This window comes from Danio rerio, chromosome 21, assembly GCF_052040795.2.
Source record: "Danio rerio strain M-AB ecotype USA chromosome 21, GRCz13ab, whole genome shotgun sequence".
In the NCBI taxonomy this organism is placed as follows: Eukaryota; Metazoa; Chordata; class Actinopteri; order Cypriniformes; family Danionidae; genus Danio; species Danio rerio.
The window spans coordinates 25,882,123-26,415,164 of record NC_141041.1 but is presented as its reverse complement, the minus strand read 5'-3'; the positions used below and the strand labels follow the sequence as shown (position 1 = coordinate 26,415,164).

The 533,042-nt window shown below is 36.1% G+C and overlaps 6 protein-coding genes across 57 annotated transcripts; 3 read left to right on the top strand and 3 right to left on the bottom strand.

Moving 5' to 3' along the window:
• Nucleotides 1-7,598: 7,598 nt before the first annotated feature.
• jam3b (junctional adhesion molecule 3b) lies at nucleotides 7,599-65,540 on the bottom strand. The gene is given in 9 exon segments (NM_001082863.3): nucleotides 7,599-8,421; nucleotides 8,558-8,612; nucleotides 10,346-10,475; nucleotides 10,562-10,661; nucleotides 12,690-12,892; nucleotides 13,223-13,375; nucleotides 15,358-15,471; nucleotides 15,566-15,634; nucleotides 65,396-65,540. Coding segments are annotated over 9 exon segments (945 nt in total). The 5' UTR covers nucleotides 65,481-65,540; the 3' UTR covers nucleotides 7,599-8,385.
• Nucleotides 65,541-86,294: 20,754 nt separating this feature from the next.
• Nucleotides 86,295-185,495, bottom strand: LOC147831920 (uncharacterized). Of its 16 annotated transcripts, XM_087301337.1 has the most exons (7): nucleotides 185,383-185,495; nucleotides 184,053-184,089; nucleotides 182,315-182,379; nucleotides 131,960-132,068; nucleotides 90,388-90,419; nucleotides 89,755-89,791; nucleotides 87,512-89,653 (listed from the first exon to the last, which is right to left on the bottom strand). In XM_087301337.1, the coding sequence occupies exons 4-7, from the start codon at nucleotides 132,009-132,011 to the stop codon at nucleotides 89,496-89,498; spliced, it is 279 nt and encodes a 92-aa protein (XP_087157463.1). In that variant the 5' UTR covers nucleotides 132,012-132,068; nucleotides 182,315-182,379; nucleotides 184,053-184,089; nucleotides 185,383-185,495; the 3' UTR covers nucleotides 87,512-89,495. The 16 variants fall into 16 exon arrangements, 5 of the variants coding, with proteins under 5 accessions (XP_087157464.1, XP_087157463.1, XP_087157465.1 ...); XR_015520344.1 differs by lacking the exon at nucleotides 131,960-132,068 and having other exon boundaries at nucleotides 86,295-89,536; nucleotides 185,281-185,495; XM_087301338.1 differs by lacking the exon at nucleotides 89,755-89,791 and having other exon boundaries at nucleotides 87,509-89,536; nucleotides 185,281-185,495.
• Nucleotides 185,496-185,641: 146 nt separating this feature from the next.
• On the top strand, nucleotides 185,642-356,806 carry igsf9bb (immunoglobulin superfamily, member 9Bb). 13 transcript variants are annotated; one of them, XR_015520339.1, is made up of 21 exons: nucleotides 185,642-185,954; nucleotides 226,138-226,329; nucleotides 236,094-236,240; nucleotides 264,313-264,464; nucleotides 285,139-285,256; nucleotides 289,232-289,373; nucleotides 296,357-296,502; nucleotides 304,328-304,470; nucleotides 308,695-308,835; nucleotides 308,910-309,026; nucleotides 309,116-309,266; nucleotides 311,504-311,615; nucleotides 321,306-321,481; nucleotides 322,032-322,258; nucleotides 322,874-322,958; nucleotides 325,320-325,481; nucleotides 330,683-330,728; nucleotides 346,411-348,051; nucleotides 349,048-349,093; nucleotides 352,238-352,365; nucleotides 355,858-356,806. XR_015520339.1 is itself a non-coding variant. In XM_087301332.1 (21 exons), the coding sequence occupies exons 1-21, from the start codon at nucleotides 185,891-185,893 to the stop codon at nucleotides 356,070-356,072; spliced, it is 4,404 nt and encodes a 1,467-aa protein (XP_087157458.1). In that variant the 5' UTR covers nucleotides 185,642-185,890; the 3' UTR covers nucleotides 356,073-356,806. The 13 variants fall into 13 exon arrangements, 11 of the variants coding, with proteins under 11 accessions (XP_087157458.1, XP_087157457.1, XP_087157449.1 ...); XR_015520338.1 differs by having other exon boundaries at nucleotides 311,504-311,627; XM_087301332.1 differs by lacking the exon at nucleotides 349,048-349,093 and adding an exon at nucleotides 337,534-337,620 and having other exon boundaries at nucleotides 311,504-311,627.
• A 17,221-nt stretch (nucleotides 356,807-374,027) lies between these two features.
• arhgap32b (Rho GTPase activating protein 32b) lies at nucleotides 374,028-512,842 on the top strand. Of its 23 annotated transcripts, none has more exons than XM_087301303.1 (26): nucleotides 374,028-374,524; nucleotides 407,939-408,005; nucleotides 418,518-418,631; nucleotides 434,372-434,480; nucleotides 438,739-438,830; nucleotides 438,985-439,069; nucleotides 466,516-466,602; nucleotides 471,186-471,323; nucleotides 477,464-477,556; nucleotides 478,826-478,948; nucleotides 479,066-479,143; nucleotides 482,828-482,909; nucleotides 484,356-484,406; nucleotides 486,022-486,096; nucleotides 496,739-496,888; nucleotides 498,935-499,037; nucleotides 501,052-501,196; nucleotides 501,764-501,846; nucleotides 502,132-502,239; nucleotides 502,377-502,522; nucleotides 502,606-502,807; nucleotides 502,950-503,095; nucleotides 505,123-505,197; nucleotides 505,287-506,042; nucleotides 508,332-508,933; nucleotides 509,211-512,842. In XM_087301303.1, exons 3-26 carry the CDS (start codon nucleotides 418,543-418,545, stop codon nucleotides 511,443-511,445), a joined length of 5,853 nt encoding a protein of 1,950 aa, XP_087157429.1. In that variant the 5' UTR covers nucleotides 374,028-374,524; nucleotides 407,939-408,005; nucleotides 418,518-418,542; the 3' UTR covers nucleotides 511,446-512,842. The 23 variants fall into 23 exon arrangements, with proteins under 23 accessions (XP_087157429.1, XP_087157426.1, XP_087157428.1 ...); XM_087301300.1 differs by having other exon boundaries at nucleotides 434,354-434,480; XM_087301302.1 differs by having other exon boundaries at nucleotides 407,939-408,124.
• A 1,437-nt stretch (nucleotides 512,843-514,279) lies between these two features.
• anapc13 (anaphase promoting complex subunit 13) lies at nucleotides 514,280-515,101 on the bottom strand. Of its 3 annotated transcripts, none has more exons than NM_001302785.1 (3): nucleotides 515,046-515,101; nucleotides 514,826-514,975; nucleotides 514,280-514,567 (listed from the first exon to the last, which is right to left on the bottom strand). In NM_001302785.1, the coding sequence occupies exons 2-3, from the start codon at nucleotides 514,922-514,924 to the stop codon at nucleotides 514,442-514,444; spliced, it is 225 nt and encodes a 74-aa protein (NP_001289714.1). In that variant the 5' UTR covers nucleotides 514,925-514,975; nucleotides 515,046-515,101; the 3' UTR covers nucleotides 514,280-514,441. The 3 variants fall into 3 exon arrangements, with proteins under 3 accessions (NP_001289714.1, NP_001289715.1, XP_087156286.1); NM_001302786.1 differs by having other exon boundaries at nucleotides 514,826-514,930; XM_087300160.1 differs by having other exon boundaries at nucleotides 514,826-514,930; nucleotides 515,042-515,084.
• A 798-nt stretch (nucleotides 515,102-515,899) lies between these two features.
• Nucleotides 515,900-519,726, top strand: sc5d (sterol-C5-desaturase). Its single transcript, NM_001004630.1, is given in 5 exon segments — nucleotides 515,900-515,943; nucleotides 516,852-517,069; nucleotides 517,154-517,286; nucleotides 517,592-517,692; nucleotides 519,001-519,726. Coding segments are annotated over 4 exon segments (903 nt in total). The 5' UTR covers nucleotides 515,900-515,943; nucleotides 516,852-516,859; the 3' UTR covers nucleotides 519,460-519,726.
• Nucleotides 519,727-533,042: the final 13,316 nt, after the last annotated feature.

Genomic DNA, 533,042 nt, shown 5'->3' with positions numbered 1-533,042 from the left:
GAAGAAAAAACAAGAGGAAAGAAATCAAGAATATCAATAGGTTGTTTGCTGTCACCCTCACAGCAAGAATTAATATAAAATCTTGATAAAATAGAATAAGATTCTTTATAAAGTAAGCAGACATTAAAATTTGTATAAAAAACAAACAAAACATAAATAATTACTTTTGTAAAGTAATATTTGAGATAAATAATTTAACATCTTTCCAAAATGGGAACACATAGCTGCATGACCAAAATAAGTGAGGAAGATTTTCAGCGTTGTTCAAAAAATCTGATCCAAATCTTTTCTTTTAATAAGTTTTCAACAGGGTAAATGTTATGTACAAATTTAATAGATATTTCCTTTACCTTTTTAGTAAGAAAAAACTTTTGCTGTATGTACCACCATATCTATTATCCCAGTTTAAATGATCAAAAAGACTGTTTCATTGCGTTTATTTTAGAGGGGTTTGGCAACACAGCTTTTCTTCCCCTTTTGTGGTTTAGCGACTATAAGAGATATACTGCCATCCACTGGACTAATAAGATAAACATGCAGACAGTGTTCAACCTTTTTCTGAACTAGACAATGTTTTGAATTCAGGAGTGTCAAAAAAGAATATTTGATGGAATTACTCTTGTTTAAGTAAAAAAATTAATAAAATAAAATCTTATTTCAAATTGTCATTAATAAATAATAAAATAAATGAGTGAATATAAACTATTTGTTTTTAGAATTAGATTAGATTAGTGTTATTGAAAAAACTTAAACTTAAGCTTAAACCAGCCTAGGCTGGTTGACTGATTTTAGCAGGCTGATCAGACTGGTCTAAGAGGGGTATTGACCATTTCCAGCCTGGTCTTAGCTGGTCAGGCTGGAAAATGACCAGCCAAAACCAACTTGACCAGCCTAGTTTAAGCTGGACATAGCTGGTTTTCTCTGGGCTCCAAGTCTGGCTAGGCTGGTCAAGCTGGTTTTAGCTGGTCATCTCCCAGCCTGGAAAAAGCCAAAGTCCCTCTAAAACCAGGCTGCAGACATCTATATAATAAAATAAATAACATTTTACTCAAACCCATGCAAATCCAGAGAATCTGAGAATTTTTAAGCGAAGCGGTTTCTTGATTTTGGTTTATTTACGCATACCTGCATTTATCCATCATATATATATATATATATATATATATATATATATATATATATATATATATATATATATATATATATATATATATATATATATATATATATATATATATATACATTGTGCTCTAAATGGGATGGATTTATTGTGAGAAGTACATTAATGTAAACAATGCAAAATGCAATGTTTATATGTATCATTGATATGATTATAGTTTTTTTTAATGTATTTTGAATATTATTAAATACCATGGCAACTTTGGTATTGGTAACTTTTGGTATATTTAATTTCGGCCCACCATCCTTATTCAAGTTTGGATTTTGGCCCTTCATAAGAAGATGTTTGGGCACCCCTGATCTAAGCAGTCATATAAAGCATGTTCTGTCCACCTGAAGCAATGGATAGTGAAATGCTTCATTCTGCACCAGAAGAGCGCGCTGTTGACCAGACTTTGAACAGCACATCATCATGATTGTCCAGAGATCAGAGGTGCTCCGTGTCCGAAAAACAAGCAGACTAATCTGGAGAGAGAGGTCAGTGGATCAGAGGTGAAGCCATGATGACTCTTCGACCAGTGCTGGCTAACTCGTTAATCAGGTTACCTTCTGCAAATCCTATTTCAGACACTGTTGGGTGTAACAAGTGGATTGTGTGCGACACGTTTAGCCTATAAGATGTGTGAGGGCAAATAAGAGCGCAGTTTTAGCGATAGACTTCACAGAGGGTTACTACATACTGTAGACGCCATTTGCTCACACGCAATATGGTGTTTAATTTCAATTTTGACCTTAAGCGGATAACATCGTACAGTAGCCAGTTTACAGGTATATCATTTATTTAAATAAAAATTAATAGACTGCCATTCTTTATTTTTTGGTTTAGGGTTTTATATTAGCCTCCTTGTATTTTAACGGATGAAATGAAATGTATTTATTAAGTCTAATAAACATGATTAATAATTACGTAAAAGTATCACGGTTTCATGGTATGCCAGTTTTGTGATTACACTGCTCTTAATTGTCTGGGTAAAAAAAAAAGTTTCCCCATTGAACACAATTTTAATTAAAAAAATCAAATATTTTGGAGCAGTAAACATGTCAGGCTAAATAATTAAAATAAATCATTGACTTCTACTGTTTTCATTCGTTTCAAACACTGATTTCTTGAAATCTTTGGAGATCTTTCTTTACTATGGATGTAAAGTGTGCACTGTTCAGCTCTATAGCTCTATATGCTATATTGGTTTATAAGTGATTCAGATGTTTTCTGAATTGTGGCCTGATCAATAGCTTTTGATGTGGACATAACGTCACACTAAAAACTAAACCAAAAATTTTCAAACATATAAAAAACGTAAATATACAGTAGGAACGGTATAGCAGAAAAGTTGAGGGGTTTTAAAACAAACCTTGACTTCTCCAAATCGTGGTAAACCTTGAAACTGGTTATCGAGCCATACCTAGTTCACAGTAGCCTGCACTCAGAAAAGAGTTATTTTTGTTGCTTGTTCAAACTATACTTATTTAAAATGAGTTGAAACAACACAATTCTTAAGTTTTTTATTTTGGGCAGAACTTAATTGCTTTATGTTCAGTCCACTTAAATTTGTAAAAAATGATTAAGTTAACTTAATTCGTTTTGGGACAACATGAAGAATTGAGTAGAACGCAAAATTTTTTAGTGTAGTTTGTGGTGACCCGTCTATATAAAATATATCAGTTTTAATTATTCATTCATTTTCTTTTCGGTTTAGTCCCTTTGTCAATCCAGGGTCACCACAGCGGAATGAACCGCAGAAGGAACTTGCCCTTCCAGCTGAAACCCATCACTGGGAAACATACACTCAAAAAATATATATTTTAACTTGTTTAAATAATAATTAAAATCAGCTGAATCAACACAATTCTTGAGATTTCATTGGGACAACTTAATTTTTTTTGTTCAATCCACATAAATTTGTTAAAAGTGTTAAGCTAACTTAATTTGTGTTGGGACAACATGAATGAATTATGTGGAACCCTGCATTTTTTACAGTGTACACACCATACACTATCATTCACACACATACACTATGGACAATTTTACCCAGTTCACCTATACCATGTCTTTGGACTTGTGGAGAAAACCAGAGCACCTGGAGGAAAACCACGCAAACACAGGGAGAACATGAAAACTCCTCACAGAAAATGCCAACTGACCCAGCCAAGGCTCAAACCAGCGACCTTCTTGCTGCGAAGCGACAGCACTACCTACTGCGCCACCATGTCGCCCAGCTTTAATTATGCTACCGATTTGTCTGGAGCTACAATAGCATGATATAATCTGAGAATGTGCAAAATATGGTCTTTCAAAATATTCTCCAGCTTTTTTGGTTGTGTATTTCTTGGGATAAAACCTGCTTTGAAGCGGGTTTAAAATTAAATTTAACTGGAAACTAGGCATGGGCCGGTACAAGATTCTGACCGTATGATAACCTTGGATAAAAATAAAAAAAAAAATCACAGTTTCACAATATTGTGATTACTGCTCTAAAACATATGTTTTTTACATTTCTGAGTAAAAATAAAGAGAACTTTTTTACCGCTTTGAACACAACCGCTACGTCTGAATTTGCATACTTCTATACTATAGTACGTTAAAATTAGTATGCGAGCCAAGTAGTATGTCCAAATTCAATGAAATTGAAAATCAGTATGCGAGAAGTGCCCGGATGACCTACTACTTTTCGTGAGATTCTGAAGTGTGCATCGGATGGACGCTGGGCTATCTCATGATACCCTGCGAGAGAATTCATGAATGGAAGTGAAGTGGATGTGTCAAAATGGCATCCGTAGTTCTTCAAAGCTCCATTCATACTACTCACATTCATACTGTATAGAACATACTTTTTTATCTTTCAGTAATAAATTCAAATTCAAAGGCAGTACCTACTGAGCAGTATGCGATTTTGAATGCAGCCAATATATTTTTACTTTAAGAAACATTGGAAATGTTTTGGAGCAGTAAACATGTCAGGCTGAATCATTCAAATAAATCATTGACTTCTGCTGTCTTCATTAGTTTCAAAAACTAATTTCTTTACTATTTAAAATGGCTTTGGATGTCTTTTCTGCGGGAGATGCTGTTGTCCTAAAAAAACGTAAAAAAAGAAAAAAAAACTTACATATACCTTAGGAATAGTATAAAGAAAAACAGAAAGTGTTGGCCATTTTAAAACCCTGACTTTTGTAAACCGTGGTATACCCTGAAAATGGTTATTGTCCCATAATGAAAACTTACATAGTCAAAAATAATATAGCTTTTAAGCATTGTGAAATATTTTAATTAGCACAAAACACTGTCTCTTCAAATGTTCAAATGATCAGCCTATTTGTTCTCATTTATTTTCAACACTTCGATGCAGCAACAACAACCTGTTAATCTAAAACGTGTTAAGTTGAACTCACACCAGATGTTAATTCACACCAGATGGTGCATTTCTGTCTCTGTTTCTGTCATATAGGACACAATTAATTCAGTTAAAAATGAAGACGGCATACTCAATTTAAGAAGTGAGTTTTTATTAATCACAAACATACTGTTCAAGAATTCACACAGGATTTGTACCGGTCCCAAACCCAACGGGACATTAACATGAATTCAGTGAATGAAATATGCTTCATTTCAAATTCCAGCTGTCTCCAAAACAACCACAGAAACTAAAATGAGTGGAAAACATCTGAACTCGGCCTCCAAAACATCTTACTCAAGAGTTACGAACCCAGAAAAATAAGACAGAGAACTGGGAGCAGAATAATACGGGAATTGGAGAAAATGCTCTTTTTGGCAGTCAGTATTTGGTACAGCTCTCCTGATTTTTATTTTCAAACCCACAAAATACTTGATTTTCCGTTATGCTCACAGTACTCAATATATGTAGATATATATGAAGAACTATATATCTAGATATCATAACGTACCTCGCTTTCTAACTTACTATATAAAATGAATTATATATTTGTCTAGTGAAAACTCGATTCCATCTGCTGATTTAACACTAGTGCTCTGTCCTCCTCAAACATTACTTCACTCTACATTTAGGCACTAATACATAATAGAATATCTACGTCAATGAAAAGAAAAAGAAGTCATCAAATCAATGCACAACAACAGGTCTATTTACAAAAAAATATTTATAATACTAGAGATCTGTCCAAAACGGTGGGCGCAGAACATTATCATTCCTCTCAAACACCTGTTCATTACTTACTATTGACCTGGTCTAAGAGAGATGAATTAAAAGTGATTGATTAAAAGTTGTTCTGCATATTCCAATGAATTGCTACAGCAGTAATTGCTAACAGGCTGTAATCACATGATAAACACTGGGGGGAACAGTTTGTTATAATGTATATAAAAATGTCCTTTTCCCACATTAAATGATACCATATTTCCAATTCAGCACAACTACATTTTGTAGGAGTATGCATAACTGGCCATTATTGGTATTTGTTTAACTTTTAACCTCTGTTGTTGTAAAACAGTTGTCAAATAGTAATATGTCACTGCTTCAATCTTATCTTGCACGCTCTTTAAATGTTAAAATTAATCAGTTGTGTCATATTCAAATATTAAAAAGTATATAAAAACGTTTATATATATATATATATATATATATATATATATATATATATATATATATATATATATATATATATATATATATATATTAAAACCTTTTATATTTTTTTCACATTGAATAAATCATATTTTGAATTCAACATGTCTAAATTTTGAAGTAGTATGAATCCCTGGAAATTATTGGCAGTTGTTTTATTTGTTTGTGCCTACTAGTAGGCTCAGAAGCTTGTTTTCAATCATCCACATAGTTAATTAGCTATAGATCACATTCGGTTGCCGCAAAAAGTTAACGAGAATTATATATAATATTTATTAATTTTCACTTAAATGTATTTTATTAACAGCTACCCCTACCCCAACCGTCACAGTAATGTAAAAACACATCTGGATCTTGGGTCTTCTCTGTTAGTATAGCTGATTAACCATGTGTCTGGATGATAGCAGCCTTCTGAGTCTACTAGTAGGCGCAGAAAACACCTACTGGCCCATAGCTATCAGCTGATGATCACTGATAACAATCATTCAATTGAGTGAAAACATTCTAAGCAGGTGATCTTGCTGTCTTTTAATGTTAAAATAAACAATTTGTTTCATTATTGTTAAAATATTTAAAATGGACATTTAAAAAACTTTTTTTTTTATTTAAAAATGATTTTATCATTTTTTTCCCACAAATAAATATACTATATTTCCAGTTAAGCACATTTAAATCTTAAAGTTATATTTATTTTTAAATTAATTGTACAACACAAAGTTGTCAAACACCAATGCTTTTTAACACTCTTCTTCTGTGAATGGTAAACTCTGCCTACTTTGATTTGATTGGTCAACACAATCATTCTGATATTGACCAACACTGTTAGAATGCTGAAGCAAAAAACCCTTGTGCACTGTTTAAATGTACTACCCTTTTGTTATGTTTGCTGTCATACTCCATATAACTCCATATAAAATCCAAATCCTTTTTTAAACAGGTCAATCTAAAGTGTTGACTGATGATCAACTGTAAAAACTGCTAATTTGACCTCTTCCCAACAGGGGAAACCACCAACAATTAAAAACGCCTGGTTAAAGGGTGTCATGGTTTTTCAATCAAATAATGTGATTACAATGGAAGTCAATGGAGCAAAAACAGCCACCAACAGTAAATAAGGGAGAGAAAAAATGAAAATCTTATGTCACACAGAACAATTATTGGTTGTTTATATACATAGACATGTCCCCTCAGTATCTATAATGGTTACGGCTCTGTCTGCATTATTGTCACAATTCAGGCTACAGAGGAAGGCACTTAAGAGGAATGATTCTTCAGAAGTTTTCTGAGCATGTAAGGATTCAAACAAATGGTTTTACTCATAAAATGTAGCATTCCGCTTCAGCTGATTGTACTCCTTAAACTCTTCATGTAGGTCAACGTTACATGTGAACAGTCTAAATATATTCATAATCATGGCTATAGAAGTAAAGGTAAGTTTACATGGTTCCAGGTTTGCTGTAATGTATTTAATAAGGCAGATCCCCTCTCTACCATGGAAAGAGTGTCATATTTGCCTCATTCAGCGTTTGGTTCGACCAATAACGTCTTACGCACAGTGTATCGCACAGTGGATCTATATACAACCAGTAACAGTTAGCCAACTAACAAACCCTGTTGTGTTATAAAGTAACATGAGGAGTGTGCTTATTCACTCAAATAATAAAAAGAAAAGAGAAAGCAAAGGAAAAATATATCATAATAAAAAAATAAGAAACAACCTAGACAGTATATTCACTATATACAAGATAAACAGCTAGCATAAGAAGGACACTTAAAATCAAAAATACGCAGCACTGGTCTTTCAAAATAATCTCCAGCTTTTTTTTTTTTGTTTGTTTTTTTTTTTTTGCTGGTGTTTTTCTGAAGATGTTCACCGTCTAAGACTATCTACAAACATGAACATGGAACGTCCTTTCACTACTACCATGAAATCCCAGCAGTTTTGTCATTACATAAGACCTTTGATTGAAGCCGGTGTTCGCTGGATATGCGACTGAAAGGATTTGAACTGGAAAACAAAACATCCACACGTCGAGTGGTTTGGTGCATCGTTTGCATGTTGTAGAACGAAAACCGAGGATGTGAAGTGAGTGGTTTAAACTTAGTCACAATCAAAAAAAAAGAAGCTAAAACTAAAAGGTACTGGCTTCCAGGTTAGTATTTTACAAATATTTAAAAAAGTAAAACATTTTGATTTCTATAGGCATTTTTAAAATATATTCCATCAAAAATAGTCTGAGAAATTTAGCTAGTACAAAACAAATGTTCTCAAAGTGACAGAAGAGCTTGAGGAAAACGTTTTCTGGATGTACTACTGTATTTATCGGCTTCTACTCAAATTTGAGATTTTAGTCAGTCATAAAAAGGGGCTGTAAAAGTTGAAAAGAGTAACATCTAATACGTCTTTAAACAGTGATCAGATGCGATTATTTGTCACCTTTGGCAAATACAAGTTTTGTAGTCACTGTTGTGTCGTAAAGCGAGGCACGTGCCGTGGCAGCTCTGACATCTGTGTCCTCATTTGGGGATTTGTGTCTGCGAGGTAAAATAGCGCCAATAAATCGAACGTAATTCTGCATCTCTTCCATCAGAAATCTTCCTCCTCTTAGATGACAAATGAGGATTTGTGCCTGAAATCCCCCTGAAGGAGAGAAGATTGCGTAAAGGAGGTTGAGATAATTCCTTGTCTTAAACTACAAGACTTTTAAGAGATTTCTTAAGCTCTTGAAAAAATAAATAAAAAAATAAATAGATGAAATCTTTTGATTTTCTCTTACCTCATCCTCTGTTCTGACATAGTCCACTCCATCTCCTTTTGCTGGAGGTTTATAACTGAGAAGAGAGAAAAAAACAAAAGGAATTTAAAAAAAATAACTAAATGTTTTAGATATGGAAAATATGTTAATATGTCAGTCACTACTATATCTTATTAATATTAATGTTTTGAATAATTTAGATGCTTTTAACAGACCTTTGCTCACCAACACTGCATTTATTTGATTAAAAATACAGTAAAATGGTAAATAACTACACACTATGAATCATTTATTGAGTATTATTAAATAGTGAATTCATTATCTGTTAAGCATTAACTCTACATTAAAAGATATTAGTCAGCAGTTTAAAACTGCAAATACAAAAGCTTTTCTTATGTTAAAGTTTTCTTATCTTAATAATTCGCATTTTCATACTTTGTTAATTATTATATTTTCCATTACTAAATTAAGTATTACATGATTTACAAACCAGTCATTGGAGAAAAGTTTTTTTTTAAAAAGATTATCATTTAGAAGGGATTTATAAAGCATAAATGGTCCTCACTTTAGATTAGGTCACACAACTGGATGAAGTTAAGTTAATTATTTAAGTTAAGCATTTACTAACATACAAATTAAGTATATGCCTGAATAATAAGATACGTGTTGATTTTGAATAGTTTAATAATCATTTACTCAATCTGAATGATCTTAAAATAGCAGCAACTAATCTTAAATACAAATGATTTGTAAATAATGCAATCCTTATAATGAATTCACTATTTGCTAATGCTTAATAAATGGTTTACAGTGTGTAGTTATTATAGTGTTGCTAAAATGATAATTAAGTGTGAAATCATATTGCAGTTTAAAATAACTCTTTGCAATGGTAATACAGTTTAAAATGCAATGTATTCCTGTGAATCATAGTTCATTTTACAGTATCATTGCTGCTTCAGAAATCATTCTAAGATGCTGAATTGATGCTCAAGAAACATTACTCATTCATTCATTCTTTCATTTTCTTTTCGGCTTAGTCCCTTTATTATTCTGGGGTCGCCACAGTGGAATGAACCCCCAACTTATCCAGCATATGTTTTACACAGCGAATGCCCTTCCTACAACCTATCAATGGGAAACATCCATACATATTAATTCACACACATGCACTACGAACATTTTAGCTTAGAAACATTATTAATATTATTTATTATTATTAATAAAAATATTGTTATTTTAATGTTAATTATGATGCTTTGTTTATATATTTTACTACAGTAAACATTAAAATGCGTATAAGAAAAAAAAGTACAAATACAGTTTGACTGATAAAATATCTTTGGTAAAAAAAATAAAACCTGCAGTATGTGGAAAACATAATCAATGGTTTTGTTCTGTAGATGCACTAAATTAATCAAATAAAACCTTTACAAAGAAAATCTGTTCTTTCAAACTTTAGATTTAGCAAAGAAATAAGAGCCAATATTAATAATGTTTTATAATTTTACTCCTATTTTACTTATAAATTTGAATGAAGTTATCCAAATTGATTCAAACTTTTCCAAACGCGTAGTACTATAAACACATTGGCATTTATTAACTGAACTAAATGTACAAAAAAGTTTCCCCTTTTTAAATCCTAATGATTTTGTCTCAGTTCAAACATATGAACAAACATGCAATGAATGTAATGTTAAGAGCTGGAAACATTCAGCATCTCTTTGGGTGAAGAAATGGAAAACAAGCTGTAAAGCGGTGAGTCAAAACTGCTCTGGGACAGGGTGACTCAGACTGAAGTCGTGTGCTTACTTGTTTCCCGTCTGCTTCTGGCTGGTGAAGTAGCCACGTTTATAGGCACAGAAGATGCCCACTGTTATACACAAGAGGACCATCACCACCACCACGACTCCCAAGATGATTCCGGCAATGTTGATGTCATCTAGTAAAAAACAAGACACAGCATGAGACCATGGCTTTAAGGAATGTCCTCCTGTCACATACAAAAAAACAACTAAATTCACGTACAAACTTCCATCATCTGCGGTCCACATTCAGAGATGCCAGCCTCATTTTTGGCTCTGCAGTAATATTCTCCCGCGTCCTCCTTCCTGACCGCACTGAATTTCTGAAGAACACGGAAATGACAGGCATTTTAGTTGAAAGACATTTTGCAAAGTGAGCTGAACTGCAAATTATTATTTTTTTTTCTTTTATCAAGGATGTAGGAAATTGATCACAAGTGATAGTAAATATTTATAGTGTATTATAGGATCTAATTCAAATAAATATTGCTCTTTTGGACTGATGCAAGAAAAAAAGTTACCATGGTTTTCAGTTAATATTAAATATATTATTGATAATAACAGTTTTCATTGATAATAAAATTAATTGTTTATTTTGAATGAAATTAGAATGATTTCTGAAGGATCATGTCACACAGAAGACATTCAGTTATTTGCATGTTTACAAGTTTCACAATAATATTGTTTTTATTTATTTTCTTTGCCCAATTTAAAATTTTTTTTGCCCCAAAACACATTGCTGCTCAGAGATGCATCTGATCTGCTGTTTACTCAGTTTTCTTGGATGGAGCTCACTTGAGCTAACTTGTCTACGACAGTTACTCAACATTGCTTAGGCCCCTTACACTGTCAGGTCTTCATGTCCAATTCCGATTTCCGATATCTGATTTTTTTCACGTTGTCATACAATTTTTCACGTTGTTATACAATTTCGACATCGCACATGCATAAAGGTGGGTTCTAGCATCTGCACCACCCTAGCTACCATGGAAGAAATTGCCTTGCTTTTAGGGTTTTTTATTTTAGAAATATGCAAAGTTCGCCCAACATTAAAATGATTTTGAGGCGGAGGAGGAGGGTAAGGGCCGTCATTGCAGTTTGCGCCTATGGTTTACATATGGTGTCCTCGACTATTCAGAGGAACTTGTGGGTACGAGAGAGATCTCAGGTCTGGTAGGAGCAAATTGTGGCAACTGACCACTTGCCTCCTCCATGTTTCCTCTGTTGTTGTTGTTGTTCTTGTGTCAGCGTCTCCACGCACGCTCTTCCTTGTACGTCATTAAACCACTGAGAAGCACCACCTTGGCCCAAGTTTAATGACTTACAAAACAGAAAGCCTCAATAAATGATAGTCGCAGTGTTACATATCCGATTAGTATTGGATTTATTTCCACATATGAAGAAGGCCTGAAATCGATCTCTGAATATCCGAATACATGCGTTTTTTTGTGTGTGTGTTTACATGGTCATTGAACAGATCCGATCTGTGTCACATGAGCTAAAAATCTGAATTGGGTCACATTTAACTGGCAGTGTAAACCGGGCCTTATTTAACTTGTATGAAAGCAATATCATATTTGCAATTTTGCAGAAAAACAGCACTCTTGCTTGTATTAAAACTCCTAAATCCTCTTTAAAAACCTTTCTGCTTGTCATGCATATGCTGTAAAATTAAGACAAGTAGCAAACATATCTGATCTCAAAGCAAAAACAATAAAAAAAATGGTCTTATGAGACACATTTTTTGGGGTTTTTGTAAAGAGTTGTACCATAGTGCAGGTTAAAACTTTAAAGGTCCCGTTAAGTGTTCTTAAATGAGCATTTTTGTTGTGATGTAATTTGAACTGAAACATGAAGACAGCGGAGGACATAGAGTAGCGCCTCCCCCTTTAAAATAACAGCCAATAGCATTTAGTTTTTATTCACTGCCAGTGAAAGTGATTGAGCTCAAGTGTATATAGCAGTAGCTTCTTGAAGGGAATGGGACATGTTAGATGATAGAGAGCATTTGATTGGTCATAAGATTTGATGACATAAAAAATCATTGATTCATTTAAGAGGAAGTGACAAACTGCAGGTTTTGGATGCTTTTATCTTAATGCAAATGTTGTCACTATTTTGAAGCATAGTAGGTTACAGATATCCTTAAGACTAATATACTAATACTAATACTTAAAAAATTTTTTACTTTGATTTCATGGGGGCTTTAAAATCCGTGTGAAGGTTGACAAGGGCACTGAGTACAAATGGTGGAGAATGGCACTCTGGAATGTGCAAATGAGGGCAGCAAATTCTCCTCATGTCTGAGCCCATCACTTCCCAAAAATATCCCTCCGTCTACCCCAACTCACCAGCGTGCCCATTTCCCCGTCTAGGGTGTAAGTGGAGTTGAAGAACTTTGGGCTGCTCTTGGGATCTAGTGGGATTTCCTCCTTGTTGCGGAACCACTGGTATTGAGATTTTGGGTAGCCTTCATCCTCCAGGCAATGCAGCTCTGCTGGTTTGCCCACCGGGATAGACTTGGGCACAGAGCATCTTGGCACGACTGGCTTCACTGCATGACATACAAGAGAATCATCTTAACATCATTCCGAAGATCGCATCCTCACACACATGCACTATTACAGCGACTCAGTCTACAGCTGAACACACTGCTCTTTCCCCTTTTAGACCCCAGATTGAATTCAGATGCAGTTTCAGAGGTTTCCTCATTTAGCCCTGGTCACGCCCTGCATGCATCCTGCATGTGCGCCAAGGGTGGGATCATTGGCTCGGCGCTCCTTCTCATCTTACATCGTAGCAGTTGGGAAAAACTAATAATGCTACGTCTACAACGGTTTCAAAAGTTATCCATCAATAGATGTAGAGTTGTTAGAGTTCTCACCTCGTACAGTGAGTGATATCAAGATCTCATCGAAGGATTTCTGGTCATTGGGTGCTGTGACCTCACAGCGGTAGTCAGCGCTGTCCGATCTTGTGGCATTGAGAATGACCAGGGTTGCAGGCTCTCGAATTTTTGCTCTCCTTTCCAAGTCACCTGGAGAAAATAAAACCAAGTGTTATGGTTGGTTGATACAAATCAGTAGTTACAAATCTAGGCCTATAATAATAGTGCAGTTTTCTACTAAATACTACTTTACAATGTTTTTCAGTTCATTAAAACTTGTTGACACATCAGGAATTAAAAACTAAGCACTCAAACACTTATACAGTAACAGTAGTACAGTCAATGCTTACTTGAGCTAAGTACTAATACTATTAAAGCGTTTATTATTTAGGCATATACACACACGCATATATATGGTTAAAAATCTATTTATGCTTTCAGTGATGTCTGTTCTGATGACTTTTGACATCACTTATGTCTAAAAGTTAGGGGTCATAAAGTAATACTGTGATTTCCACATCACAATCAGGAGATTCATTGTTGCACAGCTGTCTGCACAGCATGTTCATAAAATATTCCGTATTGCTTAATACAGTGCAAGACAAATTTGTCATCCATGTCGTCCCAAGGGGTGTGCAATATTTATAATCTAAGATAACATAATAAATGTTGTTTTAATGATGCGTGAGCTAACATTAGACTCACTTTGCAAAAAAAAAAAAAAAAAAAACACAAATAGCTAAAGCATACACTGCATGATGAGGTTTATTAGAATGCAGTTATAACCCAGCAGGCACACAACATCATAAGACGATAAAATTAGGTTAGGTTTAGATCATGATGTCAGGTGACCAAAATTCAATGTCTAGCCAGCATCTGAGGACTATGTTATTTTGACATGTAATAACGACGTCAAATTACATTGATATTTGGTTGATTTTAGATTGCGTTGAAATGTGACCAAAATCCAACGTCTGATAGATGTCATAGTGGTAACGTCCACACAACATAAAGGTGTAACATGATAAGACGTTGATATTTTGTTGATTTTAGGTTGACTGCCTGACGTTGGGTTCTGATGTCAACTTGATTTTTATTTCAAGACAAAATCCAACATCCACATGATGTAAGGGAATGTTGGGGTACAACGTCAATATGACGTCATGTTGACATCCTGTGCTTTAAGAGAAAGAATTTTTTTTTAAACAGGATTTGTTATAGTTAAATAATATAGTTTCCTGTATAAGAGTGCGCAAGCGTAATCTCAACTGTAATATGATTTATTACTTGTTCAATAAACAACAATTGAATGTTAAGTGAGTTATATTTTAGACAACATTTGTGTCCCCAAGCCAAGCGGGCACCTTTATGTCAAAACAACATAAAAAACACATCAACAAGCGAACCAATTTGATGTCAATTCGCTATATTGATGTCAAAACGACACATAATCGACATCTAATATTGGTGTAAAAAAAACAAAAATAATTTATTACAGGACTTTTAGGACTTTACAAGACATTTAAAATCGATTGCAGGTGCCATTTTTAGATGTTTTGACATGAAGGTAGTTTATATGCATTGCAGTGATACAAAATAAATGTGTAAACTTGTCATTTTTAACTGAAGCGTTTAGTTGAATAAAACTTTTCTTACATTATAATACTTTTTGTGTCATTATGTTGATGGTCAAAAGGGCATCAATGTGTGGATGTTAAATGGACGTCAAGGTTTTGACATCAAATCAAATTTTTTATGTGTTTTTTTAAAACATGTTTTTTATGTCATTTTGTCATCAAGTTACCCACTGAAATAATAATAGTTGTAAACAAAACTAAAGCAGGACATATTTTGTCCCTAAAATTAACTTTTTGAACGAATTTATGAATTTAGGATTCAGTGATCAATTGATAAAGCCATTTACTTGCTTTCAGAATGAATCATCTGTTTTGAATGAATCAATTGAATTATTCACCAACTAAACTTCTAGACCTAATCTTCTTCCAGACACATTAAATGTAAAAATGAACAACCTACATTACTACATGCTGTAGAAGTTTTATTCACTATTATTTCTTGGTAAGCATTGCATTATTGTGTTGTGTGTCTCACAGTGTTTATTAGTGTGTTACCTGATATTTGATTATCAAAATACACATAGCTTGGGTCTCCATTCTTAATCTTCTTCCACTCTATTCTGGGTTTAGTGGTGGTGATGGACTCGATCATGCAGGACAGCTCGATTGCTGCATGGGGAAACAAAGCCAGAGCTCACAAACCATTCCAATGGCCTGTTTAATGTTAAAATCAGACTGCAGGAGTTAAATTACTCAGCCTTACATTCAAACTCGTTGACCCACGGTTTAGAATTCGTCGACTTCAGGAGGACTGCCAAGGTGCTGATGTAACCTGCATTGAGAAGAGAGACACAAAGTCAGTTTCAAGTGGTTCAGGTTCATGTGAATAAAAATGGTTACCGATTTTCAAATTTCTTCAAAATATATTCTGTGTTGAACAGAAAATCGGATTTGAAAGAAGTGGAGGGTGAGAAAAGGATGAAATTATGGACGAACCATTGCTTGAACAACTTGAATAACTCGCAGTAACATTTCAGGTGGTGTTATTATAGTCTCAAGCACACGTGACAGTAAAGATTCATGAAACTCAATTAACAGACGAGCCCAGCGTCCAACGCCTCCAGCCTGACGGCACACATTCCTCGCATCTCTGTGAGCTGTGAACGGATATGTTACCAGCCATTTTTAGTTTCACTCTCACAACAAACATCACTGATGTAAAATTGTCCCACCACAGATAATTGTGCAGACTGACAAGCAGCCTCCGTTCTGTATCATGAATAACAGCTGACTGCATTAAACTGAAGGCCAAAGGGGCTCGCTAAGTTCACATAGTCGCTAATAAACATGCTAAATCATAAAAGGTCAGCTTTAAAGTTCATATTATTTTTAGACGTTTGTGTCTCATCGTTTTTGGTCTCGCATCAAGAAAATGTTTCAATGGATCTAGTTTAGAAACACTTGCTCTTTTTGAGCTATACACCTTAAAGTTTACCGTTTTACTGTCTATGAAATGCTGGTTGGCTAGCAGCATGGAAAAGCTATTGAAAGCACCTAATATACCCGTGTAAGGTCATTTTGTCATAATATTCTGTACAAATATCAGAAGCTTTTTTTTCCATTTTCTGAAAGAGCATAAATTGAGGGCACTGAAATTTTAATGGCCATCTGATTGCGAGGGATAATTTTTATAAATCTTTGATGATTGTATTTTGGGCCAAGGCTCTTGAGAATAACCATCTCACACAGAACAAGGCTGGTAATACAACAGACTCGACTGTAAATCTGACAGAAGTCAAAGAAAGAGTTTTGTGATAGCATATAACAGTTAAGATCAGTCCATCCAACCATGAAGTATTGGATAAGTCTCAAAATATGTCATAGAAAGCCTATACATATCTTTTTCCTTCTTTTAAACATTTTTTATTTATTTTTTGGCCAAAAACAAACAAGCTAAAAGAATACAGACACCATAAATTGCCTTCTTCCCATCAGGCACATGATGTCAACATGACATCAGATTGACGTTGTACCTCACAGGATGGGAACATTGCATTTGGGGTGAAAATGAAAACCAGTTTGAGGTCAGAACCCAACGTCATGCCGACGTCGGACAGACACTTTCCAACACAACCAAAAAAAAAATGTAAATAAATAAATAAATATATATATATATATATATATATATATATATATATATATATATATATATATATATATATATATATATATATATATATATATCCCGTTTAATGATGTTAGAGCTTGACGTTGTGCGGATGTTACCACTATGGCGTCTATCAGATGTTAAATTTTAGTTGGATAAATGTCAGTATTATTATGTCAATATGACATTGGTGTAAGACAGGGGTTTTAAACTCAAATTGGTGGGGAGCCATTTCAGAGACTAACAAATGATAGGAGGGACGTCTTAACATCCGGAAATGATGCTTATGATTGCGTGAGGAGTTTGAGTTATTCAATTAACAATGAGTATGTTGGATCTGGGTGGGGCCAAGTAGGAGCGCTCACTCTGATCCCCTGAGCTCTGCCAGGGTTGTGAAAATTTCAAATTTAACCAAAACAAATCATTTCAATTGGTTAACGATTGACAAGGAAAACTAGGAACAAAAGTCAACCAGCAGAACTTGGGAAGTAAAAAAAAAAAAAGGAGTATGTTTACATGGACACCAATAATATTATTTTAATATGATTAAGACAATACTCTGATTAAGAGTCTACCATGTAAACAGCGATTTTTGATTACCTTAATTCAACTGAACTCATAAATGAAGTAAACAGAAATCAGATTAAGACATGTGGAGTATGCCGATTTAAATCACATTATTGTAGTGCAGAACAGACATGCACTCAAACTATTACCGTCGTGTAGGAATTTTGTTGCATTTTGCAACAGGATAGTCTATACACACACTGCTGTTTGGCACTATGGAGTCAATGAAGGAATACAGACACCTGCATCGCGAAATGTGAAGATTTTTTTTTTCCATTAAGCGTGCGGTATCAATACAACACTCTTCCAGCAATTTATACTCGCATCCAATATCTCGTTTGTCACGGTGGGGCATGCATGAAATGTTTCTGAATGAAAGTGAAAGAGCCAAACTGCAGTTAAAGTTGACAAAATAAAAATGAAACACTCGAAATTACCTGAAACTCCAGAGGAAACATGGAAAGCATGGTGACGCAATGACGTTATTCGATTTATGTGCTGTAACATGTAAACCGGGATCTCAAGCAACTCATGTAAACACCTTAATCATATTATTGTCTTATTCAGATTAAGACAAATAATCTGATTACTGATGTCTAAACATAGGCAATGACAATTAATTATTCAATAAAAAATAACATAATTTGTCTTTGTGAATGCAGTAAAGGCTATGTATGAAATTGAACCCCTAAATAAACCAATGCACACACATAATTTAAAAAGTTGACTTCATAAAATATTTGTAATCTCTTATTAAACATGATTCACAACATCAAGTCAAAAAATAAAAGTTGTCTAATAATAACCCCGAAACACATCACTTGTCGTGGTAAATCTGGCTAATCGTGAAAAATAGTGTCGTCATCAAAGCTCCTGCAGACCTACAGGGACAGGACATTAGCACTATTTCAAGTCAGACAATATTTCTATATATCTGTCATGTACTGCTTCAAGTCAAATTTCAATTGGTCTGCGCTGAGCCGCATCAAGTCAAAAGCACCTAATGAGTTTTGTTTAATTACTTCCCTGACTTACCAGGTGTCTCATATTATCTTGTCATCCCATTACTGTGTTTAAGCCACAGTGTTTCCCATGTTTGTGGGTCAGGTGATTAGTGCTAATGTTGATGTGCTCTTGCTAAAGTAATATACCTTCACTGCATTAAATATACCTTCAGTTCCATAGTCCCTGCACTTCCCATGCACATCTCAGCAACATATCTTCAACAGCTTCTTATCTAATGTTCACCTTCCATTTCAGCATTACCAAAATGATTTGAATATTTAAAACTAATGGAATAATTCACCCATAAACGTTGAAGTATTGATCCATTTGTCACCATTTACTTCAACTTGCTCTAGACATGTTTGAGTTTCCTTTTTTTCTGTTGTTCAGGATTTAAATTATTTAAAGAATGTTGAAAACAGGTAGCGACTGACTTCTAGTAACATTTATACTTAGATTACATATTTTTCTACTATACATTAGTTTCCAACAATCCTCAATATATCAAATAAACTTATAAAGGCTTGGAAGTGCTTGAGGGTGAATAAATGGTTTGAAAATGATCCCTTTAACAATAGAAGCTTTACAAAGTCATAAAGGATGCAGGATATCCTAATAAAACGCACAAGCATACACATCCTCTTTTCAGAGGCAGGACACAATAGCTGCACTCTAACTGGATGTTTTGGAAACAGCCTGTCCTCTAAAACAGGAGGCTGGAGCTCAACCCTAGCGAAACGGCAGCTCACGTCAGTAACGCTCAGCTCTGTCCTGCCGGATGAAGGCTCTGTTTTCTGATGCCATTTGAGGGATAATTGAGCCCTCAAACAAGGCAGGTGCTCTATGACCTACATATCCTGACCTCTCTCTAGTTGTTAGGAAAGCACAGCTGGATGAGATGTGACAATCCTGGCCCAGCTTTAATCTTCTGCTTCTTCCTTTAGAGGCCTGTCTGTTGGTTTCTCTTCAGTAATCTTAGTGTAATGCCTGGGTAAAATCCTGGGCATTACAGAACTGTATAATATAATTGAGAGAGAAAGAGAGATATTCTTGACTTATCTACATAATATATTTTTGTGTTGTTGATACTGTTTGTGGCATAATGTTGATTATTAAATAGTGTTATTTGTTTTTAAGTTTACAAATATTATTATAATGCACAATTACAATTGTTTTGTATTTTAAAATGTAATTTATTCCTTTGCAGCAAGGTTGAATCATTAGCATAATTAATCTGATCTGTGTCACGTGATCCCTCAGAAATAATTCTAGTAAGCTGATCTGATGCTCTAGGAATATGTATTTTTACATTTTTTATTAATGTTGAAGTATATAAAGATACTGATAAATATTAATGTTAAAATAAAATGTGTAAAATGTAAAAATAAATGTTTGTTCTTTTTAACTAAAAGAAGTAAGTTATTTCAGGGAATGAAAAATAGTAAATTCCAGAACAGGCTCAAACTAAATATAAGTAATATATCTAAGAAAACCTGTCATTTTTAGCTATAATTGCATTCATATTATGCACTCTATCTCTCACAGTCAACAAGTTAAGCACTCTACACATCACATCTGCCACTGAACCGGACTACATATTCCATCATGCACTTCAAACACAGCAGTTCCAGTTCACCGCTCATTACAATCACACAGCTGAATCTCATGAGGACTGATTATCAGAACTATATATACACCTCACCTTCAAAACATCTTTGTTCAGACCTGTATCACAGTTAGTGTGGATCACCCAGCGGTTACTTGTTTTTGACAAATTTATATTATATTAAAATAACTTATAAATAAATATGTTCATCTGGAGATGTTTCATAGTAAATAAACAGATAAACGTTCAGTAATATGTTTTATTATTATTATTTAGAAAGGATAGACTAAATACTATACATTAGAAAAAGCTGCAAATAAGTTTTATTAAAACAGTTTTAACAATTAAAATAAACAGCTATCATAAAAAAAATAGAATCAAGGTATCACATCTCAATCTTCACTATATAACTGAACATTCTGATTAAAGAGCAACAAATGAATCTTTCATTTAGATTTTTCGTTCGATTACATTAAATAACAGAAGTCTCACATTAAAAATGCACACATCTAACATAATGAAAGCATTCAATTGCTTTTCTATTTATCACTATGGTGCGTGTCTGACAGTCATGGTGCCTGTAATGGAAATGAAGGGGATGGATTTTTATATTTATTTCAAAGTGTTTTCTTGCCTAAATAAAACTAAAGCTCATTTAAGAGCAAGGGGTGTCCCCTGGTGGTTTGGTGGTATGGGTATTGCTCTTTATTGCCACCCTTCATAGAAAATACAGGAGAAAAATGGGAAAATACCTTTACGGGATGATAGCGCGATAGAACTAAAATATGGGAGAATCCCGGGAAAAATGGGAGGGTTGACAGATATGCATTTACCTGTGTTTTGATTTTTGAACTTCACCTTCAAACCAACAGTACAATTTTAGATGGCAAAGTAAAATTCCCAAAGTGTTTAAGTGTAGTGTTAAGTGTTAAGTGTAGTCAACTTGTAATTAAGCCTGTCACGAGATCTATTTTTCTGAGGTACGATATATAGCAACAAAATTGAAATACTATTGTCATTTCAAGACTATTTTAACACTATAACAGCATCAAAATGCAAGTATACTTTTCCAAAGAACACATAATGTTTTATTCTTAAGAATATTTTGTTTAATTATAGTCATTTTAACAATGTAATAAGGCATTGGAATCAGAATGCGAAAGCAGATATGTCCTAAACAAAAACAAGTGTCCAAGGTAAAAAGAACTAGAAAAAGTAATAGATCTGTTTTCAGTCATCAGGTACCCACATGAAAATATCCTATAGTAATTTCTAGTAAATATTAGTGTTTTTTTTTTAACCATACTGACACTGAAACCTGCAATAGAGATTAGCAGGGTGTGATATCAGCTAAAATCAGGTTAGAATTGTTTCTGTTTTTTGTATGGCCGATATATATTTCATTACCAAATATTATTGAGGACATGTTTATGTGCAATAAATATATATATATTTATTATTGTAACAGGTCTACTTGTAATTTCATTAATAGCAGCCTTTTTCTGCCATTTATCGTATTAATAAAGATTGAAAGAGTCCAAATTATTAGAGTAATTAACATTACATCTCAAATTCTTCTTATTTTGCTTTACCCTTTGTTTATCCTTCATTAAAGCGGCACAAATAGACCACCCAGGGCAAACTCAGAACGGTGAGGTCGCCCTTATTCGAGGAGGCCATTTTCTAATCCTGGCATCAACACCTAACACAGCATGAGGGTCTATGGAGAAACATTACACCACAGAGAAATGAGTTATCCAGCCAGAATCATGGGGCTGTTTGGACAGCATCCACAGCGCAGCACAGTTTCAATCTACACCACACCCTACATACTGAACAGCCCGAAAACATTCTTCCCTGATGCAGCCATTCAACACACACATATATATATGAACTGGATAATGTTCCTTGTTATATTTAAACTGCAGTATTGATTTATTTTGTTGGGAGGAAGAGGAGGAGATGGGCAAGTTATATTCACTGGTGGAGAAAGAAATTCCTGAACTGCCATTCCACACACATCCTGGATCAACTGGATCATTTGATTGAATGTCTATGGCCCTGTTTAGACCTGATGTAAAGTGGCATCTTAGTTGTTCGGGTCACAAGTAGACAATGGGTTGGTGAATTATGGTTCTTCTGAACTTTCAGTCTAATATTGCAAAATAAGCATGCAAAAAGACTGATCATCAGTGGTGTAAAATAACAAATTACAAATATGCAAATTACTGTAATTGAGTAGTTTTTCTCAGGAATTGTAATTTACTAAGTAGTTTTATAAATGTGTACTTTTACTTTCCCTAACATTTCTATTGCTGTATTGGTACTTTTACTCCACTACTTCCTTCAAACTGCAGTCACTGCTTTATTACTTTCTATAAATCAGTCCTGTGAGTCTAATCAAATCGCACATTGAAAGTTAATTGCATCACACTGAACTACATTAAGACATGCAGCAAACTGTTTGGAAGCATTAAAGGTTTCCAAGAAGATACTTTACACCAGGGGTGCCCAAAGGGGTGCCAATGTCCTGCAGAGTTTAGCTCCAGCTTGCTTCAATACACTTGCCAGGAGCTTTGTAGAATACTTGGTAAAAGTTTGATTAGTTGGTTCTGGTGTGTCTAATTGTGGATGGAGCTAAAATCTGCAGGACACTGGCCCTCCAGGATCGGGTTTGGGCACCCCTGCTTTACATCCAATGAGACTGAGACTGTTTAAATTGCATGTCACGGATGAGAAGATGGCAGATGATGACTGTATGAAGACTGAAATGGCCTTAAACAAAAATTTTACTTATACTTTGAGTAATATTCACAACAAATAGTTTATCTGTACTTACACTACATTTTTGGGCAAGTAATGATACTTTTACTTGAGTATGATTTTTCAGCACTCTTTCCAACACTGCTGATCATGCTGTGTCCTCTATATATCTAGTTTTGCATAAAATAAATTGATTAACAGCACTTTAATGATGTTATTTATTCATTTCTTTTCTTTTCGGCTTAGTCCCTTTATTAATCTGGGGTCACCACAGGGGAATGAACCGCCAACTTATCCAGCACTTTTTACGCAGCGGATGCCCTTCCAGCTGCAACCCATCTCTGGGAAACATCCATACACACTCATTCACACTAATACATTACAGACAATTTAGCTTACCCAGTTCACCTGTACCACATGTCTTTGGACTGTGAGGGAAACCGGATAACCCTGAGAAAACCCACACGAATGCAGAGACAACATGCAAACTCCACACAGAAACGGAAACTGACCCAGCCAAGGCTCGAACCAGCAACCTTCTTGCTGTGAGGTGACAGCACTACCTACTGCGCCACTGCGTTGCCCTTTAATGATGTTATACACAAAATAAAACAAATATACACAAATTATACACAAATCTGTATTTCACCAAATAAGTTGCTGAGAGCTGGATTATTTTGAAAATGTATGTACACAAACGAAGAAAATAATGCAGAGACTTGCAGCTTTCATTTCTAAACTCACAGATTTGTGTTAGAACAAAGTCCCTTTTAAGCAAAGTCTCTAACAGGGTATATGCAGGTATCCTAAAGGTAATTTCAATACCTTATAAAGACCTTTTAAAGACCTTCTTAGAATATTTTAAGACCTCATCACCACCCCAAGTTCTTATCAGTATCAAACCGTTAACTTAAACAGTTGTAGTTAAATCAATGTAGTGGAACTATGCAACAGAACACAGATAAGCTTGGAAGAAGCAAAGCTTAAAAGAATAAATTACGCAGTTGTTTTCAGTGACAGGCTTCAGCCACTATTTAAACTCGTCTTTCTCCAACCAGGAGCAAAAAAAACTTACATTTTCCCATTTTGCCGTCTGTTTAGCTCTATAGTTTTGCTACATGTGGAAAGCGTCACATCACCTTCCTACGTTTGTCGCAAATTACGTGACATCACCCGGACACAGAAGCTATTATTTAAGTTATTTAATAACAATTATTATTTATTTATTTACAAGTTTTTTACTGTAATATGCTCACATATTACAAGTGAGAGATTTTTGAATGAAAGGTGCATTTACACTAAGTAAAACATGTGCTGGATAAGTTGGCGGTTCATTCTGCTGCAAAGTATGTTAAGCAAAGTAATCTAAAAAAAAAAAAAACAACCTGGAAAAATTAGATGGATTATAGGTTCGGATTTCTTTTCGATTGATTGCCCAGCCCTAGATTGACGATTGGCTATTTCAACCGGAAGATGAGATTTCCTTCACTGTGGCAACCATTTAGAAAGTTTCACTTTTCCCCATTCATAGTAATGCAAGTAAACAGACTTTGTATATCTATGGTCTTTGGTTAGAATCAGAATGCCAAAAATAAAGCTATAAAAAAAAAGTTGCCTCTGTTGGGTTTAGGTCAGGGGTTTGTTGGTCTAGCACAGGGGTGTCAAACTCAGTTCCTGGAGGGCCGCAGCCCTGCATAGTTTAGTTCCAACCCTGCTTCAGCACACTTATCTATAGGTTTCAAATAAAATTGAAGTACTCAATTATGTGTTTTATTAGGGTTGGAACAAAACTGTGCAGAGCTGCAGCCCTTAGGCAACTGAGTTTGACAACTGTGGTCTAGCAGCTGACATGTACGGCAAGCCCTGCTTTCTCCTAGACTTGTACAGGAAGAACGTATACCTGAAACTTAAATAACAAAATGTACCCCAAGTAATGTATTTCAGATTCACAAAAATTTAGACAGTACCTGTAGTGGATTTTGTCATCATAAATATAAACATACCTTGAGAAACGTATTTCAGGCTGAGACACATATTTTCAATGAATCTATTAAAATCCAATCTGGCCAGAAAGATCAACAGTAATGAAGTCATTAACTGCAAAGTAGTCAGCCTTTACACATGAGCATCTGATACAGCAATGCAGTCACATGCGTTTTTAACCCCCCTTGGAAGTTCTGGAATGTGGAAAAGCTCAAAATATTTTAGAGCCCATTTAGACCTGTAAACAGGGCCTATAAGTTGACCATATGCCTGCAGACTGGGACTGAACAATTCGGGGCGTCACAAACAATCTGCATGTTTGTAGCCCTGAACAATTCATGATGTGCAAGAGGTCACAAATCCTCCTCTACTAACACATGAATGACTGTAGAGCAATATTCCCCAAGTGACTTTACTGAGGAGTGTGTTTCTTACAGCCTGTAGCAGCACTTGTGTAGAGGCGTGAGGGCCAGTGTTTTTTTGCTCTAAACTCCAGGGTTGAATTTCTTCACCATTGAAAAATAACAAAGAGAGCACGTGTTTTAAATTCACAGTTCGTCTCTTGGGCATTTTGGCATCTGTTTTGGTTTGACGCCGATGGGAGGAATTACAGGCTCTGGTCTGATATCTACATGTACATAGGCAGCTGCCTTCTAAGGGAGCATCAGGAAGGGATAGTTCAGGCAGAATGAAAACTGTCATCATTTACTCGTCTTAAGTTTTGTTTTTGTTGAGAACACACACAAAAAAACCTTTGAATGCTAAACTGTAGATTGTCCCCATTGACTTCAATGGGGTGTATGCAAAAGGACTTTTAATTTTTCAGCAACCTGGGTCAAACACTTCCGGTGAACTGTATGCCATTACAAAATCAAAAGCGTCTGCCAAATGACTAAATACAGTATTTCCACTTTTTTGTTAACTATGTTTTATTTAAGCGTTTTCATTTAGAATATGCAAAATTCCATAAATGGTTTAGAAATGATTTCTACTTTTCACTTGAATGTATCTATACTTTTGTCATTAATATCAATACTGTTAATATTCTTAAAAATCTAATCTCAAATAAATCCTCAAATTCATTATTCTAACAAAGAAAGTATAGATCAAAAAACCACCAGTCACTTAACTCAAGGAAAATATCTGTATTCCACTATAATGGACACTATGCAAGGCAAGTGTTTTCAGCCACCTATAAACTGACAGCAAAAAGTTGATAAAAAAACTTTTTTGATTTCATAAGGTTTCCTCTAAAGCACTGATACTGTAATTTAATTAAAATATAGTGCGTTAAATAGATCTGAGCATTCATTTAGTTGCTCAACCATAGGCCTGTCACAATAATCAATATATTGACATATTATGTAATACTTGAAGATGACTTTAATAATTTTTGCTGTGGCAATAGTTGAAGTTAGAACTATTAACCGCCCCCAGAATTATTTGTCACCCTGTTTATTGTTTCCCCAATTTCTGTTTAACTTAACATAATAGTAAACATAATAGTTTTAATAACTCATCTCTAATAACTGATTTATTTTATCTTTGCCATGATGACATTAAATAATATTTCTCTATATATTTTTCAAGACACTTCTATACAGCTTAAAGTGACATTTAAAGGCTTAACTATGTTATTTGGTTAACTAGGCAGGTTAGGGTAATTAGGCAAGTTATTGTTTAACGATGGTTTGTTCTGTAGACTAGAAAAAACAAATATAGCTTAAAGGGGCTAATAATTTTGACCTTAAAATTGCTTTTAAAAAATCAAAACAGCTTTTATCCTTGCCGAAATAACAAATAAGTCTTTTTCAGAAGACAAAATATTATCAGACATACTGTGAACATTTCCTTGCTCTGTTAAACATTTTACAGTTAAATATTTTAAAAAATAAAAAAAAATAAAAGGGGAAATAATAATTTTGACTTTAACTGTATATATTTACAAATAACGTCAAAGCCATTTTACAATAACATTTATTTTTTACCTCATCAGTGTCAATGTTTATAACTGGACATTCACCTACTGTAATGGGACATTTAACAGTATATATAATAGGATATTCACCCTTTTAACATCAAATTATAGAATCTACTTAACCTTAAGAATGATATGTAATTGAAAGTGTTTATGGCTTTATGCATTATTATACTGTTATATAATTATTATATAATCAGTGACATAAAATGATCTAAAAATGACAACAATATCGCTTATCGCAATTTCTGTGACAATATATCGTACAACAAAAATTCCTTATCATGACAGGCCTATTCAACCGTACAAGAGATAATTTATTGTAAATGCAAGCACCATCAGGAACAGCATCTGAGCACAGAAAATTCATCACATGTAATTATTTTTTTTCATATTTTAAAGACAAGGCGAACAAAGGGATTAAATAAAGGGCTTCTTGCCTGGTATGGGATCCAGTTTATAATGTATCTCAATTAAGCAGTGAAGATGCCTGGTTTTAAACGAACAAGATCTTAAATGGGGTGAGTTCATAATGGCATGGCATTTTACCGGAAGCTGGCTTATTCAAAATTAAAATTCCCCATGCGTATACTCCATTGAGCATAAATTCACAAGAGGAAAATCTGCAAGATTTTCAAGACGCATTTGTGTTAAGATAAGGCTTCTTGTCTCGCCTCAGTCCTTGACACGGCTATGTTAAACCCCCTTTACAAATAATCTGAGTGCAGGACATCCCACCTGCTCCAGGGAAAGTAGCTTAGCTGACCTCTCCAAACTCACAACAACAACGGCATCAACGCAAGACTAGAGCTTTAAGCTTTGACTCAGTAACTGTGGTGTTTTTACAGCTGCACTTCATTCTCCTGACGCTGTCTGAACAGATGACCTCAACTCTCGCCATTTTTATCTCCTTTAAGGCGAGACACTGCAGGCAAAAATACAGTTTTTTCATGCACCTGTCAATTTTATAACTTTATATTATTTATATTATATTATTTATTATATTTATATAATTTTGTATTATACAATTTCATAAAGTGTGCACAAATTATCTGTTTCTATTGCAGTACATATTTATTGCAGTACAGATTTATACTGCAGTACACATTTTCTTTTCTGAGGGTTTTACAGCAGGATACATTCATACTGTACATAATTTACTTGCTAACACACAGCTGTTTAACAACAAAAACATGAAAAGGTATTTCTTTTTTTGCTATATTCAAAGTATCAAAAGTATCGACTTTGGTACCAATCTGTACTGAAATTTAAAAACACCCATTTCCATTTGAGCACTGTTGAGCACATTCTTAAACACGAATAATTGGCCATTGTGTTAATTTACTCAACAGCAAAGACTACTTAATTTACTCAACTAGCGTTTCAAAGCCGCGTAGATCAGTTGATCCATCAGCGGATCGCTCAAAGTATGTCAGCTCATAGACAGATTAGTTGACATGACTTTGAAACAATCCAGTGTCCATGGATCTGTGTTTGCACTCAGTGAACAGTGATGAAAATGTAGAACCGAAAACAAATCGCAGTCATTTCTGTTGAACGTGTGAACACAATGGCTAATCAGCAGTTTAAAAACATGTTCAACATTGCTCAAATGGATGTGGGAAATGGACGTTTTTTAAATTACAAACTTGTTTTTAAATTTTGAACTCAAATTGTTTTTGCTAAAAATGTATGAAAATTAAACTAATTTGCATATTTAGACATTTTATTAAATATTACAAAAAAGACAAAAACGTTTGCAAGTCCTAATGTAATCAATCTACTGTACTTTAAGCCTTTACTGTACTTTAATGATACACTCATGATTCAAGTTACGATTCAATATGTGTCTTGATACTAAGCTCAATATGTGAAGTCTCATGAAGCAAAACGATTGCTCTGTGCAACAAACTGAACATTATTTCAAATGGTTCTGAGCGTGCAGGCTTTATTTGTGGGTATGCACATCCTCTCTATGTAGTAAACAACAGCACCCCCCACCCGTTTATTCGGCCATAACACGTAATTATGCAACGTAATACATGAAGACATTTTTGGGTGAATTACACCTTATAAAATCAGCAGGACGGCAAGCTCACTATCGCAAATGATATTGCTTACATCAGCGATATGCATCAGCTCATTTTTATTTCTCAATATTATGATGGATTGTTATACTCCATACTATTAGTTTATTTTTAACTCTATTCGCCTGCATTGTCTACCCCTTTAACATATTAGCACATCCAGCTCTGCCATGGTTACAGTGACACAAGGCCCAGCGAAGAGTACTTTTGCATAAGCAAAGAAGATTACGAAGAGAAAATGCTCATTCCTAGAGGCCTGAAGTTGAATATTCATTCGCTTACGGTCTAAATAGTCCCAAGTGGCAGTGGAAACGACAGTAATGACCTCTTGTTCTGCCCTCAGACTCATTCGTTTCAGTTGATCTCAAGTGAAGACACCGAATAATAAAATCTGAGAGGAAGGCTCCTCAGGGAGAGCCACACACTCATTACATCACCTGTACATCTCATTCAAGTATTTTACATTGGATCTATCTGCAATTTCTGAATTGCAGTCAGTTGATAAAAATGATTCTGTTACGCAACATATTCCCAGAGTCCCTGAGAAGATTTTGATTATGGAAGAAATTAGTTTCTTTCTTGTTGCAGCAAGACTAAAAATAGTAGTGTTCAGCAAAGATAAGGCAATCTCTACCACCAAAATACCCCTGATATTCCTTCAGCTGCTGAGCAAATGTCACTAGGCGTCACTTCAAAGTGCGAGTGAAGAACAAGCAGGCATTCCTGTTGGAGAACCTACAACTTAAACACAATGATAACACAACTGATCAAAAGAGAGTGCACCTAAAATGCGACTTAAAATGTTTCTGCCAATTGCATACATGTAAATGAACACTGATGAATGCTCACTGTTTTCATCAAAATATTTAAAAACTTTTCCATAACATACAGACATGTTTCTCAGAGAGCTTTTGCAATGTGTCCCTGCGTTCAACAGCAAGTAGACGATGAGCGAAGGAATAAAAGGAAATGTAGGGGATTCGAGACACCTAAAAGTTCGACTATTTTTATCTTGACTCAGCGTCTTACAAACACACCACCCATGGAGAGACACTCAGAAAACAGCACGTATTAGACAGCATGCGATGGCTAAAGATGTCTGTCTACATGTCCTATTTATGTGATATATGCCAAAAATAAGGAGTCAAAATATTTTCAAATTTGTCAAATTTAAATCATATTTAGCAATATCGCTTTTAAAATATTTGAAATATTGTACATTCAATTATTACATAATAAAAAGTACATTTAAAAATGCTATATATTTATGTAAATATAAATGAACTAATATATATATTAGGGATGCTCCAAACGATCGGCCCGAGATCATTATCAGTTGATAATCACATGTCATGACTCCATTGGTTCTCACTGATCTGGCCGATCTCATGAACCGATCGCAATTGTTTGTTTACAAGTTTACAAGCAGAGGACACACAAGAACTGAAATCTTTTTACATATCAGAACTGAATGTTCTGTGTTTTCAACAATATTGCAAGTTCATTAAATCTTGGCAGGAAATAATAGGGGAATTAAAAAATGTTATTTATTAAATTAAAATGTAAAAAAATTTACTTGAATATTTATTAATATAACTTATTGTAATATATGTATAGTAATAAGCTGTAGTTTAAGGACCTATTTCCTCTTAGTAAAGAAGTAATGGATTTATGTGCATTATTACTCTTTATGCGTCAAATATGCTCCAAACTTCATTGAGACATGTTGATTTCTACTTCCATGATTTGTTTCAAAATTGCTTTATTAGTGACTTTCCTTACCATTTATTTTTTTTAAATCTGTTTGATCTATTTTGTTTTGTAAAGTTGCTTCTAACCATGACATGTCCACACTAAATGGTTAAGTATCTTGAGTATCTTAATCTTACATACTCTGACTGAAAATGTGTTTTATGCATTATAAAGCTTGAAGCATCAGAATTGGCAGATCACCATGGCAAGGAATCTGTAATTGGTATTGTATGCAAAAATCCTGATCAAAGCATGGGGTTGGAGGGAGGGGTCTCCTCATCCACCACCGGTATAGTTATAGGTTATACAAATTTCATTTTATAGAAATAACACAAATTAAATCTATTTTTTAATTATCTAATTAAATAAAAATTTATGTAAAAATACACATTTCATTTTAGATTTCAAATTAAAAGATATTTATGCCGTATTACTGAAACATTTTTTATAATCTACTAGGTAGACTACTATCACATGCAACAGTGTTGATTTGCATTACTTGTAAATGCTCTGCTGTGTGCCAGTTCACAGTTGGCCAGCGGCTCTGCTCTTTGCATCTCTAATTTCTGCATTCACATGTGGAAGCTATAGGCTGTGTTGGAGGTATCTGAGGGCTCCAGCCGGGTCAGAGACTGAGCTCAGGCCGGCGGTGTCACTGAACGCCTCAGTACATGTCACTTTGAGTCAGCATTAGTTAATGCAGGAGGCCCCTTTCCTTTTGTCCTCCAGCCGACTGAAGTTCACAGGACCGGTGAGCAAATCTCCTGTATAAATGTCCTGTATAACTCTATAATGCCTGTTAGGTTGCTATGTATGCACTGTAAATATATATATATATATATATATATATATATATATATATATATATATATATATATATATATATATATATATATATATATAATCAAAAAGTCATGGCAACATATGTTTTAATGTTGCTTAAACTTTATTTTTGAAGTTACACTTATTTTAACTTGATTATTTAAGACAATCTTTTTAATTGATACAATTTGAAAAGATTTGTAGGATTAATTTGATTCAACTTTACATAAAACTGAACAAATGTCTTATAGTGTGGAATTCTGTTTCTGGAAGCAAGCCTACACTCTTTTCAATTATTGAGAAAACTCAACAATTATACCACTGTTTAGTCACATCACACATTAAATTGAATCTCATAGTGTTCACTACAGATTTGGTGCATCCCCGACATCAATATTTTAATGATAAAAAAATAATAATAATAATAACTGTCTGATCATTATTTGAGATTAGGCAACGATATAAACATTACAGTTATGATTTTACAATAGCATTACAGCAGACAGGGAAGTCATAAGTGCCGTAGATTGTTTACTTTTGGCATCTGATCACACTTAAGTAGATTCCTCTTTCACATGGCACTATTTTGGCACCAAAAAGCGTTATGAGAAAATTCAATTTATGGAAATATAATATCTGAAGTACTTTAACTCCACATTTCAGTCACATGAAATAACTGGGTCTGATTAGATCTCCACTTTTTTCCAATAAAAATAGAGCCCTTGTTTGGCAGCACACATCACATGGTTGAAGTCCACATGAAGAGCAATCGAAACCTTTGTTTAGTGACACACTTTCAGGCAGTGGGAGTGAATGAATACTAAATTAATCGGGACAGGGCCTGACTGCCTCTGCTGAAGAACAAAAGCATTCCAGATAGCAACCGTACAACCGCGGACCACTTTTTAAGCGCCCCAGTTTCAGGAAATGAATAAATATATGAAGTATATTTAATACAAAGTGCCATGTTTACATTTGTTTGTCTTTTAACAAAAACAAATTATATGGATAATAATATTTGTTGTTCACTAACAAAAAATAACAACAACTAAATAAATAAAATAAATTTCAATATTCATTTATTCATTCATTGTCTTGTCGGCTTAGTCCCTTTATTAATCCTGGGTCGCCACAGCGGAATGAGCCACCAACTTATCCAGCAAGTTTTTACGCCCTTCCAGCCGTAACCCATCTCTGGGAAACACACACACACACACACACACACACACACACACACACACACACACACACACACACACACACACACACACACACACACACACACACACACACACACACACACACACACACACACACACACACACACATACACATACACACAGCCTACCCAATTCACCTGTACCGCATGTCTTTGGACTGTGGAGGGACACCAGAGCACCTGGAGGGAACCCACACAAACGCAGGGAGAACATGCAAACTCCACACAGCCAACTCAGCCGAGGCTCGAACCAGCAACCCAGCGAACTTCTTGCTGTGAGGCAACAACATCACCTACTGCGCCACTGCTTTCCCTAAACTTCAACATAATTTAATTTTGGGTTGTATTTTAACAATTAGATTTACTAATAAAACAAATTAAATAAATAAAATAAAAAATGTTAAATAAAAAAAGTAGAAATAAAATAAAACCTGTAATCTTTGGTGATTCGTAAAGTCCAAATGAACAGCTGGCAGTATTTTAAGAGTAAAACAAAGATACAGTATACATGTATGTAGGCAAAACAAAATACCCATGTCTCCTGTGAGAATTATGTTTTATAAAGTGAAGCAATCAATCTGTGCAACAAACTGAACTAACGAGTGGCTTATTTATAAAAGATCAAACTAAAACTTAAGTATGGTGAACACATATTCACTAATAACTAAAGATGCACCAACAAAAAAAACAGAACTGGCAAATTTTTGTAGATTTTTGGTTTCAGTTTGGCTAATCTATTTCCAGATTCATATAAAAACTATACTGCAACAACTTTAAAAACCACTACAAAATCTATGAAGGAAATGTTAACAGAGATTAGAGATGCTGAGAAAGCAGAAAAAGATGCACACAAAGAACCTGACAGGCTTTTAGAGTCTGAGTATGGAAATGGCTGAACACTGACTGTAGAAAAACAACATTTGACCAAACAATAACTAACTAACTAACTAATATAATATAATAACTAAGATCATATTTATGTGTTTGGGGTTTTCATTACAGCTTCAGGTGATTGCTCAGGGTTTAAATTCTAGTCTATAGCCACAGGGAGCCAAGGGCCTAATGGTAAGACCTGGGATCCACAGGTTGAAGGTTCGAGTCCTGTTACTAGCAGTTGGTTTTGATGTGAAGAGTGAATAAATATCCACCTAAATACCACAGCTGAGGTGAATTCCTTGAGCAAGGCACCAAACCCCCAACCGCCAGATAGTCAATTTTCATTCATTCATTTTCTTTTTAGCTTAATCCCTTTATTAATCTAGAGTCGCCACAGCGGAATGCACTATCAACTTATCCAGCATATGTTTTACGCAGCGGATGCCCTTACAGCTGCAACCCATCACTGGGAAATATCCATACACAATCATTCACACACATACCAATTCACCTATACCACATGTCTTTGGACTTGTGGGGGAAATCGGAGCACCCGGAGGAAAACCATGCAAACACGGGGAGAACATGCAAACTCCACACAGAAATGCCCAGACATGACCTAGCCGAGAAATGCCAACAGCGACCTTCTTGCTGTAAGGCGAACGTGCTACCCACTGTGCCACTGCGTTGCCCTAGTTACTTTTGAAAGTAATGTATTACAATATTGAGTTACTCCCCAAAATTGTAACTAGTTGTGTTACTTAGTTAATTTTTATGGTAAATAATGTGTTACATTTTTATGGTAAATAATGTGTTACATTACTTTTGAGTTACTTTTGCATTACTTTTTATAACCTGGCTGAGACCTGATCTCTTTCAGAACTTGTTTTTTTACATTTACATTTAGCAGACACTTTTATCCAAAGCGACTTACAAATGAGCACAAGGAAGCAATTTACACAACTATAACAGCAACAATGTATAAGTGCTATAGGCAAGTTTCAGGTATTCAAAGAAAGTGTAAGAAGCAAAACAGTAGTATTTTTTTTTTTATAAAAGAGCTCTGCAATTACCAATGCACTGTATAACCTACATCTTAAAAAACACATCAGCATATATATTTTTCCTTATGTAAAATCATTGTCCATTGAGACAATCATCTTTTCCTTTTCTTTGATGCACTTAAAATAATGAACACATTTTCTCATCGACTGCAGGATTCATTGTGACTTTAATTTTAATCAGTTATTTATTTTTTAAAAGCTAATTAAATAAACTAAAAAGTAATTTGTGTTACATTTTCAAAAGGTAACTCAAATATTATTACTTATTTATTTTAAGTAATGTGTTACTATACTCCAGTGTTTGATATACTCAACTATACTCAACCACGTTCCTGGAGGACCACCACACACTGCATGTTTTGGATGTCTCCTTTGTCAGTCACACCCATTACAGGTCTTTCAGTCTCTGTTAATGGTCTAAACTTGAATCAGGTGTGTTTGGTTAAGGAGACATGGGCAATGTGCAAAGCTGGTAGTCCTCCAAGAAAGTGGTTGAGAAACACTGCTTTACTTGTACTTAGAAAAGTGATACTGCTATTACGTAACTCACGTTATTTATAATGTGTAATACTGGGCATAAATGTGCAAAAACTGTATGCAAGTTACCTTAGATGTGGATTGATTGAGGGTATATGTCTATATATGCACTGTATATGGTTTGTTATTATTTGTTTTTTTGTATTTGTATTTATTTAATTTATTATTATTATTAATTTTATAATTTTTTTTAGATGTTGATTGTTTTTTTTGGGAATTATTTTATTGGGGCTAAATAGGATTGCATATGGTGTGTGGGTTGCTGTAAAATGTAAAATTATAAATAAATAAATCTTCTGTGATTAAAAAAATGTATATTTGACACAGTTTAATAATATTTATTGCATTTAATAAACACAATTTTTGGGTTATTTCAATTATTGATCTCTCTGAGACCCTTAACCTCCCGTGAAAAGTCACAAAATGTCAACCCATTAATTGCAGTGCATTCCAAACCACTGAAAAAGCCCTGGGGTTTCAGAAACACCCGCACCGAACATGAGTTCTCAATTGACCAACATCACTTACTCCCTCAATGCAGGTCAGTGATTATACAGACGGGAGCTGTATGTAGCAAGACCATGACTTATTTTTCACAGGGGTGAGAACAGGTTACTGTTGGAGAAGCCTTCGCTATTTATAGCAGCTGTCAACAGCAGGCAGAGACCGTGCTGCATACTAATTGGTTGCATTTGCAGGTAAGCTGTGCATCTCCTGTTCCGTTCATCAAGCGTAGCCTTGCTACTCTCAGATACCATTTCAACAACTGCTTTCCACAGAAACTGATAATCACAGATAATAAATGCATTTGCATACAAGCATGCAATATTTAGGCTACGCTTATCTCCCCAGTCAGCGATAAAAGGCCCATATTTAGCTCAGCAAATTGTTTTGGGCTGATCGGAGGATCACGTACTGGCCGTGAGGCTCCAACCCCCGAAATCTGTAAATCGTAACACACTCCGATCCGGAATTAGCCGCTCACTGCTTTCAGCGCAGATGGCGTCATCCGCGCTCACTCCAAATGCCTCTCATTCTAGTACAAGCACACTGACCTCTTCCTTAATCCTAATTAGGACTGCAATTTCTGCCGGAGCCTTCAGGAACAGTCACTCTCAAAAAGAAAAAAGAAACTTCGCTTCTTTATTATTATTTTTTTTAAACTCGTGACATTAAAGGAATTGTTCACCCAGAAACTGAAAAATAATACGCCCTCAAGTCATCCAAGACGTAGGTGACATTTTCCTTGAGTAGAAGAGCAAATAAGATTTTTAACTGGAACTGTAATCTTTGGAGATTCAAGTCCAAGTAAAAAGTTGGCAGTATTTTAAGAGTAAAAAGATCTAAAATTCATATAGGCAAAACAAAATAAATGTGTCTACTTTGACAATGAGGTGTTATAAAGTAAAGCAATCAGTCTGTGCAACCAACAAAACTAACCAGTGGATTATTTAGAAGAATACACAATAAAACGCAAGTATGGGTAACACATATTCAATAATAACAAGGGTTGCACTGGTTGATTGGTGTCCAGTTCCTTTTTTTATTATTTTTTTTTCCAGTCAACCGGTGCATCCCTAGTTAATTTTTAGTTAAAAATCGTTTTGGGGTTTCAGTTCAGCTAATCTATTTCCAGATTTGCACTCAAACTGTGCTGCAACAACTTTACATTGCAAAATCTATAAAGGAAATGTTAACCTAGATCAGAGATGCTGAAGAAGCAGAACAGACAGACAGACTGGCCGGCTTTTATAGTCTGAGTACTGAAATGGCAGAACACTGATGGGGAAACATAAGATGCAGTCATTTGAACAAACGGTAATGTTCATTTGTTTACGATTCTATAATACTTAAATGATTAAATACTGTACAGCTCATATTCATATGCTTGGCCAGTTTATAAGCTCGAGTAAACATTTATACTTGATGGGCTTCATTTAAAATAGTTGTGCATCTATGTTAGAATCAGATGCACAATTATATTGAATGAAGCCCATTTATGTTACTTGGGTGTTTGAAATACTCATTGGCACACATACTGTTCATGATGAAATATTGAAGGAAATCCAAATATATTTGTATGGGGTTTTATCAAGGCATTTTATTACAATCATAATACAACTTCTTATATCATTATTTCTGTATAATCCATATTAAACACGACCAGAGCTGCTACTTTGCTTACAGTAACCAAGGAAACGCTGTATCTCCCGCAGTACTACACGCGCCTCATGCTGGAAGAGAATTCTTTTAATCTGCATTTTTAATCTGCTCTGTTGAATCTGCATTATCGTTGCAGATTTGTGCCAGCATGCTTTATGTAGCATCATTTCACAAAGTCAGATTATGTTTGTTTCTTTCACTTGATATTTTGAAATGGTACATTCAACTGTAAGTCACCAACTTTCCAATATGATGTGTGTTGCTCATTTGTGTGGATCATGCTTAAAGTGCAGCTGTTGCCTCTAACATTAAATCACTGCAGATTTAGGCTGTGATGAATTAATAATAACAATAATAGTTTGTATTGTTTTAATGTTGGAAATTGGTATTGAATTGGCCAATTTGCAAGTTAAAAAATTGGAAATGGGGCAATACAGTGGCTCTGTGGTTAGCACAGTCACCTCACAGCAAGAAGGCTTCTGGTTCGAGGCCGGGCTGGGTCAGTTGGCGTTTGCATTTGTGAAGTTTGCATGTTCGCGTGGGTTTCAGGTGCTGCGGATTCTTCCACAATCCAAAGACATGTGCTAGAGTTGAATTGAATAAACTAAATTGTCCGTAGTGTATGTGTGTGAATAAGTGTGTATGGATGTTTCCTAGTACTGGGTTGCAGCTGTGAGGGCATCCGCTGTGTAAAACATATGTTGAATAAGTTGGCAATTTATTCTGCTGTGGCGACCCCTGATAATAGGTCTGGGCGATCAATCGAAATCGACATTTAGAACCTATAATCGATCAATTTTTTTCATAGGCGATTTTATTTTTCAATTAATTTCCCTACGTGTCAAGTGACCCCGCTTTGTTCAAGTCGGTGGCTGAGTTCTACTTCTGTGGTTTGCACCCACAACTCAAGTAGATGGACTCATTCTTGAGACTTTCTTTGCATTACATTGACGATGATTGGAAGATGCGCCAGAGATGGCTTTAATCATAAAATGTTCAATTATTCGAGATTTTGATTTTAGGCCAAATCGCCCAGCCCTACCTGATAAATAAAGGGACTAAGCCGAAGGAAAATTTAATTGGCCATCGAAAAACCTGATCAGTGCATCACTACTATTTTTGACTTTTGCCTCAAAATCCAAATTTATTAATTAATAACAAAATTATTCAGAGTTGCAGTAGTTTAGTTTGAATTGTTTGCATACTTTATTCTATTATTTTATTATTCCACCCTTATTATATAAATTGTTGGATTCCCTAAAATGTAAATGTGATGTTGATTGACAACAAAAATTAAACTATATAGTCTACTGAAATATATTTTATATATTTATGCTCTTAACTACTTATTGTGCAATAAAAACTTTAATACATATTGAAATACACAGATATCCAAGTATTATTTCAGCTCAAAAGACCTCAACAAATGTATTGTCAGAATCCACTGGTATCAGCCCCCTGAATTATTAGCCCCCCTGTTTATTTTTTCCCCCAATTTCTGTTTAACAGAGAGAAGATTTTTTTTCAAGACACTTCTTTACAGCTTAAAGTGACATTTAAAAGCTTAACTAGGTTAATTAGGTTAATTAGGCAGGTTAGGGTAATTAGGCAAGTTATTCTATAATGATGGTTTGTTCTGTAGACTATCAAAAACAAATATAGCTTAAAGGGGCTAATAATTTTGTCCATAAAATGTTTTTTAAAAAATTAAAAACTGCTTTTATTCTAGCCGAAACAAAACAAATAAGACTTTCTCTAGAAGATAAAAATATTATCAGACATACTGTGAAAAATTGTTTGCTCTGTTAAACATCATAAATATTTTAAAAAGAATTTTTTTTTAAGGGGGCTAATAATTCAGACTTCAACTGTATATGATTTTTGTTTTTCATTTTATTCATTTAGTTTGGACTATCAAATTGCTGTTAGCTTATATTATATGAATCACCAAGGATCCTCTAAAAATCCTCTTTCTGCTTAAAAACAAAAGCCGCCCATAGAATAGCCTGAGGATGAGTAAATTACCAGCACATTTTCATCTTTTTACCCCTTTAAACCCCATTAGACAGTGACGTGTCTGGATTTCTGATGACGGCACATGATGATGGATTAAAACATGCAATACACACAAGCGTCATCACAGTGGTCTGTGTGTTTCTCCAAATAATGGGCTGTGACAAATGCATAGGAGAATTGGGCTAAATCCCTGAGCAGGCTTAATAAAATCGAGAGTGATCTGAAGTCTAAAGGACATTAGCTGATATATTCCCTCACTATTCAAGCACTGAAAGGTCCCAGTGCTGGAAACAGCATCTATTGTTGAGAGTGTGAATTGTGTGGCAAAAGCAGTGAGGTTTGTTGACAGCTGAATAATGCCGTCCCACCGTCACTGGAGACTTGTTGATTTAGCAGGGATATGCCCCATAATCCTCCTCACTTCCTGTTCAAAAAAAGCGTCCCAGAATGCACCGGTCTAGGTGAAAAGAGCAGGCTAGAATGGAAAAGGGGTGGGCCATTTGTGAGAGAAAGATGTTATTTCACAATTACTCTGTAAAATTACAGAAACTAGTTAGTGTTTTGTTTATATGCTGGTAATTATGATAAAAGTTATTCAAAAGTAATTATAGCTAAATTATAACTTAAAAAGTAAATAAACAAAACCATATAGACAGAAAATATTTTAAAAAGGCTTGCTTCGTTCTATTGTTTGATTTAATTGTTCATTTAAGTGCCAAGTAATATTAATAACATAACAAAATAAGGTAAAACATTATTTTAAAGCGTCTGTACAGGTTTCATGTACTTATTATTGTAATTCCAATTACTAATGCACTGATAGATAACACCATCCCTAAACCTAACACTTATTTTAATCAGTAAGCATTTGTAATTAATATTAATTCATATTTACTTATATTAATATTACTACTCAGTAGTTTAAAGAATATTTAATAAAGTTAATAGTTATAGTATATAGTTAATACATAATATAAGGTTAATACACTTAATAAAGGGTAACCCAAAATAAATTAAAATAAAACTAAATATACAATACAATTATAAATGATTTAATGATTCTATGTAACATCCAAGCAGAATAAATAAAGTGTTTAACGTATAAAATAAAACTAAACTAAAATTAAAATGAAATTAAACCTAAAACAAGATTAAGCTTTATTTAATGAGGTCTGTGTTAGTGTAATGATCATATTCAGTACTGAGTAATATTAATTAACAACAGGAGGGCTTGTCACAACAATGAATATACCAAATTATCGCACAATACCTGAACATGACCTCAATCATTTTTGCTAATGTAATATACAGTATATTGCCCAAACATAAAAAACAATTCTAGCCACATTTCAGCTGATTGTGCAACATCTTTATCTCTATTGGAGGTGTCAGTGACAGTTAGGGTTGGGTGATGTCGACCAATTTGGCATCGTACAAAGTCTAATGTGAAACATGAATATTCATGAATATTTATTTAATTCATAACAAAATCTGACCCACATGGTGTTGTTTACCCCATAACCAAATCATTAATAAAGATAAGTTACACACAAATTTCCACCTGTCAATCACTTTTTTCTGCGGAACTCTGACATGAATAAGCAGAGTGATCTGTGTCTGTATAATGGCATCGACAAACTTAAAATGTTTAATAAAAAAGGTGCACAACCAACAGTATCTGAGGATTTTGCTAAAAATTACTTAGTACAAACGTGTAAGCGAAAGATTGAAGCAGTGTACTGTCGCTGTGAAAAGTTACCTGATAGATTCAAAAGACTGAAGAGTCGTTAGATAGAGACAAGATTAATTAAATATCAAATTTAACTACTATAGTGAGACGGTATCCAGCGGTACAACCTTGATAAACTGTCCGACGTGCACTGCTCTCTGGGGTTTTGTACTCAAAGCACCCGCTGACTGCTCGGAGCTCAGACGTGCACATATGCTAGACTGCATGACAGAGTGTGTGTGTGGTCACGTGATGTGCAGAGAGCTGTTCAGAAATGCTAGATGAAACGCCAGCGTGGATTTTGACTGTTTCCGTTCTAAAATGTTATGTTAAAACGAAGACACATTAGTGTTAATGGCCTGAGTGTGTGTTTCTCACAAGCGGGTTGTTGCTGCGACAATCGACACAACCCTAGTGTCAGTATAGTTCAAAAACACTATAATTGCACTAAAAACACTATAACTGCAATATCTAATTATTAAATTGTTAAAATGACTATAATTAAATAAAATATTCTTAAGAATCAAATATGATGTGCTCTTTGGAAGAGTATACTTGCATTATAATGTTATTAAAGTGTCAAAATAGTATTAAAATGCCAATAATATTGTTTATTGCAGCAGATTTTGGTTCTCTATATCGTAACACAAACAAAAGATATAATGACAGCTCTAACAACAGGCACTTACATCGGGGTTATAATTAGAGTTTGATTTAAGATGACATGATTTCATTATGTAATTATGCATAATTTACTGTCAGAACATGTAACGTGTAACAGCAAAACTGCAAAATAAAGTGATGTATAAAAACCAAAATGTAATAATAAATAAACAATAATCTAACTAAAAGTACTAAGTTATGTAAAACCGCAAAATGTATAGCAAATGGTACAAATAATAAAGCAAAGCAGATTAGTTCTCAGTCTTTACAGAATCAAGCTGTGGCTGACCAATGACTAAACCAGCAGCAGGAAGCATATAAACTGCATAATAGACCAGCCAGCAGCATTCAGTCCTCTCTTCAAGATACAATCAGTGCTAAAACAGCAGGCCAAGCAAAAATCCCTGAACTCTCATTGTCTATTGTGCAGCGCTGGCCCCCCATAGCATCTCTCATTAATTGTCTTTTGTTTGCACTTTTGTACTGGAGCCGTGTTGTGTAGTGAGATTCCCAGCTCTGAACAACTGATTCAGGATTTGTCTGATGTTTGAAAAAAGTTAGAAAACTGTAGATTCACTTTTTGTTGCCATGTGTTTAAAGAGAATAAATAAAATGAGGGTTTAACTATTAAGTGTAATGTATAAAATGTATTAGATGGAAAAGTTTGAGAAGACTTGGATGTTGGCTTAAAATGACAAGCCTGAAAGTTTGCTTATAAGTTATGCTTATATTTTGAAACAGTTGGAAGGTATGAAAATTATCCTATGTAATTGCTAGGGTTTTTTGCAATATTGCATATTTCCTGTTTTACATTTTTAATTTCTATAGCTTCCGAGAATCCAAAAAAGCCCAATATTGATAAATAATTTGATGACAGCTGTTTATTATTATTATTAATCAAGTTATTATTGAATTGCCTCTTGTTACAGTTATAAAATACTTGAATAACGAGCAGGAAATGTTCATGGGCCAATCACATGACCACATTGAAATGGTCTATAATTTTTACAAGCATTATTTATATCAAAGTTTAGCATTGTGCTGCAACTAACAAAAAAGAATTGAAAGGCTGATGGCTTTTTATTTGCATGATGTTTTTTTATGCAACTATTAAATACTATTTTTTACTTCTGTATGTTATGGATAAAATCTGGTAATTCTTATAGTTTAATAACATATATGAGATTTTTGTAAATCACCAAGCAACCCTCTCTCATTGTCTCACGTTTCAAGTCTCAAGTCTCAAGTCTCAAGTTTGTTCATGTTTTAGGTTGCTGAAAGAATCCTTTGCTCTTGTTTTTTCGGGCTTCTTCTTTGTTTTTTTTTGCGATTCACTTTCGCGTTGGACCATTTCTGAAAGGATCGGATGTCAGAAGCGCTTTAATAATCAGGCGCACATTATTATCATCAGCTCAAGACGTTCGTTATTTCAAATATAGAAGTGCAACTAGCGTTTGCGAGAAATCTAAACCTCCCGCGCTTTAAAACAACTTCGGGGCACAGGGTAGATTCTGCTCTTTTTCTTGGCTTTGTGGCTGTTCATCAAGACAATGACAAGAGCTGCGTCCCAAATTGCATACTTATGCACTATTCTACGCCATTTAGTAGTATAAATAGTGTAAGTAGTGTGTTCACACTGAAAACTCTAAAAATAATAAGTGCACTTTAATTACCCGGATGATGCACTCATTCAACTGGTAAAATGAAGTGTGTAATGATGGACAGGTTTGCTTATGTAGCGGAAGGAGCGGAGCTATAGGACGCACATGTTGGACAACTTTATTTATTTATTTTGGAATGGTGAAAGCAAAATTCTCCTACGAGAGTGATTATTGCGCCTCCCGATGGTAAACGCGGCAGTACTCACAGCAGGTATTATTTGATAATTCGGTCGTTTATTTTACTGATTTGGCGACCGTTAAACGTCATCAGGGAAACGGTTTGAATTTCCGCTTAGTAAAAAAAAACGTTAGTGTGCCATTTGGGACGCCACTACATACATATACTATCCTGTTGAGTGTGTAAGTGCATAAGTATATAGTGCATGAGCGCATAGTGTATAGTGTGCCATTTGGGACGCAGCTAGGGTTTGTTTGAGCTCATGTTTACCATGACCTTTTATTATATGCATATATTATTAAGGTATAACATCTCGGGTGTGTATTTAAAAATGACGCTTCCTTTGTTTTTATCTCCTGGCTTGTGTACGAGCAAGTGATGCTTCTCTGTAAACCAATAGCATTAAGTTCCAAGTCTTGCTCTGCCTTTTGGTACCCTTTTGGTGTGCTAGGTACCCTTTGCAAAAGATATCCAAAATGTGGTATGGTACGGTTCATTCCTTTTGACAGTGGAAACGGCCATAAAAGCATACCAAACCGTACCACACAACTCAGTGGAAACAGGCCATTTAGGAACCAGTGCATTAGAAGGTAGTTGTTATGGTGTTATGGGATTATTCACCAGTTGTTAGGGTGTTGCTATGTGGTTGCTAGAGTTTTGCTATGTGGATTTTAGAGTACTCTGGGAGATAAACTGCAAGTTGCTAGGATATTCTGTGTTGTTACTAGGGTGTTGCTATGAGGTTGTCATTTATAATAATAATAATAAAACAACAATTTCTCTTAAAGCAAATACATTTATTAATAAAAAAGATTGCATACTGAGTCTGCAAAATGTATGTTCCTACAGGGCCAGTTCTCTCTTTTCATTTGCAAATGTGCAAATTCCCTTCTGGCTCTATAGCAACCCCATAAAATATGCCTTCTCTCTCTCTCTACAGCACCTTCACTCTACTTCAATTCCACTGACCAACCAGCAAGAGTGTTTTAAATCAAGATCACAAATGCAATCAATCCATGAACACATTTCTGCAAATACTGTATATTGCTGCTTATGCAAGCCTTTCATCTGGGAAACGCACAAACACAGACCTTGAGGTTTTCCACAACACTATAAAGCAGCAGTAAATTAATTAACCACGTAACAGCAGACAAAAGTTCTCAAGTCGTCTTGTGACAGTCTTCCGGGTTTTTGTATCTCCAAACGGTCTCTTATGTAAACAAAAGAGGGATGATTTACACTGTGTTTAGCAGACTCGCTTCTTTGAGGATGGCCCTTGGACGGGTTTTCGTAAGCCATGATTCACCACTACTTTGATGTCAGATTAATGCGCGTCCTCATGCCAGATCCGCAGAGGTAATGCGACGCAGGCTCTCTGATAATGAGTGACGGTGTAAGACAACACGCAGCTGATGAGTCAGTGTTTGGACAGACACTGCAGGTGAGAGGTCGACCAGCGAAAGCTACTTTCAGGGCCGGATCGGCTTTCTACAACTGTTGCAATTTTCCCTGTTGCCTGATTAAGTGTTTCCCACCTCCCAGAACATTTTAGATGTCTCACTAATTAAAACACTCATCAGCTTGTTAGTGTGTTAAACAGAGAGACCTGTACAGCGTTCTGGGTGGAAGATCTCAAGGACTGAAGCTGGAAAAAACTAATTAATTTAATGTGTCGTTAGAGAAGGAAGGTATTCATTTATTTAATAAAATCTATTTTTAATTGAATAAATAAATAAATATATTTTTTAAATAATTCAGTCTATTATATTAAAGGGACAGTTCACCCAAAAATAAAAGTTACTTACTATTTTCTCACCCTCTTTTCTCACCCTTTTTTTCATAATAAGATATTCTATATTAAGATATCTACTAAGATATTTTAAATAAAGTCAGGAAGTCAGTACTATGGTGGTTTCCAACATTTTTCATAAAGTTTTGAAAGAAGTAAACAGTAGGTAAATGATGACAGAATTTTCATTTTGGAATGAACAATCTATTTAGGGTCCAGTATTAAAGGGGTAATTAAATAAAAGAAATGAACATTGTGCAATAACTTACTCACCCTTGAGTTGTTTTGATCTGTTGAACACAAAAGAAAATATTTTGAATATTGTTGGAATTGAAACCAATGATGTCCATAGTAGGACAAACAAATACTATGAAAGTAAATGGTTACCAGTTTCCAATGCTCATTAAAATCGTTTTTAGCTTTCAGCTAGTGTTCGGCAATAAAGTTTATATCAATTTGTTTGAATAAAAAAATTGGTTTTCACCCTAAAACGTGATGCTCCCCTCTAGGCTCCAGTAGTTTCCCCCGAATTGCCATAGAAACACACAAACAACATGCAGTGAGCAGAGGAGAACTCTTGCTCTCTTTAAAATGAAATGAAAAAAAAAAAACACAAAAAAACAAGGATGCACAAAAATGCAGACCAAAAAAACTGCATAATTCGGGGCTCTCAGTCACACATTCAACGAGACATGCGCATATAAAACTGCGCACCACACCATGTATTTCTCACAGAGAGAAGTAATTGATTAGACAGTTAATGAAAAAGATGCGCATATGAGGGGAACTGTTATCCATAGATAATAGGTAATGTACAAATCTATGACTGTTACCAATCTAATGTTGGAATCCAGCGTTGCTGTTTCTGGATAAATGATGTGACCTAGCTGCAAAGACGTTCATTACTGTAAATATAAACACTGACAAAAAGTTCAGTGCACTAGACTAATCTAGCAGATGCAATGACCCGACGCAAATAACAGCCATAGAATGCAACCTTCTAGCCTAATGTGAGTCATTTATATGAACTGATATAACACAAATAAAAATCTGTGAATCTGAATCTCTGAATGCATGCTCATTGAAAAGAAAAATCTTGAAAAAGGTCACCTTTTAACAATCTTTATGAGTTTACTTTTACTGTAGTTTACTTTCATTGTAATTGTAAAAAATGGCAAAATTATACTATTAATATTAATGTTGTGTATGCAATTAAAAACAGCTTGTTAAATTTGATCTTTAAATGACAGCTTTTTTCTTTAGCTTTTTTATATGCTATAATTAATTAAAAAACAAATTAAAAAACTTCAACTCCAAGCAACTTTGTGCTCTTCATACTGAGAAAACCCTGTTCTTTTAAGAGCTGTTCACTATGGAGCCGGATCAGTCTTAAAATTATACATTTGCAAAATAAAATTCAGCACAATTCACATTAACAAAAATCTAATTAGTCAATTTGTAAATACACAATTTGTGAATTTACAAGTAAAAATAAATAAATATTTTTGCCAAATGAATTGAATTTGCATAATTTTTAATTTTATTTAGAATTTACTAATTAGATTTGTGTAATTTTGAATGGTGTTTTAAATTTAGGAATCGGATTTGTGTATTTACAAATCGTGTTTTGAATTAATGAATTGGATTTGCGTACTTTTGAGCCATATTTTGAATTTAAGAATTGGATTAGTGTATTTTTTTTAATCGCAATTACAATTTACGGATTGGATTTGTTTGGATTAGTCTATTTTTGAATCTGTATTTTTAAATTGTGTTTTGAATTTACAAATTGGATTTGCGTACTTTTTAATCGTATTTTGAATTTATGAATTAGGTTTGCATATTTTTCAATTGTATTTAAAATTCACGAATTGGGGTTGTGCATTTTTGAATTGTGTTTTAAATTTACAAATTGAATTTGTGTATTTCTGAATCGTGTTTAAACTTGGATTTTGTAAATGTGAACTGTGCTGTGCATGTAAGAATTTTATTTTGTACAGTAAATGTATTATTTTCGAGACTGATTTGGCTCCAAAATTCACTGTTTGTGGAAAAAAAACCCTTCTGGAATCTTCGATAGTTTAATAAAAATATTCATATGTAATTCAAATCAAAACCATAAAAATTTGCCAATTTGTACTCAAAGTATTGTATTCCGTACTTTCAACTTACAAGCTTCATCTAATAAAAAAGGATGGGGAATTTCATGAGAGTAAGTTAGGCAAAAACAACAAATGTTGGTGAAGGCATGCTTCAGACTCAAATAGTTGGCATACGCCGTCTAAGTGGCCAGAGAGGGAATGTTGCAGTAAAACAGGTGTGGTGAGAGTGGGGGACGCGCACCATCTGAGCCCCAAGCAAGCAGTGACCACTTCATCACCTGCTCAGGAAGATCCTCTCTTGTTTGGGAAACGCTTTGCTCCTGCTCACTCGGCGAAAATGTAGAGCATTCGATGCCCATCCGCTGCCCGGACATCTAAAACAAATGTGGACATTCCAGCGGACCGTGGGAGGATGTAAAAGACTGACATCTTGGTGCAACCACAGGAAAGCACATGACATCCATGTGGCTGTAGCAGCGGAGGGAGGGTGCATGTATTCAATAGTTCAATTCTGATGCCCCCTTTTCCATTTGCAGACCTACAAGAAGCTTTAACACTTGCAGAATCAAATGTTGCATTTTTCAAATCATAAAACATTCTTGGTCAGCCACACGGACAACATTAAAACTTGGACGGAGTTCTTACAATCCGTCATGATTTACCAACAGTGACATTTCAACTGCTTTGGCGCTTCTTCAAGGCCCAGGAGGCCACACTGATTAAGGTTGGAGATTACAGACACATCTGATGTTAACATGCCCATCTTTAAAAAAATAAACCAAGCATGGGGTCTAAGCCAGAAGTAGTCAAATCAATTGAATCCAGTTTAATCTCCATTCTTTCAAGAGGCAACCTGAGACTTATCAGAACATGGATGTGGACACACAATTCCTGATTCAATTCCAATTCATAATGTCCACAATGTCTATTTAAATGGCAATTCATAACCAGCTGCTAGCTCTCACATGGTCGCCTACTAAAGCTGTGCCTGGTTAGTATTTGGATGGGAGACCACATGAAAAATTTGGTTTGATGCTGGAAAAGGGTGATCGACATGCATTCTGTGTGGGTCCTAATGCCCCAATGTAGTGAAGGGAACACCTACAGACAGGTGAAAGATGAGGACATTCAGCCTAACATCTGTAAAGTGCTTTGAGTACCCAGAAAAGCACAATAAAAATGTAAGTAATTATTATTATTATTATTATTTATTATTTATTTATTATTATTATTATTATTATTATTATTATTATTATTATTATTATTATTATTATTATTATTATTATAAATACCAGCTCAAATGAGTGACTTATATTACACTCGATCAATTGACACTTGCACCCTCTCAAAAAGAGTGACATATGTTACACACAGTAAAAAGGGCAATTTGTTTGTGAACTGTTAATGATCGCCAAGCAGTCACTCCAAATAATAATCCTATGAATTTAATTCTATTTACAGGCGCAAACAAACATCAAGACTAACAGAAAATAAGCAATGAACAATGAAAATAAACAACAAACAAATTTTTACAATACTTATTTACTGCATGTGAGAAATCCGGAAACTTAAGCTGTTGCACATGTACTCTTCTCTCCACCTCAAACTAGCTTCTACCCCCACTAACTAAAACTAGACCAGCCATTTTATATTTTTACCTCCACCACTTTCTGGAACATTCCACCATCGGGGACATTGAACATGCTTAGAAGTATTAATACAAAATACATAAAACATAATACAACATGGAATAAACATAACTACACAAAAATGCACATAAGATACTGTACACATAACTAACCCACAAATCTTCCCATTGCATAAAAGATAGCTCAACATTCACACTTTTCGCAGTCTGTTCAAAGTTGGCATCAATGCCAGCATTCACACTGTGTAATATTTATTCATATGAAGTATGGGTGTATGAGACTGATAGTCACGGGTCACTCAATGACGTTAACGAAACTAAAAAAGGACGTTCTGAAAAGAGTCATTTGTTTGTGAAACTACGCTGGATGCATGGCATGGTTTTCATTCACTAAAATTGTCTGACAAAAAAGCCTTATTTTGTAAATCAAACTACATTAGTCATGCATGTCATTTTCATTTAATCATCTATGACCCAAACCACAAAACCAGTCATGAGTGAGATCTTTTTTTAAAATTAAGATTTAAACATCATCAGAAAGCCAAATAAATAAGCTTTTCATTGATGTTTACTTTGCTAGGATAGGGTAATATCTGACCGAAGATACAATTATTTGAAAATGTGGAATATGAGGATTAAAAGAAAGTTAAAAATACTGTCAAAATTGCCTTTAAGTTGTCCAAATTAAGTCATTATCCATATCACTAATAAACATGGTCATGCACTAGTCATGCATGTCTACCATAAAACCAGTCATACATTACATTTTAATTGAGATTTAAATATCACCAGAAAGCCAAATAAATAAGCTTTCCATTGATGATTACTTTACTTGGGTAATATCTGACCAAAGATATAATTATTTAAGAATGTGGAATATGAGGATTAAAAAAAATTTGAAACTGACAAAATTGCCTTTAAAGTTGTCCAGATTAAATTTAAATTAAATCCCATATCACTAATAAACATTAGTTTTGACATATTTACAGTAGCAAATTTGCTAAATATCTTCACTGAACACGATCTTTACTTACTAGTCTTATGATTTTTGGCATAACAGAAAGGATAGAAATAATTTTTACTCATTTACTATTTCCAAAAATACACCCATGCAAATCTGGTCCATTGACACATTTGATCAAATTACATTCAATTTAAAGTGCAAACTAGGGTAAATTGAGACATCTTTTCCCTGGGTAGATGCAGATTCAGCAAAATTGTGTTTCAGAAAACAGCTTAAAAGACTGAATTGCCATATTGAACATTCAAACATTTTCATCAAGATCTCACTATCATCATCATCATCATCATCATCATCATAATCATATGTTGATGATATTGCTGCAGTCAAGCTAATCTACAAATCTGGAGCACAACTCCAACTTCACTGTCAGGATTTATTTGCACGGCATACATTTTGCACGGGCTGATCCAGATGTTTATGCATGCCAATTCTTAATGTCCTGACCCGACTGCGTGATGCTTATCTGCTTTAAGCCTTTGCAGCCTAGAGAGAATACAATGTAAACTCACTAATGAGGGTAGTTTTAAGAGGGGAATAGTATTTCCTCAACTGCTGAAAATATCTCTCACTCGCTCAGCTCTATTGCCGTCATTCTGGAATCTCTAATTTGGATGGCAGTAGATGCAATTTACCCCACCCATGATAAGTGTAACATATGTGATGTCTGCTTCTGATAGACAACTGCTCTGCACTTTCATGAAAGCTGGCCAGCTCAGGATTCAGCAGAGGAAATTGATATGAGGAGAGGTGCTTTATCCTGCTTTTTCTGCAGCGGATTTGCCGCTTCCATCACACTGATGGTCTTCGACTAGTGCAAATATTCTCCCCCCCAAACATAGGATGTTGCCCACAGACATATGAGGAGTGATCTTGAGTGGTGCTGATAAGAAATAAAGCTGCATGGTTGCCCGTTTCTGCATGAATGACTCTGTAGCAGAGAATTTCTTTCACTGTACTGTACGTCCGTGGCAGTTTCATCCGCTCAGAATTGAGGAAATTCCTTGAATGTGCAGAGAAGCATAAGATCACAGTGCTTACGCAGTGAAGACGCGGGGGGAATTAAATACTCTTTCCTCAACTTTAGGAAAAACTTTTATGTCTGAGGATTGCAGTGGATATATGGGCTTTGCTTTCAAGGGACTGGGTTAAAAGGCATTATTTGTGTGTCTTTTAGGGGCTTATTTTGGCCATAAATTATTTGTTTCACTCTATTCTTTCTCTACTGTTTTATGTTTTTAATATTTCAAGAACCAACACATCAGTGTTCTCTTTGTTCTCCAATCCGCAGATCAACAAAGGGAAGCTGTAATTTTAAAGCACCACACACCACGTTCTCAGACAATGCTGGCTTTTAAACACGATAAACTTGCATTACTAATCAATTACGTAGAATATCAAATAAATAAAAATATTACATTGCATCATTTGAATAAAAAGTACATAAAAGCATTACAAAAGAAAATCAAATATCCCTCGAGTTGACTGAAAATAACCTTCATAAAAAATAAACTAGTTCATTTGAAGCATTGGCATAACTATTAGAAATAGTCTGTCCTCGAAAGAGGCAATTTATGCAAATGTCAATGCAATTCAACGCTTTCAGGAGACTGAAATTATCATAGGACATTAAGAACAAAATAAGCCAAACATTTCCATTATTTATGAGCACATCGCCAGGCCAGGAAATCTCTTAGAGCTTTTACAATGAAGCAGGCAAGTGTAACAGTTAATAAAGTGTAATAATGCTACACGCCCAGAACATTCTCCATTGGATTTTTAAAATTAAATTGATGCACAAACAAAAGTACCATCCAGAGATCCAACAGAATCCTACATATCTGATACACAGTTGAAGTCCCTCTGAATTATTAGCCCCCTGTTTATTTTTTCCCTGTTTTCTGTTTGACAGAGAGAAGACTTTTTCCAACACATTTCTAAACATAATAGTTTTAATAACTCATGTCTATAAACTGATTTAATTTATATTTGCCATGATGACAGTAAATAATATTTTATATTATTTAAAGACACTTCTGTACAGCTTAAAGTGACATTTAAAGGCTTTACTAGGTTATAGGTTACTAGGCAGGTTAGGGTAATTAGGCAAGTTATTGTATAATGATGTTTTTTTCTGCAAACTAATCGGAAAAAAAAAGATTAGCTTAAAAGGGCTAATAATTTTGACCTTAAGATACTTTTAAAAAAATTAAAAACTGCTTTTATTTTAGCCAAAATAAAACAAATAAGACTTCTTCCAGAAGAAAAAAATATTTTCAGACATACTGTGAAAATTCCCTTGCTCTGTTAAACATCATTTGGAAAATATTTAAAAAAGAAAAAAACAAAATTAAAGGGGGCTAATAATACTGACTTCAATTGTATATATCAAAACATTCATGAAATATTAAATATTTTGATAGCCTCTATAGATAAGACATGGAAGCACTGCAATCTGTAATCTTTCCATTTCCTCTGTATTTGTCTATGCGCTCCGCTCTGCTCTGATGTTTCAGAAAACATCAACAGCAACAGCAGCATCTTTTCCACTTCAGTTAGTTACAGTAAGATCTTTTAATTACATCCAGCATTCTGGCATTGTTTCCGTATCTCTGCACGTTATTAGGACGTCTAAAGTCTCAGGAAATCTTCTTAAAGGCTACTGACTGATTAGTTTCCTGCAGGAAGCGTCTCATGCGCCCTATCTTAACGACTCCTTTTAAGGTCATCTTGGTATACACTGATATGCAGTCGCGATGTAAACATGTACCCTGTATTGTCTGCTATGGGGCAAATCTCTGAGATAACATGTTCACCTTGGGACATCCCTATGAAAATCACATCTCAGAAGAGAAAAATTCACTTTTTTTCTCTCATAAGAACCAGAAAAAAAATGAAATGCAAAATAGTTTCCCATTTACTGTCAATCAAAATAGCATTTTTGATTGCATGGAACTAATTTCAAGGGATATGGCATAAATGATTATTTTTTAAGAACATTTGACTAAATCTAGATTTTAAATCAAAATGCAGATATTCTGTTTCAGTGTTCAATGCAAAATCACTTAATATACAATATAACAACAGAAAATGTGTAAAAAATTTGTTTGCATTATTATAACTGTAGCATTATTGTATAAAACAAGGTTTACCATGAACAATAAATCAAAAACACTTTTATGTTGCCATATATGAGTTATTGTGTTGAAATATGGGGGAAATACATATAAATCTAACTTACGATCCTTATGTACAATGCAGAAAAAAGTAGTTAGACTGATAGAAAATGTCGGGTATTTGGAGCAAAGAAATCCTTAAGTTTAATAATTTGGTTAAATTTAAAACAGCACAATTTATGTTTAAAGCTAGGAATAAATTACTTCCAAAATGCATGCACAAGGTTTTGAAGAAAGACAAGGGGGATATAACCTGGGAGAGGAACAAAAGTTTAGAAAGTTAAAAAAACAAGGAAAACTTGAAAAAGTGTGTGTATTCTCAAACAATATCAGGATATTGATCAATTTAAAAAGTTGTATTATATTTTAAGGGATTAAATGAGAAAGGTATGATGATGACATTTTAATGGCTGTTTGCAGTACTACTGAATGTATCTTTTTGGGTCTATGTTATAAAACGTACTGTAAAAATGGAATCAAAAATATAATATGTCAAAGATGCCAAAAGGATAAAATAATAATATGTTTCATGTCAAAAAAGAGATAGTAAAAGAAGAAATAAGTGTAAGTAATAGAAGAATGATGTGTGTGGTAATGAGGTGGGAAAATAATAAGCTTGTGCTTCATCACGCTCCATTTTTGCCCATGTTGAAAAGTATTTTTGTTGAAGAATGTTTATATATAATATTTCTGTTCGAAAATAAATAAATCAAAAACTAGCAGGCCATTATGAAAATTATATGTTTTGTTTGAAAAATACGAATATAGCAACTTTCAGAACTGTCATCATGATACTTAAATAAAATATTAAACACACAGTAGTAATTCCTTGCAGGTTTTCACTATAAAGTTATGCTTTATAGATGTTTGACCATTGTATTCCTATTTTGAATTATGTAGTGGGAATAAAACAACCCCTAAAAAGGGTGGTCAAGTTTAAAAGAAGCTCAATTCAAGTGTCATTGTGTTTTTTTCCCCAATTCTATGGATGTCAAGCAGCCAGGTTAAGAGGCCTTTTTTTTTTTTTAACTAAAATTACTTGACTAAAATTAAATAAATAAACACAAACTAATACAAACTAATTAAATAAGGTTATTAAAAAAAAATTTGCATTTTTTTTTTTTACAATTTATAAAGGTGTAATATTTCTAAACTTTATCACATTGGTGCCATCTTTCATATCAAATTATTACATTTTATTAATAATTTCAGTTAATATAATAATAAGACAACATAGAGCTTTCACCTTTCACAATAAATAGATCAACAATTCTTTACTTTATGGTCAGCAAAAAGTTCCACTCAACAGCTTTATCTATTAAACAACCAGTCACAACAAACATCCTTTGCCTGTTAAATATACTACAGGCTTATATACACCTCAGGGCCACCGGGTAGCAAGATCTTGACCAATGTCTGGCATAAGGACAAATATCCCAGGCACTTACTTGATCAGGACACGCTCTCAAAACCAACACCAGCTGTACACAGCGCATGCTATTACAAAGTTCACTTAAGTTTTGAGGCCACTAGAGGATTCAAACGTCCCTTTTATAAATACCATTAAACCATTTTTCTTCTCTCTCTGATTTCGATTTCTGTGAAAGGTCAACAACGATGATAATCTAACTCGAATGAAACTTTTCAATTCTATTTTAATCTAAAAATACAAATGCTCCGATCTAATAGTTTTTATCATAATCAGATGGAATTTTGAAATAAATCTAATATGTCTAAAGAGCTCTGCTTTGAGAGTAGCCTGGTTTTGTTTTCAAACTCTTCCCTGTTAAGTTAACTTAGCAAGTAGGTGTGAGAAGCGTTACGAGGTGGCCTTAACGCCAGCCTGCCAGATGGTCTGGACACAATCTGTCATTGCAATCTGACCAGTCGGCTAAACGCACACAACAAATCTGGTGCTAATAGTGGATTTTTAACCTAGAGAGGAGTTAAACGGCAAATAAGATTCTCATTAAGGTTGCTCCATTTCTGTTGCCTTCACTTATCAACTGCTAATTATTCTTTGATAGGGAAAAAGCATATGCCATGGGTAGGGCTATAATCTGTGCGCGCAGAAATCTACAGATTTATGCAAATTTTTAGTGCATCATTGAGTTTATTTATTTACTTGTAAATGTGTGTCAATTTATATTTGTTCAGTTTTTAAATTAATTTCATTAATATTATTGACTAAAAAGAAAATGTTTATATGATTTATTTACTATTGTTACTTATTTAAGTTGTTATGTTGGATGAGACGTAACATTAAGCGAGTATCTAATGGTGCTGGGTAAAAATGAAAAAACACAGCAGATGGATAAGTGAAACAAAAATAACAATTTATTAAAGAGAGAATGACCGAATTTAACAAAAAACAGGAGTGTTGCCAAAACATAGAAATAAATATAACAAAATTATCTAACTAAACGTCAACCCATTAAACTAACTAACCAAAGAAAAATGCAGAAACAAAACTGTAATCTTCAGCGTATGCGACACTTAACTAAACTTCTTATTCCAAAACATAATTACGAATGTGGCAACTTCTCTAAACGAACACAAAAAACTATGCTGCTCAAAATTACTAGAGTTCTCATAAAGTACACACTTATCCATTAGCAAAACAAGAGCTTATCTTATAATCCAATTCTCATAAAGATTGTTTGACTTCCCAATAATAAATACTAAAATAAGCTGCACAAACCTATCTAATAAAAAAAGCACTTAAACGAGAGACAAACTAAACAACAACAGCAACAAAAAAAACTCGAACACAAATGAACAGGCTGGCCGACACAAGTGAGGAGTTTGGTGGCGATATTGTAAAGTAATATTCTCTTTTAGTAGATCTATTATATGAGACTTGCTTATTTTACAAAATAAGTGGATTAGCATTGTAAACATTAAATAAAAGTTGTTGTAAAAAATATTGTTTATTTCAAATATTAAGTTTTGAGTTATAATACTTCCAAAATCATTCTGCATAAATCTGCAGATTTTTACTAAATTCAGCGCAGAAATAGCAAAAAATTTTCGCAGATTCTGTCTGACCCTAATCATGGGGTTCCCAAACTTTTCAGCCCCCGACCCCCAAAAAATACACGATGCCAGTAACTGGCGACCCCCAATATTCTCTAAGGTGTTTATAAATATATAAACCTTGCACACAACAGCACACACTGACCAATAGGCCCAATACTATTCATGGTTTAATTTAGTAGAATGACACCAAGAGACCATTCTTCAAGTTCAGTTGTGGCCTGCATTTATTTTTAATGTATATGAGTGCAGTAAAGGTGTCAGAAAGTCTAACCTGGAGCCATAAAATCAATGTGCTGCATCTGACAATATTGCTGTGTCTTTAATATAAGGTAATCACGCCAGGGCTCGGAAAAAATTTGTTTACAATGTTACTATTAACTACAATTTTGTTCTTCAGTAGGTTATGGATAAAACATGGTAATTCTAATATTTTAATAAAGATACCCTCTTATTGTCCTCTGACCTCCGACTTTGGGAACCACTGGCATATGCAATAATGTTCAGAGGCGGTGAAGAAGGCATTATTTTAAGCAAGGTATTTTGCTCTTTATAGGAATATATAGGCATAAAGGTGCTACAAATGGAAATCGTTAAAAATTGATATAGAGTAATACATTTTCTCTTTCTGCCGAACAGCCACAAGAACCCAATGAAAAAGTGGGCTGTCGTGCAGGTGATAAATCATTCTTATATATGATTGACTGTTTGCGAGACTGAGATCGTAAAAATGACAAAGCGTAATTCGATGGAAGGATAATAAATCCAAGCGGACGAGTTGTTTGTTGATGGAGCTTCATATCCTGACTTCTCTTCGTATCATCTCTCAAAGTCCCAAACCTAACCTAAAAAAAATGAGCTTCAGCTTGTGTGAAAAACTTCTTAGTATTTGGAAATCTGTCATGCTCGTCATCCCATTCCCTCAAAACCTCTGCTGGAACCGTCAAGAAACACATTTGCGGGTCTTTTTTTATCACCATGCAGAGTCATCTGCTCTTCCTAGCAGTCGCTGTAGAATATGATATCTGCAGTAAGGGATTCAAATCATCATCACCAAGGTGAATCATGGGAGTCCCATCTGTCAACATTTGTACTTGCAATAAGAAACATCAAACATTAGGTTTCAGTTGGAAGGAGCTCAATGTGGATGTCACTGATATTTCTCCTACCCAAAGATGTTGTACATATATGTTTTTGGCAATAACATGATTTATTATTTTTTTTAAATAAATAAAACTGTTTCTCAGAGAGGGGTTGTGGCTGGAAGGGCATCCGCTGCGTAAAAACGTGCTGGATAAGTTGGCGAGTCATTCCGCTGTGGCGACCCCAGATTAATAAAGGGATTAAGCTGACAGGAAAATGAATGAATAAATAAAAATGCAAGGTGGTGGGGAAAATAAGGTTGAATAAATGTTTACCATTTTCAATTAAAAACTAAAAACTTCTTATGCGCTTTGGCTCTTCATTGACACAACAAAAGATTTAGAAAATTAGCTTTACATTATCTGGGGTTGTAAAAGATGCGAGAAGTCAACGACATAAATTTAGCAGATTTATACAGAAAAACACTGGACCAGCAGCTCATTGGATTACATATTTTGTGAGACTAATAGTGTCTTCAAGATACTGGAATTTCCAACTTCGATATGATAGCTTGAAAAATATTAATATTCGATACTATTTTCAATATCACGGGGAACAAATTCAATGACATTAAAAGTATGCAAATAAAGTAAACTCTAAACAGGAAGCAGTGGATTTGTCACTTTTTGTGGTCCCCAACTCATTCCTGTTGTGGTCTATGCTATTTGCAGTGTGTTTCTGTATTTGCATGTGTTGAGAGAATTTTTGTGTTGTCAAACCGATTGGGGATGTTTTCTCATTTTGATTGTGTGTTTCTATTTGCATGTGTTTTGTTAACTAGGTATATAAACATACGTCTAAACATACGTCTACACTGAATCTCCATTAACACAAAACTCAAATAACACAACAACAACAAAACTTTTTAACTGATTTTAAATAAGTAGTTTGAACAAACAGCAAAATATTTTTTTGAGTGAGTGAGTGAGTGTAAGATATGATCCCTGCAGGCACAGATCAACATGACGTCATATTGACGTTGTACCCCAACATTATGGTGACGTTGGATATTAAAATCGGGTTGACCTTAGAACGTCAGGCCGACGTGTCAATGTTTAATGTCCAATCTAAAATCAACCTAAAATCAACCAAATATCAACGATTAATCATGTTACACCTTGACGTTGTGTGGACGTTACCAATATGACATCTATCAGACGTTGGATTTTGGTCACTTTCAACACAACCTAAAATCACCCAAATATCAACATAATTTGAAGTCGTTTTTGGATGTCAAAATTATGTTGCCCATAGATGCTGGCTAGACATTGAATTGTGGTCACCATGATCTAAATCTAACCTAATATTAAAATCCTATGATATTGTGTGCCTGCTGGGATGTAAATTAGGATTTGTTTTTGCTAATTTGTATCAAAGAAGATTTAAGACTCTTATTCCATCTTGCAAATTCATATTTTATCTCTAGTGAGTATATCTTAAGTCATGTCATTAAGTCGACAATCATCTTATAGGTCTGTTAGCAAGCAACCAACACTGTGCTAATGAAACAATATGGCCTAAGCAATACTGACCAAAAACACAAAAATAAAAAATAACGTCACTTGCAATATATCTGATAATGCTCAGAGTTTATTGGTCTCTGTATTGCTATTCGCAGCTCCTGCTAACTACAGTATAAGCATCATAAAATTGAAATCATGTCATGATACTGCAATTTACATCTCCGATACAATATTCTTTACTATTTTCAATATCATTGGGAACAAATTCCATGACATTAAAAGCATGCAAATGAAGTAAACTTCAAACGCTAAATAGGAAGCAGTTGGTTTGCCACTTTTTGCGGTGCCCAACTCATTTCTAATGTTTGGTCTGCGCTATTTGCAGTGCACTAAAATTGTAAAACAAACATAAAATATCAGAATGAGAATTTCAGTTAAATAGCATGCCAGTTCTGTTCAAACTATTAATGTTGTATGTATTTCTGAGCTCATAAACAAGGCACATTGGCATGGCCTGTTTCCATAGCGAGGGCACATTTGATTCCAGCGGGTGTCAGATGATCGGTTGCATATTTCTATTTTTAGCAGTAATAATTACCTTTGTGATTACATTATAAATCAAGGTTCAATTTGGAATTCAGGAAACAAGTTCATTTGAAATTGAAAACTGAAGGGGAAAGAGACACTCATTATCTCAGTCTCTGAAATCGGCTAATAAGTAATTATTACATGAAGCTGACAGTATTCAACTGATTCACTCTGGAGCAATTCACAGTATAATTTTAACAAGCAGCTGGCCAAGACAAAGCTGAGGGAAAAATTGCACACGCACACATCTTTTTCTTTGGAAGCAAGCATGTGATAAGATAAAGTTTAGTGACGGGAAATCATAGAAACAGTTCTCGGCATTTAAAGATTATCAGCTTATCTTGAAGTAAATTACCAAGAACTATTTGAGTTAGCGTGTTAGTACAAATCAATAATTTCATATTATGATAATTACAGGAAGATTAAATTGGATAATATGCTTCTTCTATTAAAAAGAACACAAAAAAATCTATGCCAAAATTGCATCCGTTGCTTTGGACCCCAAAGAAACATTCTTTGAATTAATGTCAACAGAAAGTCTCACAGGTCTGGAACAACATGAAATAAAAATAAAATTGGGGTCTGTCCTAATCCTGCTCCTTTGCACGGGCTCCAGTATATCCAGCACAGCAGTCAGGAACTATTTTGATCAATGCCCATCTTACACATGGAAGTATTGACATTCAGGGAATGCGCATGCTTGCCATTCCTGAGCTGTGAATCTGTTAGATCTAGGCTTTCTCTTCCACATCTGTCACTGCGTACCAAAAGATACAAATTAATAAAAGCAGGATAAGCAGAGGACAAAAAATAACACCTTTCATCTATCTTTCAATCATTCATGAGACTTTAGGAGGATTTTCAGTTCATAAGAACCTCTCAGAATACATTATGATGCTTTTACTAAAAAGAGCTCTATGTACATTCGTTTTTAACGTATTAATTACATTAATTATCAGAAAATGTGTGAACAGCTTGCAATGACAAGTAGAAAAAGAGACTCTCTATTTGTATTTCCCTGAACCAAATTAGGATTTGAAAATGTATGCCTAAATAAAAACATGTAAACTTCACAAAAACTTCCAGAAACCTCCAAAAGTTCAAAAGGATTTTGTGCTTACATGAGTTGATTTTTCAGGCATTTTATAGATCACTTGGCTTACATAAAAGCAGCATTATCATTCTTTAAATATATATTTAGGCAAACTGTCTCTCTTGGTCATGGTGCTGCAGCAGTGTTAATTTTGACAGCAAATTTTGATTCAGCTTTAGTCCTAGTCTTTTGACTAAAATTACATTTTAGTTTTACTCATATTTTAGTCTTCTGAATCATTTTAGTTTTAGTAGTCGACGAAATTAAACAAGATTTTAGTCTAATAAATCTACTGTAGATGGTAACTTACAGGTACGCTGTAAATGGCTGTTGTCATGAGGATTGCGGCAGATGCAGACAAAACATGAACCTAGCGCGAGTTAGATGAACTTTAGCCGCAGCTAAAATTAAACACGCAAAGAAACTCCTCATGAAAATGACTGCTATGATCATATTAATTTAAGACTGACCGATTTATCAACTTTTAATGTAAAATCTAACTGATTAAAATCTCTAAAAGTCAGCGAGAGGCTATCGCATTTTAGTTTGGAAAAAGCAGACACACGAGTAAATAAAAAAAATCAGAGTTTACCTTTGCATGAGTTTTGGGATGATTCCATGCATCACGCATCACACACCAAGATTGATTCTGATTGAATATTTACAAAAAGTCCCTCATTCACATTCTTGTCTTGCTTTTATTAGTCAATGAAAATAGCAGTATATTTTCTATTATAGTTGTCATCATCAAGACAATTTTTGTTTAGTTTTCATCTAGTTTTTGTTGGTAGAAATTTGGTAAACAAATTTATTAACAAACTTAACACTGTGCAGTAGGAGATGCATTGCACAATTTCCTTAATATTAATGCTTGGATAAAACACCAGTCAACTTTGATGAAATAAAAGGTTGAGATAAATAAACCAACTATCATTCATCAGTTTTTATCAACATTTAGAAAAAAGATGCCCAAACTAGGGCCTGCAGGCCAAAGTTGGCCCATGGTATCCTTTGATTTGGCCCACCATGCCATCTGAGAAGAGAGGGAGAAGGATGGGAATAGTTTAGAGATTGTATGTAACCTTTTTTTGGTTTGTTTTATTGTTTAGCTACAAAAAAAGCTAACTGACATTAAACCATTCAGTTTAAATGATATAAATTATTTAGATTAGTTAATCAGATCGATAGAAGACAATACAGAGTCATTTGTGGCAGAATGTGTTATAAATGTGATTGTTTGCATTGCAGTAAGTTATAATAAAAAATGTATACTGCATTAGGTAATATGATTTAAAGTAATGTTTTCTATTTATCAGTATTATAAAAACTAATCAGGAAATCACCCATGGCAACTTCAATGTAAAATAGTTTGATATATTTGTCTTCTGCCCACGTCTGTCAATTATTTTATAAATTCTAAGGGTTTTTTCCCTCCATACGAAAAAAGTCTGGGCACCCCTGATTTAGAAGATCCAGTATCAGCTAAACTTCTGTGCAAATCATGAAATGTAGACTAATGAAAGCCTTTAGATTGATTTTATAGATTTTAATTTTAATTTAGCAATTTTCTTAAATACCAACAAAGCAGAATCTTCACTAACATCCCTTCACATGAAGGGAATGAATTCTCTGAGCTTCTATGGGTGTTCATTCCACATTTGTTCTCAATGCTGAGTATCTGTGCTGGGCTGAGTGGGACATATTTTAGCTCCATGTTAGGGGGGGTCTTCCATTCACTCGTACCCACAGCTGATCAGCTGTTTCTGCATGTTACTCTGCGTTACTCCGGCTGGCCCACCGGACATGTGCCGCTCTCCTGTTGCTCAAAGACTCAGCATGTTTCATCACTGTGGTGGTACCCATGTGGATTACGCTGGGACCCCCTGTCTGGAATTTTTCCCATCACTATACTGCTGACGGTAAACTGCCTTTAGGAATACAAGACAGTGTTTACAATTACAGCATACTTTCCTCATGCGGCAGCTTCCAGCTAAAATGAGCCTAAACACGTGCGGAAGGGCGATGTGTCTTTGTCTGCAACAGCCACAGAGAATGGCTATCTTTCCATGCATATTTCTCTCTGTCGCTTACTGAACACATCAAAAATGTCAGCCCGCAACTGATGGACATGCCCAGAAGGTCCAGCATGCTTTTCATGAACCCCCAGAAAGCCATTTGCTGGAAGCAGCGGGTGGAAAAGAAAGCACGCTCAGCCTTCAAGGGACATGCTATCACTTTCACTATTTTTCACTAGATAATCACATCTGATTTATTAATCTCATCAACAGACAATTATCAGCATTTTCCTAGGCGACCCAGTGGTGAACATTATCTCACAGTGTTGTTCCACAACCTCTCCTTAAGCCTGGTGTGGACTAAAATGGAAGGCTACCTACCACTCTTCCAAGTGTTAACCTAAAATATGGGGTGTGATCTCAACCTTTACTATTCCTGAATCTATTTTATCCCATCCAGTAAAGCATAACTTGGCACCAAAAGTGCTGGCAAAAGACACCAGAGAGTTTCCACTGTACAAAAGCACTCCAGAGACTAGACACAGTCTTTTAAACATATATGGTATAACAAGCCCCAAAGAAATAGCTTTTGGCATGCACTTTCGACTGCTTTTGAAAATGTGAATAACACCGTTACTTAAATTTTAATCAAAACTGCAATAAAAACTGATGAAAATATTCCAGGTCAAGTATTGCATGAAGTGGCTTTAAATAAGACAAATTTTAAATTTGAATATCATTTCAATTGCGTTCAATGACATAAGTGATTATGCTGCAACATACTATTTACATGAGTAAATGTTAATTATATATTTAATTATTTAAAAAACTTTTTAACATATTTATAATATGTAATTCACAAAAATAAAAGTCACAGATTATCTGGATTTACAGATTTTTTTAGATACGAGTTTGAATAAAAATGTTTATTATTATATTTTTAATTCTTTTAATAAACGTCTAATAACATTTCAAATAAATATAATACAATAAAATAAATATATATTGTCATTTACTGTTAGTTTTTAGTCATTACATGTTAAAATAGAGATCTTAATTACATATTTTAAGTTATAAATTTTACACAAACACAAAACTGTAAATCTAAAGAAACTAAAAGTTTGAGTGTTTTAATTTCATTAATTTTTCATAGCTATAATAAAATATATGCTTACATGAATTATATTTAGCACATAAAGCTGTAAAACACATTTAGTTCTTTTCTTTCTTTTAAGCTTTAAATCTTAATTAACGAGAGATCAGAAGTCGTGTTAATAGAAAAGACAGGCATGGCACATCTTAGCGTAGAAGACAACATAGATTTACAAGCAGTATAGTGTTTTAGCCTGTAATTAAGCCAATCAGCACAGTTGAATAATCACAGGAGATGGCCAATTTTAACAAGAGCCTACGTGACTCCCAACTACAACTACAGTTAACATTTAAAATGCCAATTTTAACAGACAAAAGCTATTCACCAACACAAATAGAAAATAAAAATTACATGATATGTTAAACAATAATCTCAGGAGATGGCTAACTTTTACAAGAGAATACGTGACTCCCAACTACAACAACAGTTAACATTTAAAAGAGCATTTTTAGCAGACAAAAGCTATTCACCTTCATAAATAGAAAATAAAAAGTATATGATACTTTTAATAATTTAAATTGTTGGTTATTCTTTAAAATGACTTCAAACTGTCACCATAAGTAAACTACAACAATAAAGTCACTGATTGCTTTCTTTCCACAGCAAGAAAAGAAACTTCATCTTCTTACAGAATTTAATTAAGCTAGTGGTCTAGACTGAAACCTTTCCTTTATTAAATTACAACCGACTGTTCAAACGACCAAGGACATAAATATTTCATCTTTTTTAATTACTCCCCTTTGCCAAAAAACTTACTCTATTGTGAATATTGAAGGAGGCAAAATGCTGAAATCAAAGCTCGTGCTAATGCTGCGAGTCGCGCACTGCCTGATCCTCTCGTGAACACTTCAGGCAGAAAACCGTTATCTCACAATAAACAAGTCCCGCTTCCACTCAGACTCTTTTCAACAGTACAAAACAAACAAACTTACAAAACACGAGCGGTTTGGGAAACACAACGGCATCAACAACAACACGAAACACTCTGTTATCATTTGTTCATCACATTTTAAGGAAAAGAAAAACTTTTAAAGCGTGAACAAAGAACCGAGTCCAGCTCACCGAAACCGCTCAAAAACAACTGTTATACAAGTTTACTCGATTATAAAGGCCAGCTTTGTTACAATTTCCCGTAAACAACCTACACAACCTGTAGAACAGACGAGTAACTGAGCCGTATGGATGAATTTACGGTTAGTTGGACAAACACACGGAGCGGGATGCGAGTCTCCAGCCCGCGATGAGAAACATTCCTGCGAGAGAAACTCAAAACCTCAACCGCGTGTGGCGAGAAACAGCACAAACACCCGAAAATGTTACTTTTACCTCAGTTTGGACTCATCATCCACATCTAACACCTCATCTAAAAGAGCTAACGGGTTAGCTCAATAAAGTAGTTGCCTTAAAGAGACATCACTTCAGTGAAACAGAAACACGTTTCGAGAACTACGCTAAATAATTCACAACTACTTATCTCACTTTTGCTGTTTCCACAAAGAAAGTGTAAAAAGTGTGCCGATGTGTACTTACAATGCATGGAAAGGAGAAGCAGAACGCAAGCCAGTGGTGTTAACGCCATCTTGGAGTCGGTGAAATGTTCTGTTTGGCTGTACATGCGCAAAGTAAAGGGCTTTAGGAGAGGATGGAGAGGCTCGCGCTCACCGACCCAACTGAGAGAGAGAGAGAGAGAGAGAGACGTCGAGCCATTGTGTGGAGTTTCCATGACTACAAATAGCATCATCGTCATTAGTATATTCATCTTTTTAAAGGAATTTTGCCGGTAAAGTTGCCTTAAACAGATTTATTTGAAACATAATGCTGATTATTTTATTTTATTTTTATTTTTTTACAAATAATTTATGAGATTGATTTGCTCTCATACAGTATATTACTGTCAGTATATTATTATCAGTTTTGGCCTACCACCTTAAGGATAAAACATTTGTCTAATATTTTCAGTTGTACTTTCTCATTATTTTAATATCCATATATGTGATTATGAGAAAGAGCGTTCAGTCAGGACAGTAATCTATCCATTATGATTACTCAAACATAACAAAGTTGAAACAAAGGTCAAGAGAGCTTATAGGTTATTCAAACAGAGCACGAGATAAAAATAAATATGTGTCTGTTTGAATGTATAGTGTACTTCAAAACTTATTTTAATAATAATAACTTAACGTTATTATTGTATTATTGGCATTTATTTACATAAAATGTTGTGATTGCTAATTTATTTACTTATTTAGGACTAAATATTACATTGACTTATAGATCAATTAAATAATGAAATAAAAGAAGTACAGTTTAGCAATGTGACTTGTAAGAATGTAAAATTAAACGATTTTGCTACTTTATTAAAAGTATAAAGGAAAAAAAAGCTACATATTAATTAATTAATTAATTCATTCATTCATTTATTCATTCATTCATTCATTTATTTTCCTTTGGCTTAGTCCCTTTATTCATCAGGGGTCGCCACAGCGGAATGTACCACCAACAGCACATGTTGTGCACAGCAGATGCCCTTCCAGTGTCAACCGAATACTGGGAAAAGCTATCTATTGTATACACTAAAATATTTGATGTTATATTAAATAATTAGATTTAATATTATATTTAAATAAAAGTTTTTGGTTGATTCTATTGTGGTGACCCCAGATTAAAAAAGGGACCAAGCAAAAAGAAACTGAATGAATTAGTTAGGTTTAAATAAATTAAAAATGCTAAATGGGCATGTCAAGTTTATTCACTATTCACAATAATTATTTCCGAGCAGTTTTACAAAAGGTGCACATTATTGCATTTTACACATTTTTTTATTGGTGCACATTATTGACATTATATATACACATAATTAACCTGCAGTAGTATATAGTGTCCTTCCAAAAAATGTGAACGTTCAATAAAGTTTAATATAATTATATAAGTTATGGTTATATGTTACTGCATGTTATCATTATAAATAAGGTTACACTTAATGCATTTTCCTAAATTTGATTTAATTTAATTTAATTTAATTTATTTTATTCTATTATTTAATCAGGAATGTCCCATTAAGAGAAAATATCTCTTCTACCAGGGAGTCCTGGTCAAGACAGGCAGCCAGTGTTGGAAAGAGTACTGAAAAATCCTATTCAAGTAAAAGTAGCATTACTTGCCCAAAAATGTAGTCTGAGTAGAGTAAAAGTATCTGCTATAAATATCACTTAAAGTTTGAGTAAAAAGTAGCCATTTTAAAAGTACTCAAATAGTGAGTAGTGAGTATTATGTTGGGAAGGCCTGATGCGTTTACATGTCATTTGTGCGTGTGTGTGTGTGTGTGTCTATTACTAACATTCTGTAGTGCATTTAGTTATTGTTTAAGGCCATTTCAGTCATCATACATTAAACATCTGCCATCTTCTCATCAGTGACATGCAATGTGGGCCATTGCATGTAAAGCAGGGGTGCCCAAACTCGATCCTGGAGGACCGGTGTCCCGCAGATTTTAGTTCCATCCACAATTAGACAAACCAAAATCAATTGATCAAGCTTTTACCAGGTATTACAAAGCTTCTGGCAAATGTATTGAAGCAAGTTAGAGCTAAACTCTGCAGACATTGGACCTTCAGGACTAAGTTTGGGCACCCCTGGTGTAAAGTAACTTGTTGGACACATTTAATACTTGCAAACAGTTTGCTGCATGTCTTAACGTAGTTCAGTATGATGCGATTTACATTTTATGTGCGATTTGAATTTAACGCAGGACAAATTTTTCTTATCCCCGTAGACTAGAAATAATATGACTGTAGGATGAAGGCAAGTAGTGTAGTAAAATAACTGATACAGCACTAAAAATGAACTCAAGGGAACGTAAAAGTACACATCTTTAAAACTGCGTATAAATTACAATTCCTGAAAAAAACTACTAAATTAGTAATTTGTTACTTTACACCACCGATAAACCAAAAAAATAGTTCAAACGTGCACTGTTCTAAATTGACCGTCTTTAAATTATTTTAAAATATAGTGATAGATGGTACGGATTTCATACATAGTATATCTTGAAGCTCATTCCATACATACGGAGCATGCTTAGAGAATGCAGATCGACTCAAATATGCCATCTTTTCCCTCTGTCAACATTTAACAAGACACCATATTTAAAAAAAAAAAAAAAAAAAAAAAAAAAATATATATATATATATATATATATATATATATATATATATATATATATATATATATTGGTCTGAGAGAAGAAAAGGGGGTGCATTTGTGGAAAAAAAACAAAAACAACTAAAGCTTTAATGTTGCTTCCTAATTTCATTCATTCATTTTCTTTTCGGCTTAGTCCCTTTATTATTCTGGGGTCACCACAGCGGAATGAACCGCCAACTTATCTAGCACATATGTTTTATGCAGCGGATGCGCTTCTAGCCACAACCTATCACTGGGAAACACATGCACACTCATTCACACACACATACACTACTATGGACAATTTAGCCTACCCAATTCACCTGTACCACATGTCTATGGACTGTGGGGGAAACCGGAGCACCCGTAGGAAACCCACGTGAATGCAGGGAGAGCAAGCAACCTATTTTCCTATTTTTCTATTCTATTTTTTTCTGAGCAAAATTGTTAATATCATTTTATACTTATCACTTACAGAAGACACACATTAAACATTATTTCAACAATTTTTGCCACATTACTCACATTTAATATGCTAAATATTTTTTTATACAGTTAATTTGATGCTGAATCTAAAATGCTATATGTACTGAAGTCCTACTTGCATTGAAATTGCATTCATACATTATTTGATTAACATAAAGTAAAAACAGAACAGTCATTACACACTTAAAGTAGTGTTTCTGCAAGAAGTACTTTTAAAGGCATGACTTATACTTGTTTTTCAAAAGGGAAGTCTGGTTCAGCGATTTCCCTTCAGTCTGTATTAAATTGAACCACAGTTTTGGATTAAAGTATATTAAGCAAAATAATGGACTTTGAGCACCACAGATAACCTTACAGTGAGTTTTAGGATTTTAATGTGCAGAAATACCACAGCATTAGAGGTAATAAGTGATGCTATCACACTTTGTTTATCTGAATTTGTCTGATGGCAAGGTTAGAGTGGGAGAAAGAGAGAGAGAAAGAGAGAAAGAGAGAGAGAGAGACCAATTCAACACAAAGACCATTCCAGTGTCTGACAACAGGAGATAAGCACAAATCCTAAAGGCTTAGGGCATATTATGTTTTTCCAATTCCAGACATTATCGACAACAACAAGGACGTCCAATGCTTCGCCAACCACTCACAGCACTTGTAAATAGACTAAGACAAGTCTGCAATCAGTGCTCTGATTGTCTGCTGTTGAGTATAAAATGGAAGTGCTGGGAAGAAACACACCGTGAGTGATTATATGGAGATGATGACGAAGGATATCAAGTCAGTGTATTTATATCTTGATGTTCTATCTTTTATATGAAGGGTGCAGCAGTCAAGGCCACTCACATCCAATGTCACTCTTGTTTGACAAGAAATATAAATAAATAATACAACTTAATAAATAAAAAAGACAGGGAAAATGACATTTACAAGATGACCCCAGGCTGGAAAAAGACTCAGATGAAGCACAATAAATAAATATATATATATATATATATATATATATATATATATATATATATATATATATATATATATATATATATATATATATATATATATATATATAGATTTATGTGAATGTTTACACACATTATACAGTATACTAGTCCTGGTTGCAAGCTCCAGAAAGTGAATATCATCTACATCTTAAAACAGAACAAATATTTAAAGTTGGTCCACTTGAAGATGTGGTAATATTTCCCCATTTTGTCTCCACGATTTGTTTATTACAAACCAACAGTATTAAAATAAAATTGTTTACTAGTGAGTTTTGATATTGGTTCAATGATTTCTGCCTATTTGACAAAGTGAAAGGTCATTAATTTTGTTTGTTCTGCTATTGCCCCAGTTCACTTAATGATTAATAAAGACTGGTTCTACGGTGGCAGAAAGTGCTTAACGTGCTGCAATTTAAGAAAATACATGCAATTACAAAAAACGCCAACAAATAAAAAAAAAAAAGATCTTCATCCATTTGAAAGCACACTTGTTGCAAATCCTCACAATGCACACATTTAAAAAAAATGTGCAAACAAATAAATAAAACATGCTGCATTTTCTCATAGACAAACAATTTACAATACCACACTGCATTTGATCAACACTTTCAAATAGCACCGAAGTCAACAAAAATGTTTCAAGAAAACTCTAAAACATGATGGAACTGGTGATTTAGGTTATGGTTATTTGGACTGATAAAATACAAAAGACAAGAGAATCAGGATGTTTAAATAAGCAAACACAAAACTCAGCTTTCAAAGATCACCTACAATTTCACTGAGCATTAGTCATGGCACAGCAGCGTCCGTCACATGGTTTTTGGGTCCACTTGAAACATTTTCATTCTGCTCCTTGCTATTTGAAATAGTTGTGAGAACATAATCCAGCTCGTTTTCGTATAGTGTTGGTGTTATTAATAAATGCAGCGCATTCTATTAATTTGCTTGCATTATGTAAAATGCATTGCGTATTTTAATATGTATGCATTGTAAGGATTTGCAGCATGGACATTTGCACGTGTGCTGTCAAACTGATGAAAATCTTTTCTGAATTTGCATGCATTTTCTTAAATTGCATTACATTAAGCTTTCTTGGCCACCCTGGGTTTTTGATTTTGTCAGGCAATTAAAAATCAGCACAAAAAAGCAAATAAAAAACAACAACAAAACATATCAAAGCTGTTATGATTATCAGCAATCTAGCAGCTGCAGATGACTAACGGACTACAAATCCGCCATTTATGGACTACAAGCTCCAGTCATGCACCACACACACACCTGTAATATTGTTTTGTGACATGAAATGTTTGTAACTGAAAAAAAAGTTCATGATGAACCCTAACTCATAACCCTTCAATGACGCAAAACAATATTTTAATAATATTGGATTATACCCATGTCATTATCCAAATTTCTGTTCTCGTAAACCAATAAAATGCTCACACATGCACATATTCACATACACACAAACACACACATGCACGCACGCACGCACGCACGCACGCACGCACACACACACACACACACACACACACACACACACACACACACACACACACACACACACAGTTGGTGGATTGTCATAGACTGATTACATGGACAGCACTAACACACACGTTGTTGCAGAGTCTAGTTGAACTGTAGTGAACATTACAACGCGGATTCCTTTCCTTGCCTTCCATGTTTTAGAACCTTGCTTTGCTTTGTTTGTTTACGTTGCCTGCTTCCTATCTGTACTGACCATCTGCCTGTGTATTGACCATGGCTCTGGATTGCCCGTACACATCTGTTTGTTCCTGTGTTGACTGTTGCTTGCCTGACCATTGCATTTAACAAACCCTGCGTTTGGATCTGCACTCCCTGTGGTCAGCGTCTACTTCACATTACAAAAGCTGTACATTTTTCTAAATACACTGTAAAAAAAAGATAGTAAATAATATGCATTAATAACCTGTAAACATTATTCAGAAAATCTTATTTTGTGTCAAACAGAAGAAATATTATTGTGATGCAATAATGTGCATCAGCTTTATAAAGCTGTTTTGAAACAATAATTATTGTGAAAGGCGTTAAATATACTTGAACTGAAGTGAATTGAAAACCAAAATGTATGAAAGTTAATAACCACTTGAGCTTGAGGAAATGCTCAGTTTTGGGTGAACTGACCCAAATAAAACTCAAATAACACTAATAAAATTAACACATAAAATCAACAACGGCAACACGGTGGCTGAGCGGTTAGTACTGTTGCCTCACAGCAAGGTCGCTTGTTTGAGGCCTGGCTGGACCAGTTGGCATTCTGTGTAGAGTTTGCATGTTCTCCTTGTGTTTGTGTAGGTTTCCTCCAGATGCGCTGGTTTCCTCCACAGTCCAAAGACATGCACTATAATTTGAATAATCTAAATTGGCCGTAATGTACGAGTGGGAATGAGTGTGCATGGTTGTTTCCCATAACTGCGTTCCAGCTGGAAGGGCATTCGCTGTGTAAAACATATGCTGAATAAATTGGCGGTTCATTCCGCTGTGGTGACCACTGATGAATAAAGGGATTAAGCCAAAGGAAAATGAATGAATGAATGATAAATTAACAACCCTATCACCAATAAATGCTAGCTTAGAGTAGAAATAATCTTTTCCATTGGGTTCAGTTTCACCTTTTGCACCCTGGGCCCTTAAAGTGATTTCTTTTTGCACCACAAACAACAAAGATAAAGAGTGAAAGTTGTCTATTGAGAGCAGAGAGGCAGATGGTGCTGTGTAAGGTGGGAATTTATTCAATCCCTCCAGCTTTGCTTGGCTTGTGAGCATTCAGGCAGACATCTTCACACGCTCATGGCAACCCCTGACCGCTGAGCAGTTTGTGTGTGAAGATGTACATGATGCTCAAAGAGGTTTGGTCTGAAGAGTTTTTTGATTTTGAATGGATGCTTTCCTTAAAAACCTCATGTAAAACTACATCAGAGACTTCATTAACCTTGATGTTCTTGAGGATGTTACTCATGGTTTACTGGAAATCCTCGGGCTCCTGACAGAAGCATTACTACTCATGTCTGAGGAACTGGAGACTATGTGCAAATTAGATACATCAGCATACATTATACACTAGAATAAACACAAATGCTGTTGTGCTTTCTCAAAGGCTGGGCCACTGAATGTCAGATCACACTCCTTTTTTCAGGGTTAATTCAGATGCATTAATAAATGATATTTGACTTAATATATGTCAGATACTGCATAAACATCAAGGTATCTGTCCATGTGTTTTAGCTGTGCAGATTCACCTTTTCCTTTTATAGCGGTCAGGCAGATTTCCGTTGACTTCCCGTGCTAACACGCTTCCTGTCATGCACTTAAGCTAAACAATATTCCCCACTTTCCTGCTGCCATCGATAAGTGCTGTTCCTTGTATATGACATATTTCCTCTTACCACACTAAGGAAGGATGTGTACATTAACAAAAATGAATGTGTTCTGTTGAATTTCCCCTCAATGTTTACACTATAATTGTTGTTGTTCATAATGATGATGATTTTTACTCTAGTACTAATAAAAAAGCTAAATTGATAGTACCTGTAATATTGTTTTGTGACATGAAATGTTTGTAACTGAAAAAAAAGTTCATGATGAACCCTAACTCATAACCCTTCATTGACGCAATGTTTTCTTAAAACAATATTTTAATAATATTGGATTATACCCATGTCATTATCCAAATTTCTGTTCTCGTAAAGCAATAAAATGCTCACACATGCACATATTCACATATTCACATACACACACATGCACGCACTCACACACACACACACACACACACACACACACACACACACACACACACACACACACACACACACACACACACACACACACACACACACACACACAACATGATAAATATAAATGTAATTATAATAATAACTACATTAGGGTCTATACCAACCACAATAACATTGTTTAATATAAGGAAGAATCAAACATGGAATAGGCCATTTACATATACATATATATATATTGTGACAAGCATCCCATGAAGCTATCAGCATCGTCCTGGAGAGGAACGAGGAACACCTGGGCCCTCATTCCCAACTAATCAGCACCAGCTGCAACTCATCCAAGACCGGCTACATAAGCCACACCAAAAGAACCAGAAAGGGAGAAGCATACGAAGGAAACAGAGCAGTAACACTTATTCTCCCTTTCTTTCCTCTAGACAGCAGTTGGTGACCGATCGGGTTCCTAGACCCATCTCACAGACACTGAGCACCCCACGGATGAAAGAACATCACCCGCTGGAGCACCCCTTTGGATCTTGCACTCAAGCACCTTTGTAAATAAATCCACCCTCTGGGATCTAAACTTTAATTCTTTTTTTGTCGTGTGATTCTTCAGCCCATCACACTGGTGGAGAATGCGGGCAGAAGAGTGAAGAATCACCGACACCCAGACTCCCACTCATCTATTAAAAAAAAAAAAAAAAAAAAATTTAATTATTTATTTAAATTTTTTTTTCTCTTCCTTTTGTGTGCAGGCGAGCGCTCACTCCCCCTACAGGATGGATGAACTTCTCTAGCGACCGAGGTCAGCATCCGCCAGCAGCAAGTGGCTGAGCATCTGGCAGCTCGTCAGGACCAGACGGAGCAAGAACTTTTTGCCCTGCGTCTGGTTGCTGCACAACGTGTTCCGCTACCAGACCCTCGTGCCCGAGCCACTCAACTCCTTCCAAAGCTAACCCCTCACGATGATATTGAATCTTATTTACAAATGTTTGAAACCACTGCTACGAATGAAGGGTGGAATGTCGACGACTGGCCGCAGATCCTGGCTCCCCTGCTGACTGGTGACGCCCAGCGCACCTACTTTTCTTTCCCCGATGGTGCAGCTACCACTTACCAGGACCTGAAACGGGAAATCCTGGCCCATATGGGACTGTCATCCACATGTGCAGCTCAACAGTTTTTTGAGTGGACATATAAGCCCCATCTGCCGGTCTGTGCCCAAGCAGCGGGTCTCACACGACTTGCGAGACATTGGCTCTTGGCGGAAGACCCAACGCCGAGTCAGGTAGCGGAACGGGTGGTCATCGACAAATTGCTCCGGGCTCTTCCCCGATCCCATCGACGAGTAGTCGGAATGAGAAACCCCTCAACCACCCTGGAGCTCATTGAGGCGATTGAACTGGCGGATGCGACCCTACATCGGGAAGGAGGGGAGAGAGCGCCGCCTTTTCCCCGGAGGGTGGTCCAGGAGCGACGAGCGCCAGAGGGCCCTCAACGACCGGTGAGCAGGCCGACGGTTTTCTCTCCACGGGAGGAGCCCATGCCAACAGAGGTTTCAACACCCCCCTCACGGACCTGGCTGGCAGGCTGCATTGTACACAGAGACCTACCCGAAGGAGCCCCAGAAGCGGATGTCAAGGTCAACGGAAAACCATACCGGGCCCTACTCGACTCTGGTAGTGCGGTTAGTCTGGTACAAGCACGGATTTTGGCCCCACGGACTGGGTCAAAGACCTTCCTGCCTATCACCTGTGTCCACGGGGACACCCGTCAGGTCCCTGCCCGTCATGTAACCATTTCAGCCGGCCCTGATACCTGGCCAGTCGAGGTGGGAGTGGTGAGAGATCTGCCAGTTCCTGTGCTCCTTGGGAGAGACTGGCCAGGTTTAGAGCGCCTGTTAGCCGCCGCTTCCCAACCTGCCAGCCCCAGATGGAGCCGTCACCGTAAAAAGCCCAACCGAAGACCTCGTCAGCGACCCGTCCTTCTGGCATCAGACAGCGGGAGAGATGGTGAGTTCCCCTCTCATAATACTAACCTGTTTTATGATGTCTTTCAACAGGTCACAGGAGGGGGCTCATTTGCTAAGGAACAACAGGGAGACGATAGGTTGAAACATTGCTGGACCCAAGTCCGAGTCATAGAGGGAAAGGAAAGTCAGCCTGGTCCCCACCCTCTCCCATACTTTGCTGTCCAGAATGGCCTGCTTTACTGGGTCGCACAGCGGAGGGGGGAGGAAAAACTACTGCTGGTCGTACCCCGATCCAAGACTAAAGCAATACTGGAACTGGCCCACTCCCATCACATGGCAGGACACCTTGGGGTGGCCAATACAGTCCAGCGGATACGGGACTGTTTCCACTGGCCAGGACTGGAGGCAGATGTAAAGCGGTTCTGCCAGGCCTGCCCCACCTGCCAACGAACCTCACCAAGGACACCTCCCCCGAGTCCTCTAATTCCATTACCAATTATTAAGGTGCCCTTCGAGCGCATTGGGATGGACCTGGTTGGGCCATTGCCTAAATCTGCCCGGGGACATGAGCACATCCTGGTGATTGTTGACTATGCTACCCGTTACCCAGAGGCGGTGCCCCTTCGGAAAGCCACCGCCAAAGCCATCGCCCAGGAGCTCTTCTTGCTCTCTAGCCGAGTCGGCATCCCCGCAGAGATCCTGACCGATCAGGGTACCCCCTTTATGTCCCGGCTAATGGCTGACCTCTGCAGGCTGCTGAAGGTGAAGCAGTTGAGGACCACTGTCTATCACCCCCAGACAGATGGCTTGGTTGAACGCTTTAACCAAACACTAAAGCAAATGCTAAGACGGGTCGCCGTGGAGGACAAGCGTGACTGGGACCTTATGCTGCCCTACATTCTCTTCGGGATCCGGGAAGTTCCCCAGGCCTCAACTGGCTTCACCCCCTTTGAGCTCCTCTTCGGACGACAACCCCGTGGACTCCTGGATGTGGCAAAGGAGGCCTGGGAGCAGCAGCCGGCGGCCCATCGGTCTGTGGTGGAACACGTCAAGCAGATGAGGGAAAAAATCGACCGTGTCATGCCGTTAGTCCGGGAGCATCTGATTACAGCACAAAAGGCCCAACAACGCCACTACAACAGAGCAGCACAAGCACGGGAATTCCAACCAGGAGATCGGGTCATGGTCCTAATTCCAAATGCAGCATGTAAGTTCCTGGCCACATGGCAGGGCCCCTACACGGTATTGGAAAAAATCGGACCAGTGACCTACCGGGTGCAACAACCAGGAAAACGAAAGGCAGATCAGTTGTACCACATTAACCTTCTAAAGAAATGGATTGGAACTAGGGTCCAACTCGCTGCCCTCGCCACTTCTGAACCCGTGGTTGTTGACATCAACCCCCATCTCTCGGCTGCTCAAAAGGGGGATCTGCGGCACCTGATCGGTCAGTTCCCAGATGTGTTCTCTTATCTCCCCGGGCAAACCAGCCTTCTCCAACATGATATACGAACACCGCCAGGAGTCATCATACGGCAGCGGCCCTATCGGGTCCCTGAGGCTCGTCGGCAGGCTATAGAAGAGGAGATAAAACAAATGCTAAAATTAGGGGTGATAGAACCCTCATCAAGTCCATGGTCCAGCCCAATCGTGATGGTCCCCAAACCTGATGGCACCCTCCGGTTCTGCAATGACTTTCGTCGGCTTAATGAAGTCTCAGAATTTGACAGCTACCCCATGCCTCGTGTGGATGAGCTGTTGGACCGCCTGGGAAGGGCCCGGTACATCTCTACCATAGACCTAACCAAAGGCTACTGGCAAGTACCACTGTCTGAGAATGCCAAACCTAAAACTGCCTTTTCCACCCCCAGTGGTCATTGGCAGTACCGGACCCTTCCCTTTGGCCTGCACGGGGCCCCTGCCACATTTCAACGTATGATGGATATCATACTCCGGCCCCACCACGCATATGCCGCAGCATACTTAGACGACATTGTGATCCACTCGGAGACATGGGAGGATCATCTGGACCGTCTACGGAGGGTGCTGTCTGAACTCCGGAGGGCTGGACTCACGGCCAACCCTCATAAGTGCCATCTTGCTCTCTCTGAAGCGAAGTACCTGGGTTTCCAAGTGGGAAGAGGACTCATCCAACCCCAAGAAAAAAAGGTTGAAGCTGTCCGCATTGCTCCCAGGCCGGTGTCCAAAACCCAGGTACGAGCATTCTTAGGGTTGGCAGGGTACTATTGCTGTTTTATCCCTAATTTCTCCTCTTTAGCCGCCCCTCTGACAGATCTGACCAGGAAGGGGCAACCAGAGAAGGTAAACTGGACGCCGGCAGCCGAGGAAGCCTTCAGGAGCATAAAGACAGCACTGACCTCAGAACCAGTACTTCGAGCTCCTGATTTTGGCTGTCCCTTCCTGCTGCAGACGAATGCCTCTGACACAGGACTAGGAGCTGTTCTGTCACAGGTTCAGGAAGGGGAAGAGCATCCGATCCTATACATCAGCAGAAAGCTGACCCCAGCCGAGAGAAAATACGCCGCCGTAGAAAAAGAAGCCCTTGCCATCAAGTGGGCAGTCCTGGAGCTGCGGTACTACCTCCTTGGCCGCCAGTTCACCCTGGTTACCGATCATGCACCTCTGCAGTGGATGGCCAGGGCAAAGGACACAAATGCCAGGGTGACAAGATGGTTCCTCGCGCTCCAGGACTTCCACTTCAATGTGCGTCACCGGGCCGGGACTGCCAACGCCAACGCTGATGGACTCTCTCGGATCTGGGCGGCTTTTGCAGGTCTGTCAGGGGTCACTCCCCACCCACCCCTTAATTCTCCCCTATTGTCTCATATCATCCACAGGACCAGTACGCCACGTAGGAGGGGGGGGGTTTGGGGGGGAGTGTGACAAGCATCCCATGAAGCTATCAGCATCATCCTGGAGAGGAACGAGGAACACCTGGGCCCTCATTCCCAACTAATCAGCATCAGCTGCAACTCATCCAAGACCGGCTACATAAGCCACACCAAAAGAACCAGAAAGGGAGAAGCATACGAAGGAAACAGAGCAGTAACACTTATTCTCCCTTTCTTTCCTCTAGACAGCAGTTGGTGACCGATCGGGTTCCTAGACCCATCTCACAGACACTGAGCACCCCATGGATGAAAGAACATCACCCGCTGGAGCACCCCTTTGGATCTTGCACTCATGCACCTTTGTAAATAAATCCACCCTCTGGAATATGTATGTATATATATATATATATATATATATATATATATATATATATATATATATATATATATATATATATATATATATATATAAATATATATATATATATATATAAATATATATTTATATGTATGTATATATATATATATATATATATATATATATATATATATATATATATATATATATATATATATATATATATATATATATATATAAATATATATTTATATGTATGTATATATATATATATATATATATATATATATATATATATATATATATATATATAAATATATATTTATATGTATGTATATATATATTTATATGTATGTATATATATATATATATATATATATATATATATATATATATATATATATATATATATATATATATATATATATATATATAAACTATATATAACTATATATATATCTACAGTTACGATATTAGAGTACAAAAATATTGTATTAATTCTCAGTAACACTCAAGAGATTTTACAATGATTATTTCATCAATGCATTTTTTATTCCTCAGCTGTAAACAAAAAACAAACAAAAAAAAAACAACAAAAAAAAACAATCAGCAATAAAAAAAACACAATATATAAGCAATATCATACGAGTGGCAGTACGATATGGCTGTATATCGGCACTGGTGGGAGGCTTAATACATAATTGTGTATATAAAAAAGAAAATCAAACACAAAGAGTCCCTTTGTATAGGGAACTACTTGCTTCAGCCATTCACATCTGCAGCTGACATCAGAACAGCAGAAACCGTTGCTACTTCACCAACGTCACTTTAGACCGAGTATTGGAATGATTCTTAAGAGTAATGTATAAAGTAATGACAAGACAGGTGATTTTGCTGACATTTTAAGATTTTAAGGCTGAACGCCATGAAATGACATCAGTCTAAAAACATTTCTCACTATTTCTCTGTTGCATTAGGGATATCACAATAATTAACCCCAAAAAAGCCAAAGCAAACTACCAGACTGGTATAAATACAGCGCTACAACAAACAAGAGAGAGAGAGAGATCGACTAAGAAAGTCACTTACCAGTTTTATAATGATTTGATCAGCTGTAGTTTTTCTCCTCTAAGGGCTTATTATGCCCTCTCTGTTACCATCCTGTGGCGGAGCGTCAAACGTCTTTGCTCTGCTCAGTATGACAAACTGCATAGATGTAATCTAAACAACTCCATTCTTGCCTAAAAAGCCTCAAAAATACATTATGTTGTCCAACAGCTGCAATATTTGTCAAACCGTAGTGAGTTTATTGATCTGCTGTCACTTTTTGTGGGCGGAGTAATACAGAAAGGTAGAGAGGCTGTACGAGTGCTGGTATTGCAAAATATCCCACGGCTATCAGCCAATCAGGTTCAAAAAACCAGACAACATACGTGACCTTGGAATTATAAGGTTCTATCTGTGTTCTGTGTGTTCTGAATGATTTTGGGATATTGAGCTTCAAAGTTTTTGCAATCCATAGCAATCAGTATGTGTGTAACATTTGTATGTACATGTATGTAAATGTAAACAACTTATAAAAAACATCCCATATTGTAAACAAGTTGTATATATATATATGCTTCATATACTTTATATACTTTACATCTTATGCACTTAATTTCTTTATCATTTTCATTTTAACTTTTGTTAATAATAATAGATAATTTTATTATATCATATTTGGTGATAATTCCAGTATAACATACTTTTCACCTAGTTAAGGTTTTATTTGTCTCACATCCAGAGAAGAAATAGCTGCTACATATTTGAGAAATAGAAAAAACAGTTCAGTTAATGATTTTTGTTGTTGTTCCACTCATTTGGTGAGTCACACTGTAAGATGACACATTTAGCCTAGCTGCCAACAAACCATTTTAGGCCAAAATGATGAAAACTGATCCAGTCTTCATGCGGCTTAAATGGCCCGTGGTTAAAGGCTTCAGTTTTTAAAGAACATTATCAAATTGGATTTCAGCACAAGTGGGCTGCATCCTCCCATACTCCACCTTCTAGTCAGGGAGAAAATGCCTTTCAGAGGATCTGACTGTATCAAGACACACATTTCCCACAGTTTGGGTGGTAATATGTTTACCTGATTTATCTCAGGTTTAAGAAGCAGTAGTTTTCAGCTTACCTGACTACAAAGTCAACATTAAGACAGTATTTGAAAGACCTTCTATCCAACATTACACAGTATGGGTAATGTTATACATTTAGAAGCACTGCTCTAAACCATCTTCAATTTAAATGGCTTAATTTAACTTATAATGAAAATTCTACAAGGCTTTACTCGCTCTCATGTTGTTTTTTAGAAAATAAGAATAACATTTTTTTATTATTTTTGTCTCTTTTTCTTTTAATCAAACAATTATTTGTATAGGTCATGTAAGGGTCATATATTATCTGAACTTGTACTGTTGTGTGTGGGATGCTGTGCATACTAATTAGCATTTTTGCAGAAGTAGATAAATTCTGGTCTAAAATTAAATTCAGCTCTGCAGAAACTTCCTGTCTGAGGAAAGGTGTTAAATCTGAACACAGAGCACAAAAAGTTTTATGCTTTTATTGTTGTGCAGATAATTCATAGAAAAAGAGGACTTATGTCTGGGGTGCGGCCAGTGGAGGACTGGACAGTGATTGACAATTGACGAATTTCACTAAACTCCACCTGTTAATATCAGCTGCCTATATAAATTGGAGTCAGGAAAAGAAAGTTGTCACGCACCTCCTTAATGTAACTTTAGCAATGCATTGAGGATAACAGAATTCTGTAAATGGAATTATTCATTTGTATCCAATAAATTGTTTTGACACTGAAGAAAACCCACTCCTGACCTTTTTTCTTGAACATGCATGGAATTGATAGAATTTTCCAACAGGTTTCAAACCCATGGGAAATGTGATCATCTTCTGAACAAGAATAACAATATTTTTAATTAAATCTGAGAGATCTCTCTTCCTCCACTGAAAGTTTGTTCATCCAAAACTCTTCAGCTTAGTCAATCATTTATCAGGGGTCGTCACAGTGGAATAAACCACCCAAAAATAAAATTAGTGGCGCAGTGAGTAGCGATGTCACCTCACAGCAAAAAGGTCGCTGGTTCAACCTTCGGCTGGGTCAGTTGGCATTCCTGTGTGGAGTTTGCATGTTCTCCCTATGTTCATGTTGGTTTCATCTGGATGTTCTTGTTTTTTCCCACAATTCTAAAGACTTGCGGTATAGATGAACCGTGTAGGCTAAATTGTCCATAGTGTATGTTTGTGAATAAGAGTGTATGGGTGTTTCCCAGTGATGGGTTGCTGCTGGACAGGCATCCGCTGCATAAAAAAAATGCTCGATAAGTTGTCGGTTCATTCCGCTGTGGCAATCCCAGATTAATATCCGTGCAATTGCAACAAGTGCAGAAAGTTCAAAAAAATAGTTGTGTTTAAGGCAGAAATAAAGAGTTTTTCATTCTATTACACAAAGGTGACTTTATTGTGTTTTATATCAATTCGGACCACCTGTCCACATATATGGACATCATTTTCCTCTAAAAGTACTTTATATGAAAAGATGATTCTTAGGTTTTATTCAAATTAGGTTCTAATAAGCCCAAATAGCAAAGAGAAATAAAAAATGCATGTAAAAACAGCTTGGGCCAATCACGAATTGAGCTGCCCGTACTTTTTTTGGTTATTTTTCTATATGTTATTTCTTGAATATATTATATATACTGTATAATTTGTTTTAACCCTTGTTATAATTTACTACCCTTTTGTTATGTTTGGGATAAAAACCTCCACTAAATTAAACTGCTGTGAAAATGCATCAGATGAATATGTTTTACGATTTTTTGCATAAATTTGTTAATCATCCCCATTCCTGATCAAAACTCCTAAATTTTTTAGAAAATTACAGGATTTTAATTCTTTAATTGCCAAATTCACAAATGATGTCTCTGTGAAACACTCAAAATGACATATTTTCAATATAAAAATTAATTGTGATAAAATGATTAATTAATTGTATAAAAAGTAATTGTTGATTGAATTTTTTTTTACCTTTTATCACAGTCTTGGACATGTGAACGATTAGTAAGAACATTAGCTTTCATGCATTGTGAGATTTGTATTTTTTCTCCATACTGTTACCCCATTGACTTCCATTATAACTATTTAATGGTGCATAAATACACAGTCTTAGTTTTTTTTTTTTTTTTTTTTTTACTCCATCTAGTTCTGAGATGCATATTTTGATTTTTTCAGATACATCAAGGTAAGTGTGTAAAGGTCACTCTCACACACTCACAGACACACACACTTTAATTTGCTGTTATACTCCATTTCAAATCCAGAAACTAAGCTTTTTTTTTTTTTGCACAGGCCTATCTAAAGGATTAATGGTGCCAACTGATAATCAACAGTAAACACTACACATTTTACCAACAATCAAAAATGCATGATTATATGGTGTCATGGCTTTGTAATCAAACAACTGTGGTTAAAATGGAAGTCAATGTGGCACCAACATCCACCAACACTGAATTAGGTAGAAAAAAGAAAATCTAACAATGCGTCAAAGGCAATGTTGTTACTAATCTTTCACATGTCCAAGACTTTGATAAAAGGAAAAATAATCCAGTACACAATTACTTTTTATATATACATTTTGTGTGTGTGTGTTTGTTTTTTATTTATGATTTTGCCAATTAAAGAGTTAAAATACTCTAATTTTCTAAACAATTTACTAGTTTTGATCAGAACTGAGAATAATTAATAGATTTATGCAAAAACACTGAGAAAAAAAAGTATCTAATGCATTTGTGCAGCAGTTTCATTCAGTGGATGTTTTCTTCCCATATAAAACAAAAGGGTAGTACATTTGCCCAGAGTGTATTGTTGAGTTATTTATTTATTTATTTTTTTTAATTCAAAGCATTTTTTCAACATATGTGTCAAAATAAGATTTGTCACCAGAAATCATTCTACATAAAACAAATGTGAATAGCTTTTATTTTTACAAAGTATATTGACCTTATTCTTCATGTACAAGAAACCGCAGCCTTTGGAATTTTTGGGATTCGAGACTTCCGGTCTCATTCACTTCCATTGATTTGTAGACGTTAAAAACAGCTTGTTAGGCTCGTTTTGATCTTTCAAATTGATATTTTGTAATGATTTTTTTTCCGTCTTTTTATGTATAGTCATGAAGAGCAAGCAGTTTGACCTTTTTCTGTTGTTAATTATTCTTAGTCATTTCTCCCATAGGCAACTGAATTGGAAGTTCTTGTGGAGCGAACTCCCACATTGCAGAATAATGTCAAATAAACTTATTTATATCTGCTTAATGTGCAAGAAAAAAAAACAGATTTGTTCTCAGTAAAGTTCAAATGTGCTCACAAGAAGTCATGCTATTTATACCAAATGTCTTGTTTTTTCAATCTGCAGTTACGTGTACAGGATGAGAACGCTAATGGATGTCATTTTTGTAATTGTTAAGGAGAGGGTTATTGTAAGCTGTCAAATGGGAACTGCTTTAAACAGGAAATACGCTAAACAAGTTAGCAACTCCCTGCCCTGTAGATGTTTAACTAATTTCTGTGGAGCTGAATCGAAGGGAGACATTCAGCTTTGTCCTAAAACAATAAGAAAGAAAGAAAACAAGAAGTCCAATCAATCAAACTCAAATTAACATTGATTACATCCTTCTTTAAAAAATACTAAACCACAGTGACTATTGTGGATGCTGCATGCTGACAACTTCCAGAACCCAAACTAAGTTTAGATTTACCGTACAGTCGCCCGAATTCCATATCTATTATAAACCAATGACACAACATGTGGTTGATAGGATTGTGGCACTTGTGGGGTGTGGTTGTTATTCTCCTCCACATTTTTGCAGAGACAGCTGCATGATAACGCATATTGGAGCTCGTTGCTCACAGAAACATTTCACATTGCATAACGGAGCTTCGGTGTTTGCATTAAATGTTGTTGCCATATCCCTTGTTAATAATCGTCAGTGGCTGTAACTGATTGCGAAGAGACTGTCGAACGCCTTAAAAGTCTGCAACACACAGCATCTGTGTGAGGCTGAATGAGGCACGGCATGCGGGCCAGAAACACAGGACAGCTGCATCTCAACTCCAATTAGATAATGGGAGCTGACAGTGTCTGTGCCCACAGCCTCAGTTCAAGGGGAGATACAGAGAGAAAGAGAGAGAGGCTAGAGCTCTAACCCTATACATCCCTCCTATCTATCCCTTTTAGATAGGATGGAGATCTGACCCAGACCAAAACCTCTAGCAAAAAAAAGAAATAAATACAATAAATAAATAAATAAATAATTGAATGAATGAATGAATGAATGATTAAAAAAAAGGTGCAGTCACACTATGCTTTCTGTATCATGCCTGGGGGCATTTCCCGGTTCATTTGACAAGTGTAAGTGGTCTGAATCAGGCCCAGGCGTGTTTCAGTCGGGCTTTGGTGCGGTACGCTTGTTGTGTGATATATAGATTGATAGATTTGGGCAATAATTTATGTTGAAAATAAAGCATATCAGTCAAAGATGAAGAGTTTTCAGTCTCAAAGCTATGGAAGCATATGAGTAGCAAAATTTATTTTGAAATATGATAAATGGTATTTCTGCAAAACAACAAAAGTACAATATTTTTTTCAAAAGTTTTGTTTATCTATTTAAAAACTATTAATTTATGTTAATACAATGTTAATAAAAATATTTTAAAAATTTAGGAGGGTTTAACCATAAATAAATCAAAACTAACCATGATTTTGTTAGCTCGCGTTGCTAGTTTTGAGGTGAACGATTCATCTGTGCCATTTAGGAAAAAAAAAAAAACATTCATTGCCCTTCTAATCTTTAATTTAAATCTGTAAAAGTACTTCCTGTTTTTTGTCCAGTTAATTTGTCAGATTGCGTAAATCTTGGGTATTGGGTGTGGCTAACATATTTATACATGCGGCTGCAACTGTCAGCTTTGACAACACACAGATATGGTGAGAAAGAGTAGTCTGTTAGGTTGTAATAACTCTCACCAAACCCTTTTTCCCATTTTTTTTTAAAATGAAATGCCCACTTTACTACTTCTATTCATCTCGCCGCAGAAAAACAAGGCACACCCATTGCTGTGCCATTTAATATCTTGTTAAGTGTGCCATCACAAGAAGCAGCTATCAAGCGCTATATTAAACTGTATGGGAAGACTCAACAAATAGTAATAATAAACTTTCACAAAGAGATATAATACTTTCGAAAATCACAATCACAATTGATGTATCCTTGCCTAATATCCAATGGCCAGAAAGTGATTATTGTTTAATAAATTATTAAAATATTGATAGTCCAGAGACTGTTGTGTACACCATAAATGTATAATATATAAAATTCACTTTATTGTGTGATATGACTAAAAAGTGGTCATAAACGAATATTTTCTCAATTTAAATGAGTAGCGGCTTGCACCCGGAAACAGTAATACATACGTCACGACTTAACAAGCGGATACCGCTTCCCTAGGAACTGCATTACAATATGAAAAAAATAATGGTCGCAGCTTCCGGTTCATGGGGAATTTAAATGGATAGAAAAAGGTAGCGTATTGACAGGAAATCATGGGAAGCAGAGAGGATTGGCAAAGGACCTCGAACCGGGAGTCTAACTCATATCATTGCTAGCACCTCGTTGCTGTATGTCGACACTCTTAACCACTAAACCAATCAGGCTATTGGTTCCGACTTTCTACATATTTTTTTATTTTATTTTTAGAAAAAATGTACTTACATGTTGGCATCGATAATAACTCTGTGAGCTGTGTGCTGAGATCGAGTCCCAGCTGGCAAACCTTTCTCATTAAAAAACACTCAAGCACTAATAATAGTAGTACTAATATTCGTTCATTCATTTTCCTTCGGCTAAGTCCCTTTATTCATCAGGGGTCACCACAGCGGAATGAACCGCCAACTTATCCAGCACTTATACACAATTTTTCACACACATACACTACGGCCAATTTAGTTTATTCAGTTCATGTATAGCGCATGTCTTTGGACTGTGGGGGAAACCGGAGAACTTGAGGAAACCCAAGCAAACACGGGGAGAACATGCAAACTCCACACAGAAATGCCAACTGGCCTAGCTGGGACTTAAACCAGCAACCTTCTCGCTGTGAGGAGACAGTGCTAACCACTGAACCGCCATGTCGCCTAGTACTAATACAGCACATCAAATTATAATTCATAAACAAAACACCATTATGGTAACACACAACACTAACATAAAGAAATAACACAATGTCAGGTATATAAAACCACAAATCTACATGACTGATTAGAATAATAACAATAAAAAAACAGAAACTGTCAAATAAACAAAAAATTGTGTCAAAAACAAACTGTCACACTAAATTATAAGATTAATTCTTGTTTTACATTTTTAAAAAACTGTAAATTTAACAGTGTTTCATATAACTTTAAAAGCCTTATTACATCTAATACAGTGTTTACCCTATAGAGTAAGACACCTAAGTGTTAACCAGTCATCAGGTTGTGGTGCATCCGAATTATGTTTTACAATGTAGAGCAGACTAAGTTAAGCTCAGCACAGTGCTGGGGAATTCATTGCTTAATTCACTCGGGTGAAGTGTAAGCACTGTCGATTTACACACCTAAATTAAGACGGATTAAGATTCACTGAATCCATTTGATGTAAAGCTCTCGATCAGTGTGGAGCCTCTTACTGTGGAGGTACTGACATACAAGGACATTAGAGGAGCTTTCTAGAAGGTATTAAGTCCTAAACCTCTTACACATTTCTTTCCAAAGTGTATGAAGTTGGATTGTGCTGTTAAGTGTTTGCAGACACTCACGTTTCATTTTTAAATCCTCCCATTAGCTTTGTTTTACTAATATGCACCAAAACCATTCAAAGCTACCAAATCATACAATTCACCGCAGTTTCCAGACACAATAAACAACAATGGCTGTAGTAAATCAATGACTTTTATTCTTTTTCACAAAAATCATCAGTACAAGTACATATTATTAATTATTTTGTTTCCTATCTACTGTATTTGTGACCTCAAATGCTCATGTTTAATTTGTTGATTTCATTAGGACAGCTTTGAGGAAAGGTGATGATCCACTTCAAATGTTGACCACTATAGATACACTTTTCAAACAAATATGTTATATTTAAATGCTAAATGGGTAAAATAATATATGTAGAAAATGCTAAATTATCCATTTCTAATTAGAGGGAATTATCCAACCCAGGTTTTTTCTGATTAGGTACCCCTTAATACATTTCTGGAGAGAGCAAAATACATCCTAGGCAGCCTGATCTCATGAGGAAACGTAAGTATTTTACGTTTTGTCAGTTTAGTAGCTAATTAGAGTTCAGTCGTACGAAAATTACGTACGATTTTAAAAAGGAGGCATGGCACCCAATCCAACCCATAACCCCAACCGTCATTGGTGATGAGCAAATCGTACTAAATTGTATGATTTAGATTGTACGAATTCATACGAACTAGACACTAAATCAAAAAGTTATGAATTGCTGTGAGATTGCGTGGTCCTGGGAGGTATTTTTTTGCAGTTTTTGTTTTCGTGAATCCACCAAAGGGAGCTGCGTATGCTTTTTCAGATCTCCAATTTCTCTCGCGAGTGCCATTCGAGCATGCTGATCTCATGTAATCCCATCAAAGGCTGCTTTTGACTAACTGACTGAGCAATCGACCGATGCCCCACCCTCCTCCTTTCCTAAACCCAACCATCAGTGTTTGACAATCTAAAACAATAAAAGCCCATAATTTTTACCACATTTTCAGATTTTACCACATTCTCACCTTATTATTTATTTGTTTATTTTATTTTTTGGCTTCTGTTTTTGTCTTACCTGCGTTCTGGAACTGTTTTTCATCGGACTCGAACCCTATCATCTTAATCAACTCCTGTCTGCATTTCAAGTCCACTGACTTACTTATCGAGCTACTAGACAAACTAGTAACAGCGGAAAAGACGTCCACATTCGAGTAAATGGTCATTGAGAAAAAGAACAGCATCATTACGCCCCGTATCGTTCATTTTAAGGTCATTCGTTCTCTCACCACTTCTCCAAAAATGTATAGGGCTAACTTTTCAGAATGAGCCTATGTTGCAACAATCGTTTCATAATATAATTTCCACACGCATCTCAAATATGCAACATGGGTGTAAATAATAATAATAATCATATACATACACTACAAACACTTCAGCTTACCCAATTCACCTATAATGCATGTCTTTGGACTTGTGGGGGAAACTGGAGCACCCAGAGGAATTCTAGGCAAAACGGGGAGTTTGTGGAAACTCCACACAGAAATGTCAACTGACCCAGCAGGGCTCGAAACAGCAACCTTCTTGCTGTGAGATGACAGCACTACTCACTGCCCTACCATGCTGCCTTTTTTCACAGCATGAAAATCTGATCCCAACAGATACAGAGAACAGAGAAAATGGAGAAAGTTTTTATTCCAAAATAGGTGGAGCCCCAGAGCCACACCCACTCATGACATAATCACAATGGACCAATGACAGATCCAAGGTGTATACCAGCTAAAACAAACATTTCCGGGAAAGTTTTAACCCATGAACTGAACTCCAAGGGATCTTAATTTGAATAATTTCACATAACTTAGCTTATTTAAATAAATCTGCTTCCAAAATACCAGCTTTTATTTTAAAAGAGCCCTACTGTAGGTTGTGCAATTTCCGCCTTTTCACAGCTCCATGTTTACTCTTTCCAGGTATTAGTCATAAATAGATGAAGTCTGTGCTTCGCATTCCTGGCACGTGATATAGGTTTGCCCTTGGCCAACCCCGTTCACAGATGGGTGTGCAAGCGCTGGTCTGATCCACCTGTTGGTTTGGGCTCTGTGACTGTCTGGCCCTCTGCACTTTCAGCTGTCATGAGTCCTGGCGTGTCAGGCGTGCATGTGGTCAGAGGAGCTAAAGAGAGCAGAGTCTGAGTCGGCCAAAACACAGGGAGAGAGAGAGAGAGAGGGAGAGATAGAGAGGCACGTCTGCCATGAGCACAACCTGGCTGAAGTCATGACTCTAATAGGACAGAAGAGAGGAACATCTGCGAAAGAGCAGGGCAGCGAGAATCAGAAAGAACAGTAGGGATGCCAACTACAAAAGGGACAGTTCACCCCAAAATTTAAACTCTGTAATTATACTCACCTGCAAGTGGATTTGACCCTTTATGAATTTCCTTCTGCTGTTGAATGCAAAATAAGATATTTTGAAGAAAGCTGGAAACCTTTAGCCATTGATTTTTTATTGTGTTTGTTGAAAACAAAAACCTGGTTGCCTTATTTTTAAGCTGAATCAAATTAACCTCATGAGTTCATTTAATTTATATTATGTTAAACAGACTTAAAACTGCATGCGTGACTTACAGTACAAAATTAAGTTAGAGCATGATTAACTTAGTTTAATAACTTACAATGACCTAAAAACATATGTTGTCAGAATTAATTGATCAAATATTTTTTTTAGTGCTACATGTTTTCCTATCTTTTTTTTCAACAGCAGAAAGAAACTCAATGGTTGGTAACCCTTTAAGCGATAGTTTACACCAAAATTTATCAAAATCAAATCAAAATTTGCCGTTATTTTTGTGGTTAGGTGGACTATTCAGGATGTTGGTACTTTTTGAAAATGTAAATCAGTTTAAATCAGCTGATCAACCTTTGAAAAAATCACCTTTTGGTGATTTATAAAGTATTAGCTAAGGGCTAAAGGCCCTTCAAAAGTTAAAAAAAAAAAAAAAAAAAATTTAAGTTGCAAGCAGCGATGAAAGGGACCTCGCACCTGGGAACCTGGGATCACTGCTGCCCGGTGGCCTTGGGATGACAGAGAACAAAAGACAATATTAATTTAAGCTGATGTACAGTTGAAGTCAAAATTATTAGCCCCCTCTTTGAATTTTTTTCTCTTTTTTAAATATTTCCCAAATTATGTTTAACAGAGCAATGAAATGTTCAGTTTGTCAGATAAATTTTTTACTTTTAGAGAAAGTCTTTTTTGTTTTATTTCGACTATAATAAAAGCAGTTTTTCATTTTTTAAACACCATGTTAAGGACAAATTTATTAGCCCCTTTAGGCTATTTTTTCCCTCAATAGTCAACAGAACAAACCATTGTTGTACAATAACTTGCCTAGTTACCCTAACCTGCCTAGTTAACCTAATTAACCTAGTTAAGTCTTCAAATGTCACTTTAAGCTGTATAGAAGCGTGATGAACAATATGTAGTAAAATATTACTTACTGTCATCATAGCAAAGATAAAATAAACCAGTTGTTAGAAATGAGTTATTCAAATTATTATGTTTAGAAGTGTATTGAAAAAAAAATCTCTGTTAAACAGAAAACAAGGAAAACATAAACGGGGGGGCTAATCATTCTGACCATAACTGTATATTGTAAAAATCTTCAGTCAGCGGGTGGCGCTATGACTGTGACTCAATATTGGCAGGTAGATGTCTTTAGTGGAATCTCATTGAACCTGTGAATTTTCAGGCAGATCAGACATTATTTGGCTGAGTAAAGAACTGATCTTTGTCATACACCACAGACATGGCCTTCGATGAAAACCATAGATCTTCACAATTTAACATCACAAAAGGCTTTTGAAATAAACTAATGGAACATGGATTCGATGTGATAAAATTTGTAGGAGGAGTTTGTTACACTGTAAAAAATTTAATTTCCTGTTGCCAGCAGGTAGCGCTATAAATTCAGGTCAGGACTTATCAAACATGTACATTTTGAGGCAGATGAATGCATGCCTGAGTTATAAGAACTTCCTGTTTTGTGGCGAATCGTCAAAGTTTGTGAGGCAAGCCACGGACACGCCCTTTGGCGAAAACTCTAGATTTTTGCAATTTAACATTGCCAAGGCCTTTAAATGACAAACACCAATTTCGGTGTTTGTCATCACCCTGTGTTTGTTAAAATACAACTCCTGGAAAACAAAAAAAACTTTTTCTGCGCAGGTAGTTATATCTGACTTCCTGCGAGAGCGTCAAAGTAGCCGGAAGTCATTCATTTTTAATGAGAGCTGGCAGCGAAAGAAGCAGCGCGACGCGTCTTCGCAGGTGTGGAAGAGTTGAAATCAAGTTAACTTTATGGTAAAGAGCTGTGACACGGTTCGGCAGCAAGCAATCAGAATGAAGAAGTCCACCGCTTAAAAAGAGTCCAGAGAACATAATCACTGTAAACTTTGTTCCCAAGGGTTTTATTATTTTGGTCACCGGATTTCCACTTTTTGCAATGTTGTATTACAGGAACATACATTAAAAAGTTACTGCCGAGTTACTGATGTGCATTGATGTTATAAATATTTTTTTTCTTTAAAAAAGCGGGAACCTCATGCGACAGTACAAAACAGTATTGCTGCTTCAGCATATTTCAGACATATAGACACATTGGATAATTAAGTGGAGCAAAGCCACATCACATGCAACTTGATCATCCATTGTTAATTGAATTGAATAAAAAGTGTGCAACATTTTCACGCTAAAAAGCATGTTTTATGCGGGAATGTAACTGATATGCTGCAACGGCCTGTTTAAATACGAGATCAATGTAGTGAATTTTGACGCTCTCTCTGCCGGAGCTGAAGCTAGACAGTGACGCTCTCACCGCCTTCGGTGTGAACACACAGTTATAAAGATGATCCACTTGTGTAATCAGAACTCAACAAATACACTTTTTGAAATCCAGCCTGAAATAGGAACAAAATCCAATTTGAAAAAAAAAAAAAGAAAAAACTCAAGACATGATTAGATTGTTTACAGAAGATGTTGTATTGGAGAAACAAGACTCACAAATGGTCATTTATTCAAAGGAAAAGAACCCTTAAAATGCCAATATTGCAACAGAAGCCAAACTGTTAAACATCTTCTTGTGGAATGCCCTATTTTTAATATTATTAGATAATAGTTTGTATCTGGAAAGACTTTAAATGAAATATATTTAAATGTAAATCCTTCCAAATTTGTACAATTTTTATCAAAAGTAAAACTTAAAAAACAGTTTTAGATTTTTATCTTATATATTATCTTTATTATTATTTTTATCTTGTATATTTATCGCTGTTGGTGACTTTTAATTGTTATAATAGTTTTAAGATTATATAAGTGTTATTTAAAAAAAGGTGGTAAACTTGATCTTTTTTTTCTTCTTTTTTTTTGCCATGACATAGCTAGAGAAGCTGATATGTCAATAAACTGAAAATTCCCTCTCTCTCTCTTCACCCGTGTAAGGAACTGAACATCATTTCATATGTTTACTATTAGTTCAATCAAAATTATCAGAAATATTTCGATTATAGCAATAATAAGTTTTAAGTTAATAACATAGTTAATAAGCTTCTGGTCCTGGCGGGGAAGTGGTTAGCAGTGTCGCCTCACAGCAAGAAGGTCACTGGCTTCACATTTCGAGCCCTGGCTGGGTCAGTTAGCATTTCTGTGTGGAGTTTGCATGTTCTCCCCATGTTGGCGTGGGTTTCCTCCAGGTGCTTTGGTTTTTCCTACAGTCCAAAGACATGCGCTTCAGATGAATTGGGTGAGCTAAATTGTCCATAGTGTGTGTGTGAATAAATGCATATGGATAATTCTCAGCACTAGGTTGCAGCTGAAAAGGCATGCGCTGTGTAAAATATATGCTGGATAATTTAACGGTTCATTCCACTGTGGCGACCTCAGATAAATAAAGGGATTAGGTTGAAGGAAAATGAATGAATGAAGCTTCTGGTCCACTTAAAAAGAGCTTTTTGAGTTTATGGTTATTAATTTACTGATACACAAACACACACATACACACACATGCCCATACACATGCACACACACATTGCTTGCTACTGTATCTTTTGTTTGTAAACGAAATATGCGTAAGCTTGAATTATCCAAGAATTAGACTATATGTTTTTGATTCATAAAAAACAGCTTCTTGGTGCATGGATTACAATTTGTATCACCACAGTTTTGGTACAAATAACATGGTTTATAAATAATTATTTTTGAAAAAGCATGCTGAATTTGGTGCTACTATGATTTAAAGTATTGATTGGTTTATTACATGGAAATTACATAGACAATAGAGCTGCACATCATGCACTGACGCTGATCTGAACTGAATCATCATTAACAAGAACAAAACCAGCATTCTAGACCTGAATTATTGCCTGTTTTTGTTTTGTATCCACATTTTTTCCCATGTGACTGTGTTTCAAACTGGTAAACTTCCATTCAAATGAACTGAAACAAATCTATTTAAACAATACATATTTTCTACTGTATGTACAAATAATCCTCATAGAAAGTGACTAAGTATTATGTACTTTTGACTTGTGATTTATTCCACAATAATGTTTTTAATTTGTATTCTTTTTTAATGTCATGGGATTAGTATCACAAGCAGGTCTGTGGTCAAAGCTCTTTACATTTTCACATTACAGTAATATCAACATATAATATTGCTGTTAATTTGACATGATTTGAGCTTTTCGGTTCATTCAAAGGGTCTGCTAAGAGTTATTTGTTTATTGTAATACGTTTCTTATTAATGTTGGATATATGAATCATGAGGTGAATAACGATAGCTTCATTTGTTCAGGAGTCAGACAATATCTGTTTTGCAATATTAATTCAGTAGTTGCAGCTCTGTCAATTAAATAGTGCATTAAACCAGGGCAAACAGACTCCAAAAAATGGAAGCAATTCTGATATTGGTTGTCAGTCCTATACAGAAGAGACTGCAAAAGTGTGCATGGCGAGAGAGAGAGACAGAGAGTTGGAGCTCTGGACGTCTGCCATACGAGCAGATGCTGCACACAGGAACACCTGGGTCTACAGCTTGTCTAAACCTCCCAGCGCACAGATTAGCCAAAGACTCACACTTCTGAAAACCCCCTGAACCAATGATAATTACCCTGGATTGTATTTATAGCCCTCTCGTTCATTGGCAGCTCCCAAGGTAGTTTTCATTGTGGGAGGAAATTTATACACCTGGGTTGCGTGGCAACTGTGTTAAGCAAGAATAGAGTTTATTGAAGAGCTTTGATTACAGCTGAAGAACTGAGTCAAAAAATAGTGACTTCAAGCACTTAGAAATCAACTAGAGCGATGCACTCTAATTCATTTAAGATTCTGTGTATAAATATTAAAGCTTGAGGGCATATTTCATAAACAAGGCTAACAAAAGCGATACAACCCTAAAAAAGCACAAATAGGAATAGAAAATTGTGAAGAAAATTATTTAAAATATGAGATTTAGTATCATCGAATATCTTTTAATATGTTTGAAAAACGAAAAGTGCTGTTTTCTTTTTAATATATCTGATATATATCTATAAACTTAATGAGAATGGTTTGTAACATTGTTCACTGAATAATTCAACCCAGGCTCATTCTGATTATGTACCCCTATATCCATTTCTGGAGAAAGCAAAATACCTCCCAGGAGCTACGTTTTTTTTTCTTTTTTTGCAGCTTTTATTTTCGCGAATCCACTAGAGGGCGCTGTGTATGCTTTTTCAGATCTTAAATTTCTCTTGCGAGAGCCATGTGCACCTGCTGTTCTCACGTCAATCCACCAGAGGCTCTGACTGACTGACTAAGCAAATGACCAACTATGAATCTAAAGAGAAACGTACATAGGGCTACATTTTCAGATCATGCCATTAAAACAAAAAGATATATATTTTTTTATATAATATATAATTTTCTTTGCTATTTTGCATATTTAAAGATGATGGTAATGGTACAATCAAAGTCAGGATCATTACACTGAATGACATGGTTACAGCTTGGAACATTATTTCACTACTATTTTATATGTTAAATGATATGTATGAGTGTTATTATAAACTTTAAAGTAGACACTTTACTTGGATGTCATGTGCTTTCTACAGTATGTGTAAAAAAAATCACTTAATTAAATTTTATACAAACGCCAAAACGACATGTCAAGTGACATTTCTCATCTGTGACTATTATGCAAGAAATATCAGTCACTGAATATCCTGAATTATTTAAAAAAATACTTTACATCAAAATAATTTTTGCTCTGCCGCAAGCTGTTAGTAAATCTAAGCCTTACTAGCACACACAAAGAAAGTCAAAAATAGCACTTTACTCTTAATTTAATTTGCGGAAAGATGAAAATAACCTGATGTAGAGAGTTCTGGTATTTAATCTGATAATAAATATCACATTTACACAAAAATGTTGCTAAATAAATAAATAAGTCTTAAAATAATATAGAAAACAGTGGGTAATACTTACAAAATAGATATTTACTTCTATTATATCAATCAATCAATAAATAAATCAATCAATCAATCAATCAATCAATCAATCAATCAATCAATCCATCAATCAATGGACTATAAGCTTTAAATGCATATTATTAATTATTAATATTATTGTTACACCTGGCTCAGGGATGTAACATAATAAGGGAGACGACAAGGAGAAATATAATCAAAAAGAAGATTTATTTAACTCAATTTAAATTATATAATCAAAATATCAGTATCAGTATGTTCCATCAGTGTGAAATGCAAGCGTATGGATGCGGTAAATGTTGTCAGTGATAGTGTATGGATGCGAAACCAAGCATAATGCCCAAATAGGAGCGTGGCTCTGGCCAACTGCCAAGTGAATGGACAGCGGCCCCGACAAACTCTCTGCCGGGGTTTAAATAAGGGCGCTGACCAGCATCAGGTGCGCTGAAGACACGCCCCCAATCTAGAATCAAAAATCAAACACACAAACAAAACAACGCAGTCCTAACAATTATTATTATTATTATTAAAAAACTTTACATATCTGCAATGTTGATAACGGCATGCATCCTCTCAGTTTGTTTTACATGCAAATCAAAGAGCAAAATCCTAACTCTGGTCTCTCCTGTAATTTCAATATGTTATTGCTTAACATGTTTTTAAGCACTATTATTTTGACTAAGCACTGATAAATGCTAGAGATGATTCAAAGTGTGCATATCTAAGCGCCTGAGGTGTGTTTCTACTCTTAGTAGTAGAAGGATTTCAGTGTTTTCCAATGTTTGTTCAAATTCCAGGCAAGTTGTCCAGGTTGCCAGGTCTTTTAAGATGCAGCCAGCTTCCCCCAGACCCTCAAATGCACTCTGTGGAGTTAAAGTCTCCGGACAGAAGCAATAATATGGCATGCAGATGATGAATTCATAACACCTGTTTTAAAACAACCCACTGCACGTAGGAGAACAGACGGACTTACTCAGGTGTTCTCTGAAAAAGAAACAAGCCACATCTGGAGCTGTTTTGCTTGTTCACGTCACACAGAAATTAAATTCATATGGTGTCAAATGAGTCTTTTGAAAATGCACGCATCTGAATATCGACTAGTTATTCATATAGGAAGTATGCTGGAGATGCATGCTGAAGATGTTTGGAAAATATTCTGGATCTTTGTATTTCAAAAAAGATTGTAGTGAATGAATGATTTTTTAAAAGAACTTAATATTCTGTATTTTATTCAGTGTAAAATCCATTCATTTGAGTTAAGTTATCTTCACACTTCGACAAAAGATTCCAATTTAATCTTTTTTTAAATGCAAAAGACACTTATGACTTATTCAGTTGTAAATCTAGGATGCAGACTTAAGTTTGATCTCTTTTAATCTCTTTAGACACTTGCCAGATTATTCCTACTAAAACACGTTTTAATAATGATGATGATAATAATAATAATAATAATAATAATAATAATAATAATAATAATAATAATTTCTTACTTTTATATACTCAAAGTGTTTTACACATTGGGGAAATTTCCTCATCCACCACCATTGTGCAGCTACCACCTGGATGACGCAACGGCAGCCATATTGAGCCAGACTGCATACCAGTTAATTGGTGGAGAGGAGACAGAGTGATGAAGCCAATTATGATATGGGGATGGTTAGGAGGCCATGATGGATAGATGCCAGAGATAAACTTTGCAAATTAAATTAAACAAAAAAAATAAACAAAATAAACTTTGCAAATTTTCATTTCACCTAAACTTAAAAAAAGATTACTGTTGTAATGTCACTAGGAAACATTGAGACCAATGAAATGCAGCCTGGTACGTGTTATGTTAATGACCCTGTCTGTTAACATAACAGTCTGTGTTTTGATTCAATTGGCCTGATTTTGACCATGATTTTACACTCACAGGATTAACATGAGAACAAGAAAACAATGGTGTTTGAGGTTCAGCGTATACCATTTGCATGTTCTGAACTCTTATTATTTAGCTATGCCAACATTGCATGGCACATTTAAATACTTTTAAAATTAAAGAATTTTATTTGGCACTGTTTAATTTCTGGGGTTGTATTGCAATGACTCTACGTAATGGTATTTGAATAAAAATGCAAATAATATTACACTACAGAAATAATACAAGGGCAGTGCATACAAAAATAATGTTGCATTTCATAGTGTCAGTACTGTACATTCATTTGTCCGAAAGTTTGGAAACAGGCTTTATTTCAAAGATCGGTTTCATCTCATAGGCCATAAATATACATACTGTACTATGCATATGCTATAATGTGCCACAATTCTCAGATCTACAGATCATCACAGAGACGCATCAGAAAGTGTCAAGAAGGAACAGTCAATGTTTCATGAAGGAGTCTGCATTATTCAGCACTTTCATCTTTTATGGAAATGTGTCATCATACGCTCAGAGATTTAAAAGAAGCTGTCGGCGAGGTTTGTGAGTTGTATCGGTCTTGTGACCTTCTGATAAAAGGAGCTCTTCATTGGTTTGGACTGGCCCCTAATGAGATTTTGAGAGCTTGTCACATTTGTCAGATTGAAGCACTGATGCTTCAGCAGGGCTCATGCTAAAAGCCTCCACGCAAACAAGATTGTGTATATATTATTGAAACTGCTTTCTCTGAGTTGCACGCTACTTTGTGGATTACGTCATCAATTTGTTTTGGAAAACAAGACTCTTGTATTTGGTCTATTAAATGCTGTAGTGTTTCTTTGTGTGAGCACTTTTTTTGTGTGTAAATGGTGGCCTTACTCAAAATAGCCACAGAAGGACCCTTGTGACAGATTACACAAGGAGCAAGTTATTTATATAATGCAATTCCCACATGACGGCAATCTGAAGTGCTTGGCATAGTAATAAATAGAAATAAGAATAAGTATGTAAAATAATAATCATGAATGAAATAATAAAAACTTTAAATGTTTTGTCAAGGAATTTTTTTGAATAATGTTATAAATACAAATACATAAAAACTTAATAACAAACAAATATGATTGTACATATTATTTACATATTTATTTACCATAACATTTACATCTGAAGACAAAATTATTAGCTCTCTTTTCAAATATTTCCTAAGTGCTAATGTAGAGAACACATTTTTAAACATAATAGTTTTAATAACTAATCTCTAATAACTTATTTGTTTTGTCTTAACCATGATGATAGGCTACACAATACTGGAAAATATGACATTGCAATATTTTGTTTTTCTTTGATAAATATTGCGATATGAGTACAGTTCCTTGAGATAGTTTGAATAGAGAGGCATCACAGTGGCGTAGTGGGTAGCACGATCACAGTAAAAAGGTCGCTGGTTCGAACCTCAGCCTGGGTCAGTTGGCATTTCTGTGTGGAGTTTGCATGTTCTCCCCATGTTCACGTAGGTTTCCTCTGGGTGCTCCGGTTTCCCCCACAAGCCCATGGACATGTGCTATAGGTTATTAATTGGGTAACTAAATTGTCTGTAGTGCATGTGCATGAATAAATGTGTATGGATGTTTCCCAGTGTTAGGTTGCAGCTGGAAGGGCATCCGCTGTGTAAAACATATGCTGGATAAGTTGGCGGTTCATTCCGCTGTGGCGACCCCAGATTAATAAAGGAACTAAGCAATGAATGAATGAATGTACACATTCCATATAAACACAGTGATTAAATACAATTCAGTATTCGACTTGTTCGTGGTCAAGTCTAAGCCAGACTCAACATTGCATGTCTTGTGATGTGACTATTGCAGATGTGCACATTGTGATATTGATGCTGAAATAATATACTTTGCATTCTTAATGATAGTGCGTAACATTTAAATAGTTATTTTGCAACATGCTAGTATTAAATTTAAGGTGCAATTTAAAGGCTTAACTAGCTTAATTAGGTTAACTAGAAAGTTAGGTTAATTAGTCATTAAGTCATTGAAAACAATGGATTGTTCTGTAGCCAATCGAAAAAAAAATCTTAAGGGGTTAATAATATTAACAACCCAGAATCATTCTGAAAACGTACCACTATATACATTTCTGGAGTCTGAAGACCACCAAATTTGGCCCAGAAGCTACATTTTTCCCAGATTTTGTTTTTGCGAAACCACCAGAGGTCGCTGTGTACGCTTTTTGTACAAATTTCTCTCACGAGTGCCATTTGTGCCTGCTGTTCTTGCGTAAATCAACTAGAGGCCGCTGTCAACTGACTGACTGACTGACTGACTGACCAATCAAATGACCTATCCTCCTTCTTCCATAAACCCAACCAATTTAATAGATTGACCTGCACACTTCCCTAAACCCAACAAACATTTTCAAAAGCAATTCAGCTAAAGAAAAGCCCTCGCCTGATTTTTACCACGCTTTCAGATTTTACCACATTCTCACCCTGTCATTTGTTTGGCTTCTGTTTTTGTCCTACCTCCTTACTGGAACCCTTCTTCACCAGACTCGAACCCTGACGTCATGGTTAACTCCTCTCTTTGCCTCAAATTTACCACAGTACATGGCGGGCCACCGGACAAAGTGGTAACAGCGGGAAATATTGGTCTTAAGAATGGTCTCATTAATCATTCTTTTATATTTTTATACTGTTACATTTAGAATAATTCTTTCAATTGGTATTTCTGTGTGGAGTTTGCATGTTGGCTTGGGTTTCCTCAAGGTGCTCTGGTTTCCCCCACAAGTCCAAAGACATGCTGTACAGGTGAAATGAATAAACTAAATTATAAATATGTTTGTTAATGAGAATATATGGATGTTTACCAGTACATAGTTGCAGCTGGAAGGGTATCTGCTGTGTAAAACATATGCTGGATCAGTTGGCAGTTCATTCCACTATGGCGACCTCTGATGGATAAAGGGACTAAGCCAAAGGAAAATGTACACTACGTAGTATGAATAATCATACTAGTGTACATATAGTGTACTGTAAACTATGTGTACTGTTTTTTTTTTTACTAATAATACATACATTTTGTGATAAAATGATATTGTGAAATCAGTAAGGTGCCGACCGTTGGATTGTTTACCCTCCAAATAAATCCTGACACTAGAGAGATTTGATATTTTACAGCTCTGTCGTATGAAAACAGACACTAGTGGTATAGTGTCCAGGGCAAGGGCAATTGTTTGGTAGCCCGTCATAAAGGCTCCAGACTGTCAGTTGTTGTCATTCTGTGATCTGCCAAATGCTTTCTAATGTTGTAAATGAAGCGCCGGAGCAGGAATGTCATCAGAATGTACAGTTGACATCAAAGTGTGTTAAAATCAGCCGGTCTGACAGATGAGTGAATGAGCCACTGCGAGACAGGACAAGCCCTCTGCCAAAACACCACAGCCTCCTGTACAGACAACACTGAACACAGCCCAAAAAATGATGAGAAAGAGAGTGAGAAGAAGGAGAGAGAGAGAGAGAGAGAGAGAGAGAGAGTCATCTGACTCACTAATGTCAGACAACACAACTTTCAAAAGTCCATCTGAATGTCTGTCTATCTATCTGCCCATCTGTCGTTCTGACCATTTATCCATACATCTATCCATCTATCTATCTATCTATCTATCTATCTATCTATCTATCTATCTATCTATCTATCTATCTATCTATCTATCTATCTATCTATCTATCTATCTATCTATCTATCTATCTATCTATCTATCTATCTATCTATTTATCTCCTGGTTTGACTCGTGAATCATATGAAGCAAGTTGAAATATTGGACAGAATGTTAAATGTACTACTCTGTGACTGTGACATCTCAGGCCATTTCTATGCTAAATGTTTAAGCGGCAGGTCTGCCTGAGGCAGCGGAGCACCGTGAGGAGGTCTTAAATGCCTTGTCAGATCCAAGGAAACTCATCGTGAACCTGTTAGTAGAAACACCTGCCCACAGCAAAGTCACTTCAAGTCTCTCCTCAACAAAAGGCCTGCTTCAAGACTGCCAGCGGGTGCGATGAGGAAAAGCGGCTCTGACAGTACAGGAATAAGAGCAAAAAAAAAAAAAAAAAAATCAACTACACACAGACTGACATGCACTTTGACCTTTGTGCAAGTCTTTGGAGCACCATTTTAGTACTGTTTTAATTCTTGTAATCACCAATGTTTCGCTGAAAGTGTGCTGTAAAATAGTGACAGCACAGTAATGTGGTAAATATCCGCAAGAATGGTTTTTATACGGTTTATGCCCCATTCTCTCTTTAGAGGATAACAAACTAAAATGTTAAACAGGGTTGAACTTCTACATATTATTGTCAATGCAAATTTTGTTATTTTACACTAATAGTTTTAATTAAATCGCAAAAAATCTATTTCATACATGATTGAATTCTGGATTTAAAGACCGACGCTAAGATCTGGGAAGACAATAAAAACGTCAAGCCGTATATTAGCAGCTTCAGCAATGAAAAAGTCTGGTTAACCATTGACCTCTAGTGGTTGAATTTAGACCTGCAGAAGTTTCTCTTCAAAACTGAGATTTTGTTTTATGCTTTAAGTTTTTGTCCTACCAACAACCTAGACTTGTAAAATGTAACCGAATAAGCAAAGTAATTAAATAATCCCATGTTGTTATTATTGTATTAGTAAATTAAAAACAGGAGAAAAAGAGACCCCATGAAAATGTGGAATTTATGCTGAGCTGTTTTTTTTTTTAGTTTGTCTCACTATCAATAGTGCAATTTAAATGTTTAAAAAAATGTAATTAAATAAATCATAATTATTACATATAATGCAAACATTTTGTCCCCCTACCTATACTTAACTATTTGTAATTAAAATGTAACTGAATAAATAATGATTATTTATTACATATTATTATTAACTTAATCAAAACAAAAGAACATAACTACACTGTAAAAATGTTGTCTCAGCACAAATCGATTAAAATAATGTAATTGTTTCTGCAAATTTAAGTAGATTAAACATAAATCAATTAAGTTGACCCCTCAAAAGCCCTTAAGATTGTGTTGATTCAGCTTCAGTACACCCTCAGAAATAAAGGTACAGAAGCTATCAATGGGGCAGTACCTTTTCAAAAAGTACATATTTGTACCTGAAAGGTACATAATGGTACCTCAAAGGTAGGTTTTAGGTACATTTGGGTTCTAATATGCACCTTTTAGGTTTCACTGTGGACTATTTGGGTACAAATATTTATCTTTTAAATATGCATCTTTACAGCTCCTGTACCTTTATTTTTGAGAGTGTAGTAAACAAAAGAAGTAAACTTGTTTAGCCTGCATAAAAATTCCAGTTGTTAATCAGTTTTCTCAGTGATATATTCCGCGTGTCTACATTTACAGCATACTTTTTATGACAGAAATAAAAAAAAAACAGTTGACAAAAGTACAAAACTAGGAAACTAACAAAAAAGGCTGCATGATGTTTTATTTTTGGAGAATCACAGTAGCTAATAAGACAATATAGGTGGCGCAATTTCAGCAAGAATTTGTCTGGCAAGAAATTGAAGCAAGAATTTGTCTGGACATTCATTAAGAAAATGCAATCAATCTTAAATTAGGAAATTGTGAATAGTTTTATTGGAATTTTGTTTGGCATATGCAAACAATTTGTAAATAACAAATAAATAGGGTAACAGTTTATTTTGATGGTCCATTTTTAGACAATCTGTTGACTGCAGGTTAGTGTTAAATAACAATTGTCAGTGTAAAATAAAACATTTAAATTATTTTTCCAACAAACATTACACAGACTACAACAGTTGTGAAAGTAATTATTTAGTTAACCTTAAATAGTTCATTTGCTTCCCAAAAAAGTGCTTCTTTGTTTCATTTTTCTGATGAACACAAAAGAAGATATTTTGAAGAATGTTGGAAACCAGTATACATTAAGATCCACAGTGGAAAAAACAAATACTATGCAAAGTACAATGGTTGCAGACTTCACCAGAAATCTACTGAATTTCTTTCCAGAGAAAGTTTTTTAAAGATTAAAAAATGCCTGTAAATGACTGAGAGAGACACGGCAGACTGCTCCCAAAGTCAGATTGCGTCATTCTGTCTCTATTTAAGCCATTAAAAATAGTCAGTGATAATGAAGTTAGTGTAAAAATCACATTGAATTTAAATTGCCTTCTGTCTGGATATTTAACAGCAGGGTACAAATCATCAGTGACGCCAGTCTGTACGTTTTCATCTGCTATTATGAGAGGTGTGAAACGATATAGTTCAATAAGATGATTACAGCTTTGTTTTATTAATGATAACATTTCATTATCTCAGACCTCAAAGATAATAATGGGCTATTATGATTTCATAATGCACACAGACTGTATTTACTAAAGGCCCCCTCAAGTGCCATATACTGTATATTCACTGAAGCACGAAGACAGGACAGGACAAACTGAATTTTTTTACAATAAAAAATAAACAGATAAAAAAGGCAACAGCATTTTGTTGACATCACAGCTCAGTAAAGCCACATTTGACAGCTAAGATATCCGTCACAGTATGTCGGCGGTTTGCATGACTTTAACAAAAACTTTGTCTTCAATCATCCTGATGGAAAGTGTTTTTTCACTGTTTAACCACTACACCATGTGCTTTTCACCTTATAAATATTACTAACTGTGTGATCAACTGACTATTTACATCTCAGTTTAATCCAGGGGTGGCCAAACTTTTTCTTATGAAGGGCCAAAAACTAAAGTATATATATTTGACATGGGTAAATTCCTAATTTTTTAATAATGTTTAAAAGTGACTAGGAAACATTGCTTTATATTAACTAATACAGTGTACTTTTTTTCAAAAATTTTTTATTGAACTTGAATCTGTAACAGAATTACACTAGTTTTTGCCTTGATTTACCTGATGATGTCTTTTGCATATTTTGTCAAGTGACACTATTTACACTTTAAAATCAGATTCATTTACATCATTTAATTTCAGTTTGCGTTTTTTGTAGGTCAGCAATAACCACCCCCTCCCCCTATCCCTGAATACAAGCGTGATTTCCGCGCCATACTTTGGGCATCTCTGGTTTAACGACTACTGTAAGGCACTCAATTCTAGAGATCATTTAATTGGTCAATAATTAGAAGGCAACGTGCAGTGATGTCATCAAAATTGTTGACGCAAATATATGCAAATGAGAAGTTTTGAATGCATAAATGTTATGAATATGTATCCTCAAAAACGGTTTGGAGCACACAGACAAACTAAAGTGAATTATGAAAAATACAAAGCAAAGTTGTCATATGGAGTTTAATATATATTTCAACCATTTGTGTACAATTGAGATGTTATTTTAATTTTTTATTTTAAAATAAAACTTTTATATGTTATTAATTTTTATTTTTAGGTCAAGTTTGAGTAATTTTGTTCTGTGGTTTTTTGAATTTTTTTCTTTTTTTTTTTGATCTAAATGTGACTCTGGCCTATAAATCCAGTGTTAATCTTCTTTGAAAATAGGGATTTGGGGTTATCTGAAAGCTGAATAAATAGTCTATTGATTGATGTATACTTTGTTAAGATAGGAAAATATTTGGCTGAGATACTGCACAACAATTTGAGCAGGGCGGTGCTAGCAGGGGACGCTCAACCTGTAGTCTGTGTGGGTCCTAATGTCCCAGTATAGAAAGGGGACACTTTACTGCTCAGTGAGCGCCTTCTTTCGGAGGGGACGTTAAACCGAGGTCCCGATTCTCTGTGGATGTCAAAAATCCCAAAATGTCCTTTGAAAAAGAGCTTTGCTATTGACAAGAATATACTCATGCAATATTTATTAATTTAATTTATTTATATTTATTATAAATATTCACAGGCGATACAGTGGCGCAGTAGGCAGTGTTGTGCCTCACAGCAAGAAGGTCACTGGGTCGCTGGTTCGATCCTTGGCTCAGTTGGCATTTCTGTGTGGAGTTTGCATGTTCTCCCTGCGTTCGTGTGGGTTTCCTCTGGTTGCTCCAGTTTCCCACACAGTCCAAAGACATGCGGTACAGGTGAATTGGGCAGGCTAAATTGTCTATAGTGTATGAGTGTGTGTTTTTAAATGTGTGTGGATGTTTCCCGGAGATGGGTTGTGGCTGGAAGGGCATCTGCTGCGTAAAAAAATGTGCTGGATAAGTTGGCGGTTCATTCCGCTGTGGCGACTCCTGATTAATAAAGGGACTAAGCTGACAAGAAAATGAATGAATAAATGAACAAATATTTACATTCTTACATAATTATTTGTTTCAATTTTAGTTATTAGCAGTTCTGTGAAGAAACAAATTACAAATACTCAAATTACTGTAATTGAGTCATTTAGTAATTGCGACGGACATTTCCCAGTAATTGTAAAAAATGTTTACTTTCATTAGAGCACATTTTTAGTGCTGTATCGGTACTTTTACTTCACTATTTTCCTTCAGCCTGCTTTATTTTTACTTATGTTTTTTATATTTGATTGGCTTAGACTAATCAGTTCTGTGATTTCCATCCAATCAAATCATGGGTAGAAAAATCGCATCATACAGAACAACATCAAAACACTGGCGCTTCATAAGTGCTGCTTCATTCCGCTCTTCACCCAGTGCAAACACAGATACACGGAGACTGGAGCATGAAACAGCTGAGAAGATCAGTCAAGTCATCCAGCAGAACACTCGTCTGTGTTTGTACTTGGTAAATAGCGGAGGGTGAACTGATGACCTTCTCTGCCAATCACAGTCATTTCTGTTGAGCATGTGAACACATTGGCAAATCAGCGCTGTTTTAAGAAAGTCATCAACAGTGCCTTAAATGTTAAAGGGAAATTTATGGTTTTTCTTTTAATTCAGTATCGTGACAAGTCTAATATAGTGAAAGAATCAGTTTATTAACTCGAGCTTGATAAATGGCATCTAAAACGTGTGTTTGGGAAAGAAAACGTTAGCTAACTTGTGCCATTTCCCTTAACTTAGCTGAAAATTTTCACCATTCATTCAGAACTGACCTTTGGGTCACTTGGAAGGCGATGAAATTATAAATTTGTGTCACTTTGTGTCACTCTTTGCTGATAAGATATACACCCAGGTATACACAACATTCCTATGTAACTCCCAACGATACTTCTGACTTTCTTCCCACCACAGCCTCGTGAAATCAGTTTATACTCAACAATCTTGAGTACTTATTTGTACTCACTTTTTACTGATACGTTTACTTTGCCAGCACTAAATTTTTTACTTGAGTACTCTTTCCACCCCTGGTTATTACCACATTAAGCTGAACTGATTAAAAATGAGTAATGTTGGCTAGATTTTGGTATCGGCAAAAAAAAAAAAAAAAAGACTACATGCAAGTAATGTCTGCTTTAATGTTTCAGCTTTTGATAGAAATAAAATCTTTAAAAAAAGTGAAATGATTCATTCCGTAACATTTCTTTCAAAATTAAACAACATTGTGACCTGCACCAAATGCAGTAGTCTCTAGTGGAAGAGGTGAGGTAAATGTTATCTCCTGTCCGGGGTCTCGGCTGTGGTCTTACACCTCTGTGTCACACACAAACAGGAGATGCCGTAACCAACGCTAGTTAGTAGTTACTAAGTGACGGAGTCCCTCTGGAGAAGAGCATGCAGAGCTTTTCACCAGAGACACGCAGTAGCAAAGCTGAGAATGAAGGATTGTTTTTCCCATCATATGCTTCTCCTCATGGGACTCCTCCATCAGTTTACTATAGCCATGTGCTCGCCTCTGCTTTTGTAAACTCTATTCAAAGATAAAAAACTGTGTGGAGGCTGCTGTATATGGAAGTGTTTCATTACAAAAATACATTTTTCCTATTTACTCATCATGTTAATTGTGATGTGTAATGTTCAAATCCACATGGAATCTGGGTGCACAGAAATCTGCAGTTTTTTAGCCCATCATTGAGTCTATTTACTTACGCAAATGTGTGCAAAAATATATTTATTACATTTTATATTAATTTTAGTAATATAATTGACTAATATGCAAATGCTTGTATGATTTACTTAAAATACAATTTGTAAAGTAATATTTTCTGTCTTTTAGTAGATATATTAGAGGAGAGACTTGCTTTGCGTTATGAGTATTAGCTGGAGTACCCACCAGACCCACTAGAGGACACTCCAGGAATATGTACTCTCTTCCAGCCATTCTTCCAGAATACACATCCCATAATGCTTTGCACCAATCCAGACAGGTGTAGGTCATCATCATGGCTCTCCACACCACCACCATTGTGCAGCATTCACTTGGATGATGCGATGGCAGCCACAGAGAGAAGTAAGTGCTAGAGTTAGGAGGGGGGAGTGAGAGAGAAGAGTGTTTCCACAGGTGGTTTATCAAGCCCACTCACCTGTGTGAGGCACACTTCATAGATATTGTAAAAACATTGTCTGGTGCAAATGTGCAAAAACTGGTGCAAATGTCAGTTAAAGTGTCACAGAGATGAAAGAGTGTGTTTCCTACAGGTGGTTTGTCAAGCCCACTCACCTGTGTGAGGTGCGCACAGAATTAATAATGTTTTGGTGTTGTCGTGGGATGAGGTGAAAAAGAAAAGGGTATTGGAGAAGGAGGTCATCCTCATTATAACAGACATGATATAAGAAGCACTCACCCTCACATTCATTACTCAGTACTGTTTCACTAGTGCCATCAGATCTTTGCCTTTGTTTGTTCCCTGGATTCTTTTGTTTTTTGCCCTTTCTTGTTATTTTTTGCCCTGGGCTAGATTATTGATTGTTTGCTGCCTGCAGTGACTCTTGCCTGTACCTTTTGAATTGCATTTTTACATTGTTGTTTATCCCTATTTTTGACCATGGCCAAACCATTCTCCTTTCAAATAAATGCTGTGATTGAAACCTCACCTGAGTTGCCATGCCCACTTATTACACTTTGCTTACTAAAAAAAGTAGATCTAATTACATTTGCACTGTAAACTTTAAATAAAGTTTTTTTTTCTTCATGTTTTAAGTTTTTGGTTACTGTACTCCCAAAGTCATTCCACATAAATCCACAAAATATTTTTGCAAAATTAAACATAGAAATAGCAAAAAATCTGTCCATTTCTAATCAGCCAGTCACACGGCAGCAACTCAATGCATTTAGGCTTGTAGACATTGTTAGGACGATCTGCTGCAGTTTAAACCGAGGATCAGAATGGCGAAGAAAGGTGATTTAAGGGACTTTGAACGTAGCATGGTTGTTGGTGTCAGACGGGCTGGTCTGAGTATTTCAGAAAATGCTGATCTACTAGGATTTTCACGCACAACCATCTCTAGGGTTTACAGAGAATGGTCAGAAAAAGGGAAAATATCCTATGAGTGGCAGTTCTGTGGGCACAAATGTCTTGTTGATGTCAGAGGTCAGACGAGAATGACCAGACTAGTTTGAGCTGATAGAAATGCAACAGTAACTCACTACTCGTTACAACCTAGGTATGCAGAAGAGCGGCTCGTTGAACGCACAACGTCAAACTTTGAGGCGGATGCGCTACAGCAGAAGAAAATCATACCGAGTGCCACTCCTGTCAGCTAAGAACAGGAAACTAAGTAAACATTAGTACCAATTGAGCATCTTGTCAACGCCACAACCTATCTTCTGATAGCTACATGTACTTCCAGAAGGATAACTTGCCATGTCATAAAGCCAATAGAACTCAATTCAATAAAGCATTATCACTTTTGGATATGTTGGAATAGGACATTCCAATAAATCTGCAGCAACTGCGTGATGCTATAATATGTCAATATGGACCAAAATCTCTGAGGAATATTTCTAGTATTTCCAGAAGGATTAAGGCAGTTCTGAAGGCAAAAGTGGGTAAAACCCGGTGCTAATACAGTAGGAGTACCTAATAAAGTGTTCGGCTAATATATATTAACAGAAAAATCATGTACTATATCATTAAGAAATACTGTGGAATATTACAGTTTTTCTCAGTTGTTTTGGTGCATTTCTCACAACACTATTTACATTTGGACAACAATTTCTCAAAACAATTAGTAACTGCAAAACCTAGTTGATAACCTGCAAAAGCGTCACATGCTGAAATGGTTAGCTCATTCCTCAAAAGCAAGTATTGATGTCAATGAAAGTGTCACTGTCATTATTATGAAAAGTCCTGACACCATTGTTTATGAACAAGATGGTCAAATGGCTTTTTCATGTTTTCATTATGACAGTTTACTCTGTTCATTTTTTCCAATGCAAAAAATTTTGGTGACACTTCCTGAAATGTTTAAAACAGCTCTATATACTATTTGCACAGCCATTTGAAAACTACAGTAAAGATAGACATCACAGCATTTAGTGAGGTACCTGAGTACCAGAAACTGAATATGTATGTTTCACAGTTTTACTGCATTTGCTCTTTGCAACTCTAATTTATTCACAGCATTGTGCAAAAGAATAAATATACCCTTATTTACAGCAAACATAAACTTCCTTTGGGTAGAGCTGTGCACAACTGCAAACACAACAATGTTGTCTAAACCTACAACATACACAGGTCTGTAAATCATTAATGGAACTGATAAATTTTGAAGACAATTTAAGAATTTTTTATTTTTTATTTTTAAATGTGCTTGACAGATTTTGACAACTAGTTCCAAATTTTTGTATGACTATTCAGCATTCACACGTTTAGTTAATTTTGACTGACATGACATAAGCAAATGATAATGTTGTAAGACAGCAAAGAGTTGTATGAATGTAATTAATGCATGTCCAATAGCATTTGCAATTTGTTGGAAGGAATGAGAAACTGCTACTATATTTGTGCACAAATGACTAATTGTTTTTAAGAAATGCATGAACTGTTCTGCATGTGTAAATAGTGTTGTGAGAAATGCACTAATGCCACTGAGAAAAAATGTATCAAATTAAAAATTATTTTAAGTGAAATTTGTCATCTTTTGCGATATAAATGTTCACTGTTATTTTTGATTAATTGAATGCATACATGACGAACTGAAACTCAATCAATCAATCAATCAATCCATCAATCAATCAATCAATCAATCAATCAATCAATCAATCAATCAATCAATCAATCAATCAATCAATTGAATACTGTTTAACTGAACAGGAATATGAACTAAAATTAACTAACTTATTGTACCTTACTTATTAGATCAGGATCAGTTTTTGTATTCATTTAAAAAAATGCAATGCTTTACAATTAAAAAAACTGCAGATTTTAGAGCCATATTATGGGTATAGATTGAAGGTATTTTTGTTTTCTAATTACGTAACTGAGATTAACAGAATCTATATATGCTCAGCATTTGTGTGCTGAGTCTTGCTGTTCTTCTGAGTGTGATGCTGTTATATTTAGTCCCGTTTTCTAATGCATAATCATAGGAGGAATAGTTCTGTAGGAGGACAGAGATCTCTCAGTAACATGATGCGATTATATATTTAGATCGCAATTACAAAGTGAGACAGGCAGGTGAGAAGAGAGCTCAGAAAATCACACGCAAGCTTAGATTAAGTACAAGTGAGCTCTGGCAGATAAACAGTAGAAATAAATAAAACGGTAAAAATATCATCAGGATTGTTGATACATTATGCAGCGTATGTTTTGCAAGTGCTATATTTTAAGTAATAATTTTGTAATGAGTATTATTGTGTTACATAGATCTGTCTATCACTTTCGCGGCACGATAGAGCGCAGTGGGTAGTGCTGTCGCCTGTTCATGTGGGTTTCCTCAAGGTGATCCAGTTAACCCCACAAGTCCAAAGACATGCAGAATAGGTGAATTGGGTAGGCTAAATTGTCCGTAGTGTATGTGTGTGTGTGTGTCCTGGTGCTTCAGGTTGGGGGTTGAGAGTTCAGCTAACAACTCACCTCGTAAAAATTAGATGTTACCAAACACCAACAAGGTGCAGCTAAATATCAAATTCGATATAAATGGCCCTGGGAGTAAGTAAGTCAGTCTATCACTTGGGATTTCAACAACATTAAATCAATAAATGCCAAAGTATCAGTACAAAGTTACACAGTATAAAGTATTATGCAAGAGAAAGAAAAGGACCTTCATCTATGTATTCATTATTCAAGTCAAACTCATCTTCGAATCAGTCTCATGCTAATAAAGCCTTAGTATGAACATTCACTGAGGGAAACAATGTCTTCCTTCAACAATGAAAGTTATAATACTGTAGTTGATTTCTGAGAGGCTAGCGGTAGCAAACTAACCTTGAAAACCAAAGATACTTTAAAAACTTATAATTTATACAATAAATTCTGTTGGATACACTCAAAATGAATAAAATCTCATGTTTAACCCTATTATAAACATACATCAGAGCTAGTGGTAGATTCCAGAAGAAGTGTCTGAGTTAAGGAAGAAATTAAAATTTGTGGTACTCTCTGTTACGAATGTAGAAGTTTTAGAAAGTTAAATTTATCTATCAGCTTATCCGATTCAAGAACCAGAACAAACTGGTGTATAAATGTGAATAATACTCAGTTCATCATATAAATTGATTATGTCTATATATGTATATATATTGTAGCGAGTCTACTGATGCCACGTCGCCCTGGTCACAAATTCACCCCAGCTGGAAGATCATCAGCACCGGATCGCTCACAGCTGGACCTCATCAGCCAGGGAGAGATATAAGCCAGCCCCACACAGGAGGAAATCGAGCTTCATTTCGACATGACTCCCTGCGCTAACACTTGTCTCTCTTTGTCTCTCCCACAGCCGAATCCAGCTCGTGACCGATCCAACACCAGAACTCTCACAAGCCTTCACCATCTCCCCGGAGCACTTGAGCACGCACCCCAAGAAGAGCACTCATTTACCCACTATATCACTTGTAAATAAAGCACCCTCCGGGGCATTGTTTGTAACTTTACTCAACTGTGTTTGTGTTTTCCCTCTGCCTTGCTACAACTGGTGGAGAATGCTGGCATTGCAGAGTGAAAAATTCAGAAGAAACACTTACCAGTAAGAAGAAATAACCGCTGAATTTTTCATTGTGTGTTACAGACAGGCATCCGCTCTCTCTCTCACTCACGCTTCCTCTTACTCGGCTGTCAACATCTCAGCACCATGTCTTTGGAAGAGGTACTGCTCCACCTAGCGGAGATCTCCAGCAAACAGAATTCCATCTCTGAGCAACTTACAGCCAGACAGAATCGACTGGAACAACAGCTCCGCCAGGCGGCCAGATACCATCCGACTCCCGAAGTGAGTGCGCATCATCATCTCACTAAACTCAGCGACCTGGATGATATTGACGCTTACTTACACACCTTTGAAGTAATTGCCGAGAGAGAAGGCTGGCCGAAGGAAAACTGGGCGAGAATGTTGGCTCCTTTTCTCACAGGAGAAGCACAACGGGCATATTTCGCACTTGAGACACCCCAAAATGAAGATTACAAAGCGTTAAAAAAGGAGATATTAGCCAGAATGGGGCTTTCCACAATCAGCGCAGCACAACAGTTTTCCCAGTGGTCTTATGACGAGAAACAGCCAGTGCGGACTCAAGCAGCTCAACTTTCTCATCTGGGAAGACTATGGTTATTGGGAGGAGATCCTTCGGCGGTCCAGGTCGCTGAGAAAGTGATCATTGGGAAGATGATGCGAGCGTTACCCCGATGTTTGCGCACACTCACCAGCATGCGAAATCCTGAGTCACTGGCCACCCTGGTGGAGGCGATCGAGCTGGCTAAAGCTCATATCGCCAGAGACAATGGGGAGAGAGTGGCTCTGCCACCCCGGAGGGTAAGTGCACCATGGCGACCGGTGGAGGGTACAGCACGACCAGGCGGCAGACCAGCGGTCCTCAGCCCGATGGATGAGCCGATGCCCGCAGACGACGCACTCGACCCCGGCCTGGACAGCAGGTTGCGTGGTACACCGCAACATCCCTCCCGAAGCTCCCACCCATAAAGTCCATCTAGAGGGAAAAACACAAACGGCCACGTTAGACACAGGAAGCGCCATCACTCTGGTTCACCCGAAGACCTTAAATTACCAACATGAAAGTAAAGGGCGAATTCCAATCACGTGTGTGCACGGTGATACCCGCCACGTAACCGCCCGAAGAGTGACCATCGTGCCTAAACCAGGCAGCTGGCGGATCAAAGTCGGGGTCGTTCCAGATCTTCCTGTGCCCCTCCTACTGGGCAGAGACTGGCCGGGGTTCGACGAACTCCTGACTCACCACCACGCTCTATCGGCTCGTTCAAAGAAGAAGAACAAGTCACGGGCTCAGCGGGACCGCAAACCAGCGCTGATGACCACCGAGAGCGACAGAGGGGTTGAGTCATCTATATCCGCTAATTTGTACTTTGATCTGTTTCAACAGATAACCGCAGGAGGCGATTTTGGCAGAGCACAAAGGGAAGATGAGACGCTTAAACACTGCTGGCCGCAAGTAAGAGTTATTGACGGTAATGAGCGACTTCCCAGCCCTCACCCCCTCCCACATTTTATTGTGGAAAATGGTCTGCTGTACTGTGTCGCAGAGAGGCGGGGGGAAAAAAAGACACTACTGGTCGTTCCGAGGACCAAGAGGGAGACGGTCTTAGAATTGGCACATACCCACCCAATGGCTGGACATCTGGGAGCGGCCAACACGGTGAAAAGGATCCGCGATCGTTTCCATTGGCCGGGGCTAGACGGAGAGGTAAAAAGGTATTGCCAGGCATGTGACATCTGCCAGAGAACGTCTCCCCAACGACCACCCCCCAGCCCTCTAATACCATTACCCATCATTGATGTGCCATTCACCCGCATCGGTATGGACTTGGTAGGGTCTTTGCCAAAGTCGGCCCAGGGACATGAGCACATCCTTATCCTCGATTACGCCACCAGATACCCTGAAGCGATTCCCCTGAGAAAAACCACGTCATCAGCCATCGCGAAGGAGCTGTTTCTCTTATGCAGTCGAGTGGGAATTCCAGCAGAGATACTAACCGACCAGGGCACCCCCTTCATGTCCCGGTTAATGGCAGACCTCTGTCACCTCCTCAAGGTAAAACAAATAAAAACCTCAGTGTACCATCCACAGACTGACGGCCTTGTAGAGAGGTTTAACAAGACTCTGAAGCAAATGCTCCGACGGGTGGTGGCAGAGGACGGGCGCGACTGGGACCTCATGATCCCGTACTTGTTATTTGGAATCAGGAAAGTCCCCCAGGCCTCCACAGGCTTTACCCCCTTTGAACTGCTGTTTGGCCGCCAACCCCGAGGGCTATTGGATGTGGCTCGTCAAGCCTGGGAACAGGAGCCAGCCCCCCAGAGGTCGGTGACTGAACACGTACGGGACATGAGAGAACGCATCGAAAAAGTCATGCCCATCGTCAAGCAACACCTGACCGAAGCCCAGCGCGCCCAGCAGAGATTATATAACCGGCCCGCCCAACCCAGAGAGTTCCACCCAGGGGACAAGGTGATGATCCTCATACCCACCACAACCTCGAAGTTCCTCGCATCCTGGAAGGGACCATACACGGTGGTAGAAAGGGTAGGGCCGGTAAATTATTATTGTCCGTCAGCCGGGACGAAGATGGGAAGAACAGCTATACCACATCAATTTAATGAAGAAGTGGGTTGCAGCTCCAGGTCATCTCGTTGCCTTCACTGAAGAAAGTCTTCCCGTTGTCCACATAGGTGAGCAACTCTCACCAAATCAGAAGGCGGAACTGCAAGCCTTGGTTGGTCAGTTCAAGGATGTGTTCTCGGAGAAACCGGGCCGAACCACCATCATCCAGCATAACATAATCACTCCACCTGGCACCATCGTCCTGCAAAGGCCTTATCGAGTACCAGAGGCTCGCCGGCTGGCTATCAACGAGGAGATCCAGAAGATGAGGAGGTTAGGAATCATCGAACCATCCCGTAGCCCGTGGTCCAGCCCAATAGTGATGGTCCCCAAACCCGATGGCACCCTCCGTTTCTGCAACAACTTCAGGAAACTCAACGAGATCTCCAAGTTCGACGGGTACCCCATGCCTCGGGTGGACGAGCTGCTGGATAGGCTGGGTGGAGCCCGATTTATCTCCACCATCGACCTCACCAAAGGCTACTGGCAATTACCACTAAGTGAAGACGCCAAGGAGAAAACCGCCTTCTCTACACCCGGTGGGCACTGGCAATACCGGGTTCTTCCCTTCGGGCTCCACGGGGCCCCAGCCACATTCCAAAGAATGATGGACATCCTGCTGAGGCCCCACCAGCCATATGCAGCAGCATACCTGGACGACCTCATCGTCCATTCCGAGTCATGGGAGGAACACCTATCCCGGTTACGGAGGGTGCTCTTAGATCTTCGACGGGCTGGGCTCACAGCTAATAGACCTGACCAGAAAGGGGCAGCCGGAGAGGATAAGATGGAACAAGGAAGCAGTCGATGCGTGCCGAGCCCTGAAGACGGCCCTTACATCCTCACCGGTACTGCACGCACTTGACTTCGGCTGCCCCTTCATTCTTCAGACGGGTGCTTCCGACTCGGGCCTGGGCGCGGTCCTCTCCCAGGTCCATGGCGATGAAGAACATCCCATCATGTACGTGAGTCGGAAGCTTACCCCCGCAGAGACCCGCTACGCAACAGTGGAGAAGGAGGCCCTGGCGATCAAGTGGGCAATCCTGGAGCTCAGGTACTATCTCCTTGGCAGGAAATTCACTCTGGTGACCGACCCTGCCCCGCTACAATGGATGGCTACAGCGAAGAACAACAACGCTCGGGTCACCAGATGGTTCCTGTCGCTCCAGGATTTCAACTTTGACGTTCAACATCGAGCCGGGGCCTCCCACGGAAACGCAGACGGACTCTCACGGCTCCGGTCAGGATGGGCAGGTCTGTCAAAACATTCTACCCCCCCTCTTAATACACTACTTTTTCTTCGCAGAAGACCCAGGACCAGGACAACGCTAAGGGGGGGGAATGTAGCGAGTCTACTGATGCCACGTCGCCCTGGTCACAAATTCACCCCAGCTGGAAACTCATCAGCACCGGATCGCTCACAGCTGGACCTCATCAGCCAGGGAGAGATAAAAGCCAGCCCCACACAGGAGGAAATCGAGCTTCATTTCCACATGACTCCCTGCGCTAACGCTTGTCTCTCTTTGTCTCTCCCACAGCCGAATCCAGCTCGTGACCGATCCAACACCAGAACTCTCACCAGCCTTCACCATCTCCCCGGAGCACTTGAGCACGCACCCCAAGAAGAGCACTCATTTACCCACTATATCACTTGTAAATAAAGCACCCTCCGGGGCATTGTTTGTAACTTTACTCAACTGTGTTTGTGTTTTCCCTCTGCCTTGCTACTATATATATATATATATATATATATATATATATATATATATATATATATATATATATATATATAAGTATATATATATATATATATATGTATATGTATCTATAAATTCAGAGCATAAAAACTATTTTTTTGTTTGCGTAAAACAATTTCATGCACTGTAAAAATATTATTGCAGCCTTAATTTTGTTATTTTTTCTAGTCATGTCAACTTAAATCAATCAAACTGACTAAAAATGTTAGGGTCATTATAGTCATTCTGAAATGTAACCCTATATACATTTCTGCAGATCACGAATTAGATAGCCAGAAGTACCTATGGCTGCATTTCATGCTTAGAACGAACGCTAGGAGGTGGTATGACACTGTTCCTTTTGCACTTGAGATGCAGAGAGGTGTTCACCGCTATGGGATTCAAGTCTGGTGAAAAACAGTTCAAGAAAGCAGGTAAGAAAAACAAATGTGGTAAAATCTGGAAACGTGGTAAAAATCAGGGGGCTTTTATTTTTCTGGATAGCTTTTAAACCACTGTTGGTTGGGTTTAGGGAAGTGGGTGATGGGGTCAATTGGTACTTTTAAAAACACTATCGGTTGGGTTTAGAGAAGGGGGTGGGTGAAGAGATCGGTCAGTTGGTCAGTCAATTTTGGACTTTAGCGCACAAGTAATATAAAAAAATCTAATATAAAAACAAATACCCGGCAGGCATGTAAACAAAAAAACAAAAAATGAAACAAAAGTGCCACAGTATTTAATGTTTAGGAGCTGCATTTCTAATTCTTACAGTCATCACAGTAGTACATTTCACAGAAGGAAATGTATGCTTTTTTTAATGAAACTTGCTGTATTGTGTCAGGTGTTTGCTTTTGAGATGCCCTAACAGGTTGTGGTAAATAGAGCCTTTTCCATTCCACCTCTTGCAATCCCAAGTTTACATATCTCACAGTTTGCTATAGCAATGCTGTCATCATCAACTTCATCTTCAATACATCCAGAGCACAGCCATATTCGCGCTGTCCACTTTAAGCTGCTTCCATGTTCTACTTTGCCGGCATTTAACCAATAGCGTCTCTGCAACAAATTTATGTCATGCTGCACGCATTGTAACATGAAAGAAAGGGGTCTTACTCTGTCACCGCATACTTATAGATCATACCTGTCAACATTGGGATGTGAAAATAAGGCATATGCTAAATATTGTAGCTGTTTCATTGTAAATAAACAGTTTAATGATAATATGTAATATGATTTATTCATTTATTATTATTTTTTTTTATACATAGGATAGAATAAAAGCTGCAAATAAATTAGCAAACAGTTTTAACAATTAAAAATAATATTATAAAGAAATAGAATAATAATTATTACTATTATTATTATTATTAATTATCTGCACATGTCTGTTCAAAGCATTCAAATACGCTCTCAAAACCCAGACTTTTGCTTGCTTCAAACGCATGTACAGAATCCGTTTGGGAAACAGTGGCGCGAAGCAGGTGCGAATGGCACTCGTAAGAGAAACCTAACTTCTAAAAAATCGTACACATTGGCCTCTAGTGAATTCGTGAAAGCAAAAACTGGAAAAAAACTTACCACCTGGGACGTACTTTGCACTCTCCAGAAATGTATATAGAGGTACTTTTTCAGAATGAACCTGGGTTGCGAACTAATTTAAAAAACTTATTTGAAACCTAATTAACTTATAAAATAAGCTAAAGCAGCATGAAAATATTTGTTGTCTAGACTGCCAGTACATTTTTTACAGTGTGTAAAGTTTTTTTTCCTCAACTGTTTTGTGCAAAAACTTTTTAATGTAAAAACTTTAAGTGTTAACATTTTTATGTGTAAAACAATTTTGCGTAAAACATGCCTTTAAAAACTTTTTCTTTTTTGCTTCTATTGACAAAAATAGGGAAAAAAGAAAAATATGTTTTGGTAAGCACTAATATAATAATTTGCTGCTAAAGTTAAAGTAATAGATGATTAAATTATAGCTTTATATACCTTTATAAGGTAGACCAACTTGATCATTCTAAAAGCTAATAAACATAACCATAAAGTGACTAAATTCAACATTGATGCATGCACTCAACTTCTAAATTCGCAATGCACGTCAAATATAGTCATTTCTAAAGTTAAAGGTTGGGCCCACGATACTAATATTTAGTAAGACCCACTATAGAAGGACTCTCAACTCTTTCCTCCCCTTCACTTCAGCACAAATAGAAAGCCACACGCAAAAAAAAAAAAAAAACAGTGACGAGTGAGTTGGAAACCACGGCAACAGCAGAGAACAAGCTGGTCAGCCATACTTCAGCCGTGCGATCAGAGCGACAGTTTGCCAGACCAACGGTGGGCCGACAGCCTGATTCACTTCTCTGAATCATCTCTGTAGGTCTGATCAATGTGTTCATTCAACACCTCCAAATGTACACGGGAGTGAGTCCGGGACAAGAAGAGGAGAGATGGGGGAGAGAGGGCTTTCTGTGACTCATGCTGGACATAGAGGAGCGAAAAAAAGGTAGCTGAAGTTTCTCTGTCATCCCCCATCCCGTCACTATTAGACGGCCACGAGGAGATGCGCTGTGACTCACGCTGAAGAGTAAGCACTTCATGTACCGAAAGGAGCACGTATCGGTGTATAGAGACGCTAGAACAATGACGATATGATGGGGTAAGCTGTGCGAGGCATCGACATCAGGTGTGGGTTTTCTGTGGGCGGCAGCTGAGAGGAACATGTCATCCAGACGGGAACGTGAGGGCTTTATTTTATATTACAATCGCTGATGCTTTAAAAGGTCAGAGATGATCATCCTACACACTGCTCTGCTGACCATGAAATGATGCTTTTAGCATTTTCTGTTACAATATATGGTCTATTATTCAATAAAGTTTGTTACATTTTTTATTTGACTTGTATTATCTTCTTTTTATTTCAGACATATGTCCAAAACAACACAAACCACACAATAGATTAAGACAGTTATGCCAATATTTCATCAAAGGTGATTGATAAAACATCTCAGCAAGTCTAGGATTTATCAACAACATTAAAATGCTATGCTGAGAATTCTCCAATTGACACATAAGCTCATAGATCAAATTTCTGTTTCATTTATCGGTGGAAACTAAACTTAAAAAAAAAAAAAAAAAAGATGTCTGTGATGTTATAAGGAATTTTTAATCAAACTGGTAGTTTGGTGTGAAAACACATTTTTTCCAAAACAAAATGCAAAAACTGAAAAAGTGACATTTTTAAGTTTATATGATATTATAAGCATTTTAGCAAATTATTTAGTTGTGGCATCTCAGTGGCGAAGCGGGTGTCATTGAATAAACTAAATTGTCCCTAGTGTATGTGTGTGAATGAGAGTGTATGGATGTTTCCCAGTGGTGGATTGCAACTGGAAGGGCATTCTCTGCATAAAACATATGCTGGATGAGTTGTGGGTTCATTCCGCTGTGGCGTCCCCAGATTAATAAAGGACTAAGATTAAAAGAAAATGAATGATTAATGAATTATTTGGTTGTTTGGAGTGAAAACTTTCAGTAACACTTTATTTTGATGGTCAATTTGAGTAGTAGTAGACTGTTTGCTTAATATCTGTTGATATGCTCTTTCAAAAGACATTTAACTGACTATAAGAAACTTTGCAAGTATGTAAATTTACACTAACCCTAACCCCAATCTAAAAGTCTACTTATAATCTAATGAGAATTTGTTGGCATGTAGATGCAATGTAACCTAAGTTCAACAAACGAACAATCAATATAAAGTGTGACCAAACTTTCTTTTCCACCAAAACGACTGTTCAAAAATTAAGCAAATTTCTGGATGGCAAACAAAATGAATTGAGATAACTTATTTTTTAACCCACTGACTTTTAGCAATATTTGTACTCGTTAATAAGAAAATTCACCCAAAATGATAATTTGATGTTTATTTAATTAGGCCATCCAAAAAACTTGTTTTTGTCAGCAAAACATTAAATAAGACTTTTAGCTGAAACTGTGATCTTTAATGATACATAAGATGCAATTAAATGACTTCTTTAATTAAAGAGTTAAAAAAAACAATTAATATTGGTGGCAGCTAATGGCACATTAAGATTTTAAATGGAATGCATTACGTTATTACAATTCTCGATTGGTCTTTGCTTGGTGTCTTTTACACTCTTAATCATCTTTTTAACAAAGAAAATAACAGCAAAAAAGTGAGAATAAAGGCGGGCGGCACTGTGGCTTAGTGCTTAGCACATTCGCCTCGCAGCAAGAAGGTCCCTGGTTCAATTCTTGGCTGGGCCAGGTGGCATTTCTGTGTGGAGTTTTCTTGTTCTCCCTGTGTTGGGGTGGGTTTGCTCCAGGAGCTCCGGTTCCCCCACAATGCAAAGACATGCTCTTTAAATGAATTGGCTAAACAAAATTGGAGATAGTGTACGAGTGTGTGTGTGTGTGTGTGTGTGTGAATGTGAGAGTGTATGGATGTTTCCCAGTACTGGATTGCGGCTGGAAGTGCATCTGCTGCATAAAACATATGCCAGGACGGTTGGCGGTTAATTTCGCTGTGGAAACCTCTTTTAAATAAGGGACTAAGCTGAAGGAAAATTAATGAATGAAATAAAAGAGACTAAGAAAGTAACAGTCACGTTTATAAAAATAACCCTAACCAATTTGAGTTCATTAAAGTGGCCCTGGGTTCAGAAAAGTTTTGCATTAAGACATTACTGAAAAGGTGCAGACCGTGATGTTTAATTAATTTCACCATGAGCAGTATTAAGGTAGTTAGTCACTTTTAGTGGTTTGAGTGTGTAAAGAAGTTCTCTTATGGACCCCACAGTGAGAGGTCACATCTGTGGGCAGAGAAGTACATGGACAGTACAGTCATTCAATGAGTCACCAAAACCCCCTATGTCTACTACATCTTCAACACCACCACCCACAACAAAAATACAACATTCAAGAACACTATGCGAGAATATGACAAGGGTGACATTTCAGAGCCTTGATTTGCCAAAACCTTCTCAGTAAAAATTTGTGCAAAGTTACTAGGAAGCTGTAACAAAGGTATCTTTGCATCATGTTGGTTTCTTTTGTGATGGCAGTTTACAGTAATATATACATTTATTGTTATGAAAAACAATTGACAATTTATTTAAATAAATAAATAAATAAATAATTCACAACAATTGATAAGTTAAATGAGATTAACTGTATTTATATGAAAAAAGCACAAGATTGTAATGAAAGTTATGATATTGCATCTCTGGATTTAGTATTGATGAGCTATGCAATGGAACATTATAACAATGAACCATTTTTACAAGCATGTTATGACGCGTTTAACGGTCATCAGCATCTTAAATCGTTTAAAGTTTTTAATATTTAGATTTTTTTAAACTAATGAATATTTATATGCATTTATGAATGAAAATTATATCATCTTTGCTTCAATTTACAAAAAACAAATTACCGCTTCTGTGAGGCGTTTCTAATAAGGACAGTACATTTAACATTATTCTCTCTTCTGCCTGGCGTTTTCAGTCTCGAACAATTTTTTTCCTTTTTCTGAAAGTCTTTATAACATCATCGCAGTTTTACTTTTATCATTTGAGCAAATAAGATTGTAAAAAATACATATTTGTTGTATTCTCCCATTCACTGCGCTCCCAACTATGACGACCTTCGCTACTAAAACCCGGAAATTTAAAAAGGTTATATGAACAATAAGACATATATGGCTATTAAAAATAATAATAAATGAAAAACCAAAGAGCATCCCATTGAAAAACAAGTGCTCTGCATGTCCACTTGACGTGGACTTGTATATATACTTAGGTATTTTGCCATCTTAAATGACAATCCAAATCCAAAGGGAGCAGGCATGGTCATGTACAGTATCTGAACTTCATAGAGAATTAGTACCTATGTTTCTATCCAAAGAAGCAAATAAGATTTATATACAAAACATTTGAGAATAAAGCACCGTTTTGCATCCAAGAAGTCAAAGAGAACAAAATCATCCAACATTCTGAAAACAAAGCCCTATATACAGTTTTGGAGATCGCGAATTATGTACCCAGAGGTATGTATGGCTGCATTTCATCTTCACTTTATAAGTGAAGTTTATTTATTAACTAATTTTGAGAGGATCACATACTTATGATTGCCTGCGTCTGGTCCGACATTATTCAATTAATGATTCAACAATCAAACGATTCCTAAGCCAATATAAATACCTTAAGTTCCATATAACTGCCATCTTCGTTTTGAAAAATCCCCCCCTTCCACCCCTACTCCTCCTCCTTTCCTTGATGGTTGGCCCAGTGGTTAGCACTGTTGCCTCACAGCAAGAATGTCACTGGTTCTAGTCCTTACCAAGCCAGCTGATGTTTCTGTGAAAAGTTCTACACATTCTCCCCGTGTTCACACGGGTTTTCCCCAGGTTGCCTGGTTTCCTCCCACCGTCCAAAATCATGTAACTTAAGTTAATTGTCTAACCCAAATCGGCACCATAGGCGTGCTCCTAGTAAGTAGTTATCTCTTAAGAGCAATAACTATCTGTTCATTAGCTACTACAGCAGGAGAGTTCTCGAGATCTACCTGAGCTCAAACTCGCCTCTCGCCCTGCAAATGGGAGGGAACCCCGGGTTCAAGGATCTGTATAATCAATCATCAGCTAAGTGTGAACTCTTGAAATTGAAACAAACAAACAAAAAAAGAAATAAAAAAAGACACTGTGGGTCGTTATTCTTATAAAGTTGTGTTGCACCAAGACAAAGACAAAATGCAATGAATATGCAGAGCCTTTTGGAAGCGCAAAACCACTCTTCGGGAGTACAGCTACTTGCAGAGGTAATAATACATTTGTTCATTCATTTTCCACCAAAGACAATGTGGTTGGTCCTCTGTATTGTCTTTTTTTGACATGAGACATGATCGCTTTATATGATGAACTGATTATTATTCACATTTATACACCAGTTTGTACTGGTTCTTGAATCTGTAGGGTGCTACAAATTTAAATGACTTCCTTAACTCAGACACCTCTTCTGGAATCTATCGCTGGCTCTGATGTATGTTTATAGTATGTTATTTTATCTATTTTGAGCATATCCAAAAGTAAATCTTTCATCTTGTTAATGTTTCAGTTGTGATTGAATCCATTCATTCATTCATTTTCTTGTTGGCTTAGTCCCTTTATTAATCCATGGGGTCGCCACAGCGGAATGAACCGCCAACTTATCCAGCAAGTTTTTACGCAGCGGATGCCCTTCCAGCCGCAACCCATCTCTGGGAAATATCCACACGCACATTCACACACACACCCATACACTACGGACAATTAAGCCTACTCAATTCACCTGTGCCGCATATCTTTGGACTGTGGGGGAAACCGAAGCACCTGGAGGAAACCCACTCAGGGAGAACATGCAAACTCCACACAGAAACGCCAACTAAGCCGAGGCTCGAACCAGCGACCCAGCGACCTTCTTGCTGTGAGGCGACAGCACTACCTACCGCGCCACTACTTCGCCCCTGATTGAATCAAGAAATTATCAAATATTTTTTTTATCTATAATGTGGTATCTGTTGTCTCTTTTAAGGTCTCTGCCTTTTCTCTAAAACTAATGTTTTACTGTAACAACATGAAACTTTCATAAAGGACAAATGAGTAAAAACACTCTATTCTATTAAATACAATAAGCTATTAACTTAAATAGAGCTTTTTAACTTCAAGGCGTCTGCTCAGCTGTCAAACTGTCAAGTTTGATTTTTGAATTCATGGCAGAAGGAAATGGTTTCTCACACAGAGGGGTTTTAGGATACTCGGTGACTTCATTTCTTTTTAGTTTACACACTTGTGCCAATTGTATTTGGTGTGACAAGCAAGAATTAACCAACCCAGGCTCATTCTGAAAACTTATCACTATATACATTTCTGGAGAGCACAAAATATGTCCCAGGAGTTTTTTTTTTTTAGCCAATCCATCAGAGGCCGCCATTTACGCTTTTTGAGATCTCAAATTTTGAGCCTGCTGTTCTCATGTAAATCCACCAGAGGCCACTGTCGACTGACTGACTGACTGACCAATTGACCGACCCACCCTCCTCCTTGCCTAAACCCAACCAATAGTGTTTTCAAAAGCACAGATTAAACCGCCACCCACTTCACTAAACCCAACCGACAGTTTTAGAAAGCAATACAGAAAAAGAAAAGCCCTCGCCAGATTTTTACTATGTTTTCAGATTCAACCACATTCTTACCCTGTTATTTACTGGTTATTTTATTTTTTGGCTTCTGTTTTTGTCTTACCCACTTTCTGGAACTGTTCTTATTCTGGCTCAAACCCTGTTGTCGTAGTCAACTCCTCTCTGCTTCTCAAGTCCGCCGACAAACATGATGAGGCACTGGACAAACTGGTAACAGTAGGAAAGCCATTCATACGGAGGTATGTGGTCAGGTGGTAAGCATGAAAAGGAATGGCATCATACGACGCCGTAGCATTTGTTTTAAAGATGAAATGCCTTCATACGTTCCTCTGGCTACATAATTTGCGATTTGCAGAAATGTATATAGGACTACATTTTCAGAATGACCTTATGCTGGAATTAACCCCATGGGTTTTCAGGCAATTTTCTTTAGCATTTCAAGAATAGTTTGAAGGTGAATTCAATAATTGGACAGAAATTACTCAGATTTGATTTAAAACATCTTCATTTTTGTTCCAAAAGAAAACAACTAAAATAATTGGGATGACACGAGATTGAGTAAATGTTTCATTTTAGGATGAACTAAACACTGCAATGCAGATTTATCACTCAGCTTAGTATTTCAAATTACATTTAAGAAACTCAAATACAACCATTAAAAAAGATTCAAAAGTACACAGATGCTCCAGAAAATATTCCAGCCTAATTTAACAAGGAAATGTAACTGTCAGTTTAGTGGCTGATTCATACAAGTTTATACGAGTTCAGTTTTATGAAAATGTAGGATTTTTAAAAGGAGGCATGGCACCAAACCTAACCATCATTAGAGGATTAGAGGATAAACAAATCATACTAAATAAAACAAACGAAATTGAAGGAATTCATAGGAATTAGCCACTAAATCAAAAACTTACAAATTGTCATGAGATAGTGTTGATTACTGACATTTTCAGTGATTTTATAAGGATTTCACAAACTTTCAAACAGCGTATACTGCATTATATATACTCATGTTAATAAAACCATAGTAATTTCTAATATGTTTTAGACTCCTTTGATCTTTAGACATTTAAAAGCTGTTCCAAATGAACACACAGTCAAGTGAAGTAAACATTCTCACGAGATAAATAGCAGTAAGGACCCTGACGATTGGAACGCAGTTCATGTGTAAGCTATCATTGCGAACAATGCATACAAAACATGATTTATCCCCTTTGAAGCAATTAGGCCATCACTGATCTCCAGACATGTAATCATTTCTTCAATGACTTTCTTTATTCAAGCAAGCACCTCGATGGCCCCATTTGCAGGAATGACAGGGCAATATTTGCTTTGTTCTTACCCAAGCACTCGGGGCCTATGGAAAGACTGAAGGCAGCCTTGTTAATATTCCACGCAGCGCTCAGACTCTTGTGAGGGATCACAGTAGATGAAGCATGGCGTTGTGTAAAAGTGACGGTCTGTGTCAGTAACAGGGTTGTGGGATAATGAAGATGACTGCTCTCCTTGACAGTGTCCTCTCCCTTTTTCTCCCTCCTTTTTCCTCCAAGCCTTGGAGTGTCTGACACCCCAACACTTTCCATAGCCAGCAATTACAGTGGATATTACACTGAACCTGCTGAGAACTGAACATGGAGACCGATGATTTCAAAAACACCATGATGCCCAATTAGAATTTCAGCAATTGCTTCTCACTCCTTTTGTAAAGCCTTTTAAGCGTTTCAATCAAACATCAGCTGAGCATGTGATCTAAAATTTTACACAAAATAAAAATGATTAGAAAACATTCAAAGCTACAGTGAGACACGCACATGGGTCTATTGCTGTGCATTACCACGAAGTAGTAATGTTTGGACAATCTACCTACAGTATTTACTGTACAATTCTACTGTACATTATCCTACATTCCCATATTTAATATGATTTAACTCTCCAAAAAAGTTAATGAAATAAAATTAACAAATAAAGTCTACAAATACAGTATGAGATCAGTTTAATTCACTGGAATCTCAGTGAACTTTCTCACTGTCATAAATCTGAAGAAAAAAATAGTTTGAAATCTGTGCTTTGAAATGAACCAAGTGCACAACAAAAGTTTATTGGGTTTGTAATCTGTATGAAACAAACACGAGGTGCAGCCTCTCTGGTCAAACGCATGTCACATGACAGCAACCACTCAAATGCCCCAAAAACTTATAAACAAAGAGTCGCTGTCACCTCTGGAGGAGGTTCACCATCGTACTACTCAGCCGTTAGAAAAGTATGTTCTATATAGTGGGAATGTGAAAAGTATAAATGGATTTTGGACATACCACATCCGCCATTTTGTCATGGTCACGTGACCTACCTGCGTCACTTGCGTCACTTCACTCCCATTCATGAATTGTCTCATGAATTGTTTTTTGCTAAATCAGACATGGTTGTGGCCGGAAGTAAATGAGAAATCATTCATTCATTCATTTTCTTTTCGGCTTAGTCCCTTTATTAATCTAGGGACGCCACAGCAGAATGAACTGCAAACTTATCCACCACGTTTTACGCAGCGGATGCCCTTCAAGCCGCAACCCATCTCTGGGAAACATCCACACACGCTCATTCACACACACTCATGGGTCACGCCGCCTGACCCAGCCAAGGCTCGAACCATTGAACTTCTTGCTGTGAGGCGACAGCACTACCAACTGCGCCACTGCGTCACCTTAACGAGAATTATTTATATTATTAAATTTCCCATTTATTGTATTTTTTAACGCCTACCCCCACCCAAACCCTAAACCCTACTGTCACAGTCATAGAGGAGTGGAGAGACTGACCTAGAATGCAGCTCTGCACAAGACGTTTGGCCAGTGGAGAAATGGTTGTGCCCAACTGAGCCTGGTTCTCTCTAGTTTCTTTTTTTTCACTTTTGCCAATTGGTGAATTTTTTTTCCTCGCCGCTGTCGCCACCAGCTTGCATGGTTCAGGATCTATAGAGCTGTGCATCGATGGATTTGCTCTTCAGTGTTTGGACTCTCAGTAGCCATTATTAACCACACTGAACTGAGCTAAACTGAACTGAACTTAAACTCTAAAAAACTGAACTTGTCATGATCACCAGCGATCGCTAACCACCAGAGGTCGCTGGAAAACATTCTCACTCACAGAACTACAAATGTGTTTGTAAATGGAGGACTTCAACTTCATACATGCTCTTCGCCCACACACCTGCTTTCTCATTTAGCTTGATTTACATTCACACCTGAGGACTTTCAGAGACTGATTAACACACACTATTTAAGCCACACATTCACTTCTTCAGTTTGCCGAGTCTTGTTCACTGTTAAGTAGCATTACAACGCCTTTTCCCAGTCTTGTTATCTTGTGTACCGACCGTTAGCCTTGTTAGCCTCTTTGTCTTTGCCTGCCGCCTGCCTTTCTGACCTCTAGCCTGTATTCGACTGTGATTCTGGACTGTCTCCAAATACCTGTTTGCACCTGTGTTGACCATCGCTTGCCTGACTTTGAATAAACCTGCATTTGGATCCTACCTTCTGTTGTGGTGTTACTCCCCGGCGTTACAGAAGACTCGGCCACACAATGGATCCAGCAGGTATCAAGATCATGTGTTTACGTCAGGAAGCACGGTCCATTGAGGAGTACGTGGAGGATTTCATCAATCTGGCACATTTAACAACATCGAGTGAGTTATGCCTGATGATCTTTTTTTCACAGATGACTGTCTGAACCATTGTACACAACAATGCGATTGCATGAACCCCATGAGACATTAGAATACTACATCGATCTTGCACTGCAAATGAGTGGGTCCCCCTTCACTGTTGGCAAGGTGGAGGACACCCCTAAATATTTTTTTGGGGGGGGCAATAGACAGCAAGACCCACCGGCAATGGGGCTACCCAGTAATGTTATTATGCTTGCATCACCTGTATTCCTGTCTCCAGTTTATCAGTCTTCCAGTCCTCCAGCTCACAAAATGGCCACCTCCTGTCCTCTAGCTAACAAGATGGCCGCCTCCAGTCTTCCAGCTTACAAGATGGCCGACTCCAGTCCTCCAGCTCACAAAGTTGTCACAACCAGCCCTCCAGCTCACAATGTGGTAAGCGCCAATCTGCCACCAGCTCACAAGATGGTTTCCTGTTCCTTGTCTGTTCCTGCCATAGTTCCTGTTTTAGTTCCTGAAATACCATCACCTGAGCCACCAGAATGGCCACCACCACCTGAGTTACCAGAGCTGATGCCACCACCAGAGCTGTTACTGCCAGAGCTGTCACCGCCACCTCCAGTGCTGCCAGACCCTTCAGTGCTGCCAGACCCTCCAGAGCTGTCACCGCCACCTCCAGTGCTGCCAGACCCTTCAGTGCTGCCAGACCCGCCAGACCCTCCAGAGCTGCCAGACCCTCCAGAGCTGCCAGACCCTCCAGAGCTGCCAGACCCTCCAGTGCTGCCAGACCCTCCAGTGCTGCCAGACCCTCCAGAGCTGCCAGACCCTCCAGAGCTGCCAGACCCTCCAGAGCTGCCAGACCCTCCAGAGCTGCCAGACCCTCCAGAGCTGCCAGACCCTTCAGAGCTGCCAGTGCCGCTGCCGCTAGAGCTGCCAGAGCCGCCACCGCCCGAGCTTCCAGTATGGCCGCCGTCGCCGCCTGAGCTTCCTGAATGGCCGCCGCCGCCAGAGCTGTGTTACTTCTCAGAGATGTCAGTGCCATGTGATTTCCCAGAGCCATATGACCTCCCAGAGCATCCTGACCCACTGGGGTTTGAAGAACTGCCAGTGCCTCCTGTGCCTAGGACTCCCGACACACTGGGGTTTGAAGAACTGCCAGTACCTCCTGTTTTCAAGCCTCCCGACCTATTAGGGTTTGAAGAACTGCTAGTGCTTCCTGTGTCCAAGCCTCCTGACCAACTGGGGTTGAAAGAGATGCCAGTGCTCTATGAACCAAAGCCTCCCGACCCAATGTGGGTGTTTAACCCTTCTTTGCCTGCTGAACCCAAGCCCCCAGATATACCAGAGCTCCAGGTTCCAGACCCACTGCAGCTCCACGCTCTAGGTCCTCCGCAGCTCCACGCTCTAGGTCCTCCGCAGCTCCACGCTCTAGGTCCTCCGCAGCTCCACGCTCTAGGTCCTCCGCAGCTCCACGCTCCAGGTCCTCCGCAGCTCCACGCTCCAGGTCCTCCGCAGCTCCAGGTCCTCCGCAGCTCCACGCTCCAGGCCCTCCGCAGCTCCACGCTCCAGGCCCTCCGCAGCTCCACGCTCCAGGCCCTCCGCAGCTCCACGCTCCAGGCCCTCCGCAGCTCCACGCTCCAGGCCCGCCTCAGCTCCATGCTTCAGGTATGCCCCCGCTGCATGGTCCTGGCCCTCTATCCCTCCCCCTGTTCCGCCTCCGCTCCACCTCCCGCCTGAACAGTATTAGGAGTGTCTGGAATCCACTCCTTAAAGAGGGGGTTATGTCATGATCACCAGCGTTCGCTAACCACCAGAGGTCGCTGGAAAACATTCTCACTCACAGAACTACAAATGTGTTTGTAAATGGACTTCAACTTCATACATGCTCTTCGCCCACACACCTGCTTTCTCATTTAGCTTGATTTACATTCACACCTGAGGACTTTCAGAGACTGATTAACACACACTATTTAAGCCACACATTCACTCCTTCAGTTTGCCGAGTCTTGTTCACTGTTAAGTAGCATTACAACGCGTTTTCCCAGTCTTGTTATCTTGTGTACCGACCGTTAGCCTCTTTGTCTTTGCCTGCCGCCTGCCTTTCTGACCTCTAGCCTGTATTCGACTGTGATTCTGGACTGTCTCCAAATACCTGTTTGCACCTGTGTTGACCATCGCTTGCCTGACTTTGAATAAACCTGCATTTGGATCCTACCTTCTGTTGTGGTGTTACTCCCCGGCGTTACAGAACTACACTGTTCTATTTACTATGATCTTTTATGTGAAGCTGCTTTGACACAAACTACATTGTAAAAGCGCTATACAAATAAAGGTGAATTGAATTGAATTAAAAATGTTCTTTCATTTTATGGGTGATCACAAATATGTAATGTATTTGTAAGCTTGGTAAACAGTTTTGAAGAATTTGATGTTATCCCATTCAAACAGAATGTTTGCACAAACTGCGGGGCGTTTAAAAGATGGCTGCTGAGTAAAATGACTTGTCTTAAAGGGGCTTTGGTTTCACATTGTAATCTTTATTTTTAGTGTATTTTATATTTATATATATATATATATATATATATATATATATATATATATATATATATATATATATGATTGTGTTAATTTATAAATCATATATTGTGTTAATATAACTATAATATTCCTAATCTAATCAGAGTCAGAACAAGATTTATTGGTACTGTAGTTATGTTTTACACATGATTTTGTGACAGCTTTCACAGTACAACACAATGACAGTGACAGGACAAAAACATTTTTAGGAATTTTAAAAATAAGTAGTAAAGAGAGAATAAGATTGTTGCAACAAGCTCATTCTGAGAACGTATCACTATATATGTTTCTGGAGATCACAAATTATGTAGCCAGAAGTACATATAGTTGCATTTCATTTTTAAAACGAATGCTACGGGGTGGTATAAAGCCGTTCCTTTACATGCTTACCAGCTGACTGCTTACCTTTGTATGGATGACTTTCCGGCTGTGACCAGTTTGTTCTGTAGCTCGCCATGTACGTCAGCAGACTTGAGATGCAGAGAGGAGTTGACCGTGATGACAGGGTTTAAGTCTGGCAAAGAACATTTCCAGAAACTGGGTAAGACAAAAACAAAAGCTGAAAAATAAAATAATAAAGTAAATAACAGGGTGAGAATGTGGTCAAATCTGGAAACATGGTAAAAATTAAGGGGCTTTTCTTATTCTGGATTGCTTTTAAAAACAATGCGGTTAGGTTTAGGGAGGAAGTGGGAGTGTCAATCTGTGCTTTTGAAAACACTATTGGTTAAACACTATTGGTTGCGTTTAGGGAAGGAGGGTGTGTCAGTAAATAATGTTGTTTGTTTAAAAAAAAGTAAAAAAAAAAAAAAAAGCTAATAATGTATGAATGTGTGTATCTATGTGGGTGTTTGGGGGCTTCTGCTCCTTGTTGAAAAGAAAGAAAATAACTAAAGGAAAAAGGTCTATAGTGCATGATTAGGTTTGGAGTTTAGCTGCCAAACAAAATGCTGAGTTCATCACAGCTTTGAGGTAAATAACTGAAATGGAACCAAACGAAACTCTGTACTTGGTAAAACATCCTCTGGCATAGAAGTGTTTTTAACAGATTAATTTAAAAGCATGAATTAATTTATCAAGCTCAGGCCATACTGCAGAATAAGTACTCCTTCTTTTCCCTGAGCAAGACACTCTAATATTCTAATGGTGCATACTGAATATGTTAAAAGTTCCAGAGGTTTTTAATTTTTAATATTTAAAAAAGGGTTGTTTTCCTGAAGTTTTAAGTATATTATTTTTACTTGATAAGTGAAAACCTTTTGTTTGAGTGCATCATTATTATCCTAAATTATTATAATATTCATTACACCATTTTTAAAAGTAATTAACCATATACAGCCTAATGTAAACACGAGAAAGAGAAAAATCATGGTCGCCATTTTGAAAGGGTCATTCCTAATGTTACTTAGCCAAACCTTCAAACAGTAGTAGGTCTGGACTATTTTGCAGCTTTCTTTGGCCATGGACTAACACGTACAGTCTGACAGTCATGACTTACAATCTATGTCCATATCATTTGAGTCAGTGAGTCATTAGCTGCAGACTTGCACTTAATGATTCACTAATTCAAATGATCCAGTTAGATTGACTGAATCCAGATGGGATATATCGGCCCCTGAATGGCATATGGGAAAACAATCATGGCCAACATATTGAAGTGTAATTCCAAACCTACTGGCTCAAAACTTACTTCTCCAAAGGGCCTTTTGAAAGGAAGGATTTGGAAGGGTACAACTGATAGACACATCAAACCCCTGCAATCCTTTGCATGGATTCTGATTGGTGATTGCATTCCATTCAGAAGGGCTCATTAGTATGCCCAAATCTCTTCGAAGAAGACACTTTGAAGGGTAACCCCTTGAAAGGCATTAAGTGTGATAATATGCTACTTTTCTTCTAGTGGTATGCAGAAGAATCACTGTTCCCTGGAGCACACAGTATGATCACACCGGTGTGATTAGAGTGTTTTTAACATCTACTTCCCGCAATGACTTGCACTGAAAGAAGAGTGCGGTGCTTCTCATAAATCACTATTTGATTTGGTGTTTTCAATCAATTAATGTGTGTTTTAGGTTATGTGTGTTTCACACATTTAAATAGACATAAAGTACTAGCAAACTGGAATGGCCTCAATAGAATCTTAAATTTTTAATGCCTTTATTTTAATTGTAGCTGATCTATTTGAATAACCTGGTGCACTGCTGGGGGTGCTGTGAGAAAAGAGAGACTGTATGTGTGTGATATATGTGAATCATTTTAAAGGTGGATCGTTTGGTAATGAATTGTTGTTGTTGTTGTTTAGCTGTGACACACACACACACACACACACACACACACACACACACACACACACACACACACACACACACACACACACACACACACACACACACAAAATTGAGGCAAATAAATCCACAGAAAATTAAAAGAAGGTCCTAATCATTGTTTAAGGTGGCAATAAAAACATAAGGTTTATGGTTTGTGAAATACACGTTGATGTCTTTAGAGATGGCTAAAATAATCAGTTCACAAATAATCTGATGATGGGCTTTATTCCCATCTGATAGACACAGGATGAACAGGATGAGTCTCCAATTAATGATTCACTGATTCAAATGATCCGGCAAGTCTGACTTGACTAAATGAAGACTAAATTAAATAAATTAAATAATCCAATCAGAGTTATTCTTCAGTTAATGATGTACTGATTAAAACAACTTAACACGGTTCAAAATGAAGGATTTGGACTGATAGACTCCAAAGAGCAGCTTCTACTGTTCCACTTCATCTTTTTGATCTCTCGGTATTGAGGGGGAAAACAAATATGGAAGATGCCTTTACAACAAACCACAGGCCTATGCAGCCAATCATTTCACTGCTAGCCTCAGAAGAAAACGATGAGTATCACTTTTTAAAGTCCTGGCACATTACAGGGTGGCTTGTTTAGTGGATATGTGGGGCAACTTGGCTTTGCTGTGCCCTGTGGAGCCACATGGATGTGACTCAGAGTGTAATAAGCAGCGAATGAGGGCATTAAGTCTGTGTGACAGTGCTCCGAAGGCCCACTTTACATCTGACAGGGGGGTGTTAAAGGTCAAGGCCACATCCAGCGCTGTTATTCCTCTAATTTCACTCGCTGTCAGAATCGCTCGGCTGTCCGTTTGTGTGAACGCGCCATTTTATTCAGCCCCATCAACTGACTGCATTACTTACAAAACATATTACTGTCGTATTGTGTACCGCTTCTTAAAGTGCTTAGTCAAGTGCAAACATAACATTCATTATCAAGGCGAAATATGCTATTAGTGAAGGGATTAATCACAAATTGTGCTTACCCTTGACTTTATGTTCAGCAAAGTACTGTGTCCTTAAACTGTATGCAAATTCTGCCGAGTGTCAGCCAACTTAAAATCAATTGTTAATCTCCCAGAAGAGCGCTCGCTTTACAGAGCATCTGCACAGGGGTTCATAAGTGCATTATGTATCCTTACAGTTAAGGGAAAAATACAGAGACCACTTGAAAGTTCGCAGTTTCTTTGAATTTGTAAGGAATGGGTTTGAATAAAATAATTAATCTTTCTATGATTCTTTAATCTCTGAAAAAATATAACTGACAAATATTGTCCTTTAGAGCACCCCCCTTCAGAATAATCGACGATTGTAACTGTAGTTCTGTATGTAGTTCTGGAATAATTACAGATTGTTCTGTAGTTATTCCAGTTACATTATTTTTTTGGTTTTCATCTTCAGGAAATCACTAAAGACAACAATATCATTTTATCATAATGATATAATGTGGCAATAAGCTCGTAACTGTACTGTGCATTTACAAATTGGCCTATTCATGTAAATACAAGGAAACAACATTAACATTATACCAGACACTGTAAACAGATAATTCCCAGCCATTGGACTTTTCTGAAAGGGTATTTGAGGGTCATCAAGTGACAGATGTAAAAGTATGTTGTGGGACTACTATACAATATAGTTATTATTAGGGCCAGACAGAATCTGCAGACATTTTTGCAAAAAATTTATATATGAAATAAAAAATAATATATTTTTAATTTCTATTTAATGTTTACAATGCAAATCCAATTACAAGATCAACTTAATTGGTAAACAAAGCTAATCTCTTGCGTATTAGCCCGCTGTTTATTTTGTCTCCAATTTCTGTTTAACAGAGAGTTTTTTGTATCACATTTCTAAACATAATAGTTTCAATAACTCTCAGTAAGGGACCGTCGAAAAGTGCTTCTTTTTTTTTTTTTTTGTTAATCTGCTCGGCTCAGCGCGAGCTCTCCCTGTTGCGAGGGCTTAAGTGTGTGTGTGTGTGTGTGTGTGTTTGTTTGTTTGGTGCTGTCTATGTTTGTGTATGTGTTTGAATGAGAGACAGTGTGGTGCTGTGTGTCTGTGTGTTTATACGGACAGCTTGTTATAGCCTCCCCCCTTAAATATAACACTGTATATAGAAAGCATCGTCAATGCACCGTGATGCATCAAGATATCGAATTGAACCGAATCGAAGGCATGATAATCGTAACCGAACTGAACCGTGAGACCAGTATAGGTTCACACCTCTAATATATTTACACACATTTACACAAGTAAATAAATAGACACAATGATGGGTTATCAATCTGCGGAAATCTGCAGATTTCTGCATGCACAGATTCTGTGTGGACCTAATTATTATGGATTATAGATGGCCAAATTTAGCAGTTTTCTGTTTTATCGTTTTTAAAAAAGAATTCTTAATAATGCCAAGAAATACTTATACCATTTTGTCGATGTAGCTGCTGCATTCAGGGAAATTTTTTGGGAACCCTCTCGGTTTGTAGTGTGATCCTTGAAAATTTCGGTCGGTTGGTCAGTCACAATCAGTGAGTTAGTCAACAGCTGCCTCTAGTGGATTTACATGATAATTGCACTCGCAAGAGATATTTGAGATCACAAAAAGCATACACAGCAGCCTCTGGGAAGATTCACGAAAAACAAAAACTGCAAAAAAATAAATAAATAAAACAAAGCTCCTAGGACATATTTTGCTCTCACCAGAAATGTATATAGACTGATTTCACGTGGCTGCCATTATTAAATATGCGAAATCGAGGCTGCGGTGGGAAGAAACCCGGAAGTTACATTGGAGTGTTGTGTACCTGGCTGTATATCTTATCAGCGAAGAGAAAGTGACACAAATTTATCATTTCACCATCTTCCGAGTGACCTGAAGGTCCGTTCTGAATGAATGGGGAAAATAAAAAGAGATATCAGAGCTCATTTTCAGCTAAGTTTAGGGAAATGGCACTAGTTAGCAAACATTTTCTTTCCCAAACACATGTTTTAGATGCCATTTGAAGTAAATAAGTAAAAGGGTGAGTAAATAATGACAGAATTTCCATTTTTGGGTAAACTATCCCTTTAAACATCATGCAGATACAAGCCTGCATGAAGGCTTTATAGGTCAAGTGTTGACAGAGATGCAGAATTTGTTTGTTATGCATTGACATCTGAACATATGGATGAGAGCATAGTGTGGCTTGACATGTTAATGGAGGCCTGCTGCGTCTCAGGGTAATCTTGTAAGCACTGTTTGTTTTCTGCGTAATTAAACCGAGTGAGTGTCCGCTCATGTCCTCTCTAATGTGTGTTGCCCTCTCTTACTAGCTTTATCTGCACTCTCGTGTTACACATCAGGATCACTGGCAATTCCTTGGAAGCATTCCAGTTCAGAAAAAAAAAATGTAAAAAGAATATATAGAAATTAAAAGTGTAATATTTTTTTTTAAAGTAAATATAATGCTTATTCACTCACCGGCCTCTTAATTAGGTAAACCTCTATAACTGCTCGTTAACAAAACTTTCTAATCAACCTGGTCTGAGCATTTCGGAAATTGCTGATAAACTGGGATTATCAAGCATAACAATCTCTAGGGTTTACAGAGAATGGTCCGAAAAAGAGAAAATATCTAGTGAGCGATGGTATTGTGGGCACAAATGTCTTGTAGATGTCAGAGGTCAGAGGAGAATGGTCAGACTGGTTCAAGCTCGTTACACTCGTTACAACTGAGGTATAAGGAAAAGAGCATCTCTGAATGCACAACACGTCCAACCACCAACCTTGAGGTGGATGGGCTACAGCAGCAGGAGACCAGACCAGGTGCCACTCCTGTCAGCTAAGAACAGGAAATTGAGGCTACAATTTGCATAGGCTCAACAAAATTGGAAAATAGAAGATTGGAAAAATGCTGTTTGGTCTGATAAGTTTCGATTTCGGCTGTGACATTTAGATGATAGGGTCAGAATTTGGCATGAACAAAAAGATAGCATGGATACATCCTGCCTTAAATCAACGGTTCAGGCTGCTGGTGGGGTAATGGTGTGGGGGACATTTTCTTGGCACACTTTGGGCCCCTTAGTACCATTTGAGCATCATGTCAATGCCATAGCCTACCTGAGTATTGTTGCTACTGTAACTATGTCCTTCCCTTTATGACCACAGTGTACCCATTTTCTGATGGATCCTTCCAGCAGAATAACGTGCCATGTCATAAAGCGTGAATCATTTCAGACTGGTTTCTTAAACATGACAATGAGTTCACTGTACTCAAATGGCCTCCACAGTGACCAGATTTCAATGCAATTGAGCCCCTTTGGGATGTGGTGGAACGGGAGATTTGCATTATAGATGTGCAGCTGACAAATCCGCAGCAATTGTGTGATGCTATAATGTCAATATGAACCAGAATCTCAGCAATATTTCCAGTACCTTGATAAATCTATGAAATGTATGATTAAGGCAGTTCTGAAGGCAAAAGGGGGTCCAAGGAGTACACTAGTAAGGTGTACCTAATAAAGTGGCTGGTGAGTGCATGTTGGTTGTGGTAAGTAAAGTCATAAATTGGTAATAATAAAATATTTGGTCTTAAAATAATAATAATACATTTAAAATTAAATTGCCAAGTGAACTTAGGCAACAGAAATGTAGGGTTATTATAGTTAACTAAAATATGTTACTTGAAAAAAAATATCTAAAACTAAATAATGTCTATAACTGCATGTAATTATAAAATTCCATTTTATTCCAGCTAGTTTGCTTAAGAAATATTTCTAATTGTTATTTAGTTTAACTTTATGTATTAAATAAAAGAAAATTATTTTACACATTAAGTTTAAATGTCAAATGATAGCAAATGTAATATAAACATAAAAATACATATAATGACAATGTTATTACTACTTAATTAAATGCATTCTTGGCTAATAACTACTAATTCTTTATTTTAAACTTCAGTTTTATTTATATTGTCAAACTTATTAAAAATGACGTTTTGATTTATTTTTAACACATCCACTTTTTAACCAAACAATAAAGGATTATTTTGAACTGCATTACACAAACAACAACTGATTCAAATGCTTGTATATGCCTCAACTATACAGCAGGACTGGAGGCCATCTGTATAAGCCTGCAATCAGGCCTGAGCACCGCCATAAAGCACTAAGAGTGGAGTCGAAGCCTATGGTGCTGATTTATTATCTGCTCTCCATTGAGAAAATGAGAATGTATATGAGGCAGACGTTCCTCTGAGCACAAGGCCATCTAATGAGGGCATTTCAGCCCCACACCACTACTGCTGACCAAGACTGAGCTTTATTTCAGCGAAGCCCGAGAGCTGACACAGTAGAAAACCAATGGACTGTTGACAGGGGTGTAAAATACTTGAGAATTTTCACTTGATTCATATTTTGGAGGATCTGTACTTTTACTTGAGTACATTTCTGAAGATGTAACTTGTGTTTTTTACTCCTTACAATTTTATTTTGACAAAAAAAAAATTGTTTATAGTTTTGCATTTTTTTTGTTTTTCGGTATGGTAAACGAACAATCAAATGTGCACACTGTGTGTTTTTGAATATTCTCAGTTTCTCTGCACTCAAAAAAAAAAAAACTGATTGTTTAAAATATTTGGGCTAAAATATTCTTTCACAATTCTTGAGATTGTCACAACTTAATTGTTTAACGTTCAAACCACTCAACCAATAATAGTTAACTGTTATGTGTTGGGACAACATGAATGAGTTGTATGGTACCCTGCATTTTTAACTGTGTGGATTTATGATTTAAAGTGAATATATTGATTATATTTGGAGATGGAAAGCAGTCTAAAGACATGCAGTATTGGATAAAGAGTTACTTCTTGTTTTAATGTACAATTCTTGCTATACTTGTAAAATAATTCTTGGTACAAATAATATTCCTTAAGGAACAGTTTCGTACCTTTGTAAAACCTTATATAAAAGACCTCTTATAATACTGTTCTGTACCTTTTATGGTTCAATTGAAATGAAGGTGCACAATTGTTCTCATAAAAAGATACTTAAGTGTTGGACAACTCCTTCTTTATTACAATATCTATGAAAACAAATATGACTATGATTTTATCAAAAACAGTCCATATTAAAACATGAATCATCATTTAAAAGCATATGTTTAAAGAAATTCATAAACAATAATTATTAAGTTCTATAATACAAAACCAATTGTAAAACAAAATGATAGCTATTGTAAACTAAACATTTAAGGCATTTTTGATAAACATTTGGTAAGCATTTTCTGATAAATGCAATTTTCTTTATTGATATTCACACATTTTGGTGTTTGCTTTTTCCACTACACACGTGTGCTGGCAGAAGTCCTGCATATGCAAAGTGTTCATGCAGACATTCTTAAGTATAATTTAAATCTTAAGTACAATTAAAATTTAAAGTATTTTTTAATTTTTACTTTCTACCTCAAGTGTATTTTTGGACATATGCTTGTATTTTAACTTAGTAAAAAGTTCAGTCAGTAACTTTCACCCGAGTATCATCTTTGAGTATTTACCACCTCTGATCATTGTGTGTCTGATGCTAAAATGACTAAATGTGTGTTTATGTGTGAATAACCTTGAGTCTGTGTGTAAATGATGTTTTTTTAATAATCATCTTTCAGCAATTTCACTCGAGGGCAGGAGCACTACTGTTTTGATAATGTTTTTCTCAATGAAAGAACTGAATGATGATTTTTAAATGCACCTCGACTCCGTGTGCCATAAATATGTTGTATTCTGGGTAATCTTGTCTGAAGGCAATGTTTTAATGAAACATTAACTCAATTACAGGCCACCCAGCGTCCCGTTACAGTGGAGAATGAGTCAGGTAGAGAATGTCAGTTGTAGCGAGTCACATTTGTTTTATGCAAAGAAAAAGCAGCTAGGAAATAGCTCTGTATTGTGCTCAGAAATACTGATAATCAGTATAATAAAACATGGAATGTTTTAGAAATTTTGGGCATAATTACATGAATTAATCAATATAAACACATTATTTAATCTGCAAAATTACAGTAATAATCATTCCCCTTTGGATGGGGAACTTGGGGAATGGGGAATTTAATCCACGTATGGGGATTTCGTTCAGAAAGCCAATCGTCTGATAAAGTATGTAAACGGGCCTGGAAATGCCAAATGAATTGGCAGCGTCAGCTTGCGCACCTGATGCTTGTTGCAATCAATTTAGCATAAAAGCACAGCGAAAGCAAGAAGATGCAGAATTTTCACTTCAGAGACTTCTACAGCCTTCTGAGAGAGTCGATGAAGGTTCCTCCTGCTGATATCCAGCGATTTCGAGCGAACGAGAGCGGTCTCTCGGTCCAGAGTGTGTACACGCGGCAGCAGACATTGGAGCTGGGCTTCTTCCTTGCCTGGCGTTCTTTGGGTCTGGTCCTCCAGAGCGGTGCTCATAAAGTTGCAAATTTCAGTAAATAAGCAACACAGTCGTGCAGCACGTCCTTTTCCATCCCAAGCTCATTCTGAAAATGTAGCTTCGCGGACGTTTCAGAAGACCCTGATTTACGTGGCCGGAGGTGCGCATTTGATTTTTTTGGTTTGCCAGCCGGCTGTGACAGATGAAAAAACAGAATCCAAAAAATAAAAGCGAATGAGTTTGTGAGTTCGTGACGTCAAAATCGGACGAGGGCTTTTGCTTTCCTTTCGCCCAGACGATCGTTCAGTCATTCAGTCCCTCAGTTGGACAGATGGTCGCTCGACAGCGGCCATCGGTTGCTTTTCGCGCAAGAACAGTGCGGGCGCGAACGGTGCGAATGGCGCTCGCTCCCAAGAGGTGTTTGAGACGTGAAAAAGCGCGGAAACAAAAACTGCACAAATATGTACCTCCCGGGACATATTTCGCTGCCTCCAGAAACGTCCGCAGGGCTATGTTTCCACAATAAGCCTGGGTTGTCCTTTTCAAGATGGCGCTCTGACCGTGCGTTTCTGGATGTGGTGGTTTCCTGTCCCCGGATGATGGGCACTAGCACTGCGTTGCATGTCTGGGGGTCCAGCATGTTAATGCGGTGCTCGCGGGAAGTTCATGATGTCATTGCGATGCCATGTCTGTTGCGCAGTTAAGATCGCAGAATGAAAAACCAATTTATCCAGCATATGTTTTACGCAGAGGATGCCCTTCCAGCTGGAGCCCAACAGTGGAAAACACCCATACACTATCATTTACACACATACACTATGGACAATTTAGTTCATTCAATTCACCTATATCGCATGTGTTTAGACTGGGGAGAACATGCAAACTCCACACAGAAATGCCAACTGATAAATAATAATTTATTTATTTATTTTTAAACATTTGTCCCTATAAATCACTTACAGTCATACAGTCTCACAATGTTTATTTCTTTAATATTACAAACATGATTTTCTTTCATCCCTAACACTATATCTTCATTTTAATCCTCTCTGGCTTTTCTGAGAAATCGTGAGCAATATATAGCACGCTTAGCATATATTCCTCAGGGAAGGGTGTTGTGATTAATTTTGTGTCAGCAGAAATGACATCAAATCTACGCAGTTTACAGTTGCACAGATAATGTTGCATACACAAGAGTTGCAATGCCTCGACATAGAAGCAGCTGCTGTGGAGGAGGAACTTACATTCCCTGGTCAGCGTGACTTCATGTAATTCAGATGAGTAACGGAGAGCATGTTTATGGAGGGGTTCAGATGGTCTTATTAATAAATGTCTTCCTACTCATTTATGGATGCTCATGTTATACTTTAGCATTTCACGATTTGCCTTAATGAGAGATTGCAATGTATTTACAAAGAAAAAGAAAAAATGTGACTGAAAAAAATTTGTGAAAATGTGGGTAAGTTTAAGGCCAAGTTAAACTGTACTATATAATTATAATATAATTATACATACATACATACATATACATACTTACATACATACATACATACATACATACATATATACATACATACATACATACATATATATATATATATATATATATATATATATATATATATATATATATATATATATATATATGTGTATGTATTTATGTATGTATAATTATCAGTCAGAATAATCAGTCAGAATTATTTGCTGGAATTGCATCTGCAGTGTAAAAAAATATGCTTAATAAATTCATGGAGTTTAATTCTGTTGTGGCGACCCCTGATAAAAAAAGGGACTAAGCTGAAAGAAAATGAATGAATAATACTATTAATAATACTACTAATATACTACCACAACAACTACTACTACTAATATTTATTTATTTATTTTATAATTTTTATTATTTATCAAAATACTAAACATGACAATCTGTAAACAAAAGAAAAACAAAGTTTAGTTATTAATTTAAAAAAGAATAATAATTAATTTTTTCATAGGAAATTGTGGATTTCAGTTCAACATTCTGGAAATTTGTTTAAATATCCTGTTACTCTTTTCCAGATATAAGTTTATCACAAAAAATCAGGTAAAAGATTATCAGTCGATTTGATTTTATTGCGTCAATTTTTTGTAATGTGTTCTATGCTTATTTTGTAAAAACAAATGGTAAAATACCCATATGACTCAAAGCCTATTTATGATTGATTTTAATTTGCTCACAAATGAAAATTCATATAGGCAGAAATCATACATGCTATTGTAGGCCTAATGATGCTCCCTTAAAATAAAAAAATAAAGCAACAATTTGAGTATTCACGGTTTTGGAGGTTTGGTTTTCTTGATAATAAACTTGTATTCAGAAAAGATCTAAAACCACATATAACCCATATAAAGAATGCATATAACTCATTTAGACTTTAAACATGGCCTTAATGGCCTAAAACACAAATTTATATTTGTTATAAACAACTAGACTATTGGGTTTAGAAAAAAAGTCAAGTGGGGAGAAAATACTTTAAAGTATGTATAACTCAAAAAGTGGGGTGACAGTTAAGAGGTTAAAGTTTTGAAAGCTATCAACCGAAAACATGACTTTAGATTCACAAATTTATCTAGTCATACTTTAAATCATGTATTCAAGCTATTAACAGATCATTAACTAAGATTTTTAGCTCAAAAAACTACTAATTACCTGCCTATTAAGAGTTTGTAAAGTAGTAGTTTGGTTTATAGGTTTTGATTAGGGATTGCGTTAGGAAAAAAGAATACAGTTTTATTACTTTTATGTCTCTTTTACTTTTAGTAAATATATATGTTGGTTAGGTGATATAAACCAAACTTCTCTGAGTGTGATACGCTTTGCATACTAATAAAGCATTTTTGCAGAAGTGCATCAATATCTGAAAATTACTTCTCACTTAGTTTTCCTATATTGAAGCAAAGATGTGCTGAAGCTGAACACAGAATATTTGCAGTAGAGAAGTCTTATGCTTATAAAGTTATGCAGAGAATTTGTAGAAAAGAGGAAGTATGTTTGGGTGCAGGTGCCAGAGGACTGCAAAATGATTGACAATTGACAAATTACACCAAAACTCCATACTAACTCCAAACTAATAATAATTGTGTATAAATACTAAAGTCAGGGAAATGCAGAGTTGTTGGGAACCTCCTGGATGTTATTTGTGTATTGCCTTGGTGTAATGTGAACCAGAGCTCTGTTTATCGAATTATTCATATGTATATAATAAATTACTACAATTTTTGACATTGAAGAAAACCCTCTCCTGACCTTTTTATTAAACACACATGGAGTTGGTTAAATACTCCAACAATTGGACAATAAGATATACTTTATAAGTGCTAATAAACAGTTAATAGGCAGGTAACAAGCCAGTAATTAATGGTGTGAATTCATTGTTACTTAAACTAAAGTGTTACCAATTAATCCAATCTGAACAGGACAAAAAAATCTTATTAAAAAGTGTGGTAAACTCTTATCTTACAAAAATGATGTTGTTATATAATTATACCAAACTGCCATGAGGCATGCATGACAAATGAACAACAAATTAGTTTTGTTTTTAAAAATCATTACATTAGTCTCTCTAACATGCTAATGATGGCAGATGTCATTCTGAATAACTGTGACTTCTGAGGTGTTATGACCAGTCTGACACTTTCATAGGTCAGTGACATTTTGGCAGCAAAAATTGAGACTGATCCTGGACCAGCTGTCAAATGAAAAACAAACAAAATATTATTGTTCATTTCAGTTTACATAAACAGCAGTGAGGATCCAACACATTTCTAGTTGTTTTCACAACCAGAGAAAATAAATGAATGCTTTTACCTTATCTGAAAAGAAAATGGTTTAGGAGGAATAAAGCTGAGCCATTTATCTTCCATTACTGGATTACATGAATGAAGAAAATTGCTCTATCACTGGCACAGAGCATGCAGGAATGCTGAAATAGCAAGAATAACATTTTAATGCAATATTCGAAGAGAAAATAATGGCAAATTGTTCTCTAAATGCAATATATGCTTGGATGTTGAGCATTATTAAGGATTTTATAAGCTGTCTAGTGAGAGGACGGTGCAGTTCAATTACATTGTTCACTGGCCCAGAGCAACCAAACAAGTTCTACCCCAGTGACGGGACTGGATTTAGAGACTTCCGGATGCTTTGGTTTAAAATGTCTCTCATCTACATTATAATGTCAACTTTATCTCACATATTTGACACATGATTATGATGTTTGACACATGATGTTCACATGATTATGTTCAATCTTTTGTTGTATTATTAATTGTGACTTTAAATCTCACATCTAGTTTTATCTTGCAATTATGATTTTTTGTATCTCACAATTTTATTTATTTTTTTGGTCTGAAAAACTTTAGATCTCACAGTAAGTTGCAATTTAGGTTTATGACTTATAATTTGACTTACTGTAATAGCATATTCTTCTTACACAAATTTATATTGAGATTAGGACTTCATGCTTTTTTTATCAAAATGTCAAATCTGTTTCGGTAACTTTGACATAAATCTTTCATCTAGATTTCTTCTTGCAATTTGGACTTCTTTAATCTCATTATTTGTGTTTTTGGTCTCAAAAATAAAACTTCAGATCACAATATAACAATATGGTATTATTCTGTTTCATTGCAATTTTATATGACTCAAATGACAATTCAACTTGAGATTAGGACTTTGTATCTTTTAATTTGACACTTTGGTCTCTAAAAACAATGCACAGTGTGGCTTTTAAGCATGAAATGTCAACGTTGGTTTATTAATCCTGATTTTATATCTTACATATACATTTTATCTTGCTATTACGACTTCATCTCTATTATTTTGACATTTTGGACTTGAATATGAGGCAAAATATAGCTTTTGTATATCAAAATGTCAACTTTGTTTTAGCAATTTACATAGATATCATCTTATGATTTAATATCTCTCAATTTAAGTTTTTGTTCTCAAAAATGAGACTTTAGATCTCACAATATGACACAATGGGCTCTATTTTAATGATCTAGGTGGCAAGTCTAGCGCAGGGTGCATGTCCAAATCCTCTTTTGCTATTTTATGGATGGAAAACATGCTCTGCGCCCTGTGCATGTTCTGACAGGGTTGTGCTTATGAGTTTGGGTGTGTTTTGAGCATAACGTGCATTAAACCAATCAGAGTCTTATCTCACATTCTCTTTAAGAGTCAATTGCATTGCACCATGAAGCATTTGCTTGTACATAGTGGACTTTGTAAGAGGAAAAACTAAACGCTTAGCTAACGAGAAAACAGTTAAACAGACCATCTGCAATGGGAGGATAAAGAACAAGCCTCCTCCATTCGTCCTCTTTACTTTCTCTTTATTTTACTTTTAACCTACTCCTTTACTATACAGAAAAAGGAAATGGCGTTGTACACCTTCCACTAAAGACATCCATTAACCTAAATATTTAATTTCATTTGTTAACACAAAGATTTGTTTTAAAACTATTTCTAAATTCAGTTCTAATTTCCAGCAAAGGAATAAATGAACAATAATAACGAAGTGTTACGTCCTATTCTTATGCCCCATATGGTGATGCATACATCTCCAAAACCCGACAGGTGGACAAATCTAAACTTGTTTAATAAAACTACTACCAATAATTACATTATACAAATGCAAATTGTTGCAAATAAACTGAAAAAAGCCCCCAGGACATAAAGAAGGCATGGAGGTTGTAGTTTTTATATTTATGTAGAAAATAATAATTTTTGTAACATCTGAATCCTTACATTTTATTTATGTAAAAAAAAAAAGTGTATCGCTGTACATCCTGTGTGTATTAATTAAGCAATGTGTAAGCGTTAGAACTCACATAGGCACATAACTAACTCTCTCTGTGCCGGACTTAGGAGCAGCTTCAGTTGATCAATTGCGCAGTCTATTTTAGTTCTTCAAAATAGCAACACTGAAACAATGTGCCTCAACACACCTCCTTTCTAGACTAGAACACCCATGAGTACACATAGTGCTAAAATTTGCTATTAAAACAATATAGTGCAAAATTTGAAAATTAGTGTTGCACTGGTCTAAAAATAACAAATAATCGCATCAAACATGTCTTGTGCCTTATTGTGCTGGATTGCCCAGAATCTCAAACTTGCAATTCGGTTTAAATAGTTGCGACTTTATAATATTCAAATACAAATCATGACTTATGTATTAATGCGGCACTCTGGTCTCTATAAAAGGCATAAGGTGCAATGTGGCTTTTTATCTGAAATGTCAATTTTGTTTTTAGTGACTTTATATCTTACATCTAGACTTTATTCTGCATTTATGACTTCATATCTTTTTTTGACACTTTGGTCTTTTAATGTCAAGATGTCTAACTTGTTTTAGTGATTTTAAAGTTAAGTCTTACATCTAGCAATCATCTACTATGCATTTATGATGTTATCACATTATATCATATCTCTCAATAAGGGTTTTAAAACTCACAGTATGGCTTAATATCTCAAGAGCGCAACTTTGTTTTAATATTTGCAACCTCATATTGCTCGTTTGTGACTTTACAAGTTACCCACCAACTTTCTTCAAAGGCTTCAACTCTTCTATCCCAGTATGAGCATCCAACACATGTGCGGTGGTGACGTGTATGTGTCTATCTCAACTCACATTTTGGCCGTGACCCCTGTCCAGTGGGATTGCGAGTCAGCATGAATGTTCCTGCATGTCACTCAGAGCTCGATTCCTGATATCTTTATGAGAGCAGGTTAACATGCTCTCCACTGGCCTTTCTTTAACTGTCTGTCTGGAAGATATTTTTTAAAACTTGTTCGGTCGGCCCCATCCAGCACAGTGGAGGCTTATATTTAGAGCGTCTCGCACTTGTCCCTTTGTGTAATGTCCCGATGAACAGTTATTCAGAGCTCATTTTGCTGACTCACTCTGGAACATAAAGGGTGATTCACATTTTAATTAAGCCAAAGATTAATTTTAGAACAAAATGATTAGTATTGGAACAAAACATCTGTCAGAAGAGAGATATAAGAACAGGGCTTGTATGATTCTGTACAAGTACAATGTGTTGAAGCGAGTAAGATCAAAATAAAAAGTGATAATAAAAAGGGACTATTTATTTCATGCAAAGTCTTTATGTTTTATATCTCGCTTCACATCTGACACACAGGGGTGCAACTACACATTTACTGTGGGGTAAGCGAGTTCAAGTTTTGCGCTCATGTAGTAAAAGTATAATTACACTAAGCATGTTAAGTCACAAAGAATTACATCTCATCCCAATCCAAATTTCTTTTCAATTTTATTTTTCTCACTAAATGATTATAGCACCTTGACATGCTTTGCTTTTGTTCTTTTTGCACAATTGTGAAAACAACATGATAGATATGGGAGTCCTAAAGGGCACAGAAATGTAATCACATCTTATGCAAGGTGTTAAGGTCTGTCTTTTCATAAACAATTGACTGAAACTGCTATTACATAAAAGTGAAATAAGAAAAAAGACTAAAATGTTTAGTGTAAAAAATAAATGAAGACAAACTGCCTGAAATTTTATTAAAATGTTATGGGCAAACTTTTTTTTTTTGTAACTAAATTAAAATAGTTTTGAGCAAAAAAGTTACCAAAAGGCCTGGTGTATCAATAGGATACATAATTCATTTATAAAAACATGTAAATGGTATAAAAAATGGATCTTGAAAGAAGGATTAATAAACATTTCAGTTTCAAAAGATGTGAATATTCTGACTATTTGTTCATGTGTTAGTTTTACCAGGGTCTGTGAGGGGAATTTTTAATCCAAATATTATTTTCGATTTTATCTGAAATGTATTGAGGTCTGTCCTTACAAAAACATACAGTTTGCTTGATCCCTCTAATTTTGGCAATACAATTAATTACTTAATTAATAATAAATAAAGAATATTTTTCAGTTTAATTTTATAACTTTTGACCTCAACTGTATTGTATGTGTGATTTGACAGCTTATTTTAATAAAATTTTAAAAATCTAAACAGTTACAATACATCTACATAAACACTACACTTGGCTGTCAGACTGCTGTTTTAAATGATTTTAAATTAAAACGTGTGTGCCTACGTATGCAACTCATGGTATATTTTTTATTTAATAAAATGCAATATCATACTCACATAAAATGCAAAATAAACATTTTGAACAAAACATATTTATTTATGTTTATTATTTGAGACTTTTAATAAGGATCATTTCAAAAATTGCTTTGGCACAATAGCGCCCCTGCATGTGTGGCGCTCCTATGCGCCGCATATACTGTATTGCATAGCGTCGCGCCATGGAACATTTGCTATTTACATGACGTAAAGTAAGTGTAAGTGGAAAAACTGAGCATTTCACTAGCAAGAAAATAGTTAAACATAGCATGTACAGCGTGAGAATAAGAGATATGCCTCTTCATTATCTACTTTCACTTTCGCTCTCATGGATAGGGAAACCTTGTAGCACAGACATCCATCAGCCTAAAAATAATCAATTTCGTTTGTTAAGCGCAAAGATTTGTTTCAAAACTGTTTCTAAATTCAGTTCTAATTTCTAGAAAACTAATAAATGAACAATAATAACGAAGTGTGTTCAAAAAACTGAGTTATATCTAAATACACATGCTGTGCCCCATATGGTCTAAAACCTGACAGGAGGGCAAACCTAAGCTTGTTTTTAATAAAACAAATATAAATATGCATATAATAAAAAATACTGCTAATATTAATAACATTATACAAAAGCAAAATGTCATGAATGAACTGAAAAGGCCCCCCGAAATGAAGAAAGCATCAAAGTATGGTTGTTATATTTATGTAGGCTAGAAAATAATATGTTTTGTAATATTTTAATCCCTTATATATATATATATATATATATATATATATATATATATATATATTAGGGATGTAACGGTATTGTAAATACCGTCATACCGCAATATTAATTTTTTCCGATATTACCGAAGTCGCATGACTCGGTAAAACTATAGGTCTTCTGAGAAAATTTGCTCAGGCGAATGAAGCGAACGGGAGGTAGCGAAAACTACAATCCCCATCATCCCTTGCGGTCTGTTGTCGCTACAGATCCAGTAATGCGGAAATGGAGTGTGCTGCTAGAAGCGGGGATCAAAAAGAGCTGTAAAACTCTAAGGCCCCTTTTACAAGAGTGCGTTTTAGTTTTAAAACGGCGTTGTAGAATGAAAACGATCCGCGTCCACACTCGCGTTTTACCCAGCGTTTCTGAACTGCTCTCCGTCCACACCAAAACGCTGAAAACGCACATCACGTGACCACAGACACGCTCGGGCAAGCGCTCCAGCATTTCTACCCAGATGAGAGCTCTGCTTGTCGGACTGCTCATCAAGCATCTCCCGCTGGATCTAATCTCACTATATTTGCTAAACGTGATATTTCATTCATGTTGTTGTCTTTATCTAACGACATAGGCCAATTCCCTGACTTTGGTCATTGGAATCTATTAAGTTACTTGTTCACGGGTAACGTTAACATGTTTTGGTTAAGCGCAAAGATAAGTTAATGATTAATCCAGGTACATTGACTGATCGCTTGCCTTTATTTCCTACAATGTATAAACTTATTGTATGTTATACTTTTATAATTGTCGATTATTAAAACTGATATTCAGCAAAAGAGAGGGTGCGTTTCGTATTTTCACTGAAATTGAAAGGAGGTAGTTGTTATCGGCTCCGTTTTGTTATAAATATCCACACAGTGAAGGTGACGCTCATATATGCAGCACGGCGCCTCAACATTTCTGCTGTCTGTTAAGTTTTCTAATATTAAAAAGGAAATATGCAGTTCCTTAAATCATGTTTACATTTTATTTATGAGAAAGTGAAACAACGTAGCCAAGGTGATGTGAATGAAGTTATAAAGTACACTGTTCCCTTTGAAGATTCACGCGTGTCCTCGGTATGTTTTTCATATCAAACTGAGAAGGGGGAGACTGCAGCCTTGATCAAACTTGCGAAGTCTGAACTTACAAGAAGAGGATGCGAGACTGAACTGTGTGTGGGCTACTTAATATTGAGGAAAAGCCCCAATCAGATAGGCGAACGTTTGCAGCCCTGCCTCCGTTTTCAGATGTATCCGTCTTTCCCCATCCACACTGAGACGGAGCAGCAGCGTTTTAGAATGAAAACGGCTTCTCCAGCGTTTTCGAAACGCTCCGTTTTCGGCGCTCGAGAAATAAGTCATATAAGTCATATCTCTCTTGTCCCAGAAACCTCAGTACCAAATGAGAGGTTTTTTTTCTGTTGCAGGGGACATTGTAAATGCCCAGAGATACCAGCTTTTACCAGATTATATTTATATGATAATTTTCCTTTAAACCCATCTCTATCTAAGTGAGTGAGTGATTAAATGTTGAATGTGATGAGTTTTCAACAATACTAAATTAAAAACTTAAATTTTTTTTACATGGTTTAATATTTTTTTTGTTATTAAAATTGAAGTTCCTGTTTCAAAGCTTACAGATAGATGGCTAATTTGTATGTCATTGACACTTTTGGCACTTTTTTGGAGTATTTTTATAAGTTTTGTTTTTTTCCTGTAAATGATTCAATAAATACCGTACCGTGACATTGATACCGAGGTATTACCGTACCGTGAAATTCTGATACCGTTACATCCCTAATATATATATATATATATATATATATATATATATATATATATATATATATATATATATATATATATATATATCCTTAATATTTTAATTCCTTTTCATATGTATTGATGCATCCCTAACTGAAATATAGAAAATGTCCTGACAATTTTCTCCCTTTGGCTCTATAAATAACAGCAAATTAGAAAACTATAGGTGGAGGATTCCAATGCAGCAGAACTGGAAATTTATTTAAACAGTCCAGAAACATTAATAACATAAAACAAAGACAAGGTAAAAGAAAAAAAATGCTCAGATATCACACTGTTGATTAAAACAACGAGAGGCTAATGCTGCGGTCACACTAGAGTTAGAACATGCAAAATTCGGTCGTTCGGAGATTAAACAAGACTATTACACATTTAAAAAGTGAGCGATTGGTGCATATTTTAAATTTCTGTCCAGAGAGGTCATGTTTTGATCTATGATTATTGGTCTCACACAATCACGTCATGTGATTTTGCAGATCAGAGTTCACCAAGATTGAATTTTGCAACGCAGTGAACTGCGAAACCTGTCCAAAGACTATAGAATACACAAGACTCTCTCATACATGTACTGTATGTCACTCATACAGTTTTGAATGGGAAAAAGTGTAACAGTCAATATGGTGAATAAAAGCCTTGTGTTGTAGTCAATCTAGCCTACCAGCAATCTCTATAGACTGACATTTCTCCGGCGGAGAAGCTTGTACCAGACATGTGCTATTACGACAAGTTTTGTGGTCAAACACACTGGAATCTTAGCGAATACTTGCTTTGTAGTACTGACATAAGAAATATATCCACATAAAGCTTGAAATCTCTACTTTTAAATGAACTGAGTGCATTTGAAAAAAAAGTTTGTTGGCTGTGTAATCTGTATGAAACGAACACGAGGTAAAGTCCATCCTGTCAAACACACATCTTTTGACAGCAACTACTCAAATGCCCACAAACCTGTAAACAGTTGTAAAAGTTGCTGTCATTTCTGGAGGAGATTCATCATAAAGACCAAGTTGTGGATTACTTCTAAAGACCACTGCTGCTAAAGAAGTTGTGATTTCGTTCCTTTCGAGAGCGCATGCACATTAGCTCGAGCATCCTGAAAAAATGCTGATTTTGTTTGATTCAAACGATTAGAAAGGAAACTTATGAGACAGCTGTTGCTTAATTTTATTGGTAATTCCAAATATGTAATGTAATCGTAAGCTTGGCTAACAGTTTTGGAGAATTTGATGTTTCTGATTTTAGATAGAAAGTTCCAGCATACTGCCCGAGAGGCGTTTTTCAAAGATGGCTCTTGAGTGAAATGACTTGCCTCAAAGGGACTTTTACTTGTCGCACAAGCTTGCGTTTCCAGTCTGACGCATTCGCATGAGTATGAATGCAAATCTACGTGCGAAAAGTGCAGTGTGACTGAGGCTTTAGACAAGGTATATACAATATAGTTATGCAGATAATAGGATTATGAGTAAATTGATAACTAAGGGGTGAGGACAACAAAGGCAAATAACAAAGGTAACTAGAACCTAAAGTTCATTGATAAACTTTGATGTTGGCTTGAGAAAGCCAACGTGACTGCGCTAGGACTGGGAATGGCAGTTGGCAGGAAGCACGGCGGCGGTTGCTAGGCAGTTGCTAGGCAGTTGCTAAAACAATTATGGCATTGTTGGGTAGTTGCTAAGCAGTTGCTAAATGCCAATGCTCGTGAACATGTTTGATCAAATGCTAATACTTAGTAGGCATTTCTAGCATATGTTATTGCAATTAGATAATCATTCATAGCATGTAGCTAATCGTTATTAGCACTTGGCTTCCATTATCATTGTTACCATGCATAGTACACAGGAAGTCCCATTTGCTAGCATGAGTCAAACAAGCCAATGCCCAGGTCCCTACGATGTTCTGATGTAGAGATATTGCTATTCTTAAAAGGTTGCTAGGTTATACTGTTTTATTGCTATGGGGACATTTGACAGGTTAGTGATGATACATCAAAGCTTCTTGGCAATATGAGTGATCCTAATCAACCCCGATATTTCTATGACAGTCTTTATGAGTGTCAAAAACTGGACTCGAACATTATGTATTCCTGGTGTTGGGTTGCGGCTGGAAGGGCAATCGCTGTGTAAAACAAATGCTGGATAAGTTGGCGGTTCATTCCGTTGTGGCGACCCCTGATTAATAAAGGGACTAAGGGAATGAACATTATGTAAAAATGGCTTGCCGTATTTTTTTGAAAATACAATGCTTAATAATTGTGAAAGTGATACATGCAAAAATGGCTTGCCATATCAGTAAAAAAATATGGAGTTTAAGTCAAAAATATTTTGAGAAAAATAATGCTTAAAAATTATTTATTGGAAAACTATAAGTCTGATAAACCTTAAAGATATAGCAACAAAATCTAACGCATCTAAATACAGCTTTTGGCCAAATTTGGGGCTTGTATAATTTTTTTATATGCTCGGATTATAAAAATTTAATATTTAACATTTTTTATAAAAAAAAAAACAATAAGTCTTATAGGTATGAGGAGATATAGCAACAATCTTGAATGTAGAAGGCACATTTTGACCACATTTGGGCCTTGTGACATGAACGGCCTAGGGGGAGATACGCTTGTTTTCAAGGACAGAGTAGCATAACAGTATGTTGGCTTTCTCAAGCCAACATAACTAAAGAAAATGGGGGAAGCTAAAGTGACGAGAAGTGGCATGAATAAACAAGGGCAAAACAGAAGTAAACTCTAACACAAAATATGAACTGTAACAATATAATTACAGAAATGAACAATTAGAAAACAAGATAATCAGTTAACCAATATATTTTTTGTATAGGGAAGGATTTTGATGAGAGCATATGCAGGGCATTCACAAATATTTGAGTTTAGAAAGTCTTAAAGTCAGACAGGGAACAAAAACTTTAGTACAGTTTGGTGACTCTACGAGAGGCTGTTTTGTTCCAAATAAACCTTGTGTCATCATAATGACTCTTGAGTGACACATTCACAGCACAGTCTGTCAACAGTATGTCCATCACACATGCTGAGTCTGGCTCCATTAACCTTTAACTCTTAGTCAGAAAGTGTGAGATTGGGATCTCCACTCACACCTCTGACCTGACAGCAACAACAACGTCTGAAATACACTAATTAATCTTTAACCAAAAATGAAACTGTTCCAATTCCCAATTAGTAACCTGAAAGTGTAGCACTAATGATTTGGAAAGTTTTCTCAAACTCCACTTTCTGATTGTTTGACTTACACACGCACAAAAACCACCAAAAGATTTTATATTTATCTAATTCAAAGTTTTGGTCCTTTTGGCTTTTATAAAGTTACATTTTTTTTCAGTCTAATATAAATAAACCATACAAAATACATGTTTAAATGTGTTTTGTTCCACATAATTAATTTATGTCTTTAAATTTCAATAAAAATGCATAATTTAAGGCTGACTTCTCAATTTTTTTTTTATAAATCTCCACTTCAGAAGCACAGAAATATCTACAAATTTATACAACATTATTTTCTGAATTATGAGAGAGGTAACAAACTATATTAATACAAAAAAGTTAGCAAATTTTAATGTATTTAATCTATGGGATGAGTATGGTGATAACTATTATTCATTTATTAATTTTTCCTTCAACTAAGTGCTTTAGGACAGAAGTCGCCGAAGTGGAATGAACCACCAGTGATAATTATTTGTTATTTTTTAGTGTCTTGCTTGAAAAGAAATACACAATTGATTTCTTCATAAACAGAGACTTTATGGTTTAGAGAGTTTAATAAGTTGTGTCAATATTTTCAGACTCAATCATCTCATGAATCAATTGCATAAATGTAGATGATGTTGTTGACATATGTCAACAAATAAACCAATTCTCATTCACACTTTTGGTTACAACAACAAAACAGCAGTGATGCCCAAGGCCTGTTTGAGTCTCAGAGCAGAGCCTCACTTTGAACACAGCAATTAAAAATTAATCTAGAAACTGTAAACTGCAGAAACAAGTGTGTTTGTGTTCCTTTGAGGATCAATGCACTGAGAGACATGATTTCAATATCTCGAAATAACAACTGAAAGGGGGACAGACGAGATGTCGGCTTGTGTTACAAGATGTCGGCTGCAAGAAACAAAATGCTGGAGATTTATTTTAGAAAATGTGTTATGAAATAAAAAATACATTTGAATTTAAATTAGATATAAAATAAATAAAATATTTGTAATATTCACAAATATATGTATATGTATCACACATATTTATACCAACCCAGGCTCATTTTGATTACATACCCCAATATACATTTCTGGAGAGAGCAAATACTTTTTACACAGGCCACTGTGTACACTTTTTCAAATCTCAAATTTCTATTAATGAGTGCCATTTGCGCCTCCTGTTCTCACATAAATATACCAGAGGCTGCTGTCGACTGACTGACTGACCAACCGACCAATCTCCCACCCTCCCCCCTTCCCTAAACCCAACTAATAGTGTTTTCAAAAGCTCCGATTGGCCTGCCTACCCCCTTCCTTAAACCCAACTAATAGTGTTTTCAAAAGCACCGATTGGCCCACTCACCCACTTCCCTAAACCCAACTAATAGTGTTTTCAAAAGCACCGATTGACCTGCACACCCCCTTCCTTAAACCCAACTAATAGTGTTTTCAAAAGCACCAATTGACCTGCCCTCCCCCTTCCTTAAACCCAACTAATAGTGTTTTTAAAAGCACAGATTGAACCACCCACCCACTTCCGTAAACCCAACCAACAGTTTTGAAAAGCAATCTAGAAAAAGAAAAGCCCCCTGGTTTTTACCAGGTGTTCAGATTTTACCAAATTCTCACAACCCATCTTTGAGAAACATCCATACAAACTCATACACTACGGACAATTTAGTTTAACTAATTCACCTGTACCACATGCCTTCGGACAGTGGGGAAAACCGAAGGACCTGAAGGAAACCCACGCGAACGCAGGGAGAACATGCAATCTCCACACAGAAACGCCCACTGGCCCAGCCGAGGCTCAAACCAAAGTGATGGGGACTCTATACTGCTCAGTGAGTGCCATCTTTCGGATGAGAAGTTAAACCAAGGTCCCAACTCTCTGTGGTCATTAAAAATCCCAGGGTGTCCTTTGAAAAGTGTAGGGGTTTAACTCCGGCATCCTGGCCAATTTTGCCCACTGGCCTCTGTCCATCATGGCCTCCTAATCCTCCTCATTTCATAATTGGCTTTATCACTCTGTCTCCTCTCCACCAATCAGCTGGTGTGTGGTGTGCGGTCTGGCGCAAAATGGCTGCCGTCGCATCATCCAGGTGGATGCTGCACATTGGTGGTGGATGAGGAGATTCCCCTCTATGTGTAAAGTGCTTTGAGTGCCCAAAAAAGTGCTATGTAAATGTAAGGAATTCTTTTGAACTATTATTGCATCGCTCCTACCCTGTTAATAACTTGTTTATTTTATTTTATTTTTTGACTTCCATTTTTGTCTAAACTGCATTCTTCACCAGACTCAAGTAAACGGTCAGCAAGTAAGCGAGAAAAGGAACGGAGTACCGGCGTACCACCCTATAGCGTTCGTATTAAAGATAAAATGCAGCTATATAATTCATCATCTCCAGAAATGTATATAGGGCTACATATTCAGAATGAACCTGTTCTTGCAACATAAATTGCAATTCTTTATGATTTTGATTTTAAAAGACAATTCTCAAATGTTCAGAATTGATTACGCCAGTGATACGACAGTGTGTTCCCGCATGGGCAAGAGCTCTGAATAGAAAAACCAGCACCTGTAGCCAAGGAGAGGGAGAGACTGTAACCAGTACATACCACTGCTTCAGGGAACGATAACCTCCCGACTGACCCAGACGCTAACATTTCTCTCCCTCTCTTTACGGACTTGAGCAAGCGATCACAGCATCCACAACCCTCACCAGACTGTATTCAGCACCCCCAGGAGAACACCCTGCTCACCGTCCAGAAGCCTTTATCCCAAGCACTGCATACCTTTTTATTGCACTTACCTTCTGGACACTGTAAATAAATCACCCTCCTAGACTTTTGCTTGAATATCCACAATCCTGTGTTGTATTTGGTTCCTCTTCCTGCCACACTATTTTGTAAAAAATATATTTCAGTTAAACAGCCCTTGCACTAATAATTCTGACTTACACTGTACATGTACATATATACAGTTGAAGTCAGAATTTTTTTTTCTCTGTTAGATATTTCCCAAATGATGTTTAACAGAGCAAGGAAATTTTCACAGTATGTCTGATAATGTTTTTTCTTCTAGGGAAAGTTTTATTTGCTTTATTTTAGCTATGATAAAACCAGTTTTTAATTTTTAAAAGAAACATTTAAGGTCAAAATTATTAGCATCTTTAAGCTATATTTTTTCGATAGTCAACGGAACAAATTATCATTATACAATAACTTGCTTATTTACCCTAACCTGCATAGTTAACCTAATTAACCTGGTTGGGCCTTTAAATGTCACTTTAAGCTGTATAGATGTCTCTGGAAAAATATCTAGTAAAATATTATTAGCTGTCATCATGGCAAAGATAAAATAAATCAGTTATTAGAGATGTGTTATTCAATTTATTATGTTTAGAAATTTTTAGAAAACAGAAATTGGGGAAAAAATAAACGGGCCTAATAATTCAGGGGGGCTTATAATTCTGACTTCAACTGTATATATTTTTTCCCTTAACAGATTCTTCTACAAATTGCAATGTAATCTTTGTAATCGCCCATTTTAATGTTACATTCAGAGCTTGTTTGGTTTTTAAATAAACAATTTAAAAGGTGGCAGGACTGTCACTTATACATTTTAATCATTAAACAAAAGCGTAGCAATTTTTATTGTAGATAAAACGTAAAGATACTGTATAATAGTACAGCAGAGGAAATAGGAAACATGTAGTTTAAGAAAAGTTTTGGCATTGGATTGTGACTGCCAGAATTGGAATTGAATTATGAAGTCATTAAAAAGTATACATGTATGGTAAGTCCCACAATTCTGCAATTACTTTTTACATCTAAGTAAATAAAAAAGCTGAAACACAAAAAAGCATTTTTATTAGTGCTCTTAGATGTCTGGTCAAAGATTTCTGGTAATGCTTCTCAGAGTCAATGTCCCTGTGGCAGTGCTGTCCGATGTTGTTTCTTGCTCTTTATAATAAATCACACTTGCACCTTTGGCCTGTCAATAAGAATTACAGGCCCGTAATCCAGGCCCTGAGGCATATTACTGAGGAACAATCCATAAAGGATGGCATTTGTGTCAGCATTATTAGGAATGAGCGGTGTGAAATTTACAGTCATATTGAAGCATTGACTTTAAGGGAAGATAGTAACTATAGCAATGCCAGAGGCCGACATTCGTGGGATCTGTGCTTCTCACTGAATCACAGCGAAATGGCAAAAGATTTAGTGAAGAACAGCGTGTGCAGTTATTATCCTGGCAGTAAATGATGATGTGATCAAGTGTTTTATATGCAGAAGAAGAGCATATATTTTTGTTGATGAGACAGGACTGTAGCAGTATACTGTTAGTAAATGCTGAATAACAGGATGATGAAATTAAAATGACTGCTGTTCATGAGCCCCGTAACATTCACAGCTCCTCCTGTCATGTTTGTTGATCTTGATGTGAATGTTCATTCCAAACAGACCTCTAATGGTGTTCTTGCAATTAGGACATTCACACTATTCAAACCTGAGTCACTCGTGTGGGTTTTTAGATTCTTTGCTCATCAACATTTGTGCAATTAGTGAAACTGAGTGTCCTACGAAGGCATCAATACTTTTCAAACATCCTCTGCTGGTGAAGCTATGCAACTACACTGACAAAAGAGAATCACAGCCCTCCAAAAGACACTAAATAACAAGTCAAAAATTAGAAAACAGTTTTATTGAAGTCACAACATTAGATGAATTACAGATAAAGCCAAAGATCCTCAAACCATTTCTGGAATCTTGTCATCATCTGCAGCATTGTTTTATTCTTCTGAAGGATCTTAAAGTCTGCATGAACTGGAAGTTCTTGAGACTTTTATTTCATAATGTTGATATGCTTCCAACTAAAACTGAAGATTGAGTAGGGGAGAGGGGCTTTCAATTGTGCAACTCTGCCTCATAGCAAACTTATGAAAGGTAAGAAAAAGGATTAATATGTGGCTGCTATGGAAGCCCTCAGGCTGACGTCAACAGAAGGACCACTACTCCAAAAAATGTAAGCAAATGATCAGACTTTGATTGAAGATTACCACAACAAACGGTGGATTTACTTGGATAGACTAATAGGGTATATGCCGAGCTAGTGCTGTTCCCATGCTGATAAACTTCCGGTTACCCGTTGTTAGTTTTTGTCTATTTTAAATGATTCCTTTTACAGCATCGATGTTGTAATGTAGTTAAAATACAATCAGTTAAATAGACTCTGGAAATCATTTAGTTGCTCAAGCGTAAAACGAGACAAAAACCCGTTTACTCGTACGCGCCTGTCAGAATCGGCAGGCTAGAGCTGAAGCTTCATTGAACACACTGGGGTAAAAATAAATGCTCATATTTTAAAGACATGGCAGAGGAAAATGTAATTTAATGCAGTGCTTCTTGTACAATCTGAGACCCACTTTATGTTGGATATCACTCAGCCAGTGAAAATTGCTGATTTAAAAAAAAACTGACCTTAAACGCGCCGTTTTTGCAATGGCAAACAGCTCACCGGAAGCGCTTAACCCAACCTGGCAAATTAAAAGTCCTATTAGCATGCTTCGGCATATACCCTATTATTCACCTTAAGATTAACAATATAAGCTAGCAAAATTGTACATTTAGATTTCAAGCGGACATTTATGTTTAAGATTTTATTTTTTTATACTTTCTTAATTCTGATCATTTTCAGCTTGTATGAGACATTACAGCACAGATTGTTTTATGAACCTGCAAAAGTAATGCAGATTTTAGGAAAAGGGCTGTTAAAAACTGTAACAGACTGCTGTAACAGCAAACCTGCAAGGTGTGAGCAATAAAGCACTCGGCTCTGCTGCTGCTTTCACAGACAGATGGGAAGTTTTCTTATGAGGCTAAAGGGTGCAAAAGCAAAATGTACTATTTAAAGTTCCCCTGCTAAATTTTTAGATGTTCCTTTTCATGTACAGTATTAGCTTTTTGTTAATGTAAGAGGTGTACAATTTTTCAAAGATTAAGATAAAATCAAAATAATTGGAGCTATATTGTGTTCAGGTAGTGAACTCCATTGTTAAATCTCATCTTTCTTTCATTCTGTGCCGTTTGAAGGTTTGAATGATGTCAGTTTTTATTGTTTTATTGGCAATGTCTATGTTGGTCTTCGAACACTGTAGTTGAAGCACCGGTCTAGGAAGAGTTTGATTTATGTTTGATGTATATTTTGTTTAGTTTGTTTTTCTCTACTAAATTATGCTGTTAAATTGCATTATGGGACCTTGATCTTTCCTCCAAAAGCTTTTTGATTTTTACATTTTTACTAGTTTGAAGTGATATATTGTCTAGGTTGGTGTTGTAATTTACACTACAAAATCCTGGTAAAAGCTGGTAGTACATTTTTTTGTTATTTTACAGACTTAATTCTCTATATTCTATTTTCTTAAATAATACCTTTAATTTTCAACATCAGAAGTGTAAAGAGTAGAAGTACAACTTCCATAATGCAATTCGCAACCACAAAAAACAAACAAAAAAAAAAAAGTAATTAACAGCTTTATATTGGTGTACTCATACATTTTGACAAGGCCAGTTTCATTAGTTTCATTTAACTTTTATTTAATTTATTTTCAATAAATTTGGATCAATCATTTCTTTTTTCAGTTTTAAGTTATTTCAGTGACCACTAGGTGCCCAACAACTTTGTCCATGTCTGTATGTTTCATAATTGACTAGGGATGTAACGGTATTGTAAATACCGTCATACCGCAATATTAATTTTTTCCGATATTACCGTAGTCGCATGACTCGGTAAAACTATAGGTCTTCTGAGAAAATTTGGCGAATGAAGCGAACGGGAGGTAGCGAAAACTACAATTCCCATCAGCCCATGCTTGACCATCATCCCTTGCGGTCTGTTGTCGCTACAGATCCAGTAATGCGGAAATGGAGTGTGTTCCTAGAAGCGGGGATGAAAAAGAGCTGGAAAACTCTAAAGCGGGTGTTGTGGCCGCGCGCGTTCTGAATAGCGGTGTTGTCGCGCGAGTTCTTATCAGCTGTGTTGTCGCGCGCGTACTGAATAGCGGTATTGTCGCGCGAGTTCTTATCAGCTGTGTTGTCGCGCGCGTACTGAATAGCGGTGTTGTCAGCACACTGTTCAGATTGATGCAGACATGAGACCTCTATCTTACTCATGGTTTGTCCTCTCAAGTGGGGGAAAGACAATGCACAACGTTACCCACTGCTGTCAGCCTGGGCCAAGTCATATCTCTCTTGTCCCAGAAACCTCAGTCCCAAATGAGAGGGTTTTTTTTCTGTTGTAGGGGACATTGTAAATGCCCAGAGATACCAGCTTTTACCAGATTATATTTATATGTTAATTTTCCTTTAAACCCATCTCTATCTAAGTGAGTGAGTGATTAAATGTTGAATGTGATGAGTTTTTAACAATACTAAATTGAAACTTTATTTTTTTACATGGTTTAATATTTTTTTGTTATCAAAATTGAAGTTCCTGTTTCAAAGCTTACAGATAGATGGCTAATTTGTATGTCATTGACACTTTTGGCACTTTTTTGGAGTATTTTCATAAGTTTTGTTTTTTCCTGTAAATGATTCAATAAATACCGTACCGTGACATTCATACCGAGGTATTACCGTACCGTGAAATTCTGATACCGTTACATCCCTATAATTGACCAGTTTAAATTCCCTGCTACTTTAGATATAACTAGGTTGTTCTTTTTTAGAGCATCTAACAATAATGTTTGTTAAATGTATGTGTAAATAAAACAACTAACGGCTATTTAATAAAAAAGTGTTTATGATTAGGGGTAGGTTTGGGTGTAAGGAGGGCTCAACAAAGTATACATAACATCTAATACACCTAATGCGAATTAAAATTGTTACATATAGTGTAAATATAATGTCTCAATATTTGAGCAATATAAATAGCACAACAGTAAGATAATGCTGCTGTAGTATTTTCACAAATAACACCTCTGCCTATTTGCATTTACCATTTAAATAACACTAATTGTAAATAAAATATGCTAATTTACACTAACATCTATCACTGCCTATAAATATAAAAACGTTTAAAAAGAAATATTTATTTAACAGCACTTTACAACAAATAAAAACTTTTTAAAATGTTTTTGAAAAAAAAGTTGTCTTACCGATAAATTGTTACTTGTGGGGACGAATATCTGACAACAAAAGTAAGACTTCAAGTGCGATTTAATAAGAGTGTTTGTGTAAGCATGCAATGGTCAAAACAGGGGCAAAACAGGTACAAACATGGCATCCAAAACATAGTCAAAAACAGGCTTAAGGTCAATAACTAGGCGGCGGTCAAAATATAACAAAATTACAAATCTAATATCAGGGACACGGCAGGCAAAAACAAATAGCACACAAAACTAACACACGGTGACTGCAAACAAAGACGCAGTCCTGAACTGGGGTTCGATCTTTATATGTGGATTACTCAATGAGCTGGATTTGGTTGTTGACGATTTGACACCAGGATCGTTTCATTCTTCAAAACCCATCCGAGAGTTATTGCTAAATAAATATGCTAAATAAATTGCTAAAAAAAAAAAAAAAAAAAAAGCTAAATACTCTTAACACATGAAAGTGTAAAGTCAGTAGCCCACAACAAATGTGTAAAGGTATTGCATATCATATTTAACAAACCATTTACAATGAATTTTATGTAATTTTGCTCACATGGATAATTATGACGTAAATGTCATTACGCTGCTGTGCTGTCAACCAAACTTTGGATTACTGATAATAATTTCAAGAATTGATAGATCTGCCCCTCACAACTCATGCAGCGATCTCAGATTAGTTAATCTAGACATTTTAATATGATTCGCAAACTTGTTTGGAAAACCAAATTAGCTAAAGATCAGTTATCAAGATATTGGGCCCTATCATACACCCGGCGCAATGTGGTGCAAGTCGCGACGCAATTGTTATTTGCTACTTTCAGAGTCGTTTTTTGGTGTTGCGCCACGCTGTTTAAATAGCAAATGCATTTGCGCTCATATGTGCGCCCATAGGCGTTCTGGTCTAAAAAAGCAGCCGTGTTTTGGCGCATTGATGGCGCGTTGCTATTTTGAGAAACTATAATAGTCTGTTCTTCAGACCAGAACAAAGCCGGTCTATTGTCTGGTGCAGAGTGTGCCTGGCTTACACACTACTTAATACACACAAGATGTAGAGCAATACGCAAATATCTTTACATATGAAAAAGATATAAAATATTAAGGATACATATATAGGATACAATTGGGATATACATAGGATATAAATATAAGGGATTAAAATTTTACAAAACATATTATTTTCTAGCCTACATGAATTTAAAAACCACTGCCTTCATACTTTCTTCATCTCGGAAGACTTTTTCAGTTCATTTAATTTGCTTTTGTATAATGTTATCATTATTAGCAGTATTATTTATTATATGCATATTTATATTTGTTTTATTTAAAACAAGCTTAGATTTGTCCACCTGTCAGGTTTTAGACCATCTGAGTCACAGCATGTGTATTAGGATATAACTTAGGTTTTTATACACACTTTGTTATTATTGTTCATTTATTCGTTTGCTGGAAATTAAAACTGAACTTAGAAACAGTTTTGAAAAAAAAAATCTTTGTGCTAAACAAACGAAATTAATTATTTATAGGCTAATTGATGTCTGTGCGTACAAGGTTTCCCTATCCACGAGAGCAAAAGTGAAGCAAGATTATGAGATGCCTTATCTCTCATTCTCGCACTGTAGATGCTCTGTTTAACTGTATTCTTGCTAGTGAAATGCTCAGTTTTTCCACTTAAACTTACTTTACGTCATGTAAATAGCAAATGTGCTTATGGCGCAACGCAACTAACTCTTAAAGGGAATGGGAGATGAGACTCTGATTGGTTTATTCTCAAAACACACCTACAGTATAACTCATTAAGAAAATAAACTCAACCCTTTTAGACATGCAGATTTTTCCGTCCTTATATTAGCAAAAATGGATTCTGACATGCCCTGAAAGCATTTATCTGCGCTTTGCACATGGATCGTCAAAATAGAGCCCTAAAAGATCCAGGATCTGTAAAATCATCTTAGATCGGACCCCTGGTGTACGTGTGGTGTATAGTTCAGATGATCAGTGATGACTGGATTCAACTGTGTTATGTCATCTATGGTGAACGGCAACCGGTGTGTGTAAAACGGAATGATGGGAATTGTAGTTTGTTAGTGTGATATGTGTAGTTCATCAGCTATCAAGCACATATACAGTATGACAACATTTTTGTATTTTACACAAATATGATTATTTTATAGTTCTGTAATAGATTAAGAACATGTATTTTAAAACCTGTTTTAAAACTTTCAAGGACACCAACAGGCCAAGAAGTTTGTCTTTTGTAATTGAAAAATTGTAAACACCCCCTTCTGAACGATACAAAGTCTTTAATATTGATCACCTTTTTATAATTCATTATCAGGGATTTACTGAGCCATTTACTGTATTTCCAAACAGACAATGTGTTTAAAGCTGCACAACAAAAGCAACAAACAACAGCAACAATTTGACTACATATTTGTTTACATAAACGGATGATCTAGGGCAGCACATTTTCTAACTTGGCTGTGCTTTCAAATCATTCAAACTATATCCTCATAGGATAGAAAATAGTTGTTTATCAGGCTTGCATGATACACAGTGTTTGCCATGCAATGGATCAAGCCTCTGGCTTAAACATGCAATGAGCCCTGCCACTGAGCTTTATCCGATTACAGTTTGCAGAGCTTCCCTCTGTATGTTTGCCAAATAAAGCTCTGTTACATTCACCTCTGATTATATATACAGTATATAGCATTTAAGGTAGTATATTAATACCATGTATAATAGTGTGCATAATACATAAACAACAGAATAAAATCTGTTAACCATTCACCAGGGGATATTTGGTGTATTTCAACATTCAATTGCACTGACCTCTTTTATTATATAGTTTATCATAAGGCAATTAATCTCATTGCTTCACAGATTCATGGCAATTATTCCAAGGCAGTTGATTTCCCTCCATCCTTTTTTTTAAATTAGCACATTGTAGGATTTTATGAATAAAAAATGCTAGCGCGCTTCTCTATGTGCTCACAGGGGACTCATTTTGCCTTTTGGCCCAGATTCTTTGCTTAAAGCTTTCATTAGATAATCTCACTGACATACAGTATATCACCTATTCTCTCTATCACACACACACTCACACCCACTCCTTCCTCAAACCTTTCTTGCCATCTTTCAGTGGCTCAGCACTTTCTTCCTTCTAAATAAAAACCAATTAGTCCTGGCACCTACATTAAATATAGGCTAGAGCAGCCACCTATTCATCTTCAGAGACTGACACTTCTGTTGCGTCCTGGAAGACAAGAAGAAATGTGGTGTGTAGACGGCAATTGCAGCTGAGGAAACATAAATAAGTATTCTTGTGTGTACTAAATCAACAAAATTTGGTTTTAAAAGTCCTGTGTTTGATAAACAGATTAAAACCAAGCAATATTACACACAATATCGACTGTTGAATTTGTGCATTTTTGTTTCATAAGCAGAAACACAGTAGTGACACTTCTGAATAGGTCAGTGTATTTGAATAAACAGGTTGAGGAAACAGTTCAATGCTATCTCCAAAATTTTAATAAACAGTAGCAATGAAATCTGGTCAAACTACTTTCATCATGTTTCACTATCATGTTATTTACAAATTCAATGCCATTCACAGAAGTTCCACCATGTATTCATGGGATAGTACAATTCCCATTGAGATAATGCAAGGCTTTTTTTACACTCCATTCTGAGTGGGATTCAAACTGCGGTCTTCAGGGTGGAAGGCTGGTGCATTATAGAGCCATTTACACAGAACACTTTTTTTTTCTATTTCAGTGTGCTACTTTTTCTTTTTTTATGTAAACAAAGTGCTTGACAGATGTATGTGACCGCTTGTTACATCCCTTCCGTTAACCACTTTTTAATGGTCAAGAGGGAACGAAAAGGAAAACATTAAGCCAGTTGCATTTTTGCTGCTATTTACTATAGATGAGGAACAACAAGACACGAAAGCGCTATTTAAGTGTTATTATAAACAAGCTGTGTATTTTACATGTTTATGGAAAAATAAAGTAGTTATAATAAAGTTATATAAAGTTAGAAATAAAACAACGATTTCACATAAAATCTATTAACCAAGTTAAACAGACATAAGGAGGATAAAGGGAAGGGACTGTGCCAACAAAAGAAAAGAATAACACAAAAGTCAGCTAACTCTTCCCCTAGAACTACAAAGGTAAAACAAAAAGTAAACCTTCATCGTCTGAGATGTCGTATCTCACCTACTTTCTCCTTCCAAAGCAAAATTTGTGGCAAGTGTGGCACAAATCTGTAACCTAGTGTAAATAACTAAAAGAATGCTGCGTGTGTGCCATGTACAGAACTTACCTATTCCCTCTCCTCCGTCTAAAATAATACACAGATACGAGGTTCACACTTCAGTTCTCAAGAGTTTGAAACAATAATGTTTCAGTATTTACATGACAAACAAAGCAGACCAACAAAAGTTAATCAAACAATGATGGAACAAAGCAAAAGGGGAAGAAACACACACAGAAAACATATTGTCACCTTAGAATTATAAGGTTATACGTGACATTTTTGTCAAAATTGAGTTATTGGCATATTCATATTAATTAACAACTTATTTACATTATATGATTTTTTATAGGTTGTTTACATTTAAGACTTTTTATTTAAAAAAATAAATGTTACACACATACTGTTTTCTATGAAATGCAAAAAATTTGAAGCTCAATATCTCAAAATCATTCAAAACGCAGATAGAACCTTATAATTCCAAGGTGACAAAATATCAAACACAGCTCAAGCTCACACGAAATGTGCCAATCCCAAACTGATTTTCATTTTCCTTTTACACAGTAGTGTCCCACCATCCTGCAGCGCAACGATTGGGGCTCTTCTCAATTGCGTCATCGCAAATCAGTCTGTGTGCAGAATGGTTAACATACAACACAGCCAACCTGCATATCAAATAAACGCAAAATGAAACGAGCAAAAGCGAAACAACGGTCCCCAGACTGTATAATGTCATAGACTACAATGGAGTCTTGTGTTTATTGAAGCATCTTGCACATGTTTTAGGATGTCGTATCAATTTGAAAGAATTTCAACTTTTACACAGAGTACTGCTCATCAATGTTAGTTCCAAAGCTGTGGACCAATCAGAAAAACTCGAAGGCAGGGCAATCACTGCAAGCTACAGTAGCACAGTAGCAAGTTGGTATAACAACTGTTTTATTTATCGTTTGTCAATAGGTAGCAGGAACACCTCCAAGCACAATAAAGACTGTAGCCTCTAGCATTAAAAAAAAAAAAAAACTCTCACACCAATCTTGAGTTGGAACCAGCATCTCCAGGATGGGATTAAAGCATGCTAACAAGGATGCTAAGGACGACGACCTGTGCTGTCAGTCAATAGTGCCCTTTGCGAGGCGGAAAAAGTTAGATTTACCTGCACAGCTAAAATAAGATGGCCTCTGGTATTTATATTTCAGAATCTCACTGAATTATTTGTTATTGGATTTAGGGTGAGACAGTGGCACAATAGGTAGTGCTGTCGCCTCACAGCAAGATGGTCACTGGTTCGAACCTCGGCTCAGTTGGCCTGTGCTCAATGTGTGTGTGGATGTTTCCCAGAGATAGGTTGCGACTGAAAGGGCATCCGTTGTGTAAAAACTTGCTGGATAAGTTGGTGGTTCATTCTGCTGTGGTGACCCCGGATTAATAAAGGGACTAAGCCAACAAGAAAATGAATGGATGGATGAATGAATGAATGATTGGTTTTACTTTTAACACATTATTTTTGCCTATATACAGTGAGGAAGTACGCACTTTTACAAAGTCACATTTTATTCTTGAATGATTCATGCTTGTTAATGCTTTTTCGTCTAATTATAGGATCACCTATCATTGTAGTCCACAGAATGATCCCCAATGATAACACACAAAAACAAACAAGTGTATTATTCAAACTGCAAAAACCTTCCAGTGTTGCTTGAAAACATACTTGTAGGAAAATGTCAGATCCTCAAAGAAAATGTCAATTTTGATTTACATTTTACAGTGCTGTTTTAGATGTTCTGAAAGATCAGGACAGACAAAAAGTAGTCAAACTTAACGTATGGCTGGACGATAAAATCGGTATAGATATTTATTGACCAAACACCATAGTCAAAAACCATTAAAAAAAGGCTTTGGTTTGAAGGTTATAGTTTTATTAAAATCTGGCTGCTGTGTGTGTGCCTTGGAAGGAAAGCCAATAAGCTTTAGGGTGTAAGTTTGTCATTTCCAATGGAGGCGCACATGGGAGCGATACATCGTTCAACTTCACAATTTGTTCTGTTGCAATATGTATTTGAATAATGATGGTAAGTTCCTGTACTTGCAAGCTCAGATTTGATTATCATAATTTGTTTTGTTTACGGAGTTTGGTTCATTATTATTGACACCTTACAGATGTTGATCTACCTTCACCATTGCACACACAATGTAACATTTTATTTATCAAGTTTACGAGTCTCTTTAACACTTACTGTATGCTTATTTTATTATAAAAAGATGAAAAATTTTGTTAAAATATTTTTTTTTTACTATTAAATCTATTTTCCTTAGCAATGTTGGTAAATAAAAAATAAAGTTGTTAAATAAAAAATAATCCTAACATTCCTAAATGCATTGTTAAACAATATTAAATACTTTTTGATACTGAATGATATGTCATGATATCATGATACTTTTTGGCAATATTGCCCAGTCACAAGTTGTATATAATCTCAATATGCTTTAGAGTGACATACGCATCCAGCTTTACCGTAAGTAAACTAAATGCAGTACAGTTTCATTTGTTCATCTGGAAAGCATTGTGTGGACATTTTCATTTCTTTACAATCAGCCTGTCTTAAATGGTAACAATAAGAATTATATCTTTAAGGACTATGGCATAAACATATGCCATCTGAAGTAAAACTAGAGTCTACAAATTAAGGGTGCACACTTAGCTGATGATTAATTGAAATGCTTGTTTGGCATGCTGTCATGGGAAAGAGCCCTGAGCTTATGTGATTCTCGAGCCCTGGGCTTCCTCCCGTTTGCAGGGCGAGAGGAGAGTTTGAGATCAGGTAAAACTCAATAAACTCCCTCAGCTTTTTTCTGGCTAATGACAGATATGGATGGCTGAGGAGAGGTGTACTCGCTAAGAGCTTGGTGGGGGTAGGGTTGATTCTTCAAGATATTGAGATAAGAAAACTGGTTATTTATAGTGAGTTAGGAATCATCTGATTAGAGAGTCAATAGCTACCTCAACTCAAATCAAGTTAGTAACTAGATCAAAGGAATACCAAACGCTTCAGTAACTGGTTGAATAGACCAAAACATCAGTCTGGCGGGACACTGATATTTAAAACTGTTCACCAGTTTTACTTCTTATGTAAGACTCAATGTAATAGTGATTTTGTGTTACATAATTACACCTCATTACACATCATCACACCTTTCAGACATTATGGCAGTTTTCAAAAATCCAGTCTGGTACATAAATATCAGACAGTAGTTCACCTTAAAGTCACTTTTACAGAAATAAAATACAGCACTCAGATTTATTTTTTCTATGTTGCTCACAGCATGGAACAGATGTCTGACTTTTTCAAGTGTGAATATTAAGAGAAGTCTGTTCACTTTAATGGCTGGACACGAATTATGGGCTAGATGGCATCTTCATATGCGACGAGACGGCAGAACATAACTGTAATGACCTTGAATTATGCACATATTTACAGTTTGCTGGATTAAAATCTCACATGCTGGTGATAACAAGAGGGCAGTTGACAGTTGATTAGTGCCACTGACAGACTAACGACCCTACATTATGATCATTAGGGGCTGATTTTGGGCTTACAGCACAAGCACTCACAGTTACTATGGTTATAGTCCAAACCTTGTCTGACTAAACTGATGCTTTGAGTAGGGCTAATGAATGACTGGTAGGGGGTGTTGGTCACAAGCAGGCTGGAGTTGACAGGAGTCCATATGACCTACTTTCCATCCCCAATATCCCAAATCCAAAGTGCCACGGCCAGGCGTGTATGCCAAGCTTCCCATGAGCACAGAGGTGGGGCAGTGCCAGCCAACAGCTATGCAATTATTTGCTCAGCCCGGACCAGAATGAATGGGGATTGCTTTAGGTAGTTTATCTGGAAGGCACTTTTAAAGGTGCCCTTTATTGTACAGATGCCATGGTGAAATATTGGAGGAAATTAAACAGCTGAACACTTATTAAACAGGACGCACAGTAGATTACAGTACACAGAAAGAGGTCATTTGTAAATTAAAGAGCTAATTGTGGATGCAGTTTTTGGAAACATGACATTCATGGCACTGTAAACAAAACGGGTAAACACAGATACGGTTACAAATGTGATATGGACATGGGTAAATGGACACTGCATTTTCACTTTTGTAATTGTCACACACACACAGGCATGCACGCACACACTGAGACATGCACACTTAAAGGGAAAGCTCACCCAAAAATGTAAGTTTACTTACTGTTTACTCTGCCTCTTATATATATATATATATATATATATATATATATATATATATATATATATATATATATATATATATATATATATTTATATACAAAAAAAAGCTGAAAACCTGTAACCATTGACATCCATAGTGGGAAAAAAATTATAATATGGAAGTCAATGGATGCAGGTGTCCAGCTTTCTTCAGTATATCTTATTTTGTGTTCAACAGAATAAAGAAATTCCTAAAGGTTTGAAACAAAGAGATTAATTAGTAAACAATGACAGAATTTAATTTAAATTTTTGGTTCAATGTTGTATTACTAACATTCAACAATTTCTTATTTTATGCTGATGAGTGTTTGATGCATAAAATAATTAATGATCTTGCACCACCACCTCTCAAACAATGTTTGATTGTCTGCAAGGACAATATAAGACAGACTAGGTCATTGGTTGGAGGTGATTGTACAGTAAACTCAAAAGAACTGTTTTTAAACAATACATTTTTTAAAGAGCAGCAGAAAAATTGAATAAACTACAAGTGGATATCAGAGAGAGTACCACTTTTAATATTTTTGAAACTGTTCTTAAAGTTTGGCTTAAAGAAAATAAAATATGCAACCACTGATTTTATTTTATTTTATTGACTATGATGTATTGTACTGTAAGTGTATATTGTATTTTTGAAAAAAATATTGTTAAACTTGTTACAACTTCCTGCCCAGGGACTACAGATAAAAATTTGATTTAAAGCTAACTCTTGTCCCTGTATAAATAAATAAATAAATAAATATTCTTTTAAGGGTTTGTGATGATATTTTAAGTTTTTCCCCTAGGATGTATTTATATGAGAGACAAAAAATATAGAATTTTGAGAAAGAAAATAGTACAATTAAAAGTAACCATTGCATTTTAATAGATTTTGAAATATAATGTATTCTTTCTATGACAAAGTCTTATTCTGCACCATTTTTGCTACCTCAATTCAAATGCAATTCTGTCCTAAATAGGTCAAAGAAATATCAGAATCTTCAGTAATTGGTTACATGACCATAATTAGTCCAGGCTTGAAAGACACTGACATTTAAAAATGATCTCTGTGTTAAATCTTCTGTAAGACTCAATGGAGGTGTGAATTTGCATTACATAATTACAATTTTTGAAACTTTATATGCAATAATAATTCCAGAAGAAATTTATTTTACAGTTTTTTAAGAGATTCTTTTGTAACAATATATTTGTTTTTTATTCTCTACAGTGGCCGAGAGAGCTTAACTTCATTTTCTCACAACACTTGCAAAAAGGTCTGTTCTTTTTGCAAGTGCTGTGAGAAAAAGCTGCGTTTTTGTAAATTGTTTGCTTTGTGAGAAAATGCAGCACATTTTATTAATTTGTTTTCAGTGTGGGAAAATGCAGCGCATTTTTAAAATGTGTATGCTTTGTAAGGATTTGCAGCACGTGATCTTTTCTCAATTTGCTGGTGTTTTTTTGTAATTACAAATGTTTTCTTAAATTGCAGCACATTAAGTTCTCTCAGCCACCGCAATTACCCCATATTGCTGTATATATTGTATGTACAGCTATGAAAATAGACAGCCCTAAATTCGTAGTTTCTCTGCATTTGCAATTTGTAGTTACGTGTTCCAGTAAAATCATGTTTGTTTTATTCTGTAAACCTACTGATCACATTTCTTCCAGATGTAAATGTCTAATTTTAAATCATAAATAGAAAACAGGCATAAAAACAAAGAAAGATACCATTTTAACTTTTTAATAATCATGGAATGTTATAGAATAATGCGTGCAGAGAAGCATATAGTACTTAATTTGATTACCACTAGCATGAATTCAAGAGTTGGAAGAGTAGGATCAATAGTCCCCTCCCCATATACTGTATGGTGCAATTTGTCAATATGGCCCTAATATGGTGCTAACAAATGCATTAAACTCATCTTCTGCGTTAGTGTATCTTTTTTCTATAATTAGATCTTCCTTATTTGTTGGATAAGATTGATCAGACAAACACCATCATTTATTGCCATTTTACCCTACTGGATTCTTGTTTATTTAATCGTTTACAGCTTTTCCATGATTTTGTCTCATCATTGCTCAGATTCAACTCAATTGCATTCATAAGTGGACACAAAGGCTGTGAAAATAGCATCAGAGATTACATCTTTGCAGTTCAGAACACTAATTTGTTAGCTTAATTTACCATACAGAAAAAAAACTCCTAATGAGGAGATCTGTTTGTCTTTTTAATCCAGGAATCAATGATACTGACTGAATGAGTTGCTTCTGATCAATTGCAATTACTTTTACGGAAAACCACAGGGATGGGGAAGTAATTGTCACATCAGAATTGATACATAATTACCAACAACTTTTAAAGAGCGAGCAATATTATGTTGCTTTATTCACACAGAAGTGGATGATTTAAAACCATTTTTGCTCTGCTGTTCACACAAAAGATTACAAAAGCAGCCCGAAAAGAATTCATAACAAAATTCAAGCCTCTTTCTTTTTACAGACAGACTAAATTAGGTACAGACTAACAGGCTTAGCTATACTCACATGATGTTTCAAGCAGACATCAACATTTATGTAAAATCAGATTTTTCTCACTATAGTTACTGTTTGCCTCCATGATGTTTATCTGTTCTCTTTGTATTTCTTACAGAACAAAAGACTCTGGCCAAAGATGAAATGCATTCTTGTATTTGTCAAGTAAACAGTGGCTAACATTTGATGAAATGGCAGAAGGACCAAACAAGCCTTAAGCACAGAGAAAAGTGACAAACTATGGTGCAAAACATTGGCTTCTAATCTTCTAATGGAGTGGAAAAACACAAAAGTCCTATTTATTGTCCCCTGTGGGTACAAGTGAAAAGTTTAAAGCATTTCACTACTCTGAGCTACAGACTCGTGCCCTGGAGGACCTAATTTATGATGCATGCACATTTAATATGAGTGCTTATTATACAGAGTGGTCCTGACTTTCTGCTTAGCATTATATTTTTTAAAAAACTGTTCACCAAAAAAATTAAGGTTTATCTTCATTTAATTCCCCCTTATGTTGTTCTAACTTGTTTTATCTGTGAAACACAGAATAACAAGAGGTTTGTCACAAGCGGACAAAACACACACTCAAAACCTCTTTTTTTGTGTTCCACACTAGTCATGTTAGGTATAAAGTACATCCAGTCAGTTGTTATCTCAAGCCTCTCAGCCTGATAGGATTATCAGTTATTTAAATCTATTGGCCTTATTCAATGCGGAAGTGCGCTTGTTTTTGCGATTGTTTTGGAACTTCCGATTCAGTTGTCTATAGGAGAAATGACTAGGAATAATAAATGGCAGAAAATGGTCAAACTACTTGCTCTACAAACGTGTACAAAAGTGTTTACATGACTATACAGACAAAATATAATAATACAATAAGGAAATATCAGTTTGCAACATGAAGCAACAAAAGGAGCTGTTTTTAATGTCTAAAAATTAATGCAAGTGAATGAGACTAGAAGTCTTGAGCCAAAAAGTTTCATTTGGCTGCGCCCACTCACACACGAAGAATAAGGTGAATAAGGCTTAATTCTGCAAAAATAACTGCCTGGATATACTTCATTCTGCTTAGTACATGGCTACTTAAATTATCCATACATTATTAAGTCTTTAATTAATTGCTTAAAAGCTGACAGAAACGAAAATGTCCGAATAATAGAGTACACCAATACAGTGATTCTCAATCAGTAGGCCGCTATATAGCTTAATATTAACTCTCAATATCATATATTATAATTTTTAAATTTCATTATTAATATGCCATTTTAAAATGTCCAAAATAATGGACTTTCTCATGTTCTGTGATTGAAACTTGGCGCAAAAACAGCCTCATGATCGCATCTGTGACTAGCACTTGCACTGTAAAAAATGTTACCTAGATCTAACTTATAAAAAGTGAGGCAAGTGGTTGCATCGGACGTTTTAGGTTGATTCAACTTCCAGCCTTTTTTAAGTATTTTAAACACTAAAACATTGCTTAAAACAAATGCAATAAAATTAAGTTGAGCCAACTAATATTTCTAAAATTACTCAAATCAGATAAACTTACTTTTTTTGTTAAACTTAACTTACTTATACATTGCTATATGTTGACTGTACTTATTTTAATTAAGTATTATGAACTTAATTATCTAAATAAAATTAACCATGCATATTTGATTTAAAATTAATTCAATTAACTTCTGGCTGTAACCTTAGAAAATAAATCTTCGTTTCTATATTGTAAGCACAATATACACTAGGAAAAACAGATAAACAGACTTTCCTGTCAATAACAATTAAATAAGAATAAGAAGATGGATTAAAGACCATAACATGTATTCAATATCAATCAATGTTCCTTTTAATAGTGACTACAAAATAGGCCATTAATGTGGCTACACGTACACAATACATAAATAAAAACATTATTAATACCAGATCCTATTGAGAAATCATCCAAGGCAACTCAGTGAGGAGATTTGCATATTTTGATGAAGATTTAGGATGCATAATGTCCAGCCCCACAAAGAGTCTCTGATATATCTCAAATGTATACAGTTTTGATGGATACTTGTCGAGGACATCGGTAAGTCCAAACAGGAGCCATCATGCATTTGACAGGTTTGGCAAACCTCTGACAGTCCTATGATAATCCAAATTGTGTTGGGCTGATGGCAAATTTTTCTTGTGGGCAGCTGCATGCACCTCTGATTCCTCACAACTCTATTGGTAGAGACAAAAAGAAACAGGAGTTTAGGTGGTTGATACCAAACAACATTAAATAGCTAAATACTGAATAGGAAATAACTACAAGTGAAGTTACAAAAGTGCAGTGAGAATGATGCATGGATGAAACACCTTAGTTTATCAGTTAAAAATTACCTTAGTAAGTTACCTTTAGTAAGTTTGGCAACTTATAAAGCATAAGAATGTGCATGCAATTTAGATAGTAAAACTGTTTGAAAATGGCTATATGAAAATTATAGAATACAAATTCTATAATTTAATCGTCATCTTCATTTTGCACCAAACTTTGCACGTCATAATACAAATTCTATTAAATAAATAAATAAATACATTGCCATTTTACAAATTACATTAAGGTTTACATTAATTTTTTGCTAAAGCTACATTTAATTGACTTTTTCTATAAATTTAATGTGACTGGCAAATGACAGTTCAGTGATTCAGTGTTATCAGTTAGCTTTATTGAAAGACTGACAGATAATAAGAAACTGCATTAGGATATTTTTTTTTTTACTGTTTTTACTGTTGCACACATAAAAAAAATCTTCAGATATCAAATGTAGGTTAATTCTATGGAGCCCACTATTTTTTGCAATTTTACCAATGTTTTACTTACCTGCAAATAATTATAGCTGTAATTGTATCTAATGTTTTTCTTACCTGGATGTGAAGTTTGAAGATCCACAGGTAACAAAATCACTTTGGTATCTAAAGACCAAGAACATGCATTTTAGAATGAGGTGCATACAGTTTAAATGGTTCTGTAAACATCAGTAAATGTAATTTAAGTTAAAATAAATTGTAAATCTGTAATTTATTCACTATGCAGCATTAAAAAAAACTTATGGAATAAATCTCTAAAACACAAACTTTAAGTTGTACTTTCTCTTACGTTAAACACAAACTACTTAACTGTTGCATATGTTTCTGCATTTAATATCCATCCTTAATGTGCTGCTATAACTTAGGTGAGCTAACTTTAGCTAAGTTAGCGCTAACAAACTGAACCCCCACAGCCCGACCGCCCACCAGTGACCTTGTCAATCGGTTCTGTAACGTTAGTTATACCTACTATTTGTTTTAAAACTACTTTCACTATTTTTCTCAATAATATCACTTTTAATCGTTAGCATAAACTAGCGTTGGTTAGCGTTAGCCAACTTAGCTTTCCATGTGAGAGCAGTCTAACTGTTAACATACCTAAGGCTACAGTACAATTTACAAAGCTAAAACCTCACCTGCCTAGCGAAGACAGCAGTTTTGCATGACTTTACAATTATCATTCGGCTACATTTGCAACTTACCGTGTTAATCAGATCCGCTGCTGGGAGCAGTTAATGTCGACCATTGCAGAAGCTGCGTCTGCCTGCTAAATCCCGGGCAATGAAAAAGGAGTCACGCCAAACTATTAAAATCACGTTTTATGAACACCTGCCCACATCGACAGCTGCTCTAATAAATTGTCTGTGTCAACTCACTTTTATAACATTTATTCTACACAATAACCACGTAAAAAAATCTACTCAAATAAATTGCATTAGTTTTATTCAAAATATACAGTTATATAAAAACTGATATATTTTAAGTAAAGAGGAAGCAAATTTTATTTTTTTGGTATAAAACAAATAAAATTAACTAGATTGCAATTATTTAAAGTAGATAGAACCAACTTTGTGAGTGTAGCACTTTTTACAGTGTGTAAGCCTGTTCATTCACAAATTATGCATGAAGTGAAAGTCAAAGTCTCTCTTTGTTTATATTTGTGTGAACTATTTCATATTTTTTTTATAAAAAAGACAACAAATTTATATATATATATATATATATATATATATATATATATATATATATATATATATATATATATATATATATATATATATTGTTAAAGGTTTAAATGAGCATTTCATACAAACATTTTAGAGAAAATTTCAGACAGATGGACCTTCAAAAATTGATTGGAGAAAGAGGTGGACCCCGAAGTGAAAAAGGTTCAGAACCTCTGCACTAATACAGCTATTATTAAATTACAAAATAGCACCAAACAGTCAATAACTGCAGCATGACAGATAAGCATAAATATGGATGTGAATGTCATATTCACTTACGGAAAAGTGGTTACGATTTGAAGTGGTTTGTGACTGAACAATCAGGTATTCCAGAGAGCCACATAATAAAGGGTTTTAAGCAACATAGGCTCATTCTGAAAACATAGCCCTATTTAGGTTTTTGGAGATTGCCAATTAAGTAGACAGAGCTACATATGGCTCCATTTCGTCTTTAAAACGAACACTACGGGGCTGTATGACGCCGTGCTTGCATGACGGTGTTCCTTTTCTTGCTTACCAGCTGACCGATTACCTTTGTATAGATGGCTTTTCCGCTGTTAGTCCAATTAGCTCAATGCGTATGTTGGCGCACAAGAGATGCAGAAAGGAGGCGACAGGGTTCAAGTCAGGTTCAGAATGATACCAGAAAGCAGATAAGACAAAAGTCAAAAAATAAAATAAACAAGTAAATAACAGGGTGAGAATGTGGTAAAATCTGAAAATGTGGTAAAAATCAGGGGGCTTTTCTTTTTCTGGATTGCTTTTCAAAACACTGCGGTTGGATTTAGGGAAGTGGGGGATGGGTCAATAAGTGCTTTTTAAAATATTAATGGTTGGGTTTTGGGAAGGGGGGTGGAGGGATTGGTCAGTTGGTCAGTCAGTCATTCAGTCAGTCGAAAGCGGCTTCTGGTGGATTTACATGAGAACAGCAGGTGCGAATGGCACTCGTCAGAGAAATTTGAGATATGAAAAAACATACACAGCAGCCTCTGGCAAATTTGCGAAAACAAAAACTGCAAAAAAACTTAGCTCTCTTCAAAAGTGTGGTATGCAATCAGAATAAGCCTGGGTTGGTTTTAAGATATGAGGGAGAGTAAATGAGAAAGTAATTCTTTTCAATAAACTATTGCTTTAAGTTCACATGCTTTTAACTGAAAATAAACAATGGACCCAAATTGGGCCAAATTTGTATGCTACATATCAAATGACTCTTTTAGTAAATCATTTAAATTCAGCATTAGTAAATAGACAGGCAATGTATTTCATTTTTGAGCAATATGGACATTATATCTAAAATGTACCCTAATGAATCATCATCTAATCACATTGAAAGCTTGTGAATCAGAGCTGAACTAAATCTGAACATGTTGATCGATACTCAACCTTATTCACTTTATCTTGATAACTCCCCGTTATTGAACACATTCACTGGTGGCATAAAACAAATCAATTGCAATGTGTCGGCATAAGTCCAAGATGACTGGAACATTGGCCAGTGTAACATAAATATTGACTAAGTCTTGTTTCTGTATACACTCACAGACCACTTTATTAAGTGCACTTTGGTAGTTGGAGCCCCTTTTGCCTTCTCAATGCCCTAATTATTTGTGGCATAGATTTAACAAGGTGCTGCAAACACATTGGTCTACACTCAAATAATAGCATTCCATGGTTCCTGCAGATTTGTCAGCCAACATCCATGATGGTAATTAAGAAATTCTGTCTTTAATCCAGGATTTCATGTGTCTGAGTCAAATTCTGGCCCTACCATCCTACCATCATAATGTAACAGCAGAAATCAAGACTTATTAGACTAGGCAAATATTTTCCAATCTTTTATTAATTTTGGGAGACCATGTGAACTGTAGCCTCAGTTTTTTCAGCTCATCTTCTGCTGATGTAGCTCATCTGCTTCAATGTTGCACATGTTCAGAGAAGCTCTTCTGTGGGCCTCGGTTGTAACAAGTGGTTATTCTAGTTACCGTTACCTTTCTATTAGCTTGAACTAAATCCCAGAATATCAACAGTATCTAACTCAGACCAGCAAACCAAAAATCATGCTAATTTCATGGTCATTTCAGTCACTTAAATGACACTTTTTTGCATCTCATTCTCTGTGTATATGCATAAATGCACTGAGTTGCTTTAATATGATTAGCTGATATATTCACAATAACAAGCAGGTGTACTTTATAAAATGGCAGATGAGTGTAGTGTATCAGTACAATTTCAGCATTAAGTCAGCATTTCAGCATTCTGCATTTTTCTCACACTCTCATATACTTATGCAGAACATTAGGGTTAAAAATCAGAAACCAAGATCCTGCCCATATTCACATCTGAATGCGATAAATTCATTAAAAACAAACTCTGCTTATTACCAATCTACAACCTTTTCAATGAAATTCAAGCTAAAATTCACATAAAATTCAATGATATTCAATGAAATTCAAACTGAATTCAGGCTTAAGAAAATGTCTCTTCATTTTTAAATGTCTGTTCAGTTGAACAGTGCCCTACAGTGCCCTCACACGCTTATAGTGGCATTGATCTTGTATTATGGCTGTTTTAATTATGTGAATTTTGCGTTCAATCAGGCAGTCAAATATTAAGATTGGTTTTTATCCTTGTTATTATTCATTTTCTTACTACAAGATTTCTCAATTTCAAATATGCACCTGAAATTAACAAACATACATACTAATATAGTTATTCAGATTTTCTGTGTTGCCTGAATTTGAGAAAAAATATACTTAATTATAAAAACTAAAAAAGGTGACGCAGTGGCACAGTAGGTAGTGCTGTCGCCTCACCGCAAGAAGGTCTCTGGTTCGAGCCTCGACTGGGTCAGTTAACATTTCTGTGTGGAGTTTGCATGTTCTCCCTGCGTTCGTGTGGGTTTCCTCCGGGTACTCCGGTTTCCCCCATAGTCCAAATACATATGGTACAGGGGAATTGGGTAGGCTAAATTGTCCGTAGTGTATGAGTGTGAATTAGTGTGTGTGGATGTTTCCCAGAGATGGTTTGGGCTGGAAGGGCATCAGCTAAGTAGAAACGTGCTGGATATGTTGGCGGTTTGTTCCGCTGTGGCGACCCCGGATTAATAAGGGGACTAAGCCAACAAGAAAATGAATGAATGAATAAAAACTAAAAAACTATTTTTTGATTAGTCCAACTGGTTTTTTAAATGAATCGCTTATAGGGCACCTATGATGAAAATCATCTTTTGTAAGCTGTTTGGACAGAACTTTGTGTAGGTATAGTGTGCCCACAGTCATTTTGGAGTGAGAGAACCACAATAAGTTTTTTAAATTTCCTAACGTTAAAATATAATCCATATCTCTACTATTTAGAGGCTCACAGCAACTTGACATAGGAGAGCAGTCACCCCGCCCACCAAATTGATTGACAGCCACGTATTAACATGACAGGACATGCGCAAAGCAACTGTAATTAAAAGATCTGTTCAGCCCTCTGTGATCATCAATCATCATCAAATGTGATCAAGAATGAGTTTTACAAGTTTAAAACGTTTTTCAAACAGTGCATGTTTGTAATGAATTACAGCAATTTTACCATCTTTACTTTATCACCACAGCCGCATGTGAGTACAATTACAAAAGAAGTCGAAGTCGTGTATCCTGTCACATTTGCAGTGCAAAACAGTGGAAAGTTAACCTTGTGCGCTGTGTTTGTGTATCCACTTTGTGTGTGCGTGCTTGAACTTTGTAACGACATTGTGTGTGACTCATCATTGCAACTCCTCAACAAATACATCAAATAATAATCATTGGGATAGTTCTTACTGTATTATTTCTCACAAACGTTACGTGAGATCTGCTTTCTTCATGTCTGTCACTGTGCTGTTTATCTGAAAGACACATGGGAAGGATTAACATTAAAGGGTACAGGCACCAAAACACAGCTACATAGTGTTAAGAGCAGACAATTCCAATGTTTTAAGAGGTATAATAAACAATCTGATGGGTGTTTTGAGGTGAAACTTTGCAGACACATTCTGGAGACACAAAAGACTTACCTTAAATCTTGAAAAAGCGGTAAAATAGGTGCCCTTTAAAATTAAGCGGTACGAACAGTACTGAATCAGTTGTATTGTATGTGAGCAAAATTGACATTATGATGGAAAAATATGCTAATGAATAGGCTTCAAATAAAAAAAAATATATATAAGTTCATAAATCAGAATTAAACTAAAAATGTTTGATAATGAGCCCTGTATTTCCTTATAAACTCAGTTATTGAACATATTCACTCATGGAATAAAACATACATTTTGCATGCTGCTGGTATACTTCACTGTGTATTTAAGACGACTGCAACATTAGCCTGTTATATATTAAAAAAAACTGTACACTTGTGAACTTGTACCATTACATGCTTTCCTGAACATCATCCTGATGACGTATCTGAAGGTGAGATAAAGGGTACAGCTGAATATCCTTATCTGCCCCTCAGCTAGAAAACAGGCATGGAAATTAAGAGCATTTTCAGGCCTGTGTGTTATTTTTTTAGCACAGATTATAGTACAAAACCTTTTTTGTTTTACCATAGGGAAAACATCTTTTCATCTGTATTTTTTCAGAAGAAATACAAAGACATCTTTCTGTGAAATAATACAGCTGTACCTACAAATACCTACATATTTACTGCATGTTCAAGCAGGTTAATAACTTATATGGGTGAGTGGGTGGTATAAAACTTAGCAATAAAATACATTCTGAGACAGATACTGTACGTGCAAGGTTATAAGAATTCATAAAACCTTCCAAGAGTAGGGGAGTATTTCTTAAAGTTGCCTCTAAAGAGTGTGTGTCATTGAATGTGGGTTTACACACAGCGGTTAAGGACAGTACACTCATCGGCTAAATACAGTCTGAATGGAGGCATTTATGGAGGATTTTAAAAAGCTCTGTGATATTAATAATGTAATAAAATTAAGCCTGAATTTTGCATGGCTTAAAACTTTATCAAATCGTATCAGAACTTTTAAGAACTTTAACTGTAAACAAAGCATGCAGTTCTTAGCAATAAAGAAATGCACCTAGTTCTCTTGTATATATAATTGGGATGTTTTTTTTTCAGAGTTTAGGAGATGAGTAAAAAAGATGCTGGTTGAGAAATGTCAGACTAAGCTGTTTTGCCATAAACTCTTTGACGTGGATGGAACTTTTAAAGTCTATAAGCATTGGCAGAACACCAGTGTTTCCATTAAAGGTATTGCTCAAATGGACTGTATAGCAGATTCGAGCTCTAAAATTGGAAGAGAAATGCTGTACATGTGAGTTTGCAGCTGTCTGCAATTGGGCTGATTTGTGGATGTTTAAAACCCACCAATTTAGTAGAGAACACATCATGCATAAACAGTATGCTGTTGTACACTGTAATTATTTGACTATCAAATTGCCTCATAAACACTTTTCTTTGACTGAATACAAACTGTATCTCAATTTTAACAACAAATGACAGACGCATGAGTTAAATACTACAATAAGCTTTAAGGGACGATTCTGTAATTATACTCACCATCATGATCTTCCAAAATGGTACATGTCATAGTTTTCTGAAAAAAGTAAATAAAGGGAAAGTAAATAAGGATCAGCAAACATTTACATTAAGTCACTATTTTTGAATCTGAGCATTGATGTGAATACTTTTTTTCAGTACATAATGTCTGTTCTCAAATGTATTGCATTCAGAGATGTATTGCTCAGACATGACTTTCGTGGCATAATATGAATATAATAAATACATATATATATATATTTTATTATATAATTTATATTTTATTATATATTTTATATTTTAACTTTTTTATTTTATTTTATTTTATTTGTTTTGCTTTTCTTGATTTTGTAAATTTTTTTTGTGGTGTAAAAATGCCCTTAATTTGTTTTCATTAAAGAAAAAGTGTTGTGGTCTTGAAACAATTACCTTTTATTTATTGTCCCATATATTCTTTAGCTAAGAACAATAATTTCACTTTACAAGACCTCAATATGGGTGATTTGGTGGCTCAGTGGGTAGCACTGTTGCCTTACAGCAAGATGGTCGCTGGTTCGAGCCCCAGGTCAGTTGGCATGTTCTCCCTGTGTTTGCATGGGTGTCCTCCGGGTGCTCCGGTTTCCCCCACAGTCCAAAGACATTCGGTACAAGTGAACTAAAAAAGCTAAATTGGCCGTAGTGTATGTGTGTGTATGTAAGTGTGTATGGATGTTTTCCAGTGCTGGGTTGCAGTTGGAAGAGCAAAACATATGCTGGACAATTTGGCAGTTCATTCCGCTGTGGAAACCCCTGATTTTTTTTAGGACTAAGCCTAAAAAAAATGAATAAATATATATTAAGGAGGAGCCACTAGTAGCCTACTTACCGTTTCACGTGTACATAAAACAATACTTATTTTTGCTTTCTTATTTTTACATTTTGGATGGCCTCAGTTTGAATCAATTAACAGCAATCTGTTCTTTTTGAGTGAATTATCCCTTAAAGATATTATTTACCCTATATTTCAAATTGGAATATTGGTATACCAAAGTAATACCTAAAGTAGACCTAGTATTATGGTGTCAGGGGACGATAAACCCTTATGTTTGAGCAATTGCACTGTTATTACACTGATTCTGTCTTAACATTATGGTGCTCTAGTTACTTTGAATTAGTTTAGAACTGAAAATTTAGTTCAGCAATGATGTCACTAACAAGTGACATCATTACTACCGGAGAAATCACTGTCTTCAGTTTCGTGTGTCCATACCGCGCGCAGTGCAATCGATGGGATGAAATGCGAATGACGCATACAGGTTGAGGATTTCCTCCCCACACATGAACGCGTGACGTCCACTCCACTCCACCGCACCTTTAACTTTCCCAGCAGGCGAAGCCTCGTACCCGGGTATCCGACAGGCTGCTTACACGACTTCTCTTTTGCGCATGATACTGCGGTTCCGACGCCACTTCACGCTCCAACTCACCTTGAAACGCGGTGCTCTCGGCTTTTACATGGAGAGCGACGGAGAGGCGACCAATCTCCGCCCCGACGCCTCCATCACTGGCCAATGAAATTCAAGCGGGGGCGGAGCTAACAGCTAAATTGTCATGCTTGGTTTCACGCTGGCATTGCCATCGAGCCGCGTCTGGCTGCCGTGCGCTGGTGCAGGTGCTCTATTTCATCGAGAGAGGATGCGAAAGGAAAGAAGGGGAGGGAAAGAATGAAGGGAACCGTCGGAGAAAAGTATGCAGGGCATGAGTAAAAGGGTCTCAGCAGCTGACAGCGCGTCTAACGACCAGGGGCTCGGCTAAGAATGATTTATTGAAAGGGGCACTTTGAGATATGATGAGGTTTCTCTCTGGTTGGCAATAGTACTATGATTTGGTATGTGGCCACTTTGATAGCAAGTGTATTCAGCACCAGAGGAACAGCTGCTCAAGGTGAGTCGAAGTGCAATTTATTACATACAGCCTTAAGTTTGTTGTGGAATATTGCTGTGGATATTTTCCAGTCATTGATATTATTCCTGAGATTGTGTTTATTTTTCGGAATAATATTTAAATCTGGTAAAGTTGAATATTTTAAAGTGGACAACACTACAGTTCTAGCCATTTTTGAAGGGTTGCATTTTTTATTTTTATGCTTGAATAATGCTAAATCACTGGTTTGTGATATAATAGTTGAAAATCTAGTTTATATAAGTCACATGAGCTTGCAAAATTGGAAAATTTGAGCTGTTGCTGCCTATTTCATCCATATTAACCAATTGTTCTCCAAGCGTGTATATACTTCACATTAAGTATGTTTTATGACACTAAAGGGATTGATCTCCTCAAAACATGCATTTTACATCATTTGCAGACCCTCAAACATGTATGACTTTATTTGCTGAATACAAATTGAGATTTAGTATTCAGTTTCAATGCATATATTTGGTGTCTAAGTCTTTCTGTCATATAGGATTTTCCACCCCATGTCATGATATCAAGTAAATTGTGAACTGTACCTTTAAAGTCTATTCATATACATGAAAAACTTTAACTACACATCTTAAGGTGCTTTGACTGGGAATATGCATCGATGGTATGATGCACAGTAGTAGTATTATATCAGTCCATTTGGGTGCTTAATGATTGAATGACTTTTTGAATATATCTCTAAACCTTGCTCAGATGGCTTTAGCTCATTAAACCCGAGAACACTCTAAGATGGCTATCATAATTTCAATTCAGCTTCTTCTGTAAATCTGATCGACCTTCAGACTAGTTTAAAGTGGTGTCTTTATTTCAAATGTTGGGCTGATGGACTCACATAGCCCTGCAAATTCAATTTCATCCACTAGAGGGCTGCTTACTGATGATCATCCAGTCTTTGGTCACATTTTGAGAACTTTTCCCATTGCATGCCTGCACTGTGAATAATTACACATTTCCCAAATCACGACAGACATCACACCTGGCTTGAAAATCGTTGAGTATATGCCAATTCTGATTTCTATATTCAAAGAGCATAGCAAGATCATCCCACATCTCTGAACTTGAGCTGTGTCATCCCCTCTAGCTGACAGTGAGACGTCTTTCACCTTGGTGTTCTGACTGTGCACTTTGCTTCATCCGCTCAGTGTCTCCCTCCTGTGTGTCAGAGCCACGCTGCAGAATCTCAGCCCCAATGCAGCTCTTTCCCTGCCCTGGCCCTGCCGTCTCAAGCTGTCAGCTGGCAAACATGCCCACAATCACCGGGTACAAACCTGGACGTGTGCCAGATCTCTGCTTTGTAGTTCTGTCTAAACAGAGAACTCAGACGCAGCTGTCTGAGAGCCATGAGCTGATGCATTGCTTCAGGAAGGCCCATTGCTAACCGACCACTCTGAACTTGTTGAGACCTCCAGCCAATCACCTCAGGAACAGCACATCTTCCTTTGTGATTAGAGCATAAGCCCAACATCTGTCCTCTGTTAAGCTTGTTTTGCCAAATCGGCATGTCTGTACGAATGTCATTTTGGCAGTTGCTCAAATTGGCCTAAATATATCTAGACTATTACCAAGGGGGCTTATACAGTAACTTCTATAGAGCTATTGGATAGTGTTTCAATGACCTTAAAAGATTTGTGCCAATCACCTGAGCCCTAAAGGACAATATTATATTATATTATATTATATTATATTATATTATATTATATTATATTATATTATATTATATTATATTATATTATATTATATTATATTATTCATTCATTTTCTTTTCGGCTTAGTCCCTTTATTAATCCAGGGACGCCACAACGGAATGAACCGCCAACTTATCCAGCAAGTTTTACACAGCGGATGCCCTTCTAGCTGCAACCCATCTCTGGGAAACATCCACACACACTCATTCACATTCATACACTACGCACAATTTAGCTTACCCAGTTCACCTGTACCGCATGTCTTTGTACTGTGGGGGAAACCGGAGCACCCAGAGGAAACCGACGCGAAAGCAGGGAGAACATGCAAACTCCACACAGAAACGCCAACTGACCCAGCCGAGGCTCGAACCAGCGACCTTCTTGCTGTGAGGCGACAGCACCACCTACTGCGCCACTGCGTCACCATATTATATTATATTATATTATATTATATTATATTATATTATATTATATTATATTATATTATATTATATTATATTATATTACAGTATATTATATTATGTTATATTATATTACAGTATTTTATTCATTTATTCATTAATTTTCTTTAATCTTTAATCTCATTAATCTTTCTTTTTTTTATTAATTTCTCGCAAAAAAATGTTTACTAAAATGTAGAAAATAATTAAAATAATTTAATATATGACACAAATATTATTATATTATAAATGGTAATTTATTTTGTAGCAATGGAAGTTTTTTAACAGTAGTTTATAAATGTGTTTATTATTATTATTATTATTATTATTATTATTATTATTATTATTATTATTACAACCTTTATTTTACCAGAAAGATACATTGAGATTAAAAATCTTTTTATAAGAGCGTCCTGGCCAAGATTAGGCAGTACATGTCACATGGGTCAAACATACAACAAACAAAAAACAATTAACAGCTAACACGAATCACACATTGACAAACAAACTATTCAAAACATCTTTAAGTCTGAGTTTCAATTTTTATATCATTTATACTCCTCATAATCGTTTAGTCATCTTTTACAAAAATGCATTTATTAAATGTAGAAAATAATTTCAATAACTTAACATATAACACAAATATTATTGTTATTATATTATTCATTCATTCATTCATTCATTTTCTTTTCGGCTTAGTCCCTTTATTTATCTGGGGTCGCCACAGTGGAATGACCCGCCAACTTATTCAGCAGTGTTTTACACAGTGGATACCCTTCCAGCTACAACCCATCACTGGGAAACACCCATACACTCTCCTTCACACACATACACTACGGACAATTTTAGCTTACCTAATTCACCTATAGCGCATGTCTTTGGACTTGTGGGGTTCTATTGTCTTTGAAACCGGAGCACCTAGAAGAAACCCACACGAACAATGGGAGAACTTGCAAACTCTGCCAATTGACCGAGCCGAGGCTTAAACCAGCGACCTTGCTGTGAGGTGACAGTGCTACCCACTGTGCCACCGCGCCGCCCTATATATTATATTATATTATATTATATTATATTATATTATATTATATTATATTATATTATATTATATTATATTATATTATATTATATTATATTATATTATATTATATTATAATGTTGATATATTATATTATATTATAATTTCTAAAGATTACATTTTAGCCCCCATGATGTTATTAGTTTTTTTTTTTTTTTTTTTAAGTACTGAGCCCAAAATTTTTAACATTTTCATACAAACATATTACATTGCATTCCACTGCATTACATTATATTTCCAGTGATTAGATTTCATCCTCCATCATGCCATAATTGCATCATCTATGAGAAAGGTCTTACAGACCTGGCTAAACCAGCCAAATTGTGACTCCTAGTCATGCTTGAACAGGATATGATTTGAGCTGATGTGGATACATATGAAATGATGGTGATTTGTTTTAGCAGTTAGCACCTGCTAGCAGACTAGATTGTGCCGAGTTCTTAACCCCAAGGCAGTGCTGATGTAGTTGCCAGCTGGAAATGTTGAATCCAAAGAAAGCTCGCACTGGAGGTTTGCACCCGACTCTATGTTTCACGGAAAGCCTGTTAGAGGAGGGCTGGCGGGGGACCTGACAGCTGCTCATTTTTAAGGGGTGTTGGATAACATTGGATGTGTTTTCCAACAGTCATCACTTTCTCTTTCATCCTCCGGCTGTGATGGCTTGATCCTTATCCAGTGGAATGATATGTATGCCTCTTCCCCGTGGAAAATTTTAAATTGTTTATATAACAAACAAGCTGCCTGTCATCACATCTGGCTTGGCTTTCCGGTACAATGTAAATGAGCATGTTAATAGAGTTTTTATTGTGTTTTAGTACTGCAAATAGCGAAGAATGGACACTTAAATTGTTGTAAATCTACTCATTGACTCTCTTGACAGATACTTCCAATGTCTTGTAATTATGATTTATAATGTCAGCCATAATCCAGCCAAATCCACGCCAGGCATTCCAATCAAACAATGAAAAGCAGCTGACTTACGCTGATTGCGTGGAAAGCTGCAGAATGCGAACCACAGAGGGCACAGCTGAGGCAGCCAATTTCCAAATGCATTTTGTTGGCTCCAGTGATTCTGAGTGAGGGGGAATGCTCTGGACTTTGAAGAACACAGTGGAATTACAACTAATAGAACACAAACATTTTTAAGTCACTTTTTATTTGATTTTACGCACTTTTGCACACAAGCCAGGGCACAAGGGGGCACACAAGTTGGACTGAAACCCGAAATGTTCATTGCCAAATATAACATTTAATAAATAAATAAAACAACCTAAGTGAAAATTAATTTTTTTAACATGAACCCATAAAGAATGTTACATTTAGTTTCTTTTATAATTGATTTTGGGTTTTTTTATTTGTTTTTTAACTCTTTATTTACTGGTTTTAGTGAACATACAAACATAAACAAAAAAGGACAAAGGGAAGGGTATCAGCAAGTATAGCAACAAAAGTCAGAGAGAGAAAAAAAATATAATAATAATAATAATAATAATAATAATAATAATAATAAATAAAAATACAAACAGAATACAAAATTTATAATACACAAATAAAGTAATGTTGTGATTAAGGTCACACATATTATGCAAAATACATCAGAAGTCTTCATAGAGTGAGAGGTTCATTAGAGGCATCCATATAGGCATCCATATTTTTTGAAAGGCATTGTTTCTTAAGTACTATGTATATTGTTCCAAGAGCATTGTTTCATTTCTAGAGTTGTATGAACAGTTCAAATGTTGGAGGTCTTTGTTGGTTCCAGTTGAGCAAAATGCTTTTTTTTTTTGCTAGATAGGAGATAATGCAGAGTCTCTTTATTAAAGTAGGATTAAGTGTCTTGTTCAGTTCTGTACCAAATGGAATTTAATGTTATCCAATGGAATTTGCAAAGCTTTTGGCTGTAAAGTCCTGTACTACTTTCTGTAAAAAAAATTAGCTTTTTGCTTTCCCAAAAAACATGCATGATTGATCATCAATAGGTTTTACATCTGTGACACCTGGGTGATACATTAGGGTACATTTTGGAAGCCTTTAATTTTAATAAATAACTTGACTGTAAATAACATTTTATATAACATTTAAATCAATATTTAACACAACCAACATTTTATATAACATTTTAGTATACAAACTATATATATATATAGATATACAGTTAGTTTCTGTCTGAACAAGAAAAAGCAAAAAGCTACCGGCCTAACTAATGTGACGTATTGATCTTTTTAAGGCGTCAGTTGCCAAGTGGTATTGCGCGCTGACATAAAGCACCAATGTGCTCGCAGCTCCCTGAGTGCGATTCCTGGCTCAAGTTCCTTTGCTAGGCAACACGATGGTGCAGTACGTAGTGTCATCGCCTTACAGCATGAAGGTTGCTGGTTTAAATCTCAGCTGGGTCAGTTGGTGTTTCTGTGTGGAGTTTGCATGTTCCCCTGCATTTGCGTGATTTCCTCTAGGTGCTCCGGTTTCCCCCACAGTCCAAAAACATGCAGTAAAGGTGAATTAAGTAAGCTAAATTGTCCGTAGTGTATGAGTGTGAATAGGTTTTTCACAGAGATGGGTTGCAGCTGGAAAGGCATTTGCTGTATAAAACATATGCTGGATAAGTTGGTGGTTCATTCCGCTGTGGTGACCCCAGATTAATAAAGGGACTAAGCTGAATGATCTTTTAAAAAATAAGATAAGTAAAGTTTCAGAAAAAATACAACCAAACAATCAGAATACGATTAATTGCACAAATACAGCCCAAGCTCATTGAAAATATGTGTCTAGGCCACATAAATACGTTGCTCTGTGTAGGTTTTGTTGCACGTTTCAGATGACAAATTCTTTAAAGAGCACTGTCTATGTTTTTGCAAATCTAAAATGTTTCTTTGGGTATGTTTTGTTTTCTGTTTCAGACACACATTCTACTTGTACACACGTTCACAAGAAGGCAGGCTTGTAACCCAATAAATAGTGTTTTCAAAAGCAAACGTAAGAGAAAAGGACACTGTGACCAGATAGTTTTACCTTGATTTTACATTGCTTTTATCTCTTTTGTTTTACCACAAGCACTCAGCAACATTGTAGAAAGTGAGCTAAAATTAAGCAAACTGACAATGTCAGTAAAGCGTCCGTATAGAGATCGATAGGGGAGGCAAATGTATTTGATTACAATTTGTATTCATCATTAAGTTGTTTTGTGGTATTTATTTGTTGTTGTGCACAGACCATAAAATTAAATCTTTATTTGTCGACAATGTGTCTCTGTAAGTATATCATGTCTGATGTAGTGCAGGTAATAAAGGTGAGGATCCCAATGCAGCCAAACAAATATTTATTTAAACATTTTAATTTAAAACAAACCAAAACAAAACAACGAGTGAAACACGTAGACATCATGGGAGTGACATTAAAACTAATGACAACGAAGTGCTAACAGAACAGGGTATAAATACACAAGGAATCAATCAACTTAACAACATGACAAGAGGTGGAGACAATTAACTCAAAGATTAACAAGATTAGGGGAAACTAAGATGAACAGGAAGTGACATAAACACGAAACTGAAATATACAAAAAACAGAAACCAGGACATTACAAAGTATCATTAGTGTAAAAAGAACTAAAATGGTTGATGTCATAAAGCATTTAAATAAGTAATTACAGTCAAATGTTTAAGTACATTTTGTGGTTTTACTAAAATTTACTCTGGAGCACATATTTCCAATGAGCATTTGTTTTTAGATGTGCATTATTAATCTTGTGTAAAACAGCCTTTCCTGCAGTAGAACGTGAATCATTATGCTTTGTCACACCAAATACGTGTTCAAGATATCTTGTTCAGTTTTAAACTGACAAAAATCTTCAAATAGCTCTCCAGCACTGTAACATATTACGTGATTGTCTCATCTGTGCCTATGGCTGGAATCCATTTCTACTTTCTCAGCACTTCAAAGGCTGTTTCCTGTCTCTGATACTCTTCCTCTCCTAGTCCAGCACCTCAGCCATGTGTCCGAACAGACTCCCCGCTGATACAACAGCAGAGGCTGCCTCATTCACAAATTTGTGGTAGAGCCTTTCAGGTTTTGATGTTTGTATCCTGACAGCTGACTCATTCAACTGATTGAAGGATTAATACATTCTGACCATTTTCTGAGTACAGTATCTGTCTTTTTATGGAGAATAATAAAAGTATAGAGTGATTTCTATAACATGGCTGTTAAGTTACACACATGAAGTCTTAGGGCTCTACTAAGAATCCACTTTTGCTGATTTAAGGACGGAAAAATACGCTCTGCGTCCCAGTGCATGGTCTAAAAGTATTGAGCTTATTCTCTTAAAGAGTTATAGGTGTGTTTTGAGAATAAGTTTATTCTCAGATATATATACAGTTGCTTTTATATACAGTTGTGTCAGCCCATAGCACATTTGCTATTTACATGGCAGACTTTGTAAGTGGAAAAACTGAACCCTTCACTAGTGAGAAAACAGTTTAACAAACTGCAGCGTGAGAATGAGCCTCCTCATTCTATACTTTCACTTTCACTCTCTTTCGTGAATAAGGAAACGTGTTGGATGCACAGACATCCCTTATCCCACATAATTAATTTTGTTTGTTAAGCACAAAGATTTGTTTCAAAATTATTTCATAATTCAGTTATAATTTCCGGGAAACAAATAAATTAACAATAACAACCAAGTGTGTTTAAAAAACTGAGTTATATCCAAACACATGTGCTATGCCCCAGACCTGACAGGTGGACATTCTGTACAAATCTAAGCTTGTTTTTAATAAAGCAAATATAAATATGCATATAATAAATAATTGGAAATTTAATTGCCTTAAATAAACTGCAAATTGTCATTAATAAACTTAAAAAGCCTCTCAAGAGGAAGGCATTTTTGTAATATTTTAGTCCTTTAATTCTTTTTCATTTGTAAAGATATTTGTGTATTGCTGTACATCCTTTGTGTTTTGAACTATGTGTAAGCAAGGTGCACAACTAATGCGCTCAGCACTGGACTTTAGACCTGCTCTTATCTGGTCTGTTATGCAATCTATTTTAGTTCTTCAAAATAGCAACGCGCCAGCAATGCGCCTTAACAAACCTCTTATCTAGACCGAAACACCCATGAGTCCACAAAATGGTGCAATGGATTTGCTATTTAAACAACCTGGCAGAAAATGGGAAAGTTATAGTTTGAAAATAGCAACATGTCTTAGAAACACGTCTTGCGCCTTATTGCACTGGGTGTATTATAGGGCCCTTATTTACTATTATCTGTTTAGACTCCAGTGATACAAATTCCACATTTATTTTTGTGTTATGTGTTTTGCAAGTTTACATAGTTCGCGTTTTTAAAATGTGCAATTAAAAATGTGATGTTGCTTTTATCAAATTTTGCATTTTAAAGCAAAATATCAAGTGAACTGTGCTAAAATTCAGTTCAGTTTCCTCAGAAATAAGTGTACTGTAAAAAATCTGTTAATTAACAGTTTACTTATTTTGCTTAGGTGTAACAGATCATGGTTGATCAGCGATCTTTACGGATCACAACCCACAGGTTGAAATGCACATGACTCACCGATTAATAACTTTTTTGAACTTATAGGCTAATCCAATATTTATTACAATTGCAGAGAGATCACCTCCTGCATCATTCAGATCACGCGTGAAAGCATTTTAGCTTTTCTGTAATATATAATGATGATGAAAAAACTTATGGTTGGACCTACCAAAATGCTTTTCCAATGTTTATTTGATTTATTTAAAATTGGCAGGATTTACCTTTCATGAATTCAAACCCGTACAACACAAATGATAAATGATAATGATTTGCATATGCTTATTAATCCTTCAAATTTATTTTCGAATTTATAATTTTAAAATCAGATTTAACACTTTTTTAGTTAGTTACAAACAATTAAATAACACAGAAGTACTCGAATAACAGTTTATAGTTCAGATATAAACCCTGATGTTTATGGTAAAAATCACTGTTTGATGGAACTTGACACTGGTGATTGTTGTAGCACTTACATTGTGTAAACAATGGGTGGCGACAAACAACTATCAAAGTAATATCACTGAATAGGTTTTAAAAAATGACCCACCTATAATAAAATACGAAGTTTAATATTGGAGTAGTTGAATCATTAATTGAAAATAAATTTAGATATAGATCTAAATATAGATATCTATATATAGCATTATCAGCAACAGAAGCAAAAATAATTTTTCTTTTTCTTCTTCTTCTTCTTTTTTTCAGCTGGTTCTTTCTTGATTTCTATTTTTATTAAATAACCGGTTCTAAGTTTTGTTTGTTTAAACCAATGGTTTTTGCAGTAATATTTTTGTGTAAATGGAAAGCAAATGACATTTCGTCACCTTAAATTATAAGGTCTGACATTTTTGTCAAAATTGAGTTATTGACATAGTCTTAATAAATGATATCTTATTTTATATTATGGGATATTTTTATAAGTTGTTTACATTTTAAGACAATCAAATGTTACACACATACTGTTTGCTATGAAATGCAAAAACTTTAAAGCTCATTATCTCAAAATCATTCAGAACGCAGATAGAACCTTATAATTCCAAGGTGACGTTTGTCTCACGTTTGTTTGTAATTTGTCTCTCCCTTTTGTGCTGATCCAAAAAATGGTCTGATCCGTGACTGAAAAACCATAATGTGATCCGAACCATAAGATTTGTGATCCATTACACCATTTTGTGATTCACAAGGTTATCTGTTTGTTATTGTTTGTGGATTACATTATGGTACCTTGATCTCTGCTCTGTCGAATTTAAATGTTAAAAATTCAACTCTAAACTTTAACAAAGTGACTTTAGACTATAGACATTTCAGTAGTGAAATTTGAAATAAAGTCCCTTTTTCAAACTTTTCAAGGTTACAAAATTGTTGAAAGAAAGATTAAGGTCCCATAATGCAATTCAAAAGCACAAATAAATGGGTAAAAATACAAAAATAGAATACAGAAAACTGCTAATATATATAAATAGTTGAAGTCAGAATTATTAGACCCCCTTAGATTTTTTTCTTTTTAAAATATTTCCCAAATGATGTTTAACAGAGCAAGGAAATTTGTCTGATGATATTATTATGATATAATGATATATTATTATTATTATTATTTATTTTGAGGGCGACACAGTGGCGCAGTATCTAGTGCTGTCGCCTCACTGCAAGAAGGTCGCTGGGTTGCTGGTTTGAGTCTTGGCTGGGTCAGTTGGCGTTTCTGTGTGAAGTTTGCATGTTCTCCCTGCGTTTCCCCCACAGTCCAAAGACATGCGGTACAGGTGAATTGGGTAGGCTAAATTGTCCATAGTGTATGAGTGTGTCTGTGAATGAGTATGTGTGGATGTTACCCAGAGATGGGTTGTGACTAGAAGGACATCCGCTGCGTAAAAACCTGATGGATAAGTTGGCGGTTCATTCCACTGTGGCAACCCTGGATAAATAAAGGGACTAAGCCGAAAAGAAAATGAAAGAAAGAATTACTTATTTTTTATTTTTTGGAAAAAGCTTATGGGTAATTCCAAAAGGTTAATTCTCATCACATTTAAAATACTTCCCACTCTAAAATCTATGCTAAAAGTATCAATTAGTATTAGAGCGCACTAGTGTTAAAGTTCATTTGCTAAATCAATCATGGTTGCACAACACTCAAACATGTTTATTCAACATTACAGTAGTTTGTAGCATAATATCATAGATTACATAAAATATTACATAATACTGTTCAAGGATTTGTTTGGAAGTCAGGCTTCAATAATTGATAATCTGCCTTATAATCAAAATTAGGATGAAAGGGAATAAAAGATTTGCTGCCCCTAGAGCTCATTCTATGTTAAAACCAAATGCAATTGTTCTGTTTTTGAAGTTTTGCAAAAATTGTAGGCCATTTTTTCCCTAATCCGCCTGAGTAGCAAGCAACCCCCCACACTAACATATGCAAAAAGAAATTTTGAATAGCAGCTTTAAACCATGGTCTCCCGTGATCCTCCTCAATAAAATCACTCAACACTCAGATACTGTACTGTAGAAACAGCATGAAACGTGCGAGTGCTCTAGCATCAATTTTTCACCAAAGGCAGGCCTGCTTCCTGACTGATGTGAATAGGAAGTAACAGGCCACCGCTGGCCCAGGGCAAAGGGCTTGTTCCATAAAAGTCATCACCCTTTACGTGTCAATCAGCTGGTATTTGGGCCAGCATTGACTTTGGTACCCCTCCCCCCAACTGCATTCTTACTTTGTCTGATAGATGCTTGCAAGACAACACTATATATAGATACCTTCAAAAAAGCTCTGTGGAATTCGGTTAATTATGCATGACGTAGCTCTGGCATTAAAGTTTAGACGGTATGATTCTAATTCAAGCTCATCAACTTATGAAAATTGTCGCTTGAAAACATGCCAGATGACTATTTTATTCACTTCAAGGCACACGCTCCATTTAAAGATCTAGATTCTGTACACTAATGTAAAAATGTCATCCGCGTGGACAAACTTGGGGGTACTAAAAGTTTGAAAACCCCTGCTCCATACTGTCATTAATATCTTAGGATTTTGCAGTATACTATTTTCAATAATTGTTGACTCGCCCCAAATATAACATTGCCATTTGTCGGTTATTTTCTTTATGTGCGTTGCAAAATTTCCATACTCAAATCATTGACCACCTTCTTAGTCAATTATCTGTTCTGATTTCAAACCTAGGCAAATAACAGAGAAAGCATCAATCAGAAGCCGCAGTTTTATGATATCATGTAGACTTCTGTCTATTCCAAATTCTATTTAAAAAATATAACAATACAAAACACTGAAGTATTTTTTTACCACATATTAGCTCATTTTCATAAAGCCTATCAAATACAAATAACAAAATACTATTTTGAATTTGAAATATGTATTTGAAATACTTGTATCATAAATACTGTCCATCTCTTATAGTAATCACATGTTAAAAAGATAAAGTGCTTTGATTTATGTTTTTGGACTTGATTGTCTATCTTATCTGACACTTGACATTGGCAGCACTGCTTTAATAACCTACCTCTCACCTTCTCTTTGGTTTATCTTATATATCATCCACACCAGAAATAAAAGAATTGGGAATTCTGTGTTTATTCTGTAGAAAACAGCCCTATGGTCTAAATAAAAGCTACGGCTTAATGTCTGGTTTAGCGCTTAGGAAATCACTGAAATGAAACCCTTTGATCTGTTGAGAATTGAGAGCATGGGCCTTATTGATCGATACACTCTTGTTCAAATCTGCATCTGTGATGTGGTCATGGCCTACAGTACACCCAAAGAAATGAAATACCTTGTTTATATGCTGTTTATGGATGATGCATCATTTCTGAACTGTATCTCGATTTCAGATAAGAATGTCCCTTTTAATTGTCACAAGTAATAGCAAAGACACTTTAAATGACGTGCTTAATATGACTCAGCACCAGAAGGAACAGAGGGAAAATTATGAACCATCATGTGGTCGAGAGAGTTGGATTTACATTAAGAGTTCAAGAAAATGTGTAAAGATAGTTTTAAGATTGGTACAATCAAAATATATTTTTTCAGCTTTGATAATAATAAGGGAGCAGCACAGTGGCTCAGTGGTTAGCACTGTCACCTCACAGCAACAAGGATGTTGGTTCGAGTCCTGGTCAGCTGGCGTATCTGTCTGGAGTTTGCATATTCTTCCAGTGTTCGTGTGGGTTTCCTCTTCTACTTGGTGCTTCTTACTGGCACCAGCAAGTTTGAACACATTACTCCTATCTTGTGTTCCCTAAATTGGTTGCCAATATGTTTTAGAATTGAGTTAAGCATTTGAATGTATGTTTTTAAGGTATTAAATGGCCCCGCTCTGACTTATCGCTCTGATCTTATTACTGTTAAAATATCTGACTGATGTTTAAGGTCATCGAAGCAGAAAATGCTTGCCGTTCCCAGATCCCAGATTAAAGAAAAAAGGAGATCAACTTTCTCTGTTGTAGGTCCTAAAATGTGGAATGGGCTACCTATGTCCATTAGAACAATTTCTAATACATCTTTGTTCAGATGGAAACTTAAACTACTCCTCGTAGAGAGAGCTTTAAAAATTGGGTGAAACTTGATCCATTTGTATCTGGAGTCTTGTTATTTATCGTTGATGCTGTGTGGTATGTTGGATGTATTCTATGTTGTTTTATCTGTTGCTGTCTATTTTTGATAATTTGCTTTTAGGTTTGTATACAGCACAATGGTTAACAAATGATGTTTTATTGTGCTTTATACATAAATAAATAAATAACTAAACTAAACTAAACTAAACTAAACTAAACTAAACTAAACTAAACTAAACTAAACTAAACTAAACTAAACTAATGCATGTTTCCCAGTAATGAGTTGTCGCTGAAAGGGTATCCTCTGCCTATGATGGATTAGTTAATGGTTCATTCCACTGTTGCGACCCCTGATTAATATAGGGACTAAACCAAAGGAAAATTAATGAAGGAATGATAATAAAAATTATTTCTGAAAGGATCACTACGCAGAATTATTGTTAGAGTAATGATAGAAATACATTAAAAAAGTCTTTAAAAATCTTACTGATGCCAAACATTTGATAGGATATAAAGTACATACTGTTATTTGAACTATAGATGATCTGTCAATACTAGCCTCCATTTTGAGTGTTAGTTGGATGTATGCCCAAAAATGAGGATGATATCAGCAATTTTTCAGGTTATGATTTTGTTGAACATTTTGAAACCACTGGCATGTGGTTTAACTTGGAGTTAACTTGTTTGCAAAGGTTCATCAGCGAAACCATTGTTCACTTTGTCACCTTAACCAATTACCTTCACCCTAAAAACGTTTTTTTATACTTACTGTCTAGCACTGCTCTTCTTATTCTCTTGAACCCACCCTCCTTCCCTTTATTTCCTCGCTTCTTATTAACAAATCTATAACACTCTTCTCCCAGCTAGGTTGAATCGAGTGGTCCAACCACTCTACAAAATATTAAAGAGACGGTACCCCCACTCTGAGTCTCTGGGCATCATCGTAGGACACCCGATCAACCTACCTGTTCACTGTTTATCCTCTTACTTCCCTTCCCCTTCATACCACTGTTTCCTTACCATTCCTTTCATTCCTACATCCCTACTATAAAGTCTAGCTCAAACTCTGGTGTGGTCCATGCTGGTGAATATAGTGATTAAATGTAAAATGATTTCAGTCAGACTTTTAGATGCATCTAGCTTTTTCTCCATGTCTAAGTTTGAATGCAGAACATATCAGGATTGAATTGTGGGTAATATTTGAGTTTTTAAAATTCATTAATTCAGTTTATTGAATATGTTTATACATTCTAAATGTTAAATTCTGTATAATGTACAGTAGCTATACTTAAAATGTAAACTTTTAAAAGAATTTATCAACTGGTGTTTTGTTTTGTGGAAGATTTGGTGTGCAACAATTCATAAGCATCACTGATAAATATATTATCTTCTTGACTTGTTGTATTATTTCTAAAGGGTTTGGTCAGACTCAGTACATCCACTTCTAACACTCTGGGCATGTTTGATTGCATAATTATAAGAAAAAGTGAAAAACTAGCATGGATTAAAAAGCAAGTTCAATAAACCACATATTGATAATGGCTTCTTTTTATGAACATATCTTTAAACATGACATCCCTACAAAATAATACAGAATGTGAGATTGATCCATTCTTAATCAGAAGTGCAAGTTCGGTCTAATGAGATTCCATTGTGAGTGGTTCTATTCTTGGTTGATTAGGACAAAACCTCTGTAGGAAATACTCATGGTCTGTCTCTTTAGTTCTTTGGTCTTGACACAGTGTTACATGGGACATCATCAACCATGAATACACTACAGTGTCATCAAATAAAGAGACTGAGATGTCAGAGTTTGCATGTACACGTTCAGATCTTGCTATATTGTATGTGTCAGGATAGGCTGCTGGAATTCAGAATGAATTGAGAGAGATGTAGACAGCGTGTGTGAGCCTGTGACTCCTCTGACGTGCATGAGCCCGGCAGGCAGCCAGGCATCGTGCTGATCGTCTCTCTCTCTCCCGCCCCCTGACTGGACCACTTCCCCTCACGTCTCATTTTTCAGCTGTCCATTGATGCAGTGCAACCAGCTTCCTCCCGCCCGGCTCCACCACAGCCATTAAACATTCATACTCTGGCCATGAGATACTTCAGTACTGTACCCCAGGAAACTCTCTTTCTCACAGTCAATGCCTCCTCTCGTTTTTCTCTCCAGCCTTCATTTTCTGCTCCTACCTCCGCCATCGTTCAGAAGCCAATCAATTCCGTGTGATCTCTGTCTGTGCATCCATATCTCTCAATCTGTCTGGCTGTGCTATAGATCTATTAAAATTGGATTCATCATTTGACTTGAGTCCACATGTTTGCTCACTGTGCGTACTGCGGCGGACGCCTGGCACGGGACATGACGTTGGCGGGATGCTGACTGGCTGTGATTAATCAGGCCCTCCTGAGCTCTTCATGGCATGGCGCCCATCTTCGATCACCTTTCCCTTTCAAAACCTAACTATCCATCCTTTCACCGCAATCATATGCGCCCTTCAGCTCACCCCTTTATTTACAGTTCATCTGATCCGTAACTAAGATTAAAGCAGGGGTTTCCATTCATGCTCCTGGAGAGCAGATGTCCTGCACATTTCAGTTTCTACCCCAACCAAACACCCCTTAACAAAGCTAATTATGGTGTTTATTTGATTAACTTGATTACTGCAGGATAGCAGCTGTTCAGGGGGTTTTCGAGATCTACCTGAGCTCAAACTCCCGTCTTGCCCTGCCAACGGGAGGGAGCCCTGGGCTCTAGGATCTTACGAGCTCAGGGCTCTTTCCCGGGACAGCATGCTAAACTAGCTTTATTACCAAAGAAAGAGTTCTTGGAGGACTTCCAGAGTTCATCAAGATTCTTTGAATTTATCTCCAATGTCTTCTCCTTCACCTTACCCCAGACTGGGCTGGCCAATTGTGGAGCACCTTGACCTTGTTTGCTTTCAGAAACTTTAATGTGGAGGCTAAAGTATGAGAAGAAGCGCTATCCTACTGAAGAATTGCCCTCTCCTGTGCTGTCCACTCTGCAGATCTCTCGCACGTCCCCATACTGAATCTTACTTTTGAGGGACTTGAAATTCTGTTTAAAAATGTATTTAAAGTGCAAGTTTATTTTAACATTTACAAATTGTCCCCATTCGCTTGCTTTTCAATGAGTATGTTTACATGGACACCAATAATCAGATTTTAATCCGATTAAGTAATACTCTGATTAAGACTTTATGTAAACAGTGATTTTTAATTAATTAATCTAATTAAGGTCATAATCAAACTAAACAGAAATCAAATTAAGACATGTGGAGTATACCGATTTTAGTCGCATTATTGGAGTGCAGTGCAGACATGTAAACACTGCACTCAAACTATTACCGTTGTGTAGGAGTTTTGCTGCATTTACGAAAGGATACTCTATAACAGGGGTGACAAACCCTGTTCCTGGAGATCTACCTTCCTGCTATTTTCAGTTGCAACCCAATTCAAACACACCTGCCTGTAATTATTAAGTGCTGTTCAGGTCCTAATTAATTGGTTCAGGTTTGTTTGATCAGGGTCCGAGCTGAACCTTGTAGGAAAGTAGATCTCTAGGAACAGGGTTGAGCACACCTGGTATATACACATGGCTGTTTGACACTATTCTCTGCACCTACCCAGTCAGTATAGGATGACAAACAGACAAATTGTAAAAATTTTTTTTTTTTTTTGCCATACGGCATGCTGTATCAAATTTCATTAAAACAGCCCTCTTCCTGCATATTCACATACAAAACCCTGTTTGTCACAGGGGCCATTCATGAAATGTTCCTGAATGAAAGTGAAAGTGTCAAACTGCAGTTAAAGTCGACAAATTGAAAATGAAACCTGAAATTACATGAAACTCCAGAGCAAATGTGGATTGCATGCTGACGCAATGATGGTAATCGAATTATGTATTATAACATGTAAACGGGGATCAAGAAAGTAGCATTCAAAAAGCAACTCATGTAAACACCTTAATCATATTACTGCCTTATTCAGATTAAGGCAAATAATTAAATTTCTGATGTCCATGTAAATGTAGTCAGTGTTGTACTTTATGTCAAATTTTTGCAGTATTTTTGTAATAAATGTTTTTTTTTTTTTGTGGTAACCAATATTATCTGAGGGGCTGTCAATTGCGATTATGCTTTTAAACCCATTTTGAAAACATGTTTGCTGTTCCATCTTGCCTTTTGCAAAGTCTCAGAAGTGTTATCTTCAGACAGACTGACACCAAGTCATCTTTTAGCACCCATATTGGAGTGATGAAAGGGACATGTGTTCTTTGTATGTTTTAATTTTGGGCAGACTGGTGCACATTTCTACATTGCAAAGTGTCTGTTGAACTATGCGGATGAGTTCTCACAATGCGCCAACCCTCACAGACCAAACAAGCCCAACTCATCTTCCCACATCATTAGCCAATCAGTTGGACCAGCAACAAACTAACAGCATGGCCATTCATGTTGGTCTAAGCTGAGAAGTGTGTTTGTCCCATGGATGTGGTCCTTCTTTCCACCAACAACAATTTTTGGTGGGAAACAATTTGTTAACGACTGCTTGGTATTTCAAATGAAACAGTTTGTTGAGCTAGCTTGCTACTGTTTGCATGATCTCTGGATTCTCCCTTTTTACACACAATAGTGGATTGAACTCATATGAAAGGCATATGAAAATCAAATAGTGAAAAGGTGAGTGGAAGGTAAACAGGGAATAGCTGTCAGATAGAAATAGAGAGATATATTGCCAGAGAATCCAATTGCTGCTTATATAATGCTAGCCAGTGGAGAGAATCGTAGGTGTCTTCTGCCATTGCTAACCCAAATGTGCATGTGTTTAGGAATATATTAAGACACTGCTTCTGTTTTTGTCTAGGTTATTTTTATGTTGGGTAGAATTAATGACCTGATATTTTTTAAAGGTGTTCCCAGGAATTGCTGTAGCAACTAGCACTGTTTTCTTTGAGTGAAAAGGAGACAGAATAGACTTTTTTTTTTTAATGCATTGTTGTAATCCATCCCACCAAGCAATTTTGTGTTTAGATGTCTATTAGACATCTAGACATATATGGCTTTACTAAAGCAAGACTAAATTTGGGCTGTCATTAAAAATCTAAAAGAAATTAAGAATAGACCAAACCTAAAATAGTCATCAAATACAGATTAGACAGACTTCACATATGTATTGTTATTATTATTATTTTTTTTGTATTTGATGACTAGTCTAGTTTTGCGCTTTTCTTAGATGTCTAGATGTTCACTGACAGCTCAAATTTAGCCTTGTTTTAACAAAGTCATCAATGTTTAGACGTCTATTAGACATCTATTAGCCTTCTTAAAATGCTTGCTGGGATATTATCTAGTTAAATTCCAGATTTATTAAGAGTTATTGCAGTACAATAGGGATTCTGATTAGCTTAAAAATAAAATCCTGCTTTTTGAGAATCATTCAAAGCCAGTGTTAGCATGTGCCGGTTGTAGCGAACAATAGGTTTTAATTGTCCAATCCCAAAAGGACAGTTTTCCATATTTGTTTTCTCTGTGCACATCATTAAGAAATCCATGTGATTGGGATGCTCGCTGCTGTTTTATTAAATACAATAAAATCTCACACAAAACACATTTATTATGATATTGTGCCATTCAAATTTCTCTTTTGAACGTTTACAGTACCTCATGAGAGAAACCAGGTACAAGCTATTAGGCATTGAATGACAGACTACAATATTTGGTAGACATCTTGATCATTTATGTATTAATATAATATTAAATGGGGGACACTGTTGCTCAGTGGTTAGCACTGTCGCCTCATAGCAAGAAGGTTGGTGGTTTGAGTCCCGGCTGGGCCAGTTGGCAGTTCTGTGTGGCGTTTGCATGTTCTCCCTGTGTTTGCGTGGATTTCCACCAGTGTCCCCTACAGTTCAAAGAAATGCTACAAGTGAATTGGGTAAACAAAATTGGCCGTAGTGTGTTAACTTGAGAGTGTATAGGTGTTTCCTACTACTGGGTTACAGCTAGAAGGGCTTCCATTGCGTAAAACATATGCAGGATAAGTTGGTGGTGGGGATGCATGATATTGTAAAAATCTAACATTGTGATACGTTTATATTTTGTGATATATATATATTGTGATATGAGTACCATTTTACTAGATAAATTTAATAGCTATTTGGAAAAATGTATAATTTTAGATTGGGATGATTCTGTATGGTAGTTTGTAAAATATATTAAATATCTACAAGCGCAGATAAATTCAATAAAGAAAAAGATGCTAATTAAATAAACAGTGTTTGATTTTTTTTTCCTGAGGAGTCGAACAGTATTCAGGCATGCAATAATTGAACAATCAAATGTAAAATGATTCTGCATAGTCTTCGATTTATAAACAATTCAATAAATTGAATTGCTGTTAATTTGTCAAGGGTACAAACAGTAGAATTTCTTACGCCTGAATGCTTTTAAAACCCTCACACAGTCACAGGCCTTAAAAAACACAAAATTATCAATTATAATCCAGACTCAACGTTGCATATACCCACGATGTGCCTATTTTGAATCATCACATTGGAATATCGATGCTGAAATGATATATTGTGCAGCCCTAGTTGGTGGTTCATTCTGCTGTGGCGACCCCTGATAAATAAGGGACTAAGCCGAAGGAAAATTAATGAATGAATGATAATATTATATGAAAAAAGCTAATGAATAAAGCTATAGAGATGCTTCTTAGATACAGTATATGTGAATATTGAGAAGTAACAATGCATAAATCTCATAGATTACCAACATGCTAATATCAATATATATAGCTGGCAGCTAGCTCCCTGCAACTCTCATGTGGTCACCCACTGAAGCTAGGTCAATACCTGGATGGTAGACCACTTGGGAAAGCTTGGTTGCTGTCGGAAGTGGTGTTAGTGACGCCAGCAGAGGGCACTTAGCCTGTTGTCTATGTGGGTCCTAATACCCCAGTATATTGATGGGGACTATATACTGCTCAGTGAGCGCTCTCTTTCAGATGAGAGGTTAAACTGAGGTACTGACTCTCTGTTGTTGTTAAAAATCCCAGCATGTCTTTTGAAAAAGAGTATCATGGCCAAATTTGCAAACTGGCCTTTGTCCATCATGGCCTCCTTACCATCCCCATCCCGTTATTGGCTTCATCACTCTGTCTCCTGTCCACCAATCAGCCGGTGTGTGATCTGGTGCAACATAGCTGCCGTCGCGTTATCAGGTGGATGCTGCACACTGGTGGTGGATAAGGAGATCCCTCCCCAAAATTATGTAAAACACTTTGAGTGTCCAGAAAAGCACTATAAGGAATTATTATTATTATTATATATGGGAAAAATTTGTGAAAACCTGTTTATACCAAGACAAAAAAAATCTGATTTAATTTGAATGAACATCTGCTTTGGCCAACCCATTTACACATTGAGCCTGTTTGACTTTTTTTAGGCACATTGACCCAAACAAACAAATCACATCAAATCACATGTTAGCTTAAGTCTCTCATGCTGAGTTCAATTTGTGATGCTTGCAGATTTTCTGCTAATGTTAAGAGCGTTTAGGCGCAGTCACTTGTGAGGTACCATGACACTTAGGATAATTTCAGGAGCAGCTGCCCATTAAAGCATTGAAATTTAGCTAATGTTTCCCATCCATCCTGTTTGCCAAGCATGTGTAATCAGTAATGTGCAGAGATTTTCCTGGGAATGAGTTTGGAGCTGCTGCTGCGCCGGTTGCAGACGTGAGGCTGGAAGCCTGGAGATTAATCACTGACTCTTCAGCCATGAAAAGTTGCAGACTAAGAGGATTGAATACAGACAACATTTCCCCAACAATATAGGATTAGCAGCCAGCGTCTGCCATAGATGCCTGACTTTGTTCACAATCTCATATATTACAGTCGCCTACTATTGTCAGATTTGCTGCCTTTGCTGTCAAATGAGCATGATTTAGCTTAATGGAATTTCTGCAACATTCAATCAGCACTTATATATTTCAGTCCACTTTCTTACCTTCCTTAAACAGGAATTTAGCATATATATTTTGCTTCTTTAACTTTTATGTACTGTTAGGGATGTTTTTAACCACTCTGGGGGGATTTTGAGTGTTAATTTGGTCACAACCTTTTCTGTGTTTCAGCTAGCAGAATGATTTTTGGTGAAAAAAAAAATCTTAATTTGACACACATTTTGAAAAAAAAAAAAAAAAACCTTAACGAAACACTCTGGTCAAAATTTACTACCCTTTTCTTATTTTTAGAGATGAAAACATCCACTGAATTAAACAGCAGTAAAAACGTATCAGAAAAATATACATACACACAAAAATGATGTGTTTTCAATATAAAAAGTAAGTCTGGACTGGATTTTTTACCACAGTATTAGACATGTGAAACAACATTGCCTTTGATGCAGTGTTTTTTAATTAATTTTCTTTTTTTTTCTCCCTAATTTACTGTTGGTGACTGTTTTTGCCCCATTGACATCCATTATAACATTTTTTTATTACAAAACCATGACATCCTATAATCAGGCATTTTTGATTGTTAATGGTTTTCCCTGTTGTGAAAAAGGTAAATGTGTAGTTTTACTGTTAATCATCAGTCGGCACCATTAATCCTTTAGATAGGCCTGTGTGAAAAAGGCTTAGTTTCTGGATTTCATATGGAGTATAAAAGTAAATAAAGTGTGTGTCTGTGAGTGTGTGAGAGTGACCAGCTCTCAGAACTGTATGGAGTAAATAAAAACAAAGACCATCAAATATGGTTATAATGGGGATTGATGGGGCAAAACAGCCACCAACAGTAAATTAGCAAGACAAAAAATGAAAATTTAACAATCCATCAAAAGCAATGTTGTTACTAATTGTTCACATGTCCAAGGCTGTGATAAAAGGCAAAAGAAATCCAGTGCACAATTAATTTTTATTTTGAAAATTAGTAATTTTTTGTGTTTTTTATGCAAAACTATTTGAAAAAAATGTTTTTTTCTGAAGCATTTTACTTTAATTCAGTGGATGTTTTCTTCCCATACATAACAAAACGGTTGTAAATATGATCAGTGCACAAGGATTAAAAATGATTTATTTATTATTTAAATAAAATATGTAACAAAAAAGGAGATTTAGCATCCTTCAAAAGCATAAAATGTGCGTTAATGCAACAGTAATTATCTGGGATACTATTAGTAGTAACACTTTACAATAAGGTTGTATTAGTTAATATAAGCAAACAATGATTAATACATTTATTACAGGTTTTCATTCACATTTGTTAATGTTAGTTGATGGAAATACAGTTGTCCATTGTTAGAAGATATAAATCACAGCGCATTACTTAATGTTAACAAGCATGAATTTGGAGTTTAATATTGCATTCTTTATTGGCGAACTGTGATTAATAAATACTGTATTGTTCCTTATTATTTCATGTTAGCAAATACATGAACTAATGAAATCTTAGCAACACAGTTGTGCAGTAGGTAGTGCTCGAGCCTCACCTGGGTCAGTTGGCGTTTCTGTGTGAAGCTTGCATGTTCTCCCTGCGTTTGCGTGGGTTTCCTCCGGGTGCTCTGGTTGCCCCCACAGTCCAAAGACATGCGGTATTGGTGAATTGGGTAGGCTAAATTGTCCATAGTGTATGTGTGTGTGTGAATGAGTGTGTATGGGTTTCCCACTGTTGGGTTGCTGCTGGAAGGGCATCCGCTGCGTAAAAACATATGCTGAATAAGTTGGTGGTTAATTCGGCTGTGGCGACCCCAGATTTAAAAAGGGACTAAGCCAAAAAGAAAATGAGTGAATGAATAAAATCTTATTGAAAAGTGTGACCCAATAAATGCTTTGAGTTTAATTTCAGAAAACAAATACTAAAAAATAGACAATAGACTTTTCTAAATCAGTTTTAAATTTGAAACATCCTGAAATATTACGGTACTGTATAATTCATCGTTACCCTAGATTTAAACCAGCATGTGTCAGCCTGTTGGCTTTTGGTTACATGCCAGCAATCAGAAAAAAAGGCAATTGTCACAGAAGCTTTAAAACCTCATTAGCACAATCCAATATTTTCGTTTCTGTTTCTGCCTAGCCTGTTATTGAGTCAGCCTCTAACATCATTACTGCACAGTCGTTTACACACATGCCTACAGGAGAGTGAATGCTGCCTGCGAGAGTTGCGGAGGAAATCAGACGGTGTCCTAGGAGGGGTTTGTGGAGCTGGGTCTTAATCATGTGGCCCCTATCTGGAGGGAGGATAGATTAACCTCTGTAGCCCTGACAACAGGAGCTCACGACAGCTGGGGGATATTGAAAAGAGAACTGGCAGTGAAACGAAAAAAGGAGACACGTCACAAAATCATTTCAAGAGAAGGGAAGTTTTCATTTGGTTTTACATGTCATTTATTCAGCTCCGAGCTTCTCATTCACCGATGTCAGACCATTCAAGGGGGATACTTCAAAATATGCATAAACATATAAAAGTACAGTAGTGTCCCATAGTTTTTCTTATACTACAAACAGCTAACAAAGCTGTACAGAACTATTTTGAGGCACTACCTATTTCATAGTAATGACAATATAAAGGATAAACTACAGTCTGCTACGCAACAAACAACAAAATTGTAGCTAACTTTAGCTAATGCTAACCATAGCAACAGCTAGCTATTTTTTTTATTGTTTTTGTATCTAGAAGTGTGTTACTGGCACCCATATATCAGTGTATATTTTCATTACAACAAATAATTATGGGTTTTACACAAGCGACAACCTCCCACTCTCCTTCAGGAAGCCAATACAGAAGTAACTAAAACTGCAATTCATCAACTCACCTTTGGGGGCTGGCTCCAAAGTTATTGGCCAAATTTACAGCTGATAAAAACATGTTTACAGCCTGGTACAAAATATGGTTTTGGTGCATATAGATTACCCTTCATGACAACTGTGAGGGGGTGAATTTTTTTTTAACTCATCCGTTTAATTTTTATTAGGTTATATTAAGTCTGCACAATTAAGGACGTGGCCACTTGAGTGACAGCTACTGTAAGTCTCGCTGCTCGCTGTCTCGTCATTTCAGCTGATTCCGGCTGATTAGCCGCTGAACTATTCAAATACATCATATTTTCGTGTTGTTTTCTGTGGCTTCACACAGTCAGTTGCTTTTTGGAATTATTCCCTACAATTATCAAATAATATGGCATGCTATATGTACTTAATTGTGCTCACAAATGGTTGGTCACACCTACTTGTTGCTTCATTTGTGCTTTTCAGAAACCTTTGGGTGACGTCACGGATACTACATCCATATCTTTTACAGTCTATGGTTTTACATTATCGGTAGATTTTTGTCGATCAACAAACAAGATTAAGATATTTTTAAAGCAAGTTAGTACAATGTTTGTTTTATGATATTTAAATATCAATATTACACAGGAAGGATGTGCACTTACTGTAGGAATACAGGTAAATTTAAATGTGATTCTTCAAACTATTTATTTGATATTTAATAAATGAGATATAAAAATAAAGCCATATAAATTGAGAGAATCATTCATTTATTCATTATTCATTGAAGCCTTCTAAAAAGACACAATCACATTATACAGGATATGATGATAAAATTTAATCTGGACTTTTTAATGTAAGTAGAAAAATTGATCTCTGAACAGTGTTTACAGTATTCAGTTTTGGTCACAGTATTTAGTTTTGGAGTTTACACAAAGCCTATGAGGTTTATCTATAAGATGAGCTTTTCTATAGTCTATGTTCAATGACCAATGTGAATGGAAGTCTAAATGAAATCTGTTCATCTTATAAAGGGATCATGTCTCATTAGATACGTTGGATTAAACCTTTTGATTCATATGGATTTTTTTTATTTTTAATATCTTTTTTATGAAGCATCTGAGTTTTGCATAAAAATAATTAGACTTTTAATGAAAAGACAAAAATAATGATAATAATTTCTTCATTTGTGTTCTGAAGATAAACAAATCAATTTGGGTTTGGACTGACATAAAGATACTGTAACTACAGTAAATGATGACAGGATTTTTATTTTCTAGTGAACAACCCCTTTAAATGTCTGGGTTTGATTGTGTTAAACTGTTTTTCATCAATTGACCATAAGGTGCCTCATGTACCATGTGACCATAATAGATGTGTGGATAATTTTAGTAATATACGGAGCGGATTTGCTGTTTACTATATATTTTGAAGCTGATGAGACTCTTTCTACTCTGTAGAGGACATGCTGAGCTTTCTGAAGATCAGGTTTCTCAACCTCAGCCAGCATTTCATCCTCAAGCCATCTTTCACATTGAAGTCAGTTTTGTGATATTTCTGCATTTTATTTGGGGATTTGATGGTTCATTTTACTGTGGCGACCCCTGATAAGTAAGGGACTAAGTCAAAGGAAAATGAATGAATCAATAAATGAATATTTAGGAATTTAAACTAAATGGCTCAGTGGTTAGCACTGTTGCCCTACAGCAAGAATGTCGTTGGTTTGAGTCCCAGTCAGTTGGTTATTCTGTGTGGAGTTTGTATGTTTTCCCTATGTTCGTGTAAGTTTTCTCTGGGTGCTCCGGTTCACCCCACAGTCCAAACACATGCGCAATTGGTGAATTGAATTATCTAAATTGGCTGTATTATATGTCTGTGAATTAGGGGGTATGGGTGCTTTCCAGTGCTGGGTTGCAGCTGGAAGAACAACCGCTGTGTAAAACATATTCTGGATAAGTTGGTGGTTCATTCCATTGTGGTGACCCCTGATGAATAAAAGGACTAAGGAAAATGAATGAATGAATAGTATAGCATATACAGCATTGATATTGCATTGTGTTGTCCGCAATAGTCACATCACAGGTCGTACAATGTTGAGTTTATATGGGATTATAGTTGAACAGGAGCTATAACTTAGATTTTGAAATAACTTAGAGTCTTAGCCATAATTAAATAAAAGTTAATGATTTGCATTCAGGAATTCACATCTATCTATCCTTTTAATTTGTTTATTATACTTTGTGGATGATTCACTTCCTTAAAAAATAGTCCCAAGCAGTCTAAATTAATGAAATCTTTTAAAAATAGAGTTATTTAAGCTATCTGGTGAAATTGTATTCAAATTGCAATATGGGGGGTGTGGTTGAGAACCGGGCTAGGATGCAGTGGGTTTTGGGCGGCCGCTTCGATCGGGTACTGTACCAGAGTTGGCAACCCGGGGGTGTTTAGGTTGCAGGAGACAGGTCCGAAATACAGGATACTCCCATGAAAAATGGAAGTGTTGGCAGGTGTGCTTACCAGTTTAATATTGATATGATCTGCTGTAGTTAGAAATATGACTGTTAGATCTTCTAAGCGTAAGTGCTTATTATGCGGGTTTGTCGCCATCTTGTGGATAGAAAACGTCAACCGTCGCCGACCAGCTTTCTTAGAAATTGAACATATTTAAAAAAGGCACTATTCTTACAAATAAACTGCATAGTTGCAATCTAAACAACTACTGTACATGCTCAACTAAAAAAGCCTCAAAGGTACATTTTGTTGTCTAACAACAGTAATATTTGTCAAACTGTAGTGACTCTCTGTTGCTGGCTGTATGTAGGCGGAGTAATACACAGAGGTGAAGGGTGAAGAAGCCTTTGTGTAATGTTACTGGCGAAATATCGCACGGCTATCAGCCAATCAGATTCAAGAACCAGACAGAACTGTTGTATAAACTAATATATATATATATATATATATATATATATATATATATATATATATATATATATATATATATATATATATATATATATATATATTTATATATATTTATATATATACCCTAGTTGATAAGTTTCTAAGAAACCTTTTGATAAGTACGTTTTATTGTGCATGAGGAAATGTATTCATCCTCAGGCCATCCAATATGTAGGTGACTTTTTTATTCAGTAGAACAATATTTTTTGTAGAAATGTGCTACTGAGTGACCCATAAAATGCAGGTCAGCAGCTACTTGCACTTTGAAAGTTCAAAAAATAAAAACATGCAGACTAAATATAATTATTAATATGATGACTTCTGACAATATATGAAGCTTCATGAAGCATTGCTACCTCATAAAATGTTTTTGGCGTGAACTTTTGATGCTGTTTTGTTATTTTAAGGTGGATAACTGGTCAGACACAACATCCATCATACATTTTACTGTAAAAAAATCAGTTAATCAAAAAAGTTCAAGGATTCACTAATAGATCTGAAAGCAGTTCAGTGTGTCTTGCTGTCTCCTGTGTTTCTCCTTCATTGCTGAAAAAGCCACCAGTCTGTCTGAAAAAGCCCTCAGTGATTGTGCCCCTGCAGAGAACATTGTACAAGCGCTATATTAATTATATTCTCCATTTCCATCTCTTTGAGAGCACTGTGCTAGGGGGCTGAAGGAAACATCCAATTAAGTGATTTCCTCTCATCGCATTTTAAGTGTTAGGTATTTAGCATTGTTGTTTTTAATGGGAGGGAAAAGCCTCCAATAGTATTTCTGCAAGCGGAGGAAACATACTCTGAAGTTTTCATTGCAGGTCAAATGCAAATGAGATTTGCCAGAGTAATTTCTAGGGAGGATATAATTTGCTTTGATTAATTTTTTTTACTCTCCAAGTAGCAGTGAAAAGTATGGTTTTAGGCATTACTGTATATATTAAACATAGTCATTCTAATTGGCTTAGGTTAAACAGAAAAAGCAAATGTGTTTGGAAATATTAAGCGTTATGTGCTGGTCCATAATGAAAAGTGCTGTGTCGATCGGACTGAAAGTGCATGATCCTAATAAAAGAAAATGGTTTAAACCTTTTTTCTGATTAACTACTAAGTACTTCTTCTCATTTCCCTGCGCCAGTTGGCCTGTAGATCTCATATTTAGTTGTACAATACATCGACAGACTGAGTCTTGCCCCATGTCAAATTAATGTTGGAAATATCTGGCACTTTAGGAGAAAACAGCTAAAATGATTACAATGCTATTATAGTTTCAAGCTATTTTATAGTTGTTCATCAATGCTTGTTTTTTTCTAAAATTTGGGGTTGAACACATTTACAATATCAGAGATTTGTGTAATATTTAAAGGACTATATGATCATTTATTTTAGCTACATTTTTCTAAACTACAAGAAGCTAACAAAACTGTATACTAGATATTGTTGATTAGTATAATATTGTGAGGCCAATAAGGATGAATTTACACTTGTGTGGACAATAAAGACTTCTAATCTAACTATAAAACTATTCTATATAGAATATACTAGTCAAAAGGCAGGCAGCAGCCAGGGTAAAACAAAAACAAAAATCAAAGTTCAAAAACAGGCAAGGCAACCATGTTGTAATTTTCACAAACAGTATAATAAGACTCAGCACTGAAGTGTGTGTGCTGTTTAAATAGTTCTAGTAATCAGTTTATGAGTAGCTTCAGCTGTGTCAGTTTGCAATTATGGGGATCTAGGCCAGGTGTGTGAGTGGTGCATGACTGGATTTTGTAGTATCTCAGATATCTTGTCATGTCAAATCCCTCTTCTATTTCTTATTGAAACAACCTTTTTGATGATATTAAATGGTCGTATGTTTGGTAGATCCCCGGATTTTTTAAACAAATAAAAAAAATAATTATCTAGGTTATCCAGTTTAAAAATATTTACAGAAATTCAAATATTACATTGTCGTCTCTTGCTCTTTCTGTAAGACATCTTCTGAGTCTGTTGCTCACTTGTTTTGCTCACTTGTTTAAAAATGTCCCTTTATTAAATATTTCTGGTCTGATGTGAATTCTCTAATTGTCTAAAAGGTTTGGGGTTGTTTTTCTTTAAGCTATAGATATTATTTCGAGGTTTTACACTAAAGAAAAACAATTCCTTAATTGTCATAACTAGAAAGCAGTTAAAACTTGTGAAAAATGTGCTTTATTTACTATTCTGCATTCATTTGTTTTATTTTTTCATGTGCCCTCTCTTTATATATATAAGTGTATATATATACAGTGTATATATATATATATATATATATATATATATATATATATATATATATATATATATATATATATGTGTGTATATATATATATATATATATATATATATATTTATTCATTCCGCTGTGGTGACCCCTAATTAATAAAGGGACTAAGCTGAAAAGAAAAGGAATTATTTAATTAATAAATATTTGTATTCTGATGGTTTAGATTTACTGTAGGTATGAAATATCTTTTATTACATAAAACCTGCAACTTTTAACCAGATTTTAAGAAAGAAAGTTTTCTTCTGATCATATTTTGATCTAAGTCTCAGCCCAAGCCAAACAATTCATAGATTAATGTCGCATGCACAGAGGTAAAGCTCTAAATATGGATGGTATGCCATGACTGTCCACTCAGTAGACTCAAAGTACGCTGATCCACCTTAGCCATCTGCCCCAAATACTAGGCTTCAGCAGGGGGTAAGAAGCTTGGCTTGGGACCCAAATTTTCAGCACCCTTTTAAATCTAAAGGCCAGCTTGGTCTAAGATTTGCATAAAATCACATCTGAAGTTTTTCATTTTAGAAAGCTATGTGAAGTTAATAAGTAACTATAGAGTTCCTGCTAGCCTTTGGCCCAGAATGACCCCATTCTGCCTATCTGTCCGTCTGTCTGTCCGTCCGTCCGTCTTCACAATAAGCTTTTTATTCTGATTATACTATAAATAAACATATAAAAGGCTATATGGATCATTTGTGATGGAAATCAGTAGCATTAACACAGTAAATGGCCATATTAAGGACCAATAAATTATGCCAAATGGTTTAGGGGGCTGTCAGATGTGATATTCACCTTGAAATATGTGCGCGTGGCTGTGGCAGGTTACTGAGTAGCAATCAGGGCCTTCATTAAGGATTCTGCTCACATGATTTCACCAGTTGGTGCCTCAAAGTTATGCACTGCCCCCAGTTCCTCCTTTGCAATTAGAGGGCCATCAACTCTAGCATCTTACGCTGCGGTCATTACTTAGTAGTAATTTATTGTTATTTATAGAAGCAGGTCAAAATAAGCTGACCAGTGGAAAAGCTTATTGCTTAGAGGTGTGCTTTTTATGAGTCTGGTCATTACAGCTCAGTAACTGTTCATAAGATCATTGATTCAAAGTCATCTTGAAAGGAAACTGTGGTGGAGTGGTCGAGTTTTGAACAGGATGAACAGGAGCCCTGTTTATTTTCACTGGGGCCATAGGTTATCAGCACCATCCGATCACAGATGAAAACATAGAATTCATGTGAAATGTCAGTGCAAATGTATACTATCTTAAAGAGCCCATGTTGTGGGATTTTAAAAATTACCTTCCATGAATTGTTAATCAGTTTTAGGTGATTGAAAACATCAAGCCAAGGGTTAAATCTGAAAGTGCATCATGCATAAAACTATTGTTTATAAAATAAATACTTGACTCGAGTCGACTCAATCGAATCATTTAAACAATTTGCCATGCATTCAGATGTTTAGCGTTTTGTGGTGACATCTGAACAAAACATTGCCCTGCCCACTTGTTGCACTCATAGAACTGGGAAAACTTTTCAGTACACAGTTTAATTGGACTAGTTGTGTATTTAGTTGTGTGTTGTATTTAGTCAGAACAGCTTGTAGCTCTCTGGTTAACTAAAACTGCAAGGCTTGCCTCTTCATTCACCAATTTCAATGTGCTTCTGAGCTTGCAATCCTGTGGCATTTGCTAGGCCACCATAAGCTGTGCTTTCATACCGTACACGGAAAGCACTGCTCTATGAACCTATTTACCTTTATTTTAGTGGTTTAAGCTATGCCAAAAAGATTGCACCTCAAAAATCAAACATTTTTTTTGCCTCTGTGTAATATATTAATACTGAAGGAATATCATTAGTACTAGGAGTTATAGTTTAGAATAGCGCAATAAACATTATTTCTTCTCGAGCATATTAAATCCTTTAATATCTTGTTACAATTTAAAAATAACAGTTTTTTTGCATCTCCGTGCATTTTAAATTGGATTACTTTGATAGTAAGAAAAATTTTTGCACTTGTAGTCTTTCAAGAGTTCACACTTAGCTGATGATTTACAAAGCTTATTTGGCATGCTGTCCCGGGAGAGAGCCCCGAGCTCAAGGGCTCATCGAACCCGGGGCTTCCTCCCGTTGGCAGAGCAAGAAGGGAGCCCGAGCTCGGTGGATCTCAGAACTCCCCTGCTGCTGTAGCTAAGGGAACGTATGGAATTAGACAAGCTTGATTGTTATGTATGTTGAATGTCTTTGGATGGTGGGAGGAAACCGGAGAACCCGGGGAAAACCCACGCGGACACGGAAAGGACATACAAACTCCCCACAGAAACACCCACCGGTCCTATAGGACTAGGACCGGCAGTATTCTTGCTGTGTGGTTCGCAGTGCTAACCACTGGACCGCCGTGCCGCCCAATCACAGGTAAAAGAGGAGAATAGGGGAGGAGGGGGGTTTCTTCCAAACGAAGATAAAGTGAACTGAAAACTGAGGCTATTTATGGTGCCTTAGGGCTCATATGATTGGAAGATTAGTGATTAGCAAATACGAGACTGGCCGTGATAAATCATAAGCACGTGATCCTCTCGAAATTAGTTTATAAATAAACTTCACTTAATGTCGCATAAAATGAGAAAAATGATTTACAAGAAACATTTTAATTTCCTTTTTATAAAGGGTTTTTGCTATACCTTATAATGAATCCTTGTCTGAATAAAGTTTTGAAAAGTACAGTAGAGTACAAGTATCCTTTATACTAATTCTTCTGAAGTCATTTAAAGAGACAGAAAAAAAGTGATTAATGTACTCAACGTCAGGTCATCTATGATGTAGTTGATTTTTTTCCTCAGTAGAATACTAAAGAAGGGTTTTACTTGAAATTGTGTTCTTTGGTGTTTTAAAGAAGAGGTGCAGATGACACCCAACTCTACCTCTTAGTCCAGTCGGATGATCTGATTGTTGCTTCCTGGATATCAGGATATCCAACAGAAATTTCTTGCTGGATGAAATACCCTCGCCTTCAACTCAATCTTTCCAAAACTGAACTGCTGGTAATTCCAGCTAGCCCAATGATTAGCCATAATTTCTGGCTGCATTGCTGCAACTGCCTGGGCATGCAGATTTGCTATATATCATTAAGAAGATTTAACCTTTCTTATCAGAACATGCTGCTGAATATCTTGTCCTAGCTCTTGTCCTGTCCAGGTTGAACTATTTCAATTCTTTCTTAGCTGGCCTTCCAACCAACACCATCAAGCATCTGCAGCTGATTCAGAATGCAGCAGCTATACTGGTTTTTAAAGAGCCAAAAACAGCCCATGTCAAACCTTTCTTCAAAAAAAGTGCTGATAAAAGCTTTGATAATGAGGAAATTTAAATGTAAATGTATACAGTGTTTGTGTTGATCAGCCATGACATCCATTGGATGTATACTTAGACTTATCAGTGAATACTTGAATTGTTATTGACAAACAGGATAATACATTTAAGCAGCTACATAATGTAATCAATTGATTCACATTTGAATTCCCCTGAAATGAGAGATCAGCATCGCTAGAAAAGGCGAGTACTGATCAGACTCAGAAAACAGAGCCTGAACCTCCCAGGGGTTTGTGCAAACTCTGTGAGTGATCCATGCCAGGGCTGGTGTGATCCAGCCAAACTAGGTCAAGTCCTTCTCTTCCATTAGAGCGTCATTAGCTTTCAAAAGCCACCGTGATATAATTTTTTTTTCAGCCTTGTCAAAATCGTCTGATACAGATGAATAGGGGAGCTACAGTTGTTTGCCAAAGGGAGGTAGTGTCATTTAATTTGCACTGTACAGCTGAGCTCTTTATACTTTTTACTTTGCGTTTCACACTTTGCAGCCTTTACACCTCTTATCTAGCATTTCCAAGATATTCGCAAACCATTTGAGCTTGTTGTTTGGAAATAATAATAATCAATAATGAAATAAAAATGTAATTAATAATTAAATAATTGCAGGAGTGTGCATGTACTCCCTGCGTTTGCGTGGGTTTTCTTCCGGGTGCTCCGGTTTCCCCAAAAGTCCAAAGACATGCTGTACAGTTGAATTGGGTAAGCTAAATTGTTCGTAGTGTATGAGTGTGAATGAGTGTGTATGGTTGTTTCAAAAAGATGGGTTGCGGCTGGAAGGGCATCCACTGCGTAAAAACGTGCTGGATAAGTTGGCGGTTCATTCCGCTGTGGCAACCCCGGATTAATAAAGGGACTAAGACGAAAATAAAATGAATGAATGAATGAATAAATGCATGAATAATTGCACAGTAAAAATCCATCCTGTTTATTTGATGTATGATCTTTTGGCACAGCAAATCAGAAACTCTCATCAGTGACTTTTAAAAGTTATGCTACAATCATGCAAGATTCATGTTTGATGTATGCCTGGTGCATTTTCTGGAGGAAAACAAATGACTACGTATTTAAAAGAATCCAATATATACTTTAAGTAGATAAAATGTATTAGTTGAATTATCTGTTTTATTTGCCCAGTACCTCTCATTTATTCACTAAATATTGGCGATTTTTTAATTAGTGCATATATAGCACTGGTACAATGATGATAAACACGCTTACTGGAACATTTCCTGTATATAGATTTTTTCCTTAATTAAGATTTCTCATTTGTCTTGCATATTGATTTTGTTGCTGGTTGAAATAGTTGGCAATATTTCGACCCTTGGGTGTTGATTCAGTGTTTTCAGAGGAAGTTCTTGTTCTGAATCAAATGCTTCCCTATCTCTAAACACTTACGGGTTACTTTGACCTACTTTCCTAAGTGGGATTTTCAAAGGAAGTACGGTGCCTCCAGCCTTCCGTTACATTTATGTATAATGCTGAGCGAGATCTGTGAGGATCATGATATGCTGCAGATCATTAATATATGCCTAATGTATGTATTGATGCTTTCCAGCTGTACTTTCAGTCAAATCTTATGCTAAGACAGTTATTTTGAGTTGCAAGTACAATATGGAAGCTATAACGGTATTTTTAGTTAGATAGTTATCGAATAAACACATTTTTGTTCTGCATGGGATGATAACCATTTTCAAGGCATACCACAGTTTGGAAAAGTCAGTGTTTTAAAACCGCCAACATTTTCTGCTATACTGTTCCTAAGGTATGTGTAACATTTTTTATTTACATTTTTTTTAGGAAAACAATATTTTCAGCAGAAAAGATATCCAAAGATGCTGTTAAATTGTAAAGTCAATTATTTATTTTGCCTGACATGTTTACTGTCCCAGAAAATATTAAATATTTCTCAAAATAAAGCATTTTGTGTTCAAAGGGGGAAAAGTTCTGTTTTTTTACCCAAACATTTAAAAAGAATATATTTTTTAGCAGTAATTAATACAGAGAAACCATGATATTCTCGCTCAGCACAGTGGAGATTTCTTTAGGTATATCGCTTTAGTCATTTGATTATCAGTGACACGCAGTCAAATATTTTGCCGAACAGATCAGCCACTTTTGACGCTTACAAACAATCATAAAGTCCTTGTGCTGCTGGAATTAGGAGGTTTGCTGAAGCTGTGCAGCTGTCGTGCAGTGAGGGGTTTGTGCCTTTAATAATCTACGATAGTTTGCGTTCATTGAACAGTAAGAATAATGAATTAATCCATATAAAACATAAAAATCACATCTCGCTTTCAGTTTCAAAGTTTGCACTCGCACACAAGCATACCGCGGCAAAGGCCAAGTGAACCGCTAGGCACACCACTTCCAACCTAACCAGGGCCGGCCAAGTGAACCATGCCTGAGCCCGATTCAGAGCACTCACAAACTGGGCTGGGCACAGTTCGGATAGCATTGTGTTAGTAGGCCCTAAATTTTCCATAGTTTATGAGTGCTTGTGTGAATGTAAGAGTGAGTGTTTTTTGTGGCTGGAAGGGCATAAAACACATGCTGGAATAGTTGGCGGTTCATTCTGCTGTTGCAACCCCTGATAAATAGGGGACTAAGCCAAAGTAAAATGAATGAATGAATGTTTAAAAGAGATAGTTTTCCCATCTGCTGTACTGAAATTGTACCAAACTGACTTTAAAACACATACCAGGTACATACCACAATGTGAATAATATTAGTGCATATCTACAGTATTACAGGGCAACTAAGTTACCATATATGTGATTTTTTATTTACTTATTTGCATGAGCAAAACAGAAGTATACATTTTTTTCAAGGAAACTTTCACATTATGTGTGATAATATTTTTTTTTCTGGAGGAAGTATTTTATTTTGTTTTATTTCGGCTAGAATAAAAGTAGTTTTTAATTTTTTAAACACATTTTAAAGGCAATAATAATAGCCCCTTTAGGATATATGTTTTTTCCATAGTCTACAGAACAAACCATCGTTATACAATAACTTGCCAAATTACCCTAACCTGCCTAGTTAACCTAATAAACCTAGTTAAGCCTTTAAATGTCACTTTAAGCTGTATAGAAGAGTCTTGAAAACTATCTAGTAAAATATTATTTACTGCCATCATGGCAAAGATAAAACAAATCAGTTATTAGAAACGAGTTATTAAAACTATTATGTTTAGAAATGTGTTGAAAAAAAACTTCTCTCCGTTAAACATAAATTGGGGAAAAATAAACAGGGGGGCTAATAATTCAGGGGGGCTAATAATTCTGACTTCAACTGTATGTATGCAAAAGATGGATTTTTAGCACAGAGAAGGCTCTTACTGTTGTAAATGCACATCCTCTTTCTCTCAGGGCTCAAGTGCTTTGACTGTCTCTCTCCCCTGTGTCTTTCATTGTAAACGGGAGTAAATCTGATGGGAAGAGGAGGGAGAGCAGCTTGTTAACCGCTTGTTGCTCTCAGTCGTGCTAACAGTGAAGTCATACCTTCCAAGGCTTGTTTTGCTCACTGGTGATGTCACCAGCAGCCAATCACAGGCGCTGCTGCAGTAGGTAGTGGGTGCAGCGGGAGTCTTGGGTATTTGCATGGGGACGCGCTGGCGGCGCTCCGGCTCTCATCATCACATCATTACAGAGAGAGAAAGAGAGAGAGAGGGAGGAGGGAACACAGCAGCTGAGAATATCTAATCACAGTCGTGAGTCAGTCATTTGATTCCCCAGCTTTTTGGATGTGATGTGCCTCACAAAGGAAATTACACATTGAATAAATCAATTTTAGTCCACCTCGGTTTGGATTGAGCTAGACTGTTTTATCTGTCATGTTATAGGCACCTTCTACAGAAACCATCTCTCTTTTTAAAACACTGATCATGATATTTTTTCATCTGCCAATGACCTTCATTCAAGGTCAGTTTTTCTCCGTAGGAGAGGAATATCTATAGTATATGTACAAATATTTCCTGTTCGGTTTGTTGAGACAGTTAGCAGACTGAAAGGTTGATCGCTCTTTGATTTTGTCTCTTTTATGTTGTATGAACTAAAAAAATGTGTGTGTGTGTGTTTTTTTTTTTTTGTCAAATCTTTTTAATAAATGTAATTTTTGTGTGTGTTGGTGGTAAATGCCAGGGATGGGCAGTATTTATGATGCATGTATTTCAAATACGCATTTCAAATATAAAATGGTATTTTGTTATTTGTATTTGATAGGGTTTATGAGAATGGGCTAATATTTTGGTACAAAATACTTTAGTGTCCTGTGTTTTTTTTTTTTTGTATTTTTTAAATATTGTAAAATACTTTGTAAAAAGTCTGTCTGATGACATCCTAAAAATGCAGCCTCAGATTGATGCGTTCTTAGTTATTTGCCCAGGCTTATGTTCAGAACAGAAATTTGATTAAAAAGTTGGTTAATGATTGGAGTATGGATGGAAATTATGCACATATAAAGAGTAGAGTAGCTATATTTGAGAGCAAGTTAACAATCATTGAAGATAGTATACTGCACAATGCTAAGACCAGTGATGTGCAGTGGCAGTATAGTGTACAATTCAGCATCAGCATCCTTGCTAAAGAATTGAGATGAATGAAAATATCAGTCCTTAAGATGTGGATTCTTCGAATAATCATTCTCAGTCTCTGTGCTGTAGCTGAAAATGCAGAGGAAGTTTGACTGGTGTTCACTAATGGGGTAAACTGTAAACAGTTAAAGAAAATCTAAACATTTTGGGAGAATTAGTAAACTGCACAAGTGATAGTAATTGCCGATGTAGATGGCAAGAAAATAAGACAAACAACATAAAAATAAGTACTACAGTGGGGATTCCTACAATACTTCATTGGCATTAGAAGAAAGATGTCTGTCTAAAGACGTCAAAGTGGCACACAAATGTGAGACACAAATATTTAATAATACGCCAGTCTAAACAAACTGGTCAAACAATCCCCCGTTACACGGCAGCAGCAGGATGTATATGAAGAGTTCATTTGCAAAGACAGATAAAACATGAAATCTAAAAATGGAGTAATGTTGTGCATTGAAGAGTACACTTGCAAAATACATGATTTATTTAAATGACTAAAACTACAGATGTTAGTAGTTTCAGAAATCATGTATTTACATGAAGTTGTAAAGATTTCAAAATTTTGATTTATTAAAAAATCACCCTTAATATAACATAAAATATGAAACTGATAAGAGATGATGTCAGATTTACCAGCCACGCAATAGACAGAAACACAATGAAGAGATGTTGTACTATATTCCAAAGCATTATCTGGTTTTTACAGTGATTAAAGAGATCATCTTCTAGACAGGACTACCTGTATGAAACTTGTACAAAATGTATACTAAAATGAAAAAAAAAAATGTTCATAAATACCTCCTCATGTACAGGAGTAGAGGTGAATGAGATGCTCAGAGAATTTGCTCAGAGAAACACTGTTGCTGTCAAACGTTTACTTCTGAGTCAGTTTAATATGAAGAGATTGATCGAATATACCTATTGATGGAAGGTTTGCGAAGAAATGTCATGCTCCCTTGTAAAAGTATTTTGTAGCATTTTCAAAATACAAAATATATGAGTTTATATTGATACACATAAAATTGAAGTATTTGGTATTTTATTTTAAAATATATTTCAATTTATTTTTGCCCATCCCTGGTGAATACCATCACACACAAATGTAGGGAAATAGAAGGGAAATCTTGATGATGATGAGGAACACTCAATGACTCTTAATTGACCCAGATTTTGGTAAAAACCCAAACAAACAATTTAAACATAAAAATAAACAAAACCAAAAATAAAAATCTGAAAAATGAATTATGTGTAATAACAAAAGAATTACACAAGAGAAGGTACTTAACTACTAAAATGTGTTTAATACTTTGTTTAAAAAGCTTTTTTGGTATCTTCATGGCACCTCTTGTATGGAAAATGACTTGTATGCATTGCTCAAGAATGACTTTTTTACAGACCTTAACAGAGTCTTTAAATCTTGATGAAACTGTAGGTATTGTGTATGATCTTTGACCTTTAGTTCTTATTTACTATTGAATATAGTTCAGGTGATTGGCTCAGCCATTCTAGCAGCTTTATTTTCTTTTCTGAAACCAACGAAGGGTTTCCTTGGCTGTGTTTGGAATCACTGTGTTGCTGTAATGTCCACCCCGGTTTCATCTTCATCACCTGGTGATGTAGGATTTGGAACTGAAGCAGCTATCATACATTTACACTGACCAGGAGCAGAATTGCTGAATAACGTCTGACAGTTTTCCTCTGATTTCTGTGCTTTCCATGTCTTTTTACAACTCTCTTTCCTAGTTTATTCAATACTTTTTCTCTGTGTCATTTCATTTTATTACAGATAGCTTAATTTCTGAACAAATTAGTTTAATATTCTTTGTATGTAATGATTACTTTGGTTGTTATCAACATATGGTGAAAACTGCAATCAACAGCACATTTAGATGTTCAATACTTGTTTTATATATGTGAGATATTTATTTATTTGAGAGCTATTTTACAAGTAGCACTGCTATACAACTGTCATGTAATGTGAGTGGGCTTGACCTGTAGAACACACTCTCATCTTTCTGCATTAAAAAAAAAAAAAACTAAGTTGTACATGTCATAACAATTATATACTGTTATTCTCTGATGATTTGAAGAGCTTATTTCATCCCCATTTGTAATATTTAAAGAAATAATAAATGTTGAATATATATTGTCATTCCATGACATACTTCATAATGCCAGCTTACACATCATTCAAACAACAAATACAAAGTTATTATGGATAAACACCCTACACTTATGTGACATATTGATGACACTTAGTTAGGTCACAACTCATTAACTAATACTACTTACTAGTTTTTTATTAATACACCGTAAAACCCAACGGTCAACTTTATCAAATGAAATAAGTGTAGTTACCCCAAATTTAATTCTACTCATTTGAAAAGAGTTTTGAACTCAGTGTTGAATGTTATGAGTTAATTAGTACATTAATTAGTAAGTTAGAAGTTGAGTCTAGGGTTTAGGGAGGATTAGGGATGCTGAATAAGCTCATACTTTTACAATTGCTAATGAACAGTTCATGTCTTAATAATAGTCAGGTAATAGGCCAAGTGTTACCATCAAACTTAACAAATAATGAACATGTGTGTGTATATATATTAGTAAAATGATTACAGGATTTCCAGTTAATTTATATACAATTGAGCTTTTATCAGTGCTGTAGTGTAAACCTGCTGATCTCCCGCAGACTTACTAACCAGAATCTGATTTCAGCTGTTAGATGAAACCTTTGCTCCGCAGAGCAGTTTCATTGAGTAGATGGTACAGTCTGGTATGTGATTTGCTCACCAAAGTCCATATGTTGTCACAGGTGCCCACGGAGTCAGAGAGGAGCCCCAGTTTGTGACGTCCCGCGCTGGGGAGACTGTGATTCTGGGATGTGACGTAGTTCACCCACTCAACGGCCAGCCCTACGTGGTGGAGTGGTTCAAGTTTGGAGTTCCCATCCCCTTCTTCATCAACTTCCGCTTCTACCCTCCCCATGTGGACCCCGAGTACGCCGGTGAGCTTAGATTTCCACATTACTACATTACAATGCAGGTTCACATAAAGTACAAAGATCAGTAGGGATGTGCGATTACATTTACATGATTTTCATGCTCATTTTGCCAGTAAAGCGGGTTCTACTAAACCTCCAGCATGTGCGTTTAGTTGTATAATCCAATCAGATGCAAATTGCACAGATTTTTATATAATGGCATAAAGAATTGTTTATTCATTTCATTTTTGATGTTATATGGTAACGCCCACAACAGTCTTGCATTTTGGCCTTTTCATCTTTTATTATCTTTGTTACATTGTTTACTCCAGTTTTATCATTTAGGAAGATAAATAAAGTATTGAATTAATTATTGTTACATTTAATAAAGTCTTTTTTCAGTCAGTGTTAGTGACTTTTATTGTTAGTTATATTTGTTTTGTACTTATATTCATTCAAATGTTTTGAAGCTAAATTTGTCCTGTTTTTGAGGTAAAAATGGTTACTTTTTAATTATTGCTGTCATAGACTTCTTGTTTTTCTCATTTGTATTTGGTTTGCCACAAGAAACTATTGAAAAGCCAGTTTCTATTAAGTTTGACATTATCTAATTTCTTAATCTGCTAAAACCTGAATTTATCCCAACAAAAGAAGTGTGATTCTCTCAAAGCTACACTTACTGTATGTGAACCCTACTTTATACAGTAGCTTGAAGGTTGGCTTTTTATGTCTCATTTTTATGTTCATAGTTAAAGAGAACAGCATTTTCGGATGTTTCAGGTAGGGAAGTGTCTATTTAGAAATGTAATACTTTAATTTTAACTAGAAACTATTTGATAATAATGAGTGTCTTTTTGCTTTTATACTACAATGATCATGAATGACGCAAAATAATCACAATCAAAGAGGGTCTGGTGAACAGTGCCTGGTGAATGTTCAGTTTTGTTACTATCGCTGTTAGTATATACCATTAGACGGTTTTAGAAGGGATTGCATTTTTATGTGTATTTATTTGTAAACCAACACACCACTTTATTAGGTACAACTTACTAGCACCGGGTTGAACCCTCTTTTGCCTTCAGAACTGTCTTAATCCTTCATGGCATAGATTCAACAAGAGACTGGAAGATTTTGATTCATATTGACATGATAGCATCACACAGTTGCTGCAGTTTTGTCGACTACACATCCATGATGCGAATCTCCCGTTCCACCACATCCCAGAGGTGCTCTATTGGATTGAGATCTGGTGACTGTGGAGGCCATTAGAGTATCGTGAACTCATTGTCATGTTCAAGAAACCAGTCTGCGATGATTCATGCTTTATGACACAGCGTGTCATCCTGCTGGAAGTAGCCATCAGAAGATGGGCACACTGTGGTCATAAAATGATGGACATGGTCAGCAACAATACTAAGGTAGGCTGTGGCGTTGACAAGATGCTCAGTTGGTAATGGGCCCAAAGTGTGGCAAGAAAATATGCCCCACACCATTACACCACCACCACCAGCCTGAACCGTTGATACAAGGCAGGATGGACCCATGCTTTCATGTTGTTAATGCCAAACTCTGACCCTACTTATCTAGACTCAGGCAAGGTTTTTCCAATTTTCTATTATCCAATTTTGGTGAGCCTGTACAAATATTAGCCTCAGTTTCCTGTTCCTGTTCACCTAGTGTTGTCTTCTGCTGCTGTTGCCCATCTGGCTCAAGGTTCGGCATGTTGTGCATACAGATATGCTCTTCTGCATACCTCGGTTAACGAGTGGTTATTTGAGTTACTGTTGCCTTTTTATCTGCTGAAACTAGTCTTGCCATTCTCCTCTGACCTCTTGCCCATTCTGATTCTCAGTTGGAACTGCAGCAAATTGTCTTGACCATGTCTACATGCTTAAATGCATTGAGTTGATTGGTTTATTAGAAATTTACATTAACGAGCAGTTGGACAAATGTACCTAATAAAGTGACAGATGAGTGTAAATACATTTTTATTTATTTAATTAGAATTTTTCATTTTATTTTTTTATTTATATTTTTATTATTTTATTTCATTGTGTGTGTTTTTTTATTATGTTATTTATTTGATCATGATTTGATTATGTTTTTAGTTTAGGTTGGCTTAGTTTAATTTAAACTCAGTTTCTATTTATTTATTTTATTTAATCTCATAATCAGCAGCAGCCCAAAAAACATCAGTGTATTTCTGTTGTATTAGTGAATATTATTTTTCACCTATGTTGAATGTAAAGGCCTACAGGATATTACTAAATTTAATTAGTAAAATTGAATTAATATTAGACAATTTAAAGACAACTTACTTACAAAAACAAACCAGTATGTAATGTTTCATGTTAATGGCTTGTAAGATTTAATTTGTTCAGTAATCTGTCAGTAAGTACACTTCAGGCAGTAAGACTACATCTATATTGTTTATCAGTTTCAGTTTTTCCATGTACAAGGTATTGCAGCAGGCTTTATATTTGACCCTCTGAAATGAAGACACATAATGTTGTCTGTAAAAATCAGCCCAGTCCAGACCTCAGCACAATATTTAATCTCTAAAAGCTTTGTCACAGGGTAAGAGGCGCCGTGTCAACAGATTATGAGTCAAAACATGTGGACGGGTTAGAAAAAAAAAGCTAATATCTTGTGCTCCAGATCTCCGGACAGGTAGAAGGGGTGCTGATCTCTGAAAGAGGGCCGAAAGGGGGTGTTAGGAGCGCAGAGGATCAAATGTGATCTTTTTTTCTTCCTAATTGAGATTGGAAATTACATCATTGATAAGGAGTGGAAACAGAAAGGGCATAATTTAAGAGCATGTCAGATTTATAAAAGCAAAGAAACTGTGATAGTTTATCAGACGTGGCTCGGGGCAGAACATGCAATTTTAATGGCTCTCACTCACAGTGAATAGTAATGAGATTTGGGATTTTTTTAAACTCTCATCCTGAATCTTCCAATGAATTTTCAGCAGAGAGTTTAAACACATTGTGGAAGGCTGAGCTGTATTTTTAAAATAGGGATTTAATACTGGAATTTTACATTGTAAACATTGTAAAGGTATTGGTCTTACTGCTGGGAAACCTGGGATGTGTGTAATTAAAATAATATTTCTTCAATAGAATAGAATAGAATAGAATAGAATAGAATAGAATAGAATAGAATAGATTAGAACAGCAGAAGAGAATTTGTGTCTTTGGAGGGTAAAGAATCAAGTCAAAGAGCACTTATAAAGCACTTTACAAACACAGACGTGAGCCAAAGTGCTGTACAGAAAATATAAAACCAAATAATCATAATTGCCTATAAAATACGTAAAATGCAAGGTAATATTTAGCTAAACTACCACAAAAGGCACAAAAAAATTAAAATAACCAGGTATTAAGAAAATGCCAACGTCAAATGCCAACAAAAACAAATGAGTTTTAAAAGCTGATTTAAATGAGAGCACTAAAGAGGCCTGTCTAATGGGTATAGCGGCAAATCACTCCAAAGTCTACGACCCGCCACAGCAAAAGCACGATCCAAAGGTTCCGTTTTGTTTTTGCCGAAATCAGGAGAAGCTGATCAGCTGACCTAAGAGAACGAGTGAAATCATAGGGGTATATCAGATCAGAGATATAAAGTGGGGCAAGACCATTTAGAGATTTATAAACAAATAAAAGAATTTTAAACTATATTATAAAATGAACTGGCAACCAATCAAGCGAAGCTAAGATAAGTGGAAATGTGTTTATTACACAGCAGATGCCCTTCCAGCTGCAAGAATAATATAATATAATATAATATAATATAATATAATATAATATAATATAATATAATATAATATAATATAATATAATATAATATAATATAATATAATATAATATAATATAATATAATATAATATAATATAATATAATTAAAGACATTTTGGTAACATTTTATAATAGTGGTCTATATATAATTATAATAAATAATATCATTATTATCATTTATTAATCACTATTCAAAATTTACTAAAACTTACATTTACAAAGATGAATAAGCACTGTAATCAATTTATTATTAATGGTTTGTTCATGTTATTAAATGCATTAACATTAACTAATGCAATAACATTAACTAATGGATCAAAATATTTTAAATGTACAGTACAGTACAGTACTTGCGTTTTGATTACATTGTGCCAGGTCATGTTCGGAATCTTGTAAATTATAATCCTTAAAATTGTTGTCTGTAGAATATATAAAATCTTCCAGTGATGTGTTTTTGTTATTTATTTCAAGCAACAAAACTGGTTTAGATTTTATGATTTTGGATTTAGATTATAATAATCCTGCTTTGTTTGAGTCATGTATTCACTCTATTCATATCGTTCCACACAGGAAGAAGCCCTGTATTTCTGTAGTTTTTTTCTTTCCACAGAGCGGGATCTATAACCGTGTCGTAGACAGTCTGTGTGCCTCTCTGACCTGTAAACACACACAGCCTCATTGAGAAGTGTATTTCCTCTGACCTCTGGCCTGTAGAGGCTCTGTATCCACCAGACTAATGACTGCACTCAGCACATCTACAGTAGCTCTGTGTGTCTCAGTGCGTGAGACTCGGACACAGATACACACAGATACAGTATAGATATCCCAGATCCACCACAAAAAGCCTGCTTGTCATCAAATCACTTCATTTGAATGGCATGTAATAGGCCTTTGTGTAAGCATGAGATCGAGAGATTACATATAGAGACCACATCACATAACTTAATAGTCACTGTATTATTCATGAATGCAAAAGACAGATGACATAGCAATTCTTTTAACGTTTTAGGCTCAGATTCTGGGGAACTAAAATACACATGGAATACTGGAGATCTTTGAGATACTGTGTTAAGGAATGAAATTAATCCCTTTAATCTCTTTATTAACCATAGCATATTTTACGCAGCAGATGCCCTTCCAGCTGCAATCCAACACTGGGAAACCTCCCAAAAGGATTTTCCACTTTATTGTGTTCATTAATTTTTTTTTGAAATACAGAAATACTGTTGATGTTGGTTTTATGTATTTATTACTGTTTTATCTAGTTTTCATATATGTATGAGCCATATTGCACTGCTACGAGTGTGATATTGTGTATTGTGTATATAAATAAGAAAATCAAACACGGAGAGTCTAAAAACCCTTTTTTATTAGGAACTACTTTCTTCCGCTATTCATTCACTTCTGCAGCTGACGTCCAAACAGCAGAAGCCAGTACTAATTTACCAACGTCAATTTAGAGCTATTGTTTGAATGACTCTCTATAGCGTAATGTCAAAAGTAATGACAAAAAAGCTGATTTTGGTCACACTTTAAGATTATAAGGCTAAACGTGACATGAAATGCGATCCATCTACAGAGGTATCTTCTTACAGTCTTAACTTATAGTTTTAAACTTATTTTAATAAGTTAATCAGGTTTCAACTAGATTTTTAAAAATTTATACAAAGTTTAATTTAGTTTGATTGATCTAAGTTGTCACAGCCATATCACCATTGCAGCCCAATTACTCACTGAATCTAAGCAGGGCTGAGCCTGGATAGGAGACCACATGGGAAAACTAGTTTGCTGTTGGAGGTCAGTGGAGACCAGCAGCGAGCACTCCTGCGGTCTGTGTGAGTCCTAATGTCCCAAAAAAATGAGGGGACACTATACTGTTATTGATTCAACAAAAAAATTAAGGCAGCAAGAATATTTTTTAGTGTTCCAAAAGAAATTTAATCTCATTATATATATATTTTTGAAGTATTTAAATTTTAAGTATTTAAAGCATTTTAGCCTTTTTATTAAGCATTCAGCTCTAATGTCTCTGTTAATTTAGTTAATTAACTATAATGCCACTGCATCTTTTGTATTCACCCTATGGATTTTTTAACATTCAAGCATTACACATACAGTATACAGGTTAGCAATACCGATGGAGACAATGGAAAAATGCACTTCCGTACTGTATTGACCTCTAGTGTGTGACTTCCTGAGGACTATCTTTAACCTACATCGCGTGTCAGCGTTGTTTCTCCCGCTCTCATCAACACTCTCTCCCAGCTGTAAAAATAGGCCAGGCGTTTGACCGTTCTCGTTTCGCTTCTGCTTCTCCTTCAGTGTTATTGATCTGCCGGTCCTCACACAAGCTGCTGTGTGTAAGGAGGATTTCTAAAGGCTTTTGATTTTGTGACCTTGGTTTTTCAGAGACATATTCAGGGGACACATTTAAGTACCAGTTTAATTAAAAGGAGAAAAAGATAGAAATATTTAAAACCATTTGTTATTTTGAAACTGTATTTTAAACCAAGGCCTTCTTGGCGCCTGGATTTAATGTGTTGTCATTGATTCATTTACAAGTGTTTCCACCTGACATTAAAGGGGTCATGAACTGCCTTCTGATCTCCATTTAATATTATATGATTGGCTATCAGTTTGCATATTTAAACATTTTTGAAAGTTGGTAAGTGTAAGTTGCATTTATGAATGTCTGCATGTATGTATGTATGCTGGAAGGCCTAGATCAGGGGTACCCAAATAGGTCCTGTGGGCCCGATGTCCTGCAGAGTTTAGTCCCAACCCCTATTACACACCTGAACCAGCTAATCAAGCTATTTCTAGGTATACTAGAAACTCCCAGGCAGGTGTATTGAAGTAAGTTGGAGCTAAACTTTGCTACGTGGTCACCAGCCCATCAGAACCAAGTTTGGCCACCCCTCGCCTAGACCATAGATGGACACTTTAACACATAGATGGCATTTGCCCCCTCAAGTCAGTTATAATGACAAACTGCAATAGGATTGCAGATAAGCTTCCCTGAGATGGTTTCTTACAGCAGCTGTCCAGGTGGCTTGTTTTAGACAATCTTGGAGGTAAAGATGCTGGATGTGGAAGTCTTGAGATGGTGTGATTACACATGCTGTGTGGTTCTGAAGCCAATTTGATGTACTTCCAGTTCTTTGAAACACCTTTGGAGATGACTTGTTGTAGAGAAATGAGCATTCAATTCATGGACAAAAGCTCCGGTGGACATTCCTGAAGTCAGCATGCCAACTGCATTCTCCCTCAAAACTGGCAACACCTGTGGCAGTGTACTGTGTGCCTAAACTGCACATTATTGTGGCCAGCCTAAGCCATACCTGTGCAATAATCATGCTGTCTAAACAGCATCTTTATATGCCACACCTATGAGGTGGATGAATTATCTCACATAGCAGAAATTCTATCTTACTTTTAGACAAATGTGTGATTAATGTTTGAGAGACATGGGCCTTTTTGTGTACATAGAAAAAGTTTTAGATCTTTAAAACAAAAGTATTACATATGTTTTTTGTTGAGTGTGTATGTAGGCAAAACAACACCGGTGGCTTCTGACAATACTGTACATTAAGAAAACTAAAACTGCGCAAGAAACTAAGCATTATTTACACAGTTGATCCACAGCCTCTGGAAATAGTCCAGAGCAAACCTTCTCTGCACTCCAGAAATTGCAGTTTATTTATGCATAACATTTGTTTTAATTTTTTACACTGTGGGACTATCACAAAGTCTTCATCAACCGGCTATTGGCAGCAGTTTTAAGGACGAACACAGGCCCTTAATAGCCTTTAACGCCTGTCCTGCAGTCCCTCTGCCTGTGCTGCTGTTGTTTTCTGCCATCTGTCCAGCAGCGTTGCCAGAATATAGAAAAAAAGGCATAAATCCCGCTCACTGCTTGACCCTCGAACACAGCCAGCCAGCTCTATCATAGTGTCATGATGGATTTGGCTATGTCTGCTACGGTTAGAGATGTGTGTTTCTCCATGTGCTCATGGGAGTGTCAGAAATGACTGTGGGCCACTTCTTCTCTCACTTCAGCCTTCATGGCCCGTGGATCTGACACTGCTGTCACCAAAACAGCCCTCTTGAGTGATGCGCTTGTGGAGCCAGGCTGTGTGCATCATGGCAGAAGTGAAGATAAACTATTACATTTAATTTACTCAAATGAAATGTGTAAATGGCTGTGGGGATTTTCTCTTATAGTAGGCATCAAACTAGAAAGCTGTAGCATCTGCTAAAGTCCCAGTTGAAAAAATTCCCATTTATGTATTAAAATTTTTATTTTGCGAGTGGTTTTTCATGGTGCTCCAGTTTCACCCACAGTCCAAAGACATGTGTTATAGATTAATTGGATAAGGTTAATTGGCTGTAATAGGTGAGTGTGTGACTGGCAGAGTGTGTGGGTGTTTCCCAGACACTTCCGGTTGCATTCTCAGGGCTGGGTATGCCAGAGTAAGTGTGGGTTCTTTCTGCTGTGGAGACCCCTAATAGAGAAGGAATAAGCTGAATGAGAGTGACAGCTTTATTTCAGCTAACTAAATATAATTTTTTTTTGTTGTTGTTGACAATAATAGAACTGTGTAATTTATTCACTCTCATGTTGTGCCAAACCTCTTTGCCCTTTTTTTCTGTGTAAGATTTTTCTTTCACCAAACAATGGGGTCATACAATTACTTCAGCATTTTTCAAAATAATCTTTTGTTTTTCAGATACAGATTTCACATATAGCAGTGCCTTTTTGGTGAATAAGAGAGGTAAAGAAATAGAAAATGTACTTTTAGACTGCATTGATATTCACCATGTCTTAAATATGTAAATACCTTTCAATGTATTTTTTATCATCCAAACTAGATAGGTTTGTGTTGAAATAACTAAACTACTGAAGTTTTATTCATATATTTATTCAGTTTTTTTTTTTTGTACAGGTATATACAATATTGTCTAAAAAGATTTAAAAATTTTACAATATGTTCAAAACTCTGCTGCACGTGTCTTAACTCTTACATCATCTCCGTTCACATTAACACTGCACTCCAACAGTTACATTGGTTGCCTGTTAAGTCACACATCGATTATAAAACCTTGATTTTAACTTATAAAGCAGTTATTGGTTCTGCTTCTGATTATATATGTGATCTGATTATATATGTGGTCCTACTCTCGTTATTTACGTTCCGCTTGGGGGCTCAGCCTTGTTTCAGCCTCGTTGCAAACTTAGAACCATGGGAGGTTGGGTATTCTACCGTGCACCTAAATTGTAGATGCACTTTCCACAAACATCAGGAATGCCAGTTCCCTGGACTGTTTTAGGAAACTTGTTAAAACTCACCTTTTTAGTATTACTTATAATTTATGAGGCTTTCTTTTTTAATTTGTAAATTTTTGTTTTTCATGTTTTATTGTGTTCTGATGCTCTTGTTAGCATTTTTGAGTCTAAAAAAAGTGCACTATAGATAAAATGTATTGTTGTTATTATTATTATTATTATTATTATTATTATTTATAAAATATAATTAATTAATACATTTTAATAATTTTTTGATAGAGCTAGTGAAAACTTTTTCCAACTGGGATTTTTAAAACAAAATCTTAGCATTTAGCCCTGTAATAGTCTAAAATTACATTCATAATGGTCTTTAAAATGTGCTAAAAGTCCTAAACTTAACTTGGTGAAACCTGCAGAAACCCTAGTCAGTTAAAAAAAAAAAAAAAAAAAAAAAAAAAAAAAAATATATATATATATATATATATATATATATATATATATATATATATATATATATATATATATATATATATATATATATATATATATATATTTTAAGGGACTTATAATAATGACCTTAAAATAATTTTAACAAATTGTCTGTGTTTAAATAATAATATTAATCAATTTAAATAATGAAATTATAGAAAGCAAATGTTCCTTTTTGCATTTCTCAATGTTTTGTGTGACTCTTAACCCTACAGGCCGAGCCAGCCTGCATGGCAAGTCATCTCTACGTATTGAGAGGGTTCGATCAGAAGACCAGGGCTGGTACGAGTGCAAGGTCCTGATGCTGGAACAACAGTACCACACCTTCCACAACGGCAGCTGGGTGCACCTCACTGTCAATGGTGAGTCTTTGACTTCAGATCAGTCTCAGGGTTCAGCTTGAGTTTATATTCTCAGGGCAGCGAACATGGAGCAGGCTATTGTCAATTGCTTTTACACTGTGCTCTTACCACATGTTTTGTGAAAGAGAAACAAAGCTCTGATTTTAGTGTCTGTCTGTCCTTAAGTTTTTTACATGCTTATTGGTTTTGGGATTATTGGCATTTGCCTTTTGATTATGTGTTTTTTTTTTTTTTTTGTCTATTTTAATGTAGAGAAAGCATAAACATTAATCCAAAAATATATATATTTTAAATCTCCACTTGAGCAGCACTTATTTACACCAAACTTCACAGTTGTATTCATATATTTATTCAGTTTTTTTTTTATAATTTTACAGCTGGATATAATTTAATTGATTATATGCAATATTGTCTGAAAAAAATCTGATAATGTATTTTTGTCATCAGTATTTTCTTAATTGAATTTCATCCAATGTTCAGAAATGTATTGAAATTAGTTCGTATTTAATGAAATAAAGCCTAATTTCCATATTATTACATTACTTTTAGTAAACTTGTAAAACAAACATTTTATCATTTTTAATGTAATAAATCCAGTGGGGAAGTACGGTAATAATTATTGGTTAATTTTCAATTGTAGTGTCTTGCCTTAAGCAGAGAAAAGCTCTTGAGTTTTGGCTGTTGTTGCAGACAGAGTCGCTGGAGTTTTGCCGCATCGTGGCTGGTTTCGACACTGTGCCAGTCTTCCTGTGAACGCATTGTGTCACTGTGCCTTCTAGGTTGCGTTGCCTTGGCAGCAGACACCCAAATCCCCAAACCGGTTACAGTACATTAACTCCAGCTCATTGCTGTGTAATATACACTCAGCCTTTACATGGTCGACAAAGGCAGTGAATCTCATACTGTAGTTCAATCTCATATTTACAAACCATGTTTATAATAATATTGAAGTTTGTATTTCTTACTCACGTGAGACCAGTGTGAATCTTTTTAAATGATTTTTTTAGTTAGTTTGAGGTTTATGGAAAATGAAACAAGGCTTCTCTTCTGTTTTGAGTGCCAAGGGGTGGTGCTGATGTCATTCTGTGACATTTAATGCTGGGGAGTGTAAAATGATGGGAATTTTTAAATAAAATATTATTTGTTTGTTTTATGACATGTTTATTTTATTTTATTTAATTTTTTATGTTATTATTGTATTTTATTTTATTTATGTGTCATCTCTTTGTGTCATTTTATTGCTATTAAATAATGTCTTGTCTGATGAAGAGCCGTGTGGCTCGAAACGTTACACGCTTTGTGTCAGCCTTTTTAATTTAACAAATTTATATTTTTGGAGCCTTGGTGATGACGCCTTTGATTCACATTTTATTGTTATTACACATTATTATTTTTCTGATTGTTTTGTTTTGTTTTATTTGTATGTTTGGTAGTTTTTTTTTTGTCATAATATAATGTCAGAAATATATTTACCAAAAAAAAAACATAACTTGTTCAATACTTACTGAATTTCTTATTTTACCACCTGTATACACACACACACACACACACACACACACACACACACACACACATACACAGTGGGGAAAATAAGTATTCAATACGTCACCGTTTTTCTCAGAACACATATTTTTAAAGGTGCCGTTGACTTGAATTTTTCACCAAATGTTGGTAACAACCAAAGAAATTCAAATATCAAAAGAAAACAAATCTAATTAGTTTACAAATTAAATTTTGTGTAATAAAATGAAATGACACAGGTAAAAAGTATTGAACACATGAAGAAAGTGAGGTGTAGAAAGGCAGTGAAAGCCCAGACAGCAGCTGAAATCTCTCATAGGTTATTCAGCAACCCTTTGCCCTTTGAAAGTTGTAAATTATTATTAACTGCTTTAGTTTATCATTTACATTACTGATGAAACCAGAGTGGACATTTCAGCAAGACAATGATCCAAAACACAGCTAAGGATATTCTCAAGTGCTATCAGAGAACATAAATCAAGCTGTAGAATGGCCCAGCCAATCACCTGATCTGAATCCAATAGAGAATACAAAGTAAAGATCAGATTTGATAGACGAGATCCACAAAACCATCAAGATTTTCAAGATTTTTTTCTATAAAAAAATCTATAATTATATAAAAATCTCTGACATATTATTTTGATTATATATATATATATATATATATATATATATATATATATATATATATATATATATATATATATATATATATATATATATTTATATATATATATAGTCTTACCTCCAAGCCCTATTGTTTTTTTCATTTGTCTTCAACCCAGCAGCTCAGCTCACAAATTTGGAGTGTTGACAGGCCAGTTTATCCAGCACATGTGGATGTGTGTGTGTGACTGTGTACCCTGCGGCTCTGTGTGACGAACACACTAATATCAGCAATGTTTTTTTTCTATGAGACCACAAGCCATCCATTCAGAGCTCTGGAAAAGCACAACAGTATTCACATAGCACAATAAGCATCTCTTTTACACCATTTATTCGCAGACTCAACTGTACTTTAGGGTTTAGTGTAATATGTTTGCATCTCATCTGTGTAACGGGCAGGTCCTCGCCTCTCATTAGCAATTTCCGTTCTCTCAGAGGTCTTTCTGCTAGCTTTTGTGCAAAGGCAGGAGGAAAAAACCCACATGCATAAAGCTTTTGCATATCTTTATGAATATATGCATAGGGCAAGCTGATGAAGTGCTTTATGGAGGGCATTGCGTGTGAGTGTTTGTAAGTGTTGGTGTGTTTGGGGCCATTTAAGGGGCAGTTAGCGCCACATGCAAGCCGCTTTTAGGAAAGAAATTAGCTCTGTGTTAGCTGCTGTCGCTATGTGCCTCTGAGCTGTTGTTTTACAGTTCCTGAGATATTTTCGTTCTCACACACACACATACACTCACACTTGTGTCGCTCAAGGTGTGAGGGACATGTCAGAAGTGCTAAGGAGGGAGAGGAAGTGATGTAATGGTTCATTAAAGCAGGAAGATTTAGCATGCAAGCAGGTAATTGTTGGGTGACATATTATAGCGATTGTCTTTGATTTAAAGCTCAAATGAAAATGAAATGTCAGTCATAATTTGCATATCATCACATTTTTCCAAATTAAATTCTTTTATGTCTGTCTTTTGTAAAAAACAACCGAATTTTAACATTAGGACACTGGACAATGGAGTTGAGGATCCATGTGCAGTTTATTGAAAGCTTAGTCGGGCAGGCAATGATCAAACAGGAGCAAACATTAGCATGAGGGTAATCCAGAGAGTAGTCGTGGTCACAGATAATTATGTGACGTTGTGCACCGAGGCTTCAAAGCTTGTATTTAAAAAGATACGTCTTGCAGTGAAGCAGTGTACTGGGGCTTGATTCGTTTAGCCATAATCACATGATAAGTGACGTCCAAAGCTTCATTTTCTCCTATGTGACTGCTTCGAATTTTGATTCAAAGGTTAAAGACGATGGCGGCACGGTGGTACAGTGGGTAGCGATGTCGCTTCACAGCAAAAACGTTGCTGTGTCAGCTGCCATTTCTATGTGGAGTTTGCTTGTTCTCACAGTGTTCACATTGGTTTCCTCTGGGAACCAAACAAAGACATGTGGTAGAGGTGAATTGAGTAAGCTAAATTGTCCGTCTATGTGTATGTGTGTGAGTGAGTGTGTATGGGTGTTTCCTTGTGATGAGCTGCGGCAGGAAGGGCATTCGCTGCGTAAAACATGTACTGGATAAGTTGGCAGCTCATTCCACTGTGGCAACCCGTGATTGGTAAGCCGAAAAGATAATGAATTAATGAATGAAGGTTTAAACACCCTCGTGGTTTAGTAAAGTGTATGAGACATTAGGCGTTAATTACATACATTTCTACTGTTTCAAAGCATTGCACTGGTCCTACGCACCAGTCATTCAACTAATTTTCAATATAAATTTATAGTAAAAAGTTTTTAAATCATACTAAAGTGTATTAGTGTATTTTTACAACTATTTTTAAAAGACGTCCACTGCATATTGCAGTATAGTGTGTAACGGAGGGCAGCTGATGAAGCAGTGCAAATACCTCCTTAGAGCATTCACCTCCCATGCATGAATCGCCAGTTTAATCCCCGCTCGGAAAGGGGGTTTTGGATTTTAGATTACATTAGATACAACATAATGGATGTTAATATAAATACTTATGAATACTTTAGATTTTACTACAGTCATCAGTGGTGTAATGTAACATACTTTATATGTAGGAAAACTACAGTGATTGGGTAATTTGTTTATATTACTATTGCTGTATTACTACATGAATGAGTTGGTCAGATGTGAATATTTGACATTCTTGCAACACAGTGCTTTCCCACACTTTAACCAGCAGAGGTCCCCATTGAGCTCTGATTTGGAAAGCTTTGAGTAATTAAACTTTTTCTGATACATTTGATTCTGATACATTTGAAAAGTTCGCTGGTTCGGAAAGCTTAATTTCACCACCATTAGTCACAGTCGAAGAGGTCGGGACAGGCGGCAAACAGCATAAACAAGAAGCAAGGCAAGGATCAAAAGGCATGACAAAACTAGACGAGGATAATGCTTTGTAATGTTACAGGTAAACAAGACTCAGCAAAGAGTGTTTGTGAATGAAGTGTCTTTATAGTCCTAGTTATCAGTCTATGATGAGCTTCCAGCTGTGTGTGTGCAATGAGGGAGAAAATTGGAAATGGTGTGTGTGAGGTACATGATGGGATTTGTAGTTTATATCATTGGTAAATTTGTAGTTCGGGTCATAGTGCCTTGATCACAGGTTATTGTGACACAAATTAATAGTTTTGTTTCATCCTCCTGAAGCTTTATGAGATCGCACATAGGCTACTTGTTTTATACTTAAAAGGATAGCTTCCCCCGATAATAATAATTCCATCATCATTTATTTAAGCTCCTGCCATTTTCTCTACACTTCTTTGTGGTACTTCTACTGAAAACAAAAGAAGATATTTTGAAGAATTATGTAAACTTACAGATATTGACTTCCATGTTTTTTTCTTCTTACCATGAAAGTCAACTGCTACTGGTTTCTAGTAAAAAACAACAACAACAAAAAAATTTTGTGTTCAAATTTACAAATGTTTTAAACCATTAGTCATGAGTAATTTGTATTTGTTTAAGGTGAACTATCCATTTTAATTAGTTGGCATTCATTTTAATCCATTTTGTCATTCGTTGTAATCCATTTTGTAATCATATTGTCAGTTGCAACATGGGCTCATTCAAAAAATGTAGCCCTATATACATTTCTGGAGATTGCAAATTATATAGCCAGATGGCTGTATTTCATCTTTAAAATGAACTCTATGGGGTGGTATGACGCCGTTCCTTTTCACGCTCACCAGCTGACCTATTACCTTCATACGGACAGCTTTTCAGCTGTTACCAGTTTGACTAGTGAAACGTTTCTACAAAGTGGGTAAGACAAAAACAGACAGCAATAATAAAATAAACAAGTAATAAACAGGATGAGAATGTGGTATAGTTCGAAAACGTGGTAAAAATCAGGCAAGGGCGTTTCTTTTTCTGCTTGCTTTTTAAAACTGTCGGTTGGGTTTAGGGATGTGGGTGTTTGTGTGGGTCATTCGGTGCTTTTGAAAACACTATTGGTTGGGTTTACAGAAGGAGGAGGGTGGGTCAGTGGATCAGTCAGTCAGTCAGTCGACAGCGGCCTATGGTGGATTTACAGCAAGCGCAAATGGCACTCGTGAGAGAATTTTGAAATCTTAAAAAATGTATACAGTGGCCTCTGGTGGATTTCCGTAAACAAAAACTGCAAAAAAAAAAGGTCTCTTCTGGGACTTATTTGGCACTCTCCAGACATGTACAGTATATAGCAGTACATTTTCAGAATGAACATAGGTTGTTCTTTTATATCTAACTTAAAATATAATAATAATAATAATAATAATAATAATAATAATAATAATAATAATTTATTTTAAAATTATAATTATTATAATATCAATGGTTTTGAGAATTGTTTATAGACATTTTTTCATTTTTTTCTTTTCTCTTTTGTCTATGATAGTATGGATAAAACCATTTAAAGTATAACACTGAATCACAGAGCAAGACTTGAGATCCTCTGCTTTCTCTCTGATCTTAGAGCAGATTTACACTCGACTGCTGGTTATCACTAATCCTTTGAATTTCAGATTAAACTTGGAAAAAGTTTAGAGAGAGGATAAGACAGATTGAAGAGAGAAAGCACAAAACACACTTTTAAATCCAGAAAACAGAGGCCAACACTGAATGCTCACTTTCAATAATTCAATATAAGTTGTCCCCATATAAATGACTATCAAAGACATTGTCAACAATCAACATTAATTATCTAATAATTATCAATCTTTTCTAAATTTGACAGCTTTCCTTTTCTCATATACACTCAGATTTAGTGTGTTTTGATTGGCTATTATTAGTATTAGCCCTGCCCTCTGACTATTTGACTGACAGCTGCTGCTCATCCTATTTTCTTTGGTCATTTATTTGTGTTTTTTCTTCAGTAATCACCTTGTGGTGGCTGTTAATGAGGTTAAATAGACTCTGAGAATAGAGGATGTCAAGTCTTAGACACAAGGTGAGAGGTATGGTTGTCATTGCATTTCCTCTGTATAATGCTCAGATCCTTATGGTGGGGTCAGAGAGGAGTGCGGAGCGGTTAAATCTGTTCCAAACTGACTGAGCTAACACTAATCCCATGGGATTTAATGGGATCCCCGCATGAGGAGAGAACGTCTGCTTCTTAGTCTCGGGCCAGTCCCAAAAAACTGTGTTGCATTTCTGCTCTCATGCTGTGACATTGCATGATTGACTTGCTATGGGCCCAATCAAGCCAACCATCTGCAGACATGCTGTAAAATCTGAGAAAAGAATATTCTACTGTAGTTTGTTTACCATTTTTAATGAACATTTTGATTTCTAGTTAGTTAATTGTATATGGTGTGAGCTTAAGTATGTCATTTGTTCATTCGTTGGTTCATTCCTTCATTGTTCATTCGTTTATTCGTTTGTTTATTTGTTCATTCATTCGTTCGTCCGTTCTTTCTTTTGTTCATTCGTTTGTTTTGTTTGTTTGTTGGTTGGTTGGTTGGTTGGTTGGTTCGTTCGTTTATTCATTCATTCATTCATTCATTCATTCATTCATTCATTCATTCATTCATTCATTCATTCATTCATTCATTTATTCATTCATTCATTCATTCTTTCATTCATTTAAATGTGTACCTATTCTCCCAAAAATGCTCTATTGGATTGAGATCTTGTGACTGGGGAAGCCATTTGAGTACAGTCAACTCATTGTCATGTTCAAGAAACCAGTCTGAGATGATTCACACTTTATGACATGGCACACTTTATGACATGCCAAGAAAATATCCCCCACACTATTACACCACCACCACCAGCCTGAAGTATTAATACAATGCAGGATGGATCCATGCTTTCATGTTTTTTGACGCTAAATTTTGACCTTACCATCCGAATGTCACAGCAGAAGTCGAGACTCATCAGACCAGGCAACGTTTTTCCAATCTTCTTTTGTCCAATTTTGGTGAGCCTGTGCAAATTGAAGCCTCAATTTCCTGTTCTTAGCTGACAAAAGTGGCACCCGATGTGCTCTATTGCTGTTGTAGCCCATCCGCCTCAAGGTTAGACATGTTATGAGTTCAGAGATGCTCTTCTGCTTATTTGAGTTACTGTTGGCTTTCTATGAGCTCAAACCAGCCTGGCCATTCTACTCTGACCTCTGGCATCAGCAATGCTTTTGTGCCCACAGAACTGCCATTCATAGGATTTTTTCTCTTTTTCGGACCACTCCCTGTAAACCCTAGTGATGATTGTGCGTGAAAATCTCAGTAGATCAGCCATTTTAGAAATACTCGGACAAGCCCTTCTGGAGCCAACAACCATGACACATTCAAAATCACTTAAATCACCTTTCTTGCTCATTCTGATGCTCGGTTTGAACTGCAGCAGATCGTCTTGACCATGTCTACATGCATAAATGCATTTAGTTGCTGCCATGTGATTAGCTGATTAGAAATTTGCGTTAACGAGCAGTTGGACAGGTGTAATAAATTGTCTGGTGAGTGGATGTACACACACACACACACACATAATTAACATATATGCATAGTTAAATGCACATATATATTGTAAATAAAAACTTATTTTGTATGCAGTAAGTTATAATTAGTCGTTATTAATCATTAGACAGCAGTATATTCATTTTTTTAAATGTAAGATTAATGTCAATTAATATAAGGATATTTATTTGTAATTGAATGTGTTTCAATGTTGTCTTGGTGAATATAAGGCCAAGTAAATATAAATTAAAGGTTTGTAAGCATTTTAATGTTCACGTGTAGCCTGAAATGCAAAGCAAAACGGATGCTCATCTTTGTCTTAAAAACAGCACAAGTATTTAAGTAGCCTGAAAACTGAAGTCCCTGTGATTTTCAACTGCTGCTAATTGCCTGTCAGACATATCTGTGTTTAATTAAGATCATACATTATTGATTTAATGGCTTCAGACCTAAAAAAAGACTTGGCCTGCATCTTCAAGCAGGTGAATTCACCCTCAGTGTAGAAGTTATAGTTCAGAAAGCAGCATTACATTTCAATCGGCTTATATATGCAGAACTGCAATTTTGATAATGCCATTACAAAAGCTTCTTTTCCACAAAGCCTGTTAAGCGAATGAAGTTGTGGCCTCTTCAAATAAAGCACAAATCCAGATAAAGCCACAAAGACAGGGCACAACACTAATTTTTAGAAGGTTTAAAAAAATGATCAGACTTCATTGATCTTTAAGGTCCAGTGTGGCTATTTGGGTGGTCCTGTTGTTCATGCTGTTTTTCTGATTAGCTCATTATCAAGTCTGTGATAAATCATACATTAATGCATCCTTTTTTCTTTGTCTCCCGATGCTTTGTGTGAATTACGGGAGTAAGTTGCTTTAAATTTGTAAACAAAACTAGCTGCAATAAGGTGTCTTATTCTCCACAAACTTCATAATTTATTGATTATAAAAGGCAACTTAATAGATTAAACAAGTCACTTGTAAGAAGTTTTTCTGCTGCAATATTACAAAATGTGTTGATGTTACTGTAAGGAATACAAAGAGAAACTAATTTGAAGGAATAAAACACAGTGAACTCAAATGACCTTTGAACACGGATGCACTTGTGATGTCTAGTTAAAATTTCAAACATAGCATTATTTTTTCGTTGCAAAGCCAAATGTACCTCTCACTACGGTGTTATGATCACCAGCGATCTAGCAGTTCACTAAAGAACTACAAATACGCCAGTATATGGACTGCAAGTTCCAGTCATGTCTTGCTGTGTTTTTGACCCTCGTCTTGTTTGTTTGTTTATGTTACCTGCTGCCTGCCTGTACTGACAATTTGCCTGATATTTGACTACGACTCTGGATTGCCCATATACATCTGTTTGTTCCTGTGTTGACTGTTGCCTGCCTGACTACTCTTTGCATAATAAATCTGTATTTAGTTCTGCATCTCCATTGTCAGTGTCAAATTCACATTACACAAGGTTATTATAGTTTTGCAATTTTGCTATAAATTAGTTTTAGTTCATTTGATGCTTTAGTTTTAATTCGTTTCATTATTGTTTTATTTTTGTTTTAGTATAGTTTTTGTTGTGTGAACAAATGACTATTTCGTTTTCATATTTTTAGTTTTAGGTGTACTTTTATTTATTGTAGTTCAGGAAAGTTAACAGAAAAATGTCTCTTATCATCCAGAGCAAACTTCAATGCATACACAGCTTTAAAAACCTTTTAAGTAATACAAAATTAATAAAATACAGGCAATAAACAGAAAAATATGAATGCAACATAAAGTAATAAAACTAAAACGTACATATTTCATAAAGTATTAGGAATTTTTTTTATATTAAAAATAATTTATGTAATTAAACATGACTAGTTTAGATTTTTGGCAGATGAATAAAAGTCAACACTTGTTTTATAGTTAAGATGCTTTTGTATATAATCATGCTTTTCTGTTATGTTTGTCTATAAAAGCTCCTTCGCAAAAAAGTTTACTAAAATAGTTTCAGTTTACAAACTTTGCTTTTTCACTAAAGAAATTAATTATTTGTAGCATAGCTTTATTATTTAAAGGTAATTGTTGTGGCTCTTTTGGATAAGTTGCTCAAACTGGAAGTGCAATCCACAATTGTAAATGCACCAAAGGCTGTATTACAGAGCTCTCCGTGGTGCTGAAACTTTCAAGAGCTGTCTTTGGTTCTAATAGTTCTGAGTTTCGGGGCTGTCCATGGTGCTGATGGCCTCACATTCTCAAATGTATTGAATACTCAACACTGTGATGCCATATGCTTCATAAACACTGCAGATGGCATCATGGCATGAGATGAAGACTTTTAAATGATAGCACGGCGGTAGGCACAGATTCTAAAACTGGCAGAACTGATTTTAACAGCTCTGATTGTGACAGTCTGTTGACCTGCAGCGTGTTTGTTGGTTCGCTAATGGGAAACGTGAGTTTAGCTACAGACAGCAGACAGACCTGGTTGATTTTTATTTGTTTATTTTTTTGGTGTTGTTGAGGGATGGCTCTTGGTGTATTGTCAACGGGTGTAAATGAAGCTGACAGCATGCCAGCCCCTCGGGTGCCATAGTGGTAAAAGTGGTGCCATAGTGAACGACTACTACTACGACTACTACCACTACTACTACTACTGACTTACTGCCCTTTATTCACTCATTTTTATTGACAAATGTGTGGCTTGTCTGAGAGAGAGAGAGAGAGAGAGAGAGAGAGAGAGAGAGAGAGAGAGAGAGAGAGAGAGAGAGAGGTTGTATTTGATGGTTGAACTTCAGCCCTTTTATTGAATCTTTTACTTTTAAGCTATTGATTATTTCACTAATTAACAGCAGGGGACACCAGCAACTGTTACAGGGTTTGCACGGACTGGTAGTTTTGCTTTAAGTCACAAATTTTTCTTGAAACATAAAGTATCAAATTAGTTATTGAACACATTATGATAGTTTCATTCTTGTGGCAATGTTATAAAACTAGTTCTAAAACTGCAACAAAAGAAATTTGCAACATGAAGTAAACATAGAAAAAAAAATACTGATGAAAAAGGTGACGACCTGTAATTATTATCGCGTATAACATATTTATTTTGAATATATAAAATGAAACACGTTGATTCAGTAATATGTTTAGACCTAAATAAAATTATTTAGGTCAGTTATTACCCTTTTTAGTGCAATTAATAAAAATGCATTTAATTTGGAAAAAGGTCTAATAAAATAATAAATACTGTTTATAAGCAGCTAAAATTACTAAAATAATATAAAATAAAGGTTAATAAACTTCACAAACAGAACTGTATCTAAATTGTGCATTTGTAAAAATAAGGGAAGTATGAATGATAAATCATATATGCAATATCACTCCTTATAAAATAAACGGTAACACTTTATTTTGATGGTCCATTTGAGTAATAGTAGACTGTCTGCTTAATATCTGTTGATACTGCTCCTTCAGACATTCAACTAACTATCAGAAACTTCGCAAGTACATGCCAACTAACCCTAACGCTAACCATAACCCCAATCTAACAGTCTACTTATAATCTAATGAGAAGATGGCATGTAGATGCAATGTAAATTCAATTCAACAATAAAGACTGCCCGGTGGCCCGGGGCCAACGTGAAAGACACTCGGGACAGTAGACAGGATTTTTACTGGCCCCTATCGGCCAGTAACGATGAGCACCTTTTTTTTTTTTGTAACCTGGTAACAACTAGTACAGCGAAAAGATGGCAACATGGTGGCAAAATTAAACAATGAGGCTAAAAGAAAAAATCTGTTTCTAAAGTTGTAGAAGCAGACAATTACATGGGTACAAAATTAAGAAACTGAAAAAAAGAACAAAACAAAAAAACAGTTGTCAGTTTGGCAAGCCATTTTTATAAAAACGTAGAATTGCATTAAAATACCAGCACATTTTTCACACTGCTCTTTCATTCGCATAAAATCTTGAATTTTGCTCATTATACATTTATTAACATATTTAAAATGTTTAAATTCTAGATTCACATGCATAATTTTGCCACTATTTAAAATATGTGGCTAAGAAATAGCTATTAACTTTTTAGTTTTTTTGGTGGGGCCAGTGAAAATTTTGGCAGGGCAAGTAAAAATCTCAACCAATGGCCCGATCGGACCCGTATAAAAAATCCTTAGTGTTGAACCCTGAAGTGTGACCCAATAAACTAATAAATACATATCTAAATCGCTAAATCTGCGAATTATGCAATACAATGTTCATCTGTCAACCGCTCTACCACCACATGCTGTTTATGTCGAATTAACCTGGAATGCATCTTCACAGCGAGCCATATGATATACATTATGAACAATGAGCACAAATGAGAAGGACAAAAGCCAAAGATTACATGAGTAAGCAGATCAAAGTGTGTAAGGTGATTATATATGTCTGTAATATGAAACAGAGAGTTAAATCCTGAAATCTGCATGAGCCACTCGGTCATGCACATGTGAGGTGGATTGAGAAGCCAAGGGGCAGTCTATTCCAGAGCTTTGGGGATCATCTTCCAGATCTCCATCAGCGGGAGATAAAGAGGATTTTTTACATTATGATTAGTGTTTCAGAATAGCGGTCTGGGGGCTGGATTTTTTTGGCTTTTATGTTGGTGCTTAATTAGCTTTGGGTATCTCTCCATCTCCCTTTAAACTCCACACCGGCTCTGTTTTGCTGATTTCTTTCATGTTCTAGCAGGTTTCACAGCTGAACTATCAACACATTAACACACAGCTGGAACTGAGTGAAGGTTTTGTGTTCCAAATCGTTACTTCAGGATTGCTTCTATGCAATTGTACTATGCTGTGAGCTAGATAATATTTTAAAGGTGCTGTTTTACTCTTCTAAAGAATAAAAAAAAATCCCATGATATGTTTGCAGTTAAACATAACCATAAACATAACAGGGGTGCGTTTCCCAAACAACAACGTAACTTACGGCTGAACAATCATAGTACGATGCATTGTTTGGGAAAAGAGCGATGTAGTGAAAAGTGTTTCCCAAAAACCATAGTTTCTCGGTCGTAGATCCATCGTTTGAACCACGTTAGTTATAACGTAAAACGCCCATAATGACGCTCTAAACTGGGTGGAGTAACTACTTCTTTAGAGAAGAACCCCATAATTTCTTTGCGCAAATTAAATTGTTTTACCCGCACAAGCATTTAAAATAAAATCCAATTTTTATTAGATTTGGTAAAAACATGCACTCGCTTTCCATATTAAGTGAAACATATGTAAATGGCACATCTGGCCTATGTTTGCTTTACTAATATTATTGAGAAGTTGAACATTACATATTCCATTCTAAAACATAAAATCACTTACAAAAGCTAACATTTATTCTAACATCATATATAAATCATATGAATAAATAAATAATGAGGCTATTTATTATAAAATGAAATGTAATATTTCTTATTTATTACAAATCAAAAAATCATACTTTAATAATATTAATAATATTAATGATGATGAAGATGATGATGAAGAAGATGATGATGATTATTATTATTATTAAAATTATTGTTAATATATATGCATCCGTAATAGACAGTACACATCCCACACCTCTAGTGATATCAAAACACGTCTACTTCCGGTAGCAGCAATGCAAGCTACACTCGACATTTGACATGGGAGTAAGTAACAAAGACAGGAAGTGAGGGTCAATTTTCATTCTGGGCTTACTGCATCACCACCGGTTTGAAGAGCAGGAACAGCAGGACTGGTTTTACTCGAGCAAAAAGAGCAGCGATGCCCTTTACTCTCTTACTATTATTCTTTTTGGGTTGTGCTGAAATACCCCTCGTCTGCCAGGCTTTTCGGTTTGCTCTTTGGGCCTCTGGTGGGTCTCTCCTCTTCTCTGTATGCATCAGCTCACATTTAATCTGTGTTTGACCAAGAGTGTCTGAGAGATAAGAAAATAGGTTTTGCTCACCGATGGGCCCTCCATGTGTGACCAGACTCTCAATTTAGTTACATTCACATCATAACCTCCCAGATATACTCTCTCTATATAAAAATAAGATGTTTTCCTTTTATGGAAAAGCACTTTTCTACAGCTATAATTATTGACTCTTTGGAGTGCCTCTTATCTTCAATCCTTAACAAAGTAACTATATTCGTTTGTGCAATTGCAGTTTAATGCTTTTGCTAAAGTGTGTTTGTTTTGTTATATATATATATATATATATATATATATATATATATATATATATATATATATATATATATATATATATATATATATATATATATAAATTAATCATACTGTACAGAGCCAATGTAAAAACACACTTTAGTTACAGTGTTATATGAATAACACCTCAGCTGATTAAAGGTCTTTTGAAGGAGCATATATGTGCAGCAAGAGTCTGTGTGGTTCTGCATGACATTATGTGTTATTATGAGGTGAAATGGTGTATTGAATGTCTCAATTGATTCGTTTGAGTAGATCATGTGACTTTGACAACAGCAACAACCTCTGAATTAAAATCCACTCACAGTGAAGGTCACATGACGGTAGCGTGCATTTGTAAGTTAGACTGATTTACCATTGAATTCTATGGTGGATAGGATGCTCAGATCAATTAATGTTGACTATATAAATGTTTTATTTTAATAAAACTAATTTTTATTTTGTTTTAATTTATTGTAATTTATATTATTATTTTAAAGTGTTTAATTTAATTTAATTTAAAAAATGTAATTATATTTAATTTATATTTAAATAAAATTTTATCTAAATGACTTTAAAACATTCTCATATGGCACTGGCCAGAAAAATATGACCTTTTATAATGCATAATAGGGTCTCTTTAAAACCACCAAGTGAGTGTTATTCCGCTCAACGAGCCCAGACTGTCACTTTGCAGTTGGGTTTTCCCTTCAGTTGGGATAACCGCCTCATACTGCTGTGTGTACATCTGGCATGCTTCACGTATATTTGCATGTGTTTAAGCAGGCTCTGTGTGGTCTGATGAGCATTGCTCACACAGATGCTCGGCTCAGTGCAGGATCCTGAGTGGAAGATGAAGCTAGATGAAGATATTCCTGCGGGACAAGCTCCATGCAGCCTCTCCCCATGCTTCTCCTGCCAATTAACTCTCACTGGTGCAATGTGTGTGTGTGTGTGTGCATGTGTGTGTGTGTGCACACTAAAACATCTGCCTGTGTGGCCGGTGTAACTACACAGCCTTATTATAGACGAATTCTTCGCACAATCTGTGTCTGTGATAAGAGCCTGTGATTTTATCAGTGGCTGCCGGCTGACAGCGCAAAAGAGATGATGTCATCGTGCTTCAGAGCCCTTATCGGTGGGATTATTATGCAGCGTTGAAGGCAAAATGTGTGTGTTAGAGCTGCATGATTTATTTGAGGAAGGTAATCTTAACCTACAATTGAAGTCAGAATTATTTGCCCCCCTTTGATTTTTTTTTCCTTTTTTAAATATTTCCCAAATTATGTTTAACAGAACAAGGAAATTTTCACAGTTTGTCTGACAATTATTTATGTCAATTAGTTATTATAAACGAGTTATTCAAACTATTATGTTTAGAAATGTGCTGAAAAAAATCTCTCCATTTTACAGAAATTGGGGAAAAAATAAAAAGGGGGCTAATAATTCAGGGCGGCTAATAATTCAGACTTCAACTATATTTAATCAGATTTTTTTTGCCAAACTTGATACATTTTAATTATGTGGCATTAGTAACCCCTTATTATTATTATTGTTATTATTATTATTATTATTATTATTATTATTATTATTATTATTATTATTATTATTATTATTTTATTTTTTTATTATTATTTTATTATTTTATTATTATTTTTATTTTATTTTTTAATAGAAAAATCTGTTTTATGATTAGTCACATTTGTGACTGCTGGGGTCATGTGTATACTAAATAATTTCTGCAGTCCTCAAAAAATTCTACTTACACATTTGTTTAATCACATTTTAGGTTTATGGCTATACTTTAAAAACCTTAAATTGCTCTGTATTTTTCTTTTTTTTTTTTTTTTTGCATTTAATTACACATTGTAAAACCTACACCTTTATGTACCTTTGAAAAAAACTAATTAAAAACATTTTTGAATAATTTTACCTTCTGAGAACTTCCTGATGCTTTAAATGCCGTTTATATGGATTAATGGAAGTTGAAAGCAGTGTGCTTGCTACTATTGTATTTTTGTCTTATTAGTTCAGTAAAATCACTGTCTATTGAGACTATAATCCTCCTTTTTTCTGTGTTCTAAATAATAAGAGTACTTCCATTACAGAAATGGCTCTGCCATCTTGGTTTCTGTCTGTTCCTGCGGGGAGCTCATTCTCTCATTGAGTGTGATTCAACATGATCACACTAATTTTAATTTGGCTAATTATTATTTTTAATTAATGAATTAATAAAAAAAATGACTAGAGTTACATTTTTAAAAAGTAACTCAAATATTCGTACTTATTTATTTATTTTTTTATTTATGCGTTACTTTATTTGTTACTTAGAAAAGTAATATTATTACGTAACTCACATTACTTGTAATGGATTACCACCAACACTGGTGGTAAAACTAATACATTTTAACCTTGTTGGGACTTTAAAAAAAGAAAAAAAAACTGAGGAAAACACCTCATATTCAATTTATTTTAATTCAATTTATTTCTAAAGCACTTTAAAACAACACAGTTGACCAAAGTGCTGACAACAAAGAGTAAAACAAACTTTAAAATAGAAATAAATAAACATAAAATGTCAACATCTCACGCTGTGCTAAAAGCCAAGTTGAACAAGTGGGTTTTAAGAAGAGATTTAAAAACAGTAATGGAAGAGGCTTGTCTAATGTACGACGGCAGCTCATTCCACAGTTTTGGTGCAGCCACAGCAAAAGCCCAATCCGCTCTGAGCTTTCGACTGGTCCTGGGCACACCCAGGAAGAGCTGGTCGGCTGACCTGAGCGAACGAGAAGTTGTGTAGGGACAGAGAAGCTCAGAGAAGTAAAGGGGTGCAGCACCATTTAGACACTTAAAAACAAATAAAAGTAACAGAATTGTCATATATCAAACAGAATAAAGTATTTTGAAAATATAAGAATGCAGACTGTCCCCTTTGAGGGCTGGATTTAGGAATAGTGCTGGGGAAATAAAATCTGTAGCCAGTATAGTATGAAAATCATTACTTTTATCGGAAGTCCCCATTAAGATATCTATACTAGTGTGTGGGAGCAGGTGATCGTTCTGCGAATTCAACAGCTCTATTTCAGGACTCTGAAACTCTCTGTTTGCCTGTGTGTTTGCTGGAGTAATAAAAGCACACAATTATGAAGACACAGAGCTCTCGCTGTAATGGGGTTCAGTTAAAAGCTCTCGAGTGCTTCGCTCACTGAAGAAATGACCTCTGTTATGGCCACACCAGTAAACACAACCTGCTAAAGCTTTCTGTTATTCACATTAAGTGTTTTTTTGAGTCTAGCTGGACTGTGTAGTACCACATCACTATTGTGTCAGTGCTTGATTGGGTTTGTTTTGTTTATGTGTTTGGTTTTTTGGCATTTGATTCAATTTAACCATCGCTTTGACCACTTTTACCAATTAAACAAAGCTTTATCACATACAGTATATTGTTTCATGTGGTAATGTGTTTTTTAGTGATGATATAGTTTTAAAAGAATTTACTGCTTTCATTTAGGATATAATATTGATTATTGATTAGTATTAATCTGACTAAAGATTTGTATGCTAAAAAACTGCTGTAAAACGTACAGTATTGCTGACAATTTCTTTGCCAGTAATACTATAAACTTTCAAGTGCATTTACAGGTATAGTTTTACAGCACAATTATAATTATTAATTTACACTGCGCTTGTAAATTTGACAGTATTACTGACAATTTTTACAGTATTACTGGCAAAATTTGCAAGCACACTGTCAATTAACGATTATAACTGTGCTGTAGTTTTATAGCACAATTGTAATTGTTTATTTACTGTACACTTGTAAACTTTTACAATATTACTTGCAACCAAAATTGCCAGTATTACTGTACATTTTATACCACCTTAAAGTGTACTATTTCGAGATTGTGTTTTTATAAAAGAAATCCTAAAACAAATCTACACTGGTTTCTTTAAAGGATATTCAACATTAACACACCCTTTTTTGGGTGATGGGGGACACTTTAGTTTAAGAATCAGTTCTCACTATGAACTAATGATTGCCACTCCCTATTATTAGGCAAGGCAATGCAGTTATTTTTATATAGCACATTTCATACACAGTGGCAATTCTAAGTGCTTTACATAAACAAGAATAAAAAAGACAAATATAAGAAAAAAGAAAAAACAATTAATAAAAAAGATCAAAAACAGACAAAAACAGATGAAATTTTTTAAAACAGGTTAGACACAAGGAAGGCACAATAGTGTGATCAGTCGGACGTGGCGCGTTGCTCATTCAGTAAAGGCACAGCCAAACAGATGTGTTGTCAGTCTTGATTTGAATATGCCTTATGTTAAAGCACATCTGATCATTTCGGGAAGCTGATTCCAGTAGCAAGGGGTATAGCAGCTGAAAGCCGATTCACCCTGCTTTGACTGAACTCTTGGAATTTCTAGTTGATCCTAAAGATCTGAGTGATCTATTAGGTTTGTATTCAGTGAGCATATCTGTAATGTATTGAGGTCCTAGGCCATTTAGTAGTTTATAGACTAGTAGTAATACTTTAAAATCTATTCTAAATGTTACTTGGAGCCAGTGTAAAGACCTGAGGATTGGTGTGATGTGCTCTGATATTCTGCTTCTGGCCGCAGTATTCTGGATGAGCTGCAACTGTCTGACTGTTTTGAGAAGTCCATTACAGTAATCCACCCTGCTGCTGATGAAAGCATGAACAAGTTTCTCTTTAGTCCTCACTGGAAACAAAGCATCCTTTCTTGCAATGTTCTTGCAATTCTTGCAATGTTTTTGATATGATAGTATGCTGATTTACTAACTGCTTTGACATGACTACTGAAACCCAGATCTGACTCCAGAGTCACACCAAGATTCTTGACCTTATTTTTTGTTGTTTGTTTTTTTAGTGCTATAGGTACACATTCACCTTGAGAACCTCATCTCTGTTCCCAAACGCAGTGACTTCAGTTTTCTCTTTGTATAAATGTAGAAAGTTTTGGCACATCCAATTGTTAATTTCATCAATGAATTGGCAGATGGTGTCAATGGAGCTGTAGTCATTAGGCAGTAATGCTAGGTAGATCTGAGTGTCATCAGCAAAGCTGTGGTAGGTGATTTGGTTCTTTCTCATTATTTGGCTCAGAGGGAGCATGTAAAGGTTGAGCAGGAGAGGTGCCAGAATCAAGCCTTGCGGGACTCCACATGTTATGGGCATCCACCTCGACCTATGGTCACCTATACTGACATAGTAACCTCTCACTTCAAGGTAAGATCTGAACCATTTGAGGACCATGCCAGACAGCCCAACCCAGTTTTCCAGCCTATCCAGAAGTATGCTGTGATCGACCGTGTCAAATGCAGCATTGAGATCAAGCAATATCAGCACTGTTAGTTTGCCTGAATCTGTATTTAGGCGAATATCATTGATTATCTTTATAACATAGCTCTCTGTACTGTTATGTGATGTGGTCTGAAACCAGATTGAAAATTGTCTAAACATCCCTTGAAGCTTAAGAACTTGTTTACAATTTTTTCAATGATTTTGGCAATGAAAGGAAGATTTGAGATTGGCCTGTAATTGCTCAATAAGGTGTTGTCCAGGTTGCTCTTTTTAAGAGGCGTTTAGCAACTGCAGTTTTAAATGAGTTTGAAAAAATCCCTGAGAGAAGTGAAGCATTTACCGCTTTTAGAAGATCCATTTCTAAACAGTTAAACACCGTTTTGAAGAATGATGTGGGGAGTGTGTCAAGACTGCAGGTTGATGTTTTCATAATTTGTACAATCTCTTCTAAGATTTTACCATTAATTGCCATGAAATCAGACATAATGTCTGATTTCTTAAGTTGTGCTTGAGCTTTGCTGGTGTTGACACAACTTGGCTGATGGGATGAGCTGATTGCCTTTCTGATATTATTAATCTTATCAGTAAAGAAAGAGAGTAGAGTTGTTTATTGGGAATCCTACTGGGGGGGTTTGTGAGTCTCTCCACTGTTGCAAAGAGAGTACAAGCATTATTTAGGTTGCTGTTTAAAGGGCTTGAAAAGAAAGTCTGCCTAGCAGTGTTTATTTTCACATTAAAAGCATGTAGACTTTCTTTATAGATATTATAATAGACTACTAGTTTTGACTTCCCCCACATACGCTCAGCTTTTCATCATCTTTACCACTGTTGAACTTGTGCAAGGTCCTTTCTGTCTGCCAGTCCTCTCCCTGAATTCAACAGGAGCAATGTCATCTATGACATTCCTAACTTTAGAGTTAGACAAATAAAAGAGAGAATCAACAGAGTCTGCAGACATACTTGGTGCTAGCGTAATGGCCTTTATAAACTGCTTACTAGTATTCTCATTTATGCATCTCTTTGGTAGGGACAGACCTGTCTTGAGTGATCAGTATATCAAAGAAAATACAGAAATGATCAGATAGTATGATATCCTTAACAACAGTCGAGGAAATGTGTAAACCCTTAGTAATAAGTAGATCAAGAGTGTGTCTACGATTGTGTGTGGGTCCTTGAACATGCTGGGTCAGATCAAACGTGTTAAAAACAGTCATAAGTTCTTATTAATATGTTGGCTGTTTGTTATAAAGTACATCTTCTGCATGATCTTATTCTACACCTCTAATCCTGCTTACTATCTAAACGCAACTACTACCTTAATAACTATTAATAAGCATCATATTAGGATGCTTTATTGAGGTAAAAGTTAAATTATTGGTACATAAATATTGATAATGTACTTTGTTATAAAATGAAGTGTGACCCGCTTTTTCAACCACAAACAGAAAACCTTTTACCTAAGTTGAACTTTCATTTGCACAACAAATGTTTTTTTTTTCTTCTAAAAATGCAATCTTTTGAAAATAAGTTTCAATATTTTGACGTATTATTATTGGCAAATATTTTGTTAATTAAATATTTTGAAATATCATTAACAACATTTTTTTTTGTTAATTAAATATTTTGATGTATTACTATCATTATTACCGTTTTTGTGCTTGTTTAAAAATGTTATGTATTAATTTTGATTCATTCACACTGTAATGACTTACATTTACCAGAAACAATAAGGCAGTATTTGAATTTCTTTTTATTAAATTAAGTTAAAATCTATAATTACTACATATAATTACTACCTCACGCACACACTATTTTTTTATTTGAAGCATTACTTACTTGACATCATCGCAGCCTATCAGACTAAGTCCGTCTAAGACTAAAGTAAAATGATCAAGATAACCTGTGGGTGCAGAAAAGGACAGCCATAAATATTGTGCTCATTCTCTAATGCTCACCGTACTAGATGGAGCAGGGATCTTCAATCTGGTCAAACATATTCTCAGTGATTTGTACACACAGCAGGTGTTGGGCAGTTGCTTTCTCCCTCCATTTGGCGAGCTGTGGCAGGCATTTAGCTAATGTCAAGTGGATTCGCCTGAATGTTTTGCCACTAATGGGAATGTTGATTGAAAAGCAAAGGCAAACTTTGACGTCCATATCAATTAGCTGCTTTCAGTGGCTGTGAAACATGAGATGATCACAGATGAGGGTGTCTTCTCACTCCATTTAAGACACATGCGTCCTTCTTATTAGCCTGTGCCTTTAGCATTCATTATGTGTGAGTGTGTGTGTGTGTGTGTGTGTGTGTGTGTGTGTGTGTGTGTGTGTGTGTGTGTGTGTGTGTGTGTGTGTGTGTGTGTGTGTGTGTGTGTGTGTGTGTGTGTGTGTGTGTGTGTGTGTGTGTGTGTTTAATCAACATCACAGGTCAGCAGCGTGTCAGAGTGTAAGACTGGCAGCATATGGAGGTGTGTTTTGCACAGATGTCTTTACGGCTGGTCTCAGAAATGTTGCCTTCAGCAGTGTGGTCATGTGCTACTGGATATTAGGGGGTTCTTTTCAAAAGCTGCAGATATTTAAGTTTTAATTAAGTGCAGTTATGGGTGAAATGGCTTGTAAGATCATTTGCCACATGTGACTTCTTTGTTTTAATTTTTGGATTTTGCTTTTGTAACTTTCAAAACAAAAAGGAAATAATATGGTTGCCAAATCCATATAAAAAGAGAAAACATGAGCAAGATGTATGTCTGGCCTTTATTTTCATGAATTAAATGTGTTCTTTTCTGTGTAATTTTCTGTATTTTAACATTACATTAGTATCACAAGCATTCTTCTAGATCAGGGGTTCTCAACCTTTTACAAGCTGGGCCCCCCTAAAGCTGGTTCATTGCAGTTTGCAGTTGTGTATATATATATACAAACTAAATACAACCTTAGGTTTTATACGTTTGCAGCCTGTGCAACTACCGTCTCTCATAAAAATGAATTTGGATGATTAAATTTTCTGCATTTTTCGCATCCGTAGCAAATATTTTGAGGGGTGTTTTTGACCATTTTGAGCCACCAATGACGAATATGAAAAAACAAATATGACAGTTTCGGATTCAGTCAGGGTGCAAGGCCTTTTCTAGCAAGAAACATTTGTAGCATAATTATTTTGTCGTAAGAAACAAAACAGTTCCACCTTTGCTGAAAGTTCAAAAAGTTTCACTTCACAATACAGCCAAATAAATCTATTAGCATTGGTCATGCATGAATCTAATTCTAAATACTTGACAGTTTAGTCAAGGAGCAAAGATAAATAATTTCTACTTCTAAGAGATCTCGATTGTATACAGTCTGAGCACACACGCAATGTTGAGAGGACTTGCAGTTCATTTGAAAAATTCAAGAGCTTGCATATCCAGTTTTTGCAGCTAACGTACATGACTGCGCTCTCGTGTTAAAATAAATCTCGTGGTTTTTTTCTCCCATCCTGTAGCCTGTAATAAATTGCACCATTACTATTAATTTACTGTAGCATCATGGGACATAGGAAAAAGGTGGATCATCTTTATTTCTATGTTTTGAATGTTTGATGCAGTTTTACAGTTTCTAAGCTCCTGGTTAAGTCAATTTTGCTCAGCTTTTACAGATAAAATGGTTAGCAATGTAAACAACACAGGCTCATTGTGAATGCAAACCATGTATTTACTTCTATCTATTTAATATAGATAAATCAATGACACCATTTATATTCTGCTATTAGCAGTGAGTCTTTTGTAAAATAATAATAATAATAATAATATTTTTAAAATAGATAAAGCACCTTTTCACCTGTCTGCATCATTCACACATGACATATTAAACATGCTGTAGTAGTTCCTAACAGCTTTTTTGAATTGCACTGTGCTGGTTTTCATTGTTTTTTGCTTGACTGATGTTTTCGACTACACTTTCGCATTCTGAATCTATTGGAGTGTATCTTGCAGAGTCTTGTGCTTGAAATGACTTTCTAAAATTGAGTCATTTAACTTATAAGACACTACCATACCTTTCTCAGTGAAAGGATGCGGCTGACAGGCCATCCGCTGCATAAAACAAATGCTGGCTAAGTTTGCGTTTCATTCCGCTGTGGTGACCGCTGACTAATAAAGGGACGAAGCTGAACAGAAAATGAATGAATGAAGACACTACCACACCTTGCGTTTTTTTCAATACTAAAGTGCAGTTGATGTGAAAAATTCTTAGGAGTAGCAATATTGTACAACCGTCTTCCATAAAGAGCACATTTTTTATTGACACTGTCATTGTGTGTATATGCTAATATATCATTTTTACAATTTTTGATTCCCTGATTTAAACAGATGTGGCAAATTAAATAAATGATAAAATCCCCAGTTAATTGAGCTAAATGTAAGAGTTTTTGGTTAATAACTTAATATTATGAGTACTTGAACTTGTGAAACTTCCCATTGGTACTTTGTAAAAATATATATTTTAATGAACATTTTCCATATTTTGTGATTCACAAGTGTTTTCCGTTTATTTACAATTGTGAATTGCATTATGGGATGTTGCTCTCTGCTCTGTCGACTCGTGATGTTGAAAATTCAACTCTACAGTTTAACAAAGGGACTTTTATTGACATTTTAGTTGTTTGAAATAATATAATGTAAAATAAATAATATAGAGAGGAATAAGTCTGGTAAATAACGTACTAGCTGTTTATTAGAAGGTTTTGTAGCATAATATACAATACCAACCTAGACAATAGATCACTTTAAATGATTGAAATTGTTAAATAAAAATCACTTTTTTTAACTTTTAAAAGGTTTTAAACGCATAAATAAACAAGTAAAAAATAAAAAATAAAATTAAAAGATGAATCACAAAATTTGGAAAACTGATTATGTTACGATATTTTTTTACAGTGTTGTCAATGAAAGTCTGTAATCTGATTTTTTTTTTTTTATGAAGCACTTTTATGTGACCTTTGTGGCTGTCCTTAAAGTAAATGCTATTAATGTTCAAGATAATACAGAAAAAGAAAGCATAAAAAAAGCATGTGCAGATTAGTATTATTATCAGACCAATCCAAATCAAGAAAAGTGAAACAAGTTTTTTTTTATTCTTTGTATTCTGTGGTTTCAGTAAGCGTCACAGTCTGACATTTAGAGGCATGTATAATAAATGCTCAGCTTCAGAAAGGTTCAGTCCAGGTCTCTGTAAGTGCACAGATATGGTCAAATCCATCTCTTCTGTGTTCCTGGAAAGCACAGTGTTCCTGTGATGTATGTGCTAATGTGTCAGAGTGCTGTCTTAAATATTTGAACACGTTTGAGACGAATCCGTTTTTCCCTGGTGTTCCTCTGTCATCCTTTGCTAAATCAGACAGCATTGTGATTAAAAAGTTAAAGAGTAGCCACCAAAATAATTTCATGAGACCTGATACATTTATTTTTGCATGTACTTTTGTAATGGATTTTATGGAAATATAATCAACACAGCAAGTTACTAATATTTTTTATGTTTCACTGTGAAATATAGTTATCCCATGCATGGATGTATGGAGCTGCATGTTCACCAAAATGAGATAATCTTCTTGTTGTAATAGACCGGGCGGATAGGAGGCGAAAATTGTCACAAAAGTTGCTGATGAAAGTGAATCGTGATTTAGAAATAAAGAAAAATAAACTTTAAAATATTTACAAAGTATTTACAAACTTGTTCAGCTAAATCAAGACAATTATCTGAAGAAAATCTGCCAATAACGCAATGCAACCTACTCCTACAGCTACTCACTTAGAAGGGTTTGAGGCCTTTTTATATTATTGGCCCTGCCTATGGGTTAATCCATTCTACAATACAAAATCCATTCTAAAATACCAAAAAATACATAAGACATTAAACAAAAGTATAAGTTAATGCAAGTAAATAGATTATTTGGGTACATTTACATTCTTTGGGAACGTTGATTAATGTCCACAGTCCCTTGTTGTGAATTAAATTAACTTAAACTATATTTATGTCTGTTAGCAATGTTTTAATGATGATTAATAACAATAATACAAAAAATATACATTTAAATATACATTTATTTGTATATATTGCACAGATTTTATATACGTATTATTCCGCTGTGGCGACCCCGGATTAATACAGGGACTAAGCGGAAAAGAAAATGAATGAATGAACTACTACTACTACTACTACTACTACTACTACTACTGGAACTAGTACTTCTACTACTACTACTACTACTACTACTAATACTACTACTACTACTACTACTACTAATAATAATAATAATAATAATAGCATAATTACCATTAATGCAAGTATAATAGTATATTAATGCAAATATAAAGCATATTAAATTACTTATTTAATAATTGGTAACAATTTTTTGATGGTGTATTTGAGTATTAGTTAATATTTGCTGATGCTGCTCCTTCAACAGACATTTAACTGATTATAAGAACTTTGCAAGTACATGTCAACTTACACTAACCCCAACCCAAACCCCAACCCTAACCCAACCTAACAGTCTACTTATAATCTAATGAGAATTACAGTAGTTGGCATGTAGATGCTATGTAACTTCAATTCAACTAACGGACCATCAAAATAATGTGTGACCAACTAATTTGTTTGTCTATTTTTGTTTGTTTGTTTGCTTATTTGTTTACTGTACTTTTTTTAATTATTCTTTTTTAAAATTTAATTAATGTTTGCCTGGATTCATATCCCCCACCATTGCCTAGTGTGGAAAAGTTCGATTTTGATCTAATTTTGAGCCTTTCACATAATAAACAGCTAGATAAATTGTAAAAAAAAAAAAAAAAACATGGTAACACTTTAAAATAGCTACACATTCTGAACCATTTATTAAGCTTTAGCTAATAGGGAATTAATTATCTGCTAAGCATTAACTCTACATTAATAAGCATTAGTATGCAGTTTATAACTGCAGCTACAAATGCTCTATTCTTGATTTATAACCACGTTTATAATGTGCTTAATAATTGTGCTTTCATACTTTGTTAACGATTTATTTTTCATTGCTAAATGAAGTATTACATTATTTACAAACTAGTTATTTAAGAATACTTGGTGGTTTTTAAGATTATTCCTAATGAGTTAGTAAATGATTAATAAACTATTTAATTCCACGTTTATATATCGTATTATTCAGGCACATACTAATACTAACTTAGCTTTATTAACTCAACTTCATCCAATTTTGTGACCTAATCTTAAGTGAGAACTAATATTGCTTCATAAATCCCTTATAAATGACAAATAAAGGCTAAAAAGGAAACAAGAACATAAACAACAATATTCATTCTTATTAGTTTGAAGATATCAAACTGTACACAAATCAAACTGTATCAAATGAAAAACAAATCTTTGCAACCTAATCTAAAATAAAATTGCTGTACAGTTTAAACATTTCATCTCATTATATTGTTAAATTATTGTATTGTTCTTGTTATCCAATAGTTTGTCGTATTTTGACACTCCTGTTGTTCAGCAATATTTAAACTTTATAAAAGTTATACTTTTTAAAAAGATTGCAAAGATTATTGGTCATTTGATATTCTGCCTTCTAAATAAAGCATTTAATAATAAAGCATTTAATAACATACATAGTAACCATGACTATATGCCTGAATAATAGGATGTATAAACGTTAATTTCAATATTTTATTAATCATTTACTAACCTTTTATGATGTATCTTAAAAACCACCAACTACTCGTGAATACAAATGGTTTGTAAATAATGCAATACTTAATTTAGCAATGAAAAATAAATCATTAACAAAGTATGAAAATACAATTATTAAGCCCATTATAAATGTGGTTATAAGTCAAGAATAGAGTATTTGTAGCTGCAGTTAGAAACTGCTTACTAACGTCTATTAATGTAGAGTTAATGCTTAACAGAAAATGAATTCACTAGATGCTGATGCTTAGTAAATGATTTATGGTGTGTAGTTATTATAAAGTGTTACCAAATATATTTATATTTATATAAAAAACACACCCCTTCGCCTCCCCAACCTGATTTACATACACTGAAAGATTTTCCCTCTTAAATTACCTTTGGAGGAAAACTGGCCATGGAGCTGCAGCAGAATTATTTACAATGAGAGTAATGGCTGCCAGAGAGCTCACACACTGTATACCGAGAGCTCATAAATGCCCACATATGCATGCAGGAGGGAGATCCTCTCATTCACAATGACTCCAATGGCCTCCTGAACTCCTGTGGCACCCATTAGCAATGAGTCATGGTTCAGCCAGGACTGTAAAAGACACATAAATCACAGGGCATAATATTGCTATAAACGAACCTGCCTGATTTATTCCAGTGGGCTAATGGAGAACTGATTTTTTTTTTACCATGGCTTTTCTGTGTCTCAGCTCCTCCGACGTTCACGGATACGCCGCCGCAGTATGTAGAGGCCAAAGAGGGTGGCAGCATCACTCTAAGCTGCACAGCGTTCGGCAATCCCAAACCTTCAGTCAGCTGGCTGAGAGAGGGCAACCCCGTACAGGACAGCACCAAGTACAAGGTGAGCAAACTGATCTCCTATAGATAAAGATCAGCTGGTCATGTGGTATAGGGGAGATTCTAATGGTGACATTTTTTTTTGTTTGTTTGGTGGTTTCCATGACTCTGTGATGTGTACTCAAAATCATAAAAAATTAAATAAAATTACAGTGATATCATGTTTGTGTACGCTGTAAGCAAAGCAGTGCAGCATTTAATAACACCACTTAAAGTCCACATGAAATGAAAACTGCTCTCTGTTTTTTATTTGTATTTTTTTTATAATTGTGACGGAGTTTCTAGTTATTACAACCTTTGAGACACCTTCTCCTGTTTATTGTCATAGCGTAGAGTATACTCGGACATTCTTTTTGAATTAGGAAATGTCATAACTCAATTAAAACTTACGAATAAATATCATATTAGGAATGAACAATAAAATAAACAACTATTTCATTAGTTTAATTTCTAAACGTTCAAATCACACAAAATCACCTCTAGAAATTCACCCCTCCCCAGGAGAATCGTCAGTCCATAGCAGATATATATATATTTATCGAGGATTTGAAGGATCGTGACACCTTTAATAATATACTGTGTAAAAAAATACAATATGCATCAAATTTTTATTTATTTATTTATGTAACTACACATGATTTTTAAGACAATGCAAAGCAAAGTTGATCTTAAATAATGCACTCCTTCAGATCCGAGTCAAGCTTGTATTGGCGGAGAAAATCCGACAGTGAAATAGACATCACAGACAGAGGCTGTGTTCAGAATCCAGAGCCTTGACAGATAAATAAGTACTACATGTTTGTATTATTGACTTTGGGAAAAGAAAACATTGCGCTGTTATCCACTCGCTTTCTCTCCACCAAGACAGCTCTGTGTGTGTGTGTGTGTGTCTAATAAAGATAACAGAGCTTTGGTTGCTGGTTTAGGACCTAGAGTACGAATGTCTGTGTGAAGTCACTGAATCATGTCTAAATATCAGATGTGTGTCAATATTTGCTGTATTTGAGAAATAAATACTAAATAAAAAGCCAATAGATAGTGTAAATGTTAAAAAGTTGCAAATAATTGAATGTTTAATTGGACAACAGACACATTCAAAAGCATTTTAACTACAATGATTTTTTTTTAAATGAATATTTCACTTTTATCATTTAAACATACAACATAGGTGCTTTTGAAAACACTATTGGTTGGGTTCAGTGAAGGAGGAGGGTTGCTCAGTCAGTCAGTCAGTCAGTCAGTCAGTCAATCATTCAAACAGTCAGTCAACAGCAGGCCTCTGGTGGAAAAAGAGCAGGCACGAATGGCACTTGCGAAAGAAATTGGACATCTCAAAAAACGGTCACAGCAGCCTCTGGTAGAAGAAGAGCAGGTGCAAATGGCACTCACAAAAGAAAATTGAGATCTCAAAAAACGTGTACAGCAGCCTCTGGTGGATTTGCGAAAACAAAAACTGCAAAACATTAGCCCCTGTGTCGTATTTGGTGCTCTCCAGAAATGTATATAGTGGTACATTTTCAGAATGACTGACCCCGCTGGGATTTGCTTATTGTGCTGTATCCATTGGTCAATAAAGTTGTAGGTGACCTGAAAGCTGAGTTTCTTGTTTATTTTACCACCCTGATTACACAATTTATAGTCACACTTTACAATAAGGTTTATTAGTTAATGTTAATTAATGCATTTACTAACATGAACAAACAATGAACAATACATTTACTACAGTATTTAGTCATAATAGTAAACGTTAGTTAATGAAAATACAGTTGTTCATTGTTAGTTCATGTTAACTCATGGTGCATTAACTAATGTTAACAAGCACGGATTTGGATGTTCATCGTAATGCATTAGTAAATGTTCAATTATGATTAATAAATGCTGTACATGTGTTGTTCATAAATAGTTCATAATAGTAAATTCATTAACTAATGAACCTTATTGTAAAGTGCTACCCAATTTCTTTGTCTTTGCATACTATTAGCCTAAATAAACTGCAGATTAACTGTAAAATGTTATTAAATAAGATAGGTAAAGCTTAACATTAAATAAATCAATTTGCAATGCTTCATTAATTGTTACAACAAAGTCAAAATAAATAGCTCATAAGAATAATATACAGTGCTAAGCTGAAATAAGTACACCCTTTACAAATCTAGCTTTTAAATTTATATTTTTAATAGGAAGCTATACAATTATGTATTTGCGCATATACATTGGATTAGTCAGAACTGAAGCCAAATCTGGAGTTTATCTAAATAACTTACGATAACGGTCCAAACACTAATAGACCCACATGTATATGTTATAGAAAATACTAAATACAGATTTTTTATTTTTTTTTAAAGGAAAAGTCAACAGAGGAATATTCTTTTTTTTATTTATTAGAAATTTTGTATGATATATTGTATTTTTCAATATTTTGCTTGAATTTAATTGTATAATCTTTCAATTTCTAAATATGTTTGGTGACTAAAATATTAAATTCACCATAATACATTGCCTATATTGACTGAGAAATGGATTAAAAAATGTTTATTTTCAAAATGGGGTGTACTCAATTGTGCTGATCACTGTATAAATATTTTTTAAAATTCTGCCTCTTTTAGTATAGGCTAATGAGAGAAAGGACAACATAATTCTATAATGTGACAGGGATGCTTGACAACAGATTGAGGATCCTTTTGGCAGGTTTATTTAGAAGAATGGTTGGACAAGGTCAATACAGGAACAAACAGAAGTATATGGCCAATCCAGAGTCTTAATCGAAATAACAGCGATAGATCAGAAGGCAGGCAGCATACAACGTAAGCAAACAAAACATAGAAAGGTCTAAACATGAAAGGCAAGGGAAAATGCATCGTAATGTTCACAATCAGTTTACAAGACTCAGCACATATGTGTGTGTGAGTGCTCTATAAATAGTCCATGAATCAGTCTATGAGCAGCAGTGTGTGTTGCATGACTGGATCTGTAGTTCATTTTAAGTCAGTATTGTAGTTCTTGTGAATGTTCTCCAGCGATCTATGGTGGTTATATCGATGGTGGTCGTGATAAATACAAATGCAAAATGCTTTTTTTTTTCAGATCAAAATGTGCATGTGTTGTAAGGATTTGCAGGGTGTTTCCTAATGTGCATGTGTTGTGAGGATTTGTAGCTCATTTTCTATTTGTGTTTATGTTGTGAGAATTTGCAACATATGTGCATTTAAACCAATTAAGATGTTTTCTTAATTTTCTGGGTTTTTTTTTTCATGTTGAGCTCTCTCAGCCACTGTGTAAACATGTTCAAAATTGTATTCCTTTTTTGCTGTGGTTTTGGGGAACATGATGTGACAGCCATCGTGGTAAGGATAATTAAAGAGTTCCTACAGTGTTTGATTGATATCCTTCTCTTCAAAAATACAGGATGGCAGTTGCCCCACTGTGAGAGCTCAGAATGTTTGATGACTGTGGAAATGACAGGTCATAGGCACTTTGACAACTCCGTCCTCTATCTTTATTTCTTGCTGTCTCTTTCTGTCCAATTTGCTATAGTCACGGTCCCAAATCTGGCCCTCCATGAGGTTATCACTGCCCGCCACCACAATTCAATAGCTGCTTCTGTGTTTTTAAACAGAGGTTAAGAAATGTTCTCTATTAAGTTTATCATTTTTATGTTTTTACCAGCCTCTTGTCTAAAGGTGGCCTTCAAGCTAAGCAATTTGAGTATGCCTGCTGTACGGGTTTAAACTGTCACATTGGAGAAATCAAGCTACAGTTTTAACACAGTAATTGCACGGCCTGTAGGAACAACTAATTAATCCCCCTCAGCCCTGTCATATTCCCTAGTTGTTTAACACTAGCCCTCTGTCCATCTCGATGCTTATAACTATGCTCATTTAAACTATGTGTCGTGAAGGTGTCCCTTGGGCGTGTTATGTCCATAGTACTGTGTAATTAGGAGCCAAATAAACCATCCAAGTATTTCAACACTAATGGAATTCCTCGACTTGACTGACGTCTTTTATTTTTTATCAAATGAGTTGTCTTTGAAACGAAACAGATTCCTGGATTCTCTTGTTCAACCCAGAGCCTAAATACAGGCTCTTTTCTCAGAAGCAATCCATTGACCGTGTCTCCGGCTAGCCAAAAAATAAACCTAACTATCAAACACTTACTGAATATAAACCATCTGCCCACTAAAAACTAAACGGAGAGATTCCTTCAGGAACGGATGGCTTAGTTCTCGGTCTGAAAAGGGTTTGATTTACAAGAGCCCATTGAGAGATCTCCATCTTCTCACACATAGCAGAGTAATGACAGCCTGTCAGCGACGAGCTTTACTCTGTGATTGAACACTTTTGAAGTAGGGTGAGATAACATCAGGAGAGGAACAACAGTATTCATTGCTTGTTAATTTAAAGGATGCCAAAGTCTTTGTTCAGTTAAAATAGAGAACTGTTTTGACTGATATGGCCTATAATGTTTTGTAAAGGAAGGAGGACAACTTCTGGATATGCCTGCCATGTGTGTAAACCATGATTCTGGGGTGGGTTAGTACAGTGTAATTGTACAAAATGATCTAGGTATAAGGACTGTACTGTGCATACTGTTCTTAAAAGCTGAAATGATGTAAGAAATATGCTATAATCCACATGCTGTATACAGAAAATAATCACCTGCCTTATATGATGTCGGTCAATGATTGTTCAACCTACTGTAACAGGCCATGGACTCTACAAGATCCATGAAAAGGCACTTTTCCGCTGCATGTAATGGTGTGATTTGGTTTTGTACAGCTTACTTTTGAGAGCTTTTCCAATATGTTCTGCAGTAACTTGTGCTTTGTTTAGTGCCACCTTGGGTAAAGTTTCAAGCAAGCCATACCAATACCAAAATGAAAAAATATAAAGTCGGGTCTATACCAGGGATGGGCAAACTTGATCCTTGAAGGCCGGTGTCCCTGCAGAGTTTTGTTCCAACACTAGTCAAACACACCTGAACATGCTAATCAGTGTCTTTAAGATCACAAGAAATCTATAATCAGGTGTGTTTGATTAAGGTTGGAGATAAACTGTGCAGGACACCGGCCCTCCAGGACCGAGTTTGCCCACTCCTGGTCTATACTCTATATAGGGCCCTGGGCCCTGCAAGACAGGGCTGTAACATGAAGAGGACGTAGCTTGTAGTATAGGCATAACTGGAAGTTATGGAGACCCACATGTCAAAACTATGTTGTCGGCAAGATGACGCTGTATTCATCAGTAATTAACATCTACACCTACTCCACACCTAAACCCAACCATCACAGTTATTATCTTCTACATCTACCACAACCCTAAACCCAACCATTATAGTTATTAATGTCTACACCTTTCCCAACCTTAACCCAACCATCATAGTTATTAACATCTACTTGTACAGTTTCCCCAACTCTAAACCCAACCATTACTGCTTTTAACATCTACACCTACTCCACTGTGCACGTACAGCCATCAGCCATGGGTTAAGAAGGCTTTGATATTTGACATGCTCGTCATTGTACTGTTACTTGCAACCACAGAGGGCGACACTGAGTTGGCTAACTTTTACGACAAAACTGACGAAGAAGTCAGTGTGTGAATTTGATGATTGAATATTATATCAAATCAATAGGTTGTGGATAAATTTGGAACGCATGAAAACAATTGCTAAAAATGTCAGCTGGAAAGTATTTCCGCCATCTTGCCAACAACATCTCGTTGTGGCATCTTGCATGGTTTAATGGGATCTCTATAACTGCAAGTTTTTACTCTACTACAAGTTACGCCCCTTCCATGTTCTGCCTCTGACTTGCAGTCCACTGACAGATACAGTTGAAAATATACACACCGCTTATCACTAATTGGCCCAAGAGAATTGAGATAAGCTACCAGGGTCACTGGATTTATGAAAAGAGGTACCAAATCCACTAAATTTAAATAGTCAGTGGCCAGGTTGTACTGTTGGTTCTCCCAATTAAGTCATATTTATATTAGCCCAATGAAAAATTAAAACAAATTCCAAGAGAGCTGTTTGGGATGACTTAAAATTCATTTGTTTCAAAAGTCAATACAGTAGAGCAAAACTAAAGCAAAGTTAACAGAGTCGTGCCTTACCATGCTATAGAAAAGCAATTAACGTGTCCTATTGTATCGCAGATGTTAGCAGCAGATTCTGATTCTGTAGGTTGCCAGATGGATCACCCGCTTCGAATGTTATCACTCGATTGAATGGGTGTTCTCAGTGGTTATCAACTGATAGATTTGGGCCAGTAGGGGCTTCTGCACCTAATGGTAGACTCAGAAGGCTGTTATCATCCATTCACATGGTTAATCAGCTATACTAATAGAAAGACCAGATCTGTTTTTACATTACTGTGGGGTTTAGGGTTGGGGTAGATGTTAATAATATACAATTATTGGGAAATTTAGTAGATAATATAAATAATTCTTGTTAACTTCAGGCTGCAGCCATATCTGATCTATAGCTATTAACCATGTGGTTGTATGATAACAGCCTTCTGAGCCTACCAGTAGATGCAGAAGGCCCATACTGGGCTATACATAATCTATCAGATGATAACCACTGATATAGTATTTTCAATCAAGTGATAACATTTGAATCGGCTTTAAAATTTTGTGACTTTTTAAATTAAATTTTGTGACTTGTGCAACAAGCATTAAAATTTTGTGACTTGTGCAACAGCATTAAAATTTTGTGACTTGTGCAACAGCAGCCATTCTTTTCGCTCAGACCAGATGTGAAAATCTTTTTTTTTTTTTTTTTTTTTTTGCTGTAGTCAATCAATGAGCCTTAAAAGCCCAACTGTTTGTGATTTGTTCTTTTTTGAGCACTTTTTGTAATCTTACCTCTGTGACCAGGAGCAGCCTGCAAATCTTTAAACTCATTAGTGTGCATAATAAAGTTAATTGGGCAGAATAAAGTAATATTACAGGGAAGATAAACTGACTCTTTGTTGTTCACAGTATCATGTATTTTATGAGTTCAAACATTTTGAAATTATTTAGATAATGTGTGCTTTTGGAGGGCCAATGTCCTGCAGATATTAGTTCCATCCAGCTCAAAAACTAAACATCTCAAAAAGACACTCCGTCTTCCTCTACACCCTCAGAAATAAAGGCACAATAACTTTTATACCTTTCAGGTACACTTTTGTACCATAAATGTACATACAGTATGTATACCTAAAAAGTACAATTGTGTACTTCATAGTATTTTAAAAGTACAAAAGTATACCCTAAAGGTACAAAAATATTCCTTTAAGGTACCAATGTGCACCTGTATGGAGGTACAGCCACAATGACATCTTTTGTACCTTCATTTCTAAAAGTGTAAGTTTTGCACTTTCATGAAGTATTGTTACTTCATCTACCAGGTAAAAGTTCACTTGTTCACACTGTTCAGGATCCACTGGAAAGTGCACTGAGTGCAGAAGTCCTCTCTGAAAGGGTGTGTGGTCTCATGGACTTAATGAACTCAAGCACAGAGCCAAAAAACCCAAGTGCATATAAAATATGCCATAGGGGATTGGGACATAGATGTCCCAAATGGCATACTTCACATGCACTTGAAGGTGAGCTTGATGCTAATTTTTATCCAGCAGTCAAAGTAGCTTTTCATCACAGGATTTGGGACTTTAAGGTACTCTTTTTTTAAGGGTGACATTTGGGATTGACTCTGAGTCTTATGAGTTTTATCAGCTGGGTCACAGTTTGAAGCTAAAAACCTGCACATTCTGCAGGACAGTTGCCCTCCAGGAAAAGGTTTAGACACTCCTGGCTTAGATTATCTGATTGGTCGAGATTTCTTTGCAGAATCATGGATAGTCTTGTTTTTCATCTGCAATTCAACCATGAAAACATGTCGATGGCTTTAATAAAAGCATTGAGGCATACCTGTAGATTTGTGTCTTTAAAGATTTTGCTCATGGATTTAGAACAACATGACGGTGAGGAATTAATAACAAAATGTTCATGTTTGGGTGAATGTTTGCTTTTGAATCCCAATTATTAATAACAGTCAAGCAGCCCTTTATTGACAACTAGAAATATCGTCAAATTATAAGGTTCTATTTTGTCAAAATTGGGTTATTCACATATTCTTATTAAATGATATTTACATTATGAGCTGTTTTATAAGTTGTTTACAATTTAAAACTTTTATTGAAAAACAAATGAACAAATAAAATGAACTCTAGCCTGGCTCTATAAAGTTCTTTCTGTGAGGCCATCAGCATTTCAATGTGAAATATTTTTATGTATGTATATAAAGTCAGTAAAATATTTTCTTTTAAACTCTTTAAATTTGATTTTAAATTTGATATTAAGCCTTTAAGGGCAAATACTTATTTTAATTCACAAAGCATATAATTCAATAAATATTACCATATTAATTACATAATGTTCACATCTGCTCACTCACTGTAAAAAAAAATGCAGGGTTCCACACAATTAATTCGTGTTGTCCTAAAATAAATAGATTAAGTTAACACTTTTAAATTTAAGTGGATTGAACATAAAACAATTAAGTTGTTCCAATGAATTCTTAAGAATTGTGTTGTTTCAGCTCATTTTAAATAACTAGTTTGAACAAGCAAAAATAAATATTTTTTGAGTGGTGGACAAAGTATTTAGTACAGCCTTGTATGCTTAATTTGAACAAGAAAAAAATATTCATCCTAAAACATTAAAAGAAACACCAAATCTTATTTTTAAATTTAATTATTAAGCAGAATGATTGTTTTTCATGAAAAGCAATGCTTCAGTAAATTATCTGCCTGATAGAACCTTAATTCCAAGAAAAAAAAGACTTTTTAGAATTTGAAGCCTCTGGGCCCTATCATACACAATGTGGCGCATGGCGCGATGCTATAATTTTTTGCTAGTTTCAGCTTGCCGCAAGAGTGGTTTTGAGGCGTTGCGCCACGCTGTTTAAATAGCAAATGCATTTGCGTTCATATGTGTGCCCATAGGCTTCTGGTCTAAAAATAAGGCATTCTGAGGCGCATTGCTGGCGCATTGCTATTTTGAGAAACTATGATAGATTTTTCAATAGACCAAAACAAACCCAGTCTAAAGTTCAGCGAAGAGTTGCGCCGTGCTTACACACTGCTTAATACGCACAAGATGTAGAGCAATACGCTAATATCTTTACATATGAAAAAAATTACAATATTAAGGATATATATAGGATATAATAAGAATATATATAGTATATAAATATTAAGGATTAAAATATTACAAAACATATTATTTTCTAGCCTACATAAACATGAAAAATCACTGCTTTTATGCCTTCTTCATCTCGGGGGACATTTCAGTTAATTCATAACTATTTGCTTTTGTATAATGTTATTATTATTAGCAGTATTATTTATTATATCTATATTTATATTTGTTTTATTAAAAACAAGCTTAGATTTGCCCACCTGTCAGGTTTTAGACCATATGGGGCACAGCATGTGTTTTAGGATATAACTCAGGTTTTTGAACACACTTCGTTATTATTGTTCATTTATTTGTTTGCTGGAAATTAGAACTGAATTTAGAAATAGTTTTGAAACAAATATTTGCGAAATATTTAAATTAATTATTTATAGGCTAATTGATGTCTGTGCATAAAGGTTTCCCTATACTGTATCACGAGAGCGAAAGTGAAAGTAGATAATTTATCTGTCATTCTCGCGCGGTAGATGCTTTGTTTAACTGTTTTCTTGCTAGTGAAATGCTCAGTTTTTCCACTCACACCTACTTTACGTCATGTAAACAGCAAATGCGCTTATGGTGCGACGCAACTGGCTCTTAAAGGGAATGGGAGATGAGACTCTGATTGGTTTATTCTCAAAACACACCTATAACTCATTAAGAAAATAAACTCAACCCTTTTAGATCATGTACCATGGCGCAAAGCGAATTTTTCCGTACTTATATAAGTAAAAATGCATTCTGACACGCCCTGAAAGTGTTTGCGCTCTGCATTTTGCGCTTTGTGCATGAACTGTCAAAATAGAGCTCTCTATCTGCATATGACCTATTTGTTTTACCTCAACTTGCAAATTTACAGTTTTTCCCAATTGTTTACACTCATTTTCTGAAAGCATGTCTCGTATTGTCTGAACTCTACACACAATTAATAAAAAAACACACACACACATTGGGCAAAACCCTTTAATTCTCCTGCAAAATGAAACTTCACATTCAAAACAATGTGATTTCTTCTCAAAATGGTATTTTGTTTTCAAATGACACACACAAACCATTCCATGGATACACATTTTTAAAAACCAGTTGATCACTGATGTGCTTAATGTATTACCACTTTTCCATTTATCATAATGACTTACTATAAGCCTTTTTTATTGGTCAGTGTTACACTCACTACAGACAAAACATAGGTCTACATAAGTGCATTGTAAAATATTTCAGAATATAGTTTTTTTTACAAAACACACAAATACACGGTAGCAAATATATCTTACTGTATTTGGTGGTTGGTGCATCAGTTACATGTTGATTGTGTCTGAAGTACAAGTAATTGTGTGTAAAAAAAAACTAAGAAAAACTGTAAGAGAATTTTGATAATTTACAATTAGAGTACATTAGGGTCTGTGTCAGATCCTAATGTACAGTTTTTCTACATTGGTTTGACTCATTTCTTGAAACAGAAATTGCATTCTAAAAATTCTAAGATCATTTGGCAAGTGAGTGTTACAGTTTAGCACAACACTATAGCTCACTTGCAAAAGCTCATACCTTTCCCAAAACAGTTCACTCATGCATCGAAACTAAATTTCCTTCTCATTTAAACAGTTAGTGCCCCTAAAATGCTTCATCCCCTTGGCATTGTGTAAGCACTGTAGGTCAAAATGTTTAGATGTTTTGTCATTACGGCACAGGACCACTAAAATATCCTTCATGTCTACCTCATAGTCTTACCCCAGTCCTTCATTGACAATGGTTACTGTACTGTTTTTGTCTAGCTAACAGAATACAATTGTGTATAAAACTGAAAAAAAGAAATAGGATTTTATGGTAAGAGTACAGTAGCTTCCAAGGTTTGACGTCACACATTGCACTCATACTGCCAAGGAAATGGTAACTTACACAAAGGAACTTCCATATACTGTAAAAAAGCAAAAAGAATAAATAGCTGTAATAAATTGTAGTCAAAAGTTACAAGGATTCACCTACTGTATGGTAATCATGGTATTAGGGTCTTGACTAATTCTGACAATTGAACAGACTATTGTGCATGTGATGACAAATACAATGAAATGATGCCGACACATTTTTGAGAGAACAACCATTAGACTAAGAATAAACAATCAGTTTAAATCAACAAGATATATTCACTTGAAAATTGTGCTAAATGTAGGCTATCTGTACTTAATCATTTGCAAAGATGTACTTAGACATTTGCAATTTGATGAAATTAATGAGAAAACCAAGTCTGTTGTGAACAATTGACAAGTGGTTTGGAGGTTTGTCCATGATGTTTTTAGAAAGCAATATCTGTTTCAAGAAATGAGCCAAACCAATGGAGAAAAACTGTAATGTATGAAAGAGAACCGTTATGCACGTAGTATTTGCTATATGGAATTTAAAAATTTCGAAGCTCAATATCTCAAAATCATTTAGAACGCAGATAGAACCTTATAATTCCAAGTTGACGATATATTGAATTACGAGATTAACCCTTTTTTACTTTCATATGGGCCTATATTCTTTAGAATCTTTGCAAGTAATTAAAAAAAATGCAAATTGATAGCCACAGGGTCAAAACAAGGTTGTTTATGAATGGAAAGGTTACATGAGGTATTTTATTAATACGAAATAACATAAACACAAATATTTAGCATTCATTCTAAAGTGTTATGTGCTATAATTTATTACACACGTGTGTTGTTGTTGGGTCTGCTGCAGCCTTTCCGTGCATTTCCATCTGTGTAATTAGAGTAATTACAGAGTCTGAGATCCTCAGACTGCAGTCGTTTGTTGAGTAATTTAGCTGCGGTACTCACCCTCACGCTGCCCATTTGTAGACTCAAGGCATGTTCAGTTTGTAAAAGCAATGGAGTGTGTCTGTTCACACCGAGGGGTCAAAGTGGGGCTTAATAGCATTTTACCCCTCGTGGATAGATGTTGTAGCTACTTTAATGATCTTACTGCATTGGTTTTTAGTTTCTTAACCAATAACCGAAGGCAGAATAAATTTTAGCTTGAAGGTGTGTGTGTGTGTTCTTAAGGGGAAAGTCACACATGCCTGATAACTCATGAACTGCAATGATGATGCTTGCTAGTAGGTCTTGCTATCACACCGTCTGATGGAACGCTGAATAATTCATCAGAGAGCCTCCTCAGTGAATGCTTTACTTTACCATGAATCTATGTCATCTGTCTCTGCTCTTGAACTTGGACTCTTTTTTTTTTTTGCTCAAAGTACTTCACCTACCCAACCGGCAGCAGTAAAGTGACCCTCATGTATCGTTAACCATCCAAGTCTGACAGGACAGGGAGAAAAGATGCTCTGCAGAATCCCTTACCTGTCAGGTCTGTCTACGGAGAGCGACAGAGCTGTTATGCTGTTCTGAGACAAGTTGTACCCGGTCACATATTTCCCATGAGGTTTTGACTGGCAGAGAATTTGAAAGTACTGTAAAAGTGAAAGTGAGCAAGTGAGGTTGTTTTTGTGTCTCTCACCAGCTTGTAGTAATTAAAACATTCATTTTAAATACATTTAATAACATGCTTTTTAAGCTTATTTTATTGATGAAAAAGTCAATTTTACCTTTTATTAACATTTAATTTAAGTATGTCTGAGTTATTTAGGAGATTCATGAGATTCATTTTATTTTTTGGCTTAGTCCCCATAAACGTTTGATTGACATAAACAACATAACTAAAGAGAGTGGCAAACAACAGCGTGAGTGATGTTGCTCGTAAAGCGCATGTTTTTACACGATCGATCACAAACCCAGTTCGAATCCAGCGTCGGATTAACTCATTCTTCTTTTTCCCCCATTACATATTAGATTTTGCCTACTCTTCATCACGAGGAAGGCAAGTAGGAATCATCAATAATCATGTGTATTATGTTAAGCGCATTTGAGCATCACATATTATTTGCACATTTATTAACTGGAAATGTTTCCGATTCAAATCCGTCTTCAGATGGTGCTTTTATAGCAATGTGCGTGCAGTTGATCGCTCCAATTACATTGGGAAAACCAGCGATCACTGCAAATTGCGCTTTAATGTTTGGCTGGTCAACTGCATATATGGAAACCTTATATACCTGCTAGACATGTGGATGATCCCGTCCCATACAGCTGCCATTGCACAGCTCAAAGATACTTTGTAGTGTGCAATTTAACATACTTGCCTCTAGGAGTCGCCAATGGAAATAAAACAAACACACACAAGAAATGCACGTACCCCAGACATGAAGTTGGCGTGGACCTGCGCACATTCTCATATTAATTTCATCGTTTGTAAATCCAAACGTGATCGAGAAATCTGGCGTGCACAAAGTTTTTGTACGAACGCAGCGTTTATACATGAGGCCTCAGGAAAAGGACTTATTCTTAGCCATAAATGTGATATTACCAAACCTACACACAGGAGCCTGATAAAATGCTTATTTCAAGGAAAATTCCAGACGGCATTTAGAGGAATTTACATCTAAGCTCATCAAACGTTTTGTTAACATTTGTTTCTGTTTTATTTTTTATTATTATTTTTTTTTTCAATTGAAATATGTTTGTTTGATTGTTTGTTCTGATAATGATTTCCAAAAGAGTTTTTTGTTTACTCAGCTTAATTTTTGGTAGCTACAACTGACATTTTCAAAAGTTGAGTAAACAAGAAAAAATGAAATGAAAAAATTTTTTTTTGTTCATTCAACTTTAGGCGTTCCAGTTCTGCAGACAATAAATGTTCAGTTGGGCCAACTTAAAAGGTTTTGTTAGAGTAGTTCTGACAATTGGAGTAGTAGCACCTCTCCAGCGATGCGGTGGCGCAGTGGGTAGTGCTGTCGACTCACAAAAAGAAGGTCGCTGATTTGAGCCTCAGCTGGATCAGTTGGCATTTCCGTGTGGAGTTTGCATGCTCTCTCTGTGTTTGCTTGGGTTTCTTCCGGGTGCTCCGGTTTCCCCCACAGTCCAAAGACATGCGGTACAGGTGAATTGGGTAGGCTAAATTGTCCGTAGTGTATGAGTGTGTATGGATGTTTTCCAGAGATGGGTTGCAGCTGGAAGGGCATTCGCTGCGTATAACATATGGTGGATAAGTTGGCGGTTTATTCCGCTGTGGGGACCACAGATTAATAAAGAAACTAAGCTGAAAAGAAAATATATGAATGAGTTCACCTCTCCAGAAAAATAAGAATCTTATGTTAACTCAGCTAAATGTTTTTAGTATTTCTGACAAATAATTTTAGGTCAGTGCAGCTGATGTTTTTGAGTGAAGAAGAAAAACTAAAAGGAAATAAGGATTATGTTTGTTGTTGTTGTTGTACTAACTTAAAATGTTTTACAGTGAAATTATACTTAAAATATTGCATTATCGTTTAAAAATGATTTCATTATTTTTTGTGCACACACAGGTGGTCAGCTGACAAACAAACATTACAAAGACAAACATTTTTTGCTTTTCCTTTAGAATAAAATGTACTGATGACTCTGCAACTCATACATACTGTAGTAAGCATGAGAATGCAGCCCTTACCTGCAACTTTGACACCAAACACACACACTTTTACAGAGTAAATAAATTATTAATCGGTGTATTTGCTCACTCTCTGCGAGACTGTGCATGATTCAAGGCCAAAACAAGCAGAAACGTGTAAGCAAGAAAGCCCTCTCATAAGCTCGGCTTTGTCTTAAAAAGATGATTGTAAAACTGAGACAGCAGGCCAACCATCACAGCTTGAAAGAGTTTCAAAGTTCATACAGGATCCTATTAATGAATTATGACTTGAGCTTTATACGCACTGAATAGAGACAAGACAGAGCCTGACATGGAATTATACTAAAAACAAAAGCCCATTTAAAACAATAAATGCAAAAAAGGAAAGGTCAGAATAGTTTCTTACTCTAGCTTTGTAAAAATGTGATGATAATTTGAAGTGTTGTGAATATGGCTTAGCTGATGAGTAATAATTTATTCTATAAAATAATTAAAATAACTTATAGATATGTAATATTTACATTTAAAGATGACTGTAAATAGTGTTAAATAAAAACTATGGCTACTACTGATAATAATAATAATAATAATAATAATAATAATAATAATAATATAAGCATTAGCATGTTGGATTACCATGCAACCTGGCAAATAACCAACGCTTAAAGAACAAGTTCTAAAGTGAGCAATGAAGATTCTTGAAGGAGGTCTGGCATGTCATACTTACTATCCAAACTGCTCCCTCAGTGGCTTCTACTACACCAGTTATGACAAGTTGTCTAAGATCTACTGCTCTTGGAAATCCTCAAGAGGAGAGTTGTCCAGAGCACATCAGGGGTACTTCAGGGATCAGTTCTTGGTCCCCTTCTATTTTTAATTTGCTCTGCATTGCTAGAGCTCATCATCTGATTACATGGTTTCTCTTATCACTGTTATTACAACGACATGTGCTGAGCTTACTTTGTCATTTCAATCAGATGATCCAACTATAGCTGCACTAATATCACACTTCCTGGATGACAGAACAAAACTTCTAGACTTACCTGCAACTCTGGCTGTTTAACATAATTACTCCATCCAGCTAGAATCATCAGCTATTATCCCATCCAGTTCAACACTGACCTTTGATGACCAGCTGTCCTTTAAGCATCACATTGAAAACACACACACGCATGCAGGTTTGCACTATACATCATCAGAACCCCTTGCTAACTGAGCATGTCGAACTTCTTGTCCAAGCTCTTGTCACTTCTAGGCTGGACTACCGTAATGCTCTTCTTACTGGATTTTCATCTTGAACACTTAAACCTCTTCAGATAATCCAGAATATTGCAGGTCTCCTTACATCATCTGTAAGGTCCATGAGGAGGACAACACCAGCCCAAAGCCAGCACTAACAACCATGTTAGAGCACCTCTGTTACTAAGCCACATCCTATCAGAATATTCATTCATATTCAATTGGAACTCTGGGCCCCTGGCTAAACCAAATCAACTTTATTAGCCTGAATTCCATGGCAAATCCAGAAAAGCAAGAAAACAAGGTAAAGCTGTAGTTTCAAAGGAAGTCTAGTCAAGCACAAGGTCTAACATACAACTGTAGAGGTGAGGGAGAAAAAAGAATTGGGGCATGGATGAGTCATAGACCTTGATGTCTGCAGTAAAATCCTGAGAGTTTATTCCCAGCATGGGTATACGCCCCTGTCCTCACAGCTAATAGAGACCAGTGGCACATGACTATGCACCAGTTCTTCTCTGCATCAGCTTTATGGTATGACAGGTAGGGATGTCCTGATCAGGTGTTTTTGCCCTTGAGTCCGAGTCAGAGTCATGTATTGATACCAAAACCCGATCCAATACTTCTATAATACATACAAAAAGAATAAAGAAGAGCGAAGAAACTAATCCATGATGTTTCTTATTTTTTATTTAAATCATCTTCTTTTAACATTTAAAAAACTCTGTATTATTATTTGAATCCTGATCGGGAGGTACAGTCGGATTCCGATCGAGTCTGAAACCGCGTGATTGGGCACGATTTCCAATCACATGATCGGATCTGGACATCCCTAATGACAGGCCTTGGGCTCCACTGAACTCATTTTGGCCCTCCAGCTCTGCCTTCGTTGCATTTTTCTCTGGTTTTAGTAAAACATTCTGGACCTCTGGCAGCTCTATGTACACCCTGAACTTTATTAGGTTTCTCCTTTCTCAGGCACCATCTTGTACCTCGGTTCCTCTTCATCACCTTGTCCTGCCAAATCCCTGTCTCAGTACCTTAAGTGGCTCCACATTAGGCTTTGAGTCGTAAATGTTACCTTGTAACAAAGTCATTTTTGGTCTCCCAACCTTTGGCTCTGACTTCATGAGTCAGTTCCCTTAGTCAAGTTTATTTTTTAAACTAATTTTGAGAGAAGCACATGATTTTTTTTTATTAAACACGACTGGTTTCACATTAAACGATGCATAATTCACCAATCAGATGATTCCCAACTCACTATAAATAGAGAGGGTTTCTTACTACAGTCATCTTTGCCTTGACAAATCTACTCTTCCACCCCTACTCCTTCATCTTTCCCTTCATAGGGTGGCACTGTGGCCCGGTGATAAACACTGTTGCCTCAAAGCAAGAATGTCACTGGTTCAAATCCTCAACAGGCAGTTGTCGTGAGTTTACACGTCCTTCCCTTGCTCGCGTGGGTTTCCACCGTGTTCTCCAGTTGTCTCCCACATTCCAACGTGTCATAAGTGAATTGGTCAATCTAAATTAGCACTATGGTCAAGGTCTTAACCAGCAGGCTGTATAACTCTACATAGCAAGTATAATCTGCCATCAGCTCTTAACAAAGGGGGAGTTCTCAAGACCTACAGTACCTAAGCTCAAACTCCCCTCTCGACTTGCAAACTGGAGGGAGCCCCGTGCGCGAGGAACTTATGAGCTTAGGGCTCTCGTCCTGGACAGCATGCCAAACTCAATTTACTGTATATGAACTCTTGAAACGTATTTTAATGTATTTAGCGTTATTTTAACGTATTTAAAGCATTTATATGTTTATTGTCATTCACAGATTTATTGTCTTTTACGTATTACTGTCAACACTGCTAAAAGTAAATAGTTTTGTTTTTTGGAGTATGTTGTTGTATTTTGCACTGTCTGGAGCCAGCACCTAAGCTTGTCACTCCTCATAGTGCATGTGCTGCTGATGATGTGACAGTAAAAGTGATTTGATTAACAGGTTCAATCCAGAGTTACACTAAGCTCTGCTCTTAATCGTCTCTTTGCCGGATCCCCCTTGAATTGTTCTTCCAGCAGCTTCTGTGCATCTATAGCAGAGTGAAATACCCAAAGTAGGGCCCGCAGGCCAAAGTTGGCCCATTGTCACCTTTTTCTCCCACTATCGCATTGGGGTTGGGGCAGTGCCTTTTACAGAGATCGTCATTTCTAATTAGACCTAAATTAATTTGTTTATTTTGCTACAAAAAAGCAAATTGAAATCAAGTGTTTTAATTAAATATAAATGAATTTGTGTTTTTAAACTGTAAATAATATCACTCGACAAATAGAGTACTATGCAAAAGACATCGGGGAGCAAATCAAGGCAAAAGTGTAACTCCATTCTGTTGTAAATGAGATTTTCTTGTTTTTACTTTACGCCTGTGTGTGTGAGGACATGTCTGGGAAGAGGGCAGACTGTATGGGGTATATTCTGTTTTATTTTTGATGATTGGACTTTTATTTTTTTAAATTAAATCCCTGTTAGTTCCTGTTTCCCTATTCTATTTCATTTAATTTCCTTGTTTATTGTTATTCTAATAGCTATTATATCTCTTTTACATTATAATATACTATTGTGTAAAAGTTCGTATTGAGAGAGAGTGAAAGAGAAAAAGAGAAAACAGGGATAAAATCAAAACAAAAAGGAAACAAAATATGGGCAATTTAAATGACGCATTTACACTATTTTCAGATGTTTACTAAAAACACAACCCTCCTTACTTCACTTCGCTCAGTCCATCTAGCCAAGAATAATCCAGAGCATATTAGCTAAATGCAGGAACTGCTCTGCCATTGGTAAAATGGAAATAACGCTTGTGTGGGCGCAGAAAAAGAGATACACATTGATCTTTAAGTCTCTGTTGGAGTGGCCTGGTTTGTTTGATCTCTCCTACACAGTCTCTGCTTCTGTGTCTCTGGTTCACAACCATTTCACTGCAAAGCACTTTTGATTGTACGGTGTGCGAGACAGTTTGTTTTATCAAATTGTTTCATTCTTCATGAGCTGTTATGTAACCTTGTGAGAGCGGCCTCTTTTATGAAACATGTGTTGAATGGAAAGAAACATACAGTATATCAGATGTGAGTATCGCAGTCATTGGAAAAATATGTTTAATATTAGCATTAAATCTTAATGTATTATTTTATTTGATTCATTATAATAGTATATACTATAATAGTAACGCTGTTGAATTTTATGTATGCATATAAAGCATGCATTATATTATATTATAATATATTATATTATATTATATTATATTATATTATATTATATTATATTATATTATATTATATTATATTTTGTTATGTTATGTTATGTTATGTTATATTATATTATTATATTATATTACATTATATTATATTATATTATATTATATTATATTATAATATATTATGTTTTATTATTATATTATATTATATTATATTATACTATATTATATTATATTATATTATACTATGTTATATTATATTTTATTATATTATATTATGTTATATTATATTATATTATATTATATTTTTATATTATATTATACTATATTATACTATATGATATTATATTATACTATATTTTATTATTATATTATATTATATTATATTATATTATATTATATTATATTATATTATATTATATTATATTATATTATATTATATTATATTATATTATATTATATTATATTATATTATATTATATCAGGGATTCTCAACCGTTGTGCCACGGCCCACTAGTGGGCCTCAGTGATCCTACAGGTGGGCCGCAAGATAGCTTAAAATTAACTCTCAATATTATACTATAATTTTTGGCTTTATTATTAATATGCTATATTAAAATGATTAAAGTAATACACTTTCCCCTGTTCGCTGATGGATTGGCGCAAAAACAGCCTCATAATCACGTCTGCAGCTAGTACACGGAAGTATCTTTGTGGGAACCATTTAACTATTTAATATATCCGCATAGTTATCAATGTCCTGTGAGTGTGTTATAATGGACGCGCGTCCATATAGGATCTAGCGAGCCTCAATTGTGTTTTTGCCATAGAATGTAAAATAAACTTGCATATGAGCTTCAGACATGCTCTGGCAGAGCTGTTGACTATTCCGGCTAGCGATCTCCCAATAATATCCAGCTGCAAACTCGACCGCCATCAGATTGACGCGTTTCAGCAGATTTAGGGTGTTTTACTGTATTTTACATTTGTCCATATATGTCAGACAAGTGGGCCTTCAAATATTGATCAGAGAAAAAAGTGAAAAAAGTTGAGAATCACTGCATTATTACATTATTTTATTTTATATTATATTATATTATATTATATTATATTATATTATATTATATTATATTATATTATATTATATTATATTATATTATATTATATTATATTATTATTACATTTTATTATTACATTTTATTATAGATATTACATTTATTATAGTTATTTTTGTAATAATAATATATAAAGATGTATTTAATGTATGCTTATGCTAAAACTTAAATTACAAATATTTTTTAAATGATTATGTTTTAAATTGTATGTTATGTTTATGTTTATAATTATGTACTAATTATGTTAATATTAATATTAATATTTATCAGTACTTATTGTAATTCTCATAGCATGTCAGTGAGATGATTTTCTCTATGATAATGAGATTTGTTCATTTGAATCTCATTGGTGATGCTATTACCTCTCTCCACAGGTGAGTGATGGCAGTCTGACACTGGTTTCCATCAGCCGTGAGGATAGGGGTGCGTACACATGCCGGGCATACAGCGAACAAGGAGAGGCAGTTCACACCACACGCCTGCTCGTCCAAGGTACCACTTCTCCATTTCTCCATCACTTTACAGTTGGCTGTTAATTGAACAGCATCACGGTCACGTTGTCAGATTGTGCTGTGCTGTTTTGTTTAGCAGTCCTCTGTGTGTTTATGTTCGTGTGTATGTGTGTGTGTGTAAAATCATGCTTGCAAAACTGCATGCTGCATGGCACCCATGCTGCAGAGCTACAGAGATAATTGGACTCCATATGTTGGCTGTCTGGTACAGTATAAAGCAGTAATGGGTTCGCTGTCAGATAGACTTTTCACAATAGTACAGCCAAAGAAGCTTTATTCCAGTTGGGGTGGTTAATCTGCTCTGTGTCTGCTTGCTTGGAACCTAATCATGCACTTTTATTATGAATTTGCTAACATTGCATGTTTCAATGAAAGCAGTTTAACCAAAGCTTGAGTGCATGGAGAATTATAAATATACTCTGCTTGTAAAGATATTTGTACAAAAACAAGTGATGTTAAAATTAGATTTCAGTGAACGGATTTCTAGAAATGTACTCTTTATTAACCTCTTTCACAACAATAAAGCACCATTTTCTATTTTTGTCTCATCAAATGCCAATCAAACCAGTATCAAACTAACTTGCATTTAGTTTTAACTGATTATTTTATTATTCTAAACAATTATAAACAGTTTTATTCTTTTAACACACTGTATTGAATAATTTTGGTTGAATGAATTTAATGATGGGCATTTGATGCTGTTAATTATGACGCTAACTGAATAAGAAGACAACCAGTGTTGATTTGCAGTTGATGAAGGGGTATATTTGTGTGCAAGTTTAATAAAAAAAAAATTGGTATAAATAGGATTGTTTATGTCAAAATTTGAATTGTTCCTTCAATAATGAGAATTTTTCTAACAACCTATAATAAACCATATCATTATTGAAAGAAAGTTTCTCATTATTATGGAAAAGAATGTTATTTATACAAGTCATAGATATTACATTTGTTTTCTAAGGGTTATTATGAGACTAACATTAGATATTTTTTTATTATTTTGACATTGTAAGCTTTTATTATGAGTTTCTTGTTATTATGTTGCGCTGAGATAATATAATGATAAATGTCCTCTAAATAATTAGATATTAAATAACAACGATCCCAATGTTTTTCTTTATTATTACAGTATTTGCAGTGTCTGCAGCAAAGACTTCCATGTATAGACCCCTTATGGAATTATCTGAAAAGGTCATAAGCCAGACACATTATTGCACAGTGCTGTCATGCTCTTTTTGAAAGATGTAATATACTGTAAGTTCCAATATATGTCTGTAAAGCATCAGCTCAAAATATGTCAGGGATCATTTATTAAACTGTGTTGTAAAGGATCCTTGTGAAGTGGAAGCAAAAGCTGTTTTTGTGTGTTTCTTTAAATGCAAATGAGCTGCAGTTCTCCAGCTCTTTCCCAGAAGATGGCAGTTTGTTTACTCTTGTCTCATTTACTCTTTCAAAATAAAAAAAAAAACTAAATATTGAAATGTTCTTTATGTAATGAGTCAGCGTACAACAGAGTTGATGATCAGAAATGGAGTTTGTTAAGAGAGTTGTCAGGCAGGCAAAAGGTCAAAAAAGGGACTGACAGAAGCATGCAGATAAACCAAAAGCTCGATCAGAGTAAAGGCAAATGGCAGAGACAGGCAGGAAAACAACATAAAACAATAAACAAAGCAAAGGTCAAGAAACACAGAAGGTAGGGATAACTGACGCGAAACTGGCATTTCGACACCGTGTCGAGATCCTAAGCGCATGTATTTCAAAACACTCCACTGAAGTATTATCTAAAACACCAGGTCATGTAACTAAAATTTTTTGAAGCACCCAGGTCACGTGACTAAAGCAATTCAAAGCATCAGTATCCTTTAAGGTACAATATAGACCCTATAGGTATTAATATATAGCTTATATATACTGTACCAATATTGACCCTTTAGTAACCTTGTACCCTTTAGGACACAAAAATGCACCTTGAAAATGGCACCATCCTAGTGACACCATTTGAACCTTTATTTTTGAGAGTGCATAATGGTCATGACAATCCAAACTGTAAGAATTGGCATTTTAATAACACCATCTCATCACAAAAAGGAAAGAAAATTCTGAGTAGGTTTTAATAACACTCCATAGCTGGCATATAAATGTGCTGAAAAATCTGAAGACACCAGATTTTGTAGACAAGTTGGTGTGTGCTAGTGTGGGTGTCCTAAATGTGAATGTGCACAGTCTGTGTCTGCAGGCTTTCCCCACAGAAGAGCCCTCTTTTTACACTGGCACTGCCAACTGAAGACTTGCCCACTGTGGGTGGTTGAGTGAGATCTTTTGGTCGCTCTCTACAGATTCTTACTCTGTATTAATTCATGTCATTTTAGACAGAGAGGATCAAATGAGGTGGCTGATCCAAATATATGAAATACAGTCATACCTACAATAACCCATACACTACCAGACAAAAGTCTTGTTGCCTATCCAAGTTTTAGGAACAAGAAGTAATAACCTGACTTGTAGTTGACCATTTAAAATCTGAAGTGGCTTATATAAAAAGCCAAATACCTCTGGACTATGCTTATTTTACCAAAATAACATAGGATCATACCTTGATTTGTAATTATTTTAATTAGGTCTAACTTTGCTTGGACAATAGTCCTGTCACCTAACAGAAATAATGTACAGCATAGAATATAATGTCATGCTGCAGTGGAAAAATAATTAATATTGTGCATGACTCCCATGAGATTGGAGGACTGCATTCATACATCTCTGCAATGACTCAAATAACCTATCAATAAAGACATCTGGAATGGCAAAGAAAGCGTTCTTGCAGGACTCCCAGCATTTATCAAGATTCTTTTGATTCGTCTTCAATGCCTTCTCCTTCATTTTACCACAGACATGTTCAATAATTTTCAAATCTGGTGACTGGGCTGGCCAATCCTGGAGCACCTTGACCTTCTTTACTTTGAGGAAATTTGATGTGAAGGCTAAAGTATGAGAAGGAGAAGCACAAATGTCTTGATACCTCAGGCTGTTGTTGCCATCCACTCTGCAGATCTTTTGCACCCCACAATACTGAATGTAACCCCAAACCATGATTTTTCCTTCACCAAACTTGACTGATTTCTGTGAGAATCTTGGGTCCATGTGGGTTCCAATAGGTCTTCTGCAGTATGTGTGATGATTGGGATGCAGTTCAACAGATGATTTATCAGAAAAATCTACCTTCTGCCACTTTTCTAAATGATCAACTAGAAGTCAAGTTATTATTTGTTGCTCTTACAACTGAGATCAACAACAAGACTTTTGTCAGGTAGTGTACACTACTGGTTAAAAGTCTGGAATAATTAAAGATAACCAAGACCTTTCATTTTGTTTTATGTTATATGTGTTTTGTTTTGCCACCGAAGGAATGCATTTATTAATAATAATTATTAAAAAAATTAATTAAATTACTGAATATTTAATCAAGTTTTAAAAAAAATGTAAAAGAAAAAAGATTATATTGTTTTTAATTAAGTTAATAACTTAATAATTGAGTTAAATTGATTGAAACTGTAACTTTTTAACCAGTTTTTTACCAAGTGCATTCTTGGTAAACATACACTGTAAAAATGCTCATTAAGTAGTTTGAAACAAACACTCACTATTAAAATTTTGGACTGCTGCTATATTTTAACACTTAATTCAGTTTGTACACCATCATAAATGGGGTATTGATTGAGTGCGACATTCATTGTGCATTCACTCCACCATCGATTGAGATTGTCTAACAGTTGTTGAATGCAAATGACCAAATGTCAGAACGAAAATCTCCATGATTGAAAACAGTTATCTCAAATCTTTTCTCCACCACTGCACACTTTGACCTTGAACAGAATGGAGATTGCTATATGCTCCAATAGGATGAGATTTGTCCCGATATGTAATTCTGATTTATTATGTGTCTCTTTTTCTATTTCAGGACCCCCATTTATTGTCTCACCGCCAGAGAACATAACCGTAAACATTTCCCAGGATGCATTCTTCACTTGTCAGGCCGAGGCTTACCCTGGCAACCTAACATACACCTGGTTCTGGGAGGAAGATAACGTCTTCTTCAAGAAGTAAAGTTATGATCGGGTTCATTACTGTACCATTCCCCCACTGTCCTGTGTCCATGTGGAGTTTGTCACAGTCCATGTAGTTTCGTCATCATCATTGAGGCATCAGTGAGTTTGCCATTAGGGACTCTGGGCATTGTGATACTGTTGTAGGTTTTGGTCAAACATTTGTTTTGTTGCATTTTTAAATGTCCTGTTGTCCAGTTTTAATGCATAGTTGTAGATGGAACATTTTAGAGTCCTTCTTGTCAACTGAACTCACAATTAGTAAATAATTAATTGATATTGGTATAAACTATCATTCAAAAGTTTTCATTCTGGAGGAATTTGTCAAATGATCAAAAGTGACATTATATAGTTACAAATTTTTTTTTTTTCCTAAACAGAAATATGACATACAACATGAAAAATATATGCAAAATGACATACTTTATATTTTCTGATTTTTCACAAGTTCATATTTGGATTTCACTTAAATTAAATCTTTCATATGCAAATATGCAACATCTATTTCAAAATATTGCAAAAATGGCCTCTTTCAGATACAGTATATACTGTATATACACTCACCGGCCACTTTATTTGTTACATCTTCTAGTACCGGATCGGACCCACTTTTGCCTTTAGAACTGCCTTAATCCTTCATGGCCTCATGGCCTACATGGTCAGCAATAATACTCAGGTAGGCTGTTGCGTTGACATGATGCTAAAAGGGTACTAACGGGCCCAAAGTGTGCCATGAAAATATCCCCCATATCATTACACCACCACCACCACCACCAACCTAAATCATTTATACAAGGCAGGATGGATCCATGATCTCATGTTGTTGACGCCAAATTCTGACCTTACCATCCAAATGTCATAGCAGAAAGCAAGACCAGCAGTTTCTGAAATACTCAGACTAGCTTAACTGACATCAACAACCATGCCACGTTTAAAGTCACTTAAATCACCTTTCTTCCCCATTCTGATGCTCGATTTGAACTGCAGCAGATTGTCTTGACCATGTCTACATGCCTAAATGCATTGAGTTGCTGCCATGTGATTAGCTGATTAGAAATTTATGTTAACGAGCAGTTGGACAGGTGTACCTAATAAATGACCTGTGAGTGTTTCAAGCGTTTGAATGACTTAAGTTGCGGTCACACTGAGCTTTTCCTCCCCTAGACTTCCATTCATACGCACGCGAATACGTCAGACCGGAAACGCGGGGTCATGTGTCAAGTTTCGCAAGTTGCTGCACTGCAAAGTTCAAGCTTGGTGAACTCTGACCTGCGAAATCGCATCACTCTACTGCGTGAGAACAATCGAGGATCAAAACATGATATCTCTGGACAGAAATTGAAAACATGGAGCAATCGCTCGCTTTTAAAAATGTTTAAAAAGCTTGTTTATTCCCAGAATATCGCATGCTCAAACTCTAATGTGATCGCAGCTAAATATGAACATAAATGTTCAAATGTATTAGCTATCAATTTATATACAGTATATGTAATATATTTCTTAAATATATTTTATTTTGCAATCATTTAATATGTAAAATCCAAATATGACTTTGTATGTATGTGTCAATTGCATATATTACCTAATCAGCCAATTAGAAATATTTCTCAAGGATCAATAATAATTATTAATGCTGAGAAGTCAGCTTTACCATCACATCAATACAATGCATTTTAAAATAGTATATTCAAATAAAAAATTGCCCTTGTTACTGTGTTTTTGGTTAAATCGATGCAGATTTGGTGAGACTTCCATCGAAAACAAAATACCCACTGGTAGTTTAAATCGTTACATTTTCATTTTAAATTCCGTGTCAATTGTGTTGTGTAAATTAAATATGCATATTATATTTAATGTAGAAAATAATTTTTTTGCAATCATAGAATCATAAAATCTCTCAGAAGTGTCATTGTATCATTGTGTCAAATGCACATCAGATCCTCTATTTATTTTTCACTTATCCTGTGTGCTTGTATGAATGTTCTAAAGATCTGAATGTAATGTGCAGCACCAACTATTTCAAATAATCACTTGATAGGTGCATAATATACCGGCGCATTATAACGAAATGGACTGATAAATGGAATTTTTAATAATGTTATCAGCACAATAACAAAATGAAGTTGATATCTTTAGAACAATTAAATTCTGTAATATTTACATTGGTTGAACTACACATGCTTGCAGCTGACCACTAGATTTTTGGTGAAGTCACATAAGGAGATTTGCATTTTATAATTACTAGCTATTGTTGCTTTTTTCAGTTCTTGGAAAAAAGGAAAACAGACTTGGATTCTCCAACTGCACTTTTTTTTGTTTCTGCATTATTTACATGTCAGACAATAGATTTTATGTTTAAAAAACACACAAAAATGAATAGTTTGAGATTGAAGCTTAGAGCAGGGGTGCCCAAACTTTTTCCTGTAAAGCTCAAAAAAGCAAACTGATTAAGGGCTGCGGGGCGAACATATACCAAAGTGTATATAATAAATTTGGCATGGGAAATTTCTTAATTATTCTAAAATGTTTAACAATAACTAAAAATTTTTACTTTAAATCTTATTAACTTATGCAGAATTATTTTAAGATGTTATAATGAACTTATTACAGTAAAAACATAAACACCAATTGAGCTGCTCCTGCATTTAACTTTATCAACCTTTATTTACTTCTACCGCTATCTGTCAAGGGACAGTATTTACATATTTCCAAGTCTGATTCATGTACAACATTTGATTATATAATTTAATTTCAGGTGGCTTTTTTGTATCTCGGCAATAAAACAAAGAAATAAAAGGTTATGTTAAATTTAAAATGGCAATCTTTGTCAAAGGCAAGCTGAAGTCAGAATTATTAGCCGCCCTGAATTATTAGCTCCCCTGTTTATTTCCCCCCTCCCCAATTTTTATTTAATTTTTGTTTATTTTTTTATAACATTTCTAAACATAATAGTTTTAATAAGTCATTTCTAATAACTGATTTATTTTATCTTTTCCCTGATGACAGTAAATAATATTTGACTAGATATTTTTCAAGACACTTCTATACAGCTTAAAGTTTCATTTTAAGTCTTAACTAGGTTAATTAGGTTAACTAGGCAGGTTAGGGTAATTAAACAAGTTATTGTATACCAATGATTTATTCTGTAGACTATCAAAAAATATATAGCTTAAAGCGGCTAAAAAATGTGACCTTAGAATTGTTTTAAAAAAATAAAAAATTCTTTTGTTTTATTCTGTGAAACAAAACAAATACGACTTTCTCCAGAAGAAAAAAAAAATTATTTGACATACTGTGAAAAAGTCCTCGCTCTGTTAAACATCATTTATAAATATTTAAAAAGGAAAAAAAAATGCAAAGGGGGGCTAATAATTCTGACTTCAACTGTATATATAAATATTTATAATTATCTTTTTGTATAAAAATGAAGTTGAATTAATGTTAACAGGTTCAAAAGAAGCATGTATAATTGAACCTTTGACCAGACCACTTCGAGTTCAAATGCATTTAATAACAAATGCATATTTAGCAGTATGGTTTTTAATGGGGTTTCTCTCTTCATGCTTACTATCGCATACAACTATTCTGCATTAACCCCGGAACTATAAGCTTGCTAAATACAGGAGATGAAGATTTAATTGAGTTGTATCATGAGGACATTGCGATAGAATGCATTGCTGAAGCATGCTGTGGAGGATTTCTGTTCTTCGGCAAAGACTAGTGCTTGGCGCTTGGTAGTCTGAAACGAGTGATGACAGTCAGGAACTGCACAAATATATTTAAATATATTTAAACTTTTAAATGGGTTTGCAAGCAGTTTAACTGTACTTACTGAGCTGTGTGCCACCTATATCTGTTCTAATAGAATGACAGTGGTTGGAGCAGATAGTCATGCCCTGACTGAACTATCACTGTGCTTGATAATAACCTCACACTAAACCTTCTACTGTATAAAGAAAACTCGTGTTTTTAATTCCAGAACACAACAGTTGCACTTAACATCCATATTCACACCTCTGGGATTACACATACATGTGAAAATATGTGAAAGTGTGAATGCTAAACATAGAAACTCTTTAAAGAAACACCAACTGATTACAGTTGACTGCAGCATTAGCATAGTGCTAAGGTAAACACATCACAGCCTAGTTTTCTAAATGAACACATACTGAAAATAGTGTGTCCTCTGTGTTAACCTTGAACAGGAAAAAGCACAAAGTAAATGACCACTATCATAAACTATAACTGTAGCCTGACTGTCGAGGCTCTTGGGTTCTCATGGCTGGCTCTTTTTCTTGTCTCCCTATGACAAGAATATCCAGTGACATGGTGCTTGTGTCATCATGCGCTCCACTAGCACTGATTATAAGCAGGGGCCCTGAGCCATTCAAGATGCCCTCATGCGTGGCCAGTACACTCTATAGAAAAGGGATAATATGCTTTTTTTCTTTTTCAAATCGAGGCTCTGTGCAACAGGACAGGTGGAAAAATAGAGGCCACACAGTCATTTTGTCCACTGGAGCGATTTTCTTTTTCTTTTTTTTCTGATCTCGGCCTGGGACGCTCCATCTGTTCATGTTGAAAGAAAATATAATTCATGAGGCATACATATTATGAGGATAATAATATATATACAATTGAAATCAGAATTATTAGCGCTCCTAAATTCTCACCCCCTGTATATTTTTTCAACCCATTTCTAAACATAATAGTTTTAATAACTCATTATTTCTAATACCTGATTTCTTTTATTCTTCCCATGATGACAGGACATCGTATTTTACTAAATAATTTCCAAGATACTATTATTCAGCTTAAAGTGTAATTAAAAGCTCAACTATGTTCATTGTATAATAAAGGTTTATTCTGTAGACAATAAAAAAAAACATTTTGCAACATAGTATTATTCTACTCCAATTAAAACAAATAATGCCTCACCCTAGCAGCGGCTTTGTGACTGCCTGTCGATTAGTCAGACCAACTAAGGTCACAAGTTGCTTCATTACTATCATAGTTTGTTGATTTTGTGTTTCATAAATTCGTCGTTCCTTGACTTGAACACAGGCACGTGCACACATAGAGCTCAACCTGTGCAGTGCACATGCCCTTTCTAGTCTTGGATAGAAAGTGCCCTCCCAAAATGATCTGAATTGCCCCCGTGACTATATGACATGGGTCTGTTGATTAGAACATTTTTGCAGTGGTTTGAATGTGTAATTAAATTAAAGTAGACTTTTTTTTTTATTATTAAAAAACATTATAGTATATAGTAATTATTATTATTATTATTATTATTATTATTACTAAGTAGGATTTTTATTCTTAATAAATACCCTACTGTAAATTACAACCATTAACGATTTGTATGATTTATACATACAAATAAAATACATGTTAGCCAAGAGATTTTATGATATAGAATACAAAAGGGAATATTCTCAATATTATTTGTAAAGGAAGCATAGGCCCTATATGTGCTATTTACATATATTTCAGTTTATATGAAAAACAAGTACATGTTTTTATCAAAACTAATATTGGAATTTTTTTTAAATGTGTGTGTGTAAAAAAAAATTTGCACAAAAAGTATGGGGGTTTAGAGAATAAAGGCTTTTGTTTTGCACTCCTTTATTTCAGACACCGCGAGAATCAGATTCTCTCCCATGATACACGACTAAGCTGAGAATTCTGTGCATCTGCCACAAAGGGGCATATTCTGACAGTCATGTCTGAATATCATGTCCGCAGCGAATGCCCTTCCAGCTGCAACCCACCACTGGGAAACATCCAAACACACTTGTTCACACACATACACTACAGACAATTTAGCTTACCCAGTTCACCTGTACCACATTTGAACTTGTGGGGGAAACCGGTACACCCGGAGGAAACCCATGCGAACATGAAAACTCCACACAGAAACGCCAACTGACCCAGCTGAGGCTCGAACCAGCGACCTTTTTGCTGTGAGGCGAACATGCTACCCACTGCACCACCGTGCAGCCATAACTAAAAACTTAATATATAAAATAAAAAATAATATCTTTAATTACTTTTATTTAATGTTTCCAATGCAAATCCAATTAGATCCACTTAATTGGCAAGTCTCTCATATAATATACAGTATCTACCAAACTGTATTGTAAATAAATTGCATAAACATTTTCTTATTTGTTAATAATGTTACTAAAATTAATTTAAAAAATTTAATATGTATAAGTTTACACACATTTACACAAGTACAAAATAGTCTCAATGATGGACTAAAAATCTGCAGAAATCTGTGGATTTCTGCGCACGTTCTACACAACGTTATTAGACATTAATATTAGGTTAGATTTATTTCACCAGCATCTAAGGACAATGTTATTTTGACATCCAATAAAGACGTAAAATTATGTTGATATTTCGTTGATTTTAGGTTGTGTTGGAAAGTGACCAAAATCCAACGTCGAGCCAACATCTTAAACCAACGTTATATTGACATCAAATACTAATATTTTTTTTGTCATGTATGGCAGCCAAAATTCAATGTCTGAAAGGCGTCATATTGACAATGTCAACACAAAGTCAAGCTGTAACAACATTAGGCATTGATATTTTGTTGTTTTTAGGTTGCGTTGGAATGTAACAATGTCCGACATTCGACATTGACGTTGGCCTGGTGTTGGGTTTTGATGTCAACACAATTTTCATGTGTTTCAATGTCCCATGACGTTGAGGTATGTCAATCAAACGTCATGTTGACATCCTGTGCCTGCCGGGAAGTCTCACCAATGATGCTTTTAGTGATGAAATACATTACACATGATAAGATGGGGAAATACTACAACTAAAAAACTTTTGGCAAACCAAACCGTAAGTTATAGAGATAATGTAACTATGGGGATTATCATCATTAACAGTGTGCTACAGATGCTAACTCATCTCCCTTTTTTTCTTTTCTTCTTCTTTGTCAATCTGGCTTTCTCTCTGTGCAGTGATCTGAAGCGCAGAGTGAGTATTCTGATCGATGGTTCACTCATCATCTCCCAGGTGAAACCAGAGGATGCTGGGAAATACACCTGCAGTCCGAGTAACAGCCTCGGCCGCCCACCTTCAGCATCAGCGTACCTGACAGTGCATTGTGAGTCAGTCACTTCACTATTGTCGTTCATTTCGAAGCATTTCTCCTTCCCTGGTGCTTCTTAAAACGGTCTGCATTGTGCTGTGCAGATGCTGAAATAAACTTTGCTGTGTAGGCGAGAAACCGTCAGAGTATATCGATTTGGTATTTTTAGTTCTTGTCAATAAGTCCTGCTGATCATACGGTGGGAATCTGAGAATGAAACTGTAGGCACTTCTGTTTTGTTGAGTATGATGGTTGAGGTTTAGCATCATTTATTGCAGGGGTCACCAATCTCGGTCCTGGAGGGCCAGTGTCCCTTCAGGGTTAAGCTCCAGCTTGCCTCAACATACCTGTCTGAATGTTTCAAGTAAATCCAGTAGCTTGTTCAGGTGTGTTTGATTAGAGTTGGAGCTAAAATCTGTAGGGCACCGGCCCTCCAGGAACAAGTTTGGTGACCCCTGATTTAATGCTTCTGAAATCAGGAACATTTGATATTTTGCACAGTAAACAAATGGTTAAATTAAAGAATATCCTAATGTCATAATTTTCATTTGTTTATAAGTAAACAAACAAAAATAACTTTAGTTAGTTTGGTTAAAAATAAACTAATGAATGATTAAATAAAATAAATTACATAAAATAAAATGTCCTTTTAAATTAATATTTTATGAAGAAACATACAGTACAATGGATATATAAATGTTAAATTAGATAATGAATAAATCAACAAACCTTTTTTCTAAAAAAAATCTAATTTGTAATGAATTAATGTAATTGTTCCAATTAAATTAATTATTATAAAAAATTAGACGTCTAACAATATGTGATTAATTATTGAAATCTTGTGTAAACAAATAAATGACAAAATAAAAATAGATTAACTAATAAAAAAAAATCACAAATCAAAAAACTAATAAATAAATAAAGGTATGAATGAAGTATTAACAATATGATTTTTGTTTATTTTTTAAACAAACTAATAAATAATAATTCTAGTTTCTAGGTTTAAATTACGTTAAGAGTTTTTCTCAGTCACTTTGGTACATTTCTCAGATCAGAACTAAAATTTGCAAAACAGTAAGTTTATTCTCAAAACAACATGTACAAATAGCAAAACAGCATGGGTTTACCTGCAAAAGCTAGTCTCTGACTCAAAATCCTTTGTTCATCTCTCAAAACTAAATTTCTGTGTCAATAAATGTCATTGTGCATGGATGAGACTTACTTACTTAGTCAAGTTGTCAATATAACAGTGTACTCTGGAGAATTGTTCTGACTTTTTAAATTTTTTTTGCGATTTGTACTGTAATTTGTTGCCAGATCATGTCATTGTGATATAGAAAGGAGAAGACACCACTGCATAACACAAAGAAAAAACTAAACAAAAGTAGAAATGTTAGCATAAGACCTTTGAGATCAACCTTCATTAGAAAAACTCAAAAATCACCTGGGAGAAATGTACCAATTCTTGACAAATTCAGAACAAAACATCGAAAAACGCACTATGACGAAATAATAAGACAACTTGTTTAGCCTTGTTAAGCCAAACTTATGCCATGAACAAATGATTTAATGTTGTGGGTGGTGAGATTATTCAACAGAGACCAAAATTATACATTTTGATCAACCTGACATGAGCATTTGATAACGTAGGACACAGAAGAGAACTGCACATAATCATTTGCAGGGATGTACCAAAGCATTTGCAGCTTGTTCAAAGTCATGAAAAACTGCTTTTTTAATGTGCACAAGTGACACAATAATCTGAATGTTGAACTGTTAGTTTTGAGAATTTCAACTCTGATCTGAGAAATGTATCAAAGCCACTGAGAAAATTGTAAATAAATAATAAAAACATTTAATTCTCTCAGATGTTCCTCAGCCTACAGTAAATAATACAGTATAACATAAAACCCCTGGTTTAACTGGTTTTCAATACATATTCTAAATAAATATGTCTTTTATTAAATTCCATACCTTGACAACCTTTAACTGTAGCAGTTTTATTTTAAATGCAGCAGAAATTCCTAGTTGCCTTGTGTATTATGTAACATCACACATGATGTAATAGAGCAGGAATTTTCCTTCATCCTCAAATCTGTGACATTGGTCTCACTGGATTGAGCGTGAAAATGAACCAACACAAGGGCACAGATTATGCCTTTTTATCACGCGCCAGATTTCACATCAAATCACATACAGTACACTGGATAGCGGCTTTTCCTTACAGTATGATCTTTTATAATTGATAAAAAAGGGTTACTGAAGTCTCCCAGCGTATTCAACACATAGACCACGAGCAATAGTTTGAACTGCTGCTGTTGGGCAGCCTGACACTTTCTATTTGCAGCCCAGAGATTGGAATGGCCTTCTGTCCTGGGAGTCTGGAGCCGAATTGAAACGGTGACCTTGAGTCAGTAAGCTAGCAGATCACTCAGCCATGGCTCACTTTCTTTACGCTGATAGATTGATGCAAAGAATCTTGCTTTTTTTTAGTAAATCAACCCTAAGCATGCCATATTTGCCAGTAATAGAGCAAGATCTGAGTGCTGGAAAAGTTGCTCTGGTAATAAATGCAATAGATATTTTGAATTCCCTTTTCTCGGAGGAAGCAGAGCAGTCTGTGTTGGACTCGGTCGAAGGGATTACATCATAGCAGAATTCCCAGACTGCAGGAAATTTCAGCTGTCTCTCTTTGAAAGCATCTCATGTATTCTGGCTGTCTGTGTGTGTAGCGAGCAGAGGCGCAGAGAAAGACTGTTTGACAGTAAGTGTGAAAAAGAGAGGTGGGGGTGTGTAAAGGATGACATCATCGTGTGTGGAAACCCTCTTCTCTGCAGTGACGTCACCTGCAGACGCTTTGGCAAGCTGGTAGTGTGGACGCTGGCGGCCTCGTTAGACGGCTGGAGGCATTGCAGGTCCCTCCTCTTCTTTTTTTTATTCGCATTTCTAGTCTTCAAAACACACTTGTATTTTGCTCTTTTGGTGTGTGTTTATGTGTGTGTGTAAATTTTGAGGAATTGAAAACCATCAGCATACAATCTAAAAAAGGGCTGGGATGTTGTAAACATTTCCAGCCATAGTCCTAATGTGCACCCTTTATTTTTTTTATTTATTTACTTTTTTGTATATCTTCTTTTCTAATTGGCAGTTCATTTCTCTGGGATTTCTCAGGGACTAAGCCATAGTGTAGTGTGTGAGTCAGTGAAAACAACAAAAAAGAATACTTTTTTTTTTTAATAGGGTGACAAGGGGACTTATGGTTAGCACTTTCACCTCAGAGCAAAAAGGTCGCTAGTTCATGTCCCGGCTGGGTCAGTTGGCATTTCTTTGTAGAGTTTGCATGTTCTCCCTGTGTTCGCATGGGTTTCCTCTGGGTGCTCTTGTTTCCCCCACAGTCCAAAGACATGCGCTATAGGTGAACTGAATAGACTAAATTGGCCGTAGTGTATGTGTGTGAATGTGAGTGTGAGGGGGGTTCCACACCACCACCAGTGTGCAGCATCCACTTGGAGCCACAGGACAACAGTGCCAGTGCGCTTACCACACACCGGCTATAGGGGGAGTAGATAGACAGTGATAGAGCCAATTCAGTGGATGGGGATGATTGGGAGGTCAGTAAGGGCCGATGGAGGGAATTTGGTCAGGACACCGGGGGTTACACCCCTACTCTCCACAAGAAGCGCAATGGGATTTTTAATGACCACAGAGAATCAAGACCTCAGTTTAACGTCTCATCCGAAAGACGGGGTTGCAACTAAAAGGGCATCCGCGGTGTAAAAGATGTTCTGGTTAGGTTGGCGGTTCATTCCGTTGTGGTGACCCATGATTAATAAAGGGACTAAGCGGAAGGAAAATGAATGAATGAATTTTTAAAATTAAATCTTTATCCGATTTGACTGCTGGACTGCTCCATTTAGAGTGAGGGACACCATTGCATGGATGTTTTAAGTGCATTAAAATTTGAGTTGTTAGACCCTCACCATACAAAATATGATAGAATTAAAAACCTAAATAATTTGTAGGTATAATTTATACTTTTAGGTATTTATTAGGGGCCCCCAAATTTCCTTTGGCCCTAAGTGGCTGACTGCTTACCTCACTTATTGGTTAAATACATCCCTTGTGGCAATCCCTGATAAATAAGGGACTAAGCCAAAAGATAATGACTGAATGAATGAATGAATGAATGAATGAATGAATGAATGAATGAATGAATGAATGAATGAATGATGTAACTTAAAGTTAACAGCTGGGCCACACTTTATTTTAAGGTGCAGTTCTAACTATTAATAAACCATAAACTATGACTTTTAGCTCAATTACTAACTCCTAATTTTCTTAATATTAGTAGTTATCAAGGTAATATACCTTTAAAATTAGGGATATATATCAAGAATATAGAGTTCTTAATTAATTACTAATAAATAGCTAATATCTTGATAATAATTTAATGTAATGTGTGCATTTATATAGGGCATTACCGTGTATGGCCATACACACAAAGCGCTTCACAATCATGAGACAGGTCTTCCCACTCCACCCCCAGTGCAGCATCCACTTGTATGATGCGACGGCAGCCACAGGACAATGGCGCTAATGCACTCACCACACACCAGCTATCGGTGTGGTGGAAAGACAGTGATATTGTGAATTTGGTGGATGGGAAGAGTTGGGAGGCCATGATGGGTAAGGGACAGTGAAGGGAATTTGGCCAGAACACATAATATTATGAGAAGTGCCATGGGATTTTTAATGACCAAAGAGAGTCAGGACCTCAGTTTAACGTCTCATCCGAAAGACTGCACTCACTGACAGTACAGTGTCCGCTTTACTATACTGGGGCATTAGGACTCACACAGACCACAACTTGAGTGTCCCATGTTAGCGTCACTAACAGCAACATAGTTTTCAAATGTGGTCTCTCATCCAGGTACAGACCAGGCTCAGTCCTGCTTAGCTTCAGTGAGTAACCAGTCTTGGGCTGCAGGGTGATATGGCTGTAATGATAGGCCGGTAATCCACAAATTAATTGTGAGAACTGCCGGTATACCAAAGTGTTACTTAAAAGTGAAATTTAAAGGTGACTGTATGTGTAAAACAGATACAGATGTGTAATACAGATAATACAGATGTTACCTGTTTGGATACAGATACAGATGTGTAATACAGATAATACAGATGTTACCTGTTTGGATACAGATACAGATACAGATACAGATGTGTAATACAGATAATACAGATGTTACCTGTTTGGATACAGATACAGATACAGATACGGATGTGTAATACAGATAATACAGATGTTACCTGTTTGGATACAGATACAGATGTGTAATACAGATAATACAGATGTTACCTGTTTGGATTTCCTGCCAGTTTACACGTAGCTAGTTAGTTTTGTACATGTGCCCACCTCCAAGCAAACCATAGTCTTCATACCCTCATTGCACAGGTTTTTTGTAAACAGAAAGTATCAGTGAAAAACCATCCTATCAGTTTATCCCTAAATCTACACCTCTTTCTGATGCACTCCTCACATCATCCCGCCCCTCAGCTCGACTTGTGCTAAAAATAGACCTTGGCACTTTGCTAAGCATTAAGATGGAGCAGTGGATTTCTTTAAAGTGGTGTTTTCGGAGCTCTCCAGCAGGCTGTGGTCGACTGGTGTCCTCACTAATGAGAGACAGTGATTTATGAGTCACACGCAGCTGAATCTCTTTTAGAACATTATTGATATGCTTCACTTTACAGTGGCTTTATGCAATATAAATAGGAAAAACTAATCAGAAATCATCCTGTAGTTGATTTTGAACTGAAATAAAATCCTGTTGAAGTGGAGAGAATCCCGTATTAATCAGAATTCATTTTATTATTAGGATCCGGTTTTATTACCAAGTGTTCTTTACACACAAGGAATTTGTTTTGGCTACAGAAGCTTCTAGTGTACATAAAGTGACAAGTGACAACACAAAAATAAATATGAAAAAGACAACAAACATTAAACAGATGGATTAGACAAAAGAGCTCTGGATTTTGAATTGTATGTACAGATTTGTTATAGATATACAAGTTATAAGGTGCTGTGTATGAGAAAGTCTGCATATGAGAAATTATTGCACATGTATACTGCACAGTGGGGAATATTTAACTGTTCATGAGGTAGATGGCCTGCGGAAAGAAACTTTTCCTGTGTCTGGCTGTTTTGGTGCTTGGTGCTCTATAGCGCTGACAAGATGGTAACAGTACAAACAGGAAGTGTGCTGGGTGTGAGGGGTCCAGAGCGATTTTGCAAGCCCTTTTACTCACTCTGGAAAAGTACAGTTCTTGAAGTGTGGGAAGGGTAGTGCCAGTAATTTGTTCGGCAGTCCAGACTATTCACTGTAGTCTACAGAATTCGGGTTTGGTAGCTGAGCTAGATTAGATAGATTGGTTGACAGCTGAGTAGTACTTTACGAGCAGCTCCAGTGGCAGGTTGAACTTCCTCAGCTTACAAAGGAAGTAACGTATCTGCTGGGCTTTCTTCACAATAGAGTCTATGTGAATGCCCCAAATAGATCCTGAGAGATGGTAGTGCCCAGGAACCTGAATGACTCTGCTGCAGCCACAGTGCTGAACGTGATGGTGAGTGGTCAGAGGCTGGGGGGATTTCTACTAAAGTCCACTATCATCTCCACTGCTTTGAGCATGTTCAGCTCCAGATGGTTGTATCTGCACAGTCAATTAATCAGTCGACGGCCTCCCTTTACAAGAGAAGAGCAGACACAAATGGCACTCACGAGTGAAATTTTAGATCTTAAAAAGCACACAAGAAAGTCAAAGTTACACAATAAGTTCCCTGCACCATGACTTGACATGGCGCTTGTGTAACCCCGCTGGTCCTACACCACCAAACTTGCTTCGAGCTGGGATCGAACCAGTGACCTTCCGCATGGGAGTTAGTTGCTCTTATAAGAAGGCTAAAGACCATAGCCTCTAATATCTGCCACTAGAGCACCTTTAGAGGTCAGAGGAGTGAGGTTTACCTTCAAAGCATGCCACTAGCTGGCCTCTGCTACACTCACCCCCCTAAACCTCAGTCCCATTTGGGTCACAACACAAATGTAACTATGCCATTTCTACAAAAATGTTTCTTCTTGGCTTTCGAAAGTCTTGTTTTAAAGTTGTACTGTACTTTGTAGGAGAGTACTCCAACAGTACATCATTATCAAAACCACTCATGCATATCTGCCGGTTGTGTCTGGACACACAAATCTGATTCATCACTTGCAATCAATAATGTAGACATTCTGCCTGAAAAGATCTGATTTAAGATTTGCCTGCAGTCTGAACAACACAAGATAACCCATTACAAACACTAAACAGTGCCTGTTTAGTCATCTAGAGCAAAAATCTGTCTCCAGATAAGGTTTGCCGCTCAAACACTATGGCTGCTTGATAAGATTTGCCTCTCAGACCTTATCTAGTGATAGATTTGGGCTCTTTGTTGTGGTTGTCTGAATTAAAAACAGCCTTCAACAGCGTACGAATGTCTTTTCAACTCTGTGTTCTTTAGAAAATTTTACGATTTTCTGTTTAATTTTTTTTTTCTTCTCATTGTATCCCAAGGCTCTTACTGTGGTGAGTAATAATCTCAGGCTTGCTTAGCCCTTTTCATTTCAGGCAAATTCTTAGTCTTTATGATATTTTTCCAAGAATACCTGACTCATTCAGAAGATTTGTGCTAAATATTTCAAAGAGTATGTTTCCTCTTAATTTTCAGACAGTTTAACGATGCACAAAACTCAACATCATGTCTAATTAGGTGTATTTAAGCTTCTCTTAACCTCTCTTTATCTCATAGACCCTGCCCGTGTGATAAACATGCCGCCCGTTATTTACGTGGCCATTGGACTGCCGGGGTACATCCGCTGCCCGGTGGATGCCAACCCGCCTGTCACTTCAGTGAAGTGGAAAAAAGACGGCCTGCCTCTGCGGATAGAGAAGGTGAGTCCAGCTGGACAATGATCTCAGTGTTTTCACGGCTACTGTCACATGAGCTTCAGTGATCTCTCACAGCTGCAGGAGATGGGTTTCATTCACAGATTACATTGATCTCATGGTCTCACACTGACAAAGATCGCTGGCTCTTCTTCAGCTATAAAGGCAAACGGAGAATAACTCCGGCTCTGTTCCTCGTCAATGCCATTGACTTTGAGGAATACTGAGTAGCTGGAAATGGGTAGACTTATCATGTTACGTTCAGAGTGCACTGAGTGCAGATTCAGTCCATTTATTTCACTTGTTCAATAGGCATACTGCTCGTCAGTGATGAAGAAGACATATGGATTTTGGAAATTCTGTAAAAGTGTAATATGTCTGTTCTTTGACATTTTGGGAAATGTTTTAAAGGGGGTCTATCTAAGAAATATACTGAATGCTGTTCAAAATACTGCAATACCGCTTACATAGTATTCCTAATTGCAAAGTACTTTATACTTTTAAAGAACTTTTGTCTGACTCTGGCTTGAATTTTTATTTTTATATTTTACTGTGTAGATTGTGCCACTGCAGATAAACATAAATGAAAAAAAGAGGATAAAAATCCATAACTATATTTTAGATCATGGAACATTCCAACCAGTCAGGCTAGCAGGAGAGTAAAGCCTCATTCACACTATGAGCAACTCGCAGCGTCAAAGTGACAAGAGATCATTAATTTTAACGAAGAGCGAGCAACTTCTGGTGACTTTCATCTACACGTGCAACAGCAACCATTGGCGACCAGGTGGGTATGTTACGCAACACGACAAAGTTGAGAATCTTTAACTTTTTGCACATGAAGAGTGACTTTTTTTAAATTACAGCAAGTAGGAGCACCAGGAGAGCTCACGTAATCCTCTCTCAGCTCACTCAAAGGCCAATTGTATTGTATGAGTCGCCTCACAGCAAGAAGGTTGCAGGGTCGCTAGTTCAAACCTCGGCTCAGTTGCCGTTTCTGTGTGGAGTTTGCATGTTCTCCCAACCTTTAGGTGGGTTTACTCCGGGTGCTCTGGTTTCCCCTAAAGACATGTGGTACAGGTGAATTGAGTAGGCTAAATTGTCCGTAGTGTATGAGTGTGTGTGTGAATGTGTGTGTGGATTTTTCCCAGAGATGGGTTGTGGCTGGAAGGGCATCCGCTGTGTAAAAACTTGCTGGATAAGTTGGCGGTTCATTCTGCTGTGGCGACCTCGGATTAATGAAGGGACTAAGCCGACAAGAAAATGAATGAATGAATGAATTAGTAAAGCAAACAAAGGCCCTATGTGCCATTTACATATATTTCAATTAATACTAACTAATATTGGATTTTATTTTAAATGTGTGTGTGTTTGTGTGTGTGTGTGTGTGTGTGTGTGTGTGTGTGTGTGTGTGTGTGTGTGTGTGTGTGTGTGTGTGTGTGTGTGTGTGTGTGTGTGTGTGTGTGTGCGTGTGTGTGCGTGTGTGCGTGTGTGTGTGTGTGTAAAACAATATAATTTGCACAAAGAAATAACGGGGTTCTACTCTAAAGAAGTTGTTACTCCACCCCTTTAGAGCATCAATATGGGGGTTTTACGCTATAAGTAACGTGGTTCAAGTGATGGATCTGCAACAGAGAAACTAGGGGTTTTGGGAAACACTCGTCACTACATTGCTCTTTTCCTAAATGATGCATCATACTATTATAGTTCAGCTGCGAGTTACATCTTTGTTTGGGAAACGCACCCCAGAGCATCAGCCAGCTTTAAAGACATTGCTAGTGTGAATAAGGCATAAAGGGGGTCGCACACCTGATGCGCCACTTGGTCGCTACGCCACGATGTGCCACAAAGCACTTTGCATTGTAGAATTCTAAACATAGATTTCAATCAGGGTATGCACACCGACACCACATATTGGTGGCAGTCCGTAGCACCCAGCTACGAGTGAGGACACTGTTTATATTTCTGGCACGCCACAGATTGCCATTTAAATAGTTTCATTTTAAATAACATGCGAATGTGCGCATCCGGTTACTTCCTGCTGTCATATGTGCGGAACTGAGTGGTGCATTGTGCTTACTGGTGTTGTGGTTCTAGTTATATTTAAACTGATTAGGTATATTTTAACACAAATGTCACTACTGAATGCCGATAGACTGAAGAACAACTCCACCAATGCTCAGCTCTGCTAGCCTAACAGCGGCATGAAACCAAAACTCCACTAGCTGACAGAAATTAAGAAAAAACCTTTGGGAAAAACTAGGCTTAGCTAGGGCAACTGTAGCTGGCCATGAAAATAATGAATTTTACACAAAATGGTTCTCTTTCATGGATCTCAGGTACTGCATGAAAACCGACGGTATGGAAGTACATTGTATTTTTAGCTGTCCTGAAGTATGTGTGAAATCACTCAAATGTAATTGGGAAGTCACCACATTACATAACATGGCGACGCGTGATGTCATTCTAAGAACTTTATGAAGCCTAGGCTGCTCTTACCAAGAAAGTCTTGAAGAGGCTATGATGCCGATGGCATAAGACCTATCAGCGAAATCCCCATTGGTGAGGGGCAACATCAACTACTCATCATTCAACATCAACTGTGTAGCACCTACCCCTCCCGAGTGCCCTCACAGGGCCATACTGCTAACCCTGCTTGCTCTTGTGCTTCAGGGCACAATATTCCCAGGCCCCGGCAATATCTCCTCTCAGTGTTAGCCCCTGAGGGTAGCAATTCTGGAGGGCTTGCCCCATCAAGTCTAATTCAGTCATCTCCTGCTGGTCATCTGCTTCGGGTCCTCAAATTAGTTACTCTGGAGAATCCAGGGGCCAGTCTGGTTCCCCTAGAAAATTTTCTAACAGCTTGGAAATGTCTGCAGTTTGTCTCACTATAGAAAAAGTTAAAGAAATCAGTTCTGTCTGTCTTGTTTCAACGGCAAACTCTATACTGTAGTAAAACCCAAGGACAGCAAAGGAGGTTCCTGAGATTTTCTTTTGGGGTGAAGTTTACCAGTATTGGGTTCTCCATTTTTATTCTAGCCCTATCACCCCACACCTTCATGAAAGTTAACCATGACACTTACTCTGGATTACTCTGCATATATTTAATTATCACAACGACTGGCTAATCCCATCATACAATGAAAACCTCACAGATTATGACTGGATTGGATTGGAATGCCTTTAATGTGCCGGAGATGCAATTTGGTTAACAGCAATAGCTGACACATATCAAAACGTAAACAAAAATAGAAATAAAACTACCAAATTTACTATTATGTTGTTTGTTCGAGTGTTGGTCTGTGTCGGCTATTGCTGTTAACCAAATTTAGACAATAAAGACATTCCAATCCAAACCAGTCATAATTTGGGAGGTTTTCTGGTTGGTTATGATTAACACCCATTTAATGTACACAAACCTTCAGCATAAACTGCAATAAGCCATCATTACTAGCCTGTGTCCACCACCCAACATGATTTACCATAAATCTGGATTTTTTCAGGATCAGGTCAGTTTCTTTTAATCATCCATCATTGTTTAAATGCCGTGAACTAATTTCTATCCTGACCTTCTCTTTGAAACACATCATTTTTATAGTGTACTGCTTTCAAGACTTGGAATTAAACACCCTCTGTTATGATCAGGTAGCAATTTTATAAATTAAAATGATAGATGGATACTGTTGTATGCTATAAACAGTATGAATAATTTTGGTTAATAGCATCTAAATGGCTAATAGATCAACAATATGCAGCAAAGCAACAGTGACACAGTAAAACATGCGTACTCACACTTATGTTGAAACATTACTATTGTATTTAGTTTAGTTGACACTGCATCATCTTGTTGTTTCAGGCACAATGCAATTACATTCAATAAAACCCATCATAACCAATGATTATCTCTCCAATGAATGCAGCAAAACTTAACATGGTTGTGTCAAATTTATACACTATTAGGATCAAATAAAGTTAATACAAAAATGTATTATCCTATATAACATATTTGTTTTGATGCATGTATAAATCCATGGATGTAATGGTTCAGTTATGTAGAAATAGTCATGAATCTGTGGATGTAGTGATGTAGGCATTGATCTTCTACAGGTTATGTGTTTCCTTAAGTTCATGACGTTGGTGTTGCAAAATCACCCTCTGCCTTTTAAGGTTCACTAAACTGTTAGTTCTTATTGTGTGCACTAAGGGTAATGGGACATCTCTCTATTGCAGTACCCTGGTTGGAGCCAAATGGAAGATGGGAGCATTCGAGTGTCTGAGGTGACAGAGGACTCTCTCGGCACCTACACCTGCGTGCCTTACAATAGCCTCGGTACCATGGGACCGTCCCCTCCCGCCCCCCTGGTGCTAAAGGTAAGGATAAAACCTTGTAGCTGCACCATTATTTCATTTGTTTGCGTCAATATAATGTGTTTGGTGATGGATAGGATCCACCCAAATTTTTGGTGGTTCCTGGAGGGGAGTACAGGCAGGAGGCTGGTCGAGAGCTGGTCATCCCCTGCGAGGCAGAAGGAGACCCATTCCCCAACATTACATGGAGAAAGGTAAGCCATGTCTTTCAAGGATCTTTACGAAGTCTTTGTCAAGCCAAATAAACTGCTTGCCAGAATTGTTTTTTCTTCTATTGGAGAAGGTAGGGAAGCCCAGCAGAAGCAAGCACAACGTCCTACCGAGAGGCAGCTTACAGTTCAAATCTCTCAGCAAGGAGGACCACGGGGAGTGGGAGTGTGTCGCCTCCAATGTCGCCACGAGCATCACTGCCAGCACGCACCTCCTAGTAATCGGTAGGAGGCGTGAAAACAAATGGTGTAAAACCCAATGACGCACAAACACAACTTGCAATATTTTTTTCAATACATTTTTATCATTGTACTTCAGACTCGTTAAGGGTGCTTTTTTCGTTAAATGCTTACTTGTATTGTTGTTTATACTTTGCAACGTCATGAAACACCTGACTCACCATTTTTTAAAATTGTTCAATTGATCAATGTCATTTGTGTTCCTTTGCTTACATTCATTATATTAGCAGTTCATCACATAGGTAATTTGTTATAATATGTAGTAAACCTGTTGTATTGTTTTTTTGTTTTTGTTTTTTGTTTTTCAAAAACTGTGGTATCTGTCTGTTCTGTTTCTAAGCCATTCTAGCTTATTTTGTGACATATTGAGGGGCACATTCCATTACTTTCCTTGTTCTCTGCCAACAGTTTTCTTTGGGGTAAATTCTAGAAAGTAGGGAAGCTGAGTATTTTCAGAAGAGCGCCTGCATTTTTAGCTGTGTAAAAATACTTTGGTGGAAACGCACCCTTACTGAGTATTAGCAAATAGTATTCGGTTTATCTAGTAACCCAAATGTATTTTAATACAGTTTCTTCTAGAACAGTGGTCCTCAAACATTTTTATCACCACGGACTGGTCAACGCTTGACAATTTTACCACATACTGGATAGGGGGTTATGGTGCGGTGGTTCGTAGGTTGCTAGGTGACCAGCAGAGAATTACAAGCTGACAAAAAAAGTTCTGTCACTCTGAAACAAGTTTTATTTATGGAGACAATTACAAAGCACTGCAGTGTTTGGGAGTTCTGTGTTTGTCTGAGATAATTAGTTGAGCGAAATGTGTATACTCCATACAAGCTGAAGCTGAATGGTCATTTCTTGTCACTTGACTGGCGGTGTGCACATGGCATTCATTCAACTGTGTGTGTCTGGAAAGGGCGGGCGCATCATACCGCTTGCGCGCACAAGCCACACACCTCCTTTGGAAATAACAAATTTGCATGGTGGATTTACTTGATTTGTTGACAAATGGGTTGCAAATCTATTCCTTGGCAGTTCAAGAGTCGTTAACTGGGCCTTTTCCCTTTAGCATAGAGACTTTCCAATGATGTTTGTTGTTCTTTATTCATTTTGCTGCTTGTGGGTTTAATTTGGCCACTCAAGTAACCGAGATGTAAGTGAGAGAATACAGACATTTTTCAGAATAAAAGATTTTTTAAAATAAAAGATCGTTTAGACTTAAATAATTAATAAAATGGAAATAATTAATGATTTCTTGTGTGACCTGGTACTAGTTGATACCAGTGGTTGAGGACCACTGTTCTAGGACATAAATGTCAATGGAAATGGATATGACTTTTTTTTTTGCAAAGATGTACTAGCTATATCTATTTACTTCCTGCAGTGCTTTCAAGTACAGTATATGCACATGCAGACTTCCCAGCAGACACTTTTTTGTTTAATAGATGTCTAATAGACATCTAAGCATAGACTTTAGCTTGGCTAAAACAAGGCTAGACTTGGGCTGTCAGTGAAAATCTAATAGACGTCTAAGAATAGCCCAAAACTAGACTGGGCGTCAAATAGACCAATTAGACAGACTTTGTCTGTGTAGTCATTCCTTTCTGTTTATTTCATGACGTCTTGCTTTAGCCTATGGCCTTTTTTAATAGCACCCTCTGTAGCTCTTTAACAACACCTCTGCCGCAGTTCTTATATTACAGCCTGCTGTTTTGGCATGTCCACTGTGCTTTTGGCCACTGTTTGGATTTATGTGGCTGAAATGAAGCTGTCAGTTAAAGAAACTTTGTTGAGAGTCTCTGATAAATAGCCAAGTAGCTGCTATTAGGCTTACCTGCAGGTTTTCCTTTTGAAAAGCCATTCAGTGAGTCCCTATCAAAAGCTCTCCTTACATAAGTCAGACCCTAGGTTGGGCCCCTGAGGGATGGTATAAGCTGTGCGCGGACTTAAAGAAAGGTTTCAGTGTCTTAGTATAGAAGGATTTTACTCAAAGCGTCCCCTCAGGCTTGTGGTTAGCTTTTGAATAAGAGATAAAGGATAAATGATGCGAACTGTGTCTGTTTGTTTGGACAAATGCAGGTGTTTGTTTGAGACAAGTGAGCTAATCGGTCTGACCGAGGGATTGCTACAGAAATAAAACATGTGTATCTTCATGTTAGCTTAGCTTTTGTATGCAAGTGTATATGTACCTTGATTGTGAAACAATATGTCCTCCTTCACAGGCACAAGCCCACACGCCCCCGCCAAAGTCCACGTTACGGTCTCGACGACCTCGGCCAATGTCTCGTGGGATTCCAGTTACGATGGCGGCTTTGAGCAGACATTCTCAGTCTGGTACGGCCATGTGTGAGTCATCCCAGCATGCTTTGCTTTCTGCTTCTCTTCCTAACTGTTGACCTGAGCTCTGCTGCTGCTGTGAGGCTGCTACATTTGGGGGCTCGTCCGGGACAGGGTGAAACCTTTCCCCCTAGGAGTGCAATGAACAGCAGGGCTCTGCAATTATAAATAGAAAAATGTTAATTGTGGGTAGAATGCCATATTCTTAAATTCATCCTGAAAAAGTCTTGTAATCATTCCTATGCTAGTCCTCTTTCCTTAATCAGGTTTTATTTTCAGTGGGTATTTAGCTAACATGCTAATCTGTTTCATAGAGCCAGAATTGAAATGGAATGATCAGGCAGTAAAATCCCTCTACGGGGTTGTTTTGAGACGAGCTGCATGCAAAGTACCTTATTAACAAGACAAGACAATTTCAGTGTTGTGTGCTGTTGGACTGGTTTTTAAACACTTTAGCACACTAAAAATAATGTTCATTTGATTTAGAGGGAACAGTCTGCCACTGAGCCTGCCGTGCCAATAGTCGTAGCATTGCTCTAGAACCCACATTAGTGTTTTATATAGTTTATGGGTAGCTGTATATTTTAAATGTGTACAACCTCTTTCGTCGAAAGAAATATAGAACAGTTTAGAACAGTCAAGAAATAAAAGTTCTGTCATCATTTATTAACTGTAATGTCATTACAAATCTGTAAAACTTTCTTTCTTCTTTTTAGCACATATAGGGGCCGATCACATCGAATGCGCTTTTTGCAATGAGAGATGCCTTTTTTGAATGATTTACTAATTGCTGAAAGTTATGCACGCTGTGTATGTCCCCTGCAAGTGCTGCGCCGTCGCTCGCTGTGCGCTCAAAGTTAAAAAACAGTCAACTCTAACTGAAAAAAGTGCGTTATATCAGTCGTGTCTTTTTCATTCTTCAATCAAATGAAAGCAGAGGCGGCATTTCCGTTAAGGTGACAGCAGTGTTTGTGTTGTCAAGACTTTTAAAGATGGACGAGAGACTAGTGGTCACTGTTTCAAGTTATCCAGAGCTGTATGACTTTACAAATCTTGAATATCACAATATTATTAAATATTGCAATTATAACTATATCAACAGCAACACTCGAGCAAAATACGAAGCTGATTCAGTCGTTGCCTAGTGACATAAAAAAAACTGCACCGCACTTCTTTATTCTTGTCAAAGGAAAGGCTTTGAAAAAAAAGGCTTTGTGGTGTGCCTCACAATTTTGGAATGTGAAAGTGCATTCAGCAGTGCTCAACAGATTGGGGTAGTGGATCCGGCATGTTACCAGAGGGGGTCGAGGTGTCGTGGGCGAAAGCAAAGAGGGGGAGTGTTTGGGGTGCGGGTGGTGATGTCTTGCTGAAATGATGAAAGTGTAGAGGTTTTTCATGGACCAAAGTGAAGACCATGGAATGCAGGGGGATGTCGTGAACAAAAGTAAAGCAGGTTGGGGTGTCAATGAAGACAGTGAATAGCGGTGAGGAGTGGGGGTGCGTGTGAGGAGGGGAATTGGTAAATTGAGGTGTGGATCCAGATCCAGCTTGTTCCGACGCAAATTAAGCCCTGTCATTCGGTGTAATCGCCCCTAAGAAGTGTTTTACATTTAGTGTTTTTTACCCGTATGGTGGAACATCACTCTTCCAAAAAATCCTAACTGCTGGTGCCTAAGAGACATATTTTCAGTATGGACTCTTGTTTCTCTTTTTTATAATATGATTGAGAATTTTCTCTTTCTTCACTGTGACTGGATAATTGGCTACAATTGCTAAAACAACAGAGACCTGCATTGATGAGTGTTTAAATAAGGCCCCACTTACACTGCCAGTTAAATGTGACCCAATTCCAATTTTTTGCTCATATGTGACAAAGATCGGATCTGTTCTGAGACAGTGTAAACACGAAAAAATGCAAGCATTCGCATATTCAGAGATCTGTTTCTGGCCTCCTTCCTTCCTCGGATATGTGACAATGCGACACATGTCATGTAAACAGGCAGATCAGATTTATTGAAGTATTCCATTTTATATGTTATTAAACTTGCCACAATGTGGTGCTTCTCCGCGGTGTAATGACATAGAAGAAAGAGCGTATGTGGAGACGCCAGCGTGGTTAACAACAACAACAACAACAGATCAAACATAGAGAAGGAAAGAAGTCAGTCGCCATAATTAGCACCCATCAGACCTGAGGTCTCGTACCCACAAATTCCTCTGAATGGTGGAGGACATTATTAAAGAATATAAACCACAGGTGCAAGCTGCGATGATGGCCCTTTCCCACCTCTGCCTAAAAAACATTTTAAAGTTGGGTGAACTTCGTGTTGTATCATTTGCTTTTTGTCGCTATTAATACATGCACTGTGGGCTACACATAGAACAACTTTATTCTCTCCAACACCCGTGTGCACACAGGCAAAGGCTACATCTTCAACTACACACATACATCAGGGCTATACCATTACATAAACTGCATGTAGGTAAATCTGGACTGAACCGTTCACTGCTTATACTACACTTCGCATATTTCGCAGGGCTAAAAACAAGACAATTTCTTCCATCGTGGCTAGTGTGGCATAGATGCTAGAACCCGCTTTTATGCTTGAGCGAGTCAGCGCAACATTGTAAATGGTATGGCAAGTGTAAACACATGAATTTTATATGGGTCACAATTATAACAGTGTGTAAACGGACAGGCAAAAAAAAAAAGAAAAATTAGATATAGGCAACAAAATTAGAATTGGGCATCAAGACCTGACAGTGTAAACTAAGCCTAAGAGTGTAAAGAGGTTTCCGCAGCTCTGTGTTAAATAAGTACAAATACATTCTTATTGATCATAACTTGTGGAGAAGAATGTTCAGACACTGGACAAGGATGAATCTTTTTTAATATACACAGAGGCAAAAATCAAGCCGAGCTCAGCATGGCATTTAAATTTTTTTTTTTTTAAATCAGCACTACCATTAAGAAAAACTGACACCTAAATGATGACAGAAATTTCAATTTTGTGTGAACTTTTCCTAGAAGGAATGACATAAAAAGTCAATGACATATTTTAACTGTGTTTAAATGAATTAATTTCAATTACATTTAATTAATTATTTTCAATTGAATGACACTAAATTTTTTCTTGAAAATATTGAATTTGTAATAAGTTAAATGTATAGCTTTGTTTCTATCTGCTATTCCAATACTATCAGTAAAATAATCAGATTTCTAACCAATAAAGATAAAATATAATTTGAAAAATAATTACATTTGATAAAAAAACAATATAAATAAAACAAATTCTGCATGTTATTTTGTATATGATTTTGTCATTTTGACAAAATTTGTATTATTTGCAGGAAGCAGGACTTCTAATAAACCTAAATAATAATAAAATATAGAATTAACCTTTCAATTAATAATAGTTACATCAAGTATACCTTTCAGTTTTAACAGAGATGCTAGTTAATATACTACATCTTATTGAAATCATTTAATACATAGAGTATTGATTAAACCCTGGCAAATACTAAGATACAGTATGTGATGCAGGGAAATAATTTACTACTTTGTCTTGTACTTTCTCACAGTTCATTTAAACAATTTTTGGTATTTTAATCATATACAGACAGCCAACAATAACATGTAAGTATTGTATTATTCAGGGTTTAAAGGGCGATCTGGAGGAACTTTTGTTAATGAATGATTCATAATGGCTTACTTAGCAGCACGGCCATCTCCTCCGCCTGTCTGCATCTCTCTGCTGCTCATGCCAGTGCTTCTGCATCCCTGCTCTCTCTATAGCACTGCCCCCTGCGATATTCACCTGAATATCAGCATTCTATAGCTTTCTGTGCTTTTGCGCTTATAGAATGACATGTGCTTCGCTGTAACCTCTGTTTGTATGCTTCGGTGGGTATCACCAAGAACATCACAATGGCTTATCTTGGAAGCTCCTTCAAATGTTGTGTGTTAGCTAGCACAATTTTAAAATTACTCGTTTTTTAGAGCATATTTTTGCAATGTGATACCAGGTAACAGATGGCAGCAGGGTTTCATGGGAATGTAGCATGAACAGGTTTAGCCCATTACAAGCCCCGGAGACGGATTACAGTTGTTTTTGAGCTATAAATAGTCATAGAATTTACTTTGAATGTTTAGAGACACATGTGGATGTCATAAGGAGAAAGAGTAAAGGAAATGTAAGGATCATTTGAGTTGGGTGTATTTAGGGGTTAATAATGAAAAGGAGTTTTCAAGCATCCAAGCAGTCATTTTTGGGCACTCAAAGCGCTTTACACATAGGGGGGAATATCCTCATCCACCACCAGTGTGCAGCATCCACCTTGATGATGGGACGGTAGCCACTTACCTGCTGATAGGTGGAGAGGAGACACAATGAGACTTTTACAAAGTATTGAGTCAAAGCAGCATAACACAAAAGTTTTAGTAAATTGAATCTGCTTCAATCCAGTTTTCAGAGTTGAAGATCACTTCAGTTCAGTGTGGTTTAATTTTCACTGCTGAAAGTCCAAACACTGAAGAGCAAATCCATCATGCGCAGCTCAACAGTCCTAATTTATCTGCACGTTTTTTGCACTTTTATTACAAAAAAAAAATATTTTACATTCACCAAAGACCCATTATGGTCTCCAAATCAAAAGATGTTTAGTTTTAAAAGACTGCTTTACAGAGCCCACTCTTGAATGTTGTATGTCCCCTTATTTTTAGCATTGTGGCTCATAATACAATCAAATTTATGAGGTTATTGAAGTGAGGAGATATGTGTCACAATGTTTTGGGAATGTTTTCATTATCCCATACAAATTTTTGTTCTTCTTTTATTATGGGCTTGTTCTTGTTTGCTTTTTTTTCTAGCGAGATCTAGCAGCTGAGCCGAGGCTTGTACGTTTTGATTTCATGCACCACACATACAAATAACAGATTCGACTGATGCAGTTTTAAATTCATTACTAACACAACTAGTTTTTCAGTTTAGTTGTAAACAAAGAGCAAATACCTTAGTATGTGCTGTTTTTAGTCAAGATGAATTGCTCTTTTGTTAAGTACGGTTGTTACTACCTATAATTTTTAGCTATGGGATTGTTGCTGTTATCTTTTTCTAGCAAGATCAGATTGGTCAAGGCAACATATGCAGGTAACAACTTATTGTTCAGTTTGGTTCTGAACTCAAGGGAACCCTGAAATTTTAAAAACTGCTTGATATTGATATTGATATTGATAACTTGAAATTAAATGACTTATTTTAAATAACAAGCAAGAAAATCTGAAGTGGCAAGTCCCATTACTTTTGTTGCTTATTATGTTTAAATCATGTTATTTACAGTTTGCTACTATGCATGATCAAAGATTTTCAAGCACTGTATTACATGCTCCTGTCTCGACTACAGCTGTTTCAGTTGGTACAAAAACTTGAAGAGCAGAGACTCTGGAACAAAACTGGAGGACGACACTGAAAATACAGTAGTCGCCAAATGACAGGGATTGCTGTAGTTGTGTTGTAAAATGCACCCCTGCCAAATTATGCAACCCCTTGCTGAATTTACTACCTGATTGCCTAATCCCAACCACACCTCCTAATCCAAACCCTACCCTATACTGGTCAATGTGGGGAGGCATAATCTAACAGCGGTGCGCTTTTTGGCATTAAACTGTAATGAACAGTTTTCTCCATTTATTGTAATGTGAGTGAACTGTCATGCTTACATCTAATCTCAGAAATAAATGTAAGAGAGCTGTCACTGCAATAATAATTTATCAAAATGCATTCTTTTGGTTTCTAAACTTCATATTGGTATCCGATAGTAGACCTTTTGAATTATTTTGATACTAAAATGTACAAACATTTCTGCACAATCTGTACCTGCGAGTGCTACAGTGCCAGCACAAATGCTAAAGCTTGCACAAATGGTATTCCACAAATGGTTAAAAGTATAGAAGCTCCACTGAAGAATAAAAGAAAGCTTGCTAATCCTCACACGAGGACCAGGCCTTTTCACTGCTTCTAGCTTCTTCTCAGATCATCTTTATCTGCTGGTCTGATGTGTCCACCACGGGTGCCTGAGCAGTCGCAGGCCTGAGCCAGGATCTGACTAAAGATGTCATTTGAAGCATTGGCCGGTGTGAGTCATGCTTTAAAGGTTGTGTGTGAATGGCCTTTAAAGGTGGCCCACGTGAGATTAAACAACAGCTCGTTGACGCAGATAGTTGGCGTGTTCCCGCTACTTCCTGTGCGTTGCAGGAGAGGTGCTGAGCGACTGCTGAGACGCTGTGAATAACACACATCTCAAGAGCCTGCCAACCCTCATGCTGGAAGGCCATAGAGGAAGTGATCAATTATACCTCAGTGGAATATTGTGACTCACACCAATAGGAACACTGGCTGATGACGTACATACCCTATTATTTTCTGATTTCTTCTTGAAAGTCATAAATATCGACACTTCAATGTTGTTTCAAATTCTCAGAAAGGTGTATTGTGTTGAGTTTTGAATTCGTCAGTGTAACAGAAATTTTATTTAAAGTTCATGATTTATTTTATGACATATTTTATCTTACTCACACTCCAGGACTTAAACCAGGGACCTTCTTACTTCAAGGCAACCATGCTTATCACATTAGAGAAATGAACTTGGGATTGTTAAGGATTTTCTGTTTATCACTCGATAATTAATAGCCTAAATAAGAATTATTAATTATTACTAACTTGAAATGTTTACAATATATATTTATACAACAGTTCTTATTGATTCTAGAATCTGATTGGCTGATAGCCGTATGATATTCTGCAAATAACACTTGTCCAGCCTCTTAACCCTTGTGTATTACTCCACCCACATACAGAGGCAAGCAGAGGACACTACAGTTTGACAAATATTGCAGCCGTTGGACAATATAATGTACTTTAAAAGCTTTTTTAGTCGATAATGTAGCTATTTAAATTGCAACTGTGCAGTTTATTTATAAGAATAGTGAACGGCCATTAGCCTGTTGTAATGGCCTGCGTACGGTAAAATATGGATAGCTCTCAAATAAACAAAGCTTGCCAAGAGAGTTTTTCTCGGTGGTATTTTATTGTCCAGGAAATAGGTATACTGCCCTTTACAAACTAAATGCCACACACAGTGTTAACGTTACTGAAAGAAATAAAAATAAATGAAGCAAAAGTACATTACCCTCACATACATGCAGGGGCTCGTGTCTAATGCAAGCAAAGCAACAACACAAAGGGGTCATACACCTTCTTACGAACTGTCTTTGAGCAAAGACGGTTGACAATGTTCATCCACAAGATGGTGACAGAGACCGCATAATAAGCCATAAGAAAAAACAGAGTCATTTCAAACAACAGCTGATCACATCATTATAAAACTGGTAAATGAGCAGTCGATTTCTCTGTTTTATATGTTGTAGTGCTGCATTTATACCATAGTAATAGTGTGATCTCCCAATTGCAACAGAGAAATGCTGGGAAATCTCTGTAGACTGAGATGGCAATTTATGCCGTTCGGCCTTATAATCTTAAAATGTGAGCAAAATCAGCTTTGTCATCCCTTTAGACATTACGCTAGAGAATCATTCAAATACTAGCTCTAAAGTGACGTTAGTGAATGAGCAACAGTTTCTGCTATTCTGACCTCAGCTGCAGATATGAATGAATGGCGGAAGAAAGTAGTTCCTCTTACAAAACGGTTTTGAGACTCTAAGTGTTTGATTTTCTTTTTTCTATACATCATTATGCCATCAAACTGTTGTATAAACGCAATATCACACTCGAAGCAATGCAATGTGGCCGTATGTTAGCACTTTGCAAGATACTAGTATTGAGCTTTAAGTGGTTAATTGGCTTGGTTAATTAGGTTAGGGGAATTATTGGACTACAGTGATTTGTTTTGCATAGCAAATCAAGAAAAGATTTTTTTAAATGCTTTTATTCCAGCCAAACTAATATAAATAAATCTTTCTCCAGAAGGAAAAAAATACAATCGGAGCTACTGTGAAAATTCCTACGCTCTCAGATGAGCTATTATTTCTGCCTCCAACTCTATGGGCCCTATTATACATTCGCCGCAATAAGGCACAAGACGTGTTTAGCATGATTTGTTGCTATTTTCAGACCAGCGCAACATTCATTTTTACATTTTGCGCCACATTGTTTAAATAGCAAATCCATTTTGTGCCATTTTCTGGACTCATGAGTGTGCTGGTCTAAAAATGAAGTGTGTTAAGGCGCATTGTTGGCGTGTTGCTATTTTGAAGAACTGAAATAGATTGCGCCATTCAACAACTGAAAGCTGGTCTAAAGTCCAGCACAGGGTCAGGGTGTGTTAGTTATGCGCCTATGCAAATGCTTACATATTGCTTAATACACACAGGATGTACAGCAACGCACAAATATCTTTACATATGGAAAATTTAAGGATTCAGATGCTACAAAAATTATTATTTACTACATAAATATAAAAAAAACACTACCTCCATGCCTTCTTCATGTTTGAGGGCTTTTTCAGTTTATTCATGACACTTTGCATTTGTATAATATTATTATTAGCAGTTTTATTTAATAAGTCAGAACTTTTAGCCCCCCTTTGAATTTGTTTTTCTTTTTTTAATATTTCTTAAATGATGTTTAACAGAGCAAGGACATTTTCACAGTATGTCTGATAATCTTTTTTTCTCTGGAGAAAGTCTTATTTGTTTTATTTTGGCTAGAATAAAAAATATAATATTATTATATAATAATTTATATAACTGAAAAATTAAATATGTAGGCTAATGGATGTCTTCAGTGGAGTGCGTACACCACTGTTTCCTTATCAACGGAAAAAAAGAAGTAAAGAGTAAAAGTAAAGTAAAAAGAAAGTAAAGAGGCAGAATGGAGAAGGCTTGAACTTCATCCTCCCACTTCAGATGGTCTGTAGCTTTTTTCTCGCTTGTGAAGCGTTCAGTTTTTCTACTTACAAAGTCTGCCATGTAAATAGCAAACGTGCCATGATGCGATGCAACTGACTCTTAAAGGGAATGAGACTTTGATTGATTTAATATACGTTAAGCTCAGAACAAACCCATAACTCATTAAGAGAATAAGATCAACCCTGTTTGACCATGTGCTGGGTGCAAATCGTACTTTCCCATCCTTAAAATAGCAAAAGTGGATTCCTTATGCCTTTAATACTTTTGTGCCATGCACTTTAGACTTTGTGCCTAGATCGTTAAAATAGAGCCCTATATATGTGTGTTTTGTTTTTTTTTCCAAGCCAATTTTAACTTGAATTTACCACAAATACATTTCAGAACCTGTTCAAACCTTTGCATTCACCTCGTCTTCCTTAAGTGACATTTTCTCCATACGCCTCTTTTCAAGCCATAGGTAATTCCTGAGAGAGCTGAGCAGAAAGGCTGTAGGGCATACGAGGACATGTGTGAAGATATTTTTGGACCAATTGGCACAGGAAAACACAGTCTCAATCTTCAGGATTTCCTCTGGGAAGCCATGAGACAGTTTTGTATTATTGGATATCCCTGAGCACTCACACTGAGCCAAACAAGCTGTCTTTTTTTTTTTTTTTTGCGTGGAGCTGCAGGCAGTGCTGTCATCAGTGTTGTGAGTGATCATTGTGTGAGTGTTTGTGCATGTGCTGAACTCTCTCCATCTGTACGTCCGCCTCCTGCAGGGTGAAGAGGGAGCAGTTGGGACCGCATGACTGGCTGTCCATGCCTGTGCCCAGCGGACAGCACTGGCTCCTGGTGCAAGGTCTGGAGCCCGAGACGGCCTACCAATTCAGCGTCCTGGCCCAGAACAAGCTGGGAACGGGCCCGTTCAGCGAGGTCGTCACTGTGAACACACTAGGTTGGCCAACTGTGCAATACAACATTCAATGACAAGTTCTCTCTGTGGACCCTATCATACACCCTGCGCAATAAGGCGCAAGACCTGTTTGCTATGATTTTTGCTATTTTCAGACCAGCACAACTCTTATGTTCACATTTTGCAACACAATGTTTAATTAGCAAATCTATTTGCGTCACTTTGTGGACTCATGGGTGTGCTGGTCTAAAATAGAGGTGTGTTAAGGCGCATTGTTGGCACTTTGTTATTTTGAGAAAAACAGGTCTGACAGAATTTATTTTTACAGACAGGAAATCTGACTGGGATTTATTGACTGCATTTATTTGATCAAAATAATTTTAAAGGTTGTTGCCTTTTTGATCAAATAAATCCAGTCTTCATGTCATGAGCATAAAGCACTGAGAACTAAAATTATGCTAAATATTTAGTTTTCTATGCCAAGTTTGAATGACTATTTAATCAAAAATAAATAAATAAAAGATTTATGATAATAATGATAATAATAATAATAATAATAAATAATCAGAGTGTTTTGCTTTCCCTCCTCCAGTATTTCCTATAAGTACCCCAGAACCACTGGTGCTGCTTACCCCACCACGGTGCCTCACAGCCAACCGGACACAGCAGGGAGTCCTGCTCACATGGATCCCTCCAGCCAATCACACGTCGCCAATCGATCACTACATCATGGATTTCCGCCTTGGGGAGAGATGGGATGTTCTTGATGATGCAATTCCTGCTGGAGAGACTGAGATCTTGGCAAGAGACCTGATTCAGGTATGCCTGATGTGACTTTCAAAAGTTTGACCGCTTGTATTAGCATTTCTTCTGGAGTTTATATATATATATATATATACATATATATATATATATATATATATATATATATATATATATATATATATATATATATATATATATATATATATATATATATATATATATATATATATATATACACACACACACACACCTCATACGTTAGAGGACAAACATAGAACCAGGTTTGAGAAGGTTACTTTTTTATATTTATTTCTCTAAAGATTAAAGATTGTGGCATATTTTGTTAGATAGCTCAAGTTTAGAAATGTAATCTTAATACTTTGGAATACTAATAAAGTAAGCACAGTTTTATAAAGAACAATGACACCCTTAAAACGTATTTCCACTTTATTATCTCTTTATGTTATTGTTTTATGTTATTTTGTATAGAAAATGCAAATATTAGTTTATAATTAAAAAAGAAATGGATGATTGATACACATTGTACATTCTACATTGTGCATTCAGGGGCAATACTTAATGATAATAAATAAATAAATAAAATAGTCATATCATGTGATAAAAGTGATATACCAACTGTAGGCTGTAGTTGTCTGGGTTGTGTTGCAGGAGGCCTGGTATGAGTTCAGAGTGATGGCGGTTATGGAGGACCTTGTCAGTGAGCCCAGTAATGTAGTGGGAGTCTCTAGCACAGGTCAGTGCTCAAATTGAGAGCTTTTTGAATACGTACTGCTTGACGTCATGCATCATGTTGTTCTAATATGTTTGTATAGACCCACAGAAATGCTAATAGAATAAGTTGACTGAATTAGTGAGGATTCAATGAGACTCTGCTGCCATCTGCTGGAGCTTGTGTTTAAATCATGTTTTAGAATTAAACATCCATCTTTAAAAATATCAGTGAACAGTAATGTTCCTTTTTAATTTAATAACTATATTGTTGAGTCTAGTTGTGTAAAAAGCTTTCAATCTCATTAACTACAGTTTATGTTCAAGGATAATTTAATTTTAAAAATAAGCATTTACCAAAAGCTATGATCAGTCCATTTTGCTTAGTATTTAGTAGGCTTGTGTTACTTGTATTTATTATGTATCTTGTATTGTATTATTTATTATCTTGTACGTAAAAATTAATGTTTGCACTTGGATATTTTAAAAATATAATGTTATTATTTATTTTATTTATTTATTTATGGTTATATAAGTATAATCACTTTGATTAGAAACAGTAAATCAGGCCAATAGCCCGCCAATAAAGGGGTAGTTCATTTTTCTTTTGCATTTATTCCCCTCAAATTATGAGGTTCAAATACTGCATTTTAGTAACATTTTAAGCACCAGTTTGTACTGGATTGACCTCTCGGATGGTTATTATTACCACACTTTTTGATGCAACAAAAACACTTCCTACATTTTTGTGAAAGTGCTTACATTAATCAAACAAAAAGGGCTCATGGGTAGCTAAAATAATATGTTGGTGCTGTTTGGGTAAGGGATTCATCAGAAAAAAATGATAAAAATTAGTCCAAGGCTTGGAAAATGTGGAAAAAATCTTAAAAAGCCTTTATTGACATGGTTATCAAGTTTATTCACATGAAGTGATCAAGAATTTTAGAAATACTGTCAAAAATGGGACAAATGAGCTCCCAGAAGGGAGGGTGGGCCTCTCGAACCACATGAACCCCCCCTGACTATGGACCTGTAAATTAGTATTGTTATTATCACTCATTTCTTCTATCTTTTCGGCTTAGTCCCTTTGATAATCTGGGGTTGCCACAGGGGAATGAACTGCCAACTTATCCAGCATATGTTTTACACAGTGCATGCCCTTTCAGCTGCAACCCATCTCTGGGAAACATCCATACACACTCATTCATACACAAACACTACAAACTTTTTTGCCTACCCAATTCACCTGTACCACATGTCTTTGGACTGTGGGGGAAACTGAAGCACCTGGGGGGAACCCACGCAAACATGGGGAGAACATGCAAACTCCACACAGAAACGCCACCTGACCCAGCTGAGGCTCAAAACAGCAACCTTCTTGCTTTGAGGCGACAGCACTACCTACTGCTCCACCGCGTCGCCCATTACTATTATTATTATCATTATTATTATTATTATTGTTAATGTTATTCATCCATTCATTTTCGATTAGTCCCTTTATTAATCAGGGGTCGCCACAGCAGAATGAACTGTCAACTTATCCAGCATACATTTTAAGCAGCGAATGCCCTTCCAGCTGCAACCCATCTCTGGGAAACATCTATATACACTCATTTACACACGTACACTACGACCATTTAGACTGTTGGGGAAAACTAAGCACCTGGAGAAAAACACGCGAACACAAGGAGACTATGCAAACTCCATACTGAAATGCCAACTGATTAAGCCGGACCCGAACCAGCAACCTTCTTGCTGTGAAGCGATCGTCGCTATTATTATTATTATTATTATTATTATTATTATTATTACAGTTGTTTTATATTTTATATATTTTGACATATTTTCATCCCTGCTATGACAAAACTGAATTGTCAGCAGCAATAACTTTGTCTTCTGTGTCATATGATCTTACTGAAATCACAATATTGTGCTGGCTAAGTGTTGTAAACTGTTAAATGTTATGACCATGGCATATATAGATAATTATGTTAAGTAGTATTTAATTAACCAAATATTCATTAGAACATATTTTATATGAAACAGAAAAACTAACATAATGAAAAGCTTAACCATCACTTATAACCCATATAAAGAAAAATAAATCTAGTGATTGACAATCAATCCTAAATGCCTGAATCCACCAAATAAATAGTTTTATTCACTAAAGTCAGAATTTAGTCAAAAAAAAACACGAGTCTGCCTTTCTGTCTTTGTTTTCATTTCTCATCCCAGCATCAAGACTATCCCATTCCATTTCAGCTATTGAAATCAAACCTCTTATTAACTAAATCATTCAGAAAGAGCTGTATGGTTTGGGCACACTTAGAATAAAAGAGCTTGTGTGTGTGTGTGTGCTGAAGGCGAGCTTGTTTGTATCTTTCAGACTACTTCCCACCGCCTGAGGTGCCAGACGAGGGCCTGGCGCGGCCGGTGGTGGCAGGCATTGTGGCCACCATCTGTTTCCTGGCAGCCGCCATCCTCTTCAGCACGCTAGCAGCCTGTTTCGTCAACAAACAGAGACGGCGTAAGCTCAAGAGGAGACGAGGTCAGTGTAGCTCTCACCGCCAACTCTAGCACCTCACATTTCATCATAGCAATAGTGTCCCATAATGCTCTCTCGTGTAGTGTCTAATGAATATGTTTGTGAATGTAAGAGGTCCAAAAGAAAGGACCAATTTTGAAGTGCCTGAAGCGTTGTAATTCCAGTTTTGTATAAATGTATATACATTACCTGACAAAAGTCTTGTCGTCGATCCCAGTTGTTGTTGTTGGTTATTTGGAAAAATGGCAGATTTTTGATGAATCATCTGTTGAACTGCATCCTTATCATCACAAATACTGCAGAAGACCTAATGGAACCTGATTAGACTCAACATTCATAGAGAAATCAGTCAAGTTTTTTTGAAGGAAAATGAATGGCTTGAGGTTACATTCAGTATTGGGGCGTGCAAGAGATTTACAAAGTGGATGGCAACATCAACAGCCCAGTCACCAAACATGAACATTATTAAGCATTTCTGGGGTAAGATGAATGAGGAGGCATTGAAGATGAGTCCGAAGAATAACTTAACTCCTGCAAGAACTCTTTCTTTGCCATTCCAGATGACTTTGTTAATCAATTATTTGAGTCATTGCAGAGATGTATGGATACAGTCCTCCAAGCTCATGGGAGTCATACTCCGTATTCATTGTTTTCTCACTGCACCATGACTATATTCTATACTGTACATTATTTCTGTTAAGTAACAAGACTTTTGCCTAAGCAAAGTCAGACTTTACTGTCGTAATTAAATAATTAAAAATCAAGGCATGATCATGTTTTATTTTGGTAAAATAAGTGTAATCTAGAGGCCTTATCCTTTCATAAAAGCCACTTCTGATATCAAATGATCCACTATAAGTCAAGTTAATATTTGTTGTTCCTAAAACTTGGATAGGGGTCAGCGCAATAGCCTAGTGTTAGCACGCTGACACATGATGCTGTAGCACTTCAGGAAGTCCCAAGTTCAAATCCTGGCATGAGGACCTTTCCCGAAACCTACCCCTCTCTCTCTCCAACTTTGCTTCCTGACTTGTTACTGTCCTGTCTAATAAAGGGAAAAATAAATATTTAAAAAAAACTTGGATAGGGGACAAGACTTTTTTTTGTCAGGTAGTTTATAGGTTTGCAACTGTGTATAATGGCAGGCTATGGTCTTTATTGGCTGGCTGCAATTAATGTGTAATTTTGCATTGAAACACTGTGGTTGAAGTTAAATCTTGGATAAGTTTGGTTTGCATTGTGGAATTTGACTAGAAGACCCTTCTTTCTAGGATATGAAAACAAATCCACTTTACAGGCACTTACAAAAAGATGTGGATTCTGGCTCAAATTAACATGGTGAAACCATTAGGTTTGTTACTGTTTGTTTCACTGTGTATACAAGTGGCGTGGATGCCTCCTGAACTGAAGTTTAGATATGGTAATGAGCGATCACACCAGACTGAGTCATCTGACTAATCAAAGCAGAAAGGCTCCCCTTTTCCACCAGTTGCTAGTTCTAAGCTGGTCTGTCTGGCATCTTCTTAGAATTGCTTTGCTTTTACACAGGCTAGACAGTCACTGTCTCATCTTTCTCAGCAACACAAGCTTTCACCCAAGATTTCAACCAGAATCAAATACAAAACACGGCATCAACTTTATATAAATAGTTTTGCGATTCCAACGTGTTTATGCAGTGTGCCGTAGCATATATAGATGAAGAAGAAGATGTTTGTGCAGCATGCAATAATTTAAATAAACAGAGATGAGAAGTGATAACAATGTTTTTAGCATTATGTGCCGCTGCTATTTCAAAACCATTTCTGTTTATCCCTCTGGTCATGATAACCCCACCATCAGCTCTGAACCTGCACTCAAATGGCCTTGGTGAAAAAGAGGTTTACTTTTTAGAGAAAACTTTATTAGAAAGAAAATAGAAAGAGAATCATAGAAAAACAGATGCTGATGCGATGTGTAGTCAAGCCAGAAAATGTAGGAACCTGTAAACATTTTTACACTATCACATTTTATTCAGTATAGTTTAAAATATGGTAATAAAATATGGCATAAAGGCTCAGTGGTTAGTACTGTTGCCTCACAGCAAGAAGGTCCCTGGTTTGAGTCCCGGCTGGGTCAGTTGACATTTCTGTTTAGAGTTTGCATGTTCTCCCCGTGTTCACGTGGGTTTCCTCGGGGTCCTCCGGTTTCTCCCACAGTCCAAAGACATACACAATAGATGAATCGAATAAACTAAATTGGCCGTAGTGTATGTGTGTGAATGTGAGTGTGTAAGTGTGTTTCCCAGTAATGGCATGCAGCTGGAGGGGCATCCGCTGTGTAAAACCTATGCTGCAAAAGTTGGTGGTTAATTCCACTGTGGCGACCCCTGATAAATAAAAGGACTAAGCCGAAGTAAAATTAATGAATGAATATGACATGAACTCATCACAGTAGAAGAAGAGACTAATTTTGATAATGCCAATGGCAATATTTACAAAACTATGAATAATTTGCTGGGCCACCACTAACCTAAGTGACAGCCTGTAGCCTCCTGGGTCGCCGTCAGCCAGGTTTACACAAACCAGAACTTTACACCTGAATTTTTTCCCAGGCTCACTGACTCTTCCCAGACTCTGCAGGAATCCACTTCAGCATTTGAGGAACAGAGGTTCAAGTTTGTGCACACAAGTGGGTCGGACAATATGATAATGTTTCACTTTTTATGTCAACATGAAAAATCCATTTTGAAAACAGCTCTTTTTTGACTCTCAGTCAACTCTTTCTTTTGAGAAACAATAATTGTATACATGGCGCATTTTCAGATTTTCAGCTGATTTTCTGGTGTGCACTTCCGGCTGCATTTAACTACAGAATTCAGTTAGTTTGGATAATGTGAATGCTGGTTTACAAATTAGAGTGTGTACCTGCAAATGACCTCTGAGTCCATGCTAGGTAATGTAAACGTAGGTACAGTTTGCTTTTGGTGTGAATGATCACAGTCATACCAAATCTGAAAAGTTACTATTGATGATATGTATATTGTTCAAACTGTGTATTCAAGGGCATATTCACTTGCTTTTATTGAGAAGCATGATTGATATGCTGAAGATCCAAAAAATAACCTTTTTTATCTCATTTTCTGCCATATTTGACCTAACAAACCTAAAGGTGTGTTTTATTTTCAGTTCAGTTGATTTGGACATATGTGAACAAAACATTTGGTTCTTACCGTACGTTCACACAGAAAGCGGCGAGAGCGTCAAAGTAGCCAGAAGTCAATCATTTTCAATGAGAGCCGGCGGCGATACGCGGCGAGAAGCATTGAAATCAAAGTCAACTTTATGGTAATGAGCTATGACGCGGTTTGGCGGCAAGCAATCAGAATGAAGACGTCCACCGCCTAATAGGAGTTCAGAGAACACAGACCTGTGAACTTTGGTTCTGACCACAGTTGTTCCCAAGGGTTTGATGAATGCGGTCGCCAGATTTCCAATTGTTTACAATGTTTTCTTACAAGAACACATATATTAAATAAGTTACTGGAGAGTTACTGATGTGCATTAATGTTATATATATATATATATATATATATATATATATATATATATATATATATATATATTTATCTTAAAAAAGCGACGTGACAATACAAAACAGTATAACGTTAGCTGCTTTAGCATATTTCAGACATATGGACACATATTGGATAAATAGAGGAAAGCCACATCACATGCAACTTGATCTTCCATTGTTTTATGAATCTGATAAGAAGTGCGCAACATTTTCACGCTAGAAACATGTTTTATGCAGGAATGTAACTGACATGCTGCAACGGCTCCTTTAAATATGAGATCAATGTAGCGAATTTTGATGCTCTTGCCGCCGGAGCTGAAGGCAGGCAGCGTTGTTGCCAGGGCGGCCAGAGCGACCTTGGACGCTCTCGCTGCTTTCGGTGTGGACGTACGGTTACATATGTGCTGTGTATATTTAAGTATACAACTGTAAATAAACAGATACTGTACATGAAGTATACAAAGAAACATTTACATTTCTAAATATTATCTTGAATGTAACTACAATGTTATTAGAATGTAATGACATAGACATTACAATGTAACAAAGTAGTAATTACATACAAAATAAAAAAGTAACATAATACATATTGTGTACATGTGTACTGTGTATACTTATGTCTATAACTATAATTTACAAAAACTGTACATGAACTATACATAAACAAATTTACAATACTAGCCTAGATGTAAAAAAAAAACAATGTTATTACAATGTAATTACAATGTTATCACATAGTAATTAGAATGTATTCACATAGTAATTACATCCAAAATAAAAATTGTAATTGCATATGTACTAAGTATATTTACATTTAAATACACAAATACTGTACATAAAATATACAAAGAAAGATTTAAGTTTATAAATATTATCTTGAATGTAATTACAACTACAGGTGGTGATGTGACTTCAGTGGTTTAACTATAATCATACAACGCTCCAGGTTTATTTGTCTGCCAAAATTGTAAAAATGACTTTGTTCACCAATGTCTTCTGCGTCAGATTAGGGTGCATGTTTACTACAGGCAATACAGTGCTTGCATGCTGTGCTGTTGACTAATGGTAAAATGTTTAAAAGATATTAGCAAACAAATTGCATTTAGATTTTTTTAGATTTAGTTTTTGAAGCTTTGTATAATTACAGTTAAAGTCGAAAGGGAATGTTTTGACTGTTTTTGGTTCCTTTTATGGAGTTTGAACTTTCTGTGGAGGATGGAACAACTCAGATTTCATATTCATTTGTTTTTAAAAGATGATTAAAGGTCTCAGGGGATTGAAGCAACATTACGGTATAGGTAGTTGATTAATGTCAGAGTTTTCATTTTTTGTGTGACCTAATCCTTGAAAGTTCGAGCATGAGGCAAACAATCAATGGTATTCAACCCTTTCTCCATCATCTTCTGTCGCTACTTACCATCAGTGATCTCCATCTGACACAAAAAAATGTGGGTTTAGACCAAGCACTCAAACCTAGTGTGAATGGCAACTTTAACATCAAAAGACATTCTCAAGGTTTAAATAAAAGACAACTAATGAAGCTTCAGAAATCTAAACAGGCTTGTAGGATGTTTTTCAACAGAAAATGTGTCTGATTATGCCTGTCTGAAATCAGTAATCACGTTCTTTCTTTCTGCTTTTGTCTTCAACAGATCCCCCTCTGTCTATAACACACTGCAGAAAGAGTGTGGAGACTCCGTAAGTAGTGTCTTTAAAGAACTTCCTCATCCTCACTTTGTTCCTCAGTTTATTCAGACCGATAGTAGAGCGTGTTTCCTAAATCAATTCATTCGACAGACAAACCCTCTCGTTTAAAGATCCCATTGGAAGAGCATTAATAACTGCTCAGTGATTCATAGATGTACTGTAGTGTATTCATAGGATGAACCTAAAGTTAATTTCATCAAAGAGCAGTTTCCTCATGTGTCTATTAGTATGGATTGCTAAATAGTTCACACAGGTTTTATTTCATTTGCAGTTTAGATTAGAGCTTCTCTGCCTTTTAAGCCTAAAGTATATTTACTTTCTGGATTAAATTCCAGCATTCCAGAAAGAGGACCAGTCTTAATCAGTCTTCATGATAACAAATAAATCTACAAAATATATTAGACAAACTAAACTTTAAATAAGTGTTTTCATGATAAAACTGCATTAACAATGTATTTTTTTAAGGTATTATTCATTTTACGTGGTCTATGCTGTAAAAATATCCGTTAAAGTTCAGTTTACTATATTTTTGTTTTCTGTTTATTCACACTAATCTATTGTATTATTGGACCTTGATCTCTGCTCAGAATGAATCGAGGATATCTTTTTTTTTTTTGGTTTAAGCTCATTATAATGCTTGTTTTTTCTATATTTATATACAGTATAAACAGATTAAATACAGGAATGGAAAACAGAGCGCTTATTTATAATCACAGCTGTCAGTCAGGGCACGCTCTTTCTTTCTGAGTCATTGCATCTTTGCTGTGTGTAGTGTAAATGCAGGTATCGGATATGAGATGTAAGTGTTGTCAAAAATATATATGTGAAGAGTTTAGATGCAAAAACCTCTCAGAGCCATCTGAAATTTCCTTCGAAAATTAGCAATTTTTTACACTCCTATGTTTATGTTGAGCTATTTCATTTTAAAGACCTTAAAAAGAGTGTATTCGTTTGCCATTAACTTGAAATTAGTGAACTTACACACAAGAGCCTGATGAAAATCAGAAAATTTCAAATGGCTTTTAGACGTTTTTGCATCTGAACTCTTCATATAGTCAAATATTGACAGTCAGAAAATGTAATTGACCATCAAGATCTGCAGTGCAATAGGGTATATGCCGAGCTAGTGCTGTTCCCATGCTGATACACTTCCGGTGATCTGTGACCTTTTTTTCATTTTATACGGTTCCTTATACAGCATCGATGTTGTAATGTCATTAAAATACATTAAGTTAAATAAACTTTAGCATTTATTTGGTTGCTCAAGCGTAAAACGAGACAAAAAGCTGTTTACTCACACGCGCTGTCAGAATCGGCAGGCTAACGCAGAAGCTCCATTGAATATACTGGTGTAAAATAAATGCTCATATTATAAAGATATGGCAAGGGAAATGTAATTTAATGCAGTGCTTATTGTACAATCTGAGACCCACTTTAAATCGGATATCACTCAGCTAGTGGAGATCGCTCATTTTTAAAGAAAACAGACCTTAAACGCATCGGATTTTGCATTGGTATTCAATTCACCGGAAGCGCTTAACCCAGGTTACTGGCAAATTAAAAGTCCTATTACCATGCTTCGGCATATACCCCATTGCTGCCAAAGAGACAGCAAAGCAGGAGCATTTTGTATTTTATCTACCAGCAGAGGGTGCACATTAGTAACATAAGATGTCTGAAGTGAGAGATCTGCTACACGTGTGCCTGTATCTGGCCCAGCTGCAGAATCAACTCACCTGGGTGTGATTTCAGTGATCTTGCAGATGTTATGTGTAAATAATCTTTAAGACCACAATTGCTTGAATAATACAGTGAGGGATTCACAAGTAATATAAGTTTACAAGTATAAATTTACAAATGATTTCATTTACAACAGCATTTCAGAATTATTTTGAAGGCATAGACATGTTGCAGAAGGGTGGCTTTGAGGATTTTTTTTATCAATTATCTATTTATCTATGTATATATATGTATTTTTATTATTATTTTTTTTTTTTTGGCCACTTTTATTGGTTATATTTTATTGGAAGAATAACTTGGTTCAGATCAGGAAATGATCTGACCTGACAATAGAACAAAAGTGACAAAAAGTGATAAAATCCAAATAAAAGTGGCAAAAAATAATGTTTACAGTGTCATAATTACACACTAGACCAGGATAAAATAACTGTTTTGCTGTGAGATACTATGTTTTAGGTATGGGTTGAAAGTTTTTATGTTTCTTTTTCAAAACTGGTGTTTAGATTTTAGATATATTATATATAGTGTATGGTAGTATATTAAATATAACTATGGTAAATATAAAGCATAAAATAACTACATATCAAATTCACAATCAAACCTAATCTACCAAACCCAACTATAACAGTTGCAGTACACACACCACTTCCGGTGTGCAACTCGCTTAAAGGGATAGGTCACCCAAAAATCTTGCAACTCAAACAATTTACTCAACCAGTGGTTGCAAACCAGTTTGAGTTTCTTTTTTTTGTTGATCACAAAATGAGATATGTTTTTACAAATCTGGCCACCTGCAACCATCGACATCCATAATCAAAAAACCAAACACCATATAAGTCAGTAGCTATCCTCTTTTGTGTACAGCCGAAGAAAGAAACTCATAAAGGTTTGAAACAAGTAAAGAGTGAGTAAATGATGACAGAGGTTTCATTTTTATATGAACTATCCCTTTAAGGCTCTTGCTGTTTGTGTTGTCAAACTGACAGCTTGCATTTGCGTCAAGTCATTGGAAGAGAGGCCTGGTAAAAAAAAAAAAACTATCTCCCAAATTTTGAATTTGGACTACAATAGCTATAGTTGTTTTCCCAGAGATGGGTTGCGGCTGGAAGGGCATCCGCTGCGTAAAAACGTGCTGGAAAATGGTTCACTCCGCTGTGGCGACCCTGGATTAATAAAGGGATTAGGCCGACAAGAAAATGAATGAATGAATGAATGAATGAGCTATAGTGTCATTTCTACTGCACCTTTAAGTGGCACTGGCATCCTGAACCAACAAAATCTGTGTTCTGATTCGATACAGTACCAGTAAGGGGTAGCAGTGGTTTTGGTATCCAACCGTAGTTGTAAATTTACACAAAACTGGCCTCAGGAACTTCTCAATATCAGTCAGTTTCTGCACAAACACTGAGTAAAACTGTATAGGTATAATAAAAGTGCTTTTAGTTTACGGTTAAATGTACAGATGTTTAGGTCCATCACAGGAGGGTGTGCAATAATGGATTCCACTCTGATCAACGGCCTGTAAAAGGAACAGATCACCTGAAATTGGTTGTTATGTGTCTCATCATACTGTATGTTTATATTTAAATTGCTCAAATATGATTTGAGAGCTGTGGCAGGGGAGATAATTTGTGTTATAAACATAAATGGACTTATAGGTACTTAAATATTTCATGAGGTATACATTTAGGCTTTTTTGATTATTTGTTTTTTGTAAACATCAAGCAGGGTTTCATAACCTGCCATTAAAACAGCTTTTTAAAAATACAAATGCAACATGCAGCTTAACCCAGTGTGTCAACTGGCATCAAAAATATAAACATCCCCAGAGTTGAAACAGCATGATGTGCCTATTTTGTCTGAACCATTTAATAACTTTGGATGATCCTTTTAATATCAACGATATCTGTAAACCCATCATGCTAAATGGCTTCTAGTGTCTCTAATGTGCTTTCATATATACACATATATTTTTCACATTTGCTATGGTATACTAACAGAATGTGGCAGTTTCTTCTCTTCAACATTTTAATTACTGTAACTAATTATTCCTTCACATTTCAAGAGCTAACATTGTTGACTGGGATTTTCTATAAGGAATTTTTATAACTGTATAATAGAGAGGATGTAACGGTGCTTCCCTGTGATTAATATTTTTATAGCAGTGATTTCTCAGATATTAAACTCGTATCCCTTGATCCTCCTACATATATCTTTCACTAATCTAAATGTAAGTGGGTTAGCTTTGATATGTCAATCATAACCTCCATATAGCGATGCCATTTATAAAACATGTTGCTAGAGCAGTGTACTTTTTTCGTAACATGCTGGAATATGGTATCTGGGTCAAAGTATAGGTTTTAATGTAATTATTATTTTAGTTGAAGAGTTGAAGAATTGAACAGTTGAAGTCAGAATTATCAGACCCCTGTTTAATTTTTTCTCTAATATCTGTGTAACGGAGAGAATTTTTTTTCAACATTTTTCTAAATATAATAGTTTTATTAACTCATTTAAAATAACCGATTTATTTTCTCTTTGCCATGATGACAGTAATATTTGACTAGTTATTTATCAAGAAATTTCTATACAGCTTAAAGTGACATTTAAAGGCTTAACTAGGTTAATTAGGTTAACTAGGTAGGTTAGGGTAATTTGGCAAGTTATTGTATATCGATGGTTTGTTCTGTAGACTATCAGAAAAATCTATAGCTTAAAGGGGCTAATAATATTGACTTTAAAATGGTTTTTAAAAAATTAAAAACTGCTTTTATTCTTGCTGAAATAAAACAAACCAGACTTTCTCCAGAAGAAAAAAAATATTATCAGACATAGTGTGAAGATTTCCTTGCTCTGTTAAATCATTTGGGAAATTTATAAAAAAGAAAAAAAAAGTCATTTAAGGGGGCTAATAATTCTGACCAACTGTATATATGTGTTAACTAAATATCCTTTTAAAATAAAGGCACTGAAGTATATATAGATTAAACATAATCCATTTGTCTGTATCAAATTTTAACGCTTCAAATAACTTGCAATGTAAATGACCGAATTAACTGATCTGTCAAAATGTTGAGGAAATAATATAATATTGTAATTTAATCTAGCAGAACATGAAAGTAATTTATACTGAGTGATTTAAAAAGCCTTACGGAAAAATGAGGCAAGACTTAAAATGAAGAGTACTGAAAAGTTTTTAAGTGGCGCAGTGGGTAGCACTTTCGCCTCACTGCAAGAAGGTCGCTGGGTCGCTGGTTCGATCCTTGGCTCAGTTGGCGTTTCTGTGTGGAGTTTGCATGTTCTCCCTGCGTTCGCGTGGGTTTCATCTGGGTGCTCCGGTTTTCCCCACAGTCCAAAGACATGTGGTACAGGTGAATTTGGTAGGCTAAATTATCCGTAGTGTGTGTGTGTGTGTGTGTGTGTGTGTGTGTGTGTATGTTTCCCAGAGATGGGTTGCGGCTGGAAAGGCATCCGCTGCATAAAAACTTTCTGGATAAGTTGTTCATTCTGCTGTGGTGACCCTGGATTAATAAAGGGACTAAGCCGACAAGAAAATGAATGAATGAAAAGTATTTAGGGGCTACACTGTAATCATTAAATATAATATTTTAATGTGTCGGCTAAGGATTCTTCTAATTATGTCTGAAAGATTTTTTGGTATATGAATATTTTACCACTTCTTCTGAAAATAATATTTTTTTGTAAAGTTTTATGACCGTTATTAAAATGTAAATTCATGACAGCATATGTTTTTATGTTAGTTATGTACTTGAGGTTTTAACTTGATTTTAAAAAAAAGTTTTACACGTGAACTTGATGTTTTAAGTCAGTTTCATACTGTACATGTTGAAATTAACTTGTTAAGTGAATGTGATTCAACTTAAAATGTTTTAAAAAGCAACAGTGTATTAACAACAGTGTATTACAGTGTATTTTTGCTAAAAAAAAAAAACTAAAATAAACTAAAAAAAAAAAAAAAAAAACAGGAGATCCTAAATATGAAAAAAACACAATGCTTTATTAAGCTTACTGTTTTGATGCTTTAAAATATTTTTTCACCTCTTGATCAATATGTAACATCACAATTTAAATAATAAATAAAGCAAATATGAGACTGGGATTATATAACACTTAGAGATGCTCTGAAATAAAAATATTCTTTTTTTATCATTCTCAAAATATGCTTATAAACAGTAGGGCTTACATTAAGTTTACAGTTCATATTGTGTTTTTTCTCACAAACTTTTTACTTACAACCGTATACATATTGTCAGAACAAGAAGGCTGAATGGATTCAAGCTGACCTCAACTATTTATATATTTATTTAGATCTGCCTTCCTGCAGAGTTCAACTCCAAGCCTGATCAAACATGCCTGAACTAATTAACTAGGACCTGAATAACACTTGGGCTGCGTTCGAAATCGCTTAATACTTAGTTGGTACTGCATTTGAATTTACAACTCAACTGTTTGAAAAGTAGGCTCTATAAGTATGAATGGAACTCGGACGTGACCTATACATGTCAGTTGTCATTCAGGAATTCTCTCGTGGTGCATTATCGGATAGTATAGCGTCCATTCGATGCGCATTTTAGAATCTCGCTGGAAGTAGTAGATCATCCGGCTACTTCTCCCATACTGATTTTCGAATTGTATGAATTCGGACTTACTATGCTATTTTTAGTGTACAATATAGTATAGAAGTATTCAGTTTCGGACGCAGCCTCGATAATTACAGGCAGGTGTGTTTGACATGCGTTGCAACTGAAATCTGCAGGATAGTAGATCTCCAGGAATAAGGTTGGTCATCCCTGATAAACAGTATATGCAGAATGATTAATGTGACACTTCTTAAATGAACATTCCAGTGCTCTCTCAATCATTATTGTTTCCTAAGGTACTTCCTTTACCATGTTTTCCTCTTTCCTTCATTCGTACAGTATCTCTCCATGTCACTGTTGTTTGATTTTGTTTGTATGGAAAGCAGCCTCTCTGGTGGCCAACGTGACCCTTCCCCTCCCCGTCCCTCTCGTCTCTATTGTGTGTCCTGCCGCAGGAGTCCTCTTACCCCTCTGCCTGGCATTGAACCCTACTGGGACGGGCAGGAACGGAGCAGCTGCAGGCCTCCGCCCTCCAGTCCTCTGTGAGTGCCTTATGCCGCATGCGTCCCATGTGCGCTGCTGGGCACGGTTTTCTGGCAGGCTGTGAACCCATGCGCTTTACAAACAGGAGAGCCAAATCTTAAGATACACACACTTAATATATGTTTAGGCCTGGGAAATTAAAGGTGCTTTCTGGGTTATTTTCAATGTACAATACTGTCTGCTAGTATTAGCACCCTTGGTAAATGTGAGAGAAGACTGTGACAAAAATATTTTTATTGTTTAACTTTTTGGATCTTTTGCTCCAAATATATAAAAACTGAAGAGGCTTGAGATTCTTTTTGGATGAGAGTAAACCCTTTGAAACATTTTGTGGGAATTTTAATTTGTACCTTCTGACCAAAACACTAAAGTAACATCTACAATTCTTTTGCTGATTTTTTGGCCACTCGAACTGTCCCTAATTGTGTGCCCTTACTGAAAAGAAGTATACTTTATTTAATTTTTATGAAGTAGGAGAGCGCGGTGCACAAAGTAACACAGGGTAAAATGTAACAGAGTTTCAAGGTTTTTGCTCAGGGTTAACCATGGCATGCCTCCAAGGTTTTCACCACAGTGTCGGCAGATGTGTTCCTGACAATTATTGAAAAAGTTCAGCGAAATTTGGATACGAAACACAGGAGAAAACTTTTTTTTTACACTGGATATTTTTTATAAAAAAAAAAAACATGCATTAAATCGTATGATGTTGTGATTACCGTCTTCTAGGCTAAAAGAAGGAACTATTTTGAAAGATGTAAAAAGCACACATTGACTGCAAGGCAGTTTTGAAGAAAACACGATACAGCTGGGTTAGTTGTAACCGGGTGTTACAAATAAGCCACACACTGTTGGACACCAATTAAACAAACAAAATATTTTTTGAATTTTGAGTGTAATGTTGGGAACATTTTTAATTAAAAAGTTTTTAAATAGGGCGTCACGGTGGCGAAGTGGGTAGCTCGATTGTCTCACAGCAAGAAGGTCGCTGGTTTGAGTCTCGGCTGGGTCAGTTGGCATTTCTGTGTGGAGTTTGCATGTTCTCTCCAGGTTCGTGTTGGTTTCCTCTGGGTGCTCCTGTTTCCCCCACAAGTTCAAAGACATGTGGTATAGACGAATTGGGTAGGCTAAATCATCCGTAGTGTATGTATGTGTGTGGATGATTGTGAATGGATGTTTCCCAGTGTTTGGTTGCAGCTGGAAGGGCATCAGTTGCGTAAAACATATGCTGAATAAGTTGGCAGTTAATTCCGCTGTGATGACCCCTGGTTAATAAAGGGACTAAGCTAAAAAGAAATTGAATGAATGAACAAACTTTAGCAGCCAGAGTGTGAGAGAGCTTTTGCTTCCGGAGCACTAGCAGATCCCAAAGTGATGCAAATGCTAAAGGCAGGATGTCAACGACTGTGCTCTGTGTGATACTTTCAAGCCAATCAGGGCAGGTGAAACCTCAGAATCTATTCAAGACCCTGAAACAAGATTTTCAACTAAAACTTGTCAGGCCTGTACCAAAAACTTTTTTCTAAAGATTTAGAATAAAGAAATATGAAAACCATACTTGATTTTAAACACTAATTTATCACATTATATATCATTAGAAAAAAATGTATTCTGTTAAAGTTTTTATTTTAAAACTGTTCAGCACATTTAACTTTCCTCAGTCAGAATTTTGGATGCAGGAAGTCACACAGAAGCAACAGCCGACACAGGATTTGACATGGTTTTAAAGCCTTCTTCGCTGGGATATTTTCATAGGTAATTTTTATTCTGGATCTTTGTCAGTGAGGGGTTGGATTTTTTGAACCCCCTGAACCCCCCTGGCTATTTCTATGTCTCCACCTTAACACTGCCCCTCCTAAACATATAATAGACAATACAACTCTGTCCAAATCAGACTTGCAGACTTGTTAGAGACTTGTGTTAGACTCACTAGATTTTTATTCTACTGTAAGAGACTTTTGTAGGCTATTGCAGACTCATGTGTGAAGATGCTGTTTCACTGCAGAGCAATCAACATGTCTCAATAAAGAGTCTCCTGGACTGGGTTCATCAATTTACAACAGTTAGGTGCCGTAACCAGAATAGAGACTGAAATCACCATAATCACAATATAACAGTATAAAAAGGTTTACTTTTAAGTGTGCTTCAACAATAATACACATTAGGTGCACAACTAGTTCCCTTCCCAGTTTTTTATTTGTACTCCAAATAAACATATGAGTATACTAGTAGTTTACTTTTGTAATACATCTAGCAAGTAATTAGTTTGTGAAGGAAGGAAGTAAAGTTGTGATGTGAACAAGTATGGTGTAGTATATTCAGAATTTGGGCTCTGTGATTAACCCATTCAAGAACACAGGCACACTGTCAGTATAAGTCAAGTATACTTAAGTACATTTTAGAGAAGTACTTAATTAGTAGGCTGAAGGTATACTTTATTTTAGTTTATAAGAGGTATACTTATAGCAGACTGGAATTAACTTTTTTTTTGTGTGTGTGAGGGAAGTTTGGCATAACACTTCCAGTTCCTTTGCATCTGTTAATTATTGCTCTGATGGTGGATTCAGTTGGTGGAATTGGAATTTTCAGAGTTTTTGCCATTTTCTTGTAGCCACTTCACATTGTGTGACGCTCAACTAGCCTTCGCCATTAATCACTGCTCTGCTCTTTGCTTTAACCCATTGTGATGAAGACCGAGTGAGTTTGACCCATGTTTTACCTCAGATTTATAGTCCTCTGAAACAGGAGATCATGACTGAATCATTTGCCAGGTTTACTAAGAATAAAAGTAGAAAAGTTCTTGGGTATCAATAACATTATACATAACATTATTAACATATGAGTGTAAATAATTATAGCACACCTACATTAACAACAATGATTTGTTCATTCTTGTTTGTTCGTTCGTTTGTTCGTTCGTTTTAGATGAATTTGCTTGTTTACAGTGAAGTCAAAGGTTGAACAACAAAGCATTTTTATCTCAATTGTCTTTGCTCATATTTACCCAGGGTGCAAATGTAAGTGGAGGGCGCTGTCATTCCTGTTAATGCATATGAGCGTTTGTATCAACACAATTACTGTATTACTTTATTTAATGGAAACCTAGCAGGCAAGATGCATGTTGGAGTGTGTCAAATCATTATTAATAATTATAAACTGAATGATAATGGGAATGTTTGTTATTCACAGTTAAAAAAAATAACTGTTTTGAGACTGAACTAACCTTTATATTTTGGTCAATGTAAGTTGTTAGAAATACTGTTTAACCAAAGATATTTTTTAAAATCATCAGATTAAGCAGCATGAGCATGCATACATTTATCTAGTATACATGCTTTTTGACATCCTTGTGGTTGTAATATGCATTACATAAAAAGTTTTATTTTTATAACAATTAAAATTATTTACCTACAACTTCTTGTCTATTGGCAGCTGCACAGAACATAAACAATTGCTTTAATAAAAAAAAAGAAGAAGAAGAAGTACTGCATGTATGATGCAATTCATCTTTACATTCATGCATTTATTGGAAGAAATGGAGCAACTGGTTTCAATGATATCTGCAAAATGTTAGCTATATTATCATCCAGTTGTCTGATATTCAAAATGTGAAGATATTATGCCAGGGGTGTCCAAACTCTGTCCTGGAGGGCCAATGTCCTGCAAATTTTAGCTGCAACTTGCCTAAACACACTTTCAAGGACGTTTCTAGAAAGCCTAGTAAGAGCTTGATTAACTAGCCTAGGTGTATCTGATTGCGGTTAGTACTAAACTTTGCAGGACACCGGCCCTCCAGGACCGAGTTTGCGCACTCTGTATTATGCCTTTTGTAACACTAGGCTTCCATTTACCTGTTCTGTTTATAACCTTTTGTGTATGTGATGTTTGTGGTAACTTTAAGAATAACAAACATGCAGTCCATAGACTTGGGTTGAAAATAACCTGGAGGTTTCCTTTAATTTGATTACAGCAGGGGTGTCCAAACTCAGTCCTGGAGAACCGGTGTCCTGGAGAGTTTAGTTCCAACCCTAATCAAACATTATTATTATTAAGCTCTTACTAGATATGCTAGGAACTTCCTGACAGGTATGTTGAAGCAAGTTGGAGCTAAACTCAGCTGGACACCGGCCCTCCAGGACGGAGTTTGGACAATCCTGGATTACAGCATAACTTTTATTTTTTATTTTTTATTATTGTGCCCTGCAGAGGGCGACACAGCTCCTTTACTTTGATTATGAGGCAGCACTTTAAAAGCTGTGAAATCCTCCTCACAGAACTGGGTCAAGTTTGTCATGGACACTATTCATTAAACATAATAAAGCAAGCAGCCGAGCTTTATATCATAGATGGCTTTTTATTGAAATAATAATTTTATTTTTGAATAATGCACAATCATCTCGGAATCAAACTGGGTGAAAGGATAGTTCTCCCAAAAATGAAAATTCTGCCATCAAATCCACTTCTTTCACTTGTTCAAAACCTATTTGAGTTTCTTTCTTCCACCAAACACAAATGATGATATTCCGAAGCATACTGGTACACACATTGACTTCTATGTTATTTTTCTACTATGGAAGTTGATGGATGCCATTCTTCAAAATATCTTATGTTGTAGAAAGAAACTCATAAAGGTACAATCACATGAAGGAGAGTGAATGATGAGATCATTGTCATTTTTGGGTGAACTATACCTTTAATAAAACTCCTCATTAATCCTCCATGACATTGCTGGCTGCTGGCTTTGACAGCTTCTCTTCCCTGTCTGCCAAATATTTTCCCTCCACAGGTCCACTTTAAAAAATATCTATCTATCTATCTATCTATCTATCTATCTATCTATCTATCTATCTATCTATCTATCTATCTATCTATCTATCTATCTATCTATCTATCTATCTATCTATCTATCTATCTATCTATCTATCTATCTATCTATCTATCATCTATCTATCTATCTATCTATCTATCTATCTATCTATCTATCTATCTATCTATCTATCTATCTATCTATCTATCTATCTATCTATCTATCTATCTATCTATCTATCTATCTATCTGTTGTGAACTTGTATAATCCTACTCTTGTGTGATACAAAATGTACAGTATTATTGAAATAAAGGTGCACACAGGTTCACCCTTTCTTAATCCCCCTCATAATGTTTGTTTCAGATTTCTTCCTCCCAAGCATCTGAGCCACTGCCTGTATTTCACCAACACACCTTTGCACACCAGAGGTTAACCTGCAGCCACTGGCGTTCCTGCCTTTTCTATTTGTTGTTTTGCTAGTGGATTTGACTTACATAACCGCTCAACTCTGCAAAATCTTGATGTATTGTCGGGTATTGTTTATGCACTTTTTGTGATTTGTTGCTTTTACAGTGAGTGGTAACAGTAGAATGGGCTTTTAATGAGATATTCTGTGCCAGAAAAACTGTATTAGTTGTGGTATTGTAATGCCTGACAATCATTCTTGAATGCTCAGCTTAATTTATTCAGAAAGGTTTTGAATCGTGTGACTTAAAACAACAGGAGTATGTTTTGTTGAGTCTTTAAATGAAGTTCCTAGAAACCTTCGCATGGAAGGTCAAGTTAAGACTTACGGAATAGGGACGACTCATTTTGATGGCCTCTATAAGCACATCTTTCTGCCAACGCTGCTGGTTATCTTTCATCACAACATTTAGTTTGACAACGACTTGATGAAATGATAAAGCGATAACAAAAATTACAGCTAAAGTACACACTAAATCCTTTATGTTTTACCAAGGTTTTATTAAAAAAAATGTTTACTGTTTGTTTACTTGCAGGTCAGTATTCTTCTGTTTAGCTCATTTTTCACAGTATTGTATATTATGACAACAATTGTGAGATGTTTGGACCATTGAAGAGTGAAGCGTGTGTATTGTGTGCTGCCTCTGCTTGGCTGGGGAAAAGCCTGCTTGCTAGTGCACTGTATTGTTGCTTGAAGCAGGCATAACGTCACTGCACCTGAACGGTGGTCATCAATAGGCAGTTGCCATGGAAACCAAGCGCCATCACCGCAGCCATTACAAGCGAAAGTGCATGCTGTAATGATTCAGCAAAAACAAAAGCTTCAGCCATTACATGTACATTTGTTACTGAATAAAACATTTGAACTCTGAATTTAGCTGATTTTCTCTTTTCTTTTCTGGGCTATGCTTGTTATTTCTCGTTGTTTGGTCACATGGATACTCTCAGTTGAATGTCTTTCTTGGAAAAATGTCACCATCTATGTTTAATAAGAGCTGAAATGTTTAGCTGGATGTATGTTCTCTAACAAGGAGAAAGACACACAATATTAATTTCTTGGGGAAATCTTCAAACAGCGGTGACTGGAGAGTATAAGGCCTTAACAAGGATGAGTTATGACAAGATAAATCCAGAAAGAAGAGTGAAAATGACAGCAGTCAAATTTATTTAAAGCACAAAATGACTTTCTTATGGTTTAATAATAATAATATTCATAACAATAATGGCGGTTCATTCTGCTGTGGCAACCCCGGATTAATAAAGGGACTAAGCGAAAACAAATGAATAAATATTAATAATAATAATAATTCATATGTTTATAAATGGTGCATTTCTGGACACCCAAAGGCCCTACAACAAGCATCAACAGACTTACCAAAACAAATTAATAACAACTCATTTTGATGGCCTCCATAAGGTCCAATAGCCACTTTCTGTCAGCATTCCTAATTATCTTTCATCACAACATTTAGTTTGACAACGACTTGATGAAATGATCAAGTGATAATGATAATTACAGCTAAAGTACACACTGAATCCTTGATGTTTTACCAATATTTTTATTTGAAACATGAATAAATTATTATTTAATACAATTCTATTTTTTTATTTTTTTGTAAATTTCAGGGTACTACTTTAATTTTTAAGACCTATAATATTAATAATAATAATAATAATAATAAAAATAATAATAATCAGTTATGAATTATGGGTGTTTTCTATTTTCTACCTGGAAATAAGGTGTCATTATTTTTGTTACTGTATGAATCTATTTCTGTATATATATATATATATATATATATATATATATATATATATATATATATATATATATATATATATATATATATATATATATATATATAATTTATTTAATGTTTAACTTCTAACTACTAAAATTTAAAATAAATAAAAGTATTTTTTTTAAACTGCAGATTTAAACAGCAAAACCAGAGCAGAGAACAAGCATAAGCATAACCAAACAAAGCATAAATAAGCAGAAAACACCTATGAACTATATTGAGCTATAGAGAGGTATTCATAGAAAAATAACATTGAGATGTCTAAAAATATCTAATTGTAAATCATAAGTTACAATTAACTCTTATTAAGGTGACCAATCAACAATAATTAAACTATTTTAATGATATTTATGTACATTATGTTGCATTTTATACTTCAGACTTACCTGTTGTAGCTTTTTTCAGTGCTCCAGTTAAACTTTGTCATACTGAATAAAAAGACAGATTTATAACTGAAGCATAAAAAACTAGGCCTTTACATAATTATCAAACATTATAATGTCATGCTTATTATTTATTTTTGAAGTATGTTGCGTCTGACTAAAAATATTAACACATTCGTATAAACTTTTTAGCATAAAATCTCACCGATTTTTTTCACTAAGCCATGTGTTTATATAAAACTGTACTTACAGTGCTCGGCATATATGAGTACTCCCCTCACAAATCTATTTTTTAAATTCATTTTTTAAATAGGAAGACAATAACTGCATCTTAAATGGTACAATATATGCACTCATACACTATGTACTTATGCACTTACACATTTAACAACATAGTATATGTATGTAGTGTCATCCCAAATGAAGCACAATGTTTTTCTACCAAGAAATTCAAACCGTTTCCCTGTTGAAATTTGACGGTTGCCAAATCAGAAATACAGTAAATGACCAAACTATCAAATAATACCTGCCATGAATATAACCGCATTCACCATCGGGAGGCGCTATAGTCACTCTCGCAGTGAAAATTTTGCTTTCACCATCCAAAATAAATAAAGTTCTCCAACATATGCACCCGATAGCTCCGCCTCTTCCGCTACGTGAGCAAACCTGCAGTTGTTGAGTGCGTGAAGTGTCCATCATTACACACTTCATTTTACCAGCTGAATGAGTGCATCATCCGGGTAATTAAGGTGCACTTATTATTTTTTAGAGTTTTTAGTGTGAACGCACTACCTACGCTATTTATACCACAAAATGGCGTAGAATAGTGCAAAAGTATGCAAGTTGGGACGCAGCTAATATTATAGTTGTGCATATACATTAGATTAGTCAGTACTGAAACCAAATCTGGAGATTATCTAACAAAATAACAAACAATGACAGCCCAAAAATGACTTCACCCAAATGTATATGTTATAGAGAAATATTAAATACAAATTTAAAATTAAGGAAAAATCCAGAGGAAAAAAAAAAACGTGAAAGATTTTGTTGAAATTTTGTAGGTTGTATTTTTTTTTTTTTTTTGCAATAGTTAGCTTGAATTTAATTGTATTATCTTTCAATTTCTTAATATGTTTAGTGACTAAAATATGACTTTAATAAATATATCTGTTTAATAAATCTGTTTTGTTTAAATGCATGAAAATACATTGCCTATATTCACTGAGAAATGGATACAAATTTTAAAATGGGGTGTACTCAATTATGCTGAGCACAATACCATGATATTATTGATCATTTGTTCCTTTTTCTTTTTCTTTCCTATTGTTACAGGTCATCATCTGGAAAGATTAGTCCAGAAAGCATTCGCTCAATAGGACCCCCTTCAGAGTCTTCAGAGGATGGTTTACGAGCTAAGAAGTTTCCTCAAAGTCCTGCCAAGGAGGAGCTTTCCTTATACAAGAAGACCAAGAGAGCAATAATTAGCAAGAAATACAGTGTCTCTAAGCATGAGGCGGAGGCTACCACACCAATCGAATTGATCAGTCGTGGCCCAGATGGGCGCTTTGTTATGGATCCAACTGATATGGAAACCCCAGTAAAGGCACGGCGCATTGAGGGCTTCCCCTTCGTGGAGGAGTCTGACCTGTATCCTGAATTTCGACAGTCAGATGAGGAGAATGATGATCCGGGGCCAATGCCACCTGTGATGGCTACCCTCAGACCCCATCAGATTTCCCCCATTTCATCTAGCCAAGAATCTTACTTGCAGCCCCCAGCCTACAGTCCCCGCTTCCAGAGGCCCATGGAAGGCATGACTATAATGGAGACCAGTCGGCTCCAGGCAACAGGGCAGATCCGTGGTGCTCCTCACTTCCGAGCCTTTACCCATGGCCAGTTCTACAGCTATTTGGGAAGTCCAGGAGAACCTGAGCCTCCTCCTCCCTTCTACATGCCAGACACCAGCCCTCTCAGCTCTGTAATGTCCTCTCCTCCATACCACCTAGAGGGGCCTTTTGGTCATCCCACCATACCAGAGGAAATTGGTGAGGGTGAGATTCAGCATTATGCAGTCTCTGGCTACACCCTTCCCTTGGCACACCCCTCCACCTCGCGCTCTCCAGACATCTGGCAGAGACCAGATTTCACCTTTGCTACAATAGAGGGTCCTCACTTTATTTTCCCACCACCACACCCTTTGCATCTTCATCCGGAACCTCCCCTTCCTCCCCCTCTTGTTCTTCCTCCTAGTGCCCTCCAGCCCTCCACACTTCAAGTTTCTCCTTACCCTGGTATCCTGCAGCTGGAGGCCCCAAAGAGCCGCCCAGGCAAGTCTCCCAGCAAGGTCAAGCCTCAGGGCCTTCCAGCCAAGCGTTTACCTATGCAAGAGGCACAGAGTCTAGGGCAGCTAAGACACACAAGCCACGGTATGGGTGTACCGGTATTGCCTTACCCTGACCCGGTGTCTCACATGGTTGGCCCAAGCTCGTTCGGAAGCCTGGACACAAGATGGTACGAGCTTACACCCAGGCTTAGCCCCAGGCAGCCCCGTAGGATGGAACCCAGCATGGTTGTTCTCCAGCCATCCCGCCTCTCACCTCTAACTCAGAGCCCTATTAGCTCTCACGAAGGCTCACCAGAGATTGTAGTTCGTCCCAGACCCCGTCCTAGTATGATCCAACCCCCGATTCCTCCTGAGATGTCTGAGATCACCCTTCAACCTCCTTCTTCAGCTAGCTTCTCTAGGAGGTCCTCCCCTTCCTCTTCTCCTGCTCAAGGCCAAGGCAGCCGAAGGGCAAGTCCCAGCTACCGATCCCACATGGCATTTGCCACCTCAGCGGCAAGCTATCCGTCACAGTCCCCTTCACCTCCTGTAGAAAGCAGCAACATTTTTGGGCAGATGCCAACCCAGAGGAGGACTGAGGAGGAGATCCTTCCATCAGAACCCTCTCCACCCCAGTTATCAGCTTCAGGGTAGGTGCACAAGGCCTGAATTGTGTGGTCTAAGCCATGTACCATGTGGCCTAAGTGTAACATCTATGACCCTTTGGGGATATCAGTGCGGAAATGAGCACACATTTTATTCTTAGTCTTAAACTACATCTTGTTAATATGGGCTAAATTTAAGTGTTTGATGCTTGCCTTAAGCTGGTCTTAGTAATGAACTCATGCTTTCATAGAAACACTGCCCCAGATGCCTTGCATTATTCAAAACCATTCAAAACCATTTTCTACATAGACAAGTTGTGCTAAAGTTTTCTATGCCACTGATTCTGCTTTCATGTCAGACATCAAATTTCATTCATAAGGTCTGTGAAGCACTTTAAAGCACTTGTCTTAGATTAAAAAGTGAGTGAGCTTTACTAAAAGTGGTTGTGGATTCCAAGTCAAGACTTGATGAATTATTTGCTTCACAGACATGGTGACAGACCTTTTAGGGCTACGTGTCTGGAGAAGCTCCATTTTAAGTTCATTTAAAATGCAATAACGAAGCCCCTAAAAAGCCTGAAATCAGAGGGACGCCACCACAGGATCTCAGCCTTTCCATCCACTGTCATGCTTTACCCTGCCTTTCACCCAACAGGAGGAACCCCACATGCGCAATAAAATTGACCAATCCCTGTCCAAATGAAGCCCACTGTTTTGACTAACTCCAGGCTTTTTAGGACGACTCTCAGAGTGTATGATGTGGAGGCTGAGGTTGGTGTTCAGCACAACAGGCACAGTGCTCCTTTCCTTTTCCAAAGTAACCTGACCGCATGATTGCCTTTTCCACACTCCCCCCTCTCTTCTGCCTCCTGTCACCCAGGTCACCCCAGCTCTGACTGCCAGGGGGAGGCTTGTTGGGCGAATCATGTTGCAGGGACTGTTTGCTCTCATCTGTTGCAATGTCGTCATCATCAAATAGGGCATTTGGTCATTCTTGATGACTCCTCGAGTCTTATCTGCTTTGTTTTTGATTGATCTCAGCTATCTGGGCAGCGTTGTTGTGACCAGGTCCTCTACACCGCAATAGGTAAGGGTTGGATCCATGTCTGAAAGGGGGGGGCAGCAGGTGGGGCTTTTATTCACCTCGTCCTTTAAAGGGGAATACAAGTCTTTGGTCTTGCTTTCCTTTTGTTTATTACAAATTTACTTTTTTGGTTGTATTTTTTTTTTTTTAAGATTTATTTTCAGATAGCCACACATTTTAGTTCTGCAGTCTTGAAACTTATATGCATTCTGGTCTTAGTATGCATATGCACCTTAACCACTTATTAAATAAGAACTCTAGCACATATCATGTGGTCAGCACAATCTCATGCTTGAGACGCAATGTGTGAGCCAATTTGAATATTAGTTTTTTTGAGATTCTGCCATTTTCCTCATTGTCTGATGTTAATGTTTTTTTTCATTGTATTTTTTTCCAAATGTATTCTTTTTTGTAATAAATGTGCTCCTAAATTAAGGTTTAAAACATGACAAAACAAGCGCTACCAGAAGTTGCTGGGAATTAAAATTTTGGCTTGACCTGGATAAAGGGAACCAGCCGTTAGGGACCGTCTCAAGCAAGAGTTGCATGTTTTATTTCATTTTAGGTAGATGCTTTTTATTGCTTGAAACCAATTCAAGTGATTTATAACCCGCAAAAGTTTTCCTACACCTTGTATGATAAGAAGTAACTCTCTTTTTTCTAATCATGATTGATGTAGTGAGCACATGTTCAGAAACATGTAATTGTATAAAAAGCTGCACTCGGTTTAGACTGCAGAACACATTTCACAATCATGCGAAGCAAGTTTTCTTCCAAAACAGTTCCTGCACTTCTTTTACAGTGGGGAAACTACTATTTGCACCACAAAATGCTTCTTTTTACACTGTAGCTTTCACCCAATGAAGTGCTCTTCCAGAGTATTCCCCTTTAAAGTTCTGTTCCATGTGCAAAATGCCATGCATGCCATTGCTAAATATTGCTCTTCAGTTGAAAAACCAACAAATATCTGATTAAATTCTTGTTACATTTGTTGTCCAAGTGCTTTGTTTTATTTTTCATTATGTGACTGTTCCCAAGTAGTCATTTTCCCCTCCCGCCATCTCTCCCCCTGTCAGCATGGTGAAGCCCATTGTAGACAGTATTCATGTCTATGAGCACATTTCTGACAATGCTTTGTCGCTGAGCTGTGATTTTCCCCCTCTACTAATGGCCTTTAATTCTCTCGGCAGCCTCAACAGACGGACGGCCCCTCTATAATGCTATTTCTGTTATTTTACCGTGCCTCGTGAAAATTGTGTGTGCGCGAGTGTGTGTGTTGGGGCAGAGTATGCAGGCTGCCAGTTTAAGTGCCTCCATACTGTATTTGGATGGGAAGACCATACATACACACATTTTTTTATATACTAATGTTTTTATAGATAGTATTTCTTATTTCATGACTTCTAAAAATTTCTCTTTAAACAGATACATACATTATGTTGCCATATTGAGGTACTGTATACATTTTAAAACTATTTCTTTTCTTAATTATATATTATAACGTATTACAATTTTGCCTTCCTTATGTATGTAACTTCACTCATTATTTATTTGTTTAAATGTTTATTAAAACCTTCACTTAAAGAGCCCCTATTATAGGTTTTTGAAAATGACCTTTTATGTGGTGTGTGACACAAGTGAAATATCCAGCTAAGGATTAAATCTGAAAGTGCTCCATGTTGAAAACTATTGATTCATCTATAAAAGGGTTGACTCATAGTGGTTCGAATGAATAGTCGTTTGATTGAATCGTTAGCAGTGTTAGCGTGACTTCGATACGGAACTCGAGCCCCGCCTATTTGTTGCGCACACAGACCTAGGAAAATTAAAACCCCCGGCTCTGCCCACAAACACTGTAGAAGGAAAAAGAGAAAGATAAACATTGTAGCAGATCCCGGTTGAATCAAGTCGCGTAAACACTATGCTCTGAAGTTTGAGGGAAAGTTAGTGTTATTTTCCCTAACCCAAGCATGAGGCTGTGAAGAGTCAGCGGTTAAAGTTTATTCAGCATTATAGCCCCAGCCTTGTGCTGTGTTTCCTCATTTTTCTGATGAGTGCTTCAGCAATCTACACACGTACAATGGGGAATTTGCTGGCTGTTTGTTGTAGGAAGGATCAGAAAAGACTATGAATGTATGGCACTATTGATGTATTGATGTCTTGTCAGAGCTTGACAGAAACTTTACAGTTTAAACTTTACAAACTTAATTGTGTTTTGTTACTTGTAAACGCTTGTACTGTAACTGGTTAACCCTTTGTATTCTCATATAGCTTCTAAATCGACATTGAAAACGTGACACGTGCCCCTTCATTACGGATTTAAATGCATTTGTGAGCTCACGATTCACTGCCGATTGTCATTACTCTGGCCACCGTCAGCTGTTCCTACACATGTGCGGCGGTCAAGTTTTAAAATAGTTCAGCTTTTGCCACCATGTGGATTAATACTGAATATGTGTCACTGTTTTTATTTATGGTTAAGAGTAGAGCAATATGCTGGTGTTAAACTGCACTGCTTTAATTCACTTCTGCATTGGGCTTACACATACACTCTGACTACTTCAAAATAGTTTATAAGCCGTGGTGGGCATTTCTTTCTGTCTTACACTGAACGCAGTCGACAAATTGCAGTATACTGGGTCATCGGACCAATGAGCGCAGTTTAAGGAGGGGTTCGGGAACAAATTAATTAATTAACAAATCATACAGGAGTCATTGAGATAATTAGGTAAAAGCAAATGTATATTACAAGACAATGAAAGTTTTTTTTGACCTTGCATATGCATATCAGCATACTGTTGGAGACCCCCAAAACCAAAATATGACCTTTTTAATGCATAATAGGGGCTCTTTAAAGCATTATAACTGTTATTTGGGAAAGGACACACCATAAACTCACAGTATACCTCTCTTTCCACTCAAATAAGCATTTTTTGCATCATAGTTTTCACGCTAAACTGAACCATGCCTGATGCAGATCATTTGAGTGTATTCATGGTTAATGGTAGTTGCCTGTTGGCCTGCACTAGCCACAGTAATACAGCAAGGCCATGTGATTACTAATGTGAGGAGTTTAACACACATGGCGAGCCACCGCACTACTCTTGCCCTGTGTGATGGCTTTGCTTCTCTTTGCTTCCTGCACAGAAAACGTCGAGGTGCACCAAGTGGCTCTGCAGGGTCTGAGAGGATAGAAGCACTGAGATATCAACGAGTGAAAAAAGCCAAGAAAGTTGGCATCAACAATAACAACTCCAAGGCCAGACGAAAGACGGGTGAGAAACAAGTCACAATTGATATACTATATGTCTGTTGTGTAAAAGTTAAGGTGAGTTTCCTCATACAAATAAGCTTTGTTTTAAAACCAAGTGGGTTGTTTAGTTCTATGAATGAATATTTTTTTGGAACATCATGGTCATCATGATGGTAAAATACCTAAGATGCCTTAAAATGCTTTTTAAGGAGGTCACTTAATAATGAAGTGATAATCTAACAGGTCTGTGTTCCAAAAATGCCCCTGTTGTGCTATTTTGGAGCAGATTGTGCAGAAGGTCTGCAACTTTGACACTAAAATGGTGTACTCTTTAAAGGTTTGTTTTGTGGATTTTGACATGTTAGGATTATACTGGTTCAAAACTGTTTCACTAACTTTGCATGTACCTCCAAATGCGCAGAAATCTGGCTATACAATATGGTCAAATCAATGACATCATTGCTATTTATATCATTGTGCTTACAAGTACAGAGAAAGTAAAGTCTCTTTTGCTGGAATTCAGACAGTGTATGGGACGTTAAGTTTCTGACACATACTGTAATCACAAGAGCTTGGGGTTTATCTGACCAATCACAGCAGAGTAAACTCTATGAAAAGAGGGGTTTAGAGCAGGCGTGACCAACCCTGTTCCTGGATACCTTCTTGCAGATTTCAGTTGCAACCCATATCAAACACACCTGCCTGTAATTATCAAGTGCTGTTCAGGTCCTAATTAATTGGTTCAGGTGTGTTTGATCAGGGTTGGAGCTGAACTTTGCAGGAAGGTCGATCTCCAGGAAGAGGGTTGAGCACCACTGGTTTAGAGAGACCAGGGGACTCATATATGAATGTGGCATACTCACAAAAGAGACAAAAACATGCATAGGCCAGATTTATAAATGAGACTCAAGTGTCTCTTTTAAAGAGTATATTCTGCTGTAACTGGTCAGATGAGGCCCAACTTCTTGTAATAGAGGCTTCCCATGTAAAAGTTGTGATCTATGAAAAACAAACTTGATGGGAGAATGTGTGCAGCTCTAAGTAAACTCTACTTAGGGGGAAAAAGCAATGCCAGTGACTCGTGACCTCCTATATCCTGCAGGTGGTTATTAATATAAAAACCTTGCACTCTATGGTGCTCGAACACCAATAGGCCAAATCTATTCTTGGTGTTCTTTTGGTGACCTCCACTCATAGACCGTCCTCTACGTTTAGTCGTGGCCTACATTTATTTTTAATGTACGTGAGTGCCATAAATGTGTCAGAAAGTTTAACCTGGTGCCATAAAATTAATTTGCTGAATCCGACGCTATTGCTATGTGGTAAGTTTAACATAATAACCCCAGGTGTCGCAATCCAATGGAAAAAAAAATGAAAGCTTGATGGCTTTTTATTTGCATGTTGTTTTTTAAAAGTAACTATTAATTACTATTATGTTCTTCATTAAGTTGTGGATAAAATATGCCAATTCTAATAGTTTATTAAATATTGATTAGATTTTTGGGAAATCCCGACCCCCACTTTGGGAACCCCCCACTTTGATATGTTTACCAAGTAAGCATATTTACCCTAAATGTAGACCTAATTGAACCACTTTAAATCATCACATGAGCCATAATCAGTAATGTCAATATATATTTTTTCTGTTCATAGATTTTAGAAAGGTTTCTACTCAAGGTTTTAGAAATAAGACCCCAGATCCTTGAACAAACCATTTCAGACACTGTGAAAAAAAGAGTTTATCCTGTAGTGTATGTGAAAACTAAAGTGATTTTGAATGTACACCTTGTAAAGGAGATCTCCTTAGCAACACAACCTATTTTACAGAAGATCTCAAAAGCACATTTGGAGCTTTTAAAATGATATACTGTAATGGGGTACTTTAAAAAGATGTCATTTATGTTTTTCAAGCATTGAAAGTTGGTGTTTAGAAAGAGCCTGATGATGGTACTCCACATTGTGGTGCTTCCTTTAACACTGTAATTCCTTTTTCTAAAACATCAGTGGTCACTGGCTTTGTATTGTTGATGCTCTGTGCCACATACTGTATTTTTACAACCAAATTACCCCCTTTATTATTACCAAGAGATTCACAGTGTAACAACATTAAACTGTACAAATACAAGCATATACTCATTGCAGGTGGATGAGGTCATGAATGAGGCCATCTGTCAGTTTTTGCTTTTACTAAGTTGATAAATGACTTATTTGTTATGATATTATTTGTTATGTACATTACTGTTTGGGGTCATTATAGTTTTTAAAGACAGTAATACTTAATCTTCAATCCAAGATAAAATGCCATCACAAAAATAAAATAAAAAGACAAAAATCCTACGGCAGGCGTATGAATGATTTCCTCCTTGGCTATATATAATTGCTCAACTTTTTTTCAAACATTTCATATAATAAGACATGTTAGCATTTTAAAATACTTAATGAGGGTAATGTTAAATAAAATATAGCCTTGCCATCATGGTAATAAAAAATTGTTAAAAATATAAAATAATTAATTGTATTATTACAAATTATGACTTTTTTACAGTTAATAAAACAGCCTTGAGATGGCTTTCAAAGACATCAAACTTTTAAACACTATATAGTTTTATGAAGCTAATGCTAAGCTGTATTAGATTGATCAAAGCCAGTTTGGGAACTCTTAAGAAAGAAAATGGACTGTGCATCTGCAATAGATACACATATGTATGAACATCTACAGTATATCTGCTGTTTGTATGGCAATTTAAATTGCAGCATAATTTACATCCAGAGACTATTGTGAGGGGCAGCACATTAACTGATCTAAGATGGCAGACATGGCGATGTGCCTGGAGTGGTCCAATGTGGTGACAATGCTTAATAGGACATGCAGTTAAAGTCAGAATTAATAGTCCCACTGAATTATCAGCCCCCTGTTTATGTTTTCCCCAATTTCTGTTTAACGGAAAGATTTTTTTTAACACATTTCTAAACATAATAGTTTTAATAACTCATTTCTAATAACTGATTTATTTTATCTTTGCCATGATGACAATAAATTATATTTGACTAGATATTTTTCAGGACACTTCTATACATCCTAAAGTGACAATGAAAGGCGTAACTAGGTTAATTAGGTTAACTAGGCAGGTTAGGGTAATTAGGCAAGTTATTGTATAACGATGGTTTATTCTGTAGACCAGCAAAAAATATAAAGCATAAAGGGGTTAATAAAATTGACCTTAAAATTGTTTTTAAAAAATTAAAAACTGCTTTTATTCTAGCCGAAATAAACAAAAAAAGACTTTCTCCAGAAGTAAAAATATTATCAGACATACTGTGAAAATATCCTTGCTCTGTTTAACATAATTTAGGAAATATTTAAAAAAGCAAAAAAAATTCAAAGGGGGGCTAATAATTCTGACTTCAACCTTATATGACATTTAGACAGCACATTTAACCAATTACAGAGAGTCTGACTGCTATGTGAAATATGTAGTCATATTTCCTAATTTCTATCTTATTCTCTGTTTAGGTGTGCCCCCCTCTCAGACCCAGCAGCCCCACACCTCTCAGGTCCTCCAGCCAGAAGAAGCTCTCTACCTCCGCAAGAAGAAGAAAAAGTTAACACGCCAGGACCCGTACGCCCGCTTCTCTGCTCTGCTGTACCGTCGCCCAACCCGAGAAGACCAGAAAGCCATTTTGGCTAGTATGGACACAGCAGACCCAGACCACGCCACTCTCCTCTGAAGTCCAAGAGACTACAGGCCACACTCGCCCCAAATCTGAGCTCCTTCCACCTTCGCTCAGCCAGCCAATGTCTTCACATCCACAGCCAACACCAATGGTTTACTTATCTTCTCTGTTATGTTACACTTATTCTGAATGCATGCGATCCAAGGTTTTGCTCCAGTTCTTTTACCTCAAATTCAAAAGGAACGGTCATTTTGAGCGGATTGAAAGGAAAATATTTTAAGCTACATCTGATCTTTGGGATTTAGTGGCTCTTATCAGACGGTGTATTCTATAAGAGTGCAGTTGCCGAGCTTTCTGCCAACAGACTCAACCATAATTTGCAGTAGATCACAGGGTTCTTACAGGTATACCTCAACACCACCAAAAGCCCAGTGCTGTTACAGTATAACTACAAATATTCTTACAGATTTTTAAAATGACATATTATTGCACAGTTCAAATTTACAATATAATTGCAAAAGTTAAAATGATACGCACGCTACTTTTCAAACTTTTGGGGTCTTTTAAATTTTTTTTCTTTTTAAAAGAAACCTTGTGCCCACCAGGGCTTCATTTAATTAAAGGAAATTACAGAAACATTAATGTACTTAAAAGTTTGCTTTTAATTTAGTATATTTTATAGCACAGTTTATTAAGATGAATTTTCAACAGCCATTCAGTGAGTATGTTTACTTAAACACCAATAGTCCGATTTTAATATGATCAAGACACTACTCTGATTAAGAGTTTACCATGTAAACAGCTATTTTTGATTCATTTAATCTGATTAAGGTCAGAAATCGGATTAAGATTATGTGAAATATGCCGATTTTAGTCGCATTATTGAAGTGCAGTACAGTTCTCTAAACACTTTAATCAAACTACACTGCAGGCACACAACAACATAAGTCATTACTATTAGGTTCACCATCAAGGACCACGCTACAATGGTTGCTTAAACATTTATTACGAGTTGTTTTAGAAGTAGGTAAGAGTTATGGAGATTGAGAAGAGAAGTATGGATGGTTGTTGAACTGGCTGATCAGGGAGTCTTGTCCAGGGAGACTCAAGAGTGGGGGCTTTGTCTCGTAGGTTAAGGTGGAACCTTTAGAAGACCCCCCGATACAGCCTGTGGAAGAGGAGAGGGATGTTAAGAGGTATAGGGAGGGATGAGTGGATGAGTTTAGAGGGGAATTGGGTGGGAGGGAGCGAGAATCTGAAACAAACGGTTTAGGGAGGGTAAACTTCCTCTAAATAGTAGACGAGGGAAGTTGATTGGTTTAAGCGTTGCCCCGCTACTGAGCTTTTGTTAATTCATTAACTCCATTTTGATTTAGGTCGTGATGTCAGGTGACCAAAATTCAATGACTATCCAGCGTCTAAGGACAGCCTTATTTTGACGTCCAATAACGACATCAAATTATGTTGAAATTTGGTTGATTTTAGGTTGTGTTGGAAAGTGACAAAAATCCAATGTCTGATAGATGTCATGGTGGTAACGTCCACACAACATCAAGGTGTAACATGATTTGACTTTAATATTTGGTTGATTTTAGGTTGACTTTAGGTTGGACGTTGGACATTGACGTTGGGTTCTGACGTCAACCCGATTAAAATTTTGAAACAAAATCCAAAGTGCCCACGATGTTGGGGTACAACATCAATATGACATCATGTTGACGTCCTGTGCCTGCAGGGTATTACCATCATGTAGGATTTTCACTGCAAGTTGCGACAGGATAGTCTATAAACACACGGCTGTTTGACACTATTCTCTGCACCTACCAAGTCAGTCAAGGACCACAGACACCTGCATCTCAGTTTTCTTTTCCATAGGGCATGCAGTATCAAATTATATCTAAATAACCCCCGCAGTTCACACTCACATCCAATATCTCGTTTGTCATGAGGGGCATGCATAAAATGTTCCTGAATGAGAGTAAAAGTGCCAAACTGCAGTTAAAGTTGACAAAATAAAAATTAAACACCCGAAATTACACAAAACTCCAGAGAAAATGTGGAGAGCGTGCTGATGCAATGACATTAATCGGATTATGTGCTATAACCTGTAAAACAGGATCATGAAAGCAACATTTAAAAAGCAACTCATATAAACATCTTAATCATGTTATTGTCTTATTAAAATTAAGGCAAATAATTTGATTACTGATGCCAATGTAAACGTAGTCAGTGTCTCAAGATACTTCAGAAATCATAAGAAAATTGTGGTTGAAAATGGTTGTGCTGCAACTATTCTGCAAATTTTTTTGTGGAAACAGTGATTGAAAGTTACAAAGCATTTATTTGAAATGGAAATCCTGTACATTATAAGCATCTTTACTGTTATGAAAGATTAAACAAATACAACCATGCTGAATAAAATCATATTTATTTATTTTTTACTGATCCCAAATGACTTTTGAATGGTACTGTAGCATATCAATTTGTAAGATATATTAGAAAATTAACGTTTATTTGATTTTTAAGATGCAGTTTCTGTTAGGTTAGGGTGTTACACATACACAGCACACGATTGTGTGTGTGTGTGTTTAGCATATTGTAAATGTTCTATTTATATAGAAAAAGGAAAAACTCATTAAAAAGCACAACAATTCATCTGTTAAAGCAGCAGAACCGGTGAGTTTGGTTTTTATCTGAATACATAACTCCAATGCAATTTTCAATAATGTATATACTCATAAACAGTAGCTGCTACATCCTTTGTAACACACACTTGCACTGAAGCAAAACCTTGGTGAATGATGTAACTGACATTTTTAGTTCACGCCAACCCCCTTTAGCTCTATTCAAAACGTACTATAGTGATGCCAAAAATACTACAGCTTCCTTAATCAATAAGATTATAAAGTGTACTGTACTGTGAGGAGGATAGGACTTTGTGCCATAATATACTATAGTATTTTTGTCATCAACATGCGATGCCCCTTATATTTAAAATGGCATACAGTACATAAGCCTTAATAGGGTTCCTAAATGCTTGTTCCTCTTGTGTTCATTTATTGTTTTCTTTAAATTACAAGAAGTTAATCTACTGCCTTTGTAGGCTATTTTCGAGCCTTTTTTGTTTTGTTTGTTTTTCGGTTAAACCAGAAATGGCAACCCAGCCCCCTCTGTGAAATCCCTTGGGGAGAAATCTCTTTGGGATGAGAGGACTATTCCCAGCGGCCAAAGGTTTATATTGTGTTTCTATCATCCAACGGTGCTTTTTTTCTACAGAAAGACATGTATTTTCACTGTCTGAACAAACATACCTGGGCAAATGTACATTTTAGTGTGCTAGCCATTGTCCAATGGGGACGTAATGGCCGTCAGACGAGAGGTGGCATGTTCTGTGTCTTATATCACTTGTACAGATGTGCAATCAGTTTGTACATTTGAAAAAAAAAATGTCTAAAGATGCATCGAATGGCTGAACGCTGTACTGGTTATTCAGCCTGGCGAAAGAATTCAGAATAAAAAAGAGATATGAAGGAAAAAACCCTTGACCTCCTAATTGCAGGTTAAAGAGGTTATAGGTGTGTGGTTTATGGCTAAAACCCCTCCCAGTGGCCAATCACCACATTATAGGCATTTAACAGCCTACGTAAGGTGCTATCAAAAGTCTTCAGACTGAACTTTGTTAATGTCATCATTAATGTGATCTTCCAGCAGATAATAGCTGCTGCTTACTGGTGCGGTCACATTAGTGTCATTTCAACAAAATTTCAGAAACAAAACATCCACTGTTTATTATCAAAAAAATCACTTGGGAGAAAATTGCTGTATAAGCGACTGGGAATTCTGTGTGAAGATGGATCATCCAGATTCTTCAGAAATCTGCTTGGTTTGAAAGTGACTTTACACTATTGATAATAAACAATTGAATATATTTTTGTCTTTAAAATTTGCTGAAATTTCGCAAATGTGACCACAATTTACCTTTTTCAACACCTCAGTATTGGATGTTTTAGGATTTCAACACCATCCTGCATCTGTCTGATAAGCTTTCAGGTGCGGTCACATTTAACATTGTTTGTTTTATGAAAATTACTATGGTTTTACTATGTTAAAGGTGTAGTAACCATGTTTTTTGGTTGGTTGATCATCATTTGAATAACAACACTGACCACAAATAACATGGTTATACCATGATTTGATTAGCAAAATCATGATTCATTTAGGTTTACCTACTACAAAACTACAAAAACCTAAAAAAAAATTCATTTTAATTCCATATGAATTTTAATTCTATATGATCACGCGATTTGCCTCATTTACTGACAGGAACTTGCTTGTTTTGAAGTGAAAGAAATGATTGTTCATCACCATCATTGATAATAAATGAAAAGAATATTTTCCTGGGAAAATTTGCTAACATTTAGCTAATGTGACCGTACCTTTCTGCTGTCTGCTGTGGCATTTTGAGGGTCATCAATGATATTTACATTCATACTTCATTAACATCGGAGCGTTAGCGACCATCGCTTTTGAGCTGCGGAGCATACTTGATATTTGGGAAGCTGCAGCAGCCATGCAGTGAAGATTTAAATTTTGTCAGGATGTAATGTTAGCTTATACATGACAGACCAGCACATTAAGTGCTCCTTTGCACCTTTCAGACGTCAAAGAGGTCAATCTTTGTGGAAGAGGGTCAGGGGATTGATTGTCAGAGTCATTGACCATTTTAAGCTTTTAGCGATTCTGAGCTTGACACATTTTCTTTAGTGTCATGCCGTGAGACCTGCTCAGATTTCTGAACCATGATTGAGTTCATTTGTACGTCGGGTGAATGGCTTTACAGACTTGATTGTTCATACCTGTAATTGTTTTCTTTGTAAATCAAGTAACCAGATTAGATGAGACCTACTTGTTAAATTTAGGTATTCTATTTGTGTGTGTCACAACACACTGTTATAGCTAGATAGAGGTGACTGATCATCTCATTCAGTCAGAAATGTGCTAATCTTAAGTATTTTTGATCCTTTTCACTTGGCAATTGTCAAATATGGTGCTTTCTAAAAGATATACAGATATTTAATTATCAAAATGTTGTTCATTTATTTATTTATTTTTATTTAAAGCCTTCTTCAAGATAATAATAGCGAAACGAATATCCAAAATGCTAGGAATGTACTGTAATATGTCAAATAAAAAAAACTGTATATAATATAATAGCATATATTGCACAATGTATTATAAAATTTTAGTAATTTTGAATAAATTGGCCAATATATGCACGCAACAGAATATATTGATATAAAACATTTTGTCATATTTTGGACTCTTACTTTTTCATGAAGGTTGGAATGCATGAGAGCATTTTTGAGCCAAAAAAGCTAGTTATGTGCTGTAAATGCTTCAGTCCACTTGCATTAACTCTCACATTGGAATTGCTACTTATTTTGTTGGTTTATGGAGTTTTTCTGTGTTTGAACCTGAAAGGATACCGGTCTAGCTCAAATTCTGCTTTGCAGGAAACTTTTGCTACTGTAGCATGAATCGTTGAACCGATTGTCTAACTCCAGTGTGGCCAGATAAATGAGCAGTTTGGGGATTTGGCGAGATAATTAATGCTAACTTGATTTGACTCACGGGCGGTTTAAGATGAGATTCATGGTAAAAGAAACTTGAACTCGATGAAACAAATCTATTTAGTAGCATTATAGCGGTGGTAAAGATTCATTCAAGCGTTGGCTGAATTATTTATTATACTGTATTGATTTTATATGCCATTTATATCTACAAAAAACAAACACATTATAATACTTTTGACAAACATCTCTAGATGAACATTTTTCCATTTCAGATCATTTGGTGCATCATTTTTAATAAAAAAAACATCTTAGTAAATCTCTGTTGCTTTGTTTTGATTGTGACTTTCATATTCCAGCAGCATTTTTGTTGCTTTGCATGACATATTATGCTTTATGTTTACATCCCATTCACATTTATGTTCCGAAAGGACACTTGCTTACCAAAGCAGCTTACGAGAAAGTGCACATTTTGCAGAACTAGCAAGCACCCTAACATTACTTCATCTGGGAATGATTTTTTATTCGTAGTCAAACCGGTTATAGCTGGTTTGTTGACTGCATACTTGCAGAAGATGTTCAGATGCCATAGACCTTAGTCAAATTAGTTGCCACATTCAATTTAACACAAATGAAAATGAGGCTGTGTGATATAGACTTAAATTCTTGCAAATTCACAAAATTTTGACCACTTTCAAAGCTGATTTTTGTCTACTGAAGGTTTTTTGTAAGCTGAACATGTTGAACAACACTTTAATCAATTGAAGATACTCTACTTCTATTCCTCACAGACTCATGTTTATTTCTGTAACCAACCGGTCCTGCTGCACCCAACTCGGTCTGAACCGGCGATTTTTTATATGGGAGTCGGTTGCTCTAACAAGCAGGCTAAAGACCATGGCCTCTAGCATCTGTCGCTAAAGCATTTTTAGAGGTTAGAGTGAGGTTTACCTGTATAGCTCTTTGCTAGATGGCCTCCGTTTTACTTTTGACCCCCATACAAAGAATCGCCAGTTCGATCCCTTGGTTGGGTGCAGTAGGATCGGTGGATAACATGTGGGGGCTCATCCGGGACTGGAGTGTTTTTTGTTTTGAATCTTAAAAGGGCTGTATGCAGAGTTTTTAATTGTATTAGTGACACCGGTGGCCATCAAGTGAACTGCAGCCAGCAACTTGCTATTTATGCTCACACTTGTTCACATGTAACAAACAAAAGACATGATTCAGTGACCTGATATACTCACAATAAAGTAATCCTTAATGCTTTAATTAGAAGTAAAACAAATGCAAAAATATTTTTTGTGCCAATATACGAATAACAAATCATACATGCAGCTCAAAGCAATATTTATTTTATGTGCTGTGCCCTTCTCTAAAACACAATACACATACAAGAAAAATGACATACTGTAGCAATATGAACTCATAATTCTTACATACAGTCACTTTAAACATGGTGCAACCTTGACTGTGGTCTATTGGCATGTAGGACTGTTTAAGTTTAGTGTTTGCTTCTCGTCAGAGATTGACAGCGATGATGTTCAGGATGGACTTTATGAAAGTGTAGAAATGTTTTTGAGTACTCCACCCTGTTTTGTTAGATACATGTTTACATAATAATTACAGAACAGGTTTGTATTTATTACCTTTTTAGCATGTTTTGAGGGATTTTGCTGAATGTTACTAAACCAATGATTTATAATATGAGTGCAACTAGATATATTATTTATTTACTTACTATATATTGAAAAAATGTTTATTAAAATATATTTATTTGTTAGCTCAACAAAAAGGAACAAACTGCCACTAAAATCTACATGAGTCTGTCATCATTTACTCACCTTTCAATGATAATTCCAGTTTCATTTTCGTTTGTATACCATAACTAAGGCATTTTAAAGGATTGGGGGTTTTACATGGATTCAAAACTACTCTGCATCTCGCTATCTTTCATGTCATGCCATTTTTCTAACGTGTTTGTTCCAAGTTCTAAGAAGTTTGCAACAACATGAGAGTCAGTAAAGTAAATGTTCGCTTTTGGGTGATCTGTCCCTTTAACCACACCATAATACCACGATAGGGTGACCAGACATTTTACCTCTGTCAAAAAAAAAAAGGTTAAGTATTTCATCGTACTGTAGGCTCCCTTAAATTTCGTCATCACTCATTGATCACAAGTAGTGGCCATTGATCACTTCTCTTGTCACATAAAAACAGTCTAATCAGTTATAGTCAGTTAAATCTTAGTATATTTTCCAGAAAAAAAATTCTCATCCAGTCATGTTTTCATATTAATCACTTTGCTGTTAGAGAGATCCCAGCAGGCACGCAACGTCATATTAGGTTAGATTTAGGTTGTGACGTCAGGTGACCAAAATTCAACAGTCAGCATCTCAGGACAACTTGTCAAATGACGTGGATATCTGGTTGATTTTAGGTTGTGTTAGAAAGATCAAAATCACTATGCCACAGCCATTTCACCCTGCAGCCCAAGACCAGTTACTCACTGAAGCTAAGCAGGGCAGAGCCTGGTCAGTGGGAGACCACATGGGAAAACTTGGTTGCTGTTGGAAGTGGTGTTAGTGAGGCCAGCAGGGAGTGTCAACCTGTGTGAGTCCTAATGCCCCAGTAAAGTGAAGGGGACACTATACTGTCAGTGGGAACTGTCTTTCAGATGACACGTTAAATTGAGGTCCTGACTCTCTGTGGTAATTAAAAATCCCATGGCTTGTCTTGTAAAGAACCCCGATGTCTTGGCCAAATTACCTCCATCAGCCCTAACTCATCATGGGCTCCCAATCATCCCCATCCACCAAATATAAATGCACATTGCTGTAACATCATTGGACGTTGATATTTGGTTGATATTAGGTTGATATTAGGTTGTACATCGGCCTGACTTTGGGTTCTGACGTCAACCCAATTTTCATTTCCAAACAAAATTCAATGCCCCCACTACGTTGAGATACAAAGACAATCTGACTTCATGCTGACGTCCTGTGCTTGTTGGGATCAGTCTAAAGAAAGTGGATGTTACGGTATATTGACAAAAAATGCTTGACGATAAAAAATGTTATAAAAATATACTATATATAAATTTACCATATTTTTACTATCCTAAATCATTTTTTTCCTGTAGAGCCCCTTTTTTATGGTTACACTTTAGTTAGTGTATAGCAAAATCATGGTTAATTTGCGGTGTAACTATTTCTTTAGTTTTTACTGTAGTACATTTTTAATTATTGGACTTATTTCACTCTGGTCACCCTATTATGACATCAAACTTTTCTTCACCAACTTAGAACATATATATATATGTGTGTGTGTATATATATATATATATATATATATATATATATATATATATATATATATATATATATATATATATATATTACAAATTAAATATAATTACAAATTATATTACATATTAAAAACAGTCTGAGCAGATCAAATTCAGAATGCTTTTAACACTTAAAATGATCCTGTGTATATTCATTATCTTTAGTTTTATTTATGGTATAATCACAGATATTATGAGCTTTTCTATTGTTGACACCACAAATCAAATAACCTATAGGATAACCTCAAAAGTTGACCTCTTATAGTACATCAGGGATGCAAAAAGCATATGAATTATCATGCTGCTCATCGTTTTGGTACACAGTCTCAGATAGAGAGGGAAAATGCATGGAATCAGCACAATGTAGAGGACGAGAGAGAGAGAGAGAGAGAGAGAGAGTGTAGCGGTCTGGTTGTGTCCTCACATGACACTTAGTGCACCACAAGCCTGCAGACACATAGGGTTTATCAGGACACCAGCTCCACAGCAAACACACACACACACACAAGACAACTACCACAAGCTGTAAATAAAAGAAAATGCAAATCGTGCAATATATATTTTTTGTAAATGAAAAATGTGGTACACTGTGGCAGTTGATGGATGAGTGCTCATAGTGTCGATTTACGGTCTGTCTCAGTGGGAACTTGTAGCAGGCCTTCACTTTCAGAGAACTATTGCATATAACAAAATTGTTTGAACTTACACTTGGAATCGCACACCAAAGTGGATGGTACTATTGTGCATTCTTTTAAGTTTCATTGTCGTCTGAAGCTCTGGTTCAAGCAATACAAAATAATGTGACACAATACAATGTACAGTCACAGATCAAAACCTACAGTAATGACATTTCTGCACGTTTTCATTGTCGAGCAACATTTTCAGGAGAAAGTGTTTGGTAAATAACCTTAAATATTTCATGGAATGTGTTCATGATCATAAATTTTAGGTTTGTAAAGAACACAGAACAGGTTTTGCATGTTTAATTATAAATAAAATAAATACATTTATTTTTTTGGCTCCCAAAACACCATAATAAATAAAGACCTGTTTAGATAAAGAACTAAGAATATTAGCTACTTCACCAATGCACTATAATGTTCTGTTTATTATTAAATTGCACACTGTACACACTTTTTTGTCTGCGGCTTTTTTCCGTTCATTCAGTGATTCCAATTGTATGGTTCCTCTATGTTGTCATTGCTAGAGCTGTTGTATGATTTAATTTTTTTAGAACCATATTTAACATTTTGTGTGGTTATCATTTAAATCTTTAAGACCCGTTCACACTGATAACAAGATGATAACAGCATCAACATGAAGATTATTATTATTATTATTATTATTATTATTATTATTATTTTAAATGTGTTCTGCAGTTTTGTCATCTGCTGCTTTTTAATGATCGAAAATGCTGGGTAGATTCTCATTGGTTGGTTTAGGAGGTTTTTAACGATTTTTATTGTTATAGTTACCATCCTAAAGGCTTATTCACACCAATGACATCCACACAAATGATAGCAATTCATTTAAAATCATGTGGAAAATTTGGGAATTTAGACTTTAGATTTGTTTTCTTATTTGAAGAACATTTTGGCCACTGTATTGTTTCTTTCTTGTAGTTGGATTAAAACACGGTATACACGGTTATATTGCCAGCCAATTCGAATGTTATCACTTGATTGAATGGCCGTTATTAGTGGTTATCAGCTGATAGATATGGGCCGGTAGGGGCCTTCTGTGCCTACTAGTAGGCTTAGAAGGCTGTTATCATCCATCCACATAGTTAATCAGCTAGATCCCATACGGCCTTGGCCGGAAGTTTACAAGAACTATTCATATTATTCGTTCAATTTCCCAATAATTGTATTTTGTTAATCTACTGTAACAGTAATGTAAAAACAGATCTAGATTACTAGTCTTATAGCTGATTAACCATATGGATTGATGACAACAGCCTTCTGAGCCTACTGGCCTATATCTATCAGCAGATAACCACTGATTTCAATCGAGTGAGGACATTCGAAGTGGGTGAGAATGCACACATGATCTCTAAAAATATAGGAATTTGTTTTTGCGAGTTATATACATCATTATGTTTTAACAGTTATTTCTCTTATTTTTTAAAAACAATGCACACAATATAATAATTTGATCTAAATATAGGATATTGATGATTCAAAAGTTATCAAAACAAGAGAATTATTCATATTGTGTGAACAAATTTGTAATTTATGGCCACAATTGAACTATGTTTAGTAAAATGAGGTTTGCTACAATTTGAACAATTAAAATAAATTCACCCGCTTTGAATGTCAACACTCGATTGAATGGACATTATCAGTGCTTATCAGCTGATAGATATGGGCCACAGTAGATATGGGCCACTGGTAGGTTCATAAGGCTGTTATCATTCATCCATGGTTAGTTAGCTATACTAACATAGAAGACTCCAGATTACAATCTGTTTTTGCATTACTGTGATGGTTGGGTTTAGGGTTGCTGTAGGAGTAGACTTTAATAAAGTACAATTAATGGGAAGTTTAATAAATAATTCTCATTAACTTCTGGCCGCAGCCTTGATCTATAGCTAATAGATCACATAAGACAGAAGGCCTCTTCTGGCCCATATCTAACAGCTGATAACCACTGATAACACCCATTCAGTCAACTGATAACATTTGAATCAGCTGATAAAATTGAAAGAATTTTTATCATTTGAAATGTAAATATACATGTAATTTGTATTTATTCACCATGTTCTGTGTGTCAATATTGCTGTGATTATTAGTGTGAACGAGCCTTAACTGAATTCTCTGTACGTCCGACAAGTTTAATGGTGCAGTTGAGTACATCTGCAGAGGTGGATTTTAGTTTCTTGACTTTTGGTGTGTAGTCCAGCTACTGTGCTGTTTGACTAGTCAGCACAGGATCTTGCGTCTGCTGACTAAAATGACGTTTGATGGTATGTTGTGGGGGGTAGGGAGTGTGACACCTGCAATATGTATAGCAGCACAGTCCAAGATATATGTATTCCGTATTCTTATAGTCAACAGACTGTACCAGTAGAAATATTTTGACAGTGTACTGTATGTATAAATAACAGATATTTATAGTTACGTAATAAAACGCAAACTGAGGAGACTTTAATTTTGTATTGCGAGAAACTCTGAGAAGATTTGTTCCACTTTAGCTGTCTTGTTTATGGAGAAATACAGTATATGTTCTTTCTGCTGTTAGATGATCCTGGTACTGTAGCAAGGTGTGGTCATTAGCAAAATAGCAGATGATGCCAACTGCTTTTGTAGTAGGTACAGTATGTATTCTAAACAATTGCCGTAACCTTTTTCTAGAGACCTCAGTGTGGTGTGTAAGCAGCCATACCATTGAACATATCATTACTTGGTGCTATTGCTGATCTATTTTGTGGTCCAGACCAGAAATCATTTTCACCAATAAACTCTTTCCAGTAGATTTGCCAAGTAAATGAGATAAAACCACCCATTAAAATCTAAAGCGTGCATTTTGTTAACTTGAATGTGCTACCAAAAAACTAGACACAAGCTTCAAAGTGAAAAGAACAGACCACTGGCAGTCGGTTTGAACTATATGAGGTGCAAAAATGTTTTGGCGGTTTTTCATTTGGCTTTAAAGTCTAAAATATTGCTGTGATTCTGCTTGTCAAATAACATTTGTTTAATTTAATTATATTATTTTGGATTTAACCCTTTTGGTAGCCTCAACTTTTAGTGTCTCTTTTGGTTTCATTTGTAGATCATTTGCAGATTTGCACATCACAGTATGACCTCATTCAGAGTCAGTCTAGTGGCATCAATATGCCATTACTTTACATGTAGGTTACAATCCATATGCTGTACACTATCAACATTTTCCTGCACAAAAACGAAATTAATAAAACATAAAATAGTGATCTGAGATCATCTGTGATTTGATTTAAAAAAAAAAAAAAAAGAGAAATTACTGCATTTCATTGCTTTTTTCATATGGTTTATAAGGTATATCCAATATTTATATTATTATATATGTGTAATTTCAGTCATTAAAGGGGACCTATTATGCAAAATTTACTTTTAATGGTATTTTTTTATGTGACAACACAAACCCCACCTATGGTGATGATCTGCCCTTTAAGCAATAATTAGGTATCATTTTTAAATCCAAGTAAAAAAGTATACTTATTAAGCTACTTCATTCGACCAATAGCAGTGAGCGATTCTCAGTTTTACTTTTCTACAACACAGATCTTTTAAAGGTGCTGTATGTATATTTTTGACTTTTCTAAAGCATAAAAATACCATATGTATGCAGATATTTATTTATTTATGCCAAGTAAACATTCTTGTTTATCAGAAAAACAACGCTGAAGTCAGTTATTCTGCTTTGAAAATGCCTGCTACATGCCAGAACGCTTTGTTTTGGTCATTTACACCCACTGCCACTTAAGCCAATTATATTTCAGTATCACGGGTTGCCTTGGTGGAAAACAGTGTATTTCATTCGTTCATTCAGAATGGCTCTCAAAGCATGCGCCAGTGACCGAAATGCGACCTCCAGTAGACAGTAGCACTCAGAAATGAGACGCAGATTCAGAGTTCCACATGTGGTTATTAATTAGCAAACACAATACATATTACGAACAGAACCATTAGGTGAGCAGGTTACATTGTAACCCCATTTCCTAACAACACTCTACGTGATAAAATACGCAGTAATAAACAATATGGGTGTAAAATACAGAAAATTGAAATACAGCCATTTAGACGCACATAATATGAACTCACTTGTGAAATGGTAAGGTTTATAAACTAATTAATACATGTTAAAGCTCATTAAAATTATTAAATGTACATGCTAAATCACTGATATGTGTTGGTTTTGATTCACAGTTCTAAAGTAAATTTTTTAAATGGTTTATTTTACTTTCAAGATCTGAGGTGAACTATTTGCTGCTGCTTTCAGTAGTATGGCAATAAATGTCATGTAAAATGGCATTCAAACTCACATTGTTGGCATTTAACACTGAATAAAGCACATGAGGTTTACCTGAGGTGATCATTGTCAGTTTGCCCTGTTGTTGAGCTGCATGAAATAAAATCCGTTTCTAATATATCGAGGTTTTGGTTAGGACAAAAACACCTTTTAATATGGACAATATTCCTTCTATCGTGTGCCGTTGCTTTTATTTAGAACACAGTTTAAATCAGCCTTTAGGCTCGATCATAAGACTCACTCCAGTTGGTCAATCTGGCAGCCTGCACTTGCGTTTGTTTTGATCTGGAATGAAATACCTAGTTCAACCACTGGATGTCAAACTTACATACTGCACCTTTAATTCACAAATATAATATAAACGCATGATTTAATTCCTGGCTGTTGTGTTTTTGATACAATATCTAAATATACACAAAATACATTAGTGTAATACTCCCTTGATATGCGCCACCTGATGTTTTTTTTTTTCCTTCTTGGGAGGGATAAGTATGCTTGGGACACAGTTTCAGGTAATTGACAAGGCTTTAAAATGCAGGATAGGTTTGATAGATTGACAGTTATTTTGTCTTCAGAGTAGCAGAGACACAAGCTCTAAATACTCCACCTTCCGTTGGGAAAAGGGTGGGAAATGGCAGTTAACTTGCATTTAGAGACACTCAAAACAGTGTTTTCTTTTTTACTTCGACTAAAAATAGGCATCAACAGCATGGTTTAAGAGGTGATCTGTGTTATATGTTGAGCTATAACTTAAAAGACGCATTCTGGGAAAACTTCATTCGTTTTCCTTCAGCTTAGTATTTGATTAATCAGAGGCCGTCACAATGAACCATCAACTTATCCAGCATATGTTTTAAACAGGAGATCCCTTTCATACGCAAACTTGTTGCATCTACACTGTAAAACCCAATAGGTTAAGGTAACTCAAACCATTTGAGGAAACCGATTGCAACAAACCATTTAAGTTCAAAAACTTTTCCTAATAAGTACTGTGAAACTAATCCATTTGAGTAAACGAAGCAATTTGAGCACAGTAAAACCCAATAAATGAAAAGAACTCAAACCAACTGAGTACTGTAAAACCCAATAAGGTAAGGCAACTCAAACCATTTGAGGAAACCGGTTGCAACAAACCATTTGAGTTATAAAAAAAACTAACCTATATAAGTACTGTGAACTTACTCTATTTAAGTAGAAGTAATGTGGTTACATTTAAAAGTTAAAGTTTAATGAACTCATTACCTTCAACACTGAGTTCAAAACTTTTTGTTAAATAATTGTAGAATAAACTTTCAGTAAATTTTGAGTTAACTACACTGATTTCATTTGAGAAAGTTGGGTTTTTGACTGTTGGGTTTTACAATGTAATATTAAATGTTCTAAAAAAAATGCCATAGGTCCCCTTTAATGGAACAATTAGATAAATAAAAAAATAAAAAAAAACTTCTGTCATCATTTACTTTTCATGTATTTCCTAATTATATTTAAGCAGTTTAATTTTAGTATTCACTTCTTGGCGAACCACCTTTTTAAGTGTCATTTTTATTCTGTATTACAGGATGAATGTTAAATGATGTCAAACAACACATGAAGGAATGTGGAAATTCTCTTTTTTGTCCTGTATTATTGAATCTCATATTGTTGTCACTGCTGTTCAATAGCTTTGCTGTGTTGTTTCGATGTGCTTTCATACTGTATGTTTCAGATAAATGAAATTTCAAGCAGCACCCATAGGGTTAACTCTATTTACCTCTCTTGTATCTGTACAGTAAGTGCTGTTATTAATTGCACAGTTTAACGGTTGAGGTTCAGATTGCAATCAATAATTTGACTGCTTCACTTTTTCATTCTCCAGCAGCTTTAAAATGACAGCTACACAACCTCAAACACAATGGATCAAGTCAAGGAGATGATGTTAAGATGTTGTATGCTTTTTAAAAAAGAATCAAGAGTTGCTTTATTCATCAAGACTAAGGATATAGATTTTACATACATAGATAGAATAGATTCAAGTGGAGCTGCCAAGTATATAAATAAATAAAACAATAACAATAATAACTAATAAAAAAAAAAGACTAACTTTAGTAAATACCGACCTCACCATCAACACTTCGATTCACATCACCCTGTGCTGGTACTCATTGACATTTTCAGATGCTAGACCCATGTAATTTTTTTCCCTGCTTCAAAAATGTTTTGTATTTTGAGATAATAAAAGAGAGCAGAAAATGACCTCTGGTGTGAGTTTGTGTGTATAAACAGAAGGAGACTGTTTTTTATTTTTATTTTACTACATTTTTAACTGTATCTGTTGTGTTTTAATGTAACAAACCAATTGCCAACAATGTTAGAACTTTACATTGTGACAAACAAATTATACTATTGAAGTTGTTTTCAAAAAGGCAGTAGTTATGGTTGTCGTGATGCCATTAATTCATGTTAAGTAGTAATGCGATACTGTAATTCATAACTCAAATCCAAGAAATAAAGAAAATTGTCAGAGATACTATATTTTATGTTATAATAGACCTACTTGAATTGAACTAATGATTCCCTTATTATCGAAAAAAGTATTTGCACATCACTTCACCTAAAATGTGCTGATTCTTTTTGTTTATTTTGTAGATAACTGACCAACAAAACATACATTAAAATAAAGATACAAAATATACCAAATTAAATTTGTTACAAAAAGAGCCTTTTGCCAACCAAATTAGACTTTATGAAGTGGTCATAATTGTTTCAATGTTTCCTGTATTTTCTTATTAGATCTTTTTCTTATCAGATAAGAATCGAGATTGTCGCGATTGTTGCAACTACTAAATCCTATTGACAGGAGCAGAAATGAACTGATTCAGATTCAAACTGAAGCATCAGAAAACGTGCAGTAGGCTACCATAAAAGGCGTGAATTCTACAGTTTGCAACTATAAGATGCTCTACAGACTATTCAAATAAAATTGTCAATTGTTGCACAAACGTGTGAGCAATTTAGTTACTTTTTCACATGCAACGTATTGTCCATTAGACCATTAATGATGATACTACCATTTACAAACTAGAGTGGCATTGCCAGTATTTTAGAGCCATTGTATCACGATACTACCATGGTACCGGTAAACCGTGCAACCCTAAAAGTTAGCTTAACTTAATCACAGAATTGTTAAATTAATGACATTTACTAAACTCAAAAAAAGCTTTTTGCTTCTTGTTTAAATTATTTTTTAAAATGAGCTAAAACAACACAATTCTTGATATGTTTGAGGGTGCAACTTAATTGTTCTATGTTTAGTCCACTTAAATTTGTAAAAACAGTTTAACTTAATTGATTTCTGTTGGAACAACACAAAGAAATTGTGCTTAACCAAGTATTTTCTACAGTGTCCCGACACAGACAGTTTTTTTTGAAAAATCTAAAAAATCTCTCTCTCTCTCTCTCTCTCTCTCTCTCTCTCTCTCTCTCTCTCTCTCTCTCTCTCTCTATTTTATCTATCTATATAATTTTAAGTTAATATTTTTGCTTTAGTCTTGTTTAGTCTTATTATTATACTTTTTACAATTCCAGATATGTCTCAATATATTATATTCGTTTAAAACATTCACTTTAAGTAGGACACCAGACAAACCAATACAGCAAAAACACGGTTATTCCTCAGCATTTTGTGCCTGTGGTGACAGCAGTTCAATAGATGGAGCTGAAGATCAGTTCTGAAGCATTCTGCTGTCGTCACAATCCATTCATTCATTAAATTGAAAGCTAGATTTTATATTATTTATAAAATATTTTTTTGCTTTCGACTTTCCTCAGGTCATGAAGTTAGGATCTGTGCTGCCTCCTTATATTGCACTATGGGTTAATGTGACGTTTTGCATAATTCATATAAAAGCAGACCGTCTGCTCTGGTGTCTGTGTAAGAGAACGAGTACAGTTCGACAATTCATGATCTAAACAAAAGAAATACAACAAGCACTAACAAGAAATTACCACATAACGGTAACTATTAAACGACACAGTGCGTGAGCTCCGGTAAAATTGATCTAGACTTCTGCGCCAATCGCGCTTATGTGGTCACGGTGACGCGCATGGAGCACCACTGCGCGGTCACGCTTTTGAATGTTGAACCGAAGTCTCCCGTGGCTGTACGTGTGGCTCAGCCTACAGGACAACACACCTCTCTACATGTATGACCAAATACTGAAATGGACGGCAGATACGGGACAGGTTTAGTCTCATTTTCAGTCATATATTTTTAAAGTTTAAACAGGAACGCCGCGCGAACAGCTGGTTGGTTGTAGCATAGCTGCGAAGCTAGCTCGGCAAACCCCTTCCCCAAAAGGAGATTTTAATGAACCTTCATTATTTCGTTCTTCAGAGGTGCAGTTTTCTTCAGCACACTTCTGTCCGGTGTGTACTTTTTGGCCGTTTTCATTTAATTCTGTTAATTTCACGATGCGACTCTCTGGCACCGGGTTTCTCGGCTGGCTCGTTGTCGTCTTCGAGGAGGATCACTGGAGAGAGCGGTGCTGAGCCATACGGACACCCTGATATTCATCTACTCGGTGATTTACAGCTTTCTACCATCGGTAAGTGCATCAACATAGCATATTACCTTTATATTTATTCATAACTTGTGAGTGAAACGGTTGAGCGAGCGGTGAAAGTGGAGTGAATTGAATGTGTGCGCGCGCGTGCACTCGCGTGCTCCCCTATAATAAACTCTGCTAAATGGAATTTTATTGTGTATGAATTGCATTTTCTTCCGTTTGATTTATTTATTTTAATAAACCAGTGTGCCTGGGGCGTTTGAATCGATTATAATGTTCTGTCTGTGATAGAATATACCAGACTGTAGGTGGTAGACTGTTTATTCTGTAGCCTACTTTTTACGGGTGCATAAACTTAGTAGCTGTCTCTACTTGTTATCGTTAAATAGTCGACGATGAGATAAAGAATCGGAGTCAAAAACGAATTACCCTTTATAAAGATGGTATGTTTTGTGTTTCAAATGGATTTAGACGCCGATTTAATTTCGAAGATTACGAAGAGAATACATACAATTCAGGTCTTACTTGCACTGTTTTCTTTGTTCTGGACTTGTTTTTTCAGTTTTTTAGGAGTCTAGAACAGCTAAAATGACGGTGATCCAGCTACAATTTTTAATAATATTTTCTTACACGTTTTATATTTTCCTCTAAAATCCAATTTGAAAAAGCAACATTTATTTCTGTCTCAGAAACGGCATATAAATATGTTGTAATGGAAAGCTTTATCCTAAATTAATCTTTATTTGACAAGCCAATTATTCTCGTCACACCACCCTCTGTTTAAACTATAGACAAATAAAAAATAGCTCAGTTCTTGCTCTCTCTTTAATTTTGAAGGGATTTGCCATCACAAATCAATGTTTTGATCTAAAGCCAATAGTTTGGTTAGATATTAAAAATGCTCTCTTTGTGGCCACTTCACTGTAGAAAAATAATGACGTGACTGAAATTATATTAAAGTCTCTGAAAGATTTCCAGACCTGACATTAAGCCTATAGAGTCAGCTGGAAGCATCTTTCTGCATATTGGAGCTCTGTGCTCTTGGGCTGTGCTCAAAATATTGATTTTGGTGATAGAATTACAGCACTGTGTATATGCATAAAGCTAACCTATATTAGTCTTTCTTGAGTTTTATTTTTGAGCTGCCTCACTGACAGCAAATCTACAATGAACTACATCAAATCTCTCCAGATGCTTTTATGTGTGAACAGTGCCATCTCAACCTTAGTGTTTATATCAAACAAATGGACTGAGATGAATGCAGCACAGACCAAAGACATTGTGAACTGAAAACAGGACATAATGTCATAAAATATGACCATAAAAAGAGAATACCCTTGTAAGTGTCTTGATTTTCTTGTCATATTTGTAATGTTGCTGGTTTGTGTGTATGAATTTCTGGGAGTGTTTTGACTACTTTATAGAAGCTCAGCTTTTCATGAGCGCCAAATTGATAAAAATACACGTTTAGACCTGTGCAGAACATTGTTTAAGATGATTGTTTATTCTATAAAACATTTTTGACATAATATTGTTTTGATTACTAATATAATTAGGGCTGGGCGATATGGCAAAAATGCAATCTTGGTAATTATTGTCCATATTGAACGATAATTATATATATTTCGATATTAGTTGTTAATGCTTTCAGATTTGAAAGAGTAACCTAACAACGACTGAAGTTTTTATCAATACTGATAAAACTTTTTTAATTAATATTGACAATGGTGTTCGGTCAATACATTTTAATACCGATTTTATCACCCAGGCCTAGTATAATATATTTTTGACTGATAAATGTTTGATAGTGGGTGACGCAGTGGCGCAGGGGGTAGCCTCACAGCAAGAAGGTCGCTGGGTCGCTGGTTCGATCCTCGGCTCAGTTGGTGTTTCTGTGTAGAGTTTGCATGCTCTCCCTGCGTTCGCGTGGGTTTCCTCCAGGTGCTCCGGTTTCCCCCACAGTCCAAAGACATGCGGTACAGGTGAATTTGGTAGGCTAAATTGTCCGTAGTGTATGAGTGTGTGTGTGTTAGGGGTGTCCCGATTTCGATTTTTAATCGAAATCGATTGAAATTTATGCTTAATTTCGATTATCGAATCAAAAAATAGAATCGTCGATGCTGCTGCCACACCCCCATGTCACGTTAGCTTGGCTTGCCAAGCGAGAAAAAAAACATGCTTGTTGAAGTGCTTGTTAAACTGCAAACGCAGGAGACCCGTCGACAGAGCTTAAACCCTCTCCTCTTTCAATGAAGTTACTTATTCCAGTTACTTATGTTGACAACGTTCGTTTTGTCGACAAAAAAAAAAAACACAGTTTGCAAGCTCTGCTATGTACGTATTACGGTTGGGATGATAGACGATGGGCGCATCGCGATCCTCCGCCCACACCCGTTGCAAATCTGCTCTTAAATGGCATTTCAGAACGACAACGATCCACATCCACACTGCTGTGTAGCATTTCTGAGCAGCCCTCCTTCCTCACTACCGTTGAAAACACACATCACGTGACCACACACACTCATTCACACACAGATACAGACGCACACACATTGTCATGCGCTCGAGACAGCGGGTCAAGGCAGTCAGCGAGTCAGTAGACTGCTTCCATCTTTTACTTTCACACAAGTACTTAGTCATTTTAGCGAACACCTCAGATACTGTTGGCTGGTTTCTGTTGGTTGTGCGCCTTTTTTACCGACACCATTATAACAACACAGATCACTGCCTATTCACAAGTCCCGCAGAAAAAAGTGATTGACAGGTTGTAATTATGTGTGTAACTTACCTTTATTATTATTCATAATTGAAAATCGAATCGAATCGTGACTTAAGAATCGAAAATGTAATCGAATCGAGGATTTGGAGGATCGTGACACCCTTAGTGTGTGTGTATGTGTGGATGTTTCCCAGAGATGGGTTGCGGCTGGAAGGGCATCCGCTGGATGCCCTTCCAAAAAAACTTGCTGGATAAGTTGGCGGTTCATTCCGCTGTGGCGACCCCGGATTAATAAAGGGACTAAGCCGACAAGAAAATGAATAAAAATGAATGAATGTTTGATAGTACATTTCTAATATCAACACGCTTTTAGATTCCCATTCTTGTACATTTCTGTTGTGTGAATGACTCTTAAATCACTATAGAGTGAAAAAGTCCAGAGGTTATCATTGTTATTGATAGAAATTTTACATTCCACTGTCGCCACAGTGGAATGAACCGCCAACTTATCCAGCATGTTATTACACAGCGGAGACCCTTCCAGCCGCAACCCATCTCTGGGAAACCTTATTAAAAATGCAAACAACATGCCTTTAGTGTGTGTTTATTTACATGAATATGCAAATATGAACATAATGTTTCCTGTTATAGTGTCTATAACCTGTTTTACATGATCTGTCTTCTTCCAAGCCTTACATTATAGCCCTTGTTGAATCTCTTGTGTTGTCATCAAGATGTGCGATGAGCCGTTATTGATTGGCACAATGATAGTGTGCCGCTCATATTTCCTCTCGTCTTTCTCATTTCCTGCATTGGTTTGAATACAAATTCTGTTACTCTACCAGCGATTATTTGGAGGACAGTGATGCATAAGTCTTTGAAATCATCATATTTGCGCTACATCTCTGATAACAAGCAGTAACATTAAATGATTAACACCATAATGACAGGATAATTGAAGGAAAGGAGTCCGATTACATCCAAACTCATAACAGCCCATGTTCTTGTGAACTCAGATTGCACATTGCCTGAATGTGATTGGACTGAATTACTGTGTAAACCAACCTTGTCCAATGCAACCACTTCACAAGCTCTCATATTGAATTCATATTTGTAATGCACTCACTGTTGAAGCTTGCTTTCCCAAAAGGCTTGAGATCAAAGTCTGATTTCATTAGTTCATTTATTCTTAAACTCAGACAGTCTAGGGTAAGATATTGATATCTGGCCTATATAGTAAATATTCTTTCTGCATGAATACAAATTGAATGCACATTTGTAGAGGATTTAGGATTTGTTTCTCTAAATGAAGAGATGGAATGGTTTGTGGACCACATCAATTCAGATTTTGATAGTATGTCTATAATAGAAGCAATGTATCACTGTAGTACATGAGAACAGTACTATCAAAAACGTTTATTTTGGCTTTCTAATGCATGTGACCACGTTTCTTCTCTTCTTTTTTTATATTGGCACATGTCTTTTAGTCTTTTGTTTTAATTCTGTTTGATATATATTTAGACATTTGCTTTCCAGCTTGCTGAAGTGCTTGTCAAGTGCTAAAATGATTGCTCTGAATAAAAGTAAGTTTAGTTTTAATCTTTGGCAATACCCTTAGACCATTTTAAATTATACTGTCAGTTCTAGACTAAGCTTAATTTATGCTGGGGAAAACAGCATACGCGATTCAAGATATGCTGTCAGCCACATCAGTATGATGCGGGTGTGTTGTAATATTCGTGTTCAATTCTTTCCAGCAGCCATCTGTTTTCCTTGTGTCGAGTGGTTTGCATTTTTTTTGTGTGTACTTGGTGAATGCCTTCAGGTCATCACACTGCTCTGTGAAATGAGCAAAGAATTTCAATCTTCCAATAGAAGTATCAAGTAATGTTGTAAGTAGTGTCTGCATTTTTTGATCATGCAAGTTTGGGTTAGTGGTATAGAATCTCTGAATGCGAACAGCTTTTGCTTTGTAGCTCTATTCAAACACATGCTAACATGAACATACAGTAAGATTAATATCACCCACCTCACTGGAATGAATGTTAGCTTCTTTTTGAAATGAATTCATTGATATTTTCAGATGAATGAGCATGTTGTGTCAGAGAGCAAGTCTAATGCAAAGTTAGCCCACTTCTGCAAGACTTACATTCCATTTAGGCTGTTGTGACTTTATGAAAGTGTGGATTGGAAATTTGCATTGTGTCTTAGAGTGAGATGTTACAGTAGTCTTACAGGCAAAATGGATGTGTTCTTTCACCTTTTTGTGCTAAAAAATATTGTTCACAGTGTAACAACCAATCAATTAGTTCTGCTTGAATTGTAAAGGGCTCTCTGCTCGGTCACGGTCAAATGTTAAATTTTCCGACAGGGACTTGCAGAAGCCTAGTCAATCTGAAGATAGAGTAATCTTGGCAAAGAACATGAGTGGTGTAATTGGGCTGCTTATTTGAAAGGGTTTAGATGAACCTTAGAGCTGAAGGATGTTTGAATTAGGCTGACGCATTGCAGCTTAACTAAACAGACAAATCAGTTCGGCATTGAGAAAACATGAGGAAAAGACATTCAGCAAAGTGCTGTGCAAAGAGCTACTCGCCTTTAACAGGGAAATGTGTCTGTTTAGTGTGTACTGTACTCAACCTTATCATTATCTCTCTAGTTCCTCCCCAAAGATATGTTGTGTCAGCAAGTTAAACGTGTGTTGCTGTTTACTTTTGTGTTTAGCTTTTAAATCTCTACATCCATGTCCTGATGGAGGGAGAAGCATTCTTAGCACTTTACAGGGCAGTTTCATTAACTGTTGTGAATGCTCAGCTCAAAATGCTTGTGTTAGAGGGAGCCTGAGCTGTCTGATGTGACTGCTATGTGCTGCTCATCAAGTTTTGTCTTCTTAAACGTGTAAGCGAATCTAGTTTTTAAACTGGGGTTTGTTCTGTATTACAGACCTCAGTAGGGAAGGGATGGAGGGATTCTAGATTTTGGTTGTATGATTATAGGAATAATCAATGTTTCACGGTTATAATTAATAGTTCTAATTTTACACTGAAAATAAAGGACAGAAAAAATAATAATTAAATAATAAATAAAAAAAGGATTTGTCTTATGTAAATTTAAGCATCATATTAGCTAAGTATTTTCATTTTAAAGAGAACAAAGGCTGCTGAACCTCTTGCACTTGTGATTAACTATATTATGAACTTCTTTGGTATTTTCATTTAGTATTTTTTTCTTTTCTTTTTGGAGTAGAAATGTGTATATTCCATTCATATTAATCAACTAGGTTCCCCTGGAAAGTGGGAGTACGTCATGCCGCTTGCTTACTGCGTGCACGTCACTCCCAATTTGCGCACAAGAAAAGAAATAACAAACTTGCTCGCACAAAAGACACAACATGTGAATGACCTTTAGTTAATAGCCTCAGTCAGAGTTAATCCAGTGTGCATGTGTATTAGCTAGGGCTGGGCGATTAATCGAAAAGTAACTGAAATCTTCATTCAGAACCTATAATAGATTACATTTTTTCAGGTCAATTTTTTTCGATTACTTTTACTTTTCCTACAGCGTGTGAAGTCACATGACCCTGCTCCGGTACATAATTCCACCAACATGTTAACAATAGATAACATCAACACTGAGAAAACAGAAAGAAAAAATCAGATTTACTGTATAAAATTGGCAGCATAAATAAATAAATAAAACAGAAAAATAAAACAATCGTTCATTATTCACAATTGAGTTAAAATGTTCAATTAATGTAGATTTTGATTTTAGGCCAAACTGCCCTGCCCTAGTATTAACCTCTGTGTACAAGCTCGGAACTTTAAACTAGCACATAGTTGGCATATCTTATAGTTGCTGCAGTGTTGAGAAGCTTTTACGATTAATTACCCTTGACGAATTAAAGTGCGGTTAATAGTGAAATCAGTTAATTGTTGTACCCCAAGACCTTAATAATAGTAGTACTTTTTAAATTACTTCCCTTTGTACTTAATGGATCAGTAAATTTTTTTTTTTTTTTTTTTTGGAAGATATTCATTTACTTAAATTGTTAATGTTACAAAATATTGCAGTTAATGCATTTCCTTTGAACATTCAGCAAAGAATCCTGGAAAAAGCTCATGGTGTGTACAAAAATAAGGCAGAACAAGAATAAGAATAAGGCATATATATATATATATATATATATATATATATATATATATATATATATATATATATATATATATATATATATATATATATATATATATATATATATATATATATATATATCTGTAATAAAAACCTGTTATTTCCAAAAGTATATTTGATAATGAAGAAAGACTAAAGTATGGAGAAAACGTTGTTTATTTTGTAATCGTAAAATAGATTTTACTCTACTGTTTTTATTTTATTTATCAAATAATTGCTGCATTCTTCTTGCCAAGTATTTTCTATTTTAACCTGTGGCCATAAGTACTCTGCAATAATTTTGGGAAAAAACAAAGTAGAGTTTTGCGTGTTCCCAAAAGTTCCGAAACGGTCCCACTGCTTACATAACCTCGTACATTTGGCAAACGAAACCATACTTCAACTCATCCTCACAGCGATTGAAAAGTTTGCAGTTCAATCAAAGGATTCATTGTCTGTTGACAATCAGCGCTGCCACACACAAAGCCTTGGCTGAACTCTAACCCCCTGCTCTGAGGGCTAAGGACGCATTGTGCTGGAATGAGGGCTTTGTCATTCCAGGCTGCATGTCCATTAATTACTGGAATCTCATACATGGGTTCCTCCCCTGACCTCCACACTCTAGCTGAGCAAGCGAGTGCGCACTGAGCATGAAAAGCATCTCCATTGGCCTCCACTATGTAGAGATGGTTTGGAATTTCTTATTGGATTCTTTGCATATAAACAATTCCCACATTGAGAGAGGTTGTTGGAGAACAGCCAGGGAATTCCTACAATGGGGGATAATGAGGAAGCCTTGACAAAAGGAGTTCTCATTCGGTATTCAATTGGTAACATGGTGTACTGAGGAGTTTCCTTGCACAAAACTCTGATACCTTGGGAATGTTTGCACCATTTTTGCCATTTTCTTTAAGAGTATCTTAAAAGTAAAAAAGAAAAAAGAATTGGCTGAGATACAACTTAAAATATTGAGATCTCAAAAGTTTAAAGCAATTAGCATCTTAGCAATGCATCTTACTGATCAAAAGTTGAGTTTTGATAGGTTTACATTAGGAAAATTACACAATATTTTTATGGAACATGATCTTTATTTAATATTTCCATACAATGTATTTTTGGCTGTTGTCTAAATATTCTTGCACAATTTCACACCAGTTTTGTTGTCCATATTAATATTTATAAAAGAATAATAATAATTATTCGTTACATTTATATAGCACTTTTCTAGACACTCAAAATGCTTTACACACTCCTCATCAACCTCCAGTGTGCAGCATCAACCTGGATGATGCGACAGCAGCCATATTGTGCCAGACCACACTGTCTCCGCTTCTCCACAGCTGATTGGTGGAGCGGAGACAGAGTGATTAAGCCAATCATGATATGGGGAAGGTTTGGAGGCCAGTGGGCAAATTTGGCCTGGATGCAGGGGTTAAACCCCTCTTTTTCGAAGGACATGCTGGCATTTTTAATGACCAAAGAGAGTCGGGACCTCGGTTTAACATCTCATCCGAAATACGACACTCAATGTGCTCTATAGAGTTCCCGTCAATATACCCACACAGACCGCAAGTTGAGCTTCCCCTGCTGACTTCACTAACACCACTTCTGGCAGCAACCTAGCTTTCCCATGTGGTCTCCCATCCAGGTACTGACCGGGTGCAGCCCTGCTTAGCTTAGCAGTGGGCAACCATGGGAGAGTTGCAGAGAGCTAGCTGCAGGAAGAAAGTAGGGGTCATTCCCACGAGCGAAGTGAAGCTCAGTTGGCACTTGTACAGTAGGTTAATTCATTAAACTGTCCTCATTGCTAAATATTCCATTGTCAATTGGTGTTATCACAAAATGGAAGCTATTGAGTAAAACAGCAACTCGGCTACAAAGTGGTAGGCAACATAAAATCACAGAATGGGATCAGCGTGTTCTGAGGTGCACTCTTGAAGGTGTGCAGAACTTTCTGCAGAGTCTTCAAATTAGCTCAAGAACAAAGCATAGAAAATTTAATAGAATGAGTTTTCATGGACGAGCACTCGGTGTTGCCAACTTAGTGATTTTGTCGCTATATTTAGCAACTTTTCAGATCCCCCTAGCAGCAAATTTTTATAAACGCGACTAGCGACTTTTTTGTGTTACTGGAGATTTTTAGACTCTAATGTGTCCATACTGTACCTTCCCAACTCTTCTCAACAAGCTGTGAGTGATGCCGTCGGCCCCTCCCCCGCCTCAGAGCACTGACAGGCGGTCCAGTCCTCGTACAGCAGTCTCTCCCACCTGCAGCCTGAGAGCAGATCAGTCCTCTGCGTACCGACGACAAATGATTTGGCGCGGGAGTGTGAGGTATTTCCATTGTACAGTCAAACCGATCTGCTTCTACTTTATTTAACACTTTAATTTGACCGTTTATTATTATTTTTTGTTCACAATCACAGATATTTTAGTAAAAGTTTCGAAACTTGTCTGTTTATTATGTCTGAGAGATTACTGCAAGTTACACATCTATATTGATATACTTTATTCAAGCAGCAATAAATTTAGTTAAATTAACATCCATATATAAAGCGTAGTGCAAATATAAATACCCCTTTATTAACCATAGGCTTTAAACAAACAGAAACTGTATAACGTGATGATGTCAGTAATAAGCAAATGGATGTATGACGTAATCTATCGACTTTTAGTGACTTTTCGGGCAGAGCTTAGCGCCTTTTCATTGAAAATAGTTGCTAACACTGCGAACACCTGCATCCAATCCTTAAATCACTAAGTATATTGCAAAATATCAAATAAAGTGGTGTAAAATATGAACTTGGGCTACACGGTTCTGGGTAAAATGAAAATAATAATTTTTTATTATTTTTTGCTTATGGAAAAAATCACAATTTTGTTGAAATTTTTTATATATATATGTATGTTATACAGTATGTAGCCCTGCTGTTGGTAAAAATGCTCAGTTTTTAATAGACTTTGGGTGGTGGACATTAGGCTTTAAATTGTTATGTGAACAGTTATGTGAATATCCACATTCCCAGAATGAGATGTAGGTGGTTTCTGAAAGACATGGAGTTTGTTTGTAGAAAACTATATTTTATCTCTATATTTTGTCTCTAGATCTGTTGCTTCTGTGAGGTCCGTCTTCAGTTTTTTTCAAACAATCTTTTTTCCTTGATGATCCCCTGAAGGAAATTGTCTCTTGCAATAGTCATATTCAGTGCAAATATACAAAGCACAAGCATACGGCTTAATGCTCTAGCTGTGGGAAAGAGCAGTTTGAGGGATGACTCATCCATGGAGAATCTTCAGCCTCATTTCTGACAGCTCATTCTTACTTTGACTGAAATGCAAATAGATGCTGCGTACATGTAGTGCTATCTTTCTTGATTCCCTCATATGTTCTGACTGACATATGAATGTTAGAAACAGAAATTTACTCGCACTTTACTTGCCTTCACATTGTCCCAAACCTTTAAGAGGTTTTTCTTCTGTTGAATGGGAAAAAATATTATATTTTGAAGAACGCTAGTAACAAGACCGTTCTAGTTGTAGAAAACAAATGGCTTTCATCAACTGTTTGTTTACCAACACTGTTCAAAAGGCGTGCTTTTATATTCAACAGAAGACATACAGACTTGGATGAAGCGTAGTGTGACGGAGGACATACTCACACTATGTATAGTTACCTTGAACTGGGCCGTAGCACGCTAGTTTGCTTAACAACATCTTTAATTTTGGCTTCTAAATTGGTATAGATTTGTCACAAGTCAACAGCTTGCTGTTTTTTTTGTCTGACTTGACTTAAATAACAAGCAGTTAGCAAAAAAAAAAAAATGGAGGTCTCTGTAGTTTTTTCTTTTTGTTTGTTTGAAAGATGTTCTTTCTGACTTCCTTATACAAGTTATGCCAATAAACTTTTGTTAGTAATTGCAGCCAGAGAGGACACATAAAAAAATAGAAAGAAATCTATCACCCCTTGGTAACTTCTAAGCATTGCTAAGTAATATGGACAGGGAGGCTTCTATTTAGACAGTATTGCTGTGTAAGATAATCTCTTACAACTTTAATTGGATTGGGATGTGGAGCTTGTGTCGAGGAAGGTCATGCTGTATGTGTTAGGCTGTTTGACAAGTCATGAATGGGCTAATGACAGCCAACTTGTAGATTTAGCTTGGGGCTAACTTCAAGGCATTCTTATTATCCTGGTCTCAAATGATCTATGCAATGTTTTAATGACTAAAAATATAGCATTTGAGCAGCCCAGGAAACCTCGACATTTTGACTTTATCAAAAATGCTGTTGCATTATTTAAGGAGTAGTTCACAGGTAGACATAAACATTTACTATGAATTAATAGGGATGTATCGATACCATTTTTTTGGGAACCAATCCAGTCCCGATACCAAAGTATCGACCAATACAGAGCCATTTTTTTAAAGCATTAAACAGTTTCTATAGTTCTTGTGATAAACTCAAATATTATATCTTCTTTAGTAAAAAGAGATGGCGCGATCTAACTAAAAACACGATGCTTGCTGTAAAGTAGACTACATTATTTGAGCATTCAATACGACATTGATGAGTTGTGGTCCAGCTTATGTTCACTTTTTTAATATAAAAATTTTTCTTTGAAATCTGTTATAGGCTACCGCTAATTGACCCTAATCAAAACACAAACTGGTTTGTTAAATAAAATATTAATATAAATAGAGTTACAGTGAAATATTGTCAGTTTCAGAGTAGCCTATATTAGGCTATAGGGGTGTCAAAATTAATTGTTTCTTCGGTGCACCACGATGCAGATGGGGACAATTCGATATAGGTTCAGTAATTGATTATAACCAGTTATTTCGTACTGCTGTCACTTATCTGATCTGTGCGATGACGTTGTAGAATACCATGGGAAAGAGGGTGAGTAAATAAAACGCTCCTACTTAAAAGGTAGATAATTATGCAAAGTTCAACAGCTTATGAGTTTGCTGGTCAGTCTTTCACTGACACTGAAAAAGTTACAGCACAAACCGCTATTTCACTATTTATGAGAAATGCTGTAAAGCTCCATCTTTGCCTCTCTCTCTTACTTTGGACATTTGACCCACTGGCATGTTCGTGAGGTAACTTTATCTCTCCTCTGCTGTTAAAGCAATACTTGTTAATCCAGACACAACCGTGCCTGTGGTGCGAGTTTTCTCCACTGTGTCTATTACGGATTACGACGTATTATTTGCATAGAGACAGTAATTGCGGCTGTTCTTCCCGCATCACTCATCGATGAACAGCGCTTTCATTTTTAAAGCCAATCACAAACCTGTCTGTCTGTTGAGCGGGTGAAGACAATGATCATAGGAGTATAAGAACTCGCTTGATAGCGCTCAAAAAGCAAGCGGGATTATATTTACATACATTAATTTATTTGCTATAAATGCTCATGCTGTCTTCTGTACATGCACTGGAGTTTTGTCTAAAACATTCAAAAAGAGTGTTTTCTTTAAGCAGGCAAAAATTAAAGGTACAGTTCATATATCTTTCTGCTTGTATTAAAGGACAAAATCATATTATAAATATATAAAAATATATTTATAGATTTGAATAAAAAATGGTCTTGTGTTGTTAAGAAAAAAAATCTAATTATGTATGGAAAGCATCTTAAATGCACCAAGATATCAAATTGAACCGAATTAATGGCATGATAATCACAACCGAACAAGGAGACCAGTGTAGGTTCACACCCCTATTAGGCTAAATAATTTTCTGTTATTGACAATTCATATTGCGCCCATTTTAATTTTAATAATTTAATCAACTTTGACCACAACGAGCCAGGCTTTACAAGCTATTCGCAGCATTGAAAGTATTCCACTCGGAAGAATAAACTCAGTTGGAAGGATGAGAGAACAGAAACTTTTATTATTACAGAATAATCTTACGGAGCGGCGCACGTCGGGTCTGCGCAACCGGCGCGTGAATAAATCGCTTCATGCATCACTGAGACACAGCACGCATCACTCCGGTATCTGCGAACACTTACAAAACTGAGCAGCACAAAGGGAAAAAATCAGTGCGTTGAGGATCTGTCCAAAGTATTATTGAGCCTTGTCTAATTTAGAATTTCAGGTAGGCCTACTTTGTGTGTGAAGAGCAGGTAATAACCCTCTCTACTCCAGTGTTGCGAAAGCGATCAGCTGATCTATCAGACAGCGCAACATGATTTAGAATCAGCAATGAATTCCTTGTTCCAGGTCAATATGAACCCATTTATTGAATTTCTCTACTGATTATTTATATTAACAGAAACAAATAGTCTTGGAGAAAATTTTTCGAGTTGTCTTGAACGCAACAAGCAGTTTGAATTGTGAATGAATGAATGAATGAAGAATGATTGACAGGTCCAGCAGAAGGAAGCGCTCAACTGAACATGAATTTAACCACTTAAATATTCATCTCTACTTCACTTTAAACTATAGAATGGCTTCAGAACATTTGGTATATAGTGGGCCTACATGACAACTTTCAAGGGCCTTATTATAGGCTACCTTCATGGCTTTTGTTGGCTTATAAATGACACAGAATATAGCGCACACGCAAGATTGGATTTGGATCGGTACCAGTTGGCCGATACCCTATCCAGCAAAAATATGCTGTATAGAACCAATATCTGATCCAAGTATCTGAATCGGTGCATCCATATTAATTAACTCATCCTCTGTATATTCAGTTATGATTTATTTAACTAAATAAAACTAATATGAAAACTTCCATGGCATTCAAAGGTGTACTTTTAGTCTTGTAGATGCATGTCATTCTAAAGAATATACCCTTCGCTGTACTTTCATCCAGGCAAAATGTGTACATTTCTTTATTTAAAGTGTAACATTTTCAGCTGGGGTGTTGTAGAGAAGAATATTTGCTGTGATCTAGAATTTTTTCAAACCCGTGTAAATCTTGAGTGAAACCACGCCTGACAGAACTGGGACACACAGAGCAATTTTGAATTGGAAGACAACGAAGAACTGCCTAGACCAACACTGATGTTATCTGCTATCTCTTTTAGGAGCTGCTTCATTAAAGGTGAAGTGTCCTGGCTTGCTTTGCCGTATATGGCTTTTTCTACGTTTTATATTCAGTGCAGCTTGAGTTCTGACTGCTAGCTGTATTTTTCATATGTAAGAGATTCTGATTGATGTCTGAATTTTTAATAACACATTTGATAAAGATTCATCTTTTACTTTTGTTGTTGGACTGCTGTATTGGAAACTAGTTTTTGCCCTTGATCTATATTTACTGTCTAAAAACACCTTATTTCATTAAAAGACGAAAAAGTCTTGTTTCACTTTAGAAATGTTGTTTAACAAATTTAGGCTTGTAAGCCCTCATTCCTTGCCTGAATACCTTGCGTTTATCAAGCTGATCAGCCCTTGTAAGTTTCCCCAAGACTTTTGAATTGAATTTCAAAATAAATGTCATGGAAGCAGAATTCATCGGCTTTCTGTTCTGCACCAGTGAACTGCGTCCTGAAGGCAAAGACCTATGATACTATGGATTGAGACTCATAAATTAATCATTAAAGACTGAAAGCATTAATTATTCATATGCATATTCAGGCAATAACAGCCATCAGTTAAATCTCATCATTCCACTCTGGTTTAAAATGTCAAGGTTTTTGTATAGGTATATTTTAAAGCAACTTTATAAACTACTGCTTTTGCAATTTGCCATCATGGAGTATTTAAAATATGACCTGAATGTTGTTCCAAGGTCATTTTGAATTGGATAAATTAGAAGTTTACATGCATGTGACATTTTCTAAAGTGCTTTGCACTGAACCAATAAAAGAAAAATTGAATGCTTAAATGAGTTTACATTGATTGATGCAAGCACAAAATATATACCATTTAATTGCTTATGTGACCATAGGCACATGACATGCGCACTAGAAAAATTCATCCTGGTTCTCTGTCTCTCTCCAAAATAGCTTTACACTCATTTAAACCAGAATTGAAAATTTCATTTAATCTGCTCATGCAAGCACTCATCAAGAAATATATCTATGGTTTATGCCATCTAAGGAAGCTTGTTTGTTGTTGTTTCTCCCTGTTCATTGTTGACAGCTTGTGCAGATGTGTTTATACATTTATATGCACAAACTGTTGTGATTATAAAACAATTTTGCATTGCATGAAAAGTAAGCTATACTTTGAGCTTTATAAAGTGACAAAGCAACATGCTAACTTCCAAATGTGTTGCCCATGTAGATCGTTCCAGTTTAGCTGCTAATTAGGTTCTGTCCTAGTTTGGATGCTGCTAGGGAGTATATAGTGAGGGAGCACACTGAAATATAGAACAAAGCCATACTCTGCTATTTTATAAAGGCAAGATCAGACTATTATTTTTTTAGTAGTATTTATTTATTTATTCTGTTATTGCTGTTTTTAGGGCTGAAGCTGTGGATCAATGTCCATAAAATATGTTGACCTGTTAAATGTGTCAATGGGTAAAAATTGTTTTTCTCTCTTATCTTATCCAACTCTTCTACTGGACAAAGTGAATAATGTATTGCCAAAAGCCAGACTATGGACTTCTAAAGTGTGGGAATACTTAAGATGCTTAATATAAAGCTTTGTTTGAACTTTAACTCTGAAAACTGGACTGACACGGTTTCAATTTAAATTTAATTAAACTTCTATGTTAAGCTGCTTTGACATTCTACATTCTAAAAGCGCTATAGAAATAAAGATTAATTTAAATGTTCAATTTTACTGAGATGCACAAGTGCCATTTTTGTTACTCTTTGACCCAGTGCCAGTGGCATTAGCCCCTTTCACACAGTGATACCGGTAAATATTCAGAAAATTACCGGAATGATTTTACTGGTAAAAGCGCTGTTTACACAGGCAAGGACATTCTGGAGTTTTTCCGGAAAAGACCATTCACACATTCATTCCAAAATACAGATAAATTATGACATCATAAACCAGAACTGAGCTCTAAACGGCCATGCTTGTGTTAATAAACATAGAAGGTCTCAGGCTTTTGTTGATGGTTTCACTTTTATATAAAGCTTCAGCATGCAGCTGCTTTTGTCAGAGAGACAATCGCAGCTGTACGCATTTGTCGAAATTACAATTTCTGTGGATAAGAATTATGAACAACTTCGATGAAAACATATGGAGGAACACTTTTACATGTCGAGATGTACATATTATGTGTGTGTGCTGGTGCTCACCAGCTGCTTCATGCAGAGCTTGAAAGCATACAAACAGAGTTTACAGAGTTGGCATTAAGAAGGAACTTAGCAGCGTAATCTGACTAACATCTAGTAGCTAAATGTGTCTGGAAAAATATTCAAAGGCTTTTATTTTCATAAACAGTGCAGATGTGAATGCGTCTGAATGTTCTGATTGGCTGGAGCAGGCGTCTCGCGTCAGTGCATTCTAAGCGCGATCTTTTCCGGTAATTTTCCTTCTGCATTCACACAGAACTGCATACTGGCAAATTACCAGTAATGTTACAACTTCTCTTTCCGGAAAATTGCCTGAATGAATTTACCAGTATTTTTAAAAAGGGCCTGTTCACACATGATCCCTTTATCTGTATGTGTGTAAGGGCTATTACTTTGCTTCGAAACGTTATGGGGACAAAAATGGGTGGTTGTCACTAGAACATAAGTTTTGACACATTAATAGCAGTTGTATTTAAGCCTGCAATTTTATTAAAATTGGTCAAAGGAATAATCAACTTATTTAAAAATCATTAGATTTAATGGAGAATAAAAATCAAAAGATTAGCAGATTTTAACACTAAGGATTTTTTTCTACTGGTCCGATCGGGCCAATGATTCAGACCAATAAAAAAAAAAAAAAAAAGAGAGAAGTTAATAGCTATAGTTAGTCACATATATTAAATAATGTGTCAAAAATAATGTCAGTACATCTAGAATTTAAATATTTTAAAATGTTTTTAATTATATGCATAATTTAAAGTCTTATGCAAACAAAAAGCAGTATGGAAAATGTGCAGGTATTTTATTGCAGTTCGAAATTATTTAACAAAAGGTGGCTGACTTGCCAAACTGACAGCAAATTGTACAAAACATCAATTTCTTTTTTCCCTGTGTTTTTTCCTATGTAAATGTCTGCTTCTAAGACGTTAGAAACATACTTTTTGCGTTTACTTTTATAATTTGATGTTTCCTTAGCTTTTGAACTACACTTGAGTGAAGTTAACTTTTTTTCTGGAGTGTTTTCCTAATGCCACAGGCTGCCCTATGTTCTTTGATCAGCTGCTGGCACTTGACATTGGCAGCGAACGCTCGAGGCTGTTGCCAGCCAGCTGCCCAGGGTGAGTGAGGAGCATCAGACTGATTTTATTTTGTTTCTGATGGATGCAAGACCTCCAGACATTTCTCAAGAGCTTTTTTATTGACAGGGTTTGCAATGTCCTGTCCAATATTTTTTTTCTTTTCTTGTCCCACGTCTTTTTCAAATCCCACTTGAATGCTCACCCACACGGAGTTGTTTTTCGGTCGAGAAACGACAAAGACCTTTACATGTGCTTCCCATGTTTTGACGTACGATGAAGATAGAAAGCCAATTGTTTGTTCAATAGTAGGCCTATCTCAAGGCCATCTAGTGATGTTTTTCTTGCTCGCTGAGGAGGTCATGGAAAAAGTCTGTTGTAGGCTAAGTGTTGTGAGACTTCTGCCGAGCGATGCTCTGATCTCTATCATGCTGCACAGTCAACCTGAAAACACATTTAACTGCTTTACTGACTTACAGTCGCAAGCAATCTTTGTAGGCCACCAGATTTATTTATAAAGGGCACGTTATCTTTAGTGACTGTGACAAACCATCTGCAAAGCAAAGTTATTTTTGGAGGTATAGATGCTGAGATTCGTCAACTCTCAGATGCTGTGCTGAATTAATGAGCAATGACCTGTCCTTGAACATGACTCGCACCTGGACTCTGCGGGCATGTCAGTTTGATCTGCATTGCTCTAGATAAAAATAATAATAACCTGACACTGTAAATAGAAGGCTTCTGACTCACCAGACATTATTAAATCAACAGCTTTCATTGAGATACCGTCTGTAAATTTAATGTCAGACATTACTGCCGCTTCATCTGTCAGATGTTTGAGCTGCAAGGCATTTGATTTGAAATGGATCGCTTCTATTCTGAAGAAATGTCTGCCAAGGAAAGGTCAAGTAAAGGTATACGGGCTCAAACAGGGAAAGAAATGTTTCTGGTCAGAGGAATAGAATGAAGAGCCTGGTACTTTGTCAGGCACATTGACTTTGTGACTTGTGGAATGAGCCAATGAAATAAGCCATCTTGTTCGTGCTATCTTTTTCAGCATCTGGAGATAAATGTGTAGTATTTCCGAGTGATTACGCAGGATCTGTATTGCTTGTTTCTGGATCCTGTAGAGCCTCTTCACAACAGTGATTTTTGGCTTGTGGCTTTATTTATTGATGCTAGATGAGATTTTGCTTTTGGAAGTGCTGGCTTGTTACAGCAAACATAGCAGTAGACCTTGTGTAAATATAAACATGGAATGTTAATACCATAAATCTGATACAGCAGCAGAAGTACTTTTTATTCGGCTATCAGTGAGCTAAATTTGGGGAGATAGAACAGTCTGAATCATCAGTGAGTTTGAATTGTCTTGTTAGAGTACAGGTTGTCCTGTTTTCCAAAGGTTTGCATGAAATGTTTGATCAGTGAATGATACAAAGTAGGACATTTTTACAAGGACATTTTCAATACTTTTTCACACTAAATGTTTTCTGTTCAGATGCAGTCTAATTGTGTTGCTTTTTATTAAATTATAAAAAGCAGTTTTAGTTCAAAGTTTTTTTTTCTTTTTTAGCTAATGCACCGCTATTACTTTTATAGTAGATGGCGTCCTAGGCTTGTTTTTAAAATCTAAATGCTCACTAATGCTGAGTTCAGACTGCATAATTTTCACGTCACAGATGTTTTCACACTGCATGACTATCTGGGGTAGCAATCCGCCAATGCTGTATTTACACTGCAAGATGGATCGGTGCGGGGTTTCAAACTACAGGGCTTACCAGATTCTATTTTATTGAAAATTATATTTCAATGCCTTTACGTTCACTCAAAAAATTGATAATCATATATCTGCTGTGCTGCTCAACTTACTTAAGAAAAGCTACAATATAAACCATTACCTCTTAAATAACTCCGTGTTTCAATGTGCGGCACTGAAGCAGTTTCAGTTTAACTTCGTAAAGTTGAGCTTCTTTGGCGAAGATGTCGCCTACACATCTACACATCTGTGCCATTATTTGTAACTTTAAGTGGGTTTGCAAACCTGTGTACTTTCCATTGCTTCTTCCTCGAATTTCAGCCATTTGCAGTTCCTGCAGTCACAAGCCCTGTCATCTCAACGAGTTGCGCCTGAAAAGCGTGAGTGCATTGTGTCGCATGCACGTCCCTCCATTGGAAATAACAGACTTGCACAAGCTTGTTAATAGCCTCATCTATAAGCTATGTCTCCATCCACCTATTTTTATACACATTTTGCATATGTGCATAAAAACCTGTTGATGGAAACGCCATGATGCGCTTAAATTTTGAAATAGCGCATAAAAAACGTATGCGCAACTGAGTAGGATAAACTTTTTATTCGAGAAGAAAAGATGCACATAAACTACGATGGAAACACTTACCACACAAATTTCAGTATGCGCATTAAAAAAGGTCATGTGATTTTGTTATAAGAGATCATGTGATGATAAAAATGTGTGCAAATGGACAAACTAGCAGGCTGAGCACACTGTAAAACATCTGAAATGTTGTTTTGGTCATTCTAAAATATGGAATCAGATAATTCTCAAAAGGAATTCACGCAAAAGACACGATGTACACATGCGTAGCCAAATTCACGTGCGTAAAATATTTATTTATATTCACAAAAAAATTTCAAGTGCACAAAATAAAAATACATTTTCATAAAATACGTTTTACAAATGCAAAACACCATTTGCAAATGTATAAGAGTGTACAAAAAGTTTTGAATGTTAAAAACTTATGTATGTTGAATGTTAAAAAAAGGTACGAGTAGCCCTGATTCTGGCAGGAAAGTCTCAAAAATACACACACACATATCCAGGGGGAGTTGTACGTGAAAGAGGATTTGCACATTCTCATTCAGGATGAACTCGCAAGTTTTAAACATTTAAAACTTTTTGTACACTCTTATACATTTGCAAATGGTTGTTTGCATTTGTGAAACGTATTTTATGAAATTGTATTTTTATTTTGTGCACGTGAAATTTGTTTGTGAATATAAATAAATATTTTACGTACGTGAATTTGGCTACGCATATGTACATCGTGTCTTTTGCGTGAATTATTATTGAGTCTATTCTGACTCCATACTAAAATGCCTTAACCGTTTCAGTATTAGTGTTATTATATAATTAATCACCTCAAGCAAATTCCTTTTTCTGTTGATATTTGGCGCCAGTTATTCAGGAAGTGACTATTTTGTTTGATTTGACTCGTTGGATGGAAACGCTGCTTTATTCACATTTTTTTATGCGATAATCCAGTTTTGCACATAAAGTTCATTTGCATTTTTGGATGGAAACATAGCTACTGTTAGTCCAATGTTCATGCTTATTAGTCTCGGTGTACAACTAGCACACAGTTGGAATTACTTTGTTTAGTTGCAGAACCTGTGCAGAAACGCTGTGTTGAGAAGCCTTTACGATTAATAAATCGTGAGGAATTTAAGTGTGGTAATAGTAAAAACGGTTAATCTTTCCATCCCTAATACCAAGAGTACAATTGAGCCTACTTGGATACATCCTGTTGCTTGTTCAATTTAGGACGAAATTCATTTCATATTTCTCATTTCATACATTTCACTCTTTTCAATGTGAGCGCAATGTCAAGTAGTGAATTGGCCTTTATTAGAGTGTTCCAAGCACTATCAGTGGCTCAAAGTTTCTTTAGTTGGACATCCTGCTGTCAGCTTTCAAAACAGTGCTTTGAACAAGGATTGTGATGTTTGCAAGGTCTCCAGGGTCGACTGTGCTCAGGTTTGCTGTGCATAATAGCCAGTTCTGTTGAAAGAAAAAGCCCTGCACTGTCACCAGCCTGCGTTCCTCTTTTTATCTCCGATTTATTCTCTGATATCACTGTGATATCTTGTGCTGTCTAACTGAGGCACAGGCTTTCTTAGCCGTGTGTCAAACAACCTGCCAATCAAACAATTCGCTTTGTGCTTTTGTTTAGCAGTGAATATTCTTTTAGGAAAAGAGTTTCTGGGATAATTGTAAAGTACAGTTACAAGATTTGCTATTGCTGCTTATAAATTTTTCAAAAGCAAATTAAGATAAATAATTTAGCTTATTTACATGACTGTATATATGTAGTACATGTGTGAGCGCTGGGTGATTCATAGACGGTGATTGTCATGTGCATTTTGTTTGTAAAGCTGATTCTACAGTAGAATAACTGTAAACACGTGCCTTCAGATGGAGCATCATTTACTACACAGAGCTTATTACACTGATAAAATTTGAAATGAAATTGATTTAATTGGACGATAATGAAATCAGCATAATTGTTCTGTGATAATGACAGCTGTTTGCATCGTTTCTCAATCAACTATGGCTGTGGCTATTAATTGCAGAACATGAATTGCTATGATCATAATTACTCCTAACCCTTGTGTAACATGATTCAGTAGTTGTGTGATTATAAATTACCCTGAATCAATGAAAGTGTTAAATCTTCTGTTAAAATTGCAATGCTATCGGGATTTCCTTTTTCTCAGGGTCTTAAGTCTTAAAATGTCTTAAATTTCAAAAACCTAATTTTAGACATTAAAAAGTCTTAAATCCATTGAAATTTTGTGTTGTAGGTTTTAAAGGGTCACAAAACACCAGAACACATTTTCTAAGATATAGACAGTCATAGATGTGTCCCATGCTGCTAAAACACTTATTATTATTGATTATATTATATTATTATAATATTATTGAATATTTTAAAAACGTTCAAGATCATCTCTTCTTAATTGTATCACACTGATACTTATAATAATTAATTATACAAGTAGTATTAATTATTCACCTTTATAATCATGTTCAGCTTCTGTCCCTATTCTACTTTTATAATTAGTAATTTTATAATCAGTATTATGCCAGTGACCAGTCTCCTGGAGCAGAGGGCCTATTGACCATTTCTGTACACATACTGCTCTCTGCTTTAGAAAAGGCTTCCTCTCCACACCAGCCATCTCAGTCCCCATTAAAGCATTTTTTTAATCAGTAGGGGACATTGTAAATGTGTAAAGATTTATGCCAGAACACAAAGATATGCTGATATTTCGTTCTAAAAATATAAAATCCCAGCACAGTCACAGTTTTAGTTTGTTTGTATTAATGAGTTTTCTCTTTAGTTTCTATTATTATACATTTTTTGGAAATTGTTTTTTGGAATAGCACTTTAATTATGGCAGAAAATATTTTATATCTTGCAAAAAAATGCAGCATTTATGAAAAAAGGGCTCTTCAACCTAAACTTGTTTCAAATAGTTTTGTTAAAAATCGTGACTTAATCGTGAATCGAGAGATTAGTATCGTGAATCATATCAAATCATGAGTCCGATGAATTGTTACATCCCTTCATGTTTGCAGTTTCACCCAGCTCTGTTTTATATAAATATCTCTATGAGAAAATTCTCATTAGGAAGACAATATCATCATGTAAACAACAATATGTTAATCAGCTAACATGACTTCCATTTACATACATGTAAAAGATTCAGCTGTTACTTAATTATTGTGACAATCCTACAGCACATGCAGTACATACAGACTGCACATTTGAAACCTCATAAGGAGTGATGTTGACACATTGAAAGACTGTTTTCATTTACTAGCGATGCTTTCACAGCACTTCATATTGACATGTAAAATAGAGCTCGCTCATAACCACTAACTTCACCATAATCATCATACTCATGCCAAAATTACTGTAAGCTCACTCCTGACAGACGTCAAGTGGAGTTCATGTTTGTTGTGTCTTCAGCTAAGCTCTCTTTCCTGTTGGAATAGCTGAATATTATTTACAAAGTGTCGCGTGATGCCCACTGGCTGGTTAGTAGGGGATGAATTTAGATATTAGGGGCAGGTGTACTGTTCCTGCTCTCCAGAATCCAGAAGGGAATATCAGATTTCTCCTCATGGGTGCAGGACTATTGATTTAGTATCCTATGGTGTAGCAGCTGTATACAAGATCCTCAAGGCTCAAGACAGAAGAACACTGAGATCCTGCTTAAGGTTACATGTTAATGAACACAGATTTGTTTTGTCTGTGAGAATTATCAAGGAGGTTTTATCATGTTTTGCTATTCCTCTAAGGACAATTGGTGATGCATTATACTCCACCTAATTTCTGAATTTAAATAAGAATCGTTGAATTAAATTGATGTTTGTTAATACATTTACCTGTCATCTTAGTCTAAAACATGCCTTTTTTTCCACCCCTTGTCCTATTTTTGTGCATATTTTTATCATCTTTTTTCTGTTTGCACATGCTCTAGGCGTAGACATTCGGCCATTTGAAAGCCAGACTGTCTGTGTGTCTTTCTTCATTGAGATGTGCTGCTTTCCTCAGAGCAGTGGCCTATTTCCTCCACTGCTCCGTTATGAATTACCCCGTGAATGCATGCTACTTGCAGAATTAGGGTCAGGGCTTTTTAGAAAGAGAGATCAAACAGGTCTGTCTGATGAGAGGAAGGGTGCAAACACAGAGAGAAAATCCTTCTATTGTGCAGCTAAATTCAGAATGCACAAACTTTTGGACAAGCGATCCCTGTAGCTTTTGAGTTTATTTCTGTTTTAGTATTTTCGAAGATAATGTGAGTTCATTATGCATTTTAACTGTAAAACAACACAATGGAATCACTCGGCAAACCTGTTTTAGAATAAACAATCTAATGTGCTTCCCAGAGAAGGGTTGTGGCTGAAAGGGCATCCGCTGCATAAAAACGTGCCGGATAAGTTGGCGGTTCATTCCACTGTGGCGACCCCAGATTAATAAAGGGACTAAGCCGAAAATAAAATAAATGAATGAATCTAATGCGCAAGATGTAGGTTTTGATGTAGGTTAATTTATTTGCCTATTGTGTTATTAAATTATATTAGCAAATCTTTAATTCTGCATGCTTATTTGGCCTATATTTATAAATTCCAGTGCTTATCACAGGTTTGAAATATACTGGCAGTGAAACACATCCTTTACCCACGGTTAACTACATGTGACATAAAAACTAATATGATTTTTAACAATAATTTATTACACTGTTATACTCTGTTTTCATCAATTGCTTAACATTTTAAAAAGGCTATTAAAATAAAGACTATTTCTCTGATCTGATTTTTATGCTACTTAGAAGCCATCTGCACACAGCTGTACTCTCTGTAAATGTAACAGCATTCTGTAGTGCATTTAGTTATTTCCCAGCAAGCACACACTGTCATAGGACATTAATATTAGGTTAGATTTAGGTCGTGATGTCAGGTGACCAAAATTTTATGTCTAGCCAACATCTAAGGACAACATTATTTTGATGTCCAATTACGACGTCAAATGATGTTGACATTTGGTTGATTTTAGCTTGTGTTGGAAAGTGACCAAAATTTTATGTCGAGCCAACATCTTAAACCAGCGTCATATTGACTTCAAATATTGACATATGTTCGTTAAGCATGGCAACCATATCCAACGTCTGATAGATGTCGTAGTGTAAACGACCACACAACGTCAAGCGTCATTAGATGTTGATATTTGGTTGATTTTAGGTTGGACATTGGACATTGAAGTCGGCCTGATGTTGAGTTCTGACTTTGACCCGATTTTCATTTCCAAACAAAATGCATTGTCCCCCACAAAACACATCAATCTGACATCACATTGACTTCTTGTGCCTGCTGGGTGTTTAAGGCCATTTCAGTCATTATAAAGTAAACATCTGTCATTTTCTCATCAGTGACATGCACCTGAACAGTCTCTTGGTCAATAAGGATTTCAAACATCTTCTTGGACACTTTTAATGCTTCCAAACTGTTTGCTGCAATTATAAATGGGCCATGTCTTAAGGTAGTCCGTAATGATGCAGTTTACGTTCCATGTGTGATTTGATTGGACAGAAATCATAATACAGATTTTTCGAATACCCAAGAAATAATAAAGTAGAGACTGCAGGTTGAAGGAAAGTAGTGGAGTAAAAGTACTGATACTGCATTAAAAATGTACTTAAGGAAAAGTAGAAGTACACTTTTTTTAAAACTTCTTGGTGTATCAATATATCAACATTATCAAATGAAAAGCATATACAGCTAATGAGAAATAAAGTGCAAGAAAAATGAATAAAACGGACAATGTCTCTAAAAAGGATATTTAACAATTAGAATAAAAAGTGTATGAATATTATACGAGTGTATAATAATTCTATAAATAAGGCAAATGTGTTGATTGACCATTTCTAATGATGTACAGTACGTATATATTGCAACCAGTTTAGATGTCATTTCGTCCTCTGCAAGCAGTAATTTTTATATTTTTTATTTGTTTAGATTAAATCAATTATTTACTTTCGCTCTGTCTCACTGCTGTGTGCGCTGTCAGCTGTGAAGTAGTCTTTGGCAAAACAGTAATGCAAAAACACAACAACTTCAGAAAGCAAAAGTCAACTCCTGGACATTTTAGGACATTTAGAAACATCGGCCGGATGCTTTTTTTAAGCCTCAAAAAGGTGCATATCTTTGGAGAGAACATGAGACTGTCTTAGGAAGTGTTGTTGACGGTTCTTGTGCGCACTCAATGAGCAATGCGAAATGGGATGAGAAGATTTTTCTCTGGTTATTCAAACATGGATGTTTGGTTATCTTGGGCGGATACAAAAATTGTGTAAAAGGATGATAATATTGATTAAAAAAAACTGTCATCAAATATACTTTGGCAGACATTAATATACCTGGGCAGCCCGCCCTAGTAAATGCTAAACTTAAACTTGAGAAAAGATGAATGATTACTATGGTAGTAAAATAACATTTTAAAACTCTTATTTGTGAATATATATTTTTGTAATCAAGTGTAAAGTATGTAATGATTTATGGATAAGGATGCTGAGAAAAATACTGTAGGTGAGATAGTCTCTCAAATGTTCTATTTAGTTTAGTTTAGTTTAGTTTAAGCATAGTATTTCAGTAGACCAGAGGCCTTTAACAGTTAACTTGGCAAAGAACTGCTCCTCACTGGCAATGTTTCAGTAGCTTCCTGCTTTTTATTGGCTAAAGACAAGACCGTGTCTCCTTGTTACTGGAAGTCAAGTGGTGCCATATTTTTTCCTTCTGATGTTGGACCACTAATTTTATCTCCTCTATACATGCAGCAATCTTCAGAAGTCTGCCTTTTCTATTTATACTGGGTCCTAATTAGGGGATTCAAGTAGTCTGAAGAATTGGCTCCTACATGTGTACCCTGAGGTGCTGACTGTTTTTTCCTTTCTTCTCTCAATTAAATCCAGAAACCAGAGATGTTGGAAGTTTTAAGCAGTTTGTATACCTGATTGTGTTTTTTATGTTTAAAGAGGAGTGTTTTAGACAATGGAAATTTTAATTGTGGCAGGTTGTATGTTAGGGAATCTTGATTTTCTAAAGTTTGAACTTGTGCATAGTTCAAACGGACACAAAAGCTGTTGTTAATTGTGATAAAAAAGTGATGGGTAACAAATGAGACCATAGGGCTGCACGATTTGGAGGAAAAATCTAATTGCAATTTATTTGATTAAAATTGTGATTTGCAATTTCTTTTGTTATTATGTTGTTTTTTATTCATTTTTAAATATATTTTTAGTGCAATTTACCATTATTTCATAAAAGAGCTAAAGGTTTGATGTGGTTGTTTTAATAGGACAAAATAAAGACCAAGCATATTGACCAATAAAGACCAATAAAGCTGTCAGTTGTCATGACAAATTAAGAAAAGAACTACAGTATTTTAAGTTCAATTAAATAAGTTGTATATAATATCTTATATTTAGATATACTTTTATATTTAGCTTGTGTTACATTTTTCATATTGATTTCATGACATTCACGGTGCTCTGACAATGCTTTCCATACACATTTGTAGATTTAACTTCACAGCACAAGAATTCTTGTAAAAATGTCTAATTTATAAATATATCTATATTTTAAATTATTTGTTATACAACTTTGTCTTTTAATCGAGCAGTCAGATATATGAACTGTACCTTTAATTTGACCTGCTGAAAGAAAAAACTTTTTAAATGTGTCAAAAACAACTCAAGTACATACACAGAACAACATGAGCATTTATAGCTAATAAACACACCGCTATCCCCCTTGCTATTTGAGTGTTGTCGACTAAGTTCTGTGATTGGTCATTGTGTCTCTGCACTCAACAGAAAGAGCTGCGATTGGCTCCAACGGTCTGCGCGGCTCTGTCGTACGAATAAATGGCTGTGGTTACAGTCTATAATATGTGGTTATCACAGAGAGAGAGAAGCAGAGTAGAGATGAAGTTGTAACAGTTGTCTGCTTTTTAAGTAACGTAATTTGAATTGTTTTAATATTCGCACTCGCCTCATTCGTCATAGAAATAACCAAAATAATCGCAGCTTTTGCGATTTTGAAAATCGCACCTTTTCAAATCACGATTTTGGTTTCAAATTGATTAATCGTGCAGGCAGACATCACTGTTAAAACATTAAAAGCTGTTGTATTTGAGAATTCCTGCAAAAAGCAATTTCTGTGGTTGCGTTTGTGAGATCTCTATTCCCTAACAATGCATACCCAAACAGATCATTTTTACATTTGTAGCCAACTGTTTATGGCTTTATAGTTGGTGAAATTTAATTTGATGCTTTATTTGGAGCTGGCTTGCATAAGAAAGGTCAGTCGGGAAATTATTACTTCACAATTTTCCCTTCCTGCAGGGGAGAGTTTGTATTTGCTCTCTCATTATTAGGTTTATTTTAAACATAGCCATAGCTTGAATTTCTATTGAGGCAAAAACTAGGGTAGCTGTAATTTGATGAAGCAATTAAGCATAATGATGCATCCATGCATGCAGACATAACCTATTCTTCCTGCACACTGAGGGATAATTAATGTCAGCGACACAGGGCATGGATCTGATTGTGCATTTCAAACTAACTAGTGCTCTGAGTCCAGTGCTGCATCTAAATGACAATCAGATGATTTAGAATTTCACTTCCCATACCAACCTTGCTGCAGATGCCTTGAAGCCCGAGCTCTTGGATTTGTGTTTTGGCCTTGTAAGGAGACATGGTTTAAGCAACAGGCTTTTGGTTCACTTTTCTATGTAATGAGGTAGTGTATCATTCTGTCTTTCTGTGCAAAGATGCCGGTGAAATAAAAGTGAGGCCCTGATGAAACACACAGTCTCGGTTTCATGAATATTTATGCCGTATGCTGTTGGTTGACGGCCTAGATTTCTTTCCGTCTCTTTTTTTAGGGGCTGGGATGGAGAGAAGAAGGAAATTCTTTGCATTTAATAAGAGAGAGGGATGTTTATCAGGCCCGTGAATCTCTGCTGGATGAGCTTAGGTGAGGTGCTGTTCCTGTTTAGTGCCAGGATGGCACTGACAGGATTATCGTGCCGTGTTATTTCTGCCTCATTAATCAAAGTAAGAGGCATGACGATGAGATCGAGACGGTTCACAAAGAATTTAATCCATGCAGGGACCGCACGCATGCTTACCTTTCGCTAGTGGCTCTTTTGATTTGATCGCCGAATGTAATCCTTCCGCACAATCACAACCAATTCAAAAGATATTTTATGTCATGTGCAGAAGGAGTTTGGACTGTTGAGATTTCCTAGTGTGCGGGGCCATTCGGATAAACGCCAGAAATGTAAAAATCTGTGAAACGTACTGGCACTGATAAACAGGGCACTCACTGCTAACTGACCGCATTTGATAAGTGGCCAGAAGATGGAAGATAACTGCGAGGAGTCTTCATTATCAGTTATTGCATTGAGTTAGAGTCCTCTGAAGGCCATTGTATTATGCTTTGCATTCTATCTAGTTGATAAACAGTCTAACTGATGTATTTTATCTCTTTCTGTGCCACTCCACAAGGTTCCTGGGATTCGGCCTTCAAGGCGTTGCGTCTGAAGTGTGAAACTGCAGAATTTCCTCATTTAACTTCTGTAGAGTTTATTTAGCTGTGAACCTGGCTCCAGAAAGTAGTGATGAACTGCATTAGTGAAATCACTAAACCATTCCACAAAACCACTGCAGAGGCCATAAAGAAAATTAGCCTCAGAGCACATCTCTGTCTGACTCATTTTGCATTCTCATTTTTTTCCCTCTGTCTGTTTTTCAAAGCTTCTCCCCTGGTGTTTTGAAGCTCATATTGTTTTTTGTATTTGGGTGTGTTTGAGCATGTAGTATTGCCATTTAATAGACTTAGTAATCAGGAAAAACACATAAAAATGTACTTTTTCATTTTCATTTTTTATTTGTTCTATTCATCCTATTCATCCTTCATCCTAAATCTATGGTAAAAGTTATTTAAGATGACAAATGCCATGTTTTCTGTCTTTGTATGATTCATTCATTAATCCTGATGAAATCATCTTGGGTTTTTACATAAAATTGTAATTCTGAATTTTACTCTCCTCCACAAAGACCTCTGTTCATCTTTAGAACACAAATGAACATTTTAATGAAATCGTTGCCCTTCCACTGGAAGTCTGTTCATCAAAACTCTCATACTTCAGAACATTTGTAAAAATATGAACCATGTTAATCCAGTCTTCTAAAACAACGTGGTTGCTTAATATTATGAATTGCTATAATTTAGGTGTTCTTTACATGTAGTCTGCAAATTATACATTGGGGGTGTCAACATTTTTGGTAATATTAGTTTGTGTAATACATTCATCAGTTATTAAAATATATGTATTTACTTAAATTAGATTTAATTTATTATTAAAACTTATGTTTTGTGGGATAGGCTAATTAGTGTATTCTGACCTGATTAGCTATTTTTACTTTTAGGCTATATGTGGAACAAACATCTATTTTATGAGAAATCAGTCTTGTGAACTTTTATGGTGTCTATTAGTGCTCTAAATCTGCCAGTTTCCGACTGTTGAATGACTTTTTGTCGCATAAGTGGACTGGCACGATTATGCATTCACAATGGTATGAACTGTTATAGAGTTGGTTACATGGATATCTATTATTTTAATTGTTAACATCATTATTTAAAATAACCAGAGTGAACTTTTTTTTAAAGATTTTTGACATCCTTCAGTGGGATCAAGCTTTAATTAAGGGGTCTATCCCCCCCTGTTTACATGCAAGGATTGACAAACAAACCGCTCTGATTCTTGTGGAAGCTCAAATTAGCCGACATAAAGAATGAAGCTCTTTGGTATTAATATCACTTCATGGCTTAATATCACTTAATTTAAATGACTGAGCAATGTATTTGTTATAAACTTAAGTCTGTTTGAAGTGATTATATCTCCTCAGAAGACTTGGATTAAGCTATTTGATTTAATTGTGTTAAAAAGATGAAAAAAGGGTTGTTGTATGTTTTATTTTTGTCTTCTGTAAAATTGTCTAACATTTAAAATAATAAAATATTATTCTCGGCACATTTCTGAGGAATCATGTCACAACTAATGTCTATTAAAAAATTCGTCTGTGCTGTCACAAAAATTAATAGTATTTTAGAATGTATTACAATATTAAAATGTAATTTAAAACTATAATGGTACAGTGCTTCCCACAGGTTTTAAATATACTTGTGGTGGTAGCCGGATTGAAATACACTTTTTACCCACAGCACATAAACAGTTAAGTATATGCGACAAACAAAACATAATTCGATTTTTAACAATATTTTAATTTAATTTATTAAGAAACTGTTAAACGGTTTCTTTTCAAATCCACTATTTCTATTACTTTTATGCTATTCAGGAGCCATGTGCACCCACTGACAGGTAAAATCTGCTTTTCTCTAACGTCATCTCATTCAAGTTCAAGTTGCTTTATTGGCATGACATTTTATTCAGTCTTGCCAAAGCAATTTAGATGTATAAAATATGCAATATTAACATCAAATTAATAAAATACACAGCAAATAAGAAATAAATAAAATAGTAAAGCAGTAAAAACTGACTAAAAAAAATGATCTCAAATTATAATAACTGCAATAATAAAACATGTAGATTTCAATAAGGCAAATGAGTTGATTTAGCTATTTCTAATGGTGTACAAATATTTTGCAGCCAATTTAGATCTAATTTCATCCTCTCCGACTGTTTAGTAAAGTTTTGAGTCATTTAGATTAAAGAATGAATTTATATTGAAACATTTTAAACATGTTTCTCTCGCTCTCGCGGCTATATGCATACATTAGACAACAGCTTTAGAAAGCGAAAGCAAAAATAAATCCCAGACATTTTAGCAGATTTAAAAACCATGGCCGGACACATAAGTACCAAAATGGTGCGTCTCTTTGGTCTCTTTGCAGACCATGTGAAAGTTATGTGCCTGTGGGACTGTTAACGGGTCTTGCGCACATAGAAGCTACAAATGAATAAACAAGAGAAGATTTTGCATTACTTAATAAATCGTGGATGTTTGGTTATATTGGGCGGATACAAAAAAAGTGTCAAAGCATAATAATAGTAAAATAAATAAATAAATAAATAAAAAAAAGACAAAATATAAAAGTCTATGTGTGGGAAGCACTGATGATATTTAGCAGTATTACATTTTTTACTGTATTTTTCCTTAATGCAGCTTTCACATTAGAGACTTTTCAAAAACTTAAAGAGCCCATATTATGGGTTTTTGAAAATTCCCCTCCATGTAGTGTGTAACACAGCTCTAAGTGAAGTGGAGTATCCAGCTAAGGCTTAAATCTGTTAGTGTACAGTGTTTAAAACGGTTGATTCATCTATAAAAGAGTCGACTCATAGTGCTTCAAACGAGTCGCCTTGATACGGATTCATTAGGTGTTTCGCCATGACGTACGAACGAAACCAAGTTATTCACGTGCACGCGCAAACCCGGGAGATTTCAAACCTGAGGCCCCGCCCTCTGACGCAGAAACCGAGACACACACACACACACACACACCCACAAACACACACACACAAACATGCCGGTCGATTGAAGTCACACTGCAGATGGATATATTGAGTCTCTACCCAAAGATGAAACCTCAGCATTATAGCCAAGCAGTTGGAAACTACTGGAAACTTCTGGAAGCTACATGCTACAAAGAATACTTCATCAGCGTTTGTTAAAGGAAGGATCAGTAAAGAGTAACTTACTGATAGACGTCAGGATGGGTTTCTTCCTCCATTTCTCAAGTGTAAGTACGTGCGATTAAAGTTGCCTCGTTGACTCTAGCTTGCAAATGTATTTAGTTGTGATTTGTTACTTGTAACCGCGTGTACTGTATCAGGTTAACTGGCTATATTCTCTTATCGTGTGCAAAGTCACGTTAAAAACGCGACGCGTGCTGCGTTAACGGAGCTCCGTGGACGGGGAGTAACGTTAGTGTGTGTGTCTGTGTGTGCGTGCGCGCGCTGTCGTCCGGAGGTGTGTGTGTTTGTGTGTGTGTTTGTGTGTGTGTGTGTGTGTGTGTGTGTGTGTGTGTGTGTGCGCGCGTTGTCGTCCGGAGCAGGGTTAAGTGCGTATGTGTGTGTGTGTGTGTGTGTGTCTGTGAAAAGAGCAGAGTGAGAAGGAGATCTCCTCAACTGTTTTTGGAGTTTTTGTTCAATAAAATAGTCAGTCGTCTGTATTTTCAAGTCCATAGTCTGTATTTACATTGACCCACTGGCAGCTAAAATCCACGCCTACACTATCAAGCGTGTATGAACTGTGATTACTTTTATATTGCTGATTAGCTGTTTGGCATTTCATTCTCTGACTGAAGGCAGTCGACCAATCGCAACAGACTGTCATTGGTCCAATCAGCGCAGATTAGCTTCGCGCTAAGGAGGGGTTTGGGAACAAATGAATCCCTGAACGATTCATACAGGAGTCGCTGGGATAATTAGGTAAAAATAAATGCAGATTATAAGACCATGAAAGTGTTTTTTGACCTTGCATGCATATTAAACTGTTGTTGGAGACCCTTACAACCAAGATATGACCCTATTTCATGTATAATATGGGCTCTTTAACCATTCATTTCGTCTCCAAATTTACAGGCTTTTATTTTCCGTGCACATTTGTCATTGAAACACAGACACAGCATTGTGCAGTGCTAGTTTCACATGCATGAAACAGTTGCAGAATATATTTTCTCAGATTTGTAGTCATAGGCCTGGTAGTGACCTGTAGCCCACGCAGGCTCCGTGTTGTGGGACAGTGGGCTGCTCTCACCACGACCCCACTCTGCTGGATTTGTACAGCCGATCTGCCGAAGCTGTAGGTTTCCGGCCTGCATTGTTTGCAGTGGAGAGTCTTTTCTATGAGCCCACTGAGCCAGTTTTTTTTTTTTTTCCAGGCTTGAGTGTCTCAGTCCAGCAGTCTCCGCCTGTTCCCATTCATACTGACGGCTGCCCACTTCCCATGTAAGCCAGCAGTATAAGCAGAGCCCGGGCTATTCATCAGCACTGACCTTTTCTCCCAAGATTCGGCCAGATTGATTACTGATGTCTGATGCGGGGCGACATACCCATTCGGCCATACCGTATGTTTTGAAATGTTCAAATAATACACAGTGACGTTACACACACACACACACACACACACACACACACACACACACACACACACACACACACACACACACACACACACACACAGCCTCCTTTCTAAAATAATACTACAACAGCCAGGTCTTTCATTACTCATTTGCTCTTCTATATTGAAGAGGGGTTTGATTTCCAAATATAGTAAGTTCAGGTGGGCTAACGGTACAGACTGTCCCTTTGTTTTCTCTATCTAATTAAGCATGAACAGCCGCCTAATAGCATTGCCCTAGGGAAGGAGCAGCAAAGCGCTTCTAAGCATGCTAATTACTCTCACACAGGTTTTAGGTCTAAAATTTCCAGGCTAGAGCAACAGTAGCATGATAAATGCCCTTGTAGATCAAAACACACTGACAGGTCCTTCCTTGATGATGTGGTTTACTTAACTCTCACTTTTTTGCACTCTAGTGACCGCGCATATTTCCTCTTTGCAGTGTTGGTTTGGCAGGTTGCTGTATTGAATCTGGCAGAGCTTTTAAAAGTTCCCCGAACTCTAAATGAAAGGGAAAGGACATGCTGAGTCACCCTTCACAGAAAGTGATATTATAGCACTATTTCCAAAACGCATCACTCTGTATCTGCCACATGATAAATTGCACACATTTCCTCAAGTTTTGGGCTTAAAATATGTCTTTTTGGTGTTGGCTGAGCACTTGTTTTCCTCAGTGGTCATGGTACGGCGATTGGAGATTGGAAGTCGTGATGTATTCGTCTTAATTGTGCTAAACGCAGAAGCATCTGACTTCCAGCGCAGTCATTTTTCACAGGGTCAGTGATGCTCAACATAACCTAGACGGCCAGATAATGTGGATTTGTATTTATTTATTTATTTATTTTCCTCTCATTGTCCGATGTAAGTTGTGAGTATACAAATCCTGTGTAAATCCGTTCAAAGCTGCAGTATTCCTGGCGTATTATTCAGTGGGGCAGGGCTTCATCAGAGCTCTGACAGTGTTTTGCTCATAGACTTGCCGAATGGCTGCTGTGTTTACTCTTATCTCTGCTTTCTTCACTGGATTTATAGAGCTGCTCTTCCTTTTGACACAACCTGCAGTAATTATCCATTCACCAAGTACAAGTTTGCTCATCAGCCTCTCTTTTGTCTATGTAAAAAGTCAAAGCAAGCATGTGTATCTTGCGAAATGGAGACATCATGCAGTGCTTCTGAAAAATAAATAATTTTAATGTGTATATTTGTCTTGTTTTCTAGAAAAAAATCTAAATAAATGTTTGAAAGCAGATTATTTCCACTGTTTAATAAAGTAAATTTAAAGACCTGCTTTTACAGAATGTCTTGACATGTTTGTTTTTCCCATGAATTTTTTTTAAAGCTCAAAGCTTATTGTTGTAATGTTTATGCTTTAAATCAAGAAATAAACTCAGCAATATTCTCTATAAAGTTAAGTAACACTTTGTTGGTCTAGATGCCTATAAAGCCTGGTTTATATTTCTGCGCCGAGTGATCGGCATGACTCATGGCGCTCAGAGGCGGGAACTGGCGGACGTGCAACAAATTTAATCATAAGAAAAACACAAAACATCTGCGACGTGAATTTACACTTTTAAGAGATGCGTGTCAGCTACGGCTTCAGCCATGACAAAGGCTATGTGACCATTTAAAGGCTGAGCCAGATCATACTTGTGTGCTGCTTGTGTCCTGTGAGCCCTAGACAGATGAGTGTTAATGTAACACTTCCACAAGATGAAATTGCCAAAATGTAACACTGTCAGAGTTCTATAACAACACTGCAAAAACAAACTATACAAACTATATCAGGGTTTCTGCAGGGTCTTAATCTCTTAAATCTCAAAATCAAACTTTTAGGCCTTAAAATCTTTAATTTATTGAAATACTGTGTTTCAGGCCTTACATTTTCTTTGATCATGCATTGCGACCCAATCTGGCAAACACCCACAACAATTCATCTCAATAAAACTTTAAACTCTATTAACCATAATAGTTGAATTATTTTCCTTATAATTGTTTTAAAATGATCTATGTATTAACTGCTAAGAACAAACTGTCTGACCTGGACAGTTTGTTGTGTGTAGGTTTATTTTATTATAGTTTTTAAAACTTTTAAAACATTTGTTCGTTTTTTAATTTTAAAGAGTTTATGTTGGGTAAAAAGTGTATGGATACATGTAAAGGTTGCATGTTTTAACACAATATATTAGAAAGTATTTTTTTATTATTGTATTATTAAATTTACTAAATTATAATTGTTTTTGATTGGGCAAATAAAAATCTTTTCCATCTGTTCCATTTTAAAAATTCCTTAGCATTTAGCCCTTTTGAGTATAAAATTTCATTTATAATGGTCTTAAAAATGACTTAAAGTTTTACATTTTACTTGAAACCTGCAGAAACACTGTATATACATTAGGACTGCGTGATTTTAAATATTGCTAATGCTATATGAATACAGTTTCACATGATTTTGAGTTTGATAGGTAGCAGTAATCAGGTACATAAATTGAATTATCACCTTTTCTAACTTGGTTTAGTCTCAATTCTTGATCAAACATGTAAAAAATACAGTGATTAAATACAACTCTGTTCTAATTCAGACTCAACATTGCATATCTTTGCAGTGTGACTATTGTGCATGCGCACATTGCAATATTAATGCTAAAGCGATATATTATGCAGCCCTAGTATACGTATATGTATTTTCAAATTAAGAGTAAGGCTGGGTAATTAATTGAAAAGTAATCGAAATCGATATTCAGAATCTACAATCAATCTAATTTTTCCTGGTCAATTTTTTTATTTTCCCTACTGTGTGTGGAGTTACGTGACCCCGAACTGTTAAGGCTGAATTATACTTATTATATAATGATTTATACTTAATATTATGATAATGTACTTCTACCAAGAGCATGTGTACAGTCCAGCGCAGCCTTCACATACCCACGCACCTTTTAAAAAAATGAACTTGCACGTTACAATGACGCATAGTTCAAGCTTTGTGATTGGTCGGTTTGGTAGCGTTGTAGACAGTGGGCAGCGCAGAGAGACAAATTTTAGGCAATGTTTGTTTTAATTTCAGTTGTTTAGTGTTGATATTTAATAAACAATTATATAGATAGTAGATAGTGTGTTTACTTCAATTATTTTAAAATCAAGGAATGCACAATACATTCAGAAATCTCCCACTTGTAATTTTTTAAATAAATAAATAAATAAAATAATGGTTCATTAATTGTAATCGAGTTAAAATGTTGATTTTTAGGCCAAATCGCCCAGCCAGAGTTATTCTTTTTTAGAAGATTAATTAAGATTAAGAACATTTATTTGCAATGCACCCAAACCTCACAGTTTCACAGATGTTCACCTTGGAGTGCATAGTTGATTTATATGTTTTCCACGCTGAATCTCAAGCTGTTTTTTAATGAACTGATCCCTGAAAGTCTCCCCATGTATTTGATGTGTTTTTCATGCTTTTACATTATTTTCACTCAGAAATAATGCATAGTTTAGCAGCATCAGACAATGCAAAGAAATTAATCTTGCATTATTGAGGTGTTGCCTGACAGCTGTGAAAAATAGTGACAAAACATTATTCCTAGTTTTAAAATGCTGTGCATCCCTTTGGATATTTTAATAGATTCTCTGACCGGCCTCATGTTACATGTGTTGAGGTAATTCTCTGCAGAGGCAGGGCCTTGCCCTCTGATGTAATGCCATGTAAACAAATCCGCATCTTTTTCACATTAGTGCAGGCCACCACATCTTACCCCAGACAGATTGTCTGACTGTCAATGAGATCATGTTTCAGCCAGATCTTCATGAAGCTGATGCTCCGTTATGGCAGTCTGGGGGTCTGATACCATTGGGTTTATAAAAATGTGTTCTTGTTTTTTCTTTGTAAATTCTGAAATTAAAATCTTCACTTCTCAAATTTGCTTGGGAATGAAGTGAGACAGATTAATTAATGCATGAGCACATGTTTCAGCTTGACCTATTCCAAGAATCTTTGTTTTTATTTTACTTATAATAATACTGGAATGGTTTTGAGTAAACAGTGTTGTGAGTGTTTATTATAACTGTCCAAAGAGCTTTTCATTTGTCAATGTCAGGCACCAGCCAAAGTGATAAAATGCTTTTTCCGGTTTCTTCCTCAGCTGAATTAGATGAGTCCACAGTAATTTGACTCTCATGAAACACTGAATTGTCGCAATGCCATGTAAATGTCAGGAGTTATTTCTTATTGCCCAATGGTGGGAGGCAAAGAGAACATCTTTGAATCAGAAGCAAGGAATGAGGAGAGGACAACTCTTGTAAAACCTACCCAACACATGACTGCCGTACAAGAGAACCTATTCATAAATCTAGTAAATGGTTCACACAGGATCACTTAGATTCTCGAGAAATGTATATATCTCCCTTCTCTAAGGCAGCTTGACATGTGTCCTGTACAGATTTGCCAATGCTAGAATGGATCATAATAAGATCAGTAGGAACAGAAGAAATGCCCAAGATGACAGAGTGTAGAGAATTGGATTTGTGGTTTTTCAGTATTTTATGTCTCCTGTAATTCAAGCTGTCTTGCACTTGGTGTTTGAATAAACGCATACAGTAATGTGTTTCTTCATGTTATTGTTTTGTAATAATGTTTTCTAATCATTTATATAGTTTGGTTTAGTTATTTTAGGTAAAAGGGCTAAAGGTAAGGTAAAAGTTAAAAAAAAAATCAGGTCATTTATTATACCCTGTTGAAAATTTCAGTTTTTATGTCAGGCATTGCATCTTTTGGTGTTTTTCTTCTGTGCCTTTAAATGCATCTCCCTGCCCACTATTTGGGCATGTGGCTTCAGAGAGATAAGACTAGGGATGGGTATCGTTTAGGTTTTAACGGTATTACTACTTTTATTGATACTGCTTATCGGTTATCGGTTCTGTACTTTACAGATTCTTATATCTGTACTTTTTGTACTGTTTTTTTTTTTTTTTTGTAAAATAAGACAAAACCAAATTTAAATAAATTATGTAAAAAAATGTACAATGGTTTAAAGGAAAATAACTTTTTAACAATTCTTCTGGAAAAAATTAAACTTTTCTGGCAGAAGACATTATCTTTTTTAATTTTTGGTAACAGGGAAAATACCCTCTTTGAGTTGCAAAATGCAGTTAAATGACAATATTTATGATTTTTCATTAACACATTTACATAAATTAGTTAACAGTGTTTTGGGAGTTAACTGTGTTTTAATACAGTTTTGGAGCAATGTAAAAATAAGCAGTTTTTTTAAAAATAATTTCTTTAAGCATAGTTTATTATTAGGCTATTTATAGGCTATATTTGTAAATATAGCTGATATAAAATCATGTTTAAGGTTTTTTTAAGCTACTGTAGAATAAAATACTATTTTCATTGTAACCGAATGTGTGTGTTTATTTAACTATCAACATAACAATGATGATGGAATGTTACCGTTAGTAGCTAGGCAGTTAAAAACCGTTCATTACTTTTCATTGCACTTTTGAAAGATACTTTTACTCTGCCAGATTGCTTGTGTTTCTGTTTATACAAACAACTTGTTCCGTTTGTTGCAACGGGCATTGTCACTGTCCACTCGGGAAATACAACCCATTTGGTTACTTCCACAAGCTTACGAGCTGTGTGCGCGCAAGTCTATGTTGTGAGCTTTCTGTGTGTGCTTTTTAAGTACGAGCCTCCGTTTAGTGCGCGCGCACAGCCGAGAACTGTGAAGGCTTTCATCCTTGATGCGCTTGCCGGAAACGCGAGCATTTCTCTTGTGAGATTGCCAGCTGTGCAGACGAATATCAAATATCAAAAATTAGAAAAGGTTGATCTGTTAAATTATGCGACTGCAAGTAATGTTTATTCAGCAATAATTCTCCAGTACCGATAGCAGAACAGTTAATGTCAGACCTTATCAATACTTCTGTCTTTCATAATGTAGCACTGATACAGATATAGTACAGAGTTTTAGTAACCATCAGTTGTTATGATAAACACAGCAAAATGACAGACAGCAACTCAGACATGATGAAGCCACAAATACCATAAGACTAAACCAGGAGCTTTCCTAATGGTTATTAGATTGAGTTTTTGTGAAGTTTATTCAGTCTGCTTGTAATGATGAATGAGCCACACTCAAATGGCGTTACAATGTTTAATACACGTTACTGTTTTTTTTTTTTTTTCTCATTTGCTCGTATTTGGAAGGATGCTCAAACATGCTGCTTGTTGTTTATATCACTACATAAAGTGTGACTTTACATACTATTCCTACACACATTTCTGTCACAACAGCTTGCAAAAGTTGATTTTGCATAGTAGTTAGCCCTCCAATCAGCTGTACAGCATTTTATCACATTTTTATCTCATTTGCAATCACACCGCTTGTTCAGAATGTCTTGGCCTATTTTGTTTTATTGTTTAAAGAGACATGCTGTATTTTCCTTTCATAATTATCTAAATGAAGTTTTAGTCACTCTCAAGTGGTTTCAAAGCTTAATGAGTTTTGTTGTTGTTGTTAAATGCTAAAGAAGCCATTTTAATTAATCTTGGTAGCCAAAGTAAATGACAACTTTTACATTTTTGACTGAGCTGTCCTTTTAACCTCTGTTAGCTTGGCAGCCTGCTAATCCCTGGCTCTGTTGGAAACAACTGTCAGCCAGGCTCTTGTGTGGTTCACGTGTCATGAACACTTCCAGTTCCGTTATTTCTGATGTTTTGTATTCTACTTTAGTAGACAGCTTTCTATATAGACAGTGACACTCACTAGACTTGTGTGGAATATAAAGTTCTTAAGGGTTTAAAATTGGCAAACCATATTTGATTTGCATGCTGTATAATACGGTTAGCCTAAACTGTAACATCAACCAGTTGCTCAGCTCAGAAAATGTCATTTACAAAAAGAAACTTTGCCCAAGTTCACCTCTGCCAGCAACAAACTCTCGCAACAGCCCATCCTTCTCATTGACATGAAGCTGCTTTTTGAGTGAGCGTGGGTGTGCTGTGCTTCCTACAATTTTTCTGCCTGCCAGTCTTTCATGAAGTTCTCCCTGTCTCCTTCAAAGGACACAAAGAAAGCCGCGTGGCTACTAAAAGAGGGTGGCTGTGTGGGTTTAGAGGTTTGTTGTTTTAAATGAATGAGGGATGTTCTCTTGTTCGGTTTGTCATTTATCCTTTCTCTGCAATTAAATCCACTCACAGCTTTGGGGTGGGTGTTTTCCTGCGTGACAAACGTTAGCTTTCCCTGTGAATGGGTGGCAACTTTAATGATACCATTAACAAGATTTAATAACCCACAATAAGTACCTGCTTTTGCATTGGGGGTGAGCACATTAGATTGTCTTTCACTTGGAGATTAAATTGATTTATTGATTTGGTTCTTCAACTGACAATGACCAGTGAAAATTCTGAACTTAAACTCCCACTGTTATGTTATTCATGGTTCCTATTTGAACTTTGCAGATCTCATACGACAGGTTTACATGATAGTCAGAAAAACTTGAATATGTATTTCACTTTCTTTCAATGATTTTTAACTACTTGATCTACCAAAACCTTCAACGCCAACATGACTTTAGCAGGACAACTAATCTCATAAACATTTCGGTTGAGCAAATGAATGCTAAGAATAGTGCAGCACAATTATTTGAATTTCTAATCATGACTACAGATGTCATGATTACATATTTGTTCAATTGGTTTGTGATTACAGAAAAAAAAAATCAATAATGATCATAATAATATATCTTGCGTGCATAAAAGGTGTGTTGTGTTCAAATACACAAACACAGCAGTGAGAGCTGAACACACGAAACCCGAAGTGGACAAAACCAAGTCATTCTTTGTAAACTAATAGTAAGGTCCCAAATGTCCAACAATTTAAGCTTTCATTATTACCCAAGTTTTGATATCGCAAGTGCACATGCAAGAAGCATGCACTGCATTAAGCTTTTGTTATTTAAAATTCACTGAACCTCAAGGCTGAAGAGAACATACTTCATAAGCTTTGAGAAGTGCCTCATCTTTCTGAACCTGTGAAAGTTACGAAGCACACATTAAGTCAGACTTCTAAATGGTAGAACTCAATTATATCCAATAATTATGCCAACATGCCTGACTTGAAGATAATTCAATCGGTAATACCTTAGAATGTAAAGAGTTTTCTGAAATGTTCTACTTTAAAGCATTAGGTTTACTCGCCCACTCACTTTGCTTTGGTCAATTGTCTGCTTTTAATCAGGGGTCTCCAACGTAGAATAAACTGCCAATTTCTATGGCAAATGTTTTACACAACGTTACCACACCTCAGTGCTGGAAAACACCCACACAAGACAGCCAATTTAGTTTATCCAATCCTCCTATATATCTGTGGTGGAAAGTAGGGGATCACAGGGAGAACATGAAAACTCTACACAGAAAGGCTTCCAGGTTCAGCCAGGACTCAAACCAGTGACCTACTTGCTGTGAGGCAATCATGCTGCCAACCACTTAACTACCATGACATGCCAGCCTTACACTGTACATATACATACATAGTTAAAAGACATTGCAATCAAACTAGGGCTGGATGATAAAATCAGTATATTTATTGACAGAACACCATTGTCAATAATGATAAAAAAAGTTCTGGATAAAGTTTCGGTATGAAGCGCTGTAGCTTTATTAATGCGGCGGCTGAGTGAGTGCCTTGAAGGAATGCCAATAAACTTTTGGATGTAAGTTTGTCTTTTCCAATGGAGACCCGCAACTTGCACATGGTGTGCAAGTGGCGAACATGTGAAGCGCACATTTTCCAGGTACACCTAATTAAAAAAAAGCATCTGAACTGTTCTGAATGTTGCGAGTGCAACACGATTCATTCAAGTAGAACTAACCAATCTGCTTCACAGTTTGTATGGAATATACACATTTCAGTAATAATGGCAGCCTAATTACCTCAGATAAACAGAGTGCATCCAAACACTGCAGTGCTGTTTACATTTCTCCATAAGCTTGCATCTGAGTTGCAGCAATGATTTGTCCATTTGTTATCCTCTGAGAAAACGATTGATGGTTGCCTAGTTACAAAAGAAGCCATAGAAAATGGTAAAGGAAACCGCTCGCTCGTGTCGTTGTCACTTCTGATCAGAATAACAACACATACGAAGATAAGTGCTGTATAGCAGCAATGAGGAGATTGCAATAAAAGGGATGTAAGGTTGTTCCCAGAGAGGCTTTTAGTTTTTTTTTATTATGTATTTCAGCCACTAGCTGCCCATCTGTATGATTTTTTTTTAGCATACGGGTAATGTATTCATTAACAATGTCAATGTGTAATGTTAAGTATAAATTTAAATAATGATGGTTAGTTTCTTTACTTGAAAGCTCAGATTTGATTATCATATTTAGTTTTGTTTATAGAGTTTGAGGTTTACCGCATCATTATTATTGACACCTTACAGACGTTCATCTACCTTTACAATTACACACACTTTGTAACATTTTATTCATCAAGTTTAAGAGTCTTTATAACACTTATGTTTACTTTATTATAAATAGATCAGATATTTTCGTTAACTATTTTTGTTTTTGACTATTAAAACCATTTGCCTTAGTGTAATGTTGGTAAATAAAAAAAATACAAAAATTGTTTAAATGACAAAAAATCCTAATATTCCTTAACAGATCAATAATCATCAATATTGAATGATATAAAACATAATATCTTGATCTTTTTTATTTATTTATTTATTTTTATTTTTTTGCAATATCGCCCAGCCCTAAATCAAACCCATCTTTTGTGGAAAATTCTTATTTGTGCTGAATATTGTTCCGTGAAAATTGTACATATTGAATAGAAAATGCAGATTAGTCAAGCCTGAAGGTGTGGATATCATTCAATTAGATTTTCTCAAACTACCAATTAACAGCCTGGTTAATCTGCTTATCTTTTTAAAGAGTGTATTATCAGATCACAGTGAATCAATGCAAACCGATTACTAGCAGATAACATTTTCAAGTCTAAGCATTATCAAGTCTAAGCATCATTTTCAAAATACCCAGTAGAGTAAGATTATCAGAAATGTCCATGATTCTCCAAAGACAAACACACACACACACACACACACACACACACACACACACACACACACACACACACACACACACACACACTGTCATCTTCTCTCCTCTGCTTCTTTTACTCTCACATTCGGTTTAGCACTGTCCATATTGTTTCGTGTCTCATTTCTAACTCTACTGACTCTCAGTAGATGTCTACTGACATCTTTTTTTATTCTCTCTACCTCTCTCTCTCTTCCCCTCTCTCTCTCTCTCTCTCTCTCTCTCTCTCTCTCTTTGGCAGGCTGCTCCTGCAGTGAGTCAGTATCATGGAGGCTGGCAGTGGGGCTGCTGCAGTGGTGGGAAGTGCAGCTCTTGGACTGCTCGGAGCCACAGGAAGTCATGATATCTCCGACAGGTAAGACTCACCGTTCTTCCTCATCAGAACTCCTCAGGGTCTTCTATCTCAGCCAGGTTATTTCACCCGTTTAAGGGTACCTGTTTGTTTTAATATGTAGCGCTCTTGCTCCTGTGTGTCTCCCTGCCTCAGCATGCCCTCTGCTTCCCTGCTGTTTCATTCATAACTGTAGAGGTTATTTCAGTGTGCATCGTGTGTGTGCGCAGCAAAGCTTTGGGCACGTACATCCTATTCCTCTCCAGGGGGTTGAGGAGAAATGTCAGAAGTGCAAGTGCTAGGAGGTACAGCAGATGCAGTGCAAAAGGATAGATGCATTCATAAAGATCCAACTTACTGGATGCAGAGCAACATCAGCCCGCTGTTTGCCAGCACTGATTAAGCTCCAATAAGAATATCCAAAGTCATTAATCACTTTGGAATAACGTCATTACTCTCATACTGTAGGTTTTTTATCTCTGCTCCCAAATTTTGCAGTCATATAGCATGATGCTGATTGCACATCCTGGATGAAATTCCACGATGCTGAGTAGTAAAGCTGTAACAGCCAATAAAAAGCGTTACTGTGCCAGTGCACTCCCACCCACCCACTCTCACGGCTGAGCTCTGAGCGCAAGTCATGTGATCAGTAGCGCTCACGAGAACCTGCACGCTTCAGCTTTCTCTCTCATTTTCTGCCCTAAATCCCTCTCCCATCACCTTCCCGCCAATGGTTTTTGGGCTCTACTGTGATTGTCCTGAGTTTTGAGGATTATTGTCCAGCCATTTTAGCCCTCAACCTCACTTGAACACAGTCCAAATCTGCTATGCTGAGGGTTACCATGGCAGCCACAGCTTAGCATATATTAGATATTAGCACAGCGTCAGCAAAGGAAGCCAAGGGAAAGGACAAGGAGATGCAGCGTATTCTCTCAGCTGAAGCAGTCCAGCTTTGCTGGTCATTTTCATACACACCCATGCTTGTGATTCATGGTCACTAGGGGAAACTTTTAAGCTGCGCTGAGGCTTTTCTTTCTCAGTCTCTGGTACTGTGATGACCCGGAGCTTTGCAATCCTTCAATACGCTGTCCCGCCACTGCACCGTATGCTTATCTTAAATAGCGCTTCCTCTAGAGTAGAACTCTGACATTAAATAGCCTCCAGCTAGGCAAGTAGTTGGCTTTTTAAATCACAGAACAGGCTGGGAAGAGTATTCAGTAGTTTGTTTCAATGACTTAACTTTGTTACCTCTCTATTCCAGAGCATCAGGGTTTCAGTGCAAGACCTCTGAAGTAGATCAGCTGGTTTCTTTGCCATTTCCTTGCCATTTAGAAGATGGTTATTATCTAAAGCGGCTTACTGTGTTCACTGATTGCAGGGCCAGTTTGCCCGGAGCGACTTGGGGGTTTAGTGCTTCGCTCAAGAGCACTAAAGTGATAAAAAAGGGTTTGTGATCCCAGTCTATTTGGATTTTTAAACCACTACCTTTGTGCTAGCGGTTTAGATCCTTAATCATTAGGTCGCTGTTACCATGTAAGTCTAATTTTCTCCTAGCTCAACACCCTACCGCTGAAGTGATTGCAGGTTAAGTGGCTCTTTTGAAGTATGTTTTTTTTCCCACAATCAATGCTGTGGAGATATACTGACAAGCTGCTATCTCTGTAGACTTAACTTTTACCTATTTTAATTTATTTTTAGCTTGCATGAACATCTAGCTTGGTGTTAATTTTGACAGCAAGTTTTGATTTAGTTTTAGTTATATTTTAGTCTTCTGAATCATTTTAGTTTTAGTTGACTAAATTTTACAAGATTTTAGTGAACTAAACCTACTTTATATTTAGTTGACTAAAATAGATTTGGTTTAATTTAAGTGTAGTTCAATTAAAATATTGTAAATATTTATGTATACAAAATAATTTAATCTATTCTAGTCTCATTGAAATTTGGAATGTAGCGTTTTCATTAAAGACCAAAAATTAGATATGCAATGTTTATTTATATCATAAGTGATACTGTATGTAAAATTGTGTCGGCAAGAACAGTAGACCACTAAAAATGTAGGACTTTGCAATTATTTAGCAAACCCTTTATTTTATTGTGGTAAACTACTAGTCTTTTTAAATAGTTTGACCAGTCTGTTGAATGGTTTCAAGCAACTAAATCTTTGAAAGGGCTTGAAATAATTTAAGTCCACTGTAAAATGTCAGTTGCCGTTACAGTACATGTTGCTCAGCTGTATAGCACTGAGAAAATAACTCTGTTAACCCACATAGAGGATTTATCAAGCGAAAAATGGACGTAAAAAATAGAATTGCGCTTCACTTCAAGGCAGTTTTTTAGAATGGGTCTTTCTGATAAGCAGAGATTATAGCACTACAGTATCATTACAACTTTACTGTAAGAAATAATTACTTGCTAAATGACATCCTGAGCGAAGCAGTTTTTGTTTTGTGGTAGAGGTAAGTTATAAATGGCTATTGTCTTGGCAATCGCGGCAGACACAGACAGCGCACGTGAACTAGCAAGAGTTAAATCAGGCCAGCTAAACTATAGCCGCAGCTAAAATGAAACGCATGAGGAAACAACTCCTCTGGAACATGAATGCCATAATTATATGTTACCGATGTAATAATTTTTTATATACAATCTAACAGAGTTAATACTCTAATGGTCAGCGAGAGGCTACACCCTTTCAGTTAAGCAATAGCACACACTCGGGTAAATAAAAAAGACTGAGTTTACCATGAATTTCTGGATGATACCTTGACATGCTGATGTCGCTTTAGATTTGTTGTTATTATCAGCTTTTCCTACCCATATGGTATACAGACTTAACATCAAACGTGAAACTTTTTTTCACTTACTGTAGCTGTTGCATTTCATTATTGTTAAATTAGACAGAAGCCTCTATGGATGATAATGTAATCGCATCTCACGACTACTGTGGATCAGTAACTTGTCAAATGTGCATGCGTCCGTGTGTGCTTGTATGCGTCATGGATCACATACCAAGATTAATTCTTATTGGATATTTTGCAAAAATTGTCCCTCTATCACATTCTTGTCGTTTTTATTAGTCAACGAAAATGTCAGTACATTTTTATTATAGTTGTTGTTATCATCACCTATTTTTAATTAGATTAAATAAAAGTCAGTAGTCACCAGTTTTTTGTCACAAAAATTATGACAAATTGTTCATCATGAAATCAACACTGGTCTAGCTATCGATTGATTTCTTAATTTACACTTTCCAGTTTGTTTAAGTTAATTTTAGTTAATGTATTTGCTTTATGATTTAAAAATCTGTATAAATACTGTTTATTGTGTAAATATGTGGGTTTTTGTTCATTTTGAATACACAATGAACACTGCTGTAGTTTCACTATATATCGTTAAAGCATTATAAACTATCAATAGTAAACAATTTGACACATTGTCATATATTTTCTGTACTGTGTTACTTTTTACAGCCATAATATAAACCAAGGCCGGTCATTTTTTGATCAATGAAATCATCAAAATGCTTTCTTGATTTGTGTTTTGTAACTCTGTGTTAGTCCGTAAGTAATTTGTTAGACTAATTCAAACTGATAACCAATGGGTCATTAAATTAACCTCCTAATAAAATTAATTTGTTCACCAGTCCAACTGAAGTGGTAGTTTTGCATACTAGCTTTGCTGGAAGCCAGAAAAGACTATGAAATACAAAGGCCTGATGTCTGTTTTCTGTTTTTCTTTATTGTTCTGTTATTCTGTTGTTGTTGTTGTTTTATCAGTCCCTCATCAGTTTCAATAAAGACTTCAAATTTAAAAGAAATATAGCTTCATTTATTTTGGTATTGTTGATTCAGAGCAGTGCAATGATTAATTTATTGACTGCTCTATTATAAAAGCCACATAAATTATTTTTATACATGTTTTTATTCATTGGAATAAACGAGTACCAGAATCTTATGTCAGTGACCGGGGAAGACTGATCTAACAGCATAGAGCTCTCTTCTTCCTGAAATATTGCATGCTGACAGAGTGCGTTTCTTTCAGCTTTTTTCTGTCTGTTGACAATTTGTTCATCCTCACAGTGACGAAGCATTCCTGCAGGACTTGCCCCTGCTTGAAATGGAGCACTGTGTGTAAAGCAGTAGTTCATCCAAAAAAGTCAGTCAATATTAACTGCACTCCTGTCATCACAAACATTTATGCTGCAACTTTTAAAAAACAAAATTTTTTAGAAGTAGAAGATTAATTGAGCTCCACAATGCAATTTTGCTTGCTTCTGTTGACTTTATTCTTCATGTAGGAATTGGTGCAGCCATTGGAATCCTTTTGGCATGAGGCTTCCAGTCTCATTAACTTACATTGATTTTCAGGCATTAAAAACTGCTTATGTTATGTTGCAAACTGATATTTTTTAATTACATTATTGTACTTTTTTGTATAGTCATGACCAACACATATTCTGTTGTTTATTATTCCTAGTCATTTGACCATAAGGCCACAGCCATATCACCCAGCAACCCAAGACCGATTTCATATGGAAGCTAAGCAGGGCTGAGCCTGGTCAGTACCTGGATGGGAGACCACATGGGAAAACTAGCTTGCTTTTAGAAGTTGTGTTATAGTGAGACCAGCAGATGACACTCAACCTGTGGTTTGTGCGAGTCCTATCACCCCAGTAAAGTAGAGGGGACACTATCTGTCAGTGAGCAGTGTCTTTCGGATGAGACATTAAACTGAAGTCCTGACTCTTTGTGTTTATTAAAAAATCCCATGGCACATCTCGTAAAGAATTGGGGTCTAATCCCAGTGTCCTGGCTAAATTCCCTCCATCTGCTGTTATCCATTATGGCCTCCCAATCATCCCCATGCACCGACGTAGCTATGCCTCTCTCTCTCCACTCCACCAATTGCTGGTGTATGGTGAGCGCACTGGAGCCATTGTCTTTTGGCTGCCGTCACATCATCCAAGTGGATGCTGCGCACTGGTGGTGTGAAGAGCTCCCTTCATGATATATGGCCATACACAATAAATGCGCTACATAAATGCATATTACATTACATTTACATGTTTCTGAATCGATACAGCTAAATCAGAAGTTCTAAAACAATCACAGAAATAACCGCTCATCCCAATAGTATCTGGATGCAGCCTTTATAATGCAAGCTGAGATTGCATCACTCAGCGATGCAATGTCAGACACAATGCACTCAATGGGGTGAGTGACATCACGGTGCAGGTGGGGTTAGGTGAGCGGATTAAAAAGCCTTGGATTCAGCTCAGATTGCACTGCACCGAGTCTGCAGCCAGACCCCTCTCGCTTCTCCGCATTGCAGAATAAAATGAATAGACCATAATTGCAAAACAATGTCACAAAGAGTTCATATGTTAGCTTTGCGTGACTATATAAAATGTTTTTCACTGATAATCATAATTTTTTTGGGGATGCACCAGAATGAAAATACTAAATATACCAAATTAAAAAAAACACAAGCCGATAAAATAAATCCATTTTATTGATAGAATTTTTTTTTTTGACCATGAGGCATCATTTTACAAGTGTTGAAGTGACAGCACAGCAGTGCTAGCAGCAGAAACGAGAGTACTACATAGAAATGTCCTGTTTTTTTCCAGTGAACATGTGCAGTGCTTGCATAAAGAAGTATGGGTGTACTGAGCTTAATATCCAGAGCAGAATATTGAGCTACTGTATTTTAAACTTTAACAGGTGTGCGTGTTCACGCTTGTGGATGTTCTATCTAAGATTATTGTAGTTAACAAAAACAAACAAAATGAGGGGATCTGGCAAAACGTATGTTTATTTCATAACAGAACATCGTAATGGAATTTAAACAAGTGAATCATGCTTTAGTTGGGTTGCAGAATGTTATTGTAAGACATTTTTCAGGTTATGGTGATGGTTTCACTGACTGACATTATGATGCAAACTTTCCATACTGTGAATCTAACCTCAGAAGCAGCCTTAGACACGTATTTGACTTAAGGCTGCTATCTTGTGGGCTGTTTGATTTTAATTTGAGTATTGGTAGATGGTAGTGCTTTTGTGTTAAAAAATGTAGCCTATCTTTGGTTGAGTTTTAATATACCTTATTTATTCAGAGGATTTTGAATCTTGCACCTAACAAATATCCTAATTTATATAAAAAAAAAACAACAACAACAAACAAAAAACTGATACTGAAACTAATAAAACCTTAACAACAACTAAGCAATTTCAAAATACAAAAACTAGTATATTTGCAGCTAAAAACTATTTAAAACTAACAGAATTTGACACAAAAAGTAAAAAATTAAAAATCTAAAACTATTATAACCTTGGTCTATTAGCTGCTTTTGCTTTGGTCATTACAGTAACATACTTTACTCTAGCCAGGTCAAAACAAATAGGTTTTATAGCTGTATTGCTTTCTGCTGAGATTATATATATAAATATATTAACTGCTTTCTGTTGTTTATTCTTTCGAATTTTCAGCTAAAAATTTTTGTGCATCCCTGATTATTTTGCAATTACATATGCACCATGTACCATGCCATGCTTTAAAACCTGCCATGCTTTAAAACAATAAAGATGTTTGGGAGAATGGTTTATTGTTGTGTCCATGCTGAATCCACCAATAGGTTAAAAATTCACAAATGCTTGGTCAGACTGTGATGCCCTAATCTTCCAGTAGACCAGCTTTTCATTTTTCCAAAATCCCTCCTCAGGTTCGAAGAGTTGCAGAAGCATATGGTCTGTGCCGTTTCTTTTACAGTGCCAGCAGCCTCTCATGTTAAAAAAACGTTTCATCTTTAGAGAGTTTAATGGGGAAGTGTTACTTTGTGTGGGCTGGTTTGACTCGCATTACTTTCACTGACATTCTGCTACTGGAGTTTGTGGATAGAAAGTGCCCTGCAGGGGACAGCAAGCTCTAGGCCCGGCGTCTTCAGTGAGCACTCGTTTAGACCAGCTCTCCAAGGCTGCCTGTTGTTTTAATCATTCCCTTTCCAAAATGCCCGAATTTGCTTGTGATTTGAAATCACTTAAATTTTATTTATTTATTTTTTTATTTTTGCCAGTATGATCCTCCTGATTTCTTCTCTCGGGGGTAGAACAAGCTACTTAATGAAAATGTGTTACAGTAATTTGGTTTAGGGGAAGTTGCCTTAGGGTGATATGTGCAGCAGACAGTGTGAGACCTGCTTTAACATTTGTAAAGTCTCTAGAGCTTGCTGGATCACACTGCATCTTCAAAAGAGAAGGGGCTCTGATACATGGCCCTTTCTTATTATTTGCCCTCTTTTTTCTATCTGTAATCTGCGTGTTAATGAAGTGCTGACTCTCAATAGTGGTGCTTTTGTGATTTATGAAGGCCCAGCATGACCTGCTCTGGCCTCCAGGAGTTAATGACTTCCATTGGGATGTGATGAGGGTATTGTGACATAACACAATGGCGACTTCTTCATCTGAACCCCAGAAACATCCCAATTACCATGTTGTCCTGCAGTGACTGAAACACAACCATCCGCACCCAGATTGTATATTGTCATCAAGATTTTCCAAAGCAGAATAGCATCATATTTATTTTTTTGGGGCACTCTTCATAACTCGAGTAAGAAATTAAGTGGGAATAAACTGTGAATTAATAGGTTTGAGAATTGGGGAATATATAAGGTAGTGAAGAATGCATCTTTTTGAGAAAATCCAGTTAATTGAGTATTAAATGGAGAATTGTAATTCAAATTTATGTAAAAAAAATTCTTAAACAGGGTACCAAAATGGAGCTAAAATAAACTTTAATGTGATAAAAAAATGTATGTCAAATGTTGTCAAATTAAATCTTAATAATTGTGTTCTAAAAATAGCATTTAATTATAATTTGTGGATAAATTACTGACTTCTATTTAACCTGTTAGTTAGCTCTCACTGTAAATAGTAACAGTTCTTGACCCCATTGAGCTACAAAAAATAAATAAATAAATAAATAAATAAATAAATAAATAGCTATCGTTTGAAAGAAGACTCTTCAAGCTTTTAGAATTTTGTCTACATTCACAGTTCATGTTTCTTCAAGAATCTTGGTGTGTTTTTGGAGTCAGATAAGAGTTTCAATAGTCATGTCAAAGCAGTAACTAAATCCGCATATTATCATCTCAAAAACTTTGCAAGAATTAGATGCTTTGTCTCCAGTGAAGACTTAGAGAAATGTGTTTATGCGTTTATGACCAGCAGGGTGGATTACTGTAATGGACTTCTCACTAACCTTCCCAAAAAGACAGTCAGACAGTTGCAGCTCATCCAGAACGTTGCTGCCAGGATTTTGACTAGAACCAGAAAATCAGAGCACATGTCCTCAGGTCTTTACACTGGCTCCCAGTTACATTCAGAATAGATTTTAAAGTATTATTACTACGTCTATAAGTCACTACATGGCCTAGGACCTCAAAACATTACAGATATGCTCACTGAATACAAACCTAATAGATCACTCTGATCCTGAGGATCATATAAACTAGAAATTCCAAGAGTTTAATCAAAGCAGAGTGAATCCGCCTTTAGCTATTTTGCCCCCCACAACTGGAATCAGCTTCAAGAAATGATCAGATGTGATCCAACCTTAGGTACATTCACATCAAGACCGAAAACACATCTGTTTAGCTGTGGCTTTACTGAATGAGCACTCTGCTATGTCTGACAGATTGCATTATTATGTTTTTCATTTCTTATTCATTCTTTTATTACCTGATTTGATACTTTTTAATCTGTTTTTATATCATTTGTTTTTATTTGTTTTATACTTGTCTCTTTTATTCCTGTTTATGTAAAGCAGTTTGAATTGCCACTGCATGAAATGTGCTGTATAAATAAACTTGCCTTGCCTCTTTGGAAAGAAGACACTTTGGGTTTTTTTATCAGTCATCTAGAGTTTATAAGTAAAGTCCTAGAGTGTATTTGAAAAAAAAAAACATCTTTGGTATTTTCAGTTAGGAGGCATTTAAGCAACATTTTTTTTCAACTAAATACAACAGAATTTTTGTTAGTTAACAACAGTGATTTTGCAGCTAAACGTATATTTGTAATTAGTGTTACATCATGCATGATGGCTTATTAAAATTGTCATATCAGCATTGCTTGTCCATGGTTTTGCTAGATAAAAATGAAACCTAATGAGAATCTCACCTGCACATACACAGCTCCATTGCACCTGACTGCTTGGAGACACTGATTTCTCAACTCAGACAAGTACAGGAGAGAAAATGTCAGAAACCGAAGCTGTGATTTCGTTCCCTAGCTGAAAATGTACCTGTGAAATATGCAGTGTGTTGTACTTTACATATCCAAAAAAAAAAAAATGAACATGGGGTTGTCCTCGAGGATGGATATCCAGTTTGCGAAATGGTTGCAAAATTATATTTCTTTTCCCTTTTGCTACTACTTTGCATCCATCTACTTTGAAACTCTCGAGTGCAGATGAGTTATGTCCCACTTATAAATGAAGACTATATGTTTTCTGTGATGCAGACAAAAGAAAATGCAGTGATGAAATTTATACAGTACAATGCATATCAAACATTGATATTTTTGCGGTTGTGATTTATAACCATGCTTAAAGACTGCTTTAAAATACATAATCTGCTTGTTTAGCTGGGTCTGTGATTGAGCACAGTTTTGTTTATCACCCACTTGTTGCATTTTCATCATCTCCATGTTTCATGTCTTCACTATATGAGCTCAAGAACACATTCATAGCTGCTCTGAAATGCATCTACTGTTTATGCATTCAGCATGTCAACATCACAGTCAAGATCACCGTAAGGAAAATAAAAGTCTTGTCATTTGAAAATACTTTTCAAATTATAACCACAGAACATTTATTTAAAGTATTAGTAGGTATACCTTTTTGTTTTGCCCATGTTTAATTTTGTAAGGAGCTTTTTTGCAGCACTTTGCCAAATATATTTGCCTTATTATATGGCCTAAACCCATTAGCTTAACCATAAGTGTTATGCTTTAATAGACTTTGGTTTTGATAATATAATCTTAAAAAAAAAAAAAAAAAAACGTGTAATTGGGAGATGTACATCTTTACTTTTTATCTTACAGGTTTTTGGTGGAACAAACTGTTGCAAAACAACTTGAAACCATTTTATTAGTTTCTAGTTTGTTACAGAAATGTGTTTTTATTTGTAGCTGATAATTCTGTGACTGTTGATTTAATCATGTCGGGTTAACACCTTTTAATGAAACAGTGATCTCGGTCATCATAATGTATCATAAAAATCAGATACTAATACATCCTTATATTAGTACTTAAAAATTATACAGCAATGGCATTACTCAAGCCTGATTTATACTTTCGCCTAGTGCCGTGCCGTGGACCTCCACTCACTGTGTGCGCACCTCATGAAACGGACCAGGTTTTTATACTTGACATGTTTGCCCTTGTGATATGCTTCAAAATGACAGGGGCCAGTCAAAAGAAACCGGAACTACGCCATATCTTTAATATCATTTATCATATTTTCATTCAAGATTTTTAAACATATTATTTATACATATTATTGTAAAGATTATAAAGATTTTTATAACCATTCAAGATTTTTTTTAAATCAAACCTCCATGCGTCACTTGCTTTTGTTCATAACTTGGACAGTACCTAATATAGTTTATTAAAATATCAATGACAACAGAACATTGACTGTGATACAAATATGTTTTTATATTATGGAAATAATTGTTTTTTTGTTTCGTTATTTAGCCCACTCCACAATTCACACATTACTGTCTAGTTTCTGTCCTACTTATTTGCTAAAAAGGCAATAATGATCCAAAATTCCTGACCATTATCACCAATAGAGCCAAATAGGCTATTAGTATATTGTAAACCGATAGGTTCAAATATTCTTTTGCAGTTGTTAAAGAAATAATTGGTTACTCCATTTTATTTTTGTAACTACTAAATATTTTTTTACATCACTTTCTTTATTGTCCACAAGTGGAAACTTATCTTTAAGCTTCACCACACAACCACATCAACATTCACATTACCCATATCACAGACAAAAACAGGCAACACAAATACATTTAATGTCATCACATTAAAACTCAATTTAAAACCCTCTACATACTTATAACCCAGTATTGAAAATTGTAATGGCAGTTGGATCAAAGGACATTTGACACACTTTTTTCCTTTACTTAAGGTTGCCTAAAGTCTTTTTGATGGCAAGAGCGGAAATTTGGGAACAATCTTCAATAATGACATATATATGGCTTTGTTTTATTCTCATTGAATACATTTCACTTGTCTTTGTGCTTTTTTAGTCTTTACTACTCAAAGTTTAAAAATAAATAAATTAATTAATTAAAAATTGTAACATTTACATGAGTGTAAACATGTGAATGGTGGAAAAAACTATTCTGTAATTGTTTATTAAAACCACATGGGTCTCCACTTTTTTCATGGCCTCTCTTTTTTGTTTTAACAAACTTATCTCTCAAGTATCTTTAAACCTTTTAATAAAAAACTTTCTTCCTTTTCCACTGCTGTTGCAATTTCTAGTCAAGAATTATTGGTCATCTGGTTATCACTATGATCACGCATGAGCAGTTCATAAAGATATCTGTACAGGCATACCTGTTTCAGACAGAATCTCTTCAAAGTGATTCATATTCAGCTTAAATGAAATGCGGCGCCGCATGAACTGTTTGCTCGAGTCTTAAATTTCTTGCGCTCTGCCAGCCGAAATCATTTTGCACTCATTCAAAGCAAACCTCCGCTAACACCGCAATGATGTCTCAGTCGTCAGGCACACCCAAAACGAACCTCTGCTAACACTGCTATAGGGTATAAGCCGAGCTAGTGTTGTTCCCTAAACTTCCGGTGACCTGTTATTGTGAGTTTTTTTTTTTCCATTTTATACGATTCCTTTTACAGTATCGATGTTGTAATGTAATTAAAATACAATCAGTTAAAAAGATTTTGCTATTCGTTTAGTTGCTCAAACGTAAAACTAGCCGAGAATCCGTTTACTCGCACGCGCCCGTCAGAATATGCAGATTAGCGCAGAAGCTCCATTGAATATACTGGGGTAAAATAAATGCTCATATTATAAAGACATGGTGGGAAAAATGTAATTTATTGCAGTGCTTCTTGTACAATCTGAGACCCAGTTGATATTGGATATCACTCAGCCAGTGAAGATCACTGATTTTTAAAGAAAACAGACCTTAAAGACCTTAAATGCACAGATTTTGCAATGGCATTCAGTTCACCGGAAGCTGTTAACCCAGGTTACTGGCAAATTAAAAGTCCTAATAGCATGCTTCGGCATATACCGTATTGAAGTCACAGTCGCTTTGTGCACTCAAGCGGACTAGCAAACAAGTCAAGTATAAATCAGCCTATAGAACTGTGCATGTGCACTGTGCAGCGATTTAGTTGTTTTTGTAGATCTGTGTGAATCTTGAGATTTTTGACAGCAGTGTTGTCTATACATCAAACACAATTGTCTATACATCTTTACATCAGATTTTAAAAAAATATAAAATATGATTTTTTTTCTCCTCTTTTAAGAGCATTGTACACATGCTCACAGTCAAATCATTTGACTTTATGCTTTGCACCTATACACCAATCTTGTCTGTTGTTAAATGCACAGATAAAATGTCACACAGCATAATACATATGCAGGAGGTGGTGGATTTGTAGTCATTTCTAAATGGCAGGAGGTCCAGTTTTGCAGAAATCTTCAGAGCTGTTTTAGTGCAGATTGCATGTGGGCCTTTGATTAGCATATCTTTCTAACCTCAGCTCAGAAAACCCTGCTCATCTCCACATGTACGTGACGGAATCTCCCGCTCCCTCACACTATGCCTCATTGAGCTCTCTTGTTCCATGAATGATTCACTAACCAAAATACACACAGGCCCGTGGCCGCTGCTCGTTGTAGTTCAAGCAAATGTGATTAATCGTGTTATCGATTAAGCACTGCGGTTGGTTGCACCTGGATCAAGAAAGAGTCCTGGCAGCAGTGTCATAATGCAGCACACTGTTGCTTTCTGGACATCCTCCATCCTGGCGATTATAGATGCAAAGTCTGCTGTGTCAGAACTGTATGGAGGATGACAGTTTGAGGTCAGTAACGTATGTATAACTCAGCCTCCTTTATTTTGCTTCGGAGTGCTCGTTCTGTTTATGTAAGCATAAAACTGACAGCAAGAGGGGGAAGAGAGATCTGAAATTGACATCTACTAAGACCTGAAGGAATCTTTAAAATCACTTCATCCTTTTTTTTTTAGCCTATTTTCTAGTAACAACACTGTATCCAAACTATTTGGTTGGGTCGATAGACGATGCCATCAGCCATCACACTTAGGCCCCATCTACACTAATAAGTTTTAGTTTTAAAGTGGCATTTTAGAATGAAAACGATTCACATCCACACTGGTGTTTCATCTAGCATTTCTGAGCAGCCCTCCTTCAACACTATAATGATGAAAACTCACATCACGTGACCATGCACACACACAGGCAAGTATGCGCCCTAGGCAGTCAGCGGGTGCTTTGAGCAAAAAACCCCAGAGAGCAGTTCACATTGGATAGTTTATCAAGGAATGTACTGCTGGATTGCATCTCACTATAGTTGTTAAGCATGATATTTAATTAATCCTGTCTCTATCTAACAACTCTTCAGGCCTATCAAGAATCTATCAAGTAATGTGTCACAACGTCAGTACACTGCTTTAATCTTTTGCCTTCTCTCTTGTACTTAGTAATTTTAGCGAAAACCTCAGTTACTGTTGGTTATGCACCGTTTTTACCAACCAAGTTTTTTGATGCCATTATAACGACACAGATCACTCAGCCTATTCAAGTCCCAGGGAAAAAGTGATTGACAGGTAGTCATTTGTGTGTAACTTATCTTTATTTATTCATGATTTGGTTATGGGTAAAACAAATACCATGCGGTTCAGATAGTTGAAATGGTAGGCTACAAATAATAAATTTGTTTTGAATAATTAATTATTCATAAATAATTAATTCACCACCGCCTATCATAATGAGACTATTATCCATCGCGATGTTTCACATTAGACGTCGTTTAATGCTAAATTGGTTGACATCGCCCAACGCTAAATTTGAAGCATCAAGGCTAGTTTTAAGGGAATACATCTTGTTTTGACCTGAAATTTCCTAGAATTGTGCATGAATATGAAGAAGCTATTTGCTGCTTATAATAAGTATTAAACATTTTTGAAATCCATAACTAACCAAGTCTGTCTGGGATTTATACGTTTGATGTTTTACAAAGTCATAACTTTTTTATTATATATATATATATATATATATATATATATATATATATATATATATATATATATATATATATATATGTATATATATATGTATATATATATGTATGTATATATGTATGTATATATGTATGTATATATATATGTATGTATATGTATATATATGTATATATATATATATATATATATATATATATATATATATATATATATATATATATATATATGTAGAAATATACTTTTCTGTTAGAATATGTATAGCTCAATATTTTTACTATTCACACAAGCTGAATAATGGTTTAAAGCCTCCAGCTTATCTAGTAAACTTGTTTCTCGTCTTTCCATTGTTTTTTTTTTTCAAGAGTTGAATCAATGTCAGATGAAAGAGAGTGATTTGAAATAGACTCATGTCTGCGAGTTGCTCTTGCTTATCAAATCATCTCAAGAACGCCTCCCCAGCACATCCTTAATGGCGTGAACCATTTTTACTGTGCTTCATAAATCATCAGCATAATTAAAGGTCTCACAAGGATGCAAACCATGTCATTAATTTAGCCCAGATTTGTGTGGCGGTGTCTAATTCTTGTTTATTGCAGAATAGCAACATGTAGTTAAAGTGAAAGACAAACATGCTGTTGTAGTTAGTAAAGTTTGCTGAATGTGCTATTGTTCTGGAAGCTACGGTCGACACAAGTGGCTTTGCACAAAGCAGATAAACAAATATTTAAAAGCCAGTTTCCTGGTCATCCAGATTGATCTAATTCGTATCGGATAACTTTTATGTAATTTGTTCCATGTCTTTTTATGGAAACCATTTTCTTCTCTGTTAGAACATCCCACACTTTGAAAAGTGCAACCGTACCACTGACCGCGCTGCGCTTTTCATCTCTGATCAGTGGTGGTTTGTCATTTTGCCAATGTGAGACGAGCCAGACTGCCACTTTGTGTCTCCCACCCTCTCGTTCATCAGTGTTATTGAAATGAAATAATATCTTTGCTTTCTTTCACATCACCCATTAAAGACCATATGCTTTACTTTTTTTCTTGATTAAATAAATCCAACAAGATCAACTTTTCTAGGCTGCAGGCGTTTTCCAAAGAAAACTGAAGATCCCCTTGACATAAATTGGCAGATATTCCTACATGCTGTTGTAGGGATCTCATTCGGATTCCCTGCTGTGAATGCTGGATAATGTATTTTTTTCCTTTTGTGTCACTGTGATTAGTTTCAACATCTTGACTAATTGAAATGATGCTGCCATTAACACCTCTGTGAAGGATGGGATGTTTTAATTCACCGCCTTACATTGAGGACATGTCATTTCCGCTGTCACACTGCCTCACTGATATTCCACTCAGCACCGCATTCGTAATTCTCAAAGGCAGGCGCATAGCAGGCCATATCCGTTCAGTTCACAGACTATTAGACTGACCCAGTCTCTTTTCTCCCCTCAGGGGCCTGAGGCCTGGACGGCACCCTGAAGAAGACGATATCGTGCCAGAGCTTGCCAGGAGCATCCACCCCCGAGAGCGACCTGACTGGGAGGAAACCATCAGCGCAATGGTGAGTAGCCAATTGCTCGTGGTCTCGCACAAATCCAGTGACTCCCTCCCACACCCTTCATTGACAATGCCAGTAGAAAACAGAGCTGATAGCTTACCCTAAAACTGTAAAAATGAAAGACTGACTGCTTGCACACTGATGTAACTGCCATTTGTGGAAGAAACTGGACCCAAAACTCCCATTGGGAGTCATAGATTGACTTATCTTAGACCTAGTCAGATACCTGCAAAACCCACTTTTGCTATTTTAAGGACAGAAAAATCCGCTTTGCGCTGCGTCACATGGTCTAACAAAGTTGTGCTTATTTTCTTAATGAGTGTTTTGAGAATAAACCAATCAGAGTCCTATTTCGTTTAAGAGTGAGTTGTGTTGCGCCATAGCGCATTTGCTCTTTACATGGCAGACTTTGTAAGTGGAAAAACTAAGTGCTTCACTAGCAAAAAAAAAAAGTTAAACAGACCATCTGTAGCGTGAGAATGAGAGCATGAACCTCCTCATTCTTTACTTTCACTTTCACTCTCTTTCATGGATAAGGAAAATGTGTTGTACGCACAGACATCCATTAGCCTACATAATTAATTTCATTTGTTAAGCGCAAAGATTTGTTTCAAAACTATTTCTAAATTCAGTTCTAATTTCCAGTAAACGAAAAATGAACAATAATGATGAAGTGTGGTCAAAAAACTGAGTTATATCCAAATACACATGCTATGTCTCATATGGTCCAAAACCTGACAGATAGACAAATCTAAGCTTGTTTTTAATAAAACAAATATATATATGCATAAAATAAATAATACTGCTAATAATACTAACATTATACAAAAGTAGATTGTTATGAATAAACTGAAAAAGCCTCTTAAGATGAAGAAGGCATAGAGGCAGTGGTTTTTATATGTAGAAAATAATATTTTTTGTAATATTTTATTCCTTTAATTCTTTTTCATTTGTAAAGATATTTGGGCATTGCTGTACATCCTGTTTATATTGTGCAATGTGTAATCGAGGCGCACAACTAACATGCTCTGCGCTGGACTTTAGACCTGCTCTCGGCTAGACCAGAACGCCTATGGGCGCACAAGAACGCAAATGCATTCGCCATTTAAACAGCATGGTGTAAAACGTCAAAATGATACTGGACACAGCATCCAGCTGAAACTAGCAAACAACAATTGCATCGCACTGCAATGCGCCGAATGTATGTTAGGGCCCATAGTGTTCAAATGTCTCAGGTTGGTTCCTGTAGCAAAGTTGAATTTTGGCCAGTCGATACGTTAGCCTTCAGTGTCGCATCTTGTTCTTTATATGATGATTTGGTTCTGTTTTTCTATTTTCTATCACACATGTAAAGCCATACTGTAGTCATGCATTCATTAATGCAGAATAGCCCAGCATAAAGCAGCTGGTACATGATCTCTTTTTCATGAATGAGCATTGACCTCGACTGACCTGTTAAAATAAAAGCACTGTAGAAAGAAGCATATAGGATTTATATCCTCCTATGCCCAGCCTTTGCTCAGTATTGAATTAGTTTTATTTATGATTATTTCACCAGCACTGACATACTTGCATTCAGTGGTGCTGATAAAAAAAAAACTGTCTCCATGGCAACTTGACTGTTGGCTGATGTTGTTTTGAGCACAAACAGATTAGTGAGGACATATCAAGGGAATCACCATGTTTCGGCTCCTTCGCATGACAAATTAATTTACAGTTCTTCAGCTCAATTTTACACCATTGTGTACCAGGGTATTAATTTAACTGGTTAATTGTTCATCAAGGTCATCTAGCTCTAGTCGCTGTCGTCTCTTCACTGTTGTGACCTAGTTACTCTGTCACTTATAGAGAATTGGGACTGTGATCAACAGACTGGGTGTTACAAATAATGAAACGGATCCAGATTTGGACCAGACCCAGTCGAGTTTTCACGCCTTGTTTTACACCCGCAAAAACTAGTCTGTTCAACCGCACGGCTCATTTGAAGGCTGCATGGTCAAGAGACTTTTAATAAGCTTGTGTCTGGCAGCTAAGAGACACACTTGCAAAGCATTATTCATATTTCATGGACGTTTCGAATCACTGGCTTGTTTTGTTTGGCCTTGCCAGATGACTGTGTTTCTCGATTGGCTAAGCATTGAAAAGAGCGGCAACAGAATTTTATAAAGCATACCAGCTGTCAAAAGATTTAGATGCAGGGTGCACAGTTAGCCTTTATAAACCGCAGTTCAAGGTCTCTTCGTTTTTTGACATAGTCGTTTAACCTGTCTTTGACCCTGTTGTAGCCTATTTCTCTCCTTCCATTACTCAGCAGATCTGTTCTATCATGCCTTATAGGTAGTCGCTGATATTAAATCATGTCCTTGTTATACTGCGAACTTCAAAATGGCTTTGTGTTTTATTGAGAGTGATTTGTCTCTTTTTAGCTCTTATTAAAAACTCTTGCACTGAAAGATTTCTGTAGAGTTGGGAGGAGACTTTTCATGTCCGGTTAAAAACGGTATTAATCATTTGGGTCAAGTTTCCACCCTATAGTGAGTAATAAGCGTCAGTGATGTTATTTGGGCTGCAGGAATCTGGCTAAAATCAGAATAACAATGTTTTTTGCTTAAAATTAAGATTTTAAAATCAAGACTGTTTTCTCACAATTCTGTAGATGTGAAATAAATGTTAATTGGGGGGCTATTTTTATTGTTATTTCTCAAACATATGGTAAAACAACAATTACAATAATATTTCTAATGTTGAATTATTGTGTTTGAGACGTATGCTTGTCATTTGTCATTGACATTATTAGACCATTTTTTTTTCACTTTACATAGGCTAGAGTAGTTATACTGACCCAGTAAACATTTATTCTCGCGCACAACACTTTGTGTTTGCTATGAAAGTAAAAACATCAAATGCTTGTCGTAATCATAACTCTAAATTGTGATGGTCGTTTAAATTATGTGCATGCTTTTGGTTTCACTTTTCACTGAAGAGTATGCCCAGGTCATGGCTGCCGTCACTTTGAGTTTAATTTGCAACAAACTGATCGCTATTTACAACTTTATTACCTGTTATTCACAGCCTATACAGGTTCTGTTCTCTAAAGTAGATATACAGCGTGTCCTCTCGATAGTAAACAAACAGTGCGTCAGGTCGTGTGATTTAGCGGCCACCACGAAATGTCATTACATTGACAGAAATTACATTTTTGGGTTAACTATACCTTATAAATACAGAATTTGACACTTTTTACATCATTTGGAGGTAATAATTTTGCTAAACAATGTATGTAAAAAAATGTGAAGACTTGTGCGACCGCCTTTATGCTTCTGTCCTGACCTTGAAAATATAATTTGCTAAAATCACAAAAAAGCTGAATTAAGATCGTGTGTAGGGTCAAATCGAGGTTGCGAGTTTTTTTCCCGATAAATCATGCAGCCCTAGATGTTATTATAAAATGATATTCAGTTTTATTGTAATAATCGGTTAATCTGTCAATTTATATGAATAAAAAGTTGGGGCGTTAAGTAATTGACAAATAAATATATGCACAATGTTTTATAAATGAATCAGATAAAAAGGTAGGTGTTATTTATTGTTATTTTTTTAATTTCATTTCGCAGTTAGGAATGTGCATTATTAATGATGATGATATTTGGGAAATTGTTGATAGTATTAATTGGATAGATTTTTTTGGTGCATGGACTCTAAATGCTTTTTTCTTGCAAAGCAAGGGGCATACTTGACTTCAACTCTTACATTTTACCAAAATAAAAAGTTTGTTCTGAAGGATATTCAGACATACCACATCTGCCATGTTTTCGCTGTCATGTGACCCTCGTATCATCTGTGTTGCTTCACTTCTATTCACAAATTCTCTTCTGTTTCCTCTTGCAACACTTTAGAAGTAGTAAGCTTTCTTTCATTTAATTTATGAATTTAGACATTACTTTGCTCACATATTGTTTTCTTTATAATATTTGCGTTGACATACTTTGCGTTGGACGCTTTTTTAAATCAGTGGCTAGGTTCAGGGTTTAATAAAAATGTTAGTTGTTAAACCTCTTTTTTAATTCATTGATGTAACAGCGTATCAGTCTGTAAATAGTTGTATAAGATTTTAAACAGTACTTCTGTTTTGTTACTTCGTTCATGGTGTGAACTGGAAAACCCTGAGATTTGATGAGGATGGGCTGTGAATGTGTCCAGGGACATAGACTGTCATGTCCAGATCATGCATTGAAAAAAAAAATGTGTATCTTTCTTTCAGGCACGAAGTGCTGAAATTCCAGAGCTGAGCTCTGAGCCGCTCATGCGCTCCTGCAGCAGCACCGCCAGTATGAAGGTGAAGAATGTCAAAAAGTAAGTGTCATGCTTTCACACACTCACAGTTACAAAGACTCCTGCTGAATTCAGTTCATAATGGCAATACTTATTTTATATGTATGGCCTAGACTTCATTTTATAGTGAATATTGAGCTTGATTTTTTATTTATTTTTTTATTGATGTTTTTAGGCTGTCATTCACCAAGGGCCATTTTCCAAAGTTAGCTGAATGTGCCCACTTCCACTATGAAAACGTTGATTTTGGAACAATACAGGTAAGATCTTAATCTCTAAATAGCAGTGAGCTTTCTCTAAGCACAGAGTGGGTTCCAGAGACTGGACTTGAAAGGGAAAGTGCTGAAAATGAGGCACAAGGGAGATTAACATCTGATGTGCATGCATGTCCGTGTCCAGAGGTGTGCAGATAACACCATAGTGCCACAGCTGGGAGAGGAACAGCAGCGTTTCTCTAATGTGAGGCTCAAGGGGATTGAAACCGAGGATCAGCGTGATTGAACATCCCTCTCAATCTTTCCACTGCAGTAGCATTCATTCAGTCAATTTCCTCTGCTATGGCTGGGCATTAACAATGGCAACTACTTCACTATACAATGCACATCTCAGGGCATATGTCACGATTAAGCCGTGATTCATGGCTATATCATAATTGGATCTCAATGACGAAGTCTCTGCATGACAGTGAGAAAGTGTGCTGTCTGTCTTTCTCTTCAGTTTAGAGTTTGCAATTATCTCGACAGAATACTTCTAAATGCAGACAATTATGTTAATGAATGCATCATAACATTACAGCACTTTATACATATACACATTTACATAAACTTGTTAAAACGTCTTATGAAGTTGGTCAGCATTTTTTAAGTGATTTTCATGAGAGTTGACAGCCCGAATTTAGTTCCAAAAGATTTCTTCCCGCCTAACTGCTAGGTGGTGGCTATGTTTTTGCAGCTGGCTCCTTGTTACTGTGGTGATTTTACTATAGTAAATCCAATGTTATTTAAAAGCAACCAGTTTAAATGGATGATTTGAGCTTTGTGACATGGCTGGATATCTTGCTGTGACTTGTCATATCAGGGTGTGTACACTATGGTCATTTGAGATGGACATGATTGGCAATGAAACTCAGGCAAACTGCGGCATAAAAATAATGCTTATTTGTTTGTTAGAAGCCCAGTGTGTTACAACACTGCCAGCAGCTTGAGCCTTTGATACAAGACAGCAAGGATCCATGCTTTCCTGCATACCAAATATTGACCCTGACGTTTGAATGTCACAGCAGAAATCAAGACTCCTCAGACCAGGCAGACCTTTTTCTGGTCTTCTGACCTCGAAATTTGTTGAACCTGAGTGAACTGTATATTTTGAGTTTTTCCGTTCTTAGCTGACAGAAGTGGCACAGAGGGAGGTCTTCATCTGCTGCATAGTAGCTCATCTGCTTTGAGCTTTCACAGGATGGTTTAATACCTAGTGAATATATGAGTGTCCTTTGCCTTTCTATCTACTGACCCAGTCTTGTTATTTTCTTCTGACCTCTGGTATCAACAAGGCATTTTCGCCCACTACTAAAAGGATTTCTTTTCTCTTTTTCCTTTCATTCTCTGTAGATTTTAGAAAGGTTTGTGCATGACAATCCTGCTACATCAGCAGCAGCTTTTGAGCAGTTTCTCAAGCTATTTTATCTGGCACCAACAGCCAAAGTCAGTTCAAAGTCACTCAAATCATATTTTTTTCTGCATCCTGCTCCTCTCTTTGAACAGATCATCTTATATTTACGTGTCTAAATTCATTGATCATAGTTACATTTAACAATGACAGTACAATTTAAAGTTGTTTAACAACTACTTAGAAATGCACCAAAGTGTTGCTTCATTTATATCATTTCAATTGCTAGCATTATGGGATATCTTCTGAACTGTTTGCTTAAACCACTTAATTCTCCTCTGATTAATACTTAGAGGAACTACACTTAAAACTGTGCACAAATAATCCATAAATGTTAATCTATAAATGTAGTTTACAAATTCATAGTAAATTGTTAGGCTTTTGCTGTTTTCTTGAGTTATTAGCAGGGGTGCAACATGAACTGCAAGTGAGAGAGGAAATAAAAGACACAAGCATAAGGTAAAATGAGATGCTCAAGACATAATCTTTAATGATATCTATTAAAAATAATTACAGAGGCTTTTGATATAAGAATAAGAGGCGATCATAATCTAAATACATAGGCCTATTTTCTGTCGAGCTATCGATTTAAGGTAGCCTGCAAAACGAAAGAAAAAAAAAAGTCAGTTCTTAAAAATCAGTTCTCAGTGTTTTTGTTTTGTAATGTAAGTTTGTAATTTAAGTGAAAAATATCTATGTCAGGACTATTTATTTTTACATTTTATTTAGTTTATTCTTTATTTTCTATGCTGTTGGAAACACTGCAGGGGTTCTGCTGTTAATATGTTTGCATGTTAAAAATAAATCCAGTATTTTAAAATGTAATATTTGATGTGTCAGACACAAAATACATGCGTTTTAATTAAATAATAATTCAATACTAATCTGACCAGTTAACCATTAGTAATCTGTTAACTAGTGGCGGTTGTCGGTTGGCAAAATTAACCGAAATGAGCGTCCCTAGTTCAGTATAAGATGTGTTGTTAAAAAATAAAGGACCATGTCAAATAAAAATAGAGAAAAAAAAAACTATACAAGCAAAAGCATCATAATAAATTAAAGCAAATAAACATGCAAATGTTTTTCAGTTTTTCACCATGTAAAATTACTTTTCAGGTACAGAAAATGAATTATATAATCAATATATAACACTGCATACTGTATATAATATTCACAGTATAAATTAGATAAAGGTTCAACATTGAGTTATAGCTGTTCAGTCTAGAGAAGAGCAGCGAGTAATTTCATTATCATTTGCTGTTTAATTAATATTAAAAACACAGACAGCAGGAATAAGATGTTCTCACTTTAATACAATCACAGATGCAGCACTATGATAAAGTTACAGACAACACAATTTCTCAAATGCTTACATTTTAAGCAATAGCCAAATGAATACTCAAGTAAGGCACGTTGCCATAATTATTTGTCATAATTGAGTTTCTGTTGAGAAGCATGACTTGCAGGCATACATTCTAAAATTACAGAGTCAGTTCAGAGAGTAATTAACAAAATGATGATAAGGCAAAACACAACTTGAAATTTAAATGCAAAATCAAAAAAACTAAATACACTACCAGACAGAAGCATTGTCGCATATACAAGTTTTACAATAATAATAATAGATCAAATCAATAGTAATAATCAAGTAAAAAATAATAAATCAATAATAACTTGACTTGTAGTGGATCAAATGGTGTCAGAAGTGGCTTTTATGCAAAGGCTATATTTAAAGGCAAAGGCTTTTTGATTTTGCTTGTTTTACCAAAATAAAGTATAATCATACCTTGATTTTTAATGATTTAATTTGGACGGTAAGGTCTGATTTTGCATAGACAAAAGTCTTGTCACTTAAGAAATGCACAATATAAAATATAAAGTCATTGTGCAGTGGAAAAAGAATTTATATTGTGTATGACTCCCATGAGCTTGGAGGACTGCATCCATACATCTCTGTAATGACTCTAATAACATATTAATAAAGTTATCTGGAATTAAAAAGAAAGGGTTCTTGCACAACTTCAGCCTTCATTATAATTCTTTGGATTTGTCTTAAATACCTCTTCCTTCATCTTACCCTAAACATGCTCAGTAATGTTCATGTCTGGGCTGGCCAATCCTGGAGCCTCTTGACCTTCTTTGCTTTTAGGAACTTTGATGTGGCGGCTGAAGAATGAGAAGGAGCGCTATCCAGCTGAAGAAATTGCCCTCTCCTGTGCTTTGTAATGTAATGGGCAGCACAAATGTCTTGATACCTCAGGCTGTTGATGTTGCTATCCTCTTTGCAGATCTCTCACATGCCCCCATGCTGAATGTCACCTCAAACCAAGATTTTTCCTTCACCAGACTTGACTGATTTCTATGAAAATCTTGAGTCCATGTGGGTCCCAATAGGTCTTCTGCAGTATTTGTGATAATTGGGATGCAGTTCAACAAATAATTTGCTGGTAAAATCTACCTACTGCCTCTTTTCTAAATGATCAACTTGAAGTTATTATTTGTTGTTCTTACAACTGAGATCAACGACAAGACTTGTCAGATAGTGTATTGAACTGTGAAAGTCATACTGAAAATTATATTGAGTATTGTGCCGGGTTTCTCCATAAGGACAAACTGAGATGTCATTTCAAACTTATCTAAGTTTTTTAAACTAATCTAACTACTAATATTTTCTCCAAAAATGTACAGGAAACATGTCTAACCTATCACCATCAGTTTGCAGAAAGGGATGTTTGTGTTATGAAGCATATGACTTGTTGTATAATAAATGACTCATGAACCATATGACTAGTGTCCCTTGAGAAAAAGGGTGGGAACCACTGACTTAGAGGAGCTTGACAGCTTAGGTCATCACTGTACTTTCAGTCTGAGGCAGTAATAGAACTCCAGACTCTGAACAAGATTAGAAAGCATTCACAGAACACACATTCAAACCTTAAAAAACACTGCACACAGAACCAGAAATAAAAGCACTATTTTTGACTTGACTTCATCTGAAGACATGATGCTCATGATGTTAGACATAAAAAAAAAGAAAGAAACCCGATGCATTGATGCTTTTGTATGTAATGCCGAGAGTACCAGTTCCTGCTGGTGATATTTATCGTTTGAAGAAGGAAAGAAAACTTTACTTATCTGCACTTCAGACTAGATGAATAGATTCAGCTTCTTCACAGTGCCTTTCAGAATTGCTGTTCCCTTTCACATATTTTACATTTCTCATTATAAACTGTATCAAGGCTCTGTGAAAGCCTAAAAGGATTGGTGGGAATGCTGAATAGCGCCTTGTTGTGTTGGGACAGGAGGTGGGGTGGTGCGACAGTGTCGGAGATCCCTGTGCCTCTGTGTTTGGGATTAAGGGTATAATGGAGCGCTCAGAGAATGAGAAAATAGATTGGCATGGTGTCGAGGGCCAGACAATTGGGAGGGAATGAAGCAGTGGTTTCTTCAGGAGGCCTGCACGGTGAATAGTAATCCTGCTTTTGGAAGGAATTGCCCTGGGAAAGCCGAAATATGAGACAGCTATTTCACATTCACGCAGTGGAGCGTTGACATTTCAGTGTTACTGTTTATAGATGATTGTATAAAGCGTTATGTAGATGCGCAGCAGGTTGTAGCTCACAATGGCGTCCAGTAGAGGGCAGCAGCTTCTTTTTTTCCCCACCCGTGCAGCATGGTACCATGGCGACAATGAAGAACATCAATAATTCTCTTTACACTGCTGCATAATCATGGTTTATGCACAAAACACAACTAAATCCGGAAAAGTCCTTTACTGCCTTGAACGAGCGAGCTTGTGGTTGCACGACAGCTGCTAGAACGGATACATCAGCCATGTTTGCTGTGTTCCTACCAGAGCCCTGCTTGTCATCCTTGCGCTGGTGATTTATGAATGGTTTGTAATTACAGGCAGATCACTAACTGATACTCCCAAAAGAGCAGCAAAAATGACTGGGTTTCCTCTGCTTTTAGAAATGACTACAGAAAAACACAAAATTTTTGCTGAATGCATTACTGTGGACTTAATTTTATCTTAAGAATGCACAATTTATTATTTGTTTGTATGTGGTGATGTTAAAATCTCACCTAGGCTGGATTTATTTGGTCAAGAATGTTCTAAAAAAAGTGACATTTTCTAATATAATTGCAATTTCCAGTCACCATTTACAATTTTGTCATAAAATGGAATTATCTGTATGGTGGAATGTCACTGATACAACAAATTATTGTTTAATAAATCAAAAGGAACACAGTGTGCTAGGGCTGGACGATATTGCAAAATAAATAAATAAATAAAATATCACGATATCATGGTTCATATCATTCGATATAAATAATTATTGAATATTTTTTTAACAATCCATTGACGAATATTAGGATTTTTGTTTATTTATTTAACAACTTTATTATAATTTACCAACATTACTAAGGCAAATAGTTTAAATAGTCAAAAACAAAAATATATTTACTAAGGCAAATGGTTTTAATAGTCAAGAAAAAAAATATTGTAGTCAAAAATTGTAATATATTTACTAAGACAAGTTTTAATAGTCAAAAGCAAAAATATTAAAGTCAAAAACAAAATATATTTACTAAGGCAAATAGTTTTAATAGTCAAAAACAGAAAATATATTTACTAAGGCAAATAGTTTTAATAGTCAAAAACAGAAATATTATAGACAAAAATCTAAATATATTTACTAAGGCAAATAGTTTTAATAGTCAAAAACAAAAATATTATAGTCAAAATATCGACAAAACTTGGCAATGGTGTTCGGCCAATAAATATCAATACAGATTTTATGCCAAGCCCTAACTAGGGCTGCACAATATATCATTTTAACATCAATACCGTAATGTGATCATTCACAACAGTCACCTTGCAAGTAAACGCAATGTTGAGTCTGGATTATAATTGATCATTTCCACGTGTTTTTGAGGTCTTTGTCTGTATGAGGATTTTATTTTAGCATTCAGGTATAATAAATTGTACTGCGTGTAACTTTAATATCGATGGAAAGTTTAAATTATTTACACAACGAAAACTATAGGGCGTTATTTTACATTTGATTATTCAATTGCTGTATACTGTGGAAAAAAATAAAACGCTGTTTATATCAGTTGTAACTTTTCCTTTATTGTATTTATGTATGTTTTTATCCATCCAATCCTAATCTAACCTAATATTGTTAATTCTTTCTAAATGGAGACAGTCAAGTCATCTGGTGAAATTGGATTCTTATCGCAATATATGGTGCAGAAAAGCAAGATATTGCAATGTTCCATTTTTTTCAATATTGTGCAGCCCTACTGTGTACATCTATTCAGGTTATAAAATTTCTAGTTTTTATCAGCGTTGGTCAGATTATTATTTTTTTATCTCAGTGAAGTCTCTTAATTTTTCAGTTTGTACTATTTTTGATGTGGTGGCCTGTTTAGCTGTACCGCTGAAGCTTCATTTTCCACAGTGCTTACATTGAGCAATAATTGCTCACGTGGCTTTGACACTTTTTGCCTGTAGTGTCATTCATTGATTTCATTTCTGTTGCACTGTTGTAAATTGGTCATGTGACATTGCTTTTAGCAATATGTGGTTTAGATTTTCCTAAATTTCCTTTGTGTTCGTGTGTGTACTGTATCTGTGTTGTTTCCTGCACGACTTGTGTTGCATGACATTTAACTATTGTGGTTTGAACCTCCGGAGGTGACTTTGCTTTTGACGTCTTAATTGTGTTGTTGGATACGGTGGCCAATTGTCTGTTGGTTCATGCTTGCACACAATGGAGGGCTTGTCTGCTGAAGCCTTTCATGACTGTTGCTCAGCTCTGTGCCACAGCCGTGTGGTAACTGGCACCGTCCACTTACCAAAGCCAGACAAAAGCACCACTTGGGTTTAATTACAGATATGTCTTAAGTTCAACGGCTGCTGAAAAAGCACAGCTCTGAAATCTGTGTATAGACAACACGTGTATGTACTGCTAATGTTTTGAGAGAATAGTTTCCAAAAGCACCCCTCCCTGCTGGTCAACGTGCGCGGGCAGTGGCCGTGTTTTTAGTGTGCCAATGTCCCTTCCCCCATTTTCTGCTCCAGGCTCATATAGCTACTCGGTATACTTTGTGGATATATGACCCCTCGACCTAGAGCTTTCGTTGGGTCAGCCTGTGCCAGGAAATGTGCTCAATGCCCAGCATTCGGCACGGTCTATCATGCTGCCCTTTATAATGTGAGCTTGCTTGTCCCAAATTGGTTTCACTGGCTCCTGATTTAGAATATTAAAGTATTTTACAGGTACGTGCAGCATGACATTGTTGGATTTCTTATAGCTGGGACTGCATTATTATCTATATTGCCCATCATCTGATGTTGTTTATATAAGGGTAATGGGTATGCATTTGTGCATGGCTATCAGTGCATTTCACAGGTATTAAATATACCCACTGTGGTAACCGGATTGAAACACACATAAATTATACATATTATACATAAAAAAAACTACATGCAACAAACAAAACAACTATATTTTGATTTATTTTGACATTTTATACACCTTTTCTTTCAATGGGTTATAGTTAATAAAAAAGGCTTTTGAGAAATTCACTATGGCTCTTACTTGTATGCTACTTAGGAGCCATGTGCACCCACTGACAGGTAAAGGCTGCTCTCTTTCACTAAAGTTGCTTTATTGACATGACATATGGTACAGTATTGCCAAAGCATTTTAGATATGTAGAAACTATGCAATATACTAGGATAAATTAATAAAATATACAGCAAATGAGAAATAAATAAAAAAAAATTATTATTTAAATAAGGTAAATTAGTTGATTAGCCATTTCTAATTGTGTACAAATATTTTGCAGCCAGTGTGTTGTTCTTTCCGAGTATATAGTAAAGTTTAGTTATTTATTAATTGATTAATCATTTAATGTTTCTCTCGCGTCTGTGCGCACGCAGTCAGTGTGAGTGTTGGTGGTTCTCGCACACAGAACCAGCAGTAGGAAACGTGCAGAGTGAGAGAACATTTTTCCACTGGTTAATCATTAGCAATTGTTTGGCTTTTTTGTGCAAATACAAAAAAAAAAAAAGATGATTATAACTGTATTATTCATGTGTCACCACCAAATATATTTCGGCAGCCGTTAATATACCTGGATGGCCTTCCCAATTAAAGTCTATGTGTGGGAAACACTGACTAATTCTCAATTTCATTTGATTCAGATTATAAAATCTGCATTTTAAAATTTATAAAATCTGTTTTGTTGACAAAGTGTTGCTCATCATGTGAAGCATGTCTGCCGTATAATAACTATAAATATATAATAAGCTTTCTTTAATTCAACAGTAAGGAAACTTATATTTTGTTTTATTATGAATTAAAAGAATGAATATCTTTTTGGTTGTCTTTAAGACATTCTGACAAATCGGCACACATATACCAATTTATTGAATTTTTTTTTTGCTGTTTGTAAAATATATATGTTGACGTTACTAAAATATATAAGCTTGTAGGGATGTGGAAATAACACCGTCAATACAATAGTTAAGATTTACTACAATAAAGTCATTCAATGTCTAATTTAAATTCAATCCCTTATTTTGCTGAGAAAGCAAAAGTTATCATTTTAATACAGTTATCCATAGATCACACTTTAAAAGTATTATTTAAAAAAAGTGATTTTGGTTTTTGGCCCAGAAATATTATTTGAGCACATAACTGATTTTGATGCTGTGATGCTGATATAGCCAGCATTGTAAAATATTTATTTTAGCTTTTTATTTATTAATGCAAAACATTTTATCTATGCAAAAATTTTAATATGTTAGTAAATCTGTTATCATTAAATGGGGTATGTGCACACAGACTTTAAGTTTCTGTCAGCCAGCCTCAGGGCTTCCGGTAAATTGTCATCCCATACAAAATTGCTTTTTTAAAGATCTGATTTTTATAAAAAACTGCATTTATCACTACCTGGCTAAGATGCGATATAAAGTGGGTATCAGACCAAACAAGAAGCACTGCATTAAATACTATTTTTGTGCACCATGTCTTTAAAATATGGAAATTAATTTTACATCAGTATTTTCAATGGAGTTGTTACTCTAGCCTGCTATTGACGGTGCCTGTGTTTAAACAGTCTTTTGTCTCTTTTTACGCTTTAACAACCAAATGGATACTTAAGTCTATTTAACCGATTATATTTGAATTGCATTACAACATTAATGCTGTAAAAGGAACCTTATGAAATCAAAAATATTCACATAGTTCATCATTGGCTGAAAAATATATTCATATAGCCTATTTTTAGTAATTATCAGTCATAATTTGAATATTGTGGATTTCTGCTTTTTAGGGTTAAAACCACTCTATCCTGAAAGAAACCTGGTCATACTAATTAGGTTAACTGTCCAAACTGTGCAAGTCTGTCAGTTAGAAACCAAGATGGTCTTAAAAGTCCAACTTGGGGGTGTGTTTCCCAAACAATGTTCTTTTTGGGAAAAGACTGATGTAATGATGAGTGTTTCCCAAAACCATAGCTGCTTTGTCACCCATCCATTGTTTGAACCACATTAGTTATAATGTAAAATGTTCATAATGACGCTTTAAACGGGTGGGAGTAACTACTTTAGAGAAAAACCCCATAATTATTTGTGCAAATTATATTGTTTTACACACACATGCATTTAAAAAAAGTTCAAAAAAGTCTTGATTAAAAACATGCACTCGTTTTCCATATTAAGTAAAATATATGTAATCCGCACATATAGGGCTTTTGTTTCCTATAGGTTACAAATATCATTGAGAATATGCCATATTCTATCTAAAACATAAAATCACTTTGTAACACGTATTCTAATCCCATATTTAAATCATACAAATTGTTAATGGCTGTAATTTACTGTCGGCTATTTATTAAGAAATGAAAAAATCCTACTTAATAATAATAATAATAATTATTATTATTTTATTAATATTAAGTAGGATCTTGTTTATTTATTACAATTTTACACATTCAAGTCACTGCAGAAATGTTCTAACCAACAGACCCATGTCATAGGCCTACAGTACAGATACATTTCTTAATCAATAACCAACTATAAATTAAAACCATTAACGTATGCTGTATATTTGTTTTTACAAGGTTTGGAGACGTAAAGTAAATTCTGTTTTTAAATAATAGGTCACCTATGGCTTTCATCATGAGCCACGGCTGCGTTCAAAATGGCATAAATGTTTTCAAAGTGGGCTGTGACGGAGCGCAATTCTAAGCATAAAGATCGCCAACACTGACCTGTACAAATAGTTTGAAACCAAATTACACCTAAGAGAGATGACTTTATTGTTTTTTTTTAATCATTCCAAATTTAAATCTCGGAAAGTTCTAAATGAATAGGGCATAGGGCGATAACTGGAAATTGAACACAACCAGGAACTATGCTTCTAACTACAGCTTAAGAGGTGTAGTTGCAAGCGTACAAGTTTGCGACACAGTTTGCAAATGTTCGTTGAAACTATGGATTAAGGAAACACCAAATCAACAAACTATGTTTGTAATACCACAACTTGCAGAAATGCACACCTGGCTGGTAAACCAGTGGATCAACCAGATAAAAAACTTCACACATGGCATGTAAAACCAACCAGCTAATAATAAAAAAAAACTTTTCTTTCATTTTAAATGTTATCACCAGGATCCATCAATCATGTTGTACTTTTCAAATATGTGGTCTCAACCCCATCTCAAGCTATTTGAGTTACCATCCATTCCACAGCCTATTATTATGTACCCTCTGTGTCTCTAGCAATCCATCTTCAAATATTTTAGTTGTTTATATTGCCTGTGGAGAAAGTCAAATGCTCTTACCCCTCAGCTGGCCCACATGACACATTTATTCCTGAGCTATTAGGCAGCCTGGAGCAGAGAGAGAGCAAGCCTTTAACCCACAGGTCAAATGGGCCAGTATGGCTCCTGTCACTGTTCAGCCATCACATTGACACAGGCACTTGAACATGCCCTCCATGTAAATCTGAAGTGGAGTCACGTAGTGCAACCGCAAGTCCAGAGCACGACACTCTTTATCAAATCAGCTAGTTTAATAAGGAGTGGGTGGTAGTTGTGTTTGCCACTAAAGGGCTTTTGAATGAACGGAATACTAAAACAAAGACACTTTCTCTTTCCTTTCCTTTGCCCCTTTGTTCTCTTTCTTACACACTCTCTCCTTGTTTTTTTTTATTCCCACCACAGACAATGAACGCTTGGATTCTCTTCCTGATTTTGGACCAATCAGCTGTTTATTTTTAGGCCAATATTGATGTGTTGATCAGCACCATATGGTGCTAATGGGCAAGATATAGGAAATAGCATCTGCTTTGTTAACATTGCTCTCAAGATTTATGAGGTAGAGGAAATATTTTGTTTAATTCTACCTCCTAGATGATGGAGTATCTATATTTTGGGTTCCAACATCAAGCTAATCTGTTCCAGGAGTTAATTTCCACTGATGAATACTCCATCAGTTCAGTTCTTTATTGTTTTATTCATGGCTTTTATTCCAGTTCCTTCAGTGTCTGTTTGTAGACACGAATTCAAAAGTACTCTCTGGTGTTTTATTACCTCTACAAGCTACAACAATGCATGCTGGCACACCTTGGCCTTTCTTGTTTAATGGTAAATATGTTGCTTGGCACATTGTGATTTTGTCTTCCAATAGTGCGCTGGGAAATAGGCTAAACCAGTGGTTCTCAAACTGTGGTACTTGTACCACTAGTGATACGCAGGCTTCCTTCTAGTAGTACGCGGAGGAAACACTGAAAAATTAAAGTACACTTTTAACCCTTTGAAGCATACAATAACACCGATGTGATCAGTAAATTGATTTTAATAGGCTAAATCTTTTTATTTTATTTTCAATTATCTAATGTTTATGTATCCTTTCATTTGAAGCTAATTTCCTCTCTATATTTGTTATGGTTGTTGGGGGGTGTATCCCATATTTTCATATCCCAATATCCCAATAGTTTAATCACTTGCTTTTCTGACACACAAAGCCTACTCTAACGAGCAGTGAGCACATCTAATTTCTAATTTAAATATGTAAATCTAATTAATTTAAAATACAAGTTAATGTTTAGATTTCAAAAATATACAAATAAGCCATATATACATGCAACATATATTTCAAAACTTTTTTATATATATATGAATGTGATAACATATAGTCTATATTTATGAGGTCCAAGGAACATTACCAGATTTTGATACATGGGCTACTTTATGATAATACTTTACATTTTAGTACAGCAGTTTTCTTTTTACTAATTAACTTTTAAAAGCACAATTTAAAATTTAAAATTGACGTTTTATTTTTATTTATGTTTAAAGTGGCTGACAATAATAAATATTCATGCTGTAGCTGCTTAATTAGGCCTATTATGCTACTGTGTTTCAATACTAGTCATTATGGTGGTTCTTGGAGAGACAATTTTTTTCTGAGGTGGTACTTGGTGAAAACAATTAAGAACCACCAACCGTTTCTTGAAGTGTTCAATTTGAAGCATAACTGTTCATCTCTATAAAACCTTGAGGTACATGGCGAAAGTTACCAACTAGTCATTACTGTATATGCCACCTCAATAATAGAAATCTATACAAGTTAACCTAAATCTCAGTTATTTCTGAATGAAACCTTTAAATGATAATAATGAAATAGCATTAAAATATCGTCACCGGTGGGAGGCTTGCTTTACTGTCCCACCAGTGATGATATACAGCCATATCGCAACTGTTTGATGGCATATGCTTATAAAAAAGAAAATCAAACATGAAGAGTGTAAAAACCCTTTTTTTTATGAGGAACTACTTTTGTCCGCCATTCATTCACATCTGACGTCAGAACAGCAGAAACCGTTGCTACTTCATAAACATCACTTTAGAGCTAGTATTTGAATGATTCTCTAATTTCTAAAGTAATGACGAAACAGGTGATTTTGCTCACATTTTAAGATTATAAGGCTGAACATCATGAAATGCCATCAGTCTAGAGATGTTTCCCAGTATTTCTCTGTTACAATCGGGAGATCACAATGATTAACCCTGAAAAAGCCAAAGCAAAGCAAAAACTACCAGACTATGGCATAAAACATGGGTTAATTAATCTAAGGTCTTATCATGTGGTCTCTGTCGCCATCTTGTGGCAGAACGTCAATCGTCTTTGCTTTGCTCAGTATGACAAGCTGATGAATGGTATCTCTGAAATCGTAAATATTTGAAATAGGCACTATCCTTATGAATAAATTGTGTAGTTGCAATCTAAACAACTAAATTCTCACCTAACAAAGCATTTAAGTACATTATGTTGTCCGACAGCTGCAATATTTGTCAAACTGTAGTGAGTATTGATCTGCTGTCACTATGAGTGGAGTAATACAGAAGAGCGAGGAGGCTGAACGAGTGCTATATCCGCACTATTGAATTTAAGGTTAAATTGTGAAAACTGACTTATTTAATGAATGAATCTGATTTATGATCAGTTTAATTTGATAAATAATAGTTGTAATGAATAAATGAGGGGAAAACTTAAATACGAGCTGTACATGTACAATATTTAATCATTAAAATGAACATTAAATATGCAAAGCATTTCAAATAGTTTACTGTAGTTTATTGTTTAACAATTGGCCATACTAAAAAACTAATTTTGCACAGCTCAATTAATTGTTTAATGTTTTCGGAAGTATTTCTTTTACTGATAATGGCTTAGTTTGTAGTGTGTAGTAAGCTGTAAACCCTGCATAAAGACCCTGCGAATTGAAAAACAGCTTGTGACATTCAATATTTGGCAAGCTCGCTTGTTGTGAGATCTTGCATTAAAACATTGCTTTTCATGCAAGCTGTGCTTTCTGCACTTGTTTACCATGTTTGTAAAACAGTTGCCAATTCAGCAATGTGCTCGCACAAACCCCAAGGAGTCATGCACAATCGTGGCACATTGTCCCATGTGGCCTCCCCCTTTTTCCATCAGAGCATCTCACACCGCAGTGTGCATATATGTCCAGCCGTGTGTGTATGTGTGGTCACATAAATCATGCCGGTCTGTTGACCCCATGGATGCTTGTTAATGACAAAATGCCTCAGCTGGTCTTGTAGCGTAGAGATATCAGGAGGAAATGGCCTGTGAAATAGTCCTTGGAGGAGGGGAACTTGACTGACCTGCCAATCTTCCTCTGCCCTCTATTCATAAGCAATGCTGAATCAGGAATCAAACTGCTCTTTAAAGAGATGGCAATCTCTGAAGACGGCCTTTTAATGAAGATCTTGTCTGTAGATCATCGGGCTAGCTCATTAATCTATTCTAGCATTGCAGGAGCAGCTTGTAAATAGCTTTTGAGCAGTTTCTTCCTCTCTGCGGAAATGCTGGCTCCATACAAACAAAATGTGTGTTTGGCCAAGCCTCACGCTGTTGTAACTGTGTCCTGCGATGTGCTGTTCTGACAGCCACTGCTCTTGTACCGCGGTAGACCTTGTTTGAGGAAAGCATGCCGCAAGATCTCTTTGGGATGTTTACTAGCTGCTGAGCTGGCTTTGTTATCGATCTGTGCAGTACAATGTGTCTTCAGTGTGCAAGCACCTTTTGTTTATCAGGGCTTATCTGACGAATTAGCCTAAAACATTAGCAGTGCAGGATTTGTCTAGATAGTGTCTAAAGTGGTTTTGTACATGTTCAGGATTTGTTTTTTCATGCCTGCTGCTCTTTGTGGCAATTAAAAAAAATCTAATTACTTTCCAACAAACAATTTTGTGTTTAATAGTCGTCTAATAGACATCTAAATGTCAACAGCTTGGCTAAAACAAGGCTAAACTTGGGCTGTCCGTGAAAATCTAATAGACATCTAAGAACAGCCCAAAACTAGACTAGTCGCCAAATAGACCGATTAGACAGACTTTTTATGTGTAGTCATTCATTTCTGTTTATTTGATGACTAGTCTAGCTTTGGCCTATTCTTAGATGTCTCTTAGGTTTTCACTGACAGCCCAAATTTAGCCTTGTTTTAGCTAAGATGACTATGTTTAGACGTCTATTAGACATCTTTAAAAAACATAAAATGCTTGCTGGGTTCTCTTGTGATTGACACTAAGTTTTGGGATTTAGGTAATGGGATATCATTTGTTTCAGAGATATGCCAAACACAAAGGCTTACAGATCCTGTCTTTTTCTTAAGTAAAATATACTTAAGATGTTCAGAAAACAACTAAATTCAGGGGTCATGGGATTCATGTTTAAAAGTTAGACTTATTTTATATTTGGCAACCTGTTATAGACGCGAAAGCTGTCAGCTTAGCCGGCTTGTTAATCAGGCATTGATGGAAATAAAGAATAGGATTATGAAATACAATGGTCAAGATGTTCTGAATTTAAGCTTAATGTTTTTTTTTAAATACTGATGTATTGTACAGCAAAAGCACAGCACAGTGATTTAATGATCCAGTGCCAAAATACAAAAATCTTATATTCTACAGTACCATTCAAAAGATGTATTAAAGGAATTCAAAATGACAGTAAAGACTTTTAAATTGTCCAAATCATTTGTGTATTTTACATTTATCATTCATTTATTTTCTTTCGGCTTAGTCCCTTTTTTCATCAGGGGTCGCCAGAGAGGAATGAACTGCCAGCTTATCTATCATATGTTTTACACAGCGCAGTATCGGGAAACACCCATACACACTCATTCACACACATACACTACGACCAAATTAATTTATTCAATTCACCTATAGTGCGTGCCTTTGGACTTGTGGGGGAAACCGGAGCACCCGGAAGAAACCCACCCCAACGCAGGGAGAACATTAAACTCTACACAGAAATGCCAACTGACCCAGCTAGGACTCGAACCAGCGACCTTCTTGCTGTGAGGTGACAGTGCTAACCACTGATACACCGTCTCACCCCTTTACAGTTATTAAAGAATCATTAATGCAAAATTAAACACATCCTTGTAATGTTCAGAGCTTATTATTGTGATGATTAGAGACTTTAACTACTTTCTCACCTGCTGTTTTGTTGGGAGTTTATTTCATTATTGAGAGGAAAAAATGCAGCAGAGATTTACACATTGGTTTAAACATCATTCTCAGCAGACAGATGGATGTTCTTTTACTGTATATAGATGCAAAGGTATTCATAACTGCTTTTTACTTCTAAGCAAAGTATGAATGATGCCATGAGCATAATAGGGTTATGAATTATTGTTTGTTAAATTGACACAAATTCAAGCTCTTTTCAGTTCACTTAATAGCAGCTAATAATGGTGCCCATTAATAGCAACTTCTCCTGGAAAACTAAGTGCAACTCCTTTAAATATATACAGTTGAAGTCAGAATTATTAGCCCACCTTTGAATTTTTTTCTCTTTTTCTAAATATTTCCCAAATTATGTTTAACTGAGCAAAGAATATTTCACAGTATCTCTGATAATATTTTTTTCTTCTGGAGAATGTCTTGTGTGTTTTATTTCAACTAGAATAAAAGCAGTTTTTAGTTTTTTTAAACACCATTTCTAAGGTCAAAATTAATAGCCCCTTTATGCTAATTTTTGTTTCGTTAGTCTACAAAACAAATAATTCAGGGGCCTAATAATTCTGATTTCAGCTGTATATTAAAACAGGAAACAGTGTTTTAAAAATTTAAGAATATTTATTAGTTTACTGTTTTTGCTAATAATTTTTACTGTTGGTGAATTTTTTTTTACATACTTAAAGTTTTAAACTGTAGTGTGTTTATATATGAAAATAAAAACTATTTACCAAGAATTTCAAGGAGAATATTTTTTATTATTATTTTTTATTAGAAAGTTGTTTTACATGTCTTCTAGTTTTAGTTTTACCCTCTATTGTGTGTTTTCATCTTTTCCTTTTTACTCTCCCATTCACTTTAAACCCTGTCAAAGTTACCTTTCATGGTTATGTCATTCTCAGAGATCCCACTGTATGTGGATTCCTCCTCTGCAATGAAACAATGAAGCACTCCACTATTTGCCTGTGGGCACATGCACTCAAAAACACAACTACTCTGCAGCCCGATAAAAATACAGCTCGTTCCAACCCCCTTAGGTTAGAGAGCGTGTGGGAAGACCACTTTATATGCACAGACCTGCTCTTACCTCCGCAGTCCTGCCCCATCAACAGCAGAGATATTTCAGCCACCTTTTACATTTACAAATACATTTATGTGTATTTGTTTATGTTATCAGTCTAGACTGTAAAATGTACTTGTGAAAAATAATACGTTTCATTTTCTTCACCACAGTGACTTTATTTTCCTTGAATGTCCTCTCAGAACGTGATTTGTGGAATTGCATAAGGATTTACCCTGGCAAAACTGGCAAGATGCCCAGCCACTGTTCAGGCAAATCTGGATGAACTAGGTCACTATTGGATTATAATTTTATAAGTGTAGCTGTTAAGAGAGAGTCTTGTTTTAATGTGTGATGAAGAGGATAAGGCTGTTTCCTGGTCCATAGGTCATGTTTGCCCCTATGATCAACAAACCTGTTTTTTCCTGATCATGATTTGTGCCAGTCGAGTAATTTTTTTAAAACAATTTTTTTCTCTTTTTTTTTCTTTTTGGAATGTTTTGCACTTGCTATGAAATGTCATGTTTTGCTTCAGTAAATTAAAACTAAAAATAGTAAATGGTTGCAAACTGATATCAGTCACAAGGCATTTATTGCTGAGATGATTTGACTCCAAATGTACCAAGAAAGAATGATATACTTGTGTTCCTTTACGGTTAAACATGACCAGATATTTTTCTTAGCAAAACATTGGAATTAAACATAGCTGTTTAACATAATAATTAATATATATATAATAACTTTTTATTGCACAAAAACTACTGATTATGTATAATAACAGTCAACTGTTACTATCTAATAACAATTGTGTTGAAATTTGTTGAAAGCATTTTATTTGTTACAAAATTACTTTAAAAGGCACCTATTTTACCCTTTTCAAGATTTAAGAGAAGTCTTTTGTGTCTCCAAAATGTGTCTGAAAAGTTTCAGCTCAAAACACCCATCAGTTTAATTATTGTAAATTTCAGAACATTGTAATTGTCTGCTCTAAGCACTATGTAGCTGTTTTTGTTGCCTGTGCTTCTAATGGTAGTTCTCCCCGTCTGCCGTTCCGACATGCCTGTCAGAGTGTGCCTAAATCTCCACCTGGGCTGCGTCAAATAAACAGCACAGTGACAGACACGAAGGAAGCAGATCTCATGACGTTTGTGAGAAATACTACTGTAAGAACTTTCCCAATGATATATGATGTGTTTGTTGTGGAGTTGCAACGATGAGTCACACACACAATGTTGTTACAAAGCTTACGCACAAACACACTAACTTAACTTTGCACTGTTTTTGCATGCAAATTTGACAGGATACAGGTTAATATCCACTGTGGACACAATCTACTTTCACACAGTCCTTTCCAAACAGTTTACAAAAGATGATTTTCATCATTGATGCCCTTTAATGTCAGCTCATGACTCTTGAAAGGGGATGAATTTAAAAATATTATCTTTGTAATCTTGCAAATTCGGTGTATACATGATACTTTTGAGCTTTGTTGCAAGTCACAGATGCAGAACCTGCTGTTTTGCTAAGAGTTTAGCATACTGACGGTTTGTGTATTTAAATGTGACAGTTTTTATTTACTTAATAATAATAATAGCTATCACAATATTGACATGTATATGTCGATGTTAATGTAAAAAATAAATGCTACAGAATAAATCAATCTCACTCATTAATACTAATTATGTCCCATCCATAGTGCATTCCTCTCGGTTTTTTGGAATGTGCTTTTCCACACTTAGCCTCTAGATTTAAGGAACTGGATGTTTGAGGGTGTTAAATCTTCTGTTGGAATGTGTCCACCCCAAATATTGCTCTTCTACTGCTGATCCAGACACATTAGTGAGGAATTTATAATCATACAACTTGGCATCTCTTTATTCAGTGGGATCGCAATTCTGTCCCTTTAAAGGTCATTGCTTTGCAACCTTGCCAGTTCTTTCTCAGTAGAAAGATTAGTTTGTTAACTTGCATTATGTGTTTCTAATCTTGCTGGAACTCATTCAATGTCAGCAAATGGCAAATCATGTGTCATAGATTTAGGCCATGGCATTTTTAAACTCATCCCAACTTTTTAGCTGAAGTCCCTAAGCTCACGTATTTGTTTTGGTCTGCACAGCTTTCATGAAATCATCCAAACAACTCATACCAGCCAACCTCTCTCCCCAAACTCACACGTACAAACTGAGGCAGCCATGTGTTTCTGAGCGAGTGGGACTCCAGGGAATGATTTCTCATTTCTGCAGGTCGAATAGCAGGACTCTTGGATCTATCTTGCGTTCCGTGTGGTTGGCTGCAGCGTTTTCACAACACTCCTCTTGGAAAATCTTTATAATCACCCTCAGATGTGCTGTGATGGCACAAGTGATGTCATTTGGAGTGACCCTCTGCTTTTCTCTGTCACCTCCACTGATTTACAGCTGAAAGGTGTTTACTTAAGTATCTATGTTGTTTTTTTTCCGCTTTTATCACAATCACTGACTTAAGCAATGTCTTAACTTTAGAATCCAGGAGATCTCACAAGGGAGGCATCTGAGCATCAAGGGCCAAGTGTCTTTCTCTGGAGTTGTCAGTAGATCTTAAGATAAGTCAGTTTAGGCTTTGACAAATTAATAGGGACAATACCATATATTAAAGGGCCATGAAACCCCCTTGTTTCAGCAGGGTTTATACACACCTCTACTTTGGAAAAAGTTAGGAAAGTGGGTGTGTCCAGCTCTGTTTAGGGGGAGTGTCGGAGGAGGGAAAGAGGGAAAGTCCGTAAAAATTTGCATAAAATGGGAGTGGTTTGAGCACGTGCTGATTTTCACAGAGGCAAAACAAACACACAGACGCAGAGGAGAAAGACAGTGACTGTGTTTACGTGGACATCAGTAATCGAATTATTTGCCAAATTATTAAATGGTGGACTTTAACGGCAGTTTGGCTCTTTCATTCAGGAATTTCATTTATGCCCCTCGTGGGAGAAAAAAAAAAACCTCAGCATTTCTCTGTAACTTAGATGCACTCAGTAGATTGCGTCAGAAAGCCCTATGTGTTATTCCTGTCACAAAATGCGGCGAAAATACTACACAACGGTAAGTTTGATTGTGGTGCTTACGTTTACACTCGGAGAGCAGCATTTACAGCAGATTTTTAGTTCATAATATTGTAGTGATATTAACGTACAGTAAACCCTGTTAACTTAGAAATCATTCGACTAAAGTCTGTCTTTAAACACTGAAAAAGTACTCCTGACAACACAAACTTACTTTGCCTCTGAATAAACAAACAAAGACCTCTAATCGCTTACTTATCAAATCTGTAGAGATAGGACAATCAACACCAACTGGAGCTGCATCTTTATTAAAAAGAGACGAAAGACAAATCCGGATTTCACCTTTTCCAGATGAGAAAAGCTCTCGGGTAAAAAAATGTATTTCTGTCGCTTGTCGCATGCACTGTAATCCACGTGTGAGTCCAGCTCGGCTCTCATAGAGGGAAAATAAAAACAAACCCTTCACTGCAGCAAATTAGAAAAGTAACACTGACGACCCGTATCTCCAAACAATTCTTGTTCTCCCGCTTGACAACACAATGTGGCGTCTCTCTGGCGTTTGAACATTGTAATAGGTCTTCGAAGCTATCATGCATAGTAATGAAGTTGCACCACATACACATTAGAGCACGCTGATTGGTTTGAACCAAGTCTTACTCATGAATGAATGCAGCACACTCCAATAAGTCATAAGGTACTCGCCGGTACAGACGTCCAGTCTACACGCTGGAATGCACGCTAAGATCTCATGGCCATGACGCAGCTTCAAAAATTTGTTTCGAACCGGAAGTATGAATTTGCTCGAAATAACGCAAAAACAATTTTTTTTTTACTTTTTTGTGAAATATATGTGTTCTAAAAGTGTTTGTAGCAGTGTGGGCCACATATACAACTGTCAACAACTCAAAAATTGTGTTTTGGTGTTTTGTGACACTTTAACTTCAATCATTTCAGGAATTTAACAATATATTTTTTTAGAGCAGTGTGTTTTTTCAATGGCAATTTTCATTTCTACAGTCATTCGTTTATTTATTTGTTTATTAAAATTGGATTATTTGAACAAAGCAATTTAAATTAATTTTAATTTTAATTAATTTAATCATTCAAAATCTATAATGTATGCAGTTTAAAGAAAGTGATTCACCTCTTAAAGTAAAGTCCTATTTTGGGGTTTCCGCCTGGATTTTGCATGCCCAAATTTAAAAGCTTTCCAAATCCAGAGGAGAAGTGTAAATACAAAAGTTTGGTATAATTTTGAATAAAACTCTTTTAATTTTCATAAAACACTGTTGAAAGTGATAAAAATAATTATATATGTTGTCTGTAATAGCAACTCCCTCCAAAAAAGGCACATTTTTTCTTTTTTTGTAAGCTCAAATTTGAAAGTATACTTTTTAGGTTCTGTGTGGTCTAGGTTGCTGTAATTAATTTAGGTGGTTTCTGCACATGTCAGTAATCATAGGAAAAAAGAAAAATGTCTGTCATAATCTACGCAAAAGTTATTCCATTCCAACTGATGAGAGAATGAAACCATTTATGGGGGTATTGGACCAGTATGGACCTTTAAAATTTAAAAAATGTAGAAGTAAATGACATCACAGGCCCAGTACCAGGTCCCAGAGTTTAGTAGGTTAATTCAGGTTCAGAAAATTAAGGCGTAAATTGCTGCATTTTCCACTTTTAGGAAGCTCTATACTCTACTGTTTAAGAACTCAAGGTTCTTTATTGGCATCAATGCTTCCATGAATAACCTTAAAATAATATTTAAAGGTTTTTTGTGAAACAAAAAGATGATGTTTAACAGTGTATACATTTTAAAAAGCTACATACATTGGTCGGTCGCACTAATTAGAGACTATGTTGTTGAATTAGTTGACCATCTTGCCCTGTCCTTATTGTCTCCATCATTGAACATGATAATTAGGTCATTAAAAATGGCTCTGAACAGAAAATACCTCCTGCCAAAGTACGAGACATATGGAGGCTCTTTGTTCCCGCTCTTTGTCTTTTGTGCTTCTACAATAGCGTGATTATTAGACAATGCAGCCCTGCTGCCTTGAGCAGCTTTAGTCGTTCATGAAGGATTCTCCAGACCTTCTCACTGCACCACTAACATTATTCTCTGTCACTTCTATTTCTCTCACTGTGGACTGCACTGGTCCCAGAGGATCAGGACAGAAAGTGAAGGGCACATGCTGGAGAACCGCTCTGTGCTCCTACAAGGGCAACCCCCTCTTCAGCGCTTTCCCCACTGTTTCTTTTGGCTCACCGGCCCTGTGCTTTGTCCCAGGGACTGTACCATTGAGCGCTAGTGAAGGGGGAGCAGCTGGGGGTTGGGAACAGGGGGAGACAGTTAAAGTCCGGAGAAAACGACAGCGTGTGTTGAAAGGACACCACAACAGATGCAAAAGGACGACTGCTTTTTGCATCATACTTTTTCATTCTTTTTTTTTTCTCTGGTGTAGAGGGATTGCAGATGGAGTAAGAGAGTCTAGCACAAATAAGGAAAACCAAACTGCAGCAAAGTCCTGGGAAAACAACTGGAATTTTGCAAAAAGCCGAGCAGTCAGTGCTCCACGTTTTCTAAGGGGGAACCTCTGTCCTCGTGCTTTACAACAACTCAGCCGGGACTGCACTCAGGAGGGGTTGGGAAACTCAACTGACATCTGTGTTTTGCAGACTGGATTTGTGCTGGATAAAAACAACGGGTGTTTCTCTCACACATGCTTGACTATTGGACATCGAAGGCGGGAATCCTTGAATGTTCAGATGTGAGGCTTCTGAATTGTTCATCCAGCGTGCTGCCAGAATCTTGGGGTGAACAAAAGATGCTGCATTAATCAGTTCATGCGGGATGTTGTGGCTCTGTAAGTCGTCTTTGCTCAGCTTGCTCATTCTGCTTGTATGCTTCCCACCCTTTTTTTTTTACTCTTAGTCATACCTTTACTTTAATCGCTCTATATTTACACTTCAGCTGACACTAGGACCATTGAATTCATACTTTTAGGATCACTGCTATATAACCATGCACTATGGAGATATACAGTACACATTTCTAAATGGATTTTTATAAAGGCTCTTGAGGAAGGTGATGTGCCTTCTAAGCACCAGGAGTACTGTAATATCTTTCATGCCTGTCAGTGCTTGTAAACGATTAGCTAAAGGATCCCCATAAATCATAGATGCTATCCATGGGCTCTATCAAACAATGCAGTTGAACATTTTGTCCCGCCAAGGATCACTGACCACTTTTGCCAAGGATTTTGTGTGCGTGTCCAGTGGGACTTTATGGTCACAGCTAAAGAATGTTTCCCCAACCATTTAAGTCTGAAAGTTTAGTGGAATCTCCTGGCAGTGGTGACGGGGATACCTCTCTTTCTCTCAGCACTGGCAAGCTGTTGAAGTGATGGTTTTAACTGGGTCATTACTTCTCATGTTACCCAGGGTTTTCCGAGGAGCTGGCTCTCCAGACTTTACTGAAGCCCACCGCTTCCAAACTTGACGTATAGCGCACCTGGTTGTGCCTCCCTCTAATCCCTTCCCACTCTTCTCATATAGACCTTGCTGGTCAGAGGTCTGTTTCTTTGCTCACGTCAGAGCGGCAGCATTAGATTTCACTTCTCACATGTAAGGATGTGGAATGAACAGAAGTCTTAGACCATAGCTCAGTCGGGCCTTCATGTGGTATTGTTAAGATGTCTGAAGTTTCACTCGCACACTCACTGAGACGGATATTTAATACTTCACAGCTCTCTGTAACCCTGCCTTATTTAAGGGCATAATCCTCTCGCTCTAAAGAGTGCAGCGCCTCTGAGCTTTTACTCATCGTGACAGGAATACAACCTAATGGCTGCTTTCTGAACTTGAGTGTAATTAACACTGCCGCACACTCGTAGAGATGAGATTTGACTACAGATTTAAGGGTTCACATGATCTTTTTCCAATTTAAAGGAGCAGTTGGTACCTTTTCTGCAGTTTGGATCCTTCAGTTACAAATGGAAACTATTCAAAGACACCTTTGTGCTACAAAAGACTGTGTAGTATTATAATAAACCAACATAAAGTAGGTGAGTAGTCAGCGCTAACATACTTGCATACTGTAAAATATTTTGATATCTGGTTAGAAATGTACGAGACCACATTTGTACGTTTATGCGTTAATGTGTCCTAATAAATCCCAGAGAGAACATGATCTACTGTAGCTTGCAGTTTATTTTTTTTCTCCACTAAATTGGCTTTAAAATCTTGCTCATGCCCATTTACACAGTGCAACAAGCCAACATTTTCACTAAAACCTGTCAACTTGGGATCAGATGACCAGAATTAATGTTAATATAAGTTGTAAACAAACACAAGTGGTTAGAGCTGTGGTTTTATATCTGCTCTTCCACTCTGAGATGTGTGGTGCCTGTGTAAACATTCATTCAAGTGTATTTCTTTCGATGGATGGAGATGGAAAGACGTTTATTGATCTCAAGGGAAATTTTGTGTAAATAATTAAATTATTCATCAGTGGATCCACCTGGATGAAACCATTTATACGCTCTATCAAGATTTACCGCTCAATGCTTCAGTCCAAATAGCTGCTGTCAAAGCTCTTCAAGCTTATTAAAAAGGCTAGATACATTTGCTGTTTTAATGCAGTCTGGTATAGAGGGATTCTGTGCAATGCTGTTTTGCTTGATGTGGGAGTGTGACTAGCTGCACTTGACTAAGATGTAGTCACCCTTTGTTTTTGGCAAGACAACGATTTTTTTTCACTGTGTGTGTCTCACTGAGGTCATCAACTATCTCACAGTATGAACAAACTCAAATGAGTCACAGTAGAAATGTGTCACTTGCAAAACACTTAACCATTTACTGTACGTGTGAACAGCCTGAGAGATGATGCAATGGGTAATATTCAAAGTAATATACATGCATAATTGTCAGAGGACATTTTATATAAATGATATAAAATTAGTGATTGTGCATTTATCTTTTGTTCCCCACACAGATGTGATGTATGAAAATTGGGGTTTTTTATGGTTCTGAAATACCCATTCTTACTTTATTTTTTTATAAAGCTATCACTTAGTATTAGTAATCTTGCGATTTGTATTACATGGATAGTTAATGCAAAAATGAATATTCTGTTATCTTTTACACAAGTTTCTTTATTCTGTTAAACACACAAGAAAATACTTTGGACAATTTGCAAACATATAACCACGGATTTTAAAGGGCCATGAAGCCCACTGTCTCACTATGTTTTTTTTACACTTCTAGTTTGAATGCAGGAAAGTGTGAGAGTCCCAGCTTTGTTTAGTTGGTAGTGTCAAGTGGCGAAAGAAGGAAGGCTTTGCTTGAAAAGGGGGTTTCATTATGTGCACAACAGCTGATTTTCACTGCGGCAACATAAACACAGACTCAGGGGAGATAGACAGTGATTCGGAGGGCAGCATTTACAGTTGATCTGAGAGCTGTATGGAAGTAGAGGATTTTCAGTCCATAATTTTGCAGTGATATTACTGTAAACAGTAACTAAATCACTTTGACTAAGGCAGGGGTGTCCAAACTCAGTCCCGGAGGGGCGGTGTCCTGGAGAGTTTAGCTCTAACCCTAATCAAACACACCTGAACTAGCTAATCAAGCTCTAGATACAATAGAAACTTCCTGGTAGGTGTGTTGAAGTAAGTTGGAGCTAAACTATGCAGGACACCGGCCCCCCAGGACTGAGTTTGGACACCCCTGGATTGCTGACGATTCTAGCTAACTTTGCCATCTGAATAAAGATAAACAAGGAACACTGATCACACACTTACCAAATCTGTAGACAGGACAATTAACATGAACTAGAACAGTGTCTTTTTTAAAAGAAGACGAGTGGCAAATCCAGATTACATCATTTTCAGATGCGAAAAGCTCTCAGATAAAAAATGTTCCGCTCAAACATATTTTTGTCGCTTGTTAGTAGACCACTGTAAATCCACAAATGTGGGTTCATATGCGAGCTGTGCTCATTGTGGGGAAATAGAAACCTTCATTGCGGCACATTTATAAATGCAGGACTGACGACCCATGTCTTTGAACAATTCTTCTTCTTTATTGAATTACGGTTGGCAACACATGCATAGTAATGAAGTTGCATCTCGTCCACAACAGAGGGCGCTAAGTGGTTCAAACCAAGTCTTTCTCATGAATTAATGTACAGATATGCTGAAAACTCAATGCTGCTTCAAAAATTTTTTTTAAACAATATATGTATCCTAATAAGTGTTTTTAGCAACGTGGGACATATATATGACTGTCAACATCTCTAAAAATGTGTTTTGGTGTTTCGTGATCCTTTAATGATGATTGTTTTGCCTACTTTGGAAGTCAATGGGTACAGTTTTTTGGTTTTCTTAAAAAAATCTTTAGTCCTCAACAGAAAAAAGAACTTGTTAAGGTTTATAATCACGGGAGAGTAAATCATTTTTGGGTTAACTATCTCTTTAAGTCATAAAAACTGCATAGATGACTAAATTCTAACTAAATTAATGCATTCATGTCACTCTATAAATTAATCACTTGTGGATTTCTACACATGGCTCAGTTTTTGATCCGTCTCTCACTGGATTGACTGTTTCTGTGCATCTGTATTTATTATTTATAGTATGCAGGCAATTTGCTCAGTCTGTGACAAATCTGTTAGCACCTTTTCTTACCAGAGGTGCCATCTCTACACATGACTGTAGAGACACACAAGTAGTTTATTCACTGAGAGCACCAAAGTTTCTCATAGTAGCAAAAAGATGTGATGGATGTCTTATGCGTTTTCAGCATCAGCAGTCTACAGCTGTCACTAAAACAAGAACATCCACTCATCCTTTTGTTCATCTCTTTCTCCATAGTTAACCCTCGCAGATGAGCAGACTGAAGTGACACGGAATGGCCTGGAGTCAAAAGAGCCTGTGTATTTGGTTCAGATCTACTGTCAGGTAAAAGTGTTTCTTGCATAATAAGAATTTTGTCCATATGCATGAGAATGAATGTTGTATTTATGAATTTCAGAATTGTATAGTTTTAAAATGCCTTGTTCAAGTTAATATTGTGCCAGTGGCCTCTCGCTAAAGGTAGAGATGATTTATGCACTTCAGTCAACCAGTTAAGCTATAAATTTAAATCAGAAAATGTACAGAATTTTAAAGTGAGCTGTCCCTTTAAATCTTGTGTAGCATATACGCAACCGGCTGCTTGTGCACTTGATTTGAGCGCTGGCAGCCTTGAAAACTCAGTGGAAAAATATCTGCAGTCTGGGTTTTGTGTGTGGAAACCTCATTTTATCCTGGTGTGTGTGTGTTGTGAAGATATCCAAATCCACAGCACTGCTCCTGTGTGTTTATAAAGAGAGAGAAAAAAGTTAACGACTGAGGGTGCATATTTGGCTAGGAACCTCTTGAATGGACAGGGATCATACATACAGGAAAATCCCTTTAGTTCCACTGTCATTGCTGCTCAGACCCCTATGAAATGTATTGGAAGTAGGAAGGTGTTTGTTTTTTTTTTTTTTGTTTGTTTTTATTGGCGCACAAAAACACAAACATTTTTGAGGTATTTTCATTCTGGTCCTCATTTGGGAAAATGGCAAATCAAACACATTGAGGTTTTCCATTTACTCTGAATATAGACTTTGTGGCTTGGTGACTGAACAAAGGAAGGAAAAGTGTATATATTCCAAACGAGAGAGGAAAAATACTAAATGGTTATGAAAAAGAGTAGTGTCATGAATTGATTTGAGCTTCATTAGAGTGGAAAATTAATCTGTATAATGTTAATGTAGTGAGAATAGTTCATTATAGTCTTGTCACATGCACAAGGGTCCGAAATAAATCGATGTGCCTTATCTTTATACTAGCGGCAAATACATTTTTATGAATTTTTAGTTTCTGTAGAACGGTTTTCAAAGTTGATTTGCTGTGCAAGTGGTTATTAAAGAAACTCGCGACATTTTTTTGGAAATAGGCTCATTTTACAAATAACCTTGAGTTAAAGAGTTGAGTTTTATAATTTTTTAATCCATTCAGCCAACCTCTGTGTCTGGCGGGAGCACTTTTAGCTTAGCTTAGCATAAATCACTGAATCGGATTAGACCATTAGCATCTCACTAAGACCAATGGAGGATGCTATTTTATATGTTGATATATTTTGGAACTAGACTTATTCCAGCATAATCAGGGTGTCTGCGGGGTCTTAAAGTATTAGCAGTTGATAAATCAATTAGGAGAAAATTAAGGCCTCTATAAGGTATTAAGCCTTAATCACATTTTTACGAGGTCTTAAATTTTGTTCAAGCGTTGTCCAAAGTGTTTGACTCCACAAAAGCATAAATATATTTATTTTCCTCTTAATATTAACAACGGCATGCTCAATCTATGCGATTGGTTCTGGCTGGGACGTTCCGGCTATGCTCCTCTGTCCGGGTGATGTCATGTAATTTGTGACAAATGCAGGAAGGTGATGTGATGCTCTCCACATGTAGTGAAACCATAGCGCGAAACAGATGGCAAAATGTAAGTTTGCTTACTTCTGGGTGGAGAAAGACAAGTTTATATAGTGGCTGAAGCCTGTCACTGAAACCAACCTTGTAATTTATTTTTTCAAGTTTTGTTTCTTCTGAACTTTTCTGAGTTCTGTTGCATGGCTGTGCTCCATCGATTTATTTAACTACAACTGTTTATTAACAACTTTTTGTTTATTAAATTAAAGGTTTAATTTAATAAACATATTCTGAGAAGGTCTTTAAAAAGTCTTATAAAGATATTGAAATTACCTTTAGGATTCCTGCTCTGATAATAATCAAGGAACTTTGGTGCTGTACCATGGCTGCAGCAGGTGCAGTAATATTATGCAGTGCTAGATGGGAACAATTTTCATGTGATGCTCAATATCATTGCACCTGCTGCAGCCATGGTAAAGCAACGTTCTTTGATTATTACGCCAGAATGAGACTATAGTTCCTAGCATAAAAATAACAAATTTTCATTTACTGTCAGTAGGCCTGCAGAATATTGTAAAAAATGTACATTGCGGTATTTTTATTTTCTGCAATTTATATTGCGATAATTCACTAAATAACTTTTACAGCTCTGTTTTGAAGTAATGTATTCGTTTATATTGAATGAGAAGGTTTTTTTAGAGGTGCGCATCTGCAGAAAACATAATAGACTGATTACCAGCATAGATAGAGCAAGGGGATCAATGAAATAATCTAACAGTATTCAGGTACAGTAATAAAATTATCAAACAAACAATGAAGGTGTATATTCTTCATCATATACATTATTAAATAGACCATTTTGAGGTATGTAAGCAAAAACAATGGTCCCATTGAAATTGTCTATAAAATGAATTTTTAGATGAAGCTACAAAATGCAATAATTCCTTGTGCCCAAATGCTTTAAACACAGTCACAGGCCTTAAAACACACACAACTAACAAACTGTCAAGTTTTTATGGTTAAACTGACTCCACAATTATACCTTGCTGTAATCCTGACTCCACATTACATATCCTGCGATGTGAATGTTGCTTGTTCACATATTGTAATATCGATGCAAAAAAAATATATTGCGCAACCCTAACTGTCAGTCTTGGTACACAATGTCTAAGCTTTAAATAGGAAAATGATTTAATGAATTTTGCCAAAAATGATAAAAATCAAATGTTTAATTTTAGGTGAGTTGTAAAATGTGCCTATTTTCAAAAAATGTGTAGTGTTCCTTTAAGCATCATCTCAGTGCTTGGTATATCAAACCGTGTATAGTTACTAGCAAACATGCATGTGCTGCAGTACAAAGTTTCATTAGATTGTCTGATTGGTTAACTGTGGGTCTGCAGCAGTGCACAATGTGGCCCAGTCAAGCTGCACAGCACTGTCAGGATGATTGATGCTTTGCACAGTGCAGCCACAAAGGCATTGGGGTAGAAGGAATCCAACATGCGAGGCAGGGATGAGAAGGTTAACATGCTGGGTTTATTCCCACACTCTTCTCCATAGGATCCCATCAGCATATTCGGTTTCATGTTCATTAACATCTTCAAATTGGGATTTCTCAGGTGCTTTATACAGCTGCTGATTCTCCTATCAAAGCTGCTCCCTGCTGTCAGACAGATTTGCAGTGCAATTATGTAGATTTAAAAGATGTTTATGTGCTGATTAAGTTGATCAAGTTTATCAGACACTATGGGCTCTATTTTAACGATCTAGGTGCAAAGTCTAAAATGCATGTGCACAAAAGCAAAAATACAGTGTGCGTCCTGGTGCATGATTTAACAGGGTTGTGCTTATTCACTTAATGAATTATGGGTGTGTTTCGAGAATAATGTGCATTAAACCAAACAGAGTCTCATCTCATATTCTCTTTTGCGTCATGCCATGCGCCACTTTGTGGATATATTTATATATATATATGTATGTGTATATATATATATATATATATATATATATATATATATATATATATCCACAAAGTGGCGCAAATGATTTCCTATGTAAACAACAGGTCGCAAAATGTAAAAATAGTCTAAATATAGCAACAAATAAGTCTTGCACCTTATTGTGCCGGGTGTTTGATAGGACCCAATGTTATTCAAAAGATCCAGGATGGTAGATTTCTTACATTTTCTTTTTTTCTTTTTTTTTTCTTTTTAAGTAACATTCCAATGAAAACATTAATGTTGGGAAAATCAATTAAAATACAAATCGTTTTTAGTGTTGTGCTCCTTTGGTTATTATTTTTTTCAGAGAAAGCTTTGTAGCATTAAAAATGTTGTATTTAACATCTTTGGATATGTTTATTGTGTTCTAGTTGAATAAAAGTTCTTGTTGAAGAATACTTTTTTTTAAAGAAACGTATTGACCTCAAACTTCTGTGATGCAACGGTTTCTCTTTCATGCAACATTCCTTTATAATTTATTTAATATTAGCTGATAAAATCCAGAGCTTGTCTGCTTTAGCTCAGCCAGTGTTGTTTTCTGAACGCTAAACATATTTTTGTCATGATGCAATGCCGTAAAATCACCCCCACCCCTATCCCCCCACATTATGAATGACCCAACGATACTTTTCCTTTCTGGAAGTTTTAAAATGCATTTAGCTAAACCTTGCATAGTGAATATGGATATTTCCAATGTCCAGGTTGCATATGTAGATTTATTCATTATTTTTCCAAAGCTTTGTATTCAGTTTTTTTTTCCGTCTTCTCTCAAATAATCAATATTTCTATTAGAATATGTAAAACTAGTAACTGTAAAAAAAAAAAAGAAAAAAAAAGGTTGTGTGGTCACTGTCCCTCTCATCGTGCCTTTGAATGCTGCTTTGTCCAGGATTAAACACACACAGCTGTGGTGTGACTGCTCTGAAGTGGCCTAGTGTGTGTGTGTGGTCACGGTGAAACTACTCTGGTCAGATGAGGTTTATTCAAGAACTGAGCCCACATGTTTATTCTGCGAACCAAACATCAACACACTTTAATTTGTTTGTTTACCTTTGAGTTACGGCCCTCTTTTACCTCCCCACAGGGACGAAGCTGGATCGTGAGACGAAGCTATGAAGATTTCCGAGTCTTGGATAAGCATCTCCATCTCTGCATCTATGACCGCCGATTTTCCCAGCTCCCTGAGCTGCCCCGTTTCGACAGCCTGAGGGAGAGAGCGGAGGTAAGACCCCAAAACGCCTCTCTTTTAGCACTCCCCTGTGGCCAATGAGCCATTATACGCTCTTGCCTGTAAACGCAGAGTGGTCAGACCTTTTATACCCAGTATACATGATGCTTATCCAGCAGGATGGCTCTCTCAGAGCAGCTTTAGTCATCTGGGATGAACGAGTGCACAGTGATGCTGGTTAACAGCACCTAATGGTGTCCCTTGATAGACCATCAAATGGATATCCCTGTAGTGTTTAAAAAAAAAAAAACTCTTCTCCGACTGTTTTGGGCATACCTAGCATTTGTTTTCCAGAGTAGTATACTTGAACTGTGGCATATTTTCACAGCTGAATTGATCTGCTTTGAAGTTGGAGTGCCTGATAATGCTGCCCATTATGTTTTACTGTAATTGAAGTCTCTCTGAGCTGCTAAGTGGAAGCTTCCATGATGGTTTTCTGTGCAATCGGGGGCTTAAGCTTCTCAGTGCTAGAAAACAGCTCTAATTTCGTGTTTCACCAATTGCGTTGTGCAGGTTTACTCAGAGAGAGGCCATTTAGAGGTGTTGGTGGATCTTGAAAAGGGAATTCGATATAACAAGTCTTGTGATGATCTTAAAAGGTTAACTGGCTCTGATTTATAGGAACAAGCACCTCAAAGGACAGCCTCATTACAAGGCTTGCCTGTGCATTAAACGTGTTGTATCTCACACAAATGAGCTTCATTAGAACATGAGTACGGCGTAGCAATAACTCAAGAAGGCCTTTGTGTCATTTAACTCTGTTCAGCTTCTGTTTGCTATCGTTCTGTAGTGTAGAGGGTTATCTCCCATTCTGGAGGATCATGAAGCAGAATCAAACATAAAAGATCAAGCGGTTGTCTTCATGGTCTTCTTTTTGCATTTATGCTTCTTTATTAACCCCAGTTGGCCTTAATATTACATTTTAGTGAGTCTGTGCCAGCATACTGTATAACTGGGAAAGGAATTGACAGGAGGGTGGATCCTGAGACATGCTCAGATGAAACAGATCCCTTCAGTGCCTTTTGGATCGCGATTACACTCCTGTGGGCCTTCATTGGCACAGATCATTGGCACAGCTCAAGCTCCTCCTATGTTCTCTCATAGACTGTTTACCAGTCACCAAATCACTTTTTGTGTTGTAGTATACTAATATGTATGCACTATATGGCATCAGACCTGATAATTAGAATTAGGTAAGTTTAGTGTTAAACAAAACTGATATTTTATTTTATTTTTTTTTATTGTTTTCATGGTCACTTTAATACATTCTTGTTGAGTAAACATATTAATTTTGATTTGAATAACTTCTGGCATGTGTATATTAGGGATGCTCCGATCAGGATTTTTGCAGCTGATACCAAGTACAGATTCTTTGTCATGGTGATCGGCCGATACAGAGTACTGATTCCAATGCTTCAAGATTTATAATGCATTATGCACATTTTCACTCTAAGTATAATTATAAGGTGGAGATGTTCAAGTTTAATTTATTTATATAGCAAGTTTCCAACGGCCACAAGGTCACACAAAGTGCTTTACAGGGAAAGTACAAACAAAAGGTATGGACATTATAAACAGTAACAGCAATAGACACAAACATGTCTATTATAACCATTCCATTAAATGTGGACATGGCCAGAAGCAGATTTACAGAAAATAATATAACACAGACATAAAAATTAGTAAGAAAAATGACAAACAATGCATTTGGAAACATTGCAAATGATGAAAGAAGAATGCAACATGTCTTAATTAAGGAAAAATTTGGAGCACATATCTGATGCAAAAGAAGTTAAAATGCACACCTATTAATCCATTACTTCTTTACTAAAAGGAACTAGTGTTTATTACAATAACTATTTTACCAGAAGTTATATTATTAACTATTCATGAAAAAAAAAAGTTTTATTTATCTAATAATTCTAGCCAGTTTTATCTTTTTTTTTCTAGCCAGAACTTTCAGTTGTCATATGTAAACAGACCCAAATGGATGCAAGACCATACAAATATTTTGCTTGTCTTCAACTATTGACAGCAGATCTGTCACTTGCAAAATCTTTGCTGCTCTTTTCATTTAATCTAAAAAATGTAATGCTTAGAACAGGGGTGCCTAAACTTTTTTTTTATTTATTTATTTTTTTTTTTTATAAAGGGCCAAAAACCAAACTTGATTGAGGGATGTGGGCTGAATATATAGCAAACCGAATGTGTCACATCGTATAACATTAAATTGGACATTGGTTATTTCCTAATTCATTAGGTAATATTTAAAAATAACTAAAAAAAATGTTTCTTTTAATCATGAGTAATGCTGTATCATTTTTAACATTTGGTATTAAACTTTTTATTACAGTCAAAACTCTTCTCATTTATACCACAATGGAGTTCTGCTGAAAACACTAGTCGACATGCGCCTGCCTTTGCCTTGATTTACCCTCCAATATCCTGTGCATTACTTTTTGTCAAGTGACATTTTTTTTACATTTTAAAGTCTGCTTCATTTACAACAATTAATTGTATCATTTATTTGTAGTTGACTTTTTTGTAACTCAGCCATAAAACAAAGGGTTATGTTCAAAGCGAGCATCACTTGCGCGAGTCTTGCCAATAAACTGTATAAACAGGTCGCACCACATCTAAAAATTCTTTAGCTGTTGTGACACAAGCACATCAATCAATCATGCCTCCACACATTGTTTACCTCCTCATGTGCTGTGGCTGCTTTAAGTTGTGCAGGCTTTCTCTGCTTGTAAACTCATAAACAAACCCCTGCGATCGGTTCATGAGATCGGCCAGATTGTTGAATATACTGTAGATCGAGTCATGAAAATGTACCGATCTTTAACGATACCGATCTTTGGCCGATCGATCAGAGCATCCCTAGTGTATATTATACATTTTAATTTAGCCAAAAAAAGTAAATAAATAAATAATAATAAAAATAAATAAGCTCTTTTTTTTTTAACTATTTCAATTCATTATTTTATATTACTGCAAACATTTTCGATGTGCTAAATCCATTTTTACTTTAATATAAAGCAAAATTAAGGTAATAATAATCTTTTCAAATGTGCTTTCTTTTTAAATCTTATTTACTTGTCATAAAAATAGTTAAAGAAACTTGCATGGCGTAGATACATTTATGCCATGTTGGGTATGATGTGAATAAGTGGAAACTACATATTAAAGTGCTTCTAAAAACAGAGAGACACAGAAACATTCATGTAGTTAAGATGTTTTGACTTCTTTTGTCTGCATTTAGAATATAGCTTTTGTTGTACATTATAAATACATTCAGTGTTGCATTATGGCTGAGGACAAATTACGTAGACAAACTGGGATGTGGTGCGCTTAATTTCTTCTAGACAATCATAAACCGAGAGTAAACCCACATGCTGACATTTTATAAAACAACTTTACCTTCAATTAGTTGTTCTGGAGGCTGGGAATTATGAAATGCTCTCTTTAATTTCCTCTGCCTGAAAAATAATCTGTAAAACACAAACTTCTGAGCTTGAATGCATTACCACAATAATAAATAAAAAAAAACTAGTTTTACCTCTATCATGTTTTAACGTTAAGCTTTTTTCTGACGAGCTTATATTCTCCTGTCTCCATTTTTTTTTTACTGGGAAAGAAATTATGATAACTACTCTATTTCTTTTTTAGATTGAGCTGTATGTAATGGGGTTTAAACGGGATATAAATTTTAGAAAGAAATGCGTGGTTGAGCTCTTTTATTAGACTGATTTTTTGAGCTGTATAAATATAAGACAGCTCCACCACTCCTCTTTCTGCTATATTGGATTTTATGCAAGCTGGTTGTGTGTAAGTATAATCCAGATCATTTTATCACCGAGTGCAACTCCAGGTCATTTAAAGTAACCACAGTCAACAAGCATACGCTAAAACAATAACAGACTGTTGGGCCGCAAATAAATGCATACTGCAGCAGTCACTGAAAAGACTTTTTCTTTAGTGTTTCTTTAAAAATACAAATCAGGTCAAGGTTATTATAGTTTTACATATTTATTTTTTATTTTTTTGTACTTTTTTAATTAGCTTATTTTCTTTTTAGTTTAGTTTTATTCTTTTCATCAATATCTTTGTTAGTTTGTTTACCTTTTTATTTTGTCAAATTCTATTTAGGTTCTATATAGTTTAATTTAGTTTTTGGAACTTTTAACAACCTAGCTTTGTTTAGTTTTCTTTTGTAAGGTTTTTTATTTTGTTTTAGTTAAAATATAGTTTTAGTCTTAGTTTTAGTTTTCATTATCTAAAATACCATTGCGTCTGGTTAGTGTTGATAACTCTGTGCTGAGGCTTCGATTAGACCCTACACATGATCTTAATTCAGCTTTTCTACGATTCAGCCAATTATATTTTCAAGATCAGGAGAGATCTGATCTTGGTTGCGTGGTGGTCGCACAAGTCTTCATGTTTTATAATTATTTTAAATTGTAATTTATTTTTTATTCTTTAACGGATAGAATAGTGCAGAGAATTGACAGAAAATAGTTGGGAGCAGAGAGAGGGGAAGGGTCGGCAAAGGACCTCGAGGCAGGAATCGAACTTGGGTTGCTGTGAGCACCATGGTGCTATATGTCAGTGTACTTAACCATTAGGCTATTAGCACAGACTTCATGTTTTATATACGTTGCTTAGCAACAGACACCTCCAAATGGTGTTGACATGTCGCATACTGTATTTATAAGGTGTAATTCACCCAAAATGTCAATTTTTGTCAAATTGTCAATTTTGATTAACGGCTGTGAAATCACACAAGCTGACGCACTGTTTGTTTACTACAGAGATGAAACACGTTTCCGCCAATTTAGTCTGTTTTAGTGAACAGAACCTGCATAGGCTGTGAATAACAGGTAATAAAGTTGTAAATATTGTTTGTTGCACAGTGCGATCGTTTGAGAGCTGCATGGGAAGTATAATTTGTAAGGAAGGTTTTTTTTTTTTTTTTTTTTCCCCTCAAAGCGATGACAACCATGAGCTGCAATCGGCAGAAAAAAAAAAGCGCACCTTATTTAACTAATCATATCGCATTATGTTTATGCGCCACGACATGACAGCAGACAACCAACTAGTTCATGTCATTCGCCAGTTAAAAATGTAGTTAGTGGTTGGCCGAAGGCGTGCAGGAATTACTCTTATTACTAAGCCACACTTACATGTTATTTCGGCTGTGACTGTCTCGTGAACATGTGGCACGCATGCAAGCGTGCACGCAGTAATGGCCGATATGCATGAACAGAGATGCACAGAAGTCCAAATCTACATTTGTTGACAGTTTGGGCTACTTATCGGAGTTATAGGAAATATCACCCCAACAACTTTTTAATTGGATAAACATTTTTTGTTTTATGCCTTACTCAGAATGAAAAAATACATATAAATACATTTAGATTATTTACATTAATCATTACTGGACTGTTAAGAGACTTTCAACCAACAAAACAAAAAATCTTTCTGAAGAAAATCTCCTACTGCACCTTTAACAACCAGGACAGATTTAAAGTCTATTCAAGTTCTCCATTCCAAGTCTGTGCGAAATTTAGCATTTTAACCAACAGTAGACCTACACATAGGCCTAATATTATTGTACCTTTAACTTACTGTATGTTTGAGAAATAACAATAATAATAGCCTACTCATGTTAACCTTTATTTTACATCTACAGAATCATGAGAAAATCATGATCTACTTGTTCAGTGTGCCAACAAACAGTATAGCGAAACTGTCCCAAGTTCAAGTCCCAACCTGTGGGCTTGTCCTGATCATATTCCACTCCGTCTCTCCCAGTTTACTTCCTGTCAAAATATTGTCCTATCATTAAAGCAAAATGTCAAAAATAAAATGTCAAAACGGCATTCTTGCTTAAAATAGAAATTCTGCATTTCCTATGTCAAAAAAACGAAACTGTTTCTAAACAGAAAGCCGCATTCCATAAACCTACCCTGCAATTTTGTAATGAGAAAGTAGGCAAACTCAAAACATTCCTCCTTCAGTTTTATATGGGCTTTCACAAAACTCTTGTAAAAATACACTGTATTTATAGAATTACCCCTTGGAAGATATCATGCTTACTTAACTCTCCTTCTTTCCCTTTCTTTTACCAACAGGCAGTTTCCCAGATGCTGATGGCTTACCTCTCCCGTCTCTCAGCCATTGCTGATAACAAGATCAATTGTGGGCCGGCCCTCACGTGGATGGAGGTACTGATTTTAATGTCATTTGGGCAGGGAGCTGATTGCGCGCTGATTATTCACTTAAAAAATCAGTAAGGATAAGAACGTATATTCAATGTTGCCATTAGCCAAGTTGTCACATTAGGCCCCGTTTACACTAGTGCGTTTTAGTTTTAAAACGGCGTTGTAGAATGAAAACGATCCGCGTCCACACTCGCGTTTTACCCAGCGTTTCTGAACAGCTCTCCGTCCACACCAAAACGCTGAAAACACACATCACGTGACCACACACACACTCTCGAGCAAGCGCTCCAGCATTTCTACCCAGATGAGAGCTCTGCTTGTCGGACTGCTCATCAAGCATCTCCCGCTGGATCTAATCTCACTATATTTGCTAAACGTGATATTTCATTCATGTTGTTGTCTTTATCCAACGACATAGGCCAATTCCCTGACTTTGGTCATTGGAATCTATTAAGTTACTTGTTCACGGGTAACATGTTTTGGTTAAGCGCAAAGATAAGTTAATGATTAATCCAGGTACATTGACTGATCGCTTGCCTTTATTTTCCACAATGTATAAACTTATTGTATGTTATACTTTTATAATTATCGATTATTAAAACTGATATTCAGCAAAAGAGAGGGTGGGTTTCGTATTTTCACTGAAATTGAAAGGAGGCAGTTGTTATAGGCTCCGTTTTGTTATAAATATCCACACAGTGAAGATGATGCTCAAATATGCAGCACAGCGCCTCAACATTTCTGCTGTCTGTTAAGTTGCTAATATTAAAAAGAAAATAGGCAGTTCCTTAAATCATGTTTACATTTTATTGTTGAGAAAGTGAAACAACGTAGCCAAGGTGATGTGAATGAAGTTATAAAGTACACTGTTCCCTTTGAAGATTTACCCGTGTCCTCGGTATGTTTTCCATATCAAACTGAGAAGAAGAGATGCAGCCTTGATCAAACTTGCGAAGTCTTAACTTACAAGAAGAGCATGCGAGACTGAACTGTATGTGGGCTACTTAATATTAAGGAAAAGCCCCAATCAGATAGGCGAACGTTTGCAGCCCCGCCTCCGTTTTCAGATGTCTCCGTCTTTCCCCATCCACACTGAGACGGAGCAGCAGCGTTTTAGAATGAAAACGGCCTCTCCAGCGTTTTCAAAAAGCTCCGTTTTCGGCGCTCGAGAACTCCGGCGTAGTGTGGACGGATGGCGTAACCGTAGCAAAACTTGTTGTTTTCAAACTAAAACGCACTAGTGTAAACGGGGCCTCAATCTCTTCCCTTTAGGTTGACAACAAAGGGAATCATTTGCTGGTGCATGAAGAATCATCTATAAATGTTCCAGCTATCGCAGCGGCCCACGTGATCAAGCGCTACATCGCACAGGCAGCTGATGAGCTGTCATTTGAGGTGACAGAGATAAAAATGAAGAGAGATTTATGCAGGATTGAAGATCTGTGATTGCCACACTAACAATGATTGTTTTGTGAGGAGTGTCGTTGATGAATTTCTCTCTCTCTTTCTCAGGTGGGGGATATTGTTTCTGTCATTGACATGCCACCCAAAGAGGACACCACCTGGTGGAGGGGAAAACATGGTTTCCAGGTTTGTTCCATGTGATTTAGCGCTCTACTTTAAGTGCGCATGGCAGATTCTGGAATTGCAGGTATAAGACCCCTGGAGCAAGTGACGATTAAAGGCTTTCACTGTGATCATAATAAGTCTAGTCTGCAATAAAGGCTGAACCTGGAAACTGCAGTGTTGCCAGCTCAGGTCTTTTATCACTTGGCTGCTACAAAGGATCTAACAGTGTTGCTTTAAAATAAATTGAAACCAGTATATTAATAAAACAACCATGTAATTGGATTTTTTTGTTGGTGAGTTGATATAAATAGGCTTAAAATTATTGTTTTGAATAACAGGTAAGCTAATAATAATTAATATAAAGAAATAAGCTAATCCAAAAGAGTTTTCAAAAAACAAAAATACCTATAATAATCTAATCATAAATTAAAGCTAATTAAAATGCAATAAATACATTTAAATTGAGAATAACGGCTGTAAATGAAATATTTTATTTGTTAAACATCAAGGAAAACTTCCAAAAAACTACAGAGGCAGTCATCTTAATTGTTTTTACATTTTGTAATTTAATAATTTTGTTAAAAGCCATAAACTAGTACCCTGATATTTCATTCTAACGGTCTTAAAAAGTATTTAAAGTTGATAAATCAATTTAGATAAATTTAAGGCCCTTAAAAAGTCTTAAATGCTGTTACAAGGTAAATGTTGCATATTTTTTGATTATAGTTGTATGCTAATGTTTGAAATTTTGGGTTGCTGTGTAGTTTATAAAATCTATAAAGGCCTGCAATATTTGATATCACTCTGTATTGTTTACCGAAGTAACCATGGCAGCACCATTATTTCTGCTGTTCTATAGGGAAGACCTTCTGGATTAACACTTTTATGAATTAAATTAACAATGTTTTATTTTAGGATTTTTTTTTTTTTACAATCGGTATTTAGTGAATATATTTAATTTGTTGCCAATGTTACTGGTTTAGACCTAAAGTGGCGATGAAGTCTTAAAATGTATGGAAAGAGTCTTAAAAGATATTTATTTTACTCTCTGATTCCTGAATATACCCTGAATAAAAATTTCTCATTATTTCCATCTTGAATGACCGTAACAGTCAAATTGACCTCACGCATTGCAGTGTCTACTAGTTTTTCCCGTGCTTTTGAGTATGCGTGCCTCTGTTGTCTTGCAAGTTTCAACAAAACATATCTTGCAAGTTTGATTTCAAAACATAACTTTACTTCAGACATGTCTTTCAAAACAACGTTCTCAGGGATGATGTTGTTGTTCCACTTGCTAGACAAAGTGAGGGACATGTCTTTGTGGGCAGACTAGTAACTTGGACACAATTGTAGACTACAATTACAAAAAATATCATATTTTTTATATGTAAATATGATGTGACATATATCCAGTTCTTTTTTAAAAAATGTTTGAAAACCAAGTTGGAAATGTGGTAATGACGAACTCTTCAGAATGTTTATCAGCCAATCAGGATCATGCATTTTGCAGCTTTATTTTATAATACGAAATATAAATATGAATTGATCCAATTCAGTTTGATAGCAAACTCAGGCTTGTTGTTGCCCTGTGCGCATGGGTACACTCATCTAATCATGAGTCACTTCATATTCTGCTGACCTGCCAACCCGTTTTCTCTCATTGCCCCACAAGCATATGGCCAATGTTGCCATCTTTGTTTAGCCCTATTGCACGCACTGCTCTGGCATGTTATGGCATTTCTGGGTCTCCACTGACTCACTGCTAGGACCCATGCAGTGAGAGGGGCACATATTGGCAGATGTGTGCAGTCTCCATCAGGGGGCAGTCTGACGCTGAGCTCTGGCAGCTGGGTCAGGTATCCACTATCCAGCATCTGTCTGGATGGAGGATGAGCTCTGCCAGCTGTCATTATGAGATTCAGCACACTCTGGTGTCAGCAGGGTCTCAGGGAATGTCAGAAACAAATCAGGGAAAGTTGGGCTTAGCTCTAGGTCTGAGATGTTTGAGAAAGTCAAGGTTATACTTAAAGACATGGCTAATGTTTTCTGCAGGATAAGCTCATGACAATAAGAATAAACTTTTGAAACAGATTAAGATAAATATATATTTGTAAATGATCTGCAATTGGTTTGTATAATGATAAAATCTGTTCAAAAGTTGTGCTAGATTAGTCTACTGAGTTTGTTTGTGCCTGAGAGACTACTGAGCTTTGAATATTCGTTTAAGTTTACAAGGTGGACATCTCTTGGAATGTGTATAAAAGGTTGTCATTGGAGAACATTTAGATGCATTTTAAGCCCAAAATGTAAACCTCTGTGGCAGAACTAGACCAAAACGATTCATACATATCTCTAAAGTGGATTTTGGTTTTCACTTTTTAATTACTTAGAAGATTTGACTAATTAAATAGCATTGACTATTTAGGCCAGCAACAATTTATATGGAGAAAAAGTATAGACAATTTTAATGTGGTCATGTCATTGGCCCATGAATATTTCCTGCTTGTTAACGAACCGTTTCATAACTGTAACAAGAGGCAATTCAATCATAACTTAATGTTAAAACTGCTGTCTTACCATTATTTATCAATATGTTGAACTGTTTTGATTCTTGGAAGCAATAGAAACTGAAAAGGTAAAGCAGGAAAACGTTAGGACCATCATTTTTGTTTACATCCCTCAGAATGGTCTATAATGGAATACATAAAAAGAATTCAATTAAAAAATGTAAGCATTTCCCTTATTTCAGTCATTTATGTATTTCAGCATTAGTTTTTTCTGTATTATTAAATAATCACAGCCTTGAGCATAAGAGACCTCTTTAATCAGAATAAATTATTCTCAGCTGTTTTAGATGATTAAAATATTATTCTAGATGTGTTGATGCAGCACATGAAAGCTTTTTCTAACTAACAAATCCCTGTTTCCACTGTGGTGTACATTTCTTGATCACTACAGGAGCTCAAAATATATGCCCATAACCAAAAAAGATTTGGCTGTATTTAAAAAATATTTAATAAATATTTAAAAAAAACCTAGCTATGATTAGAGCTGGGTGATTTGGCCTAAAATCTAAATCTCTGTTAATTAAACATTAACTCAATTACGATTAAAGAATGATTTTTTTTTTTTTTGCCCTTCTCTTAGGTTTTATACAGTAAATATGCTCACATATTACACGTGAGAGGTTTTTGAACGTAGGGTGGATTACTTGATTTTAAAATAATTTAAACAAAACACACCATCTACTGTCTATGATTATTTATTGAACATCAGCTTCGAGCAAGTGAAATTAAAACACACATTGCCTTAAAAGAACAGTCAAAAAAGAATTTGGGAAAGTTACTGAAAAAAAATTGACCTTAAAAACATTTGATCAATTATTGCTTCTGAACGCGATTTTGATTACTTTGATTAATTGCCCAGTCCTAGCAATGATCACAAGACACAACATTCAGTACCAGATATTGTCCTAAATTGTCTATCCGAATGTTCTCTAATCTCTTTTTTGCCCTTGTTGTTTGAATGTACAAACGTTTTTTAAACATATTAACACACTGTAATACAATTCTGACATAAAAACTATTAAAGCTATTTCGTGAATGCAAATAAGTGCAGGATGCAGAAGTGATATGATGAAGCTCTGGCATGCCTGTCTCCGGGGAGAGAAGGTACTTTTTTTCAAACCTTCTCTTCCATCCACAGGTTGGCTTCTTTCCCAGCGAGTGTGTGGAGCTGATAAACGACAAGGTCCCGCAGTCTGTCACCAACTCTGTGCCAAAACCAGGTACCACAAAACACACACTCGCGCATACCTCAAATCCAGCAGGGACAGCTCATCAGTTCCTCTGCGCACGTCTGTATTAACCATCCCATAACAGCTTACTTGCACCGCAAGGCATTACAAACAGCAGCAACCCAGCAAACATCAGCATACGAGCACAAAGTCACGATTGCTGTTCATAAGCATTCAGATTGCGCCCAAGGCTGTCAGGCCTTTGAAAAGATGCAGGTTTTTGAAGGGTAGCTTGTTACTCGGGTGTAATCATGTTTGAGTGGATGGGAACAATGTAGACAAGAAGTGACGTGTTGAATCAGCCGTGGATTGAGTCTGTGGTGTTTGTGTGTGTGCGTGTGTACTTGAGTGTACTGGAACAGGTGCAGGCTGGAGCCTCTGGGTCCTGTTCTGTGAATTGCAGATCTTCAAACCTCCATGAAGAGAAGACTGCAAGGCTGCTACTTGATGTTTTGGAGGAAATCGTCCTTGCAGGAAGGGCACAGCTGCTTTTTTAAAAAGTGTCACTTCAGATTTCAACAAATTGGCTGTGAGGCGTTCAAGGTTTTCGAATCTCGAAACACATCGTCAAACATGCTGCATGGGAAATTTGTGGTTTGCTCCCAGGCTACATTCTGTTTTTCTCCACCCTCCGCACATAAGAACCCTTTGACCCTCTTCATTTCATAGTTGTATCTGTTTGCTTTCCCTCAATTCATTCCTAATGTTTTATTGGAGCGAGTGAATATACCTTTATACATCGCACACTGGTACAGCATTGTGTGGTTTATTCCCTCATATTTACTCAACATCTCACGGGCTGTGCACCGGAACGTCGAACGAAACCCTTTGATTAATAGACATCTCAAATGGACTGTTGCTAGCTTTCACAACCATAACAAGAGTAATACATTTAGTCATATTTGGAGTGGCCGTGAAAGCATGTGGACAGCTTTATAAGGGGTCAGTTTACATCATAACTTGGACTAACTGGCTTGCCAAGCACTCTGGAGAGGTATCAATCACCTCCAGACGTTTTTGTTTGGTTTTGGCTGTATCCAGTCAATACTTATTGGCATCTGCTGAGGGCTGAATCATCATCATCATGAGTCATCCAAATGATCAGAAATCAGAATGGCTTGCAGTGGGTCGTGGGAAGACTCTATCATACATCTTGTCCTTTGGGAGTAATATTGCAATCACCCCCGAAAAGAGAATGGCGTTGTTGTGCATAATTGCAGCAGTGTTTTTTTTATTGTTTATATTTTAGGGCATTGCCAGAAAATAATGAGGTATATGGTGCACATGACACTGCAGAAAGGTTTTGATGTAGTTTAGCTGTGTTTTTACTGCTTGTACTCTGTGGTACATGTTTGGAATGTATGTTGCGTTGCTTTGCATTTATTGCATGCATGTGTGATGTGTTATTTAACCATGCTTCCTCCACTGCTCCCTCAGCGTCCCCCTGCTCTGGTCTGCGGCCGGCATCCTGGAGTCTGTTCCCACCCTGTGCGTGCTGGTATATTTACCCCAACGCCTACCTTTTTTGCCCTGGTTAAAAAGCCTGTCATCTTGCTCACACCTTCATGCCATTATAAACATGTGTGACTTTTATATTCGCTTTTACTTGGAATGTGTGGAACTATTTTATTTATTGGTCATACTTTATTTTGATGGTCCGTTTGTTGGATTCAAGTTACATTGCATCTACATGCCAACTACTGTTACGTTGGGGTTGGGGTTAGGGTCAGTGCGTTGACGTACTTGCAAAGTTTCTTATAGTCAGTTAAATGTTTGTTGATAGAGCAGTATCAACAGAAATTAAGCAGACAGTCTACTAATACTCAAATGGACCATCAAAATAAAGTGTTATTAATTAATTAATTTATTTATTATTTGGCCTTGTTTGGTTGCATAATTGTATAAAACTTTTATGCTTAATGTTTTGAACTAGACATGTGTTTAGTAGATATTATTTGGATATTATTGTTTATTTATTTATTTATTCATTGCATTTATTAATTTTTACCATGGCAGGCACTGGTTAGTTTATAAGAAAACCAGCAGTGTTCAGTTTATTTTCCATGGCATATGGATTATTTCTTTATTTTTTTAGGGCATCCGCAGGGTCTTAAAATCTTAAAATGTCTTAAATCTCAAAATTATATTTAGGCTTTAAAAAGTCATAAATCTACTGAAATATTGTGCTGCATGTCTTAAATCTTTTTCAACATGTCAGCAATCTGGCCATTAACACTCATACAATCACCAACAATCCACCAACTTTTAACTTTTTATTTAAATATTTTATTTTTTTACTTTATTTGCCGTAATGGTTTAATTATTTTCCAGACCTGTATTTTATTATTATTATTATTATTATCATTATTATTATTAGATGTATTCAATTTGTAATTCAACTTTTTTTTTTTTTTGATAGGGCAAGTGAAAATGTTTTCCAATATTCAAAAAAATATATAAATCCTTAGTGTTTAGCCCTGTAAAAGTCTAAAATTCAATTCATATTGGTTTAAAACATGTCTTTAACTTAGTGAAACCTGCAGAGCTCCTGTTTTTTTAGTTTGGATTGGCTTGTTTTTTTTCTCTTTGGGATTGGTTTGTCTTTGCTCGCATCTTTCCTGAAGAAAGTCATACTAGTTTCAAGTGGCATGAAGCAGAGTAAATGATGACTGTTTTATATTGTTCACTATGCCTTTAAACACAGACATAGTTATAGTCACCTTAGTTAGGTACTTTCTGTCTCCTGCTTCTCTTTCTCTCACACACACATTTTATCTTTGTTTTATCACACTTTCACCCTGCATGCATCAGTTGTCCTTTGGCAGTATCATAAAACAGTGTTTCTCTTGTATTTCAGCTTATCCACGATAGACTAGTGTTTGTCTTGTCTTCATGTGCATTTTACTGCACCAGCTCGTTGATTATCATTTATGGCACTTTTTGAACTGTTGTGAAACTCTCCTAATGGACGGGAAATGTGGAGTGAGGGGATTCTCTCCTAAAAGACTGCAAAGCTTATTAGAGCTGCATGTGCAGCTGTTGTTCTCATGTTCTCTAACTGGGTCCCTCCCTCCCTTTCCCCTTCTGTCCTCCTGGCATGCAGATTTGGAGATGGAGAGTATAAAGCAGGACAGTGCATTGGCACCCGACCCATTAAACCCCTACAGGCTGAGCTCAGGTAGACCAAATCGTTTATCCACGTACTACGTCTAACACAGACTAACTCCAAACTGTCCTGTGCATCTCCGCACAATCGCCCGCTTCTCAGTGGTGCTCTGAACACTACTGTTTTGTTTCACTGGACTTTCCTAACCTTCCTGATGACTGGGTGCAAGCACAATAAATATGGAGTAGTTTTTTCATCTATTGCTTTTCTGGTCTCTGTAGTTCGTGACTTTGACCCTTGTCTTATAGATTTACACTGATAACACTCTCTTTTTTTCCCTCCTCCCTTTCTTGATCTGCATCTAAATGCATGTTAATATGTTTGTCAATGTTTTTGCAGTTTATTGTACTATAATACTGTCCCACCATCAATTAGTGTCTTAGAACTTTGTAATGCATATTTAATCCACTATTAAATACTAATATACTGTTGAACTCAGGATTATTAGCCCTCCTTTTTATTTTTTCCCCAATTTCTGTTTAACGGAGAGCACATTTTTTCAACACATTTCTTAACATAATAGTTTTAAAATGTCATTTGTAATAACTGATTTATTTTATCTTTGCCATGATGGCGGTAAATAATATTTGACTAGTTATTCATCAAGACATTTTTAAACAGCTTAAAGTGACATTTAAAGACTTAACTAGGTTAATTAGGGTAACTAGGCAGGTTAGGGTAATTAGGCAAGTTATCATATAACAATGGTTTGTTCTGTCGACTATCAAAAAAATATATAGCTTAAAGGGGCTAATAATTTTGACCTTAAAATGGTTTTAAAAAAATCAAAAACTGCTTTTATTCTAGCCGAAATAAAACAAACAAAACTTTATCCAGAAGAAAAAAACATTATCTAACACACTTTGAACTTTCTCCAGAAGAAAAAACATTATCTAACACGCTTTGAAAATTTCCTTGCTTTGTTAAACATAATTTTTGGAAATTTTTAAAAAAGAAAAAAAAATCTAAAAGGGCTATTAATTCTGACTTCTGTATATAACTGTATATATTTTAATATTGCATAAAAAATATATATACATTTAATTGTGGATCATCGTTTCTGCTATTTTTTTCATTTCGATGACCATAGCCACTATTTCTAAGACATTTCAGTTCACCCAGAAATTAAATGTAAAAAAATGAAGAAAAATACCTACTTTACTGTGGTTTTTTTGAAGACTTGATTTTAAAGATTGCTGATTGCTGGCACGCAGTGACTTCCATAGTATTTTTTGACATCATGTATGTAGTGTCAAAAGAAACTATATACTGTATAACTGTTAACTATAATTATATACTGCTCACCCTACACACAACTCCATGTTTCTTATTCTGACTGTTTTGTAATGATGTACACCATTTGTAAATATGTTATGGAACAATAATTAATGTGAAAAGAACCATACAAGTAAAAACTTAATAAAATTTGTGCCAGCTACCAGCATTTTTCAAAATATCTTCTTTTGTGTTCAACAAAAGCAAGAATCTCAAACAGGTTTGGAACAACTAAACGGTGAATCAATGATGGAATAATTTAAATATTTGGGTGAACTATACCTTTAATAATCAAATCTTTTTTAAAAAATCTTTAAAAAATAGATAGATTTTGAAAAAAAGTGTTTTTTTTTCATTCTGTACATTATAATGTTTAGATGCCTAATTTCACCTGATGCATTTGAAATGCATTGGGTATTTATTTTACCTGTTCATTATTCACATTTTTACATTTACATTATCTAATCAATGTAGTCTAGATAGGAGAAATGAGCACGCAATTAAATATCCAAAACATATGAAACTACATACAAATCTAATATGCAAAATACATGCAAATGTAAACTTCTCTCTTTACCAATAAATGCAGTGTTTACATGTCGTGTATACTTTAAAAACAATATTAATTTAAAAACACATGTAGTACACGGAGTACTTCAGCAAATCTTAAAAAATACATTGGTCACACTTTATTTTGATGGTTCGTTTGTTGAATTTATGTTACCTTGCATCTACATGCCAACTAATTCTCATTAGATTGTAAGTAGACTGTTAGGTTGGGGTTAGAGTTAGTGTAAGTTGATATGTACTTGTTTCTTATAGTCAGTTAAATGTCTGTTGATGGAGCAGTCTACTAATACTCAAATGGACCATCAAAATAGTGTTACTAAGACATTTTACTTTAAGACTTTTAAGAAGTTGATTATAACTTTTATACTATGTAACTTTATTGTCTGCCCTTTATCAGTCAGCCATAACATGCAAATGTTCTAAATGTTAATATCAGTATTAACAGAATTTAATACCAGTCCATAAATGCTGTTTTGAATATCTACATTCAAAGTATCTCTATTTAAAATGATGTTTGTGATGTCAGTTTATGGCACAGTTCATCTGCTCTTTCAAGCCAATCTCTTTGTGTTTTCCCGAAAGACTCATTGTGAAGCTAGTTTGCAACAAACTCCAAACTCTGGGCTGATTTACACGACCCTGGCTAAGATAGGCTATAAAATAATCCCAGCTTTGTCCGCTGACAATATGAGCTACAGTCTCTCCATGGTGACTCAAACACAATCTTGTGTATTGCCTTTGTGCATGTTCAAATACAGCGAATACCTCTCTGCTCCCCTGCCGAGCTTCAACCCGACAGCGAACGTCACAAAGCGTCTTATGAATCATTCACCTCATTAAGCAAATGCTCCATGTCAATGGTTAACCTTATAGCGTCCTATCACACCAGTGGCGTAACAGTGATAAAGGTAGCTGTAATATTTTGTTTACCAAGGTTTTGCAGCATGAATAGGGCACATTGTAGATGCCTCGGGTCTAATCAGTCCTTTCTTGTTCAAGCACTTTCACATTCACAAAATAAATAGCCCTTATTTTATACTCTTAGTTTCAGCTGTAGCAGGTGTTGCTCCAGATGTAGCTCCCTTAGCTTGTCCTCATTTCCTACGTTTCTTGTGGGGCAACAATGTCTTCCTCTCAGTGGAGTAAAGGGCAGCTGCCTCTGTGAACACGCCAAGACAGCTGGAAGGAACTATGAGAGAATGAAAGAGACAAACTATTAGGTTTACATAGCAATATTTGTCAGTTTATCCTTAAGGGGATTTTGTACTTCCTTACTGGCTTGTTCTGAAAAAAAAAACATTTTGATATGAACTTCGGTTAGCTGTTGGGTCGGGAGTCTGGTTTATTATTATTGTACGTGTGCACATTCCTGTTAACTCCCTTAATGGTTTATCAAATCAGTAGATGCTTTATGCTTGTACTGCACAAGATTGTTTCTATTTTTGTTGTTCTTATATATTCATACTACTGTTAAAAATGTTTGGAGCCAGTACGTAAAAAAGGTGATGATGAATAGTTTTATTTAGCAAGACGGATGCATTAAAATTATTTGATTTTAAAAATTATTTCAAAAGGAAAAAATGTGAATTTATTTATTTTTTTTTTTATTTATTTTTTTTTTACAGGGGTGGTCCACTACAATATCATATTTAAAACTTTAGTTGATGTGTAATGTAGCAGTGTGAACATAAACAACATCTCTGAATGTAATACCCTCAAAGTTCAATGCAAAGGGAGACATTGGCTTTTACAGAGTTAGCTTAGCAAAGCCCGTGCAGCAAAGGGTCAAAGCCAGAGCTGCTGTAATGTTATAGCAGAGAAAGCTAAAATGCCGTCCAAATGCTGCTATTTCCACAGAGATTGTTCTGTTTCTGTATTTGGCCCTTCAAAGGACAGGACACATAGAAAGAAGTGTTTACAATTTAATTATGTTCCAGAAAATTACTAAATATATGGCTAGTATTTGACAAAGGAGCTTCCAAAATCTCACCCAGTTAAGTGCTGGATTTGGCTAAAATCATAATAGAAGAAGCTGTGGATTGTGAGCCACAACCTGCAAGTACTTTTTATTTGTTAAAATTGATCTATAACATGCAGAGTTTCTAGCGTTAATGGTATGTTGTAACGACAACGTAAACAAGGATGTAAACAATGGGAGATGCTGTGTGGCACCGCTAACAATTTAGCCACAAATTCATATTTATCCATCACACCGCTGTAAACAGCCACAGCCTTCAGAGCAGCAGTGTCTCTTTATGCAGCCTCTTTCCCTACATTCTACATCTCAAGTAACAAACTCGTAGAAGATATGTAAACGTTTTATATTAATAAATTTTAGAAAAATGCCTATTCCAAATATATGTGAAAGTCACTTGTCAGATTTCATGTAAAGAGCAGACGTGAGGTTCAGCTGTGTCCTTTGTGTCATTTTTCTCTCTGATTTTAACTGCTACTCAGACTGACAGTGTTTACACAGCAGAGACAAAGCGCATGCTTGTAGGGGCTTGACACTTTTCCTAGAGCCGATCCGTGAATCACAGCACATTATGTTAGCTAACCAATCAGAGCCTCTTGAGGGCCGGCCTTTCGGAGGAACTAAGAAATATGACAGTGGTTGTGATGTAAGCCAAGTAGCTGTATATAATCAAGTAAGGTGTTTGAAAAAATAATGGGATTTTTATGAATGAAGCATAAAGCCACAATGCTTTGCATCTTAAAAACACAACCAAGCTTTAAAAATACACACTAGATCACCTCTTTAAATGTTTAATAGTTTATATATTAAATAAGAAATATTAAGCAACTTGGCTGTTTTTCAGCATTAATAAAAATATCTCTTGAACATTACATCAGCAGGTTGTTTTAAATTGTATAAAATTTTAAGTAAATTTTATTTTATTATTCTTATTATTGTTATTATTATTATTGGTGAATCTGTCCATTTAACATTGCTGAGTCAGCGTTACCTTTCACAACGCGTATCTCTGTGTTGTTTGATAGTTTATCCACAAACCCAGTGCAAACAAGGTTGTCTTTGTCAAAGTATGGCTGTACCATGTCATTCTAGGTTGTAAAGGCTGAATGGGACCATGGCCTTGGCAGTGAATGGGTTTCTTTAGAAAGAGAGCTTTGTTGTCGCCCTGGTGGTGTGGTCAATTGAATTATATTTATCTTAGTTTGACTTCTTGCCTTGTTATAATAAATAAACGTCGCTTTATTTAGAACTTGTTCATTATAAGTCACATTTAGGCTGTATAATTATTGAAGATCACAGGAGACAGATGTGTTATGCTGCCATTGTCTTTTAAAATACATTCATCACTCAGTATTGTATATATGATAAGCAACAGCCCGCAGGCTGAAACAGTCGTTCTCTGGTTTAAGCGGTCGCTCACGCCCCATTCTCTCCACTTCACTGAAAGTTGATATTAGGGGCTGGACAAACTCCGAAAGGAAAGAGAGGAGGAAAAAGTGAAGGGGAAAGAATGCATGCTGACTATTAGTTTTACCGGCTGGCAGTGAGAGAGAAAGAGAGAGAGAGTGAAAGAAAGAGAGAGTGGTCTGTGATGATCCTTCACTGTTGTTTCTCAAACTCTCTTAAGCAGCTGCAGTCTGACAAACTTGTGAATACTCGAGCACTGACTTTGTCCTTATTAATGGATATTTCACAGTGAGGTAAGTCACAAAGTCTAATACAGTTGGTAAATATTGAAAACTTGATGCAGTTGAAGTTCTTTTTAATAGCCAGACTTTGGTTAGAGTTACTTGGGGTTTATTCACTTGCACTGCTGAGATATATCCAAATTGGTGTATAAATGACTTGGGGTTTATTTATTTGCGTTGCTTAGAAATGAGCTTGTTGAATATTTGGATACTTCATTTGTGATGAATGTATTTTGTTGATTTTTCCCCTCATTACTTCAAGCTGTTATTTCTTTTTTTTAATTGCTTTCATTCCATTTTTATTTACAGATGTGTGTCATATTTGTATATAACAGAGAAATGTGCCAGAAAGAGTCTCAAAGCAATGCCTTGTTGATTTGGACGGTGAAAAGAAAACAGTATAATGTGTCAGTCAGTCACGTTGTGCTGTGACGTCATCAGTGTCTCCTCAGCGGAGGTAAAGTGCAGCCTGGAGGAAACAATCATTCTTCAGTAACACACTCTGTCTTGTTGCTTCTGTAAAGTTCAGCACATGCTCTGTGTTTGGTTTGTTGTGGTGGCGTTCAGAATAAGACGTTCTGTGAAATGTGTGGCAGGCTCTTTACTGGCTCAAGAAAAAAGTAGAACAGGAAATTCCTATTGCAGCTCTTTTTACTATTAACCTCGACTGGATTTGAAAGGATTGATTGCCTCGAGACTAGTTAAAATAGGGACATTTCAATAGCATTTATGCAGAGAATACTAGCTAATGTGCCTTTTTTAAAGGTGCAGGCACCAAGGAACAAATGAGATCACAGCTGGCAGATGTCCCCTTGCCACGTCCACTGTGGTTTCAGCATGAGAAGGATCACACATCCTTAAAATCACCAGGGAGTTAAACTCTTGAAATAAAGCAACTGTGATATTTGCAGTTATTTTTCCTGATCATTTAGACTGCGTCTCCTGCTAAATCCACCACATGTGTCCACACAGATAAACACAGATGGACCAGTTTGTGGTTTTCAGTAATCCCAGCTGCATTCATAGTAGCTCGGAAATTGTTTCCGGCAACAGATTGTTTGCTGATTCATTATGCAGACAATTTTTTTCTTGTTTGTAGCATTTAGGCTTGCTAATATTTTATGAAGAAAAATGAATGCAGCCACAGTTTAAAAAGCAATGGGGTATATGCACATGGACTTTTAATTTCAGTCAGCCAGCCCCAGGCCTTCTGGTAAATTGTCATCCCAAACAAAATTGCCACGTTTAAGATCTGATTTCTTAAAAAAAACAGTGCCTGATTGATATGTAATATAAAGTGGGTATCACACCAAACAAGAAGCACTGCATTAAATTACATTTTTCCTCGCCATGTCTTTAAAATTTGAAAATTAATTTTACCCCAGTATTTTCAATCGAATTTCGATTGGCTGAAAAACACTAGCTGTGCATATAGCCCATTGCAATATGGAGGTTATATATCAAACACTCAAAATATTTTGGAGCATTTGTGTGATATTTTAACTAAACCACACTATACTGAAGTAAACTGAACATCAACTCTAAACTGGACTAACACGGTTTCAATTTAAAGGGCCATGAATCCCCTCTGTCTCAGCACGGTTTTTTTGAGTCCAGCTCAGTTTAGTTGGAATTGTTGAGGGGAATTTCAATTCGAGCATGCGCTGATTTTCACAGAGGCAAAACTAACACAGGCACAGAGGAAGAAGACAGTTTACGTTTTGAATAATAAATAATCAATTTATTTGCCAAATTATTAATTGGTTCTTTCACTTTCATTCATTAACATTTCATGCATGCCCCCCGTGACAAACAATAAATTGGCTGTCACGGAAGAGTCTGCTGGAGGTGTTGTTTAAATGAAATGTTTGAAACCGCAGTGTGAATGCGAGAAAAAAAAACTCAGCATTTCTCGATAATTCAGCAATTACAGTGTATCTTTCAGCCCATAAAATTATAGTGATATTAACATACTGTAAACTTAGTAACTAAATCATTTTGACTAAGGTGTGTCTTAAAACCTGAAAGAGGTCTACTGACGGTACTAACTTTGCCTCTGAAGAAACATAAACAAGGAACACTAATTACACACTTACCAAATCTGTAGAGACAGGACAACCAACACAAACCACATCTTTTTTTAAAAGAAGTAGAGTGGCGATCCAGATTTCACCATTTCCAGATGTGAAATGCTCCTGGGTAAAACTGTTCCTTATAAACATATTTTTGTTGCATGTAAGCAGACCACTGTAATCCACATGCAAGTCCAGCTGCACTCCCATAGTGGGGAAATGAAAACAAACCCTTTATTGCAGCACATTTATAAATGCAACACTGATGACCCATTGCTTTAAACTAGTTGTTCATAGGTTGCAATGCGACCATCAACCCGTTTTCTCAGAGGATGACAAACTGACAAAACATTGCTGTCACTCTCTAATACAAGTATTATTTATGGAGAAAAGTACTGCAGTGTGTTTTGTGTTTGTCTGAGAAAATTAGCCTTACTGAAATATAAATATTCCATACAAACTTTAGCTGATCGCTCAATTATTGTCACGTGCGCTCGCATCGCATTTTTGGTGCGAGCGTGTCACACCTTTTGTGAGTGCAAGCCATGCACCTCTATTGGAAACAACCAAGTTGTGCAAACTCTATAAATACTCAATATGCCACCGTCATTTGCAATCTCCATCAGTTGATCTTCTTGCATTGCCATGGTGGATCCACCTGATTTGTTGACAAATGGGTTTCTTGGCAGTTCGCGGGTCCTTCACTTGGCCTTTTTCCCCTAGCAAAGAAACTTTCTAAAGACATCTGTTTCTTACTCATTTTGCTGCTTGTGGGTTAAATTTTGGTGCTCAAGTGACCGAGACGTAAGTGCGAGAATATGCTATTTTTTCTAAATAAAAGACTTTTTAAAATAAAAGATCGTTCAGACTCGGATAATAAATAAAACAGAAATAATTAATGATTTCTTGTGCGGCCCGGTACCAATTGATCCACGGACCGGTGGTTGAGGACCACTAAGCTAGGGGATAAAATGAACTAACGCAACATGATCATTCTAATTGTGCACTGCTAAGAATTTTTTTTTAAATGAAAAATAAATTCTTGTGGGCCGCAACCCCCACTTGTTTTAATTACCTCTGGCATAACAATGTGGCCTCTCTCTGCTATCCGAACATTGTAACAGTGTTTTAAGCTATCATGCTGATTAATGAAGTTGCACTTCATATACAATAGAGTACACTGATTGGTTCGAACCAAGTCTATCTCTTGAATTAATGCTGAAAGCTTAAAGACGTCACGTTGTACCCGCTGGTACAGACAGACAGTCTACATGCTGAAGCTTTTATGTTATGTTATGACATAGCTTCAAAATTTATTTTCAAACGAATTTGCTCGAAATAATGCAAAAACAACCAATTTTCACTTTTTTGTGAAATATGTGTCATAATAGTGTTTTTAGCAACTTGGGACACATAAATGGCTGTCAACATCTCAAAAAATGTGTTTTGGGGTTTACTGACCTTAGTAGAAGATCGAAGATAGAAGATCTATGTTAAACTGCTTTGACACAATATACAAAGTAAAAGTGCTATAGAAATAAAGATGAGTTGAATTGATACTGTCACATTCTTGGAATTTCGTTCTTGATACTTTTCCTCTGTGGCATTCAAGATTTTCTCAAACTAATTCTAGGTCAGGTTTTTTTTTTTTTTTTTTTTTTTTAAATATGGCAGTTTCTGTCAGTGTGTGTAATGTCAACCAAAGCTTCTTTGGTGTCCAAACAGCTTGAGATGTCCTTCCTGCTTGGCCTCCTTCAAAAACTAAATAAAAGGAAACATTTATTACTTTATTGAAGACTTTCACAGATGTTGTATGTCAGCTACTCATCATCAGGCTTTATACGTCCAAACTCTGAGCTCTTAGGGCCTTTATAATTCTTGAAGCAAAATGTAAGCATGAACTGGTGTAGTCTTTAACAAAGTCAAGTCAAAACATACTTTGTATAGAGTTTGCTTCCGGAGTTTAAAACAGCTTGTCAAAGCAGAATTGTTTATTCAGTTAGGAAATGAGCTGTCATTGGTCGTGGTGATTGAGTAGGTGTGGCTCTGAGGCTCCGCCTTCCTCTGTTCAATACATTGAGATCCACAAGAAAACCTAAACTCTAACTGGCATATTTATTGTTGAAATTAAAGTGAACTTTTAATCATCTTATTTATATACATGTGGTTCTCGGCAGTGTGTACTGCATTGAGACAGTGTGTCCATGGGGTCTTAAATAGAATTAAAAGTTGATAAATCAATTTAGATAAATGTAAGGCCCTTTAAAAATTATTAAAATCTTTAATGCTTTTTTTTTTTTACAAGGTATTAAATTTTGTATAAGTTTTGGTTCTACAATGTATAGTTGTATGCTAAAGTTCGCCTGAGTTTTATCTGAATATCGGGCTGCTGTGTAGTTTATGAAATCAATAAAATCCTAGAGTTCTACAGGTGCCAATTAGCATTTTTATTCAGTTTATGAATAATGTTATAGTTTAAAATACGTTTGTTACAATCAGTATTTAGTAAATGCACTGTATATTAAAATATTGCCAATGTTACCGGGTAAAACCTAAAGTGGCGATGAGGTCTTTACACGTATGGAAAGAGTCTTAAAAAAGGTCTTAAACTGCATACCAGGACCTTTTGACGGTTGATTAAATGATACTATCCTTTGATCTTTACAACAACTTTTTTGTTCCACAGGCAATAAAATGCTTAAATGCTTTACCAGATGTACAGCAAATACCCAGACATGCAGGATGCACATCAGTCAATGGAATTTAGGCGAATCAAGTAATTCTGCTCAGTGGGCGAAACAGCATTTGTGATCTAGGTTATTCAAGCAGCAATTGAATGTGGGATTTGGGAAATTCCTTCAGTTAAAGGTTCAGGGTTAATACATAAACCTATTATTCTCATCCAACCCAGTGCTTTTACTTTTCATTATATTAGATCTTGGCTTCCTCACATGATGTGGCTGGCACTAAGCCAGATTTTCTTTAGGTCATTTATGGTTGCACTGTTTGCGCTATTCTCTGACATTATTATGTTCTGTATTTATTACATTTTCAAATTTGATTTCTTTTTTCAGTATCCAAGAAACACGGGAAACTGATCACTTTTCTGCGCACATTCATGAAGTCCAGGCCGACCAAGCAGAAGCTGAAGCAAAGAGGTATCCTCAGGGAGAGGGTGTTCGGCTGTGACCTAGGAGAGCATCTCCTCAACTCTGGCCATGATGGTGAGTTTTGCCCTGTTTTGTCATGCTTCAGACAGTGCTTGACACTGGTCTTTGACAGTGTGGGTGGGCTTGAAACCAAAGCTAAACATCCCTCCCCTTGAATCACCCTTGGATCTGTCTGCATGGGTTGCGATGGAAACCGATTGGCTTAAAGGGGTCTAAAGGTCAGAAGGAATGGTTAGGGGGCCGTGTCTAGAGATTTCTTCCCCATTGATTCAAAGCTCCCTGGCAGCCTTCAGCATTTGCTCCATTTGTTTGACTTCAATCCTCTCTGAGCCATTGCCTGCCCTTACAATCTAAGCCTTGTCCTTTTCAAACAGGATCCACGCAACTTGGTGTGACTGCTCGACCATTACAGTTAGAAGGGAGAAAAAAAGCATGGCTTTTATTAAAATGCTTCAGAATGGACATTCTTTCCCTGAGGATGCAAGTATCCTTAAAGCAGAAAATCCTGGTTTCCTTTAGAAATGTGTTTCAACAAAAGGTCACCTGTTGTTGGGGCTGTTTAGATAGTCCTCAGGTTTACTACTTGGATCTAAACCGTCCTCTCCCACCCATGAGCAAACACTGCTTTAATGTGTTTGTAAAGCGAGTAATGGCAGATTGTGTACTCTTCGTCTCAGACACTCTGATCTCAGAGGAACGTGAGACGACATGGCTAAACACTTTGTTCAAGAACCAAGTCATTAGCATGGATCAGTCATAGGAACTTAAGGCTCTGTAGACATCGCTGCAATGTACCTATTCTCTTGAAAAGTATTTCATTACGGGGTTATTGTCTCTAATGTCATTTGCTGCATTTTTCAAAGGACTAAAAGGAGTCTATTTTAGGTCATTTAATTCCATTTTACGCCGTCTTTTAAAAATACGTTAATCCTGAGTTTTAAATAAATCATTAATATGAAATTAAGATAAAAAACGATTCATAAAATAATTTCTTTTCTTTTGAAGAAGTAATTCCTGCACACCAAGTGAAGTATATTAAATTAATTGTTTTATATTACTTGGTTTTAAAGTAATAAATAATTGCAACCTATGTGAGCCTAACGCCCAGGGACTTCACACAGGGCTCCAGCGTCAACGTTTGACGGAGTGCGTGTCTTAAGTTGGGGCTGACACGATTATCATAGCAGCGTTAGCCAATGAACTTAATCCGCGATCGGCTACTGTCTGAGCTGGGGTATTTGCATTAAGTGATCTGTTTGGCTGACGCTTCTGTTGGCGCTTGGAAAGTTGAGAAATTCTCAACTTCTGCAGTAAGCAAAGCTGCTGATGCGGTGCCAACGGATCCACAATTTAGTTGGCAACACTTGACGTCACCTTTTCAAAGTAAATGGGAAAAGTTGATGCTAAAGCCCTGTCTGTATCGGGCATAAGAGACTTGTTTCATAAATCTTCACATCAAATCCAATAACTATTGTTTGTAGTGTATTTGTTTAAAATATTTTTGTTGTTTTCTTAAGTTCATAAATGTATATAAGGGTGTGATGCAGTAGATTTTGCCCACCCTCTCTGCATAAACAATTCAACCATCCAAAGTACATGATCAATTGACACTAAAGGGCAAGTGACCGCTCAATCAGCTTACCGAAAACACTAACTGTGGCCCCTGATCATCATCATTCAAGTTTAAGTTTTCGAAATGTCTCAGGGACAGATTTGTTCCCTGCATTTAAGTGGATTTTGTGCTCTAGACTGCTATGAAAGGAATGTAGATGAACAGCTGCCTTTGAGAAACTTGGACTCAATCATCTGCCGGATAATGTTTGTCAAGACTAGAGGCCAGTCAGGGTTCTCTGTAACTGATTCCTCAGGGCGAAGCATCGCAAGGTCACACTGGAGCTCTGGAGTTTGTCTTATGCCACTGGAATTAATGCAAACATAGAAATACACCTCACAATGTGCTTTAACCATTATCAAAGTTTAACAATTCCAGAAATGTACTGCACGAAAGAGTCTTTAATCTTTCTCTGCTGGCATTTTGACAAGTTTTAAACATTGTATGCCAAAAGGGATGCTCCGCTAACATGTTGTCTAAACCTCTAGTCCCCCAGGTACTCAAGAGCTGCACCGAGTTCATTGAGAAGCATGGAGTGGTTGATGGAATGTATCGTCTCTCTGGGATCGCCTCCAACATTCAGAAGCTGCGGTAGGACATAAACACACTCCCTTAATTGCAAGTAGCAGAGATAGGGATTTATCACACTGCTTGAGAAACTCTCAATGCACTGGCTGAATATTAAGCCGTTGCTAATTACATTTTGTAATGGAAATGTTTGTATTCTCCAATACAGAAGGAAATGAAAGGATGAGAGAGATTAGATGGGGGATTTATTATCCTGTCTAAGAAAAGTTTACTTGTTAGCTTGGTTACTTTGTCTTCCTGCTTACTTTCCAATGTACTAACAGACATGCCAAAAGTTATGATTTTCATTTTTATATACATAAATATATATATATATATATATATATATATATATATATATATATATATATATATATATATATATATATATATATATATATATATATATATATATATACCTGATTGGTTTCCGCTACATTCATTCTTCCACACAAACTCATTCCTGCCACGGCTACATTTCAGCTTTGCATTCGAAACCTCCAGTTTTTTATAGCGGGTCATAATCACATAACATAATTTATTTGCATAAAATTTATGTAAATTGTAAAGAGCGAACTTTTCCGTAATTGTAGTAATGCTGTGCATTATTTGTTTAACCCTTTATGGTTAGATGCTGAATGACTGACAGGCCTGCGAGATGCGTGAGGCCAGCAAACATGATGTTGCTTTCAGCTATGATGAACACAGTTTCCATATTTATAATCTACCTGTAGATAAAGGTCTATGGTTTTACAGATTAGCTCCACATCACCAGGAAATGTCTCTTATAACATTACAGCGCCTCTGGCCATGCCCCTTCGATGCGTGGGGTGCATAAGCTGAAGCGCTTGTGATCTCACTAGCCCGGATGTATTTTTTGTAGTCTCCAAACTTCGTTCGCTGTAGACTTTGCTAAGCTAACTCTGTAAAGCCAATAGCCCCTTTCACACATACAGACATTTGTATGTGGTTGTATGTGTGAACAGGTCCTTTTTGAAAATACCGGTAAATTAGTTCTGGCTATTTTCCGGAAAGAGAAGTTGTAACATTACCGGTCAATTTGCCGGAATGCTGCGCTGTGTGAATGCAGAAGGAAGATTGCCGTAATAAGCGCGTGCACGTCTAGAACGTGCTGACGTGAGATGTCTGCTTTAGCCAATCACAACAGTCAGACGCATTTACGTCCGCGCGGTTTATGAGAATAAAAGCCTTTTTTATGGAAAAAGAATATTTTTCCAGACACATTTAGCTGCTAGAAGTTAGTCAGATCACGTTTATATGTTCTTCTTAATGCCAACCGTGTAAATAATCATTGATGAGATGCTTATGATAAGCCGTTGTTTGTTTACCTTTAAGCTTTGCATGTGCCTGTGAAACAGCCTTTGAGCGCCTGCACATGCACATATAATGAACATCTCGATATGCGAAAGTGATCCTGCGAAAGTTGTTCACAATATTGATCATCCACAGAGTTTGTAATGTAGTCAAATGTTTACAAATACAAGCGCAGCCGTTTAAAGCTCATTTGTGGTGAATAATGTCAGAATTTACCGGTATTTTGGAATGGATGTGTGAATGCTCTTTTCCGGAAAATGTCCGTAACGTCCTCGCCTGTGTGAACAGCGTTTTTTTTAATATACCGGTAAAGTCGTTCCGGAAATTTTCCAGATATTTACCGGTATCACTGTGTGAAAGGGGCTAATGTCTCCCTTTGCATTGAACTTTAAGCATCTTACATTCAGAGATGTTGTTCATGTTCACACAGATACAGTACATTACACATCAACTAAAGTTTAAAGTGTGATATCGTAGTAAACCACCCCTTTAACACATTCTGTGTGCATAAAATAAAAGTATTTTATTGCAGTAATTTTGTTTCATTTGATTTAATAAAAAATTTAAAAGTTAAACAGTCTCAGATATTGTCATTTATCATTAAAAAACAGTATTAGTCCTTATTCACTCACTTACCCCCCCCCCCCCTCTCTCTCTCTCTCTCTCTCTCTCTCTCTCTTTCTTTCTCTCTCTCTCTCTCTAGGCACGAGTTTGATTCTGAACAGATCCCAGATCTGACAAAAGATGTTTACATTCAGGATATACACTGCGTGGGCTCCCTGTGCAAGCTCTACTTTCGAGAGCTTCCCAACCCACTTCTCACCTACCAGCTGTACGAGAAATTCTCGGTAAGCGTTTATCCCAAAACTACAGGCTGTTAAAAAAGCCTTTTCTCAGACACGCACACTCTTTGTCATACAAATAGCTCCAGCTGAGAACATCTATTATACCATAACAACCAAGCCATACTTATGATATCAAAACCTTTTTAGTTCTTGGCGGAATAATATGCATGGGTCTCTTTTCCGAGTGTGGCAAAACAACATAGTAGTCATTAAAGGCTTCAGGTTGTCCATTCTATTGATTGCCGTAACGAGTATGCAAAATGAATTGCTTGTTTCTTAGAGCCCTGCTTCACAAGGAGTTCATCTGCATGGCAAACAAAGCCCTGACATTTGCAGCATCTCCAGATAAGTCTCTGCAATTGAAATAAAAAGAGGCCAAAATAGAGTGCATTGATATTTTCAGGTTGCTATGGAAGCAGTGAAACTATAATGCACTGGAAAGAAGACTGACCCCATGCGCTTTTGTCCACTCAGCAGTACAGTGTGAACATGGCTTTGAGAGTATTTTCATTTGTTCAAGCCACTCTAGATGCAGTGACCCTGATTTACACCCGCTCTTCTCCTTTTTAGGAGGCTGTGTCAGCAGCCACAGACGAGGAGAGGCTGATCAAAATACATGACGTCATTCAGCAGCTGCCGCCTCCGCATTATAGGTTTGTTAAATGACCACAGTGCCCTCTGCTGCTAGCAAGAGGACCCGCAGTTCTCATTTTTCAAATGATACGGCCTTTTTAATAACCTAATGCATTTCACGTACCAATCATACTACTAATGTACTTCAAGTATATTGATGACTGTGGAAATTAGAGGCTGTTATTACAACATTGTTCATTAAATGAGCATGCTCAAGAGTCATATTTATTATGCAGATTTTAGTTGGCCTCTGATTTTTAGTGGATCTGAAGTTTTAATGTTTAGTATTTATCATTCTTTTGTAGAACCCTTGAGTTTCTTATGAGGCATCTTTCACACTTGGCAACCTTCAGCTATGTAACGAACATGCATACTAAAAATTTGGCCATCGTTTGGGCCCCCAACTTACTGAGGTAAGATCTACTTGGTGCAACTGTAATATAAATATTAAAAGTTACGCTGAAGTATGAATTTCTAAAAAAAAACGTAAATATTAGTGTTCATTGCTAATCTTGATTTATTTTTATTTGTTTTTTCATTACTTTACAAGGTCAAAGCAAATAGAATCTGCTTGCTTCAGTGGGACAGCAGCCTTCATGGAAGTACGAATACAATCGGTTGTGGTGGAGTTCATCCTGAATCATGTGGATGTTCTCTTCAGTCCCAAACTGAGCTCTCTTATTCGAGAGGGAACAGGTGTGCTATATGGAAATATGCTGATTTTGGCAGAATCTTTTTTAAGTGCTATGTAGTCATCTAACATTTATTTGTCGTCTTAGGACACAACTCTTTGTCTCGGCCTAAGTCTTTGCTAGTACCGTCTCCATCCACAAAGCTGCTAACTCTAGAAGAGGCACAGGCACGCACACAGGCCCAGATCAACTCACCCATCACTGCAGACAGCAAGTACATAGAGGTCGGAGAGGGTCCTGCAGCATTACAAGGAAAATTCCACACAGTCATAGAATTCCCTACTGAGAGGTATACTGCCAGATTTTAAATCTTTATCCATGTCAAGGTCTGTGTTTTGGCTTTTTTAATGTTGTCATAAAAAGTTGAGTTATGTGCCTGTTAATCACATAGAGATGCATTTTTTTAAAACTGTTTATCATTTGTTTACTAGGAAGAGGCAGCCCATGAAGTCTAAGAAGTCTCCAGTTGGCAGTTGGCGTTCTTTTTTCAACCTGGGCAAGTCTTCTTCAATGTCGAAACGCAAACTACAGCGTAATCCCAGTGAACCAAATGAACTCAAGGCTATGGCACTGGCTGGTAAGTTCAGCCTCAGACTTTTAGATGATCACAAAATTCATGATCACAAAATAAACACAGAGGTTAATCAGGCCTTTTTTCAGATCGTACATGATCTTGATTAAAGGATTAACTGAAAAAATGACCTTTCTGTCATTAATAACTTACCCTTTGTCATTCCAATCCCCAGACACCTTTGTTCATTTTTAAAACATACATGAAGATATTTTATATGAAATCTAAGTGCTCCTCTATCTTTTATAGACTGCAATGTAATGTGTATTTATATAGCGCTTTTATCATGTAAGGGCTGGTCTCTCCAAACCACCACCAGTGTGCAGCATCCATTTTGATGATGTGACGGCAGCCACAGGACAACAGCGCCAGTCCACTCACCACACTTCAGATATTGGTGGAGTGGAGAGACAGTGATAGAGCCAATTTGGTGGATGGGGATGATTGGTAGGCCATGACGGTTAAAGTGGATGATGGAGGGTACTGGGGTTACACCCCTACTCTTTACGAGAAGTGCCATGGGATTTTTTTAATGACCACAGAGAGTCAGGACCTCGGTTTAACATTTAATCCGAAAGACGGCGCTCACTGACAATATGGTGTCCCCTTCACTTTTACTAGTGCATTAGGACTCAAGCAGACTATTACTATTTCCAATAGCAACCTAGTTATTCCATGTGGTCTCCCATCCAGGTACTGACCAGGCTCAGCCCTGCATAGCTTCAGAAGCTGTGTCTCATTTCAGAGGCTGCATCCTCTGAAGGATGCATTTAAAGTGCGCTGCGCCATCGCAGCACGATGAAGGCTGCCTAATTGAAAAAAAATTTGAAAGCTTTTAAACGCAGCCACCAAATGTGTCCTTCGTTTTCCCAGGTAATGAAGAACACAACCAGTGGATATTTCGTGGCTTCGAACTTCCCAAGATTTATTGTACACTGATAACAGCAGGGCTCTTTTAAACGAAAACTTCGGTTTAAATGTATGAATTATGTTTATTTTACATAGATATGTAAACACATGTTAAAAAACAAGAAGAGTATGACATGTTTTATGAAAGAGTGATTTTATAGACTGTTTACATGTTCATGTGTACATGTATGAATCAAAGGAAATATATTTCCAGCTTTTATAAACCTTGTTTTGCCTTTAGATCGCTTACAATAAGTTTTTAAATCACTTATTACAAGTTATTACAAATTGTATTACCGCTTGTTAACAGCAACTGTTACGGTTGCTTGGTGATGAGATCTGTCCTCTGTAGGCTAGATCGTCTCATCTCAAAATGCTCAGTTTGGCCTGTGTGGACTTCGAAGGATTCACCTTTGAAGTCTGCATCCTTTGGAGGGTCTTGGGCTGCAGGGTAATATGGCTGTGGCCATAAGACATTCAAAGTTCAGAAAAAGAACCAAAAAATTGTTAAAACATTTCATGTGGCTTCAGTGGTTCAACTGTGGTCAAATAAAGCTTCAAGAACACAGTTGTGTAACCCCCCCCCCCTTTTCTGGATTTTGAACTTGTCAGGATTACTGCTATGTGTAAATGTTAAATAGACTTCAGCATTCATTTAGTTGTTCAGCCGTAAAACGAAATGTAAAGTTTACATGCATGTGCCAGTCAGGATCAGCAGGTGAGTGCAGAAACTCCATTGAAAATACTGGAGTAAAATAAATGTTCATATTTTAAAGACATGGCGTGGGAAAATGTCATTTAATGCAGTGATTCTTGTACATTCTGAGACCCACTTTATATTGTATATCAGTCAGGCAGTGACTAGCTTTTATTTTTGAAGAAAACAAACCTTTAATTACTGATTTTGTAATTGCATACAGTTTACCGGATGCACTTGACCCTGGTTGCTGCATAATTAAAAGTTATTTTGCATATACCTTATTGAACAAATCAAACTATGGCTGTCTAAAAGCACTGTTGCAGTATGTGTTTGATCACTGCTTAAATACATTTTCAATTATTACATAGGTTTATCATAATTAATTATTGTATAAAGTACATTGTATTTTTTTTTCTCGGTTAAGGAGGAAGAGGAGACACTGGTACTCTTCGGTCAGCCAAAAGTGAAGAGTCTCTCACCTCTCTACATAATGTTGAAGGTAATAGATTTTTATAGCTAAGAAATTATCTCAGCCTTGTAAACTGGATCTTGTTTAATGCTGGACTATCTGTTTTTCCCTTAACGTAGGAGAGTCTAAAGTGTATAGGCCCCGCAGACCTCGCTCCAGCAGTGATGCCCTCTCTGCTTCATTCAATGGTGACCTTCTGGATACCAGACAGCACTGTAACTCGTACGACAACCTAGGTCATGGAGACAGTGATGGGGATGATGGTCCAATCTGTGTGCCTGCTCTCATCTCCCCACCACGCTCCGCTGATGATGTGGATCTGAGCCCCCCTGACATTGGCATGGCCTCTTTAGACTTTGACCCCATGTCTTTCCAATGTAGCCTTCCTCTGGCAGAAACTTCGATTTTCTCAATTGACGCAGATACAAGCAGTCTAAAAAGGAGCCCTGCCAGTGGCTCAGAGTCAGTCTCGCCAGTCCGAGCTAAAGTTACGAGCCGGTTTTTGTCTCCAGACCACAGTACAGCCTTAAAGGATAAACATAAACTGCTCCTTACATCTTTCTCTGAGAAAACTCCAGTTCAGTCTGTTGAAAGCACCGAGATGTCAGCAGTTGTTTCTCCTCCAAGCATCTCTGAATCAGCTGCCTCCGTGATAATGAAAGGACCAGAGAGCACTGTGCTTCAGCCCTCTTCCCCTCCATCTCCACTCGACTCTCCTACAAAATTGAGCTCTCTGTCAAGAACCACCGATCTGCCCCTGAGTGAAGCCATTCAACAAGAGCTTCTTTCTAAAGCTGCTACCTTTGAGAGTAAAGACATATCGAGCATTGAATGTTCACAACCACCACAGGTCACCTGCTCTCAAGAACAGCCAGGTAAGCTGAACTTAAACACAGGCATTTAAATTTAGATTGTTACTTGGTGATTTGTTAATATTTTTGTTTTTCATAAAATACTTTATACCTCTTCTAGGTAGGGCTGTGCGATTAATTGAAATCGTATCAAATTTGCGCTTTGCACATGCACGATTTTGACGCAGTATGCTATTTTAACATAATCATATTTAATCATAACGCAGCACATCTAAACAGAACAGGAGACTGAATAGCCTGCGTATGGGTGAGATTAACAGAGGGGGACTTGATGCCAAAAAGTCAACTACTGTGCTGTGGAATTAGTTTGGATACAGGAAGGCTGATGTATTGCAGAACCAGATAATTTGTAAGTCAGTCATAAGTTGCATCTGATGGTGCTTTCACGCTTGGTTCAATTGTCTGGACTGTACCCAAGTCCGATTGTCCCCCTTTGCCACCTTCTCGGTTGGTATTTCACACCGTCATTTTTCCTTCTGAACCCTTGCTTTATCAAGCTGCTGTTTTGTGTATGGTTGTTGCTAGGTGACTGACACAAAAGCAAAGCATCAAAATGGAAAGATGTCCACATATCACGGTCATTCTGCTTTTACTGAATCTTTTGGTTTTAGATATGCAGAAAACGAGTCGTGTCCATCTGTCACAAACATATTACAAACATTTAGAACATCACGCAATGTCTGCAGAAGCTGTTTTTGGAGGAGACAAGCAGAGACAATTATCATTGTGCTTGCCCTGGCTCAGTCCCACCTGTCACCAACGTACAGCACGTGATACACAGAGAAACACATACACGAATGAATGTTATGAAAACAATAGTTTGTTTTACTGTTGGAGGTTCACTTCGGGTATTAGGTACAATTACATTCATACTAGAAGTACCGGACCAGAGTTCGCGTGAACCGTACCCTAGATCACCTCTTTCAGGCGGACTCGGGTACGGTTTGTGGGTGCGCACCAAAGTTCAGAAGACACGTTCACAGTAACTAAACGTACCATACTCTGATGTCAAACAAACCCGGGTGCAGACTGAAAGTGCTAGTGTGAAAGCACCTACTTCCTTCAGCATAGCATTTTCAACGTGCTTTGCGGTCGCGCTTATCAACCATTTTCTCCGAGAATGACAAGCTATTAAACATCACTGCAGATCCAATACAAGTTTTATTCATGGAGAGAATTAAAAAGCACTTGGTGTTCGGGTGTCTTGTGTTTGTCTAAGGTAATCGGATTGTGCATATTCCAAACGAAGCATGAAGCTGATGAGTCAGCTTTTTTTTACGTGATTCGCGGTGCAGCATTCTGCAAAGTTCAATTTTAAGTTTGTCTAAAAAAAGAGAGATGTTTTCAACTAGGTGCGGCTGGAATACACGCACATTCAATATGCACAGGCAATCCACGCATCTCTGTTGTACATGCAAAAGACATGATATGTGAATGGCATATTTCACGACAGCGTCACAAAGAGGTTTACGATTTATGTATGTCCATACAAATCTGTAGACACAAGTGTAACTACTTCTGATATTTGGTCAAGCAAAACATCAGAGCCTTGAGTTTGGCGACGTACAAGCACACACACGTACACACACACACACACACACACACACACGGTAGTCTTATTTATTTGTTTTGCCATAGCTCTGTTCAAGAGGTGATTTTTATAAAAAAAATTAAGACTTTTGTCCGTTTTAGGGACACGTTACTGTTCTTTGAGAAATATCTAATTGTTTTCTTTTTGAAATATATTTCAGATTCACACTGTAAACACAGATTCAGTCTGTCTTTGACAAAAATTGTGATTAAAATCTAAATCGCAATCTTGTTCAAGAAAATCTTGACCAGTTTATTATGCCCATATCGCACAGCCCTACTTCTAGGATGAGTATTGTTTAATCTCTGTATTAAAATACAATAAAAATGTCAGGCTGATAGACCTGTCAAGTTATAATTAGAAAACTGCTTGATGGGTTAATTTGTGACAAAACTAGTCAATTTGACAAAGCATGCTTTTTTCTTAAATATTTTATTAATTCAATTGTTCATCTTTTATTATGATTCCTCTGTGAAATGATCTTCCAAACTACAGTGGGTTAATATTTCACTATTAAATTATTTTGTTTTTTCAGGTTTAGTTCACCAGGCTTTTACCTGTAATGCTTTGCACGAGTGCCCTCAATGTAGAGAAATCTTTTCACGATCTGTAGAAATTTAACATTTCCCTTCTCTTACCTTATCGTGAAAATTAGCCTGCCTTCTCCTTGTTTGAGTTCCCTCTGTTTTGTCCATCTGTAGGAGCCGTAGCTTTGGACTCTCCAAAGGGCAATGTCCCTGTCAGCTCTGTGTCCCTCGTCCCTCCCCCTCCCCCACCAAAGAACGCTGCCCGCATGCTTGCACTAGCTCTAGCTGAATCTGCCCAGCAGGCCACCATTCTTTCTCAGAAGCAATCCTCTGGACCCCCTACACCAGTATCCCCTCTTAGGCCTCAAGAGTTATTGGAGACCCTGGACTGGCCGCTGCCTTCTTCCTTGCCATCACAGCCATCCGAGGAGGAAACTGCAGTAGAATCATCAAATAAATCGGTTCCTTTGTCTTCACCACCCTCCACTCCACCTGAAAAAATGACTCGCTCAGTCAGTCTGCACCTCACCACAGCTGATAGTGGGAAGCCATCCAGCATTTCATGCAACAGCCAGGATGTAATCTCACCAGAGACCCCAAGCCAGAGTGCTATGCCCTCTTGTCTGACTTCTCATGTTTCTCAAACACAAAAAAGTCCAGAAAAACAGCAGCCTGCTGTCGGTCAGACACCTGTGAGCACAGCAAAAACCACCACCACAACCACCACTTCAACCATCAGCAGTAAGGATGCTGTCATTCAACAACCCACCTCTGAGGTAAGCAATGGCAATAAATCTATATTTCACCACAAAAAAAATCCATAAAATCTAAATGCTTGTAAGGCAAGTCTTTAATCTTAAACATGTTATGCAGTAGTGCTGTTAGCTCACTTGCACTTCAAAGAGATATATTTTGGTTCAAAAGCTTCATGTTAAAATTTGCATAAAACAATTATTAACTAGTATTGGTATCATAACTTAAATCATATGAATATGAATGCCAAAATGATTGATGTAAGCCACCTAACAGTGTTTGTTCTGGCTTTATTCTTAGATCCATATGCCTGAAACAGTCCTGCCACCAAAACCAAACAAGGTGCCAGATCAACCAGTGGCAATTCTTCAGCCTCAGCCTCAAATGCAGACGCAACCTCATACTGCATTTCGGTCTCAACCTCAAGTTCAGCCTCTTCCTCAGTCACAAGCACAGCCACAGTCTCAGCCCAGATCACAGCCCAATGCTAGAGTTGCACCAACCCTGGCAGCACCTCATGATCCTGTGGAAAAACCATGGGAAGCCATAAAGCCTGTCCATCCAAAAGGAGATAGTGCTTCTCAACAACACCACACTCAGGGAGTGACACCACCAACACCCCCTATTCGCTCGATTGAAAGTAAACTAGCAGCAGCTGCACTTTGCAACACCGAGGCTGCAAACCCTGCCAACTTTCATGCCATGTTAGAGACATCCATGAGGGGATCAGTAGAGGAGACTCCCCCACAGTCTCATCCGCCTCACCGCAGATCGTCTACTCATCAGTCAGGTTATCTTTATCACACAAAAGGGGAGGCAGCCTTACTGGACCCCACCACAGAGGCATATTACCATCAGCGGGTAACCCCTTCAGGTCAGGCTACAGTGGGGTACCATTACCGGCCAGAGAGTGTTCCACCTCACATTTCTTACGTGTCAAAATCAGAGCCACACATTTCCTACAGAGGTCATGGGGATGGTCGATACAATACAATTGGACCTAGATCCTACCACCAGTCTATCAAATCTCGTGGTTCACTTAGAAGTGAGTACATCTCTCCAAGCTCATTACACCACTCCCATAGCTACAGCCAAGCAGATGGACCAACCGTCTACCCAACAATTCGCAGGGTCCACTCCTTACATGTGCCTCCCACTGCTATTCGCTCAATGCCAGTCACCAGAACTGAGGTACCACCAGATGATGAGTTATTTTACTACCAGCGCCCAATCTACCACTGCAAGTCTCACCAACCATCATCTCAAGTCGACTATCACGTCACACAACTGCAGCCTTATTTTGAAAATGGAAGAGTTCAGTACCGCTACAGCCCCTACTCTGGCTCTCACGTTCTGGAATCCCCTTTCTATGATGTGGACCATTATGGTACTATCCGCTTAAGGCACGTCCATTCCTTCAGTGGTCGGGACAGTGCCCCTCTCCTTCGATCTGGAGCAAAATCTGGAGGCTACCACTACCTTTCACGGCATGTTATTCCTTTAAAGGAGCATGGCTTCATAAGCAGGGACATGCCACCTTACAGTGGTTCAAAAGGGAGTATTTACTTTGCATGGGACCCAGAGGAGGCAGAAAGGCTGCGCATACACTCCATCCGTAGGGAAAGCAGAGCAAGGCAAAAGGTTAAGGGTTCTGTTATGTCTCAATACGACAATGTAGGACCCTACATGCCTGTGGATGTTGACATGTTACATTTGCGCAGCAAATCAGATCCTGGAAAAACTGTATTGGTGTCCTCGGAGAGCAAAGAGGCCAGATACAATGTTGTGCCTGGATCTCAGCATGCTCCCAGACACTTGATCTCTGATCCAGATGTCCTAATGTATATGGAAACAGAGAAGCACTGCCAAGGAAATGGAATGGGGGAGAAAACCACCAAGCAAGGCAGCTCTAGGACCTACTCGTCTATACATTCACATCAATCCCAGCTTCCACCACTAAGCCGGCAGCACTTACCAGAGGGTGGCCATCATGACCCAAAGTTTGAACCAGGGGAAAAGCAACTGAGTGGTAAACATTGGCAGGAACATTCGGACAGCAGGAGTGCTCAAGCACGTTATGAAAGGTCTGATTTGGATCGCCACATATGCAGGGTGAAGGCCACTAGCAGTGCCAGTGAAGATGAACAAGCTGCTCCTGTGAAGCCGGCTCCTCCACCTAAGCCCGAGAGATCCCATAGTGTTCGAGAGCGGCACCATTACAACCAGTCCAGTCTTCCTGCATATTTACCAGACAATTCAGATAGAGACCACAGTGGAACATACTCCCATCAGTCACAGGGGCAGAGACAAAGCACCGTTACTTTGCAGTCGCATTACGACAACCTGGATGACTATCATCCAGTACCTCAATCCCAAACCACGCTAGCAAATCGGGGTTGTTCCAGTTCCTATCATAGCCCCGGTTTCTCAACTCCACACAGTAATCGTGCATACTCCACTGCCTTGGGACAGGGTGCCTTCATACAAGCTGAGCTTTCAGTGCAAAGGCCAGAGACTGAGATAAATGCTGAGTGACCAGGCATTTAGTCGCAAAAGAGACACATTTGGAACATTGTTGGTGTCAATAATAATTGAGTTGAAGTTCAGCAGCCTCTGCGGGACAGTGGACTGCCTTCTGACTGTTTGCGTTTCTTTTTCTTTGTTTTTTTTTGTAAATGTACAAAGAAGTGTAACATAATTTTTACCGAACTGAATGTACCATAATTTCATTGGTTTAAACATTGACATGGAGATACAACTTGTTATGATACTGTAGATACTCTGTGATATTGACAAATGGTACATGAGTCATAACCAGACGAGTTATGTATATCTGAAAAGTACTACTGGATATAAGGGACTCTTGTTTTATTATTTTTGAAAATGTCTGGGACTGGGTATAAATGAAGTGTAAAGGTTTGCATTTTAGAAATGCATGTAATCTTATCTTTTACAGAACAGTTCTGTGTACCTTGATATAAATATATATTGTGTACTTTCTGGATGTTACAGTAACAGTGGAAGGGAAGCCCTGTTTAAGTCATCCTACATTCATTTTACACAAGGTGGTACATGCAATTCTTTATTTCTGCCTTCAGCCTGGGGGCACCAAAATGTGCATTCTTCATTTTGTCCAAACTGTGCCATTACTCATTTAGGTTTTATCACAAGCAACTGGATTTACTGTCTTTCTTTGAAAGCTTGACATGATTTGACTGAACTCTTCTTGGATAGGTTGCTCTTTATTGTTAGGGGGACCAAGCGATAAATGTGGATCGCAGAAGTATTCATTAAGAAGTTGTTTGACTACGCTTAAAGGTGAAAGAGCCAGTGTGAAGTGACTTGGACCCATTTCTCCCCTCCATGTTAAGAAAAATGTGAGCTTTTGATGCATTTAGCAGTTATATTATGTTTCTGACTGATTTTAGACCAGCACCTTACTTACATTTTGTAACAAGCCGCATTACTAAATTTCACATAGACGTTCTGTAAGGGAAGTTGTTTACCTAAAAAGGTTGTTCATTTCATTCGGCTGCACAGTTTGTGCTTTCACAATGAGGACAATTTTTATTGCTCTCAGAATTAGCCTGTCAGGTGGAGATAAACCTATATATTAGTTATTGGAAAAGGCAGTTAATGATCAGGGGACCCAGTTTTGCCAAGTCATTGCATGTTACCGTTCTGTCAGACAGTAATTATTATTGTATAACAATGCCTTTAATTCATATTGGTAATAAGTATACAAATGAGCCCAAGCTCACAGTTTGTATGTTTGTGGTTGATTCCCTGATAACATCTGTTTTTGTGTTTTGCCAAGTCTTATGTTCACCAGCAGTTTGATTGGCGTTTAATATGCTGTTTTCTCTTGTTTTTGTTTGTTTTAGACTGTGAAAATATGGTTGGGTGTATTAAATAAAGACACTCATATGTAACCTCTTTTTTATGGGACCAAACTAACATTTTAATGAAGCATCTCCATTCTTGCACTCTTCTCATGAAGACTTGACCCGAAACCTTTAGCATTAAACGTAGACTAATTAAATCAAGCTTGTATCACCATTAAATCAGATTAATTTCAGTCTCAATGACACCTGCTCCTTGAATGCACTTTTGTTATCATTTTTTGTTGTTGGTGGTGCAACATAAATCTGTAGTGTAATACAGTTTCAGTCTTGATTTAATTTGTCTGCAAAATGGATTGTTGTAAAAAGACCTTCATTAAGATTTGATATTTTTAATCTGAAAAGCTGTTAGTAAATCTAGTTTTTGGTTCTATTCCCTCAAACCTCCACTCATCTGCCCGAGGAGCCACCTAGCTGAACATCTTTCTGTAATACCAGGAAAGTATTATCATACAGTATATGTTGACTATGACTGATAGTATGTTCACATTTAGCCATGGCTCAAATATATTTGTGATAACAAATGGAGAATTTCAGTGTCACCTCTGAACATAAAATAAAACTTAGCCTGAAAAAAAAATAATAAACGAGTCACTTATTCCATTCTTTATGGCATTTAATTATTAGCTATTTCATGCTTTCTGATTTTTTATTTCCAGTAATGAATCCCTTTTCTTGCATTTTAGTGTAGTAAAATCCCAATTAACTAGCACAACTGTGTTCATAACTGTATTCAATAAGCCAGCATTTCTAATACAACTGCAGTTTTAGGTTTTTGGATGTATTTGATTATTTTCAGTTGCCAAAATACCATTGTGTGCCTCAAAATTATTGATTTTTCTTTTATGTCTAAATCTTTAGGATAGTATGCAACAACATTCTGTAAAGATACTTTATGATACGCATACTCTAAATACATCTAACCACATTTTTTGATTACTAATGTTCATTGCTAAGCACTTTATTTAAACAAATTTAAAGGCGTTTCTCTCTCAGTATTTAGATTTTTTTTTAACCGTCAGATTTGGTATTTTCAATAGTTGCATATCAGTATTTTGTACTGTCCAAACAAACTATACATGAACAGAAGGCTTAATTATTCAGCTTTCCCGTGATGTATAAATCTCAATATATACAAAATAAAATGACACTTATGGTCTGTTTTGTTCTACTGGGTAGCACAGTTGCACTAGAAATTATATATATATATAATATTTTCTTCTCAGAATTCCACTAAAAAGTTTAAATGAAATATTTTGTAACATTATAGGTCTAATTAATATCACGTTTAATCTATTTATAACATCCAAATAAAATTATACTTCAAACAAGGTTTTACTGACCCTCAGCTTTAGAACTACAACACGGAAGCCAACTTGTGAAGAAGTCTTGTGTAATTTAGCTCATATGAAACCCTATGTCAACGATAATTTTATCAACTAGCACACAAACTAACTGATACTGCACTTAAAATGTGTATCATTTTATTAAATAATTTATATCAAAACGATGAAACACCAATACAATAATACATGAGTCAGTTATTTTATAAATCTTGGATCCGGGACCCAAATTGCAGACAAACACACGGTGAAGAATCAGTCAGAGAGGATAAGAGAAGCTTCTGATCTAAGTGCCGACATTTGGGGTGTTTTCATGCAAACTCTGCAGGGCGAGATCTGACCACTTCATCTCTTGCTCTTTGACGGACTCTGTCGACCCACCATTGTCCTGCTCAGCTTCAGGAAGTTCACTCTGTCAGGAGAAAAAAACAAAATTGTCCAATGGGCTTCTACGCAATTTAAACACAGTAACGTTAAAGATATGCTCAAATAGTTTAGGGATTCTTGTGTGGAAATGTAACGTAAATGATGACAAACTATTTTTAAAACTGTATTTGATGTGCATAACGTTATCTCACTGTACACTGCCTTTCATTTATGTTCATTTTACCTTGGGCGTGCGCAAATCGAACTGCACACATCAAAACTCTACATTTATACTATTTCTTACCAGTGGGATCGTCACATCCTCGTATGGCAGTCTGTCCTCTCTCCAGGCATCATCTGTTAGATCAAGAACTCGTCCGTCTCTCTGCACTTCACTGTCCATGATTCGCTTACACGGCAACACACAGTCGACAGATCAAACGACGCAGAAACGCTGTACAGTAAGTTATGTTATGTTTGTTATTACGAAAGCTCCAAAATCATCTGTGTAAGTTCATACAAACCTGTGTAGTCTAGTTCCCAGCGCTGCCGTTTGTTGTTATGTCGCTTTCTGATGACGACATATCCTATGCATCAGACCTTTTCTGGCATATAAATATCTGGACAACTGTATACTTATTATATTTCTATGTTGTCAGCTATTTTTCGCATTAAACATAGTCGCATTAAATATGGCAAAGCAATGACAATGCACGTTTTTATTAATAATTTGTAAATATAATTTTTTTCTTTTTTTGGAAATATGTTCACTAACGTATAAACGAGAGAATCGTTTATATGTTTTCAGTCAAAAGATGCTTATTAATTACAGATTTGTGTACTTTAAATGCATATTTGAAATATATATTTGAGCAGATGAAAATCGATGCACTTTATAATGTGTGTGTGTGTGTGTATATATATATACACACATAAATATACTAATATATAGTATACTAATAAATATACTAATACACATATATTGTAACCATTGTAAAGACATGTAACGTTATACATGCTATACATTCAAACAATATCACCGTTTTGTAAATGTGTAAAACATATTTACAAGTATTTTTCTTCAGTATACAGAATGCATGTAAAAGCCATGCGCGGAGGTCGGGCAAGTAAAAACGACAATTACGTCAAGACGTCAAAAAATCGCCGAATCGTTACAAGCGGTTGAGTCGAGCTGTTCGAAACAACCGATACACGAAGGGTAGATGTACTAACCGCTCAACTAACGCCATGACCAGATCTCGAATCTGACCAATGAGCTGTGAGCAATCGAGCTCGCGCTGTAAGGAAGTGAGCCGCTATTGGCTGCATTCGACTGTGCTACTGCAGTGACAACAGAGGGTCAGAGGGTTTTTACTTCAGCTGTTTTTCCTCGCTGTTGTGTCTTCAAAAGCACCTTTACAGGTAAGCTGACTGTTACCTGCAATTACAGTATTAGCTTTGACTATTTGTAATCAGAAATCACAGGCTGTGCATTCTTTCTTGATCCTCTTTTGTTTATATTGTCTTAAAAGTACAAAGTTACAGTTTACAATGCTGGGGAAGGTGCAATTGCATGTACCTAAGTTAGTATTCTCCGTGTTTTTCTTTACCAGTATTTTGCTTAGATTATTACAGTACTGTTCACATGATTTTCTCTTCACTCACATTTTATGTCAAGACATTATTTTATCCACATGTCAGTTTTGAGACTTTTTTGTATTTTGTCATGCAGTGTTATTTGTTCAGTTAACAGTTAAAGAAAACATCCAAAATATTTTTGCCGTTTGTCCTTTGTCACACTTTATTTATTTGTGCCTGTAAATTTAATCTTCAATACATATTTGTAAAGACTTTTCTCAAAGGGATTTTTTTCTTGTATTCAGCTAAATATCTCCACTTCAGCAGCACTTATAATATATAGACCTTTACAGTTCTGTCTGTACTCTAAAGAAGTTTTAAAGAGTGACAGGTTAAGCAGATTACCAGATAATTTACCAGATTCCAAACATTTTATTGTACAAAAAACGTAAAAAGTATTTTATGGCATTTTGCAGTGTTTTCTGAAATATGGAGCGATAAAAAGAGATCTTCAAATCCCTCCGTAAAAATATGTAAAAAATGTAACATCTTTTGAAGCTCTCTTCTTTTAATGTTCATATTTTTGTAATAGAAGTGTATGCATATTTAATTACAAATATTTTTTATTCATACCTTAATCAGTCAAGTGGAAAAGTATGGTGATAATTATTACTGGCTGCTTTTTTTTAACTCTATTCATTCACCTGCCGTGTCCTGCCTCAGTAATACTTCTGTTCTATCTGTCCTCTTAGGGTGAAAGATGGACCTTGTGCTGAACGTTGCAGATCATTACTTCTTTACTCCATATGTATATCCATCATCATGGCCAGAAGACAATCCTCTGCGCCAAATCATCGGTCTGATGGTGGTCACCAACCTGGGTGCTGCAATTTTATACCTGGGCCTGGGTGCTTTGAGCTACTTTTTTGTTTTCGACCACAAATTAAAAGACCACCCTCAATTTTTGGAGGTTTGTTAGCAGTATAGTTTAGAATCAGGAGTAAAGTGATTATATTATATAATATATTATTTATATTGTTGTTTTTATTAACAGAATCAGGTGCAACGTGAAATAAAGTATGCTTTGTGGTCTCTGCCCTGGATCAGCATACCCACAGTAGCACTGTTCTTCGCAGAGGTCAGAGGATACAGCAAGCTCTATGACAGAGTCGATGATTCTCCTCTTGGTAAGAGATTAGGACTGTGTTCATGAACACTTATCAAAGTTTGTGCTTAGAAAGGATAACTTGAAGGAACCGCTTGCTTTATAAAGGAAGTCATAGTTATTATTTTACATGTTTGGTTCTTTTATAAAGAGAAAGCTGTCTAGAAACCAATAACTTTAATATTAAAACAAAACTGGACGCATTAAAAATGATTGAATGTGAAATGCCTAATATTAGAAAATGCCAGTCTATCAGATGTGCTCTGGATAAATGTGTTACTGTGGGCACACCAATCTCATCCTATTTGTGCTTTTTTTTTGTTCCAGGTTGGTCAGGGCTGATTTTCAGCATGGTCTCTTTCCTGTTTTTCACTGACATGTGCATTTACTGGATTCACAGGTTCCTTCACCACAAGTTGATATATAAGGTATGTGTTATTTATGTCAATGCAGTGCAGTTCAAATATAAGTAAAGACAATGCCTGCATTATTCCTGACATGCTTTTTCAAAATGTTTACAGAATGAATGCAATATAATTTGAAGTTTTAAACCTTTAGACCAACCATTTATCTGAAATTTGTGCAAGCACATAAATTAAAGGTGCATAGGAATCTTTGAACAGTGCTAAAATCTAAAAAAAAAAAAATTAAATTGCATGAATAATAAAACAAAAAGAAACTTCTTACACAATGAGTACATATTAAAAGAAAAGACTAAAATAAACTATAATATATAAATTATTTTATTGTAGTAAATTTTGTAATGTTTTATTTTAAAACTGCAGTTCTTTATTGTTACTTATTTGCTACTATAAAAATATTTTTTGCATTATACTTTTAAATGAATCATTCTTCAATTTAGTTATTTTAGTGCTCCTGGCATTTTATAAGTTGAGTGTTAGGTTTAGTCATTTTAATACCTCAACTTAATATAACAATTTAAGTTCAAACCCAAGTAGTGAATGCTTTTGAATTCACTAGTATTCACTTGATTAATTTGGTAAAATTGTGTGTTTTCTATATATAATAAAATAATTTATTTTTTTATACAAATTTAGCATCCATACAATACGTACATACAGTAATAAAAGTCTTCAACTTGCCTGACTCAAAATACAATCTGCGTGTTAAGTGTGACGTCACACATAGCGGCTTCAGGGTCCGAGTGCTCTATCAAACTGTATGGGGAGACTCAACAAATGGTAATAATAAACGTTTACAAAGCACTGTAATACTTTTGAAAATCCCAATCCCAATATATATAGATCCATGGCTACTATCTGTTGGCCAGAAAGTGATACACTTTTTATAAATTGTTCAAATATTGGTATCTGTAATGCAGCAAGACTGTTGTGTTCACCATAATTTAATGGAAAATTCACTTTGATGTGTGATATGACTAAAAAGTGATCATCATAAAAGAATACTTTCTCAATTTAAATGTGCAGTGGTTTGGATCAGGAAACAGTATTCAAGACTTCATGATTTAACAAGCAGAAATGCTTTCATTTACCAATAAAATTCTTCTTCGCTCTGTACTGTGTAAAAGCTGTTCTTCAATATTTCAATAGATAAAATATCATTTAAATTATATCTAAAAGTAGTATATAATAAAGTTTATATATATATATATATATATATATATATATATATATATATATATATATATATATATATATATATATATATATTTAATATAATAATATTTAGTTTAACATGTTTGTTTTTCTTTCCAGTATTTCCACAAACCACATCACGTTTGGAAGATTCCCACACCATTCGCCAGCCATGCTTTCCACCCTGTGGACGGATTTCTTCAAGGCCTGCCGTACCACATCTACCCCTTCTTCTTCCCTCTGCACAAGGTTCTGTACTTAATCCTGTACGTGTTTGTCAACATATGGACCATCTCCATCCACGATGGGGACTATCGTGTACCCAACATGATGGAGGAGATCATCAATGGCTCCGCTCACCACACTGACCACCACCTCTTCTTTGACTACAACTACGGCCAGTACTTCACCCTGTGGGACCGTATTGGAGGATCCTACCGCTACCCTTCAGCCTTGATGGGCAAAGGGCCACACGACCAAATTAAAAAACTGATGGCAGAAGGGAAACTGATCACAAACAGCTCAAAGGGCCACACTAACAATAATCAAAAAAATGGTATTCACGTCAAGAAAGAGTAGGTAGGCAGGTTTCAAGGTAGGACTTTTGATCTTAAAGGGATAATTCACCCAAAAATGGAGATTTGCTTGTTTATTCACTCTAAGGCCATCAACGATGCGGGTGTCTTTAACTCCTCAGTAGAACAATAACAATTATTTTTAGCAGAAAATGAATACCAGTTTCTCCTGATGATAATACATTAAGGTCTTACACTCTAATACACTAACTGCGCATAAACGATGTGGGGTGCGTACACTAAAATCCACTCCAATAATAAAATTTAATTAGAAAAAATAAAAAAAACATGGACTGATGCTCTTTAAAATTCGTTTGATTCGATTTTTTTTAAGGTTGAAATCTGAGACCACTTGGATGTGCACTAGGGCTGTGTGAGTAATTTAAATCGAATTGCAATCACAAGTTAAATCACAAGAGGATGAGACATGAAATATATATGTATTATTTAATTTCCCCTATCCAGAGCAAATGCATGACTGCCGTCTGTGTGTGACAGTCCTACTAGTTAATTGAGTGAGCACACTTTGATTCTGCCCAATCAGAATTGCGCAAGCGAACTATGCAGAACGCCCACAATAAAAATAAAAAAAAATCTATCAAATGGGAAAGCTCGGACAAGTGGGATGATAGTGTCTGCCACTTCAGAAGCATTGACAGATAATTTAATATCAAAGACGTCTGTAATATGGGAATATTTTGTTTCAATTACCAAAACAGGTCATTTGTAAGAGCTGTTGTAGAATTTTTGCCGTGGCACAAGGAAATACAACAACCAGCCTCTACAAAAACACCACAAATGGCCATATGTCACCTGAAAGTATTACAAGTGGCACTCAATTTAGTAGCAAGCAAAAACAGCAAAAGTACAATTTCAGAGTTGCTTGTGAATGTTACACCAGGAGATAACTAATGCCATAACTCGCTACTAAAAATTTATACAAATTAATTTCTAAATATTGAAAAAAATTATTTTGATTAAAAAAGTTGGAGTTAGTTAATAACTTTTCTGTTTCTTTTTTTAATGAACACTCACTGCATTTTAGCAGTAAAAAGCTATGATACAGAATATTGAGCTGAAGCTTGACTACAAAATACAAATTAAATAGAAATCGCAATATCTGTAAAAAAAAAAATAGCAGTAAGATTTTTTCCCCAAATCGCACAGCCCTAATGTGCACAATCGCAAAAACCTTTGCAATTTTCACATTTGTATGGGAGGTGATATGCACTTTTTTGCATATGTCTGTTTCTGAATCAATACACCCATTTAAGAAATGATCAAATATACATATACAGCATAACAGTTTCAATAAAACTTAATAAAAAGAGCCTCCTGAACATTATTTCCAACAAAATGGCTTACTATAATTCTCAAAGGGTGGCTCAGTGGTCGCCTCACAGTAAGAAGGTCGCTGATTCAAGTCCTGGCTGGGTCAGTTGGCATTTCTGTGTGGAGTTTGTATGTTCTCCTCGTGTATTCACGTGGGTTTCCCCCACAGTACAAATACATGCGGGTATAGTGAATTGAATTAATTAAATTGGCCGTTGTGAATGGGTGTGATCTTGCCCAGTACTGGGTTGCAGCTCGAAAGGCATCCACTGTGTAAAACATATGCTGGATAACTTTGTGGTTCATTCTGCTGTGGTGACCACTGATGAGTAAAGGGACTAAGCCAAAGAAAAAATGAACGAATCCTCAACCTTAGTGAACAATCCTGATCGTGTTCACTACTGTCCGGTTTGTGTTCGTTCTCAGTCGACAAGACTGACTTCACAGATTGCACACACACATAAACATAATATTACTTTTTAATATGTAGCAAGATAAGATAAACACAAATGTGTAGCCTAGTCCTCCTTATGTGCAATAAACAAACAAAACAAGGCCTTGTGCATGTTTTTGTCCATTAATATGCCATTGTTCTTCAGGAAGCTCACACTCTCTTTTTACCATGGAATGTAGTCAAAGATAACACTGGTGTAAATAATTAGTTTATTGGACAGACCAATTGCTCCAACTCTTAATATATCATCAGGAGCCAGTGGTATTTTTTTGTTTAGCCTGTATTTTATTTATTTACTTTCAGAAAGTTCCTTGCTGTTGACTCACATTTTATGAATCATCCAGGACAACAGGTTCAACCGCATGACTTAATTCTATTGAAGAAAAATGTAATTCCGGATGGCCTGAGGTAGAGTAAATTAGCAGCACTATTCAATTGTTGTGTGAACTTTCTCTTTATAAATGTCGCTATTCATAAGAGACAATATACTTAGCACTGAAATGACCCCGTTCTGCATAAAATTGTCAAAAGGAAGCAATATCAAAATGTGTCTATCTTTGCCAAATAGAAACATTTGCTATGGATACGCCTCTTGGTATTCAAGCCTTTGTGTAACTTAATATGAATTACTTAAATTAACAGGCTTCTATCAAGCAAGCGTCTATAATTTCGCTGTCATAGACATTCAAAGAATGTATGAGGATTGACAGAACTATCCCTTCAAATGAACTCACTTGACCTCTCTATTAGCACTGACTCCGTAGCTCTGTTCATCTATAAACTGATCAAAGGTTCAAAGAGCAGGTGAAGGGTTTTTACTGATCTACAGTTGTCTTGTTTTAAAAGAGATTCTATGGTTTGCTTTTGATATGATATGCACGTTCTTTCCAAATAAATTTACCTCCATATTTCACTGCTGGTGTAATATCGTGATTGGCAATCCGAGGTTATGCCAGGTTATGTAATCAAGAACTCTATTCTTTAGACTGACAGACGCCATATTGCTCGAGTTACAGGAATGTTAATGATGGACTTTGTATATTTGAACCCACTGACATTTTATTGTCCTTTGTAGCGTAGCAACAGCTGATCATGTGCTCCATCATGGCAAACACAAGAGGGCGCTGTTGCATCACACATAATTCACTGGATGTTTGTGATTAAGAAGAACAACCCAAAGCATTGAAAAGGACAGCAACTGGCAGAATTTTTGTTTTCATCACATTTACATCACAAAAGGGCAGATTTTATTGCTTGTTAATAAGGTGTGGGGTGGAATAATCATACAACTTTATTAGCGCAAAACAAACAAACTCAAATTAACCATATTTGTTCTTCATTATTTAAATGAGGAGAGAAACCTCTAGGCAATGCATTGTTAGGCAAATCTAATTCATGCTCCTGTTTAAAAAAAGTCCTGGAAAGCTAATTAGTGTCTATGGCAACCGTTTATGATTTTTATGACTAATGCATCGCTACAAAGGTTACAACAAGAGATTAGCATTCAAACTTAATGTTACTGCCGTTGTATCACTTGTTGGAGATGCTTGCAAACTTTAGGATGCGTTGAAAGGGTAAGCAGTTATTTTGTGCTCAAGTCTGGAGGAAATGTAGATTTCTGTTGCAGTCACATCTAAGAAAAGTTACTTTACAGGAGACAAATAAGGATCTATTTAGAATAATAGTTGAATTTTGAGGCTTCATCGAGTAATATTTTTCAGGTTGTATGATGTGAATATGCTCATTTGTTTAGTTCTTTTTAAAGTACACAATCAACATGGACAGATTGAACATGAATGAAAAATCAGTTTGCAATCGAAAAAAACAAACCACATCACTTTTTTCTCCCTGAATTGCATCATAATACAGAAGTAAAATTACTTTGAATTAATGCAGACTTTGATGTTAACTAAAGGACCTTTATTATAGAACAAGTATGGAATAATATCAGATTTAATTTTTGTGTCTACAATTTGAAACTTTTTTTTTTTTTTTGCTATGCAACAGATGTCTTAATTTATGACATTTGTTAAAGGGTACCTATAATGAAAATCAACTTTTGGACAGAACTGTGTGTTGTTAGTGTGTCCACCGTCATATTGGAGTGATATAAACTAATATTAAAATTTCCTGTCGTTAAAAAAGGGTCCAAATCCCTTCCATTTTGAGGCCCAACACCACGTGACGAATGAGTGTGGTTTTCCCCACCCACCGAATTGATTGACAATCGTGTATTAACATGTTTCCATAGTAATGTGTATAATCATATCAACAAGACAGAACGTGCACAAAGCAACTGAGAGTAAAAGATCTGTTCAGTTAACTGTGATCATCTGCAGAATGAGTTTTACAAGTTTAAAACATTTTTAAAACAGTGCATGTTTGTAATAAAGACAGTAAAATCACTATGGAATTCATCACCACAGCTGCATAGTGTTGGTACAATGACTAAAGAAGACGCCCACAAACTTATACACTACTCTGACATTGGGTGTGACTCATCGTTGCAGAAAGGCTTGAATTAACTCCACAATAAATATATATCAAATAACAGTTGGGAAAGGTCTTACTGTAGTAAGGGAGATCTGCTTCTTTCTTGTCTGTCACTGTGCTGTTTATCTACATGAAGGCTATGACTCACACATGGGAATAGTAGGCGCAGGCAACAAAAACAGCTATGATGTCTTAACAGCTCAAATTTCCCAGAATTAAAAATGTATAATAAATAATCGGATTGGTATTTTGAGCTGAAACTTTACAGACACATTCTGAAGACAAAAAAGACAATTATTAAATCTTGAAAAAAGGGGTAAAATAGGTGCCCTTGAAGTTTTGTTGTGTGCAGATTTATTTTCTGTTACATTTTTTATTTTATTTATATATATATATATATATACATATATATATATATATATATATATATATATATATATATATATATATATATATATATATAGGTTAATTAGGTTAACTAGGCAGGTTAGGGTAATTAGTCAAGTTATTTTATAACGATGGTTTATCCTGTAGACTATCAAAAAATATATAGCTTATCAGAGCTAATAATATTGACCTTAAAACGTTTATTTAAAACTGCTTTTATTCTAGCCGAAATAAAAAAATAACTTGCTCGAGAAGAAAAAATATTATCAGACATACTGTGAAAATTTTCTTGCTCTGTTAACATAATTTGGGAAATATTTAAAAAAGAAAAACAAATTCAACGGGGGCTAATAATTCACTTTAACCGTATATATATATATATATATATATATATATATATATATATATATATATATATATATATATATATATATATATATATATATATATATATATATAGTCTATAAAACAATAGCAGAGTTCAGACCACAGCCATTTGGATACAGAACAATTACATCAGTTAATACTATATGAAAAACCATAATACATATGCTTTCAAATAAAAAGGGCTTGTGAATTTAAAGCAGCAGATGACCTTTACTTGAAGTTAAATACTCTTTTCAAAGATAATATATGGAAAATGGATATCTGTGAACAGCTGATTATACCTTCAGAAAAATGGTGGTAACTATTTACAGAGGCTAGCAATCAGCGTAGTAGGCTGTAATAAAAACCCAAAATGTACTTTATTTTATATTATACTCATGTGAGGGTGGCTGTAACTGTACAGTTTACATGACATATTACTCGCATACTGTACGTGCACCGCTGTAATTTTGTTAAGCTTAAGTATACTTTTTATGCATATGCTAGCCTTTTAAAGTATACTGTTTGACAAATTGAGTTTCATTCAGAAAGGCTTTTCTCTTTACACTTGAGAATGACCGCTTCGAAGGGATTAGGGCAGGGATGAGCCCTTCTGAATGGAACACAGTGTGTGACACCAATCAACTTCTCTCTGCAAAGGATCATGGGGGTCTAAAGTGTCTATTCTTTTAAAGTGGCCTGTTTTGAGCACTTTGGTTTGGAACAACACTTCAAGTTGGCAGATTAGAATGCATCTTTGTAAACATAACAAAAAGTTCCACAAACATGCACATTGCCTTTGAGGGCGCTGTTCCTCATCTTTGTTTTCAGTTTGTTATGTTTTGCCTTCTTTAAAGGTACAGTGTGCATGACTTATTTTTATTCCACTACACTGATGTAGATAGCCTTGTAAATACTCCAAGAATAGCAGTAAGTGACATTGATATAAACTCTAAGCACAGTGACGAATTCTGTCATCAGATGCACTCATCTTTGAAGTATCTCGTCTACCAAATGGTCTATTTTTCCAGTGCTCTCTTCGCAAAACATAACATAAATCAGAAGCAGTTCATATGTGTCCTTTTAGTTTGCTTTGCACAGGCTTAGAATAGGCAAACTGTTATCATTTGCTAATGAGTGTGAACACAAATAAATCTTTACATTTGTATTTAGCATCGTCATTCTTGGTGTGTAAGTCTTAGGGCGTGTTTACACTAGGTATAGTTGCCTTGAACCGTGCCGAAGCACACTTGACCATCTCTCCTCTCCCCCGACGGTCTGCACTCAACACTGCGTTTTGCCTTCCGAACAGGAGCATGCTTCCCTCATCGATGATGTGACTGTTCAGTTTAACAGAAGAGAAGTGCTCTCGCTCAGCACAGTGGAAATTGCTTATATCTTTTTGTATCATTTTTAGTCGTTTGGGATGCAGTTACATAGTCATATATATTTAACTGAATAGATCCACAACTTTTGATTCTCATAAATGATTATAAAAGTGCTGCACATATTAAGAGGTTTGCTGAAGGTGCAGCTGATGTGCAGCGAGGCGATCGTGTTCATTGAAAGTAAGAATGATTAATAAATCTATATGAAACAGTCCCTTAAATGTGACATTGTGTCTTCAGTTTCACGCTCAGGTGTGCTTTGTACTCACACTGCAAGTGTACCGTGCCAAAGCCCAACCGAACCGCGCTCTGGCACACCTCTTCCTACTGGGCCAGGGCCTAAAATGGAGGCGTGTTTAAGCACATCGTTGGCACATTACTGTATTGAAGAAATGAAATAGACTGCGCCACTGACCAAGTAAAAGCAGGTCTAAAGTCCAGTGCAGTGCGCGTTAGTTATGCGCCTATGTGGGTTCAAATGCTTTATATTTTGGATTGGAAAAGTTTGGATTTGTCCACCTGTTGAGTTTTGGAGACGTATGCATCACCATATGGGGCATACGAATAGGACGTGTGTTTGGATAGAATTTTTGAGCACACTTTGTTATTATTGATAATTTATTAATTTGCTGGGAATTAGAACTGAATTTGGAAATAGTTTTAAATCACATCTTTGAACTCAAAAATAAATATGTAGGCTAATGGATGTCTTCCTTATCCACGAAAGTAAAGAGAAAAAGTAATGTGAAGAGAAAGTAAAGAGGCCAAATGGAGGAGGCTTGTTCTCTATCCTTGCACTGCAAATGGTCTGTTAAACTGTTTTCTCTCTAGTGAAGCGTTCAGTTTTCCACTTACAAAGTCCGTCATGTAAATAGCAAATGTGCCATGGCGTCATGCAACTGACTCTTAAAGGGAATAGGAGATGAGACTCTGATTAGTTTATAGCACATTATGTTTGAAACAACCATAACTCATTAAGAGAAGAAGCATAATCCTGTTAGACCATGCGCTTGGCACAAAGCATATTTTTCCACCATTAAAATAGCAAAAGTGTATTCAAACACGCCCTTAATGCTTTTGCTTTGACTTTGCAGCTAGGTTGTTAAAATAGTCCTTACTCATTATTTATTCATCCTTAAGTGATAACAAAGCTTTTATGAGTTTCTTTCTTTTGTTGAACATAAAATAAAATATTTTGAGGAAAGCTGAAAACCTGTAACTATTGACTTCCATTGAAAAACCAAACGCTATTGAAGTCAATGGTTACAGGTTTCCATATATCCAAAATATCCTCTTTTCTGTTCAACAGAAGAATGAACATCAAAGAGGTTTTAGAACAAGTGAAAGATGTGTAAATGATGACAGGAATTTTGGTTTTGGCTGAACTGTCTCTTTAAGTGTGAGTGGGTGTATTAGTTTGTGAGTCCCTCAGCAATATTCAGCATCTTTTCTAATAACAAAAACATAACTTTATCTGCCCCAAGAAGACTATCAGTTAAAAACGAATTAATTTTTAGTCATGGGACAACTTTAACAAGATGATTTGTGTGTGTGTGCGTGTGTGTGTGTGTGTGTGTGTGTGTGTGTGTGTGTGTGTGTGTGTGTGTGTGTGTGTGTGTGTGTGTGTGTGTGTGTGTGTGTGTGTGTGTGTGTGTGTGTCTGTTTAAATTGGAAGAGAGAGCTAATCATATTTTCCTGTTCTTTAATATATTTACATATTTTGTCAGTGTTCTTAGGTTTTGTTTTTTGCTTTTTGCTTAGGTTTTGTTTTTTATTCAAAACAACTAAAATCAGGTGATCAAGTAATATGAACTAAAAATAAAATAGAACTACTTAGCCTTTCCTGCACACTTTAGAATGTGCATCAACCAATCAGAATAAAGCATTCTACACACCTTTATAGTGAAATGCAAAGTATTTATTTATTGTAGTAATTATAGATTATTTCGCAAGTCAGTCTATTTGATCTTCTCAGTATCTGAAATTGTGTTGATTTGGCGTCACAGTGTGCATCCGGCTCTAGTGTGTGTCTATGCAGTGTGTGTGTGTGTGTGTGTGTTTTAGGCAGTGAGCGAGTTTATGAACCCAATCACTGAACTTGAAAATGGTCTTTTATTTCATGCTGGGTGAAATGGCTTTATTATACGGTGGATGTGCATGCAGGCGTGGGATGGCGGGTGACTCATTTGTATCCTGGCTGCTAACTGAGGTATAGGAACACATCATTTCAAAGTTCACACTGTGGGCACCACCACGAGCACTATTGCTTTGTGCACAACAATGCCAAGTTTTCTTACCCATTATTATGATGGCGAGGAACCCGAAGAGGAAATTAATCATTACATTTCTGTCTACCTGGAACAGTGTCCACCCTTTATTTGAATGGGTATCATTGCACGCTGAACGAAGATTGCTGTAGTGCAGCTGCGGCCACTATCTTTCAATTACAGCGCAGGCCGATGCTCATTCTGTTGGTTTTCTAATGATATCTCCAGGCTGTTTATAAACGTCCCTTCCACAGAATGTATTTCCACACAAATTAATAAGACCAAGGAACACCTTTAGGAAATCTTTTCATTTCAAAAGAGATCCCCTCAAAACCCAAACCCCCCTTTTTTTGGATGTTGTATGTTGGTTGATGCTGATTTGTTTTTTGTTTGTCTTTTGAGTGGGAAGAATCTAGCTTGAGGTTTTATTTTTATTTTACTATTGTCTTGTGTATCCATTTTATTCTACATATATATTAATTTAATTGAAAATAAATTAAAATAAATAAATGTTCGAAGCATTTATATATTAAAATATATAGTGGAGATAACATTGACAAAATGACCCACAAAAAGAACATACCGTTTTTCTTGAACGTAACTGATACTTGTTAAACAATTATTACTAATTAAATGAAAAAGAAATGTTCAGTTTGACTTACTGAACATTAAATACCACCAGAGTACAATTACATACACTACCTGACAAATGTCTTGTCGCCTATCCAAATTTTAGAAACAGCAAATAATAACTTGACTTCTAGTTGATCTGATTTGGTATTAGAAGTGGCTTATTTAAAAGGAAAAGACCTCTAGATTACACCTATTTTACCAAAATAAAGAATAATCATGTCCTGATTTTTAATTATTTAATTAGGTCAGTAAGGTTTGACTCTGCTTAGACTACAGTCTTGTCACTTAACAAAAATTATGTTCAATATAGAATATAAAGTCAAGGTGCAATGGAAAAATAATTAATATTGAGTAGGACTCCCATGAGCTTGCAGAATTGCATCCAAACTCAAATAACTTATCAGTAAAGTTGTCTTTAATGCTTCCTCCTCCATTTTACCCAGACTTGCTCAATAATGTTCATATCTGGTGATTGGGCTGGCCAATCCTGGAGCTTCTTAACCTCCTTTGCTTTCAGGAGCTTAGGTGAAGGCTGAAGTATGAGAAGGAGCTATCCTGCTGAGGAATTTGCCCTCTCCTTTGGTTTGTAATGTAATGAGCAGCACAAATGTCTTACTACCTCAGGCAGTTGATGTTGCCATCCACTCTGCAGATCTCTCGCACACCCCCACACTGAATGTAACCCCAGACCATGATTTTTCCTTTACCAAATGCAGTAGATGCAGTAGATCTTCTGCAGTATTTGTGATGATTGGGATGCAGTTCAACAAATGATTCGTCTGAAAAATCTACCAGTTTTCTAAATAATCAACTAGAAGTCAAGTTATTATTTGTTGCACTTAAAACTGGGATCGAGGGCAAGACTTATCAGGTAGTTTACACAAAATAAATAGGTCTACATATATATTTCACTTATATAGTTAATACATTAACAAAACCTTATGTTGTAATCCAGATTAAAAAAGTAAAGCGCAGGCTCTGTTGCTTTTTTTTTTTTTTTTGATATGTTGAATATTAATGCAACAAAACATTTTAGGACCATGAACATTAAATAATATAATAATGATAATAATCAAAAAGGGAAAAGTTTATGAACATATTCAGCCAGTCTTTATATCTTGTTACCTTAGCTAAATTAAATTGAAAAACATCCATCTTAAGGGGGTTTATTATGGCTCTTTTTACAAGATGTAAAAAAGTCTCAGGTGTCTGCAAAATGCTTAACTCCATATGATTAAATCCTGCTCCAGATTATTTTGAGTGGAAACTAAAATATGTAGTTTTGAGCTGATTTTACTCTGCCCCCTTTTTAGAAAGTTGGCGTTAGAGATGCCAATTTAAAGTATACTGTAGGTTTGGTTTTGATTATCATGTCTATTGAGCTTATGTGACACTGCAGTTCTTCATCAACAGAAAAGTGTAATATCTGCATGCAATCTGAAACCTTCTCAGTTTTAACTGTAAAATTGACAAACTTTCTTGCCGGAATACTCTGCAAAATTGCCAGATTTAACTGATATACTGTTTTCAACGCATGCACATCTAAAGCACATGCAGAAAGCCAGCTGTCAAATGTGGCACATTGTGTGAGAATTAAACTAAAGTTCTGTTTTATTGTGTATAACACATCAGATCAAATAAAAAAGCACACAGCGTTGCAACACAGGCTCATTCTGAAAACATAGCCCTATATACATTTCTGAATTATGTAGCCAGAAGTATGTATGGCTGCATTTTGTTTTTAAAATGATCACTATGGGGCGATATGATGCCGTTCCTTTTTTCGCTTCCCAGCTGACCGTTTACTTCTGTACAGACAACTTTCCCACTGTTACCAGTTTGTCCAGTAGCTCACCATGTACATGGACTTGAGATGCAAAGAGGAGTTGACCAGTGAAGAACAGTTTCAGGTAAGACAAAAACAAAGGCCTAAAAATAAACAATTAAATAACAGGGTGAGAATGTGGTAAAATCTGAAAACATGGTAAAAATCAGATGGGGGCCTTTTTTTTCTGTATTGCTTTTTAAATTGGTCGGTCGGGTTTAGGGAGGTGGATGGGTTCCGGTTAATCAGTGCTCCTGAAAACACTATTGATTAGGTTTAGCAAAGAAGGAGGAGGTTGAGTCAGTCAGTCAGTCATACAGTAAGTCATTTCGTCAGTCAATAGTGGCCTCTGGTGGATTTAAATGAGAACAGCAGATGCGAATGGCACTCGCGAGAGAACTTTGGGATCTAAAAAAGCATAATAGAGCGACCTCTGGTATATTTGTGAAAACAAAAACTGGAAAAAAAATGTAGCTCCTAGGACATATTTGGTGCTCTCCAGAAATGTATATAGAGGTACATTTTCATAAAGAGCTTTGCAGAGTCCACATAATCACAGTCAGATATGTCTGTGGATGTAAACAACTGGGTAAGAAATAATATATTTTTGTTAATATTAGATCTGTGTATTAAAATGAACACAGCATAATGTACACCATCTGTGGCTGTCTGTGCTGTCAATTTGAATCAAACTGCAGAAGAAAAACTGAAAACCACTCACTGCTCTTTCTTGACTAAAGAACATTAGTAGATTATTAAAAAAACAAGTTTCTGCCTGACTGCAGTAATTATTACTAAGTTATGTTTATAAGGCAGATCATCAGCAGCTGTAGGCAGGGCTTGTAATGTCACAGTAGGGGGAGTCTGTGTCTCATGACCCAGGACAGAAGCTACAGTGCTCAGCATATTTGTGTACACCCCATTTTGAAAATGATTATTTGTATCCATTTCTCAGTGAATATAGGTAATGTATATTTTTGTGTATTTAAACAGAACAGATTTATTAAACAGATATATTTATTAAAATAATATTTGAGTCCCCAAACATATTTAGAAATTGAAAGATGATACAATTAAATTCAAGCAAAATATTGCAAAAAAAAAATAAACTAATAAATAATAATAATAAACTTAATTACAACCTACAAATTGATTTTTTTCTTCTTATTTCTTTGCTTGTCTTTTGCTTCTTTTTTCTCTTTTTTAAATTTGTATTGCATATTTTTCTATAACAAAAATTTGGGTGTACTAGTTTCTGGAGAGTTATCGTAAGTTAATTTGTTAGATAAGTTCCAGATTTAGATTCAGTACTGACTAATCTAATGTATATGCACAAATATAATATTGTATAGTTTCCTATTAAAAATGAATTTAAAATAAAGATTTGTGAGAGGTGTACTTACATATGCACATGACAAGCTTAAAGCATATAAGAACTTGCCTAAACCAGCTCATGACCAGTTAAGAACCATTTCACCTAAATATATTACTTTGATAAGCCTCATTGTAAACAAAGAATTCCAAGAGAAATATAGATAAAAGCTTTGTGTTATTAATCATATATTGTTTTTATCAGTGTCATTACATTAACCTGTTAGCCAGCACTCTCTTTTGAGTTATTTACACCTACCTAACTTTAAATAGTAACAGTTCTTCATCCCAGTGAGCTACAAACATAAATTAGGTATCATTGGAAAGAAGACACTTTGAGCTTTATTTAGAATGTGTCATGCTAAAAATATGAAAAGTTTTACATTATGATGTAATAAGAAATAATTATAATATATCTTCCATATACAGACGCAGGAAAGCCTTGGTATGACAGGTGGTGTAAACTAACAAATTACAAATACTCAAATGACTGTAATTAAGTCGTTTTTCTCAGGAATTGTATTTTACTAAGTGCAGAATCTGTACTTTTCTCCACTACTTTCCATCAACGTGCAGTCATTACTTTATTATTTCTTGTCTATGGGGATTAGAAAAATCAGTCATGTGATTCCTGTCCAATCAAATCTCACATAGAAGGTAAATCGCATCATAATGATCTACCTCAAGACATGGGCGAATTATAATTGCTGCAAAGTGTTTGAAAGCATTAAAAGTGTCCAAGGAGATGTTTAAAATCTTTACATACAGTGACCCAGAGACTGTTTAGATGTATGTCACTTATGAGATGACATGCGTTGTTTACTTAATATTGGCCGAAATGGCCTTAAACACAAAGCAGGCAAAAGACGTCAACATGATATTTTCAGTACTTTTTCCACCACTGTGTATGACCTTATGTAATGACTTCGAAAAAATATGCCTTAAAAGTTTTATGAATTTATATTTCGAATTTGATGTAGATAGCATGCAACAGCAACAGTTAATAATTTGGAGTACGGTAACAGTTCATGTATCTTTGGAAAGAATACATTTTAGGCTTCACTATCTATC

Coding starts and splice junctions, on each gene's coding strand:
- anapc13 (NM_001302785.1), bottom strand. CDS start 514,924: ATGGACAGTGAAGTGCAGAGAGACGGACGAGTTCTTGATCTAACAGAT. Junction 514,568..514,825: donor AGGATGTGACGATCCCACTG/GTAAGAAATAGT, acceptor TTCTCCTGACAG/AGTGAACTTCCTGAAGCTGA.
- igsf9bb (XM_087301331.1), top strand. CDS start 185,891: ATGATTTGGTATGTGGCCACTTTGATAGCAAGTGTATTCAGCACCAGA. Junction 304,471..308,694: donor TGCCTCTGCGGATAGAGAAG/GTGAGTCCAGCT, acceptor TCTCTATTGCAG/TACCCTGGTTGGAGCCAAAT. Junction 322,959..325,319: donor AGTGGGAGTCTCTAGCACAG/GTCAGTGCTCAA, acceptor TGTATCTTTCAG/ACTACTTCCCACCGCCTGAG.
- arhgap32b (XM_087301298.1), top strand. CDS start 418,543: ATGGAGGCTGGCAGTGGGGCTGCTGCAGTGGTGGGAAGTGCAGCTCTT. Junction 478,949..479,065: donor CTGATGAGCTGTCATTTGAG/GTGACAGAGATA, acceptor TCTCTTTCTCAG/GTGGGGGATATTGTTTCTGT. Junction 496,889..498,934: donor CCTCAACTCTGGCCATGATG/GTGAGTTTTGCC, acceptor CTAAACCTCTAG/TCCCCCAGGTACTCAAGAGC.
- LOC147831920 (XM_087301334.1), bottom strand. CDS start 108,068: ATGCTGCACAATGGTGGTGGTGTGGAGAGCCATGATGATGACCTACAC. Junction 90,420..107,926: donor AGTGTCCTCTAGTGGGTCTG/GTGGGTACTCCA, acceptor TGTCATCCCAAG/GCCACCGGGCAGCAGTGATC. Junction 89,537..90,387: donor CAGTGATCCCAGGTTCCCAG/GTGCGAGGTCCC, acceptor TGGCCGACTCAG/ACTCTGCTCTCTTTAGCTCC.